The 576,716-nt window shown below is 39.9% G+C and overlaps 3 protein-coding genes, 5 long non-coding RNA genes and 4 pseudogenes across 42 annotated transcripts, besides 26 other annotated features; 7 read left to right on the top strand and 5 right to left on the bottom strand.

Annotated features, from left to right (window-relative positions):
- Positions 7,493-7,662: an enhancer, noted in NCBI's record as "experimental_65660 CRE fragment used in MPRA reporter constructs". NCBI's record gives its function as "activates a minimal promoter by MPRAs in K562 erythroleukemia cells, with activity observed for both the introgressed and non-introgressed 3:157344613 variant alleles {active_cell/tissue: K562}" and the evidence as "EXISTENCE:reporter gene assay evidence [ECO:0000049][PMID:34662402]".
- SLC66A1LP (solute carrier family 66 member 1 like, pseudogene) lies at positions 33,307-91,089 on the bottom strand (annotated as a pseudogene). Of its 4 annotated transcripts, none has more exons than NR_166162.1 (5): positions 90,892-91,089; positions 81,061-81,171; positions 63,095-63,224; positions 62,358-62,446; positions 33,307-34,208 (listed from the first exon to the last, which is right to left on the bottom strand). The product of NR_166162.1 is annotated as a solute carrier family 66 member 1 like, pseudogene, transcript variant 1 (transcript). The 4 variants fall into 4 exon arrangements; NR_166164.1 differs by lacking the exon at positions 33,307-34,208 and adding an exon at positions 55,501-56,122; NR_166163.1 differs by lacking the exon at positions 62,358-62,446.
- Positions 99,211-99,648: a transcriptional cis regulatory region, noted in NCBI's record as "candidate enhancer chr3.4666 targeted for multiplex CRISPR interference". NCBI's record gives its function as "positively regulates VEPH1 gene expression with high confidence in K562 cells {active_cell/tissue: K562}" and the evidence as "EXISTENCE:mutant phenotype evidence [ECO:0000015][PMID:30612741]".
- VEPH1 (ventricular zone expressed PH domain containing 1) lies at positions 130,796-374,659 on the top strand. Of its 24 annotated transcripts, none has more exons than XM_024453747.2 (15): positions 130,796-130,930; positions 134,745-135,006; positions 138,895-139,189; positions 163,872-164,087; positions 174,046-174,220; positions 205,913-206,079; positions 220,311-220,520; positions 253,025-253,245; positions 269,889-270,098; positions 270,640-271,037; positions 317,200-317,339; positions 320,646-320,780; positions 347,727-347,844; positions 368,739-368,875; positions 373,031-374,659. In XM_024453747.2, the coding sequence occupies exons 3-15, from the start codon at positions 139,052-139,054 to the stop codon at positions 373,265-373,267; spliced, it is 2,502 nt and encodes an 833-aa protein (XP_024309515.1). In that variant the 5' UTR covers positions 130,796-130,930; positions 134,745-135,006; positions 138,895-139,051; the 3' UTR covers positions 373,268-374,659. The 24 variants fall into 24 exon arrangements, with proteins under 24 accessions (XP_024309515.1, XP_024309516.1, XP_047304883.1 ...); XM_024453746.2 differs by lacking the exon at positions 130,796-130,930 and adding an exon at positions 130,985-131,124; XM_024453748.2 differs by lacking the exon at positions 134,745-135,006.
- Positions 130,958-131,192: a silencer, noted in NCBI's record as "fragment chr3:157220998-157221232 (GRCh37/hg19 assembly coordinates)". NCBI's record gives its function as "represses an EF-1alpha promoter that drives an FKBP-Casp9 reporter gene in an ReSE screen in K562 erythroleukemia cells {active_cell/tissue: K562}" and the evidence as "EXISTENCE:reporter gene assay evidence [ECO:0000049][PMID:32094911]".
- Positions 134,265-134,828: an enhancer, noted in NCBI's record as "H3K27ac-H3K4me1 hESC enhancer chr3:157217362-157217925 (GRCh37/hg19 assembly coordinates)". NCBI's record gives its function as "activates a minimal SCP1, AML or CMV promoter by ChIP-STARR-seq in naive H9 embryonic stem cells {active_cell/tissue: H9 hESC(naive)}" and the evidence as "EXISTENCE:reporter gene assay evidence [ECO:0000049][PMID:30033119]".
- Positions 134,829-135,393: an enhancer, noted in NCBI's record as "H3K27ac-H3K4me1 hESC enhancer chr3:157216797-157217361 (GRCh37/hg19 assembly coordinates)". NCBI's record gives its function as "activates a minimal SCP1, AML or CMV promoter by ChIP-STARR-seq in naive H9 embryonic stem cells {active_cell/tissue: H9 hESC(naive)}" and the evidence as "EXISTENCE:reporter gene assay evidence [ECO:0000049][PMID:30033119]".
- On the bottom strand, positions 190,768-197,551 carry PTX3 (pentraxin 3). Its single transcript, NM_002852.4, has 3 exons — positions 197,338-197,551; positions 196,487-196,888; positions 190,768-192,035 (listed from the first exon to the last, which is right to left on the bottom strand). Exons 1-3 carry the CDS (start codon positions 197,465-197,467, stop codon positions 191,422-191,424), a joined length of 1,146 nt encoding a protein of 381 aa, NP_002843.2. The 5' UTR covers positions 197,468-197,551; the 3' UTR covers positions 190,768-191,421.
- Positions 240,455-460,701, bottom strand: LOC101928236 (uncharacterized). The gene is made up of 10 exons (XR_007096141.1): positions 459,846-460,701; positions 459,012-459,652; positions 394,602-394,811; positions 351,041-351,177; positions 348,060-349,423; positions 318,415-318,590; positions 301,038-305,205; positions 262,669-262,998; positions 253,052-253,287; positions 240,455-243,855 (listed from the first exon to the last, which is right to left on the bottom strand). It is a non-coding gene; the product is annotated as an uncharacterized LOC101928236 (long non-coding RNA).
- Positions 359,337-359,878: an enhancer, noted in NCBI's record as "OCT4-NANOG-H3K27ac-H3K4me1 hESC enhancer chr3:156992312-156992853 (GRCh37/hg19 assembly coordinates)". NCBI's record gives its function as "activates a minimal SCP1, AML or CMV promoter by ChIP-STARR-seq in naive and primed H9 embryonic stem cells {active_cell/tissue: H9 hESC(naive and primed)}" and the evidence as "EXISTENCE:reporter gene assay evidence [ECO:0000049][PMID:30033119]".
- Positions 378,133-378,664: an enhancer, noted in NCBI's record as "NANOG hESC enhancer chr3:156973526-156974057 (GRCh37/hg19 assembly coordinates)". NCBI's record gives its function as "activates a minimal SCP1, AML or CMV promoter by ChIP-STARR-seq in naive H9 embryonic stem cells {active_cell/tissue: H9 hESC(naive)}" and the evidence as "EXISTENCE:reporter gene assay evidence [ECO:0000049][PMID:30033119]".
- Positions 381,303-387,235: an enhancer, noted in NCBI's record as "VISTA enhancer hs2571". NCBI's record gives its function as "enhancer in: midbrain (mesencephalon)[4/5] | heart[4/5]" and the evidence as "EXISTENCE:transgenic organism evidence [ECO:0001131][PMID:17130149]".
- Positions 383,351-393,590, top strand: LOC105374179 (uncharacterized). The gene is made up of 3 exons (XR_007096142.1): positions 383,351-383,792; positions 385,380-385,470; positions 392,177-393,590. It is a non-coding gene; the product is annotated as an uncharacterized LOC105374179 (long non-coding RNA).
- PCBP2P4 (PCBP2 pseudogene 4) lies at positions 403,206-404,042 on the top strand (annotated as a pseudogene).
- Positions 432,450-432,499: a silencer, noted in NCBI's record as "silent region_14846". NCBI's record gives its function as "represses an Ori minimal core promoter by ATAC-STARR-seq in GM12878 lymphoblastoid cells {active_cell/tissue: GM12878}" and the evidence as "EXISTENCE:reporter gene assay evidence [ECO:0000049][PMID:35858748]".
- Positions 456,017-456,518: an enhancer, noted in NCBI's record as "NANOG hESC enhancer chr3:156895672-156896173 (GRCh37/hg19 assembly coordinates)". NCBI's record gives its function as "activates a minimal SCP1, AML or CMV promoter by ChIP-STARR-seq in naive H9 embryonic stem cells {active_cell/tissue: H9 hESC(naive)}" and the evidence as "EXISTENCE:reporter gene assay evidence [ECO:0000049][PMID:30033119]".
- Positions 458,853-460,052: an enhancer, noted in NCBI's record as "CDK7 strongly-dependent group 2 enhancer chr3:156892138-156893337 (GRCh37/hg19 assembly coordinates)". NCBI's record gives its function as "activates an origin of replication core promoter dependent on BRD2, BRD4, P300/CBP, MED14 and CDK7 cofactors, with strong dependence on CDK7, by STARR-seq in HCT116 cells {active_cell/tissue: HCT116}" and the evidence as "EXISTENCE:reporter gene assay evidence [ECO:0000049][PMID:35650434]".
- Positions 459,187-459,566: an enhancer, noted in NCBI's record as "active region_20742". NCBI's record gives its function as "activates an Ori minimal core promoter by ATAC-STARR-seq in GM12878 lymphoblastoid cells {active_cell/tissue: GM12878}" and the evidence as "EXISTENCE:reporter gene assay evidence [ECO:0000049][PMID:35858748]".
- Positions 460,361-460,483, top strand: RNA5SP146 (RNA, 5S ribosomal pseudogene 146; annotated as a pseudogene).
- Positions 470,422-471,797, top strand: KRT18P34 (keratin 18 pseudogene 34; annotated as a pseudogene).
- Positions 473,393-473,452: an enhancer, noted in NCBI's record as "active region_20741". NCBI's record gives its function as "activates an Ori minimal core promoter by ATAC-STARR-seq in GM12878 lymphoblastoid cells {active_cell/tissue: GM12878}" and the evidence as "EXISTENCE:reporter gene assay evidence [ECO:0000049][PMID:35858748]".
- Positions 473,473-473,522: an enhancer, noted in NCBI's record as "active region_20740". NCBI's record gives its function as "activates an Ori minimal core promoter by ATAC-STARR-seq in GM12878 lymphoblastoid cells {active_cell/tissue: GM12878}" and the evidence as "EXISTENCE:reporter gene assay evidence [ECO:0000049][PMID:35858748]".
- Positions 473,610-474,339: an enhancer, noted in NCBI's record as "NANOG-H3K27ac-H3K4me1 hESC enhancer chr3:156877851-156878580 (GRCh37/hg19 assembly coordinates)". NCBI's record gives its function as "activates a minimal SCP1, AML or CMV promoter by ChIP-STARR-seq in naive H9 embryonic stem cells {active_cell/tissue: H9 hESC(naive)}" and the evidence as "EXISTENCE:reporter gene assay evidence [ECO:0000049][PMID:30033119]".
- On the top strand, positions 474,254-491,280 carry CCNL1 (cyclin L1). 8 transcript variants are annotated; one of them, NM_001308185.2, is made up of 11 exons: positions 474,254-474,609; positions 474,922-474,996; positions 475,426-475,535; positions 481,245-481,365; positions 482,160-482,224; positions 484,020-484,119; positions 484,232-484,336; positions 484,424-484,565; positions 484,805-484,916; positions 485,016-485,114; positions 487,794-491,280. In NM_001308185.2, exons 1-11 carry the CDS (start codon positions 474,307-474,309, stop codon positions 487,846-487,848), a joined length of 1,287 nt encoding a protein of 428 aa, NP_001295114.1. In that variant the 5' UTR covers positions 474,254-474,306; the 3' UTR covers positions 487,849-491,280. The 8 variants fall into 8 exon arrangements, with proteins under 8 accessions (NP_001295114.1, NP_064703.1, XP_006713773.1 ...); NM_020307.4 differs by lacking the exon at positions 487,794-491,280 and adding an exon at positions 485,812-486,848; XM_006713710.5 differs by lacking the exons at positions 485,016-485,114; positions 487,794-491,280 and adding an exon at positions 485,812-486,848.
- Positions 474,623-474,832: a silencer, noted in NCBI's record as "silent region_14845". NCBI's record gives its function as "represses an Ori minimal core promoter by ATAC-STARR-seq in GM12878 lymphoblastoid cells {active_cell/tissue: GM12878}" and the evidence as "EXISTENCE:reporter gene assay evidence [ECO:0000049][PMID:35858748]".
- Positions 474,973-475,042: an enhancer, noted in NCBI's record as "active region_20739". NCBI's record gives its function as "activates an Ori minimal core promoter by ATAC-STARR-seq in GM12878 lymphoblastoid cells {active_cell/tissue: GM12878}" and the evidence as "EXISTENCE:reporter gene assay evidence [ECO:0000049][PMID:35858748]".
- Positions 485,635-485,784: a silencer, noted in NCBI's record as "silent region_14844". NCBI's record gives its function as "represses an Ori minimal core promoter by ATAC-STARR-seq in GM12878 lymphoblastoid cells {active_cell/tissue: GM12878}" and the evidence as "EXISTENCE:reporter gene assay evidence [ECO:0000049][PMID:35858748]".
- Positions 498,407-498,701: a silencer, noted in NCBI's record as "tiled region #13439; K562 Repressive DNase matched - State 12:CtcfO". NCBI's record gives its function as "represses a minimal TATA promoter and a strong SV40 promoter by Sharpr-MPRA in K562 cells {active_cell/tissue: K562}" and the evidence as "EXISTENCE:reporter gene assay evidence [ECO:0000049][PMID:27701403]".
- Positions 505,033-506,232: an enhancer, noted in NCBI's record as "MED14-independent group 3 enhancer chr3:156845958-156847157 (GRCh37/hg19 assembly coordinates)". NCBI's record gives its function as "activates an origin of replication core promoter dependent on BRD2, BRD4, P300/CBP and CDK7 cofactors, and independent of MED14, by STARR-seq in HCT116 cells {active_cell/tissue: HCT116}" and the evidence as "EXISTENCE:reporter gene assay evidence [ECO:0000049][PMID:35650434]".
- Positions 505,774-505,983: an enhancer, noted in NCBI's record as "active region_20738". NCBI's record gives its function as "activates an Ori minimal core promoter by ATAC-STARR-seq in GM12878 lymphoblastoid cells {active_cell/tissue: GM12878}" and the evidence as "EXISTENCE:reporter gene assay evidence [ECO:0000049][PMID:35858748]".
- On the top strand, positions 511,399-552,734 carry LINC00880 (long intergenic non-protein coding RNA 880). Its single transcript, NR_034007.1, has 4 exons — positions 511,399-511,525; positions 530,922-531,043; positions 532,309-532,466; positions 551,126-552,734. It is a non-coding gene; the product is annotated as a long intergenic non-protein coding RNA 880 (long non-coding RNA).
- Positions 528,595-528,644: an enhancer, noted in NCBI's record as "active region_20737". NCBI's record gives its function as "activates an Ori minimal core promoter by ATAC-STARR-seq in GM12878 lymphoblastoid cells {active_cell/tissue: GM12878}" and the evidence as "EXISTENCE:reporter gene assay evidence [ECO:0000049][PMID:35858748]".
- Positions 533,266-544,520, bottom strand: LINC00881 (long intergenic non-protein coding RNA 881). The gene is made up of 3 exons (NR_034008.1): positions 544,279-544,520; positions 534,820-534,918; positions 533,266-533,715 (listed from the first exon to the last, which is right to left on the bottom strand). It is a non-coding gene; the product is annotated as a long intergenic non-protein coding RNA 881 (long non-coding RNA).
- Positions 544,116-544,215: an enhancer, noted in NCBI's record as "active region_20736". NCBI's record gives its function as "activates an Ori minimal core promoter by ATAC-STARR-seq in GM12878 lymphoblastoid cells {active_cell/tissue: GM12878}" and the evidence as "EXISTENCE:reporter gene assay evidence [ECO:0000049][PMID:35858748]".
- Positions 545,176-545,225: a silencer, noted in NCBI's record as "silent region_14843". NCBI's record gives its function as "represses an Ori minimal core promoter by ATAC-STARR-seq in GM12878 lymphoblastoid cells {active_cell/tissue: GM12878}" and the evidence as "EXISTENCE:reporter gene assay evidence [ECO:0000049][PMID:35858748]".
- Positions 545,854-552,560, bottom strand: LINC02029 (long intergenic non-protein coding RNA 2029). The gene is made up of 3 exons (NR_135546.1): positions 551,483-552,560; positions 546,385-546,542; positions 545,854-546,114 (listed from the first exon to the last, which is right to left on the bottom strand). It is a non-coding gene; the product is annotated as a long intergenic non-protein coding RNA 2029 (long non-coding RNA).
- Positions 569,627-569,756: an enhancer, noted in NCBI's record as "active region_20735". NCBI's record gives its function as "activates an Ori minimal core promoter by ATAC-STARR-seq in GM12878 lymphoblastoid cells {active_cell/tissue: GM12878}" and the evidence as "EXISTENCE:reporter gene assay evidence [ECO:0000049][PMID:35858748]".
- Positions 570,027-570,106: a silencer, noted in NCBI's record as "silent region_14842". NCBI's record gives its function as "represses an Ori minimal core promoter by ATAC-STARR-seq in GM12878 lymphoblastoid cells {active_cell/tissue: GM12878}" and the evidence as "EXISTENCE:reporter gene assay evidence [ECO:0000049][PMID:35858748]".

Below are 576,716 nucleotides of genomic sequence, written 5' to 3'. Positions count from 1 at the left end.
AGCTCTTCCCCATCATTTCTTTCTTGCAAGGGTATTTTTCTATTTCCTAAATTCCAGGCTATATATTTCACAAATTCCAGGTGCTCTGCCTGTGTTATTAAGAATGGTAGATACTGGGAAGAACCGAGAACTTTATCAATCATCAACACCAACCTCTTTGTTTTATAGATAAGGAAGATAAAGCCCAGGTTTAATAATAATAATAATAATTCTCAGTACATGTGAATGGAGAGAAAGATGAAAGAGAAAGTGAAAAGTGAAATGTTCCTAAACCATTAGTCACACTCAAAATGTTCTAATTTGTGAACTATTGGATTTGTGCTGCTGTTAGGAGCAAAGGAGATCACTTTTAGGCATATTTGGTCAATATCAAGTGTCAGACACAAAATCACATGTTGCTAATTGTTCTTTAATCCTTAGAGCTGGGTTTCAAGGTCTTCAACACTGCATACTAGCCACCTATTCTGACAGCTTTTTCAACAGTGAGTTTACAAACTTTTAACAAAAGCTTAGCTTAGGTAACGGCTGAAAATGAGACAAACTGATATCATGCGTCTCGATATGACGCATTAAGATGGACATAATTCTACTTATGTAAGTATTCCTGCTCAAAATGTACAACCCAAATCTAATCATGAGAAACATCAGACAAACCCAAACTGAGGGATAATATACAAAATAACTGACCTGTGGTCTTCAAAGATGCCAGTGTCATAAACAACAAAATAGTAAAAGGCTGAGGAACTGTTCCAGATTAAAGGAGACTAAAGAGACATGATAAGTAAATGTAATGCATGATTCATGATTAGATCTTGATAGGGCTGGAGAAAATATTATAAAGGACATTATTGGAACATGTATTAGTCAGCTCTGGCTGCCAGAACAAAATACCACAGTCTGGGTTGCTTAAACAACAGAAATTTTATTTTCTCACAGTTCTGGAGTCTAGAAATCCAAGATCAGGGTACCAGCAGGTCTTGTCTGGTGAACGATCTCTTCCTGACTTGCAGACAGCCACCTTCTAGCTGTGTCTCTGCATGGCAGGAAGAGACAGAGAAAGCACTCTTGTGTCTCCTCTTACAAGGGCACTAAGCCCATCAGACCCGGACCCTACCCTCATGACCTCCCAAAGGCCCCCCTCCCCAAGTACCCTTACACTGGGGGATAGGGCTTCAATTTATGAATTTAAGCAGACACAATTCAGTCCATAACAGTAGGGTTGACAAAATTTGAATATGGGCTAAATTTACATAATAGCATTGTGCCAATGTTAAATGGAATTTATAATACTGTGGTCATGTAAAAGAACATTCTTCCCCTTAGGTCATATACATTAAAGTATTTAGGGACAAGGAGAATCGTTGTACACAACTTACTTTCACATGGTTAAGAAAAGCAATTATAGAAGAGTGTGTGTATGTGTGTGGTGGGGGCAGATAAAGAAAGAGGGAGGGAGATAATGAAATGGAGCAAAATGATAACAGTTGGTGAAGATATATAAAAGGTATATAGGAGTTCTTTTTATTAGTCTTGTAATTTTCTTTAAATTTGGAATTATCTAAAAATAAAAGTTGGGGTTTTTTTGTTTTGTTTTTGTTTTTGTTTTTTTGAGATGGAGTTTCGCTCTTGACACCCAGGCTGGAGTGCAATGGTGTGATCTCAGCTCACTATAACCTCTGCCTCGTAGGTTTAAGGGATTCTCCTGCCTCAGCCTCCCCAGTAGCTGGGATTACAGGCACCCGCCACCACGCCCAGCTAAGTTTGTTTGTTCAAAATAAAAGTTTTTAAAAGTTTACCAGTATCTTTCCAGGGTAGGCTGGGGGACAGGGTGCAGGGACGAAAAGAAACACATATATATTCATGGAGATTGCCAACTTGTGTCCTGATATGTCGCCAAGAGCAGATATTGGGACAGGGTGATGTAAGAGTGAGGTTGGTCCTCAGACTCTTGGACAGATGCCTGGGTAGTGGCTGATTTGCAAACAGAACCTCTCTAATTTTATTTCACTAACATTTCAAATTGCCTGCTAATGTATCTACAAATCAAATGGACAAAATGACCTCTGTTAAATTCTCCATCCTTTTAAGAGAGTCATATGTAACTGACACTCTCAGTACTATGTGTCATGTGCCAGGCACATACCAAATCATAAAAATGTCCTAAGGCATTAATTATCGCAGCTAAGGAGAGTAAAGACAGTGGCTCCTGCTAATTGTCAAAGTCCCCTGTGTGACTGCACACTGCCACACACACAGTCGGAGCTTAAGAAACACGAATTGGTGATGAAAGTTGCCATTCTTCTTCCTTTGCAGGAAACAGCAGTGATTAAGTTGGGGGAACACATCAAAAACCCCCATGCCTGCTCAGGCACAAACACTGCAACAGAACTTGGATCCCAAGCAAGTGGTGGATGCCCTGCAATAGCGATCAGCAATTCTGTTTGATTTAGGAAGTGCTAATCAATAACGAGTCCAACTTGGAAAACTGCACTGGCTTAATCATTTTGCATCTGGTATCCAGGACTGACACACCCCAGCTGGAAGGGAGGAAAAGAGGCATAAGGAGAGAGAGGGAAGTAGAAGAGGGATGTGTGGTGGGGGGACACAAAAAAACAAGTTCATGAAAACCGAGTAAACCTTTCTGGAGTTAAAAATCGTTTCAACTTTCAAAGACGAAATCTCACCCCCAAGTGAAAGACATGACATAAATGCAAAGGCAAGTGAAGATAAACAAAAGGCCCCGCTCAGATGTTCCCGAGGTGATCCGTCATTGTCAAGGAATTCTTTACACATCATAATGATTCCGAGCACCCTGCCAGCTTGTCTCACGTACTATTTCTATATCTTACAGGATTTTTTTTCTTTCCTCCAGTAAACAGCACTTTACAACACAAGGTTTGACTGTAATTTTCATCAAACTGCAACTTGTGCAGGTTTGTGAGAGATGTCTTATTACTTAAATCCAGCTGTACGGCTCTTTTACCTTCAAGGACTGTTCCCTTGATACACCCTGTCAGCTGAGGGTGGCAGGATAACAATTAGCCTGCAAATCCATCCATTTAAATTAAAAACAAAATGCAACGGGATTGCAGGCAGAATGTGTTCAAATTCCCTTCCTATGGATTCAAGGTGGGCCCAGCCCTCCTCCTGGACCAAGGATACCTGGAGACTGGACTCTGGGGGTTGGTGACAGAGGGGAGAAGGCAAGACACAGTCCCGGCCCATTGGCTTCAGCTGTGAACCATCGTTGTGGAGGCAAATCTGCAGCTGAAAACTAGGCTGGCAGGCCAGCTGGTTGCCCATCTGAAGAAGCTAAGCACTAGCAGAGGTGCAGGTCCAGGGTAAGGCAAATGGGTGGAAAATTGAGAGCAGGACACCCAGCAAGACGTTCTGAACAAAAGGCCAGAGGTAGAGCCTCCCAGGACTGCAGGCTCATATCTTCAGATGCCTCTGACATCACTGAGAGGAGAGGAGTAGAAGGGGGGAAGGAAGAGGTTTTAGGGGTCCTCAGGAAGCCAGGATTCTGATGAAGGAAAAATATTGAACTGGGTAAGTTTTCTTGGCTACTTCAACACTAATATTTTGGGGCAAGCTAATTTCTCTTTGTGAAAATAAAAATGAACCCAATATAATGATGACTCTTTTGGCAATTTTCTGGGGTTTTGGTCAGATTGTTTTCTTGATGTTTTTGCCCTAAATCAATGCTTTTCATGAATAACAAGAAGATCTAAACAAGTAGAAATGACACTAAAGATATCACTGTACACCCATCAGATTGTCAATGGAACTCTCATTCCCTGAGGAGGGGAATATAATTTAGCTCCCATTGGAGAGCTCCTGGGCAGTTACTGGTTGATAGAGGTTCCCTCATTTATTGAGCAGTCTAGTCTCATTGGATAATAAACATGATGAGATTTTATTCCCTCTGACGAATGCCCAAACTGCACTACGTTGAGTCTCCCTGCCAGCTGAGGACAAGCTCTCTTAATAACCTTTGGCCAAATTCTCTAGCTTTTATCCCTTTTGCTTATTGGTGTGTTTAAAACTCAGTCCTGTTTGTTTCCAAGCATTGATCTCTTATCTGATGCGAAGCTCTTTTCCTCCTTCTCTTGGCTACAGCTACTGCTAGGGCTCTCTTAGCCGGTGGAGGTGGAGTCCCAGCTGGCAGACTCTCAGATACCAACTTTCTATGTCTCCAGAGAAAAGGGAAAACAGCAAAGTTATTTCCTGTGTGATTAGGTGAGGGTGCAATCTTCTTCCTGTAGTGCTAGCTACATCTCTGGCCCATGCCAATGAGCTCTTGATGTCCTCCTCCACATGGCAACATCCAATTGCTGGGCTCTCATGGGGCGCAGGTATGGATTCTTTGAAGGGCTCCATGGGAACTTATCCCCTGAGTAATTGTCTGACATGGGATCTAACCTGCCTTCACTTCCTCCACCCTGCCTCAGTGTCTTGACAGAGCATGATGTTCCCCTAGAGAATGGCACTCTGGTGGAGTACTACAAAGGTGGCTGAAGTCCAGGCATGCTCCTTGATGTTCTCTCAACTCATGTAAACCAGCAGTGGTATATTTGCCATGCTAAATGGTGGGAGGGCAGGTGTCCCTCTCTCAGTCCTATCTTCTCTCCTGCCTCCTCCTCCACACCCTGGCAGCATCAGGCACTCTGAAGGTCCAGGCTCTCACCCAATTTCCCATGAAAGAGGACCAGACTCTGACTGAGTTATATGTGGAAGGGAAGGAGAATGATTCTGACAGATGCACAGAAAACCTTTATCAGTGATTATCTTTGGTCTTCCTTCCTTGGCTTTTATAGTGAATATTGTGGTTATGTGAAGAGAGGGAATATCCTCTCTTCATGAACTTAGTACTACCTCCAAAGGCCCCCTCCTTTCTTCCTGTTCTCTCCTTAAGTTGACTTGGGTGGAAGTGATTAGAATAACCTATTCTTAGCATTGGTGCTTCTCAGTATGCCCTCCTGGAAAGTAGCTGATCACAACTGCTATGACATGACTTCATAGTGGTTATATGGAATGTTGGGAACATAACATTTTTTGTCCTAATCTTTAGGCCGTAGACACAATTCTGATACAACAGGGAAAATAAAATAGAACATGTGGGTAGCAGACCACCCATCAATTCTAGCCTACGTATGTATCCTAGAGAAATTCTCACACATATGCATGAAGAGAAGTCTACAAGAATATTTCTAGCAGTATTATTTATAATCATGAAAAATTGAGAAAAATCTAAATTTTCACAGTAATGGAATGAGTAAATAAAGTGTGGAAGCTGGGCTGGTATTCAGCCAGGTGTGTGCAGGTACACATAGATACAGAGTTACTGCTGTTTATGTGTGTTGGTTGGTTCCAGAGCCATGCCAGTTGCTAAATATTTTGAATATGACTTCCTAATCATCTGATTGACTACATTATAAACACAAAAATGAATAAACTAAGTCAATATTGATCAACATGAATAGGTCTCAAATGTTGGCTCAAAAAACAGCAGAAAGAAAAATGATAAAATGTACGTATAATTTTAAAAGTATACAAAAGAATGTTGTTTGTGATTTATGTATATGTAAGTATTGATTATATAAAAACATGGGTAGGAAATGTTGCATCAAATTTGTGATAATGGTAGCCTCTGGGGTGGAAGGGGAGCTGAATTGGGGAAGAATACAGAGGGAACATCATCTTTACCAGCTGTGTTTTATTTCTCACCTTAAAAAAAGTTCTGGATACCAAAAGCAAGAACAACAAAAGGAAAAATAGATAAAGTGGACTTCATTAAAATTTAAAACTCTTAAGCACCAAATGACATTATCAAGACAGTGAAAAGATAACCAAGAGAATGGGATAAAATATTTGGAAACTATGATCTGATAAGCGTTTAGCATTCAGAACATGCAAAGAACTCCTATAATGCAACAACAAAAAGACAACCCAAATTTTTTAAAAAGGGAAAAGAATTTGAATAAACATTTCATCATAGAAGATAAACAACCAATAAACACATAAAAAGATGCTTAATATCATTAGTCATTAGGAAATGCAAATCAAGACCACAATGAGATACTTCACTCACACCAACTAAAATGGCTATTTAAAAAACAGTAACAACAACAACAACAACCAAAACTAAAATCAAAAAATGGAAAATAAGTGTTGGCAAAGATGTGAAGAAATTGGAATTCTCATACCTTGCTTGTGGGGAAATGGTACATCTGTTATGAAAGACAGTTCGGTAGTTCCTCAAAAAGCTAACCATAGAGTTATACATGACCCAGCCATTCCACATCTAATTATATACCCAAAGGAACTAAAAGCAGGGACTCAAACAGATAACTATATGCCAATGTTCATTATAAGATTATTCACAATAGCAAAAGATAGAAGCAACCCAAGTGTCCACCAGCTGATGAATGGATTTTTCAAATGTGATCTATACATACAATGGACTATTATTTAGTCATAAAAAGAAATGAAATTCTGATACATGTTACAATATGGATGAACCTTGGAAACATTTTGCTAAGTGAAATAAGCCAGATACAAAAGAACGAATATTGTATGATTCCACTTATGTGAAATGTCTAGAACAAGCAAATTCATAGAAACAGAAAGTATATTAGAGATTACCAAGGTCAAAGGAAAGGGAGAATGAGAACTTGTTCAATGGTTATGAAGTTTCTGTTTAGGGTGATGATCAAATTTTGGTGGTGAAAACCATAGTGGTGGTAGTTGCACAATATTATGAATGTAATTAATGACACTAAATTGTACACCTAAAATGGTTAAAATGGCAAATTTTATGTCATATATATTTTACCATAATTTTAAAAAAGAATATATTATACCAAAAACCATTGAATTGTACACTTTAAATAGGTGAACTGTAGAGCATATAAATTCTGCCTCAACAAAAGCTTTTTAAAAGATCTGAAGGAAATATGACAAAATACAAATATTTATTAATTCTTGGAAATGGGTAAAGATGTTTAATTATTTTCTGTACTTGTCTAATAGTTCAAAAACAATTTTCTAAATCAAAGAAACAAGACAAGAATCAAGGGGGTGGGAGAATGATATAATAAAGAGAATATAAACACTTAAGAAGAGAGAAATAAAACAGACAACATTACCACCTCATCACACTTGGAAATACCTGTGCATCTGGAAGCAAACCATCTGTCTGCCCACTATTTACTGCAAAATGGTGAAAGAAGGAAATATTGACCAAAAAAAGAATTTGTTGTTCTTCTATTTTTCATTTGCACTATACAGGTACTAAGAGGCTAGTGTTTGTTTACCTGGAGATGCTTATCTCTACTAGTGGGAGAGGACAGTCAGAAGCACCTGGGGCATGTTGGAACGTTCCCAAGTTCACTCATCCCATTCCAGGGTTCCACACTGCTCTGAAATCACTCTTCCTGGGAACTCATATTGCCACTCCCACCTTTGCTCCACAGCGTATATCCCTGATCTAGAGCAATGGTTCAGTGACACTCTGCTCACAATGCCAACGACTAGTCCACAGCTGCTGAAGAAGAGGCCAGGATATGCCTTCCTGCCCTCTTGGCTAGAACTGTGGGGTGAGTAGGGGAAACATGATGCTCTAGGCCAAGCTGTCTGAAAGGAGACACTGTGTGGTCAAATGTGTGTTTGGTAGATATTCTACAGTGCACACAAGGATGAGTTGAGATTGGAAAATAAAAGATTCAAAATTCGATACCGCCATTGTTCTGGTAAGGTCCCCGTGAAGCCCTTTGTGTGGAGCATGAGATTCTTCAAGCAAGTGCCACTCTATTCCAAGACTTTCTTTTTCGGTAGCCTGCCTGTCTCCTAAAGTGACTGATGCTTATGACCTGAAAGATACAGCTTATTGATACAACCTGACTATAATACACCAGTTTTAAGCTAGCAGCCAATGTCATATTTGAGAAGTTAACATATGAGTGGCTTTTTCTATAAGTTTTTAAATGATTGGGGATTTATTTGGATGGAGCATCCTGGTTCCTGCTGAGCCTCACTGTTGGGCAAGAAAGGACCTGGTTGTCTTGGAGTTCACAGAGCTTTCAGGAGGGCTCCATCCTTATTGCCCTTCTACACCTTCAGCATGACTTGTCCCCTGCCCAGGTGGAGAGGAACCAGAGCCCTGAGAGCTCTTCTGGACCAGATCCTCCTCTTCCTTCTCCACCAGCACCGAAGTCTACTCGTGTTTTACTTACAACCTGGTCTGACTTCCCTGTACTATAGTCCACTCATTTGGAAGAAAAACAACTACCTCTAGCAATGATTCCTGGAACTAGAAAATTATTCCTTATTTGTCAAAATCAAATATTCTGAATTTATTCAAATGCAGAAAAGTTAATAACACCAAAAGATCCACATTCAATTTATTATTTCATGGATAGATGCTTCCAAATAAACTAATATTATGCATAGGTTACAGAAGCCTTAATTGAATTTTAATTTTTTATATGGGCTTTAGGAAACAAAAATTAAATCTTTTGGGGAAAGCAATATAAACTGAAAAGCAAAACAGCTGATGTCTAAAAGTAAGAGTAATTTTCCCTGGATCTACTATTTGTCCTAGGAACTCAGTAGGAATTAGGGTTAGTGACAGCAGCAAACATCTTTATAGGTCTCATCAAAGATGGAAAATTAATCTAGTTGGTATGTTTCAGATATCTGACCACTTCATGCATAATTTCACATCAGTTTGCTGTCATAAGGGACACTCTGTGATATGCCAGGAGCTGGCTTCAGTCCATAGGGTATTCCTTACTAATAGTACTAAAAACAGGTCGGTGTGCTGCAGGGTGGTCTCTCCATCCTACAGACATGAGGCCATAATGTTTGTTTCCATAGAATTTAGACTAAAGAGAGAAGGGATCAAACTTGCAACATCATGTGCACAGTGATCTGGAAAGTGTTGGCAAAAGCATATAGACCCTGGCACCAGGCTGGAGTTTGAATCCAGGACCCATTGCCAACTAACTAGATTATGTTGGGCAAGTTTCTTGTATGTGAAATAGAGGTAATATCATAGCACCCTTGTGTGTTAGTTTGCTAGGGCTGATGTAACAATAAGTACCACAAACTGGGTGACTTAAACAACAGAAATTTATTCTTTCACAGTTCAGGAGGCCAGAAGTCCAAAATCAAGATGTGGGCAGGGTTGGTTCCTTCTGAAGGCTCTGAGGGAGAATCTGTTCCATGCCTCTCTCCTAGCTCCTGATGGTTGCAGGCAATCTTTGGCATCCCTTGGCTTGTGTGTGTACTACTCCAATCACCTCTGTCATCACATGACCTTCTTCCCCGTGTACCTCTATGTCCAATCTCCTTTGCCTTTCTCTTATAAGGACACCAGTCATTGAATTCAGGGCTCATTCTGATTCACTATGGTGTCATCTTAACTCAATTAAATCTGCAAAAATCTTATTTCCAAATAAGGTCACATTTGGGTTAGGACTTAAACATATCTTTGGGGGCAGGGACACAATTTGACCCACTACACCATGCCATGGCTTTGTAAATAGTATTTTATTTGACAGTTTAGAGAAGCATTTAGCACAGTGCCTGGGCTCATCGTAGGTATTCACAAAATGCTACTTTCCTTCCTCTGAGAACATGATACTTTTAAAAAGTGCTTCTTTGACCTGTTCGGTAGTCAGCATAACTATCAGATTGTGTTTCTCAATTATAGACAAAAAACTATTATTTCATTGAAATCTGTGGATTTCCTAAGTATTTTTTCATCTTATTTAGGAATGTAACAGAAAACTACAATAAAATTTAAAGAAATGTCTGAAACTCAGCTATTCCTTCTAGTGGAAGTGAAGCTGCCTTTAAAAACAAATGTGCTACATAGCCGGGCACGGTGGATCACACCTGTAACCCCAGCACTTTGGGAGGCTGAAGCAGGCAGATCACAAGGTCAGGAGATCGAGATCATCCCGGCTAACACGGTGAAATGCTGTCTGTACTAAAAATACAAAAAATTAGCCGGGTGTAGTGGTGCGCAACTGTAGTCCCAGCTACTTGGGAGGCTGAAGCAGGAGAATCTCTTGAACCCTGGAGGCAGAGGTTGCAGTGAGCCAAGATCATGGCACTGCACTCCAGCCTGGGCAACAGAGCAAGACTCTGTCTCAAAAAAAAAAAAAAGTGCTACAAATGTTCCTCACAATCACTGTCATGTAAGCAAATCTGGCCTTTCATGCCTGTCTGCTTATTGGTAAATACTGAATGGCAGCTGGTCAATGAGACCAATGGTGCTTTAATAATAGCCACAAAAGCCTATTTAGGATAAACAATAGAAAAAGCATGTTTTAAAATGCTTATAACTGGTTAAGAAATACAGCAGAAGTATAAAAATTTAATAATTTCACTTGATATTGAGAAATATAAGCACTATTTCTTAAAATTTCAATTGCATTAATTCAAAACCTTATGCAGAATAAGAAAAGAGCAATATGCCAGATTCTTTGGCTAAATCCTTCATTGTCACAGTCTTAAATTATTGCAAAGACCTGAAGATTTCAGAATAATGATGATACAGAGCAGTAACTTTCTATCACTGCACAAAATGTACAGAGCTATAAATCTTATTATAATATAACATAGAGTTTTAGAGATGCTTAAAATCCTTTTAAATACCAAGTCAGCTAGTTGGTAAAATGTAGCATCCGCAATTTGCTGATAGACAAACTAAGGTGAATGACCTCACTATAATCATGGCAGAGGAAAGGGTGGATTTGCTTAGCTAATTACACTTCAACTGATCTGGTCTACAACCTCCTCTGTAATTTTTATTTTTTAATGAAAAATACAAAAGTTTGCAAACATCTTGTCTGCCTTATAAGTGTTTCCCCCAGGACTATTTAAAGATCAAAAAAGAAAATTTCAAACATGCAATCTGGCAAAAAAAAAAAAAAAAAGCAAGGAAATAAATAGCCAAAAAAGTGCTCTGTCTACAGTAGGCAAACCACTAGCTAAGGCTTTCTTCTTCCATAGTCTTCAACTCTTTCCTTCCTTCATCAATTCAATTATTCCAGGGATACCTTAATATTATGGTCCTAGGAGAGTCCACCTGCCTTCTCCTTTTTGATACCTTGTTTGCAGGCTCATGAGCTACCTCATTTTAACACAACCGTTTATAATGCTTCCAAAATCCCCTGTCCCTTGCTTTCCGATCATCACTCCTGTGCCTTAGCTGTCCAGCACCAGGTATATACATAATTAATATTCATCAATGCTGACAATTCCTGGCTCTCCCTGCTTGTCCCTTACTCTTGCTGGGAATACCACTTTAGGATACAGCTCATCCAGGGGAAATTTATTCTGCCTCTCTCCTTGCCTTGCTCTTGATACAAACCAGCTAAAAGCAATTTAGGACAGTGGTGAGTTTACCAAGAATTCTAACAGAATTGTTTCCTGAAAGCCGGCCTGTTGAAAAATCTTGGAGGCTAAGGAAATGTGCCCAACACAAGAAGTTTTGTTTGTGTCACTGTTTACCCTGACGCCCCCATCGCTATCTTTAATGATTAAATCTAGTGGCAGAAAGGAAGTTCTGCAGAAAAAAGTCTGTGTGGGCTTTTTCAAAGGACAAGTCTAGTGAACCTGCCTGGTACACATTCTTCTGGGATTTCAGTTCATAAGAATAATATCAACAATCACAAAACAAGTGCAGAAACGACAAAACTCACCACCACACACACACAAAAGTGAGGCAAGCAGAGGCATCATCTGCCTTTGTGAGTCCAGGAAAAAAGTTTCTTTTAAAGTAAAAATCACAAGCACCAATGCAGCTTTGGGGACAGGGGCCTACAGAGAGAGGGAGGTCCAATGCCAGATGTTTGATAGCCTGTGGGAGGGAGTGGGCTCAGTCAGCTGCACCAGCCATGAGTGGAGCTGCTCTTCCTTGAATGTATGGCCTGGAATACTTCCAGCGGATACATCCCTTCAGTAATGGTAAACTCAAACTTGAGCTGGGGGAACAAGGTTAGGACAAAGCGAACCCCAAGATGTCAGAAAATCAGTGAGGATTAAGAGCATGTCAGCTGATGTTGAAGTCAAACTTTAGACCAGAGGAGTTGGTGTGAAGGAGTCAGTTTTATGAGGATAACAGGGAGACACTAGGGCTTGATGGCTCTGGGACCCTGGGGATGGAGCGGAACTCCATAACTCCCTGTGTGAGAGTGCCCTCTTGCTCTATCCTCCTCTATCTCAAGCTCTGTTGGCTGATTTGAAAGGGAACGAGGTAATATCTGAAAGCGCAGCAGGGGTGGGAATGAGAATGATGCTCGGAGAACACCGTCCAGGCTTCTGCCCCCTCACTGTAAAGTGACGAGGGTGGGCACAACATTTTCATATTGTTGCCCGATGAGGATGGTAATGGAGACAGACAAGGCTTAGAAACTGAGGATTTCTCTCTCTCTCTCTCGCTCTCTCTCTCTCTATATATATACACACACACACATATATATACATACATGCATATGTGTATACATACATATATGTGTGTGTATATATACACGTGTATATATACATACACACACACACACACACACGTGAGTGTGTTACAGTGTGGTCTCTCCACCCGACAGACATGAGGCCATAATGTTTGTTCCCATAGAACTTAGACTAAAGAGAGAAGGGATCAAATTTGCAACATCATGTGCACAGTGATCTGGAAAGTGTTGGCAAAAGCATATAGACCCTGGCACCAGGCTGGAGTTTGAATCCAGGACCCATTGCCAACTAACTAGATTATGTTGGGCAAGTTTCTTGTACGTGAAATAGAGGTAATATCGTAGCACCCTTGTGTGTTAGTTTGCTAGGGCTGACGTAACAATAAGTACCACAAACTGGTTGACTTAAACAACAGAAATTTATTCTTTCACAGTTCAGGAGGCCAGAAGTCCAAAATCAAGATGTAGGCAGGGTTGGTTCCTTCTGAAGGCTCTGAGGGAGAATCTGTTCCATGGCTCTCTCAACAGAGGAGACAATGGAGTCTGCCTCTGTTGCCCAGGTTGGATCGCAGTGGCATGATCTCGGCTCACTGCAACCTCTGCTTCCCAGGTTCAAACAATTCTCCTGCCTCAGCCTCCTGAGTAGCTGAAACTACAGGCATGTGCCACCATGCCTGGCTGTTTTTTTTGTATTTTTAGTAGAGATGGAGTTTCACTATATTGGCCAGGCTGGTCACTATATTATGTATATATTTTTTTGAGATGGAGTCTCACTTGGTCATCAAGGCTGGAGTACAGCGGCGTGATCTCAATTCACTGCAGCCTCGGCCTCCTGGGTTCAAGTGATTCTCCTGCCTCAGCCACCTGAGTAGCTAGGATTACAGGTGTGAGTCACTGTGCCCGGTCTGTCTTAGTATATTTCTTTACAAAAAACCCTCCCCACCATGAATCCAACAGCCCAGTGGATGAAATTTTGCTTATGTGTATTTCACACCCAAATTCTTTACATGTGAAGAATATGCTGTTCATCCATTGTCATAGACCATCTGTGCTGAGTTTTGCTACAGGTGGAGTGAGGAACCCTGATAAGCCATTTATAGTCTCAATCCCAGTTCTTCTTGATTTCAGGGCCTTCATTTAAAAAAAAAAAAAAGGCCAGTTTGCATAAATGCTTGTGAAATAGATTGAAGCAAATGGGTTAAATATTTACATCAAAACTACTAGTTAACATATTCCAGCTAACTAAACTTACTGACCATGTAGGTTTATAACTGTATATAGGTTTATAACATTTTCTAACACCAAACAGCTAATATCTGTTTTGAATTAATATAGTATACTAATGTTTAGCTCTCCTTTTACCAAGGTTAATTGTTAATTATTCCAAGGCAATTATTTATGTGCTTGAAAGCGGGTTTGCTGAGCCTGGGTCCTCAGTGTTGTGTTTTAGGATTTGTAAGAGGCAAATACGCTTGCATAAAGGCAAATTAATTATTTAGAGACGAAAGCCTTCATGAATGCAGTGGGCCATTACAAGAATTAGACTTCTCAAAAGGAGGCTAGTAGCAGCACTCCTCCTCTCCAAATAATCAGAATTATATGTCTGGCCTGAAAATATGCACAAGAATGCATATACACCCACAAATACTTGTGTGGGCTTGCTGCTTCCCTCTCTGCCCCATCCCTTTTTATTATTTTAGCCAAAAGACTCAGAAACAGATCACTTACAGAATTTTAGAGCAAATAATCCACTTGGTCATTCCACCAGGCTCCAAAAGATAGACCTTTGAACAACGACAGCTGGAAAATCCTGAGGCATCGGACACACTAATAGAGGATTCTCCTCCTGTTTTCAGGAGTCTTTGAAAACCGAAAGGCATAGTCCACAGCACAACATGTGACAAGACATTTATTTTCATCTATTTGCTGTAAGCCGTTGAAAACTAGAAATATCAAATTAGATCAAATGTTTTAAAATAGGTTAAAATCGATCCTTTCCTTGCATTTTGGGTTCTGCCCAAATAGTCCTCAGATTGGAGCCTCTGCAGCATGAATATATATTTCATCATAAGAGCAAAAGCAAAGCCCCTAATGGTGATAATTACTGTCACCAAAATAGAAGGCTAATTGTCAGAGGAGTTCTTTCCTCTCCATGCGATGAAGGGCTAGGCAGGAATGCCTGGCGTCTTTGGGCAGAGACATTTTTTCCTTTCAGTTTTTTCAGGACGTTTAAAAATTATTTCATCTATAGACACAGAGTAATCGGATAAAAATCCAGTGAGAATTTTGTCAGACAAAGGCTTTATTAGGTGTTTTGTTTTGTTTGGTCCCCGCCAACCCTCTTTGAGGAATAGAAAATGTGGAAACCACAAGGCACACAGCCCTTGCGACTTTGGCCTGGACTGCTGGTGTTTATTCTTTTATTTTTAGGACTCTCATCCAAGGGTAAGCAGCACCTTTCTTAAAGAAACTCCAGACCCTTGACTGCCTTTCTCTTATCATTAATCCTCACAACTTCCCGGAGAAGCTGGGAAGAGACAGCGCTCTGCATCCTCCTTTATAGATGGAGAAGCTGAGGTTTGGGAAGGTTAAATGACTTGCCCAAGGTTATTTAGCAAATTAGGAGAGTCCACTTGGGAATGGAGCTTTGGGTTCTTAGGTTCTGGGGCTGCAGCCAGGAAACCCCAGCCACAAAGAATCTCTTTTGTGCTTGATTTTGTTCACGTGCCTATTTATATAGAAAGAAAATAAGTAAATGTTTCAGTTCTTCTGCCCTCTCCCTTTATGCCACACCAATACACACACACGCACACACATGCGCGCATATGCACACACACACACATATGCATGCACACATGCACATACACACCATTAGCCATGGGGGAAAGAGATAGCCCTAAATTAGAACTTCCAAATAAACTCACTGATTTGCTGCAATGATCTCAATGTATTCTATTGTTTTAGACCCTATTGCATGAAGGTGTCACTCCTACATCCTGTCCTCACTCTGAGAACTGGGCTCATATATCTCATTATAGCCATATTTAAAGAGTTGGTAAAAGAACAACCACTCCATTGATATGGAATTTCTTTAAAAAAAAACTTTAAAGAGGATTTACTGCTGTTATCATAGCGGAGAATAAAGATGGTGTGTAATTCATGGAGAAGAAAAAAATTTCCTACAAATCAAGGTGCTCTTGCAGGCTGCACTGGATTCGCATTCAGGAATGAGACTTGATGATGTGAAGCCCTTGTGCTCAGGAGTGAGTAGTGTCAAGGCAGGGGGAAGAAAGAGACCACATCTTAAGGAACACATTTTTCTACTCAGTTACAGGGCTGGGAATACAATAATGACATGCTCAAAGTTTTAAAGGTGAACTCACACAGAAACACCGACTGTGGGGAGAAGTGACCTGTCCTGAGGAAAGAGGGAGAGGAATATCAAAGTCTGGTAGAAAAGAAAAGAATACCATCTTCAGGGCAAGTAGTACCTTCTCGCTTGTGTAGATGCAGGTTTGTAAGTACAATAGATCCTTTGGTAAAATGTTTGCACCGAAGAGGCTGAGTTATTTTATTTTTGAATTGCAAGTTCTCCATCTAGTGGTCAGTTTCTAGAACAACAAGTTCATGGTGTTACTGATGTCATCCTTTGGATGCAAATTACTTAGTTCGCCTTTTTTTTTTTTTTTTTTTAATGACTAATGCCTGCATCAATCATAGCAAGCTATTGAGCATATAACTTCCGGCAGGCACAGTTGGCAGTGGTTTTCAAGAACTAAAAGTATTTGTATATTGGCAATTTAAATCACAGCATTTTCCATTGCTGAGAACAACTTCCCTGACTTATTATTTAAAATTTAATTACCTTGACATTGTTTCTGAGGTGAAAAAATAGTCCATAAGAAAATTTATGAAAATGTATGCTTAAATTCAACATGTATTCTTCAACAGGAGAAAATGAAAGGGAGTCAGGCGTTCATTGGGTATTTGGTCACTAAACAAAATGTCTATGAACTGTTTTTAAGTTTAATATTCTTGATGGAGCTTGCTGGGCAAGGAAAGATAAGGAGTCTGCTGACCTCTAAAGAAACAAGGGGATCTGATGTGGCTACATTGTCCACTGCAGTGGTCTCCAAGTGTGAGAATTATACTACTGATTGTATTGGAGAAAAATTCTTCTCACTGATGACATTAGATAGCATTGGAATCAGGTCCAGAATCAGTTTCAGTTTTGTCCTCTTAGGTCTTTAACATCCCTGAAACCTGCCAATCATCCTTTCTAATAAAAGAGAACGGATTTCCAGCATGTTTTCTTTGCCCAGGCAACAATATACAGTTAAAATTTCATTTACTATTTTGCATTGTCTTTAGTTAATAACTTCCTATTAATGGCAAGTGATACCGCCTTTTCATAAAGTCATGATATAAAATTTCCCTTTAAGATAAATTTATTGAAATAAAAATATGAGTCAATTTGAAGAAAAAACATTGAATTGTATAGAAAGCATATGGACACGGGAACATCTCACGGATGCAGGCCAATAGCAACATGAGCTGAAAAAGATTCTACTCTGGGAACTCAGGGTCTGTTCACTGCTCTGGATCTGCCACTCACCCTCTGTAATTACCTGCGTGTGTTACTTAAATCTCTTTCGACCTCCATTTTCCTCATCCATGGAGTGTGGCTTCTTAAAGCAACTTTTAAAGTGGAATTATTCTTTGCCTGAATTCAGAAGATGGGCATGGAGATAAGGAAGCAAATAGAACATCCTAAAGCAATCTTCGCCAAAGAATGAGTGGGACACATGGAAGACCCAAGGACACACAGAGGTGGTGAATTATGTCCAGCCTCCGACCTGTACTTACCTACAAGCCCCAAATTATAGTCATGGTCTCCAAAATTCTAGCTCATGCATACTAAAGACCCATTAAATCAAAGAAGTATCAAAATATATCATTTCTTATTATGGGATATCAGAAACAGAGTAGAATCCTGCTTCTTAAAGCCGTGCAAAGGACAACCCAGTGGGCATACAATGTGGCTTTGGCCCCCCTGAAGGCAGGCTTCTCCTGAAGCAGAAGAAACACTTGCTGGGGAAAGCTGGGCCTGAGGGGGCCCAGGGGCTGAGGCCTTCATAGCAGAGAAGCACCACATATGCATAGAGCAGTGTCCACGTGGGTTCACATGGACTGCGGGAGCCTGAGATGAAACTCCACCTTCTTCTTCACTGAGCCCCAGCCTGGGCCTCATGCCCATGGTCTGTGTATGCTGTCTCATCCAGCCCTGACACCAACCCTGAAATACAGGTATGTTACCCAGTGTTAACACAGGTGCAAACTGAGGCTCAGAACGAGTGAGTTCCTTGCCAGAGGGCACTTGACTTATAAGTGGCAACACCAAGCTTGAGCCTGGGTCTCTGTGATCTTGGAAATGCAGATTCCACTGCCAGCTGGGACAGGAAGCCTGGGCTCCACATGGGAAGCCATGACCCCCTGTACCCCCCACCATAGACAAAAGCACTGGGGCACAGAGAGATTGGCTTTTCCCCTCTCTGGGGTATGATTGGTGAAGTTAATCAGCCCTGAGTCTCTAGTGTTCATTCTGTGACACAGCACACACACACACACACACACACACGCATGCACGCATGCACATATACACCAAAGTTACCAGTTCCAAACCTTTTGTTTTATTCCTCTTAACCCTCCCCTACCCATTCACTCCCATAAGAACTATGGCCAATCCTGTCCAGGCTTGAAGAACTGGAGCCATTCAGTGATACGCTGCCCTGGGTCACAGATGGCCACATGGAGTGACTGCCCCCATCCCAAAGAAGAAGAAAGGATTCCCCCCGCCTTCCTCCCTGTCTCCATCAGGAACCTACATGATGCTTCCTTCTCCTGTGGCAGACGACTCTCCTCTGTCCACCCTAGAATTGATCTATGAAATATAAAACTAAGTCACCAAATGAGAGAATAGCCAATTGCCAGAAAACACAATAAGCAGCTGAATTCTTGTGCTCTTCTGAAATGACCCCAATATACTCAGTAGGTACCATGTGTCAGGCACTGCAGTAGGCAGGGGGTGGGAAAGAAGAGGCCTAGGGCCCCACTCATGCTCCCTTAGAAGGAAAGATGCAAAGTGGTATGACTTACTACAATCCATGGTGGAGTGAAGCGTCATGTCACCTCTTTGTGCATTGGTTGTTTCTTTTCCATTGTCAAATGGAGATAATAACACCACCTATGTTGTAGGGTTGTTTTGAGGAAAAGACCCATACACTTAACATGTGGCCTGGTACATAATAATACATGCTATGCACCAACATCCTTCTCCTCATCATCACCATTGAGATAATGACCGTGTTAGACTTTGGGTGACATTAGGGGTAAGCTTTGATGGCTGGAATTGGGCAGATAGAGAGGTTTGTAGCAAGAGCAGTGTGGTGCTCTGGGTGAGGGAATTATTCTGAAATAAAGTCAATGGGTGGAAAAGCTGAAAGAGAGAGGTTGAGTTTAGGGAACTCTTAGAAATGTGGCTTGGCAGGAAAGCAGGCCTGTGAAGGGAGCGGTGAGCCAGTGTGATGAAGGACCTGCAACTCTGAGGTGAGGAGTTTGAATGGATAAGCAGTGGAGACCCACCAAAGACATCTATTGATTAGGGTAAGATAAGGAGATAGGTATTTCCTCTGAGTAAAGTAAACATAGACAGGGAAAAATCAAGGCAAGGGAGACCAGTCAGGTAGCAGTAAATCATCCAAACGACTGAAAGGTAAGCACTTTGACCTGGTGTATCCTGACCAGGGTGACTCAGAAATCCAGACACCGTTACTCCCTGTTCTTTCTCCTCTGAAGTGTGGCTTCTATTCAAACAGAGCAATGGGAATCACCATTGTCAGAAGCTGAACTCACATGCCCATTGCCCAATGCCCCATACAGGAGAAATTTAATGAAAACCCAAGTCCATTTCCTCTAAGATTGTGACTTCTAGTCTTTCCTGGAGCTTAAAAGGAAGGCTGAGACAAAGTTCGGATGAAAGTTTGCAGAGCACCACTGACCTCAGCTCCTGGTCTGAGGACAGCCTGTCTCAGAGACTCCCTTGCCTCTTCTTTCTGGGATTGTGATTGGTGGGTGCAGCCTGAGACGTGGTTGGCTGAAGAAGTCTCTTCGTGAGGGAATTAAGCTACTGTGGCTTCATAGGAGGCCAGTTCCAGAGCCGTCTCACCTCCCATTTACCTTCATCCTCTCCTGTGGAACTGGTGTTTTCCTTAGGCCCAAAAGGAGACAAGAGCTGTGAGAGAGGGAGGTGAGGTTTTTTTTGTTTTTTGTTGTTGTTTGTTTGTTTGTTTGTTTGTTTTGAGATGGAGTTTCGCTGTCGTCACCCAGCCTGGAGTGCAATGGCACGATCTCGGCTCAATGCAACCTCCACTTCCTAGGTTCAAGAGATTCTCCTGCCTCAGCCTCTCAAGTAGCTGGGATTACAAGCACCTGCCACCATGGCCAGCTAATTTTTGTATTTTTAGTAGAGACGGGGTTTCGCCATGTTTGCCAGGATGGTCTCGATCTCCTGACCTCAGATGATCCATCTGCCGAGTTTGGCCTCCTAAAGTGGTGGGATTACAGGCAGGAGTCTTTTGAGAGGATCCATCACAATGGTTGGGCAGAAGCTCAATGATTCTAACTTGGCTCATGAATGGCGTGGGGGTAGGAAACACAGCCAAAATATTGGCTATGATTTGAATGTGTCCCCTCCAAAATTCAAGTGTTGCAGTGTGATAATATAAAGATATGAGGCCTTAAGTGATTGGGGCATGAGGGCTTCTCCTGGTGAATGGGATCAAGGCCCTTATAAAAGTGCCTCTGCACGCAGGCTCATTTGCTTGGTCTTCTGCTAGCCCCCTTCCAAAGGATACAGCCTCCACCAGACACCAAACCTGATGGTGCCTTGATCTTGGACCCTCCAACCTCCAGAACTGTGGGAAGTAAATTTCTGTCTGTTATAAATTACCTGGTCTGCGATACTCATAGCACACAAAACAGGCTAAGACATCATCCATATTCACATCTGTGTATTGGTTAATTTTTACTTGGGAAACAGTTTTAGTTCCTTCTGCTAATATAGAATGTAGGGATTCTAGGCCTAAAATGTGACAGTCAGTGTTTACCTCCTCACCCCCACCCTGGTTTTTGTTCAATACAATCAAATAAGAAACCTGCAGCACCTCGTGGTATGGCAGTGGCCACTGGATGGAGCTGGGAATGAAGTGCTGGGCTCCCAGGCTCTGCTGACCCCTGCGGTGCCACTGGGTGAGCCATCTCACCTCCCTCCTTTTCCTTTCCTCGTCTGCGCAATGATGGGGTCCTCTTGCCATCTAAAACTCTTTTCCAGTCTTAGAAAAGGCGAGGGCCAGGCATAGTCATGTCCATTTTAGTTTTATTCCCAAACTGTTTTCCTCACTGATTAACTAGAACAGATTTGGGACTGTGGGAAAGAAAAATATGAATGGTGAGGATGGGGTGCCACCGTGCCAGGAGCTGTCCTCAGCACAAGTGAGTCTGGATGGCGCAGGTTTCCTGGCAACTGGGTGGCACAGGTCAGCTCCCAGAGGGTAGCTATTGGTCCGATGCCTTTTCTCTCTGCTTGATGCTAAACTACAGAGAAAATAAGCCCCATGACTCTTTGGAAATTTATTTTCAAGGACAATGATCATCATGAACATCTTTATCAAATAAAGAAACCGTTTAAAAAAATCTCTGTCTTGTTACACTTACATGACTATGTGGAGTTTTTTCAGGGACTGACAACAGGTTTCTGTCGCCCCTTAACTGGCCCCTTCTAAGATGTTGGGACCAGGGCTCAGTCTTAGAATCTGTAGGGAATGTTGGAGTAGACAGTCCCTGAGGCACACTTTCTCAGAACATGGTATGTGTCTAAACATACATTCAGATATAGCCCACCCTCCACGGAAGCAAGAACACTGCTGGGCAGCCAGCTAGGCCCACTCACTAGCAAAGAACTCATTTCTGCCTTTCTGCAAGGGTGATTCAAATTCACCCTTCCACAAGATAGTCACGGGCCTTCCACAGCCCACATTGTTTGCCAAAGATCTGTGGTCCTGCCTGACCCCACAGGTGAAGCAGTGGGGAGAATGTCCTGCAGTTCTTCCCATCTGACTTTGCAGCAGGCCTTTAGCTTCCTGGCCTGTGCTGTACTGGAAGTGGGATCTACCCTCTGAGCCCTCAACAGGCCTAAGTAATAGCTGGGGAGATAGAGACTCCTGCCCTGTTGGCTGATTCTTCTGTCCCTCGGGGTGCATTGTTGCTCTTTGTAGCACCAGAGGGGAAGGAGCGTATTCTTGGCCTGACACTGGCAGAAGAGAAGCCATGTCAGTCTGCCCAAGAACAGCTGGGCCCCAAACAAAGCTGGAGGCTCCTGTTATGCATGCTCCTTTGGGGCTGCTGATCTGCTTTTTAAAATAAACCTGTTTTCCAAGTATCAGATCTGAGATGATGCCAAGATTAAAAGAGCTTCCTTTCATTTTCCTTTTTCCCTCTGGGATGCCATTATGGAATAAGAAGCTGTCACCAGCCTTACCTGGATTACTCTCTAGAAGGAAAGACATCTGGTGGTATTTTTTTCCTTCAGGATAAATATTTTACCTAACTTATCAAAGCCAAATTTCTGGCCCCTTCATCCCATGACTTTAAGCCAGTGTCTGTCCTTTGTGCAAATCTGATTTTGGATTTAAAGTTCCGCAAGGCTTCTTTTGTGGTGGGTTCATGAGTTTTCAGAAGAGAGTGAGAGAGAGGAATAGGGGCTATTTGCTTCATATCGCCCCAGAAGGAAGCTTTGTCTCTACTCTCTTGAGAATCCTCCCTGTTGTTTTTAATATTTGGGGTCCTAATCAGATGCTCCAGTACTTTCCTTTTATTGTTCGTCCCCCTGCCATCCTTTATTGAGGCTGCCATTGCATTAGATAATTACATTCACCCTCCCTGAGCTCCCCCTTCGCAGACCTTCTTGGAAGGCTGAGCTCATGACTCATGCTTCTCTGATATAAAGTGACTCTCTGAATTCATCAATACCTGACACAGGGCTGCCCCTGTCCCCATTAGGCACTGCATCATTGACTGGTTGGTTAATTTCAGAATTTAGTTTAGGGTCATAAGAATGGTTGCAAAATTTTTTTGACATCAAGGCTCCTTGAGCTCATCAGTTTATCCAGGATTCAGGAACAACTCTCAGTATGAAGTACAGCGAGTCATTGGAAATTTCCAGGTGAATAACACTAGAGTGGGGATGAACCATAAAAATGGCTGCTGCTTCTCCTAACCAACATGCCCACATCTTCACAGAGTCGGGCTGCTGCACATGCAGGGGACTGCCCTAGGGCCACTGGCCCCCTCTTTTCTTTCTAGAAATGTCTGTCTCTCTGCTCTTAGCCAGAGCAACTGCCACTAGGGAGCCCCTCATCTGTCTCAGCCCTCCCTCCTTTTTCCTCTTTTGCCTCTGAAGTTTCCAGGTTTCAAGACCAAAGCCCACAGCGATGACTTCCTCCTCTCTGTGGTTTCCCCAGCTCTTCTCATGACACAGGCGCCATGTCTGGAGACTCCAACTCTCCTGCCTCTGCCACTGCCTCCTAACCCCTCATGCTTGGGGCCTCCACCTCTATATTACTCCGTTCTCATGCTGCTAATAAAGACATATCCAAGACTGGGTAATTTATAAAGGAAAGAGGTTTAATTGACTCACAGTTCAGTATGGCTTGGGAGGCCTCAGGAAACTTACAATCATGGCAGAAGGGGAAGCAAACACAGCCTTCACATTGTGACAGGAAGGAGAAGTGGCGAGCAAAAGGGAGAAAAGTCCCCCTTTATAAAACCATCAAATCTCATGAGAACGCATTCACTATCACAAGAGCAGCATAAGGGTAACCGCCCCCGTTATTAAATTACCTCCCACTGGGTCTCTTCCACAACACATGGGGATTGTGGGAACTACAATTCAAGATGAGATTTGGGTGAGGACACAGCCAAATCATATCAACCTCCAGGAGGAAGCATCTCATCCTCCAGCCCACCGGCTAGAGTCTTTACCTGGAGTGGCCCCACAGCCTCAGCCCTTTCCTGTAAGAATTGGTGGTTGGATTGACTTTGTGGAAGGAGAAAGTTTCATTTTTACAGGGTTCATGCAAGGAGCGAGTTGGTCCTGCATTCTCAGTTCAAATGCAGGGTGTGTTTTCTCACAGAGACAATATTTTCAAAGAAATGTGTGTTGTTTATTAATATGAGGAATACAGTTCAGGTGTATTCTGTATTTGTGGAATGGCCTAGATGGCAATCCATTGGTGAGCTAAAAACTGACCGTAAATCAGATTTGCATATGGACCAAAAATCATACTGATTGAGCCAAGCCTCTGCCTTATACTTGATATAAACAAGCGATGGCAGTGTTGGACATGGGACTTGGGGTCAGACATCCCTCATTAGAAGCAGCTGTGCTACAACAGAAAGGATCCTGGGACTTGGGGCCAGAAATTGGGTTTCAACTGCTCATGTGTTCACTTTGGACAATGCTGTCTTCTGAAAGACTTCATTGTCCTCAAGGATAAACAAGAGCGGTCATGAAGATGAAGTGACACGGTGATCAGGAAGAAGGTTGTACATGGTAGGTATCCAAGAAGTGTCAGTTAAATATGAATTCCAAAAAGAACCATTAGCAACACCACGAACTCCAGAGGCTATTTGTAGATTGTGCAACTCTATTTCCAAAGGTCAACATTTTTCCTTATTTGAAGCCTCATTCCCTTCCCTTTGCACAGCCACAGCCCCTCCTTACCTAACTGAGGAGATGTACTCAGGCTGCCTTCGGCCTTCTACCCTCTGCTTTGTGTCAAAAACTCTGGCATGCCAGAGACCAGAGTGGCCTCTGCCCACACCCACTCCCAACTCAGAGAGGGGGCACAGGTAGCATTGCCAGACTTAACAAATAAAAATATGGAATACTCAATGAAATCTGAATTTCAGATGAACAGCATATAATTGCGTGCACTGTTCTTATAATTAAAAATCACTCATTGTTCATCTGAAATTCAGATTTAATTGGGCAGCCTGTATTTTATCTGTCAACCCTAAGCATAGGGTGAGTTTCTGCCCCCTTCAAATGACCCCTTGGCCCCTTCAGAGTCTGAGGCCTGGGCCAGATCTGACGGTGGCTACTTGTCCTCCTTCTGCTCAGCCAACCCCTGTCTAAGCCTTGCTATCCTTGAGCCCAGATGTCCTCAAGGCAGTGTCATCAGAGCCACTGAATGGCATAAGCATCTCCAACCTGGAGTAGATTCAGGCCCTGGCTGTGTCCCTCCTACTATTCATTTAGTGGTCAGGACCCACTAACAGCCTGAGAGTTGCCTCTTAGTCCTTGGAGCTTATGTCATAGAGGGAGTTAGTTTCCCTTTCCCCAGGAACAGCCCTCAGTCAATGATGGGTGGGAATTGGAGGATCAATACCACAGCTCTCACACCCCTGGGTAAGGATGGGGATAAATCAGAGGTGTATACAATAATCTACACTGTCTTCTCCAGGTCCACAGTGGGACTGAGCCCCAATTGTCCACAGTGGAAACTGCCTAACAATGAACGTACCCTTTATAGGCTTCTCTTTCTTCCCTTCTCTGTCTCACTTTCTAACTTCTCTTACCAATACTCCTTGCATTGCTTCCTAAACTCCCCACGCCCAGATACATGATTCATGGTGGGCCTCTGGGGAGCCCAACCTAAAACAAAGCTCTATGTCTTTTATCTCACTACAGTTTCCTCAGCCACCTCAGCACCCACGAATCACCAAAGGTTAAAATCATAGGGTGCTTACCAGAAAATACAGACCCAGGAACCCAAGGATGAGGTCAGGAGTCTTAAGACATTGTTTGCTGAGATTTGTAAAGACCCCAGCAACAGAAAGAGAAGGCCCTTTCTAGCTTGGAAGATACTCCTGTTACAAGGGTTCAGCACGAGCATCTTCTTACCAGTTTACCAAACCAGGAGCTTCAGACAAGAAGAGCCAGTGTTCTGTGTTCATGGCAGGGGAGTGGAGTTCCATTTCCTGGTCCTGCCCTGCAGAGAAGTAGCACAGCAGCTCCTTCTCAAGTTATTACTGTCAAAGCGGACTTCCCTGCCTGGCTTCCCAGGCTCCCCGGGAGCTGATCTCTGAAGAAACAGAGGCCAACGTCTGTAGGGTTTCAACTGGCCTAAGCCACCGGGAAGGGGAATGGTTTGGGGCCCAGAGAAAGTGTCTCTCTGCCTCCATGTACCTGAGTGATCTGGATAAAATGATCCTCAGTTTCCTCATCTGCAAAATGAGAGTAATGATGCATCCTGGGGCTGTTGAGTGAATTACATAAAACAATGTACGTTAGAGCCTAGCACTATGTAAGACATCCCACAAAAGTTAATTTCCTTCCCTGGTTTTATTGTACCTGTGAAACCCAGGCGGTAAGAACTCACACTCTTGTATGATGCTGTCTGTACTAACAGCTTTCACAAATCTTGTCTCCCCGGTCAGATTGGAAGCCATGCTGGAATCGGGCGAGCTCTTGTTAATTGATTCAATGGCCTTGACCTGCAAAGCTCTCTCTCCCACCTTGCCTTCCTCTTGGTTATCAAGAAGGTTCTGCAAAGATTGCCATCAGCAAGGCTGTCCAGCCTGATTCTTGAGTGGATCATGCCAGTAATTTGCTGTGATGGATAGAGTGCCTTAAACTGCCTGTGTAATTGTGGTGAGCAGCCGCCAGAGTGGTGGAGCGACTGTGTTTAGGAAATTCAACTTGCAGGGAACACGGTGCTGCCTAAGCCACTGTTGTTCCAAAATTAGACCTTTCCTCCACTCCATCATTACATGGGTAAGCAGTCAGAACACTTCCTGAATACGAACCACAGATCAGAAGTGATTTATAGAAACATCCACATGTGTGTAGATGGTTGGCAGAAGGAGGGAGGGTGGGAGCCCAAGGTTGGCCCCAGACCAGCCACAGGCCTCCTCTACCGCAGCTCTATCAAAATGACTGCTCTCACTACTGCAGGGACAGGGAAGGACTACGGTCTCCTGCAAAAAAGAAATGTGAGCTTCTTTTGGTTCATAGACTTGCCAGATCATAATGCCTACTTGTAATGCATGGTAAAAATTCAGTTACCCTGGATCCTCTTTAAAGACACCGATTCCGTGGGTCTAGCTTGGGGCCTGGACATCTGTGCTTCTGACAGCCCCCTCCATTAATGGTTCTCAAATTGTGCTGCACATTACAGCCGCCAGTGGGGCTTTAAAATATCCTGATGTCCAGGTCCCATTGCAGACCTATAAAATCAGAGTCACTGGGGGCGGCACCTAGGCACTGGGGCTTTTTAAGGAGCTGTAGATGATGTTGATGTGCAGTCAAGTTTGAGAACCAATTCCCAGACAATCTGTAAAAGCGAGCAAGTCTGGGAAATACAGATTCCGGGGTAGAAGTCTATTTAGAAGAACCAAGTAACTCTTTTATTTGGCATCATCAAACTGAAATTCAGAGCCCTTGCTGGTTTAGGCAGATAAAATAGGGTTATGGAGCCTCTTTTCAAGCAGTTGTTCTGAAATCAGTTTCTAATACAGTTGCCTGGACATCCACTCATATCAGCTGAGTCACACCTATGTTTTTTAAAGGTTCTTGGGTCATTTGGATGCTCCTCTGGGTCTGGACCCACTGACTTCAGAGAATTTATAAAACGTCAAATCCTTTAATTTATAATTATGTAGGATGCATATTTGAGCTCTGCCACAAGGACATTTCATGGGACTGAGCATTTCTAGACAAATTTTTACTTTTTAAAAAAAAAAGTTTTTAAAATAAAAGATGTCTGGTCTATAAGTGGACATTATAAAATACATTTGCAACCTGGTGTTCCCTTAACTCCCGAGCCCTTAAATAGAAGATATGGTAAGATAACTCAACTGTTCATTTCCCCATATTCGTGCCACGTCTAGCTGAAAAAGGAAAAGGCCCAAATCTCCCTCCTGGTCTCAACCTTTGCAACAGCAAAGGTGGCTGAGTCAGAAGCTCTGAGGTCCTCCGAGCCCCTCCGCAGTGCTCTTGCAGGCCAGCAGCTTCCTGTGGGGGCTCCCCCTGGTGACAGCGTGTGGGATAATTTCTGATTAGAAAAAGATCCCTGAGCTGGAAGGGACTTTGTGCAGCTTCCTGCAGTGGCCAGGGTGTGCTAGGTCTGGGTTTATCTGAGTCAGGGCTTCTCTGAGGCATGCATTTCTCAGCGAGTCTCCCGAATTTTATTTTCAATCCTGCCAAGGGCAGATTAAATGGCTACATGAATGGGAAAATGCAGGAGGCTTTGAAACAGATGGTTGGCTGTGCAGGCTCAGTGACTTGCCAAGCACTGGATTGTGTTGCCATATGAATGAAAATCCCACTGTGGCTGGGTTTTTATTTCTCCAACCTATGGATGACAGCGACTCCCTTGTTCCCCTGGCAGTGGGGCCTGGAGCAGTTACCTGCTATTATTCGCCTCCCATCAGGGTTCAGCTTCTTGCCTCTCTGGATTTTCCTGGTTCCTTTTTCTGAAAGGGAGTGTCATTCTAGACTAATTTCCTGATGGTGTAAATGATTTAGCAGGGCTGATGAATATCAATAGAGCTGCAGATGGGTTTAAGTTGCCTAATGAATGTGACAGTCACTGGTGCCAAATATTTTTCCAACTTGCATTTAGGATGCAAACAAGCTTGAATAGTACCCACAAAGGGTACTTCTTTAATTATGCATTATAAATTCTGAAGTCAGTAGTCAAAAGTGTCAGCGCAGTATGGCACAGATGAGAAGCTGTGTACATGGACGTGTGCTCAATGCACATGAGCCAGAGAGACCTCGGTTCGAATCCCAGCTCTGCTACTAATGAGCTGTGTGAATTTGGACATGTTATATAATATCTCAAAGACTGATTGTAAAATGCAGATAAAAATCCTTGCCCTTGGACATTTTAAAAATAATGAGCATGAGAAAATGTAGCATGGCTGGCATTCATAATTCAACAAATAGTCATTAAGTACCTACTATGTAGAAAGGGCTATACTAGGTGTGGGGAATTCAGAAGATTCTGGAAATTCACAGGTGAAGGAAATAACTGGAATGGTAGAATGCCAAGGGCAGGACAGAGGGAGGATGCACCAGGTGTAGGAAGTAAGAGGTGTTTTGTCTGTAAAGAATTTAAAAGCAATAGGAAAGCTGACTAAAAGTTTATTTGCAGCCAGGCGCAATATCTCACACCTGTAATCCCAATACTTTGGGAGCCCGAGGCATGAGGCTTGTTTGAGCCCAGAAGTTCAAGACCAGCCTGGGCAACACTGCAAGACCCCCATCTCTACAGAAATTTTAAAAAATTATCCAGGTGTGATGGTGCATGACTGTGGTCCTAGCTATATGGGAGGCTGAGGTGGAAGAATGGCTTGAGCACAGGAGATGGAGGCTGCAGTGAATTGTGATCGTGCCACTGCACTCTAGCCTGGGTGACAGAGTGAGACACTGTCTCAAAAAAAAAAGGTTGATTTGCTTTTCATTATCAACATAAGCCAACAATTCTAAACAATGTCAGTGATCAAATTACTTTATCCCCAAAATCTCTTGTTGGTTTAAATTCCAGGGAACTGTTGTGGTTACTATTGAGTTTTAATAGAATATATGTAAGCTATGTATTCTCCTGGTTTTTAATTACTTATCCTTTAATAAACATTGTATTCTTTATTAAGGAAGTCAATTTGAAGAATGCCCAGTTATTCAAGGTGCCTTCCCCACTCCACTCCTCAGCAGAAGTGGACTCAGCCTCAGGAGTTTTGTATAAAGCAAGTGTATAATGGTTCGAAATTGATGGACCTATTGGTTCCCCTGAAGGTTTTGTCTCCAGCCCTGGTGGTATCATCTCTTCCTGTGTTTAAATGGTAGATTCAAAAATGATGGTAGCTCAGTGATTGTAGAAACAAGGACACAAAGATCTTGATTTACACCAATTCTGTCATTTCTGTGTAATCACTCAGAGGTTTTATGTTTCAAATTTAGAAGAAGGAAACTCTGAACTTCAAGGTATAATATTTTAGTTTGGCAAGCGCAAATTTTAGTTCGTACATGAAATGTTTTACTGAATTTGAATATATTTAAAATTGAACTTTGCTTTTCTAATAAAATTGTTAATTATTTGTTTTTAAAACGAAGGAACAATTTGAGAAAATAATGATTATTACTAATTCTTATGTGATAATTACTGAAAATAATTTTATCATAGAGAGGAAGGGATGTTAAAAAATGATCCACTCCAGGCATCAAATATGCTAGGTATGTCACTGCAGTGCATTACACAGTAAGTTTTTAAAACATTGATATTGACATCAATGGTGGCCTTTCTCTTCTAACATGGCACTTCTCTGAGATGAAAGACAGGAGTTCACAGTGAAAGAACTAAGTGTCTGCAGTCTTTTGAAAATTTGATTCTGCAGTTTTAAAAAATAATAGTAACTACTATCATCGAGCCCTTCCTATATGTCAGGTATGGAGCTGACATGTTACAAACATTATTTAGTACTTTATCCAGCACTGTGAGGTGGATATTATTATACCAACTTAAATGACGAAGAAACTGAGGTTGGGAGAAGTGTGCTCCAGATTACAGACCTTGTGAGTGACAGAGCTGGGCTGACACTGTGGATTACCTGATTCTAAGCTTGTTCTCTTAACAACATGCCATCAGGAGAAGGAGAAGCTGATGCTGATTTCAGTTCCTGAGTATATTACAAGGCTGGCTTGAGGCCTGTGAGATTCTAGACTTTGTTTTTCTAACAACCATGCAATTAGATAAGACACTGACGCTCACAGATCAAATCAGGCAGATCTGAAATCCTGCAATCATCGAGGATTTACAGGAGATGAAGCTGAAGCCCGGAAGGAATTATTGCACCAATGCTCACACAGCTACTACTGGATCAATAAATCAGGTTTTTCTTTTTCTCTCTCTCTTTTTTTTTTTTTTTTTGGCAGGGCGTGGGGGCGGATGTGCAGTGTCTTGCTCTGTCACATGGGCTGGAGTGCAGTAGCAGGATCATAGCTCACTGCAATCTTGAACTCCTGAGCTCAAGAGATCCTCCCACCTGAGCCTCCTTCAGGAATGCACCACCATGAATGCCTGGCTAATTTATGTGTGTGTGTGCTCGTGTGTATTTGTAGAGATGGGGGATCTCACTATATCGCACAAGCTGGTCTTGAACTCCTGGCCTCAAGCGATCCCCCCACCTTAGCCTACCAAAATACTGGGATCACAGAAGAGAGCCATCATGCCTGGCCAGTAAATCAAGTTTCTATCTGCCTATACCATGCGGCCTCTGGGCCTAAATTATACACAATCAGCTGTCTTACTTTTCCAACTCTCCCACACTCTTATTTCCATAGGTTTTGGCTCGGAAGGAGGGAGATTTTGGTTGTATGAATTTAGCCTTGAGGCAGCAGGTTGATGGTGTCACTGACAGAAAGGAAAACTGCGTGGGCGGAAGATGCTGTAAGTATTCCGGCTGGGATGATTTTGGAAATTGGCTTTCCTCCTTGGGCTACAAATACTCAACTTCTCAGATGCTGCTGAATATTCACTATATGATAACGTGCTTACACTCTTGATAAAGTCTCATCTTTCAGTGCTCCCCAGGAGGAGATTGTGTAGAACCATGCTCCTTCTTGACCCATTCTGTCAAAAAACACTTTTGGAATTTCATTATAGCCTAGTTCATCTTCCTGGCTTTAAAAGATTTCTATTATTTTCCCACAAGTCTGTCTCCCAATCTAAAGAATATGAACGTCTAGCTTAACCATTTTAAAACTGTAATTCATATGACTATGGCTAAATTCAGGTTCTTGGGCTTTCCCCTAGATGTTCAGATTCAATAGGTCTGGGTGGAGGCCATGAATCTGCATTTTCCATGAAAGTGTGTTGCAGGTCCCTCACTTTATAGGCCCCACTTTGAGATGCTCATAAGCAATGACATGTTCTTATTTCCAGTCCCTTGTGAATGACAAGCCCTTGGTAGTTGTCTGCTGACTGAAAATTAAGGCCACTTCTATCCTCTACTGCAAATGTACACTATTTGGAAAATTTCATTACTACTTCAGGCTAGGCTCATTTTAATGATCAGTGGTGTTGATTGTAATGTCATCTTTCTCAGAGCTGTTAATAGTTTTTATTTTGTGTTGTTTTGTTTAAGGACCCAAAAGTGGTGTATGAAAGGGGAAGCTGCTGAATCAGCAATCTGGCTTAGAAAAAGCATCAGCAACATTTCATAAACATTTCGTGTTAACTGTTAAGAAATAGGTTGAAAGGTAGTCCAAGAAATAATAATCCATTTGTAAGTAGTGCTAACAACAAAAAAAGATTAAACTTAAAATAAAACATTGGCTTTCCATTTCCTGATAATATAGAAGGCTTTTAATATCTGTAGTCAAAAGAATTGACTAGAAAGATTCATATAAACCAAATTCAAAGAAAACCCAACAGTCATTTTTGCAATAATGAGACCTCCCAAGTATAATGTAGGTGGCAGAAATTGGAATATGATAGAGTCTAGGAAATCTAGGATAGTCTCTTAAAATATAAAATAAAATCCCAGAGTTATTCTGCTAGTTTTTGTGACAATCATTATTTTTACAATTATACAAAAAAGGTTTTTAAAAATGTGGAAAACAATAGGAAACATATGATTCTCTTGTCTGTCAATAGTTTGGGAAACAAAAATTAACAGAAGACCTTGGTGATTTGCTCTCAGTCATTACAGGGCATCAGACAAGATATTTACCAATTATTGTAGCATCTCCTGGCATTAGTGGACTGTTGGAGGTTTTTATCCATTATTTTCAAGAAATTCCACCTAGGAATTCATTCATCCCATGCTATTTCATAATCAAATTGCTATACAAATGGAAGCACTTGGAAGTTTGTTGAGCAGAAGTAAATTGATTTCCGTTTTTAAACAAATCTTATCTAAAAATCAAGGTAAATCATTCTAAACTACCATCCATGTGGTTCTAATTTCAAAATAAGGATAATTAAAAAGTCAAAACGCTCAAAAGCCCTCTTTCCCATGTTCTTCCAACCATGCCCTGTCCAAAGCTTTCTGAACTTTACATCTAAATTCCTTAGCGGTGTTACTGACCCCTGAGATGTCAGAGAAACGCTTTGCTGGTCACCTGCTAGACTCTATCTCAATTTAAGGCTGCTGAATTGAGGAGTCAGGTTAGGACCAATTGCATATTTTGAAAAGAGAAGCTCTAAATCCCCTTTCTTTTCTTGAAAAGAAAAGCTCTAAAAGAGCAAAGACAATATTTCATTTTAATTTCCCTTGGTGTTAAAGAATATTCTCAAGAGATGTTGATCTAAAAATAGACTATCAATTATCCAGAACTTAAACTGACTTATATTTTTTCATCATGAACTCCAGATTCAGGACATAATCTCCACAGCCCCTCATTTCTCTGGATCAGATTTCCTATCAAGTGAGGGAAATAACTTTCTTCATAAGAAGCACTGCATACTTTAATTTTTTTCCAAAAGTAATGCTGGACGTAAAAATCTGTTACCCATGTTTTCGGGAAAAAGGAAAATGAAACAGGAACATTATCTCGTGTTTACATTTCATGATGACTTGATATTCAATTTACTCACATTTACAGGCAAAACAACCTTTTGACAATTCATTCATCTAAATTAATGAATTGTTCTTACCCTAGATGTATATAATATTGCTCTTTAAACATTTGCCTGACCAAAGATAGAGTGATTCCAAAGATTGTGCTTTTATTTGGGCTTTAAAATTAGCTGCAAATGGATGTGGAGTTTTCTCTGGGTCTTGCGAGGTGTTTCACTCTTCTTCCAAGCCATGTAACTCAATCTTGCTCTTCCCTGGTGTTTGTAGGTGGCAAGAGCTGTGCTGGAGGTTGAGGCCTTGCTCGAAGACACTTGCAGGTGCCACTTGTCTGAAAAGTTCTAATCTATAGTTGGTAGAAATCACAGCAGGCTGAAGGCCAGGGGATTTCTCCTGGGCTTTCCACTTTACCTTTGTGATTTTGTCTAAGTCATTTAACTTCCTAGGGCCTCAATGTCCTCATTTGTAAAATAAGGAGATAAGTCTATTCCTTTAAGCACTACCTTTCTAGATTGTGTGACATATCATCTGCAAAGTGCTTCTATTAGTCAAGAGAGAGATACAAACTGCCACATAACAGGGCCTCTGTGGTTTATAATGATAATAGCTAATATTTTTTGAGGCCCTACCATGTGTCACGCAAAGTGCTAAGCACTTTACATTTACCACACTATTGGAAAATAGAAAGATAAATTTTTTAAACATTCTAAACATTTCAGTGTAGAATGTCCAAGAAACCTTCATTGCTTTTATGTATGCCACTTGACTCAGCTAATATACAAATCATCGTTAAGTTATGGTCATATACATTTGTGCATTAATTTAACAAAATTCCAAGTCTTAAGTCAAGATAAATCTTCTCTTAGAAGTATTTATAGTAGTATGGCATAAACAACTGTAATACCCAGGCATGCTAATTTCACTTATCTGAAAGAATATGGGATATATACAGGGCAGAGGACTCCCCAAAGTGACAATCTGACTTTCTCTCTGGTGATGGAGTCTTTGAATAACTGAGGTTGGAATATCCTGGGGAAAGAAGGGAACATCGAAAATAAAATATTACTCAATATTTACATTTCAATTTCAACAATGCTGATTTCCATCCCAAAACAAAATACCAACTTGCAAAATCTTCCATGAAATTTTTGTGAAAAATTCCATGTGAAAAATTCCATGAAAATTTTGTGAACTAGATTTGCTTGTTCACAAACAAGACTTTTTGGCATCGCACTTCTACTCACTTAAAAAATGTACTTGATACAGCGAGAGCTGGATGAGACCAGATAACTTTGTACATTTAAGGTATGTTTATGGTAGTCAACATGCTGCTAATGAAAACTTTTTGATCATTGAAAAGTAAATTGAATAACAAGTTATAATGAATTATAAAAACATATGATGATGATTATGAACCAAAGTTCTTTCATCATAAATTTTAAAATGTGCTGTAGATGCAGTACATTAAAAAAAACTTTAACGTTCAAACCAAATTGTAATTAGCTTTTATACTAAAAAACAAAACAGAACAAAAAGTAAAGATTATGAAGCTCAGCTTCTTAGTCTTGAAAGAATGTTAAATTTTACACTTAGGCCATTTTAAATTATCAGTGTTAATTTAGTTTCAATATTTTACTAAACACGAAACAATGCACATGTACAGGTGTGTGCTTGTGTCCCCTGGTTCCTGACCTAAACATTAAGCTTTACTACCTAGTTTCTGAGCTGCAGTACAATGAAAAGGGAGGGTAGAGTTACTTTTATTCTTTGCATACGTCTTAAACATTTAAAAATATAAAGAATAAATTTTAAACTTGTCAGTTCAGAATTAGGCCAGAGAGGCTCAGGAGCAATGATAGGGTAATGGAAGGAAGGACATGAAGACATGAAGGTAGAATCATGTCCTTTCACAGTGACCCAACACAGCTGTGTCTCCACCTTCTTCAAGCCCCGGCAGATGTGTTACCTTGTGGAGATATACTGCCAAGTGAAAGTGGTTTGGATGTTTTCTTTCTCCTTTTCCTCCAGGCCTCATCCACATAATTCACTAACCATTCATATGACAAAACTACGTAAACTACTCGCAGGAAAATACCCATTTGTGAATATGCAAGTGTGTCCCACTAGACAGAGGGATGCAGCTCACCTACTAAAAAATGTGCAGACACAAAGCGAGCTTTCCATAGAATTCCTGTATCAGACCAACGAGGTGTGTGGTTTCAGGAATCTAGGGAAGGGCTCTTGCTCTAAGGACAGCCATGGTTAATGTTGGCATGCCAACCACTTTAACACCTTCACACAAAGACTTGCCATTTTTCTACAGCATGTTAAAAAATATAGAGTGAAAGTCTACCCAGACTCCTGGGAGAAGCTATTCATTCTTTTTTTAAATTTTATTTTAACAAATATTAATTGACTGCCTACCATGCTTCTATAGGATATCCTGGGATCCAACAAATAGACAAAATCTCAGCCTCCATAAATCTTATGTAACAGTGGAGGAGACAAGTAGGTCATGACCAATGCATTTATGTGAATGGATTTTACCAGTTTCTTCTATAGTAGTATCACCCCGAGTACCAAGACAGAACTGGGCACTTTAAACCTGAGAAACTGACTATGTCCATGTCCTAATTCCTCAGCTTTTCTGTGGCTTTTTCATGTTCCCATTAACGGCACAATTCTGAAGTTGTGTTTTTGCCACTAAGACATGTTAGAAAGATATTTAAGCTTTTGTGGCAGAATAACAGTGTGAAGTATTAATCAATGTTTTCCCCCTGTCCTTGGTATTTCCTTTTTTTCACTAGTAGAGAAAAACTTAAATGCATATTGTTCTTTAAAACTATTTCTGTTAAATCTCAGAGTTTTTCCAACACGATTACAAGGAAAAAGCTAAATGATGGGCTGGATACTTTTTAACTAAATGAAGTCAAGACCTTTATGTAAGAGTAAAATAACAGAATGAAGTTAGAGAGGACACAGAGCTGGTGTGTACATTACATGTTTAGGTGAGTGACTTGATTTCCAGCAATAAAATTCTATCAAATTCAATTTCCTTTCACAAACTTACAGTGAGTAAATGCAATTTCCCATTCCAAGCAAGCATGTCTCTAAGATTAAACTTATAGTCCATAGAAGATAACAATAAAAGTTTAAAGTCAGTACTTCTCCAAGGAAATTACTGCAAACCAGTTAGGGAATAATTTTATGACAAGAAACAGAAGAAATATAAACATGAAGAAAAGAGACCTTCATCCTAATCTTGCTGTTTATATTCTTAGTGTGTTTAAAATAATCTTCTTGTATTTCACTATTATATATTAAGAATTTCTGGCTGACTCAGTCCTTCATATTCACCAATTCCTATGCCAATAGTCTCCCATTCTTCAAAATTAGCCATGAAACTGAGTGCTGAAGTTTGTGATCCTCTAGCTTTGGTCACAATTTCAGCCAAGGCTAAATCAAATGCATTTCAGAGAAGGTTTAACCTTCTATTCCCATTACTCCTTAGTGTTATCCACACGCTTTCAGCTGAGTGCCTTACTGCGTCCGGGAACAAGTGATGGTGCCTAAAAGAGAAAATCAAAGCATGTTCTCTGATTTTTCAAAAGTCTAACCTTTGAAGGAAAACTGAAAAGACGCTTGTGCATAAACAGTATGAAAAATCTGTGAGGATGCTTGGTTGTATAAGTGCAAGACTTGCTGCCCCAGAGATTAGGAAATACTCCCCATAGCAGAGGAAGGAGCAGCAAGGAGTGAGTAGATGCTGGGGGCCTTAACAGAGGGAGCCTGCAGTTGCAAACACACAGAGCCTTGGAGACCTGATAAAAGAGGAGACCCATCTCTCTTTCCTGGGAAAAGCCTGGGGAGTAGCAATATCTCAGAGTAGAGGTGACTGCCTCTTGTGTCAACATAAATTTGCCAGAGGTGACCACATAGTTTAGCCCTGCACAGGACAGGGTGGGAGGAGCAGGCTCAGTCTCTTGTGTCTTGGAAATGCGTGGAAATTAGTGGAGACCCAAAGACTTGCACTGGGGTGTGAGGTATGACATAGCAATAAGGATCAAATGGAAATGAGGACATTTCAGTGGATGCCAACAGGAAAAATGATAATCCAGATGAGATGGAACACCCTCCTGTGCACCCCCACCTCCTTGACTTACTATAATTTAAATTCCCAATAACTTACAGCAATCCCTAGGAGATAGGTAGAAGATACTCATTATTGACTAAAACTAAGATTTTATCACCTATTGGAATGGGAGCTTGAAATAGAAATTGACTTACAGGAAAATAAATGTCCATTTCTTCCACACATAAGTGTATGGACAATATTCTCACCTACTACATTTTTATAAGGAGTTTAGAATTTTGGCTTAATTGGGGTTAGTTGGGGTGGTTCTGGGCAAGGACTTGTTTTGGCAAAGAGATTTTATATCTTTTATTCAGGTTGTTTGTTTGTTTGTTGTTTAGAGGTTGAAGGAATCAAAAGGAAGAGAAGGCTTTAATTTACAGCCAAAACCAGAAGTGGTCATTTGGAAGTCACTAGTATGAATCCTGGATTGGCAATGACTTTTACCAAGATAAGCCAAAAAAGCATTTAAAATTAGAATCATAAGGATTAAAGTATAAAATTATTTGGTATCAAATATAATCTTGCTCTCAGAACTGTTATAAAAGTCTAAAACGTTGCATGTCGTCAGTGATTTCTCAGCCCTAAGTATATGTCAAAGTCATCACTAGAATTTTTTTGTAAGTAGATACAGCCAGGTCTTATCCCAGACCTGCTGAATCATAATTTCTCCTGGTAGGGCCTTTTCTGGGCAGTCATTTAAAAAATGTCACAAGGCTGTAGAATAGTTAGTGACAATGGATGTCTGAGAAACCTCGTCTAATGCCACTGGCTGCAAGCATTATCAAAAACTGTGGAAATGGCCATTACTGTTTTCATTCAAAAATATTTATTAAATATCAATAATTTCATGGGCCCTCTAGGAGAGCCTTCTGCTTTCAACTCTAATTTAAAGAGGATCTTCTCTTCTTCTTGATTTCCTTGAGCTCTAAACAACAAAAAAACAAACTGCTTGAATAAAAGACACAAAATCTGTTTGCCAAAACAAGTCCCTGCCCAGAACTACCCCCGAATAACCCCAATTAAGCTGAAATTCTAAATTCCTTATAAAAATGTAGCAGGTGGGAATATTGTCCATAAACTTAGATGTGCAAGAAATGGAACTTTATTTTCTACCTTGCATGCAAGATAATACACTGTTTCAACTTTAACACCTCAATATGAGAAACGTCACATCAACCCACAGGTGAACTGAAGCCTAGGTCTTCACTCATGGTTTGGCTGGGACTTTTGAAAGAAGCCCAGAGCCAAGCATACTTCCTGAATTCTGCCACTCACATTGTCCACTCTCTGCTCGACTAAGAAGCAAATAATGTTAAGAAGTCTGTTAAGCCTGTCTTTGGAGGGGAGGGCAGGATGGAAGTTTGGAAGTTTAGTAAGGCAGTCATGCTTTCTTATGGTTCTGCCGCAGCGAGTCCTGACCCTCTCCCACCCATCACCTTGCAGTATCGTCAGCCATGCCAGGGAGACAGACAAAGTCACGTTACCATAAAGGACAGCTATAAAGGACAGCTATAAAGGACTCCAGCACGTAGCAGACAGCCTTCCCTGACAGCTCTATGTGAGACAATGTCTCCAAAATGCTGCTTTGATTGTATCACTGCTCCAAAGCCTTCAGTGACTCCTCACTGCCCACAGATGGCCCTCAAGGATATGCGGATCTGACCTACCTCTTCTAGCCTATTCTTCCATTCCTTTCCTACATGGGCTCTCTCCTCCAGCCAAACGGTCTGTTTTTTATATTTCAAATACTGGCCCACTTCTCAGTCTTTGTTCTGACTCTTCCATCTGCCTCTAATTTCCTTCCTCTCATCTTGGGCTACTGATAAATTACCCATCTTTTAAATCCCACCTCAAATACTCCCCACTCCTTGAAGGCTTCTGTAGTCTTTTGTTAGGGATGCTGTAACAAAGTACGATAGACTGCGTGGCTTAAACAATAGAAATTAATTTTTCATAGTTCTGGAAGCTGGAAGCCCAAGATCAAGGTGTCGGCAGGCAAATTTTGTTCCTTCTAAGGGCTGTGAGGGAGGCTATGTTTCAGGCTTCTCTCCTTGCCTTGCAGATGGCCATTTTCTCTCTGTGTTTTCACTTGGTCCTCCTTTTGTCGATGTCTGTGTCCAAATTTTATCTTCTTATAAGAAGACCAGTCATATTGAATGAGGCCCCCCCCTCCCCCCACCAAATAACTTCATTTTAATTGAACTACCTCTCTAAAATCCCTGCCTCCAACTGTGGTTACAATGTGAGGTACTAGGGATTAGAACTTCAATACATGAACTTTTGGAGGGACACAATTCAGTCCAAAACAGCTTGCTTCTGGTTGCTCATTTCAGCCATAAGGGATTTCTCCTCCTCTGTGCCGACAGCCTCTACTGCACACAATACTTGGCAGCAACTGTACTTCTATCTTTGTTCCTCAATTAGGGACTAGCACATTGCACAATACCTAGTAAGAATTTATTAGAGTAGAAGCTGCTTAACCGACCCCCACTTACAAATTCTGCAGATGAATTGTCTCCTTCATGCCCTCCGCAGTTCTCCCTTCTGCTTGCCGCTAGTACCCCAAGGGCCAGCAGAGAGCAGGCTTTCTGGAGCTTGTGTGCTTCTACTCTGGCCAATTAGGTTGTAAGTTTACCAAGAATCAGTTGTGCTTGATCTCAACCCTGTGTATGCCCTGTTGGACTTAATATATTTAAATAATTTAACTAAAAATTGTGTGAGGCAATGAAATATGAGTGTAAAGGGAGAGACTGTTTATGAAAAATTAAGATGTTTCCTTTGGAAAGGCTTGACAAAAGGGAGCTCCTAAAAGTATTCTTGAATTATGTGTCAGTGAAACAACTGTAAAGTCAGGAGAAAATAATAATTATAATCTAGAGGCCTCTGTTCTCAGATTACGAGTGTCTTTAAGTTCCTACTCTACTCTAACAAAACTGTAACTTTAAAGAAATCAAAAACCGGAAATTGTAAATGATGTATTGTAAATGTGGTTTATGAAAGACAACTCCAATATCAGACCTAGACTCCAAGGAAAGACTTTGCCTTCCCCATCAAATTATTCTTAAGTGAATATACAATTTATTATTTTAAGTTAAAATAAATGTTTATAGTATATATTATGTATTAGGATTTTAAAAAATGACTCTTCAGTTTATTTAACTTTTCAATTAATCATCCAACTACCCATCCCTCTTGCATAAGCTAATAGGAACACTACTGAAAAAGCTGCCATGCCAATGAAGGATTGTATCAAGGTGTGATTTTCATAAGCAAAGAAGACGCAAGAGCTGCCTTTATGACTTGCTAAGCTCTGGGCAGCATCTGACAGACTTGAGGATTAATACAGTTTCTTTCCAAACAAAGAGTTCAGGGCAACTGCCTGTGAAACACCATCATAACAGAGACATACTTTCTGGATAAGTGGTTACAGTTACATCACAGCTCCCTCACCTCTCTGGCCTGAGGAGGAATGTCTGCACTGGGGTCTCCTCCCAGCCATGCCTACCTGCACAGGTTGAAGTCCACTCTGCAGCGTTTCATCCAACATTTGCAAAGGACCTACTCTGCATCAGCCACTTGCACTTTAAAAATGCTTGCAATCTTTTCCAGAATGTGTTGAATCCACAGTTTATCAATATGTTTTATTTATATCAATAGGAAACAAGACATTTTATAATTACCTACAACACAAAGTATGTGCAACAACATTCAACCAGAGTCTGCTTTAAGAGACCAAGGTGTCATACAAAACACATCTAGGTGATTTTTTGTACATTAAAAAAAAATAAAAGAACCACTATTGAATAAAGTTAGAAACTTTACAATTTGCTAAGCTGTGGGCAGCAAAGTAATTTAATTTACTTTGTAGTAAACTAAATTTACTACAGATTAGTATTTCTACAGATTTTCAGATAGTAATTTCTACAGATTTTCAGATCAACTACAATTTTTCGGTTGCAGAAAACATTAACGATAAACATGTTTTTTATTCTGTCACCGATGCCTGTGGTTGGGGCAGCATGTTATAGAATGAATGTGCTGCACGGAGAAAAGGCAAGAACTCATCCCTTCACCAAGAAAAGCATCAACACAGCAAGTTCCTCAACACACCATGGACAGAGGCTGCAGTGCAGGCTTTAGGATTCATCCTCATTAGCAGGTAATGGCTCTCCTTCCAGCACCACCACCAAACTGGGTCGTCGTGTCCTCTGCCTGTACTATGGAATGAACTGTGCAGTCACCTAGTGTGTTCTTCTTAAGGAGAAAAATTAAAGGGCTTATTAATTCTGACATGATTTACAGAATTACACTGCAAATCATCAGGTCTTTCCCCCCTATATTAAATCTGAGATACAGGAAATTGATCCAATTCTCATAGTTCTCTCACCCCATTACTTATCTATAAGCTTATTTCCTTTTGTTCTTCTCCAAGTTCTTTTTCAGTGTTGTTTCCCTTTCCTTATCTTTGCCTTCCTCGCATGTTCCCTGGCTTGCTTATTTTCCTTTAAATCCTACACCAAAGGAATTAAAACAAAAAAATTTAAAAAAAAAACCTCTTGAGTTGAATATAGAGAATAGACAAAGAATTCTAAAGCCAGAAAGACTATTAAAAAAAAAAGACCTAATTCAGTTATTTTCATTATTGACTAGCAAATTGAGGTGCAAAGAGGCCAAAGCTGGTTCTAGCAGAATTCTTTGGCTCTATTTGTTCATATTTGTTGCTCTCCAGTTGCTACTAGGACAGGGACTTGGTGAAGCACAGACCAGGCTGTGCTCTCTTTGAATTCACCAAGTGCCTTTCCTCCAAAAAGTAGCAAGTCTCAGGTGTCATGTGTAAAACTGCTTTGTCAACTAAAAAACTTTTTTAAAACACTGTTATCACTATAGACTGGGATGACATTTGCATCTCAATTTTCTGAAGTCACATCTAGGCAAAGTTAAGGGCTTGTGAATACGAAAACTTTATTTAATAAGATCTCTGGTGTGCATCCTCACTGAAAGGAGTTCAATCAACACCTCCATAGGTCGCACACCTTAAAAATTCTCACACTTATCAAAAAGCCCCAGAACTTTTAGGAGAAAAATAACAAGGAGGGTATCACATGCTTGGACAAAGTGTTACTCTTGTCAGCTCCCTGGATCACTGGTGAATCCATTGTCTTTGGGGAAACAGACTTTTTTTTTTTCACTTTAAACTAGAAGAAAATTCATCTTCTGAATACTCTGAGCATCTTCCCACTCCCTTTTGTTTATTTATTTTGCTTTTGCTTCATATTGAGCCAAGCCACTCCCTGGCCTTGTCTCCAAATTTGAGATAGATACTCTGCCTTTGGCCCAGGAATTTCTAGAATTAATTTTCTGGCTGTGCAGTGTTCTCCAGGTATAACATTCCATACAAGCAATGAAAAATACTGCATGGAGCCCCTCAGCCTTTTCTATCTGACAATCACCCAAGGGATACTGCCTTCACTGCTTTCATTTATTTAAAATATAAGGTAAATTTTGCTATTAAGAAATGGAGTGGAATTGGGCCGGGCGTGGTGGTTTTTGCCTGTAATCCCAGAACTTTGGGAGGCTGAGGTGGGTGGATCACCTGAGGTCAAAAGTTTGAGACCAGCCTGACCAACATGGTGAAACTCCATCTCTACTAAAAATACAAAAACTAGCTGGGCAGGCGCCTGTAATCCCAAGTACTCGGGAGGCTGAGGCAGAAGAATCACTTAATCACTTGAACCCAGGAGGCAGAGGTTGCAGTGAATGAAGATCGCAGCATTACACTCCAGCCTGGGCAACAGAGCAAGACAAAAAGAGAGAGAGAAAGAAATAAATAGAGAAAGAAAGAAAAAGAAAGAAAGAAAAAGAAAGAAAGAGGAAGGAAGGAAGGGAGAGAGAGGAAGGAAGGAAGGAAGGAAAGGAAAGAAAGGAAAGAGAGTGAAATTGTACTAACCTCTCCTGTCTCTCATCTGATCACATAGACATTGAGGAGGTTGTATGCTACTGTAATCTAATATTAGTTTAGATTTAGATAATTCATTGAGAGGAGGCAGTGAGAGTGAAGACAATCCTGGTTATCTTTTAAGGTGGCTGAGCTCAACTTAGTACTTCCAGGACCTGAAATCCCTCTGCCACTTCTTAGCAGAGCCACAGCATCCTGGCAGAGCATGAACAAAACATAGGCTACAGAGATTCCACCTGATGCTAGGGTAGGATCCCACAGGATGAAGGGAAGAGATCTGACCTAAAGATGAGGGGAAAATTGAGTGAATATTTTTAACCTTAGCCACTGAATCAGGAACCAAAGCAGAAAGCAGGAGAAAATGAATACAAATAATATCATTCATTCTTGATTTAAAATAAAGTTTAGAAAGAGTTTGCTAAGAACAGAAATTGTCACCAAGAGTGTTGGAGTCAGGCTAGCTGTAGTTTGTGACTGGTCTGACAAAGGCTAACTCTTACCCAGATGTCCAATAAAAACACTTAACAAGTATCATTTCCATAAGGCTTTGTCTACTTGAAACACAAGCCAATTGTTTGGGTCCAAGTTATGAAGCAAGGTCTACAAAGGTTATGGGGTGAGGAGGCCTGATGACAACTAAATTGCTTTAAATGGAGCTCAAAATACCACCTTAAACATTCTCCTCTCCCAAGAAATGCTTAATCATAAATCAAGTAGTTCAAAACGTATTAAAAATGACAAATAGAGCAAGCACTTACATCTCATTTCTTTTTCTTTTAATTCACTGATGCATCAAAGATTTCTGAAGGATATTATTACACACAAAAAAGATGAAGTACACCAGGAATGCAAGATTCCAGGGATAAAAGAGGAGATTAAAAATCAAATGGTGGCCCAGACTTAATGCTAAAAATTATTCTGAAAATAGACCTATGCACTTTAAGACAAGGAGATGAGGACTGTCTGCTCTGAATTTGTAAGGAGTGGTGAATCTTACAATAATTGGACACATGTTTCTCATCTTTGAAAAACTTATGAATCCATTTTAATGCATTAAAGTTCATGGGTATTATTTGTCTACAAGTAAGCTTTCTTCTCCCTCTTCCCACCGTGCATTCCTTAATGGGGTTTTGATTTCAATGGGGGAAAAAAAACCTTCCAAAACTCACTAATGTTTTCTGAATTGCCATCAGGCTAACTTTAGAAGGAGTTTTTAAAAATGTGCTAAATGAAACTTTCCGTGCAAGAATCCCTGATATGCCAGTACTTCTAGAAAATAAGTTCTTTTTTATGTGTCCCTTCTGCTGTATGTAGAAATTAATTCTCAGCAATAAGAATTATTAAGTGCCTAACCCAAGATTCAAATTTGTCCTGACCTGGAATAAATCAGAAAGTGGCTCGGGTAGAAAAGTCTAGCCTGGCAAATAACACACCTCCTTAAAAGACACTGTTTCCGAGCACTTGGATGGCTCAGTGTGAAAGGAAGAGCTAACTCTCCGGAGCAACTCTGATTTCTCTCTTCCTTATGATTATAAGTACCTAGAGAATTCAACCAATTCTCAAGGCAGTGAGCCTGCCTTTTCTTTATAGACTTTTTTCAGTTTACTTGGAAACATCTGTTTTTAATTGAATTTGGATTTGAAACTAATTTCAGGAGAGATTGGATTCAGGCTCCAATCAAGTTGGAACAGAGAGATTATTGCTTATACACGTATCCTAAAATTCAGGGAGGCTTGAGGCCAAGGATACCACACTTCCTGAATGCATGCATGAGGCACATACATTTAGAAATGAAAAAGGAATGGTCTAATTCTCTTGGGAAAACTTCTTTAAGGCCAATGATTCTGGGTTTTAGGTTACAGCTTTTAGACAGGATTCGATTTTGGGAAAGGTCAGTTAGAGGACAATGCCCTCCCATGTGCTCCATATCTGGAGCAGAAGATTAAGCATTCACATGATCAAGTTAAAATAAAAACAGAATTTTGGGTTGTTCAGTGAAAAGGTCATAAATCTACCCTACTCTGCCAATTTGTTTTATTATTATTATTATTTGTATAAATTTAAGGGGTAATTGTGTTACATGAATATATTGCATGGTGGTGAAGTCAGGCTTTGAAAGAAATGGAAACAACACTATCATCTAACCACAATTTTTCTCTGCTAGTCTCTCAATGGCAAGAAGCCCCTTTCTTCCATTCATGCTCACCTTCCCCTGATTCCCATCTTACTAGAAGGTTGAAGAAGGAGAGATGACTCAAGATTTCCCCTTTGTTCTCTTCTGGGACTCCCTGCTGAGCACAGGTGCTCAGGAATCATCCAGACCTTGTTGCTCACTCAATGTATTCCTAACTATCTGCCTCAAAGTATTCTATTTTAAATGAGGCTCTTATTTTTCTGCTTCTCAGAAACATCTTTGGTGAACTCATTAGTGATCTGTCACAAAGTACTGAAAATCATAAAGAGCTGCTAAAGTGCAAGGGACCATTTTCATTTTCTTTAATGGCTGAGTCCAAAAAATAAAAATAAAATTCATGCCAAGAATTCTTCAGTGATTATTTGACATTTTTGACAATCCATCAAATAAACCTTGGATTCCTCACTTTGCAATCAGACTGACAGCTTATGCCAATTTTATCAAGCCTATCATAAATATATACCCCTATGTTTCTTGAAACTCAAAGTACCAATGAGCCAAAGAACACAGAGATATTTCTATTTAACTATATAACTATGATAAATTTTAGTAATGTATTAGTCAGGGTTCTCTAGAGGGACAGAACTAATAGAATATATATATAATATATGAAAAATATAGGATATATGAAATATATATTTTTATTTATAGTTCATATATAATATATATGAAAAATAAAAAATAATATTATATATTATATATATAAAATATATATCTATAAAGGGGAGTTTACTAAGTATTAACTCACATGATCACAGGGTACCCCAATGGGCTGTCTGCAAGCTGAGGAGCAAGGAAGCCAGTCTGAGTTCCAGAACTAAAGAACTTGGAGTCCAATGTTCAAGGGTTGGAAGCATCCAGCACAGGAGAAGGATGTAGGCCAGGAGGCTAGGTCAGTCTCTCCTTTTCACATTTTTCTCCCTGCTTTATTAAGGGAGGAGACCACCCCTCATATTGTCTTATGCCCAATTTCTGCCTCCAAAGAAAGAAGTAAAAACTAAAAGGCACAAATGAAATCCACAAGCAGGCAGCCCAGCGCCACACCCTGGGCCTGGTAGTTAAAGATCGACCCCTGACCTAATCAGTTATGTTATCTATAGATTACAGACATTGTATAGTAAAGCACTGTGAAAATCCCTGTCCTGTTCTGTTCCGATCTAACTACCGGTGCATGCAGCCCCCAGTCTCATACCCGCTGCTTGCTCAATTGATCACGACACTCTCAAGTGGACCCTCTTAGAGTTGTGAGCCATTAAAAGGGACAGGAATTGCTCACTTGGAGAGCTCGGCTCTTGAGACAGGAGTCTTGCCGATGCTCCTGGCCGAATAAACCGCTTCCTTCTTTAACTCGGTGTCTGAGGGGTTTTGTCTGAGGCTTGTCCTGCTACATTTCTTGGTTCCCTGACCTAGAAGCGAGGTGATTAACGGATGGTCGAGGCAGCCCCTTAGGTGGCTTAGGCCTGCCCTGTGGAGCATCCCTGTGGGGGACTCCAGCCAGCTTGAGTGACGCGGATCCTGAGAGTGCTCCCGGGTAGGCAATTGCCCCGGTGGAAGGCTTCGCCGGAGCAGTGAATGGCAGGCCCCCGTGGAGGATCAACACAGTGACTGAACACCAGGAAGGAACAGGCACTTGGAGTCCAGACATCTGAAACTTGGTAAGACTAGTCTTTGGAACTTGCCCACTCCATTTGAGTGGAAGCATTGCCTGATCACCTACGGCGTGCCTGTACTGGCACTTTGGTTTTTGTTTTTGACTTGACTTGGATTGCTTGATACTTTGGTTTTGGTTTTGACCTGGCTTGGATTTCTTGATACTCTGATTTTGGTTTTGATTCTGGTTTGGTGTAAACTGTAAAAGTGTGTGTGTCCTTTTTACCCGTTCTTTGTTTTGTGGTGTGCATGTGGTGTGAGCGTGGTGTTTTGCCTCGAGGAAACATGGGTCAGGCACAAAGTAAGCCCATCCCACTAGGAACTATGTTGAAAAATTTCAAAAAGGGATTTAAGGAAGACTGTGGAGTCACCATGACACCAGGAAAACTTAGAACTTTGTGTGACATAGACTGGCCAACATTAGAGGTGGGTTGGCCATCAGAAGGAAGCCTGGACAGGTCCCTTTTCTCAAAGGTATGGCACAAGGTGTCCTGTAAGCCAGGGTACCCAGACCAGTTCCCATACACAGACACTTGATTACAGCTAGTTTTGGACCCCCTACAGTGGTTAAGAGGATAGGCAGCAACAGTACTAGTAGCAAAGGGACAGTTAGTTAAGGAAGATTCTCTCTCCACCAGCCAAGGGAAGTCAGCACCAAAAGTTCTGTCCGACCCAACACCAGAAGAATCATGGCAGGAATTGGTACCAGCAGTACCCCCTCCTTATAGAGAGGAAGGGCTCCCCTCCCCTGAGCCCACAGCACCTACACCTCCACCAGATAACCGCACTCCTAGACCACCCAGAGTAGGCAAAAGAGGAAGTGAAGCAGCAGGAGAAAGTCCTCTGTTGGCAGCTCACTTATGGCCCAAGACTGGAATCCAAATGCCCTTGAAAGAGCAGTGATATACTGGGGTAGATGAAGACGGACACACGATGGAAAGGCGTGCCTTTGTGTAATCAATCTTTCACCTCTGCTGACCTCCTCAACTGGAAAAATAATACTCCATCTTACGCTGAAAAGCCTCAACCTTTAACTGACTTGCTCCAAACTATTATACAGACTCATAATCCTACTTGGGCTGATTGCCACCAGCTATTCATGTACCTCTTTAATACAGATGAAAGGCAAAGGGTGCTCCAGGTGGCAACTAAGTGGCTATAGGAGCACGTCCCAGCTGATTACCAAAACCCCCAAGAATATATAAGAATTCAGCTGCCAGGAACAGACCCCCAGTGGGACCCGAACGAGGGACCAGACATAGAGAGGCTAAGACGGTACCATGAGGCATTAATAGAAGGTCTAAACAAAGGGGCTTAAAAGGCTACAAATGTAAATAAGGTCTCTGAGGTCATCCAAGGAAAAGAAGAGTCCAGTGCAATTCTATGAAAGTCTGTGTGAGGCTTACTGTATGTACACTCCTTTTGATCCAGATAGCCCTGAAAATCAGCGCATGATTAACATGGCCTTAGTTAATCAAAGCGCAGAAGATATCAGGAGAAAACTGCAGAAACAGGCTGGGTTTGTGGGTATGAATACCTCACAGTTACTGGAAATAGCCGATCAAGGGTTTATGAATAGAGATGCAACGAGCCGCAGAGAAAGCCATAAGGAAGGCGAACGCCAGGCTAGGCAAAATGCCAACTTACTGGCCATGGCCATTAGGGGAATTCCCCCAGAAGGAGAGGGAAAGGGGGGTTCCGGGAAGAATACCCAGTCTAATCGCCCACGTTTGCAACATAACCAATGCGCCTATTGTAAGGAAATAGGACATTGGAAAGATAAGTGTCCCCGACTGGAGGAAAAGCAAGGTGATTCGGAACAAAAGAACTCAGATAAAGATAAAGACGAGGGAGCTTTGTTCAATCTGGCTGAAGGGCTATTGGACTGAAGGGGACTGGGCTCAAGCGCCTCCAAGGAGGCCATGGTCAGGATTACAACTGGGGACAAGAACATTAAGTTTTTGGTTGATACTGGTGCTGAACATTCAGTAGTGACCACCTTGGTTGCCCCCTTATCCAAGAAAACCATTGATATAATCGGAGCAACACAAGTTTCCACTAAGCAGGCTTTCTGTCTACCATAGACCTGCTTGGTGGGGGGATGTGAGATAGTTCACTAGTTCTTGTACATGCCTGACTATCCCTTGCCCTTGCTGGGAAGAAACTTGCTTAGCAAGCTGAGAGCCACCATCTCTTTTACAAAACAGGGCCCTTTACAGCTAAAGTTACTGGGAACAGGAGTTATCATGGCCCTTACGGTCCCCCGGGAAGAAGAATGGAGACTTTTTCTAATCTAGCCAGGCCGAGAGACAAAACCAGCTCTAGCTAAGTGATGGCCCCGAGTATGGACAGAGGATAATCCTCCGGGACTGGTGGTCAACCAAGCCCCCGTACTCATAGAAGTTAAGCCTGGGGCCCAACCAATTAGACAAAAGCAGTATCCACTTCCCAGAGAAGCTCTCGAAGGAATCCAGGTTCATCTCAGGCGCTTGAAAGCCTATGGAATTATAGTTCCTTGTCAGGCTCTGTGGAACACCCCCCTCCTGCCTGTCCATAAGCCAGGGACAAAGGACTATCACCCAGTACAGGACTTGTGCCTGGTCAACCAAGCTACAGTGACTCTCCACCCAACAGTTCCTAACCCTTACACATTGTCAGGGCTGCTGCCGGCTGAGGACTGCTGGTTTACCTGTCTGGACTTAAAAGATGCCTTCTTTAGCATCAGACTAGCTCCCGACAGCCAGAAGCTATTTGCCTTTCAGTGGGAAGATCCGGAGTCAGGTGTCACTACTTAGTACACTTGGACCTGGCTTCCCCAAGGGTTCAAGAACTCCCCTACTATCTTCAGGGAGGCCCTGGCTCGAGACCTGCAAAAGTTTCCTGCTAAACACCTAGGCTGCGTCTTGCTCCTGTACGTGGATGACCTTCTGCTGGGACACTCCACAGCAGTCTGGTGTGCAAAAGGGATGGATGCCCTGCTTCGGCACCTGGAGGACTATGGGTATAAGGTGTCCAAGAAGAAAGCTCACGTCTGCAGACAGCAGGTACGCTACCTGGGATTCACTATTCGGAAAGGGGAGCGCAGCCTGGGGTCAGAAAGAAAGCAGGTCATCTGCAGCCTACTGGAGTGATGAATAGAGCAACCTAGAACCAGAAGGCAAGTAAGGGAATTCCTAGGAGCTGTGGGGTTTTGCAGATTATGGATTCCAAACTTTGCAGTACTAGCCAAACCTTTGTACAGGGTGACAAAGGGGGGTGACCGGGAGCCTTTTGAATGGGGGCCTCTACAACAGCAAGCCTTTTGTAAGTTAAAGGAAAAATTTATGTTGGCCCCAGCCCTAGGACTATCAGATGTGACAAAGCCCTTTACACTCTATGTGTCAGAAAGAGAAACAATGGCAGTTGGAGTTTTAACCCAGACTGTGGGGCACTGGCCAAGGCCAGCGGCCTATCTCTCAAAACAACTAGATGGGGTTTCCAAAGGCTGGCCACCACGTCTAAGGGCCCTGGCAGCAACAGCCCTGTTAGCACAAGAAGCAGATAAACTAACCCTTGGGCAAAACCTGAATATAAAGGTCCCCCATGCTGTGGTAACTTTGATGAATACCAAAGGACATCATTGGCTAACAAATGCTAGATTAACCAAGTACCAAAGCTTGCTATGTGAAAATCCCCACATAACTATTGAAGTTTGTAACACCCTAAATCCCGCCACCCTGCTCCCAGTATGAGAGAGCCCAGTCAAGCATAACCATGTAGAGGTGTTGGATTCAGCCTATTCTAGCAGACCTGACCTTCGGGACCAGCCATGGGCATCAGTAGACTGGGAGTTATATGTGGACTGGAGCAGCTTCATCAACCCACAAGGAGAAAGATGTGCAGGATATGCGGTGGTAACTTTGGATGCTGTCATTGAAGCCAAACCTTTGCCACAGGGCACTTCAGCCCAGAAGACTGAGCTCATTGCTTTAACAAGGGCTCAAGAACTCAGTGAAGGTAAGACTGTAAACATCTACACTGACTCTCAATATGCCTTTCTAACCCTCCAAGTGCATGGAGCATTATATAAGGAAAAGGGCCTGTTAAACTCTGGGGGAAAGGACATAAAATATCACAAGAAATTCTACAATTATTAGAGGCAGTGTGAAAACCTCAGAAGGTGGCAGTTATGCACTGCAGGGGACACCAGCAAGCCTCCACCTCAGTGGCCTTAGGAAACTCTCAAGTTGATTCAGAAGCTTGAAAAGCAACATCTACCCCTTACTGGGCATCAGTAGCAGCCCCTTTACTCCCTCAAACACCTGACCTGGTACCTACCTATTCTAAGGAAGAAAAAGACTTCTTCCATGCAGAAGGGGGTCAAGCAATAAAAGGAGGATGGATCAGACTGCCAGATGAGAGGGTAGCTGTGCCACAGTTGCTGGGAGCCACAATCTTATTGGCCAGGCACGAAACCATGCATCTAGACAAGAGTCACTTGAAAAGTTGTTAGGCCGGTACTTCTAAGTCTCACACTTGCCAGCCCTTGCCAAAGCAGTAGCACAACAGTGTGTTACTTGCTGACAGCACAATGCGAGGCAAGGCCCCACTTTCCACCCAGCATACAAGTTTATGGAGCTGCTTCTTTTGAGGATCTTCACAGAAAATGCTTTTGAGGATTTCACAGAAATGCTGAAATGTGGAGGTAACACATATTTGCTGGTTCTTGTGTGTACTTACTCTGGGTGGGTGGAGGCTTATCTAACACGAACTGAAAAGGCCTACGAGGTAACCCGTGTGCTTCTCTGAGATCTTATTCCTAGGTTTGGACTGCCCTTATGAATCAGCTCAGATAACAGGCCGGCGTTTGTGGCTGTCTTGGTACAGAAGACAGCAAAGGCATTAGGAATCACTTGGAAGCTATGTGCCACCTACCGACCTCAGAGTTCTGGAAAGGTGGAGCGAATGAATCGGACTATCAAAAATAGTTTAGGGAAAGTATGTCAGGAAACAGGATTAGAGTGGATACAGGCCCTTCCTATGGTATTGTTTAAAATTAGATGCACTCCTTCTAAGAAAAAAGGATACTCCCCTTATGAAATACTGTATCATAGGCCTCCTCCTATACCACGGGAGCTTCCAGGCACTCCCCAAGAGTTAGGTGAAATTGAATTACAGCGACAGCTACAGGCTTTAGGAAAAATTACACAAACAATCTCAACTTGGGTAAATGAGAGGTGTCCCATCAGCTTATTCTCCCCAGTTCACCCTTTCTCTCCAGGTGATCACGTGTGGATCAAGGACTGGAACAGAGCCCCTTTGCGGCCATGGTGGAAAGGACCTCAGACCGTTATCTGGACCACCCCCACGGCTGTAAAGGTAGAAGGAATCCCAGCCTGGATCCACCACAGCCATGTGAAACCTGCAGCCGCTGAAACCTGGGAGGCAAAACCAAGCCTGGACAATCCCTGCAAAGTGACTCTGAGGAGGACGACAAGCCCTGCTCCAGTCACACCCGGAAACTGGTCTACACATGGCTGAAGCATGAGGAGAATCATCATGGGACTCATTTTTCTTATAATTTGGACTTGTATAGTAAAAACTTCCACTGATATTCCCCGCAGGGAGGACTGCTCTCAGTGTATACATCAGGTTACTCGAGGTAAGGCAACAAGTTAAAACAATCTTTCTGTTCTATAGTTACTATGAATGCTTAGGATCTTTAAAAGGAACATGTTTATATAATGACACTCAGTACAAAGTATGTAGCCCGGGAAACGACAGACCAGATGTGTGTTATGACCCCTCTGACTCTCCCATGTTCACAGTTTTTGAAATAAGATTAAAGACTGAAGACTAGTGGGGACTCCTAAATGATACAAGTAAAGTGTTAGCCGGAACAGAAGGAAAAGGGGTGCCTAAATGCATAATATTGAAATTTGATGCCTGTGCTGTCATTAATAGCAATAAGTTAGAAAGGGGATGTGGGTCTTTTAGTTGGGAAAAAGGCTATATGACCGAAAATAGTACATTTGTCATGAATTAGGACTGTGTGGAAATGAATGTGGATACCGGTCTTGTGTCATTTGGGCCACTTGGATAAAAAATGAAAAGGATCCAGTCCACTTTCAGAAAGGGAAAAATGGCCCTTCCTGTACTAAGGGACAATGTAACCCCTTAGAGCTGGTAATAACCAATCCCTTGATCCTCGCTGGAAAAAAGGGGAGCGTGTGACCTTAGGAATCGACGAGGCTGGACTGGATCCTTGAGTAAATATCTTGGTTCAAGGAGAAGTTTCAAACACTCTCCTGAACCAGTGTTTCAAACTTTCTATGATGAACTAAATGTGCCAGTACCAGAAATTCCAGGAAAAACAAGAATTTGTTTTTGCAATTAGCCGAGCATGTAGCCCAGTCTCTCAACATCACTTCTTGCTGTGTATGTGGAGGAACTGTAATGGGAGATCAATGGCCATGGAAAGCCCGAGAATTAGTACCTACAGACCCAGTTCCTGATGAATTTCCGGCTCAAAAGAATCACCCTCATAATTTCTGGGTCCTAAAATTCCCAATTATTGGACAATATTGCATAGCTAGAGAAGGAAATAATTCACTCACCCTGTAAGACGACTTAGTTGTCTGGGACAGAAACTGTATAATGGTACCAAAAAAACAGTCACTTGTTGGAGTTCAAATCACACAGAGAGGAATCCATTTAGTAAATTCCCAAAGTTGCAAACCGTATGGACCCACCTGGAGTCCCACCGGGACTGGACAGCCCCCACTGGATTATACTGGGTAAGTGGGCATAGAGTTTATGCCAGATTACCTGACCAGTGGGCAAGTAGTTGTGTTATTGGCACTATTAAACCATCTTTCTTCCTAGCCCATAAAAACAGGTGAACTCCTGGGCTTCCCTGTCTATGCGTCCCACAAAAAGGGAAGCATAGCTATAGAAAATTGGAAAGATGATGAATGGCCCCCTGAGAGACTCATACAATATTATGGGGCTGCTACTTGGGCACAAGATGGCTCATGGGGATACTGGACCCCCATTTACAAGATCAACCAAATCATACGGTTACAAGCTGTCTTAGAAATAATCACTAATAAAACTGGCAGAGCCTTGACTGTTCTGGCCTGGCAAGAAACTCAGATGAGAAATGCTATCTACCAAAATAGATTGGCTCTTGAATACTTGCTAGCAGCTGAAGGAGGGGTCTGCAGGAAATTTAACCTTACTAATTGCTGTCTACACATAGATGTTCAAGGGCAAGTAGTTGAAGACATAGAGATATGACAAAACTGGCACATGTGCCTGTGCAAGTGTGGCATGGATTTGATCCTGGGGCCATGTTTGGAAAATGGTTCCCAGCGCTAGGAGGATTTCAAACTCTTATAATAGGAGTTATAATAGTAATAGAAACCTGCTTACTGCTCCCTTGTTTGCTACCTGTACTTCTTCAAATGATAAAAAGCTTCATCACTACCTTAGTTCAACAAAATGCTTCAGCACAGGTGTACTATATGAATCATTATCGACCTGCCTTGCAAGAAGACATGGGTAGTGAGAAAGAAAGTGAGAACTCCCACTATTGAGTGAGATTCTCAAAGCCGGGGAATAAGGGAGACCACCCCTCATATTGTCTTATGCCCAATTTCTGCCTCCAAAGAAAGAAGAAGTAAAAACTAAAAGGCAGAAATGAAATCCACAAGCAGACAGCCCGGCACCACACCCTGGGCCTGGTAGTTAAAGATCGACCCCTGACCTAATTGGTTATCTTATCTATAGATTACAGGCATTGTATAGAAAAGCACTGTGAAAATCCCTGTCCTGTTCTGTTCCAATCTAATTACCTGTGCATGCAGCCCTCAGTCACATACCCCCTGCTTGCTCAATCGATCACAACCCTCTCAAGCAGACCCCCTTAGAGTTGTGAGCCCTTAAAAGGGACAGGAATTGCTCACTCGGAGAACTTGGCTCTTGAGACAGGAGTCTTGCCGATGCTCCCAGCCGAATAAACCGCTTCCTTCTTTAACTTGGTGTCTGAGGGGTTTTGTCTGCAGCTTGTCCTGCTACATTATATTCTAGCTGCTCTGGCAGGTGATTAGATGGTGCCCACCCAGATTAATGGTGGGTCTGCCTTTCACAGCCCACTGAATCAAATGTTAATTTCTTTTGGCAACACCCTCACAGACACACCCAGGATCAATGCAATCAAGTTGACACTCAGTATTAATCATCACAAGTAAGTTTAGATATTGAGAACTAATAGCACCCTCGTATTTGTTTCCTACATACAAATGATAAATGTAGTTTTAAACATTATTGCCAATTTTCATTAAATTCATTAACCAATCATTCTAAATGTTTTATTTACCATAGACTATTAATTCATGAGACTCACTTTTATCAACAAAAGGCAAGGCATCAGTTATCATTTATTAATTCAAAGTGTTCTCTGTAGAGATTTTCAGAGATGGTATGGTTTTTTCTTAATATCTGCTATTATAATTTTAATAAAATTTAATATCTAAGATGTGTTAATTTCAATGCTTCTAAACTTGGCCCCACTTTTTTTTTTTTATCAGAAGAACCAAAGAAACCAAGAAATCTTCATCTGAATTTGATCGTTTGCTAGAATAATAATAATTAGGAGACTTTGGGAGAGAGAAGACTTTCCTTATAAATGAACATTTCAAATATAATAATGAAATGACTATAGCATTAGCTATTTACACTTCTTAGAATATATATATATATATATATATGTACTTTTTGGGTGATATATTAAGTAGCTATACATGTTTATTCTCTAATGGCAATCTGATGGCAAAAGACACAAAAGAGTTAAGGAATAAGATTCCAAAACTTGCAATAAGCCAAGGAAGATGATGCACAAAGTAAGTATTCTTGTGACACGTAGCAGCTGGTGCCTTTAAAACCACACCAAGTCCATACGTGAAGTTCCCAATCATGGCCAATGCAAACAGCAGAAATGAAGTTCCTTCCGTAGATCTTCTTCAGAACTAACAATAGAAGCAAGGATGACAGTAGTTGTTATTTTCTCTTCACTATACAGTACACAGCTTCACAAATCACCCAAGTTTTAAATTGTATTTCATTATCATAAATATCTTCTGATTGTAAAAAAAAAAAGTTTCTTGTACAAATGTTGGAAGAGGTGGAAAACATGAAGGTTAAAATAATATCACCCATAATCTCAACACTCAGAAAATATTCTGATTCATTTCTTTCTTTTTATGCAAGGTACATGACTATACACAGTATACATAATATTTTGTTATATCCTTTTCTCCCGTATTATATATTATAATAATTTTTGCATGTCATTAAAAATTATTTATCAACATTTTTAAATTGCTCCAGAATATTCCACTGTATTCAGCATTTGAGTTGTCCCCAAACTTATAGATGGCATTTTTACAAATTCCTCAGTACATACATATTTCTCCATCTTTCTGGTAATTTCCATAGAATTGATATCTAGATGTGAAATTCATACTTTTAAGGATATTGACGCAAACCGTCAAAATGTCTTCCCGAAAGACTTTTAAACATCTACTCAGCAGTGTATGAATGTGCAAACAAACCCTATTCTTATCAGCTGTGATTCCTGTAATTTCTTTATATTTGCTAATTTATAGACTAAAAAGTTGTTATTTTATTTCACATTTATTTAATTCCTAGAGAAGTTAAATTATTTTTCATGTTTGTTATTTTTCATGGTTTTTTTTTCTTTTTTAGAGAGAAAGTCTTGCTCTGTTGCCCATGTTGGAGTGCAGTGGCACAATCTTGGCTCACTGCCACCCCCACCTCCTGGGTTCAATCAATTCTCCTGCCTCAGCTTGCCAAGTAGCTGGGACTACAGGCGCATGCCACCACGCCCGCCTAATTTTTTATTTTTTATTTTTTGTATTTTAGTAGATATGGGCTTTCACCATGTTGTCCAGGCTGGTCTTGAACTCCTGAGCTCAGGCAATCCACCCCCCTTGGCCTCCCAAAATGCTAGGATTACAGGCGTGAGCCACTGCCATTTCTTCTTTTTTTAATTATCCATTTTTGAGTCCTATGTAAATTTTTATATAGGACTGTTTTTTCCTTTTGGTTTATGGAAATTCTTACTAACATTCGGTTCTTTGCCATATGTGCTTCCTATCTATTTTGTATGTTTTGGTTTTATACCTATATTTGATGTACAGACATTAAATATTTATAGTTAATTCTATAAATTTTTTCCCTTATCCATTTCTCTTAAGATTCAAAAGTACTAAGATATAAACATTTAAAATATTATCTATGTGTGATAATGATAACAATTAGTATCCTTTTAATCATGCAGTCCAGTACTGGATTGGGAGTTAGTAAATGTTAATCTACTGTGAAGCTGCCTCTTGGGCTCATTTTTAAGGCAATTCTGAGGGAGAGACTATAATATTCTCCCCTGAAAAAAGTACTGCTTGCATGAAGCTTCTTTATTCAATGTCTGTAGTGTACTCCCTTGTTGATGACTGGATTATTTATTCTTCTACATATTACCTTTTGCAATACTTCATTTCAAAATATTGACAAACATGTGAGACTATTTTGACCAGATGGAAACTCAAGTGAATGAATTAGAGAAAATTACTCTTTTACTCCCATTAAACATTCAGAAATTCAGTTAGAGTTTTCAGTTTCCAGGACCTTTGGTAAATAAAAGAATATACTATTGGAAATTCGAATAAACCGTGGGTGGTTGAAAATTCAGAGAGATAAAGTACACATGTACACGTTGGGTCCCTTCTAGGTTGCCACAATGAAGTATATTAGTTGCAAAGTGCAAGGGAATCATGTCTTTTTCACAAGTTGAACACAACCACAACATCCATGCCAAATGCTTTGCATAATTTATTGTGACTTCATTACTCTGCCATTAATATGCAAACCCAGGAAAACAGATTTAGACAACAATTCCAGCTGATCTAAATTCTGCTGCCTAAACTTGAAGGAGCTTAACAAACAAACAAAAAATTGATCAAGAATCGATTCTTGTGACTTTGACTTCCATATTTTGGTCCCAAAAGCACTACTCAGAATTCCAAGATCTCTTCCAAAGGTAGACACAAAGTCATAAGAAGCACTTTTGATTCATCAGAACAAACAGAGCAAATAACGTACTTACATTTCTATATAGTTGGGGAAATCGAGATCCCAAGTAGAATACACAAAATACATAGCCACAAATAAAGCCTAACATTTCAACTATGCCAACAGCATCCTGAAAGCAGTAACATAAAAAGATTGATAGTATTAAGGATCAATCTAAACATACATTAGAATCTAAATATTTTAAGGGAAATGGAAGGTCATTGGACAAAACTAGGGTGGAAGTATTTATTCTCTGTAGCCTTGTTATTTTGGAGGCCAATGAATATTAATCATCTTTCTAGGATGGGTGGTATTCCCTAATCAAGTAGTAACATCATTTATTCATGCATGTGGATATGCTAAGCTGCTTTGAATAATGGCACTTAAGATTTGGAAAAAATAACTTCAGTGTAAGTGTATCTATGGGGTTTCCATCTGGATTTCTGGTTCAACCCCACAGAACTCTTTCTCTGAGTACCTGCCTGTAGATGGGCCAAGTGGGCAGGTTCACCAGAAGAATGGGTCTCTTCAGTCTGGGTCAAGCCTTTCTGCCCATCAGCCTGCATCCCAAAAGGAAAGAAGGTGCTTTCTGGATTTTCAGGAACTTACTGAGCCCCAGTCAATTCTAACATATTAAAGCACACTACCAGTGCAATCCCAAAGGATTGAAGTTTCTTAGAAGTTTTTCTAAAAGTTAATAAAAATTCTTTCTTGTATTTTTTATTGGGAGAACATGGAGAGAGGTGGGGATTGAGCCCTGGCATTCTGTCATTTCATTTTTGAAATAAAATACTTCCTGGACTAACCTCAGCACTTCTACAATATTTTTGTGGAGGTTATAAAATTAACAACGAAAAATTCTGCAAAAATATTTCTAAAGTGACCAAAAAATGGATATAAAACAAAGAGTTGATGGGCTTTTCAAATAAAGATTACCTTTTTTGCTTCTGTTGAAATCTCATGTTGATTCTTCATCAAAAATAGACTTGGTATTGCCACCGACAGCATAATGCACACTGGCACCCAAGTCACACATAAATTCTGCAGGCTTCTACTCCCTAGTGCTTAAAAGCAACCAGGGCAATGGTGAACAACTGCCACAAGCTGCTGAAATGATGTCCAATGGCACACATATTTACTGCAGCTAAATACCCCTTATCTGGTATTTAATCTCCAGAATACTTGAGTTTTCAGAATGGTTACACAACAAACATCATCCAGAAAAAAATATGCTGTTTAGTTAGAATTCAAGATCACTAAGTGCATCTGAGAATAGGATAACCACAGAAAGCACCTGATGGACGGTTGTGATTGGCTGGATCAATTGTAGGAAAGGAAAGTGCTACTTTAATTGCCCAGTTACACATTTACAAGCTCGATGCATCCATCTTAGTGCTGACAGGCCTTGGGAGGGAACAGCAGACAAGAAAGAAGAACACTGCAGAAATGAAGCAGGACGATAACACAGAATAGGATCAGAGGAGATTAAAAGTGGTGTCAGTGGCAACAGTAGCCAACAGAAATTAAAGGCAGCAACAGGGAGTGTGATTCAGGCCTCTGAGAGAAGGAGAGAGGAAGCAAAAAGCCCTGAGCTTAAGACAGATAAAAAGCAAGGAGACTATGAAAAACCCAGGCACCACTGGAACATGCCAAGCAGGTTTCCAGAGATATGGAAGAGCAGTCATTTAATTGACAAACTCTTACTAAATGCCTACATTCTTAGCAACCAAGAATGCAAAACTAAATAATTTATGCCCCTACTCCAAGAGACTGTAAATTAAATCATTACATCCTATGGATCTTATTTCCTAAATCTGCATCTAGATGACTCAAGGTTTAAATCAGCAGAGCCAGGTCAAGGTACATTTTGGAAAGCTCTCTGAGGAAAAAATCAAAAAGCACCTGATCCATAACTGTTAAATACACAGAGCAGAGTGACTCATTCTCCATGGGCAGTGGCTGGCTATGTTCTTACTCTATCAGTTAATGATAAAAGCTTGAGAACTTCCAGGAGTGGTGGTCAAATTGAACACTCTCATTCAGGAAGCTAGGAAACACTGGGATGAAGAATCTTAGTAAAAGTGAAAGAAAAAACCAAAAACCACAAGCTAACAAACATACAAAAGTCTATGTTTAAGTAGGAAACATGTCTCCTTATAAACCAGACAATCATCTACCATGGGTTGGTAGGGGCAGGGTAGGTCCATGCAGCTTTAACCTCTATATTCTATTTTTAATTTCTTAGTTATGTTGCATCCGTACCAGGGTTAGCATCAGCAGACATCAGACACACAGATATCTGACTGCAACATTCTGGCTAAATCATTCCCACTTGTTTAACATAAAAACTGATGAAGCATTTATTTTAAAACATTTGTAGAGTTATAACTGCAAAGGTAGGGCTCATGGCTTCTCATATATTACAACCACATGTTAAGACAATAGACTTCAATAAAAAATTACCTTCAGACACATTTTATATTTGAAGGATTTGCTTTATCCCTCAACATTCCAGGTTGGATAGCCCATCGAGCACATGTTCCCTGGTGAAACTTAATTTTTTTTGAACTCTGCATTGACCCTAAGTTTAACAGCATTCCAAATTCAGTCTACTTTGCCCACAGAAGATATTGCAGCTAAGCAAAACTCTGTTCCAGAAATCTCATAAACTGTGTGAGTTGCTCAATTTAGCCCTGAGGGAGTAAATTGAAGAGAGCTGGGCTGTCATACTGTTTTAGACTGTTTGCCACAGAAATTCAGGATTAGTTCCAGATAGATTAAACTAGTTATGGTGGTGACTATTTATATATATATGTCCCTTATCTTAGTGACCTTTTACCAAATGGCTCCTTTATTTTAGTTCTTGGTGCCATTATTTAGTTAATATACTTAAAGTAGGTTTGGTGGGGGTAGCGGGCAACACAGGGGAGGGAACTGATTGTGTGCCCTTTAAGTACCAAATGCTTTACTGGAGATTTCCATATATTTCACAATTCATTCATTCCACCACTATTTGCCGAATGTCGGCTACGTACTCAGTCTGGAAGAAGATTGAGACAGTCCCTGTTCTTATAGAGCTTATGAGTCACATGACACCAATTACACTGTAAATCAGCTTGATATATACCTCATATCACTTTAGGTTGATTTTGAAATCTAATCCCTCTACCAGCTGGCTATGTGACCTCAGTCCAATTTGTGGATGCCTCGATTTCCTCAATTGTATAAATGAGTTTGCCATGGAAAATAAGCGAGTTCAAGGAGCACATATAAAAGGTCTTTCACCATGCCTGGTACACAACTGGGGGTCATCTTCCTGCCTTCCCCACTCTAGTATCCAGTGGGATTTGTATTTGATTTGTAGATTTGAGTAGCTGTTCCCACCCTTGTAATAGTTACAACCACCAGGGGGCAGTAGAGAAATACGCTCCACCCATCCCAAGGGGAAAAATGGAGCCACTCTCATAGGTACATAGCTAAAAGCAAATTTCATTGTTGGGCTGGCTCATAAATACACACGTGAAGAAACAGTCATTTAAAAACACAGCAGACAAAGCAAAAATAAAAATAATATTCAGTTATTCAGCAAATCTATATTGCAGGCCTATTCTGCACCAGCCTCTGAACATTAAAATAGTGCCTGTCCCAATGGGCGATATGAAGATTAAATAAGTTACAATGCGAGTGACAAATGGTAAGCACTTAAAAACTATTTGTGGCTATTATCCTGTGGAGGATATGTTTTTAGATTAGCCACAAGAGAAAAGTGGTACTGCCTATCACCTGCAGGAACCTCTAAAAGCATTTGACTATTCCTGCCAATCTCTCTTTCCTTTTTCTGATTAATCATTTCTGTTTATTTTCCAATAACATAGATGTGTTAATGTGTCCAATGACACATACCAATTAAAAAAAAAGGTAATAACATGGAATCTAAATATGCCACATCTGAAAATTCTCAAAGGACTCACTTAGATGGTTGAGAGAAATGTTATGTCTTATCAAAATACGCCTTACTCATTAAAAATAACTCGAAAATGCTCTATCAGTTTTTAAATGAGAAAATGTTCTATTACAGACAGAAGTATTTGAGTGAACTATTATCAATCTTACATTTTTTTCTTCTGATTCTTTAACCTGTAGTACATGAATTGTGAGAGTATGATTACATCCGTGTTCATGTCGAAGATGGCTGTAAAAATCTGGAGTGGTAGATAAAGATGGACATCCATAAACATAAAATCCAAGGCCACCATTATGCAATATATATAGGATAGTGTATGAAGGTGACAAAGTCATTTACATGATTAAAAACATTAACAAAGTATTCTAAAAGGTTACAAATATTCCACTTTATTTTTTTCATTTGAATACTACTGTAGAAATATTTGTCTATAGCCACTGACTATATTTTTAATCATGACTCTCATTGTAAACTATGTGTCAGCAACAGTGGATTATTGTTCAACCTTAGTATAGAAAAGAATAAGAATCCGCTAATGGCAACATATCATGTTCAGCTACCTTGAGGCAAGAAAATATTAAAACTGTATGAAGAAAAGGAATTAAAACTGGATGTAGACTTTAAAAATATATCTGAAAACAGACAGACTTCTATTCTACTATAAAAAAATTTGCCACATTAAGAGGGTTGTCAGACACAGAACACTTATGCAATATTTAGAGCAGGTCTATACTAAAAAAGTATTTGTTGTTTTTCTGAAATCCAAATTTGACCGGGTATCCTGTATTTTGTTTGCTAAATTTGTCAACTCTACACATGAAGCCCTCCATACACACATAACCCAGAACCTTCACTGTTTTGAAGATAAATCTGGAGAAACTTTTACCTGAATAGGCAGTTGGTTAGTCAGGTAGCAGCCTTTGAAATTTGTCAGGTCTCCACCTATCCAGCAATCCAGAAAACCCAGAGAGACTGCTTCATCCACTCTTCCATTTCTGTAGGCTACAAAGAGCTGACTGGAAAGTGACAATAGACAAATAAACACTTGGAACACAGAACTTAATGAGCCAACTCAACACCAGATAAAAACAAAACCAATGATGTACAGCAATAAGACATCTCATTCACTTCCATTTAAGCCTCTAGGACTCTTTTTAACCCGTCTTCATTCATAGCACAGAGCAAACATATCTAAAACCTAAAAGAAGCTCAGTGACAATACTAAAACATTAATGCCTTTTATCTCGCCTTTTATATTTTCTATTAGAATTTATATATATGTCCTAAGTACATGTTTATTCTTTCTTGGCCTCATAGTGGGGGAAGATATTAAGTCATGTAATTAGAGAGAATAGATATATCACTAAAACATAAGAATAGTGTTTATCAGTGATTACATTTTCAAAGCCAGTATCTATTTTTTCTTTTAAATCGACTTCTAATCAAGTTGCCCACATGCAGGTAGACAGGTGGACAAACAGATAAATTAATGTGAAAATCTATTTGGCTCCCTACGATGCCAGCACTTATGCGGAAACATTTTTAAAAATCTTGGGTCCTGGGATCCAAAAGACCTGAAGACATGGCTTATCACCTGTGGGACATCAGACAATTACTTAATCTCTCAGAATCTCACTTTCCATATCCATAAAGTAAGATTAACTTTTGAAACCAGAAGTGTTTATTGCAGGAAGTTGACCAAGGTTTGGCTAAATGATGACCATAAGCCACCAGTGGTAGAACTGGGAATCAGCCTAAAGCTCCTGACTCCAAATTTATAATCTTTCACTACCACATATACTAGCTAAAAGTTAATATTTCCAGAATTCACATCTGAGACCATAATCCCACTCACATCAATGCTGAGTTATTCTTCCATTAAGCGGTGGTATATATACCAATGTGACTTTCAAAAGACTTTTGTTTATGTTTCAGATTTCCAAAGCATCTGAGGATTGACTGTATTCTCTACCTTTTCCCAGTACTTTATAAACAGATGACCTATCTATGCACACATATTTTACAAATTCCTTTGAGGCAGCTCTCTTTTGCTTGAGATTTTTTTTCCAGGGTAGATGTAGTTGGTATCTGACTTCTAGTTATAAATAAACTTAGCAAGAATGGAAAACTTTCCCCTGTAGGACTAAACTGCTTGGATTTTTTTAAAAAAATTATCCCCATGCCCAGAAGAAAAGAATAGCATAATGCAATATCTCACCAAAGACTATTTAAATTTTTACTCTTATCAAAGAACATATTGAAAAGGAATTCAACATAGGATGGTGAAGAGGTAAGGTACATATGCTTTATTGCCTTTCTGATTACTAAATATAAAAGATTTGTATATCTTAATTGAGAAAAAAGTAGTCAGTATAATGTATTAACCATCTTTCTGTTATATTCCAAAATGTTTTAGTGATGCTTTTTAGCACCTTCAAAATATACAATACAAAGAGAACATTTGTTCAATAGCAAGCCCAAATAGTTTGAAAAAATACTTAATATAGAAATATTTAAACATTTTTTTAAATAAGAAATTATGAACAAGAGTGTTACACTATAGACTTGAAATCCAAGATTCTTAACTTATGAGAGAGCAACAAACAGAAAACAGACAATAGAAACCAATTCTATAATCATGCTACAGTATTCCCAGGAGTTGGACACACATCTTGCAGGAGATGCCAAATCCATAAAGTCCCAGTCACACAAATCTTCCTGTCCTCTACTGAGGAGATACGCAGTTGCACCTGTGATTCCATAATTAAAGTCTGGATGGTTGATGTTGCTGGTTCTTGGAAAATGCAATTTAATGTCAGAAGGAATCTTTCCTTTTAAAACAATGCTTTGATTCATACTGAAGTTGGCTACAAATTGTTTTCAAATCTGTAAAAATTAAATGTAAAAAAAATAAATATTGTGTAATATTTTTTCTTAGAAAACATTGTTGAAAGAAATTAAAGAAGACTTAAATAAATAGGAAGACATTCCATATTCATGAATTGGGAGACTTAATATTGTTAAGATGGCAAAACTACCCAAAGTAATCTACAGATTTAATGCAGTTCTTTAAATTCCAACTGCCTCTTTTACAAAACTGCACAAGTTGATCCTAAAATTCATATGTAATTGCAAAGAATACCAAATAGTCTAAACAACTCTGAATAAAGAGAATAAAGTTCGAGAAATAATACTTTATAATTTCAAAATGTATGACAAAGATAGTAATCAAAACAGTGTGGTAATGGCATTAGAAAAGACATATAGATAAACGGAATAGAATGGAGCATCCAAAAATAAAACCATACATCTATGGTCAATTGATTTTGACAAGGGAGCCAAGACCATTCAATAAGGAAAGAATACTTTTTTCAACAAATAGCAGTGGGACAACTGGATAACTACATGTAAAAGAATGAAGTCGAACTCTTACCTCACATCACATAAAAAAATTAACTCAAAATAGATAAAAAGCTTAAATTTGAGAATCTATATAACTCTATAAAATCTAGAAAACATAGGGATAAATATGTATGAGCTTGGATTTGACAACAGATTCTTAGACATGACCCCAAAAGCACAAGCAACAAAAGAAAATATAAATTAGACTTCATCAAAATTTAGAAGCTTTTGTGCATCAGAGAACATTATAAAGAAAAGTGAAGAGCCAACCCACAGAATGAATAAGACCTAGCATTTGATAGTACAACAGGGTGGCTATAGCCAACAATAATTTAATTGTACATTTTGTAATAACTAAAAGAGTATAAGTGGATTGTTTATAACATAAATGATAAATGCTTGAGGATATGGATACCTCATTTTTCATGATGCGAGTATTACTTATTGCATTCCTGAATCAAAGTATCTCATGTACCCCATAAACATATACATCAATTATGTACATCAATTAAGTAAAAAATAATACAAATTAAAAATTTTAAAAAAGATCACAATGAGACACAGTATAATTGTCAAATTCAAAGACAAAGAATGAGTTTTGAAAGCAGCAAGAGAAAAGAGTCATGTCCAAGGGAGCCCCCATGAGACTATCAGTGGATTTCTCAACAGAAACCTTGCAGGCCAGAAGGAAGTGGGATGATATATTCAAAGTACTAAAAGGTTAAAACTTCCAACTAAAAATATGCTATCTGACAAGGTGTCCTTCAGAAATGAAGGAGAAATAAAGACTTTCCCAGATAAACCAAAGCTGAAAGAATTCATCACCATTAGACCTGCCTCACAAGAAACGCTAAGGAGAGTCCTTCAAGTTGAAATAAAAGGATGCTAGAAAGCAACATGAAAGAATATGGAAGTATAATACTCATGGGAAAAGGTAAATATATAGACAAATGCAGAATACTGAAATACTGTAATGATGGTGAATAAATAACATTTAACTCTGGTATTTAATTAAAAAAATAAAAGTATGAAAAATAAATATAACTAAAATGTTAATAGATACACAATATAAAAAGATGTGATTTGGGAAATCAATAATATAAAGTATGTGGGGTAGTAGAAGTAAGATAATACAGTATTTGTATGCAATTGATGTTAAGGTTGTTATCAACATAAAATAGATTGTCATAAATATAAGATAGTTTATGTAAGTCCCATGGTAACCACAAAGAAAACATCTATAAAAAGTACAGAAGAGAAAATAATCAAAATGTGCCACTTGAAAAATAAAATCAATGAAACACAAAGAAAGATAGGAGGAGACAAGGGACAAAAATCTACAAGATAAACATAAAATAATTAATATAATGTTAATAATAAGTACTTTACTATCAGTAATTACTTTATATATAAATGGATTAACCTCCTCAAATAAGCCATAAAGTCACTGAATGGATTTTGAAAAAAGATTCAACTATATACTGTCTATAGGAGACCAATTTTAGATTTAAGGACATGCATAGACTGAAAGTAAAAGGATGGGAAAAGATAATCTGTTTAAATGGTAATTGAAAAAGACCAGATGTGACCATAGTTGTGTCAGACAAAATAGGATTTAAGTCAAAATCTGTCATAAGAGACAAAGAAGAACAATATATAACCACAAAAAGATTAATTAATCAAGAAAATAGAACAATTATAAGTTTGTATGCACCCAAATCAGAGCATCCAAATATATGAAGCAAACATTGACAGAACTGAAGGGAGAAATACTTGTGCAATAATAGTAGGAGATTTCAATACCCCACTTTCAATAATGGATACAACAAACCTGATAAAAGATTAATAAGGGACAAGACAACTTGAACAAGTCTATAGACCAACTGGACCTAACAGACATATACAGAACATTCCATCCGAGAGAAGCAGAATCCATATTCTTTTCAAGAGCACACAGAAGATTCTCCAGGATGAATCACCTCAGATCACAAGCAAGCCTTAACAAATTTAAGATTGTAATCATACCAAGTATTATTCCCAACTACAATGAAATGTAACTACAATACAATAGCAGAAGAAAGAACTGAAAAATTCACAAATATGTGGTAACTAACATACTGCTGAATAACAATTGAGTCAAAGAATAAACCAAAGGAAAATTAGAAATTACCTTGAGACAAATGAAAATGGAAACACAACATGCCAAAATTTATGGGATGCAGCAAAATCAGTACTAAGAAAGAACTTTTATGCCTACATTAAAAAAAATCTCAAATAAACAGCTTAACTTTACACCTCAAAAAAATTAGAAAAAGAAGAACAAATAAAGCCCCAAGTTAGCAGAAGGATGAAAATAATAACAATTAGGAAAAAATAAATTAAATAGCAGAATAGACAGTAAGAAAAAATCAACAAAACTAAGGATTTCTTAAAAATATTAACAAAATTGACAAACTCTTACTTAGCAAGACTATAAAAAATGAGAAAACTTAAATAAATGAACTCAAAAATAAAAGACATTGCAGCTGATGTCACAGAAATAAAAAAGATTATGAAAGACCACTATGAACAATTATATGTGAATGAATTGTCTAACTTAGAAGAAATAGACAAATTCCTAGAAATATACAACCTACCAAGACTGAATCTTGATCAAATATAATACAAGACTATACCTACAATAAGTAGGGAGTTTGTATCGGTAACCAAAAACTTGCCAACAAAGAAAAGCCCAAGACCAGAAGGATTCACTGGAGAATTCTATTAAACACTTAAAAAGTTAATGCCAATCCTTCTCAAACTCTTGTGGAAAAAAGCATTATCCCAAGTGAAATAAAGCAGTCACAAAAGCACAAATACTGCATGATTCTACTTATATGAGGTATCTAAACTAGTTAAACTCATAGAAGCAAATTGTCAAATGGTGGTTACAAGGGTGTGAGGAGGGGGAAGTGGAAAATTGCTGTGCAATGGATATAGAGTTTCAGCAATGCAAGATGGAAAAGTTCTAGAGATATGCTGTACAACAATGCACATATAGTTAAAAATACTTTACACTTAAAAATGTATTAATAGGGCTAATTTTATGTGAGGTGATTTTTACAACAAAAAAAATAAATAAAACATTGTGAGAGTGAGAAACAGAAATTATAGTTCAGAGTTCTAAAGAGGAGGAAGCTCCAAAAAAGAACTCCAGAAATCTGCACATAGGTTACCTGTGCCTTTGGCTGAATAGGAAGGCAAAGTAGGGCAAAACTCCTTTAAGTCAGGCAAAAAACAACTACCAGGGAGAGAAAAGCTACCGGGGTACTATTAACAGAAAAACTACTACGGCTCACACAGGACTAAGAGACATTTGAGTTCTGAACAGGCAGGGGAAAGAGATTATTTAGAAGACAAGAAACATTCATAAAGCACCCAAAAAGACTGTGCCTTCAGAGTAAGGGTAAACAAGCTGTAGAGGCTATGCTAGACCCACTGTAACACAGTTTAAAAACAAGCCTTAAAATTATCAAACTTATTTTCAAATAAGGTAGCTGCTTGCCCAAGTAAACACCAATACTCTTAAAGTTTTCAAGGAAGACTGTCACATTGTTGAGCATAATGTCCAGCATCCAACTGAATATTGAAGACATGCAAAGAAGCAGGAAAATGTGTCCAATAATGAAGAAAAACAAATTAGTCAATAGAAACAGACACCAAAATGATAGAGATGTTGAAATTAGCATGCATTTAATTGTTATAGATATATTCCATATGTTGAAGAAGCTACAAGAAAACATGAACATTGATATGGTTTGGCTCTGTGTTCCCACCCAAATCTCATCTTGAATTGTACTCCCATAATTCCCACATGTTGTGGGAAGGACCTGGTGGGAGATAAGTTGAATCACGGGGACGGTTTCCCCCATACTGTTCTCACGGTAGTGAATAAGTCTCAAGAGATCTGATGGTTTGATCAGGGGTTTCCACTTTTGCATCTTCCTCATTTTCTCTTGGCGCTGCCATGTAAGAAGTGCCTTTCACCTCCCACCATGATTCTGAGGCCTTTCCAGCCATGTGAAACTGTAAGTACAATTAAACCTCTTTTTCTTCCCAGCCTTGGGTATGTATTCATCAGCAGTGTGAAATTGGACTAATACAGGAAATTGGTACCAGTAGAATGGGACATTGCTGAAAATATACCCAAAAATGTGGAAGCAACTTTGGAACTGGGTAACAGGCAGAGATTGGAACAGTTTGGAAGGGTCAGAAGAAAAACAGCAAGATGTGGGAAAGTTTGGAGCATCCTAGAGACGTGTTGAATGGTTTTAACCAAAATGCTGATAGTGATACGGGCAATAAGGTCCAGGCTGAGGTGGTTTCAGATGGAGATGAGGAACTTTTTGGGAACTGGAGCAAAGGTGACTCTTGTTCTGTTTTAGCAAAGAGACTGGCAGCATTTTGCCCCTGCCCTAGAGATTTGTGGAGCTTTGAACTTGAGAGAGATGATTTAGGGTATCTGGAGGAAGAAATTCTAAGCAGCAAAGCATTCAAGAGATGACTTAGGTGCTGTTAAAGGCATTCGGTTTTATAAGGGAAGCAGAGCATAAAAGTTCAGAAAATGTGCAGCCTAACAATGTGATATAAAAGAAAAATCCAGCTGGGCATGGTGGCTCACACCTGTAATCCCTGCACTTTGGGAGGCCAATGTGGGTGGATCACCTGAGGTCAGGAGTTTGAGACCAGCCTGGCCAACATGATGAAATCCCGTGTCTACTAAAAATAAAAAAATTAGCCAGGTGGCGTGGTGGTGGGCGCCTGTAATACCAGCTACTCAGGAGGCTGAGGCAGGAGAATCCCTTGAACCCGGGAGGCAGAGGTTGCAGTGAGCCGAGATCGTGCCACCACTGAACTCCAGCCTGGGCAATAAGAGCAAAACTCGGTCTTAAAAAAAAAAAAGGAAAGAAGAAAAATCCATTTTCTAAGGAGAAATTCAAGCCAGCTACAGAAATTTGCATAAGTAATGAGGAGCCAAATGTTAATCCCCAAGACAGTGGGAAAAATGTCTCCAGGGCATGTCAGAGATCTTCACAGCAGCACTTCCCATCACAGGCCTGGAGGCCTAGGAGAAAATGGTTTCCTGGGCCAGGGCCAGGGTCCCTGTGCTGTGTGTGGCCTAGGGACTTGGCGCCCTGCATCCCAGGCACTCCAGCCATGGCTGAAAGGGCCAACGTAGAGCTCAGGCTGTGGCTTCAGTGGGTGGAAGCCACAAGCTTTGGAAGCTTCCACATAGTATTGAACCTGAGAGTGCACAGAAGTCAAGAATTGGGGTTTGGGAACCTCCACGTAGATTTCAGAACATGGAAACTCCTGGATGCCCAGGTGGAAGTTTGTTTCAGGGGCAGGACGCTCATGGAGAACCTCTGCTAGGGCAGTGCAGAAGGGAAATGTGGGGTCAGAGCCCCCACACAGAGTCCCTGTTGGGATACTGCCTAGTGGAGCTGTGAGAAAAGGGTCACCATCCTCCAGATGCCAGAATGTTAGATCCACTGACAGCTTGCACCGTTTGCCTGGAAAAGTCACAGACATTCAACACCAGCCTGTGAAAACAGCTGGGAGGAAGGCTTTACCCCGCTAAGCCACAAGGGCGGAGCTGCCCAAGACCATGGGAACCCACCTTTTGCATCAGTGTGACCTGGATGTGAGATGTGGAGTCAAAGGAGATCATTTTGGAGCTTTAATATTTGTCTGCCCTGCTGGATTTCGGACTTGCATGGGCCCTGTAACCACTTGGTTTTGGCCAATTTCTCCCATTTGGAACAGCCGTATTTACCTAATACCTGTATCCCCCATTGTATCTAGGAAGTAACTAGCTTGCTTTTGACTTTACAGGCTCATAGGTGGAGGGGACTTGCTTTAGATGAAACTTTGAACTGTGGACTTTTAGGTTAATGCTGAAATGAGTTGAGACTTCGGGAGATTGTTGGGAAGGCATGATTGGTATTGAAATGTGAGGACGTGAGATTTGGATGGGGCCAGGGTGGAATTATATGGTTTAGCTCTGTGTCCCACCCAAATCTCATCTTGAATTGTACTCCCATAATTCCCACATGTTGTGAGAGGGACCCAGTGAGAGATAATTTGAATCATGGGGGCAGTTTCCCCCACACTGTTCTTGCAGTAGTGAATAAGTCTTGTGAGATCTGATGGTTTTATCAGGGGTTTCTGCTTGTGTATCTTCCTCATTTTCTCTTGCTGCCACCATGTAAGAAGTGCCTTTCACCTCCCACCATGATTCTGAGGCCTCCCCAGCCATGTGGAACTTTAAATACAGTTAAACCTGTTTTTCTTCCCAGTCTTGGGTATGTCTTTATCAGCAACATGAAAAAGGACTAATACAAACATGGTAAAAAAAAAAAAAAAAAAAAAGTTAAAAGTAAGATTTTGTAAAAAGTGTACCATAAAATACAAATCATAAGAAAAATAAGTTGGCTATAATACTCAGAAAAAGTAGACTTCAGAACAATAAATATTACTAAAGAAAAAAGAGACATTTTATAATGATAAAGAAGTCAACTCCTCAAGAAGACATAGCAATACTAATTGTCTATGCACCTAACATAGAAACTTGAAATATATGAAGCAAAACTGAAAGAATTAAAAGGGGAAATAAGACAAATCCAGTACTATATTCAGGATTTCAATTCTTCTCTCTCAGTGATTGATGGAACAGTGCTGTTAGCTAACTTCTTATTGACTCAGCAAGGATGTCTTCTTAACAAACAGTAGTGTAGAGAAGGCACAAAAAAACCCTATCAACCAGCTTGATCTAATTGACATTTATAGAACATTACACACATTATAATGTTCAGAGGATACATTCATTTCAAGTAAATGGAACATTCATCAAGAGAAATCACATGATAGGGCATAAAACTAGTTTCAATAAATTTAAAGTATCACAATAATACAGATTATGTTTTTTGGCCACAACAAAAATAAATGAGAAAGAAATAACAAAAGATATTTGGGACATCTGCTTTCAACAGTGATAAGTTGGGATTACATTCACCGTCATGCCTGAAATCACAAAATGGACAAAATATATGAAACAATGATTTAGGGGCATTGGACATCAGGCAATGAAGAACAGAGAACCCAGAGAAACCTCAAACAAAGGAGGTGAATGAACCCTATGATTACCCTAACTTATTGCCTGGAGAGAGTCTTAAGGTTGTGTTACAAATATTGGAAAGCCAGGATGTCAGGAGATCGCCCTGAGGAGAAAGAACTGGGAGTTCAGGGAGGCCACAGAGCTAGAGTTTGCAGAATAGAGTACCAGCAAGGATAGAACTGCACAAAGAGAGACCTCTGGACAATCCCTCTCAAATCATCAACTAAATACTTATCAGTATATCCATGTAAAGGAACTACCTAAGATCAAGAGGAAAAACATCCTAAAAGATTAGAAGGAAAACTCTCTGGATCTCCAGCAGAGCCAGGACTAGTGCCTGTTTTCACTATTCAGACTGGAAAAACTAATAACTCACAACACATTGGGTAGAGTACTAAGAAAAGTTTTGCCTTAATAGTGAGGCAAAATTAGGCCCATACAAAAAACTGCTCCCTGTAACATCAGGAACAAGGTGAGGAAATCTGGTCTCACCACTTCTATTTAACATGGTAACAGAGGTTGGAGTCAGGGCAATAACACACAAAAAAAAAGAAATTAAAGACAAACAGAATGTAAGGAAGATGTAAACTGTCTTTGTTCACAGACAATGGGTTTGTTTCTCTCTGAAGGAAAACTTACAGAATCTATGAAAACACTACTAGAACTAACAAGTCAGTTTAGTATATTGCAGGGTACAAGATCAATATATAAAAATCAAATTTTATTTTTACACACCAGCAACAAATAATTGAAAATTGAAATTAAAGTATCAATATCTCTTACAATAGCATGATTACAAATGTCAATCCACAAATTCAAGAACCAAAAAACTGCAAGCAGTAAAATAAAAGAAAACCATACTAAGGCATATCAAAATCACAATGCTACAACCCAGTAATAAAAATAATAATGAGAAAAAATCTTAAAAGCTGCCAGGAAAAATAACAACAAAAAATAACCCAGATACTTTATACACAGAGAAACTTCCATCCATACTTCATACTCTATACAAAAATTAATTCCAAATACCTCACAGGCCAAATGTAAAATCTAAAACTATGAAACATCTAGAAAAAAAACACAGAGTAATAAATTTGTGATGCTGAATTAGGCAAAGATTTCTTGGGTAAGACACCAAAGCACAATGTAAAAGAAAAAAAAGATAAATTGGCCTTCACTAAAACTAAGAACATCTGCTCTTTGAAATACTTTCAACAGAGGGAAAAGACAAGCCATAAGTTGGGAGAGAATATTTGAATAATCCCATATTTAATTAAGAACTTGTAGCCAGAATATATAAAGGGCTCTTAAAACTCAATAATAAAAAAAAATTGTAAAATGAGCCAAAAATTTGAACAGATACTTCACCAAAGACATATGGATAGCAAATGAATGTAAAAATAAGCTCAACATCATATAACATTATAGAAATGCAAATTAAAGCCACAATGAGATACAACTACCCACCTCTTATGATGTCTAAAATTAAAGACTGATCATACCAACTCTTGGTGAGGATTTGGAACATATGACACTCATACCCAACTGATGGAGTGTAAAATGTTTCAAGTATTCAGAAAAAAGGCTGGCTTAAAAATATAAATAAATAAAGCAGGCTGGGCATGGTGGCTCACGCCTGTAATCCCAGCACTTTGGGAGGCGAAGGTGGGTGGATCACTTGAAGCCAAAAGTTCAAGACCAGCCTGGCCAACATGGCGAAACACTGTCTCTATTAAAATTACAAAAATTAGCTGGGCTGGTGGCACATGCATGTAATCCCAGCTACTCAGGAGTCTGAGACACAAGAATCTCTTGAACCCAGGAGGCAGAGGTTGCAGTGAGCTGCGATCATGTCACTGCACTCCAGCCTGGCTGGGCAACAGAATGAGACTCTGACTCAAACAAAAAAAAAAAAAAGGCTAAACATATATATACTTACCTTATGATCTGGCAATTCCACTTGTAGGAATTTACCCAAAAGAAATAAAAACATACCAACCACAGATTTGTACACAGATGTTCATCAAAGCTTTATTCATAATTGCCAAAAATTGGAAACAACACAAATAGATAGCTGAGTAAAAAAATTGTGTCTTAGTCATACAATGGAATCTGTTTAGGATTAAAAAGGAATGGATTACTGATGTATCAACAAATTGGACAAATCTCACATACTGTGAAAGAAGCTAGCCTTCAAAAAGTAAGCACATACTTGATTTATAAATGTTTTAGTATAAGAAAAACTAATATATGGTGTGAGAAAAAAAGATCAGTGTTTGTCCGGCTAGGAGTTCAAGGTGGTAGTATGACTGAAAAGGAGCACAAAGAAACTTTTCAGGTGAATAGAAATGTTCTATATTTTGATTGAGGTGGTTGTTACATGAAATTGTATATATGTCAAAATTTATTGACATGCATTTAAATTGGGTGCATTTTAGTACATGAGAATCATTCCTAAGTAGATTTTTAAAAATTGAGGTAAAATTTACATAATGTAAAGTTAGCCATTTTAAAGTGTACAACTTACTGGTTTCCTGTACATTCATGACGATGGGCAACTATATTCTTTATCTAGTTCCAAAATATTTTCACCATCTAAAAGAAATTCCATGCCCATTAAGTAGTAATACCTAATTCCCCATCTTACTGCCCCTGGCAACCACCAATCTGTTTTCTATCTCTATGGATTTACTTATTCTGAATATTTCATATAAATAAAGTCATATACTATGGGACATTTTGTGTCTGGCTTCTTTCACTTAGCATAATGCTGATAAGGTTCATCTACATTGTAGCATGTATCAACACTTCATTCTTTTTTATAGCAGAATAATATCCCGTTGTATGCATACACAACAATTTGTTTATCCATCATCTGTTGCTGAACATTTAGGTTGTTTCCACCTTTTGGCTATGGTGAATAGTGTTGCTGTGGACATGTATGTACATAGATTTGTTTGAACACCTATTTTAAATTCTTTGGCATTTATATCCAGGAGTGGAATTGTTGGGTCATATGGTAAACCTACTTATTTTTATGAGGAACAATCAAAATGTTTTCCAAAGTCGCTAAACCATTTTTCATTTCCACCAGCCAAATAGTAGAGTTTCCAGTTTCCCCACATTTTTGTCCACACTTGCTACTTTCCATTTTTTAAAATTATAGTCTTCCTAGTGGATGTGAAATGCTATCTTATTGTGGTTTTGATTTGCATTTCCCTAATAACTAATGATGAATGATTTTGAATATCTTTTCAAGTGCTTATTGAACATTTGTATATTCTTTTAGAGAAATATCTATTCATGTCCTTTGGCCATTTAAAAATTGGGCTGTCTGTCTTTTTCTTTTTGAGTTGTAAGAGTTCTTTATGTAATATAGATACTAGACCCTTATGAGATATATGACTGGCAAATATTTTCTCCCATCTTATGAATTGTCTTCATTTTCTTGATAATATTCATTGATGCACAAAGGATTTTAATTTTTAGGAAGGTCAATTTATTTCATTTTTCTTTGGTTGCTGAAGTTTTTGGTGTCCTATCTAAAAATCCATTATTGAGCCCAAGGCCATAAAAACTTACCCCAATGTTTTCTTCTAAGAGTATTAAGGTTTCGCACTTACATGCAGGCCACCGATCCATCTTGAGTTAATTTTTGCATATGGTGTAAAGTAGGAGTCCAATTTCACTTTTGTGTGTGCATGTGTACTTATCCCAGAAACATTATTGAAGAGACCATTCTTTTCCTATTGAATAGTCTTGGCATCTTTGTCAAAAATCAATTAGCCATATATGTATTGGTTTATTTCCATTGATTTTTTATGTCTACTTTATACAGTACTACAGTGTTTTTATCACTGTAGCTTTATAGTTAAGTTTTGAAGTCAGAAATTATGAGTCCTCCAATTTTATTCTTCTTTTTCAATATTGTTTGGCATTTTGGAGCTCCTTGCAATTCTATATGGCTTTGAGGGTTAACTTTCTCATTTCTGTAAATTAAAAAAAGGCTGTTAAAATATTCATAAGAATTTCATTGAATTTATAGATCACTTTGGGTAGTATTGCATCTTAACAATATTAAGCATTTTAATTCATGAACATAGTCCTTTCATTTATTTAGTTCTTCTTTGATTTGTTTCAGCAATGTTTTGTAATTTTCAGTGTACAAGTCTTTTATTTCCATGGTTAAATTTATTCCTAGGTATTTTATTCTTTTGGAAGCTGTTGTAAATGGAATTATTTTCTTAATTTCCTTTTCAGATTGTTCATTGTTGTTGTGTAGAAACACACTGATTTTGGTGTTGATTTAGTACCCTAAGATTTTGGTAACTCATTTATTAGCTATAGTAGTTTTTTTTTATTTTCTATATACATAGGATCATGTCATCCGTAAAAAAAGATAGTTTGGATGTCTTCCTTTCTTTCCAATTTGGATGCCTTTTACTTCTTTTTCTTGCCTAATTGACCTAGCTAGATCTTCCAGTACAATTTTGAACAGTAGTGGTGAAATTGGATATCCTTGTCTTATTTCTGGTCTTAGAGGGAAAGTTCAGTCTTTCACCATTGAGCATTTTTCATAAATTCCCTTTATTATATTAAGTAAGTTCCCCAGTGTTTCTAGCTGTCTGGGTATCTTCATGATGAAAATGTTTTGGATTATGTAAAATGCATTTTTTAACATCAATTGAGATGATCATGTGGCATTTTTCCTTTGTTCTATTAACATGGTGTGTTACATTGATTAATTTTCAATGTAACATTACATTGAATTTTATGTTGACCCACCCTTGCATTCCTGCAATAAATCCCTCTTGGCCATGGTGTACAATCTTTTCAATATGCTGTTGAATTCAGATTGCTAGTATTTTGTTAATGACTTTTGTATCTATATTCAGAGGGGGCATTGATCCCTAGTTTTCTTTTCTTGTGGTTATCTTTGTCTGGCTCTGCTATCAGGTTAAAGTGGGTTTCATAGGATCAGTTAGTTCCCTCCTCTTCTATGTTTTGGAAAAAGTTTGAAAGGAACTGATGTCAATGCTCTTTAAATGCTTGGTAGAATTCACCATTGTGGCCATTTAATCCTGGACTTTTCTTTGTTGAAAAGAAAACAACTTTGATTACTAATTCAATCTCTTTAGTTGTTACAGATATGTTCAGAATTTTAATTTTTTCTGAGTCAGTTTTGGTAGATTCTGTGTTTTTAGCAATTTGTCCATTTCATCCAGCCTATTTAATTTGGTGGCCTACAATTGTCCACACTATTTTCTTGTAATCATTTTTATTTCTGTTAGGTAAGTAGAAATGTTCCCACTTTAATTTCTGATTTTATTTATTTGTATCTTCTCTTCTTTTTTTAGTTTGTTTAGCTAAAGATTTGTCACTTTGTTGAATTCTTCAAAGAATTATCTTTTGTTTTTATTTTGACCCTGTTGTTTTTCTATTCTCTGATAAAGTCATTTTCTAAAAAAATGGTATGAAGGGTACAGAGGACAGAAAAATTAATTTCCATTGACTTTTGGACATTTGTTACAAGAATTGGGATATAATTGTGTTATTAAATATCTTTTTCTTAAAAACAAACCAGTCTTATTCCAAAATTCTCATTCAGACACAAATATTCAGACAGTTTCAATCTTTCTAAACTCTTCTAAATTGTTTGCTAGTATAAAAGGAGAAAGCTCACACATCTCACACATCACACACAGCAATATCAATCCACCACAGCCAGTAAGTGCTAGTCTATGAAGCATGTTAGTAGGCTCTTGCGAATATTTCATATGTGCCATCCTGTTATTAGAAATTCAAGATGCAATTTAGGCATCAAAGGATATACTTATATTTAGGTCAGTTCAGCTTTCTGACCAGAATTCATCTACAAATTACACAGCCACCATGGTAGGGTGGCAAAACAGATTTTGTTATGGTTGTTGATAGTTTAGGTAACCCTTAAAAAATCTGCTGGCATTTAAAGTGCTAAATAGGTTTCTGTAAAAAGTTCTACAGCACTCCTTCCACAGTGATGTGCTATGACATTAGTATTTTCCCAGAAATTCTAAATAAAATCCAATCTTTGTAGATCGCAATCATTATACTGATGATCAAAGTCATTCATACACCAAAAAGGTAAATAGTACTCAACAGAAATTCTGTACTGACTCTCTCCCTTGCTTAAAAAACACACTTTCACAATTTCCTCAGACCATATAAGAGCAAACTTAACAGAAGTCACTGAATGAAAGACATTAAGACAAAGTTAGAAGTATCAGATAAAGAATTTTCATAGCACACACAAAAAAATTTTATACTCTGTTCTATACTGTTCAAATATCATATAGCATCCTACTTTCTATTCTTCTCACTGACTTCATGAGAGTCTTGAACTCATAATAGAGTACAGGTATGAGACCTGGTGATGTCTGATCACCATATACAAATTGCCAAGCGCACAGACATCAATGACAGACAATGTAGGTCAAGCATCATAAACATTTCTACTCCTGTGGTCAGTGTTGCTGGTCCTTGGGCTACAGTCTAGCATGAGGATCTCATCCAGAGAGATTTCCACTTTTCTTTATTCTAGGGCACCTCAGTACGTACCTCATCTCCATCAAACAAAGTTCCAGGCTACAGTATCTTGTTCTTGCAAGGAAGAGGCATTTTGTGGGATGGGGAGAAGGCTAATGGTCACTATTGATTGACACAGAAAAAAGAAAATTTTCCCACTTGCTTTTGCATTCTATTTACAAGGGAATTCTCTACCACAGCCTTGAAGATCACATACAGATAACAATAGGTCTGAGAGGGTCATCCATTGGCTTGTTGCTATAGGGTCTTATCTAAAGCCAGACAGTGGAGGGCTGCCTTGGGACCCACCTTGGGTAGGAGAGGAGCTTAGAAACTAGGATCTGAAATAAGGTCCTTCCTGACAACCCAGAAACAGGCACTGGTGGGGCCAGGAATCACAGGCCACCTTGCCAAGGCAGTACACCCAGTTCACACCTTACTCCTCCTGAACCTCTTCTGGTACTAGCTTCAATTTTGTATCCTTCTCTCCTAAGATCTATTTTGCAGGCAAATACCAGAGGGCTGTGGCCTAATATAGCTTGGAACTGGGTAATTTTCTGAGCTTTGGTTGTAAATTTAAAAAATTTATTGTCAATATCTAAAAACAAGGCAATTCCAAATATCAGTAGAAAATGTGGGCTTCTCTTAGAAATGGGAAGATCTGGCAACTGAGGTAGTTTTTCCACAACTGCAATGGGCTGGAGCTGAGAAGGAGCTTCACCTTCCCTGAGTGGAAAAAACACAAACTGACCTTCCTCTTCTGTCACACCAACAAACACAGAATTATGTGACCAAATGTGTGGTGTTTGTTTGTCCCCAGACACCAAACAAGCAAGAAAGCAATTCTGTGCAGACATCAGCTAGGTGTCCTCTAATTCAGTTCAATTCTGACACTGTCTACCTGGAAATAGTGTCAGATTCTACAAGTTGAAGGCTCAGTTCCCAAGACTGTCCCCTCCTTTCAGATGCCAATTGCAAGCTCCAGGTTGCTTTACATGTGCTTCTGACTTCCTCCTCAGAGTCCACTAATTTGCTAAAGTGGCTCACAGAACTCAGGGGAACATTTAACTTATGTTGACCAGTTTATTATAAAGAATATTGCAAAGGATACCCATATACACCACATAGAAGATATGCACAGGACAAGGTATGGAGAAAGGGGCACAGAACCTCTATGCCTTCTTGGGTGCAGCACCCTCCAGGAACTTCCATGTGTTCAATTACCTGGAAGTTCTCCAAACCCTGTTCTCTTGATCCTTTTACAGACACTTCACTGGACAGCGATAATTGACAACTGTATAGAAATGTAACTGGACAAAAAGTGCATAATCTAATACTAATAGACTGAATGGACAAACTCAGCAGGCCTTTTCTGTTCAGATTCTTCATGGCCTCTCTGTATACATTCCTTCCTTCAGGTATGGAGCAGGACCCCTTCTGAAATGAGGGTCTTATGACCCACAATCAGACAAGATAAGTCAAAGAATTTCTTTAAGATCAGCTCCTAGACAGAAAGGTAAGGGATAGAGTATATTTTTAGTTTGAAAAGCCTGCCTGGGGGAGAAAAAGAAGCAGGTGAAAGGCAAGCAGAAGAAGGTCAGAGAGAGAGATTCTATTTTCTGAAGCCAACTTCTGAGGCCTAAAGCACCCCAACATTATAACAAGGGCTATGGGAGTTATGAGGCAGAAACCATGAATAAAATCTAATGTGTATAATCACAATATCATACCTTCTAAGGCAGGTCAAGTGCTCTCCGGACGTATCAGTGCTTGAGTTTGCAGTGTTGACTCTATAGTTTCCCACGACTTTCATAGCTTCTACAGCATGAATGTAGAAGACTCTGTAAGGAAGACAGTATTTTCAAAATGGGAAGCATGGATCTCTGTGTCTTAGTAAACTGGCCCAGTATGAATCTCTGGTCTCCTATTCATCTTATTTACTCAAAATGTTTTTAAATCTTACCTTGCCCACTTGCTGAAGGAGCATATATATATATATATATATATATATATATATATATATATATATATATATATATATATATTTACTTTTTGCTCCTCACTTCATTAAAGCTATTTGTTAAACTGCTACAGATAACTTTTCTGTCTTGTTAATTTCTCTCCTTTCCTGAAAAGCCATCATACTGCCATATCTGAGATATCTGTGGTTGGCTTTCCCCATCTTAGTAGTACAACAGTTTCTTTCTCAGTGTCAGAACAAGGGGAAAAGCAGGCCCCAAGTCTTCCAAGTCAGATAATACTCTTGTTTCCATACTCCACTCTGCCCCTTCCTTATGATCTGGCATAAAACATCAACATGGCTCAGCAGAATTAATGGAGGGCATGGTTCTACTTTTAATAAGGCACCAAATAATACTTAACTGCCATAAGAAAATTATTTCTATAAAGATGTGAATGATAAAGCAACAAGGTTTAGAAGGCAAAGCATTAATTTGGGGATAGGACATAGATCTAGTTAAAATTTTGTCTCTGCCATTTTTTATCAAATGATTTTATTAAGTGAAATCCTGAGCATCAATTCCCGTATTTATGAGTGAAGAGTAAATGTGAGAACATATGTAAAGCAAACAATACTGTGCTTGGAAAACAGTAGGGACTTAATAAGATTAGTTCCTTGGATTACAAACTGGTGGCATAGAAGCAAGCTGACTTCATTCTCCACTACAGAAAACCAAAAAATATATATACAGCACTGAGATTATCACTAATAATATCCCAGAACTCAATTGTGAGTACTAGTCAGGTCCCAGAGCCACAGAGAAATGAAAAGAGCTCCATGCTGATGGTAAGACAATCAGATTTTCATGTCTGCAGCACCTCTTCCTGAAATCTGCCCAGCATCAAACACATAAAAACTCCCCCTGACTCATGGTTTCTACACTAGAAAAAGTGAAACTGAGGTTGACAAGCTTCTCTACCATCTTAAGTTCTCTGGTAGGAGGCCTGTCCCTGCCTCAACCCACAGGAAGCATCATGAGTGCCTGAAGGAAGAAATATCCTTAAGACAGCCAGAAACAATGGGAGAAGGTGGAACACCCACTCCCATCCGTGAAAACTGCTCTGTAACTCAGCCAAAAGAATGGCTGCTGAGCAGCACCGTGTTACAGCAGGTATGTTCCAAAGTTCCTCTGAGCATGAAACTCAGCCAGCCTTCCCACACTGTTTTGGGATATCCCTCTTGAGACCTGCCCCACTCAGGACACACAGTGGTCCAATCGTTTGTTAGAGCTGAGCAAAACTGGGATTTCAATATCATCTAGTATCAAAAAGGAGGCAGTGACCTAGCAGGGAAAAAATTAAGAAATTTAATAGGTAAATTACAAAGAATCTCCAAGCATCTATATCTAATAAAAACTAAAGCTAGAGAGAGAAGACTGGAATAAATAACTAATCTTTCAATGTGAACATATAGATGTACATCCACAAGAAAATCAACAATCAGGAAACCATGACCTCCTCAAATGGACAACGCAAGAAACCAGTGGCTAACCCTAACAAGACGGTGATATGTCAGCTCTCCAGTCAAGATTTCAAAACAGTAGTTTTAATGACATTCAGTGATCTCTAAAAAAAAACCACAGAAGAGAAATTTAGAAATTCCTCAGAGAAATTTAACAAAGAGATTGAAATAATAATTTTGAAAATCAGAATCTTGGAACTGAGAAATACATTTGCAAAACTGAAAAAATTCAGTAGAGGCTCTCAACAGCAAAATGGATACAGCAGAGGAAACAATCAGTGAATCAGTGATTTCAAAGGCAAGCTATTTGAAAATGCACAGTCAAAGGAGAAAAAAAGAAAAAAGAATGAATAGGAATGGAGATTACCTACGAGACATAGAAAGTTACTTCAAAAGGCCAAATCTAAGGATTATTGGTGTTCAAGAGGGTATTGAGCAAGAGCATGGGGCAGAAAGCTTATTTAAAGAAATAATAACAGAAAACTTCCTAAAACTCGAGAAAGATACAAATATTAAGATACAGGAAGGTCAGAGAATACCAGATTTGATCCAAGTAAGACTACCCCAAGGCATATAATAATCAAACTCTCAAAAGTCAAGGCAAAGGGAGAATCCTAAAAGCAGCAAGATAAAAGAAGAAATAACATATAAAAGAATTCCAATTAGTGTGGCAACAGACTTTTCAACAGAAACCATGCAGGATGGGAAAGAGTAGGACAATATTTTCAAAGTGCTGAAAGAAAATAACTGTCATCCAACAATATTATATCCAGCAAAGTTATCCTTCAAATATGAAGCAGAGATAAAGTTTTTCCCAGGTAAGTAAAAGCCAAAAGAATTCACCACCATCAGACTGTCTTACAGAAATGCTAAAGGGAGTTTTTTAATCTGAAATAAAAAATAATAACGTGCAAAAAAGAAAAACTTAAGGTAAAATTAAGTACAAAGACAACTCAAAAAAATCCAATACTGTAATTTCAATGTACAATCTGCTCTTACTTCTAGTATAAAGCCCAAAAGAGAAATCTATCAAAAATGAGAATAGCTAAAGCAACCTATTAAGAGATGGGTAACATTAAAACATGTCAACAAAGACAACAAAGTGTCAAAATGGGGAGGAGGGATGGAGTTAAAGTTTAGAGTTTTTTTTTTTTAGTTTTTTCTTTCTTTGTTTCTATTCTTCCCTTGTGATCTAAGATAAGTTGTCATTTTTTTAAATAATTCGTATTATCTAAAAGATGTTTTTTGTGTGCTTCATAGTAACCACAATGCAAAAACCTATCATAGATACACTAAAATAAAAAAAGCAATGAATTAAAACATACTACCAGAGAAAATATCTTAACCGCAAAAGGAAGACAGTAAGAAAGGAAAAGAGGAGTTACAAAACAACTAGAAAACAAGAAACAAAATGGCAGTAGTAAGTCCTCATCAATAATAACATGGATATAAATGGATTCAAGCCTCCAATTAAAAGACACAGAATAGCTGAATTGATAAAGAAACAAGACCAAACTACACGCTGCCAAAAGAAACCCACCTCACCTATAAAAATACATATATACTGAAAGTGAAGGGATGGAAAAAGATACACTAAAAAAGATCAAGAATAGCGATATTTATAACAGATAAAATAGACTACTAGTCAAAAACCGTAAAAAGAGATAAAGAAGGTCAATATATAATGATAAAGGGGTCAATTCAGCAAGAGGATATAACAACTATAAATATCTATGCACCCAACATCGGAGCACCCAAGTATATAAAGCAAACAGATCTACCAAGGGAGAGGTAGATTGCCACACAGTAGGCAATTAGTACTAGTAGGGGATTTCAACACTGCACTCAGTAGTGGACAGATCAACCAAACATAGAGCCAACAAAGAAACCTCAGAGTTAAACTACACTCAAGACCTAATAGACTTATTTGACATTCACAGAACACTTCACCCGTCAACTGCAGAACACATTCTTTCAATCAGCACAGGGAACATTCCCCAGAATATAATGTATCATAGGTCACAAAATGAGTCTCAAAAAATTCAAATAAGAAGAAATCATTTCAAGTATATTTTCTTGCCACAATGGAATAAAACTAGAAGTCAATAACAAGAGGAATCTCAGAAACTACACAAACACATAGAAATTAAACAGCATGCTTCTGAACAACCAATGGGTCAAGGAAGAAATTCAGAAGGAAATTTAAAAGTTTCTTGAAACAAATAAGAATGTAAATACAAACACCAAAATCTATGGAATATAGAAAAAGCAATACTAAAAAGGAAGTTTACATTAATAAACATCTACATTAAAAAAGTAAAAATACTTCAAATAATCAACTTTATGATGCACCTCAAGGAACTAGAAAAACAAGAACAAATCAAACCCAGAAATAGTAGTAGGAAAGAAATAACATAAATCAGAACAGACATAACTGAAGTTGATATTTTTAAAAGTACAAACAATGAAATGAAAGTTGGTTTTTTAAAAAGATAAGCAGAATTGACAAACTTTTAGCTAAACTAAATAAAAACACATAGGGAAGACCCAAATGAACAAATTCAGAAATTAAAAAAGATACCTAACAACTGAGACCACAAGGATAATTAGCGACTATTATGAACAACTATCCACCCACAAATTGGAAAACCTGGAAGAAATTGATAACTTTTTGAATGTATATAATCTAACAAGATTGAACCATAAAGAAATAGAAATCCCCAACAAACCAATAATGGGTAATGAGATCAAAACAATAACAAAAAGTCTCCAATTAAATAAAAGCCCAGGACATGATAATTTCACTGCTGAATTCTACCAAACATTGAAAGAATGAATACTGAATTCTCCTAAAACTCTTCAAAAAAACTGGAGAGGGGAGAGTACTTCAAACTCATTCTATGAGTCGAGAATTACCCTGATACCAAAACGAGACAAGGATACAACAAAAAAAGAAAACTACAGGCCAATATCACTGATGAACCCAGATGCAAAAATAAATAAATAAATAAAAATAAAAGCTCAACAAAATACCAGCAAACTGAATTCAACAACACATTAAAAAGATCACACATCATGATCAAGTGGGATTCATCTCAGGGGTGAAAGGATGGTTCAACATACAGAAGTCAACAAATGTAATACATCATATTAACAGAAAGAACCAAGAACAAAAACTATATGATCATTTCAATAGATGCCAAAAAAAGCATTCAATAAAATTCAACCTACTATGGTAAAAAGCCTCAACAAACTGGGTATAGAAGAAACATATCCCAAAATAATAAAGACCATATATGACAAACACAGAGCCAACATCATAGTGAATGGGGAAAAAGTGAAAGCCTTTTGTCTGAGATCTGGAACAAGACAAGGATGCCCACTTTCACCACTTTTATTCAATATAGTACTGGAAGTCCTACACAGAGCAATTCAGCAAGAGAAATAAGTGGCACCCAAATTGGAAAGAAAGAAGTCAAATTAGCCTTGTTTGCACACGACATGATCTCACATCTCGAAAAACCTAAAGACTACACCACAAAACTGTTAGAACTGATAAATGAATTAGCTAAAGTTGCAAATCCAAAATAAACATACAAAAATCAGTAGCATTTATATATGCCAATGCCAAGTAATCTGAAAATAATGTTTAAAAAAAATCCCATTTACAGTAGCTACAAAGAATATAAAATACCTAGGAATCAATTTAACCAAAGATGTGAAAGATCTATTTAAAAAACACATAAAACACTGATTAAATAAAGTGAAGAGGACAAACGCACAAAAAGAAAAGAGATTACATGCTCATGGATTGGAAGAATTCATATTGTTAAAATGAAACTATAAAACACTGATAAAGTGACGAAGACACACACACAAAAGAAAAGAGATTGCATGTTCATGGATTAGAAGAATTAATATTGTTAAAATGAAAATACTGCCCCAAGCAATTTACAGGTTCTATGCAATCTTTATCAAAATGCCAATAACATTCTTCACAGAAATAGAAAAAAAAACTTAAATTTATATGGAACCATAAAAGACCCCAAATAGCCAAAGCAATCCTGAGCAAGAGAACAAAGCTGGTGGCAACACACTACCTGACTTCAAAATATACTAAAAAGCTACAGTAACCAAATCAGCAAGATACTGGCATAAAAACAGACATACAAACCAATGAAACAGAATATAGAACTCAGATATAACTCCATACACTTACACCCAACTCATTTTTGACAAAGTTGCCAAGAACACACGATGGGGAAGTTCAGTCTGTTCAATAAATGGTGCTGGGAAAACTGGATAAACACACCCAGAAGAATGTAAATTAGTGCATTTCCACTACAGAAAACAGTATGGAGTTTCCTCAAAAAACTAAAAATAGAACTACTACATGATCCAGCAATTCCACTACTGGGTATATAACTAAAAGAAACGAAATCAATATATTGAAGAGATATATGTAGTCCAATGTTTACTGCAGTAGTAGTCACAGTAGCCAAAATATGAAATGAACCTAAGTGCCCATCAATAGATAAATGAATGAAGAAAATGCAGGCTGGGTGTGGTGGCATGCACCTGTAATCCCAGCACTTTGGAAGGCCCAGGTGGGAGGATTGCTTGAGCCCAGGAGTTTGAGACCAGCCTGGGCAACATAGTGAGACCCCATTTCTACAATTTTTTTTTAATTAGCTGGGTATGGTGGGCATGCACCTGTAGTCCCAGCTACTGAGGAGGCCGAGGTGGGAGGACCACTTGAGCCCAGGAGGTTGAGGCTGCAGTGAGCCATGATTGCACTACTGCACTCCAGCCTGACCCTATCTCAACAACAACAACAACAAAAACAACAACAAAAGTATGGTAACTATAGATAATGGAATAGTATTCCTCCATAAAGAAGAATGAAGTCCTGTCATTTGCAGCAACATGAATGGAACTAGAGGTCATTATGTAAAGAGAAATAAGCCAGGCACAGAAAGACAAATATTGCATGTATTCATTTATATATGGGAGCTAAAACAAGATCTCATGAAGACAGAGAGTAGATTGGTGGTTACCAGAGGCAAGGAAGGGTGGGGGAGAGGGAGAAGAAGGTTGATGAATGGGTATAAATAAATGGTTAGATAGAAGAAATAAGATATGATGTTCAATAGATCAGTAGGATGACTATAGTTAACATTAGTCTATTGTACATTTCAAAATAGCTAGAAAAGAGCAATTCAAATGTTAACACAAAGGCAAGATAAATATTTAAGGTGATAGATATCCCAATTATCCTAATTTGATTATATGAATGTATCAAATCTTAACATGTACCCCCAAAATATGTACATCTATTATGTAATAATAAAAAAATGAAAACATTTAAAAAACAACAAAAAAGACTGGTTCCTTCCCTATTTCTATATCCTACAGACAGCTGGAGCCAAACCTCAGAAATCCTAGCCTTCTCAGTGATATGGAGAGAACATCTGAGGAGTCTGCACAGGAAATGCTAGGAATTACATTAACTTCAATACACAACCCACATCAACAGCAAGGAAAGAAAACCATCAGCCTGGGGAACTCAAGAGTAAAATTCAATTTAAAAGACAGAGCCACTGCCACATGCAACATTGGTCCTTATACCTTGACCTCCTCTCTATGAATCCTGTATCTCCTGCCTAGAGCTTCTCACAAGGTGCTGCTTGGTCAAGCCCATCTCTCAACACCCATCACCTGTGCTGCTGCTATATAGTAAAGTTGTGTTCTTTGCTACTGATATTGGTCTACAGAGCAGCAGCATTAGCGTCACCTGGGAGCTTGTTAGCAATGCCCCAGTCCAGACCTACGGAGAATCAGAATCTGCATTTTAACAAGATTCCAGATGACTCTTATGTACATTAAAGTGTGAGAAGCTCTGCTATAGTTCACGTACTGTGTCATTTGGGGACTTTCTTGTTTATGTCAGTTGGGCTGTTTATTGAGCATGTTTTGTGTGCCAATAATTTTAGATACTTTGTATCTATATTCTCTAATATTCACAAAAGTAGAAATTATTATGAATAACTTATATATGCTTAAACTGCGACTCAGAGAGTTTGAGTCTTTCCCAAGCGGTCAAGAAGGGATCATAGTCTCTCAAGCAGTCATTTATATCTCAATTCTAGAGCCGAAGCTCTCAATAGGGTTTAGGAAGAAGAGTCTTCAAAATTGTGGTAATCTCTCTGAGAAACTCCATGAAATATATGATATGTAACTTTATCACACAAGTGAGGAGTATAAAAATCACAAACTAAGGCCAGGCGCGGTAGCTCACGCCTGTAATCCCAGCACTTTGGGAGGCTGAGGCAGGTGAATCACTTGAGGTCAGGAGTTCAAGACAAGCCTGGCCAACATGGTGAAATCCCATCTCTACTAAAAATACAAAAATTAGCCAGGCTGGTGGCATGCGCCTGTAATTCTAGCTACTCAGGAGGCTGAGGCAGGAGAATCGCTTGAACCTAGGAGGCAGAGGTTGCAGTGAGCTTAGATCACTCCACTGCACTCCAGCCTGGGCAACAGAGCAAGACTTTGTCTCAAAAAAAAAAAAAAATCATAAGCTGGAACATGAAAAAAATGTGAGTTACCACATCTCACAGCTGCTTCTGAATCTTGCCAAGTCATCTGCTCCTTGGTCACTCGTTTTGCCCTCTGTTCATACTCACAGGCCAATAAGTTGTAAGAAGCATCAACGCATTAAGAAATGTGTGTGAGGAAAACTTAAAAATAAGACAGCTTTGTTAACTTAATTTTTACCCCTGTAATTTGGAAGACAACCATGCCTGTCCCACTTTGGCAGTCAGATAACGCTAGGTGTAGCTCTTAGTATTGTGAAGCAGGGGTGTTTGAGAGCTATTGGCCTGGAAACTCTTCTTGAGCACTTTATGATGCAGAGAATCAGCCATGCAGCACTTTTGGTGCTGGAAACCTTCCCATCTAAATAGGCCAACACAAAATCACACACTTTCTGTACATCTCTGTCCCCTGAAAGTACCCACCACTGCCATCATATGCCATTAATGGCAACCAGGTGAGATGCCTCCTCTCTCAGCACATATAGATGTTAAGTACCTGCAGGCCAGGAATGAAATCTAAACCATGACACCTCTCCCTTGTCCATCTCCCACCTTTTTTCCTTATTTCCATGCATTGAATAAACCCCTATTCAATGAGGACTTATTTAATAAGATGACAATGTAATTTAATAATATGATTAGGCCAGGTGCAGTGGCTCACGCCCGTAATGCCAGCATGTTGGGAGGCCAAAGCGGGCAGATGACTTGAGGCCAGGAGTTCGAGACCAGCCTGGCCAACATGGTGGAACTGTCTCTACTAAAATTTAAAAATTAGCCGGTGTGGTGGTGCACACCTGTAATCCCAGCTACTTGGGAGGCTGAGGCAGGAGAATGGCTGGTAGCGGGAGGCAGAGGTTGCAGTGAGCCGAGATTGTGCCACTGAACTCCAGCCTGGGTGACAGAGTGAGACTCTGTCTCAAAATAATAATAATAATAATAATAATAATAATAATAAATAGCATTTATTGAGTGCCTGCAACGTGCTAGGCACTGTATGCGATATTTTCAGATTTGTCTTCAGTTCTCACAGAGATAGGGGAAAAGTCAGGCTTTGGTGGGGTTAAGTGACTTGCCCAAGATCATAAGGCCACGGAGGGGAGGGACTGGCAGTGGTATGCTCTTATGAGGTCACACAACATTGCACAGGCTCACTGGGCAAAGTAGCCTTTCTTCCCATCTCACCAAGCGCTCTACAAAGGAGAAAGAGCTCCAGGAGTCCTGCTGGCCTCAAGATAGTCTCATGTTTCTACGGCACGGTTCTCAAAGTTTGGTCCACTTGGGCCGGCACCCTGGGCCGGAGAAGCTGAATTTTCCACCACCCCATCTCTGCCCCCACCCCGCGCCGGTACTTTCAGACACTCATGAGCGAGATTCACAGTGGACTGGGGGTCATTCTGTACAAAGGTGGTCTTAGGTTTCCCATCAGAAAGAATATCGAGATTACCCATGCAAAATCCAGAGAGGCACAGGGGCAGTTTACTAACCTCAAGGAAATGTACCGCCGTGTTCGGGCCCAACCTCAGGCAATGAGAGGAAACTGAAGGAGAAACCCACAGCACGCACGCAGGAGGCTGCCCTGCGTTGGCCAGCAGCCGGCGCCTCCGAGAGATCAGGGAAGAAAAGCTGTTCAGCCTGAGCACGCGGGGCGGGGACCGGGTCCCTCAGCCTTCCCCTCCGCGACTGCCAGGGAAGGCACGCCCCACCCAGTCAGCTGCCAGGTTTGCGAGCACCACCTCCCAGGAAGCAGCCACTCCCGCTACCGCCCCTTCCCAGGTCGCGTTTAGATTGTCAGCTCCCGGACGTCCTGGCTCCACTGTCAGAACCCTGGGACACGACCTCCCCCACCCCGCCTCGTTTTTTTCCCCAGCCGACTGGGGATGGGGGTGGAGAGACTTTGGCCAACAGCTGCCTCCGCCTGGAGCAGGATTTAAGGTCCTGTCCAGCCTTGTCCCTTCTTTGAAAACCCCCAGATTCACACAGAAAAACCAATAAGCGCTCCACAGCCCCGCATGCTGCACGCATCTGCGGGCCGCGCCCAAGGCCAAAGCCCGCCAGTTTGCCCGTGTGCCACGCAGCAGCCGGCTTCTTCGCGCTTACCGCGCGGCCCACAGATGCGGAGAAGAGGGCAAGCCAGGGCAGAGGATGGCACGACAACGGGACCAAACAGTGACCCCTGCAGGTGACTGGACGATAACTTGGCCTAGGACCGGCCCCCCGCCACTGCAAGCTGCGTTCCCTCTGTGCTCACACCCTGCAGCAGTCAAAGCACTCCCACTCACACACGGGCTGCACACGCATAGTTGCAGTACACCGAACTCACACACACTACACGTAAACACGTAGTCGTATGCACAAGCTCACACAATCACATGTGCCCGCGCGCGCGCGCGCGCGCGCGCGCACACACACACACACACACACACACACACTTTGTACTGCATACAATAAAAAACTAGGCTTTCTGTTGTAGACTGAATAATGCCCTCCCCCTCTATCCCTAATCCCAAGATATCCAGGTACTATGCCTGGAACCTGTGAAGAGTTACCTTATATTCTAGGGAAGGAAAAAAGAAAAAGACTTTGCAGATGTGATTAAAGATTTGGGGATAGGAGATTTTCCGGCGTTAGCAGTAGGACCCAATGCAATCACAAGCATCCTTAGAAAGAAAGGCAGAGGGCCCTTCCATGCTTCCGCATATAAGAGGAGAAGGCAATGTGAGCAGGAAGCAGAGACTGAAGTGATGTGGCCACAAGCCAAGGGATGCCAGCAGCCACCAGAAGCTGGAAGAGGCTAGGAGGTAACAGCGCTGTGGGGAGGAGTATGGCACTTCAATATCTTGATTTCAGCCCAGTAAAACTCGTTTGAGTCTTCTGGCCTGCAGGACTGTGGGAGAATGTTTTAAGCCACCAAGTAGTAATTTCTTTCAGCAGCCATAGGAAACTAATAGTTTCCTATTCACACTTTCCACCCACAGCTCAGCATGCTGCAGTCTTTGAGATCGAAATTAGGATCATGCCATTTAACTTGAGCCAAGTTACTGAACCTTTAGCAGTTTCAGTTTCTTCATCTTTATTAACCTAGAAAGAATGCCTACCAAATGGGCAGATTATTGTGAGGACGCACTCGTGCATGCCTTCATGCTTTTATTTCCAATTAATAAATCACCTCCCACCATGTGCCAGACACAGCTCCAGAGGCTGGGTTAAATGAGACACCCTTTTGTAAGTACAGAACATAGCAAAAGCTCTTAGAACCACACCTGTCTGGCACACAGTAAGTGCTCCACAGATGTTGCAATAATCATCATCAGAGTCTTGACACTGAGCCTCACTTCAGTGGGAGGTCAAACTAGCACTTCATGGAGAGAGAACACAAAAAAGAACAGGAATGAAAAAAAACTGAAAGAGGCTTCTTACCCTCAGAACACAATAGTGTTTTGTTCATCCTTCTTAAGCCCCAGTTGCCTTCTTCCTTTCCCTCCAGCGGTGCTACACGTGCTTCCATTCAAGACTGGAAACATCCAGGGGACAGGGTCTGAACTTCACTCCCTATGCCTCTCTCTGCCTAATGAGGCTCACTCTTATTCCTTACCGTAACCCTGGCCTGTATCCACACAGTACTAAATCTTTTCCAAGTAGGCTTTCTCTTCCTTCTGCTCCCTGATCCGCTTCAGTCATTCTCTCAGTTAAACAGTTTTCATAATCTAACTTCCCCTAATCTAGCTTATAAGTGTCAGGGTCCAACCCCAGAGTCTACACTCCAACTAAACCACTCGATTAGTTTGTTCTCAGCAAACTTTTCTCCACACTGACATTTGAGGACATTTCAGAAGGGACAGCCTTAGTCTAGTGCCACATAGGGACACCACTGGATTTTTGGATGGAACAATTCTTCACAGAATCACACTGTCTTAGGCATTATAGGGCATTTAGCAACCCTGGCTTTGATCACTAAATTAGAGTAGTACCACAGTGTGTGTGACAATCAAAACTAACCACACATTTCCCGGCAAAGATTGGGGAGGAGAGGCTGCATGGATGGGACAGTCCTTATGAACTTTTATTTTTCAGTTTAATTTGATCTCTGTATTATCTTCCTGTTACATCTAGTAGTGCCTGATTTAGCAATAGGCATCTGTAATTATCGACAAAGTAAACACCCAAGAATATGCAGTGATTTGAAAGGCAGAGAATGTTTCCAAGGAATACAATACACTCCACCACTCTGATTTCAGGCAAGTTGCTTGACTTCTCTATGCATCAATGTCTTCAACCTCAAAACGGAAATGAAAAAAATACTCAAGGACAAATGATTTTTGTTCCCCATCCACAGTGTAGAATTATTCTGTGAAGTGGTTGCCTGACAAGGAACTACATTTCCTAGCCTCCTTTGGCATGTATGTGGGGCTATGTGGTTATTTCAATGAAAATGTTAGCAGCAGTGATGTATGTTGCTTTCTGTTAATGTGGTTTGGAAGTCGGCACACCTTCTCCACCTGTTCTTCCCTCATTTGCTAGCTTGATGTCAGTGCCCAGAACATACCAGGAAGCTACACATTAGAAATGAGAGCGCAAGAAGGTATGGAAGGATCCTGGGCCCTCTGGATCTCCATTTGGGGAAAACCTACCTGCCTGCAGGAATACTCATACTGATCATGAAGCAACAAAAAATAAATTGATTAATTAAAAACCTTGCATTGTGTTGAAGCCACTGGACATTGGACATTTTGGAATTTGTTAGAGAAGGAAGCATTGCCTTAAGTCATTCAAATATTTACCTCTTGTGATGTGTTAAAGAATGTAAACCACTAAGAAAAGCACATGGTATATAAAACACATTCATTAAATTCTAGCTATAGTAATTATTATTGTCTCTCTAAATTATTTAGTTTCTATAGCTCTTACGGTCAATATCACATTTTGGTAGTTATTATATATAATATTAACATTTATGTTTTTAGTTGTTTGATGTCTATGGCTCTATTCACTCAAAAATTATAACTGAGCACCCACTACATATCAGGCACTGGGGAAACAGAGATGAGAAAGGCATGGTCCTTGCTCCCAGGTTCTTTACAGCAGTAAAAAGTTTCATACCTTAGATGCCTCCTGTGTCTCCCATGTTGATCTACCTGGAGACAAGCATAAGGTGAATGCTCATAAATGTACCTGCAATAGTATACCTGCAGATATATTTGGAATACAGAGTCACCACCACACAAACCAAATTTGTATGTGTTCACCCATGCCTCAATCCTCACTCTTAAGTGCTGAAATAATCCCAGGTAAAAATCTCATCACTACAATTGCACCAAGAATTTCAAATTGGCAGCTCCCCAGCAGGTAGAGGAACTTCCAGTCATTCTGGACATCAGGTGTAATCATGTGTTTTCTTCCTGAGAAGAATATGCCACCATTTGTCTCTTTTCTGCAAAGATCCAGGGCATTAAATCATAAAGGAAAGAAAAGAAGAAGAATGGATTGAAGAAATCACTTAGTAGTTTCCTTAGGACTTAGCACATAGAAAACACAAGATGAAAGAAAGTGAAGACATAATCACTTTTAATATTCCCTTGGAAAAGCTCCATCCCCAAATGTCCTTCATCCTTGCTGCTATTTGTCGAAGGTCTGCAAAGCTGAGTAGGAGTGTTTTATGCTAATTGGCTTTATCTGACATCCCTTTATCATTTGAAATTAATAGACAGCCTCGTAGATACAAGGTTAATGGAATGTCTTCTCCACCTCAGATTTGCAACTTGGCATTTTCCCCCAAACACCACTTTCATCTTTATATAAGTGATTGTGTCTATAAAGTCTTCTAAGAAAGGCATGCTGTCTAATCCCATCAGCCCATTTGTGAAACATTCCAGAGGGGAAATTGTTTACTGTCATTGTAGAAGCTATTCTGTTCTTGGCATGCTCCTCAACACCCCCCATGTTTGACATCTTCTTAGCATGGTGGGGAGATGGCAGCCCGATGTGCCAAGCACCAAGCACCAGCCACATAACAAAACTGCTTTGCCAGCCCTTTGGAATAATGCCATATGAACAAAGGAAAGCTTAATGTGAAGTAGAACCAAACTCCACCTCTAGGCACAGAGATGATAGAGGCCCTCTGCCTTTTCCTTCTACTCCTTCCTTTCTAGAAACACAGACTGAGGTGACATTTGGAAAAGAAGTATGAATGTGTTATAAAACTGGAAAGACTTTTGGCTGAAGAAAGCCTTCTCTGCAAGTTCTGAATATCTTTGAGGGGCAAGAGTAGGCTAGAGGAGAGGGAGTAAGCAGAGTGACTGTTTTGGCCTTCAAGGAAGAGTCAAGGCTGGGCGTAGTGGCTCACCCTTGTTATCCCAGCACTTTGGGGGGCTGAGACAGGCAGATCACTTGAGGCCAGTTCAAGATCAGCCTGGCCAACATGGCAAAGCTCCCTCTCTACCAAAAATACAAATATTACTGGGTGCCTGTAATCCCAGCTACTCAGGTGGCTGAGGCACGAGAATCACTTAAACCCTGGAGGTGGAGGTTGCAGTGAGCCGAGATTGCACCACTGAACCCAAGCCTGAGCGACAGAGTGAGACTCTGTCTAAAACAGAAAATAAAATTAAAAAGCCAAGAGAATCAGCAGTTTATTCAACTCAGATCATCAGAGGCCAAGGAGTTTTGAGAAGGGCAGATAGAATGCAGAGTTCATAATGATAATTCCATATGCTTTATACTCCAAGAACTCCAGAGGCCTTTTCTGTTTAAACATCTTAAACAATATTGTGCTAGTATTTAAGATACACAAAAAGGCATAAAGAATAAAACAAAACAAAATGCGATAGAAGTTGATATACATCTCCCATCTTCTCCCGCTATATTCTAGCCCACAAGTAACCACTGTCCTAAATTTGTAGTTTGCCGTTGTGTGCTTTCCCATGCCTTTGCCACATGCTAGTTGCTTTACATGTTTTTAGATGTTATTTACCTCTGTATTTTATGCACATCTGTATCAGACATAAATAGAAACAAATAGATACAACAGAAAACAACAAAAGGACAGTAATCTAAACAACATACAAGTTTATTCCTCTATCACATTAGAGAAATCTGGAGGTAGGCCAATCAGAGCTTTCATGGTGGCATTTAGGAATCCAGGTACCTATTTTCTATATCATCCTAGCTCACAGTTTCCATTTTTAAAGTAATCTTCTAGTGTAAAGTAGGCTGCTAGAATTTCAATCATTATGTCCACATTGTGAGCTAGAAGAATGGAAAAATGTAGAAGGGCAAAAGAAAGGGTCATTAGCAGCTCAGTAAAACCCCTTTATGAAGTTCCTGAAAATCATAATCATCACTTCCACTTGCAGCTCATTTTCTAGAACTAAATCACATCACCACACCAAGCTGCAAGATCCCTTTTATTATGGGAAGGAATTTTCCAAATAATATTGGTATTTGATTACAAAGTGGAAAGTCGAGAATGTCTGTGAACAACTATAGTCTGCAAATATTTGCACTCTTTATATGCTTGTTTTTGCTTAATTGCATTTGTGAGATTCATCCATATTGAAAGTTATAGCTCTGGTTCATTAATTTTCCCTGCTGTATACTATTTTATTGAGTGAATATTCTACAATTTATTTACCTAGTCTTCTGTTTATGTTTTTTATTTTTGTTTTCTTTTTGGGATGGTTGACAGGAAGTGTTTAAAGAAATGATGCTATGAACATTCTTATGCATTTTCTGGTTCATATATATATGTGTGTTTCTTCAGGGATCTTAATACAAAGTAGAAATACTGGGCCATGGGTATATATCACCTCAATTTTACAAATTTTTGTAAAGGTGATCAAATTTTTCTATCAAATTTTTCTAAAGGTGATAGCACCATTGCACTCTACCAGCAGTCAGTGGTGTCCTTTGTACTCAAAGTCCTAAACAGTATTTGGACACTTTTTGGGTGTCCAAATGACAGAGCCTACCCAAATGAGAAGGAACCAGAAAACCAACTCTGGTAACAAGACAAAACAAAGTTCTTTAACACCTCCAAAAAAATCATTCTAACTCACCAGCAATGGACCCAAACCAAGAAGAAATCCCTGATTTACCTGAAAAAGAATTCAGGAGGTTAGCTATTAAGCTAATCAGATAGGCACCAGAGAAAGGTGAAGCCCAAAGTAAGGAAATCCAAAAAACAATACAAGAAGTGAAGGGAGAAATAATCAAGGAAATAGATAACATACATAAAAAACAATCAAAACTTCAGGAAACAATGGACACACTTATATAAATGCAAAATGCTCTGGAAAGTCTCAGCAATAGAATTTAACAAGTAGAAGAAAGAAATTCAGAGCTCGAAGACAAAGTGTTGGAATTAACCCAGTCCAACAAAGACAAAGAAAAAAGAATAAGAAAATATGAACAAAACCTCCAAGAAGTCTGGGATTATGTTAAACGATCAAACCTAAGAATAACTGGTGTTCCTGAGTAAGAAGAGAAATCTGAAAGTTTGGAAAACATATTTGGGGGAATAATCAAGGAAAACTTCCCTGCCCTTGCTAGAGACCTAGATATCCAACACAAGAAGCACAAAGAACACCTGGGAAATTCGCTGCAGAAAGATCATTGCCTAGACACATTGTCATCAGGTTATCTAAAGTTAAGATGAAGGAAATAATCTTAAGAGCTGTGAGACAAAAGCACCAGTTAAACTGTAAAGGAAAATCAGATTAACAGCAGATTTCTCAGCAGAAACCATACAAGCTAGAAGGGATTGGGGCCCTATCTTCAGTCTCCTCAAGCAAAATAATTATCAGTCAAGAATTTTGTATCCAGCAAAACTAAGCTTCATATACAAAGGAAAGATACAGTCTTATTCAGACAAACAAATGCTGAGAGAATTCACCACTGCCAAGCCAACACTACAAGAACTGCTAAAAGGAGCTCTAAATCTTGACACAAATCCTGGAAACACATCAAACAGAACCTCTTTAAAGCATAAATCTCACAGGACCTATAAAACAAAAATACAATTTAAAAACTAAAAACAAAAAAGCAAAATCCAAGGTATACAGGCAACAAATAGCGTGATGAATGGAATGGTACCTCACATCTCAATATTAACACTAAATGTAAGTGGCTTAAATGCTCCTCTTAAAAGATACAGAATTTCAGAATGGATAAGAATTCACCAATCAACCGTCTGCTGCCTTCAAGAGACTCACCTAACACATAAGGACTTGCGTAAACTTATAAAACAATTCAATGGAAAAATCCTTGAAAGTATTCTGCTCATAGAGAAGACAGTATAATAAACTGATCTGTAAAAAGGCTATAAACTATCATATTCTTATATTTTGTTGTAAGGAGTTCAAAGAACTCAGCAACATGGCTATCACATCTATGAAGAATCAACCATAAATATGTGTCTATTGTGAAGGCTCGAAATGGAATAATTAAGTGAACTGTAGAGGATCAAGCACTCAGCAGGAAGGTAAAGAATAGAACTTGTCCCTCTTAATTTGTAATCTGGACTTCCTGCCTAACTGCAGTTTTCTGACAATGCTGAATATGTATTCATTCATTTATTATTATTAATTCTTAATTTACAAATACCTATTACACACTAACAATGTACCAGGCACAATACTAGTGTAAGGGAGAGATATTTTGAACCCTTAACTTATCTTATTTATATATATATTCCCATCTCCTTTTTAAGTTCTTTCCCCCAATTCAACTAATTATGTTTTTGGGGTTCATAGATTTGGGGAAGTGATATGAAAACAGTAAGCAGAGAAAAAAGCTTCTCTTTGATTTTGTGTTTCAAAAAATTAGGCCCTCAGAGGAACACACAGACTTAATACAGCATAAAATATTTGAGTAAGAAACCTTAAAGATAAGAGCAAGGCTCCTATCTGTCCCCTCCACTCTTCCTTCTAGGAAATGATTCACTGAACTAAACTGAAAATATAGGAGAGTTGGAGGAGGGGTAATAGGAGTCCAGATGTTGATGGGTCTTGAAAAAGGGGCTTAGTGCCTGTTCCAGGTAGGAAAGACTGCAGAGTCATGTTGAGACAGACCACGCCTCATCCAACAACACAGTCTGTCCAGACCCCAGCATGGTGCAGGAGCTGCAAAATGATGTGGATTGCACCTGATAGAAACAGTGGTGAGATTCACTGGATGGAGGACGCCTGTGATTAGAAGAGAATGTCCCTCTGGTGGCCTTTGTGAACACTTGACAGAGACCTGGAAGGACAATAGTTGTCATTGCAGGTGCTGTGTGGACAGAGAACATGGACATCTTAATGGGGTGCCCATGTAATCCCCTTACAAATTGTGCACAACCCCATGGAAATGGATAGGGGACCACTTCAATTCATATTACATTTTTTACCTTGGCAGAACAGGGATTTGCAAATAAAATTGGACTATTTAATTAGTCTGACTACTATTTAATTTAATTGGACTATTCACATTTTTATCCATCTCTGTTATGAATAGTGATTTTATTGACTGAACCAGCTTTGGAATTACATAGTTTGGGAGGGAGATAATAAATGAGTAAGCAACTAAATTAACAAAATAATTATTGGCTGTGAGAAGTGTCAGAAAGGAAAAAATTAGGATACTAGAAAATAACCAGGACTGACCTAGCTAGGGTGGTGAAGGAAGGCCTGAAGGAACAGCCAGCACAGAGGCCCTGAGGTACGAGGCAGCATGGCCTGCTCTGGGTCCCACAGAAGGCAGCTGAGCCAAGTGAGCAGTGGATTAATGCTGGACAGGTGGTGGGGACCAGAGGGTACAGGACATTGTGGGCCATAATAAGGAATTGAGGTTTTATTTCATGTGTCAGGAGAAGTTAAGGGTTTTAAGCAGGATAAATAATAGTCAAATCTATATTTTAAGAAGACTAATCTGGCTTCTGTGTGGAGACTGGATTGTGGAAGGAGGAACACGAATGGAAACAGTGCTCCAGGGAGAAGCTTCTGCTGTGGTCCAGGCCAGAGACTGCAGAAACTTGAACACAAAATGGAAAAAAAAAAAAAGTGGAAAAATACAAGATCTATTTTAGACATAGAATCAAGAGGACTGGCTGATGCATTTGAGTGTGGGAAGAGGCACAGGTGGATGTCAGTGTGGCTCCCAGGGGTCTGCTTTTAGTAACCGGGTAGACATCAGGGCCGTTTTCTGAAATTGGGAAAGGAGGATGCTGGGAGGATGGTGATGCTTTTTCAGGGACGTGGCAGGAAATCAATTGCTTCAATTTGGACTTACTCAGTTTACTACGGCAAGGAGTCCTCCACATGGAGTTTTCAGACAGGCAGTTAGCTATGACTCAGGGGAAGTGTGTCAGAGGAGAGGTCTGGGGAGATATTCAAAGTCCTGCAAGTGGATGCAATTGTTTAGGAGAAGAGTGAAGGAGAAGAGAAGAGAGCCCGAAACTAAACAGGGAGGAATCCACCATTTAGAAGTCTGGCAGGCAAAGAGGACAAGGTGAGCCTGCCTTTAATGTTAGAATTGTCTTCATATTTCTTTCATTCTTCATTTTCCTCTTGCGGTAGTTCTGCTTGGTGACCAGTGTAGCCTCAGGGAGCTGACAAGAACCGGGCCTATTCCCCATATGTGACTCTTATAAGGCCTGAACGAATCTCCTCATGTCTTGGTTTCCTCAGCTACACAAAAAGGCCACTGTGGTAGCAGCCACTCCTTCCTTAGGGTTGGTGAGAAGTGTCAAGATGGAGTTAGGCTCAAGCACTAAGATTTACATTCAAATGCCAGCCATTTTCTCAGTCTTTATGAATAATCCAGACTTTGTGTTTTGGACCCTTAGACATAGTAACAACGCAAACGGAATCAAAATCATCATTCATATTATTAACAAACATTTCTGAGTAATGTTTTGAGTAAATGCCTAATAAAGTTTAAGAAATAAAAGTAACTCATGTTTATTAAAGAGGAATTACTAGGTTTCCATTCATAAGCTTCAATATCCTGCTTAATGGATTCCATACCTAACATAGAAATCCAGTGAATGAATTATGGTCAAACAGTCTACAAAAATTATATGGTTTCCTTTTTTACTGTTGTTTCCCCTACGTGAAATAACAATGAGGAATGTAGCTTGAATAAAGGCATTTCTTGTAACAGAATGAAAGCATTAGGGTGACGCTGGTTGTATTTTAGCTGACTGGAGAGCCTCAAAGCTTTATGGTCAGAATGTGCCCCCTTGTGGAAGATGTGAGTAAAAAACAGTAGAGAGGAAACAGTATTGTGGCCGAGATCTTGGGAAAGAATTGAAGGTGGGAGAGGACTAAAGAGGCAGGAAGCAATGAATTAAAAGCCTGTTGACTACACTTCGTAAAGAACCATATAAGGAAGAAGGCATTGTATCAAATAAGGAAATGAGTGTAGCCAGGTGGAAAGGAGAACCTGGGTTAGGTAAGCTCGCAGTCTTAGGTTCTAGAAAACTTCAATCATTAATAATGAGTATAAATGAAATAGCCACTGAATTAGGCATTTCAGAGTGCTGTCTCTGAGCTCAGCCTGGCTGGGTGCAAATCATGGCTCTGTTAGTAGCTGTGTGACTTTAGGGCGTCATTTTACTGTTCTCTAAGCTTCAGTCATCCCATGTGAAAAACAGAATAGTAACAGTGCCTTTTTAGATGCTGGCTGTTGTTGTAGGTAAAGGTTGCTGTGAGGAGTAAATGAGGTAAAGTATAGAAAGTGTTTTCAGTGTGGTGTCTGCGGTACTGAAATAGCTATCACTACTACCTGCCAGTGTGTGCATTTTAAAACAGTGAAAGACATTTCCTTTTCTATTTTTAAAAATGGCTTCCAGATACAGACAATCACCGACTACAGAGGAAAGCTCTGTGGCTCTGTGAAAGTTGTGAGGCTGAAGATTTTTAAGCCTTTCTATAAGGCTGCTCCAGAGATGGAAAACAAGTTCCCCCTCGACTCATATTCTATGTGTGGGGGGGCAATCCATCCAGACACATTTGGATCAGTGTGACTAATTTGTTTTTACACAGTTGAGGTGAGGTCAGTGAGGGGCTGGGTACTTGGCGGAGCAAGGCTGTTTGGGTGGGTGGTGTGGGGCAGGGGTCAACTTGCTGCGATAGGCAAAGGTAGAAATGGGAAAGGAAATCAGGGCCACAGAAAGAGCCCAGGTTTACTGAAACCCAGAAGAGCTCTACTCCCAAGAGGGCACAGGAGAACTTTATTGGGCCAGTAAACATTTCCACTCAAGCAGCTACATGGTGTCAATGGGCAAACGAAAAAATAACAGGATAATTATAGAAAGTTTTCTGAAATTTGCTTTTATTTTTTTAAAAAAGTGTTTGCCTTTTAATTTCCTCAAATGTGCTACCAAAAATTCAGGTATTTTAAACGTCAGGAAGCACTGGTATGACTAAGTGGAAGAGCGGCTATCAGGGAAGGAGGTCAGCAGTGTGCCTTGGGTGTGAGGGCCGCACACCCAGCCTGAAGGGCTCTCCTTTAGAAGGAAGCTTCAAGAAGATGTGCTGACAGATGGTTCTGCCCCATTTCTCATTCAATGGAGAGCTCCACAAGCTGGGTTTGAAATGCTACTTTTGTGAAATAGTTATCAGATAGGGAATTCCATTTCAACTAACTAACAGTTGGAAGTTACCTCCCTTCTCTTTAGTCACTGTAATGAGTAAGTTTCTTTTGTTTTCTTATATCACAAAATGACAGCCCAATAAGCTCTGGAAATTAATTCATTCTAGTGAATGTTATGAAATGAAACAAAACCAGTTTAATGACTGTAATAACTGAGGTTGGGCATCCGTGACATTCCCTGTAGCCACCCTGTGCTTCTTGCCTCCCTTGGCAGGCTCCTCGGCCTGGGTCGTTCATTTATGCTCCCCACAGTACTCTATCCAGCACTCTACCACCCTCTCCTCAGAAGCTCTCTGCAACTCCCACCTAGCCAGTTCACACCTCTGGGTCACTCACATTTTCTGTTTTGTCTTTTCTGGATCTGGGCTGAGAAGTGAGACCTTTGCTTGCAGGGAGAAATCACCAGATGGTGCTGTCAGAGTCCACCATGTATTTATGCTCTCAAACTCTGATTTGAGACCTCAAGACTTGATTCAAATCTTGTTTCATTTTTTTTCTTTTTATCTCATCACATTCTCCATGGTGTCTGACTCAGACCTATTCCTCCACCCCTAGGTTCTCAGCCGGATGCTACCACTTCCCACTCCTAGGAAATCATATTCCATCCTGTATTTTAGAAGATCTAGGGTAGTTTTCTTGGCTCTCGTTTGTCCACAACAGACTGATTTTTGTTGTTACTCTAAGACATTTTTTTGCATGCCACAGTGGGTTAGGCCTTCCTTTCTGCCAAGGCTGACCCAGCACTCTTCTCTGGATCCTGTTCCTTGGAGCCTTCTTGAGTGACCATCTCCATCAACTATCCCCCTTCTCTCTCCTTGTGAGTTGCTTCCTTTACGCTTCCTTCTCCTCTATTCAGTTCCAGTTTTACTTATCTATGACTCAACTTCTGCTTCTCTTTCAAATTTTCTTGAAATTAACCTCTGTGTTTATTTCCAGTGACCACTGTCCTTACAGTCTAAGCTGGGCCTTATCACTGTTTTACAAGCATTTTCTATGAGGCCACTGATGACCTCTCTTTAGGCCTTATTTTTCTTAACCCCTCTGAAAAGTTTCAAATGGCTGACCATCCTCCCATTTTCTTGATACTCTCTCCACCTCCTATCCGTATGATTCTGCCCCTCTGAGTGTTTTCTTGTTGCCTTTTTTTTTTTTTTTAAGCACTGGTTTTGTCTTGCCCCTTCCAATCCATTCTCCATGTGTGGTCAGAGCATTCTATCTAAAATAAAAATCTGATCATGTCATTCCTCTGCTTAAACCATGCAAGCTTCCAGTTTAGGATCCACCCCGAATCTATAATATGGCTCATGAGGCTTTGTCCATCTCTTTAGCCTCCCTCCTCATCACTTCCCATTCACTCAACTCTTCTCAGTCTGTTTCCTCTGATTAAACACTCTTCCTGTACCTTCCAGCTATGCCCTCATCCCTCATTGTCCCCTTTGACAGGCAAAGTCCTGCTGCTTTTGCATGTTCAGTTTAGCTATCACTTCCTTCTGGAAGCCTCATCTGATCTCTTCCATTCATGGGTTGGCTGTCTCTACTATGCGCATGTGCTCCTGAGCCATCCTTTCTCTTTCCTTCTATAGATATAACCATATCATTTATGAGAGAGATATATATTCTCTCAATAGCTAGCTAGCTAGCTAGCTAGCTAGATATCTCTTTTTTCATCTCTGACTCCCACCCCATTCTGTGCACTCCATGACAAAAAGGCTTTGATTGGTTAGGTCAACACAGAACCCAGAAATGACACATGGCAGAGACTTAATTATCAGGACAATGAATTAATTTGGTTATACAATCCAAATAATAACTAATAGTAACAAAAATTAACTAACATTTCCATAGTGCTTTCTATGTGTGAGTCATGGTTCTAAGTACTTGAGTACTAAATATTGTAATAATTCATTTAATTCTTCTAACATTCACAAATAGTAGATCTTATCAGGTTTATATTTTTATAGAAGAGTAAACTGAAAAATAATAGGATAATGTTTTAGACCAAGGGTAAACAAATCACTGCTCTTGGGCCAAATTCAGCCAGTTGCCTGATTTTATAAATAAAGTTTTATTGATAGATAGCCATGCTCATTCGTTTATGGCGTCTTCTGTGGCTGCTTTCCCACTATAATGGAAAAGTTGAATAGGTATGACAGAGACTATATGATTCACATAGACTAAAATATTTACTATCTGGTCCCTTATAGGTTCATACAGAGTATCTGCCCCAAAAGTCTGCATTTGAAGCATGCTGAAAAATCATGTTTATTTATGTCATCTTTTTGTTTCTATCCTGAGAAGACAATCCCACTACTCTCAAACCCCCCTTTTAATTTTGATTTTCTATTTTATTATTATTGTGTTGTGGTAGTATATTAAAGCAAAATCCATCTGTCTATAATGTAAAATAATTTTCCTTGGTAGAGTTTTTTTTTTTAACCATGACCTGACTATTTATACCTTATAGAATTTAGAAGTTGAAAGTGCCCATGGCCTCACTCATCTTTTTAAAAAACAAATTTGGCAAATGAGATCTGGAGATCGTGATTTATTTGCTAGGAGTCATGTGATCAGTCATGTAGGTTCTGGATAACAGCCCAATTCCCCTGACCTTCTGAAGAAGGCCCTGGTGGCCCAGCTCTCTGCCTCCTCGTTGGCAGGGGTCCTGAGCACCCTCTCTGGCTGAGACAGCAAGGTCAGATGATTTGTTTTTCAAATACATACAGCCAATTCCTAAGCTCTCAACAAAAACAGGACCCAGAGAGTCTAGCTAAGTTATTGCTATTATCTTTCTGTTTGACCTTGTCTAGACTTCCACCCTGGCTTCTTTGTTTATCTCATTTATGCATGGGGCGTGTGTGTGTGTGTGTGTGTGTGTGTGTGTGTGTGTGTGTGTGTGTGTGTTTGTGTGTGCATGTGTGTGGAGTCTCCAGTTTTCATGACCAAACCTTAAGCAAATGAGAAAAATGCCTTAGGGTCTAACTAGAATGAATGCTACTCTAATAAATATTAGTTTTGATATCATCTGAGCCCCAGGATACGGAATATGAAATTTCCAAATGGTTATTATTCAAATCAATCAGTAAAGAGTACATCAGAGCCTCAGTGGAGCTGCACAGCTCAATTAGCACACATGGCATCTACTCAGCATTTCCTGGATGCAGCTCACATCACCCAGGACCCTGTGTGAGCAACACTGTGGTTAAGGATATGTCACAGCAAATCAACAAAATATGCAGTTTGATCAGCACATTCTGAGAGCAGATCATTAAAATATGCAACCAGATCCCCCAAGTGCATGAAAAATTAACTAACGAGTTTTGTATCTTGATCAGTTTAATGAGTGAGAAGTCGCTGAACAAGAGTGTCAAATTGTACAGTCTGGCAAGGGGGCAGACAATCGTCAGAGAGCAGCTGGGAGGGCCAAAGCTAATACTTTTTGTTTTCAAAATACCAAGCCTTAGAATTCAATGTCAGAAAAAGCTGATTAGTATTAAGATATTGTCCAGCTTGTGTCCAGCAGGATGTGATGTGATGTAGAGCCTTCTGATGTAAATGAAACATTGATTCTGTTTCAGGCTTCACTAAGTCTTAACAGACTCAGCTATGCGCCTGGAAGGCCCTGCCAATGGCATCATATACACATGTGTAGAACTAAGAGGCAGTGGCAGCCTTCTGGAAATATCTAAACCATCCAAGCTTAAAGAGCAACTAAAAGGAAGAGAAAAAACTTATTTAATCAAACTGTGTCAGAGATGCCTCATGCTATTAAGCAGGACTTAATAAACCAAGAATGTCCAAGCTAGAAAGTGGGTGGAGAATTTGAGTCAGTTAAGCCCAAGTGGTTGATGATCACTCGAGATGTGTGAATTGGATTGTCACAGAAGACTGTAGGGCCTGCTGTCACCCTGCTATTGGCAGGATGCTGATGGGGAGGTTGACAACCTACTCTTAACATAGCCACACATGCCCCTAGTGACTTGGCCCATGTGTAAACAGGGACTTGAGCACCAGTCTGTTAATTCTGCTCTGATACTTTATCTTGGTCGACCGGCTGGCATTGCAGCTGCGGGAATGTTGGTTTCCCAGGGCATAAATTTACCCCCTTTTATAGTGAGCTGGGCAACAGAAAGATGGCAAGCCCAAATAAAAGGCAGAAAGCAAATCCAAATGGGAAACATTCTACAGACAAAGGGGAAGATTGGCAGCCTGGCAAATGCTGAAACCAGAGCTGGCTGCTGGTTGCCCTTCCAGTGAACATGTACTGTTGGAGCAGAGGAGATGGGAAGAGAAGCAGACAGTCGTGTGTGTGTGTGTGTGTGTGTGTGTGTGTGTTTGTGTGTGTGTGTTCCTACTTTTAATTAGACTTTCCTAAAGTGTGGCACATGGACATAGAATGACCTTTGGTCAGATGTGATATGTGGAAAACTTTAAAATATGTTGATAGTTCTGATTCTATTTTCATGAATGTCAGGTAAAATAGAAATAGCACATCAAACTCATGATTTCACTAATATTTCTTAAGGTGAGGTAAGTATAGCAAAAGTGAGCCAAATTAAGACAAACTTAATGAAAAATACTGCATTTTGAAATAAAATATGAAATGAAAAATAAAGAAAAATACTATATATGTAACAGCACATGTGATAATGGATATCTCAAAAATTATAAAGGGATTTTCAAATGGCTTAAAGTTTAGGAAAATTTGGACTAGATTACTTTCTTTAAATAAGAGAGTTTCATGCCATTCAGTCAATGAAACAGGACTTATGAAAAGTAATAGCTTGGAGTGGATAATTTTAAGCAAGAAAGGAGGATTGGAAATAAAAAAAGGATCTCAAAGTTTGTCATTTATCCCATTTTCAATTGTCCAGGGGGCTAAAGAAAACTCTTCAGCCATAAGCCACTCTTGAGGCTGACATATTAATGAGCCATCATGAAACCATAAAAAGTACTTTGGATTACCAAAAAAGTTCAGTTATTAAAAGTTTTAATTAAATTTGTATGAAGAGTTTATTATAGATGATATCATATGTCAAAAGTACACATACTATATATGTGTGTCATACATATACACACACACATTTGTATATTTTAAAAGAATAAAACAAACGCATATGTTCCCTCTAGCCTACTTAAGAAATAGAAAATGACTATTTCAGAGCTGACAATGTGCCCCTCCAATAACAACTCTGTTCCCTTGCATTTCCACGTAACTCCTGTATTGAGTTTAATGCTAATTTTATTTGTCTTTTTAATAATCTTACCACATATGCCTGTGCTGCTAACATATTGCCTAATATACTTAAATATAATATTTTCTGTCCTTGCATTTTATATGAAAAGGATCATTCTATATGGATTCTTCTGTGATTTGCTCTTTTCACTCAACATTATGATTTTAATGTTTATACAAGTTAATATGCATAGATTTAGTTAATTTTATTCCTACGTGCTATTTCAGTGAATCTATCACAATAATTTATCCACTATACTGCTTATGGACATGTGGATTGTTTTTTGTTTTTGAATGTGAATAAGGCTGTTTTTACGGATCTCCTGGTGTTCACGGGCAAGAGCTTCCCTTGGTAGACACCTGGGACTGGCATTGCCAGGGACAGGCACGTGCTTCTTCCGTGTCATAAAGTACTGTCATATAGTTTTCCAGAACAGTCTTATCAATTTGCATTCCCACCATTGACAATAGTAACAAAAATAAGGTACCTAGCAAAAAAATGTACAAAGCCAAATATGAAATAAAATAATTTATTGAAAAACATCAAAGAAGACCTAAATAATTTTGGAATTATGGCAACCTTATGAATGTGAAAATTTAATGTAAAAATGTTAATTCTTCCCAAATTATCTGTACATTTCATACTCTTTCTCTCCTTCTTTCTTTCTTCCCTTCCTTTCCCTTCCCTTTCCTTCCCTTTCCTTTTCTGTCTCACTCTGTCACCCAGGCTGGAGGGCAGTGACATGATCACAGCTCACTGCAGCCCTGTCTCAACCCAGGGTCAGTCAATCCTCCCACCTTAGCCTCCTGAGTAGCTGCCACTACAGGTGCATGCTCCCATACCTGGCTAATTTTTCTATTTTTTTTGTAGAGATGAGGTTTCACAATAATTCCCAGGCTGGTCTTGAAGTCCTGGGCTCAAGCCATCTGCCCACCTCAGCCTCCCAAAGTGATGGTATTACAGGTGTGAGCTGCCACACCTGACCCGTACTATTTAATTTAAATTTAGATAGAGTTTTACATGGAAGTTGCAATCTGATTCTGAAGTTTACATGGAAATGCTAAGGGCCAAGAATCACTGGAATAATTTTGAGAAAGGAAAAATAAGGCAATGTGCTCTACCAAATATGGTAATTGAAACAATGTGGTATTGGTGCAGGGATAGACTATATTCTAAAAGAACAAAACATATTATAGATTCTAGAATCAGACTCTTCCCTAGAAGAAAATGGTATATGTGAAGATGGCAGTACAGCTCACTGGAGAAGGGATTCACTCCTAAAACAAATGGAACTCTACTAATTGATTATACAAAAATAAAATTTTTTAAATACAGATCCTTATATTCCACCACAAACAACTGTCAATTCTTTGTGGATTAAGGACTTAAATGTGAAATGCAAAACTTTAAAAACTTTTAGGAGACAACAAAGGAGAATATATTTATAATCATGTAGAGAAGGATTTTTAAAATAAGACACAAAAAAGCACAAAGCATAAAGAAAAATTTTATAATTTTGACTACGTTAAAATAAATACATCAAAGGAGATTTAAAAATATCATAAATAGATCAAACTTTAAGCCACAGACTGGGAGGACATATTTGAGATACATATACAGGAAAAAGAACACATAAAATACATACAAAGAGCACTTATGCATCAAGAAGAGAAAGATCAAGAATCAAATGGAAAAATAGGCAAAAGATATGAATAAACACTTCACAGAAGAAAATGTGAATGGCAAATAAATACTGAAAGATGTCCAAATTCATTGATGAGGACAAATTTGAAAACAAGCACTATTAACTGTTAATAATGATGTAAAGAACTCTCACCCACTGCAGATGAGAATGTAAATCTGTACAGCTATTTGGAAAATAAATAAGCATTTTCAGTAAAGTGAGATATTCACATATCCTATGACCCAACAATGTCATTGCCAAGAGAAACACTTGCATGTTTGCATTAGGAGACATGTATAAGGATGTCCAAAGCTGACTCTTGCAGTTGCAATAGCTGGGAACAAGTCATATGTCCATCAAAAAAGAAAGGATAAAATGAGAGAAAGACATACAGTGGAATACTATGCAACTGTAAAAAGTAAATCATCCACAGCATCATAGGATGAATCACAAGAATGGAATGTTGAATGAAAAACATTGAGTCACAGAAGAATGTGTACTACATTACCACATTAATATTAATATCTCAAAACATGTAAAATAGAGAAACAAATAGGTTATAAAACTATGACGCAAAAAGCAAGAGAATGATGATATACAATTCAAGCAGTGCATTATTTCTAGATGAGAAGAAGGAGGAAAAATTGGGGAGTGCATACATTCTAATTGCAGTTAGTGTCTATTCCTTAGCCTGAGTCATGAGTATATGAGTGTTAATGTCATCATTCTTTAAATTATATATTATACATAATCTATATTATGTATAATATATAATGTTATTCTTTATATATAAATATACATTACATATGCTCATTTGTATATGTTGTAGAACTCACAATTTTAAAAAAAGAAATTATGCAAGTAACAAATATGGCAAAATTTGTGAAAGTGTCACTTGATTAACCAAAGAAAGGGTCATTCTTTTCCAGAACGAAAAAGGAGCTGTGACAGCAGGATATGCACTGCCAGAAGTTCCAGCAATTCTTTGGGGACACCAGTGCATACATAAACATTTGGCAACTGACACGAAATAGATATTTAATAGAGTTGGAAAAGGGCCGGGCATGGTGGCTCACACCTGTAATCCCAGCACTTTGGGAGGCCGAGGCGGGTGGATCACTTGAGGTCAGTTCGAGACCAGCCAGGCCAACATGGTGAAACTACAAATACAAAAGAACTAGCTGGGCATGGTGGCTCATGCCTGTCATCCTAGCTACTTGGGAGGCCGAGGCAGGAGAATTGCTTGAACCTGGGGCACGGAAGTTGCAGTGAGCCAAGATCGCACCTCTGCCCTCCAGCCTGAGTGACAGAGTGATACTCTAAAAAAAGAAAGAAAGAAAGAAAGAAAAATAGTAATAACAATAATAAAGTTGGAAAAGGAAGTAAGTGAGGAACAGAGGGGAGAAAGGCAGAGAAAGGGGAAGAAAGAGGCTAGCTGCCCTCAGTTTGTAAATAATTGATTCTACACAATAAATAGATTCCTTGTTTGGAAAGAGTTCAGTGCTTATTTTCAAGGAGGGAGAGCTCTATTCTCTTGTAGAATTTAGCCCATTGTGTCTTCATGTTACTAATGGCTATACTGACAGCTATAGTACACCATGGAGACTTGCTTGTCAAACATTAACTACTATGCCATGTTATTATAGATTTTTTTTCTGATAGAGTAATCACTACTACTTATATGGAATGACAGAAGCTGCCTGATAGTATTTAATCTAATTTGAAAATACAAGAAATAGCCCAGCTATGTAAGACATAGAAAGACCCAAAGGGATTTTTTTTTTTTAAGTCAGAACAGGAAAGGAACCATTAAACATATAACTGAACTCTGACAGACTGCACCTTTTGCTTTGGTTTCATGGGAATTGGGGTTGCAGGTAAATAATACAGTATGTTGATTGTATGCTTGAATCTGCATTTTCAATTAAGTTTTAAAAGTTGAATAAATACAAAATAATATTCACCACATATTTCTTAAGTACAAACAGGATAAAAAAAGAAAACTTACGTACATATCATGCAGCTTTTAGAAAATAGAACATTAATGCAATCTTAAAGCTCTTCGTGTATTCTAGCTCCTCAACATTCCATTATCCTATGAGAAATAATGACTATCTTGAATTTTATTTATATCATTCCATGTTTTTATTTCTAGTGTTATATATTTATACATATTCTTAAACATTAACATCTTTTCTTACACATTTTTGAACTTCATGTAAATATAATCATAGTGCATTTTTCTACTATAACTTGTTTTTTTAATTCAGCACCCTGTTTTTGAGATTCATCCATGTTAATGTGTCTATAATTATGTATGTGTCTATAATTCATTCATTTTCATTGCTCTATATAATCTCACTGTATGAATATCACAACTTATTTACTCATTTTCTTATTAATGGTTATTTAAGTTGTTTTCAGTTTTTTGTTATGACACTGTGAAGTTTTTTGTATATGTGTCCTGGTTTTCATGTACAGGTTTCTCCAGAACTATTCCTAAGGAGTGAAATTATTAGGTTATATGACACGTGCATCTGCAACTTCATTAGATAATCTAAATTGTTTTCTAAAGCAATTTACTAATTTGTACTCCCACTAGTATTGATTGAAAGTTCCTCTTGTCCATATCGTCACTGGTCACTTTTTTTTATTTTGAGACGGAGAATGCCCTGTCACCCAGGCTGGAGTGCAATGGCGCAATCTCGGCCCACTGCAACCTCTGCCTCCTGCGTTCAAGCAATTCTCTGCCTCGGCCTCCCAAGTAGCTGGGATTACAGACGCCTGCCACCATGCTGGCTGATTTTTTTTTTTTTTTGTATTTTTAGTAGAGATGGGGTTTCATCATCTTGGCCAGGCTTGTCTTGAACTCCTGACCTCATGATCCACCCATCTCGGCCTCCCAAAGTGCTGGGATTACAGGCGTGAGCCACCGCGCCTGGCCTGGTCACTTTTGACACTGCTATGGGTTAGTATTCAAGTCCTCTGATGTATCCACTTAAATCAGCATAGCTGTGATTTAGTCATTATACAGATCACACACTTAGATCTACACCCACTACCTGAAGTCAGTGGCTCATATTGAATTTGGCTATGGTCTCCTCTGGATATTGATCAAAAAGCAGGACTTTAAAAGGTGGATAATTCTTGTTTTTCCAATAAAGTGCTGATTGACAAATATGAGAAAAAAAACATGATGTTAGTAGTACACATAAAATATTGTATTTGGCACTGCTGGAAAAATCACCCAAGTTCTGTGGGTTTCTGACTTTGTAACTACAAGATATTTGGATCAAAGTATACTTATTTTAGGTGACATATGAATTCATAATCCAGGGGAAAAAGTCTCATAAAAATAACAACATTAAATATATCTTACAAAAGAACCATTTAACTTGGCAAAATATTAATGAAATAAAACACATGGGTTAGATTTCCCTTAAAATACACATAGGAATAAAATGTGCTCAACAAAATGTGCTCTGGCTCTTGCCAAACAAGAAACATCTGAAAATAACCTAAGAGACTTTCTTAAACCACAGCATGTTTCTGGCTTTGTCTGCCACTTAATTAAGTGTTGCTTTAATAATGAAGCATATTAGGGATGGGGGTTGCATCTAGTTCACAAACCATTCTTTATGGGGTAGTAAAGATAAAGACAATAGTACCCACATTTAAAAAAAATTAATTTCATGCTCTTGCCTTCTTAGCATATGTTTCTTATCAGCCTTAGTAGTTGTTTTCTGAAATCTCCTTTAGTTAAGAAAGTTAGTCATTGTTTAGTCCTTGAAATTTTGGTGGAAATCTTTTATGATGGCTCAAGGATAAAGGAACTAGGTAAGGTGTTTCCCTGGCAACTCTTATACCATTGCTTATAAAGAACCAGAGTTATGTATGCTGGTGAAGTATATTTGGAGTTTAGACATTTTTCAAGGCAATTTATTGCTTTATTTAGTGTCTTTACAATGTGAACTCTTGAACTATTAAAAGTAAGGTTGTAGAAATGACACAAAAGCATTCATAAATGCCATTTCAAAGCAATCCCAGTGCATGTGCAGACAAATTTTCTACTCTTATGAAAAAAATTCATTTTTAAAATAAAATATTAACTGCTTCAGAATTCTACTTTGAATAAAGACAGGCTATGTAAATCTGACCAATTGTCCTACTAAGGACAATAAAATTTGGAAAAAAGATAATTTTTAAGTGTTTGAAAGAATAGTTTGTTCCAAGGTTCTGAAAATGCAAAAAGATATTAAAGTATCAGTGAGTCAAGATGTGAAGAGGGATCAAAGCCCAGAGAGGTGAACCTGGCTTTGGGGGCCATTTTTCTTTGGTGAGCTTTGCTGACTCAAAGGGACCCTGAAAGTCTAAGAGGCTGAGAAGTTGAGTATTACTTTTCACAGCTTCACAGAGAAAAATCAATGGCCATTAGAGTTTAGGACCTATCAAGAAGGAAAGGTGACTTGTAGAAACCCCTGTAGAAACTCTGAGGGTATCTATCCCAGAGACAGGATAAATGGGAAATAGAAGTGAACTCAACTTAAACTTATATCAATACCTAAACTGAATTGAGTTGATACCATGCTAATGCCTCTAGGTACCTGGCATAAGCAAATATAAATCCTCTTCCTAAGAACATGACATCCTTAGCATTAAATTATTTCTACGATGGACACTGCAAATACAATGTCCATTAACACACACACACACAACTTAGCATACAAGGAAACAATAAAATATGAATAAAAACTAGAAAAAAATAGCCAACAGAAATGCACTCTCTGAATCCCCAGGTACTGAAATTATTAGGCATAGACTTTAAAATAATTATGCTGGCTGGGTGCAGTGGCTCACTCTTGTAATCCCAACACTTTGGGAGGCCAAGGTGGGTGGATCATGAGGTCAGGAGTTCGAGACCAGCCTGACCAACATAGTGAAACCCTGTGTCTATTAAAAATACAAAAATTAGACAGGAGTGGTGTCTCGTGCCTGTAATCCCAGCTACTCAGGAGGCTGAGGCAGGAGAATCCCTTGAACCTGGGAGGCGGAGGTTGCAGTGAGCCAAGATTGCCCCACTGCACTCCAACCTGGGCGACAGAGCAAGACTCTGTCTCAAAATAATAATAATAATAATAATTATTATTATTATTATCATTATTATTATTATTATGCTTACCAGGTTCAAGGAGGGGGAAAAAGATATAACTAAAAATTCAGCAGAGAATTGGAATTTATTAAAAAAGAAGCAAGTGAAAATTCTATAAACAAAAATTACAATGGCTAAAATTAAAATTTTACTGGATGGAAGTCTGTTAGTCATGGCTGAAGAGGGAATTAATGAAGCGGAAGACAAATCAGAAAAAAATATCCAGACTGAAGCACAGAAAGTCAAAGGATAGAAACTACAAGTGGAATTAAGAGATATAAATAGTGCAACAAAGTAGTTTCTTCCACATGTAACTGAAGACTTATAAGGAAAAGAAAGGGAATGGGGCAAGAATAATAATTTGAAGAGGCAACAGCTATAAATACTCCAAAAATGACCTCAAACTACAGATTCAAGAAGCCCTATGAATCTTAAGTGAGATAAATTAAAAGAAATCCACACTTAGGTACATCATAATATCATTGCTGAAAAAATATCTTGTGATTCCTCCATATGTACATATGTATATATACACACACATACATACACACATATTATATGTAGACATATAAAATTATATACATGTTTACTTGTTATATTCTTTAAGGAAGTGCTAAAAGAATAGTAAATGAGTGTATATTAATAATTTCTAAACTTATTGAGGAGAAAAGAGGAATAAAAATGCTCGAAGTAAACAAAAGCAAGACATCAGAGAAAAAAAGAATCATAAAACAAATACAACAAATGGAGAACAAATACCAAGATGGTAAACTTAAACCCAAATATATAAATAATGAAATTAAATGCAAATTGTCTAAATGTTCTAGTTAAAAGGCAAAGATGAACAGATTTAAAGAAAGATAAAAACCATGTGATGTAAAAAAGAGACATCTAAAACATAAGGATAAAGAGAGGTTAAAAGTAAAAGGACAAAAAAAACATAGCAAGCAAATATTAACCAAAAGAATTATGTAGTTATATTATTATCAGAAAAGCCAACTTTGAAAGAAAAAACACTATTAGAGAATGCATCATAATAATAAAATTAATTTTGGTGGATGTAGTGGTTCATGACTGTAATCCCAGCACTTTGGGAGGCCAAGGTGGGAGGATCACTTGAGGCCAAGAGTTCAAGACCAGCCTGGGCAACACAGCAAGACCGCATCTCTAAAATAATTTTTTAAAATTAGGAGAGCATGGTGGCGCACCTGTAGTCCAAGCTACTCAGGAGGCTGAGGTGGGAAGATTGCTTGAGCTCAAGAGTTCAAGGCTGCAGTGAGCTATGATCATGTCACTGCACTCCAGCCTGGGTGACAGAGTAAGACCCTGTCTCTAAAAAATAAAAATAAAATAATAAAAGTTTTTATCCGAAAGGAAGATTATAACAATTCAAATTTTCTATCTAGGTATAACAGAGACTCAAAATAAATAGAATTACAAAATAGACAGAACTTCAAAATAGACATAAGGAAAAATGGACAATTCCAAAACATACCAACAATTATAACACACCTCTAAATATCTAATAGAACAAGCCATAAAAAAACTAAGATTATAATAATAGAAAAAATAATTTTAAAACTCAATCTAATGTACATGAATAGAACACTGGATTCAGCAAGCAAAACATTTTTTAAATGATCATATGCTGAGACATGAAACAAGTTTCAAAATATTTTAAAGGATTGAATAGAGTAGGCTCTCTGCCCACTGTTGGAGAGTAAGAAGATAACTAGAAAAATCTCTAAATGTTTGAAAATCAAACAGTGGATTTGTAAATAACTGCTTGGGTCAAAAAAGTCACAATAAAAATAGAAAATATTCTGAACTCAATGATAATAAATATACAACATATCAGTACTTACAAATGGCAACTACAGCCATGAAACTTACGGTTTTAAAGGCAAATGTGAGGGAAAAAGAAAAGCTAAAAAATCCATGGCCTTAACTTCAAGCTTAGGAAAGTAAAAAACAAACAAACAAACAAAACCCCAGCAAAATAAACCTAGAGAAAGTGGAAGGAAGTAATGAAGATAAGAATATAAAATCCATAAATACAACTTACAGCAAAGACTTTAGCAAACCAAAAAGAAATATGAAGAGCTAAATAGTAATTCCAAGAGGCTAGGGGAAAATGTAAACCCAATAAAAGTTGTAGAAAAGAAACAAGGAGAAAAAAGTAGAAGTTAATGAAATAGAAACTACAAAAATAAAAATAAAAAAGGTGGGAGTGAGGCTGACCAACAAAACTGACTCTGGTTCCTTGAAATGACTAATGGCAAGATGGTTAAAAAAAAAATCAGAAGTGGGTACAAATGAATTTTAAAAAGAAGTAAGAGATAAATAAATTAGGGGAAAAAGTTTATATTTGCAGATGATAAGATTGCCAACAATACAAGAGAATCTACACGTAAATATTTAAAGTTAATAATACGGTTCAGCAAGGGTGCAGATAAAAACCAATATACAAACCTTAAAGTTCCCTTATACTAGGAATAATAAAAAGAAAATGTAATAGGAAAAAAGAATCACATAAAAAAGAAGGAACAGCGACTGAACTATAAAGTATCTAGGAATAAACCCTACAAATATGTGCATGAACTTAATGAAAACAATATGTAATAGTTTATTGAGGAACATAAAAGAGTACTTGAATTAGTGGAAATTTTACCTTGTGCATAAATTAAATAAATCAACATGTGAAAGATATTGATACTCCCCAAATGATCTATATATTCGTTACAATTCTCATCAAGATTTCAAATTGATTTCTATGGACTCTGGTTGCATGTAAAATTTATGTAGTCACAGAATTGCTAAGACATTTCAAGAAGAAAGAACAATGAAGGGGTACTTTTTCTACACTGTATTAAGACATTAAAAAATTAACATAATCAAAAATGGTGTAGTACTGGCATGGAAGAAAACAAATAGACCAATGAACATAATAGAGACTCCTGAAATAGATCTGAACATATATGTAAACTTGGAGTATAATAGAGTTGGTATCATAAATTAATAGATAGAGTATAACCACGTTTAAAAATTTGTATTAGAAAAATGTGCTCTCTATATACAGAAAATAAAAACGGACTTCTACCTCACATTAAAAACAACAAATGAATTTTGCATTAAAACCTAAACAGGAAAAAAACCTCTACATATTTTAGAAGAAAATAAAGGAGAATCTTTATGAACTTGGGGTAAGCAAAGATTTCTTAAGACAGAAAAAAATATAAACTATCAAAGGAAAATGATTTTTTTTAATGAAAAACATTCAATCTAATTTATTGCTCTATTTTTAGGAATACAAAATATTAAAATTACCCAAGTGCCAGTCATTAAATAAATGGTGGCACATCTGCACAGTGGACTAATAGCTTTAAAAAGAGTCAGTAAGCCCTCCACATGCTGAGTTGGAAAGAGCACCAAGATATATTGTTAAGTAATTAAAGCAATTTGCAGAACTGAGTGTATAGAGCAAACAACTTTGTATGTAAAATCGTGACAATAGGTCAGGCATGGTGGCTCATGCCTGTAATCCCAGAAATTTGGCCAGCTGAGGTGGGTGGATTGCTTGAGCCCAGGAGTTCAAGACCAGCCTGGGTAACATGACAAAACCCCATCTACCAAAAAAAAAAAAAACACGAAAATTAGCCTGGTGTAGTTGCGCAAATCTATGGTCTCAGCTACGAGCCAGGCTGAGGTGGGAGGATCTCTTGAGCCTGGGAGGTTGAGACTGTAGCAAGCCGTGATTGTACCACTGCACTCCAGCCTGGGTATCAGAAACCTTGCTGGAAAAAAAAATCATGGAAATAAAATACATACTTTTACTTGTTTGTATTTGAATTAAGAAACTTTGGAGGATACATCTTGTTTCTTGTGGCAGAGGTTCAGGCAAGAACTAAGTAAATGAGAAACAAGGATATGAGAATGGGTATCTTTTCACTCTATATCTTTTAATATGTATATCTTAAATTTTTAACTATGCTAATGTATTACTTTTTTAATTTTAAATTTTGAAAAACAAAACTTGTATATAGCAAAGATTTCCTGTCAACAAAGCTGAAAAACAAATTAAATATAATTACAACAAATGTAGCAAACAGAGCCTTAGTATCTGCAGTATGTAAAATATTCCTTCAAATCAGTAAGAAAAAGACACTCCATATGAATCCATGAAAAGAATATTAATTTGAACAGGTATTTAACAGGAGAGGAATTATGAATATGTTCAGAGTGTAAAATATATTTACTCTCATCACTTATCAGGACAAGGTAAATTAATACAAAAAGATACCATTTTCATCCATCAGGTCAAATTAAGGAGGCTTTGTTGAACAATGTCAGATATGTGACAAAAAGTCACCCTTGTGAGAACATTAATTAGTACTGACATGTTGAAGTGTAACTTGGCAGCATTTAATCAAATTAAAAATCTGCATACCCTACAACCCAGAAATTTCACTTCTGGATAGGAATCCTAGACAAATTCCTGCAACCGTGCACAAGGAAGCACTTACAAGGATGTTCCTTTTGGCATATATTTAACGAACACTCACGTAGCACTTACTACATTCCAGTCTTGATTCCAAGCACTTTACAAATATTACCCCATACAATCCTCATAACAGCTCTAGGAGGTAAGTACCATTAAGATCCCCACCTTATAGATTTTTTTTTAAACTAACATAACAAAAATGTTGAGGACATTGCCTAAGGTCATGTGGCTTGTAAATGGTAGGAATGGATTTGAACTTAGGCAGGCAGCCCAGACCAAGTGTACTCTTTCAACCTTAAATCCACATTACCTCTCAGTAAAATTCTGCAAATCACGTAGAGCTTCATCAATAGAGGAATGGATATAAAGGAATATAGGAATGGATATAAAAAATGCACTATATTCATAACATGAAATGCTATCAGCAACTAAAAGGATAGCGATCTATTTATCTATCTACCTATCATCTATCTATCATCTATGCATCCATCCGTATGTAGCTATATTATTCATGTACATATGAATAGCTTTCAAAGCATAGTTGAAAATTTTTTCAATGTAAAAAATATTTATATATGAATATAAATTATTTATAAATGAATGCCTCTCAAAACAGAAAGATTTCATTTCTTTTTGAAGCTCAAAAATTCTGACGCAATGATTTTGCTTTCTGAAATATCTCTTTAGATAAATCTGTTTCAATTCTAAAAGCATTGATAGAAATCTAATTTTATGACATTTTCATATCTGTTGATCTTTTTTTCATGACAGCATTGCAAAAACAAAAATTCAAATCAGATCAGAATATTTTTTTCTGTAGCTTAGTGAATCTTAGTTATATATGGTTATATAATTTCATTTTAAATTTATTAATGTTAACATATTTTTTCCTATTCTAAAATAACATGATCAGTGCAGAAAAATCAATAAGAGAAGTAAAATAATAAAAAAAGGCACTCCTGTGACCTCATCAGAGTAGATATCCACCTTTAACACCCTGGTGATTAGTTTCCCTCCCTCCCTCCCTCTCTCCCTCCCTCCCTCCCTCCCTTCCTTCCTTCCTTTCCTCCCTCCCTCCCTCCTTCCTTCCCTCCCTCCCTCCCTCCTTCCTTCCTTCCTTCTTTCCCCCGCCCCTTTTTGTTTCTCATTTATTCACCTGTCTATCTGGATATTTATCCATGAAAAAATGGCCCCTGTTTCTCTTGTATGAATAAAGCTAGTTATCTTACAGCAGATCTGCTTTTTTCAGGTAAGAGTCAATTGATTCTTTCTTTTAGTTATGTAATGAAGAATGAAGAGGTTCTCACTGTCCTTGGAAAATGTATTGTGGAAAGTTTTCTGGTCTTAGAAAAGCCACTGTTCACAATATTTCTTGAAATGTAGACTCCATCCTGATAAGAGATGGATCAATTTCTATTAAAAAAAAAAGAAACAAACAAAATATCCAAATGTTGGAGCATGGTTAAGATGAAAAAAAACAGTATATTTATAGAATATAAATGGAATATTATTTTATATTTAAATGATATAGATGAATATTATTTATCTGAAAAGATGTTTGCAACATATGTAAAAAAAGAGATTATATTATTCAGTATAATCTCTATTTTTTTTTAAAAAAAATGTATAAATGTGTAAGCCATAGGACCCACTTCACTGTGTTAGGGAACAAATGTGGTCACATTTAATTTTTTTTAATTAAAAAAATTTTATTTTTCTAGTTAATATTCACTTTCTCACTTCTCCTTACTATCAGAAAATACAATGTTTTTCTTTTATGCCAAGCATGTCTCCATTGTCTCCAATTGGAGATTTCTCAGTTTAGGCTAGTCTTGCTTCCAAATGCCAGCTGGAGAGAGAGATCAAGTCTGACAAGCTTACCATTATCAGTGTTGTAGATGCCATACTGTGGGTCACCGAGGACTGGTCCATTGCCCAGGCTCTTATCCAAGACTGCTGTAGAGCTGCTGCTTTTAAAGTTTGGGTCCCTGCCTCAGTGGTCCCCAAGCTTGGTCCCAAGGTCTCAGCTCCTCAGATCTCTGTCACATGTTCAGCCTCAGAGGAGGAGCTTTCACTATCAGCCACAGCTGGGCCCAAATCCTTAGACCCTTGAGTCTGAGTCATCAGGCGAGACTCCTCCACTGCTCTTGTGACTCCCACCTGGAGCCATTTCTGTGAGCGGAACATGGACTTGTTCTTTTCTGTATGAACTGTCACGTTCCTCTGACTTCAAGTCTTGGCGAGAATTTTCCCTTTCCATTTTTTGCTGTTATAAGACATTCACAGCACTGTGATGAATGTCTTTATAACCAAGTCCTAGAAGTTGAATATCTGGATCCAAAGATACACATTTTTATAGATTTTGACAAGCCAAGTTGACCTTCAGAAAAGTCATAGTGATTTACATTTACACCAACAGTATAAGAATGTGTCTTTTTTTTCATCTTTGCCAGTACTGGGGATGATTTTTTAACAGCTTTGTTGAGGTATAATAGACATAATTGTACATATATAAAGTGTACTCTCTTATAGGTTTTGACATATGTATACTTGTGAAATTATCCCAATCGAGACAATGAACACATCCTCCTCTCCTAGAGTTTCATGACTCTTTATAACTCCTCCCTCACAGCTCTTGCTCCCCTCCCCAGCATATCCAAGCAACCACTGATCTTCCTTCTGTAACTACAGATTACTTTATATTTCTCACAAATTTATTTAAATAGAGTCATACAGTAGCAGCCTTTTTTTTACTGGCTATTTCACACTGTGTAATGATTTTGAGATTCATCCATGTTAGATCTAAATATTTCAGTCCTTTGTATTACTGAGTAGTATTCCATTGTATGGATATACCCTAATTTATTTATTCATTCATCTTCTCATAGACATTTGGTTTTTGTCTAGTTTTGGACATTACAAATAAAGCTGCTATAGACATTCACATGCATTTGCATAGACGTGTGTTTTCATTTCTCTCAGATAAATACATAGATGTAGAAAGGCTGAATCCATGTACAGGTTGAGAATCTCTTATCAGAAATGCTTGGGACCAGAAATGTTTTGGAGTTCAGATTTTTAAAAAATTTTTTGGAATATTTGCATTAACTTACTGGTTAAGCATCCCTAATCCAAAAATCTAAAATCCAAAATGCTCCAATGAGCATTTCCTCTGTGTGTCATGTCGGTACTCAAAAAATTTTGGATTTTGGAGCATTTCCAATGTCAGGTTTTGGATTAGGGATGCTCAACCTGTATGCAACTTTTTAAGAAACTGCCAAATGGTTTTTCCAAAGTGTTTTACCACTTTTAATTCCTACCATCAGTGTATAAGAAGTTCCAGTTGCCCCTTATCTTCATAAAGACTTGATATGGTCAGGTTGTTTTTTTTAATTATTATATTATAAGTTCTGGGATACATGTGCAGAACGAGTAAGTTTGTTACATAGGTATACATGTGCCACAGTGGTTTGCTGCACCCATCAACCCACCATCTAGGTTTTAAGCCCCACATGTATTAGGTATTTGCCCTAATGCTCTCCCTCCCCTTTCCCCACACCCCCCAACAGGCCCAAGTGTGTGATGTTCCCCTCCCTGTGTCCATGTGTTCTCACTGTTCAGCTCCCACTTATGAGTGAGAATATGCGGTGTTTGGTTTTCTGTTTCTGTGCTAGTTTGCTGAGAATGATGGTTTCCGGCTTCATCCATGTTCCTGCAAAGGACATGAACTCATTCTTTTTTATGGCTGCACAGTATTCAATGGTGCATATGGCCACATTCTTTTTACCCATTCTATCATTGATGGGCATTTGGGTTGGTTCCAAGTCTTTGCTATTGTAAATAGTGCTGCAATAAACATAGGTGTGCATGTGTCTTTATAGTAGAATGATTTATAATCCTTTGGGTATATACCCAGTAATGGGATTGCTGGTATTTCTAGTTCTAGATGCTTGAGGAATCCTTGAGGATCCTCAAGGAATCGCCACACTGTCTTCCACAATGGTTGAAATAGTTTACACTCCCATCAACAGTGTAAAAGCATTCCTATTTCCCCACATTCTCTCCAGCATCTGTTGTTTTCTGATTTTTTAGTGATCGCCATTCTAACTGGCATGAGATGGTCTCTCATTATGGTTTTGATTTGCATTTCTCTAATGACCAGTGATGATGAGCTTTTTTCGTATGTTTGTTGAGCACATAAATGTTTTCTTTTGAGAAGTGTCTGTTCATATCCTTTGCCTACTTTTTGATGGGGTTGTTTTTTTCTTGTAAATTTGTTTAAGTTCCTTGTAGATTCTGGATATTAGCCCTTTGTCAGATGGGTAGATTGCAAACATTTTCCCCTATTCTTTAGGTTGCCTGTTCACTCTGATGATAATTCCTTTTGCTGTGTAGAAGCTCCTTAGTTTAATTAGATCCCATTTGTCAATTTTGGCTTTTGTTGCAATTGCTTTTGGTGTTTTAGTCACGAAGTCTTTGCTCATGGCTATGTCCTGAATTGGATTCCCTAAGTTTTCTTCTAAGGTTTATGGTTTTAGGTTTTACATTTAAGTCTTTAATCCATCTTGAGTTAATTTTTGTTGTGTGTGTGTGTTTTTTTTTAATTTTAGACATGCTAATAGGTTTATGTAGTAGTCGCTCACTGTGGTTTTGATTTTTGGTTTTCCTAATGACTAGTTATGTTGAGTATCTTTTCACATGTTTATTTTTCATCCATAGATCTTTGGTGAAGTGCCTGTGCAAATCTCGTGACCATTTTTATTAGGTTTTTTGTTTTCTTATAAATGAGTTTCTGGAGCCCATATATTCTGAATACAAGTCTTCTATCAGCAATATGTTTTGCAAATATATTTTCCAAGTATATGTCTTGTCTTTTCCTTCTCTTAACAGTATTTTTTGAAGAACAAAAATTTTTAATTTTATAAAGTAATTTATCAACATTTTAAAAATAAATCATGGTTTTGGTGTCATATATAAGAAAGATTTACTTAACTCAGGTTCATAAAAATTTTGTTTTATGTTTAGTTTAGAAGTTTTATAGTTTTAACTTTTATGTTTATGATCTATTTGAAGTTAATTTTTATATGTGGAATTAACTATGGATCAGAGTGTTTTCTTAGCATATAGATATACAACTGTTCCAGTACTGTTTTTTGAAAAAAACCTATTGTTTCTCCACTGAAATAGCTTTACACAAACATGAGTTGTTTATACATGTGTGTTTCTATTTCTGAGTTCTGTTTTGATTCATCTGTCTATCTTGATTTGACACCACACTGTCTGGTTTTGATATAAGAGTAAGGGTGGCTTCATGAAATGAGTTGTGAAATAAAGTTTCTGAAATAATTTGTATATAATGGTTATTATTTCTTTCTTAATCATTTTGTAGAATACCAGTGAAGCCATCTATGTCTCAAATTTTCTTTATGTGAATGTTTTTAAGTATACTTTCAATTTTAAAGTAAATAAATATAGGGCTATTCTGGTTATCCAGTTTTTCTAGAGTGAGCTTTGACAGTTTTTGTCCTCAAGGAATTTGTCCACTTCATCTAAGTTGTTGAATTTATTGACATAAATTTCCATAAAATTGTCTTACTTTCCTTTTAATATCTCCAGAATCTGTAGTGATGTTAACTCATTTATTCCTGATACTGGTAATTTGCATCTTTTCTCTATTTTTCCTATCAGGTTGGCTAGCATTTTTTCAGTAAAAGGATATGTCCCCTTTCTTTCTCTTTGCTAATACTGGAAAAATTAGAATTATTTTTTACCAGTTTGGCAAGAAAAATTTGCATATCAGTCAATGGGTTTCTTTGCTGTCCCTCTCCTTCTGCATCAGAATTATTTTCAATTATAGAATTGTTATTTCACTGATGTTTTTATAAAGAAAGCATCATTCATGAATTTTTTATTGAATTCTTTCCTTGTGCTAATAGTAGTAGAGCTGAGGTTCCTCAGATGAGTTAAAACCTCATGCCTGTCCTTGAGGGGTTGTCAGCTAGTGGGAGAGAATGAGAATTATATAGTAGAGGTCTGTAGGAGTTACCCTGTGGAGACAAAGGAAGATGTGATCAGCTCTACTAGGCATGCATATCTTTCCAGAGAGGAAGAGGTAAGAGTTATGGTTGGAAGATGAGTTGGCATTTTATAGACAGATCATGGTGTTTGAGATTGAGGGACTGGCAGGAGCAAGGCACAGAAGTAGAAGGGAGAGTGACGAGTATATATCATCAGTCAGGGTTTTTTAGTTGCAAGTGACAGAAGCATTTCTTGGGTGACTAAACAGTTATGGATTTTATTATGATAATGGAAATTCACAAAATTGCTGGGAGAACTGAATAATCAAAACCACACTGGAGAACAGGCATTATGAGGAAGCCCCTGCTGCTCCTGTACTAGGTCCTATGGGAAACCACCACTGCCCCCACAGGTGCCAATGCTGAGCCAGGAACTTGCTCTTGCTACCACATCTGCCCATGAAGGACAGAGCTTTCTGCTACCAAATTCAATGACACAGTGGTTTCTACAGTCATCCTTCACCAGATCGTTTACTTCTAAATCACAGTTTTGCATGGAGAGTTTGATTGAGCTTAAATTACCTTCACCCATTTATTCAAAGTTTATTCAACAACTCAGGTTCATATTAAGTGCCAGATATCATGTCAAAGTCTAGGGATCAAGCGAACAAATAAAGTATCTGCCCTCATAAAGTTTATATTCTAGAGACAGTGGCGAGAGAAGGGTAATTTTTAAAAAGAAATAAGTAAATTTATAGTATGTCAGTTGATAGTAAGTGCTATGGACAAAAATTTGAAAATAAAGCAGGAAACGAGACATGCCTGGAAGGGAGGGTATGTTGCTCTTTTACAGAGATTGATCAAGGGAAACATGTATGGGTAATGTATAGTAAAGATATGAAGGAAGTGAAGAAGCAAGCCATGTGAACTTCTGGAGTAAAAGCCTGCTAGGCAGAGGGAATAGCGAATGCAAAGGCTCTGTGGTGGGAATTACCTATTGTGACCAAGGATTAACAAGGAAACTCTGTGTAGCTCCAGTGTAACTGGAGCAGAGAGATCAAAACAAAGAATTGTAAGAGATAAAGTTGAAGATGTGGGGGAGATGGGGAAGCCATATCATATAGGGCTTTGTTAATCATTGAAAGGACTCTGGCTTTGACTCAGGGTGAGATGTAGAGCCATTCAATTGCACTGTATTGAATAGAGGAGAGTCAGTTCTGGCTTGTATTTTAGTAGGATCACCTGGATGCTCTGTTTAGACTATATTTTCGCATACCAAAGACAGAATCCAGGGACCCATTGCAATAATCCAAGTTAGAGTTGAGATGATGGTGTTTTGATCACAGACAACAGTGGTAGTAAAGATGGTGAAAAGTGATAGGCTCTTGGATGTATTCTGAGTGTAGTGACCTCACTACACAGGGTTGTGTGTGCATAAGCAAGGGAAGCAAAGATGAAGAGTCAGGTGCAGACTAGATTACAAAGTCCCTTGTGTGCCAAGCAAAGGAACTTGATTTCATCCTCAGGTAATGGGTGCCACTTGTGAATTTTAAGCAGAGATTCATATATCATATTTTATTTTAGAAAGCTGATTTAGTGGCAGAAGTGAGAATGAAGTTGAAGAGGCCATGTTAGAGGCAGGGAGACCTTTGAAGAGACTAATGTCAATAGCCAGACAAGAAAGGATGAAGAATTTACAAAGACAATAGCTATTTATCTATGACAGTAGATAGGGGGAAAATGGTTGTATATTCATTTTCTGTTACTCTGTAACAATTACCATGAACTTAGTTACTTAAACAACACACATTTATTATTTCATACTTTCTGTGGGCTAAGAGTTCAGTCTTGGCTTAGATGGTTCCTCTGCTCAGAATCTCACAGGGCTGTAGCCAGAGCATTGGCTGGGCTGTGTTCTCATGTGGAAGCTTGTCTGGGGATCTTCCAAGTTCACTAAGGTTGTTGGAAGAATTCATTCATTTGTGTCTGAAGGACTGAGGGCCCTGGCTTCTTGCTGGTTGTTGGCTGCAGGCCACCTTTAGCTCCTAGACTCTACTCATAGTTCTTTGTCATGTGGGCTTTCTCAACATGGCCCATTACTCCATCAATCCAGCAAGGAGACTCTCTAGAGGAAGTTTGCCAGCAATATGGAGCCTTAGCAATATAAGGCAATCACAGGAATAGCATTTTATCATCTTACTTCATTCTATTCATTAGAAGCAAGTCACAAGTCTCACCTATACTCAAGTGGGAAAAATTACACAAGGGGGAAATAAACACCGGAAAGTGGATCATCGAGGGCCACCTTGGGATCTATCCAGAATGTTAAGGACACAGAATAGATAAGACCCAGAGAGTCACTGGATGTGGGTAAGAAAAGGAAGGGGAGAAATACAGGATGACACTCAGCTTTCCTGTTTGTATACTTGGTAGATGGTGAGGGCCCTCACCAAAATAAACACGGAAGGAGGAGCTAGTTTGGGAGAATAATGAGTCTTCTTTAATTTGGGAGCATGTTTTATCAAAATGTTCTTTATTATAATGAAAAAAAATGAATAAACCTTAGCCATAGGGCCCTATTCCTGTTCTTAAAGAAACTTGACTCTTGGCCGGGTGCAGTGGCTCATGCCTGTAATTCCAACACTTTGGGAGGCTGAGGCTGGTGGATCACTTGAGGTCAGAAGTTTGAGATCAGCCTGGCCAACATGGCGAAACCCTGTCTCTACTAAAATACAAACAAACTAAAAAAAAAAAAAAAAAAAAATTAGCCGGGTGTGGTGGTGTGCGCCTGTAATTCCAGCTACTAGGGAGGCTGAGGTGGGAGAATTGCTTGAACCCAGGAGGCAGAGGTTGCAGTGAGCCAAGATCGCACCACTGCACTTCAGCCTGGGCAATAGGGCGAGACTTCTTCTCAAAAAAAAAAAGAAAGAAAGAAAGAAAGAAAGAAAGAAAGAAACTTGACTGTCATAGTTCATGCCACATGCTATTTTGCTGAGCCAAAAGGGAGTTCCTGGCTGTGTCTGAGTTTTTGTGCCTGCAATGGACTCTTCAAAGCTGGAAGGCTGACCATAGAAATGGTGTGCTTACAGGAGCTTTCATGATTACAGGTAAGAAAAACTGTTTATAGAAAATGAAATCATTCAGAAGTTCTCAGTGTTTATATGTAACTCACCTATGTAAGTTGCCTTAGAATTTACCTCTTTTCTGTAAAGAAAACGTCTTTGTCTGATTTTGTGGTTACAGACAATGTTTTATTTCAAGTTTCCCAAAGGAGGGGAAGGAGTGAGAGTTAGACAAGAACAGAGGGGAAAAATAAAGACAAAGCAATACTCTGTAAAACTGATTACTCAAATACATTTTTGACAAACAGGTGTAATATCTGGTTGCTGTTGCCATTCTGCCACCAAGAAACCTGATGACTTCATTTGGGCCTCTTCAACCAGCTGCCCCTAAAGCTAGCAAGCTCCACCCTTCAGTGTCCACTGATAAATTCCTTAATAGCGTAAGTGATTTTAGGAAATTTTTGAAAATTGTGTATGAATGGATGGATTCCATGACAAGGGTATTGAGGTCAAATGGTATGTGGCTAGGTACTGCCAGGCAAGTCTAAGAGATTAAATTTAATTATTTTGGGGGACTCAAGTATTGAGGAAATGACTATGTAGCTGGTTAGGAAAAAATAATTTAGAAGGTCCTGTTTTCAGGTACACTGAATGACTACATTCCTTTCCAGGCCTTTCTTGCATCTGCTAGTTGTCAGAGGAAGCCTGTGGTTGTCACTGAAGGAGCCCATTTGTCATAGATAGTTCCTGTTGAGTCTCTTAGTCCACTTAATTTTCAATGAGCTGCACCCAGGAGAGACTTCCCACAAAACTAGGTTAGGCTGATTCTGTCAGGTGGAAATTTTTTAATGGTAAATGGCAGAAAACCCAATCTAAAATCACTTAAGCTATTAAGGAATTTATTAGTGTACACTGAAGGGTAGGTCTTGCTAGCATTAGGGGCAGGTGGTTTAAGGGGCCCAAATGAAGTCAACAGTTTTCTTGGTGGCAAGAGGGCAATAGCAGCCAGACCTTACACCTTCTTATCATCAAGTCCAGCAGCTTAGACTTTTTACTCCCAAAGCTGAGCTTTCATCATTGTCCTCTCATTGGCCTAGAAGGGGTCGCACACCTGCCCTGCATTAGTCACTATGATCACAGGAATGCAATTACTCTAATTTGGGTAAGACCAATTAAGGCCCATCCTGTTTATGGGCATCAGCTGTACCCAAAGGACATGGTTTCCCAAGGGAAATTTGGGTGCAGTTTTGACTAAAAGTAGAGTAAGTGAATGTTGAGTGTCAAACACAAGAGAAAGTAATCTTCACCCCATGAGTAGTCCTTTTAATTGGACTAGTAATTTTTTTACATGCAGCATGATTGCCACTGAATGGAAATATTTTTATTTCCACTTGTACATCTTACACCTGACTTTCCCCACTGCAGCCCCCGCCCCCACCCTCCCTGTTACCCTCACATGGTTTGACTGAAAGTTCCGGTCGGGAGAGACTCAGAAATGTTTTATCACTTTATGTGAAGGCAAAACCTCAGATCAATAAGGGAAGAAAGCCCATGCCATACACTTAAAGGGAGAGAAGAGCCTCTAGATATAATAATCCACTGGGCACCACCAATTAATTTATGCATTAGAGGTTTTAAAGTGCATTCTCCTTAAAAGAGAGAGAGAGATGAGGCGATGTGGGAGTGCTTGTGAGGGATCCCCAATGAATTAGGTTTGAAAAGATGAGTTCTATATTTGGATGGTAAAAGGAAGGAGTTAGAAATTTGAGTGGATGCAAGAAGGAACCATGAGGGTTCAGAAAAATCTCTAGTGCTACCAGGGAAGTTTCATTAAGTTGTTGTGTGTTTCGTAAGCAATACCAATAGTATAATTAGACTTTTGCTCCTTTACCCTAGCTATTTTGCTTCTCTTGTGGTATTTTTCTTCTATCATATTTGGCTTAAATACCATTTCATTCCAGTGCTTCCCTTCCTGCATTCCCTCCCCAAGCCTTTTTCCTGATGCCTGCTAAAAGGCCCCACATCTGATATTAACCTAAAACTTCCTTGATTTCTTAAAGTGAGTTATTCATTAACAGAACCTAAATTACTGGTTGTTAGGCAAATCTAATTCTTTCAAACTACAGATCTGCTCAGAGAAATCTGTAAATCTAGTGTAGAAATAAGTGAAGCTTTGCGTCAATTGTTAGGTCTAAGCAGAAGTTTGGGAGAGAGAAGAAAAGTTACTCATTTGCCTGATTCCGCACGGTGAGTCAATGGGGAGGGAATGAAATGTACCACTGGCTTGACAGGCAGCTCAGGGAGACGCGGCTGCAGCCCACAGGACTGGGCAGCAGCTGCAAGGCTGCCTCTGAGCATGGTCATGGGTCCCAGCTGCAGTGCTCTAAAGATCAAGGATTTTGCCTTCTATTTTCTATGACCAGAGATTCCTGTGCAAAGAGGTATGGCTATCTTCTTTCATGACCTTTTGTTCAGCAAAAACAAAAGCTAATTAAAGTAAATGTCAGAGGCTGCAAAGAAGCAAAGAGTGGGGGATAGGAGAATGGAGCTGAGAAACTTCCAGGGGCTGGCTGATTATGCAGATAAAGCACATTTGGGAGCTGTGTGTCTAGCCATGTATGCAGGCATTTCGGTTATTAGAGTAAAAATGCCACTTCTCTGTGGGTTATTAAAACATGTCTCTAGGCCTCAGGAGCAGAAAGCTGTGCTTCTAGATTCATATCATGTGCATTTTTGTTTTACTCCGTAATAATCTAGTCTCATTTCTATTTTATACTTTTGTTTACTTCAATCAACATTTTGCAACCAGCAAAGAAACTGGCTCTGCCTACGGATTTTCAAAGAAAATTAAATATTATAGCATCATTACAGTCAGTGGGTTGAACAGGGTCACCATTACTGTTTGTTGCTGCTGCCGTTTTTTCCTTTGGTGTTTCAGATATCTTACAAATCATAATTAAATCTAACCACTTTTTTACTCTTTCAGATACACACTTAAATTGTTGTAGTAATCAACCATTGGATTAAATGACATTTATATATTTTTGATTTAAAAAGCAGAAAAAAATATTTAGAGAAATATTTGAGTTGGTCATATAGATATTTGGTACATGAAACTTAAATGTAAATGAAGATACATTTAACATTGAGTTTTCCATGTAGTTTGAGAGTTTTGGTACATTTTCTGGAAGAACAAACCCACGAATTTGAATTAGGATTTTTCAGCAAGATTTGTATTATTCCAGAGCAAAAATGACCAACAAAGTCAACATTTACAGGTGAAAATGAATACACTATAAAATTATGACAAGTCACAAAAGCCTTGATTTTAGAAAGTTTATTAGACTTGAAGATAAGTGTTTCTCATCCTTTTTGAAGGAAATGTTTCCTATTTGTGTTTTAATAAGTTGAAATAGGTAATCAAAATTAAGTAGTTTTTTGGGCTCTTGACTAAATAGGTCACCAAATCTATTTTTTTCATGTACTTATGAAATAAGCCTGCTACAAACTTAGATCGTATGTACTCTAGCAAAAAGACAGGGCTGAAGCCTTTAGCATTGCTTAGAATAAGCCAGACTCAGAGGCTTTCAGTAGAAGTGAAGTGTAGCAGCACGCCACAGCCAAGGAAGCCCAGAGACATCCAGGGAACAATAGACATCTTGTGGGAAGGGCTGAAATGTATGCAGCCAATTCCCATGGGAACGCCTGTAGTCCTTTCACGCTGTGTGAAAAAGATGCTCCTTCAAAAGAATCTGTAATCCTTTCTTTCAAGGGAAAAATCTGAGAACTTTATTGAAAGTTTCTAGAGCCCAAATGGGTCTAAGTTTGTTAATGAGCATTTTTAATACAGGTGAATAAAATGAAAATGTTTTGATGCAGAGTAATGTAGTCTAAAGCGTAATGTAAATAAATATTGTCATTCTAGAATTTTCTGAAGTGAGGAAGCCAGGGTATACCCTAACCTAAGTTGCAAGCTAGAGGCTGAATTCTTCAGAATAAGTTGGTTTCTTGAGTTAATTATGGTGATTGAAATCTCCCCCAAGAGTTTCAATTATTCTATAGGCAGTATCCCAATAGTGTGGCGATTAAGTCCTCCAGTTCATGTATATTTTCATTTAGCAGAATCTACAGATGCATAATAGAGTAAGCCACTAATGTTTTATTAGTGGGCATTGAGTGTACGTCACCTTGAAAAGTAGTAAAGAAAGTAGCTGGAGCCCTGGAGGGCCACTCCTTTCTCACTAATAAACACGGGAAGGAGTGCTACACTTCCATGGAAAACTCAGGTGTTTGGATTACCCAGCCACAAAAAGTTTGAGATACATTGTATTCTAGCCCATTTCTGCTCTGTAAAAACATTCACTGTTATTGTTCAACCTTGGTGTGGGTAGGATCACCGTAAAACTATCTCTCCAGGAAACAAGATAAGGTTGCCAAAAAATCAACAGGGACCCATTCAAGAGAATGAAGTTTACAGATGAAAAGTGAACAACCCAGAGGTAAGGACAGGATGACTAAGATAGAGAAAGGACAACAAAGATATAAATATGGCTCAAATGGAAACAACCTAAACATCTTTAGCTCTGTGAACCCAATTTAGTGAACAGTACAGTCATGTATTAATTTTTAAAAGGTATGGCATGGGGATGTGTTAACTGGTGGACCATCTATAGGAATAATAGTACTCTTAAGGATATGATTGCTGGCACTTTTTCTGTGGTTGCCATATGCCAGGCTCTGTGTTAAATGTTTTATATCATCTCCTTAAACCTCCCAACAACCCATATCACAATCCTCAGGAGCAAAGGAGGAATTCCAGGCTCAGGGAGTCTAATTAACCTGCCCACATTTACACTGCAGGTAATGGCATAGCTGAGCTTGGAATCCAGTTGAGTCTAGATTCCCATACTCTTATCACTCTGCTCTTCTTACTGGAGTTCCATAGAGTGTCCAATTCAGGACTCTACACCCTTTAAAAAAATAAAACTGGATAAAAATCTAGGGATTAAAAATCAGTAATAATGAATAGAGGATTAAAAGGGAAGGCTAAAGCAATATCATCTATTCCATTAAAAGACGAAACTTCATTAGTATATTGTAAATTAGAAAAACTACTAATGAAAAAATACAGCTACTCATGAATGACTGGATTCTTGATTTTTATAAAGGAATTCTTCAAGGGGATAGTTCTCCAAATGTGGATGGCATAAAAATATGATTGATCACCAACTGTCTAGGCAGATTTACGAGGTCGTTCTCCTGGAACATATGACCTGGTTTAACTGTGGCCACCCTGACCACACCCTTTGAGTAGACACACCCTAGTGAGCACAAAGATGAGATTATCTGCAGGATAGCTGCCTGTACACATTGCCAGAAGTGAGATGATTTGATATAGCTATAGATCTACCACAGGAACAGACGACTTAGGGGTCGAGAAGAATGCAGTCTTAAAAACCTTGCTTTTTAAAGTGCACTGTTAACTGTTTAAAGAATAAAGGAAGGTTCCAGTGCCCTTTTCTCCATCGGAGTGTCAGTAGATTAAGCAGGATAAACCTTTTGCCTGAGTGTTGCTGCAATATTTAAAAGTACAAATCCAATATTTCTGGTCCACGTGGATTTCTATGAATAGCTTCCCAGCAAATAACGAAAAAAAGAGAGTACGTATGTTGTGAAGTTTGTTCTGTTTATTAGCAACTTCCCGCATACTTCAACTTTCAACAATTTTACTCTAGAGGCAGAGTAAAGGGATACTTTCTTTAGGAGGTGACTCTTACTGGACGAACACTCAGTGTTTCCAAAACGTTTGTGAGATCTCAGGGAGAGGGAAGTGTTAATGAAGCTGCAGTTCTCTTCTCCTCCCCTGGAGCTCTGAGAGGTGGCTCCCTACAGCCATTCCGTTCACCTGCTTGAGTTCTGTTGAAAATTGTTTCCTGCGTGGCTCGCCCCCGCCCCCCATTCTTCCCTGGGAAAGTATAGATTTTCACGAACACAGGGAGTTCTGTTTTCTCTGTTAAAAACAACTCTCCTTTACTGGAGCAGGCTTTGTGTTTCACCTCAGGAAACAGAGCGTTGCACTGGGAGGTAACTCCGCTGGGTGAGGTGCAGCCTGTCACCTGACCGGTCTCTGGGGCTGCCGGTGGCATCAGGCTGCATTCCTTGAATTCTTCCACCCGGCACCGGCTCCGCAATGAACAACTTCAGGTTCACTGAGCTGAGCGGATTCCACTCGCTGTGCCCTCGGAGCCTGCCTGAATCTCCCGCCCAGTCTCAAACCATGCAGCTGAGTAACTGCAAGGGCGCCTTTGAGGAGTAGCACGCAGGTAAAGTCGAGTTTGCGCGGGACAGCTGTGACTCCCTGAAATGTGCCACGTTTTGCGCCATCATTTCTGTTTTTGTGGTTTCTGTTTCTCCCTACAGAAAGCTGATTCGCCAGCAAATACCTGCCAAAAAAAAAAAAAAAAACTAAATAATGAGAAGGTGGGCCTCAGATTAGAACCCCTTAAAGATTAGGGAAGGAAATTATGAAGGAAGCAAATTAAAGGCTGTAAGAATTTTATAAGCCAGCTTTTAAAAATCATACAAAAAATATGAGATTTTGGAGTCTGGCCTACCTGAATGTGAATATTGGCTCTGTGTGTAACCTTGGGCATGATACTTAACCTCACTGGTCCTGTTTCCTCTTAGGTGGTAATATCTACCTGCAGAGTTGATGGGAGAACTAAAAGAAGAAAGCATCTAGTGTCTAGCAAAAAGGTTGATGTGTAGAAAGTATTTTGAGTATGTGCACATATGTGCATGTGTGTATATGGTATGCTTGTGTGTACATGATACATGTATATGTACACGTGCACACAGGCCACAGGACTATGACATTCATAAGGGTAGGGAGTTTCTCAGAACATGAGGTAGAATTTGATCTGGCTTTGACCTTCCCTGCTATTGCAAAAAGAACAGCAGGAGAAGCCAGACACCTGAGCAAAATATTAATGAGAGCTGCTGAAAAATAAATAATGTGCCTTGCCAGTCCTTATTTAGGAAGGGATGTGCAGCATGTGGAGGTACTCATTGGATGAGAGCTGATGGGAAGGGAGACAGCTCAATAATAATTATCTCACACAGTCATGAATACAACTATCCTGGGAGACCAGCTGCCTTCAATCCTGACTTGGCAACTTACTCTTCAAGTGCCTCTGCTGGTGGTTACTTTCCTCTCTAAACATCAGTTTTTGATTGCATGGAATTGTCATAAGAATTAAGTGGCTAAGTATGTGAGAAGCACTGAGATAAGTACCTGACACATGGCAAACACCCACCAAATGTCAGTTGTGCCATTATTTTATAAAGGGCTCGTTTACACTTTATCACCTGTGACCCTCAAAACACCCTGATGAAATAGACGAGGTGTGTATTAGCCCCATTTTGCAAATAAGAAAACCAAGTCTCAAGAAAGGAAAACAACATGAACTAAAGGTCCTATAATCGCTGAATAGCTGAGCTGGGACATGACCCTTGGTTCCTAGATGAGCAGATGACTTAGTATGAACTCAGCACAAGTGCACTGAATAAAACCTGTAAAAATCTTAGCTATCCTAAAGGTGCTTCTCAAATACCATTTCCTCCATAAAGCTATTCATTATCATCTTCCCCTGGAAGTGACTTCTCTCTCCCTTGTACTTCCCCAAACTTCTTTTTGTAGTATCCAGGAGATTTTTCTCTTGGTCACTCCCATATTGTAGAAGGTGTTTTGAAGATCACAGTTGAAAACGTGCAAAAGAGCCCTTTGAAAAATAATGTGTAAGTCTCACCTCTCCCCACTCCACCCCTATGTTTGTGAAAGCTTTCCTGTATGGCTGTGTGTTAAACAACTTGATGTTTCTGTTTAGGGCCCAAAGCAATGTTTTGCATGTGATGGGCCCTCAAGAGTAAGAGCTGAAGTTGGCAGCATGAATGTGGGACTCCACACCAGGTGTCATGTAAATGTGGAGTGTGCAGAAAGAGCCCAGGAAAAGCCTGGGGGTGCTCCTCTGTACCAGCACGTATTACTGCTCCTTCTTGGAGCTCCTGAGCATCTATGACTGGGGCAGTTGAATGTACTTCATGGAGTGCCACATGTCCAACAAGCTGACAGGTCAGGTGAAGTCATTTCCATCCAATTTTCCTGAATATTATTTTACTGAGACTCTTGTCACTGTAAATATCTGAGCCTGGGAGGAAAATGTGTTAAGAGAAAAATGTAGGAAAACACTGTGCTGATTTTCCTTAGAGATATTGTGATTCACCCTCCCACATTTCCCAGGGTGCGAACTACTTTGCAGTACCTCACTGTGCTCCACCTCCCTCTGAAAGCTTACCACTCTCCTTTGCTCTTCCTCCAAGCGTCTTCTCCTGTGACTGTCTTGCTCTCTGGTTGCTCTAAATCTCAGGGCATAGAATGGGCAAGGATCCAGGAGCAGTGTAGAAGGGGAGAGGAATTCATTTTCTTGCTTGATAACCCTGCTCACACCTTCATCATTAATATTAATAATGCTCTGAGGACCTTTACTCCTAACAGTAGCCTCACATTTTACATGGAGTCAATATTTCATAATGGTTATGAACTTGGAGTCTAGCACTACTGGAGTCTCTGGGTTCAAATTCCAGCTCTCCAGTTTTGTAGCTGCATGGCTTTAGCAGTTATTTAACTACCTCAGGTTGCTCACCTACAAAGTGGGGATGACATATTTTCATATAGTTATGAGGATTAGATGAATTAATATTTACAAAGTGTTTATGCCTGGTACATAGATAAAGGCATGTAAGTGTTAGGCTTCATTTTTCAAAAGCTGGTAGATAGTACAAAAATTGCATATAGAGAGTATTTTCCTTAAAATCCCTATGACTCATGAATTGTACCACTTACAATACTACAGATAGCTTATTTAGTTGAGTGTGTAATGAAAGCTTTGGCTTGTATTTTGAGGCCATGGTGTTTGAAGAGTATGTGTCTTTAAACTTGCACTCAACACAAAGAGGTGCTCTCACAACAATAGCTCAGAGGAGAGGTCTGAGACTACCCAAGGAAACAATAGATTCTCCTCTCCCTTTTCACACTCTTTCTGGCAAACCATTCAGAGTAAAATGCTAGGTAGAAATGCCTATTACTTGTATTAAATAACTCACTCTTGGCTCTCACTAAGCATGTGGCTACATTTGTAAGCTACCCACATGTATGAGGTGATTCCACTCTACTGTAAACTGTGAGGGAAGTGCACTGGACTGAAATCAGTAGACTATCCTTGCCACAGCTATTATGGGGCCTTGGGGCAGTCATTAAACCTCACTGGACATTAAATGATTACTAAGGTCTCTGCCAGTGCAAATGGTCTGTGATTTTATTAGGCCCAGAAGGGAGCTGATGAGAATAATCAGATGTCTAATTTGTGCCATTGCCCTCCTCTCTGTAGACTGTTAATTGGGTGAGAAATATAGTGGGACTTTATTACTTCAACTGGAATAGAGGGAGAGTTGCCTGATCCCAAAGCCCTCCTCTTTAGCCCACATGGCAAGGCTATCATGTTCATTTCAGTGTTAAAGTTCATCTTCATGTTCAGTAGAGATTTATCTAACGCCATTCTCCTAAGCAGCATCTTTATTTTATTGCTACTTGATTATAGAGTACGTAGGAGTAGGGTAAGTACTGAGGTCACCTTTTTGACTGACAGAGCAGGGAACTTCTACTGCTAGCGTAGCAAGGCAGCCCAACCAAGAGGTAAGCACTGGTTTCTGTGTCCAGGTTCTGGAAGAAAGGGTTCAAGGAAGTGGGTCTAGGAGATGTTTCCTATGCTCCCTCTTTTCCTTTTGTTCTCCCTTTCTGTTTGATTCCCATGAGAATCTTTTTGAGGAAAATCTGGCAAGTGTTAGGCATGATTGTTGTTTTTCCTTGTGACATGGAGAGAAGAGAAGGATGTAGAAAGGAGAAAAGCGTAGGGCTCATGTTGACTTTTAAAGTTCAAATTAAATTCTGGAGAAACCTAGTAATTTTTGACAAGACTTTTTGAGACAAAAACAAGGAAAGAGTTCATTTAAAGATCATTAAGCCAGGATCTATTAGTCTAGGCACATGTTTCCAAGTTTCTTTTTTCTCTCTCTCTCCGCTGGACACTGAGTTCACATTCTGAGCTTATGCCATTCTGCCAGTGGCTACATTGTGTCATTTGTTTCCCTTGCAGAGAGTGTCAATGAAGACCTCAAAGTCTGGAGAAAAATGACCTTTCATGGAATAAGAAGTATACCTCCTTCTACATGTTTTTGTCTTACTGACCTCTGATAACTGGAACACATGACTCTGGGTCTGTAGAAAGTCAACTGATCAAACTCATCCTCACCATGCATCAACTGTTCAGACTGGTTTTGGGACAAAAAGATCTTTCACGAGCTGGGGACCTCTTCTCCTTAGATGACTCTGAGATTGAAGACAGCCTTACAGAAGCTTTGGAGCAAATTAAGATAATTAGCTCATCTTCAGTAAGTAAACTGGTTTATAGACTACATCTCTGAAATGGCCTGTCCTAGAGCTAGAGATTTGTTTATATCCTGGCAGAAAGATCTTTGCAGGGGAAAGAGGAAATACCACTAATATTGGTCTCTCTTAATCTGCTCTGTGGTTTTGTTGGCATCTAAGAAATATCAGTAGGGAAGTCATGGCTTAGTAGGGGGCAGTTAGATCATCTTTTGCCCACTCACAAAGACCAGAATTCTGAAAATTGCAGAGCAGCATGGAATTCTCACAAAAATATTATTTAGGGGCTATTTTTATGTCCTTGAAATGACACTGAGAGGAGAGGGAGCCAATCCAGGGAAAAGCAGACCTGCAGAGCAGCATAACAGCATCAGTAAACAAGAGCAGGGTGTGTGTGGGAGGCTGAATAATGAAAGAAGGCAGGATGACACCTCCTGCCACGCAGGTAATATGAGACAAGGACAACGATCGCTTTGCTGCCAGAAGTGACAGTTGCCCAGGACTTAATAAGGCTGATTCTGTTTACTTCTGTATTGTCTCTATTTTTATCTTTCCCTTGCTTCTTTTTCTACCCACCTGCATCCCTACTCCCTGGACCTGCCATTTAATTCCACCCACCCATTATTAGTCCCCAGTGTGATCAGACAGATGTAAAACCTCCCATCAATACTTGCATTCCTTCGCTTCTCTTCAATGTCAAGATTATATATTCTGAAAGCACTTCCCAAAGGGGATGGATGTGGAGTGCCCAGTGTGGTTTCATGTTGACCTTCTTGATTGTACTTGGACCCTCCATGAGACTGGTCCCACTTCAAAGGCCTAGGGCCACCAGGCATCCACCCACATCCTCCCAGCTCAGCAGTGTTAGCCAACACTTGGCACAGACACTCATTGGAAAGATGAAAGTGGTGGGACTCAAGCCATACAATACTGAATTGGCAAATGTGTGCATATTTCAGAAACAACAGCGCTCTTCTGTGTTACAAAGAAGATATATTTAAAAGGTATACTGGCAACCCGTGCAGCCTCCTCTTCAAGCCTATTTTCTCTTGCTGGCTGCCATTAACATGCTGAACTCCCCCCAGTGACCAATGAAGTCACTGCTCAAAAAACTCTTCTTTTCTCAGGTAATGTCTTTGATGGCAATTACTCATCCACATCTTTTCCAGAACATTAATCAACTTAGGTTGACGCAAAGCACAACATGTTCCTGGTACATTTTCATTTTCTGGGTAAGATTTTTGTCCTGTTTTCAGAAACCCCTTCTTTCACACTCCTCTGCAAATCAGTTGGCTGAAAATTACACTGGTTTTCATCTTCTTACTAGGAAAACAAAACAAAACAGTAATCAAAGATCACATAAGTTCCCTAAAGCCTACTTCCACTAGAGGTCACTAGTGGCCAGTTATTTATTTTGTTTGCATCATTAATTGCTTTGTTTCACAGACATCAAATTCAGAATTTTAGGACTGGTGACTCAGTTCTATTATATAACTCCACTGGTTAGCCATTAAGGCTGGCAGGTCCCTTGTCATTAGGATCATCGTCCATTCATTAAGCTGTCCAAATAGCATCTCACTCTACCAGGAGTTCTGGAGAGCCAGGAGTTCGTGTGTCTTCTTCATCTACTAACTTTTACCACATCTTACTTCTTCCATTTCTCTATCTGTAACCCTCTCATGGAACAGAAGAAGAATGGTAGCTTGTAATTTACATATATCAAGTTTGAGGTTACCAATGCCAGCAGCTCCTTATCTTCCTTTTCTGATTAGCACATGGAACCACCATGCCTGCTCTATGGCTTACATCCCTGTTAGCTGCGTCCCATCCTTCCCTCAGATCCAGCCCCAGCTATTCCTCTCTAGGCCTCTCCTAATGACCTTGGATCTCAGTAATCAATTCCACTTCTCAATTTCTCTTCAGAAACGTAGAACAGGAAGGGATCGTCTAAATTGCCCCTTCCAACTTCCAGCACAGAAGATTGCTGAAAAATAGGTGGCTTCTCCTGCACTTGCAATGATGCGAATATGGTGGGTTTCTAATATTTTTACCTGCTTCTCAATTTTCCTTTGGTAAATTGTCCCTTTCCATTGCATAAAACCTTGATGGCATCTCCATCAAGGTTCCCTACTCATGAGTGCCCACTACCCTTCCCTATCAGTGGTGGGGGAGAGAAGAGGTGAACACCTGGCCCAAGCTTGAAAATCAGAAGTTTTTCCCCAGTAGTTTTAAGAAAGATATCAGCAGGGGGTGATTTATCATGAGGACGGTGCCCCAAAGAAACAGTACTTTACTTCCTCCCTCTCTATCATTGTAGCTGCCTTGATCACTGCTCCTTTTAAGGCCTGGTACTTCACTTTCTCCTTCAAATAAGTGGGCCACCTCTAATCTTCTTCTTATAGCTATTATTATTATTGTTTGCTGTACTTATTCAGACTTTTTCTGTTGCTTATGATCAAAGAACCCTGACAAAGAGAGAGCATTTTCATTGTTGGGAGTTCAAATTGTTAACATGTTCCTCTGCTTAGCCAGATGAAATCTTACTTTGTACTTTCTACCTGTTGTCTCTGTTCTGTTCTCTGCCCCCAACAATCAAAAGAGTCTACCCTCTGTTTCTACAAGAAAAACTTTAAACCTTTTGAAGATAAGCACCAGGCTTCACCTCTGGCTTGTCTCATCCCAGCTAAACATCTTAGTGACCTTGGGTTTTTCCATGACAAAGAAGGAGCCTGTGTCTGGGAAAGGTTACAGCACCTCATGTTGTAGCCATCAACTGTCAGATCTGGAAAACTCAATTTTGTTGGTACCTGAGAAATGCTATCCAAATCATGCTATCCAAATACAAGACTTGGAAATATAAATTAGATTAAAACACGATGTACTGATTTACAATGAAAATTATAACTCGTACGGATCAGAATTCTTGTGTGTTTCATGCTGTTCTCAAGTCTGTTTACTCAGTCTTTCTTTGGATAAGAAATACTTTTATTGATTAGGTTTCTTCCTCCTCCATGACAATCACATTCCAGCCCTTCCTCCCTGAGATTACATCTAACTCACCTGCAAAGTCACCCATCAAAAGATAATGTCTTGGTTTAGGCCTGTACTGGCTAATCCCACTCATATGAGTGGACTTTATTGGTTTAATCCTCAAAGGACAATCTTGTTTCTGCATTGTTAGAGAAGGCTTCATTGAAGCTCCCAGGTATGGCCTACACTCTTATCATTCTGCTTACCCTCCTTTGGAATAGTCCTAATTTATTATTGTAATTTATCATTGCCCAATACTCAGACCAATTGCTTAGAACAACTACTAATACTAGTCAAATATTCTATGTTTTTAAAAAATCAGTTGTCCACATTTATCTTGTGATGTGCTAAGGCATTCAGGTTGAATCAAGACTTGTAATTAGATAAGTTTAAATTTTTTAAAGTGTATTCTGCCACATTTTCAACATTGCAAAAAAAATTATTGTCTTTAAGCCCTCATTCCAGAATATGTCTTTTAAACATCATGATTCTGTCAAATATATTACTTAGCACTTTCAGCTTTGTGGAATCCAAAAATGTGGCAAACAAGCCTCCAATCCTTCCCCCAAAGCCACTCACAAAAATAATTAAACTTTACTAGATTTTACTGTCCAGTCCATGTCCTCTTTTTCTACCAGTTACTACAAAATACTACTATGAAATGTTTTGCCCTTATGTTTCACTTTGAAAATGTGACTACTCAACTCAGTATCCTCTCCAAGTTCCCAAACATACCTTTAAGTTTTGTCTTTTCATTTCAAGTCCTTTCTAGACCAGTTTTACCTGATAATCACTTGTACTAACTTGGCTTTCCTCCCAGGCTACTCCAAGAGAGATTGTCTCATCCACTCATCCACTTCTCCCACCTTTCCATTGGTGCTCACCTCATGCCCAACCGATCCACCCGCCTTCCAGTTCTCTTTATTTTTCTTTTAACAATGAAACACACCAGGCACACAGAATCACCCACTTTAACATGTTAGGTACAATTGAAAATCCCTGCATGTCTCTTTTTAATCCAATTCTCCTCCCTCATGCCTCCCAAGGTAACCAATATCCTCCTTGTGGTATTTAGCTATGCATGGTTGCTTTTTGTTTTTGTTTTTGCTACACATCCATGGTTCCAAAGTGAATTACAGCATAGTATTTTGTATTTTTAAACTTTATATAAATGTTGTCATAGGGCTCAAATTACGTTTTTGAGATTTGTCTATATTGGTACAGGTAGTTTCAACTCATTTATTTTTGCTGAGGCAGAGTATTCCCTTATGTGAATGTGCTACAATGTATCCATTCTTTTTTTGGTTTATATTTATTATTTAAACAGTGCTACAGTAAACATTGTTGTAATTGGCAATTTTGGCCAATTATTTCTAAAGTTCTAAATACTTGTAATTGCCAAGTATTTCTAAAGTACACAATTAAAAGTGAAACAACAGGTTTTAGGGTTTTGTGTATTTGCAACTTTGTGATATACCAACAAATTGCTTTCCAACAGGGATGTGCCAGTTTACACACCCAACATCAGTGTATGAAAGTTCCAGTTGCTTTATATCCTCACCAGTGCTTGCTTTTATCAGATTTTAAAAGTTTTTTTTAATCTAAGTGAAGCAGCATGTAATTGTTTAAATATACACTCCTCTCATTATTACCAAGGTTGACCATTTTTTCATATGCTTATTTGCTGTATGCCATTTGTTTTCCTCTGAAGGAAGTGCCTACCACTTTACTTCCAGTGAAGTATCTGTTTATGTTTTTTTTTTCTTTTTTCTTTTGTAGTCTTAAAATCTTATTTTTATTAACTTGGACTATTTTGTATATTCTTGTATTAGTCCTTTGTCACCTATGCAGGTTGCATATCTCACTCTGATACACAGTTTATCTCTTACCTTGTAATAAGTCTTGATATCTGATAGGACAGTATTCCCACCCTTCTTTAACACTGCTTTGTTTTTTTCTGTTCTTTAATAATTTTATATTAAGCTTCTCCTGTTTTCTGAATAATTCTATCAGTATCTTAACTGGGTGTTATTATAACTATAGATTAATTTGAAGAAAATTAACATCATTATGTACTACTGTCTTTATATCTATAGACATTACATTTCTATCCCTTTATTTATATGTTTTTAAATGTTGCTCAAAGAGGTTTTATGATATTTTTCCTAAGAATGTTAATATTATACATCTTTTGTTAAATGTATAAGTGTTTTATATTTTTTTCTGAGAATATAATAATATTCTTTTTTAAAATTATATTTTCCAATTCTATTTTCAGTTGGTTATAACATAAATGATTCTTGTATGGTGATCTTATGTTCAGCAAACTCACTCAACTCTCTTACTAATCCTAATAATTTGTCTATATACATTTTCCAGTTTATTCAACAAATATTTATTAGTTGTCTACTATGTTTCAGACACTGTACTGGATGCTAGGATAGAAGGGTAATCAAAAAAGACAAAAAAAAAAAGCCCTCTGACATCATCCATTTAATTGGGTAAGACAGAAAATAAACAAATAAATAAGGAAGATATGTAGTGTATTAGAAGATTATAAGTAAGTGCTATGTAGAAAATTAACGCAGAGGGCAGTGACAGGATATCGGAGGCTTGAAATTTCAAATAGGGTGCACAAGGTAGTCCATACTGAGACAAAAGCTGACATTTAAGCAAAACTTGAAGGAGATGAGAGAGCAATACTTTTGGGTACCTGGAGGAAATCATTTCAGGCAGAGGAACTATTAAGTACAAAGGTCCTAAGGCTGTAGACTGGAGTTTCTGAGGTCAGTGTGGCTGTACTGGAGAAAATCATTTCAGGCAGAAGGACCATTAAGTACAAAAGTCCTGAGGTTGTAGGCTGGAGTTTCTGAGGTCGGTGTGGCTGTAGTGAAGGGAACAATGTGGAAAGGGAGATGAGGTTAGGAGAGAAGTGGAGGCTGGATTGTTGGAGTCTTGGGCAGCCACTGGAGAGTTCTGAGCAGAAGTAACATGGTCTAATTTTTCTATTCCTGTTTTGGGAACAGTCTGTGGAAAGGCAAGAGTGAAATCAGAAAGGCCAGTTGAGTGGCTACTGAAATAATTCAGATAAGAAGAAGCAGAGGTTCTGACCATCATGGAGCAGTGGTGGTGGTAAGTGTTCAGATGATCCTGGATGTATTTTGAAGATAGGACCAACAGGATTTGCTGAAGTATGTGCATGTGATGAAGAGGGGGAGGTGGGGGGAAGGGGGAGAGAGAAAGAGAGAGAGAGAGAGAGAGAGAGAGAGAGAGAGAACGAACTTAAGATTTTTGGCCTGAAAAACTAGGATGATAAAATTGTCAATAATTAAGATGAAGACGACCAAGGAAGGAAGGAATTTGGAAAGGGAGGGTGAGGGGAAGGGAGTGTAGGAAGAATCACGAGTTCCACTTTACATGTGTAAAGTCTGAGCTGTCAGAATTCTGAGTGGAGATGTGCAAGTATTGTATGTATGAGTCTGGAGCAGGAGAGAAGTCTGGGCTGGCCATTATAATTTTGGAACTTGTCAGACTTGAGACTGAGCGAGATCACCAAGGGAGTGAGTGCAGACAGAAAGTAAAAAGTCCAAAGACTGAGTCCAGTACTCAGAAGTTAAGGAGATGATGAAGGACTAGGAAAATAAACTGAGAAGAAATATCCAGTAAAAAAAAAAAAAAAGAAAGAAAGAAAGAAAGTCAGAAAATCATGGTTTCCTGAATGCCAGGTGAATAAGCTGTTGCAAGGAAAGAGTGATGTCAAATGCCACTGATTGGTCAAATGAGATTTGTCACTGATTGGTCAAGACTGAGAATTGACTGAGGTTCAGACACATGAAGGTCATTATGACTGGACAAGAGCAGTTGTCACTGGATGGGTCAGACTGAAAGCCAGATTGGAGTTAGTTTCAGATGGTGGGAAGAGAATTGAAGAAAATGAGCAGTGACAACCCTGGGCATTTTCCCATAAAGATCAGAGAAATGGGCTGGTATTTAGAAAGAATGAGATGGGGAGAGAGGAGAGAATCAAGAAAAAAATATGTTTTAAATGGAAGAAGCACATTCCTTGATTATTTTTTATGTGTAAGTCATCACTTTAAAATAATTATAGTTTTGTTTCTTCCTTTCCAATCCTTATTCTATTATTTGATTTCTTTGTCTCATATCCTGACTAGCTCTCCAGAACTAGATTGACTAGAATGAGTTATCCTTCTCTCTTTTTATTTAAAGAGAATTTTCTGACTTTTCAGTGTAAGCATAATGTTTGCTCCAGGCTTTTGGTTAATGCTCTTTATCAGATTAAGGAGGTTCCCATTTATTCCTGTTTTTCTAAGAATTGTTTAATTTTATCAACTGATTTTTCTATCCTCTTGAGATAATCCTATTTTCCCCTTTAATCTGTTAATGTGGTGAATTACAGTAATAGATTTTTCAAATATAGAACCATTATTGTATTCCTGGAGCAAAATAAAATTTGTTGTTTATTTTAATGCATTTTAAAATTTGATTTGCTATTTTTAAAGTAGTTTTAGAACTATGCTTATATATGAGATTGGTCTTTAATTGTCCTTTTTCCACTGTCTTTACCTAGCTTCGACATCAAGTTATATACAGTAGTTTCATAAAATGAGTTGAGAAATGTTACCACATTTTGTTATCTGCAAGAGTTTTGTAATATTGTGACCTAATCCTCAAAGATTTCATAGAACAGTATAAAACTCTCTGGCACTATAAATTTGTGTATTTTAATAGATTTTTAAACTACTGATTCAATCTTTTTGAGGAAAATTAGGAATTTTGCTTCAGTCACTTTTGGTAAAGTATATTTTCTAAGCAATTTTATATTTTATCTGAGTTTTCAAGTTTATTAGCATCAAATTGTTTGAATTATTATTTTTTGGCAGCTTCTGTATTCATTGATATCTTACCCATATTTTCAAAGCTTTGCCTTCTACTTTTTAAAGTTTTGATTTATTGATCATCTGTATAGGATCATTTCAAAATCTTATTAATTTCTTTTTAAGTCTTTACTACTTTACTTTTTGTACTTTCTGTAGCTTTATTCTGCTGTTCTTTTTTTTAGTCTCCTCAATTGTATAATTAGGTTATTGATTATTTTAACTTTCTTATTTTCCAATATAAGCATGTAAGACCATAAATTTCTTGCTAAGTAACATTTAGTATCATTCTACAAGTTTTGAGATATGTTTTTATTGTAAATTCTAAATATTTTCTTAGTTTTATTGTGACTTCCTCTGACTCACAAGTAATTTAGAAGTTAGTTTTAATTTCCCCAAGAATTTTTATAATCTTTTTGTTGTTAAGTTAAATCTTAACTGCATGTAGTCAGAGAATGTGAACTGCATGGTATCAGTTATTTCGAAGTAGTTGAGACTTGCTTTGTTACAGAGTTTATGGCTAATCTGTGTAAATTATAATAGCTAATACTTATGTAGCACTTATTGTGTGCCAGAAACTGTTCTAAGAGCTTTTCACATTAATATATTTATTTAAGTAAATTTTTGAGATAAGTATACTAATATTCCGATTTTATAGATGAGGAAACAGACATAGAAAGGCTAATAATGTAACTTTACCAAGGTTGTATAGCTAGTAACTGGTAGAACCAAAAATCAAGCCCAGAATGTGAGTTCAGAAGCTATTCTTAGCCACCAAACTATGCTGCCTCTTTTTTTTTTTTTTTGAGTCAGAGTCTTGCTCTGTCGAGTGCAGTGGTACAATCTTGGCTAACTGCAACCTCCGCCTCCTGGGTTCAAGCAATTCTCCTGCCTCAGCCTCCTGGGTAGCTGGGATTACAGGTGCCCACCACCACACCTGACTAATTTTTGTATTTTCAGTATAGACGGGGTTTCACCATGTTGGTCAGGCTTGTCTTGAACTCCTGACCTCGTGATCCACCCGCCTCGGTCTCTCAAAGTGCTAGGATTACAGGCATAAGCCACCGTGTCTGGCCTATGCTGCCTCTTTAAATGTTTAATATGTGCTTGAAAGGAATGTGTATTCTCTAATTATTGGATGTCTTAATATCTATATTATTGGATATTAAATATGTTGATTAAATAACTCTTGTTAATGATATTGTTCAAATTTTGTATATCCTCAATAAGTTTGCATTTGTTTGGACCATCAGTTACTAACAGATATGTTTTACATTTTCCATTATAATTTTGGGTTTGCCAATTTCTCCTTGTAATTTTGTCAAGCTTGTTAGGGGCTTTTTTATTATGTATGCACAAGTTAAAGATTGTTATTTGTTTCTTGGAGAACTTTTCTTTTCATTAGTATATACTGAGCATTTTTATTCCTAATAAGTTTTGCCTGTTTTCTTTGGAGTAGAAATATCTATTTTTTCTTTGTCTGTCTTTTTACTTTTACCTTTCTATGTCATGATGACTTTAATGTAATTTGTAAATGTTATATAAGTAGATTTTTTAAATAATCAAAATAGAAAATATCTGTCTTTTAATTGGTAAATTTAGTCAACTCATACTTATTATGATAAGCGATCTATTTGGATGTATTTCTTCATTTTATTTGTGTTGTATTTTCTGACTTTTCCATGTTTATTTTTATATTTTTTCTGAAAATTTTTAATTGATTGAGTTTTTATCATTTTATTTCCTGCCACTCTTGGGACTAGTGGGTTGAAGATTATATATTCTATTTCTATTATTTTAATATAGTTGCCTTTAACATTTTAGCAAACATACTGATGATATTTCATCAATTCTAAGATAGACATTTTCCCATATTAAAATCTCTGAAATAAATATGTGTTTTATAATTGATGACAATCTTCCAATTGCTGTTGGCCAGGCAGTAGTCATACATAGTTGTCATGGCCTACATGTGCAGGAACTTGTCATATTGTTCTTCATATTGTTACCATTCTAACTGAATTAGATACCTTGTTGTTCCTACCAATGTTGAGTTAAATATCCATTTAAAATGTTTTCAAAACTACTAGACTATAATGTGGCACTGAAACAGAAACTTATTGTGTATGCAGAAAGGCATGCAGAATAGCATCATGGTATATAAGTTTTATATTAGTTAACCAATCATTGGGGGAATGACAGCAATTCCACATTTTCTTGCAAAATAATAACTGGGCACTATATGGAACCTAAAAAAGAATATAGTTTTTGTTACTGAGATATTGGTAAAAGATCACCTACCTATTACACTATAATAAGTAATACAATTGAGGGCAGGAGAAATGGACAATTCTCTTAGCATAGATGAAAGAAATTTCAAGGAAATGAGAGTCTAGTATGCTCAATTAATATCCTGTATAGGACTCTCTTGGAGGCATGATGCCCCTCACAATTTAACTGGCAGTCTCTTCTCTTTCTTCATGACACACGAAATAATCATAGATCTTCTCATTGCTGCCATATTACATTTGATTAATTACAGTAACTATGTCTAAAGTTATTCAGGAACTCTGTCCTCCTCCTATTCCTAGAAGTACCTTGGAAGACTTTAATGCCCATCTTACATGTTATTAACCAGCACTTTTATTTACCTGTGTAATACCCTTGAAACTATTCTTTTTAAATGAGAGGCTTTAAAAAAATGTATAGTCAATGCTTGCTTAAAGTACCTAATATTTCCCTGTTTCTTTTTTCACCTTTCTTTTTTATTTGTTTTCCTGAATCCAAGTTCTTGTTTTCTGAAGTATACATTTTAAAAGTATCTTCAGCAAGTGCAGTGGCATGTCCCTGTAGTCCCAGTTACTCAGCATGGTGAGGCAAGAGGATCATTTGAGACAGGACTTTGAGGCTGCAGCATGCTATAATTGCACCTCTGAGGAGCCACTGTACTCCAGCCTGGGCAACATAGCAAGACCCCATCTTTGGGGAAAAGGAAGTTCCTTCAGTGAAGGTCTGTTAATGATAAACTCTCTAAATGCTTGTTTTTCTAAAAAAGTCCTTATTTTTGCCCTTAATTTTGAATAATTACCTGAATATGCATTTCTAGATTGGCAGCCATTTCATTTCTCAGTAGTTTCTATTATTGCTGTTATGAAATGTGCTGTCATTTTAATTGCTATTTCTTTATACCGAATCTACTTTTCTCTCTAGTTAATATTTTCCCTGTGCCTTTGGTGTTCTATGGTTTCACTATTACATGTCTAGATATAGTTTTATTTGTATATTCCTACTCAATCCTTATTGTGTTTTGTGAGTTTGAGGGTTTTATGTCTTTTTTCAATTTTGTAAAGTTCTTAAACTTTTTCTCAAATATTAACTTTCACATCTAATCTTTCCTTTTAGAAATGATATTTATTCACTCAGTTGTGCATCCAACAAATATGTATTGAGTACATACTCTCTTCTAGCAATATTCTAGGCATTGAGAACATAATAGTACAAAAAAAGAACAGACAAAATCATCGCCCTCCTATCCGTCGTATTCTGTCCTATTTTATCTTCAATATTTCTTGATCTATTATATTTTCCATCTCTATGTGAGATATTATATTCTCAGCTCTATCTTCCAATCCATTAAGTCTTTTTTTCAGCTCTATCCATCCACGGTTTCATCCATCTACTGAGGTTTTAATTTCTAGAGATTTCTTTTTTAAAAACAAAATTTCTGGTTTTTAAAAAAGTGACTTGGTCTTTTAAAATAAAAATAATTATTCTTTATACATTGATTTTGAATATATAATTTTGTAATTTGAGGTCAATAATTTCTTACCTGAAATTTTTAAATATCTAATCTGCTCTGTGTTTAATCTGCTTACATGTGCTCATATTGCCTTATTTTCTTGGGTGTTTTGTAATATTAAATTTTTAAGTTCAGCATAAGTAAGATTTTATTTGTGTAAGTACTGAGTGGTCTGTGTTGAGTGTTGTACCTTCAAAGTGGTTTGTATTTGCTTCTGCTAGGAATCCCAGCAATACTGTCAGTTCTGAGCTCACTTGTTGTTAGTGGTGGTGATGTCTTGGCTTTGGAGATTCTTGAAGTGATAGAATAAATGGCATAATGTATCATTATATACACATTGTGTGTGTGTGTGTGTGTGTGTGTGTGTGTATGCTTTTAAAAGTGGAAAGAAGGATGAAAATATAAAGGATTATTAGTATGGATGCCAATGTAGAATATGACTATAACAGTAATAACTATGTGGTCCTTGTTCAATACATTATTAAGTAGTTGTGGAATAAATGTATAAAAATATCAACCACACATGAAAATGTTTGTGAAGAAGTCCAAATATCTCTCCTCCCTGAAAACATAATTTATACCTAGAAAACACTGCAGATACCACCAAAAGGGTCCTAGAACTGATAAACGACTTCAGTAAAATTTTAGGATACAAAACTCAATGTACAACAAGCAGTATCATTTCTATACCTAGTAACATTCAAGATGAGAGCCAAAACAAGAACACAATCCCATTTACAATAGCTGCAAAAAACTAAAATACCTAGGAATGCATCTAACAAAGGAGCTGAAAAATCTCTACAAGGACAACTACAGCTACAAAACACTACTGAAAGAAATCACAGATGACACAAACAAATGGAAAAATATTCCATGCTCATGGATTGGAAGAATCAGTATCATGAAAATAGCCATACTGCCCAAAGCAATTTATAGATTCAACACAATTCCTATCAAACTATCAACATCAGCTGGGCGTGGGTGGCTCACACCTGTAATTCCAGCACTTTGGGGGGCCAAGGCAGGTGGATCACTTGAGGCCAGTTTGAGACCAGCCTGGCCAACATGGTGAAACCCTGTCTCTACTAAAAATACAAAAAATTAACTGGGCCTGGTGGTGCATGCCTGTGGTTCCAGCTATTTTGGGAGGCTTAGGCATAAGAATCACTTGAACCTGGGAGGCAGAGGTTACGGTGAGTTGGGATCCCATCACTGCACTCCAGCCTGGGCGACAGAGTGAGACTCTGTCTTAAAATGAACAAACAAAAAACCTACCAACATCATTTTTCACAATATTAGGAAAACCTATTCTAAAATTCATATATAACCAAAAAAGAGTCAAAATACCTGAAGCAATCCTAAGCAAAAATTACAAAGCTGGAGGCATCACATTACCAGACCTTAAACTATACTATAAGGCTACAATAACTAAGACAGCATGGTACTGGTATAAAAACAGACACATAGACCAATGGAACAGAATAGAGAACCTAGAAATAAAGCTGCACACCTACAACTATCTGATCTTTGACAAAGTCAAAACTAAGCAATGTTTTGACAAAGTCAAAAACTTAGCAATGTTTTGACAAAGTCAAAAACTTAGCAATGTTTTGACAAAGTCAAAAACTAAGCAATGAGGAAAGGATACCCTATTCAATAAATGACTAGCCATATGCAGAAGAATGAAACTGAATTCCTACCTACCACCATATACAAAGATTAACTCAAGGTGGATTAAAGATTTAAATGTAAGACCTCAAATTATAAGAATCCTCAAAGATAATCTAGGAAACACCATTTTGGACATTGGTCTTGGGAAAGAATTTATGACTAAGTCCTCAACCACAATTGCAACAAAAACAAAAATTGACAAGTGGGACCTAATTAAGCTAAAGAGCTTCTGTTTCTGTAGAAGTACCATGCTGTTTTAGTTACTATAGACTTGTAACATAGTTTGAAGTCAGGTAATGTGATGTCTCCAACTTTGTTCTTTTTGCTTAGGATTGTTTTTTTTTTTTTTTTTTTTTGTGTGTGTGTGTGTGTGTGTGTGTGTGTGTGTTTGGTTCCATATGAATTTTAGAATAGTTTTCTCTAATTCTGTGAAAAATGATGTTGGTAATTTGATAGGAATTGTGTTGAATGTATAGATTGCTTTGGGCAGTATGGCCATTTTAACAATTCTGATTCTTCCAATCCATGAGCTTCTTTCTGCACAGCAAAAGAAACTATCAACAAAGTAAACAGATAACCTAGAGAATGGGAGAAAATATTCGTGAACTATGCATCTGACAAAGTTCTGATATCCAGAGTCAATAAATAACTTAAACAATTCGACATGCAAAAAACAATTAGTCCCATTAAAAAGTGGGCAAAGGACATGAACAGACCCTTCTCAAAAGAAGACATAAGCAGCTGACAAACATGAAAAAATGCTCAACTTTAGCAGTCATCAGAGAAATGCAAATCAAAATCACAATGAGATACTATCCCATACCAGCTAGAATGGCTTTTGTTAAAAAGTCAAAAAACAGCAGATGTTGGTGAGGCTGTAGATGCAGAGAAAAGGGAAAGCTTATACCCAGTTGGTGGGAATGTAAATTAGTTCAGCCACTGTGGAAACCAGTGTGAAGATTTCTCAAAGAACAAGGAACTACCACTTGACCCAGCAATTCCATTACTGGGTATATACTCAAAGGAAAATAAATTATTCTACCAGAAAGACATATGCAGTTTTATGTTCATTGCAGCACTATTCACAATAGCAAAGACATGGAATCAACCTAGGTGGTCATTAACACTGGAATGGATAAAGAAAATATGGTACATATGCACCATGGCATACTGCACAGCCATAAAAACAAAGTCATGTCCTTTGCAGCAACATGGATGCAACTAGAGGCCATTTATCCTAAGTGAACTAAAGCAGAAACAGAAACTAAATATGATACTTTTTTCACTTATAAGTGGGGGCTAAGCATTTGTACAAATAGACGTAAGGATGGGAACAATAGACACTGGAGACTAGAGAAAGAGGGAGGGAAGAAGGTAAGGAATGAAAAACTTCCTATTGTGTACTATACTCACTAGCTGGGTGACAGCATAATTTATGCCCCCAAACCTCAGTGTCATAAAATATACTCTTGTAACAAACCTGCTGATGTACGCTCTGAATCTAAAATAAAAGTTGAAATTATAAAAAATTTTTAAAAAGAAAGTGAGAGATAAATACTTTCCCAGACAAATAAAAACAAGGAATTCATTGGCAACAGACCTACTCAACAAGAAATGAAAGAAATTCTTCAGAGATAAGGAATATAATATATTCAGACACTTTTATCCATCCAAAAAAATGAAGAACACTGGAAATGCAATAAAGATATCTATTAGAAAGAAAGAGAGAGAGAGAGACAGAAAGAAAGAAAGGAAAGAAAGAAAAAGGAAAGAAAGAAAGAAAAAAAGAATGAAAGAAAGAGAAAAGAAAGAAAAAGAAAGAAAGAGAGAAAGTGAAAAGAAAAAGAAAGAAAGAATTTGTAACTCACTGTAGGTTATAAACCCAAAGCTGGCTTTTAGGGTTATGGTATCCTTAAGGGAAATAAAAATAATAGCTAACATTTATCTGCACTTACTGTGCACCAGACACTGTTGTAAATCCTTTCCATGTATTAACTCATTGAATACTTGCAACAATCCTAGGAGCCAGATAGTAACAATATTCTAACTTTAAAAATTAGGAAACAGAGGCTTAGAGAGATGAGTGATTGCCTGTGAAGAGCTGGTAAAAGCAGAGCCGAGCCCTTAGCATGGGCATTCTGATGCAGTCCATGTTCTTAACCACTATGCTATGCAGCCTCTAAAGGAAGGGAGGGAGAAATGATTACATCCTTTGCCTTAGGACTCTCCATTCTTTTCTTTCAAGTTTCCACTCCCATGCCAAATTCATTCTTCCCACCACCAACTGCTTTATCTGAGGTATTCCCTCCCTTTTGCCAGTGGGCCATTCCCTGAAGACTGCTTTCAGAGTAGGTAAGAGTGACATAAAAGGTTAATGAATGCTGAAGCGGAGGTGTGTTGAGTGAGAGTGAACCATCCTGATAAACAAGCCTGGAGCAGCACAATTTGTGGCTTTTTCGTTGTCCTACTTCTCCCATTTGACACCCCACCACTTTAGGATAAATTACTTTAAAATTGACAATGGCTAGGTCACTGTGAGAATGACTCTCTAAGTCTGGCTTGATGGGTTTGACATTAAATAGATTTGGTCCTTAGAAGTTGCTCATTTTAATATGCACAGGTACTGACCCAATGTCGAGCCCAAACATAAACACATACACATATGTATTTCAAAAGAACATGATATTTTCTGGAATGCAAGTCAGAAAAACCCTAATTGCAAAGCTGATCCCTTGCCAAAATGCTTTAAATGATTCAATTATACCACTAAAACAGGTTAAAATTTTTTTTTGTCTTTTTGAATATTTGTTAAAGGAAGCAGTTAACTGTTTATTCAGGTTTTCCCCCTTTTTGGAGGAAATCTCATTTTGGAGAATTTTTTCTTCATGCCATGTACAGAATTTGAAGATATAAAATTTTTGAAGTTGAAAAATCTCTTTGTAGTAAAGTGCTGTGTAATAAGAAATTCATAGCTTTAAGGGGCTCACAGTAATATCAAAGTTCATAACTGATGTATCTATACCTGATATATTACTATATTCGCTGCAGTTATGAACAATGTGAAGTAATTTATCTTTATGGACAGCTGCTTAACTTTTCTAGTTAGAAATCATAGGATATTTGCCTTATGTTCAACAATGTCACTGACACGATCCTGTACACAATGGCTTCATTCGAAAGGCCCCTTTCAAAATTCTCTGATAATTCATTACTTTCTTAGCATGGAGACTGAGTTCTAGTGTTCATGACCAAGACACAGATGACTGTCATGTATTTTTCATTGAGTTGCACCTTCCACTTTTATTGAGGCTTGTTTCATTCAGACAAACATCTCATTGCCATTTATTAATAAACTATTATTTGGACATTGTTTGCTATGCTTCTCAGTGTCATCTATATAAACTGTTCCCAGGAAAACAGACTCTGAAATGGTGATTACCATGCAGAACATTTATAGGGGAGTGCTCTGAGAAACAATACCTGTTAGGGGGTAGATGAAGCAGGATTGGGCAGAGGAAAAATTTGCACTGTAATGCAGCTGTGAAAAAAAGGCCTCAACTAATCTCTCACAGGGACCTCTGGAACTGGGATGACCCTTCAGAGTCATCCTACGACAAGGGACCAGGCCTTCATATCTCCATGATGACTAGTCATTGGATGCAGGTTGTCCAATGGGAGGAGCAAAATGTTGAATGAGGCCATTCCCTTTGACCACAGAAAATTTCTATAGGCAGACTTGGCTACAAACCAACAGCTGAGAGAATGAGTACCTAGGTCCTGGAGAGGGGATTTGGGCAATGTATCATCATGTCCACTATAGTCTACCCCAGAACTGTTCTAAATGGTATGCTTTGTATAATAAATTTATTCTATATGGAAACAGCTTCTCTGATAAGCTGATTGATCTCTTGTTCTAAGGAAATTTATAATAAGAAAGTTAGAAGGGGATCTAACATGTCTGTGATTAACTGGTTTCCTTGAGGGATGGTGCCATTCTTCGGGCCCAGCATTAGCTTCTGTTGCTGTCAGGTTTCACATCAGGGCAGCGTTGAATGATGCATAACTTCTATCCCTCACCATAGCTATTCCATTTACGTGCCTATTGGATCACACTAGAGTGACTGATGACAGAGGCTTGATGTCATTTAGATAAGTCATTCTCTCTACTTTGTGTTTTATTGCCTCTTTTGTGATGAATGCTCTCATGGGCATTAACATGGGATAAAAAAGATGTTTATACTTTGTGCCCAAGTCAAGTGTCCACCACTCCAGTTCTTATCAAGGCTGCAATTGGTATGCATCATCTCTGTGGTAGGCTGAATAATGGCCCACAAAAAATGTCCTCATCCTAAACCCCAGAACCTGTGAATGTAATCTTACATGGGCAAGGACCTTTTCAGATATAATATAATTAATAATCTTGAGATTGGGAGATCATCTTGGATTATGTGGGTGGGCCCAATATAATCAAGGGTCCTTATAAGTGGGGAAACAAGGTCAAAGGTGGAAGAAAGAGAGGGAATGATAAAAGCAGAGGTTGAAGTGATGTGCTTTAAAGATGGAGGAAGGGACCATGAGCCAAGGAATGCAGGTGGCCTCTAGAAGCTAGAACAGATTAAAAAAAAAAAAAATGCCCTCAGAGCCTCCAGAGGGCACCAGCCCTGCTGACACCTTGACTTTAGTCCAGTGAGACTGATTTTTGACTTCTGACCTGCAGAACTTTAATTTCTCAACACAAATTCTTGAGCCAGTAGGTATGTGATAATTATTTGCAACTATAACAAGAAGACAAATGCAGTATCCCTCCTTTACAACCTCTTCTGGATTTCCTTCATCTTCAGCTAGCACCTCTATTAATCTAAGTTGCTTCCTAGTTGAGTTACTCAGATGCACTTTCTTGAGGGATCTAAGTCCCTGGACTCCATTCCTTTCTCAGGTTGTGACTGCTCCATTGTCCATTTACCATCAAAATTGGGCAAGGGAGTACCAAGAGATATCTCCATTGTGTAACAGCAGCCTACTGTCTTCTAATGGGCATGGCTAATTACTCCTGCCAGGTTGGCAACTCCTTTCTTAATCTGCTGGTCCCCTTGACACAAAGAACCTGAGGTGACTGGGCTGTTGGGCTCATGTATTCTACCTGCAGGGAATACAGTACCATGCAGTGGTCACTGTTTTAGTATGTGTACTGCCCCTTGGAGAATGGTGTTTCATCTTAACAGGATATAAGGTTGAGTGGCTTCTTTGCAAGCCTGCTCCATTGATTCATCAGTCTAGCAGTATTGGGGTGGGGGCAGAAGAAGTTATGGTATGTGATAGAACCAGTGAGTCCCATGATTATGTGCCTACTGCTGTACATCCTTTGCTATAAAATGGTTCTTTGGTTTGATGCAGTGTTATGTAGAATCCTATGTCAGCAGACCAAATGCTCTGTGATCCCTCAAATAGTGAATCAGGCTTAAGCCCTGTGGGCAGAAAAAAAGCAAACCCAATCCTGGATTACGTGTAAATTCCACTCAATATGATTGATGTCCCTTCCAGGGTGGAAAAGGTCTAATGTAAATAACTTGCCACCAAGTGATTGATTTGTTTCCTTGAGGGATGGTGCCATTCTGAGGACTTAGCAGGGGCCTCTGTTGCTGGTAGATTTACATCAAGGCAGTGGTGGGTGATGCCTAGCCTCTATCCCTCACCATGGCTACTCCATTTATGTGCTGACTGGATCACACTGGAGTGACTGATGACAGAGGCTTGGTTGATGTCATTTGGCTGAGTCATTCCCTCTGCTTTGTATTTTAGTGCCTCTTGTGTAGTGAATATTCCCATGAACATAAAAGATGTTTATACTTTATGTCCAATCCCATGTGTGGATCCATGCTTCTTACCCAGAGCTCCTTATTTCCAGTTTCTCAATCGTTCTTTTTTCAGGCCCTTGGCCATTCAGCCAAGCCATTTCTCTTGCCACACAAAATTAACGATCAGGTGCATGGCTGAAGCTCTGACCGTTGGGAGAATGTTCTCTCATTTTTGTCTTTCAGGGTCACCCTGAGTAGGTCTATACATAAGAGAAGTCAAATTTTGAATTTCACCCACATACCCAGCCAACCCATCAGTAAACCAAGTTGAGACATTTTCCTCCTCTGTCAGCTGGCCATGAGGGAACCCCTCATGTGGCCATAAGTGTCACCTGAGTGTAAGATGTTATTTCTATAGTGGTTGATGACACAGGGGTCCGGGTCACCTGTTCACACAGCTTATTTGTGCACTCTGGCTTTTTTCATGTCTGGTCCAAAATGTACCACTTCTTAGTAAAATTCTTGAACTTCAAAACTTAAGAAAAAACTCAAGCGTAATATGAGCTAATATGACATGTTTAAGGCCAAATGTATCTATCATATCACTTTATATAAATGGGTAAAATGCACCTATTTTTTTAAAAAGACTTTTAGATTAGATCACCGGGCAAAATCTAGCAAAGAAGAGACATATATTTAATGACTTAGGAAATGATTTAGAAAATGTAAAAATAGGCTGGACATGGTGGCTCACACTTATAATCCCAGCACTTTGGGAAGCCAAGGTGGGGAGGATCACTTGAGCCTAGGAGTTCAAGACTAGCCAGGGAAAAATAACGAGACTCCATCTCTACAAAAAAAAAAAAAAAAATTAAAAAAATTAGCTGGGAATGGTGGCATGCACCTGTAATCCCAGCTACTCAGGAGGCTGGGATAGGAGGAACCCTTGAGCCCAGGAGGTTGAGGCTGCATTGAGCCATGGCACCACTGCACTGCAACCTGGGTGGCAGAGAGAACCTGTCTGAAAAAAAAACAAAAATTAAAAATTAGAAAATCTAAAATAAAAAGATGCAAAATTAAACAATGATTTACTTGACTATAAAACACATGTGAATAATTCAAATTAAAGCAAATCATTTTGATGTTTACCACAAAACCATATCACATATTCAAACCTAATATATAGGCTATTTCTTTTTTTTTTTAACACCATGCCAAATTAACAGATAAAGCACAGGAAATAATCGTTTGACACAGAAAATCAATGCTGAGTCAAAACTAATCCTCTTTGCTTAAAATTGTGAGAGTTTGCCCACTCATTTGCTAAGGCAGGGCCCTCTGTTCTCAAATGAAGACCTGTGAAGTCTACATGTAGCTCCACCATGCTTAAATTGTTGATTATGATAAAATGGTTTGGACCCAGACGATGATCAAGGACTTCTGTATACTCTATGTACTAGGCATATTTTTTACTATTAAGAATCGTTGAATGATGCTACTAAATTATTTCCTAGAAAGTTACAGAAAGAGAGTTAACAACCACTCACTTGATACAATATAGGTTGTAAAATAAATTTTAAAAATAAGAATAAAATAGGCAAATGATATGAGGTAAATGTAAACCAAAAGGAACAGGGATCATGTTCTTTAGTCAGATAAGAAAAAATTCATGCCAGAAGCATTCAGTAAAATAAAGGCACTTTGTTTTTTTAATGGATTTAGTTCACAAGAGTTATAAAGATTAAGAATATCTTTATGTTAAATTACATAGCAATAAAATTCATAAAGAAAAACTCCAGGAGATACCAGTAAAAGCAGATAGACACATTAGTTGCAGGAAATGTTAATTCACTTCTGTTGAGCCACTGTAAGGTCAAATAATAAGTAAGATTATAGAGAGCTTAAATCTTCCAAAATCCTTTATGGACTTAGCATAAAATTGATACGAAACCTGACAAACATAAGACCAAATATTGACGCAAAAAAATTTAAATGAAATACTAAAAACAGAATTTAGCAGCACCTTAAAAAATTATTTCCCAAGATCCAGTACAACATGTTCCAGGAATGCAAAGTTAACTAATATTGGGAAATTTGTTTCTGTAATTTATCATATTGATAGATCTAAGGACAAAAATATTTGATGTACCTATAAATGCTAAAAAGGCATTTAATGAAATTCACAATTTATTCTTTATTTAAAAATAAACTCAATAAATAGCAATAGACTGATACCTCTTTAATATTGTAAATTATAATATTATAAAATCTCTCACCCAAAAAGCCAGCATAATGCTTACTAGGGAAATTAAATCAAATATGTAAACCTTGAAAATAGAAAGTGATGTATTCTATATGATTTAAAACATTTACTGTATTTTTTTGTTTGTTTTTCTGGACCATAAAATTTTATGCCAAAAATCAAGAATCAAAACTAGGAACTAAGCTAGCATTCTTGTTCTAATCACTTTTATGTGAAATAGCATAGAAGATTCTAGCCAACATAATAAGCCATGGGATATATAAAATATATAGATCTCAGAAAGGCTGCATGAAACACAAAAATCTTTTTAGAAAACCCAAGATGATGAATTGAAAATTTATCATAATTAAGTGTAGTTAAGCTAAAGAGCAAGTTACAAAATAAATACAAAAAGCACGACATGGTGGCTCATGCTTGTAATCCCAGCACTTTGGGAGGCCAAGGCAGGCAGATCACGAGGTCAGGGGATTGAGACCATCCTGACTAACATGGTGAAACCCTGTCTCTACTAAAAATCCAAAAAATTAGCCGGGCGTGGTGGCATGCTCCTATAGTCCCAGCTACTCCAGAGGCTGAGGCAGGAGAATTGCTTGAACCCCAGAGGCGGAAGTGGCAGTGACCTGAGATCGCACCACTGCACTCCAGCCTGGGTGACAGAGTGAGACTCCATCAAAAAAAAAAAAAAAAAAAAAAAAAGGTTCATTTAATCAGCAAAAACTAATTAAAAGTTCTAATGAGAAAAAATATTTTGTTAACAACAACAAAAAGACAAAATACACTAGGAAACATGGTCAAAAATTTGTGAAGCTCAATAGCAAAGACATGGAGTCAACCTAAATGCCCATCAATGGTACACTGGATAAAGAAAATATGGTATATATACAGCATGGAATATTACACAACCGTAAAAAAGAGCAAGATCATGTTATTTGTAGGAACATGGAGTTGGAGGCCATTATCCTTAGCAGATTAATGCAGGAACAGAAAAACAAATACTGTGTGTTGTCACTTTAAGTGGGAGCTAAATGATAAGAACACATGGACACACAGAGGGGAACAACACACACTGGGGCCTATCAGTGGTTAGATGGTGGGAGGAAGGAGAGAATCAGAAAAAATAACGAATGGGTACTAGGCATGATACTTGAGTGACAAAGTAATCTGTATAACAAACTCCCATGACACGAGTTTACCTAAATAACAAACTTGCACATGTACCCCTGAACTTAAAATAAAAGTTAAAAAAAAATTCTGAAGCTTACATAGGGAAAGTTGCAAAATTAGTATTGTAAAAGAATTGAGAAATGGCAGACAGAAAAGACAGCCCTGAAATAGAATCTGATATATTTAAAACAATTACTAGGAAATGAATTATTCACTAAATGGTAGTAGGAAGATTAGGTTAGCTATTTAGAAGAAAATGTACATTTCTACTTATTTCCATAAATACCAGATAGATTTAAGAGCTAAGCAAATGGTTAAAAGATGAATTTCTAAAGTAATAAATGGTGAGTGTTTTGTGAAGTTCTTTTTAATCTGGAAAAAAGTAGAGATGATTTTTATTCAAATTTTGAATAAGGAAAACTTGAAGTTAAACAAAAATCTGTTACAGGAATCACACAGAAAGAAAGGAGAATGTGTGGATAATATCTGCATGTGCTTAGAATGCCTCTGTATAAACATAAGGATTTGCTGAGCCTGGCTCCCGCTGAGGAAGGGGACTGGGACGGATGAGGAACAGCGCTGACAGGGAGATTAACTTTTAACTGTAAACCCTTTCTTTGCATCTTTTGAATTTTTGTACGATGTTTATGTATTACCTTTCAAAAAAATGTAAACAACTTAAGTTTCCAATTTAGAAAAGGAAAAACAATAAGGCCCCAAAATTGACAAATTTAATTACCTAAAATCTTAGGATGTCATTGAATAGCAGCAAAAAAACTAAAAATAATGAAACGTAGAGATATATTTGCAGCCAAATGTCAAATATTCACTTAATACCCTTAATAGAAAAATATATTGTACCAAAGAAGGATTAAAAAAAAAAAAGATGAGGTCACCTAAAGAAAAATATATATAAGGTACCGTGGGTAGTTCCCAAAGGAGAAAATACAAACAGCCAATAAACACAGAACCATTCAACCTCACTTTTGGGCAAGGAAATTCCTAAGCAAAACAGCGATAAGATACTGTTTCTCACTAATCAAATTAGAAATATTATAAATACTCTGTTCTTGTAAGTGTACAATAAGGAGATCATTCTATTACCCAGCTGGAGGGAGTTCACATTCGTAAAACCTTTCTGGAACATAGTTCAACAGTACCTATTTTGAGCCTTAAAAATGTGCCTGTCCTTTGTCTCAGAAATTTTCACTTCTGGAGGCTCTAGTATATAAATAATTTGCAATGTAGAGAGAGCTTCATGCACAAGATGTTTACTGTCCTATTAGTTATAGCAACAGAAAATTGTTACAGCTGGAGTTTGCTGTAGTGCCGAAAAACCCCATCACTTCCCATCTCTAATCTCACATGATGATGTCAGGCTCTAAATACTTTCCTGCTCTATTATATTTTCAGTTTTGTGAGTCCACCATGTGAAGTTCACAGTCAGACCAATTATCCAAATTAATGCAGTGGGTCTGTTTTTCACATTTAGATGTTTTGGAGGTCCCATTATTTCTCAGTAAAGATGATCAGGTATTTGAGGGAGAATTAAGACAGGGGAATGGAGGAAAACCTGGTTGGGGAAAGGTAAAATGGGTTTTGTAGTTATTTGAGTTGAAAAGGGAGAGATGAAATGATGTGTTCCATTATGTCCAGAAAGAGGGAGAAAACTAATGAGGGGAAATTGAAGGGTAATTTGAAACATTTCACAAAAGTTGCTGAAATGTCAGAGTAAAAAGTAACCCCTGCCCTGTAATGGACTTAGAAACTGAAATAGTCTAAAGATTAAACCCACTTGCAAGTGAATAGTTAAGCGCCTGTGTACTCTCAGGGATCCCTGTCTAAGGGTGATAGTAGAACCTGCTCCATTTTAGCATGTTTGTGTATCTGCCTCTTCCACAAGATTAGGATCTCCAAGGAAGGAAGCCTTTATTGTATTAGGCTTTACACCCTCACCCCTTAGCACACAGCCTGGTGCACCCATTTTCTAAATGACTGAGTTAGTATTTTGTCCTTTGAAGGATAACTTTCTAGAGTATTATTTAACATGAAGATTTTCTTTCCAAACAGGATTACCAAACCAATAACAATGACCAGGCAGTAGTTGAAATCTGTATCACAAGAATCACAACAGCCATCAGAGAGACCGAGTCCATTGAAAAGCATGCAAAGGCCCTTGTGGGGCTCTGGGACTCCTGCTTGGAACATAACCTGAGACCCTTTGGGAAAGACGAAGACACTCCTCATGCAAAAATCGCATCTGATATCATGAGTTGCATTTTACAGGTATGTCAGTGTTCAACATCAGGCTATTTGATACTGAGTTGGCAGCCTAGGTGAACCTGTGATGTCTGTGAACCAAGAGCCAATGCTTCTGCAGCATTTAGATACTGTAAAAAGACACTACAAGCCATCAATAGCTGGGAGGGCCGGTAATTAATAAACTGAGAAAGTTCTGTAGAGCTCCTGCTACGTGCAAGACACACTGTAGGGAATTCAAGTAATACCACTGCAAGCCTCTAATCTGTTTGGAGAGTATACATATAAAAAGTTAACAAGAAAGCAATATGTGCCAAGACCCACAGGAGGAGTACTAAAAAATTCAGAAGAGGAGATCTCTTTCATCCAAGGAGAACACAGTAGAAGCAGAAAATGAACTGAGGGGCAGTGCGCTCGGGACCTAGCAGGGAAAGTGACTAAGTCATTTCAGACATATTTCTATATGTATTGAGAATTTTTCATGATGATATTTGCCCGTTCTGACCACAGTTAATTATTTCCTCTGGTATAAATGTGAATTTGGAGTTTTGGCTCAGCCGCTAATGAGTTGTGTAACACTGCGATATTGGGCAAGTCACTTACATTCTTAAGCCACAGGGTCCTCTATGTGAAATGCACATTAAATGACATTGTCTATGACAAATTTACCAACCAGAGATGTTGATAGGTGTTTCTCAGAAAAGAACTTTGTGATGAAATAAGTTGGAAAACAATTCTTTTTTCCCTTTTGAATGATCACAATGTTTCATGGCATACTAAAGGTTCTGTAAAGTACTGCAATAAAGAAAGCTGGTTAACCTTGTTTAGGCCAGCATTTTCCAGTCTGATTTCACTATGAAACCTCCTTTCTCCTCCCCACTCCCAACACAACACTATGAACATCCCTCAGAACCTGTGTTCCACTGAGCACAGGTCAGGAAATTCTGATTATGTTAAAATGCTTAGCAGTGCATGTTGCAGCTGATATGAGCGTCCTTTATTCTTCTTCCTTTTTTTCCCACAGTTGTTTATGATTAACTGGATCATATTTTACCTTGTCTGCTCAGTCTAGGAATTGATCAACTGAACAAAAGACTCTTCATGCACCACCACACTGTATCTCTTTCATCCCCAGGGTTAAGGGTTGGTGGGGAGAAAATGAGGATTGCAGCAAAATTAACAAAAGATGAATAGTGCTTGATGGAACACCAAAGACCCAGTGCATTTGCTCTTCATTGGTTATCTTGGTATATTATTGATATATATCAGAAACATAGATTATTTCACTCCAATGTGCACTTTAACAGACATTCAGACAATTTAACCATCCTATCCATCTCCCCCTGCAGGTTCAAAACCACTCGTCTTTAGGGCAGCACTATCGAATAGAAATCTAATGCAAGCCACAAACAGAAGTCAAATATGTAATTTTAAATGTTCTCGTCCCAGGGTGAGTGGGGGAACAAAGGTGAAGAGGGAGAAAAAGAATACGAATATATTTATTACCACTGAACTGTACACTTAAAAATTGCAAAGATGGTAAATTATATATGTATATTTTATCTCAATTAAAAAATTAAAAAGGAAAAAAATTCTAGTAGCCACTTACGTAAAAAGAAAGATGAAATTGATTTTGATAATATATTTCTTCAACCCATTATATCCAAAATAGTATCACTTCAACATGCAATCAATATAGCAATTTTTAAAATTTATTTATTTACTATTATTATTGTTGTTATTATCATTATTATTATTATTATTTTGAGATGGAGTCTCGCTCTGTCGCCCAGGCTGGAGTGCAGTGGCGTGATCTCGGCTCACTGCAACCTCCGCCTCCCGGGTTCAAGTGATTCTCCTGCCTCAGCCTCCTGAGTAGCTGAGACTACAGGTGCCTGCCACCACACGTGGCTAATTTTTGTATATTTTTAGTAGAGAAGGGGTTTCACCATATTGGCCAGCCTGGCCTTGAACTCCTGACCTTGTGATTCACCATTTTTTTTACACAATTCTTACATATCTGATGTGCATTTTAGTGCATCACTAAATGGACTAGTCACACTTCAGATGTTCAAGAGCATCCCATGGTCAGTGGCTCCTGTGTTAACACAGTTTTAGAGTAATCAGATAAAGTTTTCTGGGTGAAGATCATGTTTGGAAGGTTTATGAGCAGTGAGCAGGAATTTCACTAGATAGGCTAAGTAGAGTGAGAAGACAGTCTACACAGGAAAACAGCTTGTGCAAAAGTACAGATTTGTGAAATAAGACCAAGATCAGAGAATCGTAAGCATGCTACCTTTCTCAAATGCCCATAATTCTAACATTTATGTTAGATGGGATGTTTTATTCTGAGTAAAGCATTGTGTCTCCTACTTAAAAGGGATGGGGTATGGTGTAAGGAATTAAATGTTTTTGAGAAATTGAAATGCTCAACTCATTGATGATCAAGACAGTGTAAATGAGTTTGTAAGATTGTAGAGAGCAGGGTTCTGAGGTCAAGGGTTGATATTTTGGGAAGCGAAAGAGAAAAGGACTGAAGGCTAGTAGGCTCCTTGGTTAAGAGGGACAAGTTAGGCAGAGAAGTGGGTAAGTCTAGCATGTAGGGCCGGTGTAGGGATGGGGTGTCCATTGTAGGCCCTCAGAAGGAGGCAGAAGCCACTAAAATGGAAAGCCTGAAGGCCTAAAGGCAAACTTGCTTTCAGCAAAGTTCAGCATCTTGTCCTGGCCACCCCTGGAGGTCCCAGAAATGCAGCACCAGGAACTAAAGGCAAACCTGGGGTCATAGCATTTATATTTAGCTATCATCAGATTTTAAAGGGAAATTTTTGGCTTGCAGTAAACATTGAAAGGATGATTTTGGTATTACTTGTAATTTAGGATCCTGTGGGGAACGTGTAGAAATCCAAATGACTCATTTTCTTCTATTTTTTTTTTCAGTAAAATGAAACAATAGGCCAACTTTCAAAAGTTAGACACTCAGCATTTTTAGCTTTACACAAAATGGAAGGAAAACAAACAACAAGAAATGAGTGATTGCCTCTCCACCCATCCCATCTCCCCAGATAAGCAACCCAGGGTCTTACTGTCTGATCAGGCAGAGGCCCAGTCATTTCTTCTTCCTGCACCCTTGGCCATTTCATTTGATTTTTTTTTTTCTGGCCACTTCACTGTCATTTTAAGCTAAATGTGTACACACACACACACACACACACACATACACACACACACACTTTTCTTTTTGTCCCCCAGATTTCCTCTTGTCGGCCTACGCTCAAACCTACTTCAGGTGACCATTCCTTTTCCTCTTTTAGTTGGTAATTATACTTCTTTTCTTGGTCCCTAAATTTGTGAACTTGCCACATTTACCTTAAAATAACTTTTAAAAATTCCAGAACTCACCTTCTACTGATTTTGTATTGAGGAAACTCAATACAAAATCGGTACATATATGGGACATGCACTTGTGAATTTGTTTTTTGGCCTTGGGCCATATGTTTCTACACATCCTGTGTCATTAGACAAGTCTCTCAACTTATGTGTAAAATAGAGAATTGAATCAGATCACCTTCCATGTCATCTCCCAGTCTGAAATTTTGACTCCCTGAGGAGACTCTAAGAATAGAATAGCAAAGAGCTTTAGAGCTTGAAGGCTTCCGTGTCATTTGGATCTTGGTCTTATCAAGATGAGAGATTGGCAAAGTATTTTCTCTCTCTAAATCTCTGTTCTGCCATCTCTAAAATTGGGATAACAACACCTCCTGCTCGGGACTATTATGAAAGTTAAAAATGATATTACATATACGGTGTTTACACAGTACAATTGCTAAATAGTAAGTACTCAATAGAAGTAGTGGTTTGTAGCTAGCAAATTAATCCAGTCTTGCAGGGCAACGAAAATGAGCATCCAGCTGGTTCCATTCAAGACATCAAACTACTGGAGTTTAGTACTTCCAATTGGTGGTGGTAGGTGCACATGAAGAGGATCTTTTATTACAAAAGCGATCTCTATCTGTGCTCTAGCCACTATGTGGAAGTACCTAATTCAAAGTACAGCTTACCTAGAGTTAACAGCTTCCTCTAACCCTCTGACCAGATATCTATATGGAGTTGGCCATCCCCACCCCCCCACTTTTTTTTGCTCCTAGAAAAATCCTAAAAAAGAATACACCCATACAATGTGTATTACGTTCTAGGATAAAAACAAACTTGGCAAACTTGATTAAAATTAAAACGTACCTCAAGGACATTATAATTATTGACATAGCTGCTGTTCTAGAATGAAGTTCTAGAGAATTGAAAGTTCAGCCATCATGAAGCCTGGCAGCCAATGCCTGGCTTTATCCTCACTCTACTGCAGTCACAGCCTCTTCCCAAGCCAAATCACTTAGCAGAGCCATTGCCATGTATTTAATCAGCTCCACATTTCATCTTCCCCCAATCTCTGCTACCACTGTTGATGACTGCATGAAGAGGGAAATAACCAAAGCAGGCTGCCTGCAGGGTAACAGGGGTAATAGAATAATCTCCAGATCTGCTGCTGGAAAATCAGAAAGTGTCTACTTTTCCCTCTTTATAGAAGGACCTGCTGTTCCTTCTCCTTGATGCCGCACAGTCTTCTCAGTTCTTCTTCCCCAGTCAATGTAATATGAAGGTTTAAACTCTGCCCTTGCTAGTGTTGCATGTGAAGTGCCTCAGACAGTGGAGAGCATTTCCTTCACAACTCTTAGAGATGGGACTGGTTATGCCAATCTAGCAGTTTATTCAGTAGGCAATCCCAGCTCTGCTCTGTACCTGTAGTGTGGTCTTGGGAAAATTAATCTTTCCAGGCCTTAATTGTCTCATATGTAAAATGCAGATATTAAGAGGAGCTGCCTCATGAGTTTGCTGTGAAAATTAAATTAATAGACTTTAATAGACAAAATATTTAGAACATAGGAAGTTGGTATCATCATCATTATCATTATCTGCAGGAGACTAAAATAACACTGGATGCTTTCTAACAAGCTATTGATTTAATTATGTGTTATAGCCACTTTTTAAATATCCTGTCTCTCCTTTCCCCAAATTATAAGCTCTTCTATTCACTGAAGTAATCCCAGCACGTAGAATAGTGCCTGGCATATAGTAGGTGCTCAAATAATATTTGTTGAATGGTTGAGTGAAGGGGCTCAGGAGACGTGGCTGCCCTCTGACTTTCACAGCAGCTACATTTCTCTCCAGAATAGGCTTCAGTATCTAATGCTCATATAGTGGCAGGAAATGGGAGGGGACTGGGATGTACACTCCCAGGTTCCTGAGACCTGCTCCCTATTACCTGTCAGAAAATTCACTGGGGAAACTTAGCTTGTGTGCCAATTAGATTTTACATATAGCTATGCTGGGAAGAATGAACCATTTTATATGTAAATCCAAAATTGGTTTAGCTTTGATTGATAATAGTGAATGAATAATCAAGGAACCCTATTTTAATAAATGAGGTTTAATATTTCTTGAGCTTAATCATTTTTTATGGTTCTTACTTGAATTCAAGGCCTAAGAGCCAAAGAGCTTTTTAGTTGCTATTACCTCAGATAGATATCTTTCCTACTTAGCTTCATTCTTTTCAATTTTAAAACACTGGGGAACATTCCCAAAGTGCATTTTCAAAAACACAATTTCCACCAAAAGTTCAAATTGGTGCTAATCTAGTTTAGAAATATAATTCTTGGCATCCGTAGAACAAAGCTCTCTTGTTTAACCTCTACAGCTAAATTGTCCCCACGAGAAAGTCTATTTCTATGCTGCACTTCGCTGAATTTGTTCCCTCAGCACCAAACTGTAAGATGATATTCATCCAACATGCTCACATCTGCACTGAGAAGCAAGGTCTTTCATAGGCTCTGGCATTATCAGCTGCTGTTAAAGTCATTTGTTTGTAGAACTGTAATCATAGGGCTTTCTCTGCATGCATGCCATTAGCATTTCTGTGACCCAAATAATTCCAGAGATGAAATAGTTTCATGGGCCTGAGATCTCCTCCTTTACCAACTCCTTTTGCTGCCCTTGAAAGTGAAGCTCAGCCACTGGATGTTGTTTGGTACCTGTTAGGTCCATGGGACCCTCGAACCCAAGAAAATGCAACCCAAGAAATTGCATAGGTGAGACTGAGATGTTTGGGGAATACCCAATGCTCTAATAAGTAACTTTTTTGAATGTAAGTCAAGGGAGCAGGGACAGGATATGATCATAATTGAGAAAAATGACCAAATCAATTAGCTTTTCTAAACACCACATGTTTGATCAGTATGTTAACAAAAAGAGGATGCTCAATGTTGTGTCATTATTTTGGCATGTTTGTCCAGCACCACTAGGAAAAATACTGGATCTGATGAATGGAAACTTCCAATGAGCAGAGAAAGGGATTCAGTTATAGGGCAGGAGTGTTCTTTTAATCAGGTTTCACCGTGGTCTACCTGAAATATCCCTCAGGATCTCTCTCTGCTCTGACCTGATTTTGTGCCCATGAGTGGACACTCTAGTTTCTAATCTGTCTCCTAGGTATCCTGAAAATGTGAAAGGGATACCCTAAGTCTGACCTATGAAAGCCTCTCACTGGGGTTGAGTGCACTGGCATGCCTGGTTATGTACCAGCCTTTTGGAAATCCTTTGGTGTGAGTTAGCCTTAGTGGGTCCAAACAATTTTGTGTGTTCCAACCAAGCACGTGCCCTGACTTCTAAAGCTGAGCACTAACCTCTGGGGAAGGGAGCAGCCAGCCTCTCAGAGAGGTCTCAAAGCTCATCGTATCAGTAATGATCCAGTCAGATCAGGCCCAATTAAATTCACTGGGAGGGGAGACAATCTAGACAAAGGCATTCAGGGAAGTCGTCAGAGGATACTGGCTATGGGCTATGGTTCTGATACTTCCGTGATGTTAAGAACTCTAGGATGGATAGGCCAGAGACCTACTGAGAGGAACTGCTATATAGACGCATGATTTATCGCCAAAGAATAGCATCAGAGCTTTCAACACGACTGACTTAATAGTGGGATATCAGGTTAGGTTATGGAGTACCTATTTTCTCTGCCCAGTGGTCAGATTGACCCCTGAGTCTGGAAAATGGATGGAACTGCAGGAATGGATTAAAGATTTATCAGTTCTGTTTTTGTTTCTAGTGACTGGGGAGGCAGGGATGCTTAAGTGCAAGATATTTAATTGGCTCATTTAGAAATCTTTAGGAATATAACTGGCCTCAGGCACAGCCTAAGGCATTGGGCTCAAATGATATTACCAGGATCTGGTCTCTCAGATAGAACCATGTTTCCTTGAGTCTCATACAGTTTCTCTCCTACTGAGGTCACAAGATGACAGCAACTACTTTTGATCCTCCCTTCTCAATACTTTAAATACAGCAGGAGAGAGAATCTCTTTCACAGAGCCATTTTATGGCTCCTTAATTATAATTTGGTAACGTGTCCTTCCTTGAACCAGGGAAATGTGATTCTCTCATTGATCAGTGTCTGAGTCACTTGATCACCTTTAAGACAAAAGGTAGAGATGCCTTCATTAGAAGCACCTGGACAGTTCCACAGAGGAATTAGGGTAGAGTCTCCAGAAGAAGTATAAATGTATATTGGGCAGGAGTGTAAAAGGCTGATGATATGAAGATCAGAGAAAAATCATAGAATGTTATTTTCTGTGACTTCAGGAAAGATTTATGGACTGGATATCAAGATATGAATGCTATCACTCCCAAAACTCATTAGCTCTTTAAGGAACATACATTTGAGTGCCTTACATATCCCATAATATTTATTTTACCTGATTCCCATACTTAGTGTGAATAGACAAGTCATCTTCCTGACACTGTCACCACCGTTTTTATATTCTTGGCTGCATTGACTCCACCACTGTGTGTCGTTGTCCTTCGTAGAACCCTAAGACAAAGGTTGTTTATAAAATGCATGCATACAATATGCAATTCTGTATTCATACTAACTTTTGCATCTATTTAAAAGAATAGCTAAAATCTGTAATTATATAACTGTGCTTCTTCTTCAGAAAAGAGGTCATATCATATCTTGATGAATTCTCTCCAAATACAACCCTGTAATCAGAACCCAGAGCAAAATTAAAAATTAATGAAATTGAGCATATTTTCATGTTTTGGAGCTTTATTTTGTAACGTGTCTGTTTAAGTCCTCTGTCTACTTTTCTGTTTGATTGCATCTTCTTTTTCTTATGGATTGGAAGAGTGTGTATATATATTATATATATATAAATAATACTTTTATATTTATAATATATATTATATATATAAAATACATTTATCCAAAGGTTTACCAGTACCCAGAACATATTATAGATATCTTCTTTCACTCTTTGGATTATCTTTTCACTTTTTAAATGATATCTCTTGATGACTAGAAGTTCTTGATTTTATCCACTTTATGACTTTTTTATTGTTAATTATTTTTGAGTTAGGTTTAAGGAAGTCCTTGCCTACTCTGAGGCCATCGAGATGTTCTCCTGGGTTGTCTTCTCTGTCTTGTTTTATTTTTCACCTTTAGATCTGCAATCTATCTGAAATTGATTTTAGTTATGGCAGATATAGGGGTGGGGATATGTTTTTTCCCCATGTAAATATCTAATTGACCCAATTGCCCCATTTCTATTGCTCAGGAATTGTATGTATCAATGACAATTTTTATCTCATGTCTTTTCTTTTGTCCTTATTGTAAGATTTGATGTATAAAGGTGGAGTTCTACATTTCATTCTAAGAATATAGTTTTCTCTTTAAGCCACAGGGAAAGTTAAAGAATGTAAGTGGTCCTGGCTTTGCATTGTATTAATCAGGGTACAAGCTCAGCTACAAAACAAAGATCTGAATATAACAGTGGGACAAGCAACACAGAACTTTGTCTGTCATCAAATAATGCAAGAGTAGGAGTCCAGGGCTATTTCTCCCAAACACGCTGTGCACTGCACAGTTTTTTTTTCTACAGTTAGTCTGAGAGGTGGGGTTGATGGCCAGGTGTAGTGAATATGTACCATTCATTTTTAAGAAAACAATTTGTTGACCAAAACATTATGTGGTAGAAAAAAAAAGAAAGCAATTTGTATTTTCTAAATATTATTCCCTAATTTGGTAACTAAATGCTAATAGGACTACTTTATATGTAAGGATATTTATATTCAGTCACAAAGTAAATCAAGAAGAGAATTATTTTAGGATCCAGAATACCTTTAGGTTTTAATCTTACATTCATTTATTTTTTTTCCTCTGAATCTAATTAGCTGAAACTTTAATTTTTAAGATAGATATAGGCAAAAAGCGACTTGTTCAACATTCCTTAGGTTTTTTTCTCAAGTGTAAATCTGACAAGTGATTCCTGTTATCAGTGGCCCCCGATTACCCTAAAGATCAATGCCAAACTTCTTAGCCTTGTATGCCGGACCTTTCATAATCATGCCCCTGTTTACCTGCCCCGTCTCTCCCCTCACCTCCCACTCCAGTTTTCTCACACATACCACACTTCAGCCATCCTGAGCTATTTACAACTCTCCAGTGCCATCAGGTACTCCCTCACCTCAGTCTCTGCATACCTACTCTTCCTTCTTTCTGTCTACTCCCTGCCTTGCCAGCACCCAGCCATCTCTTATTCATCCATGAGGTCCCAACTAAGACATTACCCCCTCCAGGAAGTCTTTCTTGACATTCCCCAAGACTGGATTGAGTGCTCCTTCTCTGCTCTGTTAGCACCCTGCCTTTTGCCCATCTCGGCTGTCATCAGTTTATGCTGTTAACTGCCTGTTTGTCTTTAGGTCTCTTAAACAAAACCAAGAGTTCCCAGAATTCCCAAATACAATATAAACAGGGCAAGGCCTGTGTTTTCACAGCTGTACTCTGGTAGCTTAATCCAATAAATATTTTTTGAATGAGTGAATGAATGAATAAATGAATAATGAGTCACTTATTATTTGTGGCTTTCTTATATTTCCTCAGAATTACAACCGACCCCCAGTGATGGCATTAGCCATCCCCATTGCAGTGAAATTCCTCCACAGAGGCAACAAGGAACTGTGCAGGAATATGTCTAACTACCTGTCTCTGGCTGCAATTACCAAGGCAGATCTCCTGGCTGATCACACGGAAGTTATAGTAAAGAGCATACTCCAAGGTATGGTGCGAAAGTTGAGCTTGGGGACATGTTTTGGGAGATATTTAAAAGTATTTTCATCAAGCATTTATGGTTTGTGGGAAGCAAGACCTAGAGTATTAGAAGCAAATTAATTTCTCTGTTTTGCTGCCAGTTGACCTGTGAACATGCAAAAGGTTACTTAATCTGGCTGTCTGTGTCCCTTCCCAAGGCAGATGAATTACTTAGACTCATTAAAAGAATTGTAAGCATTCTTCCAAATCTGTGTTTCTCAGTTTGAAGAACTGCATTTCCGTGCTTCTGGTCACCTGTTCAACTACCAACTGTGGAGATCTTATCTCTGTGTACTGAGTGGAACACGTCACTCAGTGGGGTATGAAAAACCTGTCTTCATTTGCTTCCAAAAGCAAGAAATGTCTTTTGTTAGATAAAATACATCAGAAAATGTGTAATGACTTCTTAAATGTGAACATGATTTGGATAACAAGCATAAATACTAGCATAAAAAGCCAAATAGTACACCTCTGTTAATTGTTACAACATTTGAATGAATAAGAAGCTCAAATTAGTTCATGCAAAATATTCTCCTTGTCTTCTTTTATTTTCTTTGGTTTCAGATCAATCAAAAAACATGTTTTTGAACTTGAAGTCAGAGAACAATACATGATATTAATTGATGTGCATCCAAATGTCCCCATTTCTCATTAATAAAGATGCATGAGGCCCATGAGTATCTCAGCCCACAGTTTACTGCCATAACCCACCACATGATAAGGTTGATCGTCAACCCTCTGTAAAGTGCTCACAGTCCAATTAATTCTTAGGGTCCCCAAGGGTGTCCTATGTGTGCTCTCTTCCCAAGGTATCCAGACCAATCCCCAAGCCCATACTGCTATTTTGTCCATGCTTCCTGGCATAGCATGGTGGGGTGCTGTCCTCTTCCACCATGCGAGCCCAGCAGACCCTAAGGCCACTGCCATGCAGGTCCCAGGAATGGACTCCACTCCTGGGAACTCCGTGCTGCCCTGCCAGTGATGGCAGTCTTTGTGCTGAACCACTGGAAGCTTTAGGAACAACCAAGTCCTTAGCCCAGTAATTCAGTGTGGCAGCCTGTGGCAGGATGGGAAAGAACACTAGCCTTTCTCCTCAGTGTTATACCTTGGTAGAGAGGCCCCAGAGCAGTGCCAAACTGAGTTGCCATGTTTGCAGTAACATAGATGGTTTTTCAGTAGAACAGAATAGAGAACCCAGAAATAAAGCTGCACACCTAGAGCCACCATCTGATCTTTGACAAATTCAACAAAAATAATCAGTGGGGGAAGGACTCCCTATTCAACAAATGGTGCTAGGATAACTGGGTATCTATATGCAGAGGAATAAAACTGGACAACTATCACCATATACAAAAATTAACTCAAAATGGATTAAAGACCTAAATGCAAGACCTCAAACTATAAAAGTCCTCAAGGAAAATCTAGGAAATACCCTTCTTGACAATAGCCTTGGCAATAAATTTATGGCTAAGTCCTTAAAACCAATTATGACAAAAACAAAAACTGACAAGTGGGACCTAATTGAATTAGAGAGCTTCTAGACAGCAGAAGAAATTATCAACAGAGTCAACAGACAACCTACAGAATGGGAGAAAATTTTTGCAAACTATGCATCTGAAAAAGGTCTAATATCCAGAATCTATAAGGAACTTAAGCAATTCAACAAGCAAGAAACAAATAGCCCCATTAAAAAGTGCAAATCAAAAAGTTAGAAAGATCTCAATTTAACAACCTAACAGCATAACTAAAAGAACTAGAGAACCAAGAGGAAACCAAGTCCAAAGCTAGCAGAAGGCAAGAAATAACCAAAATCAGAGCTGAGCTGAAGGCGATTAAGACACAAATAAATTTAAAAGATCAACAAATCCAGGAGCTAGCTAGACTAATAAAGAAGGTAATAGAGAAGCTCCAAATAAACACAACCAGAAACAACAAGGTGATATTACTATTGACCCCACAGAAATACAAACAACCATCAGAAGATATTATGAACACCTCTATACACATTAACTAGAAAATCTAGAGGAAACTAATAAATTCCTGGGCACATACACCCTTAAGACCTAACCAGTAAGAAATTGAATCCCTGAACAGACCAATAATGAGCTCTGAAATTGAATCAGTAATAAATAGTCTACCAATCACAATAAGCTTGGGACCAGACAGATTCACAGCTGAATTCTACCAGATATACAAAGAAGAGCTGGTACCATTCCTGCTGAAGCTATTCCAAAAAATTGAGGAGGAGAGACTCCTCCCTAACTCATTCTATAAGGCCACCATCATCCTGATACCAAAATCTGGCAGAGACACAACATAAAAAGAAAACTTCAAGGCAATATCCTTGAACACTGATGCAAAAACTCTCAACAAAATACTGGCAAAACAAATCCAGCAGCACATCAAAAAGCTTATCGATCATGATCAAGTAGGCTTTATCCCTGGGATGCAAGGTTGGTTGAACATATGCAAATCAATAAATGTGATTCATCACATAAACACAACTAAAGACAAATCCAATAGATGCAGATAAGGCTTTTGATAAAATTCAACACCGCTTCATGTTAAAAATTCCCAATAATCTAGGTATTGAAGAAGGATACCTCAAAATAGTAAGAGCCATCAATGGCAAACCCACAGCCAACATCATACTGAATGGGCAAAAGCTGGAAACATTACCACTGAAAACTGGCACAAGACAAGGACGCCCTCTCTCACCACTCCTATTCAACATAGTGTTGGAAATCCTGGCCAGAGCAATCATGAAAGAGAAAGAAATATAGCACATCCAAATAGGAAGAGAGGAAGTCAAACTATCCCTATTTGTAGATGACATGATCCTATATCTAGAAAATGCCATAGTCTCAACCCAAAAAGCTCCTTAAGCTGATAAACAACTTCAGCAAAGTCTCAGGATACAAAAATCAATGTACAAAAGTCACTAGCACTCCCACACACCACCAGTAGCCAAGCTGAGAGCCAAATCAGAAATGCAATCCCATTTACAAGTGCCACACACACATACAAATAAAATACCTAGGAATCCAGCTAACCAGGGAGTTGAAAGATCTCTATAAGGAGAACTACAAAACACTCCTCAAAGAAGTCAGAGATGACACAAACAAATGGAAAAATATTCTATACTCATGGATAGGAGGAAACAATATCATTAAAATGGCCATGCTGCCCAAAGTAATTTATAGATTCAATATTATTCCTATTAAATTACTAATGACATTCATCACAGAACTAGAAAAAATATTTTAAAATTCATATGGAACCAAAAAAGAGCCTGAATAGCCAAGGCAATCCTAAGCAAAAAGAACAAACCTGGAGGCATCACACTGTATTACTTCAAACTGACTTCAAATAGGGATATAGTAAGCAAAACAGCATGGTACGGGTACAAAAACACACGCATAGACCAATAGAACAGAATAGAGAACCAGAAATAAGGCTACACACCTACAACTATCTAATCTCTGAAAAAGCTGACAAAAACAAGCAATGGGCAAAAGACTACCTATTCAATAAAAGGTGCTGGAATAACTGCCTAGTCATATGCAGAAGATTAAAACTGGACCCCTTCTTTATACCACATACAAAAATTAACTCAAGATGGATTAAATACTTAAATGTAAAACCCAAAACTATAAAAACGCTGGAAGATAACCTAGGCAACACCATTCTGGACATAGGAATGTGCAAAAATTTCATGAAGAAGATACCAAAAGCAATTGCAACAAAGGCAACTGCAACAAGAGCAAAAATTGACAAATATGATCTAATTAAACTAAAGAGCTTCTGCACAGCAAAAGAAACTATCAACAGAGTGAACAATCTAGAGGATGAAAGGAAATATTTGCAAAGTATGCATCTGACAAAGGTCTAATATCCAACATCTATAAGAAACTTAAAGAAATTTACAAGAAAAAAATTACAAAGTGGGCAAAGGACATGAAAAGACACTTTTCAAAAGAAGACATACATGCAGCCAACAATCATGAAAAAAACTCAACATTACTGATCATTAGAGAAATGCAAATCAAAACCACAATGAGATACCATCTCACAACAGTGTATTATTAAAAAATAACAGCTATTGGCAAGGTTGTGGAGAAAAAGGAATGCTTATACACTGTTAGTGGTGATTGGTCCTCAAAAACCTAAAAACAGAACTACAATCAACTCAGCAATCCCATTACTGGGTATATACCCAAAGAAATATAAATTGTTCCATCATAAAGACACATGCACACATATGTTCATTGCAGCACTATTCACGTTAGCAAAGACATTGGAATCAACCTAAACGCCCATCAATCATAGACTGGCTAAAGAAAATGTGATACCTATACACCATGGAAAACTATGCAGCCGTAAAAAAGAGCAAGATCATGTCCTTTGCAGGAACTTGGATGGAGCCAGAGGCTATTATCCTTAGCAAGCTAACACAGGAACAGGAAACCAAATACCGCATGTTGTCACTTATAAGTGGGAGCTAAATTATGACAATACCTGGACACATAGAGAGGAACAAAAGATACTGGGGCCTATTGGAGGGTGAAGGGTGGGAAAAGGGAGAGGATCAAGAAAAATAACTAACAGGTACTGGGCTTAATACCTGGGTAATAAAATAATCTGTTCAACAAACCCCCATGACACAAGTTTACCTATATAAAAAAACTGCCTATGTACCCCTGAACTTAAAGAAAAAAAAAGGCGGCAAAGGACATGAACAGACACTTCTCAAAAGAAGACATGAAAGCAGTCAACAAGTATATGAAAACATGCTCCACATCACTAATCCTCAGAGAAATGCAAATCAAAATCACAATGAGGTACCATCTCATACCAGTCAAAATGTCTGTTATTAAAAATTCAGAAAACAATAGATGTTGGCAAGGCTGCAGAGAAAAGAGAACGCTTATACACTATTTGTGGGAATGCCCATCAGTTCAGCCACTGTGGAAAGCAGTTTGGTGATTTCTCAAAGAAGTTAAAATAGAACTATTATTTGACCCAGCAATTCTACTGCTGGGTATATATACCCAAAGGAAAATAAATCCTTCTACCAAAAAGACACATGTACTCATATCTTCATTGCAACACTATTTACAATAGCAAAGACATGGAATTAACCTAGGTGCCCATCAACAGTGGATTGGATGAAGAAAATGTGGTACATATACACCAAGGAATACTATGCTACCATAAATAAGAACAAAATCATGTCCTTTGCAGCAACGTGGATGCAGCTAGAGGCCATTATCCTAAGCGAATTAATGCAGATACCACATGTTTTCACTTATAAGTGGGAACTAATCATTGGGTACATGTGGACATAAAGATGGGAATGATAGACACTGGGGGACTGAAAGAGGGGTAGGAAGAGAGGGACAAGGATAGAAAAACTACTTATTGGGTACTGTGCTCACTGCCTCTGTGATGGGTTCAATTGTACCCCAAACCTCAGCATCATGCAATATAGCCTTGTAAGAAACCTGCACATGTACCCTTGACTCTAAAAGTTGAAAAACTAAAATAAAATAGATTATTGTTTTATCTAAAGCTGTCTTTCCTTCCCCTGGGCTCAACTATTCACCCAGGAGTTGGGGTTACCAACAAATTAATACTTTAATTCTCAAAATGCCTATTGCCTTCCAAGAACTAAAGTTTTGTTCCTAACTTAAGCTCATTGTACCAGACATTCCTAAGGTGGGTTCTTAGTACCATTGCAAGACTGCTGACCAGCCACCCCAGTGGTCTGCCAGGTATGTCTGAACTCCAGCTGAGAGTGGAAATTTATCACTCAACCTGTGCTTCCCTCTAAAGATTTGTCATTAATAATACTAGTCAGTATTTTCATTTCCAATTTCCTTTGGCCACGGGATTAAATCACCAATTTCACTTTATATGTAATATTAAATTTGCTTAAAGCCCATAAAAGCAATTATGTTTTTTTCAACACCTTGGCTACATTTTTGAAACAAATTTTATAGGAATTTAAAACACTTATACACACCACACATTTTAAAACCATGATAGTCAGACTTGCAAATAACAGATTTATGAAAAAAAAATGAATTACCCCTTTATTGCTGCCAAGAACTTAGCTCATCTCTTTGGGTTTTTAAAAAATGCTTTTTCGATGACAATGAAATCTTTGAAACACAAAGTACACTTTCTAAATTCACTGCAAGCATTTGAAATAAACAAATAATTTGGTTTATTTGATCTGGCACTATGAAAATTATCATAAAATGAATGGTAATTTGACCTGTAAAAGGTTGGGGCTACATATCTCAGGGTTTGGAGTTTTAAGACTGATGTGACTGTAAAACTCCATTATCACTCACATGAGCCCATCAAACTTTAAGTTGCAAAGCAGAAGGGATCTTGCTCTCTCTGATTAGTAAGTTTTCTGCTCTGCAATTCTTTGTCTTACATCCCCTACCAGACAGCCTGAGGAGTCATCATGGGGTTTCTTTTTTCATTACTTATAGTTTTTCTCCTCTTTAGATCTTCATTGCCTTGCAGTACACTAATCCTTATTTTCCCATGTTTCTACTTCTATAAAATACATTGAATGGTCATCCATGCAATGATGATGATGATAATTACAATAACATTAATAATAGCTACAATGGCTAAAATTTACTGCATGCATTTCTGATGCCAGGTACTGTATTAAGCCATTTATACCGATTATATCATTCAATGCCCACGAGAACCTCATAAAAGAAGTCCTATTATTATCCCATTTTACCAGTTAGTAGTATTTTAGGTAACAGAAACCTACAGATGTAAACGACTTGATGATGAGGAAGAAGAGAAGGAGAAAGAGGAGCAACAACAACTCCTCCTTGGCACACATGCCTGCAAAGTCCATGAGCATACCAGACTTCCCAGATGGTTGATTCAGGGCTCAATGGTGTCCCAAAAGTCAATTCTCAGCTCTGCTTCCTCAGGATGGGTTTTACTTTTGCGATTGGTGTAGGCCTCTACAGCTTCCAGCTCACATCATCATGAATACCAATTAAGAAAAAGAAAGTTCACATCCAGCCTCTTTTTTTCTCTTTGATCTGACACAGGCCACATGAACATTTCTGAACCAATCCATCATTATTTCCAGGGGATACTGTACTTCAGTTGGTCAGGCTTAGGTCATGAGCCACCCTCAAAGCAGGGAATGGGAGTCGGCTGCAGCAAAGCCACATAGATTGGGAGTAGAGGAGGAGTAGATCCCCAAAAGAAACCCAGGACTGTTGCCAACAATAGGTGAATGAATAGTGGGAAATGAAAGAACACAAATGTCCACTATATCATTTTGTAAGTGAGCAAGCTGAAGCTTAGAGGAGTTAAAAGCAAGATTCAAACCCTGACCATTTCACTGTAAAGTCTACTTTCACAGTGTAATCTTAGCACCGCCAAATACACTATTGTATTTTTATTTTCCCAGCCTGTTTCCTCATATGTACATATAGATGTTTAGACAATGACATGAGATAATGCCAAAACATAGTCAGCTTTCAATAAATATCAGCTAAGGTGGTGATGAGGATAATCATACTTGCCTTCCTATATTTGAATCCCTTTATTGCCAGGGAACTCACTCACTGTTTCCTGTGACAACCCACTTTATCTCTGGACAAAATTGAGTACTAGACATTTCTTCCTTTTGTTGAATTAGAGGTTCTCCCCTTGTGGCCTCCCACTTTTGACTAAGGCCCTTTTCTTGGGCCTAATAAACCCTCGTTCCTCTTTCACATGACAAACTTTCAAAAACTAGCTCCGACTTTCATATCTCACCACTCCTTCCCTTTGCACTTCCCTCTTTTCCTCCTCAGGCATAACATTCATAGTTTCCCTCTCAGCTTGCTCACTCAGCAGATGATGACTTGTTTCTGCATCCATTTGCAAGATGTACCCAGACCCCCGCTCTGCTTGGCTGCCCTCCCCTGCATGTGCTCTGATTTGCTTGCTTATGAGGACTAAAATGGATTTATCCTCCCTATTAATACTGTATTTTCCTTAATGTAACCTAAAATCAAATTCAGTTTTTTGTCAATCACACAATCACATCTTTGATTTCTCTTGACTTATATTTGAAATCTCCAAATTTTTAAATATAAATTGTCTTAGTATATTCAGCAATTTCTGCCATACTCTGTGTTTAGCAGGCTTTTTGTCTTATGCAAGTACTTACTTTTAATTCTTTACACTTTTCTTTCATGAGATTCACCCATTGCTTTGGCATGCAAAGATCTTGTTAGATGTTTTTTTATCTCAGTGTATCTGCAGCTCTTCCAAGGTTCTTGTCACCCATAAATTTTATGAGCAGAGCCACTCTGGTCTTCATTTTAAAACACTGATTAAAAAGTTGATGAGATAGGGCCAGGAGACTCTTGTGCTGTGGCAGGGGTGTTTGCCTCTTAGACTTGTTTGCTATTATTTCCTTGATCATATTTTTAACAATTGTATTATATGCATCCATTTGCATCCTGTGCCTGATTTCAAACCAAATGCTCTTTTATGCTTATGAGTGAATCATGAGAGACTTTGTCCAAGGGCTATGTATTTATCCCTGAAGGCAAATATTTCAATAGTTCTAAGCCAATTTTTGCTACCTCTTATTATTAATGGTTATATATAAGTAATGTTTAGTTTTACATTAAGTTTAAGTACACATTTATTTTATTCAAGTTGTTTAGAGTTATTTTGTCTGTTTTGTATTCTCTGAATTCTCCCAGTAAGTGGTAATTGTAAAAGGTCTTACTTCTTACTTCTTGGAGGAAGGATTAAAGGTATAATTGGAATGTTATCTTGATTCATACTTAAAAGTTAAGGGGATAGAAAACTTGAATATCTCTATACCAAATAAGACAATTCTGTCAGTATTTTAAAATCAACTCACACACAAAAAAATTAAAAAACATACCAATTTAGTTTTACAGGAAAATTATAACAAATATACAAAGAACAGATCATTACAATCTCTTTAAAACTTTCCCAGATAACTGAAACAGAAAAACATTCTCCACCTTATTCTACAGGGCTAGTATAGCCAGGATATCAATACCATGATATCAATACCAGACAAGGACAGTATGAGAAATAAAAATACAGGTCCATCTTAATTATGAACATAGATGCATAAATCATAAATAAAAATTTTAGCAAAATGACTCTAGCAGTGCTTAAAGTAAATAATAGTTAACATTTGCTGAGTGCTTACTATATACCAGGTACTGGCCTTTTAACCTATGTAATTCTCTCCCAATATCTTATGAGGGAAAAACTAATGTTAAGCCCACTTTATAAATGCGTAATGACCTAGTTGAGTTTCTCCCACAAATGCAGGACGGCTTAATATTCGATATAATTCCACACTGCAAAAGACTAAAGAGGAAAAACATCATGTGATTAGTAAAAAGTATCTCATAAAATTCAGTACCTCTTTGCTCATGAAAACAAAATTCAAACTAGTAATTTTGGACAAATTTCTTAACATGATTAGAGGAGATATATAGATAGATAATGATAGAGCACTATATATATAAATATATATATATATTTCACTATATACATATAGTGGAACAGTAGAAGCATTCATTTAAAGTCAGGAATGAGATGAGGATACCAATATATCTACTTCTATTTACTGTGGCACAGAAGCCCTAGCCTAGACAAGAAAAATAAATGAAAGTTATAACAGAAAGGAAGGGTCAAAACAATCATTATCTCTAGAAAAATGTGATAATTGTCTACAATAGAACATTTAAATATTCTGGCTGGGTGTGGTGGCTTGCACCTGCAATCCCAGAACTTTGGGAGGCCAAGGTGAGAGGATCGCTTGAGCTCAGGAGTTCAAGACCAGCCTCGGGAACATAGCAAGACCTCGTCCCTACTAAAAATCAAAGAATTTATCTGGGCTTGGTGGTGTGCACCTGTAGTCTCAGCTACTCTGGAGGCTGAAGTGGGAAAATAGCTTGAGCCCAGGAGGTTGAAGCTGCAGCAAGCTGTAATTGTGCCACTGCACTCCAGCATGGGTGACAGAACAAGCCCCTGTCTCAAAAAAAAAAAAAAAAAAAAAAAAAGTAAATATTCTCCAGTCAATTTTAAGACAAAATAAGACAAATTTCAGTAAAGTGCTGGAAGTGAGATCAATTTAGAGAAACTAGTTTTTTTCTTACATACTAGTCATAATAAATTGAAAATATAATATTAAAAATATTATTTAAAGTAGAAAAATATACAATACCCACAGGAAATGTAGCTTTTGAGAATAAAATTATAAAAGTGTATTGAAAGCAATTAAATAAGAAAATGGAGAAATACACCGTGTTCACTGATGGGAGAGTTTGATGTGGCAAAGATGTAAATTTTCAATAAATTTAGTGAAATTTTGATAAAATAGCAACAGAGGTTTCCATGAAAGATGACAAGCTGATTTTTAAATTTACAAGATAAAGTGAAACAGATAGCCAAGACAGTTTCACAGAAGGAGAAGAAAATGGGAGTTGTTGGGGGAGAGGAAGAGGCAGTAATTTCCGTACCAGATATCAATATATTATAAAATCATAATAATCAAGACAGTGTAGCACTAGTGTAAGATAGGTAAATAACCCATGAATAGAACAGAGAAGCAAGAAACAAATCTGTGCATATATGGAAACTGTGTATATGCTAGGGGAATATTGACAATAGAGAAGGACAGACTATTCAATAAATGGTTTTGAGACAATTGTCCACATCACAGCATGCATAAATTAATAGCAGATGGAATAAGACCTAAATACATAAAACAAATCTAAGTCTCTTCTTTAGTAAAATTTTAAAAATCTCTCAGCAAACAAGCAATAAAAGGGAACATCCTTATTCTGATAAAAGGTATCTATTAATACTAAACAACTAAACTAAAATTATACTTATTAGGGAAATATTAATGTTTCCCCTTGAATTAAAAAATAAGATAAGGATGTCACTTGGTGTATTAGTCCATTTTCATGCTGCTGATAAAGATGTACCTGAGACTGGGCAATTTCCAAAAGAAAGATGTTTATTGGACTCACAGTTCCACGTGGCTAGGGAGGCCTCACAATCATGGTGGAAGGTGAAAGGCACTTCTTACATGGTGGTGGCAAGAGAGTATGAGGAGGTAGTGAAAGCTGAAACCCCTTATAAAACCATCACATCTCATGAGACTTATTTACTACCATGAGAATAGTATGGGGGAAACCACCCTCATGATTCAAGTATCTCCCACTGGGTCCCTCCCACAACATGTGGGAATTATGGGAGTACAATTCAAGATGAGATTTGGGTGGGGACACAGAGCCAAACCATATCACTTGGGCAATGAATTTGTTTTCTGCTTAAATTATATCAGGGGTAAAATGTGATGTTTTGTAACATCAGAACCTTTTTAGAAAAGAAAGTTGTTTTCCAGTGCTCCCGAATAAGTCTCCAAACTTGTTCTTTGCCATATGAAAATGGTCTGTAATGCCTTTTCAGTACTGATAAATAAAAGCACAACCAATGCTTAGTGCAGCACAAGTTAGCATATCTTTCACTCAAGAAGCTGAAAATATTATTGAAGACCCTACAACTGCAGTGGATTATCTGAGGGTTTATAGGGAAGCCCTTTTAAAATTTTGATGTGAAACTCCATAATGCAATGAACACCATTGCTATTTAATCTAAAAGTAGTAATGTCCCTTTTTCTGCATTTCTGAATCAGTGATCATAATAAAGAAATATGCCTCACCATCAATATGCCTTTTACATGCTCCTCTGGCACAAGTCACAAAACGACTTCAAATGATTGGAAACTTAAGTAGAAAGTCTTTGGGAAGAAAATGTAACATCTCATCAAGAGTCCAAATTCCTTTTTTACTTGCTGGCAATGACCTGGAAAATACTGTCTAGTTAATTATGATAAATTCAGCTCATTTTTTCTCTGTGTGAGACAAATTTCAAACCATTGCTTGGTGAGCAGTCTCAGAAAAATGGAGATAGAAAATTGTCCCCCCCCCATTTAATATGACAGTTATAATATATGTGATATAGGATGTATGAGACTTAAATAGATAAAATATCTATGTTTTGTACAATTCTGGGCCCATAGTTCATCAATGGTTACCATGATTTCTATCATCATCATCATCATCATCATCATCGTTCTGGTTGTTTTTGTCATCACCAATTGAGTATCTGCTGTGTACCAGGTCCATATTAAAAGACTGGAGGCAGGCTAGGCGCTGTGGCTCATGCCTGTAATTCCAGCACTTTGGGAGGCTGAGATGGGCAGATCACTTGTTGTCAGGAGTTCAAGACCAGGCTGGCCAACATGGTAAAACCCCATCTCTACTAAAAATACAAAAATTAGCCAGGCGTGGTGGCACACACCTGTAGTCCCAGCTACTCAGGAGGCTGAGGCAGAAGAATCACTTGAACCTGGGAGGCAGAGGTTGCAGTGAGCCGAGATCATGCCACTCCACTCCAGCCTGGGAGACAGAGTGAGACTCCATTTCAAAAAAAAAAAAAAAAAAGATTGGAAGCAGAACCATATCCACTCATGGAGTTTCATAATCTCTAGGGAAATGCTTAACCATTAAAAATTCATGATACAATTATTCTTAAAGGAAGTGGTTTTTAAGTTCACCATAAAACAAGTTGTTGGGAAAGAATTTATTAATCAAATATTCTAGGAAACAAGCTACTAAGCAATCTTATTAAGAATATTCAACCTGAATATTTATACCCATAGAAAACTATTAAATGTAAAGTTATGAAAAGACAATGCACATATGGATCAAGGAATAGAGACGTCTTAAAACAGGAAAAGACTTCTAAATTGTTAACCAAATCTTGGATCTGATCTAACTCAGAGTTTGCACCTTCTTGACTTCACCAGTAGATGCTGCTGTGAAGTAGAACAAGGCCTGCATAGATTTGGACATTTGTGTGCTGAACTCTGAAAATGACTTACCCACAATGGAAAAGAATCCTTACATTCATTTATTTGTTCGTATTTTTGTTTGCTTGCTTATTTAGTTTCAATCCACTGAAAACAACTTGGAAAAACATTTTTTAAGATAACTATCTTATTTTCAATATAACTTCATGGTTTATAAAACACTTTTTTGAAAATTATCTGCTTACTAATCTTTCAACAAGGTAGGCAAGTCTTGTTATCCCTAAGTTCCTGACTAATTTGAGACTCATAGAGATTACTTGACAGGCCTGATTTCTTAGAGTTATTAAGTTAGTAGGTGATGGTGCCAGGATTTGAATACTGGATTTCTGACCCCAAACCCAGCAAACTTTTCTGCTACACTCCAGATTTATAAAACTTGATGCAAGGATCAACGATAGGAGTGTTCATGTTCACTGAATCCAAGAATACATCAATGAACATATACAATTACCTTAACCAAGACTTTAACCTTAGGAGTGCATTTCTTAAGTGGCTGAAAGACAATGCTGGAAACATTTGGCCTTAGTAAAACTCAGGGAAGAGATTTCTAATCTAAGATTTGACAGGAAATGAAATAAAAATCAATTATAATTTCTTGTTTGTTTGCAAATCTAATTCTTTGTTAAAGTGAAGTCAATCAAGTAATTGTAAATAGAAAGCTCTACAATTCTACACTATATGCTTGGTAGTAGAATGTTCTGAATATATTTTAAAGGTGTTAATACTTATAAGCCAATTTATATTGTAATAGACAAGGAAAATAATATCAACTGTGTTTAGTTCATATATTATCTCTGCCAAAAAATTAGCTCTGCTGGAGATATATACATACATACTAGAGTGAAAAACTGTTCCAGTTTGCGTGGGACTGAGGGCTTCCCAGGACATGGAACTTTCAGTGCTAAAGATGGGACAGTCTTAGGCAAACCAGGACAGTTGTTCACTCTACACACACAAATAATATTATTTATATGTATATATATATATTACATATTTATTACACATACATCTTTCCTCCTAATAGCTTGAGTCATCTTGCACAATTACTTTACTATGCTGTAATATGGTGATGTCGCAATAAGTATTTGGTAAATGAAAATGTGTGACAATGTGCTAACATAAGCCAGCATGCTGATACTTCTCTTTAGATATTTTATCTCAGTTTTGCACATTTCTTATTTCCTCCTTTTGCTAACACCTATATATTCTCAAAGTCATTAAATGTTATTGCTTAGTTGTTGTTGTTTTTTTAAGTCAGATATCCAACTTCCTGAGAATTTGTAAAATGCATTTTCCAAGTTTAGGTTATGGGTGTTTTAGGGAGAATAAAGTGCGTAGTTGTTTTTGTTGCTGTTGTTGTTGTTTTGTTTTGCTTTTTTGAGATGAAGTCTCGCTCTGTTGCCAGGCTGCAGTGCAGTGGTGCGATCTTGGCTCACTGCAATCTCCGCCTCCCGGGTTCAAGAGATTCTCCTGCCTCACCCTCCTGAGTAGCTGGGATTACAGGCGCACGCCACTACACCCAGCTAATTTATGTATTTACTTATTTTGAGACAGAGTCTCACTCTGTTGCCAGGCTGGAGTGCAGTGCCATGATCTGGGCTCACTGCAACCTCCATCTCCCAGGTTCGAGAGATTCTCCTGCCTCAGCCTCCCGAGTAGCTGGGACTGCAGGTGCGTACCACCATGCCTGGCTCATTTTTTGTATTTTTAGTAGAAACGGGTTTCACCATGTTGGCCAGGATGGTCTCGATCTCCTGAGCTTCTGATCTGCCTGGCTCAGACTCCCAAAGTGCTGGGATTACAGGCTTGAGCCACCCCGCCTGGCTGTAGTTTTTTAAATTAAAATAAAAATTACTGGATCAAAATTAGATTGAGTGATCAACCAACTAAAAGATTAAACACGACAAAAGTATATTTTTCTCTCACGTAAAAGAAGTCCGTGGGCAGGCAGCTCAGGGCTGGCTAGATGGCTTCACAATGACCAGGAACCCATGCTTCTTCTGTATTGTTGCATGGGGTCTCCTGGTCTAAGATGGTTGCTGAAATTCCAGCCCATTACCATATTCCAATCAGACAGAAGGAGGAAAAGAATCACATATAATATTTCAGCGTTGGTCAGAACATAGTTATATGGCTGCATCAAGCTGCAAGTAATGTTGAAAAATATAGAATTTACTCTGAGTGGTCACATGTTCCACTAAAGCTAGGATTCTGTCATTTAGAGAAAGAGAGAAAATGAATATCTGGGAACAATTAGAAGTCCCTAGAACTCCTAGCTAGACTTACTGCTCTAACAGATGAAATTTCTACTTTTTTAACCCAAGTATTATTTTATTTTCTTCTATTTGTTTGTTCTTCACCCTAAACATGTAATTACTTAAAAAAATTAAAAGTTTTCTTATATTAAATTCTGTCAGCATATGAGTTTGCATTTATCTCGGCCTGCAACATCTGGCATCACTTAAACATGTATAATTCGTGTTGCAGCATGTAAAGGAATTTAAATCATGCCTAATTTTCTGCTTAAGTTTTGGGTCTAGTTTTCCTTCTTCCAGCTGGGAGTTCAAGTCATATAGACAATGGCTAGACAGGGACTTTGCATGTGCCCAGTGTGCCTAGAGCCTTGAATTATGTGATCTCCAAGAGTCTGAGACTGGCCTATCAGCCCCTAACTACAAGTGATTTTCTTAGAGGCTTAGCCTCGTTTGTGGGTTTCACAAGTGGAATGAAGCTATACTTATATGATGAACATACTCAAAAATTATTAGATTCATGGAATTTTATTGCTGAAAGGCACTGAGTCCAATCACCTCCTTTTACTGAGAAGAAGCAGAGGAGTTATGTAACTTGTCTGACACCTAGCTAGTTAGTTACAAAATTACTCCTGGTCCTATTCTCCAAACCTCATGAAGAGGAAATGTCCTGTGGTTGTCCATGCCCTATCTTTCAGAGGACATATCATCACTGTGGGCCCACAACATTTCAGAATCAGCTTTGTGAGGCCCTTCTATCAGCCCTCACATAGAATCTACAGGAGAATACTAGTGTGGTGGGGAAAAGTTACCTCCCCATCCACAGTGTGAAGGGGCTTGACCTCTCCCTTCTGAGTAAGGAAGAGAATGGGGTGTGCTTTCAGGGCAGGAGTTCTTTTCCAGATTCTTAGGTCTCCCAAATAACATTCCTAAGCCATGTCTTGCAGCATCATGTGTATCTGAGGAACTGTGATAATTCATGTTTGGTGTTTGTTTTTATGTTACACAGTACAGAAAGTTGTATAAGCTCCTAGAATTGTCAAATGGGAAGAGTCCTAGAGATTCTTATTTCATCAATTCCTTGATTTCTCAGCTGAGAAAACTAAAACCCACAGAGATGAATTGACTTGGCAGAGATAATATTTCTTGCTTATGATTTATAGGAAGCCAAACTTAAAACAAGTCTATAGTTGCTCATTCCTAACAATATTAACCATGCTGTTTACATAATAGTATCTGAAAACTAATTGCCTACTTTAAATGAAAAGAGAAAAGTACGAGTTTGCTCCAAAACATCTCTTAAATTTATAATTAAATGACGTGAGCTAGTTTTATAAAATATTTTATTTACAGTAGAGCTTTACAAAAATAGTCTTAAATTAATACAAATCCCTTTTGCAATATAACTTATATGACTATCTTCTCAAAAACGTGACATTCGATTATAACACATAAACTACATTTATAGTTGTTAAGTCACCTTGTAGTATAAATATGTTTTCATCTTTTTTTTGTAATAAGGTACATACCAATAACAATGAACAATGGACAACAAATCTTATTTTGTTATTCTTCCAATGTAAAATTCATCTCTGGCCAAAACAAAATTAACCAAAGAAAAGTAAAACAATTGTCCCTCTGTTCAACAATACAGTCCTTTTTAATTATTTGAGAGTTTATCTGACAGAGACACAGCATTAAACTGAAAGCACCATGGCATAAAGTCTAGTAACATTATCCTCAAAAGCTTTTTCCAATGTCTTTCCTTCAACTGTTTATTCAGTATTTGGCCAGTACAAATAAAGATTGGTCTCAACTCTCTCTTTCATTAGTCTCAAGTGTTCCTATTATGCACTGAGTTTTCAGACCTTCCCAACTGGCATGTGTTTTAAGTGTGAGTTTCTTTCTTTGGCTTCAAGTGGAGTTTCACAACATTTATGAAACATACTGAGCTCCTCCATGTGGCTGGATCTCTGTGACTCCCCACCCAACAATATTCCCCCGGATGTGACAAGACTCTGCTCCTCCGGTCTCTCTTATCTCTTCATTGCTAAGAACACTATCCCAGATATTGAAGCCTGTGAGTCTCCCAGAGAAGGCTAATGTTTCATCAAAGCCACCACCCACACAGCAGCCATTCTTTTCTTGGCCAATCTGCAGGATTCCTCCCTCAGGAACAATGTGACCTGTGGCCATCTCAACAGTGGTAGCCGCCAGTTCACCATTTACCCACAAGGATGTGAGCCCTTCCTCTGAATTCCAGGTGCCGCACAGGTGGGTCCACCTTCCCAGGGAAACCATGGCTTCAGCAACCAGTTTGTTCTCCTCTCCACCCACCACAAACACTATGGATTGGTAGCTGAGATACAGCTGGATTTCATATGGATTCCTCTTTGTGCCATAGGAAAACAGGATGGTTTTGTTTAATACATCTGTGGCTTTGACCCAAATGCAGGCACTAAAAGACTCAAGCCTCATTGGTCTCACTGGATGCACGCTTCCAAAAATCTTCTTGGAACGCATTGGGAATAAAATAGCTGTTTCACAACCTAGAGTAGCAAGAAAATAAGAAGAATATTAAAGAAAATATAAATTAATTCAGAATTATTCTGGCATTAGTTATTTAACATAAGAATTTTAATTATTACAATTGAAAGCTATGTGAAACCCTACATTACGACTTAAGAAGCTTCCACTGTAATCTCTGCAGAGCAAAGAAAATGAGAAAAAGGAAAGCCAATTGTCTTATCCAATGAAGCATCTAAATGAAGAGAAAGCACGCAAATAGAAGAGCCAACTAGTCCAAACCCACAAAATAATAAAAGCCATAACTACCTCCCCTTCCAATTTGCATATTTTCTTTGTTACTGCTTTTTTTTAAAAAAGTTGAATCACTATCAGTTAACTTCAGACAATAATTCTATAATTTCCAAGAATTCAGAACCCAACCTGGTTCTCTCTTTTTGCCACCACCAAGTTCCTAAAATAATAAACCTGTGAAATTCAGTAGACCTAGTTCGCTCCATTTAGCCTTTACCAACATGCATTTTTCAGCAAAATTCTAGGATAGTGATGTTATTGCAGAATACATTTTTTTTTTTTTTTGAGACAGAGTCTCACTCTGTCACCCAGGCTGGATTGCAGTAGTGCGATCTCGACTCACGGCAACCTTCGCTTCCCAGGTTCAAGCGATTCTCCTGCCTCAGCTTCCGGAGTAGCTGGGACTACAGGTGCACACCACTGCGCCCAGCTAACTATTGTATTTTTTTTTTAGACACGGGGTTTCACCATGTTGGCCAGGTTGGTCTTGAACTCCTGACCTCAAGATCCGCCTGCCTCAGCCTCCCAAAATGCTGGGATTACAGGCATGAGCCACCACACCTGGCCTGCAGAATACATTTTAATACACCAAATGTTCTCAGATATTTGTAAACTTTGCAGAGTTTTTAGAAAACTACCTTTGAAAGGCAACAATGTATAATAATGATGACTAAGCTTATTGGGCATTCACTATGTATCAGATACTGTTCTAATCATTTTGTTTGTCATTTTAATCCTTATGCCAACCATAAGAGATAGTCTTTTACATTCCTATTTTACAGATGAGAAAACTTAGGTAAAAGTAACTTATCTATGTTTACATAGCTGATAAGCAGTAAAACTAGAGTTTGAATTTTTGCAGTCTGGTCACAGAGGCCACGCCCTTAATCAGCACACTACAGTGCCTCTTATTAATAGAACCCCTAGATTTCTCTAGGAGGGCTAGAATCCAGATGGTGTTACTACTAATGAGCCATGCAACTTTGGATGAGCACCATAATTTCCTCTAGGCTTTAGCGTTATCTAAAAAAGGCCCTTCCATTCTGCTCCTAATATTCTGCAAGTCTGTAAGCAGCAAGTATGTAGCACTTAAGAGCTGAATAGACCAAAAATGTGTTTAAAAATTCTACCTTGTCCACATGCTTATAATTACTATTTAAGCAGTAATTGAAAATCTTTAAGAGAAGTACATTCTTTCAAGGGGCCTGGTTGGAGAACATGTTTCTGCTAAAGAGCACTTGGGAGGGGGACTTTCAAATTTGAGGTGGAAAGCTCAGTAAGTTTCCACCATTGTCCATCTCAAGGCGACTTAGCCATTTGGGAAGCTGGAGATGCTGAAACGAAAACCTTTTACGTGTCCCTGGGAAAGAACAGGTGAGCTCTGCATCTATATACATAAATATATATATATGTATGTATACGTATATATACACACATATATACATATGGATATGTATGTATGTATACATACATATATGTATATAAATGTGTGTGTATATATATGTGTGTATGTGTATGTAGGTATTTTTTTAAAAACACCTAAATTAGGGCAGGTATAACAACCTAAAGAAGATATGCCATAAGACAGCTTTGAAAAGCAAACTCCCAGAATGGTTCCAGAATAACTGGTAAAGAGAAAGAACTTGCAGAAACCAAACATCCATGTAAAAGTGTGGTAAACTATGTCAGATTCCTACAAGTGGCTCAGGGGTAGGCTCTATCCTGAAAACATTAAACAAATATGAACCTTATCCTTTAGTGTTAGGGATAGTCAAATAAAATATTGGCATTCAGATAATCATATAAAAGTAACTACAATACTAAAACACAAAACTGGCTCTGTCATGCTTTGATACTTTTTCACTAAATAATTTGAACTTTTGAAGATTTTTTAAAATTAATTTTTAATGAGGCAGTGATTCTATTTTCAAATGAAATTGCTAGGTACATCTTTTCTTCCAGCTGTGTTAATTAAAATCAAATAAAAATCACTGAAAAAAATCACCATATCCATGGGCATTTGATATAGTCTCTATAAAGTTTCAATAAAGTAGTGTTCAATCACACCTGTAATCCCAGCACTTTGGGAGGCTGAGGCGGGTGGATCACAAGGTCAGGAGATCGAGACCATCCTGGCTAACACGGTGAAACCCCGTCTCTACTAAAAATGCAAAAAATTAGCTGGGTAAGGTGGCGAGCACCTGTAGTCCCAGCTACTCAGGAGGCTGAGGCAGGAGAATGGAGTGAACCCGGGAGGCGGAGCTTGCAGTGAGCCGAGATCGCGCCACTGCACTCCAGCCTGGGCGACAGAGCGAGATTCCGTCTCAAAGAAAAAAACAAAAAAGTAGTGTTCAAGAGGGTGCCTACTGCAATCGAATTAAGTGATTTCCTCTTTAAATAAGCCCAGGCAGTCAGGATTGCATTCCAAAGCACTCCTGGATTGCATCTCAGAGACTCAGCTTCCCTCTAGGCTACGCTGGCTATATAAGTTCATGGACTGGAACCGCATGTTGGCTATTTTTGGTGATCCTCTTTTGGGGACCAGGGATACCCAAAAACGAGGCTCTTAATACCTCTTTAAAATGTCAGAAACTCTCTTATGAAATGGCTTTTAACTAATAGGTTTTTCTGATTATCAAAGACCAAACAAAATTAAAACCAGGTTCTTAGGAGGCTAACAACAGAATGGTTAGGAGCCAAGCTGGCTGGAGACCAAGAGAAGATAAATCAAAGCATATGGGTAAAAGTATTATTGGATGTAATAAGGATTAACATCTTAGAATTCAGAAATGCATCCCTCTTCTGCTCTAACTAATATGCAAAGATGAAGATAAAAAATAGAGTAATTCTTCGGTTTTTCAGGTGCATTATATGTACAATGACTTTACGTGGTTTGCGAAACACAAGACATTTCATCCATTAAAATGGCTGCAGAATTCTAATTTCTCTCCTGTCACATTGAGAATCTAGTGTACATTTGATTTTATGCTTTTTCTCCTCTGAAGCCCTATTTAGTATTTACTGACAAGCACCCCTCAAATATTTAGGAAATATGATATGGTTTCTGTAACTTTAAATGAAACATGCTCTCATTACATAAAATTCTTTAACTTTAAATGAAACATGCTTCTTCCCCCTCCCCATCCAGCAAAAGTTGTTTTCTTGGAAATACAGGGAAGGATTCTCAGGAAAAGTGCAAGTTATATTTTCTTACCTAGGACACTGATTTTCTAATACAATCCAAAATGATTGTCACACCACCATTTCTTAGAAGTTTTGGCATACAAAGGAGTATTGATTGGCTCCAAATCTTCTATTTCTTTCTTTTAACCATCTTTAGAATGTATTATTTTGGGAACCCATGTCTGTTTGGAGATTCATGGAGTGTCACATGGGACTTTGAGAAGTTGCCTGTGGTTTGAACAGTCTCTCTCCTGCTTGGCCCCAATTCTCTGAATCCCTGGGGTGGAGCTGGGATCCCCTACACGGATTGGCTCCTACACCTGACTGTTCCACGCTGAATCCCAAACCGCACACCCTCCGACCTCCCCTGTCGCGCTAATTCCACAAACCCCGGGGGCTGGGGGACCCCTGAAGAATTCCGCTGACCCTTCGGGAGATTAGCTTTAGCCTCAAGTTTCTTGCTGAGAATGGGTGGGCGGAGAGGAGGGGCCGGCTGAGGGGCTGGAAAACATCCCTAAACGTTAGCCTGGGCCCTGAAATAGTGCGGGAAACCAGAGCTCCTCTAAAGACAGAGGCAGGATAAAATTAGAAGACGTGGAAATCCCTAACGGAGGGAAGCTGGGCGGCAAGAGGGATCACGGTTATAACGGGCCAGTGGACTCCTGCAGCGCTTAGTCGGATCGGGTGTAAGGGGCCCTAGACGTCTATTTCAAGACTGTGATGGTTACCTCCACAACTCTCTTTAGGGCTCCTTAGGACTGAGGAATACTTTTTTAAAGCCAATTTTCCCGCCTTGTATGGTGTGCCTGAGCTCTGTGACCGCGCATGCAGAAATAGGGGTGTGTGTGTGTGTGTGTGTGTGTGTGTGTGTGTGCGCGCGCGCGCGCGCGCTTCCCATGAAAGCTTCCCCTAGAAGGTTGCCTGGCTTGGCTTGCCGTTACGCGCGCTCCCGGAACAAAGCCGCAGTGGGAGGTCCCGGCCCCGCTTGCCTCCTTACCTGCCGGCAGCCAGCTCCGGGCAGCCCAGCCCTGCACCGCGTGCAGGTCGGCTCGCGTCTGCCGCAGCTCCTCTAGCACCGCGGCCAGGGCGCGCCCCGCCTCCTCTGGGCGCTGCGCCTCCGCGCCCTCCATACGCGCCAGCCTGCGGCCCGCGTCGCGGGTCGCCTGCAGCAGCTCGTCCAGAGCACTGGTCAGCCTGGCCTCTGCGGGAGCCCCCGGCGCGCACGGCCTCGCCAGGCTTTCCGCGAGCCGGCCCAGCTCCTCCCGCAGCCTCTGCAGCTCGCCCCGCAGGACGTCGTCCGTGGCTTGCAGCAGCATGCGCTCTCTCATCTGCGAGTTCTCCAGCATGATGAAGAGCTTGTCCCATTCCGAGTGCTCCTGACCGCAGGCGCACGGCGTGGCTAGAGTACGGGATACACACACGTTAGCAGCCCGCCCAGGCCTGCCTTGGATGTGCTTTGTAAAAGCTGACCTCCCTCGGTGGTGCCAAGTTGCAGCCCGTTCCTGGCATTCCCCTTCCCTTTAAGGACACCTCCGAAAAACAGCATGTAAATGTCTCAGAAACGACAGAAATCATTCATTCAGGTATAGATTAAGTTGTACCCTATGAAATCGCCGGTTATGTAGCTCAAAACAGTCAAATATTGACGATTTGATATGATTCAACCCATTATGTACGTTACAGAAATAACTTTGAAACCTCCATCTTTCTTCAAGTGCTTCTCACTTTTGCATAACAAGCTATAAATTTTTAACTTGTCTCACTGGCCACAAAGTATATGTGTGTTATTTAGACCAAGAGGTGGATATGTAGTCAGGGTTAGCAGAGAAACAGTTAAAGTGAACTTACGGTCCTCAGTGGGATGGAGTCCATTGTCTATTTCGTTGTCCAAATTCACATACATGAGATCATAATCATCCGAGTTCTCGGCCAACACTGCAGACCAGAGAGCACAAAACAGAATCGCAAGGAGATGCATTGCTGGAGAGACGCAAAGTTCTTTCCACAGCTGGCGGGAGGAGACTCTCAAGTGAGCTGAGTTTGAGCGGAGGAGAGTGAGAGTGAGAGGCTGGAGCAGAGAGTCCTTAATAAATGCTGAGGAAAGCCTGAATGGGGATGAATGAGTAATGCTGGTGGCACTGCGGTAACGGGAGTTCCCCTGAATTTGGTGGGGGAGGGGGCTGGGTGGGAGAGCGAGGGAAATGTGGAAGTTGCACAATATTAAACCGCAAAGGTTTACGCTGCAGTCAGATTAATTGGAGGAGGGTCAGAGGGGAAAGAGGAGAGAAACTGGGCTTCTACTGTTCTCCTGAGAATTAGCTGTTGTAATTTGAATTGATAGCAATGGGGATGAAGGAGGGGTGGTAGGGGAGAAATTTCAGAGGGTACTGAAGCAAATCATCATTTCAGCATTTTCTGTGAGCTGTTATTATTTCACAACCCTTTATATATAGAAAACTTTCCATGTTTCCTTTGTACACTGTTTTACAGGTTGAAACTGAAAATGGTCTGATTCCAAGATAAACCAACATATTAAGAATAGTTATGGCTCTGAAAGTCAAGTCCAATCCGAGCTATCTTGTCTTTAATACTTGAGGAGTTGCACCTATACTTTTATAGATAATTTTTTTTTTTGAGACTGAATTTCGCTCTTGTTGCCCAGGCTGGAGTGCAATGGTGTGATCTCGGCTCACTGCAACCTCCGCATCCTGGGTTCAAGCGATTCTCCTACCTCAGCTTCCCAAGTAGCTGGAATTACAGGCACCCGCCACCACACCCAGTTAATTTTTGTATTTTTAGTAGAGACAGGGTTTCACCATGTTAGCCAGGCTGGTCTCGAACTCCTGACCTCAGGCGATCCACCCGCCTTCGCCTCCCAAATTGCTAGGATTACAGACGTGAGCCACCTCACCCGGCCTATGACAAACAACACAGTACAACTGGGTAAACCTAGAATGGGGAAAAAAAGCTGGGGGAAAAAAGGAATATACTTATTTAGTTATTTAGGTATGTTTCTTTTCATAACTTGGTATTATGTGGACATTATATTATTCTACAAGGTTTCGAGGCAAGGATCATGTTTTAAAAGTAAACTTAGAGATTTCTGCTTCTAACAATATATACAGGTCTGTGTTCACATGATATTAATAAAAACTTAAAAGGTACAGATGAGCTCCCATTAAAGTAAGGGGAAAATCCCGGAGCCAAAGATAGAGAGGAAAGCAAAAACAACAATCCCATGAGCTGATGCTAGGGCCCCTCTGGCATAGGAGTGAAGTGAGATAGGGGTTATTAGTTCTATAACCACCAAATGTTGATGACCATGTGGAAGCAAAGCTTAGGCCAAAGGTGGAGAGTTAGAAGGGAGATCCTCATGAAAGCCAGGACCCTCACAGGGTTACCTACTGTATTTCAGTAGGTACAATCCCACTCTGCCCTAGCACAAAGAGGTAGGAAGCAATCATGTCTCTCTTTGAACTCTACAAGGTCCCTTTGAGTTTGTGAAATTGGGCCTGCCCTCAGATATGTTTAGAATTCAAATATATACTATCTGCCACTGTGAAAACAAAAAAGAATTCACAATGATATTTGAACATATGAGGAAGCAAACCACTATAAATGAGAATCAGCAGAAACCAAAAAGGATTAGACACCTCTCCCCAAGAACTGCATTTAGTTGAAATATCAGCCAAAAAACTAGAAAATAAATATGTTTAAAACTACTGAAGCTCTAAAAGAAGGAATTGGAAATATGAGAAAAGAATAAGACATTGTCAAAAAGAAAAAGGCTAGGTGATTTTTTTTAAAGAACCAAATAAAACTTCTAGAATTAAAAAAAAAAGTTAATTGAAAATTTTAAAAGCTCAAGGCATGGATTAAGTGGCAAATTAGGCAAAGCTGAAAAGAATATTAATGAACTGGAAGACAGATATAAGGAAATAATCTAAAATGTGCTGCTTTTATGTTCAGTAATAGGATTCTAAAATCATTTCATTGTTCAGGAGGACGAAAAAGAAATTAATTAATTTTGCTTTGCTCAAAAATATTTGTTATAAGTTTAAGGACAACTACCAAATGGACATAGGCATCCGAATAGAAGGTGCAGGGGGAATTTTTAAAGAAAGACTTGATCTATGAAAAAAAAATTAATGAAGGAGGAAAGAAAAGCACAGAGAAGGATAAGTTAAAAGTACAATATTATTTGCTAAAATTAAATCAAAATATACCAATAATTACCATAAATATTAATGAAACACATTTTCCAGTTAAGAGACAAATATTTCTATTTGTCATATAGAAATATTTTAGTCGGGGCTCACGTTCAGAATCCCAGTACTTTGGGAGGCCAAAGTAGGAGGATCACTTGAAGCCAGGAGTTTGAGACCAGCCTGATCAACATAGCAAGACCCTCATCTGCACAAAAAATTTAAAAATTAATCTGGTGTGGTGATATGCACCTGTAGTCTCAGCTACTCAGGAGGCTGAGGCAGGAGGATCACTTGAGCCTGGGAAGTGGAGGCTGCAGTGAGCTGTGATCACACCACTGCGTTCCAGCCTGGGCGACAGAAAGAGACCCTGAAAAAAAGAAAAGGAGAGAGAGAGAGAAGAAATATTTTAAAAATCCAGCTATACATCACTTACAAAAGCTATGCATAAAACATAAAGTAGAAATGTTAAAAGTTAAAAGCTTTAAATTGGAGGGGAGGAAGAGAACACACCAAGCAAGTATTATTCAAAAAAGCTAGCATAGCAGTAGTAATATCAGTAAAAAATAGACTTAGGCAAAAGAGGATAGTTAAATTATGATACAAAGAAATACTTTAACAGGAAGATATCTCTGAATTATCTAGTAATATAGTTTCAAAAAATATAAACCAAAGGTTGACAGAATTATAAGGAGAAATGGGCAAATCCATAATCATGGAGGGAGATTTTAACAAAGCTGATAAGTTCACATATATCATAACTGATCATTCAAATGCGAAAAAAAAGCCTGCCAAAGGATACAGAAACTTAAACTACATAACTTAAAGCTTGATATAATGAAGTATATAGAGTACTGCCCAGATGGTTTGATGGACAAGTTCTACCAAACATTCAAGGAACACATAATCCCCGTTTTGTACAAACTGCTTCTGAGAATAGAGTGTTCAGGAATGTGCTAAATTCATTTTACATGTCTACTAAGTATGATACCAAAAAGAGAAAAGGACAATACAAGAAAGGAAAACTGCAATCTCTCTCATTAAGAATGTTGATGCAACAGCTCTAAATAAAGTATTAGCCAAACACAGCAATATGCATAAAAATACACATTATGCACAGCAATGTGCATAAAAATATATCATAAGCAAGTTGAGTTTATTCCAAGACTGCAAGATTGATTAAATGTTAGAATAGCTGTTAACTTATTACATTAACAGTTTAAAGGAGAAGAATCATCATATCAATAGATGAGAAGAATGTTTGATAAAATTCAGCACTCAAAATAATCAAACTAGAAAGCAGACAGGAACTTACTTAAACTGAAAAAAACATAAATACCAAAACCTATAGAAACAGATACATATGTAATTGTAAATCCTTGGAAACATACTTTTGAAAAGCAGGATTAACACAAGGATACCCGTGGACAGTGACTCTATTCATCAAAGTGTGTATTGGAAGTCCCTGCCCATAAAGTAGGACATAAGGACATAAGGAGAAGAAACATAAGGATTAGGATGGAAAGAAATGAAGTTGTTATTATTTATCATGAGTGGATCATCTACATAAAGAAAAATCTAAGAGACTCAAAAGACATATTAATAAGAACTGAGCAACTTTTGTTGGATATAAGATCAACATACAAAAATCTATTGCTTTATTAATACCAGCAGATAAATTGAAAATGCCTTTGCAAATAAAGTTTTCATTTACAGTAGCAAAAATAGCTATGGGATACCTAAGCAACAATTTAACATAAGACAAAGCTAATTATAACACCTTATTTAAAAACATAAAAAGATCTACATAGACAGAAAGATAAATTATCTCCTTAAATGAGAAGACTCAGTTTTACGAAGATGTCAGTTATGCCAAATTAGTCAATATGTTCAATATGAAAAAGAAGTCCCAGTCTGGTTTTTCAAGGATGTTGACAGACTGATACTAAAATTTGTATAGAGTAGCCAAGAAGAGCTTGAAGAAGTAGGAGGTCAGGAAGTAGGTCCTATGGGATATAATGATTTATTATAAAATTATTGTAATTAAGAAAATGTAGACTTGATGAAGAGATGGATAAATGCCCAGAAACAGACCCAAACACATATGGAAAACCTAATATATGAAAGAGGTGTGGCAAATCAGAAGAGTAACAATTGACTACTCAATAGAAAAAATTATTTGTATACAAAGAAAAACATATAATTAAACTTCTTCCTCCTATGTACCAAAGTCATTTCCAGACAGATTGAAGACAACTACAAGAAAGCAAAACCATAATGCCTTTAAGAGAAAATATAGGAGAATATTTTTATGACCCTGGAATACAGAAAAATTTCTAACAAAAAAACCTAAACCATGAAGTAAAAAAATGAAAACAGTTGACTATATTAAGAATATAATTTTAAATCAATAAATCAAAAATTCATTCAGTAGCTCAGAATAATTAAGGAACTTCTAAAAATTAATAAGAAAAAATGGCAACATCCTAATAGCATATAGGCAAAGAATGTGAATGGCCAAATCACAAGTGAGGAAATCACCTATAAATATATGAAAAGGGCTGGGTGTGGTGGCTCACGCCTGTAATCCCAGCACTTTGAGAGGCTGAGGCGGGCAGATCACAAGGTCAGGAGTTTGAGACCAGCCTGGCCAACATAGTGAAACTCCATCTCTACTAAAAATACAAAAAAATTAGCTGGGTGTGTTGGCAGGCACCTGTAATCCCAGCTATTTGGGAGGCTGAGGCAGGAGAATCACTTGAACCCATGAAGCGGAGGTTGCAGTGAGCCAAGATCACGCCACTGCACTCCAGCCCAGACAACAGTGTGAGACTCCATCTCAGAAACAATTATATATATATGTATATATATAATTTGTTATATATAATATATAACAAGTAATTGGGAAATGAAAATTAAAGCAAAAATATTAGATACATCCCATCAGATTAGCAAACACTGATGTCTGTCACAACCAAATGTTGGCAAGAATGTGGACCAACAGAAACACTCATGCTGCTGGTGGGAGTAGATTGTCATAATCTTGGTGGTAGGCAGAATACTGGTCCCCCAAAGATGTCCATGTTCTAATCCCCGGAACCTGTGAACATGTTATGTAATATGCATTTCAGATAGAATTAAGGTTGCTAAATAAGATAGGGAGATAATCCTAGATTATTCAGTTAAACCCAATACAATCACAAGGGTCCTTAAAAGTGGAAAAGGGAAGCAGAAGAGAGAATCAAGGGGAGAGATGAGATGAAGGAACAGGGATCAGAGAGATGCCATGTTGCTGGCTGTGAAGATGGAGAAAGGGGCCACAAACCAAGAAATTCAGGCAGCCTCTAAAAGCTGGATGTATCTGTCTGTTTTCACACTGCTATAAAGATACTACCTGAGACTGGGTAATTTATGGAGAAAAGAGGTTTAATTGACTCAGTTCCACGTGGCTGAGGAGGCCTCAGGAAACTTACAATCCTGGCGGAAAGCAAAGGGGAAACAAGGCACGTCTTACATGGCAGCAGGAGTGAGGGAGAGTACAGCGGAAACTGCCACTTTTAAACCATCAGATCTCATGAGAACTCCCTCACTATCATGAAAACAGCATGGATAAAACTACCCTTATGATCCAACCTCCTCCCACCAGGTCCCTCCCTTGACACGTGAGGATTACAATTCAAGATGAGATTTAGGTGGGGACACGGAGCCAAAGCATATCACTGGTTAAGCCAAGGAAACAAATTCTCTCCTAGAGCATCCAGGAAGGAACCCAGCCCTGGGCACACATTGATTTTAACTTAGGGAGACTTATGTCAGACTTCTGAACTACAGAAATATAAGATAATAAATTTGTGTTATTTTAGGCCACTAATTTTGAGATAATTTCTAATAACAGCTATAGAAAATGAATACAACTGCTTCACAAAGAAATTTTGGAACATCTACAAAGTCAACTCCTAGGGACATACTCAGTGCTTTGCCACTTAACTAACTATTTGGTCAATGGACCATCAGTGTCACCTGAGAGCTTGTTAGAAATTCAGACGCTCAAACCCTACCTCCAACCTGTTGAATCAACATCTGTGTTTTAAAGATATGCCCAGGTGACTTCTAAGCACATTAGACTCAGAAGCACTACCCTAAGAAATATCTCTCATTTTTGCACAAAGAGACAGTTATTTCAGCATTATTGATTAAGGCAATGAATAATAATGACAACATAATGTCTTTCAATCACAGAGAGTATATGAATAAGTTGTTGCATATTTATACACTGGAATAACACATGGCTGTGAGAGTAAATGAAGGAGAGCTTCTTGGAGATATAACTCCTACAAAATGTTGAATAGGAAAAAAATATGTTGCGAAGGGATGTGTAGAGTATGATGGTATTCACATAAAATTTTAAAGCATCCAAAACAATACTATATAATGTTTATTGATACATACGCATGTAATTAAAGTGTAAAAATACTTATGGAGATCATAAATACTCCCTTTAGGATGATGGTTGCCTCTGGGGAGAAAAGGAAACAAATGGGATGAAAAGCAATTATCATATAAGGTTAAGTTTTGACAAATCTGGTTGGTAGGCACACCAATGTTCCTTATATTATTGCCTACATTTGTTTGATGACTTGAACTATTTCATAATTTAAAAGAAGGTATTATTGACTAATGGAATTTATAAGATTTCTGCAAAAGTTCTGCATTTGTTTTTTGTATTATTTGATTGAAATTCAAGTCAGCTGAAAAATGACTAATCTGGGGTTTTTCCCTTCAAGGCTCCCAGGGCCTCTGTAGTGAGTTTTGTACCGAAATGCCATGCAACAGTTTCCTGTCTTAGACTGCAACTACAGTCCCTTTTAATGTGACCATTTTTAGCAGTTGATCAGTATGTCCTCATAACTAAGTTCTATAATCTAACTTGGGCTTTACAAATTGGGTATTGCATTAAAAAATTCCTGATCTTTTAAGGAGACGCTCATAGTAAAATAAACAGAAAACAAAACAAATTGTTGAAAATTAAACTATTGAAAATAAATACTGACGAACACAACCTTTTAAAAGAAAACTCTAAATATTTCCAACAACTTGTATTCTGGGGAACATGATAAAACCTGTTTTAGACTTATTCTATGAACTACATGTGGAAAAAACAATTCTCATTTTTTATTATCTCCCAAATTCATTCAATTCATTCAGTTTTATCCAGAATCACGCTTTCGTTAAATTTAGATATTGATATTCTGAAAATTCTGGCCTTCTTTCTTTAATGATCATATCTAAATTGTCTTTTATATATAGGCATGTTCCTACCATTTAATGAAGGTCCATATATGTGTAATTCCTTCTTATTTGATTCTTTCTGTGTATGGCTTCTATATACAAAGCCAAATTTAAAGTAAAAGTAGAGTCAAAAAAATTCTTGTTCAAAAAATCCCTAGAAACCAATTCCCCTGAGACATTTAAGTACTTGTGAGGATTTTGAGAAAAAAAATCTATACCATAGAGTGATAAGCAGATGTTGCCCATATGTTGATTGCAGATAAGTTTCTATACGTTATGTAATAGTTTTCTTGAGGTTTTGCCATTATAAATCTAGTTGTCTATACATATCTTTGAGGAAATTATGTGTGACAAATCAGCTGAGGCTAAACTTCCCTTGAAATAGTGCAGAAATTGGGGATTTAAATTTGCATTACTACTTCTTAAACTATTCATAAAATAAGGCATAGTTTCTGTATGTGAGTTGTCTAAATTATGATTCTGTGTCTTCCAGGAATGTGAATTCATTCCTTTGCACTTTTTTTGTTGTTCAGTTTCATTTAGGTCCATGATTACAGCACTGCTTAGTTTTCATTTAAACATCGTTTAAATTTTGTTTATCATCAGGAATTCTTTATTGGAACTGTTTCCTTCTCAAGGGTGTGGTCTGATTACTGTCAAAGTTCCTCTATCCCCATGGTGCATTACTTAGCAAAATTTTTCATTAGTTAATGGTGCTGATTATATCATAAAATATTTCCTTTTGTGGAATCGGATTAAATCACATTTTAATCTCAGAATAAGGTACCATGTTATTTTTAGCAAAAGAATTGGCCATCAGTCTGTGCTATTTAATGTGTAAGTGCAAATATTATTACATTGGTAATAATGTTATTTCTGTTGCTCATGGCCTGATAAAGTCATCATTCCCTTTATTGTTCCCTCAACAGGTAACACCATGTTGTTGAGAGTGTTACCTGCTGTGTATGAAAAGCAGCCTCAGCCAATTAATAGACACCTGACAGAACTCCTGGCCTTGATGTCTCAGCTGGAACAGCCAGAACAGTACCATCTACTACGGCTTTTGCATGTAGCAGCAAAGAAAAAACAACTCGAGGTAAAAAGTACATTGTATATGTCATGGTGCACACAACCAGGCATGTTTCTTTGTGTGTGAACAGCGTATGTGCTTAGGATTTCCTGTCTCATACATTTACAAATGCCCATTTTTTTAAGTGAAAGCGCTCATCTACTTACTCTGTTTGTATAATGAGAAACTGGCTCATGAAATTATGGAGGCTAAGAAGTCCCATCTGTCATCTGCGAGCTAGATGCCAAGGAAAACCAGTGGCATAGTTTCAATTCAAGTCTGAAAGCCTGAGAATTGGAGAGCTGATGGCATAAGTTACAGTCTGAGGACAGGAGAAGACCAATGTTCCAGCTCACAAAATCAGGCAGAGAGAGTAAATTCTCCCTTCCTCCACCTTTTTGTTCTATTCGGGCCCTCAGTTAATTGGATGAGGCCCACCCATATTGCAGGGGCAATCTGCTTTATTCAGTCTACCCATTCAAATGCTAATCTCATCTGAAATAATCCTCACAGACATACCCAGAAATAATGTTTAATCAAATATCTGGGTGCCCCATGACCCAGTCAAGTTGACACATAAAATTAACCATCACAGGCAGAGCATGGTGGCTCCTGCCTGTAATTTCAACATTTTGGGAGGCTGAGGTGGGTGAATCACTTGAGGCCAGTAGTTTGAGGCCAGCCTGGACAACATGGTGAAACTCTGTCTATACAAAAAATACAAAAATTAGCAGGGCATGGAGGAGGCACCTGTAGTCCCAGCGACTCAGGAGGCTGAGGTGGGAGAATCACCTGAGCCAGGGAAGTTGAGGCTACAGTGAGCCAAAATCATGCCACTGCACTCCAGCCTGGGTGACAGAGTGAGACCTTGCCTTAAAAATAAATAAATAAATATTAACCAGACAGATACAGTAATGAAAAGCAACAAATGGGCCAGGTGCAGTGGCTCACGCCTGTAATGCCAGCACTTTGGGAGGTCGAGGCTGGTGGATCACAAGGTCAGGAGTTCAAGACCAGCCTGGCCAAGATGGTGAAACCCTGTCTCTACTAAAAATACAAAAATTAGGCTGGGTGTGGTGGCTCACGCCTGTAATCCCAGCACTTTGGGAGGCTGAGGCAGGCAGATCACGAGGTCAGGAGTTCAACCAACAGGACCAACACCGTGAAACCCTGTTTCTACTAAAAATACAAAAGCTAGCTGGGCATGGTGGTGCGTGAATGTTATCCCAGCTACTCAGGAGGCTGAGGCAGGAGAATCGCTTGAACTTGGGAGACGAAGGTTGCAGTGAGCCAAGATTGCAGCACTGCGCTCCAGCCTGGGCAACAGAGCAAGACTCTATCTCAAAAAAAAAAAAAGAAAAGAAAAAAGAAAAATTAGCCAGGTGCAGTGGCGGGAGCCTGTAATCCCATCTACTTGGGAGGCTGAGGCAGGAGAATTGCTTGAACCTGGGTGGCAGAGGTTGCAGTGAGCTGAGATTGAGCCACTGCACTCCAGCCTGGGTGACAGAGTGAGACTCTGTCTCAAAAAAAAAAAAAAAAAAAGCAACAGATTTGCGAATCTGTGGCTATTGTAGAATGTTGTTAAAGAAAGTTTAATGTCGTCATGCAGTTCTAGGAATCTGTAGTTTCTCAGGTAAGACCAAGAGAAAGACCTACACTTAACTTTATTTGTGAATTAATCAGCCTATAGTGACAGCAAAGGTTCATTTTTCAGATAGCAAATCAGTTATTGTTCTTTGGATTCAAGTAGAAGATTTTAACAATTAGGATGTTTACGATTATCAGTAATAGAACACCCAAACCACAGTAGTTTCATCAAGGAAAGGAATTTATAGCTAATGTGATGGGAAAAAATCAGATGAGGTTTGGTTCAAAAATAATGTGAACAAACAATTTCTCTATTTTGATTTCTCAGATTTGACTTCTAGGCTCCCATTTTCCACAGGCTTTCTCCCTGTCATCTCCAAATAGGTGCTAGGGGCTCTCTTCGCACTATGCTTCTCCTACATCTATCACTGCCACCAACATCCAACAGAAGTCTTGATATTCTGTCTGTTTTGGATGCATGCTCTACCCCTAGAGCTTCTGTTGAACTGGAGGATACACAGACAGAAACTAGAGGCTGCCAGGAAGAGGGAATTTGAAATGGATTCTGGAGGGTACCAATGTATTAGTCCATTTTCATGCTGCTGATAAAGATATACCCAAGACTGGGAAGAAAAAGAGGTTTAATTTGACTTACAGTTCCACATGGCTGGGGAGGCCTCAGAATCATGGCGGGAGGCAAAAGGCACTCCTTACATGGTGGCAGGAAGAGAAAATGAGGAACCCCATGCAAAAGCAGAAACCCCTGATAAAACCATCAGATCTCATGAGACTTATTCACTACCATGAGAACAGTATGGGAGAAACCACCCTCATAATTCAAATTATCTCCCACTGCGTCCCTCCCATAACATTTGGGCATTGTGGGAGTACAATTCAAGATGAGATTTTGGTGGGGACACTGAGCCAAACCATAACATTACATCCCTGGCCCATCCAAATCTCATGTCCTCACATTTCAAAACCAACCATGCCTTCTCAGCAGTCCCCCAAAGTTTTAACTCATTTCAGCATTAACACAAAAATCCACAGTCCAAAATCTTATCTAAGACAAGGCAAGTGCCTTCTGCTTATGAGCCTGTAAAATCAAAAGCAAGTTGGTTACTTCCTAGATACAGGCATTGGGTAAATACAGCTGTTCCAAATGGGAGAAATTGGCCAAATCCAGGGGCTACAGGTCCCACGCAAGTCTGAAATCCAGGAGGGCAGTCAAATATTAAAGCTCCGAAATGATCTCCATTGACTCCATGTCTCGCATCCGAGTCACACTGATGCAAGGGTTCCCATGGTCTTGGGCAGCTCCACCCCTGTGACTTTTCAAGGTACAGCCTCCCTCCTGGCTGCTTTCACAGGCTGGTGCCCCAGTAGGGACTCTGTGTGGAGGCTCTGACCCCACGTTTCCCTTCTGCACTGCCTTAGGAGAGGTTCTCCATGAAAGCCCTACCCCTGCAGCAAACTTCTGTCTGGACATCCAGGCATTTCCATACAGCCTCTGAAATCTAGGCAGAGGTTCCCAAACCTCAATTCTTGACTTTTGTGCACCCACAGGATCAACACCACATGGAAGTTGTAAAGGCTTGGGGTTTACACCTTCTGAAGTCATGGCCCGAGCTGTACTTTGGCCCCTTTCAGTCATTGTGGGAGTGTCTGGGACACAGGGAACCAAGTCCCTAGACTGCACACAGCGTGGGGGCCCTGGGCCTTGCCCATGAAACCATTTTTTCTTCCTAGATCTCTGGGCCTGTGATGGGAGGGGCTGCCATGAAGACCTCTGAAATTCCCTGGACACATTTTCCCCATTGTCTTGGGGATTAACATTTGACTCCTTGTTACTTATGTAAATTTCTGCATCCGGCTTGAATTTCTCCTCAGAAAATGGGTTTTTCTTTTCTTTCACATTGTTGGCTGCAAATTTTCCAAACTTTTATGCTCTGCTTCCCTTATAAAACTGAATGTCCTTAACAGCACCCAAGTCACCTCTTGAATGCTTTGCTGCTTAGAAATTTATTTGCCAGATACCCTTAATAATCTCTCTCAAGTTCAAAGTTCCAGAAATCCCTAGGGCAGGGGCAAAATGCTACCAGTCTCTTTGCTAAAACATAACAAGCGTCACCTTTGCTGTAGTTTGCAACAAGTTTCTCATCTCCATCTGAGACCACCTCAGCCTGGACCTTATTGTCTATATCCCTATCAGGGTTTTGGTCAAAGCTATTCAACAAGTCTCTAGGAAGTTCCAAATTTTCCCACATTTTCCTGTTTTCTTCTGAGCCCTCCAAACTGTTCCAACCTCTGCCTGTTACCCAGTTCCAAAGTCACGTCCACAGTTTCAGGTATCTTTTCAGCAACGCCCCACTCTACTGGTACCAATTTACTGTATTAGTCCATTTTCATGCTGCTGATAAAGACATACCCAAGACTGGGAAGAAAAAGAGGTTTAATTCGACTTACAGTTCCACATGGCTAGGGAGGCCTCAGAATCATGGCAGGAGGCAAAAGGCACTTCTTACATGGTGGCAGTAAGAGAAAATGAGGAATATGCAAAAGTGGAAACCCCTGATAAAACCATCAGATCTCGTGAGACTTATTCTCTACCATGAGAACAGTTTGGGGGAAACTTCCCCCATTATTCAAATTATCTCCCACCAGGTCCCTCCCACAACATGTGGGAATTATGGGAGTACAATTCAACATGCGATTTGGGAGAGGACACAGAGCCAAACCATATCAACCAACATGTGTGCACAGTGAATATGAATTGTTAGTCCAAGGTTATTCAATTATGGTTGTCCCATTTCTTTATAGTTTCACTATCCACCACTTGAAAAAAAAATCAATGCTTAAGTGAAGACTGGAACATTTGTATTCAACATACAAATTACTCAAAGAAAGGCAAGAAAGAATAGTTATATGCATAATTAGCCACAATAGACTGCAAGCTCCTTTGACAAGAAATGATTTCTTCTTTCCTCTGTATCTTAGACTTTTCCATAGTATCTGATAGTGCTCAATAAACATTCATAGAACCAAACTGACAATAAACATAGAATCAAATTAAACAAGGTGATAAATTCTTTGCAAATGGCATAAACAGAGATGGGGGTAATGAATTCTACTTTAGAGGAAAATAGATGCCATGAAGTCCCACAAAGGGTGTGACATCAGGCCATATCCTGAAGAATGCATACTTTTATGCAGATGATTCAGAGCTGGGAATCTTGAATATTGGAGAGCAGAATTCACAGGAAGCTTCAGGAGATGAGACCAACAAGGATGACCAATGCCTGAGCCTCACTCCCAGGGATTTTGGTTCAGTAGGTTCAGTAGACACAATTGGGTACCCCAACTGTGTCTTTTTACAAATACCCATATGGTGCTGCTGCTATTGCTTCAAGGGACAACATTTTGAGGAGCAAGGCTAGAGCTCAGGCAGAGGACTGGGGAATTCTGTGTTACTGGTATGCACTGTCCCTTTTGCACATAGAGCAATATGTTGTTATTTTTGCACGACTGTTTCTTTCAGTGCACTATAAACTCCTTAAGGTACATAGGACTCTTATCTACATATTCATATGCACTCCCTGGTGTAGTGCTGGGTTACATAGTAGGATTCTAATAAAAAGTTATTGAATTAAGAAATGAACAAATTAACAAGAGACAAAAATAGTGAAGACATGAAGAACGAGGAAAAGTCATGCTGTATTCTCCAAAGGGGAAAAAGTGGCTCAACAGGGTCAAGGTCTAGAGAAGTAAAAAAGACAAGAGACAGGCATTGACCTTGGATTTGGCAATTGGGGCTCACCAGTTGTTATCTTTTTTATAAAAGGCAGCATCATTGAGGCAGGGTGGGAGAAGTCAGTCATTTATTGTGGATTGCATATGGAAGGGAAGGTTAGGAAAGGATCATGTGAGTATGGACTGCCAATTCAGGAAGTTTAGAAAAAACAAGGAGAGTTAAAGACACAATAAGAATAAAGGGATTGAAGATGTGAGAGGAAATAGGAGACAGAACAAGGTGCTGGAGGAAGATGGGGAATGTATTCCAGAGCACAAATGAGAGAACCAATTTTGGAAAGGATTGAGGACAGAAAGGATGAGCAAAACTGCAGTAGAGTTTGGGGTGAGGAGTGGAGTTGAAGGATTACTCGATCACCTAGAGCAGAGGTCCCCAACTGGGGAAATAACTGGGCAGCTTCCACTTCCACTGTAGAGAAGGCTACAAGAGGAGGAGTTTCCTCAGTGCTGGTCCCAGCAGGCAGGGGAGGGTAGACAATGGCACTAATAGTGACTGAGCTCATACCATATACCAGGCACTATATAGGTGTATCACAGACATCTCATTTATTTCCCACAACAAGCTTTTTGTTTTATAAATAGAGAAGCCAATGTTTGGAGAGGTTTTTAAGAACAGTGGTGGTACCAAAGGGTGACTTGGTGGGTGAGGTGGCTTTTCACATGCACTTCATCTTTATCAGCCTTTCAACTTTCATGTCCCCCACTGACCATCAGAGTCATACTACCTTCCCTAAAACCATCCTAAAACCATCTGGGCCTCACACTAGCTGGGTCACTTTCCCAAAGCCAGATAGATCAGGCCAAGCTGCAACACAAACCCAGTCTAATTCCAACCAATGAAATCTTTTGACCTCAACACACTAAAGAATCAAGGCTGTGGCTTGTGAAGCAAATGAGAGTTCCAGAAGATACAGGAGAAGGTGAGGGAGAAAGGGCAGTTGGAGGGTGGCTAGACAAAAGAAGGAGAGTAAACAAAATGAGGAGAGGGTGAACTCACATTCTGCTAGGTATTGTGGGTGCTGAGTGTGGATCCCAGAACAAAGAGGCCAGGGTTTAGGGAGCACCTAGAGTGATGTGGATGGACCCCACCCATGCCAGGATCCTACCTGGGGGGAAGAAGTTGTAATGGGGTATTGTGGAGTCCCGTTTCCTGTCACCCCTACCTTCATGGTAAAGCAGCCTCTCCACTTGCCTCCCTCGGCTCTTCGTGCTCTGTTCCTGCTGCCAGCACCCCTAGAACTAGAGCACACCCTTGATTTCAAAGGGTCTGTCACCACAGGTGGTACAATACAGAAACTGCCTGATTCACCTTCTCCCTCACCCCTTCCTTAATTAGACAGTGAGCAAGGGAGATGGAAGGAAATGTGGAGAAAGGGTTTACTGAGAAGGGAAATAAGTGGCGACAACCAGAAATACAGACTGAAGCTTTCAAGTTAAGCCTAATTCATTTCAGGTGAAATAGGAAGCTAACTAAGGAGGTTTTGACTTTGTGAAACTGGAATTCAAGTAGAGCTTCCCTGCCTGCATTAAAGCATTCCTGATGCTCTGTAACTTGGAGGTAAACTGAGTGAGCTCTCTAGGGAGGGGCAATGTGCGGGGATGCTTCATGTGTCCTGAATGCCCTTCTCACTACCCACCTTCTGTGACCTGGGATAGCATGGCTTTCCAGGGCTGGAGGGTCAACAGTTGGCCCTTGAAAAAAAAATTCTCTACATAAAGCTGACTAGTCCATGAGACTGTGAAGGTAGCATCGCTTCAACATCCACATATCACATATCTGTGAGCTCCACGATGTGGCTAACTGAGCAGATGGGTCCCCTTCCTCCATCACTGCCCTCTAGGCATCCTACTTTTCAGGACACTATCCTTGCCAGATGGAAGGAGGCAGTTCCTGGCTAGTAATTTATAACTGGTACCTCCAGAGAATTCTCAGGATCCATTTACAGAAAAAGGCTGGGTGATCAACTTTCCAAGTGGCCTTTATGAGAATCAAGTCTATAATCTTGGCTGCTGTAAACCATGCTGTAGTCTAGCCAACGAAAGGAACAGAGTTTAGTAACACATATAAGCATATCTGTTGTTATCCCTGGGACATTAACTTCTATCCCCAAGCATACAGCAATGAGTGACAGGAAGTGGCAAGGGAAGCCTTCCGGTGATGAATGTTCAGACACAGAGGAGCTGCTTTTGTGATCTGTTCCCTAGAGGAGAGAATTATTTTCTAGGATTTTTGCTCAACAGTGTAGAGCATTCCTATTCACACACCTAATCGAGGCCAAGAATACTCAGAGGTCACTTTTGGTATTCATTTAAAATAAGAAGTCATTTGCAGAACATTAAGAAGACAGAGTGCTGGAATATGTAGACTGTTCTGAAATTTAGAGCAGAACTATGGTTTTTGGAATATATAATATTTTTCAGTATGGTAGGAATTAGTAAATAAAAATGGCAGTCATTTTGTCCATTTCTAGAGATTAGTAGATTCTTAATGCTAGCCAAAGTAATTAAAAGAGAAAATTGGGCCTGAAGACTAATTGAAGAGGAAGTGTGTGCCCACGCACATGTGTATGTGTATGTGTGTGTGTACATAATTGCTCTTTTTTTTTTCTCCTTCAACTTTTAAGTTCTGGGGTACATGGGCAGGATGTGCGGGTTTGTTACATAGCTAAATGTGTGCCATCGTGGTTTGCTACACAGATCAACCCATCACCTGGGTATTAAGCCAAGCATGCATTAACTATTCTACCTGATACTTTCCCTCCCCCCAGCCCCCCAACAGGTCCCAGTGTGTGTTGTTCCACCCCTCCCATATCGTATGCTTGTATTCTCATCGTTCACCTCCCACTTATAAATGAGAACATGTGGTGTTTGGTTTTCTGTTTCTGCATTAGTTTGCTGAGGATAATGGCTTCCAGCTCCATCCATGTCCTTGCAAAGGACATGATCTTGTTCCTTTTTATGACTGCATAGTAGTCCATGGTATATATGTGCCATATTTTCTTTATCCAGTCTATCATTGATGGGTATTTGGGTTGATTCCATGTCTTTGGTATTGCAAATGGTGCTGCAATGAACATATGCATGCAAGTATCTTTATAATAGAATGATTTATATTCCTTTGGGTATATACCCACTAATGAGATTGTTGGGTCAAATGGTATTTCTGGTTCTGGGTCTTTGAAGAATCACCACACTATCTTCCAAAATGGTTGAACTAATTTACATTCCCACCAATAGTGTAAAAATGTTCCTTTTTCTCCACAACCTCGCCAGCATCTATTTCTTCTTGACTTTTTAGTAATCACTATTCTGACTGGCGTGAGACAGCATCTCACTGTGGTTTTGATTTGAATTTCTCTAATGATCAGGGATGTTGAGTTTTTTTTCATATGTCTGCTGGCCACATGAATGTCTTCTTTTGAGTAGTGGCTATTCACGTTCTTTGCCCACTTCTTAATGGGGATGTTTGTTTGTTTTCTTGTAAATGTTTAAGTTCCTTGTAGATTCTGGATATTAGACCTTTGTCAGATGGATAGATTGCAAAAATCTTCTCCCATTCTGTAGATTATATGTTCACTCTGATGATAGTTTCTTTTGCTGTGCAGAAGCTCTTTAATTAGATCCCATTTGTCTTTTGCTTTTGTTGCAATTGGTTTTGATGTTTTCATCATGAATCTTTGCCTGTGCCTATGTCCTGAATAGTATTGCCTCGATTTTCTTTTAGGGTTTTGATCTTTTGGGGTTTTACATTTAAGTCTTCAATCCATCTTGAGTTAATTTTTTTATGAGGCGTAAGGAAGGGATCCTATTTCAGTCTTCTGCATATGGCTAGCCACTTCTCCCAGCACTATTTATTGAATAGAAAATCCTTTCCCCCTCGCTTGTTTTTGTCAGGTTTGTTGAAGATCAGATAGTTGTGGATGTGTGGTCTTATTTCTGAGATCTCTATTCTGTTCCATTCGTCTATGTGTCTGTTTTTGTACCAGTACTCTGCCGTTTTGGTTACTGTAGCCTCGTAGTTTAGTATGAAGTTGGGTAGTATAACGCCTCCAGTTTTATTCTTTTTGCTTAGGATCGTCTTGGCTATTTGGGCTCTTCTTTGGTTCCAAATGACTTTTAAAATAGTCTTTTCTAATTCTGTGAAGGTCAATGGTAGTTTAATGAGAGTAGCATTGAATCTGTAAATTGTTTTGGGCAGTATGGCCATTTTCACAATACTGATTCTTTCTATCTATGAGCATGGAATGTTTTTTCCATTTGTTTGTGTCCTCTCCGATTTTCTTGAGCAGTGGTTTGTAGTTCTGCTTAAAGAGGTCCTTCACTTCCCTTGTTAGCTGTATTCCAAGATATTTTATTCTCTTTGCAGCAATTGCGAATGGGAATTTATTCATGATTTGGCTCTTTGCTTCCCTGCTGTTGTTATATAGGAATGCTAGTGATTTTTGCATATTGATTTTGTATCCTGAGACTTTAATTGCTTGAAAACTTTTATTCTTTACAGAGGAATTGAAATGTTGTTTGCTGTAAATTAAGTTACGGCACTGTTTTCAGATGGCCCTATCCTCAAGGTGCACATGGTCTGGAAGATATATCCATCAATCTTCAATGACAAAATGCCAAACTCGTGAATAGACTGCTATGGGAGCACAGAAGAGGAAGTGACTAACTCTATTCAGGAAAAACCAGGGAATTCAGGGTTGCTGCCCTACCCTGGGCTACTTGGTTTAGAGCATTCTGTTTGGGCCCTCCTTTACTTGCACCCTTAGTTCCCATCCACTCCTTTGCCCACTAAACTCAGTTCAGGTAACTGAGATCTTGGAATTCCTTTCCCAGGTATCTCAAACCTGCTTCCAGAGCTTGTGAAGACTTCGTCCTTGGGTCTATTCTCCTGAGAACAAGCCATGCCGACAGTTGACCCCATATTCTTGAGAGGTGGCCTAGAAGAGCTTGCATATGTGGACTGGGGTGTTCACATGCAGGGCAAAGCCAGGGGTAGAAATAGAAGAGAAGGGATGGGGCAAGGAATGGGGGCTGAGAGACATCTCTCCCTGTTTTCTCTACAGAGTCCAAACATTCTAAATTCAAATCAAGCATCACAGATTGTTATAAAGGCACATTTGTCAGGGAGGAGGATAGAACATTTTATATAGCAGCTGAATATTTGTGGTGTAAGGGCCTCTGCTTGTACCCTAGTGTCAGGTCCTGCATTTGTTATGGTGGGCTGGAAAGAAGACTTCCAAGAAGTAGAGATTTGAGATCGAATTTGAAAGTATGAGATTTCTCTCTGTGTTCAAGCCACTGTGAGTGATCAGTGCCATGTAGCTGGGTCATGGGGGAAGAGTCTGCAGATAGGCCCATCAAAAAAGACACTGGAATCTGGAATACCACAGCATTGGAATTTTGGCCATGGGCCATGAGAAATTTTTGAAAGTCTCTAAGAGAGACCTGAGGTAATTAGATCGGAGTTTAAGGGCTATGACTCTGGTGGCAGTGAGGAGCCTGAACAGAAGGGACAGAGACTTGAGGCAAGAAGGCCAGTTTGGTAGCTTTTTCAGCTGTCCATGGTTTACAGCCTGAACAAAGTCCATGTCAGCTTGTTCTCTGCAGCCAGAATCTATATTCTTAGTGGCTACTTGGCTCTCAGCAAAGCACAGCATTCCCTGAGTCAGGAAGGCGGCTCCCAATGAGGAAGCACTGAAGACACCAGCCTAAGGAAATGCCCTATGTTTGGAAAATAAAATTCCTTCTAATCCAAGAATAATCTATCTAAAGCCCAAAGCAGACTTGTTTCTCATGTGTGGATAAATTTCAAGAAATACCTGTGTTTTCTATCATTATCATAACAAGCTTTAGGCTATTAGGAATTCAGAGTAAAAAAAAAAACAACTTTTGTTTAATTTGTAAAATTGTTATTATTTAGTTTACATTGTTCAGGGCTTCACTTCCCTTGCTCTTTCTATGGATTCAACTATGCCCAGGTGTATGTATTTGCCTTGAGCTTCTTTCTTTCCTTTTCTCTCTTCTTTCTTTCTCTTTCTCCTTCCGTCCTTCCTTTCTCTTTCTTTCTTTCTGTCTGTCTGTCTTTCTTTCTCTTTCTCTCTTTCTTTTCTTTCTTTATTTCTTTCTTTCCTTTTTCTCTTTCCTTTCTCTCTTTCTTTATTTCTCTTCCTTCCTTCATTTTTTCTTTTTCTTTCCTTTTTAATTGTTCTTTACAGGACAACAGCTAAAACCCATGCTGTGTAGCTTGGGACGTATCACTGGAGTTTAAATTTTAAAGTAAAAGTGACATGACTAGAAGCACATGTCACAAAGACCTTGGTGTTCAGGAAACAGGACCTGAAGAGTAAGGACTGGCAAATGAAACTTTATAGAATGGGGCAGGAAATGTGCAAGCATTTTTCATTGCTAAAAACATGAGGTTAAGTATGTTGCCCTGACCTGGAGCAGCTGGCTGACACTTCTGCCATATATGCCAGGGACCTCGCATGGCTTCTCCTGAAGGACATACAATTGCTCCCTAATGCACAGGCAGCATTTGTAGAACTGTGCATTCATATATGCCATTTACCAGAATCTAGCCCTTTATTTCCTCCAAAAGTACTGGATATGAATCTAAAGTTTAAATCTCTATATAGGATAATTTTAGTTATCTAGAAACTTTCTTCTTTTATGTTCTTGTTAGTTGTTTTGTAGTAATACATGACAGTATATGTTTAAACATTGTGTACAACTCTTTAACTACTATAGGGTGGGGGAGATGTTTTATTCAGATGTCACTCTATATAAATTACACTTACCTTCCTTTGATTTATTGCTCAAAAACTTATTAACTCAACTTGTGGATAAGCTCTGTATAAGGCATTAGGTATCCAATAGTGTACAAGATAGGGATGATTCTTTACCTTGTGGAGCTTTCAATCCAGCCTGAAAGGCATCTAGAGCAGCAGTAAGAAGGAAGCATGTGAAGGACCTGCTCAGGGCCACTTAGGGTACACTGGGAGCTTCCACAAGGGCACTATAGACTGAGAAGGAAGAGGAGAGGAGCTGAGGGAGGTTTCTTAAGGAAATAACAGTTCATCTGAGGCCTCAAGAATGATCAGGAGCTACTCAAGCAAAATAGGGGCAACAAGAATTCCAGGCAGAATAAATCACATGAGTAAAATCCCAGCTGCAAAAGAAAATTTAGCAAGTTAAGAATTTTTAAAAAAAATTCATCATAATTGATGTGTGATGTGTAGTGGGAACTGGACTGCGGGAAGGTGGACCAAGTGGGCAAGAGACTGAATGTGGGAAGATGGATAGGAGTCAGGTATACAAAAAAGGGCAAGTGACTGTAGGGTTTTAAGGCAGGAAAAAACACCATTGTGGCTAAAGCTGAGAAGAGATTGGATGGGCAAGACTGAAGACAGGGAGACCTGTTAGGAGGCTGTTGGAATAACCCATGTGTGGGATGCCTGGGTCAGTGATCTCAGCTCCATGTCCCGCTGAGAGAGGCCTTCCCTGAACCTTTGCCTAAATTAGAGCCCTAGGACAGTCTTTCACAGAGCCCTACATTTTCCCTGTATGGGATTTATTAAAATTTATAATTGTTCATTTCTGATGTGATTATTTCTTTTACTGAATGTCTCCTTTACTAAACAGTGAATCTTTTCAGACTTATTGCTATCCCCATCACCTACAGCTTGCAAATAGGAAGGACTCAATCAGTATTTGTGAATGAGTGAATTAATGGATAAATATAAAGAGAAGGGAGTGAACAGATCTGTGGGATTCTTGGGCATTGGAATCAACAGGACATGATGATTGCTTGGATAACAGCTGCTGGTAAGGGAGAAACAGTTTCTAGTTTGAGTAGCCAGGTGGATAATGGTGTCATTTATGAGAAAAGGAGGCACTTAGGGCCAGAAGGGGTGGTGGGAGAAGCAGGTTTTTGGCAGGGGGTGGATTATGAGTTCAACTTTGGGCAGATGGTGCTGTGTATCAGATTTGGTTTTAATACTGGAAGCTACATTTAAAGTCTACCCTACTCAAAAAATGACAAATCAATAAAGTAAATAAAACACAAACAAAAGAAACAAACAAACAGAAATATGGATGGGCAAATCTGTTTCACTTTTGTTGTTCAGTTTCCCACAGGTTTCCCTTTCTAGTTCTTCTATTTTAGCCAACAAAACAATTCATCAAATTATCAATATGTGATGTATTAACATAGAGTCTTTATTCCACAAAAGAATTCCATTTTCTCAGATAAATTTCACCTTTACATTCATATAAGCATTAAGAATCAAGAAAAAATATTAAGATAATGTGACTATGGTATAAATCATTTTGCTTTAATAATTTTATCTTATTATTACATTTTTGTGATCAAAATGGAAAATTGAAGAAAATGTGGGAGATCTTTTCTGCTTTCTTATTTTTATTTATTAAACATTTCTAAACTGGATTTCTCCATTTTGAAGGCTTTGATTAAAGTCAACAAAGATCTCCTACCTACTTAAATTGTCCTTTAAATTGCAGCTTTCATGGTGGTTGGAGGAAATGTAGCATTCCCAATGAGGAAATAACACATCAAAACTTGATTTATGAATAGTAACACTGAAGCATTATTTTAAACTTCACTCTTCAACAGCAAATCACAGATTAAAAGGAAAAGGAACTAAAGGCTCTGAAGATTTTATTGTAAATTTTAAATTCTAAACTTGGGAGATTTGCCTGAGTACCAAGGAGGGTAATAATCCCAGAATGTGTTGAGTTCAGGTTTAATGCAAAAAAAGTTTGCTTTCAAAATTAATTCCAATTTAATTAACTTTTCTCTTTCTTCCTTCTTTCTTCCCTCCTCCTCTCCTCTCTCTTTATAGGTAGTTCAGAAGTGTATTCCTTTCCTAATTGGGCATTTGAAGGATTCAACCCATAATGACATCATCCTAAACATCCTCATAGAGATAGCAGTCTATGAGCCAGTGGCTTTGAACAGTTTTCTTCCAATGCTGAAAGAGATTGGTGAGAGATTCCCCTACCTCACTGGACAGATGGCAAGGATTTATGGAGCTGTTGGGCATGTGGATGAAGTAAGTTTGGCTTTTTTCTCTCCATTCCCCTGAATTGCACTGGCACTTAATCCAACCTATTTAATAGGTTGGATTATTATGACGTGCAAATTTGTCCTGGAATTTCTGGGAGTTCCAATTTCTCTTTGACATACAAATTTGTCCTGGGATTTCTGGGAGTTCTATGACATACAAATTTGTCCTGGGATTTCTGGGAGTCCCAATTTCTCTTTCAGTCCTTTTACATGGACAATGGCCTCTGAATCAAGTAGCAGGGTTATGTGGAAGGTTTAGGAAGTGAGTCTTTTATTGCTGCTGTGTCACCTGAAGAAGGAGGGTTAAAATGGAGAGAGCACTGAAAGATTCAAGACCACTTTGCAGTAACAACAACCAATAAAAGAGCTGTATCTCATTTCAGGTTGCAATTTCTCTTAACCCAGGAGACCATCAGTAAGCACAGAATTAGATTTCATAGACTACCCTTTAATGAGAGCCCATAGCTATCATGTCAATAAGTGCCTGGGTTCAGAATGTTTTCAGTCCTCTGAATGTTATTTGGGAGAGTGAAATAAACGTTTGTGGATGTTTAAAAGTACTAGGCTAAATATTTGCATAATGGCATCTTTCAGTAGGGACAACAGGATGCCATCAGAGTTTATGGGGATTAAGAAAGTTTTCAGAAATTCAGGTTTCAAAGACATGCATGTCTCTCTGATGATTTCATGTTGGGATTTAGGATTTTTATATATTAAAATAAAAACAAATCTATAATTGACTGAGAGCTTTTCCTTGAACCCATTTATATATAATATAATTAGCTATTCAATAAGTATAAAATTGTCCAACTTTTAAAAGGAATTTCATAGTTCATTGAGTTCAATCCCTTGATTCTGCATAAGACAAAATTAAAAACAGAAACATTATGTGACTTACCCAAACTCAGATTGAGTGAGTAACCCAGTTAGAATTAGATCTTTGGTATCTTCAGAATCCATTTTCGAATTTTGTCTTAAAATGCATCTTTGGTGCTGTTTGATTATATTTCTTCTGAGAATTATAGTGAACCCCTTGAGTCCTGCCTGGCTTCCTCCTGGGTGAGGCTCTTTCTCCTCTAGCTTCCCAGAGGAGGGCGGGAGAACTGAGTTCCCAAGCCTGCACCTGTCAATGTGAGGATGGATCTTCAAAGGGGATTTCTCTGGTGTAGATGTACTCTTAGTATAATCCCTTTCTATGCACTGCTGTTGGGAATGCCTCACCACACTCTGCCTTCTGTTAATGCTTTCCCTTGCTTGTCACCTTTTCTGCCAAGAGAACCCACTGGTATGCCTGAGTGTTATTAGGCCAACTTTGCCTGACAGCTGTTTAACTGAATCTGCTGACCTTGCAGATCTTTGCAAGAACCAAAAAATTCAACCTCTGAGGTGTGAGGCCATCAAATCTTTAAAAAGTGAACTCTTTCTGCAATTTAATGGTAATTCTTTTTGTCACAAATGATTCATTAATGTATAGTAATGCACACTGGTGTTGACTAAACTCCCATGGAAGATGTAATCTGTGAAAAACAAAAAACAGTAGCCACATGCAGTATAACCATATGCAATTAAGTAACTGTCAGTTTGTCTGAACTAAGGCTGTATCCATCTATTCTTGCACTGTTATAAGGAAATACCTGGGACTGGGTAATTTATAAAGAAAAGAGGTTTAATTGGCTTGCACTTCCAAAGGCTGCAACAGGAAGCATGATGCTGGCATCTGCTCAGCTTTTGGGGAGGCCTCAGGAAAACCTACAATCATGGTGGAAGGCAAAGGGGAAGAAGGCACCTCATGGCCAGAGCAGGAGGAAGAGAGAGGGGTGAGGTGCTACCCCACATCTCATGAGCACTCACTCACTATCATGAGAGCAGCAGCAAGGGGGAAATCCACCCTCGTGATCGAGTCACCTCCCACCAGGCCTCACCTCCAACATTGAGGATTACAAATCAACATGAGATTTGGGTGGCAACACAGATCCAAACCATATCAAAGGCTAACCTGAAAGAGAACAGTTCATTTGGTGACACTTGTATGACTCTCAGTGGGTACCAGGAGAAGGAGAGGTGGATCTAAATAGCCTGAGGAATAAATTATTTCACAGTTCAAATTTGTTTGCTTTTTCCCCCAAAACAAACAAATCTTTCTGGTGGTTCTGATTCACCCCCCTTCCTGGGACCCATAGCAGAGAACAATTGTAGATCAGATAATTACCAAGTATATCTGGATATCAGGATTACGTGAGGAGCTTTTAAATAATGTCAGTCTTGGATCCCATAGAATGCCTACTAAGTCATAATCTCCTGAAAAGAGTACCAGAAGTCTGGATTTACGGGAACCTGTGCCAGGGTAATTCTGACGCAGCTATTTGTGGATCAGTATTTGGGAACTCCAGACAGAGAATATTTAAGGTGCTTTCTCTCTTAGATTTAGAATCAGGCCTTGCCCATCACCCATCATCCTGCCCTCCTCCATCAAGCCATTGCTAATTAATTTAATAATTTTCTAGACTATTGATATAGCAGCTTAGAGTAGCATTGGCTAAGAGTAACACAAAAATCCAAAACCACAATAACTTAAACAAAGACAGATATCTGATTCTCTTACACATAACGAAGTCTAGAAGGCAATCTCTCTAGAGTGCCATGTTTCAGAGACCCAGGCTCCTTCTACCTTATTGCTCTACCATTCCTGAGTGCACCAGAAAGCAATAGCTTCTGTCTCATGGTCCAAGATGACACTGTCTCCACCCATTGCATCAGTCTTTCAGCCAGCAGGAAGGGGGAAGGGGAGAAGGAATCTTCCAGGCCATCAAACACAACCTTTTGTTTACAATCCATTAGCTAAATAGACTAAAGCTGAATATGACCACGTGTAGCTGCAAGGCAGACTGGAGCATGTCACCTGGATTTGGGTGGTCCCATGCCCAGTTAAACAGGGGACAAAGGTAGAAAGAATGATGAAGAACAAACAGCTGTTGCTGTTGCAGGTGGTCAATTCATTTCACATTTGTGGATCTGTTTTCTCTCCTCAAAAATTAATGGCTTTACACTGGATTACCTCCCGTATGCTCTGATATTATTTGATTCCATTTTTCCATTTTATTTAGGATCAGTCTAATAAAATTACCTATAAATGTCAGGCAGGCTCCTTTGCTCAGAAATAATGCTCTTTCTTGATTATTTGTAATGCCTGAAATATTACTGTAAGAAAGTTATTTTAGCCATAAAGAATGCTAAATTTCAGATGTCCCAAGAATAAGTGTAGTAATCTAAGCAGCTAGTAACAGAGTAATTTGAGTAAATTTGTCCAACTTTCTAAATAAAACCTTGTGGAGCAATATTTCTAAAGACCAAAGACAATAGGCAAGATGTGCATGTGTGTATATCTCTACCCAGCCTCTTTCCAAAAAGAAACAAGAAGTTCCTGAGGTACATTGAGAGGTGGGCATGAAGGCAGATGCCCAGTATGGGGTCTTGGGTACCAAAGTGAAAGGAAATGTCAACAAAGAAAGAAAGGCAAAAACTGCCCTGGAAAAGCCCCACCACTTTCTATGTGGAAAGCTTGGTCTATGGGGAGACAATGAAACATGGGACCATATAAGGCATGGGGATTTTGGGGGTGCTTGTAAGACAGCCACAGGACCCTTGTGACCTCTAGCCTTAGGATCGTCTCCCTTATCCTATTCTGGTCTCATCTAAAAATTGACTCCATTTGAAATTTTTCTCTTTGACACCAAAGTGGTCCTGTCTGTTGGGTTTAGGGGTTCAAACTGTCAGATAATTTTATTTCCAGGATTTAAAAGATTTTGGAAATACAGAAAAGCCAATCCAACTTTGAGATCCTGCTCCAACTTTTGTAATGTACAATCTCTGACTGATCAGAGCATACTGACTGATCAGAGCATATAATATACAATCTATGACTTATCAGAGCATACCTCCTTTGTTTTCTGGTTTCCAGCAAACTCCATGGTTTGATCTTTAAGAAGAGCAGAGTCTCCTGTGGGTTTGCAATCTTCAGTCCAGAATTTGGCCATGGGGGTAGAGACGGCCTGGAATCACACAAGTTATTGATTGGCTTATGCCTCACCTTCTGTGCTTGCATAAAGCCAGGTGTAAGAACTGCAGGGCTGGCTACTGGGAAATGACAGGGTGTGCCTGTCTTTCAAATGAGTGCCCATCTGGGTGAGCAGACTGTTTTCAACAGCTTGATAGCAGCATCACAATTTTTCCATCTATATTACATTCGGCAGAGAAGAGTTGTATATATAAAACAAAAACCAAAATCCTACAGATTCTTATTTTCTCTATCTCCCAGATTAACTCAGAAATCTTTTTGCCCAAACTTAAATAAAGCCATGTTTAATAATCATATAGTGCTTGTGTCACTGTGGAGGCCATGAATGACTCACAGAACACTTCCAGGGTAGAGAAATTTGCTTCTGGGAGAACCGATCAATTGTTGCCCTTGAGGTGCACCTTTCAGTAAAGATCTATCCAGTTCTTTATAATGCCAGGATTTGCTCCATTTCTCTGGTATGCTCAGTTGAAGTAAATTCATAAATAAGAAATAGTATTTGATTAAATATGTCCAAAACACAGCAAAAATACATGGGTCATTTTGTCTTTCTCAAATGAGAAGGTTGCAGTGGAAACCTTTCAGACAAGAGCAGAAATGACTTCTTAGTAGCACCTAAGGGTTCATTCCCCAAACAACCATCCAGCAGTTTATATAAAACACTTAACACAGTTCCTGGCATATTAAAAAAAAATGCTTGATGGATTTCAACTAACAACAACAAAGTAACAGCAGCAATATAATAAACGAAACCTGTCTAGCTGGAGAGGCCAACGAGAGAGGGAAAAATACAAGTGTGAGTGTACTTCCTCACACAAAGTCTTCTGTGGTCTCATCCACTGCCTATGGGTTATTATGCAAACTCCTTGGCATGGCCCCAGCTTCCTTCTGTAGCTTCACCTCTTACCTGTCCAGTCTACTTCATTCCCCTACATTCTGACTACTCAGGATTTTACACCCTTCCCTGCACACCCTTTACTCTGACATACGTTGAGACCTTCACAGCTTATTCTGCCTGGATAGCTTTTACCCTCTTCTCCTACTTATCTTACCTGACCCAGCTCAAATGTTGCCTCTTCTGTGAGTTCTTCCCAGTCCCCTTAGGCAAAGTTAGTCACTCCCAGTCTATACTTCCATAGTAATTTGGTTGTACCTTAAATGTGTCATGGTTGTATCTCAATTATGTCGTGTTGCAATTTGCAGGTTAATGTCTTTTTCTCCTCCCTATACCTCTCAGCTTCCAGGGGAAATAAATATTATCAAATCCATCTGAATTCATCTGTGGCCATAAGACTGAATGAGTACTTGAGAATACTGGTAATTAAGAATTTGAGGGTTGATTTCTCACTTGAACTTTGATTCCATCAAGTCTGTCTACTTATTCTAGATGACATAATTATAACTTAAGAGAGAGGAGGAGGAAATATTAGTGTGGAGAGGGCTGTATACTTCTGAGCTTATACAATCTATCTCTGATATCTAGCAGGTGAAAGATGAGAATAAAGTTGACAGGGGAATATGGAGTCATTATACAACAAACATGTGATGAGCCAAGGCCATCCATAATGGCTGCTAGGAGGTGACATAAATGAAAGATGATACTGAGTAGATTATAAAGAGATTTTCATATACGAGGCCTCAGCAGGCTGCAAATTGGTTGAAGTACAGCTCCAAGAAGGAGCACTCACCACTGTAGACTGAGCAGTGATCACCACCAAGGAACTCTCTGTGCAAGAATCCATTACATGAATGGATTTGCTTACGATGAGGGCAAAAGTAACACGGTGACTAAGAGGGTGTGCTTAGAGTCAGCCTGCCTTGATTTCAGTCCTGACTCAGCCACTCACCAGCTATGGGCAACTTACATCACCTCTCTTGACTCAGTTTCCTCATCTGTAAAATGGGAATATTATTCACCTCTTAGGTTTGTTGTGAGGATTTAATGAGTTAACCCATGTGGAACAGTATTTAGCAAATAGTAAACATTTGATAAATGCCAGCACTTTATTACTTTACTCAGCATTGTCCAAGTCTTTCTCATTGCACTTATTTGTATACAGGCTAAAACTTGACCCTAACAGACTGAAATTAGGGAGGTGAAAACTAGGGAAATGGCTTACCTTGCCTCTGCTTCTCCAAGGAAAGCAGCTGAATGGGTAGGCATATGTGGGACCAGTCAAAATCAGGAGACAGAATTGGAATGAGGCACCGTAGACAACCACATGTACATTAAAGGTGGAAAGCATAGCTGGCTACACAATTTTTCTTTTTTAGGAAATAACTGGTGTATGTAAATTTTTATTCCTCGGGGTGGAATGTATATCTGTTTTACATTTGTATCGCAGACCACCATTCGTGGGAGAAATAAGGATAACAAAAATAATAAACCTCATTTTGTAAACCTTCATAATTTAAAATAGGCCTTGTTTTCTTGGGCCACTGGAAGTACATTGCTTTCCATAAAGGGTAGGTGGTCCCCACCTCCCCAGCTATATAAACAGCTCAAATAAGTTTGCAGCAATTTTTTAAAAACTCTTAAACTAAATATGAAGTGGTTTAAGTTAAACCCAAACTAGGTTGATGTTTCTCGTCCACAGAGGACCAAAATAGAATGTTTGTTTCCACTTTAGAGGGTTTTACTTTTTCATTATTTCCTTCCCTAATTAGACTCTCTTAGCCACGCAAGTGGTCTCTGCTCACTTGTTAGGTATTATCGTTATTATAGCCCTCTTTCCTAACATGGGTCAACTTGGAAAAGAGAACACTTTAGGAATGGCATTGATTTTTTTTTTTTTTTTGGGAGGCCAACTTGAATTCATGTATCTTTCCATCTATTTAAGCCTCAAATAAGTGAACTGAAACAAATTTTAGTTTAATAGTCATCTTTACTTTACTTTAGGGTCTGGTCTTATTGGAAAGCACATACCAGTATGTAGCATGCACTTCATTACCATGCCCCTCCTCTGTGCCAGACCTACAAGGCAGTAGACCTAGTGGTAGAAACAGAGACAAGATGCTTTAAAATTTTTTTTACAAATGATCTCATAGCACGTGGAAGGATGCTATGGCCACTTGTTTTTCCTTCACTACAGACCAATAGCCCGCATCTGTGAAGAATCAAATAGCATGCCCCTGAGTGCAGCCACTGCCATCGTGTGTGTTAAATCCTGTGCCCTCTGCCTTGTTTTTCTAACTAGCTGGAATATGCTGGCCAAGCACCAGGGCGTGTTCATTACATCCTCTCTGGGCTCAGAGTCATGGACACTTTTCAAGTAAAGAAGTGACACACATCTTGCCCAGGTTGCATTTCTGTGACATCCGGCAGGCCTACAAAAACACTTTCAGGAGGAAAAGGAAAAGAATGACAAAGGCAGCTGAGAGCCACATTACTGTCCTCATCCTGGCTGTTGAATAACATCCTGAGAAATGGGAGCTGGGTGGATGATTTACACCTTTAAATTACAAATCAAGACTAAAAAAAATCTGGGGTCCGTTCTACAAGAGGAAGGACCTGTGACTTAAAAGCACAATTTCCCCAGGGATGATAAACTTAGTTAAAACATTGGTAGGTTCAATGACTTTGGGGATACATTTTCTTAAACCTTGGTTGGTGCCAGTGGCTGCTACTTAATATTATAAAACTGTCATGAATTGGGGAAGGATTTTTTTCCAAAATGAAAATAGCTTTTATTTTTGTTTGTATTGTTAAAAAGGGTACATGTTAACTGTAAATAATATTAGTAATAAACCTCTTACAAAGTATAAGGAAAACAAAGGCAAACTTTGAGTACATACAAAATATACTTTCAAATAAGAGTATTGATGTTGCATATCCTCTCTCCCTCAGTGATATAGGGTGGAGCTGCTGATTCTTTCTAACTGTAAGACCCAGTACTGGTGATGGGGACACAGAGGAGAGAAAGACATGGTCCCTGCCCTAGAGGATCTCACAACTGGGGATGAGGAAGATGTAAAGACAGATAATTGGAATTTAATTTGGTACTTGCTGTTACTGAATTTTGAACTGGACCAGGAAGGAAGAAACTAACCCCATGTGGGGGAGTTTTAGGAGAGCATTATAAGTTTGGCTTGTAAGATGATAGGGTTATGTCAGGGGAATAGGAAGAAGGTATCCATGGGGAAGTCACCGCATTCAGTGGCAGTCAGCCAGGAAAAGGCTGTGAGTCTTCTAGAAACCATGAAGCATTTCAAGTGCTTGGAGCATAGGATGAATAATGGAGGGGAGGGGGAGAGATGCGGCTGGACAGTGGGCTGGGGTCAGATTATGAAAATTCCATATTGATTAGCAGATAGTTCCTGTTTTCTTCCTTCTCTCAGCTGATTCTAGGAACAGTACTTTATTTCCCTTCATAGTGCGGATAAGTAAATGTAATCCTATGTACCTTAGCGTTCCCAAGAAACTAAAGAGCTGGCGAAAGGACAAACAGTTCCCAAAATACTTGCAAATGTAGAGTAGTAAATAATGGTTACAAAAGTTACATGTTGCAAAAATTTTCAACAATGTCTTGTAATTATTAACTGTAATTTGGGCCAACTGACCAAATCCACAGAAGACCTGCAGTTCCCTGTGAGCTGGGACAGTTTGGCAAGTCCCATAACATGGCTGCACATAGAAGGAGTGTCTGCAAGACCAGGATCAAACTCCAGAAATCGGCAGCCTGGTCCCCGCAGACTTGATCTTCCTCCTTCCAGAGGAGGACGATCTGACTTTCCTACACTGGTGTCTGTGAGGGAAGTAGGTGCCTGCCTCAAGAAAGACAGGAAGCCACCACTTAGTAAGTGCCCTTTCTAGCCATGAGCCTAACAAGTGAACAAATCTCAGATTCACCAGAAAGGACAACTGGGCATTGGCAGCAGGTGAGTTGAAGAGGACGAAGCAGTTGCTAATTCCAGCTCAACTCCTGCTGCTCTTTTAAGATGATAGCAGGTCCTTGCCCTGCCTGTAGCCCTCAGACTGAAATCACTTGACTTCCAACTATTTCCAACAGCCAGTATTTGCATTTCTTTGCCTATGGCTTCCCCAACTTCACAAGCCATTCTGCTAAGACACATGGCGTATGCATGTGAGGAATGAATGCTGTCCCATGGCATCCTACAACCAGTGATGGGAGTTGGTGTTTTGTAAACTTCCAAAACTCCTTTACCCCTCAAATGAAATAAACTCTCCCTAGAATTTCCCAGGCTACTTTTTGAGCTGTTTCCCTTCTCTTTCTCACTCTTCTGTTCCCCTATTGGTTTCCTGAAGTTTTCAAATAAATGATTTGCACTTAAATCATCTCAGGGTCTGTCTGTTTCTGGAAACCCCAATCCAAGACAAAGACATTTCTAGGACTTTCCCAAGCCATTGCAATCTGCCCTGCTGTGAATATTTGAGAACATACATCTATAACACAGAGTTTAGCATCTGATGGTTTTCTGGTTGCATTTGCTTTTCATTTATTTAGTGCATGAATACACACACTCCCAACCCACCATAAGCACTCTGAAGGAAGGAACCATACCTTATACCTCCTCGTGGCCCTGGCATAACCCCCCCTCAAGTAATTAGCTCATAGCAGGTGGCTCACAGGTACTTGCCAACTAACTGTTCCATAGAGACTGAAACTTGGCTGACCATCAGTGTCTTGTACTAGTAGATGGCATCTGATGACATGGCAGGTTGTGTTTGAGGAGGTCAGGAAAACTAGAGACATTGGGTTCCAGTCAACAGTTATGGATACTGGTTTTTCAGGATCTGTCGGTCTCCATCCCATGTGGTCCCCAAAGTGTCCGGACCAGCAGCATTGAGTGTTACTCAGAAACTTAAATCAGAATCCATAATTGAACAAGATGCCCAGGTGGTGTGTATGCACATGAAAGTGTAAGTAGTACTGCTCCTGAGGATCCAGGCCCTACAGGATTTATCTGCTATAGAACCTGAGGGAGTCTAGACATGCCCGCATATATACTACCTGCTTGATGCATATATGTTTCCAGACACACACACAGCTATACCCAATTTTCTTTGCAAGACCCACTTGTTTTTATGTAAATAATCAGTAACCTTTAACAGTCATAATCTTTGACAATGTCAGTATATACATGAAGTCAGGAAATATCATGCATTACCTACAATACAGTTTATGAATATTTATCACACACCTGCTGTATGCAAGGCACTGTATGCAAGTGCAAAGTTAAATAAAATCCAATCCCTCTGCTATAAAAAGGGGCTTTTTTATTCACTTAGAAATGATACTTTACTCACTCGAGCCCAGGAGTTCAAGGCAGTGAGCTATGATTGTGCCACTATATTCCAGTATCACAATAAAATAAAAGAAAAAAAAGATCCTTTAATAGGCAAAAATTGTGATGCATTGACACTTTTGTGTAATATTCTTAGAATTCCTCACTCCATCCCCACTCCTGTATAAAGGGAGAGGGTGTTCCTAAATAATGGTTTACACGGAATATCACAGGTGGGTATGTACAAGTCTTTTCTATTGCTTAAGTTCTTGTTTTTATTTTTTAATGTTATTTGATTTTTTTTTGTAGCTCAAGTAGGATCTGAAAGCATTCCCAGAACTCCCTATAGGATTTGACACAGAGGTATTATCACTATGATGTAAAATCGTGTAACAATTGTACTCTCAAAATATATGAGGAGAGTAATTGGAAGTAGATGAATTTTGTTGCAAAGCCATGACTAACTATACTGTCTTGAAATTATATTTACATTTCAGCCTTCTTCATTATTTATCAAAAAAGTAAAGCCTGAATTTATTTTGTAGTGAGTAGGGCTTAGGAACTTGGTACTGGTTTACATGAACAGAGCTGAAGCCCTCTAAGAAAATATGCATCTAACAGTTGGCTTAGCAACAATACACTATCACACTAAAATGTTCACAGGTATAGATCATAATATTAACCAGATGGTTGCTGTCATCTACGTGTATTCATGTAGATAACATGTAAGAAATTACACTGAGAGGGTATCTTGACATCAGTTTATTTCTTGCTAAGTAATAAAGTAAATGAATAATTATTTATTGCTTTTTAAGATTAATAAATATGAGATAAATAGAAAATAAATGTTTCCATAACTGTTGATGAGTAAATGAAAGTGGTCTGGGTAATGTTTCCCAACCTTCAGTGCAGTATAGATCCTATAAAGGTCTAAACATCTAACAATTCACTCAGAAAAGTAGAAAATAAACCTTTCTAACCATCTTGCTTCATTGAAATCTCTATTTACTATGTGTGGTTGATTTTTTAAATCTCTGGATTAGACTAAACTCCTACTCCTGTCTACATTCTCTCCAGCTCTTCCTTCTGCTGCCTTCTGCTTTAAGAGGGCAAACTTCCTTCCGCTTTAGGCAGCATTCTCCCACAATAAGGGCTCCTATCTCATTCAAATCTTCCTTTCTTCATCCAGAAGAGTTTCCAGAGCCCACCTTCTCCATGACAGCTACACATTTCTAAAGCACTGTTTGTCTACCAACTCCTCCTTCTTGGCTAGTAAATACAAAATAAAGCTAGGGGGTAAGAGAGTGATAGAGGGGCAACAGCAAAAGTTACAAATGTTCCCTGAAGGAAACAATTCTACCTTCCCTCATCTTATGAAGTGAGAATAACCTCAAAGGCAAGATGCATGGATTTGAGCATCCCATACAATGTACATAATAGGCACTATAGATACAGTGAAGTGACTCTTCTGTTCTTCTATTGAAAAATGGCAAGATTAAACCATTGTTAAGATCTCAACATAACCCTATCTAAAAGTCCTAAACTGTTTTACTCTATTTCCACCATTTACATAAAGGGGAGCTACAAATGAGTGGAAACAAATTTGGAAACTGATGGTTTTCTCCAGGCAAGCATATTTCGGACTTTTTCTTCTGCAGACATCCTAACTAGGGGTATCTTCACAACCCCATTCTATTAACTGAAATTTGCTTCCATTCATTTATTCACTTGTTCATTCTCTGCTTACTTCTAGAAAGCAGTTAAGGCAGTTCACAAGGAATCACAGTTGCTGCGAAACCAAAAAAAAAAAAAATTAAGGAAAAATCCTTGAACTAAAATAGGGAGTGTTAGAAGGTTTGGTGGGTAAGGTACCAGAGAAATTATTACTACATCAAACTTTCCCTAGCTAAGGAAATCACCAATCCAAGGCAAGGTTTACACTTTTGCAAAATGCATTTTTCCATTTTATTCTTCTCTATAAGTAATGAAATATACCCAAATCTTTCTGTCTAACCTGTATTTTGGGTGTTACATCTCAACTACCATGAATAAAACATCCTGGCTATTTGTTTTGAAAATAAGTAGGTGCAAAGAAAAATAGGCACCTTGCATCTAATTATCTAATGAGTAAATTATGTCATGTAATGAGTAAATTATGGAAAGTTCAATTGTAGCTGATGTATAGTTCAACTGAGTTAAATCTTACCATATTGTTCCTTTTTCTAATGAGCTAAAAGCATATACTTTTTTCCTGGCAAAAAGTTCAAATACAATCAGCCTTTCTCTTTTTATTTCTATTTTCTTTCTTTTTGGACCCATAATAGGCATCATTCTTCAAAATGATTTCCATGATTGGGCCAGAAGGCCTGTGGTTACTTTTCTCTTTCACTCGGAGATTGCACCTCATTTACTAAACAGATATTGTGTAATTAAAGATGGGCTGTTTCTTTGAGTTCTCTAGAAATTTTTCAATTCTAAAGTCCCCAGTGGTCTTTCAAAAAGTTTGTTTAATTGAAGCAAAAGAAATAGTGGGGCCATTGTTCAGGATTATCAGTGAGAGGTCATTTACATGAGGGGACTATGGCATGGTGGGAGAAGAAAATGTGGCTAAGTATAATTCATTCTGGGTCCCTTGAGCCCACACAAAAGATTTAACTTTAAGAGGCTAAGTTCCCAAGCCCCTAGTTTTTAGAGAGTAAATCCAAACTATAGAACCTCTAAATCTTTTATCAATTCATAAAATAATACTATGTTTGAAGCTAAAATTAGATAGACTTCCATAAGCTTTAAGATTCTGTAATTATTTGGGGTCAGTGCAACAAAAAAAATGCTGGAAAATAAACTCTTAGCACAAATGGAGGGGGATTTGGGTTTTTAAACACATACATGGCCACATTGAATGCCATTTAGGGAAAAATAATTTGAAATTGAAAAAAACTTATTTGACAGCAGACCATGTCAAGTTTTCTGCCCTTTAAAAAATTCAAACTAAAGACCATAATTTATTGTCTCAAATAGCATAGCATAAAGTTAAGCTACCTCTCATATCCTCTGATTTCTATTTTAAATCCTAAGTCAATTTCATTCAAACATCTTTTTGGGAAAGATATACTAAGTTCCACACTTAACTTTAGCCATAATTGTTTCATAATTAAAAAATTATACCTTGCTTTTTTTCTCAAGGGTGGGGTTTACTTTAGCATTCTGTGCCAAATGCATAGACCTGAACTAAATCCAACTTATCCTTAATTTTTAACATGTTACAAAATTTAAGATTCATATAAAACAAAGAATACATCTGTTTTCATCAGCTATTTCTCAACTTTTATTACTGGGATTTATTTTAAAAAATTGTTTTGCCCAGACAGCTTTGTTTTACTAAGCGTGATTTATTACTCTCCCATGAGCCCACAAAAAGTGCGTGTTCCTGAATCAAAAATAATGAAGAATGGAAACTTATTCCTTTTACAATTGACAAAATGATCATTTAAAATATGTAAATATGTTTAAATTCTAATAGGGTTTTTATAATCAATGGGTAGAAAAATATATTCAATTACCCCAAGCTGATATACAGAAAAATTGAGACACAATCAAAAAATAAAAGAAAGAATTGAAGAAAGTGACTTTTGTAATGCTATTCTAAAAATCGGCTCAAAGTTGGAGAATTATCTACCTAAGAGAGAGATTAACAAGGTTTTTATTTATTTATTTTCTGCTTTGTTCCACAAAAAAAAATATTTCAGGCAGCTTGCCTCTTGATGTTCTGTTAAAAGATTATTGACTCTTAGCTTTTGAATATGATTAACATTTGATGTCTACTTTCTTGGCAAGAATTTTACATGTATTTTATGCTAATATTTTAAGGCTAAAATAGCATTTTCTTGTCTGCGTGGCATACTTTTTAAAGAATGAAATTTTTTAATTGTAAAAATATCTTGGAATTTAAAGATTACTAGATAGCTTGACCTTTACTGGCTTCCGTACTTCAATAACAGCAAATTTTTGAAGAATTGAAGACTGCAATATTTTTACTTCAGAAACAGGAAAAGACTGAAAAAGACTGAGGAATAATTACAAATAGAAAATGATATAGATATCTAGATATCTAAAATAATGAGCTAAATTTGGGTTCAGGTCACAAAGAAAAGTTTAAGTTGTATAGTGTTTTGATGTAATCACGTAACTGCTTTTAAAGGAGAAATTGGCTTTCTTGGTGAAATGTTGAAGATATTTCAATTCTAGGTAAAGTTTTTTGCAAGTTACCAAAACACTGGCTCACATTTGCTTATATTGAGTTGGTTTTGGGGTCTTGGACATTTCTAGAACTTCCCAACCATTATCAATTCTCAATATAAATTAACTGGGAAAAATTAAAGGGCTATATAGCTTCTAAAATTGCTTGTTTTCATTTTTGTGATAATTCAAATCTTTCTGCATTCATGTTTAAGATTTTTGATACTCAAGTAATAATAACTAATGTTGATTTAACATTTCTGTATGCCAGGCATTTTTTAACTCACTTTTTTTTAACTCACTGAAGTCTCACAATCTATGATGGTCAGTATTAGGTGTCAACTTGACTGGATTGAGGGATGCCTAGATGGCTGGTAAAGTATTGTTTTGGGGTGTGCTGGCCCATTTGTTGAGTGACCTGAAAGGCATCTAGTTTTGAGTGGGGCCCAGACCAGAAGTCTCTGCAACAGGTCTAAACTACTGTGCAAGCTGCTGTACCTCTGGGGCCATATGACTCAGCAGATCTAGTGGTGCGTGAGGTATCAGTGGCAAATAGGGATGCTGTCGGGAGCCTTTGGGAGGTCCTCATAGGTGAATCATAGTTGAGCCCGCCCTTTAGGATTCTAGAGCAAGGCTCTATCATCTTCTGCAGATAACTCCTTTTTTTTTTTTTCTTTGAGACAGAGTCTCACTCTGTTGCCAGGCTGGAATGCAGTGGCGTGATCTTGGCTCACTGCAACCTCCACCTCCCAGGTTCAAACAATTCTTCTGCCTCAGCCCCCTAAGTAGCTGAGACTACAGTTGCGCACCACCATGCCCAGCTAATTTTTGTATTTTTAGTAGAGATGGTGTTTCACCATATTGGCCAGGATAGTCTCGATCTCCTGACCTCGTGATCCACACGCCTCGGCCTCCCAAAGTGCTGGGATTACAGGCTTGAGCCACCGCTCCTGGTCGACAACTCCTTTTGAGAGACAGCTTTGGCCTGCTACTGGGCCTTGGTAGAAACTGAATATTTGACTACAGATCACCAAATTTGTATGTGACCTGAACTGGCTATCATGAACTGGGTGCTTTCTGACCCATCAAGACAAAATTGGGTGTGCACTGCAGTATTCCATCATCAAAGAGAAGTGGTATGTACGTGATCAGGGTTGAGCAGGTTGTGAGAACACAAATAAGTTACATGAAGAAGTAGCTTAAATGCCCATGGTCTCCACTCCTGCTACCCTGCCTTCTGTCTCCCAGCCTGTACCTATGGCCTTATGGGGAGTTTCCTGTGATTGGTTGACAGAGGAAGAGACGAGGGCATGGTTTACAAATGGCTCTGCATGATATGTGGCACCAACCAAAAGTAGACAGCTGCAGCACTATAGGACCTCTCTGGGACATGCCTGAAGGACAGTGGTAAAGGAAAATCTTCCCAGTGGGGAGAACTTCAAGCAATGCATGTGGTTGTGCGCTCTGCTTAGAAGAAGATGTAGCCAGACATGCAGGTATATACATGGGCTGTAGCCAATGGTTTGGCTGGATGATCAGGGACTTGGAAGGAATATGATTAGAAAATTGATGACACAGAACAATAGACAAGCAGAGAGCCAAATCATGAATGAAGTCCCATTCACAATTGCTACAAAGAGAATAAAATACCTAGGAATACAGTTAACAAGGGAAGTGAAGGCCCTCTTCAAAGAGAACTACAAACCACTGTTCAAGGAAATCAGAGAGGACACAAACAAATGAAAAAACATACCATACTCATTGATAGGAAGAATCAATATCGTGAAAATGGCCATACTGCCTATAGATTCAATGCTATTCCCACTAAACTACCATTAACATTCTTCACAGAATTAGAAAAAACTACTTTAAAATTCATATGGAACCAAAAAAGAGCCCGTATAGCCAAGACAATCCTAAACAAAAAGAATAAAGCTGGAGGAATCACGCCATCCAACTTCAAACTGTACTACAAGACTACAGTAACAAAACAGCAGAGTACCAGTACAAAAACAGACACATAGACCAATGGAACAGAATAGAGATCTCAGAAATAAGACCACGCATCTACAACCATCTGACCTCCAACAAACCTGACAAAAAGCAAGCAATGGGGAAAGGATTCCCTATTTAATAAATGGTGCTGGGAGAAGTGGCTAGCCATATGTAGAAAATTGAAACTGGATCCTTTCCTTATACAAAAATTAACTCAAGATGGATTAAAGACTTAAATGTAAAACCCAAAATGATCAAAACCCTAGAAGAAAATCTAGGTAATATCAGTCAGGACATAGTCATGGGCAAAGATTTCATGATGAAAATGTCAAAAGCAGTTGCAACAAAAGCAAAAATTGACAAATGGGATCTAATTAAAGAGCTTCTGCACAGCAAAATAAACTATCATCAGAGTGAACAGATAATCTACAGAATGGGAGATTTTTGCAATCTATCCGTCTGACAAAAGTCTAATACCTAGAATCTACAAGGAACTTAAACAAATTTACAAGAAAAAAAAACAAACAACCCAATTAAAAAGTGGACAAAGAACATGAATAGCCACTTCTCAAAAGAAGACATACATGTGATCAACAAACATACGAAAAAAAGCTCAACATCACTGATCATTAAAGAAATGCGGATCAAAACCACAATGAGATATCATCTCACACCAGTCAGAATGGCAATTATTAAAAAGTCAAGAAACAACAGATGCTGGCAAGGCTGTGGAGAAATAGGAATGCTTTTACACTATTGGTGGGAATGTAAATTAGTTTACCCATTGTAGAAGCCAGTGTGGCGATTCCTTACAGACCTAGGAGGCAGAAATACTATTTGACCCAGCAATCTCATTACTGGGTATATACACAAAGGAATATAAATCATTCTGTTGTAAAGATACATGCACTAGGATGTTCACTGCAGCACTATTCACAATAGCAAAGACATGGAATCAACACAAATGCCCATCAATGATAGACTGGATAAAGAAAATGTGGTACATATACACCATGGAATAGTATTCAGCCATAAAAAGGAATGAGATCATGTCCTTTTCCTTTGCAGGAACATGGATGGAGCTGGAAGTCATTATCCTCAGCAAACTAAAACAGGAACAGAAAATCAAACACCACATGTTCTCACTTAAAAGTGGGAGCTGAACAATGAGAACACATGGACACAGGGTGGGGAACAACACACACTGGGGCCTGCAGCGGGGATGGGGCAAGAGAGAGCATCAGAAAGAATAGATAATGCATGCAAGACTTAATACCTAGTGATGGGTTGATAGGTGCAGCCAGACACTATGGCACACATTTACCTATGTAACAAACCCGCACATCCTGCACATGTATCCCAGAAGTTAAAATACAATTAAATTTAAAAGAAAATTGGTGACACAGAGAAGGAAACAACAAACACTGGAGTCTACTTGAGGCGGGAGGGTGGGAAGAGGGAGAGGAGCAGAAAAGATAACTATTGGGTACTGGGCTTAATACCTGGGTGATGAAATAATATGTACAACAAACCCTCATGATATGTGTTTACCTATGTGACAAACCTTCACTTGCACCCCCAAACCTAAAATAAAAGTTAAAAAAAAAGAAAATTGGTGACAAAGAAATTTTTGGGAAGAGATATGTGGATGGACCTGAGTGGCCAAAAACTGAAGATATTTGTGTCCCCTGTGTACACTCAGCAAAGGATGACCTTGGAGAGGAGGATTTTAATAATCAAGTGGATATGATGACCCACTCTGTTGACACCATTCAGGCTCTTTCCCCAACCACTCCTGTCATCACACAATGGACTTATGAACACAGTTGCCATGGTGTCAGAGAAGGAGGTTATTCATGGGCTCAGCAACATGGACGTCCACTCACAAAGGCTGATCTGGCTACTGCCATCGCTGACTGCCCTGTCTGCCAGCAGCAGAGACCAGCAATGAGCCCTCTATATGGCACTGTTCCTTGGGGTGTTCAGCCAGCTACCTGTGGCAGGTTGATTACATTGGACCACTTCCATTATGGAAGGGACAGGATTTGTTCTTACTGGAATATTCTTACTCAGGATATGGATTTGCCTTTCCTACATGCAATTCTTCTGCCAAGAGTACCATCCATGGACTTGCAGAACTGCCTTGTCGACTGCCATGGTATTACACATAGCATTGCTTTTGACCAAGGAACTCACTCTACAGACAGAAATGCGGCAATGCATTCGTGATCATGGCGTTCACTGGTCTTACCATGCTCCCCTTGATCCTGAAGCAGCTGGCTTGAGAGAACAATAGAATGGCTATTTGAAGTCATAATTACAATGCCAACCAGGTGACAATACTTTGCAGGGCTAGGGAAAAGTTCCCCAGAAGGCTGTATATGCTCTGAATCAGCATCTAGTATATGGTACTGTTTCTCCCATAGGTAGGATTCATAGGTCCAGGAATCAATGGGTGAAAGTAGAAGGGACACCACTCACAATTACCCCTAGTGAGCCACTAGCAACATTTTTGCTTCATATTCCCATGACATTATGTTCTGCTGGCTTAGAGGTCTTAGTTTCAGAGTGAGGTATGCTGCTCTCAAGATAGTAAGTTCTCATGAGATCTGGTTGTTTAAGTGTGTGGCACCTTCCCACCCTTGTTCTGCATTCACCATGTGATCTGCCTACTCCTGCTTTGCCTTCTGCCATGAGTAAAGCTCCCTGAGGCTTCCCACAGAAGCAGATTGCAGAACTATGCTTCATGAACAGCCTGCAGAACCATGAACCAATTAAACCTCTTATAAATTACCCAGTCTCGAGTATTCTTTATAGCAATGCAAGAATGGACTAACACATGACTCCTCTATGAGACAGATACTGTGATTAACCCCTTTTAATAAACTGAGCCATGCAAGGTTAAATAACTTGCCCAAGGTCCATGTCTGGTTAGCTACAGTGCCAGATTCAAACTTAGGAAAAAGCTTCTGAACCCACTTTATAAACAACTATATTATTGCACTTGCCTTCTCAGACAAATAAGGCACAGCTAGGAAGGCTTTACATGGTACTACTACCTTTTCATTCCTCGAAGGTAAAATTTGCCATATTAATGTTTATCCAAAGAAAATCTTTCACATGTATTGACATTTTGAACAGTCGACACTTTCCTTGCTAGTCCCTTACCCATCAATTCTACTTTGCATGCAGTAAGAAAGCCTCTTGAAACCCAAATGCCGGATAATATCTCTGGGATGGAGAAACTTAACCCATCACTCAGACAGATCAGCTGAATCTAACAGAAAGGTGGTGCTAGCAGGGTTTTAGTAGCTTTGTCTCAGTTGTGGTTCTGGATTTTCTAAAGTGGCTCTAAACCCACCAGCCAATGAGAGTATTTGAGATTTTATTTTAAGGCTTAATATCTCAAGCTCTGAACAAACAACAAAACCGGAGGTAACAAAAGTCTTCCAATAGAATAGGAAAAACAATCATATACCTGCAGTATATAGAAATTTACCTCCTCCAGAGTGATGACCGCTGGTTAAAAATGGCTTTTAAAACCTGATATTGGTTTCTCTGCAAGGGAAGTATGAAGAAGAAAGAGAGATGGGGTAGGAAGGGGCTCACAGATGCTGCCAATGTTATTGATAATTTCCTGTTACATTACATATATTTATATATATTATTTCGTATGTAGCATATATTCCATAATGTCAAAGAAAAATACAATCATTGAATATTTGCTATGTGCCAAATAGTATACCTGATATTGAAAACAGTAATCTTTATAATAAAACATTCAGGCTGTACTAAGTAACTTATTTTTAAATTCATTGATATTTCTGGCATCATCAGATCATACTAAAAATAATACTAATAATAACAATTCATTGATAGCATTGTTTTGTCACCTACTCTATGCTAGATACTTTACAATTATTTTTTCATTGTTCCTCACAACATCATGAAGAAGTTGTGTCAGCTAAGATGAATTTGGTAATAGCATTTGCAACTAAAGCTGATTCAGAAGAAAAATATTTATTATCTCCTATAACAAGAAGCCTGGAAAACAGGGTGGGTCCCAGGTTTGTTCAGAAGTTCCACAACATCATCAAGAACTCTTGATAAGCTTCTTTCTATTCTCTCTCTACCATCATCATTATATTTGAATTGGTCCCATAAACATACCCTCACACTTGCAAAGATAACTGCCCAGATCCAGGTAGTGCATATAGGTACAACAATGTCTGGTTAAGGAACAGGAATGTGTTCTTCCATCTCTTTTTATCTGGGAGGAAAACATTTTTCAGTAGTCTTCTACCCCAGAAAACTTCACATCAGGTCCAGTTGCCCAGGATTAAATCACATACCCATGCCCTAGTTTAAAAGGAGCCTGAGAAATAGAATAGCTATTTTCACTTTATAGCAGGCTGGGGGTTATACCAATAAGAAAGAAGGGGATAGGGTGAGATACAATTAGTGATAGGCAATCAAAAGTATCTGCCGCCGAACTGTTAGCTCCAATCTACAGATGAAGCTTAGGCTCAAAGTGGTTAAATAAGATGCTGTGCCTTTTAAATGCACCATTTAGACCAAGCTTGTCCAATCCACAACCTGTAGGCCACATGAGGCCCAGGACAGCTTTGAATGCAGCCCAACACAAATTCATAAACTTTCTTAAAACATTATGAGATATTTTGTGATTTTTTTTTTAGATCATCAGCTATTATTAGTGTTAGCATAGTTTGTGTGTGGCCCAAGACAATTCTTCTTCTTCCGATGTGGCCCAGGGAAGCCAAATGATTGTACACCCCTGATGTAGACCATTGATATAGTTTGGCTATGTCACCGCTGAAATCTTATATTGAATTCCCACATGTGGTGGGAGGGACCCGGTGGGAGGTAATTGAATCATGGGGGCATATCTTTCCCATGCTGTTCTCGTGATAGTGAATAAGTCTTATGAGATCTGATGGTTTTAAAAAGAGGAATTCCCCTACATACGTGCTCTCTCTTTGCCTGCTGCCATCCATGTAAGACATGACTTGCTCCTTCTGCCATGATTGTGAAAATGGACTAATACAACCATTTACATTCAAGGTTGATATTGATATATGAGGTTTTGATACTATCATGAAGTTGTTAGCTGGTTGCTTTGTTGTTTCTATTGTGTGGTTGCAGGCTATGTACTTAAGTGTGTTTTTGTTTTATTATTTAGCAGGTATCATTCTTTCATTTCATGTTTAGAACTCCCTTAAGGATCTCTTCTAAGGCTGATCTAGTGTTAACAAATTCTCTTACAGCTTCCTTGTCTGGACAATATTTTATTTCTCCTTCATTTATGAAGCTTTAGTATGGCGGGGTATGAAATTCTTGGTTGAAATTTCTTTTCTTTAAGAGTGCTAAAATAGGCCCCCAATCTCTCCTTGCTTGTTTCTGTTAAGAAGTCTGTTAGCGTGATGGGATTGCCTTTGTATGTGACCTGCCCTTTTTCTCTAGCTGCCTTTAAGATTTTTCTCTTTAGCATTGACTTTGGACAATCTGGTAGTTACATTCCTTGGTGATGTTCATTTTGTATGGTATCTCACAGGCATTCTCTGGATTTCTTATGTGTAGATGCCTACCTCTCTAGCAAGATTAGGAAAGTTTTTGTGAATTATTCCCTCAAATATATTTTCCAGGTGTTTTACTTTTTCTCCTTCTTTATCAGGAATGTCTGATTGGTATGTCACTTTACATAATCCCATATTTCCCAAAGACTCTGACCTGAGTCTTTGGACTGCACAGTGTCTGTGCAGCCATGCCGCTGGTAATGGCTGACTTTATATGTACCTGGATTAAAAATGGCATCCCGCCATCAGTCCCAGGTCTGGGAAAGTGCAGTTTTTCCCATTGTCTTTCCCTCAGAATATCTCCAAGAGCCTCTCCCCAAGTTAGCTCTAGGGCTTGAAAGAAACAAACTGCTCTCCCTCAGCTTGGGTGGCTTGGATCCCCAGTGGAAAAATGAGTCACAAAGGAGGCTCTCTGCCTCTCATGTACTGATGACACAGGATTCTTTTGGTGCTGCTTTGGCAGCTGGAAACCTCTATGGCCAGTGGCACCTCTGCCCAAGTTTTCCTTGTGACCATTGGGCTGGCTCTGCCCACTCAGCCTGGCAGGCTGTGCTTGACTCACACTACTGGCCCAGACCCCATGCCCACCACAGGTGAGACAGGCGTGGAACGGCAAGGGGTGTGTGAGTGACAAAGTACAAGATCTGGCCGCAGCAAGCCAGGTGCACCAGCTGCTGTGGCAGGCAGCTCCAGGCATCAGCAGAGTTGCAAGCTCCATGCAAGGCTGTGGCTGGACCAGGCATGCCTCAAGCAGCTTCCGCTTTGGGCGCTGGCATCTGGACAAGAGGAATGTGGTGGTGCCCAAAAACTTGGAGATGCCAGCAACCATGGAGCCCCGAGGGGATGTTACAGCGTGTCACAGCTCTGGCTCAGGGAGTCCTGAGGTCTGGGCCTCCAGAAGGGTCGCAGCTCTTTTCCCCTAGTCTGGCAAATGGGAACAGGTCACCACCCACAGCTTGGTGGGCTGGCCAGAAACATGTTTCAGCTTTTATCAGCCAGATGCTGTCATGGGGGCTTTATTCCAGCATTTTCCTCTCCAGGATCTGGGGTATCCTTCATGATTCTGGTGGAGTCCCATTCTCCTTCTTGAATTAAAGCTCACAGAGCTGATCTTTATGTACTATCTTGCTATTTCCAAATGGCTGAGGCACTCTGAAAATCCTCTAATCTGCCATCTTAGAAAACAAAACAAAACAAAACAAAATGAGGTGTTTTTTAAAAAATGGTCACAAATAACCAATTCATAACCAACTCCAAAAATAAAACAAGTTTCAATATCTCCACTTAACACTACTTAATAAATGTCTTACCAAGCACATCAGGATCCATTTGAAAAAGGATTAGTAGAAAAGTTCCTCCTTTGACTTTCTTAAAATTACAATTCTCATTCTATGAGATTGGGATTGGATTCTCATTCTATGGGATTGGAATTATAATCGTAACCCTAACTCATTGTCCCAAACCAAATGGATCTTTTCTTTTTAAAAATTACATTGTTCAAACTTTTTTTGTCTTTTATTGTGAGAACCAAGAAAGTAAAAGTATTTCAGCATATGCCAGTGCTACCCACACTTTTCATATTCTTCTATAAACAACCAGGTTGCAAGTGAAAAGCAAATGACTGTCCCCAGTCTTCAATCTGCACACCTGAGTTGGGTCACATTTATAAAACAATATGTAATGGAGAGAAGAATTAATATGTGGATGGAAAACAATGCTCACATGGATTAGGATGATTAGTAATTTGCTAATGAAAGAAAAGCCCAATTAGTGCAAAGGCAATAAGAAAATCTGCCCATGGTAGCCAAGTAGAAGGGAAGATAAACTGGAAAATATGCTGAAGACCTAAAATCAAATAAAATTTCAGCTGACCTCAGTAAAGCTGATCTTGCATCTCTCTGGGCATGACTGCAAGGAGTTTCATAGAAATTCATCCCCTAATGCTTTGGAAAATCTTTTTCCTTTTACAGAAGATCCACAAAGATCTGAAATCCATCAATGGATTGGTCCATCTATGTACGCATTTCTATCTATCTATCTATCTATCTATCTATCTATCTATCTATCTATCTATCTATCTATCTATCTATCTGCTTACCTATCCATCTATTTACCTATCCATCCATCCAGCTCTGTGATTTTATATTTTCAAATTTACCTACTTGCTAAAAATGTCTTTGAAAGCACTATAGTATTGATTTGGGGTTACAAAGTCATTCACAGATGTGCACAGAGTAGCAAAAAACTTCAGTTGTCCCCAGCTGAGGTTGAACAAAGTGATGCCCTGCTGTCTTGGTTCAGCTCTCATACTGTAAACAAGTATCTATTCTTTTCATGGCCTCTTTATTGCCACATTTTTCTTATCTTCATGCTTTTTTTTGTTTGTTTTTGGTGATTTCACTGTTTAAAGTGTCCCCCAAGTATAGTACTAAAGTGCTCTCTAGTGTTCCTAACCACAAGAAGACTGTGATATGCCTCATGGAGAAAATACATATGTTGGATAAGTTTTGTTCAGGCATAAATTACCTTGCTGTTGGCCATGGGTTCAAATTTAATGAATCAACAGTATATATTAAATAGCTTTAAACAGAAACACACATATAACAATGTTATGTATGAATCAGTTAACAAAAATGTAACCAGAGGCTTGCAGGAAACTAACCCTGAATTTCCTCTAGAAGCAATACTTCAGTATTGTCTAATTCAGGGTTGTAATTTTATGGAACATAGCTACTTGTTATTCCCAAATAACAAGAATCAACATATTATATATGGTCATCCCTCAATATCTGAGGAAAATTGGTTCCAGAACCCCCGTGGATACCAAAATCCAAGGATACTCAAATCACTTATATAAAGTGGCACAGGACTTGCATACAACATATGCACATCTTCCTGTGTGCTTTAAATCATCTCTAGATTACTTATAATACCTAATACAATGTAAATGCTATGTAAATAGTTGTTATTCTGTGTTTCTATTTGTATTATTTTTATCGTTATATTGTTTTCTATTTTTTCCAAATATTTTGACCTGCAATTGGTTGTATTTGTGGATGTAGAACCCTCCAATATGGAGGGCCAACTGTATCTGTATAGGGAAGCATATAGAGTGATATATCATCATATTCACCTGCAATATGAGTCTATTGAACAGAGTCCTCTGAGTTGAATTTTCTACCTGCCTACATTCTCCAGAGGAGGGTGGTCAACTGTCCTGATTTGCCCATGATTAAGGAGTTTCCCAGGACAAGGGACAAGAGGCTTGCAGTTCTAAAACTGGGAAAATCTTGGGGCAAAGAATTGCTCCCCCAGTACCAGAGTTTCTCACAGCCAAAGAAGCATTGGGGTGGGAGGAGAGTCTAGTACAAACCCTTCAACTCTTGGTCTGGAGCTAAGTCTCTTCAATTAAGAAAGAGACTCTCATGGAATAAATACGCCCCCAGGCAGTTAAGCATCACTGGCCACACTCAGGCTTTTGAAGGCTCCTAAGAAAAGCCTGGAGTCACTCTGGCAAAGTTCCATTGAGAGAACATTAACAAAAAACTCATTTGCTTTACATTTCTAATGGCCCTTGCAAGTGTATCTTTGATGTGTGTAGAGACTTCAAAGAGTTGAACTATGAAGAAAGATTGTGTTTAAATCAAATGGTGTAAAATACAAATGCCCGGGAAATGCAATATTTTCATTCAGGCAACTAATATATTATTATTTTTTTACATTTGTAAAGTGATAAAAGACAGGGGAGAGAAAAATGTGGATTATAGGGCCAAATCCACATTTCCTACATCAGCAAATTCTCAAATTCTCAGAGATTTAGGACTCCACATAGACCAGTGATTCTCCTTTGGCTGCACATCTGAATCATCCAAGGGGTTTAAAAATTCCTATGCCTGAGCTCCACCCATTTCAATAAAATTGAACAGGAATTGGGAAGCAGGAGAGATTTACGTGGCATTAGAATAGTTTTAACAGCTTTCCAGGGGATTCTAATGTGCAGCCAGTGCTGAGAACCACTCACAAGGAGGACAGCACTGAGAAAGAACATCAGGAAACTTCTGGGTTCAGCAGGGAAGAAAGAATGCTATCATCAGCTGGTGACGTCTACCACAGGTGGAGTACAGAAAGGAGGGCTGCAGCCTACAGAGCTGCCCTAAATGGTTTTTATCAGCCCTAGTGATGTGGAAACATTCAAACTCTGGAATCAGATGAATCTTGATTTAATATTGGCTCTGCCACTTATAGCTATATTATACCTGTGCAACTTTAGTGAAGTTACTATCCCTCTTTACATCAATATCCTCATCTAGATACTCATTTTGCAAGGTCATTGTGAAGATTAAGTTAAAATGCATATGTCAAGTACCAGACATACAGTGGATGCTTAGTGAATGGAAACTATTGTTATTATCCAGACCCCCACATTTTCATGTTTGGCCATTTTCTGAGTTGTGTTCTGTTTTTCTGACAAAGGATAGCAGAGCACCTTTATGAAACTGGAGTAGTAGTATTAAAAAAACAAAATAATAAAAAGTGAAAAAAATGGCCAATGCAATTTTGCAAACATATAATCTAGTTCAGGGGTCAACAAATTACTGCCTGTGGGCCAAATCCAGCCACATCCACTAATTTACTTATTGCTTTTAGCTCTTTTCCCACAACAAGAGACCATCTGACCCACTAAACTGGAAATATTTACTGTCTGTTCCTTTAGAGAAAATATTTATTTGACTCCTGATCCTGAGTTCATCAATACTCAGCATGGTCCATGGACACCAAGACCTTTTCAGGGAATCTGTAAGGTCAAAGCTATTTTTACAATAATACTAAGACATTATTTACCATTTTCACTGTGTTGACATTTGCATTAATAGAACAAAGCAATGGTGGTTTAAACTGCAAGTGCCTAGGCACAAACCAAGACAAGACAGTGGCACCACACTGTACTCGTAGTCATATTCTTTACCACCACACGTTTGCAGGACAAGAAAAAAAGAGCCAGTTTCTCCTAAGTCAGTGTTTCTCAGCCTTGGCAATATTGACATTTTGGACCAAACAACTCTCGGTTGTGTGGTTGTCTTGTGCATTGTGGGGTGTTTGGCCTCTACCCACCAGATACCACTAGCCCTCCCATTCTCCTAGTCGTGACAAAAATGTCTCCAGACATTCTCCAAATGCCCTCTGGGGAGGAAAAAAATCACTCCTCTCCCTTTCTTTTCCCCACTGCCTCCCCCTGGAAACCACTGAATTAACCTGATGAAGCAGTAGAAATTATTAATTTTATTAAATCTCAATCCTGAGTACACATCTTCTTAAGTTTCTCTCTGGCTAAATGGGAAGGATTCATTGGCTTGGCACTTATGCTGCTGATTGAAATACAGAAATTCAGTGGTTATCTTAAGAAAAAAAAACCTTGTGTTATTTGCCTATGTGCCAAACTAACCACTTTTTTTTTTTTTTTTTTTTTTTTGTGGAACCATTTTTACTTGAAGTAACAACTAATGAACAATCTATGATTATTTGTTTGGGGCTGTTTGGTAGACATTATCCAGAAAATGAATGAAGTGAGCCTTTCATTTCAAGCAAAACTACTGATGCTAGTATTTGCTGCCAGTGATACAATTTGAGCTTGCAAATGAAAATTGGAGTTTTGGAAAATCTATTATCTGCCACTGTGAACTTGAAAGTTTCCCAATACTTAAAAGACTTTTCTGATGAGATCAGTGGTGAAAATAGTGAATGCAATGTTTTTTATATTATATAATGAAATGCATCAAACTTTGGAAGATATGCCTAACACAGTAAACCCATATTTTTCCAAATGACTAATGCTTAATATTTCAAAGTCATGCATAGGTAAAAGATTTAATCAAAGTGCAAGACAGACCAGTGGATTTTAATGTAATAGGATACAAAGTTAATTAAAGTCACATATCACAACTAACCTTTGAGAAACTACTTGTTGAGTTTTGGTGTAGCGTCCAAGAAGAATATTCACAATTATCAAGGCTATTTTGAAAATAGTCTTCCCTTTTCTAACTTCAAATCTTTATGAGGCCAGATTTAACAGATCAAATACAGAAACATATGAGAATATAGATGTCATCTATTAACAAGTTACTAAAGAAATTTGCAAAAATATAGAGGAATGCCAGTCTTCTCACTAAATTTTTTGTTTTTGAAAATGTGATTTTTTAATGAAAATATACATTTTAAAAATTGCCTATTTTAACTTCCAATATGGCCAATACCAATAGATATAAACCAGATAACAAAAACTCTGGGATCTTTGATCATTTTCAAGAGTGTAAAGCGGTCCTAAAACCAAAAGATTTGAGAATTGCTGATCTATTTTGTATATACAGAGTATTTATAATATTTATATAACTAAATTAAAAATAGTTAACAAAAAAGACCACATAACTCTGATGATGAATGAGATGTAGGAAAAAGGAGTGGAAAAATATGTGCATAGGTCATTTAGTTTTTTTTTTTTTTTTTGATGGGAGGAGCTGGCAGTATAGCAAGTGAGGGTCTAGATGTAGAAACAGGGAGGGCATATGTGGCCTTGAGCAAGTTAGTCTCCTATCTGTGCTTCAGTTTCCTCCTTGTTAAAGTGGCAATGATTCTAGTACTTATAGCATTATTTGGAGGATTATATGAGTAAATACCTGAAAAGAGTATAGAATATGCTTGGTGCTTAGAGTAAGTGCCCTCTCTGGGCCAGCTATTTTTGTTTAATAATAAACAATGAATTTGTGTCAGCAGGGATAAGGTCAGACCCACAATTAAGGCTTACAGGTGCTGACCCTACCCCTCAATGGGGTGACTGAAAGCAGGAAAATCCAGTCACTAGCCCTCAGAGGCAAAATATCATGAAGCTGAGAAGGAAATCAGAATCTCCTAACCCCCTTCCTGCCCTAATATTACACTTTCTAATCCAAAATCACATCTGTTACCCCTGTGAGGTACATGGATGTGCTCCAAGGTTTCAGAACAAATGATGTGAGGTTGGCTTGGTTTCATACTTTAGTTCCAGAGCAGTTATAATTTTTCCTGTTCCTGCACTGTGATTAATTTTCCCTTCAACTCAGTTGGCTGCCAGCGATCATTCAGAATTATGTTGATTTCGGCAAATACCCAAACAACGACCTTCACCTTTTAAAAGACACATGCTTTAAAGAAGGGGCTTGCAAATTTTTATAGTGAGAAGGATTCTTAATGAAACCATGGGGACACTTATTGCATAAGCAAATGAAATGTTTGTGAAACGGTTTTTAAAAATTCTAATGAAAAATCTACTTCTGAAAGTAAGGAAGTTACCTCAAATTTTAAATTACATCTTAGTAGGACAAACAGCATATAAAATTCAGTTCCTGTATCTTCCTACCACCCTATATCAAGCAGGATAAATTTATGGTAATTGTTTTCTAAGGTTACTGAGAATGTTGAGTTTAGAGTCTGAAACCTTGCCAAATTCAAATGTCGCCTTCTCTCTGAGATGTGTCCTAAGTACACTATTTACCATTGGCTCCCCCTTCTGCTTCATTTTCCTTTGAGGCACGTTTCTCCATCTAACACACTATACATTTTACAAAGATATTTTGTTTATTGTCTGTCTGCCTCATTATTGTGGCAGGAATTTTTGTGCTTTTTCTTCAGTGATATGTTCCTGACTTCTAGAAGGGGGTCTGGCATATGGTAGGGACCCCCCACATCCAGCTTTTACCTTTAAATCAGGAATAGAAAATGTCCCTTGATGCATTGCATATCATGAATTCACACATGGAGACTTTGAATTAATAAATGAGTCTATGTTGCAAAAAAAAACAAAAACTGTTGGATCCAAGAGCATTTAAGTATTGTTCTGCAACCTGGCAATTGTATGACCCAAAATATGAAACAGGGTCTCCAGGAACATATTCCAGGGGTCTTTTATTTTCATTCATCTAACATTATTCTTTGATGAATAGATGTCTTTAGCTTCAACTAGCTGTCCAGCTCATGAAAGCACAAGCCTCTGTCTCACATACCCATACAGGACACTGTGCCCTAGTGGGGTTTAAAAAATAAATAAGGGATTGATGGCAGAAGTACCCCATTTACCCCAAGAGATATGTTCCAGTGCAACTGTACATGGAATCTTTGAAAATCAAGTACCAAAAATGAGGGAACTTCACTACTTAAATTTGTTCTGTATTAAATATTTATTGTAAAGCACAGAATTCCTTTGTAACAACATACTTTATTTATAAGGTCATATTTTGATATATAAGGTTTTCTTAAATCAGTAAATTGAGACACACACACTGGGTGTAGAATCCACAGGCTCAATTTAGTGCCAGGTTGATGACTGATGACTGAGAAGTAGCTCCTTTAGAAGACTTGACTGGCACATGTAACCATTAGGAAATTATAAATAAAAGGTGAGGGGGATTGTGTGTTCTTTAAAAGCAAGGGCATCCTTTCATTCACCTTTGTTATCTAGAGTCTAGTAAAAGCATATTATAGGCATGCCATACCTATTTGGTGATTAAATAAAAGCATGAGTAAGCAAATGATCAAATGCAATTAAGTACTAAAAAGATTTTTGGCTGGACACGGTGGCTCACGCCTGTAATCCTAGCATTTTGGGAGGCTGAGGCAGGAGGATTACTTGAGCCCAGGCCAGCCTGGGCAACACGGTGAGACCCTGTCTCTACAAAAAAAAATAAAAATAAAAAATAGCTGAGTGTGGTGGCACACACCTGTGGTGCACCTACATAGGAGACTGAGGCAGCAGGATAGCTTGAGCCCAGGAGGTCAAGGCTGCAGTGAGCCATGATCACACCTCTGCACTCCAGCCTGGTCAACAGAGTAAAACTCTGTCTCAAAAAGATACTGAAATAAAATAAAATTAAGATTTTTAAAGAGTCTATAATGCAGTAAAAATTTACACAGGAGTCACTGGAGACAGCTGCATGGAAGAGTTGCACCTTGAAGGAAATTAAGGCTTCAAATGCTAGCACAAAGGGTAAATAAGAATTCCTAACGAGAAGAGTAATCTAGATCTGTGCACCAGTTAGTCAGAAGGATTGTGAGCAGCAACTTCCAGTATATATTTATTTATATTTATACATATGTTCCACTATACTAACAAGAAAAAATTTTAGACATACACAAAAATAAGATTTTAAAAGAAAAGTTAAAGGTGAAATAAGCCATATTTTAAATTGTTATTTATTAATGGTATATCATTATTTCTATTGGGCACAAATCTACATTTCAAATAACCTTTTCAATAATTTTGAATATTGAATTTTTTGGCTAACTTCCAGTCATGTCAGATTAGATCATGTTGCCTCAAAATATGGCTAATGAGGAGTTTTAATAGGTATAAGAGATGTGTCAGCTAAGCCATTTTCTTATTTGCTCATGCCTACATTATTCATATTGTCCTTAATCTTTCATTCTTTGAAGGAACTTAAATGACTGTGAAAGTTAGCTTGGTTAAACCTAGATAATATAATCTACTCAATCGGCCAAGCATATAAAAACTGTAATACACTGAAAGATGCTTAAAGTTAACAAGTCAGTGAGAAAACCTGCAGCAAGGAAATCAACCTAGCACACTAGTGGAATATGCAACCATCACCCCGACAGACAGATGGTTTAAGTGTGCCAGGGTCAAGGCTCACTTTGAGACCATGGACCGTACCTGCCCCGTGCAGGTGGAGTTAGCAGCTCACATAGTTGTGAGAGGTGCATGTGTGGGGTCTCATCATTTATGATGGTTGAGAGGTTTTGACCTGGAAAGATAGGTTAATGAGTATGTTTGCATATTAGTCTGTCCTGGAAATCAGGAATAAATTAAAAATCTCAAAGAAGCAGACTCAGAGGAACTATGAATGAAACTGATTATTCAACTTGAGCTAGCTCTCTGAGTCAGCTCCCTATAGAATTATCATCTGCTGCTCATGGGACTCTGATTTTTTCTTTTCTATTTATTAATTTTTTTTTTCTGAGACCGAGTCTCCCTCTGTCTCCCAGGCTGGAGTGCAGTGGCACAATCTTGGCTCACTGCACCGTCTGCCTCCTGCGTTCAAGTGATTCTCGTGCCTCAGCCTCTCAAGTAGCTGGGATTACAGGCATGTGCCACTGTGCCCGGCTAGTTTTTGTATTTTTAAGTTGAGATGGGGTGTTACCATGTTGCCCAGGCTGGTTGCAAACTCCTGTTCTCGATCAGGAGTTCCAAGCCATCCACCCACCTCAGCCTCCCAAAGTGCTGGGATTACAGGCATGACCACCATGCCTGGATGATTTTCTTCTAAAAGATAAACCTATTTTCTTCATTGTTTTTGGTAGGAGAGAGCCAGGAGCTGCCTGACATACCTGGTGAGCCAACTGGCCAACATGGAGCATTCGTTTCACCATATTCTCCTGCTGGAGATTAAAAGCATCACCGACACCTTCTCCTCAATCTTGGGCCCTCAGAGCAGAGACATCTTCCGCATGAGCAACAGCTTCACCGCCATTGCTAAACTCCTTACCCGACAACTGGAAAATACCAAGGCTGGAAGTGGCAGGTGAGCAAGAGCTTCTGTGTACCTCAGGGAGCTGCTGTGCACCTGTGGGGGTAGAATGCAGACAGTTAAGCCTCTCTAACTTCCAAAGGAAGCTAAAACCTGTATCTCAACAGAGAATAATATCTGTATAAATTATGGCACTTGCCAGAATCTTTCTTCTAAATGTGTGAAAACCAGAATGTAACAAAACAATAAATTTAAAAGGTTCACAAAATATGGTAAAAGAATTAGAACATAGTGCAAGTAATATTTTATAGCACCCGTTTATTTACTCAACAAGCAGTTAACAATTTAAATTGTCATACTGAATAGTCAAACATAGCTTACTATGTATCAGGAAGCTAGACATATATAGAGAGATAATAGCAGGTTTCTTGTATTCAAGAAGCTCACTGACTAGTATGAGATAAATATTTAAGTGCATAATGGGAGAATAGCAGAATGGCCGAAAGGTTATGCTTATCAAGATGAGTTCAAGGGGCATGGAAAATACAGAGATAGAGTATGTACTTCTGCATCAAAGGGAGAGGGGTGGGAAGTTGTTATCAGAAGAGTTTCCTCTGAAGAGGTGATATTTTGAACCAAGTAGTGAAAGATGACCAGATTTCACCAGGCTGTCTTTTGGGCAGCATTTGAAAAAGCACTTTCTGGAAACAGAAGTCATTTTGTATGACTAGGGTTATGTTACAAGGAAAATAACATTAGGAGATGCTGATGAAGTGGTAGGCAGGGACCAGTGGATGATAGGCTCAACAGAGTGGACTAAGGAGTTCAGTTTTACCCTCTAAGCAGTGAGGAGTGATTGTGGAGCTTTGTACATGGCAGGGTATAATCAGTCCAGATTTTAGGAAGCTCACCCTGGCCCCAGTGCAGAGGATGTCTCAGGAAGAGGCAGATGAGCCAGATCAAGTGAGGGAAGAGCAGAAAAGTGTGCATAGGTGTTGGCCATGAGGAAATTATTGACGATTGAGGTGAGGAAGCTGCCATTGGTGTGGCTAGCAGAAAACAGGGTGATGGGGCTTGCAGAGAGAGTGGACACAATGCACAAACTGGCCTTTTCAAGAAGCTTGTCTTTGGAAAAAATATACAAGGCCATGCAAGGTTGAGGGAGGGGTTTTATTTGTTTTTGCTCTGGTTTGAATAGAGAGAAACTTAAAAAGCTTTATGACCTTTAGAAGTTACAAAAGCCCTTTATGTATGTAATCTCATTTGATCCTCATGACCATTCTACAAGGCAAGAAGGGCAGATGTCACTTACTCCTACTTTATAGAAGAAGAAACAGAGGCTCAGATACTGGTTAAATATCTTCCCAATGTTACACAATGACTAAATGACAGAGGATGGACTCGACCCCATCTCCATAATTCAGATCACAGGCAATGGAAGGTGCTCAGTTATGGAGGAGGGTGGGGCCCATTTGAGACTAGTGTCAAATTCTGTGGGTTTTTTGGAATAACAAATGATGCATGCCATTTCCAGTGTGAAACAAGAATTCCATGAGAAGCCATCTTGATAGAGTAGTGAGCATTTAGTCATTTGGGTCTACTTTATGTTCAGCATGGTGTAGAGCCTGGAGGTCCTAAGAGATATAAGGTACTATCCTTACCATCAAGAGTCACAGTCAGAGGATGTGATGTGCTAAAAGTGCATACAATGGGCTATGGTGAAAAAGGGATGTACTGACCAGCAGCCAGAAAGTCGAATATTTCACAGAGAAGGTAAAATTTAAGTTCATTTCCTATTTATTATCTTCCATGTGCCAAGCATTTCTCTAGACACTAGGTCAAGTTGCACAGAATGAACGAAAATTCCCCAGATAAGGGTAAAAAGGATACCACAAATTAAAAAAAATAGCACATACAAAGATACAAGGGCTTAATAATATGTGCTCAGACTGAGGAAAGATAATTTGTTCAGTAGGGCAGGAAAGTAAGTTGAAAAGTTAGGTCAGAGGCAGATTATCAGAGGCCTTTCATGCTGTGTTAGAAGCAAGGGTTTGTTCTGTAAGCAACATGGAGGCTTGGAAAGATTTTAATCCAGAGAATGATCACAGCTCTTAGCACAGGAATTAACAGATAGTAAGCACTCAAATATTTTCACCAAATGAATAAGTAAATCACGAGTAACTAACATCATGAAGCATTGAATTAATTTGGTTGGAGCAGCCAGTTGGCAAGAGACAAAGTGAGAGGTCTAGACAAAATGATGAGAGCCTAAGAAGTCAGGGCAGATCATTATATTAGAGGACACAAAATTATGAGGAAGTGATCACCTATTGGAGGTGGAGTAAGAAGAAGAGGGGGGTGGATGAACACCCAGAGATATGTAGCTTGAATGACCGCATAGAAATGGAGATGATGCTGATAACCAAGAAAGGAGTTCGCAGGAGGGAAGCCAACCTGGGACGATCTCTTAACCCCTACACACAGAGAATGTAATCTGACCAATAGTGTCATCAAAGTCAATAACTATTCACAGAGGTAGAGTCGGTAAATTCCTTTTCTTTCAACACAATGAGTTTGATTGAGCATATAAAAATGTGTTGTCACCTGGTTTGATATACAGATGCCTATTACAAGGGTTTCTTAACCCTGGTATTATTGATATTTGGGCTAGATAACACTCAGTTGTGAGATTGCCATATGCATTATAGAATATTCACCAGCAATGTGCTGGCCTCTACCCACTAGATGATAGAAGAAGCACCCCCTTTCAATTGTGACAACCAAAAATGTCTCCAGGTTTTGCTAAATGTCCCCAAGGAAACAAAAACCTCCCCCACTTGAGAATCACTACTATATATATATATATATATATATATATATATATATATATATATATATATATACCATTCAAAAATAGCATTTTCATAGACCCATAAGTTAACTGGCAATGACCTGAACACATGGCAGCATCCAGGAGAGTCAAGGCCAGCATCATTAAAAAGATTTGCCATTTATATGCACCCACAAAGTCGCTGTTGGCCAATTTTAATGACGTGGTTTCAGAAGTTTGGTTTACAGTCTCTGCAGCTGGTATTTGAGGGAGCCATTCTGTGCTGTATGCACAGCTGAACTGTGTGTCTTCTCCAAGCCATGGCTAACATGTGCCATGAGTGAAAGTTTGGCCCATGTCCTGGCCAGTGCTCACCTATTCTCTATTTTCCCTATGGACACAAGGTTTCAAGAGGCCAGTTGACATTTCTGAGATTATATATGTGAAAAGCTTTATATAAAGAGAAAAAATATTATATAAGTGTGTTACATAGGCATCTTAACAGGAAAATATATTTTTAATAAGTAGGCCTGTATTAGTCCATTTTCATACTGTTGTAAAGAACTGCCTGAGAGTGAGTAATTTATAAAGGATAGAGGTTTAATTAACTCACAGTTCGGCATGGCTGGGAGACGTCAGGAAACTTACAATCATGGAAGACAGCAAAGGGGAAGCAAGACACCATCTTCACAAGGCAGCAAGAAGACGTGCCAAGCAAAGCAGAAACAGCCCCTTATAAAACCATCAGCTCTCATGGGAACTCACTCACTATCACGAAAACAGCATGGGGGAAACTGCCCCTATGATTCAATTACCTCCACCTAGTCTCTCCCTTGACACGTGGAGATTATGGGGATTATAATTCAAGATGAGATTTGGGTGGGGACACAAAGCATAACCATATCAAGGCCCAACCCAATTAGCAATGAACAATTTCCCCATGAAAAGAAGAATTTAGGAGATATGTAGGTAGGAAGAAAAAATAAGGTCCCACTATGAAAATATGAGTCTGCATGTATGAGAATGCATTTTAAATATCTTTTTTTTTTTTTTTAGTATTTTTCTGAGGTGAGAGGGCAGGAGAGTAGGAAACAAAGAAAGGGCAAAATGAAATGTAAAGAGATGAAAAGGTCACCACTCACCTCCTACCACGACTGCCATCATCCCCCACCTCAACCTCTCTCAATTGAAAATACTTCTCTCAGTTCAACCCCTCGCTGTCAATCTTCTTCTAATCGATTGTAATTATTCAGTGGGAATCTCTAAACCCTCGTGTGGACAGCCAGCCTTTTGTCTGAACGGCTCATCCTCTCTGGAATGGTTGCTAAGGCTTCTCTCCCAACATCTTTTCCTTGAATACCCTTCATTGTGACCATTTAACTTCAGTCATTTTAACCTGCCCCCAAAGCAGAAAGGTCTGCACTTTTGTCTAAAGCATGCAGCAAAATCTGATCCTTACAATTAAAGGGGAAATGAATAAGTGAAGGGAGCTTGAAAGAAAATTAAAGATGATAAAATTCAAAACAGATGTCATCTAATTTACAAATCTGACATGTAGCCCAGCAGGCCAGATTTTAGACTTCAGGCCAAAACTACAAGATTATCAAAAGAAAAACAATTAGCATCCTAGAAAGAATGGAAAACTGAAGCAGACAGGAGGCTTTCTTGTGCCAAATGACTGAATAAATTAAGTGAGTTTTGTTAGAAGCACCAGGTGAGCCCACTTGCACTTTTCCTGCTCCTGTTTTAGAAAGAATGTTTATATGTAAATAATAAACCAACAGAGGCTAAATAACAGGACAGCCAAGCAAAGCATTTATATTTTTTAAATTAATTCTGAAGAAGCAAAAGGGTACAAGGGCTATTATGCATTGCAAAGGAGAAGGTGTCAGGTTGGAGAAGAGATCTATACCTTTCAATACCGTGCAAGTCCTATCTACCCTTCAACATCAAGTTATTTGTCTGCCAGGGCCCAGTTGAAGCTGGGGAGGGAGAGGGTGAGCTCTGGGCACCTCTGTAACTGGCTGAGCTGAGCAGTGGAGTGATCATTGCCTAGAAGATGCCTTTGCCAAATGAATGTGGCGCCAGGGAGGCTGCTATAATCAGGCACCATCAGAATGGGGGCAATTTGTCACAGGTGGTCTTAGTAGGAGGTTAGGCACAGGCCCCAGTTGGGGATGGAAACTTTGAGGGATGGAAATTGTGGAGAGAAAGCAGCAGTGGGAGATAAATATGACAAATGAGAAAAGATAGGGAGAGAGGATGATGATGGCAAAAAGCAGAAGGGGAGACCCAAGGAAAAAAGGAGAAAGGGTCCTGACACAGGCCTGGGGCAGAGGAGGGTAGAGGAAGGTTACAGTTCCCTCAGATCCAGCCTGCAAACTTCAGCCAAAGCCGTGAAAGTCATGGGGGAAAAAGAAGTTGTTTGTGTAAGAAAAGTTTAAGACAAAGTGTGTGATTATAGTTTCTCCAATCCTCTGGCTTAGTTACATGAATGTTGCGTTTTTTTTGTTGTTTTGGTAGTGATGGTGGTAGTGATTATGAGATTTTATGCTTGCTCTTCACTTTAAGAATCAGGCCTGAAAACAGAAAGGGATAATGAAAGCGAAATTATAGTCAAAACTGACTGAATAGGTGTAAATCTGACTTTGGTATAAGTGAAAAGAGATGATACAAAGGAGGGAAGGAAATAAAACAATAGCACATGCAGGAGAATGAAGGGAAAATAGGGTAACTCAACTATATTCAAAGAAAAATGACTCCAGGAAATCTGTCTTCCTTGGAGTGGCTCCAGAATTCCATTTATCCTACATTCCATGCAATGAACATCAAAGAAATGGAGTACAGCAAAGAGACATATTTGATGTATTGTGTGGCCCTAATGTATACTCAAGCAACACAGCCTGTAAAGAACCTTTTCAACTACGAGGCCCTTTGCAACCTGTCATTCCAGAGTTCCCATCTTGACATCCTGGGAGTCACATCAGAACCTAACTCTACTGAAATAACAGTAATGCACATGCTTAGACATCATGTCCCCAAGACATTGTCCAAGACCTTGAAAGTAATCGCTCTTCACTGAGTCCACAACACAAACTGCAGAGAACAGGGGGCCAAGTTCTTCTCTGCAACTCTGCAAAAAATTCTGCATATGTAGGCCTGATCAAGCTTTAAACCAGCTCTTACCACATGGTAGCTCCTGTGCTAGGAGCTTTCCCCTCTGATTTGTTTAATCCTCACAACAAAAAGTCTTTTCATATGCATCGGGATAATAGAAACTTCATAGTAGAGCGTAATAGAGTAAACCTTGCAGACAGGCAAGAACAAAGTAAAATTCTTGCTGTGAGTCCATGGTAATTCCTGGAGGGCCAGTAATACAAATGCCCAGACATCAGTTCATTAAGTTTCTCTTAATTTCTTCTTTTAATCTAGTCCAGTGAATCTCAAATTTCAATGTGGATAAGAGTTACAGTTTTCACAGTATTTCATGGATAATTCAAAAGAATATTAAAGGAATGTCAAGGGTAACTTTTGCCTATTCCTCCCCAAAGAGGTACCCCACTAACCTTTACCATCACCTTCTAGAATGCCCTCTTTGTGCCTCTCTTCCCATTGAAAGCTGGCATTCAGAACCAAGACTCCAGTTTGGTACTACTTCTCCATGAGGCCTTTTCCACCCACCATCACACATAGTGATCTGTGCTTTCCTCTGAGCTCCCACAGTTCATACAACCTTTCCACCTCCCAGCACATGCCATCCTGGCCTGGAGTATTAGGTGTCCTTCTGTGTCCCTCTACTCTTCCACAGACTTGAAGAGCTAGTATTCACAGCCCATGCTCTATGGAAGGAAAAATAAGGTCTTAAAGTGTTCACAAGAACTTCCACATTTTTAGGTAAGACATGTTCGTACAAAGAGAAATTAATTCTTTGAAAGCAGCTGTTGGTTCAGGGAAGGTACACGAGTCAGTTCAGAACCATAATTAAAAACATGGGACATTCTGGTCAGCATTGCCCCCTGCTTAGGAAAAGCTGACTATAATTTTGCCCCACCAAGGTAAATTTTAAGAATGAAACAAGAGTTTTGATAGGAAACGAGTATCTCTTTTCAATCTAGAGAGGTCTATGGTGATCACTTGTGTAAAAAGAAAATCATAACAGCCATTTGTGGCAGTAGCTGTGGCTGTTGTTACTCCTCTGTGCATGGAAAAGGAAGGAAAGGCTTCGGTTTTGGGCCCGTCTTCTTACTGAAGAGGTTAAGTCTGACATGTGGTACCATTTATGTTCCAGCTGTTATTCATTTACTCCACCAGTTGTCCTCCCTTAACGCAGCATTTAGGGTGATGTGAAGGTCTTTAAAGGCATTTCAGGAATTCATCTATCAGCACGAGATGTAGGTAGGAGACATTGTTATCAGCTTTGGAGACAATGAAGCAGGCCCAGGGAGTGTGAGACCTCAGACAGGCTGGCTCTGCCATGTAAGGACACAGTAGGGTAGAGACTCGGGCAGCCCCAGTATGGAGTGCGGGCAATGTAATATCAGCTTCATGGGGAACCAGGTCCATTTTCTGTAACATAGCAATGTTCAAAACACAGGGCACACAAAAAAAGAAAGCTTTTCATGAGGCACCCATGCGCTGGCTTCCCATTTCAAGCAAGACAGAGAACACCAAAGTTCTAGCCTAGGGAATGAGGAAAAAGGGTGTTTGTGGGAGAAGAGGTAAGAGGACCTTGACCCTCTACAACCCACGTGAGAGGAGGGCCAGGGTGCCAGCTGGTGCTCAGACACTTCTTCCTGGACCCTGATGACCTAGCTATTCACTATTTTGGTTCCCCAAATGCTCCCTATTCCTTTTTAGTATCTGTCATAATTGAACTTTAAAGTTGCCATTTGCATGACATTTTCTGAGTTTTGAACACCTTTTTAGTTTGTGTTAAAAGAGGGTGCCAAAATTCATTTTTCCAATTAATACAAAGGGTTGCTCCCGTGACTATATATCAACTCTATTCTGGTGTCTGATTCCCACAGGATGTTATTCAGAGATATCAGATTGTAATAACTCTTCTTGGTTACCGTGCTATATCACCAGTGCCCTAATATGTATTACTTATTCCTGGGGTAGATTCAGATGTAACCTGAATCACACCTACTTAGAGGAAGTGTGCAGAGTGGAGTGTTAAGTGAGAGCTCTGGAGGCAAACAGTTGGATTTAATGTTGGTTTAGCTAAGTGACCTTAAGTGTGCCTCAGTTTCCTCATCTGTAAATGGAGTTACTAATAGGGTCAGCCTCCCTTGATTGTGTGAGAAGCAATTCATGTACCAGATTTAGAACAGTGAAGACTATACATAGAAAGCCCTCTGTAAATGTTAATGAGTAGCATTAGCACTTTGTTACAGGTGTGCATTATAATAGGTGTTGGCATATCCACTAGACCAGTGCCCATCTGCAAACTGTTTCTTATCAGACTGTGATGAAGCGATTGCAGATATTAAAAATAAGAAAATAAGAAGTTAGAACTTTTATAGCAATTTAACATTGCTGTAATATCCAAGTACCTGATCAGTGGACGTTGTATGTCTTGTTTTATTCATTGCGTTTCTCTAGTAGTTTATTTTTGCTATTTTTACAAAAATATTGGTCTGTGACATGAAAATTTAAAAAAAAAATAGTTCTTTACTACAGTGAGTTTAAAAGCTACCGTATTAAATGTTGGATACAGCTGGACCCAGACTAAGTCTGAGAGCTCTCTTTAATACCTAATATTTTATTCCCTAAACTTTCTTCTGGGACCTAAAGGAAAGAGATTTAATAAATGAAAGGTGATGAACACACACCAGTGTGGCCATGGTTGAGATACAGCTACTCTAAGATGGGTTACAGTTGAGGAAAAATGGTTCTTAATATTATTCATATTCATCATAAAGCAAAAGATAGGCTTTTCATTAGTTGGCAGCCTGAAGGCTGTTAGATAAACTTTGCTATAGGTAAGGGCTGAATTCTAGGTAGACTAGGAATTGAATCACAGAATTTTATGTAGGAGTTCTATCCCCAGGTCAGTTATTGATGTGTTTTTGATTAAGTATATCCTCCATTTCTGGGTAACTATGTTTCTATCAATTAAAATTGGGTTACAGTATCATATTTGAGATGAAGACTATGAGAAGATGTATCAAATAGGAAAATTTTAACCATTTTTCCTGCTCTTCCAGTGTCAAATGCCAAGAGTGACAATGTCTTAGCTCTTTAATCCTCATGGCCAGACCCTATTGCTTGCTCCTGTGCCCAGACGATAAAGTCAGCCTAGACAAAGAAGAGCACATTGCCTTACAGGTCTCCCTCTTGATTGACAGTGCTTTGATGATATTCCTACTCTACGTTTTTTACAGTCCTTTATAATTTACAGAGTGATTTTGTAACTTGTGTTATATCTGGGTGGCAGTTCATTAGGATGGGGCGGCCGTCTTCTGTTAAGGCTACTGCTCACCTGATATGCCCAGTCGTCTCAGGAATCTAAAGATTCGGGGTCCATCTGAACCAGTATCTGCCAGCAGCAAAACCCGAAAATGTACCTTTACCTCGGAATGTATCCCCAAAAGGATAAAAGGCAAAGCCTACCAACTCCAAATAATCCACAGATTAAGTCTTACCTTACTACAGAATTAGTGAAACCCTCAGCAGCCTTGCTTGAGGAAAAAGGCCTCTGCCCTGGTCCACTTCAGATTCTCTTATTTCATTGTCTGGGCCATCGCTTCTCAAAATTTGAACGTGTCACTGGACACCTGGGGACCGTATTAAAGTGCACATTCTGATTCAGTAGATCTGGGATCAGAACCTGAGATTCTGCACTTCTGACAAGCTCCAAGGTGATGCTGATGCCGCTGGTCCAGGGATCTCACTTTGAGTAGGAAAAGCAGGGGCTTTGCACTTTTTGCTGATCCCTTTTCCGTGTCTTATTCTCTCCCATGTTGGTTAAATAACTGAAAAGTGAGCAAATGATTGGGCATCTGAATTAGAAGTGTCCCTTCCTTGTATCATGGCTTTTATATTTTCATTCTAATTTCAGGAAATTCTGTCTGCAGTTGCTCAGAATTCATATTTCAAGTACAGGGATTTATTTTTAATTGGCCATTTCTATATCCCAGTTCTTGTATGCTCATGGAGTAGGAGAGTCCCTCTCTTTTAGTACGCACTGTTTAAGATACTGCAGTAAGAGGAGGGATTTTATAGTCCTCCCTGGCTTTGAGCAGGAAAAGCATATCTTCTAGGATTGGTAACACTTGCGCAAACCTCCTTCTTTCAGTGTCAAATGTCCACATTAAGCAGCAGCCACTCAGGGTTTTACCATGCCTTGAATTTTTCATGCCCATTCTATGTGAGCAACACTGTCAAATCCAGTATCTTATACAATGCTTTCAGCAATCTGATGATGTAATATCAATCCCATTTTTATATAACAAAAATAAAACTTAGAGTCCTTAAGAGTTTTATAGCATCACTAATAAACATGAAATTGGAGTTATGAACCTAAGCTTTTCCCCATAAGATTCTGTTCAGTCAGTTTCCCCCACAACTGTCTCCTTTTGAAAACTCTTTTAAAATTTTGTGTAAATGAAGTAAACCATGGAGTTATTTCATTTTAGCAGAGTTCTACCATTGGCATGATCACATTCTGATCCCCACATAACTAGGTACCTGCCCATCTCTGCTTTTGCCCACTGAGCAGGTCAGAGGCAGAATAGATACCAAGAACTGAGTCTTATTGTTGTCCTTTCCCTTAACATTCCAGCTTAGGTGTTCCAGCAGCATTATTTATTGCAGTCCCAAAACAGATGCTAGCACTGTGAAGTTGGGGGATCTTCTCTATGATGACTGATGACCCAAGAGATTACTGAAGAGTAAGGAACGTAGCATTCTAAGAATTCAGGACTCCAATGTGGATTTAGTCCATTGCATTCTCCTACTTCTCCTTTAACAAGCTTAACTCTGCAGGAGTACATATCCTGGACATGGAATTGTAGGCCAAGATCATCAAACATTAACTAATATTATTTTTCTTTGATTTAAGGAGCCAGGAAGAGAGGCTGCCAATCTTTCCACCCCCTGCCAGCTTTATAGTCTCATCTCCCCGCTTAGTGAGAGCAGCGAGCAGCCCAAGGGCCAATTTGTTTCTAAGGGAAGTCCCCGTTCACACAAGAGGGAGGTAATTAGGCCTCCCCCTGGGAATCCCTAGATGTACTTTTAAAAACTTTGCTTTGGCAACAGAGACCAGAAACTGTTCAGACTAGAAATTATCTGAACCTCTTGTAATGTGGTGTGTTGAGTTAAGGCCAAGTTAATATTTAGGGGATTATAGAACTCTGGCAAAGATTTCTGTAAAATTACCTCTGGGGTCAAAAGTGACAAATGGAAAAGAAATAACAACCCCCTAAGTGAGCCCAATCCACTGGCCCCTGCCCCCACCACTCTATGAGTAAACACATACAGGACCCATGGATCTGCCAGCACTTTCACATTTGTGATGTGTTTCCTTGCTCTAGGAGGGAAGCAGAAGTTTATCTCAGGAAAAGATCTTGGTTTTTGAACTTTTTGTTCAAAAACTTTGTTTCGAACAAAATACTTCTATCTTTTTATATTAAATTTTAAAAGCAAGAGGAAAAGAAGTAAAGGAAAGGGAATGTTTATGATAAACCCAAACCCTCTATCTACCATTTCCTGACCTTCCAATTTATTGGAATTGAAATTTGTCCTACCTCCCTGCCAGCAAAGTTCTGTGGCATGCCCAGGTGGATTGATGGCCAGAAACAGAAAGTTCCCTTTGACCCATCTGGAGACCTTGGCTGCCTCAATGACTTCATTACCACCCCAGTCCACTGACTTCTGTGCTCTACAAATCTAAATCATAAAACCAAGGGAGATTGTGCAGAAGAGAAAGTCTTTGCGGTGAGAATTCTCATCAGCCTTAGATCTAGAGAGCATTTCTTTATCCCAGACATTTTATTGTTGCTTCTTCATTCTTCATATTTGTTCCCTTGCAAATTACTCTTTTTGCCTCTACTCTTGCTCCCTGCTTCTCTCCACATTTCATGTTTACCAAATAGCACTGTGCCATCCCCAAACCCTGAAGGGCCAGGAGAAGTGGCCAGTCTCTCATGGGCATCTGGTAGACCTCAGGAGGTTTTTTTTTTTTTTTTTTTTTTTTCATTTGGTTTTTGTTGTTGTTGTTGTTATTTGTTTGTTTTGTTTTTTGTGTTTTGTGGTGGTTGTTGTTGTTTAGAGGTGGGTGGCAGGCTGACTTCAGACAACAATGTGGTCTCAGTTCACTTATTCTACAAAAATTCCAGGTCCTGTGTGTGCCAAGCACTGTGCCAGACCAGATGGGTTGTACAGGTCCCTGCCCACAGTGCAGCAGGGATTTATCCCAGAGTTGCTTTGCCAAGTCTAACAAATAAAAATACAGGACACCCAGTTGAATTTCAGTTAAATAACAAATAATTTCTTAGTATTTTTAGTATAATAATTGTAGTCAAGTATAATATATATTTAGTATATTTCACTAGGGATATACCTACACTTAAAAATACTTACTGTTAGCCAGGCTCGGTGGCTCACGCCTGTAATCCCAGCACTTTGGGTGGCCGAGGCGGGAGGATCACGAGGTCAGGAGATTGAGACCATCCTGGCTAACACGGTGAAACCCCATCTCTACGAAAAATACAAAAAATTAGCCGGGCATGGTGGCGGGCACCTGTAGTCCCAGCTACTCGGGGGGCTGAGGTGGGAGAATGGCATGAACCCGCGAAGCAGAGCTTGCAGTGAGCCAAGATCACTCCACTGCACTCCAGCCTGGGCGACAGAGCGTGACTCAGTTTCAAAAAACAAACAAACAAACAAACAAACAAAAAACTTATTGTTTATCTGAAATTCAGATTTGGCTGAGTGTCCTGTTTTTCACTGAGAATCCTTACCCTTGAGGCACCCAACCTGCCCTCTTGGGGTCAGTGAGTGTCATGCCCAGCATCTCATCAGAGTAATGCTATAAAGCAACTTGAACATGAAGGAAGGCTGCTTCCAGCTACTAAAGCTCTGATGCATCCAGGCTGCAGGGCTTGCTAACCAATATCTGGTCACTGGAGACACAGGCACGGAAAGGGGCTTAAGTGGCCATCCCCTCCTACAGCCTGACAGTAATAAAATCTAACATGTGATGACTGCTTGTTATGTGTTAGGAACACTGCTTCATGTTGGTTCTGTCATTTAATCATTCTACCAACCCCGTGAGTTAAGTACAGTTATTATCTGCATTTTATAGATGGTGAAACTGATATAAAGAGTACAACAAACAAAAGAAGGATTTCCATAAATATGAAACTTTTTTAAGAATAAAAAACTGATCCAATAAAATTATCTTAGGACATTTTCTATAATCTATGAAATTTGAAGTTTTTTTGAAGAAAATGTGATTATTGTAACTGATATAAGCCAGAGCTTTAGACAGAAAGAAAAAAATTATAAATTCATGAGAAATTTTCCTCTAACAATTCATATGTTTTGAAGTTTAAAAATCTGTATAGTCAGGCACAGCGGCACACACCTGTAGTCCCAGCTACTCAGAAGGCTGAGATAGGAGAACTGCTAGGGCCCAGATGTTTGAGGCCAGCCTGGAAAACATGGCAAGACCCCCATCTCTAAAAACTTAAAAATTAAAACATTAAAACATTTATATAATGCTCAATATCTAATACTTACATTTTGGGTTACAAGTTATGCTTTACAAATTTTTAAGTTTTAATGACCCCAGCTATAGAAATATTTGAAATAAAGGCATCTTTTAATTTTGAAGGGTGATTAGGTTCCATGGAACCAGAGAAATATTTTAGTTTCATGACTATACATGAACTAATGTGGATAGAAAATAAATACTCCCCAAAATTTCTTGTGTGGTAAGTCCATTAGATTTTTTAAAATTAACCTTGGCAATCATCATGGTTTGTAAAATAGCATCTAGAGATAGCATTATCTTGGTTTCATTTGTAATGGGAGTAAACATTTAGAATCTTCTGGCTATAAGATGTCAAAGCCTCCCATCTATTTGACTGTAGCCAATATCATATATATGTCAGAAAGAAAAACATTTTCAAGCCTAGCCTCTATTCCCACATACTGATTCTTGCAATCTACCAATGTATATTTTATTTATGCATGGTATGAGTAGATAAAAATTATGTAAAGCCATAGAAAACTTATAAAATTATGTAAGAAAAATGGTTTTAAATTGTATCAGCAACCGCTTATTAAACAATAAACAATTGCCTTGTTACCTAAAAGATGCTGGTTCCCACTTTGAATCATCAGCAGCTGTCCCTGGGCTGGACCTACAGGTGAATTCTGACCACTGAGGGCCCATAATCATGAACCCTCCCTCAACGCCAGGACTGCTGTCCTCTCTGGGCCAGCCAGAAAAACTTCACTATCCAACCCTGCTAACGCAGTGCTTCACCAGTGTCCACCGCAGATATAGGTGCCAGAATGGGTAGATTATAACTGAAAAAATTAGTTACCAGCCCTTCTGCATTGCTTTTTCCTAAAAAGTAGTGTTTTTTGTTGTTGTTGTTGTTTGTTTTTGTTGTTGTTGTTGTTGTTGTTTTTGAGACAGTTTCACTCTTGTCACCCAGGCTGGAGTGCAATGGCGCGATCTCTGCTCACTGCAACCTCTGCCTCCCAGGTTCAATTGATTCTCCCGCCTCAGCCTCCCGAGTAGCTGGGATTACAGGTGCCTGACACCACACCCAGCTAATTTTTGTATTTTTAGTAGAGACAGGGTTTCACCATGTTGAGCAGGCTGGTCTCAAACTCCTGACCTCAAATGATCCACCCACCTCGGCCTCCCAAAGTGTTGGGATTACAAGCATAAGCCACCGTGCCTGGCAGTGCTTTCTTTCTTTCTTTTTCTTTCTTGTTTTTTTAAGGATGTTTTTCCTCTCACTCTCATTCAGGTATTATGCCAGGTTCACTTTGGCCCTTAGGGAAAAATAATGTTTGAAAAAGCCAAGATTTTTCTCTAAGTCTGGGCCCTTTCCTCAATGTCTTGGAAAAATACTAAAGACAGCCAAGTAAATGCACACAGACAAACCAACAAAATCATTAGACCATCTTGGTGAATATATTTCTAGGGATTATTATATACTGTAATAAAAAATAAATACTTTGTCTCTGTCCCGAGTTCATGGCATACAGCTCCTAAACCCTCAGAATCTCAGATTGATGGGTGTCTTTTATATGCTAATGAGATGACTGTTGGCAGGGACCCCTAGATTTCTTGAGGATTGGGTCTGGTCACAGGAAGGACCAAGGCATGATTACACTGTTGGAACTTTCAGCCCCATTCTCTATCTTACCCTATAACTCACCCAACCCCAGTCTCTGGGGAGGGGAGAGGGGCTGAAGATCGAGTTAACCGCCAATGGTAATCATTTAATCAATCATGCCTGAATAATGAAACCGTCATAATAACCCCTAAAATTCCAAGAACTTCCAGATTGGTGAACACATTGAGTTGCTGGGAGTACAGCGTACCCAGAAAGGGCACAGAAGCTCTGTGCCCCTTCTCCCATACCTTGCCCTATGCATCTCTTCTACTGGGGTGTTTCTGAGTTGTATCCTTTATAATAAACCCAATAATAATAAGTTAAAGTGTTTTCCTGAGTCCTATGAGTCATTCCAGTGAATTATTGAACCATGGGGGTGGGGTGGTGCAGGAACCTTTGTAGCCAAGTTGAACAGAAGTGTAAGCTGGGGACCCCATACTTCTCACTGGCATCTGAACTGGGGGCCATCTGTGGAGTCTGGGGCTAATTCCAGGTCGTTAGTGTTAGGATTGAATTGAACTGTAGGACACCCAGTTGGTGTCTAGAGGGTTGGAGAATTAGTTGGTATGAGAAAAAAACCCACATATTGGGTGTCAAAAGTGTGGTAAGTAAAAATAATTCCTTTTATCCTTGTTTTTTAAGAAAAGAATTAATACTAACACCATACGTTATAAAAATGGATAGTGGTTGTTGAATAAAAATTAAAGTAGCTGTAGGCCAGCTCAGTATTAGAAGATAAATAAGGGAAGATAAATGCATGCTACTTTCCTATAATTACTCAGCACCTCAGTGAACATCAGAAAGCTATTTCTGCAGCTTATTTGTAGGTGCTTATTCTAGCTAAGGCACTGTTAGCCCTCAGAGGAAATCCAAAATTATACCACACATGGCCCCTGCTTTAAAGGAAGTAATTTTAATGACCCACAAAGTGGTTTATAAACTCTACTATAAAAGATATTTGGGTCTATATTAATATCGTTCACAGAAAACCTCTTTCTTCCAACATCTTAAAATTCAGAAAGATATTTCTCCTTGGAAGGTATAAGAGTTATACTGATTTTTTAAAAATTAACAAAACCATGAGTTTATACAGTGCATGTGAAATGTTCTTATTCTGTAATTTCAGTACAAACATATCAGCACATGTAAATTTTTTAGAAAATATCTGGCACACATTTCATGTGAAAGACATACATTTGAAGAATTTCTAAAAAAGAATATGGTACATGAGCATAAAAACTGCTTTTTATTCTTTGAACTCTTAAAAAGCATTTTTAATACAAAGTTCACATAAACACCACTGTTTCTAAATTTCTGGCAGAACAAGCTGTAGAAGCAATTTCAAAGACCTATGCCTGCAGTAAATACTTGTTAAATGACCAATGAAAAAAATTATCAGGCAAAGCTTTTGCTTCTGAGTGAGAGGCAGTTAAATAGAGAATAACACTGTTCTGAAGAGTATATATGACCTGCATCTAATGCAATGATTTATATTCCTTTAGGAGAAAAATCAGCACTGAAATTGAATTCCCTGAGAAACTGGAAGAAACCAAGCTCATAGTAACTGAAAATGAAGACCATGAAAAACTCCAAGTTAAAATCCAGGCTTTTGAAGACAAGATAAATGCAGGGAGCAATACCCCTGGCTCTATCAGAAGATATAGTCTGGGCCAAGTTTCTAAAGAAGAAAGAAAAAACATTAGATTTAACAGGTATAACTCGTTTGGTTTGTTTTTTAAATCATACACTTCATGTTCGCTATTAGCTTTGTTATCACTCTGTTATGGGGTGTTTTTTATATATCTTTTACCCATTGCCACCCAAAGTGCCATCCTTACATGAATGAAATATCATCCACAATGCTCTCATTATCCAAAGAAACTCACTATTTTAAATGGGTACTATGAATGGAAAACAAATCTATTGCTTATATGCCATATGGAAAATACTGTCTCTTGATTTCTGATGAAAAATCAAAAGCAAAAGTAGACAAAGATGAAAAATATGTAAGTCTACTATTTTGCAGCCAGTTTTGCCATGAAATTGATTTTTAAACTTTGTTTTTGGAGGTGACTTAGATTTTCAAAGGTTTGGTTTATTACATCATTTATTGGTGGTATACATTTATCAGGCCTGTTAATAGTTTCACACTCCAGAGGAAGTAACTTTTTGTCCCAATATTATTATTATTTCTTTTCCTTGTCAGTGAATGGTAACACAACTTCTTTAACTTTCCCTTTGTTTGAACTCTAGGTCAAAAAGTTTGGCTTTCCACACTATGCTCACAAAGGGTGTGGGTTCAGATGACGGCGAAGATGAAAACAGGGGAGACATACCAGCCAGCATCTCTCTTTCAGAAATAGACCCACTTGGCCAAGGAAATGACAAGCTGCCGTTTAAGACAGACACTGAGAGATCACAGCTGGGGGAGTCTTCAGTTTCATACCCAAATATTATACATATAGACTCAGAGAATTTGTCAGAAACTGTTAAAGAAAACTCCCAGGAAGAAACTCCAGAGACAACTGCAAGTCCTATAGAATACCAAGATAAGCTCTACTTGCACTTAAAAAAAAACCTCAGCAAAGTGAAAGCATATGCCATGGAAATTGGAAAGAAGATTCCAGTCCCTGATCAGTGTACCATTGAAGGTAAGTGTTGTGTACTTCCCAAACCTGAGAAACTTCAGGAGTCACTGCAAATAAACAAAAAGCTCAAATCAGGTAAATTAGCATACTCTTTTCTGGATCTTTTGCAAAATAGATCATTTTTTTTAAATACCTTACATTATGTTAGTTTTTTTTTTTTTTTTCCCAAGAAAAGGTTGATCATCTTGATTCCCATTTGAATCTACTTGGGTGCACATAAGTCCACTGACTCTTTGATTTTTGCAAACCTCAAGATATATTATTTCTGGTTCCCTGTCCCCAGAATTCACAAAAATCCTGGAAAGAGGTCTGTGACCCTGAAGCCGGCTCTGGGGTAGGGGTTCTGCCAGAGACATTTCCCAACCACATAATCATGCAAGAAAGTCATGCATAACATTGAATATCAGCTTCCATTCAGCTACTGTGTTCCAGGCACTGTGTTAAAAGTACTCAAGATTCAGCTATAAACCAAACAGATACAATTCCTGACCTCTTAGAGTTTAGAGTATAGATGATGATGCTCAACTTAGGATGAGACTATGTCCCCAAAAACCCATTATAAGTTGAAAATGCACCTAGTTTACCAAACATTACAGCTTAGCCTAGCTTACGTTAAACATGCCCAGAACACTTAGGACACTAGCCTACATTAGGCAAAATTACCTAACGCAAAGCATATTTTATAATAAACTGTTGAATATCTCATGTAATTTATTGAATGCTGTACTGAAAGTGAAAAATAGAATGGTTGTATAGGAACTCAAAGTATGGTTTCTACTGAATGAGTATCACTTTCACACCATTGTAAAGTCAAAAAATGGTAAATTCAACCATCTTATGTCAGGACCATCCATACACAAAGAAAAGGGCACAACCATAGTCAGGAGGTGGCTTAAAAGAAAGAAGCCAGTGAGAGGTTGAGCTAGTCAGAAAACGAAGGGCAAAGTAAAAAAATAAAAAATTTTAAACAGGATGTCAGGGGCCAGGACCTTCCTCAGGCACACAAATTAGGGTGGCACCAATAAAACTCAGTAAAGGCTGGGCGCAGTGGCTCATGCCTGTAATCCAAGCACTTTGGGAGGCTGAGGCAGGTGGATCGCCTGAGGTCAGGAGTTCAAGAGCAGCCTGGCCAACATGGTGAAACCCCGTCTCTACTGCAAATACAGAAATTAGCAGGCCATGGTGGCTGACGCTTATAATCCTAGCTACTCGGGAGGCTGAGGCAGGAGAATGGCTTGAGCCCGAGAGGTGGAGGTTGCAGTGAGCCGATATCGCACCACTGCACTCCAGCCTGGGCAATTGAGTGGGACTCTGTCCCCCCACCCAAAAAAAAAATAAAAAAATTAAAAAACTCAGTAAAATTTTAAGTGACAGCAAGATCAGTAACAGTGTCTTACTGAGTCATAGTGGAACGTAAGGCAAAAGGAATAATTAGTAATATCAATCCTGTCCCTAATTACAATTTTGATATTTTGTTCATCATACATTATTTGCATTAATTTTAATTCTAAAAAAATTATATATCTTGATTACTATATATTTCTGACACTCCTTTACATTTTGTGCCGTAGTCCTTCCTGGACCTAGGAAAGGAAATGTGTTTGAGACACGGGTCCTAAAATGCCATAGTGCTAGGGCAGACTCACTTTTCTAGTAGTGGGTTGAACAAGTCTGGATAGCTTTAAGGCACTCTCAGGCTCATAATCTTTACAATAACAATTCTTAGGCAGCAACCATGTTCTTCCCTTGAGATCTATGTGATGGTTCTAGCACTCTGGCATGATCTGCCATCTTGTAGGCTACAGCCCTCATAGAAAAAGCCAGACAGCTCAGCCTCCAGAAAGAAAAATAGTTGAAGAATAGCAAATCCAATTCATATTCATCTGCCCACTGGCTATCAGGTTTAGGTACTAGAAGAGCCCTTTTTTCCATATTCTACTTTCTAGCCCTTTTCCCACTTCAAATCAGAGGAAAGAGTGTGTTCTCATGCTAACAAAGGGAAAGGGGGATTCAAATGTTTAGTGATAACATTATAATATTATTTAGCATGTCTGTTATAATCTGACACTTTCAAAAGTGTTTGCACTAACTTTATTAGCCTTCCTAAGACTTTTAAAGCCATTTTAATGGTGACAATAAAAGATTGCTTATATTCAAATATAAGTATTAGATAAGTATACCAGGGCTTGGAAATAGCTAAAATCAATAAAATTCCATCAAAATCAACACTTTACAATTGCCTACTTTGCTAATAATCTGTGTATCTATTGCACAAGTTGGAGAATTTAATATAAGAGAGATTAAGTGAATTCCCCAGTTTGACACAGGGAGTCAATAGCAAAGATAAAGGTAAAATAGTGGGATTTTTCAAAGTTGATCTAAAGCATTAAAGGTTTACTATGCAATGAGTTTTAGTCTTGTGGAAATGTGTGAGAAAATCCTGCAGATTTACCTCAAACTTCTACTTGTCAAAAACAAATGATATTTCTTATTGCCTTGAGCTATTTTAGGAGTTAAAATTACAGATGGTCCCTGATTTATGGTGGTTTGGCTTATGATTTTTTGACTGTACAATCGTGCAAAAGCCATATACATTCAGTAGAAACCATACTTTGAATTTTGATTCAAAATTCTTCATAACAACTAGCTTTATTATATAGGCTTTGTGTTAGATTGTTTTGCCCAACTGTAGACAAATGTATGTATTCTGAGCACATTTAAGGTAGGCTAGGCTAGGCTATGATGTTCGGTAGGTTAAGTGTATTAAATGCATTTTTGATGTAAGATTTTCAACTTACAATGGGGTTATGGGGACATAACCCCATCATAAGTCAAAAAGCATCCGTAGTTTGACAATTAACTAGTTAACTTTGCTTTTTTTTCCCAAAAATGTTGAATAAATTCATCATCTGTACTTAAAAAAAAAGAATACTTTCTTTTGATACTGATGTTTCCTGCCAGGGATGACCTAGATAACCTAGGACTGAGTATGTATTTTTTTAGTTGACATTTTGGAATTCATTCATACTCTCGGAATTTCCTGGGCAATTCCTTGCACAGAGATATGTGTGAAGGATCAAAAATTTGTATGATTCACTGGTAATACATCCGCTGAGAAAGAGCTCAGGCTGATTGCAGGGGACACATTGTTATTACTTCAGAAGTACTGTAAATTATTCAGTGACACACCAGCAGTCATCTGGCTGACACAATTTTGCTTGTTATCCTAAGATTGCTCAACAATATTACCTTTCTTTCCTTAAAATCTTATTTAAAAAAGATTTAGGCTTAATTGTGTTATGTTTGATGTGTTTTTTATATAAATGCAACATATTTGATCTTTCTTGATGAATTATGCATAGTAGTCAAGAAGCAAAGAGAAGAAGCATAAAAACCACTTCTGAAACATTTAAAGTTAAAGGGACATATAGCCAGCAGGAAATAACAACAAAGTGTTAAGAAAAATTTTGGACTGCTGTTACAAAGTCCATACGCTAGGAACACGACAAAACAACCTTTGAAAGAAATTCTTTTGATGTTAGGTTGGTCCATATGAAAAAACTGACATTAGACTGTTTTGACATATAAAAATATCAATTTCATATGGTTCCACATAATACTTCAGTATAAACTATGTTAAATGAATAGGAACCTCACTGGTCACTGTATAGCAGAATTCGGTATGAGTTGAATCAGGGTCACAAATAGCATTCATAACTCCAGTCAGCCATCTATTGTTGCATAATATTGATCACACTGGGAACAGGCAATAGAGTATAAATAGATCAGTAAGAATCTATCACTGTGTCTGGAAAAAAATGTCAAACCCCAGGTCTTATTAAGTTTGGGTCGGCAGTGTCATTTTGGATATGAAACAGCCTGTTATTCCTAGGTCAGTAATTCACTTCTGAGCCTTGTAGGTCTCTAGTATTTGTGCAGGTTTACCAACCACTTAAAGTTATGTATTCATAAGCAGAGCAATGGTCTAATATCACTGGCTGATTGTATTTATTTACAAGACTGGAGGAACTGAATTCATGTGCCAAAGGGCATTTTAAAAATCCGAATCATTGGCATTCATTTATGTGAACAAAGCTGATTAGAGGTCAAAAAAACACACACATGATATTGTAATAAATCCTTGGAAATCTGGCCCATAACTGAAGTTCTATAAAGAATAATATAAAAGCTTACAAGAACCTATCAATGTTACTTTGAAGTATTTCCTGATTGGGTGAAAATACATCCCATCTGTAGAGTGTATCAGCAAGGCTGACTTATAGAAAGCTAATTTTTAAGCTGGTAATGTAGTCCTTTCTTTATAGACCCACACAAGTTGATTTTTCTTTTTTGTTTTTTTCTTTTCTTTTTTGAGATGGAGTCTCACTCTGTCACCAGGCTGGAGTGCTGTGGCACAATCTCGGCTCACTGCAACTTCTGACTCACTGGTTGAAGTGATTCTCCTGCCTCAGCCTCCCGAGTAGCTGGGATTACAGGCACACGCCACTAGAGCCAGCTAATTTTTGTATTTTTAGTAGGGACGGGGTTTCACCATGTTGACCAGGATGGTCTCAATCTCCTGACCTCGTGATCCGCCCATCTCGGCCTCCCAAAGTGATAAGTTGATTTTTTTCTTAAAATGAGATTAATTATTAATATCAATTAGTGGGCATTGTTTTCATGGTTAATGACAAATAAAGCCTCCTTACTGAAAATGTGCATGTAGTCAAGTCCACCTCAGTGTTGGTGTGACTGTGGGGTGCTCACATCCTCCTGGTCCAGTTGGTCCCATCTGGGGGATGTTGATTACGCCCATCCACTTAATGCTTCTGGGGAAGGTTTCTTTTTTATTTTTTAATGGATTAGTTTAATCATGGGATTAGGATAATTTATCCATGAATTGAAGTTGTAAAATTTGGAGCCAGAGAAGAATTTTAAATCTTTTTCACACAATTTGAGAAAGAAAAACAGCAAATAGGAAAATGTTACCAAATTTCCTGGAGCCTCATTCATTAAGGTGGTCTCTTGGGCCCCTGTTAGAAGGGCACTTACTAGGGAATACTTTTCTAGCAAACTTTTCTTGGTGCTTTGGGACTTTTCTTGGATTACCTTACTTACCTGCTCCCACCTCTCCAAAAAGTGAATTTTAGTTGACAAAGGCAGACATAACAGCGACTGGTTTCTATCTTTACTTTCTCCTACCACACATATCCCAATCCCAGTCATCTGCAACAGCCCGTGAAACACATCCAAATAACAAGAAGAAATGAAGATTTACAAATCCTTTTGAAAAGACTCTCTGCAAACTGCTCTAATGAGTTGACATCAGAACACTGCCCTTGTACATCCTCAGCCAAGAGTAGGTGCAAGACTCGGGCGTGTAACAACAAATCACTGGGAAGGATGTCACCTACTTGCATCCATGACTTAACATGTTGCAAACTTCCAAAAGAAGACATAACATAACTTTATTTCTCATTAATTATATTTTTAAAAGCTCTTCTTTAAAATAAAGAAAAAGCTTGGTTTCCTTTGCACATTTAAATAAATAATTAAAGAAAAGTGTTCTGGCCGGATGCAGTGGCTCATGCCTATTACATAATCCCAACACTTTGGGAGGCCAAGGCAGGCGGATCACCTGAGGTCAGGAGTTCGAGACTAGCCTGGCCAAAATGGCAAAACCCCATCTCTACTAAAAATACAAAAATTAGCCAGGCGTGGTAGCACGCGCCTGCAGTCCCAGCTACTCAGGAGGCTGAGGCAGGAGAATCGCTTGAACCTGGGAGGCAGAGGTTGCAGTGAGCCGAGATCACACTGCTGCACTCCAGCCTGGGCAACAGAGCAAGACTCTATCTCAAAAAAAAAAAAAAAGTTTCTTACAATGCAGATGGACAAAGGAGTATGTTGTTTGTCTGCATGTCTAGTTAACCTGTTATTTATCTACAGATGAGATGAATATTCATCTGACTAGAAAACAGTGCAAAATAAAATTGGTTGAGCACATGCACACTCTTAGGACATTTTGTATGGAGATCCAGGAGCAGTTATCTGACTGAAAATGAAATCTGTCATCTCAAACCTTGAAATGCCTAATTCCCCTAATATAGTATCCACCTTAGGTGTGTCTCTAATAGATTTAAAGGGACCTTGCTAACAAATAGAGGCAAAAGTAAATACATAAATGGAGCGAAAATGCACAGGAGTATATTTCAATATATCTCACCCTAAAAGTCACCACATTAAAAGAAAAATGAGGAGATGTGGGTGGTGTAAAAGCAGTTGTTTTCTGTGGCATATTTCATATTTTTAAATATATTTTTGAAATGTATTATTATTAAGATAGAAGGGTATATAGCAATATACTCTTATATCCACAGTCAGTACTTTTATCTTTTTTGAGGGAAGCTTATACTCAGAGATTATTATCAGTCATCCATTATTGTTGTTTGGGGACTGTCTTTACTCCAAGGGATGCAGTGCAGTATAAAATGGTCCTGAGCCCCTGACAGTCCCCAGCAGAAGAGTACATTCCAATCCAGTTTGCCACAAACCAAATTTCAGTAAAGTGAATGTTATTCTTCCATTTACTTTCATTATGAAACTGGCAGTATATGCCCTGTAGGGAAACAGAGTGGTCCCTGGATGTCATCAAATCTCATTTAAAAACAGAGTAAACAGAGTAAATCCATATTTTTTAGCTCTGTTGGTGATGAAGAGTTGGTAGCCAGGAAACTGAAAAGAGATTATATCGCTGGGTGAAGGGTTTTGATAAGACAGAGGAAAAGGTGGGGGTGGAGGAGGGTAGATTATTTCCTCCTATTTGCTCCACAACAACCATCAAATTTCAGGTGACGGAGGATTTTTAAATATTTTTCCAAAATCATAGGCAATTACATAGTTAGCAATTGAGAGTCCAGGTATTTGATAATTTAGTAGGAAATGATCTGTGTTACAGTTCATTTTCAGAGAGGTGCATATTTACAGCAGATGAGTCCAAAGCTGACAGAGTCTACTTGGATTGAGGCAAAAAGAGCTGAGTAAAAGACAGCTAATTCCTATGTCTACATTTTTACCCTGTTCACATTAGGGACTGGTGAAAAATTATAAAACACAGGGTTTTGTTTTTTTGTTGTTGTTGTTTGTTTGTTTTTCTTATAAAAAGATTCAGTTGGCCCGGTGTGGTGGCTCATGCCCATAATCCCAACACTGGAAAGCCGAGGTGGGTGAGTTGCTTGAGCCCAGGAGTTCACGGCCAGCCTGGGCAGTATGGTGAAACTGCTTCTCTACAAAAAATATGCAAAAATAAGCCAGCCATGATGTGCACTTGTAGTCCCAGCTGCTTGGGAGGCTGAGGTGAGAGAATCGCTTGACTCCAAGAGGTCGAGGCTGCAGTGAGCGGTGACTGCACCACTGCCCTTCAGCCTGGGTGACAAAGAGAGACCCAGTCTCAAAAAAAAAAAAAAAAGAGTGAGAGAGTCAGCAAACTTTTAAAGGTAATTTGCTTTACAGAAAATCATCATTTTTCAGATGAAAATATCCACATCAATTATCCCGCAGCCATTAAAATATTACACTGGCATTAAAATAAGCCACAAATGCAGGAAATGTAAAACTGTCAAAGAAACTCTGAGAGTGTGATTCTGTTTCTCATATAAAACCCTGTAGTTTATACATGTAAGTAAAAACTACTTTTTACAGATGATCACTTCAGTTTAGATGTTTGAAGAAATATTAATCTGGGAAGTAATGCCTTACATGGCTAGGGACAATGACAGGTGACTGTGTCTCCCCAGTGAGATTTCTAAGCCTCAACGCACAAGAATGTTGTCATCTACTTAGCTGGTATTTGTGCTCAAATCACCTGGTGTTGGGCCAGGCAGGGAGAAACTTAGCCAGCCACCCCTAGAGTTCCCTGGTCTCTCAAACTTGAGGGATTTGTTAGTGATGCCTGAAAGGTTCATTCTCTGGATATGCTTTGGAGACTTGCCTGGCAACAGCAGAGATTGCCATGCTCATTTATGCCTTCATTCATTCATCAGCCAACTCTTCTTGAGAACCTGGCAGTACCAGGCACGCTGCTGTAGGCAGGGGATACAACTGTGTGCAGAATAGACATGGACTCTGCTTTCTTGGAACTTACATAATACGTAGTTACAAAGTGAGATGATTTATCTGCAGAAAAGGAACACGGTTCTGTCAGAACCTATCACATGGAATCTGCCCTAATCTGGGGGTCAAAGTAGCTTCCCTGGAGAAGGAACTCTTGAGAAATGTGAAGAGTAAGTAGAGGTGTGGGAGCTGAAGAGAACCGTCTGTCCTGTGGAAAGAAGGAGCACAGCCTACTCCAGGGACTGGAAGTTGGCCCCCTGGGGAGCAGTGAAGTGAAGTGAGGAGGAGGATAGTTCAATGTAGGCAGGGATCTGGGCTCTATCCTGAGAGAAAAGTCAGATTGAAAACATATCTCCCTACCTGCAATGTGGAGATTAGTCTGTAGAGGGGGCTAGAGACTCCTTAGGAAGCAAATGCTATTCTACAGGTGAATAGCAGATTCATTCATTCATTCAACAAAAATTTGAGTCCCTAAGTTTTGCTAGGCACTGAAGATATAGCAGCAAACAAAAGCAAATCTCTCCCTTCTTGGAACTTATTCTGTGGGATGATATGGACCAAGAACAAAAAATATATAGAAAGAATAATGCCAAATAGTGACAGATGCTGTGAAACAAAACAAGTTGGAGGGGGGATAAAGAATGGGATTACTATTTAGGTAGAGTAACAGGGGAAGGTCTCTCTACTGAAGTGATTTTGCAATGGAGACATGAATAAGGAGAAGCAGCAAGGACGGAACAGTAAATACAAAGCCATGAGGCAGAAGGACACTTTATGTGTGGCACCCTAGATTAGGGTGGTTGGACTACAGGTGGTGAGAAGTGTTCACTCCAGATATATTTCAAAGGAAAGCTGTCAGCAGTGCTGGTGGGTTGGGCCTAATCACCCAATGGATGGATGAGACAGATAAGACTAGAGGAAGAATGTGTGGGGAGATACAAATCAAGAGCTTGGTTTTAGACACATGAATTTTGAGATGACCACTCATTCTTTTTTTTTTAATTAATAAACTTTACTTTTTAGAGAAGTTTTAGGTTCACAGCAAAATTGAGTGGAAAGTATAGAGAATTCCCATTTACCTCCTGTGCCCCACTACACACACAACTTCCCCCACTGTCAGCATCCCTCACCACAGCGACACATTGGTGCAATCGATGAACTCATAGTGATACATTATCATCTAGAGTCCATAGTTTACACTGAGGTTTACTTTGGTATTGTACCTTTTATGGGTTTTGACAAATGTATAATGACCTGCGTCCGTTATTGTAGTTTCAAACAGAGTAATTTCACTGCCCTAAAAATCTTTCCTGTTCTGCTTCTTCATCTTGTTCATTCTTCATCCATTCATTCTACAAAATTTTTGAGTGCCTACTACATGCCAGCACACTCCAGGGACTTGCGAAACACCAGTGATCAAAATAGGCAAATATCCTTGCCTCCATGGAGGCTGTTCTAGTGGGAAAAGATGTATGATAAATAATAGAAATGATAAATAAGTAAAATATGTAGGATGTTACAAAGCGTTAAGTGCTATGATAAAGAGAAAAATAGAGCCAGCCAAGAAAACCCAGGAAAAAAAAGGATTTACATATATGTGTATGTATGTACAAATTTGGAGGGAGGGGGGAAACTTCTAGAAGGATACACATCAAGCAGCTATCACTGTTTTTCTCTGAAGAATCACACTGGGGCTGAGTGCAGTGGCTCACATCTGTAATCCCAACACTTTGGAGGACAAGGTGGGCAGATCGCCTGAGCTCAGGACTTCAAGAAGAGCCTGCGCAAAATGGCAAAACCCCACCTCTATTAAAATATCCAAAAATTAGCTAGGAATGGTGGCATGCCTCTGGTCGCAGCTTCTCAGGAGGCTGAGATAGGAGAATCACTTGAGCCCAGGAGGTGGAGGTTGAGCCAAGATTGCGCCACTGCACTCCAGCCTGGGCAACAGAACCAGATCCTGTCTCAAAAAAATAAAAAGAAAAATAATCAGATTGGGGGTGCAGGCAGAGAAGAAAGCGAGAGGGAGGGGGAAATTTGAACATTTTAATGTAAATATTTCTGCAAGGTTTGGAAATTTTTAATAAGAATAATTGGCTTCAGTAACAGAGATGCAGGTAACTTGGAACTAGGTAATAACTCCAGATGCCCAGCGTCCTATCTAAATTGGGTTCCAGTCCCACCTCTGCTGCAGGGCAATTCTGATTCCTTGAACAGGTTACTTCATCTCATTGGTCACCACTTCCTCACACTTATCCCAAGAGTATATTACAGAGCCATGGGTTTGCAAGCTCTGCTCCCTATAGAGGCTCCAGAGACCCTTTTTTCCTCCCTTTACCTGCCCTGCAAACAGAACAACCCTGATGTAGCTGGCTTCACACACTAGCCTTCCTGAAGAATGTTTAAACCAAGAATTCCACAGCTTAAAGAAACTTGAAAAACACTGGGCTGGATAACTTTTAAGGTCCTTTATGCTCTAAATGCAATTAATCCCTAGTGTCTTATGGCAGAGCTGGCAAAGTATAAAACATTAGTTATTCAGCCAAGGTTTTTTTGTTGTTGTTGCTATCAGCCTCAAACAACTTTATTACTAATTTTGTATCTCCAATGTAAAGTAAAAAACAAAACTTTTCTTTCATATTAATTTCCTGTCCTTTCTCTAGACATCTGCATTCATCAGTTTACTACAGTTGGGAGAAAATAAGCCAGATTGTTCATAGTTGTGAGGTTTGTCTCACTATTTGCTTGGATTTATTCATTAATATGTATCAAACAGCACATAACCAACCATGATCAGCAAATTAATGCATTGTGTCTGTCCTGACTGTTTCTATTCTAACAGTTTTGTTCACCTTACTCAATAGAAAGTTATCTATTTCAAACAATACGTGAAGCAGCCTATAAAAATATATAATAAAGCAAAAAGAATTTTTACTCAATGTAGAGGGGAAAATAAACATAGAGAAAGAAAATGAATCCAGTAGTTGAGTTATTTTTCAGAAACTTATCCCTGGAAATATTCACAATTGCTATATGTGGTTTGAAATTTACTTCTGAGCACCCTAGTGGTCATAGTAAGGAGGGCAACAATATTGGTTTAAAAATCTACAGTGTCCATAAATAAAAGTGTACTAAGTGCTGGTGGGAGTAGGGGAAGAAAGCTGTTTATTTGGCTGATGAATGCTGTTCTCACTAAAGCCAGTTCATCAAAATAGGTGTTTATATTATGCAACAAACATACAACCATTAAACATAACAATAGAGCAATTATTCTAAACCAGAGGTAATTTTGTCTCCCCCATTTGATAATGTCTAGGGACATTTTTCATTGTCACAGCTTGGGAGTGGGTGCTACTGACTTCTAGTGGATACAGCCCAGGAATGCTGCTAAATATACTACAATGCGCAGGTCAGCCCGCCACCCCAAAACAAAGAATTAATCCAAAAATATCAGCAATGGTTGAAAAACGCTGCAACAGATCCTCGCTTCTTGAAATATGGTCCATGGACCAACAACATCAACATCACCTGGGTACTTGTTAGAAATTCAGATTCTCTGGCTTACCCTAGACCTATTGAATCAGCATCTACAGTTCCACAAGACTGCCACCTCCAACCAGGTGTTTCATAACACATTGAAGGTAAGAAGCACTACTACAGAAATAAGAATTTCCAGTAGACACTAGTAGTAGAGAAAAGACAATGAATTTGTGATTGAATTAATGGACTCTTCATTTAATGATCACCTATTAATTGAGGAGATGGGCCAAGTGCGGTGGCTCACGCCTGTAATCCCAGCACTTTGGGAGGCCAAGGCGGGTGGATTGCTTGAGGCCAGGAGTTTGAGACCAGCCTGTCCAACATGGATGTTCAAGTGATGTTCGTGAATGTTCAAGCGATTCTCCTGCCTCAACTTCCCAAGTAGCTGGGACTACAGGTGTGCGCTACCACTCCAGGCTAATTTTTGTATTTTTATTAAAAATGGGGTTTTACCATGTTGGCCAGGCTGGTCTTGAACTCCTGACCTCAGGTGATCTGCCCACCTTGGCCTCCCAAAGTGATGGGATTACAGGCATGAGCCACCTCACCTGGCCATATATACCACCTTTTCTTTATCCATTCATTTGTTTTGGGGGACCCGGGTTGATTCCGTATCTTAACTATTGTGAATAGTGCTGCAATAAGCATGGGGGCGCAAATGTCTCTTCAATATAATAATTTCCTTTCCTTAGGATAAATGCCCAGTAGTGGGATTGCTGTGTCATATGGTAGTTCTATTTGTAGATATTGAGGGACCTCCATACTGTTCTCTATACTGGTTGTACTAGTTTGTATTCCGAACAGCATGTAAGAGTACTCTTTTCTCTGCATCCTCACCAGCATTTGTTATTTTTTTTCTTTTTGATAATAGCCACTGTAACTGGGGTGAGGCAATACCTCATTGTGGTTTTGGTTTGCATTTCTTTGATGATTAGTGATGTTGAACATTTTTTCATATATTTGTCGGTCATATGTATGTCTTCTTTTGAGAAATATCTGTTCAGATCATTTCCCCATTTTTAAATCAGATTGTTAGATTTTTTTGCTGTTAAGATATTTGAATTCCTTGTATATTCTTGATGTTAATATCCTGTTGTATGAATAGTTTGCAAATATTTATTCCTATTTTGTAGGTTGTCTTTTCATTCTGTTGATTGATTTCCTTTGCTGTGCAGAAGCTTTTTAGTTTGAAATAATCCCATTTGTTTATTTTTGCTTTTGTTGCCTGTGCTTTAGAAGTCTTATTCATAACATCTTTCCCCAGACAAGTGTTTTGAAGCATTTTCCTTATGTTTTCTTCTAGTAGTTGTATAGTTTCCAGTTTTACACTTAGGTCTTTGATTCATTGTGAGTTGATTTTTGTATAGGATAAGAGGTAGGAGTCCAGTTTCATTCTTCTGCATATGGATATCCAGTTTTTGCAGCATCATTTATTGAAGAGACTATCCTTTTTCCAATGAGTTTTCTTGGCATTTTGTCAAAAATTAATTGGCCGCAGATATGTGGATTAATTTCTAGGTTCTCTATTCTGTTCCATTGGTCTACGTGTCTGTTTCTATGACAGTACCATGTTGTTTTGGTTACTACAGCTTTGTAGTATTTTTTGAAGTCTGGTAATGTGATGCTCCAGCTTTGTTCTTTTTGCCCAGAATTGCTATGGCTATTTGGGGTCTTTTATGGTTCCATGCAAAGTCTAGGATTTTTTTTCTATTTATGTGAAGAATGTCATAGGCATTTTGATGGTGACTCCGTTGAATCTGTAGACTGCCTTGGCTAGTATGGTCATTTTAATGATATTAATTCTTCTGATGAGCATGGGATGTCTTTCCATTTGTTTGTATCCCCCTAAATTTCTTTCATCAGTGTTTTGTAGTTTTCCTTGTAGAAGTCTTCCACCTCTTTGGTTAAATTGATTCGTAGGTGGTGGTGGTTTGTATTAATAGCTATTGTACATTGCATTGCCTTCTTGATTTCTTTTTCAGCTAATTCATTGTTTGTGTATAGAAACACTAATGATTTTTTTGTATTCTGCAACTTTACTGAGTTCATTTATTAATTCTTAGAGTTTTTTGGTAGCATCTTTAGGTTTTTCTATATATATGATCATGTCATCTGCACAGAGGACTATTTGACTTCCTCCTTTCCAATGTGGATACCCTTTCTTTCTTTCTTTCTCTTACCCATTTGCTCTAAGACTTCCAGTACTAGGTTGAATAAGATTGGGGAGAGTAGGCATCCTAATCCTGTTCCAGTTCTTAAAGAAAATGCTTTCAGTTTTTCTCCATTCAGTAAGACATTAACTGTGGGTTCGTCATATATGGCTTTTATTATTTTGAAGTATGTTCCATTGATGCCTAGTTTGTTGAGAGTTTTTATCATGAACGGACATTGAATTTTCTCAAATGTTTTTCCTGCATCTATTGAAATAATCATCTGGTTTTTGTTCTTAATTCTATTGATATAATTTATGACATTTATTGATTTGCATATATTGAACCATTTTGCATTCCTGCAATAAATATCACTTAATCATGGTGTATTATCATTTTGAGGTGTTGTTAGATTTGATTTGTTAGATTTTATTGAAGATTTTTCCATCTATCTTCATCAGGGATATTGGCCTGTAGTGCTATGTTCATCTGGGATAATGGCTTGTAGTTTTATTTTCTTGCTGAGTCCTTGTCTGGTTTTGGTATCAGGGATATGCTGGCCTCACAGAATGAGTTAGGAATAATTTCCTCTGCTTTAATTTTTTTGAAGTATTTTGAGAAAAATTGGTATTAATTCTTCTTTAAAGGTTCAGTAGAATTCAGTGGTGAAGGCTGCAAGGGGGTGCTGCAGGGCCATTTTTCAGACCTTGAGTGTGGGTGCCTATGTGGCCAACCTGCTGGCCCAAGGGGTCAGAGGACCACAGCAATGGATAAATAGCTAAAATTTGACTGGAGTGTGGAAGGGAGAGCACGGAAGTGCAGCAGGGGAGTAGAGATGCACATGTGGTGATTGGAAGCCCAGGAGGGCAGCGTGGAGGCACCAGGCCTCTGCAGCCCCCTCTTCCTTTTATGGATTGGATCTGCCTAGAATCAGGAGGGACTTCCCATTTCCAGGACTGTTGATCTAACAATCTGATTTAAAAATGGGGAAATGATCTGAACAGATATTTCTCAAAAGAAGACACACATATGACCAACAAGTATATAAAAAATGTTCAACATCACTAATCATCAAAGAAATGCAAACCAAAACCACAATGAGGTATTGCCTCACCCCAGTTACAGTGGCTATTATCAAAAAGAAAAAAAAAATAACAAATGCTGGTGAGGATGCAGAGAAAAGAGTACTCTTACACGTTGTTGGGAATATAAACTAGTATAACCACTAAAGAGAACAGTGTGGAGGTCCCTCAATATCTACAAATAGAACTACCATACGATCCAGCAATCCCACTACTGGGCATTTATCCTAAGGAAAGGAAATTATTATATTGAAGAGCCATCTGCACCCCCATGCCCCTCCTGCTTGGGGGCAGGCACACAGTGGTTTAGTCAGCTCAAGGCAGGGTTCTCCATGAACGGGATTGCCACACTGTTCCTTTGGCTGGAAGTGCAGAGCATGAGGTGGTTTCCCTGCTACGCAAGACCAGAATCACAGCGAATCCCCAGCCCAGGCTCCACACAGCTGTGGCTAGGTGGAATGAAGATGGACCCCCAGTGTGGGACAGGTGCAGTGGCCACTGACCCCCAGAGGAGGGCGCACTCCAGAGATGTCTGGTCTCAACGTGGCGCCCAGCGGCAGCAGCTTGGCTCACAGAGGGTGGGTAGCGGATGGAGAGTATACACTTTGTGTTCCTAATCAGAGCAATGCAGCTATGTGAATTCCTGGCAGTTCTACAAACTGGGCTTAGGGTTTGAGAGGACTGTAGGATTCTCCAGTAGTGAGGACTGTAGGTGTTTTGGTGGCAATAGGGGATGATGCGGATCTTCTGCTTACCTTTTCCTGGAAATGGGAAGTCCCACCTGATTCTAGGCAGATCCAATCCATAAAAGGAAGAGGGGGCTGCAGAGGCCTGGTGCCTCCACGCTGCCCTCCTGGGCTTCCAATCACCACATGTGCATCTCTACTCCCCCGCTGCACTTGCCTGCTCTCCCTTCCACACTCCAGTCAAATCTTAGCTGTTTATCCATTGCTGTGGTCCTCTCCTGTTGGGAGAAAGAGTGCCAGGCATCCCTCACTAGCCCTCTTGCTCCACCTCAGCTGTGTGATGGCCCATGTTTCATGTAGCAGGCGCTGGTAGCATTGGACTTTGGGCCATCTTCTCTCTACATCTCTCTGAATCTACATGATTTTCTTCTATTTATTTGAAAAATAACCTTGAATACGCTTAAATAAACATGAGTTTTTTCCCCAGGAAATGTAGACAGTTAAGACTATTCCTATGTCTCAATCATGTCTTTCTACTGAATTTTTATTTTACAGTCACATTAGTTCATATTTACAGGTACACCATGGGTTTTTTTTTTGTTGGTTTTTAACAGTTTTTAAACTGTTATAAACAGGTGAGCAAACTGTAAAAGAAACAAGACAAATATAGATATCCTTTGTATTCCTACAGTATTTCTATTGTACAGTTTCTTAGTAATTCAAGTATCAAATGTACATTGAATGCTTAAGATGTTATTGTTTCTAGAAATTTTATGTTTAACTTTGCATTCCCTGGACTATTGTGTATTTTGAATTTATTTGCAACAGCAAATAATAAAGCAATTCAATAACTATATAAATAAAAGGATTTAATTCAAAATTTAGGCTAGGCACGGTGGCTCACACCTGTAATCTCAGCATGTTGGGAGGCTGAGGCAATAGGATAGCTTGAGCCCAGGAGCTCTAGATCAGCTTGGGCAACACAGAAGAGACCCTGTCTCTACCAAAAATAAATTTTTAAAAAATCCAGCTAGTCATGGTGGCACGTGCTGATGGTCCCAGCTACTTGGGAGGCTGAGGTGGGAAGATTGCTTGAGCCAGGAGGTTGAGGCTGCAGTGAAGTGTGATTGCACCACCACACTCCAGCCTGGGCAATGAAGTGAGATCTTGTCTCAAAAGAAAAAAAAAAGTATTTAAGGCACTAAAATATGAGGACATTTCCAAAACAAGAAGTAAAACACTGACATATTACCATCCCTGGTCAGTGAAAGTATTATCTAGGAATATGTTTAATATAAATTAAAATTCCTTAGTGGGTAAGAGAAGCCATCTAATTTCAACTTAGAAACTGGTCTTTCAAACATTTGGGGCTTAAGAAATTCCCAAATGCTTTTAGTTAAGCATTACTATTGCTAACTTTTGAACTCAAGCACATTTTTAAGGAAATGTAATCCACATATTTCAAATTCATTTTTGCTTTATCTACCAGGGTATACTTTGTAAGATCTTCTGATTCCTATAAGATATTTTGCTGATAATAGAAATCTTATCAAGAAATGCCCTTTGGAGATATTAAGAAGAGGCCTATACCCAGACTGCCATAATGATGACCTTACTGACTTTTTTTTAATTAAGTTCTAGGGTACATGTGTACAACGTGCAGGTTTGTTACTTATGTATACATGTGCCATGTTGGTGTGCTGCACCCATTAACTCATCATTTACATTAGGTATATCTCCTAATGCTATCCCTCCCCCCTCCCCCACCCCACGACAGGCCCGGGTGTGTGATGTTCCCCTTCCTGTGTCCAAGTGTTCTCATTGTTCAATTCCCACCTATGAGTGAGAACACGCAGTGTTTGGTTTTTTGTCCTTGGGATAGTTGCTGAGAATGATGGTTTCCAGCTTCATCCATGTCCCTACAAAGGACATGAACTCATCCTTTTTTATGGCTGCATAGTATTCCATGGTGTATATATGCCACATTTTCTTAATCCAGTATATCATTTATGGACATTTGGGTTGGTTCCAAGTCTTTGCTATTGTGAATAGTGCCGCAATGAACATACGTGTGCATGTGTCTTTATAGCAGCATGATTTATAATCCTTTGGGTATATACCCAGCAATGGGATGGCTGGGTCAAATGGTATTTCTAGTTCTAGATCCTTGAGGAATCACCACACTGACTTCCACAATGGTTGAACTAGTTTATAGTCCCATCAACAGTGTAAAAGTGTTCCTATTTCTCCACATCCTCTCCAGCATGTGTTGTTTCCTGACTTTTTAATTATTGCCATTCTAACTGGTGTGAGATGATATCTCATTGTGGTTTTGATTTGCCTTTCTCTGATGGCCAGTGATGATGAACATTTTTCCATGTGTCTGTTGGCTACATAAATGTCTTCTTTTGAGAAGTGTCTGTTCATATCCTTCGCCCACTTTTTGATTTTGATGGGGTTGTTTTTTTCTTGTAAATTTGTTTGAGTTCTTTGTAGATTCTGGATATTAGCCCTTTGTCAGATGAGTAGATTGCAAAAATTTTCTCCCATTTTGTAGGTTGCCTGTTCACTCTGATGGTAGTTTCTTTTGCTGTGCAGAAACTCTTTAGTTTATTTAGGTCCCATTTGTCAATTTTGGCTTTTGTTGCCATTGCTTTTGGTGTTTTAGACATGAAGGCGTTGCCCCTGCCTATGTCCTGAATGGTATTGCCTAGGTTTTCTTCTAGGGTTTTTATGGTTTTAGGTCTAACATTTAAATCTTTAATCCATCTTGAATTAATTTTTGTATAAGATGTAAGGAAGGGATCCAGTTTCAGCTTTCTACACATGGCTAGCCAGTTTTCCCAGCACCATTTATTAAATAGGGGAATCCTTTCCCCATTTCTGGTTTTTGTCAGGTTTGTGAAAGATCAGATGGTTGTAGATGTGTGGCATTATTTCTGAGGGTTCTGTTCTTTTCCGTTGGTCGATATCTCTGTTTTGGTACCAGTACCATGATGTTTTGGTTATTGTAGCCGTGTAGTATTGTTTGAAGTCAGGTAGCGTGATGCCTCCAGCTTTGTTATTTTGGCTTAGGACTGTCTTGGCAATGCGGGCTCTTTTTTGGTTCCATATGAAATTTAAAGTAGTTTTTTCCAATTCTGTGAAGAAAGTCATTGGTAGCTTGATGGGGATGGCACTGGATCTATAAATTACCTTGGGCAGTATGGCCATTTTCATGATATTGATTCTTCCTATCCATGAGCATGGAATGTTCCATTTGTTTGTATCCTCTTTTATTTCGTTGAGCAGTGGTTTGTAGTTCTCCTTGAAGAGGTCCTTCACATCCCTTGTAAGTTGGATTCCTAGGTATTTTATTCTCTTTGAAGCAATTGTGAATGGGAGTTTACTCATGATTTGGCTCTCTGTTTGTCTGTTATTGGTGTATAAGAATGCTTGTGATTTTTGCACATTGATTTTGTATGCTGAGACTTTGCTGAAGTTGCTTATCAGCTTAAGGAGATTTTGGGCTGAGATGATGGGGTTTTCTAAATATACAATCATGTCATCTGCAAACAGGGACAATTTCACTTCCTCTTTTCCTAATTGAATACCCTTTATTTCTTTCTCCTGCCTGATTGCCCTGGCCAGAACTTCCAACACTATGTTAAATAGGAGTGGTGAGAGAGAGCATCCCTGTCTTGTGCCAGTTTTCAAAGGGAATGTTTCCAGTTTTTGCCCATTCAGTATGCTATTGGCTGTGGGTTTGTCATAAATAGCTCTTATTATTTTGAGATACGTCCCATCAATACCTAATTTATTGAGAGTTTTTCACATGAAGGGCTGTTGAATTTTGTTGAAGGCCTTTTCTGCATCTATTGAGATAATCATGTGGTTTTTGTCATTGGTTCTGTTTATATTCTGGATTACATTTATTGATTTGCGTATGTTGAATCAGCCTTGCATCCCAGGGATGAAACCCACTTGATCATGGTGGATAAGCTTTTTGATGTGCTGCTGGATTCGGTTTGCCAGTATTTTATTGAGGATTTTTGCGTCGATGTTCATCAGGGATATTGGTCTAAAATTCTCTTTTTTTGTTGTGTCTCTGCCAGGCTTTGGTAACAGGATGATGCTGGCCTCATAAAATGAGTTAGGGCAGATTCCCTCTTTTTCTATTGATTGGAATAGTTTCAGAAGGAATGGTACCAGCTCCTCCTTGTACCTCTGGTAGAATTCGGCTGTGAATCCGTCTGGTCCTGGACTTTTTTTGGTTGGTAGGCTATTAATTATTGCCTCAATTTCAGAGCCTGTTATTGGTCTATTGAGGGATTCAACTCCTTCCTGGTTTAGTCTTGGGAGGGTGTATGTGTCCAGGAATTTATCCATTTCTTCTATATTTTCTAGTTTATTTGCGTAGAGGTGTTTATAGTATTCTCTGATGGTAGTTTGTATTTCTGTGGGATTGGTGATGATATCCCCTTTATCATTTTTTATTGCTTCTATTTGATTCTTCTCTGTTTTTTCTTTATTAGTCTTGCTAGTGGTCTATCAATTTTGTTGATCTTTTCAAAAAACCAGCTCCTGGATTCATTGATTTTTTGAAGGGTTTTTTGTGTCTCTATCTCCTTCAGTTCTGCTCTGATCTTAGTTATTTCTTGCCTTCTGCTAGGTTTTGAATGTATTTGCTCTTGCTTCTCTAGTTCTTTTAATTGTGATGTTAGGGTGTCAATTTTAGATCTTTCCTGCTTTCTCTTGTGGGCATTTCGTGCTGTAAATTTCCCTCTGCACACTGCTTTAAATGTGTCCCAGAGATTCTGGTATGTCATGTCTTTGTTCTCATTGGTTTCAAAAAACATCTTTATTTCTGCCTTCATTTCGTTGTGTACCCAGTAGTCATTCAGGAGCAGGTTGTTCAGTTTCCATGAAGTTGAGTGGTTTTTAGTGAGTTTCATAATCCTGAGTTCCAGTTTGATTGCACTGTGGTCTGAGAGACAGTTTGTTATAATTTCTGTTCTTTTACATTTGCTGAGGAGTGCTTTACTTCCAACTATGTGGTCAATTTTGGAATAAGTGTGATGTGGTTCTGAGAAGAATGTATATTCTGTTGGATTTGGGGTGGAGAATTCTGTAGATGTCTATTAGTCCACTTGGTGCAGAGCTGAGTTCAATTCTTGGATATCCTTGTTAACTTTCTGTCTCGTTTATCTGTCTAATGTTGACAGTGGAGTGTTAAAGTGTCCCATTATTATTGTGTGGGAGTCTAAGTCTATTTGTAGGTCACTCAGGACTTGCTTTATGAACCTGAGTGCTCATGTATTGGATGCATGTATATTTAGGATAGTTAGCTCTTCTTGTTGAATTGATCCCTTTAGCATTATGTAATGGCCTCCTTTGTCTCTTTTGATCTTTGTTGGTTTAAAGTCTGTTTTATCAGAGACTAGGATTGCAACCCCTGCCTTTTTTTTGTTTTCCATTTGCTTGGTAGATCTTCCTCCATCCCTTTATTTTGAGCCTATGTGTGTCTCTGCACATGAGATGTGCTTCCTGAATACAGCACACTGATGGGTCTTGACTCTTTATCCAATTTGCCAGTCTGTGTCTTTTAATTGGAACATTTAGCCCATTTACATTTAAGGTTAGTATTGTTATGTGTGAATTTGATCCTGTCATTATGATGTTAGCTGGTTATTTTGCTCGTTAGTTGATGCAGTTTCTTCCTAGCCTCGATGGTCTTTACAATTTGGCATGTTTTTGCAGTGGCTGGTAGCAGTTGTTTGTTTCCAGGTTTAGTGCTTCCTTCAGGAGCTCTTGTAGGGCAGGCCTGGTGGTGACAAAATCTCTCAGCATTTGCTTGTCTGTAAAGGATTTTATTTCTCCTTCACTTATGAAGTTTAGTTTGGCTGGATATGAAATTCTGGGTTGAAAATTCTTTTCTTTAAGAATGTTGAATATTGGCCCCCACTCTCTTCTGGCTTGTAGAGTTTCTGCCGAGAGATCAGCTGTTAGTCTGATGGGCTTCCCTTTGTGGGTAACCCGACCTTTCTCTCTGGCTGCCCTTAACATTTTTTCCTTCATTTCAACTTTGGTGAATCTGACAATTATGTGTCTTGGAGTTGCTCTTCTCGAGGAGTATCTTTGTCACGTTCTCTGTATTTCCTGAATTTGAATGTTGGCCTGCCTTGTTAGGTTGGGGAAGTTCTCCTGGATAATATCCTGAAGAGTGTTTTCCAACTTGGTTCCATTCTCCCCGTCACTTTCAGGTACACCAATCAGACATAGATTTGGTCGTTTCACATAGTCCCATATTTCTTGGAGGCTTTGTTTGTTTCTTTTTACCCTTTTTTCTCTAAACTTCTCTTGTCACTTCGTTCCATTGATTTGATCTTCAATCACTGATACCCTTTCTTCCAGTTGATTGAATCGGCTACTGAAGCTTGTGCATTCGTCATATAGTTCTCATGCCATGGTTTTCAGCTCCATCAAGTCATTTAAGGACTTCTCTACACTGGTTATTCTAGTTGGCCCTTCGTCTAATCTTTTTTCAAGGTTTTTAGCTTCTTTGCTATGGGTTTGAGCTTCCTCCTTTAGCTCGGAGAAGTTTGATCATCTGAAGCCTTCTTCTCTCAACTCGTCAAAGTCATTCTCCATCCAGCTTTGTTCCATTGCTGGTGAGGAGCTGTGTTCCTTTGGAGGGGGAGAGGCTCTCTGATTTTTAGAATTTTCAGCTTTTCTGCTCTGTTTTTTTCCCCATCTTTGTGGTTTTATCTACCTTTGGTCTTTGATGATGGTGATGTACAGACGGGGTTTTGGTGTGGATGTCCTTCCTGTTTGTTAGTTTTCCTTCTAACAGTCAGGACTCTCAGCTGCAGGTCTGTTGGAGTTTGCTGGAGGTCCACCCCAGACCCTGTTTGTCTAGGTATCAGCAGCAGAGGCTGCAGAACAACGAATATTGCTGAACAGCAAATGTTGCTGCCTGAATGTTCCTCTGGAAGCTTCGTCTCAGAGGGGTACCCGGCCGTGTGAGCTGTCAGTCTGCCCCTACTGGGGGGTGCCTTCCAGTTAGGCTACTCAGGGGTCAGGGATCCACTTGAGGAGGCAGTCTGACCATTCTCAGATCTCAAACTCCGTGCTGGGAGAACCACTACTCTCTTCAAAGCTGTCAGACAGGGACATTTAAGTTTGCAGAAGTTTCTGCTCCCTTTTGTTCAGCTATGCCCTGCCTCCAGAGGTGGAGTCTACAGAGGCAGGTAGGCCTTCTTGAGCTGCAGTGGGCTCCACCCAGTTTGAGCTTCCTGGCCGCTTTGTTTACCTACTCAAGCCTCATCAATGGCAGGCCATTGATTCCCCCAGCCTCACTGCTGCCTTGCAGTTTGATCTCAGACTGCTGTGCTAGCAATGAGCGAGGCTCCATGGGCATGGGACCCTCTGAGCCAGGTGCGGGATATAATCTCCTGGTGTGCCGTTTGCTAAGACTGTTGGAAAAGTGCAGTATTAGGGTGGGCATGACCCGATTTTCCAGGTGCCGTCTGTCACAGCTTCCCTTGCCTAGGAAAGGGAATTCCCTGACCCCTTGCACTTCCCGGGTGAGGTGATGACTCACCCTGCTTTGGCTCACACTCAGTGGGCTGCACCCACTGTCCTGCATCCACTGTCTGACAAGCCCCAGTGAGATGAACCTGGTACCTCAGTTGGAAATGCAGAAATCACCCGTCTTCTGCGTCGCTCACGCTGGGAGCTGTAGACTGGAGCTGTTCCTATTTGGCCATCTTGGATATGATTTCGACCTTACTGACTTTCGAAGGAAAAAGAATCTTTTTCTGGTTTTAGTCATACTGCTTTCCTTCCATCTCAGATGTAATAACAAATTAAATATAAATAAAAATATCTTGACACGGAATCAGCTGGTTGTGGGCAAGTTTCATGCAGAAAGATGTGAGCAGGACACTTGACTCTTTCACTTTAGGTAAGGCTGGCTTGGAATACCACAACCATAAAACAGTGAAGGGGTTTAGGCACAATCAGTGAGTCAAGGGGTCTAAGAAGAATTCCCCTTCTCTTTTTCAATATAAATTCTACAACCTCGCCACCCGACCTTCTTGAGCAGAAGCCTGAAATAATTTATATTAGCAGTGCATTCCTTTGTGTTCCCACCCTCTATCACTTTCCTCCAGACACAAGGGTCTGATGTTCTCCAGACAGATGAGGATTTAGAGACACGGGAGAGTACAAAGGGAAGTGTGAGGTTGAGGTGTCCCCAGTGAATGGGTCAATATCATAAGAGCAGTGGAGCCCTCAGCTACCTTTGCCCTACTTGTCCAGTGCAGGGCCCAGTGCTTGGCAACAACAGCACAGGGTGAGGAACAGGATTGCCACCTTTGGTGGATGGCTGACCAGGGCACAGAAATCCATGCAGCAACAAATCTGGCCAGGGCCAACCCCTGCAGCCAGCAGAGGCCTTCCCATGTCATAAGTCACTGCTTTCACAGATAAATGACCTTTGCAGAATATTTCCTTGTCCCCTAAAATGCTAGACAAGCAGAAGCCCAGGGCACTAGAACAATATTCTCAGGCCGTGGGGGTCTCAGGTCCAGGTGGGACAGAAACAGCCCTTGGAGCCTGAATTTGAGATGCCTTGTTTGGTTTTCCAATAACCTCCACTTTTAGGAGTCTGGCTTAAATAACCCAGTTATCTCACATACCTCATGGGATACCTACTCAGAGTGTGCAGAGGGTGGGTTGGAGTCCCAGGGCCAGAACTAGAGTGGAGAACCCTAACCACAATAACTGAGAATAGAAGCAGTCAGCACCAAGGTTCTGAGTCAATATCCTTGCAATATCACTGTAGGCTCTGAACCTTCTTGATGCCTAGTGTCTGGCACAGCACTAGGCACAAAGCAAGTGCTCAACACAGTGCAGTGCAGTTCAGTGAATTCACAAATGAATCAACAAATGAGGAGCAAGGGACAAGTCTGCCCAGCACCTGACTTAATAGAGATGTCCATACCATCAATGTGCAGTCTTGAGCTTGTGACTGAATCACAATCTTTCTGTGGACTTTAATATTGCATGTGACTTTTTACTTATAGTTAGGGTGACAGCCCTTATTAGGAAAAGTTAATTGTCTTATGATGCAATATAAAAGTTTGAAAACCCACAGAGACTGCCACAAATAAATGATATCTGAATCTCAGCATTGAAAAAGAAACAGAATAGTTAAGATGTTAACCATTTGCTGGGAGTACATGCATGGTATTTTCAAACATTTGATACATTGAAGAAAACATAGAATTAGTGAAAATTGATTTCCAAGATGCTTCACCTTTTAATCATGATGGGGAAAATTTAGGTTTGAAAAATGTGGAATAGTTTAGAAGTACAATTTAAAGATCTAAGCTAGCAATATTCAATGTTTTAAATAAATTAGCTTATTACAGTTATTCATAAAGGTAGAGAAGTGCAGGAGTCAGTCCATCAGGAGGGGTGGTTTGGAACATGGACTCCAGTAGACAAGGCCTTGGTTTACAGATTTAACCTTTGAATCTATAATAATGGCTAATTTGTTGCATATTTGAGGATTAAATGAGGGAAGCATCCAAAAAAATATGACTTTCTTCTAAAAGCTCTTAGTACATTTACTCCTAAATTGAATCAGCATTCACATTATAGGAACTATTTATCATAGACATTAATTGCACATTCATTTTTATCTGTAGAAAAATATCAGGAGGAAGGATGATACGTAACTTGTCCCCACTGCTTCCACCTCCAGCCCACCCATATCTAGGAAAGCCCTGGTTGAGGAATGGACCTGGTAAAGACCTCCCCAGAACATAATAACTATTCTGGGGAGGTGCTATTTCATATTATTCTTCAAACCAGAGTGGTAACTGAAGAAAAAAAAATTAACTGCCAATTTTTCTATATCCAATGATCTTCAGACACAATTCTTATTTTCTGAGTATTTTACATCTCTGAGGCTATCACCTAAAATCTTTTTATGTATAAAATAAACTTAGTTGATCATTTTATCCCTCAGAAGGCTAGCCCACTGCAATAATAACTTGGTGACAGTTGAAAGGCTAATTGAATCTATTATAACAGCACAGCTCAATTCTAATCCATTTCCTGGTGGAAAAAAATTCTAGTGAAGGTATTTTTCCCCGATTATAAAAGTATAATGTTCCCTGTAAAATATTGGAAAATAGGAAAAAAACTAAAGAAAGTCATCCTTAATCTTATCATTTTACCACTTTTAGAAATGATATGTATTTCCTTCCAGAATTTTTTTCTGTGTTGGAAAATATTTTGACCTTATGGAGCAAGATTATTTTTTCAAAGATGCTTCACTTTTTAATCATGATGGTGAAAATTTAGGTTTGAAAAATGTGCAATAGTTTAGAAGTACAGTTTAAAGATCTAAGCTAGCTATGTTCAATTATAGCTGCCTTTGCTACAAAATTTTATCAGGATAACCTTTTAAATTAAATATTTTTGTTGAAACACTGGAAACAACAGTCATGTTAACTAACATTTTCTTAATTTAATATGTAAAGAAATGCCAGATTTCTCTTTATAAGTAACATTTATCGCACTGCTATATTTGATATCTAGATTAATACCTTTATTTAAAAGGATATTCTTTTGCCATTTCTTGGTAAAATATATTTCTTTATATATAAATACATAAATTTATATACATATATAAATATATAAAATGCCTATGGCATTTCCTTTGACACTAAAACTAAGCGTAATAATTCCAAAAATTTTAGCATTTTTCAAACAAGTTTAAAATACAGAAAAATGTTTATATTATGTCTTACAATATTATTCACTGTTAATCAAATTACGTTCTAGAGCAGAGGCTGGCAAACTTCCCATATAAAAGTCCAAGTAGTAAATATTTTTGGACAGTTTGTGTGGTCTCTGTTGAAGCTGCTCAATTCTGCCATTGTAGTAGGAAAACAACTATAGATAATTCATAAATGGATGGCTATGACTGTGTTCCAATAAAACTTTGTTTAAACAAGCAAGCAGTGAGTCAGACTTTGCCCATGGACAGTAGTTTATCAACCCTTGCTCTAGATTATATTTTTCCACATTCACCTGGAGTTTTGTGTTAGATGGAGTGTAGGGGTTTCTGATCCTCCATGCGAGACTTCTGGTAAACATAGCTGATTGAACATGTTTATCTCTACTAGCAATAAAACCCCACTTAAATGATAATAAAGGAAATAAAAGGTATACGCTTAGGGGAATGGAGAAGAAGACAGCAGACAGAGATGAATCAACACAATGTTGGGCAGAGTGAAGCAGATGCAAGAGTGTTCACTGAACTAGCGGTAAGCAGTGCCCAGGTAATACCATTGTGGTCCAAGAGAGGTGCCATATAGGAAGCATTTTATCCAGTTCTGCTGAGGTCTTCTAAGCATCATTGGAGGGGCAGCAAATGGTTCCTCAGTAATGCTAGGTTATAATCTGATGCAGTCACTGTCTGAGTTGGCACCCTTAGCTCATCTGTAAAACTCAAAGTAATTGGTTTTGGGGGAAAGGGGCCCTAACTCTAACTGTAAATATATTGGTATTCAGACGACTTAGACAAGAATAGTGCCAACAATAACTAGCAGTTTAACATTCACTGCTTTTACTGCTATTAAGCTATTCTGAAACCCTTTCCCTCTAGCCTGCTTTCTAAGACCCAAAGGAAATATTCGCAGTATTTTCAGTCACTCTTAGTACTCATTGATGAGGAGCTATCATGTAAGGAAGGAGTAGAAAATGAGAAGACAAGAAATGCCAGAAGGAGGATTCTACGATGCTGATTTGCATGTCAGGGTCTCGGTCCAGGAAGGAAACAGCAGGCAGAGGGAGGCTGGTAGCCATGGTGCCTAGTGGGCTATGTAGTGACTCACTCCACCGCCCTGCATGAGTCCAGCAAACAAAGGCAGTGTGTTAGGAAATGGTGTGCTTGATTGTAACAGATGCAAACTTCAAGGGTCACTGGAGTCACATATAAGAGGCTTCACTAACTCGGAGCCAATAACTCCCATCTTTTTCCCAGCAGAATATTTGGAGAATTGATGAGAAAAAAAAAGTACGCATAGTTGACTGATTTCTTTTTTGTAGAGATGGACACTTTTTGTACTCTATTCCTTCTTCTGTCCCACACTAGACACTATTTATATTCAGATCCTATATGCTGTATTCAAAGGGGAAAACATTTGGTCTTCTTGGGTTTTTACTACCACTATTCCATGATTGTCTTTCCTTTGATTTGACTACCTTTCTTCATAATAAATCTTCCTGTCTTCTCCCTCTCTTTGTTGTTCTCCTTTCCTGTCTCAGTTTTCTGTATTTGCATTTCCTTATCCCATGCACATTCCTTTCCTTCTTGTGGGGAGTTGTTTTTTGTTCTTTGTTTTTGAGATAGGGCCTCCTTGTTGCCCAGGCTGGAGTGCAGTGATGCAAACACGGCTCACTGAAGCCCCAACCCTCAGGCTCAAGCCATCCTCCCACCGCAGCCCCCAAAGTAGCTGGAACTACAAGCACAGGCCACTACACCCAGCATTTTTTTTTTTTTCATAGAGATGTGGTCCTACTATGTTGCCCAGTGGTCTACTGTATTTGAGAATGTCAAAGAAAAAAACACCTCCCAATTTCCCAGTGCCAACACACTTTGGGCTTTTTGACAGCAGCTTTTTGGAGATAATTTCATTGACTCTGAGCATTATAATATTGATGAAGGTGATAGATAATTTTAAAAAGGTGAACAAATTATTTTATTTAATCCTGGTGACAAGTCTGTAGTGTAGTTAGCACTGTCCTCATTTTATGAATGAGAAAATAGAAAGGCGAATAACCTGTCCAAGGTAATATGGCCAGTAGAAGGCAGAATCAGGACTTGGCCCTGGCTCTATGATCTTGCCACTGCTTCTTTATCCCACACTGCCTTCTCGGACATGCCATTCTCATCCCCACCTCCATGCCTTTACCCAAACTCTTGCTCCTCTAGGTGCCCGCTATTTTATTTATCTAGGCCTAGCATTCATCAGGGCTAGCCTATTTCTTACTTTCTACACCCCCGTGATTCCCAGTACTTCTCATTTGGCACTTGATCATGGATTGCTCTTTTTAAATATTCATATACTTCTGACATCTCTTTTTTAAGCTGTAAAACTCTGAATCTTTTTATAGTTTTAACACTCAGCCCAATGTCTCATCCTTGGTAAGTCCTCAGAGTATTTGTTAATGATGGTGATGCTGGTAGACATTTCCCCAGTGCAGGATAACAAATGAAATCAACCTTCCTCAAGCTTAATGGCTGTTCATGTTGTTACAGCAGCTGCATTAATGACAAGTAATCTGTAACATTTTTCAGAACTTGTACTCTAAGAGTACAATTAGCCACATGAAAATGCCTTCCTCAGAGGCTTCCAGTCTTACCTGTAGCCTGAAGAACTGAATTTCCTTAAGACTAGAATTATTTTCTAAAATTGGCTTTCAAATTCATGGTATATCCCGAGAATTGGCTGCACAAAATTAGTTGCTTTCTATTCAGTAACACCTCATTTAGCAGCAGTGACTGAAATAAAATGCCCCCTAACTTTCTCATGTCAGCCACATGATCATGAAGTCAACAGGGAATAGACGGTTGGCATCTTAGGAAAGTCAGGCTTAGTTAGTAGTTGCTAAAGGCCACTTCTAACAGGAGCGTCAATGAGTTTGATACACACTACGTGGAGTTGATATACACTATGTGGAGGTCCTATATACCCTGCACCAACATATCGGACATAATAAACCTCCTGGTAAATACATATAACTCTCCCATGAGTGTTCTTCTGATGCCTGATGGTGGCCAGCCCAGAAGGTCTTAGTTCAGAACTGCCAACCAGAGAGAGCAATGCAATGGGTGACTCACATATACATGATCTTAGGCTTATCCTTCCTTCCTCTGGGGAAAAAAAAATGTAAACGGACCCATTTTAGTGGAGTTTATTAATAGAATTTCCTAAAATTTTCTGTGCCCTATATCTGGTTACTGTTATGCATTTTGCAGAGTTGCAAAGTAATTGGTAGCACATGGAATGGTACCTGCAGGGGATCACGGCTTGCCTGCCTTATTTGCCTCTGTACAACTTTTGATAAATCTGTGCTTGGAAGAGCCAAGTGTTTATTTCTACCATATGGGCTTCCACTGACTCAGTGTGACCACAAAGTGGCTCTGTATTGTTGCCAGAAATCAACTACATTAGTGTCATGCAAATATATAGAGAGGTATGTGTGTGTATTTGATTTAAAATTCATGTAAATTCCAAAATTACTTTCATGTCTAGAAACTGTGCTAACTCCTCTGAAAATATCCCAGATTCCTTTCTGATCATGTTGACATTGACTACTTTGTATTCTTAATGTTTGGACATCTAACTTGTATTTGGCAACCATCAAGAGTACCTGGTAGGAAAAAGTTGAGGTCTTCCGAGTGAACTTCCCCTGGCGGATTTTGTGATCGGATAAGCACTGCAAAACATTCCTCATCCCAGAACTGAGTGACACTCATCACTTATTGGAAGGTGCATTCTTCCTAGGGAATACCAAAAATTCACTGGAGAACTAAAAGTATCAATATAGTCATTTAAAGATAAGTTCAATTTTCAGTTAGTTTCATAATTTATATTTTTCATTATTCCTACTTTGGGAAGTATTACTGGCCAAATTCCTGGAAATATCAGAAACAACATTGAAATCAATCCAAAAATATGAACAGCATTGCCACAATAACACTTTTCTGTAATTGTAAGCAGTCAGCCACCCAATCAGAAATGATCCTGATTTGAGTATTGTTTGTAAGCACTGCTCCTCATCTGTGTGTACAATCAGGTGACTGGAAAAGTGATGGCAAATGTCACTCTTCAGATTCACCTCCTTCATAATTAATATGACAGTTTTATTTTTAAGTTTGGACATTGTAAGAATAAGGAAATAATTATTTTAAAATATATGACCATTCCTTACAAGTTGAACACAGAATTGCCATGCCACCCAACAATTCCACTCTTAGGAATATACTCCAAAGAATTGAAAACAAGTGTTCAAACCAAAACATGTACTTGAATGTTCATAGCTGCACTATTCACAATGACCAAAAGGTAGAAACAACTCAATTGTCCATGAATGAATGAGGAGGCAAATGAAATGTAGTATATTCATATGATGGAATGTTATTTAGCCATGCAAAAAAAATGAAATACTGATGCATGCTACAACATGGATGAACCTTGAAAACATCATAATAAGTGAAAGAAGCCAGACACAGAAGGCCACTCATTATATGATTCCATTTATATAAAATATCCAGAATAGGCAAATCTATAGAGACAAAATGCAGATTTTTGGTTGCCAAGAGCTAGGAGGAGGGGAAATGAAGAATAATTGCTTAACAGATGTGGGGGTTCCATTTAGGGTGATGGAAAAGTTCTAGAACTAGATAGTGGTGATAGGTGTACAACATCATAAATGTACTTACTGCCACTGAACTGTACACTTTAAAATGGTCAAAATGGTAAATTTTATGTTACATGTATTTTACTGCAATAAGAATTTGTTTTAAATATATGACTACATATTCTGTGATAAACTCCATACTTAATATGCAGCATATCCTCCACAAATAAACACATACAATTAGTGTAATTATGGAATGGTCTGGGTTAACCCTTCTATGCCAGCAGTAGCCGCAAGCACCATGTACTGGGCAGTATTTTAAATGTTTTATTTGACCCTGTAAGGTACATATTACTATTCCCAAATTGTGAAAGTGGAAACTGAAATATAGAAAACAAAATTTGCTTAAGATCACATAACTGGCAGACCTGAGATAGACCTGAAATTTGAGCCCAGGTTGTGTAGCAGCATGGTGTTTCCTATTAGCCCCTGTACTGTGGGCTGAGCTGACCTTGTCCTGTGATAATAAAGCTTATGTACAATGGAAGTGTGCTCTCAGCTCTCAGAACAATGTTGATAAAGTTTCAGACCTTAAAGAACAGACCATTGTTATTCAAATCTGCAAGTACAACCATATTTCTATTTATCTTATTATTTATTTGCCTGATTATCATTGAACATACACAAACCATGAAAGAGCTGCAAGAAGTGTAATTCTCTCTCAGTGCAAATTTACTGTGCTATGCTAGGCTATTGCCCTGGCCAGAGGTGTCCTGCGGTCCTCTGCAGTCATCTTCTGTTGGAAGAAGAGTTAAATCCAATTTCTCAAATATATCCCGCTCTCCCTGTCTTTCATTCCTGGTGCTAGATTTAGTAAGTGAAGTGAGGTTTGGTTGAATCGTAAAGCAGAGTCTTGGCCACAAGGCATGCATGGGGCTGAAAGAAGTAAAGAATATCATAGGCATACGCAATGGGGGTAAGAAGTGTTGTATGAGAAGAGACTAACTAGAATAGAATGTCAGTCTCCCCCAAGGATCACCATACCACCTCAAATCACACTGTCCTAGGAGTGTGGCTCACTTGCATTGGATAAACAGAGCTTCTGTATTGCCGAACTCCAGACGGTATCACTTACACTGTGGCCTGTGGGAATAATGTCCCTCCTGGACTCATGTGGTGGAAAGCCTGTGTGGCTGTTAGCAATGGCCCTGCAGATGAGCCCCAGCATCCTATCTGAAGGGATGAAATTTTCAGGGCAGCAAGAGCTCCAGGACAGATGCAGTTCTTGGCTGCAAGTCATGTTTCATCCATCCAGCAAGATCCATTCAGGTGAACACAGGATATCCATGCACAGGGCCAATCTCCGGATAGGAGAGCACTAGCAGCAGCTAGGTAGGATTCAGAGGTGGCTTCTATTCCAACAAAAGGATGGGGTGGGTCCCACCAGGATAGAAGAATGAGGACCCATAGCTTACTGTTTATGTATCTCCATCTTTGTTTATTCCCAACCCAGACTATTTCCAGCCTGTTAACATAGTGGCCTCGGAACCTCAGTTAACCACCAGGCCTGCCTCCCTTGGTTCTGGATGTGGCTGGGGCAAAACCTGCCATGGGAAGGAGATTGCTGCTCTTGATAGGTGGCGAGGGCTGGCATAAGCAAGACAAGGCTCCATGATCCCTACAGCTGGAGCACGTGGTCTTTTTAGGCTCCTTACTGAAACTTAGTGCTTGAGCTACCCCTTGCCTTTTTGCCATCGAAATCCTGAGAAAGACCCTTCATTGTTTATCCCATTTGCTGCTACTTCTATCAACCCAGAAGTCCAGTCCAGGACTCAATAATAATGAAGTGTTTTATGATACAGTTTTTTCATACAGAACAATCCCAGTTACTATGTGGCTGCTCAGATGGTTGCGTGTTCATGAATGTGGAAGGCCCTCTCCTGGGGGCAACAGCTCAACAGCTTTCTGCTAAGAGATTTCCTTTGAGCAATAAGCTATCATACAGTGCAGATGGGTTTTAAGTATTTCAACTATTTTCAAGCAGGCCCTGGGTCATAAATGCCTTCATCTTGACTTTCTAATTTCCAGATTCCCTTTCACAAGAGAGGGTTCTCAGTGAAGCAGAAAAATTGACTATAGAGGTCTTGCTAATCTCAAAACACTTTATTTAATTTCAAAGTGAAGTTGTTATGATGTAAAGAATAGGGAAAATTGAACTGTGAGCTTCTTCATGCTTTTAAGAGTTTGGGATCTAAAGACTTGAAAGAAAAGAAGAGCTTTCTGAGTTGATTCCATTGCAATCCTGTCTATTAAAAGAGAGACCACCACTCAAAGTCCATTCCAGCTCTGGGACATAAGATTTTGAACTGACACCTAACATCAGAATTCCTCCACAAGGCAAATTTCTGAGCTTCTAGAGGTTCTGGGGACAATAAGACACTCCTACAGCCTCTGTTGAATTAATGTTGCCTTCTCATCCCGAAGTTCATGCTACCCTGTGGACCACTGGGAAATAGTCAGTTGAGGCAGAGGTAATTCAACTCTATTAAATTTTTACTTTAGTTTTTCGATGGATCTTTCTGTTTCCTTCAATAGGACAAAATATATAACCAGCTGTTTCCAATTTACTGCTAGAAGGTTGAGTTTCTGGAAGCTGAATAACATTACTAGTCATTATTTTATGACTTTTCATCTGAGCAGCAGTAAGAAAGTGAAAGTAAAACTAATTAATCAGAAATAGTAAAAAAAAAAAGGCAACTCTGTTTAATATTAATTATGATGATTGATGTCATCATCATTGGATTTTAGGTCACATAAAAATGAAATAAGTTATACATGAAGACAACTTGAAAGAAGCAATAAATGAAACTAAGATTTCAAAGATATATTGACCTCTATCATGTAAAGCATGAATTTATAGAAAAATAATTTTATGATTATGACATTTGCTTTTACTGTAGATGTTCTGGTTTCCATGGCTAACCTGACAGAGGCAATTTATTTCCTTGAGTTGTTCTTCGATTCCTGTTGCCTTCAGTTCAGGTGGTTCCCACTGGAAAACAGTAATATCTTGAGCTGGGATTTGATGGGTCAATCACTTGGGCTTCTCTCAAGAGAGGTTTGGGCATGGATGGGAATGTGCCACATAACTCATTCAGTTATACGATAAAGATAAAAACTGCAATAAATACCAAAAGCAAATTATCAACAAGTCTCTACATACAGAATAAATGAAAGTGATATATAATTTATAAGATTTAAATCATTAAAAATAAATGGGTATAAATTAAATCCCTCTTCGACTTAAAAGGGGGGACTAATAATTGCTGCTTCATCTAAGCATAACCTATGTAAGCTGCAGAGTATAACGGGCACTAGAGTCAAACAGTCTAGATTTGTCTGGACTGCCAGTTGCTAGCCATGTGACCTTAGATAAATTACTTGACATCTTTGAGCCTCAGATTCTTCCACAAAACTGGAAGTGTCTACTTCATTGGCATGAGTATTAAATGGCAATACACACATAAAACTCTTAGAACATTGCCCAGTACTTAAAAACTAATCAATTAATGTTAGCTTTTTTTATCTTCCTGCCACGAAGCTTTGAATAGAGCAAAATATCAAGCCTTTCCTGAGCTTCCTGGTGGCATTCCTGCAACATTTCTGTGCTTCTGAGCCTCAAAACGACATGTACATCAAAAGTCTCACTTGCACATATCTTAACAGTCCTAGGACTTTGGAGACGCTCAGAGAGCAAGTGATGGTTTCATGCATTGTTATGAGGTTTTCTTTCTTGCTGGACCTTCTACTTGTGCCCTGTCCCCAGAGAAATTTATTCTCATTGTATAGAATGGGATTTTGGCTTACACATCATTATTAGCTGTGTAGTAAGTTCATTTTAAAATAAGCAATTAGGTGAACATTTCAGGACACTGAGCAACCTAGATGCCAAGGGTCATTATGCAGTCTCTTTCCTCTAATTAAAATAGCATTACAGCAACATTCAAACATTTCCACCTGGCCTAGGGATCCTTTTTTTTTCTTTTTCCATATACAATAGTAGCAGTAACAGTGATCATGATAATGAACATTATTAAACACATGCTCTGTGCCAAGCACATGTCTGTCTGAGAGCCTTACATGAATTAACTCTTTATGCTCACATAACTAACTCATTCCACTTTGTCCAGCACTTTCCTAGTGACAGCACTGGAAGACTTGCATTTCAGGAGCCACTCTAATCTCAGGCAAATCGGGATGGCCGGTCACCCTAAACAACACTTAGAAATAGGAGCTCTTATTAGTGTTCCCAATTGAGCCACAGAGAGGTTATGTAACTTGCCCAAAGACACACAGCTGGTAAATAGGAAAGTCTCGCTCCAGAATCTGTGTTCCTAACCACCACCTTGGAGAAGAATTGAACTTTGGATAAGGGATCAGAGAAGTTGGCTTTAGAGTGGCTTCTGAGAGGAAGGGCTCTTTGTTCCCTCTCTCAGGGCAGAAACATTGCTTGTGAGAGCATCCAAGGCTCTTCAACACCTGATTTGAATAGGTTAATGGGCAAGTCGTACTCTGTTCTTTAATAGTAACATAAAGCAGCAAGCAGGCACAAGTTTTTAACAGTTTTCATATAAGAAATTTGCAAGTCTATATGCACCAAGGGACACTACATACCACTGTGTGTTATTTGATTTCGCCCTCACATGCAAACCCTCAACGTCCTCCTACAGCTCACTCCCCATCCTCTACCCTTTGCTGTGTGACTCTTATAAGTGTTTCTAAAGTTCCCTGATTCTTTAGGACAAGATTTCTTTCTCCACCTGAGTCGTCTTCTTCACTGTACCATAGTTTTATTCTCCATGATTACTTTTTCACTTATTGTAATATTATAAAATTTATTTTATATTACAACTTAGATTTGCAGAGAAAATGTGCCATCATTATGTCTAGAGCTGATCAAGAGCAACCAACCACTGGGTAGTGAGGAAGAAAATTAAGAGTCCCTGCCTAAAGTTAATCCCAACTGCTCATTTGAATGGTACTTTAGGAGACAATCTTTCCTTTGGATAAAAATGTTCTTTCTCTCATCTCTCCTATGCTTATCTCCCTAAGGTGGCATCTGGGAGCATTAGGAAGTGGCTCCTGCTCCCTTGTGGTGGTGGAAAGCATTAATGTCCCTGGATAGGGGTGTGGTGTGTCTTCTTGCCTGAAGGATAATGGTTTTTTTTCACTCTACACATGGGCCGGTCCAGGGGTCTCCCTTGCCAATCTGACCTCATCTCAGTGCCCACTGGTGTGAGATGCCCCTCTTGAGTCCTGGCTTGGACAATTCTCTCTGCAGTCTACTGTGCAGAGCCACACCATACTCCTTGCCTCACTATGGTGAATTCTCTGAAATGCTGACCAGCAAGATCCTCAGCTACTACTGGCTCCACTCTACTCCATAACAGAGGAAAGAGTGACCATGAAAGCTGAACCTCAGAGATTCCTTTCTGTCTGGCTTCAGGAGCTGTGCTTTTAATTAAGTTGGCTACCCTGTGTTGGTGCTGAGGGCCACCTGGGAGTGAATCTTCAGCGGTGACCATTGCCCATGGTGTTACCATAATGTATCTAATATACTTCTCCTTCTCCAGGCCAAAGCCCAAATGTGAGGGAAGTCAGGACCCACTTCTGATGGCTTTACACTTCTCTGTCTCTCTCCTTCTCTCCATAATTTTCCTTGCCAGAACTAAAACCTGTTCTCTTTTACTTGTTCCATTCTATATTCTCCTACCTAACAACCATAGAACTGACCAAGCTGTCACCCTCTTCATACTACAGGTCCTACAATGTATATCCTCCATGTTCAGGAATGATAGGCTAAAGGGAGGTAAGGAAATTTAGAAAATTCCTTCTTGAGACAAAAGCCTCACTTGCAAGGCTATTATCTTGCTGCATAACCCAATTTTGGCAGTTAAAAAAATTAATTCCATTTTACTTTTTTGGTACTCCTATAACTGTTGAATATCTACTCTATCACCATTCCCACCATCACTCGACAGCCAGATAGGTGGAGACTTAACTGGATTCAGGCAAAGGCTATGTACTCAGAAGGCAAAAAAGAAAAACATATTTAAAATCATAAATGTTAGCCCTGTTACATGGTAATTAGTGAGACATCATTTAAATTGTTTGCTTAAATCCCAGGATACAAAAGTAGTGCTCAAAAATCACTTGCATTCCTATACACCAACAACAGGCAAGCCAAGAGCCAAATCATGAATGAACTCCCATTCACAATTACCACAAAAAGAATAAAATACCTAGGAATACAGCTAGCAAGGGAAGTGAAGGACCTCTTCAAGGAGAACTACAAACTGCTGCTCAAAGAAATCGGAGATGACACAAAGAAATGGAAAAACATTCCATGGTCATGGATAGGAAAAATCAATATCATGAAAATGGCCATATTGTCCAAAATAATTTATAGATTCAATGCTATTCCCATTAAACTACCATTGACATTCTTCACAGAATTAGAAAAAACTATTTTAAAATTCACCTGGAACCAAAGAAGAGCCTGAATAGCCAAGACAATTCTAAGTAAAACGAATAAAGCTGGAGGCACCCAATTTCAAACTATACTACAAGGCTACAGTAACCCAAACAGCATGGTACTTGTACAAGAACAGACATACAGACCAACAGAACAGAATAAAGAACCCAGAAATAAGACTGCACACCTATAACCATCTGGTCTTTGACAAACCTGACAAAAATAAGCAATGGGGAAAGGATTCCCTATTCAATAAATGGTGCTGGGAGAACTGGCTGGCCATATGACGAAAATTGAAACTGGACCCCTTCCTTACACCTTATACAAAAATCAACTCAAGATGGATTAAAGACTTAAATGAAAAACCCAAAACTATCAAAACCCGAGAAGAAAATCTAGGCAGGACCATTCAGGACATAGGCACAGGCAAAGATTTCATGGCAAAGATGCAAAAAGCAATTGCAACAAAAGCAAAAATTCACAAATGAGATCTAATTAAACTAAAGAGCTTCTGCACAGTAAAAGAAACTATCATCACAGTGAACAGATGATCTACAGAATGGGAGAAAATTTTTGCAATCTATCCATCTGACAAAGACCTAATATTCAGCCTCTACAAAGAACTTAAACAAATTTACAAGAAAAAAAAACAAACAACTCCATTAAAAAGTGGGCAAAGGACATGAACAGCCACTTCTCAAAAGAAGACATACATGCAGCCAACAAACATGAAAAAAAGCTCAATGTCACTGATCATTAGAGAAGTGCACATCAAAACCGCAGTTAGATACCATCTCACACAAGTCAGAATGGCTATTATTAGAAAGTCAATAAAACAACAGATCCTGATGAGGTTGTGGAGAAAAGGGAATGCTTTTACACTGTTGGTGGGAGTGTAAATTAATTCACCCATTGTGGAAGACAGTGTGGCAATTCCTCAAAGACCTAGAGGCAGAAATACCATATGACCCAACAAACCCATTACTGGGTATATGCCCAAAGGAATATAAATAATTCTATTAAAAATATACATGCACGTGTATGTTCATTGCAGCGCTATTCACAATAGCAAAGACAGAATCAACCTAAATGCCCATCAGTGACAGACTAGACAAAGAAAATTTGGTACATATACACCATGGAACACTATGTGGCCATAAAAAAAAAAAAACAAGATCATGTCTTTTGCAGGGACATGGATGGAGCTGGAGGCCATTACCCTCAGCAAACTAATGCAGGAACAGGAAACCAAACACCACATGTTCTCACGTATAAAAAGGAGCTGAATTATGAGAACACATAGAGGGAAGCAACACATACTGAGGCCTGTTGGAGGGTGGGGAGGAGGAGAGAGAGCATCAGGAAGAATAGTTAGTGGATGCTGGGCTTAATACTTAGGTGATGGGATGACCTCTGCAGCAAACCACCATGCCACATGTAACAAATCTGCACATCCTGCACATGTACCCCTGAACTTAAAAATATGGGCACAGTGGTTCATGCCTGTAATCCCAGAACTTTGGGAGGCTGAGGTGGGCGGATCACCTGAGGTCAGGAGTTCAAGACCAGCCTGGCCAACATGGTGAAACCCCATCTCTACTAAAACTACAAAAAAATTAGCCAGGCATGGTGGCGCATGCCTGTAATCCCAGCTACTCAGGGAGTGCTGAGACAGGAGAATCCTTGAACCTGGGAGGTGGAGGTTGCAGTGAGCTCAGATTGCACCACTGTACTCCAGCCTGGGCAACAGAGTGAGATTCTGTCTCAAAAAATACAGATAAATAAATTGCCTGCTTTAACAAATAGCACTTTTTCATTGTATATTTTTAAATTATGTAAGTAATACATAAATATAAACTGATAAGGAGAGAATTAAAATAATACAGAAGTATATGAAGTAAAATGTGCATGCTCCTCACCCCACTCCCACTTCTCAATATGAAAGTAATCACTGTCGATGGTTGATCTATAACTTTACAGACCTTTTCTTATGCTTTTATATATGTTTTCACATAACAATACAAAATTTTTATTTTTTTCCTCAAAATCAGGGTCAAAGCATAGGTCTTTGTACACCTATGGCTTGTATATTTCTGAATATATAATTACCAAATTTGTGTTATTAAAGTAATCACTTGCAAAAGAATTGTTTTATTCTCTGGATAAGTCAAAACAAAAGCATCCAACATGCCCATTTGACAACTGGCTGGATTTTTGCCACAATGGGGAAATGAGCATAGTACTTTTGCTCTGGGTAGGGACGTCCCACACATATGCATGTGATATAGCCAGGGGCCCACCAGCTGCTGTAAAGGGAACACATATTTCTCAACTAATACTGTTGTAAATAGAACTTAGTAAACACTAGGCAAGTCCTCTTTTCCATTACCTACGTGTCCTAGATTCTCAACAAATGAGAGATTTGGCAGTTTTTCCTTCAGTGCAGGTCAGTTCAACAACTCACACTTCTGAACACCTTCTACAGAACCGAGCTCTGAAAACATCAAATGATTAAAGCAGTGTCCACTCATGAATAATTATTTGATGTAATTTCAAACAGTTATTTCAAATTCATTATTATTTTTGAGAATCTAATTTTGTTTTTACCTTAAAATATCTTTTCTTCTATTTACTCCATCAAAGTTATGAAATAATTGCTGTTCTATTCAAAACTTCTAAACTTTAACTTGGAGGTGAGGAGGAATAGAGTTTTAGTCTAAAATACTAATATATTTTACAAATCACATGGAATCAAAGTTTTACAAGTGGTCCACACTGGCTTGTGATGCCTTCTTCCATTTTTTTCAGTCAAAAGCAATGGTATTTTAAAGTAATGAGTTTGTTCTGCACTTTTTCCCCAAATTGGAACTTATGGTTGACTTCAAAAACATACTTTATTTTACCTACTTTTGGAAAGCTCTCATCAGACAAATTACCAGTTCCATTTTCTTCTACTTTTTTTTCCTGTCCAATTTAGGACATTCATACAATTAAATGACAGTATTATTTATTCATTGCGTCAATGTTTTGAATTTTTTGTCTTTGAAATACAATAAAGAAGAATTAAATGGAAAATGAAGGAAATTGCTTCAAGGGTTCCTGTCACGCTAGTGTCAAGTAGGCAGAAGAAAACTCCTCCTGTTGTCATCTAGCTTGTCGTGAGTGCCAAGTGCAAGCCCTCATAGCCCTGAGCAAATGTCCAGCCCTGCTCTGGACAGCCCTCACAGACACATTTCTTCACAGGCCTCTGTAGGCCATTAGTAAATTGTAGAATTTCAGAGATAAAAATTTCATTTCTAATACGAAATTTCCTCAAAAAATCTAAACATAGAATTACCATATGATCCAACAATGCCACTTCTTTGTATATACCAAAAAGAATTTAAATCAGAGCCTCAAAGAGATATTTCCATACTCATGTTCATAGTAGCATTATTCACAGTAGCCAAAAGGTATGAACAGCCCAAATGTCCATCAACAGAAAAATGAGTAAACAAACCATGGCATATACATACAATGGAAAATAATTCAGCTTTAATAAAGAAATGAAATTCTGACCCATGCTACCATGTGTATGAACATTGAAGATATTATGCTAAGTGAAATAAGCCAGAACAAAAGAACAACTATTATATGATTCTACTTGTATGAGGTACCTAGAGTAGTCAAATTCATAAAGACAGAAAATAGAGTGGCTGGTTGCCAGGGGCTCAGGGGAGAGGAAGATGGGGAGTTACGGTTTAATGGGTATAGGGTTTCAACTAGGAAGGATGGAAGAGTTCTGGAGATGGATGGTGGTGATGTTTGCACAACAATGTGAATGTATTTAATGCCAGCGAATTGTGCACCTAAAAATGGTTTAAATTTTAAACCATATTATCCATAAAGTGGTAAATTATATAAAACGTAAAACATAAATTATATGTTTTATATAATTTACCACAATAAAAAATCATTACCCTCATGGAGCTCACAATCTAGGAGAGAAAGTTAATAAGCAAATTAAAATGTAAAAATCATTTAAGTAGATGAGCTTTTTTTGTTTGTTTGTTTGTTTGTTTCATTCTGGATCAGCTTTTGGTCTGCTCCCACTTTAAAGATAAGAAACTCAAGGACAGAGAGGAAAAGAAACACAATCTACCCATAAAACTCTGTCCGAATCCTCAGCCAATGCTCTTTCTATTGAATTATACTTCTTTTTGAGGTACTTCTATTACCTCTGTTTTATCTGAGCCATTCACTCATGTACTAGAAAGAGAATAGGCTCTGGCATCTGGGTTCAAATTTCAGCTCAGCTGCTTCCTGGAAGTTTGATCTTGAGATTTCCTCTTCAGTAAGATGGAGATAACAAAGCCTGCTTCATAAAGATGAAATGTAATTGGTTACACTTACATCTGGGTACAAAGTAAGGAGTCAGTGAAAATTAGTTCCTTTCCTAAATCTCTCAAAATGGCTTCTCTGAGTTTGTTGTTTATTTATAAGCTATGTTCAGTGTGTAAATACTTATAGTCTGGCAGTTTCAGCAAACATATTCATGTGTTTGAGCTTTTATAAATCATTGTAGAAATACAGTTTCTACAATGCTCAGTTGAACACCCTGGGAAATAAGCCAGATACATTTATCTGACCTTTATTTCACTGGGAGGGAAATTTCAAAGGATAAGTTTTGTAAAGAATTCAAAATGAGACCTAATTTATTCTTTTTTTCCAAAACATAAAGCCAATTCTTTGATATTTCTACTAGCTATTAAAAAATCAAAGCCATATTCCATTTTTAATCTTAAGACACTTATCTCTAAACCAAAAAATATATATATATAATGGCATAGGTTATGAGTGGCCACCTGAGAAATAGGTTATAAGTGTCTAGTCTCCCAAGAAGAACGATGTGTTTCTCAGATACTGTCTAGTGAATGCCTTGCAGGAATAACGGCATATAAATGGCATCGTGGAGGAGGAGTGGCAGAAGAAACAAAGAATTCCAAAATGATTCTTAAAGATTTTGACTCAAAGAAGACCAAATATTCTTGTATTTTTGTATCATGTCTTTAAATTTATTTATCTGTGTAATATATTTGGTATTTTAACACATAACACATTATATTGTATAATTACTTATGTTCATGTTAACTTTAGTCTTTATAAAGACCAAACCAAATCCTTTGATTATTAGAAAAAGAAGCCACATTCCAATAAAAATAAAGAAACTACTCTCAGATTTGGTTGAATATGGAAAGCATTCTATATTTAAGACAGCATGACTTCTCTCTTCAACATTTAGTCTAGAAAAATGAATAATCCTTTTGGCATCAATTATACAATTATATAAGTAATATTTCAATGACTGAGATAAACTAAACATACTATCTGGAATTACCTTAAACATTTATGTTTATGTGATTGCTTTCAGGGTTCTCTACACCTAAAGTGCTTGTTTCTCTCACACTTTAAGTTCAAAATCTTGATCATTTTTCAAAGTATACCTCAAATATCTCCTTCTCCATGAAGCCTCCCCTTGTTCCCCAGTCAGAATGAGTTGCTTATTTCTGTGAGCAGTCATTATTATGTGTCCCTCCATTATCTCATAAACTTAAAACAACTTATAACCATTGTTGTAAGTTCAGATGTTTCTCCCATTTGGCTGCAAGCTTCTTAAGAGCAGGACCATCATCATGGCCCCTATTGCTCTCAACACATATCTGACACTCATCCATTCATTCATTCATCCAACAACAATTTATTGCATTCCTGCTGTTTGATACTATGGAATAAACAGGAGGGAAATACAGGAAAAATTAACAACTAAGTCTTAATGTCATGGGGAGAATTTTGCAAGCCAAGAAAGCTCTGAAAAAAATAAGGATAAAAATATTGGTACAGACCAGATGTACTGAAAGCATTCACAGAAGCCTTATATCACAGAACTGATGTATTTTTATAGCCAGTGTATATGCTTCTAAGTTAAGAATCTCTCTCTTATACTACTTTGACCATTTTATGTGATCTGAGACTCCTGTGGGTTGTGTATAAAAAGCTGGTAGGCTCAGAGTGAGTGAAATAAATCTAATCAATGTTTATTTTCAAAAGAAAACATGAATTGGCAGTAAAAATTTAGAGGGAGGAAAAAGACAGAAACTATTTTTTCATGATAAAGGCCTAAAGTCCAACTTACAACTCTCAAGCTAACTACATGAATTCTTGGAAAAGAAAACTTGTTTCCTTTTGAAACTTTCCATTAAAACAAAACATATTGCTATCTCAATATATATGTTACACTTAGATTTATTTCAAATACCATTTTTTGTATGTGCTCTTGAGATAATAGGTTTCCTATTTCTTTACCATAAATTAAATTCAATTTTTCCGAGCATATGTGCCAACTTAAAAAAAGTATATCATTGTCAAACAATTTCTGATAGGGCAATTTTAAGTTGATATTATGCTCCATTCTATTCTCCCAGGTCTTTCTCAGTGCCAGACCTCCTGGTCTTGTCCACTGAGGCTTCAAGCACTCTTTACATCTCATGATTCATTCGCCCACAGAATACAGACATGATTTCTGATTTTATACAAGAACACTGTATGTTCAACTTAAATCTTTTTAATTTCCTGAAACAATTACCTTCACAAAAACTAGTCCTCTTCTGTACCAATGTTTCAGAATCACAGAAAGCTATTAATTATTAACATTTCTGTATATATCTCTAACTTGCCCTGTCACATTATTGTTTGGTTTCCAAGACCTTCTCCTCTAATCTCTCATTGGCCGCTCTAAGATTTTTCAAACTTTTCCTGAAAGCCTGTCACTTCCTTCATACCTGACCTCTGATAGAGCACAGACAAGTCTTCCTCCCCCATTCTCTAGAGAATTCAACAACACTCTGTCTTAGGTGGGGACTGACTCTGTCGCCCGTACTAGGATCCTTATCAGCTTTTATTATTTTGTTTGTTTGCTTTTAGAGACGTGGTCTCACTATATTGCCCAAGATGGCCTTGAACTCCTGGGCTCAGGGATTCTCCCACTCCTGCCTCCCAAGTAGCTAGTATTAACAGGTGTGTGCCACTGTGCCTGGCTTTTCTCATCGACTTTCAACTAACTCTAGTCCATTTCCATTGTAAGAGTAGGGCATACTGGATCACTGAATCTATTAATTTTCTTTCTTTCTTTCTTTCCTTTTCTTTCATTCTTTCTTTCTTTCTTTCTTTTTTTTTTTGTTTTGTTTTGTTTTTTTGGGACGGAGTATTTCTCTGTTGCCCAGGCTAGAGTGCAGTGGCATGATCTCACCTCACTGCAGACTCCACCTCCTGGGCTCAAGCCCACCTCCTGCTCTGCCCCCCAAGTAGCTGGGTCTATAGGCAGATGCCACCATGCCCAGCTAATTTTTGTATTTTTTGTAGAGAAGGGGTTTCACCATGTTGTCCGGGCTGGTTTCAAACCCCTGAGATGAGGCAATCCGCCCACCTTGGCTTCTCAAAGAGCTGGGATTACAGGCATGAGCCACCATGCCTGGCCTCTATTAATTTTCAAAACATTTCACTTAAAATGTCAGATTAATTCTGAAACAAAAAATACCCCATTAACTATCAGTATGACTCTACAGATTAAAAAAATCCCCAGTATAGTAGCGCCTAAAACATTCCAACATGGTATCAGCCCTGCTGAGTTCCAATCCTGGCTCTGCCACAGATTGAGCAGGCTTGAGCCATTTTTTCTGGATCTCTGAGCATCATTCATCATTCATCTCTCCAGACATTAGTCATCTATTAATATTTATCTCATGTGCCAAGGTTATAAGAGGGAACAACACAGTCACAGTGGTTCACTAGACTGGCTTTCTAATGTGCTGTTACCTCATCTTTATAACAGAAATAATACCCATCTTGTAGGGTAAAATTAAATGAAGTCAAACACATAACACATGTGGAAGTCAATTAATTATAATGTTTATTATCCAGTACTTAACACAGTGCCTAGCCCATAGAATCTCAACCCATATTTGCTTCATTCATTCATTTATTCATTATTTCTTTCTCTACACATGGTGCCTCACCACCTCTACACCACTCACCCACTACTTCCTTGTCCCTAAAGGATAATCTCATTAAGACTCCCAGCTGAAATCCTTCAAGGCGAGATGACCTTTTCAAACCCGACCAGTACAGTTCACAGGAAGCTACACCTCAGCCAGAGTTATTTTGGAAGCTATCTCTGAGGCCCCTGCACAACCAAGAGAACAGCATCCATGGTTCATGGCAAGTCATTTACTACCCAGAAAATGCCTGGGTTTTCTTAATCCATTTGTTTATTTTTCCCAGGTTATCACTTCAAGGTATCCCATCAGATGAAAATGATATAGTATCTCCCATTTTATTGGTGAGAGGGTTTTCCCCCCATGGGAGTTGCTGAGTCTTCAAACATTGTTAATTAAAACAATAATAATAATAATTTAAAATCTTTATTTAAATCTACTTTCCATGAAATGGATCCCCTCTCAAATATATAGTTGTTTGTAGTTATTAGCTCACAGTTTGAAAACTGAAGGATATTTTATAAAGGCATTTGTGTGTTGAAGTATCAATATAAAGTGTAACTCTGGAAAGACCATAACGTTTAACGCTATATGTATTTGTTTCTAGACACTGTGAGAAGTTGTGTAGCAAAGTTGTTCTTCACCTGCTCCCTGAAGGGTCATTACTGCCTATACAGTAAGTCCAGTTTTATTCTCATCAGCCAAGAACCTCAGCCATGGATCCAGATCATGTTTCTATTTCAGCAGGTTTGTATAATTTGTGTTCATCAGGCTCTTTAATGAGCTTCTGGGATATGGGCTTATAATCATTTTTATTGAATTATTCTTTGGCCAGAGTTGATATGTAGATAACAGCAATACATACATATTTCATTAATAACTTTAACCTCGGTTTTTTATATTTTAGGATAGTTTCCTTATAAAAGAAGGAATTATTAATCAGTTAGCCAAACATATTAATGTCTTAAATATCCTTAGCTTTAAAAAAGAAGAATGAAAGGGAAGATATCTTTGGTTAAACAACAGCAAAAACAGCGTATTTGGGAGAATAGCTTCCCTTATGTAGTTCTAGCCTTGATTTGTCTAGTCTTCCAATCTCCAGTTAATGTTAGTGTCAGTATATCCTTTTTGACATTGTTAAGATACTGGAATGTCTCTTTTTTCTATAGAATATATGTACATAGGTGAAATTATGTAAAGAGCAACTTACAACTTGAGAATGAAGAATTTGATGCATAGATGTTAGCATCAAAAGAGATTCTTATTTGAAAATAGTTATCTCGGATGCACTAAACTTTCACATAAAATTTGAATGTAGATTATAAAATGTTAGTAATAGAAGGAATCTTAGGAATCATTTTTACAGATAAGAAAATGAAAGGGCAGAACTCAGATCGTCTGACCCCTGACCCAGTGATCTTTTTATTGTCACACATATGTTGAAAAATAATGTATTTTTATTTTTAAAATGCATTATTTTATGCAGCTAGAAGCAGGGAGGGTAAAGGCAGAAAAAACAAAATGCAAATGTTATAACACGGCTGAAAAGCCAAATGATATGACACTTTATTTACTTCTGTTAATAAAATATTTCCATAATATCTCCTATAAAAATCACCAAGAAGACAGTTGTATTTCATTATAAGATAAAGTCAAGCTTATTGGGAAATAATGAATTTTAATGCTGAATACATTATAATAATAAAGTAGAACTATAGCAATTAAGAAAAGAGACAGATTGGACATGCCTTAGGAATACTGTTTTTTTCTAAAGCGAGTCTTCTTAGGAACATTTAATAACATCTCATAGAGAACAACTCACATTTTGGTGTGAACCAAATTGTATGTGAATACAAAGAACAGCATTGACTGTCTTTCGTTTTCTTGAAATAACGACCTTATTTTTCTTCTATTTTGCTTATATTTTTCACTTAGTTTTCATCAGTGGTTTTATATTTGGTTTCATCTTTGGCTTTGTTCTAAACAGTTGTCAGTTTTCTGAAAAAAAAACAAGAAATCTTGATGGGTTTTTTTGCCCCTCAGTATTATTTTATTGATTTTGTCTGATTCTTTGTCTTTCTCTTTAAGCAAAATCACCAAAAAGTATCTGTGTATGCTATGTTTCTTCTGTGTTCATTTTACGGTAATGGTTTCTTTCTTTTTCCACACTTATGATATTGTGTCATTTTCTGCCTGAATTCTGGCTTTCGGGTAAATAAAAATCAAACTTTGACTTGATATTAATAATTACAACCTGACTACTCTTGTGCATTGGGCCAAATTCTTTCCGTTTTCTGTCAACTACATATATTTATAAAGTTCCCAAATTCACAGATTCCAGTCTAAATGCTCCTGTTTAGATTGATGATTCATTAAATCAGGTTCTGTTGTTTAAATGAAAAATTGGGTGCTTCATCAGTTTTTTATAATAATAATTTATCAGATGTATTCACATTATGGGTTATGTAATTTATCTATTGCTGGCTCTTAAACTTTTTAAATCTGTGGATCACTAACTTGAGCATTAAGATCCTCCATCTTTTCCCATTCAGTACTAGAAATAGTTTATTTTGATAATAATAAAATTTTTCTGGAATAGTATTTATTAATCTTCATTCACTAAATAGAAGCTTTGTACATACAAACCACTTAGTCTCATACACCAGTGCTTAGACAGTCATTGACATAAAAAGAACATATGATTTCATAAGCCAATCTCATTATTTTATTATACATTATACATAAAGGATCCTTTATATCACATTGTATGTAGGTAAATGGTATTTTATACCTTTATAGATGTTCTATACATTTTTTTAAAATTGTTCCTTTGAATTGAAAAGCTTCTTACATTTATAGGTATAACACTATCACATGTAAATGATTATTAGACACATCATTGATTAGTAAATATACAAACACAACTTAAAATCTTCCTTTGAAAAGTTTATTTTCATTGGCTTGAATGAAATATATGTAAATGTGATTTTCTTTATGTTCACATTCTTACTGATCAACATTTAGAGAAATTATCTTAAAGTTTTAAGAATATTCATCTATTATACATTTTAGAATTAAAACTGTTTTTGTGTCCCCCACACACCCACTCATACTGTTCATATTTGATTAATTTCATAATGAACTTATTTAATTTCTATTCTTAATGATCTACTCTGTATAAATAGACTTGATTTTTGTACTCTATTTGAATTTTATTCTTTAATTCCCAGATCTTTGAGAAAATAAATATGAATATTTATATTAACCATGTTCCAGTTAAAGAACATCCTTGGGAAATCACTGAGATAAACACTATATTACAAAGGTTAGGCATATTTATGGAGATCATTATCAACTGCCTTGAAAATACTATGAAATAATTTTAAATTTCTGTTAAAAAATGAAAATCCTGAAATATATCATATGTTTGATCTTTTTCGTTTAATTTTTTTTTTTTTTTTTTTTTTTTTTTTTTTTTGACGGATCCTCCCTCTGTCACCCAGGCTGGAGTGCAGTGGCATGATCTCGGCTCACTGCAACTTCTGCCTCCCGGCTTCAAGCAATTCTCCTGCCTCAGCCTCCCGAGTAGCTGGGACTACAGGCTCCCGCCACCACGCCCGGCTAATTTTTTTTTATTTTTAGTAGAGACGGGGTTTCACTATGTTAGCCAGGATGGCCTCGATCTCCTGACCTCGTGATCCACCCACCTCAGCCTCCCAAAGTGCTGGGATTACAGACATGAGCCACCATGCTCGGCCTCGTTTAATTTTTTTAAGAGAGGTGGAGGTCTTGTTATATTGGCCAGGCTGGTCTCAAATTCCTGGTCTCAAGCGATCCTCCCGCCTCAGTATCCCAAAGTGCTGGGAATACAGGCTCATTCATCATGCCCAACCCCATATGTTCGATCTTTAAGACAGATCTTTTTCTTGTTTCATTTAAAATTAAATCATGTTAAAGTTCAAACCAAGCCTAAACAGTGCCTTGAAATCAATCAAACAATACTATTGGGACAAGACATAGTATATTCTGTTTCTGTCTTTAATGCCCTTTCAGAGCCTGTTTCCTGAACCCCTGTCCATTCAGAGTCATTCTGTGCAATTCCTCAGAGCTCTGTGGGAGAAGACCCAGGCAGGGGGTGCTCACAGCTTTGAAACTGCCATGATGGAGTCCACGTTTCCACAGCAGAAGGTAAATATTCCTTTCCTTGGCCATGTTACAGGCCAAGATTTAAGATTGTCTTGAAACAGTTTCCCTTTTTTTTAGCAATTAAATTTCATCCTTCTTTCGTTTACCTTTCTTTTATTATTATCATAAAACACTTGTAAGAAATTATTTTCACGTGGTATAGTAGATTCAGAATAGAGTGGTACCAGTAAACAAGGACATTGCCCTTTGAGGTCTGTATACTGACACAATACAGTTTCCTAGAACCACACAATAACTGCATGCATAGTATGAAATAGAAAAGATTTTACAGCTGGGTGTGGTGACTTTTATCTGTAATCCCAGCTACTCAGGAGGTTGAGGCAGGAGGATAATATGAGGCCAGTAGTTCCAGATTAGCCTGAACATCATGGCAAGACTCCATCTTAAAAAAAAAATGTTGGCCGGGCACGGTGGCTCATGCCTGTAATCCCAGCACTTTGGGAGGCCGAGGCGGGCGGATCACGAGGTCAGGAGATCGAGAGCATCCTGGCTAACACGGTGAAACCCCGTCTCTACTAAAAATACAAAAAATTAGCCGGGCGTGGTAGCGGGCGCCTGTAGTCCCAGCTACTCGGGAGGCTGAGGCAGGAGAATGGCGTGAACCCGGGAGGCGGAGCTTGCAGTGAGCCGAGATCGCGCCACTGCACTCCAGCCTGGGCGACAGAGCGAGACTCCATCTCAAAAAAAAAAAAAAAAAAAAAATGTTTTTTTTTAATTAGCCAGGCATAGTAGCACATGCCTGTAGTTCCACTACTCCTTGATCTTGGTCTTCCTAGCTCCAGAACTATAAAAAATAAGTTTCCATTATTTATAAATTACCCAGTCTCAGGTATTTGTTATAGAAGCACAGTGACTAAGAAAGAAGGCTTGAACTAAAGTTAGAAGTTATAGGAAGATTGGAGAGCTATTAAGAAAGTCAAATCAACAGGACTGACAGCCTGATAAGAAAAATAGAAGAATCCAGGATGACTCCAGGTGCATTGTTTGGCTAACTGGATGATAATATCACTCTGAAAATGAGAAATCACAAAATAATCTGATGGAGCAGAAGAAGATAAAGCATTCTGGTTTACATATTTCAAATCCAAGCTGTTTATATGGCTAACTAGGTGGTGGTGGTGGTGGTTAAATACCAATGTGGGCTTCAGGAAGAAAGCCATGACTGGAGATATGGATTTGGGAGTCACAAGCTAGCACTTACTGTCATGGCAGAAGACTGGATTGCTCAAGGGAAATATGTACATTGAGAGAAAAGAATGGTTATTAATCTCTTCTAGTAAATATTATCAGCTTCTCTCTTTTAGCCCTTCCCAAACTCGAATATTCTGATTATTCTTATTTTGCCTTTTAGATAGCCCAGTAATAAGTATTGGATGCTTACTGAGCAAACCAGATGTTCTGAGAATAAATGATCATGGTGTCTGTCCTTGTTTTACTGTTGAAAAGGGAGACAAGCATGCCAATATTAAACAAATTCATAATACAAATGAGTAGCAAATTAAGTACTCCAGAACTGGTCTCTTGTGAAACTAACATAATATTTTTAAATGATGAAGAATTCTAATAATATGAAAAATGAGCATGATTTATCAGAAGTTTATTTGTAATGCTCTGTAAGACACTAAAGACATATGAAACGATTGCATCACTACTTTTTGGCTTGTGTTTAGGAATTCAACATGCAGTATTAAAAATAAAGGAAATGCCACAATTGCCTCAGTGTAGAGTAAAATGGAATTCTTTGTACATTTCATTCAAATTTTCAACTGTTGCATCATATTTGAAGACAATGCCTCAAGTTCTCATAAATTTTTTATTGCTAACTGTATTTTAACTAGAGGCAACCAGTAAATTAAAACCTGGCAGGCTGCTTCAAATCCTAAGAGATTAAAAAAAAATACTTGGCAAACTAGTTTTGTGCATACTCACAAGTATACTTATTCACATTTCTTGTGTTTCATGCTAATAAACATTTCTCTAAGGGAAAATTAACTGTAAACAAAATATAAAATTTTTTAAAGTTTTATAATTTGGTTTGTTCATGAGTAATAGAAAAAACTTTGATATCTGCAATGTACATTATGTGGCAAATTTATCTGCCCAAGTATTTCTCAAGTAGATTTTTTCCGATTTTTTTGAAATGTTCTCTGTACTAAATTCAAAATAGCTGTAAGAATGGTGCAAAGTCTGCTTTATTTTCATAATAGGTGCCATATAGACATACATTAGTGATTTGAAAGAGATGGCCATGTGTGTATCGGCTGCAGTGACGGAGTTTCACTGCAGCGAAATGCACACAAGAAAGAAGGAAGAAACTCCTAATGCCTGAGTATCTAGAATATAACATTCTGGACAATATGAAGAGAAGTTTGTTATTGTGGTTGCTTTTTAATAGAATCTTGGAATTTTAGAACTAAAAATTATCAGTGAGATATCTATTAAATTGCAAACTGCTTGAGGGCAGGGATTTTGCTGTATTGACCATTGTGTTGCCAGAGCTACAAGGTGCTTGGCACACACTAGGCTCTCTAAATAATACATATCAATTGAAGAAGTTTAAAAATTCTATCATTTTCTGGATGTTAAAATCGGAAGCAAAGGAACTTGTTGAAGGTCAGTGGCGGAACTAGAACTGATACACATACCCTTGCGATATCAGGGTTGTCACAAATGAATCCGGTACTTCCCTCCTCTGGGCCCAGGAGAGGATCACATTTCCCTGTCTACTGAAGCAAGGCTGGCCATGTGACTTGCTTCAGCCAATGAAATATGGGAGGGGATATGTGTCACTCCAAGAGGAATCTTTTAAAAGCCAGTGTACTATTCTCTGCAATTTCTCTTTTCCTCTACCATGATGATGATGATTGTAGGAGCAAAAGTTGAAATTGAGTTGCCAGAAGATGAAAACAGCCTGGAATTCTGAGCCACCACATGGAGGGCTTCTGCTCTAGAGAGCCACCCAGTCCCACCACACGTTTTGTATGAGAAAGAAACATCTGTTGTTTTGTTAGAAACTGAAATTTTGGTGTTAGTTATAGCAGCGTAACCTGCCTTTCTTGATTCATACACCTATCAGAGTAGTTAAGCATGTTGGCTCTGAATCACCTGGCTTTAAGATCTGCTGTGCTCCTTACCAGCTGTGTGTCCTTTGTCTCTGTGCCCCAGTTTCTTTACTTGTACAGTGGAGATAATATTAGTACCTACCTCATAGCACTGTTTTGAGACTTGAATGAGTTAATACAGAGCTCTCAGAACAGTGGCCACACATTGTGATCTCTAAATAAATGTTAGCTAATATTCTAATCCCTAGCCAGCACCCCACCTCAAATAACACAAATTCAAACCCGTCTTACATACATTAAGGGAGGTTGAGAGTGGAGGTAGGAAGATGAACCTGATTGATAATCTCTCAAGTTATTGTACTTTTCTACTTTGATCAGACCAACATTACCAGAAACGTTTTCCAAATTTCAATCATGAATTTTCATTATAAAATTCAATCAAATTCAGCCAGGTGCAGTAAATTCAGCCAGGTACAGTCATGCCTGTAATCCTAGCACTTTGGGAGGCTGAGGCAGGCGGATCACCTGAGGTCAGGAGTTCAAGACCAGTCTAGTCAACATGGGGAAACCCCGTCTCTACTAAAAATACAAATATTAGCCAGGCATGGTGGTGCCTTCCTGTAATCCCAACTACTCGGGAGGCTGAGGCAGAAGAATTGCTGGAACCCAGGAGGTGGAGATTGCAGTGAGCCAAGATCCCGCCACTGCACTCCAGCCTGGGAAACAGAGTGAGACTCTGTCTCAAAAATAAATAAATAAAATAAAATAATAAATAAATAAATTCAATCAATTATCTTTTGCAAACTATATATCAATCTCACACAGGCATCAAAATGTGGAAATGCTTATGTAATATAATGCTAAAATATTTTTAATATATAAAAATAAAAGTTTAATATTAGTGAACTTAGTAAAATGCATGAATTCAATAGTTCAAATTTTTAAAAATTATCACTTAAATGACATTTGATAAAATCCAACAATCACTTTACTAACACACATTTTGTATAAAAATTTTATTAATGTCTGTGTCACTAATTAGACTGGGTTTCCATGAGAACATATGCTTGTCATTGTACACCCAGCACCTAGAGCATCGCCTGGCTTACTGTTGACACTCAGTGATATGTGTTCACTGAACAAAGTGAGTGAGCACTATTACTAACTAGAAATGGAAAGATGTGTTCTTAGCATGATAAATATTTGTCTGATAACAAAAGAAAAACTATGCCTAGTGGTGAACAACTGAAGATTTTTTATTAAAATACTGAAATAAAACCAGAATATCCACTATAATCTTTATAATTTAGTATTGCTTGAAAGCATGAGCCAACATGAGAATATAAGCTCCATGAGAGCAGGGATCTTGTCTCCTTGTTTGTTACAGAATCCAGGATATCTAAAGAGCATGCCTGGCTCATACTAGGCATTAATAATAATAATAATAATAACAACAACAACAAATAGAACACAAGACAGAAATAAGGAGTATACTATTTGAAATAAGAAGATAAATTCAACATTACTTTTAGTTAATATGAAAATACAAGGAACACTATTAGAATTAATAATAATAATTAACTTTACTGGTCATTTAGAATGTGCCACTAATTGTCCTGTTCATTTAACATCAATTAGTTCACTTAATCCCAATGACAACACTATGAGATAGACAGCATTATTATTATCATCTTACAAATGAGTAAACTAAGTAGAAGAAAGATTAATTTTCTCAAAGTCACAGAGCAATGGAGAGAAATACACTTGAATGAACAGTGATATTACCACGTTCCTGATTGGAAATAGCAAATATGACAAAAATGTTAATACTTCCTAAGTTAATTAGCACTTTAACTGAGTTCCAATTTAAATTCTAAGAGAATTATTTTTTATCTCTTATGAAGTGATGGTAAAATACAGCCAGAAGGATAAATAGGTGAGACTAGTTTGAAAATTTTTGAGAGGGGCAAAAAAAAGGACATTCCAAAACATTTAAGCACACTATAAAACCTACAATTATTAAATTACTCCACTTTTATGGAAAGAATTAATGCAGATAAATGGAACAGACTAGTCCAGAAACCAACTCAAATATATACATATAATCAGTTAATGTATATATACAATTGTTTAGCTACGTATGAAACGAATCCTTTTTAAAAAGCCTACATAAAAGAGAATGATATCAAAACCCTAGAGCTAATTTTGTACATACAGAAAAAATGTAAAGGTGTTTGCTATAATTAGAAATTAAACAAGGATACCTGTCATCACCTTCAAAATTTAGCATTTTACAGTGATCCTACCCAATGCAGGGAGACAAAAGCAGTTAAGTATAAGGATTAAAAGAATAAACCAGAAAGAGAAAGAGATAGAGATGAGAGGGAGGATGAGGGAAAGAGAAATTATTTATAGACAATAAGATTATTTGTGTGGAAAGTTCAAAAGAATCTAACCTTTAGAACTTATATAAAAGATCCATAAAGTTATTTGATATAAGATCAACATATAAAATCAATAACAAATCTATACGTGAGTAATAACTAAATAGAAAATGTAGAAAAGCATGCCATCTATAATAGCAGTAAAGACTATAAAGGACCTAGGAATAAATATAAGAAAAGCTGTGAAACTCTTTAATGATAAAAAATTTTTTAATATTAATGAAAAAAATTTTAAAGACCTGAATTAATGAAAAGATATGATCTTTTCATGGTCAAGAACAACCATTATCATATAAATGAAAATTTTCTCCCAAATTAAAATGTAATTACAATTTCATAACCAATCCTAATGACAACAGACTTTTCTCATGGAGTTTGACAAACTGGTCCTAAATTTAGAATAAACAAAATCCTAAGAAAGACTGTGGGGGAGGAAATTTTTATGGTACAGAAAGAGAAAACTCATGTGATTATTTCCACAGGGATAAATTAATGGTAAATAATAAAGAGCCCAGAAACAGTCCCAATCATATATGAAAGCTTGGTAGGTGATAGAAGGGGGATTACAAATCAGCGAAGAGAAAGTAAAATATGTTTTAAATAATGTAAGGACATGTAACTTTTCCAAGCTGAAAAGATAAAAGTAGATCCTTCACAGACACCATATAGATCAATTAACTCCACATAAATTAAAGGCTTAAATGTAATCAATGAAATCTTATAACAATTAGAAGAAAATATCGAAAGTTATCTTTATAGCTCCAGGATAAGAAAAATGTGACAATACAAGTCTTGGCAAAGATGTGAAAAAGTGGGAATGTTCACACACTCTTGATGGAAGGAAAATAGGTATACCTGTTTAGAAAAAAGAACACTTAAGAACATATATATATATATAGTCATTAATTAGACTCAAAAATGACAGCTAGATTACTGTTAAGATGGGTGAGTAACTTTATTTCTGAAGTCTTAATTCCATTTAAAGCTGATCATAAAAATGCTTAAATACAAGAAGGTTTTTGTATTACAGTATATAAAATGTGCTAATACTACTCAGCTATTAAAAAGAACAAAATAATGTCTTTTGCAGCAACTTGGCTGGAGCAGGAGGCCATTATTCTAAGTGAAGTAAGTCAGAAATAAAAAACCAAATACTGTATTTTCTCACTTGTAAGTGGGAGCTAAGCTATGAGTATGTAAAGGCGTACAGAGTGGTATAATGGATATTGGAGACTTGGAAGCTAAAAAACTACATATTGGGTACAGTGTACATTATTTAGATGAAGGGTGCACTAAAATCTCAGACTTCATTCATCCATGTAACCAAAACCCACAAATTTTCATTTTCAGACTTCTTAAAGAGCAATCTGCTCTTTATAATATAATCAGTGGTTATATTATAATTTCATGTGCCCTATTTTTCTGCAGTTCTATTTCTAGATGAACTCTTACATATGTGCATCAGAAAACATGTACAGAAATACTAACTGAAGCATTTTTTGCAGCAAAAAATCAGGAGCAACCCAAATGTCCCTTGATAGAGGAATGTGGAAAAAAAACGTTGTGGTATAGTCATGTTATACAGGCAGGTAAAGTGAATTAATTAGACCTATATGTAATAGCATGGGATAAATCTTGAAAATATGATATTGAGTTTTAATAAGCAAGTTGCAAAACTATGATATGAATACTATGATAGCATAAATGTTATTGTATAAATTTTTAAAACACACCAAGCAGTGTTATGCATTATTTATACATACATATACTTATGATAAAAATACACTATATTTAGAATTATACAAAATTCATGATGAGGTTGCCTTTGGGTAAGGAGAAAGTGAGGAAAGGAAGGAGGAAAATGTTACCGGGGAAGGGAATTAAGGAGATCTCAATTTCATCTGTAATTTTATTGTTAAATAACCAGAAGCAAAATATTAGCATTTGTTAAGTCTGGCTGGCAGGTACATGGGTATTTGTTAAAGTGTCTTTTGTAGATGCTTTTCTGTCTTTGTTTTTTAAATTTAATTTAACCTGTAACTAATGTCAAAGAGTAAAGAATTGGTAGGTTTGACTACATAAAATATAAAGTCTGTAAAGAGCAAAACCTTTTATGCACAATAATTTTAAATGAAAATATTTGTAACAAGCATGAAAAACAAAGTTTAATATCCTTAAGCTACTACTATAAGTTCATGAAAATCAATAATCAATGAACGAAGAACATGAGCAAATACTTAGGAGACTGAGTCCGTAAAAGATATTCAGCCTTATTAGTAGGCAAAGTAGTCAAAGTTAAAATAAGTTACCCTTTTTAACACATTTTTTAAAATACAATAATCAGTGCTGGCTTGAGCAAGAGTTAAGGCACTCACACGTTTCTAAGTTGAAGTGTAAATTATTTCAACATTTCTAAAAAGCAATTTAGCAATGCAGTTCAAGAGTCTTAAAAATATTCATATCCTTTCACACAGTGATTCCACTTCTAAGAATCTGTTCTAAAGAAGTAATCTGAAACATGTACAAAACTTAAGATAAACAAACACAAAAAGTATTGCAGAGGGATTTATAAATAGCCTAAATGTCTAAAGATAGGAGAATGAAATTATTATACAACCATATAAAAGAATATTTTTTGTAGGTCTAGTCCTGAATCCAGGTAAAAGAATATTTTTAAGACAGATAGAGGCCGGGCGCGGTGGCTCACGCCTGTAATCCCAGCACTTTGGGAGGCCGAGGCGGGCGGATCACGAGGTCAGGAGATCGAGACCATCCCGGCTAAAAACGGTGAAACCCCGTCTCTACTAAAAATACAAAAAATTAGCCGGGCGTAGTGGCGGGCGCCTGTAGTCCCAGCTACTTGGGAGGCTGAGGCAGGAGAATGGCGTGAACCCGGGAGGCGGAGCTTGCAGTGAGCCGAGATCCCGCCACTGCACTCCAGCCTGGGCGACAGAGCGAGACTCCGTCTCAAAAAAAAAAAAAAAAAAAAAAAAAAGACAGATAGATAGATGAAATAGAGAGATAGGAAGATAGATAGATAGATAGATAGATAGATAGATATAACAATACACAGTGAGAGACAACTATTTCCTGGCTCTCTCTGCTGAGAGAACAAAAAATATTAACCAATCCTGAAAAGTCATGTTTATGAGACATGTTTAATGATATGAAACACACTTACAGTAAATACCATATTTCAGGGTACAAAATTACTTTTATAAAGAATATTATTTGGAGGATTGCCCATTAAATCAACCAAAAGGAAATATAATAAAATGTTAATGATATAGCTCTAGTTGATGGGATTAGCATTTTCTTTTCTCTATATATTTCTTTTATAATCAAGGAAAAAATATTACTTTAAGTTATATTGCCTTATGTAAATGAGCAGTTTACTTGAAGAAAAATAGATTCTAAGATAATTAATTTCCATTATAAAATAAGGATTTTAGAAAGATGGTGGAGAAGCAGTTGATTTATTGAAGAAATGAGAAAGACCACCATGGAGCAAGTAGAGATTACTATTAATAATTTCGTTTCAGTGCATGTGCTACCCAACACTTCAGAGGGAATGGCACTCTGATTATCAGAGGACCAGAGAGTTGACAAAGTTGATTGAAGGATTACTAAAGGGCCAGAATTTCAGAAAGAAAAGGCCTTTATTAACACGTGTTCCAGTTACCAAAGCATAGGGAAATGTTGTATGCTGCAGAAATGGGATCTCAAAACTATGTCCCTTACAGAAAAAATAAAATAAAATAAACTACATTTTCTGCTGAAGTAAAATGTGCCCCATCTGGCTAACATTTGGTGATTTGTTTTCAGTCCACATTGCTACAAACACACTTGATAGTTCCCAGGATAACTGACAGGAGTGTCAAGGCATAAATAAAACTGAAACACTAATTCTGGGTGGAACCCAAGGAGACTTTCTGATGCTCCCACAGGCTTAGATCTAGTGTTTTGGGTTAAAGTGTTAATGTGCTTGAGTATATAAATGCATAAGTAAGTAAATAAAAGGTAGGCCTATTATATATAAGATGTAACAGTATGTGTGTATATATATATATATAAAAAATATAAGATGAGAAATTTAAGTCTACATGTGTGATAGAAATGACAAGTGCTGTGGAAGGTCAGTCTCCAGAAGAGCCGTATGAATATATGTTCAAGAGAACCTTCCTTTCAGGGCAAGCTAGAGGGGAAAGGGGTTTGGAATTTCAGAACCCCAGTGGGGGCGGAGGATTCTAGGCTTTCAGGCTATGAGCTCAGAACCAGGAAAATCTGACAGGCAGTTTCTAAGTGGCAATGGTGAGGTAAAAAGATAAACAGAAAATGTGAATGAGAGTCTACCCTAAGAAGCCAGACCAAGGGGCTAATCCAGTGCTTAAGGGGAAAACTAAATGAAGACTGCAAATCATGGAAGGACCTGGAGGGCAGATTGAAGGTGGAATGTGGATGCAGAGGCAAATGTCTGGGACACTCTTTGCTCAGGCAGGGAGCTGGCTGGAAAGTGGTAGAAATTGAAATACAGAGTTCGGAGGCTTTTTTATCTTTAAAGAGAAAAATGGTTCCATATAGAAAGAATGGCATGAGAAATAACACGGAGGAGACAAAATAATCACAGCAAAATCATGGTAAATATGACTCTAAGTTCATGTATTCAGTCAAAAATATTTTTTGCAAATGCCTGCTCTATACCAACCACTGTGCAGAGACTAAACAAACAATCATGATCCCTACCCTGATGGAAACAAGCAATACACTAAGAAACAAATACACAATTCCACACTGATAGATACTGTAAAAGATAATGCTTAAAGAAAATGAGCATTTGTTGGATGGTCAAGGAAGCCTTCTCTGAGCAGATGTCAGACAAGTTTTCCTGGCAATGAGAACAATTTGCACAAAGGCCTTGAAACAAAAAAACAAAAACAAAAAAGGAAGAATAAGAGAAAGGAAAAGCTTTGGTGTATTAGAGCATTCTCTTCAAATGTAAGTCACACATCTCATCAAAAAATTTTTTTGAGCAAGTACCTTCAATATGTGCACATTTATTTACCTTTAAACTATATACATACATTATTTTACATACTTGTTATTTCACTATAAAACATTGAAAAATAGAAATTTTAAAGGACGAGATGAAAAATAAATAGAAATGAAAGTTATATTTTCTTCCTCCTGTATCACAGTGGATGGTCACACCTACCCAAAAGTGAGCACACTCCCCTTTCACAGCATTGGTGGAGCCAGTGAACAAAGGGGAGAGTGGAGACTGGAGAGTTAATCTGGGGAATTCTGTCCTGGCCTTTTAGACCATGGCAAGAAGCTTAGATTTTTTTGTGGTCTATGGAAAGCCACGGAGGAGTTTTGAGCAGCAGTCCTTAGTTCAGTTTCTTTGTCCATTTGGGCTGCTATAACAAAATACTATTAACTGGGTGCTTATAAACAACAAAAATGTTTCTTACAGTTCTGGAGGCTGGGAAGCCCGAGATCAAGGCAGATTCAGTGTCTAGTGCGGGCCCACTTTCTGGCTTACAGATGTCACCCAAATGCTGTGTCCTCACGTGGTTGAAGGGACAAGTGATCTCTCCTGGGCTTCTTTAATAAGGCACTAATCCCGTTTATGAGGACTCCATCCCCAAGACTTAATACCTCCCAAAGGCCTCCCCTCCCAATGGTATCACCTTGGGGGATAGGATTTCGGTGTATGAATTTGGTGATGGTAGGGGGACATAAGCCTTCAGTCCATTGCAACCAGGTTGTTTTTAAAAGATTGCTCAGTCTGCTGTGTGGGGACTAGATTGGAAAGGGACAAAAGTAAAATTAAGGAGATCACAAAAGAGACTATTGCTAATCCAGGTAAGAGAAGAGAGTAGCTTAAACTTGGATGATCCTGGTAGGGATGGAAATAAATGACATATTCAATATAACGGTTGGAGGTAAAAGTGACATAACAAACTAATGAATGGCATGTAAGTGTGAGGGGAAATGAGGAATCAAAGCTGATGTCAAGTTTCTGGCATGGTGGTATCATTTATTAAGGTGGATAAAACTGGGAGAAAATGAGCTCTGGGGAGGGGCAAGTGAATGAAGCTGGCACACAAGACTTTCAGACATCCGAATCTGAAGTTTCAAACACCTGCCAGATGTCCCAGTGGAATTGTCTTTTAGACAGTTGGATATCCAAATATGAAGTGACTTAGGCCAGGAATATAGATTAGGACATCATCAGCATACAGATGATGAAAACCATGGGAAGACTGAAGCAATCTAGGAAGAGAGTTTAGAGAGGAAATGGTCCCAGTTCAGGATTGCATCCACACGGCAGCCAAGAAATAAAAGAACCTCAGAAAGTGTAGAGGGCATCACAGATATCAAGAAAGTGTCCAAGAAGGAGAAAGAAAGGAATTGTATGGGACTGGATAGCCAAATCAAGATAAGTGTCCATTCAACTGGGCAACATGGAAAGAGCAGTTTTAATAGAGTTTTAAGGGCAAGGTACGAACAGAAGTAGGTGGAGGAACAAGAAGGAACGAGTAAAGAAGGAAACATAGCATATGTAGAGAGCTGTTTTAAGCAGTTTGGTGCTGAATGGGTTGGTAAGTGGGGGGATTGTAGAGATGAGTGAAAATGGAAGCCTTCAGAGCCTGTTTGTAAATTGCCGGGATGATGCAATAGAGAGGTTGAGATTGATGAAACAGGCCCAGGAAAAAACAAAACAAAACAAAAAAAGGTTATTTCCTGAGTGAAGAAAATGATGGATTTGTGCTGAGTTTCTCTTTATAAGAACCCTCTGCTTCTCCTCATAGCCCCAATACACACTCTACTCTTCGCCTTCAAAAAACAGAACAAGTACACCCACCAAGCAACTGGCCAAGGTTAGGACAATAGCCACTAGGGCAAGATGAAGTTAACTGACCACGGCTATGTTTACAGCATGCTCCGTGGATAAGGCTTGCAATGCTAGATAACACCGGGAGAATTTTCAGCTTAAGCAAAAGATGGATTTTTATCACAGTTTATGTAGTATCAGTAGACTCACACTCCTCCACCAGAGCCACGATAGTTCATCCGGGATTAATATGGCTAACATAAGAGGAGAGGTTCACATGTGAAGAGTTCTTGAGAGAAGTGGCATGGCTTTTCACAAGCATGACTTTTATTGATGCCTTAGGACCACTGAGTTTGGAAGTTCAGCCAAATTCTAAACTTTGCCTCCCTAAATACTATTTCTACCTTCATTTGGATTCATTTCTTTTCCTTAACAGATATACATGAGGGCCCCTCATTTAAACAATTCTGTACACACAATCCATTATATTAAGTGATTGCATATGATTTTGTAAATACATTGAACTTAACTGACAGTTCTATTTACTATTAAGAAACATTTATTTTCATTGTAATACACTTGTCTGTTGTTTTTTACTCTTTCTTTTTAATCCTCTTATCTCCTTTAGAAAATTATTACCTTTACTCTTGGCTAATTAATATACACTATTCGTAACTCTCTAACCACTGTCCACATACACTGTACTTATACTATACATATGCTTTTTTAACAAATTTAAATTGGCATAGAAATGTTTTCTCAGTTTAGTTGAAATCCTGGTTTATCACATGTATTATATTTCTTTCATATTTCACAAGCCAGACTGTCCTATAATGAAGCATGTCAATTTTACTACTGTCGTGAACATTCCTTCACAGTTAGCCAGATGTTCTGCATCAGTCAAGGAAATTTTTTAAAAAAAGGAAAAACCTTTAGAAAATAGTTAACGAAATAACTCTATTCCTGGGGGAACAGAGGTATGCAATCCCTCTGCAATGTCTGTTCTAATCTAATAGTGGTTGGGTTCTTTTCTTAAATAATCAGTGCATGAGTAAAATCCTTTTTTTTTCTTTTGCTGCTATCATGGATATTATGTGAATGCCAACAAACACCAGGCACTATACTATTAGAATAAATAGCACCTCTTTTTGTGCAAGAAGAAAGTGTGGTAACTAGAAACTCAGGATCTGGGTTTGAATCCTGCCTCTACCACCTACTTACCAGCGCTTTTATCTAACTCCTGTGTGCCTTACCTTCTTTACCTGCAAAGTGCAGAAAATAGCAGTAAACACTTCGCAGGGATGTCGTGAGATTCAAAAGACATAATACATGTAAAGTCCATGGAGCAGTGATTGCCATATAGTAAGAGCTCAATAAACAGTAGCTGGTACTATTTTATTGCACCTCCTCTGCAAGACCCCTCCAAACAAAATGAATGACTCCCTCAGCCATATTCCCATAATCTTTCACAAATGTAAATAAAGACATCAACAACAACAAAATTGTTTGATTTTGATGTCTTTGTGCCTCTCATAGGCTGTGGGATCAGGCTCTTTCCATTAATGTCTGCATGTCCCAGCATCTATCATGGCATCATGGCCTGAGGCAGAGCAGCTACTCAGTAAATGTTTTGAGACTTTATATTCTCAGTCATGATAAAGGTTTCTTTCTTTCTTTCTTTTTTTTTTTTTTTTTTTTTGAGACAGGGCCTCACTCTATTGCCCAGGTTGGACTGCAGTAGCACAATGATGTCTCACTGCAGCCTCGACCTCCCAGGCTCAATCAATCCTCTTACCTCAGCCTCCCTAGTAGTTGGCACTACAGGCGCCCAACACCACACCTGGCTAATTTTTGTATTTTTTTGTAGAGGCAGGGTTTCATCATGTTGCCCAGGCTGGTCTCAAACTCCTGGACTCAAGTGATCCACCCACCTCAGCTGCCCAAAGGTCTGGGATTGTATGTGCGAGCCACTGCGTTTGGCCATGTTTCATTTTTTGAGAATGATTTTTATTTTCACAAATAGCCCAACATTTATCTGAGCCCATGTGTACTATAAAAAGAGACTGCTCAAACTGAATAATAAATTTCCATGTTAGAAGCTAAGTTTCACTAAAGTAATGAGCATTATTTTCTTGTATGGCTCACAAATATACACCACAAACAACTCCAAAAGACACATCTAAAAAGGTTTTGAGCAGAGGCTGTATCACTAAAATGCGAGTAGTCATGCACACTTAACACTATTTCAAAATATAAATTCTGGTTTCGACCTTAAAAATCATAGCAATTTAGATATCTCAATACTAGACATACCAAGAAAGAGAACAGTCAGTGCCACTATCAGCTTTTAATTTTAGAATCCTGAAAGTTGCATGTGGATTGGAAAAATGTTGGTTGTAGGGACATATTACCCTTTCCCCCTTAGGGATTCCATGAATATGGAGTAATTTCTATGTTTTTTTTAATTCAGTAAAAAAAACTATTTCCTAGAATCTAATTATGTTCCATGTATTATTATATTTTTATCCTTCATTCAATATAATTTTTGGTTTGATGCCTCATTTCTGGGTCTGGTAATTTCTTCTGCCAACAGACAGTCTACTTTGTAGCCAACCCAAAGTCCTCATGCTGCATGCAATCTCCTTTCTTTATGGTCTTTCACTAGGACTGAGAGTAGCCTTAGACCACCACACACTCTAGTGCTAGTTTCATGGAGTAGTTCTCAGACCTAGTTTATGCAAGTGTCCTTGGGGCGCTTGTTAAAAATGCAAATTCTTAGGGCCTCTGCAGATTTTGCAAATAATATTCACTGGGTAATCCTGTGACTCTAGATCTTTGACAAGTTATCCTGGTAGTTCTGGGGCAGGAGGTCCCACAGCCTCTTCTGATAAAACATCAAAACAGAGGCAAAGGCAACTGAGATCCAGCTGACTTAGTTTGAGTGACATCACTACCACAGACATGCTCTGGGAACTGGGCAAGTCATTAACCTCACTACAGCTTGATTTCTTCATCTATAACTAGGAAAGAATCCACCTCCCTCATAGGGTTGTTAAGAAGGTAAAATGAGATGATGCATTTAATTCAACACCTAGCAGAGCACCTGGAACAGAGTAAGTGCAGCTATAAAACTATTATTTCATAAACTGCAAGGCTGGCACCAAATCACCTGTTTAGTCTTCCCTTTTCTGTGTGTAGATATCTTTGTGGTTCTGCCCTGAATTTTTTTCAATTTTTGGCCTCCTCAGTAAGAACTGAGTGCCATGGTCTATGTCTGATCAGGGCCTGGGTACCTCATTATCATCCTGTGTGTGTGTCTAATTATTCCCTGAATGGACACACTTCATTGCACCTTTTTATTTCAGCCTCATTAGAGTGCTCCATTGGCCCACCTTGTTATTTCCCGTCTCTTCACTAATGTCCCTTTTTTCTGCACCTCCTTTCAGTCTTCACATCTTCTTATGCCTATTTCTTTCTTCGTCGTATTAAATCCCTCCTTTTATGCTTGTCATTATTCCCTCCTTTCTACACAACTCATTACACCCCTCCATCTGTGAACTGCCTTATGCCATCCCATTTCTATCTCATCACATCCTCATCATGCACATATTAGCTCCTCCATTCATGCTTAGTACTGCATTCTTTCTCTCTGCTTCTTATCTACCACAACCTGCCCTTTCCACCCTCCCATTTAATGCTCCCATTTGTAAATCACATTACACCCCCCATGTCTTTATCATTACACTCATCTATTTATGCATCTCATTGCACCATTACCCATGCACATTTTTCTATGCTTTTCTATTTGTACATCACATTATGGCCTCATCAAGCATGCACATGTCATTATTCCCCTCTGAAATGTTCATGTCCACGTCGCATTACATCTCTTTATGTTTGCATCTCATTAAATCCAGCGCTCCTAGGTTTGACAACAAACTAACAAAAACAGACAGGTAAGTATGTTACCTGATTTTAGAAAACTAAATATGTTTCTCAGGCACCTAGCATTAGTGTTTCTTAAAGAAGTCATTCATTTCAGAAAGATTTACATACATTTATCTAGCTGAGAGACAAAAAACACTATATTTTACACACATAAAAAGGAGCTTCTTATTTTGCTTGATTTGAATTATCATCATCACTGCTTTTTTTTGAGATGGGGTCTCACTATGTTGCCCAGGCTGGTCTCAAAATTCCTGAGCTCAAGCAATCTGCCCACCTCAGCCTCCCAATATGCTGGGATTACAGGTGCAAGCCACTGTGCTTGGCCATTATCACTACTTTTTATTATTTCTCCACAGTTTACAAAGTAGTGCAATTATCCATTAATTGATTGTGGCAAAAAGTCACTGAAAGAGACAGGTTAGGAATCAAAGTCATTTTATAGTTTGAGGAGTGCATTAAAAGCAAAGAGAAATTAAAATATTTTCCCAAGAACTGCCAGTGAATGGCAGTGGCAGGGCTCAAACTCTGATCTTCTGACTCCAAAATCTATATTCTTCATTCTGTACCACTCAGCAGAAAAACTTTTATTTCTAAGTATCCTCTCTGTCACTTAGCCTATGCTGTAATAATTCTCTAAGACAGAACTTGGTGTCAGCATGCTTTGTTTTGTTTGGTTTTCTGAAACAAAATAGAACATATTTCAAACACTTAGTACTTTAGACCTGTTTATCTCCAAGTTTGAAGAGCTAAAAGTTAAAAGAAACTGTAACATGGAGCCTTCTAACAAGAGAAAGGAGAAAGACTTTCACCACCAAGGTCAGTCTCAACACAGGCAAAAGAAGGAGACTCCTCTACAGGGAGTTTGAGGGGTACCAAGGAAGCCCACACACGCATACACACGCAGAACCTTTCTTCCTCACAGAGTCTGACCCTTGCTAGTCTCTTTGCTTCACTAAACTGTGTTCTCTGCCTCATTTTTATTTTTCATCAAATTATGAAATAGCTCATAAATTCAGAAAAGTACAGAAATGTGATATCCATTCCTGCCACAGATAGATGTTTACATTTCTTCCATATTTGCATCAGATATCTCCCTTTACAAAAAGAAACTGTTGTAAATATTCTCCTGAGGTTGTTGTGTATTATTTCCATGAATGCTTTTGTACTGTTGTTTTAAACTTTTACCTAAATGTTATCAGATGGCACATATCTTTTGCAATGTGATTTCTGCACTTAATGTTATGTTTTTTAAATATATCTGTTCATACATGTAGAGCTAGCTCGTTCATTTCAGCATCTATAAAATTTTCCACTGTGTAAATAGACCATAATTTATTTATTTATTTATTTTTTTTTGAGATGGAGTCTCACTCTGTTGCCCAGGCTAGAGTGCAGTGACCTAATCTTGGCTCACTGCAACGTCTGCCTCCCAGGTTCAAGCGATTCTCCAGCCTCAGCCTCCTGGGTAGCTGGGACGACAGGCCTGTGCCATCACATCCAGCTAATTTTTAAATATTTAGTAGAGATGGGGTTTCACCATGTTGGCCAGGCTGGTCTCCAACTCCTGAGCTCAAGTGATCCGCCTGCCTCAGCCTCCCAACATGCTGGGATTACAGGCATGAGCCACTGTGCCTGACCAACCGTAGTTTACTTTATCCAGTTCTCTACTGAGGGGTGGTTCAACTTTCTTAAAACTGCCTCCAACACCAGCTCTCTGCTGTGTGAAGTGACTAAATGGAGACATTTAAAATTCCAGCATCATGGGAAGTAATACCTTCTCTCTAAGTCCATAGTAGAGTCAGTTTTATTTCCTCTGTAACTATACAAAGTAGTAAACATGTCAACAAAATGATAATTCTTTTTTTTTTTTAATTTTTTCAAGACAGGGTCTTGCTCTGTTGCCCAGAATGGAGTGCAGTGGTGCCATCATAGCTCACTGCCTCCACGAACTCCTGGGTTTAAGTGATCCTTCTACCTCAGCCTCCTGGGTAGCTTGAATAGCAAGTTGGCAGAACCTAGTGAAATTGAGGATATGAATAATGTTAAATTTTTAATGTATCATGCAAACAAGGTTTCTGGGGGCATCACAGATTACTATTATTTACTTAGCAACAAATAACCTCCTAAGTTTCCTTTTGCCTCAGTTGTTAGCCCTGGGGCAACATGATGAGAACCAGATGTCATCTTACACATCCTAGGGTCTGTACTGTAGGCAAGGAACCTTGACAATGTGAATTTGAGTATTTACATAGGGGGTGGAACAGCTGTCCCTGAAAGGAGAGAACAAAAATCTTTGCTCATTGGGAAGGGGTCTGGGTTCTTACTTTTACCCTTTAGAATGTAAATAAACCCCTCCAGGTTGAAGGGAAGACTAATGTCTCCAGCTTGACAACCCAAGCTCCTATATCCTGGGTCTCATCCCCATCTTAAAATGTAAACATACCTCTGGGAAAATAAATCTCTCTAGATGGTATTTCACTTTCTAATTAGTCATAAATTTACTTCTAAAGCTTGTTTTTTTAGCCCAGGTCCCAAGTTTCAGTAAAATTTGTTCAAAAAGCCCTAACTGTGCAGAAACACAAAAATATTTTCACAGCCCTAAACTAATACACTATGACACAGCAATTCCACTCCTGAGTGATTATCACAGAAAAATTTTTGCTCACATCCACAAGGGAACACGTGTAAGAATATTCATCATTACATCATTGTGTAAGTTCAGAGATGGGGGCACCCTTGGTGCCCACACTAAGGAAATGGTTAGGTGAAATGTTGGGGGTGGTGGATGCACACCATTAAATCACTGTGCAGCTGTAGAGGCAACAGTTAGCTAAATATGCATAGAATACCACATAGAGATCTTGAGTGAAACAAACAAGAAACCAAATAGGGTTCACAGCATACCATTATTTGCAAAAATGAAAAATAAACATTGCTACGTATTTTTCAAGAATACGTATCTGTTCCAAGACATGTGTCAAACCCAAAAGGTGAATACTTATAAAAAGGGGAAGTTGGAGAAACAGTCTGAGAATTAAAGTGGTATTAGGGATAAAGGAAAAAAAATAAAATTATGAGAATGAGAGAAGCACCTTGGCTCCAACTAAATAACCTACATGGTTAGGAGCATGGTTTTCCTGCTATCTGATTTCAAAAGGAAGGAAAAAAAGCCTCTCCAAATTAGCTCTTTAACATCAGCATTCTCTGTAGTATAGTACCACAAATAGATTTAACAAGTAGTACTAAATATTTGTTGAATGTAGGTGGCAGTAATCAATTAGAAAAAAAAATCACTGCAATTCTTTGCTTTGCACTATGAAAGGAGAATATGTAAGTGCTGGCTATAATTGCCAAAAGTTCTGTGATTACATTTTACTGCTGAACCACTGTAAAAATCTTAAAGTTTTCTTGACCTTTTGAACATTGGTAGTGTTTTGGCCTTGCTCCCACTCTAATAATTTGCTGGTTTTAATGAACTGAAGTTTCAAAGAAATTGTATTTGTAAAAAAGATAATTGTGGTTTTATCAAACATTTATAAAACTTGTTATATAGCTTCATGCAATTTGCCACCTTTATTTTCTACTCAACTCATACACTTCCATTAAATTTTTCACAAACTGTTTTACTTAAACTCTTGTCATGTTAACTGCCAATATCCTGTAGTCAGATTATTTTTTCATGATTTTTAGATGAGTGTGATTTTGGTGAATTTGGCTTTTTTTTATTTTGTCATATTTGTTCTTAAATTAAAGTATTCTTCAGAGCTTCTCTCTGAAATGAATCAAACATAGTGTTTTCTTCCAGCCACTTGGAGCCAGACACATAGAATTGCCATGATTTTCCAAGAAGAAATTCAGTTCTTCCCAACACATAGGGACTCAAAGGATAGAAGTATAAGTTTATTTAGTGATATGTAGTGATAGTGAGGAGTTTGCCACATTGGCCTCATATAGTCATGTGTACCTCGAGTTCCCTTACTAATTAGGCATAGAAATATGAGAGCCAATGGGACATAGCACATGCATGGCATTCATGCAGAATACTGAAATGCACTATGAGTCCTTCCACATCAGTGCCCTGCTGCCTCTGCTTAGAGTCTGCTCCCCCATGGCCTACCTCCCTCTCCACCCACTCCAGCCTTCTGCCAAGTTTCAAATTGGGCCCAATGAGTTCAATTTTCACACCTGATCTCTTCTTGCCGTATTGCACAATTTGGAATAATAACATCTCTGATGTTTAAAAATGAAAGCTTTGCTCTTGTGACCAGTCTACCTGTTTTGTCATATGAAATGAAACTTTTTTCTTTTTTCTTTTTTTTTTTTTTTTGAGGTGGAGTTTTGCTCTTGTTGCCCAGACTGGAGTGCAATGGTGCGATCTCAGCTCACCGCAACCTCCGCCTCCTGGGCTCAAGCGATTCTCCTGCCTCAGCCTCCCAAGTAGCTGGCATTACAGGCACTTGCCACCGTGCCTGGCTAATTTTTTTTTTTTTTTTTTTTTTTTAGTAGAGAGGGGGTTTCATCATCTGGTCTTGAACTCCTGACCTTGTGATCCACCCACCTCCGCCTCCCAAAGTGCTGGGATTACAGGCATGAGCCACTGCACCCGGCCTCTTTTTTCTTTTTTTAGGTCTCACTCTGTTGCCCAGACTGCAGTGCAGTGGTGAGATCTCAGCTCACTGCAACCTCTGCCTCCCACATTCAAACAATTCTTGTGCCTCAGCCTCCCAAGTAGCTACGATGATAGGTGCCTGCCACCACGCCCAGCTAATTTTTGTATTTTTAGTAGAAACGAGGTTTCACCGGGCTGGCCAGGCTGGTCTCCAACTCCTGACCTCAAGTGATCTACCCACCTTGGCCTCTCAAAGTGCTGGGATTACAGGTTTGAGCCACCATACCTGACCCCTTGAAACCAAACTATTGTGGAAAAGAATGAGCATATGCACATGGAGATTGACAAATTCCTCAAATACCAATCAGTGGACACAAATCAGCCATCCCCACAACTGCTTTGAAAGACATAGGATTAATTTTACAGTCAGGGCACACCAGAGCAACTCGGGGAGCTTGTGTAAAAATGTAGATGGCGTGCAGTGGCTCAGGACTTCTAATCACAGCACTCTGGGAGGCTGAGGTGGAAAGATTGTTTGAGCCCAAGCATCTAAGACTAGCCTGGGCAACATAGCGAGAACTCTGAACAGACGATCTGAAAAAGCTGAGGGTCTTGAGAACAAGTAGTCAACATACTATATTGATGAATTAAGACAAACATCATTGTTCAATTATTAACACTTTATTCTAAAAACTTGTTAAATAAAATGAATTTTTGTAATACCCATAGATATGCAGATATATAGAGATAGATATATAGAGAGAGAGATAGATTTTTTTAACAAATGTAGTCTGGAAAGTCTTAATGGTCATAGTTGAATAGACATGAACACTGAAAACCTAAATGCTACTGTTGATATAAATTAGAGATAAGATCTATGTGCTTCAATTAGTAAAAATGCATAATAATTCATTGAACATTTACTATGGGCAAAGTGCCATACTAAGTATTTTTAAAAGCTGCAAAACAATATGGAAGTCAGTCTTCATGGTAAGAGCTTTAATCCAGTTGAGAGCCAAAACATCACACCAGAAGAAGCTTAGTAACAATCACACCTCACACAAATGAAGCTGTATTCAGTTTCCTCTGTGAAGAATACTGCAGACACAATGAATTACCTTCTCACCTCCTTGGACTGATGACTATGTCTCTTTCATCTCTTTATCCATGGTTCCTGATACCAGGTGCTATGAATACTGTGTTACATAAATTGAATCCAATAGTAATATTTTTCACAAGTTGAAAAACATAAAAAAATTGTGGCATGGATATTCTTTAAAGTCTCTTTTGCTGTTTATTTATTCAACAAACAGCATTTCCTACTAGACACTATGCCTATAACAATTTAAGACAATATGAAGATCAATCATTAATTATATTCCCTAAGCAAGCTTATTTCACACCTTGTACTCCATATCATTAGAGTATGTGCACTGAAAATAACTATACAAACATAAACTTATTATTATGTGAAAATATTTGGGAATTTTTAAAAATACTTGCTTACATGTCTTAAAACATACTTGAAATATGTGCCTAGAGTGATCCTATTAACCACAGGCACACAGTGCACATAAGGCAATCCTATGTTTTGTATCTGTGCACAAATAGCTTTAGGACAGAATTTAAATGTGCCAAAACCCAAAGTTCTTCCAGATGTATGCTTTCACTGATTTCTGGAAAATTGCTTCACAGTACCCTCTCAAAGTACATAGACCACATTATAAAATCCAGAGGCCACTATGCACTTTTACAAAATCCATTGCGTTGACTCATGCTGTCATTTGTCAGTGAAATGATGTTGTAAATCTCTCATCTTTCTATGCTGCCTGGCTTAGACTTATTATAGAGTTTTCCAAATTCCTACCCTCATTAATGACTCTTTTTCTAAAACCGGAGAAATGCTCACTTAGCCAAATGTTTAAAAATACTATTTTTTCCTCCAGTGAGTTTTAATCTTCTTGAATTAAATGATGTTTATCAGGAAAACCCTTATTAGTGCATGCCTACTATGAATATGTATCCTTTTTTTTACATCAATGAAAATAGTTTGAACTTCAACATTCTTTTGTGTTTTATTTTGTGTGTATATGTTTTATTGAGGCCTGATTTGGAGTGTACTTGGGAGAATGTGACTCCTCTAAGTAGAATCATCACTTTCATGGAGAATTGGGCAAAAGGATGTCATTTTTTCTTCCTCTTCACGGCACAATCTCAGTATTAGTTTTCAATAATGCGTAACAAATTAGCACAAACCTAGCAACTTAAAACAACACATACTTATTATCTCACAGTACCAGAGTGTCAGGATTTCAGTTGTAACTTAGCTGGGTCCTCCATTCAGGGTCTCACAGGGCTACAGTCAAGGTATTGGCTAGGCTGTGTTTTCATTTGGAGGTTCAAATGGGTAGGATCTGCTTTCAAACTCATTCTGTTTGTTGGCAAGAATCATTTTTTTGCAGTTGTAGGACTGATGACTTTGAACTCTTACTGGCTACCAGCTGAAGGCCTCCTTTAAGATCCTAAAAGCCACGCATAGTCCCTGCAGTTCATAATGTGGCAATTTGGTTCCTTCAAGCACAGCAGGAGGGTCTCCCTATGCATCTGCTAGCAAGACAGGTTGTGTGTGTGTGTGTGTGTGTGTGTGTGTGTGTGTGTGTGTGTGTTTGTGTATAATAACAACGGAATTGATATCCTATCCCCTTTGACATATTCTTGGCCAGAAGCAATTCATAAGTCCTTCCCATACACAGGGAATGGGAGTATACAAACAGATGAACACCACAAGGTGAAAATTACTGGGAGGTCACCTTAGGGTCTGTCTGCCACAATCCCATTAGAACTGAAAAATACTCAGACAGTGACTTACAGTTAGATATAAGTTATTTTTATCACTTTTCTGGAGTCTAGTTATCTTAAAGAAAGTTTGTAATTCTCTAAACAAATCTATTTTTGTTCTCCTGTTAGAAAAATAGAAGCCATATAGCAATTCTTGGGCAAGCCCTAGGGAAGCTGCAGGACCCAGAAGGGTAAAGAAGGTTGAGTAGGAGAGAGAACTACTGACCTCAAGCACATTTAAGAGGTCAAAATTCCAAAAATCTAGGTGTCACTGGTTGTTGGTTTGTGTTTGCTTGTTTTGTGATTTATTTTGCTTTGATTTTTCACAAATATTGGAAACTATATGTGTTTCATCTGTCTTTCCATTCGAAGTGTGCTATTATCACCAACTTCAAAGTTCATACAACTACCGTGGATATCCTTTAGCACAACACCTAAATCCTCTGAGGAGGTAAGCCTGCTTTTGGCTTCAGAAATTGAACGCAGGAAGGTAGTTTACCATCTGTCTGAAACGTTTAAACTTTTTTCCAAGACAAATGTGGATTATGCGCAACAAACTGGGAATTTTCTGGTCTCAGAACAGGAAAAATAAAGGAACCCTTAAGTATTATTTTAAGTACTTTGTTTGCTAGTAGTGTTTGTGGTGAATGAAAAATTGATCCTTAATTGTGTGGGAAACAGAGAAGTAATGTGCATGGCAATGGCCAAGTACAGACTTCAGAGACTTCACAGTTTTGAAACTGATACTTATGAACATCTGCTTTTTCCCCATAAATTTTAATATGGATTGTATCCTTTGAAACTCACAAAATTCCCAGGTGCTTCTTCAGTCTTTATCTTGGAAAACATACTTTTTAAAAAAAAAGTCTTTTTTTCCATTGAACATATTCAAAATCATTTTTGTCAAAACAATATTCCTAGATATACAGCACCTATTGGAATGCCTGAGATACGGTATTAAAGGTTAGCAACCCAAAATGTTGCAGTCACCATGTCAAACCTCCAAAATGTCCAACCCCAGAACACAAGCCATAAGAGTCTTAATAGAGGATGCGGAAAAGTATCCATTTCTAGGCCCAGGGCATGCCTTTTGTTATTACACAAATATTTGTTTAGTGCTTGCTATGTGATAGGCACTTTCAGGTGCCAAGTTTATAGCAGCCAACACAACAGACAAAATATCTGTCCTCATTGTGTTTATGTTCCAGGGAGTGTAAATGTTCTCTTTAAAAATTCCCTTTAACTTTTTGTACTATCTTTTATATAGTTCGTTAGTAAAAAACTTTGTGCTGGGTCTACAAACCAATGCTAATCCATTAATGATGCTGGACTGGACTCTGGGGGTATTATGAAAAAAAAAAATATGTTTCTGTTCTCAGTGAACTGATAGTTGGACATACTTCTTACCTCTGTCAAGAAATTTAGAACTGAGAATTAGGAGCTTTGGGATGCAATCAGGATAGCCACTTGATCATTCTCTATTTAGATCCCTTATAAGCAGTGCAAACAGTGCCTACACGCCTCAGCCTTGAAAATTCTAAGAACTATTCCTATACAGAGAGAAGATAAGAGTGTGTAGGCTAAAGGAAAGGAAATAAAATCACAGCTCAACAGAGCACAAACATGTTAGTTGGCTGGGTACATGCAAGGCCAATAAGAACATTAAGTCCCTCTTAGGAGGAGGAGCCTTTTAAGAATGCAGTTTCTGGTCATCCATCCTATACCAAAGGATACAAGTCATTTACATAAGAGGAAAGCCTCAGGAGGACAGTAGAGCTATTTAATTTGGTTAGGCTAATAGTTTTCCATCCATTTACAGTCTAACAGAACCTCTCTGCCCTGCCCCTTAAAGAGGAACTCATTGGCATGGTGCCACAGGGCACATAAAACATGTGCAGTCTTCTTGGAGTGTCAATTCTACTCAACCACTTGGAGGAAAAAAGTTAACTAATTTATTGGTAAATAATTCAATGCATTATTTTCCATTAAAACCAATGCAGGCCATGCACGGTGGCTCATGCCTGCAATCCCAGCCTTTTGGGAGGCCAAGGAAGGTGGATCACTTGAGATCAGGAGTTGGAGACCAGCCTGGCCAACACGGCATAACCCTGTCTCTACTAGATATACAAAAATTAGCCAGGTGTGGTGGCAGGCACCCGTAAACCCAGCTGCTCAGGAGGCTGACACACGAGAATCACTTGAACCCAGGAGGTGAAGGTTGCAGTAAGCCAAGATCACACCACTGCACTCCAACCTGGACAACAGAGTGAGACTCTATCTCAGTAAAAAAATAAAAGTAAAAATTAAAAAAAAATCAATGTAGCTTATATTATGTAATAGAATGCAAAATTTGCATACACTTTTAGAATAAAGCAAAAGAACTAAACAGTCCTGGAGCCAAGGGCTGAGGGATTAAGCCCCACCCCCATATTTTCCATCAGCCCCCTGTAAAGCCAACATAATAAATATTATATATATATATATTTTTTGAGACAGGGTCTCACTCTGTCACCCGGGCTGGAGTACAGTGGTGCAATCTTGCCTCACTGCAACCTCCGCCTCACAGGCTCAAGCGATCCTCTCACCTCAGCCTCCTGAGTAGCTGGGACCACAGGCATATACCACCATGCCTGGCTAATGTTTTTGTATTTTTGGTAGAGACGAGGTTTTGCCATGTTGCCCAGGCTGGTCTTGAACTCCTGAGTTCAGGCAATCTGCCTGCCTCAGCCTCCCAGAGTGTTGGGATTACAGGCATGACCCACCACGCCCGGCCAATAATATTTTTTGATATGGATAATTGGTTCTCAATTTTATATAAATGTAAATCCCCCAGCAGCATGTCTTCCAACCACATTGCCACTTGGATATCCCTTCTTTTTAGAAAATCTGGAGCCACTGCTAGATGCAAGAAAATTCTGGGCCATTTCAAGCTCTGACACCTCAACCCTGACACTCAGCCCTGGGGCCTGTGCTCGCTCCCGCTGCATTTATGAATACTCTTCTGGAAAAGTTTAGCTGAATGCTTTTTTTAAGGTTGGCCAAGAGAAATTTTTTCAATGCTGCCTCTTAGTCTTTAGTACTGAGATTGAGCATTGACCATCCTGATCCACATCCCCTTCTCCCAGTCTCAGAATGTTAGGTAGCAGGCAGAGCAGCTTATGTTCTTTGTGCTTTGTGTTCCTGACACAGGATCTGGACCAGGTACAGCTCCATCTGGAAGAAGTGAGGTTCTTTGACGTGTTTGGCTTCAGTGAAACAGCAGGAGCATGGCAATGCTTCATGTGCAACAATCCTGAGAAAGCAACTGGTGAGAGACCCTTACCTGCTGCTAAGAACCATTTGTGCCCCAAATTACAGGGATCTGTCAGCTCCATTTTTCTAGGTGGCCTTCCTCTTGCATAAACATCCCCAGTTGTAATAATGCACAGAGTCATGTCCCTGCTTTGTGCTGAGAAAGGCGTCTCACCAAAGTGGTCGTAGGAAAAAGGGAAAACTTTGGGAGGCAGAGAAACAATCCCTTACCTATATGTGGTTATCAAGGAAGCAGTATCAGCCATTTTGCCCTAAAAGTATTCATTTCATCCAGATGACCCTGAGGGTTAGAGAGAAAAAAAGTGTTCTCTCAAGATGTGTTCTTTAAGGAAATGAGACCACACTAAATGAGTGAATCAGCACACAGACCATATTATCTCACGTAATCCCTAACACTGTTGCTTGATGATTAAACTGTAAAAAGTGAAGCATTGAAATAGGAAGAAATTATCTGAGAAATAACCTCATAGCTGGTTATTCGCCTTCCACTTCCTTTCTGCTGCTCAAGTTATTTGGTCTACTGACCTTGCCTAAAAATAATTGTTAGCAAATACAAGTCATGCCCTGTGCTAAACATATCAGACACCTTATCTCATTTAATCAGTCCTTGCAATACTCTTATGAGGAAAATACTGACATTATCTCTGCTTTACTGATGAGGAAACTGAGGCACAGAGAGGTATGGTAACTGCCCAAGGTCACAAAGATAAATTAACAGCAGCAGAATTTGAACGCAGCCTGACTCTAGAACCCATGCTCTTAACCATTTCACCATTCTGCCTTCTGGTTACACTTGCTCAATCCAACCAGTGGAAACACGTTGCTAATAAGCCTATATCCAAAAAGTTATGCTGTCATTGGAAGTGAAATATTTCATCACTAATGTGCCCTTTGAGAGGAGAGAGCTCTCAATGCTGACTCGGCTCAGGAACTGCATTTAGGATCACAAGAGCAGTGTTAAAAAGACTGTGGAACACAAAGCCACTTTGTAGATGAGCCATCTTCTAGGCAGCCATTGATTATACCACCTGTACCTGGTCCTTTAATTTTAGGATTTTATGCATCTTAAAGATTACCCATTGTGGCAAGTCTGTCCTCTTGTTAACTGCCAAGATGTTGAGGCTGAATAGTAAAAGTATGTTTATTTGGCCAGATGGAGATGTGTAGGGCTCTCAGAGAAGTACCAATTAAAATGTATTACCCCACGGAAAAGGTGCGGATGGCAGAAGCTGGCAGTTAGGACGCCAGCCTTTGTGAAGCACAGATTGTTGGCTGATTACAGAGTCTGGATTGAGCCAACGCCAGAGTGAACACCCCAATTTTTTAAAAGTTAATTCAAACAAATAAGGAATTGGGGAATTGACTGCCTCCATTATAAAACTTTCTAATTAGACCTTATTTTATATATGAAAAAGACAGAGCATAAAAGAAGCTTTATTTGAGAGCTACTAAAATAAGGTACTTATCTTAGGTATCTCTGAGAGGCCCTGAAGAGTTTTCACTCCAAGTAAGCTGAGTCCTTAGTTTGATAAATATTTAATCATATCTGGCCAAGGGAGGCCTCAGAAAAGGGGCTGAAAGTTAAAAACACAAAGTGTTCCTTTAATACATGTTTTCTCAAATTCACTGCCATGCTCTTGAAATGAACGTTCTGCACATTTACTCTTTCTTATTTGTGTTCCTCACAGTTAAATATAGACTGAGAACATATAGCAATAAAAATTCAAACAAGGCCAAATATTTTATAGCAGAGCATATTGAATCAAAATGTTTGGCCCTGAAAACTTCAGTGGGTTTGGATTTCTTTGCTCATTTCCTTTTGCTACATGAAAGAGGATTTGAGTTTAAGAAAAGTCCTATTTTAAACTGTTTTTTTTTTTTTTCACCAAAACCCTTGACTCCCTGGATAGTTTATATAGGTTGTTGATTTCATCTTCTTTTTTATATAAGCACTTAAATTATATATTTAATCTAAGTGAAAGGTCTAACATAATATTGTTGCCAAATATATTTTTCATGGAGACAGTATTTGCATTCAAGTTCTGCTTAAATTCAAAGTTTAAAGATGAGACATAGCAACAAATGCTTTATTGGTCATGCACAGCTAGCATATTCCTTGCATCCAATTTTTCATTTATGCAATGCATGTTTGTTGCATTAGGTGAGTGTCTTCTACAGGCTGACCCTTGGGATAGAAATATGAATAAGGTACAGTGTCTCTGCTCTAAAAGAAATTCATAATCCAGTTAGAGCCAAAAGGTGTATTCGAAAAAATCTAGCATACTTCTTTTATGTTTTTAGCATGCTATATTTGTTGAGTGAGTGAATGAATGAATGAATGAATAATATTTTTAAATGGCAATGTCAAATATTCCTTGAATGTTAAAATGTGATGTTTCAAGATTGTGATTATATGGTAACGATATCAAATTCATCACTATACCATACCCAAAGCATTCTGAACCTGGTAAATGAAGATTAGGGCTGTTTCCTCCCTGAGAGAAGTCACCGCTTGTAAAGGCTTGATCCACTTACCTGCCTGTCTTAGCGCCTAGAATGTACTATGCCCAACTGAGTACTATGTACTGGTCTGGGTTTCATCAACACCCACACAGGGGCCAGCTGCCCTATCAGCCTCAGGGAGAAGGGGTCCAAAGAAGTAGAATTGAAGTCTAGAACAAAAGGCCAAATAAACTGGGTTTTTGATATTTTTTAAAAGAATTGACAAATGATACAGTAATTGTTTTCAAGTATTCACGTTTCAATATTTTTTAATGCTGTCCAGCATCTCCATAAATGAGGAATAAAACATGAGACAATTAGAGAATTTCAGTTAGACATTAGGAAAGACATCAAGAAATATATAATACTTCTTAACTGTGTAGACTCAGCCAGAGGAATCCTTCAGAAATTGACAGTATCTCAGCTTACTGACATGGTCAACTCACATACATTCCTGTCTTCAAGTAAGTCTCATCACCATCCTCCCACCAACTTCACCATCAACACACAGAAATTCACAGGAGTTTAATATCTGGTGATCAATAAAATATTTTTATCCAGTAATGTACAGATAGTCAGAGGAAAGTAAATGCTAAAATAATGTAGAGGCCCTGACATGATTTATAATTGTTAGCATTTATCACTCTAATAATATGCTAAGCTTGCATGCATTTTTCTCATTTTCTCACCATTATTGACTTCATTTTACAGATCAGAAAACTGAAACACAAAGAGATTAAGTAATTTTCGCAAGGTCACACAGCTTCTCAGTGATGGAACCAGTATTTTAATCCAGACAGCCAATTCCAGAACCTGACTTTTCAACCTGTAGGGAAAATTCAAGTTAAGGACATGAAATATTGGAAATTTCAAGAGCAATCATTCAGTAATGTTATAATATATTATAAAGACCCAGAGACAAGTTTAATTTTTTAGAAGTGATCTACTTCCTCGATGACTTACTCTACTTAAAGAAGAACAGAGACTTTATTATGATAATGTGTGAGAAATTATTACTTGCAGGAAATGATTACAGTAGAATCTATTTCCTATTCTTCCAACTGCTGATTCATTTTCTGATAATCATTTTATAAAAGTTCAGAGTAGAAGATTAGAAAATTTCTGAAATAACTCAGTAATCCTCAGAGACTTGCCTGGTGGTGTTTATTGCAGATCTTGTTATTCCACATGAATGAGAGAATGGAGATTGAGCAAGGAGATTGAACAGAGCAGAACTTATTTCTGGAAAACCAAGCTAATCTTCTTTATCAGTTGCCCTTGTGTCTTGGAATTGCACAGTGTATGTTGACAGTAAGAGTTAGTCAGCTGGTCTGTCCTAGAACACATCTGGCTTCCTCTTCAGTCACATTTTGTTAAAGTAGGAGGAAGAACTGGGTCATGACTTTCACTCATTTCTCGAGACACATGAGATGCCTTTGTTCTTACACCCTACAAAAAACAACTTAGAGTTTTGGCACTCCTGTCCTCCTCGATAAATCTAAGCAGCCCCATGTGATTAGTCTCTTAGTCACTAGACATTTAAAATTTGAATGTGATCATCAGTAGAAGGTCTTCTTGGGTTCTAAAAGAAAATGGAACAATTTTTTCAAACAACTTTCTATCATGATTCATCTTTAGAACTTGATTTCAAATAGTTGTGTTATAAGAACATACTGTCAAGCTGAGTGCAATGGCACGTGCCTGTAGTCCCAGCTACTCAGGAAAGAGTGGCGGGAAGATTGCTTAAGGCCAGGAGTTTGAAGCTGTGGTGTACCATGATCATGCCTATGAATAGCCACTGCACTCCAGCCTGGCCAACATAGCATAGACCCTGTCTCTAAATCTAAACTAATTAACTAAATAAATAAATATGAATAAAAAAAGAATGTGCTATTTATTATATTATATTAGATTATGAATACATGGGCAAATGGAGATGGTTTCAAAATGCCTCCTGTGTCAGGAGAGTTTTTTCAGACAGTCAAAAGAATTGGTAACAGCAGTTGTGGGTCTCCTTTGGGGGCACCCTTCATGCGAGCTAGATTATTTTTCCACTCTAGATGCCAATGTGAAAATGAACTAAATGACCTCTGAGAGGACCTAGCCCATAAGGCCACCAATAGCCTTGTGAGTCTATGAATATGAAGCTTTTCCATTAAATTTCAATGTCAACTTTCATAGAACTTTAAAAGTGATAAAAGAAAACTCAATTTTGGCCGGGCGTAGTGGCTCACGCCTGTAATCCCAGCACTTTGGGAGGCCGAGGCAGGCGGATCACAAGGTCAGGAAATCGAGACCATCCTGGCCAACATGGTGAAACCCCATCTCTACTAAAAATACAAAAATTAGCTGGCTGTGGTGGTGTGTGCCTGTAATCCCAGCTACTCAGGAGGCTGAGGCAGGAGAATCGCTTGAACCAGGGAGTTGGAGGTTGCAGTGAGCCAAGATCATGCCACTGCACTCCAGCCGGGTGGCAAGCGAGACTCCATCTCAAAAGAAAAAAAAAAAAGAAAACTCGATTTTGATGTATGTGGTGGCTAGCATTGTAGTATGATGTCTTTTCTTCTACCACATGTGTTAGAGCACTGTCCTACGTGCTAAGTGTTGGTAGAGCACCAAAAACAACGGAATGCTTTTTATACAATAACTTCACATTTTCACACTGATATACTGGGACTACTGAGTATATATTGATTATGTAAAATTGAACCTCAGCTTTTTGTTCAGATACTTTGCAATACTTAAAGACAAAATAAAAACACACTTACAAACTCAGATAATTTATTATCTTGAAATCTTCCTTTTCTCCCTTTCCCCATCTTCCATCTTCCTATTTTATGTCTCTGTGGTATGAACATTCTTCTCTCCCTCTTAAACCTCTCCACACACTCTCATTTCTCTCTCCCTCTTTCTCTCTCTGTCTTTCTCTGTCTCTCTCTCTCTCTCTCACACACACACACACGCACACATATGCACACACACCTACATACCACCCCTAAGCAGAATTAATTTCTCTCTCTCTGTCCTTTCCATCCTCTGCCTACACTTCTGTATTGCACTTGGCATGTGGCCATCAGTCTTTCCCTCTGGACAGTAAACTACAAGAAGAACCATGGATTATGCCTCATCTTTGTACATCTTAACCAGTGCCTGGCACATTATAGTGTTTAATAAGCATTTGGCAAATAGATGAGTGATTGAGAAATTCATTAATCACTTAAGTGATAGAATACCCATGGGAAAAAATCGAATTTGTTTTGAAATGCAACTTGAAAATCTAACTTTTAAAAATCTAACTCTTTCTCAAAATTAAAAACAACTAACTGAACTGAAACCTGGAAATAGCATCTTTTGGAAAATTAGCTTTCATGAGAAGAAAACATTGCTGTATACAAGGTTTCAACATGTTGTGGAAACTGAATTTTAGTATTATGCTAAAATGTTACAATATACACATAGGCAAAGAGCTCATAGTAAACATGCTAATAACTTGTAAATCTTGAAGAGAAACAAGCTAAGATCAGTAACCTAACACCCCTCAGGGATTAACTTCTATTTTTCATCCAGCATCACTTTCCTACTCCTCTGCCTTTCCATATTGGGTCAACAATCTTGTCTTGATACAGAGGAAAAGTGTCAGATAGGCCATATACTTGCAACAAAGCATCAGTCATTCTGTGATTATCCACTAACAAATCACTATACGTAGTAATGTGTCCTTTTCCACATAGAGAACAAGCTGAGTCAAGCCAATATATAGATGAGGAGAAGCTTTGGAAAGGCAGACTAATGTGAGTACATTAGTTTCATCATCATACAAGCATAAGATGACATTGATTTCAAGAATTTTGTGCAGTTTTTAAAATAAAATACTTAGTATATTTTAAAAGAGCTCTAGCCATCATATTGCAGAGTAATCCTTTTTGTATTGACCTATGTAAGTACACTAAGAATGAAATTTGTTTATCAGCCACAAATACACCTATTTAAAAGAAATACTGGTACTATACTGGTCCTTTTTTTTTTTTTTTTTTTGAAACAGAGTCTTGCTCTGTCGCCAGGCTGGAGTGCAGTGGCACAGTCTCTGCTCACTGCTACCTCCACCTCCCGGGTTCAAGCGATTCTCCTGCCTCAGCCTCCCGAGTAGCTGGGACTACAGACATGCGCCACCACACTCAGCTAATTTTTGTATTTTTAGTAGATACAGGGTTTCACCATGTTGGCCAGGATGATCTCAATCTCTTGACCTCGTGATCCGCCCGCCTCGGCCTCCCAAAGTGCTGGGATTACCAGCGTGAGCCACCAGGCCCAACTGACATACTGGTACTTTTTAGCAGCCACAGAGAATAAAGTCATCAAAGGATGGTCATATTTTGCCTCGGATTTCATCCTTCCCACCTTCTCAGAAACTTCCCAGTATAGATTAGATTAACCTTTTTCTCTTCTCTATTCAATATTCCCCTTCCAACTGAGTCCTCCCATTGGCTTCTAAACATAATTAAGTGGCTTATCCTCCCCTTTCCCTCCATCTACTGCCTTATCTCTCACTTCCCCTTTAAAGCCAAGAGAGTTGTCTCTCTCTATCCACTGCCTTGCCTCCTTCTCATGACTCAACCCTCTCTAACCTTGTTTCTAACTCTATCATCTCTCTCTGTAGTCATTAACAACCTGCAAGTCACCCATGCACTGCACATGGTTCAGTCTTCATGTTATTTGTCTCTTGGCAATATTCCATTCCGTAAACCAATTCCTCCTTAAAGCATTCTTCTTCTTCAGTTTCTGTGACACAACACTCCTCTAGCTTCCTTCCTACTCTCTGGACACTCCTTCTTATCCCACCTTTCTTTACCTAGCTAGTCATTGTTGGAGTAACGCTCTTACTACAGTAATCACCTCTATGCAACAACTTCCAGATCTATATATGCGGTCCTGGCCTGGCCTCTCCTCTGAATTCAAGATTTACATCACCTACCACTTACTTGACTGCTTCTAAGGCACCCCAAAATCAGTTATTTTATTTTGTTTTATTTTTTAAGATAGGATCTTGCTATGTTGCCCAGACTGCTCTCAAACTCCTGGGCTCAAGCAATCATCCCACCTCAGACTCCAGAGTAGCTGAGATTACAAGCATGCACCACTCCCCAGCATCAGTTCATTTAAATTAAAACTCATGATTGTCTCTTTGCTTCCCCCAAACACTTACTCTTCTTCCAGCATTCCTTAGCTCAGTGAATGCAACATCACTCAATCTATTGTACCAACCAGAGGCCCACTCACTGCCTTCTCCACCACCCCCATCCAATCTATCACCACAAGATTGAGGATTTTACTTTCTCAATTGCTCTCAAATCTGTCCATTTCTCTCCACAGCACTAGTGCAAGTTGCCATCACCTTTTACCTACAATAATGGCCATAGCCTCCTCACTGAACTACTCTGAACCCTTCCAATCTCCCTCCCACGATGCAGCCAGAGTGAACTCTTCAAAACACAAATCTGTTGTGCCACCCCTTGCATGAAATCTTAGGTAGCTTCCCATAGCTCTTAAAGACCAAACTTCATAACATATCCTTCACGGTTTCACATGGAATGGTCTCTCCCAGCTTCTCCAGCTTTATCCTGTCCCACATTCCCTCTGCTCTCTTTGCTTTGCCTAGAAGAACACTCTTAAAGTTTCTCAGACTCACTGTACTTCTTCCTGCCACAATGCTTTTATATGTACTTTTTCTTCTACCAAGAATTCCCTCTCTCCCTTCTTCACTTAGTTAAAGTAGATCTTAGCCTTCTTATTACAAATCAAATTCACAGCTTCAGTATTGGAAGCCTTTTGTAACCCCCCGATGCATACTGAGGTCCTCAAAGCACCCCAAACTTCTTCTCCATAACATTGGTTACAGCTGCTGTCTTGTTCTTTTATGTGTGACTTTTAGATCAATGTCTACTTCCTCCAGTAAATAGTAAGTTCTATGAAGTGGACTCTCCTCATCCATCTATCCTCAGCCCCTAGCACACAACAGATGCTCAATAAATATGTACCAATAAACGAATGGCCAAAGTTAGTGTCTTCTCAGAAAATTTTCAGTAATAATTTTTTTCTCAGTCAAGTGATGACAAAAAACAGATAAATGAATTAACAATGACTCATTTTACAAGAAAAAGGTAGATATTCATATGATGACATTTACAGCATCTCTTTTGTGCCAAATATATTCTTTATATAAGCAGTCTCTTCTTAAATAAGTTCTTTTCATAAGTACTATAATAAACAGATCATGTTAATAGAATGTGTGATATATTCATATATATGTGTATTAAAAATATACATACACATGGATATGTACACATATATGTGTATATACATGTGTGTGTTTCATATATAACATACAGCATGTGATGGTGTTTATGTAACTGCTAAGGCTTCCAGTGCAGACATTATAAACATCTATTCATTGTCAAAAGGTTTGAGGCCAAGTGCTGAACCACAACAGATGGAACTCCTGTTTAAAAATTCCATAAAAGTGGTGTAGGTAACACCTTAATATGTTCCAGAATACAAGAATTTACAGGCAGGTAGGACAATGGTTACAATGTGTTCAAATGGTACAACCCAAACAAGTTGGTCCTCCTTATCACAGACGGGGCACAAGCTTGTCAGATCTATTTTTTCCAACCCCAGGCAAACTCTACAATCTGCAGGCAGTATGGGAAAGTGCTCAACATTTAAAACTAAAGTCCTATGGCCAGATCCCATCAGTAATATCTATCCACGCGATCTTATTAATGAGACTCAGTAGGACCAACATCGGATATGTGTGAAACCCTTTCTTATTAAAAGTTAATCTTACAATTAGACAATTATCAGCCAGGCACAGGGGCTCACATCTGTAATCCCAGCATTTTGGGAGGCCCAGGTGGGTGGATCACTTGATCCCAGGAGTTGGAGATCAGCTTAAGCAATATGGCATAACCCCATATCTACGAAAAATACAAAAATTAGCCTGTGGTGGCGCATGCCTGTAGTCCCAGCTACTTGCAGGGCTGAGATGAGAGAATCATTTGAACCTGGGAGCCAGACGTTGCAGTGAGCTGAGAACATGCCACTGCATTCCAACCTGGGTGACAGAGTGAGATCCTATCTCAAAAAAAAAAAAAAAAATTATCTTCTTCATTGCCACTCTCCTGATCTTTTCCTATTGGTCTCTATCAGTCATTGCACAGCAGTCCCAGGCAAATCTTCTTTGATGAGTTTCTCATAAAGACATGTACTACTCAGAACTATTAAACAGGTTACCATCTTGGAAAGTGCCCTTAAAATTTTTGTCTCACTATTAACACAATAAAAAAATAAGCAAAATTCCACAAACACTAATTCTGAACATTTTTTCTGTAACCCTATTGATTGAAACCAAGAACATGAATGTAAGCTTATACTGCCATCCTTGTCTTTAATTTTATCAAAAGGTCATAGTTTTCTCCCTACAATTGGTTTTGCAGTTTTACTCTTTCGTATATCATATAACCTATTACTGTCATCTACCACGAAGATACTAATTATTTCCTAGAAGTTTTTGAGCAACATAAGAATCACCTGTGGACCTTGTTTAACATGCAAGGCTTCTCACCCTATCCCAAAATTTTGATTCAGTGAGTTTAGGGTGGTTCCTGGAAATGTGCATTCTAACAAGCTGGCAGATAATTCTGATTCTCTGGTTCTCACAACACAGTTCAGGAAACATAGCCCTAAATGCTTACAACACCGTATTTCTGAAGCTTTTTTGCATCAGTACATCAGTAATTGGTCAGAGAAGCATATGTTTTGATGGGTATGAAATTACTGAGAAAGGAAGCCATTCAGTCACATGTGGCAGTGCCCTCAAAGGGCTGCTGTCAAACTTAGCTTGGCTGTCCAATTTTGGTCCCCACAATATTGTGTAGGATGTTACAAAGTCAGTGAGGATCATGCCTCCTGGTTTATTCACTGCCAGTAGAGAAATATTGCACTCTCAAACGCTGCCTGGAGATTCTTAAGAAACATGCCATTTGTTATGATCCTTAGCAATTTCAAAAACCACAGACACTCAGTCTAGTAAATGTGGCTCCTACGACCCCTTCATTTAATGCTTCTAGCCCTCTTTTTGCATATCCTCTGGAATTATAGTTTGCTTTATTAGAACTGGCACACACACCAAAGAAAAAAAAATCAGTAAAACCATGGAAGGAGATTGAAGTAAATTTGAAACTTTAAATACATACAAAGAAATTCCCCATAGACTGTATAGGATTCATAATTCCCAGAAGCAGTGTTTTCAAGGGGGAAAAAATGACATACTATACTTTTTCTCAGTTCTTACTTAAAAACTAAGAATTTGGAGTTAATTTATATTTCAATATCTAATCAATATCTACATATCTATATATTGATATATATCTATACATGTCAATCATTATATATATATATTTTTTGTTGGTTTTTTTTGAAATGGAGTGTCCCTGTGCCACCAGACTGGTATGCAATGGCACAATCTTGGCTCACTGCAACCTCCGCCTCCCAGGTTCAAGCAATTTTCCTGCCTCAGTCTCCCGAGTAGCTGGGACTACAGGCGCATGCCACCACACCCGGCTAATTTTTTGTATTTTAGCAGAAACAGAATTTCACCATGTTGCCCAGGCTGGTCTTGAACTCCTGAGCTCAGGCAATCCACCCGCCTCAGCCTCCCAAAGTGCTGCGATTACAGGGGTGAGCCACCTTGCCTGGCCTGGGGTTTATATTTTTTCTTCCAGAATATGTTTTCTTTTGAAGGCATTTATCTTTAACAATCAGAAAAGAGTATCTAGAAATTCAAATATCACAAATTAAACTCATGACAGTCTCAAATATGAGTTATTCATGCACAGTGCAATACTTTCAAGACAAAACTGGCATAAGCCAAAAAGCACACAGTATGAGTAATTTCTGAGTCTGGATGAAAGTCAGTGTGCCATGTGAACAGTAGTTATGTGGAGGTTATTGTCTATTGTCATTCCTTCCAGACTGTCACGAGAACAAGCAGAAACAAGCAGAAAGTCTAGGAAGAGAAGGAAGCAACCACAGATAACAGGAAATTCTCCCAAAGCAGCTCAATCTATTACTGGGTTGTAGATTGATTTACTGTCTTGTAAATGGAAGTTTACAGTCTTGTAAATGGCAGTTTACTGTCTTGTAAATGGAAGTTTCAATGAATACGTGGATGAGTTACTCAAAAACAGAAGAGGGCCAGGTGCAGTGGCTCATGCTTATAATCCCAAAACTTTGGGAGGCAGAAATGGGAGGATCACTTGAGGTCAAAAGTTCAAGTCCAGCCTGGGCAGCATGGTAAGACCCCATCTCTACAAAAAAAAATTAAAAATTATCCAGGTGTGATGGCATGCACTTGTAGTCCTAGTTACTTGGGGGGCTGAGGCAGGAGAATCGCTTGAGCCCAGGAGTTCAAGGTTCCAGTAAGCTATGATCAAGCCACTGTATTCCAGCCTGAGCAACAAAAGAGACCCTGTCTTTAAAACACACACACATGCAGACAGAGAGACAGAGAGTTCACCTTCCATTTGAGACACTTGGAATTGCCTTTCATACCTCCATTTTTATTAAAGGTCCAAGTTCAAAGACTGCAGGAGTCCCTCTCTTACTCTGAATTCTCTTACTATTCCTCACACTTTGATATAGGCCATTAGGACATGGTATTTCTAAAACCACCTGTTCATCACAGTGAAAAGATGATTATGATTTGCATTGATCCATGATGTCAATCATGATGACAGTAGCTACTATTTATTGATCCTTTATTGTGACCAGGTCTCAGCTAAGCAAGGCCACTGTCAACTGTTGTGGCACTTTTATGTGCTTTCATTTATGGTGCATGTAATCCTCACGGGGATGTATGGCTTCACTAGCAAAACCCCCACAGCCATTTGTGTTGTGTTAAGTATAACTCTAGGGAGTAGGAAAGGGAAGCTCAGTGACTTTAAATAGCTTGTCCAGGACCAGTCAGCTGGTAAGTGGCAGATTCTGGACTTCAACTGAGGTCGGCCTCCAAAGACAGTGCTCTTACCACATAAACCATAGGCCTATACTAGAGAAAGTCTTTGGTACAGTCTCATGTGATCTATTATAATAAAGAGTAAACATGGCATTCAGCACACTGGTTAAATAAATTATAATTGGTTAAAGACATTCAGAATTGCAACAAATCTTAAAACCAGGTAGAGAGTGAATTATTGAACTCTTGTGCTCTTGAAATAAAAGAGGTCTATGACTATACAAGCTTTTTTTCATTATGTTACACTACAAAGCATTACATTCCACTCTGCATGGTGCCCAAGGCTCTTTAGGATTGGTCTCTCTGATTCTCACACCTCATCTCTTGCCTCTTCTCTCCCACCCTGCTCCCTCCCAGAATGAGTTACAGTTCCTAGAATGCATTTTATGCCTCCCTTCCTCAGCTTTGGTCCTTTGCTATGAACTTTTATTCTTTTTTACTTCTTTTTTTGGCTCAATGACCTTCCTTCCTTTGCCTTCATAGCTGCAACTTGTCCCTGAGAATTCAGCCCAGACAGCATCTACTCTAGCAAGCTTTTCTGCTTTGTATGCCCCAGTTTAGAATAAGTGCCTCTCAGTGTGTTCCAGTTAGACCCTGTGCACAGATCTAGCCTGGTACTTATCCCACTCTGTACTCACTTGCTTACTGCATTTCTCTGCATCTCAATAATTGAGACTGTCATATTTGTGTTTATATCCCCTTTACCTGGCATGTGCCTAGTGCATGGTAACCATAAAGGCATTTTGAATAGAAGAATGGGAGAATCAATGAATGGCAATGGGTATTAATAAAAACTGGAACTCAGTCTTCCATGACAAGAATAACATGAATGCTAAATTCTCTTATTAACTGAGAAGAAACCACTGGGGGCATCTTATTCATTTCTAGTCAATTCCACCGCCAGGAGATAAAAGGATTTTTCTCTATTCTTTAGACCCATGGTTTTCCCCCTCTAACTCCTTTCTACCCTTCTTCCATAATAAGGGAATCACCACCATGTCTGTAGTACAAACTACCTGCAAATTGGCAAGTTGTAGGCGTACTTTGGTCTAGTCAAAAGCAGATCTGTCAAGAAGAAAGGTGATGGCAAGTGTTTCAGGATGCTTGAGGGATTTTGCTTGTTGTCTTTCTAAAGGGCCAAAGAATGACAACATCTGCTTATTATGAGAGTGTTTTGAGAAAGCTAGCAAAAGTTTTAGCAGAAAAACACCCAGGGGCTAGGCACAGGGGCTCATGCCTGTAATCCCAGAACTTTGGGAAGCTAAGGTGGGCAGATTGCTTGAGCCCAGGAGTTTGAGGACCATGGGCGACATGGCCTAACCCCATTTCTACAAAAATAAAAAATTTTTAAAACCAGCCAGATGTGGTGACACGTGCCTGTGGTCCCAGCTACTAGGGAGGCTGATGTGGGAGAATCACTTGAGCCCAGGATCTGGAGGCTGCAGTGAGTCATGATTGTGTCACTGCACTCCAGCCTGGGTGACAGAGTGAGACCCTGAAAAAAAAAAAGAAAGGGAGAAGAAAGAGAGAGAGAGAAGGAAAGAAAGAAAGAAAGAAAGAAAGAAAGAAAGAAAGAAAGAAAGAAAGAAAGAAAGAAAGAAAAGAAAGAGAAAGAAAGAAAGAGAGAGAAAAAGAGAAAGAAAGAAAGAGAGAGAGAGAGGGAGAGAGAGAGAGAGGAAGGGAAGGAAGGAAGGAAGGAAGGAAGGAAGGAAGGAAGGAAGGAAGGAAGGAAGGAAGAAGAAAAGAGACAAACACCCAGGAAAACTTTACTAGAGAGTCCTTGTCCACTAAGACAATGCTCCTGCTGGTTCTTCTCTTCAAACAAGGGCGATTTTGCAAGAGTTTCCATGGAAAATTATTAGGCATCCACCTTACAGTCCTGATTTGGCTCCTTCTGACTTTTTGTTTCCTAATCTTAAAAAATCTGCAAAGGGCACTTATTTTGTTTCAGTTAATAATGTTAAAACGACTGCATCAACATGGTTAAATTCCCAGGACCCTTAGCTCTTTAATAATGGACTAAATGGCTGATATTACCACTTACCAAAGTGTCTTGAACTTGATGGAGTTTATGTTGAGAAATACAGTTTCCACTTTTTATTTTTATCTTCTAATTCCATTTTTTTCATGAACTTTTGAAGTTCCCTCGTATATCTGAACTTTGTTGAATTTGACATATAATCAGTGCCTGATCGCTTCTGTTTTCCATCTCTCCTGCCCAGCTCCATGTCCCACAGGCTGCCATGTAGTGATTGTTTCAATAGGCTCTTTTAGCTCTGGCTTTCAGGTACCTTCCACCACTGGGGACACCAGTAAGCAGAGGGAGGGAGGAGAGAGAGGTTGAGTTATTGATTTGCTGGCTGCCTCCCTGCTTGGACACCGAGGGTCGACAGTGTCCTCTATTCCAGGCCACAGCTGTTATCAAACGGTGCTCTCCATACAGGTCTCCCACTAAGTCCTAACTGTTCTCTGCCCTTTCCTCTTCAGGCGGAGGAGTGTTAGGCCTGCATGGTTACTGGCCCCAGAGTACTATGGCGCTTTTCCTACGCCCTGCCCACATCTGAGTAAATAATCTAGTAACTCTATTAACTCTCCTCCACTGCTCAGTTTGAGATGCCATCTGTTTCCTGCCAAGACCCTGCCTGACACATCATTGATCCCATCTGGGGCCCATGAGGCTTCATGCTGGGCTAGCTGGACCCTCGCAGGCTCTAGGCCCTTTCTTAGTCCTTTCTAAAGGGGCTTCAGAAAAACTTTCCCATAAAGTCCAATATGACCTCTCTGTGACTGTTACTCAATCTCTTTCCTGGATCTTACACCTAGAAAGCCTTGAATTGACTTCTCCCTTCACCCCTCAGCCCATGAGGGGTGTTCGAGAGCACCTGCTTTACTTGTTTCTGAGTTTGCTGATTCTTCCGGCTTCTTCAGGTTCTTTTGTGTGTTTTCCCCCACACACCTACCTTGCTACCACTCTATCTGGAAAATCCTATCTGATCCTTTTCTGCACTCTATCTGGAAAATTCTCTCTTCTTCATGAGGGTCCCAGCTCTCATGTCACCTTGTCTCAACTAGAAGTGGAATTTCTGCTCTTCAAATGCTGTAACATGTGGCTTGTACTTCTCGGTGGCACTTGCCAAACCCTACACTGAGCAGTAGAATTTGTAAAATGCCATATCTTCCCTAGATGATAAATTAAAGCTCCCTGTGAGGGTGATTTTATGACCCCTCAGATCCAAATATAGTGCCTTACAGCTTATCTGTGCTCGAAAATACATACGGGGTGGGTGGATGATTGATAAATGAGCAGATGAATATTCTTTATTTTTTATTCTTCCTGCTGTGGGTCTTCTCAGCTCTGGGAGACCTGTTATTATTATACTTACTCATCAACTTCATGTTGAATAAGACCAACCCCTTCAAAATTCATTTTTTTAGCAACAAATATTTTTAACTTGGTGCAGAAAAGGGATAAAATTAACATATAAACATTTGTATTAGCATTCTGAAAAACTTTTAAGTTGACAAACACAGTAACAGTTTGGGTTCCAATTGCACTAGAAAATTCAGTTTAATAACCCATAGCTTTTATAGCCAGTTGATATTTTAAAAAATAAACAGATCCATGTTAGTAGAGAATGTCCTAGCCAAATTGTGGTGCTTTGTTTTTTGGTGTTTTGTTTTGTTTTGTTTTGCTTTTTTTTTTTAAGAGATGGCATTTCACTCTGTCACCCAGGCTGGAGTGCAGTGGCATGATCATAGCTCACTGCACACTTTGACCTCTGAGGCTCAAGCGATCCTCCCACCTCTGCACCCCTTCACCCCCGTGAGTACCTGGGACTACAGGTGCATGCCACCGTGCCCAGCTAATTATTTTATTTTATTTTTCTGTAGAGACAGGGTCTCGCTATGTTGCTCAGCCTGGTCACAAACTCCTGGTCTCAACTCCTGGCCTCAAATGATCCCTCTGTCTCGGCCTCCCAAAGCACTGGGATTACAGGCATGAGCCACCACACCTGGCCAAATTGTGGTGCTTTAAATGAAATAATGTGTTAATTGGAAAGTGAGAAAATGATTGAATATCCTCTATGTTCTACATGCAAACAATTTATTTTAGATGATACATGATCATACCCTCGTAGATCATTCCACATGTTATTTTTCAAATGGAATATGATGATCTTAGAAAAATAGTTTCTTGTTTTAGCTGTGAAGAGGCTGTGATAACATATCTGAATCACCTGCTTAAAAGGACGTACTATGGGCAATAGACCTTTAAAATGACACGTCCCCAGCCATGCATATGTTAGATGTAATAGCAAAAAAAAAAAAAAAAAACAACAAAAACAAAAACAAAAAACAAACAAACAAACAGTTTTTTAAGATACGGGATATAAAAATTTTGTTTTGTTTTTTGAAATTATTTTTAAATTAATCTCACAGCTCCAAATAGCCTGGCTTTTACTGACTTCTCTGAAACTGACTCTAACACCTAAATTTGGGGCCTCACATTCAGCTACTTTAAAGTTCTGCTAATGTTTCCTTTCTAAAACCATTTTCATTGATTTTTTTCCCCTAGGGCTGATTTTCACTGGGCTACGGTGAAAAGTCTTTGCTTCCCAGCTTGTCTCTGAAGTCCTTCATCCTTTGTTGTTAGTAAGCCTATCATTTGGTCTTGACTGTCTCATCATAGTTATTATATCCCATTCACCCATGTCTTTAAGGACTCCAACAATTTTGCCCAGTGTTCATTGTAAACTTTTGTCACACATTACTCTTCAAGTGAAACATTTGGATCTGCCTTGAGAAAAAATAAAGTAGTTAATCCTCTATGTCAGATCCAAAAGGATCCATGTACTTAAATATTACCTAAGTCAATCATTATTTCAAATCATCTCAGATATCATAACTATTTCAAATGTTTCTTTGAGTAAATATGAAAGACTGAGACAGGAAAAATGTATCACTATTAAATAGCATTACATTAAATCATCTTGTCATTAAAACCATGGTATCATCCTGAGCAACATGATGAAACCTTGTCTATACAAAAAAATATTAAAAAATTAGCCAAGTGTGGTGGTGTGCACCTGTGGTCCCAGCTACTCGGGAGGCTGAGGTGGGAGGATCACCTGAGCCTGGGAGGCAGAGGTTGCAGTGAGCCAAAATCTCACCACTGCACTCCAGCCTGGGTGACAGAGTGACACCCTGTCTTAGGAAAACAAAACAAAAAAACTGTAAAGTCAAGTCTTTCCTAGAAGTGGGGCTAGGGTGAGGGAGAAGCAGTGCCTTGTGCTTTGCTATTTACCTAGTGTCCTCACATAAATTTCTTTCTTTTGATTTTTGACCTCCCAGAATCCCAGGGGGCATTATTATTTTCTCTTGCTGATTAGAAAATTGTAATTTAGAGGATTCAAATCTAAATCTTCTAAGTTAATATTAAAAACCTTCAGATATTACAATTAGATTACCATTTTCTCTCACCTGAAAATATGAAAAATGGGTGCTTTTAAATTTTTTAAATTAATTTTGGCTTTGGTATTTTGTTTTTGTTGTTTGTTTTAACTTATTTTTCCCCTTTTTTCTCCTCTTGGATCACCTCTTGAAACCTTCTTTCCTCATCCCAGATAGTCTGCTGCACCCTTTGTGACTCAATGGTGTACTGTTAATAAACATTTACTGAGGCTCTAGCCCGGCAGGCACTGTGTTAAGGCTGTTCCTGATCTCAAGGAACGCATAACCCAGTGGGGAGACACAGTGCCCTAAGCACTTTAACTGAAGTCTCTGTAGATGTGGTTGCACAAAGGAAATCACCATGTTTATGGAAAATTTAAATTTGCAAAGATCATTACTAGCTTTAAGAATGCTCCACATCAGACAATTCCTATCAAAGCAAAGCAGAACTCTGAAATTATTTTCTTGATATTAATTGTAAGTTTATATTTCATGAGTTCCTGCTTTCTTTTGCCTCTGCTATGCTCAGTAGTAGCCTCCACCAGAGCTTCTCAGAAGATTGGGGGTCTTATCACTGAGGTGTCAGATCAAATGTCATCACCTCAAACATCCAAGCTCTTTCCTGACCACTGAAATGCATGCATGTACACCAAGCCCCCAAGTCACTTACTCCCTATTCTATATTCATCATAGTCCTTATCACTATCTTACAATATATTTGATATGTATTTTCAGTGTTTGTTTGTTTGTTTGGTTTTTGAGACGGAGTCTCACTCTGTTGCCCAGCCTGGAGTGCAGTGGCGTAATCTCAGCTCACTGCAACCTCCACCTGCCAGGCCCAAGCAATTCTCCTGCCTAGCTTCCCAAATAGCTGGGATTACACCCAGCTAATTTTTGTATTTTTGGTAGAGATGGGCTTTCGCCAAGTTGGCCAGGCTGGTCTCAAACTCCTGACCTCAGGAGATCCACCCACCTCGGCCTCCCAAAGTGCTGGGATTACAGGCATGAGCTGCTGCGCCTGGCCAGTTTTTAGCCTTAATTTGGAGTTGACAATGGAACAGCCAATTGAATAGTCATCCGGAAAAAAAAATAGCCTTAATAGTACTTTGTTTATGAAAACTCTACATTTCGGCTGGGCATGGTGGCTCACACCTGTAATCCCAGCACTTTGGGACGCCAGGGTGGATGGATCACCTGAGGCCAGGAGTTTGAGACCAGCCTGGCCAACATGGCAAAACCCTGTCTCTACTAAAAATACAAAAATTTAGCCGAGCGTGGTGGCGAATACCTGTAGTCTCAGCTACTCGGGAGACTGAGGCAGGGGAATCACTTGAGCCCGAGAGGTGGAGGTTGCAATGAGCTGAGATCGTGCCACTGCACTCCAGCCTCGGTGACAGAGTAAACTGTCAAAAAAAAAAAAAAAAGAAAAAAAAGAAAAAGAAAAGAAAAGAAAAGAAAACTATACATTTTATTATTTTTATCCTGAAAATGCTCTGTGAAAGTGGACAATCCTGTGAGGCAATTATTAGACCTATATTAGAAAAAAGAAATGGTAGTGTACAAAAGGCAGGTTGTGTTCATAGGGTCAAACAGGCACAGTCCAGAATTTTTCCAAACTGATGGAACAAATTTTATTACTTTCAAGGTGCTATGAAAATTGAAGATAAATATATATAAATAAACATTGTCCTACTACAGATGGAGCTTTCCATTGTCCCCTTCTGCTGAAATCAGATGCTTTCATCTGAATTTGAAGAGTGAATCTTATGTTGTTGGTAAAAGGAATAAAATTATTCAGTTCAGCGTCTAAACTCTGACATTGCAATGGATCTTCTAATTCTATGATCATTTGTAATCATGCACACTCTGCTTCAATGTAAAATTAGTCCATTCAGTCAACAAATATTTATAGACTTCCTACTATTTGCCAGGCACCATGTTAGATGCTTGGTGATTCAACAGAGAACAAAGCAAAGACCCTGCCCTTGTGGAGCTTTCAACTGAATGAGACAGAAAGATATTAATCAGATAAGCACTAATATCTATCTACAAATGATAATCCCTGATATATAAGAAACATGCCATGTGCCATGAGAACATATGGGGGAAAGCCACCCTCATCTGGATTTGGAGAGGGCTTTCCAAAGGAAGCAACATTTAAGTTGAAATGTGAAGTGATCAGTTGTTGACTAGGTGAAGATGGGAATACAGAGAGGGGAAAGAGAGTACATGTGTTCCAGAGAGTGAGACTAGCATGTACAAGAGTTGGGTAAGTTTGCCTTTGCTGCTTGGTGTTACCGCTTTAGGAACCATGTCTTTTGGAGTGCTGCATTGACTTTTGCTGCCAAATAGCTAAATATACTTGGGTTTATGATTATTTATAAAGCTATATTTCCAGCAGTTCATGTGTCATAAAGCATGGAAATTTGTTTTTTATTACCTAGTTACTGGCAAAATCAAAATGAAGCTTATGGCATACTAGATACTTTGTGCCAACATTTCAAACTGTTCCAAATTAATTTGGTTATTCCAACATTAGAAACAGAACACTATGAAACAAAGAAACCAAGCACAGAAAGCTAAATATCCAGATAAACTTTAAATACTGCTAACAGATGCTCTTTGTGTGAACCAATTTCTTTTGAAAATGGCAATGAGGGCTTTCAACAGTTTTCCATTGTCATATCTGAATTGTGCATTCTTTTAGGGACAAAGGAGGAAAGGTTAACCAAATTCATCATTTATTAGCCTACTTTCCAGGTGTGCTAACTGGGTTCTGGTACACTGTACAGTTCTGACTTTTGATCACCTACCTAGTAAATATTGGAAAATACATGGCATGATTATTCTGCTACCTTCAACAGTTGTAAATCAAGATGGCCAGCCTCTCATAGAAGGAAAACTTAAAGAGAAGCAAGTCAGATGGAAGTTCATCAAAAGGTGGAAAACACGCTATTTTACACTGGCTGGAAATCAACTTCTGTTTCAAAAAGGAAAGTCTGTAAGTTCCTCCATCATCTTTTACACTTGCATTTTTAAGGTTTTGATCTCCACCAATAGCTAAACGTTTTGTCTTGGGTTTAAACTCTAATAATTTTTCCATCTCCATTTCACCATCTTACAGCATTGTTTTATCACACATTTCTGTGTCTAGTCTGTTTATTCCTATGTTAGTTGATTCACTGTCCCCTTCCAGTTTATTATGGAAGCTTGTTTTAGTTGACTTTTTAGTTGAACTGCAGAGGGACTGCAAGTCTTGACTCAGACACCGTGCCCTTTGTTTCCTTGTGGACCACGTACACAAATTTATGACTTATGATATTGGCTCTGATTTTTTTATAGCTATAGTTTATATTTGGAAATGGGGGTCCAAAAAAGGAGGACATAGACAAGGAGGAAAGAATGAAGGCTGATTTACTTTAGGTACTTTTTATAGTCAACAAAGTTTAATTCTGATTAAAATATTACTGTCTTTCATCTATTTAATATTCAGTTAATGAATATAATAGAATTATGATCAAATTAATAAATATTTAATATAATTTTCCATTTGAATAGGATGTTCAGTAATTATTTGTATTGTGAATTTTCAGTGGGAAACCTCTGAAGTAGCATTCCATTGCAATCAATAATGCAAAGTTACCTTCTCTTCTTTTCAAATTGGTTTTATGTATCATTAAACTCTCCTGATTCAGGATCAAGAGGAATCAAATCTTGACCTACTTCTTGGCTATTTTAGAAAATAATCATAATGACTAGCATTTTTTCAGTGCCTACTATGCAACACCTTGGATTGCCTCAAACAATCCTCAAAACAATCCTATTAGGCCACCACTGCTATTATTGCCATTTCACAGATGAGGAAACTGAGTCAAAGAAACTGATTGGATTGTCCAAGGATAAAGCTAATAAGGTGAGAAAGGGTATAACTGGGGTCAAGATCAGGCAGTGTTACACCAAAGCATGTTCTTAAATGAGTTTACTGCTTCCCATGTATACTTAAAATACAGAGTCAGTGGTAAACTGTACTCACCAGGGATCTCCATAGAAATGGAACCAATAGGATATATAAAGACATATACGAGATTTACTATGGGAATTGGCTCATGAAATTATGGAGGGTGTGAAGTTCCATGATATGCTGTGTGCAAGCTGGAGAACCAGGAAAACTGGTGGTGTAATTCAGTCTGTGTCCTAAGGCCAGAAAATTAAGGGAGTCAATGATATAACTCCCAGTCCAAGGCCAAAGGCCTGAGAACCTGGGTATGGCAGTGAGCTGGGGGGAGGGATGTAAGTCCCAGAGTCTGAAGGCCCCAAAACCAGGAGCTCTGATATCCACAGGCAGGAGAGAATGCATGTCTCAGTGCAAGAAGAAAAAGCAAATTTATCTTTCCTCCAACTTGTTATTCTATCCAGGTCCCCAATAGATTGCATGATGCCCACCCACAATGGGGAGCATGGATCTTCTTCACTCAGTCCACTAATTCAAATGCCAGCCTCTTCCAGAAACACCTCACAGACACATGCGGAAATAATGCTTTCCCAGCTGTCTGGGTACCCATTAGCCCAGTCAAGTTGACACATAAATTAACCATCACATAAACCAAACTGTCTGAATTAATTAATGAAAAGTGGTAAATTAGTTAAAAATTATAATTCATTCTCGGCCATATGCACTATATCTTTAGAGTACTCATTATAAAATGTATTTGAACATTTTAATCAGTATGAATCAAGTATCGTGTATTCTGACCAGTGCTCTTTTAATTAATAAGACTTCTGTTAACTTTTTGAATGAAAAAGAATATTTTTTGTGATACCTACTGTGTAGTCATGCTACTTTCTTCATCTGTGTGTGTTATAACATATACAGATGGACTTTTCTGTAGCTGAACATCTTTTTGAAAGGGCAGTTCAATTTAGACAGCTATTGGAAACTTAAAGAAATTTTTTTAGCATAGGTTCACACTAAAGCATGTTTAAAGTGTTTAAAATGACTACCTGAATTTTCTGTTTTTATTCAAGAAATCAAGAATAGAAATGAAGACGTAGTAATTTTCCAGATCCCTTAAGACAAAGCAGAGTTAATCTATGAGAATGTTTTTCTGAACTCAAATAATGACCTTTATACTTTCTGATTCATGGCTTTTTTAATAAGGTTTAAAGAAAAAGCAATTTTATAATTAGGTAACTTGTTTGACATGTTTATCAGGAAATAATGGTCTGACATTCCATAACTCTGACAAAACTTGCGGCTCAAATAGTGGGAAATAATTTAATATAGCATGAAGGCCACAGCAAAATACCTCTAATCTCCAGGGAAACAATAACCTACCAGTGGTCAACAATCCTGCTGAAGCTTCAGGTCCTTGTAAAAGGGCCCCTTTTAAATGAAAGAAATGTGCATTTTAAAATTAGAGCTGAGGTTGAAAGACTCTAGTGGAAGACTCTAATCTTTCACTTTTGCATTTTTAAGACCTTGATCTCCACAAACTAGCTAGGCAATAGTGTCCTTTGACTTTCTATCTATTCCTGTCTCAGTTGATTCACTGTCCATCTTTAAATTACTATGGTAACTTTTTATTTTCGTATCAATCTCTGTACTATAGACTACTTCAAAGAAATGCAATTTTATTACTGTCAGATACTTACTGTAAACCAAATTAGGCTAACAAAGTATTGTCTAGTGTGTATGTCTTCAAACTTTATCCTGTGTACCCTAAAAGAATTTTGAAAAATCTATGTAATACCTTGCAGCATTTTAAGTTGCAGCAACACTTTTATCATAAGTTTAAACATTTGCCCGGACTGTAATTTCTGTTGAATTGTAAATATTGACATTTTAAAACAAAAGGATTACATCTCTCCATTAAATGTAACCATTGGATTAAAATACCATAGCAGTTTAACACCTAACACTATTTTTAATACATAAATTAACTCTTTTTTAAATAGAAGTGTTCACATTGTTTCTCTTTTTTTTTTTAAATCATGTTTCTGTTCTACCTCTATCACAGCATTTTATCCTGAATGGCATTTCATTTTTCACTGAGTAAAACTATATGTATAAATTGAAATTTAATTGTTTAAATTCCTTGTGACCATCCGTCTCCAAGTGTTATTTTTTCTGATTTAGTTATCTTTTTAAAAAGTTATATCCTTCATGAAAATCCATAAGTATAATGCCAAGCTTAATAATTATTAAACATTAAAAATTGAAATATTATTGAAAATGTATCTCATAATGAAATAGATGAGGAGTGATTACATTGCCTTGGCTGATGGATACTTCCCTGATGTCAATAGTTGGAATTGCTTTTTTGTTTGGTGCTTCTGAGATTTGTTTACATTGGACAAAACATCATAGAAAGTATGGGATGAGTGAAGAGGATGCTTTTTCATTGCAAAGTGAAAGGAGGGTGATTGCAACAGGAGAGGTGGGCAAGGAGAATTGGCAAGATTCTCAACCACAGGTACTTTCTCTAGTAGACAAAATGTATTCATGTGAAAGACCTGAAATTACTTCAAAGAAATATCTGGCCCCTTAAAATTATTCATCTTAGCCCAGTGTGATGACTTTGGTATTGTAGAGGTCCTTAAATTTTTGCTTTAATAAAAGGCAAATGTAACATCATTAAATATTTCTTCTCTTACTGTTTGTAGACAAAGCATGCTTCCAAAGCTGCAGAGAGTTTCAAAAACAGTTTGGTCTATGCAAACACTGGAAGCCTCTCTATTCAATTAAGGTTTGGCAAAATCTTTCTCAGAGGTAGCACAAAGGAAAATTCAATTTCATGCCTCCCAAACTACCTGAAGTTATAAGTTAATAGCACTCCAAATTGTACCGTTGCACCTTGCTCTATTAATATAACGTTAATAGAAAATGAAAGAACTCTGAATTTTTCCCAAATCCCACTTTATAATAATATCCTTTAAATTAATTATCTTGTGTCAACTTATGATACTCTAACAAAGGCCCAATTGCTCACTCCTTCAGTTATTCTAATGATTCTGAGGCCTTAGCACCCAAAATAACAAAGGTCTTGAGACATAAAAAGTGAAAGGATTCTGGCCCTCTTAGAAAGTTCTCCAGTAGCCAGAGATCCTTGCCTACAGTAACAGCCAGCCCATGTTCTTTTCTTCCCATGCCTTTCAGAAAGATGACCCTGACGACTGCCCAATAGAACTCAGCAAAGTACAGAGTGTGAAGGCTGTGGCCAAGAAACGCAGGGACCGCTCTCTCCCCCGGGCTTTCGAAATCTTCACAGACAATAAAACCTATGTCTTTAAGGCCAAGGATGAGAAGAATGCAGAAGAATGGCTCCAGTGCATCAACGTGGCAGTTGCCCAAGCCAAAGAAAGGGAAAGTAGAGAAGTAACCACATATCTGTAGGGATTTATAAGTCAGCCATGACAATTATACACCACAGGCATTGTATTATCATTGCCAATGTCAAGAAAAAGAGCTAAATTTACCAAGCCATGTTGTTTTTTACTAAATACCAATGGAATTGTTGTCCTTTAAGAAGAAGGGCCTAAAATGGCAGGATTCTTAGTAAATGTCATACTCTAACAGCTTTAGTATTGACTTCAGAATATATCTGATGCCCACAAAAATAAAATAAAATAAAAGGAGCTACAGAGTATGCCCTCAGATAGTGTGGGGCCAGGAAGGGAAAAGTCACTGATAAAAGAACTTCTGTAGATATGTCATTTAAAACTGTGAGAAAACAACATGAAAAGATGCCTGAACTCTCCATCCTGAGGAAAGATTAGCACTTCTGATGAAAATCACAGTCTGTCAAAGGTATTAAAAGAAAACTTTAAAAAAAAAAACCTTTAGAAACGTTGAACTAATGTACACTGAGAAAAACCATATAACTTACTTATAGACATATAATTACATGATCCTCTCTTACTACAACTGAGGCTAACACATGGTAAAATGGTTCCCAAATCAAGCCAGTTATGTCATTAAATACTTGTCTTTCAGAATTACTTATTTAATTATTCCATTTAAGTTCATATAATATAATCTACAGTTTAGATACTTGGACATATATCCTGCCCAAGGCACTAAGTGTAATATAGGAAAAGGATAGAAAGCCATTTTCTCTATCTTCAAAATAATGTGCCATCTCCGTTAAAATTAAGACTTTAAAGTTCTATAATTTTTTCTTTGTATTCAACTTTTTAATACCTCCAAATTACAAACATCTATTTTTTTCACTACATAGATATATAATTACACTATGATAGACAGAATTCTAGAGTGATTCTCAATAATCCATGCCTTGGTATAATCCTCTCCCCCATTGAGTGTGGGTGGGACATGTAACCTGCTTCTAACCAACAGAATATGGCAAAAGTGATGGGATCATCTCTCCCATATTATGTTATGTTATATAACAAAAGTGAAGAGAAGTTGCAGATATACATAAGGTTTCTAATCAGCTGACTTTGAGTTAATCAAAGAGATCCCCTGGGTGGGCCTGACCTAATCAGACTAGTCCTTTAAAAGAGAGTGAACCAGTCAGAGACTCTCTCTCCTATTAGCCTTAAATAAGCAAGCTGCCATGAGCTCTACGGCTGCAAGGAAATAAGTTTTGTGAACAACCATGTGATCTTGGAAGAAGCATCTGAACCTCAGATAAAAGCCCAGCCCCAGCCAACGCCTTGCTTGCAGCTTTGTGAAACTCTGAGCAGAGGACCCAGCTAAATCACGTTTGGACTCCTGACCCACAGAAACTTTCAGATAATAAATGTATGCTGTTTTAAATCTAAATTGTGGTGATTTGTTATGCAGTGTTAACTAATACAAAAGCTAAGTTGGGCTACATACAAGGGATAACTTTTTCCTTGAAATTTATTGATTATGTAGTCTAGTATAGAAACCTGGAGAAAGATTATGAATGGTCAACACCTTGACCCTCCTGCTAACTTACTAGGATAGGAAATATAAAAGGGGCCATGTTTGCGAAAGGAAACAATTCCATTTTAACAAGTAAAGTTTGAGGGTATTGTGAGTCACAGAATTTATTACACATTGGAAATAGAGTTCTGGAGGTCAAAATTCAGGATCACTGGATATATAGGTAGTCACCAAAGATGCAAAATTAGATGAAATTACCCAGAGAGAATAAGAAGACAAAAGAATTAATAAGGGTTCCTTGAGACACCAGCATTTAAGTAAAGGCAGCTGGTGTATCTGATTAGTGTTGAGAGATTATGTAGACCAGGAGAAACAATGTCACAAAAGCCAAATTAATAAGGATTTTTCAGGAAAAACAGGGCAACAATTTGAAATCCTGAAGAGTAATCACTTAAGATAAAGCCTGACTTCCACAATCAGGAAGCAATTGGTGTCATTGGGAAGAACAATTCCATTTGAGTGAGGGAGTAAACATCAAATTTTAGTAGGCTGAAGTGTCAATGGGAGGTTTGGACTTTAAAGCAATAATTGGACTATTCTTTCAACAAAATGGGGCTACGATGAAGGGGCTAAGATGGAGCAAGTGTTTTCTTGCTCTTTTTAAGATGAGTAAGAATTAAGGGAAAGATGAAGGAGTTAAAAATACAGAAAGAAAGAGGAAAAAAATGACTTTGCTTGAGTAAAGTTTCCAGAAGTGATAGGAAGGGATTAAAACTCCTTTATTCTGCAGCAATTAACTGAGCAGGTGCTAAGCAACAGTTGCCATGCTTGGCCTGGAGATACAAAGATAAAAGACACAGTTTTTCTCTTCAAGAAGTTTAAAGTTTAGTGGAAGAGACATATACGTACAACAGAAATATAAGTGCTACGCAGCAAGTGCCTTGATGAAGGTATGCACAGGGTCCTGTGGAAACACAAGAGAAGACACCATTGTAAGTGACTTTAAACTCAGAGTGGACTCCCTCACTGCTTCCCAGAGGTGATAGAAAATGAGCTAGTCTTAAAGAACTAGTAGGATTGCTGTGGACAAACAAGGAGCAAATGGTCAGTAGGGTGAACCACGCTACAAATGCAAAAGAGGGAGAAGGAACATGGTCCATTTGCAAAACGTAAGCTTTTCCCTAGGGTTGAAACATAAGGGGTGTATGGAAAATGGTTCAGAGTCATGCTGAAAAGGCCTGCAGGACCACAGGATTTAGGACTTGGTTCCATGCCAAGGGTCTAAACTTTTTCCTTAACATGATGAGGCATTAATTTGTGTGGCAGCAATAAAGATAAAAAAGAAAAAAAAATCACAAATAAGATGATGAAGCACCATTAAAAGGTTTTAAGCAGATTTGCATTTAGAAAGGTAATCTTAATAGTGGTATAGAGAATGGATTATAAGAATATCAAAAATTGTAGCAGGGAGACCATTTGGGAGGTTCTTCTAAGGTAGTGAGGACCTGGACTGATGTAGTACCAAAGGAAATAGAGATAAATGAACAGGCAGGAAAAATACTGATTTAGTTAAATGGACAGAACACTGGCGGATTGGATGGAGTTGGAGTATGGGAATGGAAAGGAAAGAGTTTCTGCTGATCCCTAGGTGCTTGCTTGGGAAACTTGGTAGATGATGATAATGATGATATTCACTGAAATAGAAAATTCAGAAGCAGCATTTTGAGAGATAAGCAGATGGTAAATTTAATTTTGATGTATACATTCAGGGAACAGATAGGGGACTAACCTTGCAGACAGACAACTCCTGTGAAGTTGGGCACGAAAAGGATGAGAATGAGTATAGTTGTAAATGATTCTCTAAATATTCTTTTAAAACTTACCGCCCCATACTTAAGAGTCAGTGAATAACTCTAGCTGTTTTAGTCAATTAGGAACAATTGGTAACAGACAAACACTGACAAAGTATTAGGTGACCTTGCATTAGCTATTAAAAATTTGAATGCCAACAGTGTGCTTAAACCTTTCACAGCAGAGAGCTCGTGGTAAAACAGTGGTTATGCTGAATGTTTGGCCTCAGAAAGAAGAGAATGGCCCCCTCAGCTCAATTTGTGGGGAAAGAATTATTTTTACTACTTGCTACAAAGTCCTTGTGATTTAATTAACTGGATGCCTCTAATCTACAACATAATTCTCAGTGCCTTTGAGCCAGATCTTAAAAAAAGTAAATGTGTGAAGTGTAAATAATGAACTTTTTGGTTTCATTCCATGATGCAATAATTCCAATGCAAGTAAATTCTCCTGGGTTCAGAATCACACTAGGAATCTCAGAATCATCAGCTTCCCGCGAATATTTCTGGCACTTCCACCCTGGTTGCTGGTGAGTTTACCACAGACCGGCCTTTCCCAAAAGGGCTGCCATTTCTTCCCGATCTAAGAAGAAACCACTTTCCTAAACATGCTTAAACCTTTAAAAATGTTGGTATGAATAAAATTATAATCATGGACCGAAATTGAAGTGGCTTTCATTTTAATTTAATTTTTATTCTTTTTCCCTCCCAGATAGCATTGGAAATATAAATGTTTATGTATGAGAAGCTTATCTAGCTACTTCTTGAGAACCTGGAGTTTGGTAAAAACAAATGTTCAATACTTTTCTAATACTGAGCTTTCTAGAAAATCCTTAGCTGGTGATGTCAAGGGGCATTTACTGGGTCATCTCCAACTCACCTACTTTCCATAGGTACCCACAGACCTGTTTGTGGTGATGACTTATTCTCAGACATAAATAAGGATTACATGTTTAAGGAAGCATTACCCACTTTAGGAAACAATTGTGAGATAAGGTGAGAGAATGTGAGCTGAATTCAAAGTGCATTGCAGACAAATAAATACCATGGTTTAAATGCCCTAATAAGGATTTCCAGTTCCCAAAATCTAAATTTTTAGAAGAGAAACCAAGAAAAAAACAAACTGTCATCTTGTTTCAGAATAGCACCAGAGTATAGATCCTTTGGAACAAATCCTTCCCAAAGATGCTCCTGAAAGACAAAGGGGTTGGAAAATCCAGAAGACGTCTACCAAGGTAGGGAAAGGGGCACAGGCTCTGGGCACGTGAAGAGTCAATCCCTCACTCTATCAAAACTAGATTACCAACCTGAGACAGTTATTCATCCTTCATCCCTGGTTTGGGGATAATATTATCCACAGAGTGGAATTGATGTGAGACACACATGTCGTGCAAAAGCACAAAACCTATAACCTTAACCAGCAGAGAACCTTTAACATAATAGGTGCTTGAAAAAGACACTCCAGTTTTTATGTACCATTAAGTAACTATGATACCATGTCTTAATGATAATTACATGTTGATGTCTTCCTTTTTAGGCAAAACATTCAGTGGTTGCTTTGCAAGACCATATGGAACTGTGGTCACTTCAATGTTGGCTCTTTCGTTCACTAATATCACACTTCATTCCACTCCTCTGCTTCTGTGCTTTTCTGTGTACATGATAACTTTTTGTTTCAAAGTCAAACCAAATTGTAACCTGTTTAAGACATAGTAAACAGCAATTAGCCCGTGTGCTGTCAACTATCCACATATCTGAATGGATGTGACAACACAAAGAGCTAAGATAGTATTTGCACATCAATAGGCAACAACAGAAACCCCATCACAGCCATTCCCACTGCATAGTGATTGTAAAACATGTACTAATTTCAGAGATATTTAAATGTGGGGGAAGAAAATGTAAAGCAGTTAGCAGAAGGAAGTATTAAGAGTTCCACACAGGTTTGTTTCACAGTAATCAAAACTGTATGTTAACATTTTTGTGAACAGTAGAGCATATTGCAAATGTAACAAATTTTAAAACATAATGATTAAAATGCCCCCAGTGCGCCCATCCTCAAAGGTGTGAGGTCAGCTTTGCCTATAGTTGCTTACCCTCTCTTTTGACAGGACTAAGGATGGCTGATGTCCACATACAAGCCATGTTTATGGTCTCTATATCCCCCTGCCTGTGCTCTCCTTTGTCCAAGTTTCCTTTCCTGAAAGGGAAGCTGGGTAAAGAATGGGCCAAGATAGCAGAGATGGAGGCAGGGGTGCACACGGTGTGTCTTTTTATTTTTTCACTTTCATTTTAAGTTCAGGGGTACAAGTACAGGTTCATTACATAGGTAAACTTGTGTCATCGGGGATTTGTAGTATAGATTATTTCATCATCCAGGTATTAAGCCTAGTACCCACTGGTTATTTTTCCTGATCCTCTCCTTCCTTCCACCCTCAACTCCCCGAAAGGCCCCAGTGTGTGTTGTTCCCCTCTATGTGTCCATGTCTTCTTATCATTTAGCTCCCACTTATAAAAGAGAACATGCAGTATTTGGTTTTCTGTTCCTGCAAAGCACATGATCTTGTTCCTTTTTGTGGCTGCATGATATTCCATGAACCACATTTTCTTTATCCAGTCTATCATTGCCCAAATGATGGGCATTTAGATTGATTCCATGACTTTGCTATTGTGAATAGTGCTGCAATGAACATACATGTGCATGCATCTTTGTAATAGAATGATTTATATTCCTCTGGGTATATACCCAGTAATGGGATTGCTGGGTCAAATGGTATTTCTGCCTCTAAGTCTTTGAGGAGTCATTGCACTGTCTTCCACAATGGTTGAACTAATTTACATTCCCATCAACAGTGTAAAAGTGTGCCTTTTTCTCCACAACCTCACCAGCATCTGTTGTTTTTTGACTTTTTAATAATAGCCACTCTGACTGGCGTGAGATGGTATCTCATTGTGGTTTTGAATTGCATTTCTCTAATGATCAATGATACTGAGCTTTATTTCATGAGTGTTGGCCACATGTATGTCTTCTTTTGAGAAGTGTCTGTTTATGTCCTTTACCCACTTTTTTATGAGGTTGTTTGTTTTTTGCTTGTAAATTTGTTTAAGTTCCTTATAGATGCTGGATATTAGACCTTTGTTGGGTGCGTAGTTTGCAAAAATTTTCTCCCATTCAGTAGGTTGTCTGTTTACTCTGTTGTTAGTTTCTTTTCCCATGCAGAAGCTCTTTAGTATAATTAGATCCCATTTGTCAATTTTTGATTTTGTTGCAATTGCTTTTAGCATCTTCATCATGAAATCTTTGCCTGTGCCTATGTCCTAAATGATAGTGCCTAGAAAACCCCATAGTCTCATCCCAATAGATTCTTAAGCTGACAAACACCTTCAGCAAAGTATCAGGATACAAAATCAATGTGCAAAAATTACTAGCATTCAACAGTCAAGCCAAGAGCCAAATCAGGAACAAACTCCCATTCACAATTGCCACAAAAAGAATAAAATACCTAGGAATACAGCTAGCTAGGGAGATAAAAGATCTCTACAAGGAGAGCTACAAACCACTGTTCAAAGAAACCAGAAATGACACAAACAAATGGAAAAACATTCCATGCTCATGGATAGGAAAAATCAATATCATGAAAATGGCCATACTGCCCAAAGCAATTTGTAGATTCAATGCTATTCCTATTAAACTGCTGCTGACATTCTCGCAACTAAAGAAAACTATTTTAAAATTCATATGTAACCAAAAAAGATTTTAAATAGCCAAGGCAATCCTAAGCAAAAAGAACAAAGCTGGCAGCATCATGCTACCTGACTTCAAACTATACTACAGGGATACAGTAACCAAAACAGTATGATAGTTGTACAAAAACAGACACATAGACCAACAGAGCCAAATAGAGAACCCAGAAATAAGACCGCACGCCTACAACTATCTGATCTTCAACTAACCTGACAAAAACAAGCAATGGACAAAGGATTCCCTATTCAATAAATTGTGCTGGGATAACTGGCTAGCCACATGCAGAAAATTGAAACTGGACCCCTTCCTTACCCCATATACAACAATTAACCAAAGATGGATTAAAGATTTAAATATAAAACCCAAAACCATAAAAATATGATATGTCTTTTACCCACTATCACAGATTGGGGACCCTAGAGGTGAACTTAGAATGGTGTCTGAGGAGGAATTCCAGATCAAGTAGGAGGAGCATTTTCAGATGACACCTTCAAAGTCAACCATACCAAAGACAGGAGTAGAAAGGCAAGGCCTAGAGTCAAGTCGGAAGTTGGAGAAGCAGGGAAGAGCAGAGAAAGGCACAGAGCAGAGTGAGTGGAATGGGCAGAGGGTTGCACGAACTTCAGAAGAGCAAGACCACCCTTATGGCTTGATTTTTACAGGTACTTGCCTAGGCGAAGTGGCGGCGGGGGGGCGGGGGGTTCTGTTAAATGTTCTTTGATGAAACAGGTACACCTCCTCATAAATGTCCTTCTAGTCCCTGGTTATGCAAGGCCCTATAGCCACGTGCTAAGCACAACAGGCAACCAGCTCTGATGATAACCTTAGCTCCCGGGTCCCGCCATGAGAACCCCAGCCTTGGCAGAGGACATTCCACAAGAACATTCTTCTCATGCCCCTTGCCCCTGCACCCCAGTACTATTGAATTTGTCTGCTTCAAAGAAAAACTTTCTGAGAGCAGGGGGGATGGAAATCTTTGAACTTTCTATAAAATGATAATCAGATGCATTGTGTTTACATAGCTTATTTATGACTTTATGGACAAATCTTTGAAAATCTTACATCAAATTTAAAAATGCATTTTTTCTGTCTTTCAAGCAATAAAAGGATTAGAATTCATTTTGGTACTGAGAATCTAGAAGAGTTATAAAATTTTCAAATAATGTAAAAATGTAAAGTATTCAAACACATGGTAGGCTAATGCATGCCTAGGAATAACAGTGCTCCATGAGACCACACTGGAAATTAAGGGGGAGTGGGTGCTAATAAAAGTAAATTCTAATTTTTCCATTTTTGAATTATTCTAGAATTATTCTTTGCCTTGTTTTATTTTTAACTACCATTTCACTAACATTAAGTAGAATATCTATAAGACACACACACACATATATATAAACACACATTTACTATCACACAGGTATTATGACAACAGAACTATTGTTTTCACATGTGCTTTGTAGAAATCAATCCTATTACTTCATTATCTTATATTCTATTTATATCTGTCCTCTCTCTCTCTCTCTCTCTCTCTCTCTCTCTCTCTCTCTCTCTCTCTCTCTCCCTCTCCCCCTCTCCTCTCTCTCTCTCTCTGCTGGCACTTCATGTAATCAGAAGAAACTCTTATGTGTGTTCCACTATTCTTAACGGAGATCCACTTCTATACACCAGATTTCCTTTGGGAGTGTTCTGTTCCCTCTTAATTCAGAGCTATTGCTATATGAGGAAATAGTCTAAATGTCATTTCTCTTAAGAGAGAGAAACAATGATTCTGTTTGCCAAACTAGCTCATAAACACAAAAATCAGAAGGTCCATTTTTAAAATTTAGCCAAAACCACAGTTTGGCAATGCCTGTTTTGGAAAATTAACCATAATACTAAGGGTATGTGTTGATTTGAGAACATTTTCATCACGACTCCCCCAAACTCTTCATGGAGGGATATCATGTAATTTTCCACATAAACAACTCTTACCTATATATTCATGTTTTTGTTATCACTATAATACTGTCATCTCCAGAAATCCTGCAGTTGTACCATCCTCAGGTAAATACAAATCAAATTCCACTGTAGCCAATAGTGTCACAGTAAGGTTCCAATGTAACGAAGCCACTAGCAGAATGTGAGGCAGCCAAATAAACTAGGCCAAGTTCTTCTAAGCAAGGAGATTTGGCATTTATCATTCAGTTAACAGTATCACAGGCTATTGGAGTTGGAAGAATCTTAACACTTGCCAGGCCAAACCTCTCCACCCCATGGAGAAGTCCCTTTCTTGTCATCATTGGCAGGTGGCATTCCCAACCGCGCAAACCCTTCTAGGGATAGAGAACTCATTAATTTATCATCAGTTCACATCTTTTTAAAATAAATTTTTTCTGTTTATGAAAACGTTTATTGCAGAAAATACCAAAAACTACTAAAATTATAAAAATTATTCATAATCGTCTGATCATTCAGAACCCAACAATATAGAAATGTTCAAATATAATTCCCATTAGGTTATTCATACCATATAATTATTTTCTGAAAAATTCTGCCGTTCCATCATTTCTAACCTTTAGTCCAGGTTCTCCCTCCTGCAGCCAGACATAATGTCTGCTCCCTCTTCCCCAAGACAACCTTTTACATAGTTTGATTCAAACATTCATTCAACAAATACTTATTAGCCAGGCATGGTGGCACATGCCTGTAGTCCTAGCTACTCAGGAGGCTGAGGTAGGAAGATCACTTCAGCCCAGTAGTTCAAGGATATAGTGCAGTATGATTGTGCCTGTGAATAACCACTGCACTCCAGCCTGGGCAACATAGCAAGAGAAAGAAGGAAGGAAAGAAGGAAGGAAGGAAGGGAGGGAGGGAGGGAGGGAGGGACGGAGGGAAGGGAAGAAAGGAGAAAAAGAGAGAGAAAGAAAGAGAGAAGGAAAGAAAGAAAGGAAAGGAAAGAAAGAGAAAGAAAAGAAAGAAGGAAAGAAGAAAGGAAAGAAAGAAAGAAAGAAGAGAAAGAAAGAGAAAGAAAGAAAGAAGAAAGAAAGAGAGAGAAGGAAGGAAGGAAGGAAAGGAGAGACCATTTACTGAGCATCCAACATATACTAGGGCATGGGGACTCAAAAATGATAAATAAATTGTCCATGCCTTTAACAAACTCAGTAAATAAATGTTATGATCTGAATGTTTGTGACCCCCCTTCCCAAATTTATATGTTAAAACCATTAGGTAGTAGTATATGTCAATACCAATGTGGTGGTATTAAGAAGTGGGGCCTCTAGGAGGTGATTAGATAATGAGGGTTCTGCCCTCATGAATGGGATTAGTGCCCTTATAAAAGAGGCCAAAAGGAGCTTGTTTGTCCTTCCCAACGTGAAGACACAGCTAGAAGGCGCCAGCTCTGAGGAACAAGCCCTCACCAGACAGCAAATCTACCAGCACCCTGATGTTGGACTTCTCGGCCTCCAGAACTGTGAGAAATAAATTTCTGTTGTTTATAAGTTACCCAATCTAAGACAGTTTGTTATTGCAGCCCAAATGGACCAACACAATAAGTATATTTTATTTAATAAGTAAATCCATACATAAAACATCTCCTATGTGCAGGACCTGTGCTGGGCATTAGAAATGCTGAGGTGACCAAGATGTCTCAAACTTTGTGGGATACGTATCCTAGTAGAAGAGAAAAATGTTAAAGTATTATCTTAATTATGAAATTGCCATGCGACCTATCCTACAAAGAAGCACAACTGATATGAGATTGTGAAAGGAGAGGTCTGATCTAATTAGGAAGTTAGGGACAGCTTCCTGGACAAAGAGACATATGCCTGAGATCTGAAAGATGAACAGGAAATTACTAGTCAAAGGGAGAGGTAGAAGAAAAGCAGACCAGGAAGAACTGAATGTGAGAAGACCTTGGAGAGAAAAGGCATGTAGCACATTAGAGGAACCAAAACAGGCTAGTGTGGTGGATGAGAGTGGTGAGGCTGGGAGGTGGGCAAGTCATGAAGGCTGTGGGAGAGCTACTGTTGGGTTTAAAACAGGGATGGTATGATTAGATCTGCAATTCCGTAAGATGGTTCTACCTGCTGTGTAGAGAATGGTTTGCTGAGAAAGCAATAATAGAAACTGAGAGAAAAATAGAAGGCTATTACAATAGTCCAGGTGAGAGGTATAACGAAAGCTTGAAAGAAAGTAGCAGCACTGGAAATGGAGAGAAATAGAGGGTTAGAGAGAGACTTTAGAAATGCAAATTGCAGGACTTGGTGATTGACGGGAATTGTCTCCAGAATCCCGGCACCCGTGGGTTGGCGGTAGCTCCATTCATGATAAAAGGAGCATTCAAAAGGGATCAGGTTTGAGGGACATCTTGCCCATGAAAGAAACAGATGTGTGGAGATCACAACACTGTGATGTGGGGGCATGATGGAGACAGAGGAGGGGGCTGCTGGCTCTGCCTGGGGAGTCAACTAAACCTCCACTGAAGAGTTGATGATATGCTGGATGTTGAAGGAAGAATATAATTTTCTTATATTTTAGACCTCGCCTTTCACACTCTCACAGTCAAAAAAGAGAAATGACATATGCCAAGACTCAGGATCACACTTAAGATGAGACAACATAAATGGGCAAGGATGAGAACAAGAGTCACTTAACTTTAATTACTTATTTTATTGGTGTTTTTGTTCCAAATTCTTGTAGAAATATATACTAGATTTTTTAAAGTAAGTATGGTGGGCACTGATGCATCACCAACATCCCTCACTGAAGGACCTGGTGCCCCAGCTGCTGGGACTGCTGTTGGCAGACAGCCTTCAGCTGCCATTCCCCTCAAGGACTGCCTCCTGGCCAAGGTCATGCCTGGGGCACCTGACATCTAGTGAACAGTTAATGGGAGAGTGTAAAGACCTGGACATTCAGGCCCAAGTTGAGACAACTCTGAGGGACCATTCTACCTGCAGAGCTCTCCACATGGTCAGTTGAGACTATCACTGGGGCGACACTGAAGCTCAGTTTCTCCACCTGCCCCTTACTGATTCCTCTCCACTCCCTTCTGCAGGTGTTGGTCCCCAAGGTGCTCCTTAATAGGCATCCTGCGCCTTAAACACTGCCTCAGAGTCTGCTTCCCAGGAAGTCCAAACAGATTGAGAGTAAGTAAAGACATAAAGGCAAAAGGAAAACAAAGTGGGAAGAAGAATAGTCACTGGGATAAGGTAAGTAGATGAAACTCGATCCCAGCAAAAGACAGCGTTCAGAGTTGACACCATGCTTTCATGCAGCCAGTTAAGGGAGGCATTCAATCAGATTCATGAGTCAGAGTTTCCCCAGGCTAAAAATAAACCAGTTGCCCAGAGGAAGAAAAGCTCTCTCAACAATGAGACCCAAGAATTTTTTTCCTATCGGCCTTACAAAGAGAACACTGTAATATAGTAACAACAGCTTCAATATCTCTCCATAAGTGCAACAGCATGTTTCAGAAGGATATGTAAGGGTGCAAACCCTAGTTACAAATTCAAACATACAAATAATATAATTTTCTTTATTTCCTTATGTTTTAATTAATTTATTGCTTGAGTGCTGGATCCCATTTCACTTGAGAGCAAAAAAAGCAGTGTTCATTGATTCAGGATAAACTCAGTCAAACTCAGAATATTCTCCATTTATTCAGGTTTTTTCTAGTTTCTCTTCTCAACAAGTATTCTTCCAAATGTATTATTTATGCCACAAGATTCATAATCTAGTTCTTCAGAGTTATGAATTTTTTTATTTTTTTATTTTATTTCGTTTTATTTTTAGAGAGACGGGGTCTTACTCTGTTGCCCAGGCTGGAGTGAAGTGGCACAATTCTAACTAACTGCAGCCTCAAACTTCTGGCCTCAAGCAACCCTCCCACCTTGGCCTCCCAAAGTGCTGGGATTACAAATGTAAGCCACCATGCCCAGCCAGAGTTATGAATTTTTTAACCTCGAAATTTTGACTTCCATTAGCCAGACACAATGGCACTTGCCTATAGTTCCAGCTACTCAGGAGGCTGAGGCGGGAAGATCACTTTAGCCCAGGAATTTGAGGTTGCAGTAAGCAATGACTGTACCACTGCACCATAGCCTGGGTGACAGAACAGAACCCTGTCTCTAAAAATAAAAGTCAAAAAATTTTAATCCTGACCTTTGAGACTTAATCTTACTTTTCTCAAAGTATTAACAGGTAAGTTTCAGAATAGATTTTTGAAACTTACAGTTTACTGTTACTTCTGATTTCTTTTCAACATCCTTTTTCTGAGGCAATGGATGCCTTCTGCCTAATTTGAAGGGGTAGAAAGGCCAGGGGATGGGCCAAAGGGCACTGCAGAAGACTAAACTAATAACAAGGAACTAAAAAAAAAAACATGGGTTAACAGACTGATTGTTATAAACAAACTGATTGTTACAATGTTTCAAAATAACATTCCTCAGGAAAACCACTAGTACAATGCTAGTACATAGAAAAAAATAAAAGTGACTGGGGTGGGTGCTCAGAACCATGTGGCCCAAACAGACAGCGTGCAGTAAGTCACAATGGAGTCAGGAATATATTTTAATGTGGAGGAATGGACAGACTGTTCAACTTTCAAACAAGGCTTATCCAAGTGGAATCAGGATTCTCTATTATTTATTTATATATTTCCAAATGCAGGATATCAGTTTCAGAAAAACAGGAAGTTAGGGAGGTAGTGAAGGTTTTGCCTCTGTTGTTTAACCAAAAGCTGCTGTGAAAAATGTGATGTCCCCCAAAATGAAAAAGTCATTATGAAAATTATGTCTATTTTGTTCTCTGCCACCATTAACTAAGCTGAAGTCCAGCCAGTTTGTTTTAAATTTCAAACCACTAGAAAGGACAGGCTCGGGGGAAATACGTGGAAGTTCAGAGGTTTCTGGGTTCTAGTGACAGGAGCAGAGCAAAGTAAGGCCACTTCAGATACAAAGTTTAAGAGGGCAAAGAGCCTCCTGAAGATGAAACTAAATAGCATGGCCAGTCGCCATGGCTCATGCCTATAATCCCAGAACTTTGGGAGGCCAAGGCGGGTGGATCACCTGAGGTCAGGAGTTTGAGACCACCCTGGCCAACATGGCAAAACCCCTTCTCTACTAAAATACAAAAATTAGCCGGGTGTGGTCGTGGGCACCTGTAATCCCAGCTACTCGGGAGGCTGAGGCAGAAGAATTGCTTGAACCCAGGAGGTAGAGGTTGCAGTGAGCCGAGATCATGCCACTTGATCACTCCAGCCTGGGCAACAGAGTGAGACTTTGTCTCAAAAATAATAAATAAATAAAATAGCAGATGCACACAGAGCTCTGTCGGCAGAGAAAGCTGAAAATATCCAGAGGCTAAATTGATGATCTGGAACACTGTGGAGGCACAACACAATAATCTCAGACCTACAACCTTGAGAGGGGTATTGAGAGATGCTTTCTGTAATTGAGAATGGATGCCTTGGGAGCATCATTTCATTTAAACAGTGAGTTTTAGTAGGCATTGCACGTAACGAAAATGAAGAGACCTTTATAGCAGAATTTGTGTGTGTGTGTGTGTGTGTGTGTGTGTGTGTGTGTGTGTTATTAAGGAGAATTACATCATTACTGTGAAGTTATTCACTGACTTTATATCTACATGCCAAAGTTTCAATACTAATAGTTTATCTATATGACTGCTTAAATTCACAAGCAAGTATTTGAAAGAATATGATTATAGACAGGCTGCTGTTTATTACAAAATTCTTCAGAATAGAAAGAGCTATAGAAAATAACATAATAAACCCCTTACAACCACCCCTCAGCCTATGAAATAAAGCAGTACATGTGCATCTGAAGCCCTCTATGTATCTCCTCCACAAATGTAATTCCTTCCCTATCTCACACAGGTAACTACCATCCTGAATTTGTTAATTATTATTCTAATATATTTCTATACACACTTACCACCCATTTTTATGCTTTAAAAATACATAGTATGTTTTGCATATATTTAAACTTCACGTAGTGTCATACAGCATGAATCGTTCTGTTTTCACATCTCATGTTTGCATCTAGGTCTAACTGATTTTCAGTGCTGTATATAATTCCTTTGTATCATTCCATTGTTTTTAGGTATTCGGATTCAGGTTCAAATATCATTCAATTTTTTATCCACTTTCTAGGGGATGATTATTTCTAATCTTTGCAATGGCAAAAAAAAAAAAATGTTGCTATGGAAATACTGGTTCTTTGTGTGCAAAGTCAAATGGTTATTTGGTCAGCAATTCTCAAAGTATGGTCCACAGACCCCTCATGGGCCCAAGACTCTTTCAAGCAAATCATGAGGTCAAAACCATTTTCATGAGAAGAAGAAAATAATACCATTTATCTTTTTCACCGTGTTAACATTTGCACTGATGCTGCTGGCACCTTAGCAGGAATCAAGGCAGCAGCATCCAGCAATACTAGTAATCATTGTATTCTTCACCACCATGCACTTGTGGTTTTAAAAAAAATCACTGAAGAATATTAATTTTACTAAATTTCAACTGTTACATAGTCATCTATTTAATATTTTTTATATTAAAATAAGAAGTCAGCACAAAGTACTCTGTTACATGCCAAAGTGCAATGGTCATCTCAAGAAAAAGCATTTGTGTGATTGAGTTGTGAGATTAACTACTACTTTTTTCACTAAACATTATTTTTAGGAGGATGATTGAGACTATGATTATTAAACTCTTGGGGTTTGGCAGACATTTTCTCAAAAGTGAATGATGTGAGCCTGCTACTCCAAAGAAAGCTGACTGTATTGTTGTTGATGATAAAATTTGAGCTTTCAAAAAAATTAGAAATTTTGAAAACTTGAATCCAACCCTGGATTTTTATATCTTACAGCTTCTCAATATTTCATGATTTCTCTAATGATAAGGGTGGTGATTTTTGACATTGTATAATGTATCAACATTTTGAAAATCTATGTAATTCAGTAAACCAATAATTTCCAAATGACCAATGCAAAATGTTACAAAATTATGCATGGGTAAAAAATCCACTCACGGTATAATATAAACTATGCATTTTAATTTAACAGAGTATGAAAAATTCATTGATATGGTTTCAAATTAACATTTAAGAAACTACCACTTGTTAGTTTTGGGTAGAGTATCAAAGAAGAATTGCCACAACTATCTGAAAAGGCCATTAAAATTCTCCTCTCTTTTCCAAATCAATATTTGTGTGTATCTTTATTTTCTTTATGGACTTCAATCAAAACAGTATACCACAATAGACTGAATGTAGAAACAGAATCCAGCTGTCTTGTATTAAGCCAAGCACAGTTACAGAAATGTAACATAATGCCACTCTTCTCACTAAAATTTTTGTTTTGGAAAATATAATGAGTTTATAAAAATACATCACTCATGTTAATATGTAATCAGTTTCTTACTGCCTTTTAAATGACTTAATGAATGTATTTTTAATTTCTCAATTTTATTTTCTAATATGGTAAATATCAATAGAAACAACTCACATAACCAAAAGCTCTTTGGTATCCTCAAAAATGTTTTAAAGTTTAAAAGGCTCCTGGGACCAAAGAGTCTCAGAACTGCTGACTTAGGGTATACACGAGAGTAGAATTGCTAGATCATAATTTACCTTTACCAAGTATTTACCAAGTTATTCTCTAAAATGATTCTATCAATTTAAACTCTCACTTGCAGTGTATCGAAATGCCCATTGTTTACATTGTTGTCAGCATTTTGAACTTGGTTCAGACTTAATTTTTTTTATATCTGATAGGTGCCAAAGTGGCATTGTTTTAATCTGTATTCCTCTGATTACTGCTACTTTCCCCTTTCCATGTATTTATTGACTCTACAAATTTTCTCTCCTTTGAAATTCCTCTTTATATTTTTTTTGCACATTCTTCTTTTAAGTTGTTTCTTTTTTCACATCAATTTTTAAGGGGCTCTTTACATTTTCCAGGCATGTCTCCCTTAGTTGGTTTCTCTTCTTTTTTTTTTTTTTTTTTTTTTGGAGACAGGATCACACTCTGTCCCCCAGGCTGGAGTGCAGTGGCGCAATCACGACTAACTGCAGCCTGCAGCCTCGACCTCCCAAGGCTCAGGTGATCCTCCTCCCTCAGCCCCTGAGTGGCTGGAACCATAGGCACACGTGCACACATGACTAATTTTTGTATTTTTAGTAGAGATGGGGTTTCTCCATGTTGCCCAGGCTGGTCTCAAACTCCTAGGCTCAAACGATCCACCCACCTTAGTCTCCCAAAGTGCTGGGATTACAGGTGTGAGCCACTGCACCAGACAAGTTTCTATTCTTTGTTTTACTTTTTACTTTGTAATTTTTTTGAAGGGTATAGTTTACATACAATATAATTTCATATTACATATGTTCAGTTCATGAGTTTTGACAATTGTAAAAGCCAAAGATATCAATACCCAAAACAAAATATAGAATATTACACTCATCTCAGAAAGTTCCTCATGCCCCTCCACAGAGGCAATCAACATAGATTAGACTGGCATATTCTGTAAGGTTACATAAATGAGGCTGGGCACGGTGGCTCATGCCTGTAATCCCAGCACTTTGGGAGGCCGAGGCAGGTGGATCACCTGAGGTCAGGAGTTTGAGACCAGCCTGGCCAAAGTAAAACTCCATCTCAAAATTAAAAAAATAAAAAAAATACATAAATGGAATTATATAGTATGTAATTTTTTGTGTTTGGCTTCTTTCTCTTAACTTAATGTTTTTGAGATTCATCCATGTGGTTATGTATATTAGTAATTTATTCTTTTTTACTGCTGAGTACAATTCCATTGTATGAATATACCAAAATCTCTTTATCCATTCTCCAGCAGATAGACATTTTAATTATTTCTGGTATTTGGCTATTGCTAGTAAGGTGACTATAAACATTATTGTACAAATTCCTTTGTGACATATTTTCAGTTCTTTTGGGTAAAATACCTAGGAATTGAATGAAATACCTTCTACACGTCTTACCTTCCATATGTTTTATCCTATCTTTCATATTTTCACCTTTTCATCTCTTTGTACTACATTCTACAGAATCTCCTTAGATTTGTTACCCAATTCACTCATTCCTTCTCCAACTGTGTCCTGCTGTTTGTCCCATACACTGAGTTTTCATTTCAATGGTTATATTTTCATTTCTAGAATTTTTACTTGGTTCCTTTTTTTAATATTTCAGGTACTTTTAATAGTATCTTATTCCTTTCTCTTATTGTTTAATCCATATTTTACCGTTTTAATTACTTAAAATATCTTACATTTAATATGTTCATTTTCTGAACTTTTGGGGAGCACTAATCACATTGCGCTTTTTTTTTTTTTTTTTTTTTTGAGATGGAATATCACTCTGTCGCCCAGGCTGGGTGCAATGGCATGTTCTTGGCTCACTGCAACTTACATCTCCTAAGTTCAAGTGATTCTCTTGCCTCGGCCTCCCAAGTAGCTGGGGCTACAGGCATGTATCACCACGTCTGACTAATTTTTGCATTTTTAGTAGAGATGGGGTTTCACCATGTTGGCCAGGCTTGTCTTGAACTCCTGACCTCAAGTGACCCACCCACCTCAGCCTCCCAAAGTGCTAGGATTACAGACATCAGCTACTGCGCCCAGCCACATTTGCTCCTTATTAGTTTTAATTTCTTACTCTTAGTAGCTTATTTTTTCATGTGTTCATAATTTTGGTTTGTAAGTTCATGTTGGTGAGGTTTATCTATAAGATTTATGCTGTGAGAGCTATTTTGATAATATATATTACATACAATTATTTTATATAATTTTTTTTGTAAATTAACTGCCCTCCATCCCATTCTAGATCTGAGGATGAAGAATGAAGCTCGGAGCCTTGCAGCGGGAAGAACTTTATCTGAACAAGAGGCAGAATTTCCCAGTGGTCCCCTCTTTCTGGAAGCCTTGTCCCTGGTGGGCAGGGGAAGAAGGACAGTGGGGAGATCAAACTGTCACTTTTACAGTGCTAGGGCCCAGGTTAATTACTGACCCCCCTCTCTGAGCCCTAGGGCTCTGCCCTAACCTGGATCCCCTGAGGATCCCAAGAGAGTTCTTTGTGGAGAGGATGAGGCCAGGTATCTGGCCCTTTCAGAAGAAGAGGGGGCACTCGCTATGCTTGAACTATGGCTTAAGAAGCCCTCAAGCACCCCATCACTCCCTTTTTCCCCATCAACAACATGGGATCACCACACCCTAGACTTCACTGGGCTGCCTCAGGGCAAGAAGCAACCAACTAATTTTATGGAGAATCTTGGGAGAGGGCATGGCCAGGAGCCCTTGGTGAGTCCGCATGGCTGCCAGGAAAGGATTTTTTTTTTTTTTAATTGTTCTGCCAGATGGCGGACGTGCTATCAAACTGGAACAATTTCATGTTAATATCTTGACTTGGAGTTTCTGACCACTCAGATTGTATAAATTAAACCTCAAAGCTGTGTATGGGCAGAATCTGAATTCTTTTCTACCCAGAGGCCAGGGGAAACAGACAACTTTGCTTGACATTTCCCTTTGCCTGAGCATCTTTTTTCTGGCAGCATAGCCTTTTGAGGGCCCTAGCCATTATGCAGAGCCTTGATTCTGCCTCCCCACCTTGCATAGGCCAAGGCCTTGCCTATTGTACTAGCATGTCAGAAACCCAAACCTCTTGATCGCCAAGATCACCAAATACCCTCAAACAGGATTGGGGACTAGTATAAGCATCATCTCACCACTTCTGGTGTATGAGAGTTTCTTCTGTTTCCTTTGAGCTCAATATTTTAAAGACTATGTATTATATTTAATTCATCATTTCTAGGTGTTTTGTATTGAGAGGTTTTTCAGGGTATCTAGTTTGTTATGATGACAAAACTAACAGTCCACAAGCTATTACTTTCCTCCCACCAAAATCATCAATGAGTAATAGCCACTTTTCAGTCATTCTCCAAGTCGGAGCCAATTTCTTCATAGTTAGGACAGGTATACTATCCAATTAATAGACAAACATACCCTGCAGAGAAATCTTCCTCATATCTGAAACGTTCCTGCCAAATCCTTTCACTTTATCAGGTTCTAAGAGTTCCTGGATTACTCAAAAAGTTTATCAATGTGAGCTTCCTGTGAGACATTCTAGGAAGTTTAATTGGGAACAGAAAAATATGGAGCCATTTGAAATGATCCAAGTGGGACTCAGGTGGGTTCCATAGTGTTTGCGTGTTAGAACACACTTGATTAAAGCTTCTACTCCATGTTTGTTTTGTCTTGTTTTCAATTAAAGAAGCAGATGAGTCAAAAAAAATTAAAACCTAGACTTGCTCAAAAACACAAAACTTTCTTGGTGAATCTCACTTTTAGGTAGGATTCTGAAAAGAAAATATTGTTGGTTTGGAGAAATTGCAACTAGTTGTTCTTGCTGGTTTAGCAACATATTGTTGTACTAAGGAAGAAGATGGTGCAATTTCCCTGTAATCTTCAGCCCCCATATGAAGTGCTTTCTTTCCTAATTATTGTTTGAAAATCAAAACGTCTGTGTTAAAGGCCATTTACTTACTGAATGGCAAATAGGAGAACAAGCATAAACTGGTCAGAGAAAATGGCTTTTTAAATCCTCAGCCATTTACACAGGGCCAGAGAAAAAGATCAAGCTTCTCATGGCACAAAAAAACCATGACCATAGTTACCTCCTGATATTAAGTAAAATCCCTATAATGACTAAATATTCAGAGTTAGGCATGAAGAATATTTCGGAGTAGGAGAATAAATGGGAAGGAAAAGGATAATGCCCTAAAAGTGAGTCACTGACTACCAAAATATTGTGCTATGGTCTGAACGTTTCTCCTAAAATTCATATGTTGAAATTTAATTGCCAATGTAATAGTGTCATGAGGTGGGGCATTTTGAAGGTGATTAAATCATAAGGGGAAAGCTCTCATGGATAGGATTAAGGCCCTTATATGAGGGCTTGAGAGAGTGGGTTCTCTCTCTTCTGTTCTTCTGCCATGTGAGAACACAGTGTTTGTTCCCTCTGGAGGAAGCAGGATTCAATATGCCATCTTGGAAGCAGAAATATCTTCACCAGACACAAAACCTGTCAGCATCTTGATCTTGGACTTTCCAACCTCCATAACTGTGAGAAATATACTTCTGTTCTTTATAAATTACCCAGCCTAAGGTATTTTGTTATAGCAGCATAAACAGACTAAGACATACATCAAAACAATAATCCATAAAGAATCAAAGACTAGACCTTTTAAGCTAACCTGGGGTCCACTGGACAACATTATGATGCTTTGTTCTTGGTAATCCACTTTTTGACCATGCAGACTTTCTCACAGTAGCTCTCGTTGGTGCCCTCCTCACAAACTGCCCGCACCTTACACCCCTTCCTCCTACACTGGAACACTGTCTGCCCTCCCATTGGGCAGAGTGGCTGGGTGATGTGGTGTGGTGATCTGGAAAGATCCAACAACCTGCAACAGGAGACATATAGAGAACTATATCAGGAGGCTCCCAGAAGAGAGAGTAGGCAAAAGTTTGGAAAGTAGACAGCTTTGCAATCAAAATGATGACCCAGCCAAAGAGGGTAGATTCTAGGACTGTGATCTCTGAGAGGATTTGTGGTGAGGGAACTTAGGCAGAACCCCATTTCAAAAGGCAGTAAGGGACTTTGTTCAAGTACTTCCTTCAGCAGTAAGCCTGTCCAAAGATTCAGGGCTCGTTGACAGGCAAGGTTCCCACACTGGTTACTGCTATAGCCATTGCAGCACTAGGGGGAGCCCTAAGGCAGGCTGATGCAGTGCTGGGTTGCACCCGAAGCCCATGCCCCAGAGACTAGCGCAGCACTGGGGTGCTGCTAAAAAATGCTCTGCATTACTAATCACCAGGGAAATATAAATCTAATCACCAGGGAAGTGTAAATCAAAACCACAACGAGATATCACCTCACCCAGTTAGAATGGCCATTAACAAAAAGACAAAAAAATAGCAAGTGCTGGTGAGGATGTGGAGAAAAGGGAACCCTTATACACTGTTGGTGAGAATGTAAATTAGTACAGCCATTGTGGAAAACAATATTTAGGTTTCCTCAAAAATATTAAAAATATAACAATCATATGATCCAGCAATTCCACTACTGAGTATATATCTAAAGGAATTGTAATCAGTAGGTCATCTGTTTACATAACCAAATGAAAAAACATCAGTTAAGTCAAAGAGATATCTGCATTCTCTCATTTTTCACAGCACTATTTACAATAGGCAAAATATGGAAACAATCTAAGTACCCATGACAAATGAAGGGATAAAGAAAATGTGGTGTATATATACTCAATGGAATGCTATTCATCCATACAAGAGAATGAAATCCTGCCATTTGCACAACATGGATGAACTTGGAGGACATTATAGTAAGTGAAATAAGCCAGGCACAGAAAGACAAATACTGCATGATCTCACTCATATATGGAATCTAAAAAAGTTGCTCTCATAGAAGTAGAGAGTAGTAAAGTAGTTACCAGCTTGGGTGGTTGGGGAAAGCGGAATGTGGGAAGACATTAGTCAAAGTATACAAAATTACAGTTAGATAGGAGGAAGAAACTTCAAGAGGTCTATTGTATAGCGTGGTGACTATAGTTAATGACAATATTCTTGAAAAATGTAAAGAGAGTAGATGTTATGTGCTCTTGCCACAAAAAATGATTACTATGTGAGGTAATGCATTTGTTAATTAGCTAGATTTAACTATTCCACAATGCAATGTTATCTGTCAATTTTAAAACAAATAATAAACCACATACAATATAATTTGTGAAAAAACAAAAAAAAAGCAGGGACTAAACAAGGGCAGAGGAAAGGAACTAAGAGCACCAGCAGCTAGTTGAAATGAATCCCAAGACCAAGGGAGTGATCACAAGGATGGAGACAGCGGTCTAGGAGCCAGATCAAGGACTCACTCAGTGTTGCAGATAATCATTTGAGATAACACGGGCTCCTCCAAGGCATCCTTCCCCCAGGGCTTCTGTGTGCCCATTACTCTTCTTGATGCAGCAAGAAGAAAGAATCAAATTATTGGCCATGACTACCAAAATAGGCTCTCAAAATTCATACCAGAAATTATCATATTAAAAGCTAAAATGTTTAGAGACAAACGATTGTTTTGGTTCCAAAAGCTCTGCTCAATTTCTAAAGGTCTGAACAAGAAGTTTATACTATAAACACTGGAGTTGGAAAGATCACAGGGTAATGTAAAAGCCATTTCTTTCCTCTCAGCACAGCCGCTGCTGCCTCCCTAGAACAGAGGCAAATCTCACAGTTGTGAGGAAAGAAGATAATTGGGAAAAGAGAGCAAGAAAACAAGTAATTGATATGAATTCCTGAGAAAGGGGCCTCCATGGAGCTGGGGTGAAGCCTCTAGAAGAAATTTAAAGTAGTTTTGGGAAGGAACTGAGAGCATAGTAAACTTCTGCTTCCCTTCCCAGAAATACCTAAAGCCTCTTGGAGAAGCCTATATTCAACATTAGGCTACAGCTGAAAACCGGCAAAGTCTGAGAGATGTTCTGTTAGATTGGCCTGAGCACAGCTTCAGTGAGACTCAGCACCTCCAGTGGTATAGGAAAGCAGACAAGAGTTCCCAGGGCCCCCCTTGAAAAGGGTTCAGGAAAGCAAAGAGAGGTCCTGAGATGGGGATGTTGGGCACAGGTGCCTGGAACTAGCAAATGAAGGCCCGTGGCCAGGACATAACCATATGCCAGTGCACAATTAGAAGGACCAGACAGATTGAGTTATATCTTATAGATGCCAGAAGACAGAGATGGCTATCAACCAGAATCATCCTCTTTATGAAATCCTGGATGAGAAAAAAGTTATCTCATCCCCAACCCCCAGGTCTTATATCACCCATGGGACACAGAGATACCTTGAATTGGCTGTATTAAGAGTTCTACCACAAAATGGACATAGGGGCTCAAGAGCTAAACTAAGTTGGGTTGTAGGGAAATAAAGTTACATCTTTGCTCACCTGAATTTTGTGACCGTGAAGTTTATATCTGCTAACAGATCTGGATCCAGAGTAACTCTGATTTAATGCTGAAATCTCCTAAACTACTGGTTTGGGACATCAAAAGTTTTCACTAATTGAATTGTACAGAGTTCAGAAATACATATAACTATGCAATAGAATTTTATATAAAAGCTAAGTTTCAGACTAGTGAAGAAAAGCATATTCAATAAGTTGATTTGGTATAACTAGTAACAACTTGGGGAAAAAAGACAAATCTCATCTCACTCCTTATATCAAAGTAAATTTCATAAAGATCAAAGGTTTAAACCCTGAAAAAGAAACTATAATAATGCCTAAAGAAAACTGGGTGTATTTATTCATAATCTTAGAATGAAGAAGACTTTTTAAAGAATGACACAAAACATAGAAGCATGAAGAATATTAATAAATTTAGCTGTAAAGATTTTTAAATTTCTATGCAACAAAAAATAATAATGAACAAAATCAAAGACAATTGGTAAACTGGCAATATTGTTTACAACGCATATTGTAGACAAAGGGCTAGCTTCCTAAATTTAAAAGGAATGTGTATATACCAGGTGCAGTGGCTCACGCCTGTAATCCCAACACTCTGGGAGGCCAAGGCAGGCAGATATCTTGAGGCCGGGAGATTGAGACCAGTCTGGTCAACATGGCAAAACCCTGTATCTACTAAAAATACAAAAAATTAGCTGGGTGTGGTGATGCATGCCTATAATCCCAGCCACTCTGGAGGCTGAGGCAGGAGAATCGCTTGAAGCCAGGAGGCAGAGATTGCAGTGAGCCAAGATCACTCCACTGCATTCCAGCCTGGATGACAGAATGAGACTCTGTCTCAAAAACAAACAAAAAAGAATGCACACTACAGATATACTTGCAAAAGTATTCCATAAAATATGTTCATTACAGTATCATTTTTCATTAAAAATATATATATATATATTTTTAAACTAAAATTATCTTTAATAAGGGAACTAAGGAAGCATTGCCTGAGGCAGACCATGCAAATGGCAGGTAGGGATCTTGGACAGTATAGACTTGACACAGTTATATTTCTCAGCTAACAAAATAATCCCTCATCCTTTACTGGTACCATAAGGCTTTTGTATTTTCTTTATAACTAACTTACCAAAAAATATTTATTAGAGTCCTACTATATTCTAAAGATAGTCTATTATATCTTTTCAATAGAGCTGGACCTTGAGAGATTGGTGTAATTTCACCAAGTAGAAAAGACAGGTAGGGCATTACAGAAGGCCAAACAAACATGGGGCCATGAAAGTTTATGGTGTGCTGGATGTACAGGATAGAGCACACATGTATTACACGGGGGGCGGAAAGGGGTGCAGAAACAGTGTAGCCAGAAAATGAGGCTGCAGCCAGACTCTGCTGCAGAAGCCAATGGTTTTTCAGCAAAAGATTATTATTATTAAATTTGTATTTTAGAAAACAACTCTGGCAGCTGTGTGCAGGATGGAATGAACAGAGAAGGAGGCAAGAAGGCCAGGTAGCTGGCTGATGCAATAGGTGATGAGGTCAGAACAAGGGCAGAAGATAGAATGGACAAGAGAGAGACACTGCGAACATTTTAGAGATAATATAAACAGAATGTGGCTACTTATAAGATGTGGGAAATGAAGGAGATTAAATCATTTGAGATAGTATTAACAACACATAGTTGATCAGATGTGAGAGGCAAGGAAAATGAACATATTTCTAGTTTTGTTGACTATGAGAAGGTGAAGCTTTTAATCAACACAAAGAGTCCAGAAAGGGAAGCATTTTGATAGAGGACTGGAAGACATGTTAAACTTTGGGGGCACTGGGTTTAAAGTACCTGTGGGGCACATAGGCACAGATGTCTGACTGGTATGTGGAAACGTGGCAGGAACATTGGGCGTGAAAAAGACTGCACTAGCATATAGATAATGCTAGAAGAGAAGGGTGTGGAGATAGACCTTCAGAGAATCTTTGCATTTCAGGGCTGGGTCAAGGAAGAGGAGTCAGCAAAGAAGCTGGAGAACGAAGAGAGAGTGTGGAGAAAAAGCAGTGTCCAAAGCCACAAGCGGAGTGAGCTGGGGAAGCCAGCCCTGAATGGCAGAACTACAAAGTGAGCCCAACAGAGTCCCATGGAAGGTAGGCAGCATAATCTGTCTCCTCAGCCCCACTCGATTTTCCCCTGCTGCTCTATAATTTGAAGTATTGTTCAGTTTTTCATATAAAAACTCACAAATACTTTCAAAAAAGTAAGTGGTATATTCTTTTTTTATCCTAGGGATTCATAAATATAAAAGATGAAGCAACTTTCCCTATACCACTTGGCACGTGAAGAAAAATGAAGCTTAGAGTTTCCCAGGTCTTAGTCCAAGGGCCCAGCAGCAAACCTTTCAAGCACACAAATAAACAAAACCAACAAAATAAACCAGAGTTGACCAAAAAAAAACATGCAAATTAAATTATATATTTTTTCCATTTTCATGAGAAAACTTGCTTCTGACAAAAATACTAGATTCCTTTCTTATGTTTTATATTGTTGTGTTCTTGTTCCTTTTTAAGTCTCATAAAAAAATTTCCCCATAATATTCATGTTCCTCGAATCCTGCCAAAGCCATGGACATTCCTAAAGATTAGATTTATTTAGAATACTGAGTCAACAATTTCTATGCATTTTATTTCACTAAGTTTTTGGGAGTCACTAAATGTTTAATCATGTAATTAATCCTAAAGCCCTTCTAATTGTGTTTGCTCAGGAAAAAAAAAGCTGATTCAGATTGCAATGACAGACTATTAGACATGCCTTGGAATTTATATAAGAAACCAATAAGTTAGTATAAAAATAATTGAGATGTATATATTATGACTGAAAGCTGCCAGGCCAGGTATGGTGACTCACGCCTGTAATCCCAGCACTCTGGAAGGCCGAGGCAGGCGGATCACCTGAGATCGGGAGCTCAAGGCCAACCTAGCCCACATGGTGAAACTCCATCTCTACTAAAAAAACCACAAAAATTAGCTGGGCATGGTGGCATGCATCTGTAGTGCCAGCTACTCAGGAGGCTGAGGCAGGAGAATTGCATGAACCCGGGAGGTGGATGGTGCCATGAGCCAGGATCACACTACTGCACTCCAGTCTGGGCAACAGAGCGAGACTCCATCTCAAAAAAAAAAAAAAAAAAAAAAAAAAAAAAAAAAAAAAAAAAAGACTTAAAGCTTTCAAAGCAAATAAACTTAAGATGCAAAGATGTTTTTCATAAAGAGTGTTTTTTAAAATATGCATAAGATGTATCCAAAATAAGAGCATTTTATTAAATAGCATTTTTAGGGTCAGAACTCAAACCAGACACTGGAAATGAGCTCAGCAGGTGAACAGGTAGTTGTTTTCTAAAACAAAGTACTAAGGACTCAGTGATGTAACTTGAAAGAATTATAATAATTTTTTCTTATAAAACCAATTTTTATCTATAAGTTTAAAAAACAATCTCACATTTTCACATACATATTTTAGTAACTGGAAATTTTAATTCTGAGCTAATCTAAGTTAAAATTGGCTTTCACTGGTATCAATGTGGTGAAAGGAACTTCCACAAATCCAGTAAATTCAAGAGATGCCAGAGTATCTCTAGTTTAAAATATAGCTGGTCTTCCCCTCTGGTCTTGAAGCAAGCAGTTGCTCTTCTCCCTCCAGAGCTGATCCCTTCCCCTGGACTTTAGATCCCCGTCTTTCTATCCTCCTCAAAAAATTACCAACTCCACTGGTGCCATCTTTGTGGTATTTCCATTCTCTGGCTCCATTGGATCCATTTATCTTATATGTAAATTGTGCCTCTGTCTTGGAAATAAATACATCTGTGAAAGTAACCCTGAGATCCCCCCTAGGATGTATCCCTTCCTCTTGTTCCTTTCCCCTGTCATTTCTTGATTGGTTGTCTCCACCGATTCCTTCCTTCAGCATCACCCACTCATGCCTTTACCTTGTCCCCTGTAGTGATGCTCCTGCTCACTACCCCCACTTCTACTCAAAACCATCACTTCCTGTTCATCAAATCAATGGCCTGTTCTCAAACATCATTTCTTTTGAATTTATAGCGTATGACCCTGTTGGCCAGCCCCTCCTCAATAACAAGCTGGTTCATCTAAAACTTGGATCATTTGAGTTTAACCGCAACGGTTAAGAACAAAATGACAACATTTTGTTGTCAAGCAGACCTGGCATCATTGTTTAGTAGCTATTTGACCTCAGTGAAAATTCTTAAACTCCTATCAGTCTCAGTTTGTTCATCCATAAAATGGAATAACTCTTCCTCCTAGGGGAGGCTGTGAGAATTAGATAATAAAATGCATGTAAAATTCTTAGTATAGTAAATGTTCAGTAAAAATTACCTCTCCTACTGATTACTTCCCTGTGTCCTTTGCTAACTCCTCTCCATTCTCATGTCCCTAAATGAGGATCTCTCTTAAAGCCCACGCTTTTCTCTCTACAAGCTCCCGTTTAGAAACTTCATCTACTCTTACTGTTTCCAGTATGATCACTACACTATAATCTAGTTTTGGCATCAACTTCTCTGCCAAGCTCCATCCAATCCTACTTCACAAACTAACCTTAAGGATATTTCTGTATGAATGAGCTGTCATTCCTCAAATTCAACACACAACAAAAAGAACTCATCATCTTCTATATCCTCCCAACCTCCACCAGTGGCATCACAGACATGGAATCTAAGAGTCATTCGTTAATCATTCTTCCTTCTCACCTCCCTACCCCTCACATATCCAATACCCTGTTTTTACTTTCTAATTTCTCTCATTTCCGATTATGCCTTTTCATTTCAATCACCAACACTCCAGCCTGGACCCTTATCTTTTCACACCTAGATTATTGAAATAGCCTCTCAACTTGTATGCTTATACCTCCTTCACCATCAGCAGATTAATTTTCCTAAAATGTCAATTTAATAGTACTTCTCCCTTGCTCAAAACCCATAGACACCTACTTTTCCCTCCCATTGTCTACAAGATGAATTAAAATGGCCCAGTCTTTAATTTAAGATCCTCCACATCCAGACAGTAATCAACCTTTCCAATTTTATCTTCCAACCAAAATCTTCCAGGTTAAAAACAAATTTATCTTTGTATTCTCAATATCTACCACAGTATCGGTCAATAAATAAAACTGAACTGAGCTATTCTAGCTAATATACTTCCATAATTTATAGTCATTTGTTCAGTGAATGTTAAATTTATTCTTAATTCAATCCATTTAACTAACGAATATGTATTGCCAATGTGCCTGAAACTGTATAAGCACTATAAGTATACAATATTTACAAATGAATAGTCAAGATAGGCCAATTTATGCTGTGGTAACAAACAATCCCAAAATCTTAGTGATGCTACACACAGTTTATTTGTCACTCATACAAAGCTGAGGCAGGTGAGGTTCAATGAAGCTGTCCTTCATGTGGAGTCTTGGTATCCCTGCATGATTCAATCGTGTGGACATCTGTATCAAAATATCATTCCACAATCACCATGCCCAGAGAAAAGAGCATGGAAAATCATATTCCATTCTTAAACCCTTTCACCTGAATATAAAACATCTTCACTTACACGCTATTTATCAAAGCAGGCTTGCTTTGTGGTCCCAGGATGACTGAGAGGAAAAGTGTTTGGTCACTCCTACCAGTGACCAAACAACCACTTAACAAGTATCCAAATCTCCAGATACTGCTTGCCACAGACTCCAGGATGACCGAAAGCATATTACGTAGAAAGGAATTTGGCAGAACCATGCAGAGTGTGGGAAGTAACAGCAGTTAAGGAGCTGCTTGGGGAGGATAATGCACATATCAGCATCTCAGAAGGCAACTCTTCTGAGAGAATCATTGTTCTGGCCAGATCTATTAATGCCATCTGTAAAGCATTTGCTGTGATCATTAAAAATCTGGGAGAGGACATCAGCCACTCTGCAACCAGTGGGACAATTGATCCCCAGGCAGCCTGTGGCCCAAATGGGTACTGGCACATTGGTGTTCCTATGAACTCGCTTTTTACAAAATATTTATCCTTTATAACCAGTGTGGCTGTTTCTTTGGGAAAGGCAGGTACAAGATCAAGGAAATAGGAGAGAGCACAAAGCTCAGGACCAGGTGGCAGGGCAGGCTGGAAGAAACTCAGGCAGGCCATCACTATTACATCACCTATCATTGATTATGTGGACCAGACTTCATGGCCGTGTTGGAAACTCTCTTTGGTCCCTGTGGCAGGCATGATTATCCAGGATCAACCCCAGTTTTCCGGCTCTCTGGTCAACTTTGCCGGTGTCAGGATGGACGCAGCTCAAGCAACAAGGCATGCTTTTCCCACATCATCCAGGAGACACCAACCATGTGTCTCAACTCTGACCTGGAGAGGCCGCCTCTGGGGTTTACTAAGCTGCACCAGATGGAAATGCAAAAGTCTTATTTCTCTATATTATGTAATGATACCAGATTCCATGACACTTAATTCAGCTCTCCAGACATGAAAATCTCTTGGGCCTAGTTGAGCACCTTTGCATTCAAGTTCCCTTGAACTCACTTTTTCTAAAATATCTAGTTGGGTGCGTGACCAGAAGTCATCAAAATTCAATGGGATCTGTCAAATATCTGAGACACAACTTAAAATCAGATCTGCTGGCAACGTTAGCTTTTCCTGTAGAGGGTACCCAGAACCCTTCTGCTACTTACCACTCACGATCCATCTGTGGAATTTCTGAACAACTGGCAATCCCATGTTTTTAGTAGTCTGTAATTTTGTTTCTACATTACTTTATCATTAACTTGCAATTTTTGTTCATTGTTGTAGTGGCTTTCTGTGTTAAGCTGTTAACATTGAGTTTCCTACTTCATTTTGTTTGTTGTTTGTTTTCTTTCTTGCTCATGAGTATACTTTTTTTCTGTTTGTCAAGAAAAAGTAATAAGGGACTATTAATAAATTTTGGTTTGGTTATGTAATGTCAAGACATTTTTGAAAAAAACATAAAAGATGGGTTGGAAAATAAATTGAGGGGAAAGGCATATATAAATGATATTTTTTCTGATCTTAAAAAAAATACTTGTTCTCAACACCAACACATAATGTTGTACAGTTGTGTTTTCAAAATGGTGACCAGTGAGAAATAAAATCCACTTTCCTAGTGCCAGCAGGTCTGTGTCTCCACTGTGGTTAGGGGAAGAGTTTTTCTAATGTTTCTAAAAACTTCGTAGAGGCTTCCGGTGGTCTTATTTCTCCTACAAATTCAAATTGTGCAGATAAGCACAAAGCAGAAAACTGAATCCACTGAATCCTACCATCCACTTCCAGGAAAGTGACCCCTGTTAATATTTTGGGGGTATATGCTTCTTTTATACTACTCAAATATTATATCTGAATAGGTAGATTGTTTAAAAATATAACCATGCCATGATATTCTTCAACTCACTTTTTCATTTCCCCTCAATGTAATGACACCAGATTCCATAACACTTCAGAACCATCTTTCATAGAAACATATTTACATGAAACTCTATATCAGGTGTTCTTCCAGGGGCCAGGGATAAAGATGTGGAAATAAAAATAAAAGCCCCCAGAAAGCTTACCTTTTGAGGAAGAGGAGAGGGAGGACAAAAAATAAAAAGCAAAGACAAAACAACAGATCATACATTTTAGTTAATAGTATATACTAAGAAAAAAAATAGTTAAAGGGATAAGGAGTGAAGAGGAATGATATTTTAGATAGAGTAGTGTGTCAGTCAGGGTTCCAGCAGAAAAAGAGCTTCACCCTCAGATGAATCAGATGAAGAGATTTCATTTGAAGTTCACGGAGGCATAAATGGGATGCAAAGCAAAAGAGAAAAGGCAGTACTATTCCAAGGGCTGAAGGAGCAAAGACAGAATAGAACAGGAGAGCCCAGTGCCAGCTGGGGCCAAGGACAAGGGTTATCTGGAGTCACGCGAATGCAGCGACTTCTAGAGATGCAGCCCTGAATCAAAGAGGGAGTGGGGGAGAAATACCTGGCCTTTCTCTGTCCATCTGTGCTGGTGCCAATCATGACAGAATCCAAAAGGAAGCCAAAAGGGCACAGGAGGTGGTGGGGTGAAAAGAGTGAGATGTCATCAGATTTCAGATAGTTTGAAGATAGAGCCAGTGGGTTTTGCTGATTGATATGGGGAAAGAAGGAAAGAACAATATCAGGATGACACCTAGGTTTTGGCCTGAGCTACTGGTCAATAGAGTTATAATTATTGAGATTGGAAAAAGTGAGGAAGAAGTGGGTATGGAAGGTAAGAGTTTGGTTTTGGACATGTCTGGTTTGAGATGCTTATTAGACATACAAATGGAAAGGTGAGTTTGGAGCTTAGAGGAGATATACATTTGGAATTTGTCTGAAAATAGATACCCTTGGGGCTGGTTAAGATCACATAGAAAGGGGTATGATAGACAGCCAAAGAGAGTCAAGGACACTGTCCTATAGCATTCCAACATTTAGAAGTTCAGGAGATCAGATACAGCCAGCAGAGGAAATGCAGAAGATACGTCCAGTAAAAGGAAGAAACTGGGAGAGGACGATGAATGGGAAACTAAGTGAAGAGAATATTTCAAGAAAAAGGAGTATTGCCCAAGGGATTTGGCAGCATAGAGGTCCCTAGTGACCCTGATGAGAATCATTACCTTGAAGCCATGAGGATGACATCCTGATTGGAATGAGTTAAAGAGAAAATGGAAGGTGAGGACATGGAAACAGCAAATATAGGCTGTCTGTTTTACTGGTTTGGTGATGAAGAACAGCAATAACTTGGGGAGAACTTGGGAGAGACACCACACATTGTATCCCGATGGGAATGATCCCTCAAAGGTGAAAATTGATGCTGCAGAAAGGAGAGGGCATGATTGCAGAAGCAAAGTTCTCAAGGATGCAGCCCAGGATGGGCTTCAAAGATTCAGTGCTGAGAGAGGCTGTCCCATATAGGCCCAGGGACTGGGACCATTTGAATGATAACAAGAGAGAAGACCATCTAGACACATAGCCAGATGGAGTTGGACATAGAAGATAAGGTAAACCTCTCCTGATTGCCTCTATTTTCTCAGTAAATTAAGAAGCAAGGTCATCAGCTAAGAGTGAGGCCAGAGGAGAAGGTACTGGAGGTCTGAGGGGAGAGGAGAATATGTGAAATGGTCCTTCCTGGTGAAAGGAAAAGATGACTGATATAGTTTGAATGTGTGTTCCCATCCAAATCTCATATTGAAAGGTAATCCCCAATGTTGGAGATGGGGCCTGGTGGTGGGTGATTGGAGCATGGGGGCAGATTTCTCATGAATGGTTTAGCACCATCCCTCTTGTTACTATTGTCCTCGCCATAGTGAGTGAGTTCTCATGAGATCTGGTCATTTAAAAGTGTGCAGCACTTCCCTCCTCACTCTCTTGCTCCTGCTTTCACCCTGTGAGGTGCCTGCTCCCATTTTGCCTCCCACCATAATAAGTAAAAGCTCTCTGAGGCCTCGCCAGAGGCAGATGTCACTAAGCTTCTTGTACAGCCTGCAGAACCATAAGCCAATTAAACCTCTGTTCTTATAAATTACTTAGTCTCCAGTATTTCTTTGTAACAGTGCAAGAACAGCCCAACACAGTAACCTACCATAAAAGTGGGGTAGGAGTGTCTGACTGTGCTGCAATAAATCTTAAGTAGACCAGCCAGCAGAGTGGATTTTTTCTACCTGTTTTCTCCCTCCACATTCAGCTGCTCAGGTGCAGGGATAGAGAAGCCAAAGAATCGGGTTGTCCCAAGATTCTGGATTTGTCTTTATAATGGCTGTATGGTAGGCTATTTTTTCATGTAAAATGATTTGCTGTTTTTAATTTGACAGTCCAGTAACAGCTCATACATCCATCACAGTGAAGAAAATAGTTGAGATCTTTTAAGTGATATTAAGCATAACTTAATCTAGGACTTACATTTTTTATTTGGAAGCTCTGAGGCAGTTTATTCTGAAAGAGCGTTTGGAGTATGTCAGGATGATCATGCCATTTGTAGTGTCATTTGTTCTTTAGGACTTATACTAAGAAGTAAATTTTGAAATCAAGCTTGTGAAGCAGCATATTAGTGACTTACACAACAAATATTTATATATCCCCACATAGGTCTGCAAGCCATCTGGACTCAGTAGGGCTAGACTGAACTTGAGACTTTCAGCTGGATTCAGGTGTGCTCTTCGGGTCTCCTTTCTAGACCCAGGCTGAAGTGGCTGCACCTTCCTATAGCATGTTTTTCTCATGGTGATGAAGGAGATGTGGGTGCACGACATGCAATGCCCCTGAAGACCTTGGCTCAGAACAAACACACTGTCACCTCCACCCACATCCCATTGGCCAAAGGAGGTAACATGGCCAGGCCCACATTAGTAGGATGCAAAATACAATCTTCCCATAGTAGGAAGCACTTCAAATTCCCCTGGCCAAGGACAAGAACATATCATTTTATTATAGAATAAAGTGAAGAACTAGGGACAATAATCTTGGTTACTGCAGGGAGAATAAGACTTCTTAACATTATTGAGAACCATAGACTTTATAGTCAGATGGTTTGGGTTTCCTATGTATGAGAATTTGACATTATACATGATGCAATCTAAAACCTCAGAAACTCTCTAGACTTCCGGGTTCAGAATGATTAGTCAGTGGTCTGAATCTCTACCCATTCCTTTTTTAATCTCCTAAACTGTTGTTGAATTGTTGTCAAATGGGCCCAAAAGTTTTATATTTCTGAACTGAATTTAACACAAGCTAGCCCTCTGGAAGGCAGCCCTTTCTTCCCTCCTAACCAAGTGTAGTGCTTGGAAAAATTACCTATTTAAGATCCTTAAGCTCCATAAATTTAAAAGAACCCTGTTTCCTCAGGCAAGCTTTTTTAGTTCAAATAATTTCAGAATGGTGTCTGTTAGGAAATGGTCCAGAGGTTGGTTGGGGGATGAAAGGAGGACAGGGACTACAAGGGATATTGCAAATGACTGCCTTAAAATACCAACATAAAGCAGTGGATTCCCAGAGTCCTCCAATCTGTTATCAGACACAAAGATTTGAACAAAAATAAATGAAAGATAGAAATCAAAAGGTTTTCTTTGAAGTCTCAGGGTTATTTGCTTCTGAAAGCAAATGTGTTGTTCTTGCCTCATAGCAAAGTACTTTTCCTATTGATGCATCACTTTATTGCTTTTCTGTCTTCTCAAAACTTGAATCTTCAGAATCTTCCTACTACGGGAAGATTGTATTTTGCATCCTACTAATGTGGGCCTGGCCATGTTACCTCCTTTGGCCAATGGGATGTGGGTGGAGGTGACAGTGTGTTTGTTCTGAGCCAAGGTCTTCAGGGGCAGTGCACGTCCTGCACCCACCTCTCCTTCATCACCATGAGAAAAACATGCTATAGGAAGGTGCAGCCACTTCGGCCTGGGTCTAGAAAGGAGACCCGAGGAGCACACCTGAATCCAGCTGAAAGTCTCAAGTTCAGTCCAGTGGTCAGTAATCTTTCTTCTTGACTGTTTCCAGAGACTTTGCCTTTTCATCTTTGCTCACAGTTTCCTTCAGTTTATTTCTTTTGACTCTGTTATTTGATGCTCTTTACTATTATTGAATCCTTGAAGCTATATGCAGACTTTGTTTAATGTTCTTAACAAATACACACATTCATTTAGAGAAAAAGTGAAATGCATTTTTAAGGTCATGCTGAATCAGTAAATGTATTGTTGGGTATTGTGGTCATCTCTTCTTTCAATGGGAAATTTTAACTTCCTGGATTCTGAATTTTGCAGATGTACTTGATTGTGATAACTTCTTCAAATGCTTTCTTTACATTACTAAGCGCAAAACATCCCACTTTTTTTTTTTATCTGTAAATTTATGAGGCAATTCCAGAATCACAGCTTGCATTAAGGCCCTGCAATTCTTCCACATTATGGTTAGTAAGAATTCTAAGCTGAAATCATGGAACAAGTCAAGGTCAAGCCAGTCAGAGACAGACAAGCTATCTATTATTCTATATTATTATTTAAGAAAATTACTAGGCACCTTACATTTTAAAAGAAAAAGAAAGGGATGGGATTGTGGACATTTGTAATCTTTTAACTTTAGGTTATTTACCTTGATTTAACCTGATGTTATTACTACATTTTACAAAAGAAAATAAATAATTGACTAGACTGATTATTTTAAATCCAGCTTACTATTTAGATATTAAAAATCTCAGACAAGTCACTGGATTGCCTAACATTGTTGATTAACTTGACATGCTTGCCATATTAAGAATTTGTATGAATGAAATTGTCATTTAGCTCCCATGAGCCACCCCAGCTTCCAAATGTTAGGAAAACATTTAATTTAATGAGCATTTATTAAGTGTCTTTCACCTTCCTGAAAAAGACTGTTACTTCTTTATTATCTCCTTCAGGGCATAACTTCTAGAAGGTAGATATATTGTATTCAATTAATTTCCAGTATAATATCTTAGGACAGTTTTATTAACTCAGTGGTTATTCAATTAATAATAATTAAATGCATTTTTTCAAATTCAATCACTGATCACTTGGTAGTAATTACCTCAATAGAACCACAACATGGAGTCAGAAATAACTCTGTGACTTCATCTGGATTAAGTTAATAGGGTTTACAGTGCAACTCAATGGATAACGACAAGGATAAATGCCTTTGGGGCAAAATTGCATGAAATGATTAAAAGGAGCAATGCTGACTTTATTTTAAAATATAATAGCTTTACAATCTAGTCTCTTCACTAATAATTGTTAATTCCCAATATTTTCCAATCCTTCTGGGCATATTAAAAAAGGGGAGATTATATATTAAAGTATATTTCCCTTCTGGCCCCAAATAAGAATATAAATAAGGAATCTGAGCCTAATTATCTAGCATTACATTAGTCCCCTAAGAAAAAAATAAATGTAAAGTTTAAAAACATGAATAAAATTTTAGTCTTTTAAGATAACTAGAGGCCTCATTTATCATTAGTATAGAAAACAAATACAAAATATACATTGTTATTTCTTCCAATTTTCATAATTTAAAATAGATTTTATCTTCTTTTCCTCTTCTTCCTTCCCCTTTTCTCTTTCCTTCCCTTCCAAATAATGCAGTCCTAAAACCATGAACTGGGGCAGAGTAAGAGAAATATTTGTCCTCAAAGGGGAGAGCCACCATGGCCCAGAGCAGGGTGTCAGAGCTCAGATAGAGCAGACACTCTCTAAGATGGCTGCCTCACAGGGGTTTTAAAGCCTGAGCTCAGTAAGAAGAGTGTCCACCAAAAAGGGGCAATCTGCTGTGGGCTGCCAGAGCTCAAAGAGGGTGAGGAAAACATCAAGGCGTGGGAGCTTCCCAGCACAGAGTGTTGAAGCTGATGGTGTAATTCTCAGTCTGAGTTTGAAGGCCTGGGAACCCAGTCGGCCGCTACTGCAAATCAGAGTTCAAAGGCTGGGAAGCTTGGAGTTCTGCCGTTCAAGGGCAGGAGAAGAAGGGTGTCCCAGCTCCAGGAGAGAAGCTGAATTCACCTTTCCTCTGCGTTTTGTTCTATCTGAGCCCCCAGATGATTGTCTGGTGCCCACCCACATTGATGGCAAATCTTTCCCACTCAGTCTACCACTCACACAAACACACCCAGAAATAATGCTTTACCAGCTATCTAGGTATCCCTTAATCTAGTCAAGTTCACACCCAACATTAACCATCACACCTACCAAAGATGCATCACCTGAGTGTAATCATGAAGAAATATCAGACAACCCCAATTTAAATGACATTTTACAAAATAACTAGCCTTTGAAAAGTGTCAAGGTTGTGAAAGTCAAAGAAAAAATGAGGACTTCTTCTAGACTGAAGGAAACTAAAATGACAACTAAATGTGATATGTGATTTTGAACTGGAAGCTTTTGTTATAAAGCATATGATCAGCAAAACTTAAATGGGGTCTGAGGATTAAAGTTAGCAATGGGCCAGGTGCGGTGGCTCACAGCTGTAGTCCCAGTGCTTTGGAAGGTTATGGTGAGAGGATTGCTTAAAGCCAAGAGTTCAAGACAAGCCTAGGCAACATAGCCAGACCCCATCGCTACAAAAAAAAAAAAATTAATTAGGTGGGCGTGGTGGTGTGAAACTATAGTCCCAGCTACTCAGGGGGCTGAGGCAGGAGGACTGCTTGAGCCCAGGAGTTTGAGGCTGCAGCGAACTATGATCATGGCATTGTACTTCAGTATCAGTATTAATTTTCTGATTTTGATGGTTATATTGTGATTATGTAGGAGAATATGCTTGTAGGGAAATACACACTAAAATACTTACAGGTAATAAGACATCAGGTCAACAACTTACTCTAAAATTGTCAGAAAAACAAAAAAACTTTTTGTTCTGTTCTGTACTTGCAATGTTTCTAAAAGTTTGGTACTGTTACAAATTTTAAAATGTATTAAAAATAAAATGTCTCATTATTCAATTGGATTGTTCCCATTTTTTATTTTTGTACTCTTAGTATCATGCAAAATGCACCTGGAACTCCTCGAGAATAAAGGCTGCATTTCAAGCACCTTTGCATCTCCCAAGTTCCTGGAACACACAGGCACTCAATAGTGTTCCTTGCACTGAGAATGAACATATCCCTATCAGCCCCCTTATTTATTTATATTTCCAATTGTGATTACTTTTTCCTGTGAACTTAAATGATGCTTGTGGGAAATAAATTAAAATGGCAATGCCTCTGAGCAATATTTCTCACTCTTCTCTATTGTCTCAACTCATATCTCTGGACCCATCCCACTACTCTGGAGTATTCTTTCTAATTTCCCTCTTTTTTCCCCCATTCCTTCTATATTAAAGGGTCAAGAGCACATGGTCAGAGCCCTGGTCACCGGGCTCTTGTTCAGTTTCGAAGTCACTAGTGTTAGTTAACAAGGACAATACCATTCACATTTATATAGTGCATCCCACTTTCTGTAGCACCATCACTTGGGGAACATTATTTCATTGTGGAAACTGATACCTAATATTGTTTAATAAAAACCAAAAAACAAAATAAAAAACGTGGTGGTGGGAGTGTATTTGTGAATGTCAGACTTTCTCTCAAGTCTCTGGTCTTAAACTCAAAGTTTTGGGTTTTGTGTTTTGCTCCCAATTCCACAGTATCTTAGGATAGTTCTGTGTGTTCAAGCAGATAGGAAATCAATAGTTTTACTTAATCATAAGTAGAGAAACTATAAAGCTAGTTTCTATGGCTGTGGAACCATGTAGTAACCCTCATAAAATTAAGAAATTAAGCCACTGCATACACTATACACATAAAGACATATACTATATAACATGCCAAAGTTATTTATAAATGATGAGATTTTAGGTCATTTGTGTGTTCTTGTGTTTTCCAAATCTCCTAAAATGAGCATGTATCACTTTTACAAATAAATGATTTTTGTTAAAGAGTCTAAGGCAAACATGTAAAATTCTTACAGGAAACATGTAAGAATTTTTTTAAAAACACTCTCAAATTCTGCCCTTTTCTTCAGACACACAGCAGAAATTATAGAAGTCATATTCAAATAAACAACATCAAATGACAGTCAGCAAAATTAATAATAATAACTCAGTGAAATTAAGAAAAGTTTTGTTTACTTCTAGGATAAAAAATACTTGTATATACACAATTATTCTGATTATACATTAGCTATTGATTAGCTGCCAAAGTATTGTTACCTAATTTAATCTAGTAAAACAATAATATTTTGCTATCATCCCTCCTCAAAGATTCCTGAGCCTTGGTAAACAATAAGCAGCTCCACAAATGAAAAATAGCTATTTCTGGAAGAGTCAATATCTGCCAGCCTCAGGGTGCACAGGATCATAGAGCAAACCAATAAAACTAATTCCTGTATTTACTCAGGGGATATTGCTGAGGGCCTAGTTATTTTGCAACACCCTGTTTATGAAAAATTCATCACTGGTCTTCTTAGCATTAGGAATAATTTTGCTCCTTCTTAGTTTGGGGCCATATCGCTTTCTGTATCAGCTACTGGAAAGTTTAGGGCAGACTTTGTAGCCAACACGAGCAAATAGACCCATTCTTACAGCATACATTTAATGTATAATGTAACTCCTAGCTTCATCTGCATCTTCCTACCCTCATTTAGGGTTCTGGTACTCTCATCCACTTGTTTTCAATTTTACTTATCTCTTTGTACCATGTGTATTTTGGTAAATAATCTTCATTCCTTTCTGAGATAAGAAGGGCTATATATAAATAAATGCATATTTATACACACACACATACATATTCTAATTGAGAATATGTGGATTATTGATCTTTGGCTGTGTCAGTTACTATGTCTTTCACACTGTGTTTACCTACCACAAGTAACACTCAACATATAATTATAATACACTACCCTAAATGCATGTCCTTTGTCATCTTTCTAGCTCTTAGCCTTTAATATGCCATAAACAATTAGTGGCAAAGTCATTTATATCCAGAGTAACTGCTTCAGGATCTGAATTCAACCATATGATCCCTTTGGCCTCACTGTACTGATTCACACCTCTTAGTATGTTAGCAGAATTTACGAGATTGCCCTCAAGAGGAAACAGAAATATTTCCTCCCTCAAGGTACTCTCTAACTATAAAAGCACTAATGGTTTGTTTCCAAAGTTGAAGGTGGGGAAAGAGAAAGAAGGAAGAGGAGGAAAACAGGGAGAGAGAATAACTGTGATATAATTCTAACTCTCTGACCCTACAAAGACATGTAACTACTTCCAGTTTTTGAAAAAGAAAATCAGATGCAAGTAAGGTAATGATAAAAGTTATACAGCATGTTTGCCATATGAGTGAGTCAATGAATGCTGACATGGAACTGACAGCAGGCAGACCACATTTTCTCAAAATATTCCAAATAGAAACAAAGTATGCATGTGCCTTTGATCCCAGCACTTTGGGAGGCCACGGCAAAAGGATCACTTGAACCCAGGGGTTTGAAGCTAGCCAGGGGAGCATAGCAAGACCCTGTTACTACAAAATATAAAAATTAGCTGAGTACGGTGCATGCCTGTAGTTTCAGCTAATCAAGAGGCTGAGGTGGGAAGATTGCTTGAGCCTGGAAGGTAGAGGCTGTGGTGAGCCATGATCACACCACTGCACTCTAGCCTGGGATACAGAGTGAGACCCTCCCTGTCTCAAAACAAAGCAAAACAAAACAAAAGTATGCATGTGTGTATGTGTGTGTATGAAATAAAGTAGGGTTAGGGGAAGCAAGGACCACAAAGAGAGTCCAAATTTGGTGTAATGCAAAGCCTTCCTTTTAATTATCAACAAAATAAGGAAGATTTCTACCTTGATATTCATTAAAACATGTTTTCTAAGGAAAATACGGTTTTGATTTTTTAAGCTGTGGTGGATTACTCCTACATGGAGCTGACACTCAGTAGATTTACTTCTGACCAGTCATCACTTGCAACAAGTGTGTTTTCAAAATGATTCGGCTCACAGGGAATATAAAGTTTTGCTCCAAATCAGCTCCTTGAGATGTCACTTCGGAAAGATTCTAAGGAAAACTGCTGATATTGCAGGTAATGGCATCTGCTTTTACTTTCAAAGCCTCAAAAGCTGTTTTTTGGTGGAGTCTGTTCCTGAAATCAGAACTCTAGGACAGGTAGTACAGAATAAAATCTCAGAACATGGCAGAAAGATTCCTGAGCTTTCACAAACTTTGAATTAAGCTGTATTTCCTAGAATCACAAACAAGGGACAGAGAGAAATTGGAATCCTAGAATTCCCATTCAGACATTCAAAGAAATTGTTAAAATATTCCAAGAAACTGTCTATGTACAAAAATTTCACAACGTGTTCCACTAAGCACAGAATGAAATAAGTGTACAATTCCTCTAACAATTAGAACCCACTGGCTATGTTCATAAAGAAGGTGATGGGGTCATTAAGTCACATGGCCTAGGCAGACAGTTCAAATGACCTCCACCCTCTCCATGCAAAGGTTTAGCCAACACTGGCTGCCCAGTTATTGTGTGTCTGGCTCCATTCTAGGCTCAAGGGATGCAAGATCAATAAAACTCTGTCCAGAAGGCCCTTATAGTCCAGACGAAAAGAGAGAAGTTAACCAACAATTAAAATACAGCAAGAGGCAATATAGTGGCTAAGAGTATCGACTTAGAAGTCAGTTACCTGATTTCAAAAACTATCTCTGGTTTATGGCTTATATTGGCTATGTGACTTTGAGAAAGTTATTCAGCTTCTGTACCTCAGTGTTTCATAAACATACACACACAAGCATACATATATATGCACACATATATACATACACACATACATATATACATATAAGAATACATACACAGAGATATATTTACACACACCAACATGCATATATATGCATACATACACACAAATGAGTACCTCCCTCATATGGTTGTTGTGAAAATTAAAATACGTTAGTCACTTAGAAGATTGCCTTGCTTTTAATAAGCATTTTATGTTTGCTAAATAACAAAATAATAAATAAAATGTAAACAAAATCCATAAGAGAAAGCCATGCATGGCTGTGAGCATTACAAAGAGGCATCTCTACCAGCCAGAAGACATCAGGAGTGACCTATCAGAGGATGCATTGCTAGAATAGAATCCGTTTTAGACTTGATAAGAACAAGTTCAAGTTAACAAGATGTAAGTGAGAGAAGTCTGCTCCTTAAACTCTACCCACAGTATTTTCAAAATGGCAAATGAAACCAAACTAAAAATGGGTCAAGAGTTCCACCCAATTTATAGAAAAAAAAATTCTTGTAGTTCTTGATTCAAAATTCAAGAGGATTTTACATTCTATTCCCTAATATATTTATTTTTGTTTCAAAATAAAAATAATGGCTTTTATTTGTCCCTAGTGAGTAGAATTGATACTGAGGCGGATGTGCCCTGCCTCTTCCTGGGGTAGGCATGTTCTGATTTAGGCAGCAAAAGAGCAGAGGGATTATAAAACGCAAAGGTGGCCAGGTGCAGTGGCTCATGCCTATAATTCCAGCACTTTGGGAGGCCAAGGTGGGCGGATCACAAGCTCAGGAGTTTGAGACCAGCCTGACCAACATGGTAAAACCCTGTCTCTACTAAAAATACAAAAATCAGCTGGGCGTGGTGGCAGGCACCTGTAATCCCAGCTACTCAGGAGGCTGAGGCAGGAGAATCACTTGAACCTGGCAGGCGGAGGTTGCAGTGAGCCGAGATTGCGCCACTGCACTCCAGCCTGGGTGACAGAGCGAGACTCTGTCTCAAAAAAAAAGAAAAAGAAAAAAAGAAAATGGTATCGGATTATCAGAAAGGGTGACACATTCAGTCTCAAGATTGGGTGTTAAGCCACCTGGAGTGCAGGTGGCAAGGGAATCAGTGTCAGGACCACCAGGCAAACCCCACTCCAGGCTACAGCAGGAGGCGACTCCATGGCAGGCATCCCACAGAAAGCTCAGGAAATGAGCTTTAGAATAGAACAAACAGCCTACTAGAGATAACTCAGAATGACCCCAAAAATGTATATTGATAAATAGATACTCCAAACCCAGGTCTTAACATTGAGAGCTCAGCTAAAATCAGAAGAAAAACATCATTTTGACCATGTAATTTCACCTGGGAGCTGACTGAAATGTCCCCAAGATGTGACTCCACAGGATGGTTTCTAAGTCACTGTTCTTGCAGACCCAGAAATACGGTTTTATGAATACTCTGAGTATGGAACAACCTCTCTGACTTTGGCTTGCACTAACCAAACTCACGGAAATATATCAACATATAGTAGAATGCTAATTCATCAACCCTTTTTTAAGAGAAAAACAACTTTTATTGAACTGGAATACTAAGCAATTTAATAATTATTGATCTAATTATCTACCACACACTGAACTAAATATTTTTAAAATGCTGTCATATTTAATTCTCAAAATAATTCTACAAGACTGACATCAAAGAAACTGTCAATGCTTATCAATATTTATCTGCACCTCTACATTTTCCTGCCTCCTTCTTGGCCACCAGAACATGGATGAGGTGATGTGGGTCACTTCTGAGCAAAGGTGGTCAAGTGTATGGTAGGCCTTCCCTATGTTCTCTCTTTCCCAAACATGCAGCTAAAAAATAAAGAAGTCAGAAATGAAAGGTGGCCAGGCATGGTGGCTCACACCTGTAATCCCAGCACTTTGGGAAGCCAAGGTGGGAGGATCGCTTGAGCACAGAAATTTGAGACCAGCTTGGGCAACATAGAGATCCTGTCTCTATAAAAAAAAAAAATAATAATAATAATAATAATAATAAATAAATAAATAAATAAATAAAACTTAATTAGCTGGACATGGTGGCATGCACCTCTAGTCTCAGCTACTCAGGAGCTTGAGGTGGGAGGATCACTTGAGCCTAGGAGGTTGAGGGTGCAGTGAGCTATGATTGTGCCACTGCACTCTAGCCTGGGCAACAGAGCTAGACTCTCTCTCAAAAAAGAAAAAAGAAATTAAAAGCCAACAGACTGGAAGAGCAGGGAAGTAACAGAGGGAAGGACAGCACAATGAGATTAAAGCTGTTCACCTTTCTAAATACATATTCTTGAGGACCAGGTCTAGCCCAGACACAGTTCCAGCTAAAGCCCCTAAGTGAGCAGTGGGAGACAACAGGCTGGAGTGGGCCGCCACAGGGCGCATGGAGAAATGTCAAGGCAGAATGAAAAGAACCATTTTGAAGGGCTTGATAAAAGCAGGAGGTGGAAGGTTGTGACCAAAGGAAAAAAATCAACAGTGAATATTTCCAAGGCTAGCAGAAATAGAGAAGTAAAGTCTTTGAAATAGTCAAGGAATGACTTCTTTTGAAAGGATCTGGATAGGTCATTAAAATATCAGATTCTTAAAACCAAGTCAAAGCCTTACACTTATGAAACACAAATTCATGTTTTAATATATAACATACACAAATAGGGACATCTGATATACTTGGAATCCTGTTTTATTCTCATTAGTGATTTTCTGCATCATACTCATGTGTCAACCAGACTGGTTCATTTTAAATCCTATAGGATATAGATTTGATATAAAATGGTAATTCAATATATTTGTCCTTGTTAATAAGAGTAAATCACATAAAAACTGCCAAATCCTTGTAACAAACTTAATGAGTTTACTTTTTTATTGTGAGATATGCAATCATAAAAACATGAACCTGCTATTGCCTTCAACCAAGCATTTCTTTTTTTATTTTATCAAACAAAATATAGGTGATGTTTCACAGACATAATAGTCATTCTTTAAAAACCAGAATGTTTAGTACATTCTATTTTTCAAATTTGCTACTTTTTTCTTTAATTAAAAGTCTCTCCCAATACTCTTAAGGTGGAGGTGGTAGAAAGGAACTGTGTTACTAACTCAGTTAACACACATGCTATTGAGCTAGGCACAGTGGCACAAGCGTGTAGTCCCAGCTACTTGGGAGGCTGAGATGGGAAGATCACTTTGAGCCCAGGAGTTCAAGTTCAGCCAGAGCAACATGGTGAGACCCTGTCTTAAAAAAAAAAAAAAAAAAAATGGCTGGGTGGCTTGGCTTATGTCTGTAATCCCAGCACCTTGGGAGGCCTAGGTGGGAGGAACACTTGAGGTCAGGAGTTCGAGACCAGCCTGGCCAACACAGTGAAACCCCATCTCTACTAAAAATAGAAAAATTAGCTGTGCATGGTGGTACACACCTGTAGTCCCAGTTACTCAGGAGGCTGAGACAGGAGAATCACCGGAACTAGGGAGGCGGAGGCTGCAATGAGCCAAGATCGCACCACTGCACTCCAGCCTGGGCAACAGAGTGAGACTCCATCTCAAAAATTAAAAAAAAAAAAAAAAAAAAAAAAAAAAGTGGTCCAGTGAAAACGTCTTGGCTTATGTCAGGATATACCCAGAAGACTGTTTTAATAGCATGACCACCTGAAAGTTAATTGATGAATTTCCACCAAATCAAGTGGGACTTTCTCTGAACTTTTGTACCTAACTTATTTAAAAATATAAATAAAGACAAAAGACTTTCAAACTTACAGATGAAGCAAAGAAGACTGTACTAGAAAGAACCCTCTGCTTCCAAATAAAAAGGCTCTTGCTCAGCCTCTTTTGACTTTGAAATTCCATTTACTGATAAAGCTTATCTTTCTTTTGTTTTTTTTTTTTTTTAAAAAAAGGCTTAAACTGTAAATATCTCTGGAAAAGGCAGTAGCCTGTCTGAAATTCACAAATTTGGTTCTACAACATTCATAAGATCAGGTTTAAAGAGATATAAGAATTTGGGGTTGTTAGGAAGGGAAATGTGACCCACAGACGAACCACAGATGAAATAAAGTGAAGACTGGCTAAAATCACATTTCCAGACTTATTTTGGCTAAAGTCATCTCTCCTTCTCTCCTTTTTTTTTTTTTTTTTTTTTTTTTTTTTTTGAGACGGAGTCTTGCTGTTGCCTAGGCTGGAGTGCAGTGGCGCCATCTGGGCTCACTGCAAGCTCCGCCTCCCGGGTTCACACCATCCTCCTGCCTCAGCCTCCCGAGTAGCTAGGACTACAGGCGCACGCCACCACGCCCGGCTGATTTTTTGTATTTTTTAGTAGAGACGGGGTTTCCCCGTGTTAGCCAGGATAGTCTCGATCTCCTGACCTCGTGATCTGCCCGCCTCGGCCTCCCAAAGTGCTGGGATTACAGGCGTGAGCCACTGCGCCCGGTCTCTCCTTGATTTTTATACTTCTTACCAACTACCAGCCTCATCTAGCACTAAACAATGCTAGAGGCATTGCCCCGTTGCTTTCATCCCATGGAAATCCACTATTTCCACTTACATGAAAACAAAGTTATAATAGCAGTGCTATTTCTTTAAAAATACCCAAGATGGTCGGACACGATTGCTCATGCCTGTAATCCCAGCACTTTGGGAGGCCAAGGTGGGTGGATCACGAGGTCAGGAGTTCGAAACCAGCCTGACCAACATGGTGAAACCCCGTCTCTACTAAAAATACAAAAATCAGCCGGGCATGGTGGTGGGCACCTGTAATCCCAGCTACTTGGGAGGCTGAGCAGAAGAATCACCAGAACCCGGGAGTTGGAAGTTGCAGTGAGGCAAGATCATGCCATTGCACTCCAGTCTGTGTGATGGAGAAGACTCTGTCTCAAAAAAAATTTAAAAAAATGCACAAGATACTTACACCAAAATTGTTTTGAAAATGTGAAATATTGTCATGGTAGGTGTGCTATGATGTGATTTATTGGAAGGTCGAGGTCCCCAAGATAGGTGCACTGTTTGATACTCCTTTCTTCTGCACTTGCAAGATTGCTCTCCTTTGACGTCAGACCCAGTTCTTGAGAACCAATATGTCTCACCTCCAAGGTGATTAATTATATTGATTGCACCTCAAATGTGATGTCACTTCGGTCTGCCTACAGTGATGGAAAGACACAACTAGATATCAGAAGAAGGAAGAGGACTAAACTGTACCTGTGTCATATTGTTCAGAATGATAATTTATCCTTTTTGATTTGATTTTTAATGATTTTGTGGTGTTGGGTGTTGACAAATGTATGCCACTAGATGTGCGTGATCTGAGCACAGGCATGTTTACTTTCTGAGTCTGATATAACCACAGTGGCAGTGGAGACTGAATCCACCCCATCTTCCTTCTGTGCCCTCCTCTTTTTGTTTTCTTTCACAATGCATATCTCTAGTCCTCGCTTACCAAGGATTATATTATGATTAATGAGATCACTGACAGTCAGAAAATAAGTGGACAAACTTGAGAACTAAGCTTATTCTAGAGCATTCTGTTTCCATTTTAAACAAGAAAACTGATGAAAACAAAAGAAGTAATGAAAGAAAATAAGGCAAAAGTCCAAAATATTAAACTAAACAAAGCGGGAATGAACACATTTTCTAATGGCTAGGTACCTAAGCATCAAATAAATAATTTGCTACTAAAATGACGCACACTGCTGAGCATGGTGGCTCACGCCTGTAATCCCAGCATGTTGGGAGGCCGAGGCAGGCAGATCACCTGAGGTCGGGAGTTCAAGACCAGCCTGACCAACATGGAGAAACCCCGTCTCTACTAAAAATACAAAATTAGCTGGGTGTGGTGGCATATGTCTGTATCCCAGCTACTCGGGAGGCTGAGGCAGGAGAATCGCTTGAACCTGGGAGGTGGAGGTTGCGGTGAGCAGAGATTGTGCCATTGCACTCTAGCTGGGCAACAAGAAAGAAACTCTGTCTCAAAAAAAAATAAGAATAAAAATAAAAATAAGAATAAAAACAAAAATAAATAAAATGATACACCCAACCCAAAAAAAAAAAAAAAAAAAAAAAAAACCAAGCACATTATTTCCAATCTTATCACTTCCTAGGTTTTTTTTTTTTTGAGACGGAGTCTTGCTCTGTCGCCCAGGCTGGAGTGCAGTGGCACGATCTCGGCTCACTGCAACCTCCACTCCCAGGTTCAAGCGATTCTTCTGCCTCAGCCTCCCGAGTAGCTGAGACTACAGGCACACACTACGGCACTCGGCTAATTTTTGTATTTTTAGTAGAGACGGGGTTTCACCATATTGGCTAGGCTGGTCTCGAACTCCTGACCTTGTGATCCACCCACCTTGGCCTCCCAAAGTGCTGGGATTACAGGCGTGAGCCACCGCCCCCGGCTACTTATCACTTCCTAGTTTTGAGGCTAATTCTCCATTAAGAGAACAAAGTCAATTCAATAAAGGATTCAACAGAAATTCACTTTACCTCTAATGAATAATTCAAACTTTAATATTTGAATTATCTAAATAATTAGCTCAAATTTTTATAATATTTTGTACTTCTAACACATTCTTAGGCATGGCTTTACTTTCTATCCTTTTGGTCAAAATAAATTAATGTACTTGATGTGTCAAAATAGCTTTTATTTGTCCAAAAAAAATCAATATAGCATCAAGAAATCCCTTTAAATACATCTACAGGTTGTGCCTGAGATCATGAGTATTGAAGTGTTTTATACTATTGTCAAATATCATAGAGTTTATCTCCAGGTAGCCTTTGATTATGAAAGATGCCCTTGGTATAAATAATCAAATCAGTTTTTGTAAATACTATTTTCAAGCCTTAAAGTGGACCATAAAATTCAAGGCATAAAAGCAATATATTTTAGAAATTCTGAAACTGTTTCCCCTACCTTTCTACCCAGAATTTAAAAAAAAAAAAAAGTCCTTTTTACTTTTTTTCCAGAAAATTATAAGCTTATATACTTCTTCTCATCTCCTCTTAGTTATATGGAATTTTCCCATTGTCTTCTACCAAAATTTAATCCTTCAGAATTCCCAGTTTTCCCACATGGTTAAATGGAATGTTCAACATTTTTGTGTGTTATGCCTCACTAGACCCATAATCAACCAAAATAGACATTTATGATAGACTTAAAGTTCTCTCGTTTTAAGTAAACACACACTAATTTTTTTAACAATCTAAACTTCTAAATATTCACTAAGTGTTTTACCTTGAAAATAGACTATCAAAAAAAAAAATCATAAGGGCCAGATGCCATGGCTCAAGTTTATCATCCCAGTACTTTGGGAGGATCTCTGGAACCCAGGAGTTCGAGACTGCAGCGAGCTATGATTGCACCACTGCACTCCATCCTGGGCAACAGAGTGAGATCCTGTCTCAAGAAAAAAAAAATATATATATATATACACACACATATATACACATATATACATATATACACATATATACATATATACACATATATACATATATACACATATATACATATATACACATATATATACATACATACACATATATATACACATATATATACATATATATATGATACCAATGTCCTCTATGTCATACGAAAGCCAATGTTGTTACAAAAGGCAGTGAGATCCAAGTCTGAAGAAGCCCAAATAACTTAGCAGACAGGTGAAATCATTGAGCCCATTATAACTAAAATTTGACATTTTATTTAATTAAACAAATAGTTTGAAGAAATAAATGTAAAGTAGTTAAAAGAGATACAGCATGACTCATAAACACATGAGCCAAGCACTGTTTGGGATGTTTGCTAATCCTACTCTAGGCTAATTAGCTGAAAACATACCTGGCAAATCCCAGGAAGCTTAAAGATGATTAAAGAACTCAAAGAAGGAAAGCCTACAGCAACTTGTGCAAAAGAATAAAGAAACTGCAGCTATTCCACCTAAGAAAGCCTGGAAGCCGATTTCATAGTAAACTTCCATTTAATATGGCTGTTATGCAGATCAGGGACAGACAGCTCTCCAATGGGACAAAACAGGATAGGACGCCATATATTTCAACATAAAGGCATAGACAAAAGACAGTCTCCACAATAAGGGGAATCTGTTCAGCTCTCGCCTGGGTGACCGCTGTATGAAAAGTGCGTGACCCCAAGGTGCCCGGGCCCCAAAGCCAATCCTAGCACACTGAAGCCTCAGAATGGAAACAGGAGAGCAGACTCCAGGGAGTGGAATTGAACACATTTCTTCACAGAAGGTGTCTCGATGAGATCAGCAGGGGATCACAGGACACATCACAGAGCAAGGCTTCCTTAGAATCCTCTCCAATTCCTCTCCTTTCCCCAAAAGCTCAGTCCTCCCGGCAAACTCCTTTACTCTAGTAGGCTCTGAGTCCCTCCTTGTGTTTCCTCCTCTCATTCCCCTCTCCAAGTCAATCCCTCTCTCCCTCTTCATCTCCCTCAAATTCTCTTTCTCTCTCTTGTAGCCTCCTCCCCACAACCCAAGTCTCACCCTCTACCCACACAGGCACTGTGGGGAGAAGGACGCCTGAAAATACTCATAGCAGGATTTGTTTAATGACATGCTGCAGTTTATATGCACCAAAAAGATGGCAGCATTGTGCCTTTTTTTTTTTTTTTTTTTTTTTTTTTTTTTTTTTGATACAGAGTCTTGCTCTGTTGCCCAAGCTGGAGTGCAATGGAGTGATCTCGGCTCACTGCAACCTCTGCCTCCCAAGTTCAAGCGATTCTCCTACCTCAGCCTCCCAAGTAGCTGGGATTACAGGTGCATGCCACCACACCCAGCTAATTTTTGCATTTTTGGTAGAGACAGAGTTTCACCATGTTGGTGAGGCTGGTCTCAAACTCGTGACCTCATGATCTGCCTGCCTTGGCCTCCCAAAGTGCTGGGATTACAGGTATGAGCCACCACGCCCAGCCAGCATTGTGCCTTTCTATAAATGATATAAACTTCCTCAAAAGCTCCATTCCCACTTTTAGAGGTGGCAGGATGGAGTGGGATAGGAAAGGTATGAATTTGCTGGTTAAGTGTCAGTGGCCAGCCAGGGGCAATGGCTCATGCCTGTAATCCCAGCACTTTGGGAGGTCAAGGAGGGTGGATCACCTGAGGTCAAGAGTTCAAGACCACTCCTGTAATCCCAGCTACTTGGAAGCCTGAGGCGGGAGAATCGCTTCAACCCAGGAGGCAGAAGTTGCAGTTAGCCAAAATCATGCCACCACACTCCAGCCTGGGTGACAAAGTGAGACTCCGTCTCAAAAAAAAGAGTCAACGGCCAGGTGTGGTGGTTCAAGCCTGTAATCCTAGCACTTTGGGAGACTGAGGTCGGAGGATCACTTGAAGCCAGGAGTTCGAGACCATCCGGGACAAGGCAAAACACGTCTCTACAAAAAATTAGCCAGGCGTGGTAGTGCACGCCTGTAATCCCAGCTACTCGGCCTGTAATCCCAGCTACTTGGGAGGCTGAGGCAGGAGAATCACTCAAACTTGGGAGGTGGAGGCTGCAGTGAACCGAGATCATGCCACTGTACTCCAGCCTGGGTGAACAGAGAAAGATTCCGTCTAAAAAAAAAAAAAAAAAAGAGTCAATCAGTTACCTCGCTTTAAACAGTCTTTTTCAGATCAATATGCAGTCAGTTCAAAGTTCAAATGCCCTCGGAGATTTGTTTCTCCCATTCCTCCCTGCTCCTTCACAAAATAGGGACCTGAGTGTAGAACAGAGATTACATGTCTCCGGGGGCAGCTGAGGGAGACAGTTGACCCCAGGGCTGGCCTCTTCAGACATATTCCCTGGTAACACCCTGCCAGTGACATCTGTGGTCAGCTTTTTGGGTAAAGCAAGGGTCTCACAGGTCCTTGCCCCTGTTAACTGGCCCCGCCTTCATTCAGGCTGGCTCTGCAAATCCTCTGGCTCTACTTCCACCTCTTCCTCCAACAGCCCCTGGCAGGCTTGCACCAGGGAGCTTGCGGGAGCTTGCGGGGCAGAGGGTGTCTTACCCACATGTTGCTCCCAGATCCCTGGTTGGAGGCCTCTGGTTTCAATCCCACAGCAGAATGTAAGAATTTCTGGATCCTTCCGCATCACAAAAGCAAAAGCCAAGGCATTCTTGGGGCTCTCTATTTGGGCTGTTTGTTTTTTACTTTTGTCAGGGTTATTGAGATATAATATACATTCAGTAAAATCCCTTTTCACGCATGTTTTAATGAGTCTTGACAAATGTATGTAGTTGTGTAACCATTACCACAATGAAAATATAGAACATTTCTGCATCTCCCACCCCTCAAATTCCCTGTGCCCTTTTGCAGTCAGCACCTGCCACCACTCCCCAGGCAACCACTGATCTGATTTCTGTAGTGTTGTGTAACATTGGCTTTTCCAGAATAATATATAAGTAGAACCATATCATTTGTAGCCTTTTGTGTCTTGCTCTTTTTTCATTTAGCATTTTGAGATGCAGTCATCTTATTGTATGTATCAGAAGTTTATTCCTTTCAGGGGATAAAACCCCTAGATTTATGAATTATAACTGACATACCATAAACTGCATATATTTCAAATGTGCTATTTGAAAAGTTTTGACATATGTATATACCCATGAAATCACCACCACAGTAAAGACAGAGAATATAACCAAGACTTCCAAAAGTTTCTCTTTTCAAAAAAAAATTATTTTAGATGCAGGGGGTACATGTGCAGGTTTGTTACATGGGAATACTGCATGATGCTAAGGTGTGGACTTCTAATGATCCTGTCACTGACGTGGTGAACATAGTACCTGATAGGTAGCTTTTCAACTCTTGTCCCACTTCTTTCCTCTCCCATTCTGGGATCCCCAGTGTTTACTGTTCCCATCTTTGTGTCCTTGTGTACCCAGTGTTTAGCTTCCACTTATAAGTGAGAATATTTGGTTTTCTGTTCCTGTGTTAATTCTCTTAGAATAATGGCCTCCAGCTACATCCATGTTGCTGCAAAGGACATGATTTCATTCTTTTAATGGCTGCATAGTATTCCATGGTGTATATGTACCAAATTTTTAATTTTTATTTTTGTCTTTATTTTTTTTTTTTACAGCCTGGACACACAGCACCCATTTTTTAATTTAATCCGCCATTGATGAGCACATGGATTGATTCCATGTCTTTGCTATTGTAAATAGTGCTATGATAAACATATGAATGCAGGTGTCATTTTGGTAGGACCATTTATTTTTCTTTAGGTATATATATACCCAGCAATGGCATAGCTGGGTCAAATGGCAATTCTGTTTTCAGTTCTTTGAGAAATCTCCCAACTGCTTTCCATAGGGTCTGAACTAATTTATACTTCCACCAACAGTGTATAAGTGTTCCCTTTTCTCTGCAACCTTGCCAACATCTGTAATTTTTGGACTTTCAAGTTATAGCTATTCTGACTCATGTGAGAAGATATCTCACCATGGTTTTGTCTTGCATTTATCTGATGATTCGTGATATTGGGGCTCTATATTTGACCCTCTCTCTGCTTAGATGCCATCTGCAGCCATGTCTAATTCACTGCCTGTGGGGTTCCGTGTTAGATATTTTGATTCTCCTGGAAGGCCTGAAATTTTCCTAGCCTGTATCTAGGGAAACTAGACACAAACCTCCTCGCTCTGGGAATATAGCCCCCACCAAAAGACCTTTTTTTAAAACTCTGTTTCTCCTTTGGCCAAGTAGGTATGAGGAGAAAATCAGGATCCAATTATTTGACCACATATTCCCTGTCTCTTCCCCTACACTCTCCTTCCTCTCCCTGTCCTGGGTACAGAGTTACAAAGTGTGAGAGTATGTGTGTGTGTGTGTGTGTGTGTGTGTGTGTGTGTGTGTGTGTAATGTCTGTCCTTCCCACCCACCCACACCACACACACATACACACATACACACACAGCTTCCTAAAAACTAAAACGGTTATCTATTTTCTCTTTCTGTTGGTTAAGGAACACTGATCATCTTGATTTCCCTCAGAACTTCTTTGATACTGTCCTTTCTTTCCCTGTTAAATAAGCCTTAATGATGAAGGGTGGAGGAGGAACAGGAATTAGGAAAAATAAAAATTATATTAGTGTTTAAATAGCATTACCATTACATACTTATATAGCCAATTTAGCTCTACTTACTGGATCATAAATATGAAATCTTTCAACTTTTTCCTAACCCTTTATCCAAATTCCATACTTCCCTTTCCCATCTCTCCATGGCATCCTAGACAGATTGCATCTTTTTTTTTTTTTTTTGAGACAGGGTCTCCTGCTCTGTAACCCAGGCTGAAGTGCAGTGGCATGAACACAGCTCACTGCACTGTCAACCTCAGGGATTCAAGTGATTCTCCCACCTCAGCCTCCCAAGTAGCTGGGAACACAGGTGTGCACCACCACTTCTGGCTAATTTTTGTATTTTTTGTAGAGACGGGATTTCGCCATGTTGTCCAGCCTGGTCTTGGACTCCTGAACTCAAGCAACACTCTTGCCTTGGCCTCCCAAAATGCTGGGATTACAGACATGAGCCACTGCCCCTGGCCAAAATTGCATCACTTTCTATTCATTTTTGGTTATTAAAAAACCAACTAAAACTTCAATTTCAAACTCCATTTAAATTCCATCTCCTCCCACTCCAAAGAACGCTTGAGTCAGGACCCCGGCTGTTTGAAGTAAGATGGGTGAGGGGGAGTGCGGGCTCTGAGATACCCCTCCTCCTCCCTCTCCTATGCCCTGCTCGAGTATTTTAGTCAGGAAGAGTGGGAAGGAAAGGGACAGGGTCTTTCCACCCAACAGGATCAGCTGTGGCCCTCACTCTGCCCGCCGCTCTGCTTCTCCAGAAAACCCTGAGTGTGAGTGCCGGCCTCTCAAGTCCACCTTTTGGAGCACATGTGAGAGCCAGTCAGAGGGCCCTGGGGGTGTCTTCCCACTGCACACCCCCATATGGAAGACTGAGCTATGGCTGGGTCTTTCCCATCCACTCCCTCAAGTATCCCCAGTAATACACTCCAAGTCATGGTGCATAGCCCTGGGAAGGGAGGATGTTGTTACAGCAAGTTGGCTCGAAGGCACCTGCCTTCCATATGTCCTCTTGCCCTAAGGAATTTCTTGCACCCTGGCCATGCCACATAATGGACAGGCAAGCTGACTGTTCCACTGTAGCCTCTTCTCTCTGATCACCCATCTCTCCTAGCTTGCATCTCCTCTGCTCTAGTAGAATGAATAGCCTAGCAAATCTTATGCCTAAGTAGAGGTCACGATGGGGACAGTCTCTTTCTTCACTTGGAAATGGGAGTGGGAAGCAGCCCCTTAGTGATGGCAGGGGGGAAATCACTCCACCCTACTTACTCCCCAAGGACAGGGTGTTAAGGGACAGAGGAGGTGGGTGGGGACTGGTGTATAGTTCTTTAGCCCCTTAGGAATACTCTGGAGAAAGCACCAGACCCCAGTTACTGTTTTTAGCTCTGGGCTCTGTGTCAAATACAGGGCAACAGAAAAAGGCCCCTCTGCCATCCTGTTATTCTCATAACTTAATTTCCCTTATCATGGTGGAATTCCCTTCTTCCTAATCCTCTGAAAGCAGATAGACTCTCATTTTCCGTGATAGATGAAATGAGTTCTGACCAGCAATCACTGAAATATGCCACAGGAAATTTCAAGTTTCTTTCTAAAGATCCTATGATTCAATAAAAACATCAAAAGAAACAGCAAGTCCCATTTATGAATTTAGCTAGATGATTAAAACTAATTCATTATCCTTGTTTCTGAGTGAATCAAATTTTTTTCAACAAGTTGATCTCTTATTAACCAAATACTTATTTTCTACAAGTTAGCAACAACTGAATCATTCATTTTCCCTTCTACTCCATCTTCTGTTCAACTCTAAATTATTTTGATCAATATCTTTATTGCAAAAATGGTTTCTGCCAATGAATTTTGCTACTATCTATGCTATTTGTAATTTTAGATGCATTTAATCTGAGTGGAATTTGGATTTCACAGTTGTGGCAATATGCAAAGCTCTAGTGATAGTCAGGAATCTTTGCCCTGAAAGGATTTAGGGTGTGTGTATTTAGATAGTTTACATCTTTAAAAAACAAAACAAAACAATTTAGAACCTTTGCGGAAGCATCAATTTAATAGTAAAATGCTGCCTCCTTCTGGATAAATTGTATGAAGCATGATAAGCTTGTTAAACTGCTGTAAAGGTATATCATCTTATGAAAAGAAATCCTTAATAAATTTCTTAAATTAAAAACTAATAAAACTAGAAATCTAGAGTAAGCCTTGAAAGATTACCTAGATTCTGTCTTTTAGTCAGTAAAACATTTAAATTATTTATGTTATATAGATGATTTGATTATCTGTCCTATTGAAGATCTTTTAATAGTAACTGAGAAAGTACAGAATAGATGACAAAACTGAAATTAAAGGTCCATCTCTACAAAAAATTTAAAAAATTAGTAGGGCACGGTAGCATGCACGTGTAGTCCTGGCTACTGAGGAGACTACGTGGAGGCTGAGGTGGGAGGATCATTTGAGCCCAGGAGTTGAAGGTTACAACTCTATGATCACACCACTGCATTCCACCCTGGGCAACTGAGTGAAACTCAGTCTCTATTTTTAAAAAAATAGAATTAGCATAATTTTCATGTTCACATCTTGAAATGTTTAAATACTCAATTGTCATTGTCATTTATACATATGCACATATTAATACTATATACCTAGAAAAATGAGTGTGTATATGTGTGTTTAGCATATTCAATGAAATGCCTAGGTTCTAGTCTTACTTCTATAGCCATATATCATGTGAATTTGGGCAAACCACGTAATCTCTTTCATCCTAGTTTTCTTATCTGTAAATTGAGGATAATAAACCCATGGTTATTGACTTTGAAAACTGTATGTGAGGCTCACTAAAATTAATAAAGCAGGCAGGGTGCAGTGGCTGATGCCTATAATCCCAGCACTTTGGGAGGGCAAGGTGGGAGGATCACTTGAGACCAGGACTTCGAGACCAGCCTAGGCAACATGGCAAGACCCCTCTACAAAAATTTTTTTTAAAAAAACTAGACAGGTGTGGTGGCACATGCCTGCAGTCCCAGCTACTTGGGAGGCTGAGGTGGGAGGATCGCTTGAGTCTGGGACGTCAAGGCTGCAGTGAGCCATGATTGCCCCACTGCACTCCAGCGTGGGCAACAGAGTGAAACTCTGTCTCAAAATAAATAAATAAATACAATACAATAATGCAATACAATACAATCAACAAATCCCTATGTGAGGTAGTAACCTAATTTCTTATCCTTAAGGCTTTATATGATCACATGTCCAAAGTGAAAGAATAGAACCATATCTGTGACCAGTAAGAAGAAAAATGCTTAATGGTGTCTTATTTATTGAATGACCACAGCTAGTTTGGTTGCACTCAAATCAATCAACTCTATGATCTAAACAGAGAGAGAAAGACGTTACAAATAACCCCAGACCACAATTATACAAAAGCAAAATCCACTCTCAATTCTCCAGAGATGATTTACCCCCACAGAGCCAAAAGAGCAGGTAGGTCTAACCAAAGCTGTTCTTGCCAGGGACCCAGAGAGAGCCTTGTTTGCACAGCCTCATCCTTGAGCCAACATTCCCAGACTCTTCCTAGAGCATTGCCTAGATCTAGACTCTGCCTAGATCATAGGATGATCAAGTGCTGACTGTGTCCTTGTTATATTAAAGGGTCTTTCATGATTCTCTGAGGATCCTTCCACCAAAGCACTACCCAAAATCCAAACCAGCTAAAAGACCAAAGGATACTCCAAATGCTCCAATTCCTATTCGGCCTCTCTCTAGTGGGCATGAAATTTAACCACTCTGTGCCCCAATTTGCCTATAAAATGGGTGCAACCACAATACCTACCTCATTAGGTTATTGTGAAGATCAAATGAATTAATACAAGCAGAGCATGCAGAACAGTACCTGGCATATAAGCATTTAATCTATGTTGGCTGCTGCTCTCAAGGCCACTATTATTATAATCATACTAATGTGCTTGTGCATGGCACTTACTTATGGACAAATGATATGTCTCTCTCACAGCTACTTCATTTGCTAAGACTGAAGCCTGATCCTTTAAATCCTCTGTCTATCAATGATTAAAATACGGTCCTATATTAGCTTCCTAACATTACATATATGCTTTAATTTTTCAATGGCAAAATAGTAAATTATAACTATGGGTGCTATTTGGGTTTTTTGTTTGGTTGGTTGGTTGGTTGGTTTTGAGACAAGGTCTCGCTCTGTCACCCAGGTTGGAGTGCCGTGGTGCAATGTCGGCTCACTGCAAACTCTGCCTCCTGGCTTTAAGTGATTCTCCCACCTCAACCTCCCCGAGGAGCTGGGACTACAGGCATGCACCACCATGCCTGGTAATTTTTTGTATTTTTAGTAGATATGGGATTTCACCATGTTGGTTAGGATGGTCTTGAGCTCCTGGCTTCAAGTGATCCACCTGCCTCGGCCTCCCAAAGTACTGGGATTACAGGTGTGAGCCACTGTGCCCAGCTTACGGGTACTATTTGATGGCATACTAGTCAAACCAAGCAACAACTCTGTTTTATAGCCATATAAGCAGATGACCCTGGAATAAAAGCTGGGACTTACGCACATTTCAAGCTGTTAAACATTTTTTATCATATTCCAATTTCGTTTCACTCTGAAAGCAGAAGTGGCTATCATATGATTGACTCAAAACTATTTGGTATATCACCCTAAGATAAATACCAGAAGGCACCAAAACTGTTTTGAATGAGGACTAAAGATGACATTTGGCCACTAGATGGCATTTAAATTATGTAGCAGGCTTTAGCTCACACTTCAGCTATTTAAAAGCTTAATTGGTTTGCATTTAGCCCAAGCACTGGCGATTCATGTATTTTCATGCTGTGGGAATTCTCGGAAGTTGGCTGAATTGAGACTTAGGAATATCCACAGCAGGTTTTACAGTGACAGACATAAAATCCTTTTGGAGTTATGAAATGAGATTAGCAATTTTAAATTCTTGCCTGAAATCTTCAGATCAGTTTTTTTCTTTTTGGAAGTAAATTATTGAGGGTAATATTGAGAGACTGGATAACTTACATCTTTTCAATCCATTTCTGTGCAACATGAAGTCTTAATAAGCACAGAGCAGCATAATTCATGGGCAGCTTGTCTCAGTTGGCCACGGGTACCTCTCAGCGTCTACCTTTTTACTGGGTCCAGCAATCTAATCATATCTACCATTTCCTTTTCAATTAATTCCTAGGAAAGACCAGCCGTGGACTAGTACAACATCCCAGAGGCGAACAGAATCAAATCTAATCCCCACTGAATAATAATTTGTTAAAAAACTGCTATAAAGAAGGGAGAACAGTCCAGTCAGTTATTGTTTTTCATTTCCCACAAGGAAATTAACGGTAAAACATGTTAAATTTCAACTGTAAGATTTTAAGGTAGCCATGAAGATGAAATGAAATAGATACTAAAGTAAACCACAAAATAAATGTGCATGTGTGTTCTTTCCATATAGTAGAAGAGATACTCTTCTATTTGGCGAGATTTTGCAGAGACACCAAGAATATAGTAAGTGATGCTTTCTAACTCTTTTTGTAGGTTTCAGGGGGCTTTCTTTTGGTCAAAGCCTATGGTGCTGAATTCAGCTTGTCCACTAGGCAACCCTAATATATGCTAAGTATCCTTTAACTAGTCAAGCATTTATTCCCATGATAAAATAAACTATGATGTATTTAATTATACATGTCATTGAAGAAGTCCTCTTTTAAAGAAAAACCATGAAGTGATTACCTGAAAAGCATAATAACAAATTGATTACCTAATAAGATGGAAAACTGAACATGAGCTTTTGTCTCCACTCCATTCCAACGCTCTCTCAAAAGATAGAAGAGGAAAGTAAAAGTTATAAATCCACACAGAAATAAAGAGTGGAAGAAGAGCCGGGCGCGGTGGCTCATGCCTGTAATCCCAGCACTTTGGAGGCCGAGGCGGGTGGATCACGAGGTCAGGAGATCGAGACCATCCTGGCTAACACAGTGAAACCCTGCCTCTACTAAAAATGCAAAAAATTAGCTGGGCGTGGTGGCACACGCCTGTACTCCCAGCTACTTGGGAGACTGAGGCAGGAGAATCACTTGAACCCGGGAGGTGGAGGTTGCAATGAGCCGAGATCATGCCACTGCACTCCAGCCTGGCAACAGAGCAAGACTCTGTCTCAAAAAAAAAAAAAAAGAGTGGAAGAAGAAAACAACAGCAGACCAGATCACAGTTTCAGGAGGTTGGCAGCCACTGGCTGAGTGGGACTGACTAGGAAAACACTGAAACCCACACAACAACAGAGGGGAGACCAGCAAGAAGCCAGCCTACCTCACCTCAGAACCCTGGGAGTCAGACATCAAAAGTTCTTCCAGGTGCCTGGAAAAGTAGGAGCCAGGGTGAACTGAAAAGAGAATAAAAATTGGGGTAATCTGCATACTGGCCTGCAAGACCTCCCAGCCTTTTTCCCCTTCATTTCCCAGAAATCTGCTCCCTACAAAACTGGCGATGAAAAGATCCTACTATGACACTAACATTTGGCAAGGCTGCCAGAAATTGGCTCGCTCCTTGCTTGCTAATCCTCCAGGGAAGCTTACTATTCACCAGGCTTTCCCACTTCCCACCACAATCAGCTTTCCATCCTCAGTCTTAAATATAAACAGACAACCAAAGATCAACGACATTATAGGAAAGCCTCCAACTTTCCTATATAGGAAAGCCTCCAACTTTCCTATATAGGAAAGCCTCCAACTTTCCTATATAGGAAAGCCTCCAACTTTCCTATATAGGAAAGCCTCCAACTTTCCTATATAGGAAAGCCTCTTGGTATAAGAGGCATATACCAAGGCAAAAAAATGTGGATGGGGGAACTTAGAGGAACCAGAGACAAAAGAAGAAAATTTCAAAGAAACTGCAATTAGTATCCTCTGAAAAAGAAGAAAAGCTGTTGGACCCATGAAACATTAAAAAGGTGCTATCAGGAAGGGTTTGTTGTTGTTTTTGTTGTTTTAGAGACAAGGTCTTGCTATGTTTCCCAGCCTGGCCTTGAATTCCTAGGCTCAAGAGATCTTCTGAGCCTCCTGAGTAGCTTGGACTACAGGCATGTGCCACTGTGCCCAGGTTTTTGTTGTTGTTTGTTTGTTTTGTTTTGTTTTGTTTCATTTTGTTTTGTTTCATTTTGTTTTGCTTTTTTGAGACGGAGTCTCACTCTGTCGCCCAGGCTGGAGTTCAGTGGTGCAATCTCGGCTCACTACAACCTCCGCCTCACGGGTTCAAGTGATTCTTCTGGCTCAGCCTTCCAAGTAGCTGGGACTACAGGCACGCACCACCACGCCTGGCTAATTTTTGTATTTTTAGTAGAGATGGGGTTTCACCATATTGGCCAGGCTAGTCTGGAACTCCTGACCTTATGATCCACCCGCCTTGGCCTCCCAAAGTGCTGGGATTACAGGTGTGAGCCACCACGCCCAGGCTTTTTTTAAAAAAAAAAAAAAAAAAAAAAACAAAAGAAACAGAGAATGAGAAGGAACTCTTGGAAATTAAAAATATAACAAGAATGAAAACTTCAGTAGAAAGATTAGAAGACAGCTGGGTATGGTGGTTTATACCTATAATCCCAACAGTTTGGGAGGCCAAGGCAGGTAGATTGCTCAAGCCCAGGAGTTTGAGACCAGACTGGGCAACATGGCAAAATACAGTTTCTACAAAAAAGACAAAAATTAGCCAGATGTGGTGGCACACGTCTGTAGTCCCAACTACTTGGGAGGCTGAGGTGGGAGGATCACCTGAGCCCAGAAGGCAGAGGTTGCAGTGAGCTGAGATTGCACCACTGCACTCCAGCCTGGGCCAGGCCACAGAGTTAGACAGTGTCTAAAAAAAAAAAAAAAAAAAAAAAAAAAAAAAAAAAAAAAAAAAAAAAAAAATATGGTTAGAAGAAAAGTTTCAGAAAGTCTCAAAAAAAGCAGAAGGAGAAAATAGAAAAATGATGGAAATATTTAGGAGGTAAATCCAGGATCCTCAACATTAGACTAAAGAGGATCTGGAAAAATAAATGAGAATAAATCAAATGTTCTTGTATTATTAAAGAAATAATACAAGAACATTATTTCTTTAATAATACAAAAATATTTCCCCCAAACTGAAAGAAATAAGTTTCCAAATTGAAAGCATCAACCTAGTACCCAGCTTCCTGAATTAAAATTAAAAAAAATGACCGAAGGCATACCACTGCACAATTTTAGAACATGAGGGATACATAATCCTAAAAACCTTCAGAGGGAAGAGGGAAAGGTTATAGACATGAAACAAGTAATAAGAATGTACTGGGGCCGGGCATGGTGGCTCATGTCTGTAATCCCAGCACTTTGGGAGGCAGAGGCAGGCAGATCACCTGTGGTCAGGAGTTCGAGACCAGCCTGGCCAACATGGTGAAACCTTGTCTCTACTAAAAATACAAAAATTAACTGGGTGCAGTGGCACATGCCTGTAATCCCAGCCACTCGGGAGGCTGAGGCAGGAGAATCGCTTGAACCCAGGAGGCAGAGGTTGCAGTGAACCAAGATCGTGCTACTGCCCTCCAGCCTGGGCAACAGAGTGAGACTTTGTCTCAAAAAAAAAAAAAAAAAAAGAATGTATTGGATGTCTAATCCACACTGAACTAGAAGTCAACAGAACAGTACCTGCAAAATGTTAAGAGTAAGTTACATTTACACCTAGAATTCTATACCCAAATAAACTCCCAGCTGAATGTGAGGGTAGCATATTTTGAGGCATGCACGTTCTCAAAAAATTTACCTCCAATGCACCCTCCTGCAAGAAGCTACTGAAGGATGTTTTTTTACCAAAACAAAAGAACAACAAATCAAGACAGAGAAAGACCTGGGATCCAGTTCACATGGACTCTAATCTAGGAGGGAGATGATGTGTGACGCCAAGTGTCCAGAGGAAACTGTGCAGTGGGCATATAATACAAAGAAGACTTTTGGGAGCGGCATCTCCAAGAAAAACAAACAGAACTGATAGATTTCTCATTTATTTGACCTTGCTGAGAAAGGAGTTTACTCTTCCCTTGGAAATGATGGGCATGAATTAGTGATAGATACATGGAAAACAAAGCAAATTTCAAAAATAAGATAATGTATAATCCTTGATTAAATCTTGGATTAAAAATTTTTAGGGCAGGCGCGGTGGCTCACATCCATAATCCCAGCACTTTGGGAGGCTGAGACAGGCAGATCACTTGAGTTCAGGAGTTCAAGATCAGGCTGGCCATCTGATGGTGAAACCCCATCTCTACTAAAAATACAAAAAAATTAACTGGGCGTACTGGTGGGCACCTGTAATCCCAGCTACTTGGGAGGCTGGAGCAGGAAAATCACTTGATCTAGGGAAGTGGAGGTTGCAGCGAGCTGAGATCCCACCACTGCACTCTGGCCTGGGAGACAGAGTGAAATTCCACCTCAAAAAAAAAAAAAATTAACTACAAAGGCATTACTGTGACAGTTGAGGAAATTTGAATAGGGAATATTCACTAGAAAATATTTTATGTTAATTTTTTTAACTTTTATTTTAGGTTGAGTGGTACATATGCAGGTTTGTTATATAGGTAAATTACATGTACTCAGTAGGTAGTTTTTTGATCCTCACTCTCCTCCCACCCTCCCCCATCAAGTAGACCCCAGTGTCTCTTGTTCCCTTCTTTGTATCCATGTGTATTCAATGTTTAGTTCCCACTTACAAGTGTGAACATACAGTATTTGATTTTCTGTTCCTTAGGCTAATGGCCTCTTGCTCCATCCACGTTGCTGCAAAGAACATGATCTCATTCTTTTTTATGGCCGTGTATTATCCCATGGTGTACATGAACATTTTCTTTATTCAGTCTACTGTTGATGAGCATATAGGTTGATTCCATGTCTTTGCTATTGTGAATAGTGCTGTGGTGAACATTCATGTGCATGTGTCTTTATAGTACAGTAATTTATATTACTTTGGGTATATATACCCAATAATGGGATTGCTGGGTCGAATAGTAATTGTTTTGAGTTCTTTGAGAAATCACCACACTGCTTTCCACAATGGCTGAACTAATTTGCATTCCCACCAGCAAGCAGTGTATATGTGTCCCCTTTTCTCTGAAACCATGCCAGTATCTGTTATTTTTTGACTTTTTTTTTTTTACTTTTTTTTTGGAATTTTCTTTTTTTAATTTTATAGTAATTTCTGGGGTACATGTCCAGGATATGCAAGTTTATTACAGAGGTAAACATGTGCCATGGTGGTTTCCTGTACCTATCAATCCATCACCTAAGTATTAAGCCCCACATGCATTAGCTATTTTTCCTCATGCTCTCCTTGACCCCATCCCCACTCTGACAGGTCCTAGTTTGTGTTGTTCCCCTCCCTGTGTCCATGTGTTCTTATTGTTCAGCTGTCACTTATGAGTCAGAACATGTGGTGTTTGGTTTTCTGTTACTGTATTGGTTTGCTGAGGATAATGGCTTCCAGCTCCATCCATTTCCCTGCAAAGGACTTGATCTCATTGCTTTTTATGGCTGCATAGTATCCCATGGTGTATTCTAACTGGTGTGAGATGGTATCTTATTGTGGTTTTGATTTGCATTTTTCTAATCACTAGTAATATTGAGCATTTTTTCATATGCTTGTTGGCCATGTGTATGTCTTCTTTCGAAAAGTGTCTGTTCAGGTTCTTTGCCCACTTTTTGATCAGGTTGTTTGGTTTTTGCTTGCTAATTTGTTTAAGTCCTTATAGATTCTGGATATTAGACCTTTGTCAAATACATAGTTTGCAAATATTTTCTCTCATTCTGAAGGTTAACTGCTTAGTCTATTGATAATTTCTTTTGCTCTGCAGAAGCTCTTTAGCTTAACTAGTTTCATTTGTCAATTTTTGTTTTTGTTACAATTGCCTTTGGTGTCTTCATTGTGAAATCTTTGCCAGGTCCTATGTCCAGGATGGTATTTCCCAGGTTATCTTCCAGGGTTTTTATATTTTTAGGTTTCATATTTAAGTCTTTAATCTATGTTCAGTTTATTTTTGTATATGATGTAAGAAAGGGGTTCAGTTTGAATTTTCCGCATATGGCTAGCCAGTTATCCAAGCACCATTTATTGAATAGGGAGTCTTTTCTCCATTGCTTGTTTTTGTCAGTTTTATCAAAGATCAGATGGTTGTAGATGTGCGGCCTTATTTCTGAGCTCTCTATTATGTTCCACTGGTCTATGTGTCTGTTTTTGTACCAGCATCATGCTATTTTGTTTACTGTAGCCTTGTAGTAAAGTTTGGAGACAGGTAATGTGATGCTTCCAGCTTTGTTCTTTTTGCTTAGGCTTGCTTGGGCTATGCAGGCTCTTTTTTGATTCCAAATGAATTTTAAAATCTTTTTTTCTAATTCTGTGAAGACTATCATTGGTAATTTGATAGGAATAGCATTGAACCTGTAAATTTCTTTGGGCAGTATGGCAATTTAACAATATCAATTCTTCCTACTATGAGCATGGAATGTTTTTCTACTTGTTTATCTCTGATTTTGTTGAGCAGTGTTCTGTAATTCTCACTGTAGAGATCTTTCATCTCTCTGATTAGCTGTATTCCTAGGTATTTCATGCTTTTTGCGGCAATTGTGAATGGAGTTGTGTTCTTGATTTGGCTCTCAGCTTGGATGTTGTTGGTGTATTGGAATGTTACTGATTTTTGTATGTTAATTTTGTATCCAGAAACTTTGCTGAAGTTGTTTATCAGATCTAGGAGCTTTTGGGCAGAGACTATGGGGTTTTCTAGGTATAGAATCATGTCATCTTCAAACAGGGATAGTTTGACTTCCTCTCTGGATGCCTTTTATTTCTTTCTCTTGCCTGATTGCTCTGCTAGAACTTTAAATACTATATCGAATAGGAGTGGTGAGAGAGGACACCCTTGTCTTGTTCTGTTTCTCAAGGGGAATGCTTCCAGCTTTTGCCCATTCAGTACAATCTTGACTTGGGGTTTGTTAAAGATGGCTCTTATTATTTTGAGATATGCTTCTTCCATGCCTAATTTTTTGAGGGTTTTTAACATGAAGGCATGTTGAACTTTACTGAAAGACTTCTTCATCTATTGAGATGATTATGTGGTTTTTGTTTTCAATTCTGCTTCTGCTGTAAATCAAAAGGTATCTGAGACAAGTCTCAATCAAGTTAGAAAGTTTATTTTGCCAAAACAAACTGTCTCTCAGACCACAGTGCAATCAAACTAGAACTCAGGATTAAGAAACTCACTCAAAACTGCTCATCTACATGGAAACTGAACAACCTGCTCCTGAATGACTACTGGGTACATAACGAAATGAAGGCAGAAATAAAGATGTTATTTGAAACCAATGAGAACAAAGACACAACATACCAGAATCTCTGGGACACATTTAAAGCAGTGTGTAGAGGAAAATTTATAGCACTTAATGCCCACAAGAGAAAGCAGGAAAGATCTAAAATTGATGCCGTAACATCACAATTAAAAGAACTAGAGAAGCAAGAGCAAACACATTCAAAAGCTAGCAGAAGGCAAGAAATAACTAAGATCAGAGCAGAACTGAAGGAGACAGAGACACAAAAAACCCTTCAAAAAATCAATGAATCCAGGAGCTGGTTTTTTGAAAAGATCAACAAAATTGATCTAATAAAGAAGAAAAGAGAGAAGAATCAAAGAGATGCAATAAAAAATGATAAAGGGGTTATCACCACCGATCCCACAGAAATACAAACTACCATCAGAGAATACTATAAACACCTCTACACAAATAAACTAGAAAATCTAGAAGAAATGGATAAATTCCTGGACACATACACCCTCCCAAGACTAAACCAGGAAGAAGTTGAATCTCTGAATAGACCAATAACAGGCTGTGAAATTGAGGCAATAATTAATAGCCTACCAACCAAAAAAAGTCCAGGACCAGACAGACTCACAGCCAAATTCTACCAGATGTACAAGGAAGAGCTTTTACCATTCCTTCTGAAACTATCCCAATTGACAGAAAAAGAGGGAATCCTCCCTAACTCATTTGATGAGGCCAGCATCATCCTGATACCAAAGCCTGGCAGAGACACAACAAAAAAAGAGAATTTTAGACCAATATCCCTGATGAACATTGATGCAGAAATCCTTGATAAAATACTGGCAAACCGAATGCAGCAGCACATCAAGAAGCTTATCCACAGTGATCAAGTGGGCTTCATCCCTGGGATGCAAAGCTGGTTCAACATACGCAAATCAATAAATGTAATCCATCATATAAACAGAACCAAAGACAAAAAACACATTATTATCTCAATAGATGCAGAAAAGGCCTTCGACGAAATTCAACAACGCTTCATGCTAAAAACTCTCAATAAATTAGGTATTGATGGGACGTATCTCAAAATAATAAGAGCTATTTATGACAAACCCACAGCCAATATCATACTGAATGGGCAAAAACTGGAAACATTCCCTTTGAAAACTTCCACAAGATAGGGATGCCCTCTCTCACCACTCCTATTCAACATAGTGTTGGAAGTTCTGGCCAGGGCAATCAGGCAGGAGAAAGAAATAAAGGGTATTCAATTAGGAAAAGGGGAAGTCAAATTGTCCCTGTTTGCAGATGACATGATTGTATATTTAGAAAACCCCATCGTCTCAGCCCAAAATCTCCTTAAGCTGATAAGCAACTTCAGCAAAGTCTCAGGATACAATATCAATGTGCAAAAATCACAGGCATTCCTATACACCAATAACAGACAAACAGAGAGCCAAATCATGAGTGAACTCCCATTCACAATTGTTTCAAAGAGAATAAAATACCTAGGAATCCAACTTACACGGGATGTGAAGGACCTCTTCAGGGAAAACTACAAACCACTGCTCAACGAAATAAAAGAGGACACAAACAAATGGAAGAACATTCCATGCTCATGGATAGGAAGAATCAATATCGTGAAAATGGCCATACTGCCCAAGGTAATTTATAGATTCAATGCCATCCCCATCAAGCTACCAATGACTTTCTTCACAGAATTGGAAAAAACTACTTTAAATTTCATATGGAACCAAAAAAGAGCCTGCATTGCCAAGACAATCCTAAGCCAAAAGAACAAAGCTGGAGGCATCACGCTACCTGACTTCAAACTATACTACAAGGCTACAGCAACCAAAACAGCATGGTACTGGTACCAAAAAAGAGATATAGACCAATGGAACAGAACAGAGCCCTCAGATATGATACCACACATCTATAACCATCTGATCTTTGCAAACTTGACAAAAACAAGAAATGGGGAAAGGATTCCTTATTTAATAAATGGTGCTTGGAAAACTGGCTAACTATATGTAGAAAGCTGAAACTGGATCCCTTCCTTACACCTTATACAAAAATTAATTCAAGATGGATTAAAGACTTAAATGTTAGACCTAAAACCATAAAAACCCTAGAAGAAAACCTAGGCAGTACCATTCAGGACATAGGCAAGGGCATGGACTTCATGTCTACAACACCAAAAGCAATGGCAACAAAAGCCAAAACTGACCAATAGGATCTAATTAAACTAAAGAGCTTCTGCACAGCAAAAGAAACTACCATCAGAGTGAACAGGCAACCTATAGAATGGGAGAAAATTTTTGAAATCTACCCATCTGACAAAGGGCTAATATCCAGAATCTACAAAGAACTCAAACAAATTTACAAGAAGAAAACCCCATCAAAATCAAAAAGTGGGCGAAGGATATGAACAGACACTTCTCAAAAGAAGACATTTATGCAGCCAACAGACACATGGAAAAATGCTCATCATCACTGGCCATCAGAGAAACACAAATCAAAACCACAATGAGATACCATCTCATACCAGTTAGAATGGTGATCCTTAAAACGTCAGGAAACAACAGGTGCTGGAGAGGATATTGGAGAAACAGGAACACTTTTACACTTTTGGTGGGAGTGTAAACTAGTTCAACCATTGTGGAAGACAGTGTGGCGATTCCTCAAGGATCTAGAACTAGAAATACCATTTGACCCAGCCATCCCATTACTGGGTATATACCCAAAGGATTATAAATCATGCTGCTATAAAGACACGTGCACACGTATGTTTATGGCGGCACTATTCACAATAGCAAAGACTTGGAACCAACCCAAATGTCCATCAATGATAGACTGGATTAAGAAAATGTGGCACATTACACCATGGAATACTATGCAGCCATAAAAAAGGATGAGTTCATGTCCTTTGTAGAGTCATGGATGAAGCTGGAAATCATCATTCTTAGCAAACTATCACAAGGACAGAAAACCAAACACTACATGTTCTCACTCATTGGTGGGAATTGAACAATGAGAACACTTGGACACAGGAAGGGGAACATCACACACTGGTGCCTGTCGTGGGGTGGGCGGAGGGGGGAGGGACAGCATTAGGAGATATACCTAATGTAAATGAAGAGTTAATGGGTGCAGAACACCAGTATGGCACATGTATACATATGTAACAGACCTGCACTTTGTGCACACGTACCCTAGAACTTAAATAATAAAAAAAAAAGAAAGAAAGTAAGTTTATCTTGCCAAGGTAAAGGACTTGCCCCTGACACAGCCTCCAGAGGTCCTGACCACATGTCCCCAAGGTTGTCAGGGCACAGCCTCGGTTTATACATTTTAGGGAGATATGAGACATCAATCAATTTATGTAAAATGTACATTTGTTCAGGCTAGAAAGGCAAGACAACTCAAAGCACGGAGGGGATTTCCAGGTCATAGGTAGATAAGAGACAACTGTTTGCATTCTTTTGAGTTTCTGATTAGCCTTTCACTGAATGCACAATTTACAGTAATAGTCACTTATGCCTTAGTCTGGCTTAGTGAAATAATAGGGCAAATGAAGCAATCAGATATGCATTTATCTCACAAGAGCAGAAGGATGACTTTGAGTTCTGCCTGCCCTTTGTCTACAAGGAATTTCCCTGTGGGCAAATTTTGAGGGAGATTTGCAGCTTTTTTATCTTTGTAGCTATCTTATTTAGGAATAGAATAGGAGGCAGGTTTTCCCTACGCCCTTCCCAGCTTGACTCTTCCCTTTGGCTTAGTGATTTTGGGGCCCTGAGATTTATTTTCCTTTCACAATGTGATGAATCATGCTTATTGATTTGCATATGCTGAGCCAACTTTGCAACTTCACAGCTTTTTGATGTGCTTCTAGATTCAGTCTGCTGTATTTTGTTGAGGATTTTGGCATCTATGCTCATCAAGGATGTTGGCCTGAAGTTTTCTTTTCTTCTTGTGTCTTTGCTTTGTTTTAGTATCAGGATAATGCTAGCCTTATAGAGTGAGTTAGAGAGAAGACCCTCCTCAATTTTTTGGAATGGTTTCAATAGGAATGATATCCGCTCTTCTTTATACATCTGGTAGAATTCAGCTGTGAATCTATATCTAGTCCTGGGCTTTTCTTTTTGGTAGGCTTTTTATTACTGATTCAATTTCAGAACTCATTATTGGTCTGTTCAGGGATTCAATTTCTTTAATTTTGGGAGGTTGTGTTTTTCCATCAATTTATCCATTTCTTCTAAGCTTTCTGCTTTGTGTGCACAGAGATGTTTGAAGTAGTCCCCGAGGGTTTTTTCTATTTCTGTGGGGTTGGTGGTAACATCTCCTTTGTCATTTCTGATTGTGTTTATTTGGATCTCCCTTTTTTTATTAGTCTAGATAGCAGTCTATCTTATTTATTATTTCAAAAAACCAACTCCTGGACTCATTGTTTGTTTTTACTTTATTTTTTGCATTTTGATTTCCTTCATTTCAGCTCTGATTTTGGTTATTTCTTGTCTTCTGCTAGCTTTAGGGTTGGTTTGCTCTTCTTTCTCTAGTTCCTCAAGGTGTGATGGTAGGTTGTTAATTTGAGATCTCTCTAACTTTGATGTGGGCATTTAGCATTATAAACTTCCCACTTAACACTGCTTTAGCTGCATCCCTGACATTCTGGTATGTTGTATCTTCTCTCTCATTCATTTCAAAGAATTTCTTGATTTCTGCCTTAATTTCATTGTTCACCCAAGTCATTCAGGAGCACATTGTTTAATTTCCATGTAATCATATAGTTTTTTTTTGAGTGATTTATTTTCTTTCTTTCCTTTCTTTCTTTCCTTCCTTCCGTCCTTTCTTTCTTTTCTTTCTTTCTTTCCTTCCTTCCTTCTTTTGTTCTTTCTTTCTTTTTTTAGAGATGAGGTCTCAATATGCTGTCCAGGTTAGTTGTGAATTCCTGGGTTTAAGCGATCCTCCCGCCTCAGCCTCCCAAAGTGCTGGGATTATAGGCATGAGCTAGTGCACCTGCCTGTGATTTTCTTAGTATTGATTTCTGTTTTTATTGCACTGTGATCCAAGAGTGCTGTGATCCAAATTTTGGATTTTGTGAATTTGCTGAAGATGGTTTCTTGGCCAATTGTATGGTCAATGTTAGAGTATGTGCCATATGCAGATGAGAAGAATGCATACTCTGTTGTTTTGAGGTGGTGAGTTGTGTAGATATCTACTAGGTCCATTTGGTCAAGTGTAAAGTTCGGGTCCTCAATATCTTTGTTAGTTTTCTTCCCCACTGAACTAATACTGTCAGTGGGGTGTTGGAGTTTCCAACTATTATTGTGTGGTTATCTAAGTCTCTTCATAGATCTCTAAGAACTTGCTTTATGAATCTGGGTGTTCCTGTGTTGGGTGCATATATATTTAGGATAGTTAGGTCTTCTTGTTGAATTGACCCTTTTATTATTATGTAATGCCCTTTTTAAAAAAATCTTCATTGGTTTAAAGTCTGTTTTGTCTGAAATTAGAATAGCAACCCTTGCTTTTTTCTGTTTTCCATTTGCTTGCTAAATTTTTCTCCATCCCTTTACTTTGAGCCTATAGGTGTCATTGCATGTGACATGAGTCTCTTGAAGACAGCATACCATTGGGTCTTGCTTCTTTATCCAACTTGCCACTCTGTGCCTTTTGATTGAGGCATTTAGCCCATGTACATTCAAGATTAATATTCATATATGCAGATTTGATCCTGTCATCATGTTGTTAGGTGGTTATTTTGCAGACTTGTTTGTGTGGTTGCTTTATAGTGTCAATGATCTGTGTACTTAAGTGTCTTTTTCTAATGGCCAGTAATGGTCTCTTCTTTCCATATGTAGCACTCCCTTAAGGACCTCTTATAAGGCAAGTCTGGTGGTAACAAACATCCTTAATGTTTGCTTGTCTGAAAAGGATATTATTTCTCCCTGGCTTATCTTAGTTATCTTAATCTTAGTTTGGCTGATATGAAGTTTTTAGCTGGAATTTTTTTTAGAATGCTGAATACAGACCCCCAATCTCTTCTGGCTTATAGGGTTTCTGCTGAAAGGTCTGCTGTTAGCCTGATGGGGTTCCCTTTGTAGGTGACCTGCCCCTCCTCTCTAGGTCCTTTAACACTTTTTCATTCATTTCAACCTTGGAGAACCTGAGGACTATGTGTCTTGGGGATGGTTGTCTTGTGCAGTATCTCACAGGGGTTCTCTGCACTTCCTGAGTTTGAATGTTGGCTCCTCTAGCAAAGTTGGGAAAAGTTCCATGGATATATCCTGGAAGATGTTTTACAACTTGCTTCCTTTCTCTCTCTCTTTCAGAGATGCCAATGAGTCACAGATTTCTTCTCTTTATATGATCCCATATTTCTCAGAAGTTTTGTTCATTATTGTTTAATTTTTTTCTTCATTTTTATCTGAGATATTTCGAAGAACAAGTCTTAAGCTCTGAGATCTTTCCTCAAGTTTGTCAATTCTCTGTTAATACTGTAATTATATTCTGGAATTATTTAGGTGACTTTTTCAGCTCCATCAGATCAGTATGGTTCTTCCTTAAAATAGCCGTTTTGTATTTTATCACCTGCATAATTTTATCATATGCCATTGAATCCTTGGATTGAGTTTCAACTTTCTCCTGAATCTTAATTATCTTTATGTCTATCCATATTCTGAATTCTAATTCTGTCACTTCAGCTGTTTCAGCCTGCTTAAGAACCACTGCTGGGGAACTAGTGTGGTCATCTGGAGGTAAGAAGACACTATGGCTTTTTGAGTTGCCACAGTTCCTGTGCTGGTTCTTTCTCATTTGCATAGGCTGACGTTCCTTCAATCTTTGAAGTTGCTGTCCTTTGGATGAGTTTTAATTTTTTTTTGCTTTTATCTTCTTTGATGCCCTTGGGCGTTTGATTGTTATATAAGGTGGGTTAAGTTGACTGTCTTCATTTCTGGAAGATTTTAGGAGACCAAGGATCAGCTCAGCACTTCTGGGCTGCATGCTATAACTCTAGGGGGCTGGTATCGGGCCCCTGGCTTTGTCCTCTGGCTGCTGGAGGTTAGGACCACTAGCAACAATACTCCAATGGGTGATGCCAGCAAAAGTGCTTCTTTGGGGCAGTTGTAGCAGGATCTATGCTTGTTCGCATATGCCAACAACAGTGGCAGCAAGGCGGGTCCATGCTCAGCAGCTTAGGTGGGGTACTGGTAGGCTTGGGGGCAGTCGCCTTTTTGTACACATTCACACTGGTGGTGGTGTGTGCACAGGGACAAGGCACTGATGGGGACAGCGCTATCGGCTCCATGTGTGTGTTTTTACTGGCAGCAGCAGCAATGCGTGGGGGACAAGGCCACTGGCCTCCATGCACTTATGTCGGCAACAGTGGCATGGTGGGGTACATGTGCACACCCATGTCAGAGAAGGAGGGCAGGCACCATGCTGGCTAAGCAGTGTGGAGTGGACGTGGGCAAATGAGCGCAGGCAAAGTGACGCGAAGGAGGCTGCAGTCAGGGGAGGGTGTGGGTGGGTTGGTGCACGTCGGCACAGGCTGCTCTTTTGGAGCTCTCTGATGGTATGACAACAAAGGATCTATGATATGGATTCACAAAACGCACCCTAGTTGGGCATCTGAGGCTGCACTGCAAGCAGACTTGGACAGGCCAAGAAGAGGCTAGCAGACAGTGGGGCACTCAGATAAGACTGCTCACATCTCACAGGCAAGACTGTCCTGCTCTGTTCAGGTCCGATAGTTTCTGTAAGGCTAAACTCTCCTAGGGGAGCATGGTGAGCCTTGAGAGATGGGCATCCCTGGTCATGCTCCACTTCAGACACTCCTGCACCAAACCCCCTGGGCTCCTTGCAGGCTGGAGTCCTGCCCCTACTACCTCTCTAAACGGTTATCCTTGCCAGCTTAAGTGTCCATGGGGGTCATGGGGTCTTTGGCTGCCAGGATTCCAGAGGTCCATGGTAAGGGTGGGTCACTCCTTGCCCATTCAACTCATCCCTTCCCCAAGAGTCACTGGGGGCCAGGAATAAGTCCTAGTGTGCAGTAGCCCCATGCAGTGTTCCCAGCTTCCTCTCCCTTCAGCCCAGTATCTGTGTCCTCCCTCTGTCCACTCTTAATGCCTTTCCTCCAAAGATCTGTTAAATGTGCACCAGTCTTCCTGATGTCCCGGTCCCTCAGTGACAGATGTTCTTCCTGGCTGCATCTAGTTGGCCATCTTGAATCTTAAATTTCTTAGGGATAATAAAGGTAATTGTGGTTAAGTGTATTTAAATCACCAGCATGGGTAATAGAAAAGGAAGAAGAAAAAGAAAAAGACTTTTCACCAAAAAGTAAGTCTGAAGGAATGAATACTTTCCAGATGGGAGAAAGGGCATTCCAGGCCAAGGTTACACAAGTAGGAAGGTACAGGATGAGGACAAAACATGAGTTCTTTCGGTCATTGGACAAACATTGTATGAGGACTACTATGGGCATAATTCTTAGCACTGAGATTATGTGAGAGCAGTGAAGAAGCACTGAGAGCAGTGAACAAGGGCCAACCTCCCTGCCTTACAGGTTTTGCATTCTAGTGGTGGGGGTGGAAGGAGGGAGGGCTGGAGAGGATAGATAATAATGATGAGTGGAGAGCCTTCTAGGCAGAAGAAATTCCCTACTGACGTGACCTAAGGAAAAGTGTGTCCAGGTGTGTTGGAACAACAGCTGGGAAGCCAATGTGCTTGGAAGGGAGAAATCTATGAGAGAACAGCAGGAGAGAAGGTTCCAGAATTACTGAGAGGGTTTTAGGACATGATTTAAATTTTGGCTTTTATTAATAGTATGAACTTATTGAGGAGATGAATGGGATGAGTTGACCCAGTGATAAAGCTGTTAAAAGGATCACTTTGGCTTCTGTGTTGAGAACAGACTTCAGGCAACATGGGTAAAGGCAGAAAAGCCAATTAAGAGGCCACTGTGTCACAGCTGCTGATAGGCTGGGAAAGGTAAAGTGTGAGAATTAACCAATGGTAGAGCAGTCACAGTGACCTTGATAGGAGCAGGTCTAGTGATGCAGCAAGGGTGAAACCTGGTTTGAGTGGGTCCAACAAAGAATGGAAAGAGAGGAATTAGGAAAATGTTGAGATGTGTCTATTCCATTTAGTGCTGCAATAAAGAAATCTGAGGTCGGATAACTTATAAAGAAAAAAAATTTGGCTGGGTGCAGTGGCTCAGGCCTACAATCCAAGCACTTTGGGAAGCCAAGGCAGGGGAATTACTTGAGTCCAGGAGTTTTGAAACCAGCCTGGATAACAGCAAAACCCTTTTTCTACAAAAAATTAAGAAATTAGCCAAGTATGGTGGCACGCACCTGTAATCCCAGCTACTAGAGAGGCTGAGGTGGGAGAATCACTTGAGCCTGGGAGGTCAAGGCTGCAGTGAGCTGAGATGGTGCCACTGCACTCCAGCCTGGGTGACAGAGCGAAACCCTGTCTCAAAAAAAAAAGAAAAGAAGAAAGAAAAATATTTTATTTGGCTCACAATTCTGGTGATTGGAAAATTGAAGACTGGACATCTGCATCTCAAGCTGCTTCCACTCAGAGCAGAAGGCAGAAGGGGAGCCAGTGTGTGCAGAGATCACGCAGCCAGAGAGGAAGCAAGGTAGTGGATGGGGGGCAGGGGGTGGAAAATGCCAGGCTCTTGTGAACAACCAGCTCTCCCAGAAACTAATAGAGTGAGAACTCACCATTAAGGAAGGGCACTAAACTATTCATGAGGAATCTACCTTCAAGATCCAAGCACCTCCCATTAGGCCTACGTCTCCAACACTGGGGGTCAAATATCAACATGAAGTTTGGAGGGCACAAACAAACCACATCCAAATCATAGCAAGGTGTTTGGCTGTGAACAAACAAAACAAAACAAAAAAAAACAGAAAAATGGGGCAGTAACTAGAGGAGATGAGAGATCAAAAGAGAGGCCTGATTTTTTATTAGACAAAGTAGAGATTGTGTATTGATGAACAATCCATTGACTGATGATATTAACTGATTGATATGGATTAATATATAATTAATATCAATTGAGTGAGTTGGGAGTCTGTGGCAGGTGGATCACATGAGGCCAGGAGTTTGAGACCAGCCTGGGTGACAGGGCGAGACCCTATCTCAAAATCAATTGATATTAATTGATAATACAGAAGGAGGGTACAACTGCTGCTGTAATTACCTTGAATAAATGAAAGAAGAAGAGCCATTGGGCACAAATGAAAGGGTTGCCCTTAGCTAGGATCATGGACAGTCTACCCACAGAAACATCAGGGAAGGCAGAGTATGTAGACCCAGGTGCAGAAGGTGAGTGGACAGCTGGTGAGGGCCATGGAGGTCTATTCAGATCACTTCTGTTTTCTTAAGGAAACTGACAGAGTGATGATGGGAGAAGTATGAGAGGTCAGAAGAAAGAAGGGAAGGAATGAAAACTAGGTATCCAGGAGAGTGTGTTTATTATCAGAAGGGTTATCTAGGAGAAGGTGAATGTTCCAGGGAAATATGTGGTTGCCACACAGAATTAAGAGTCCACTCAAGGTTGGGGTCATTTAGAGTGAGCCCAGGAAGCATGGTTGTGTGTCTTTCTGCAATTATATTATGCTGGGTGGGTTTAGTTGGGTGCTGAGATTATGCAAGGGAGTGATTATAATGACTGATCATGGAATTTAAACCAGGTAAAGAGAATAGTGAGAATATAATGTGGGGTGAAAAGAACTAGGAAGAGTGAGCTGCAAAGATTAGAAGTGGTAAAGAAAGACTGAGATGATGGCTTGGATGTGAGATAACACAGTTTAAAGTAGGTCCATGGAGTAGAGTGGCTGCTACAGAGAGAGAACAAAATTGTTGGAAAAGGAGAAGTCAAGAAACCATGAAACGTGGCTCCTGGAAGATCATCTACTTGGATGCTGAAATCAGGTGTCATTTCAGAGAATGGCAGTGAACCTGAAGGTAAAAATCTTCAAAAAACCAGGGAGAAGAACTCAGGAGGTTCATGAACAGAGCATGCCAATCTGCTAACGTGAGACTAAAAACTGGGGCAGGTAGGGTGGAGGGGGGAAAAATGGTCCAGAAGTGACCAGAAGGAGAAGGGAGGACTTCCACTTTGCTTCAGAGCGAGGGGTAGGAGGCCTGTGAACAGCTACACTAGAGAGGGCCACAAGGGAGCAGCATCCTCAGGACGAGCAGAGTTTCTATTACAGCAAAAAGAAGACTAGAAGGAATTTGCTTTGGATGACCAGGTTTAGCAATACTAAAGCATCAAAACATAACATCCAGTATGAGGGTGGTAGTGCATGCCCATAATGCCTTTCTGAGGCTGAGGGCAGAATCATGAAAGCCCAGGCTCATGCTTGCTCTCTCTCACTCTCTTTATATATATATGTGTGTGTGTGTGTGTGTGTGTATAAATATATAGGGTTTATGAATATATAAAATATATAGTTTATATATATAATATAGAGTATATGTCTATTTTATATATATAACCATATACAATGTCAAAGTCATGCTAACAAAATTGTGTATAATTCACTGTATTTTCTGAGGCAAAACATATTTAGTATCTAAACCTGTTACACAGTCACAACTCTTATTTTCCAAGCAGATTACGATAAACATTATATTCTATAGGAACATCTCCATACCCAAGATGATACCTGCTGATAAAAGGTTGAGAATCATGGCAGAGGAAGGTGATCCAGAATTGTCTCTGAGGTGGAACCAGATAAGATGCTGGAAAAGAGGGAGAGACCAGAGTAGAGAGACTCTCAAGGTTTGTTTTAGGGGATGGGGAGGATGAATATGCCAATGAAGGAGATGGGGAAGAGGACAAGAAGACATAAATGCTTCATTGAAATACAAGTTACATTTGAGATGCCTTTAGGCTAACAAGTTGGGCTGTCCAGGAGCCGTTGGAAAAAGGAATCTAGAATTCATACAGTAGTGAGGCAGGAGAGACAGATTTAGAAGTCATCATATAGGCATGTGGAAGCTGAAATAGATGAGTGGGTGAAACTTCTCAGTCTTTGGTTCCAGAGGTGATGGAACAGCAGCTCACCTGGCAGTAGCCAGCCCATGCTAACTACTAAAAAAAATCTCATAATGTATTGTCTATTTTGAGTCAAAATACATTTATTTTATTATTTTTTTTTTTTGAGACAGAGTTTTGCTCTTGTTGTCCAGGCTGGAGCGCAATGGCGTGATCTCAGCTCAAGGCAACCTCAGCCTCCTGGGTTCAAGAGATTCTCCTGCCTCAGCCTCCCAAGTAGCTGGGATTACAGGCATGCACCACCACGTCTGGCTAATTTTGTTGTAATTTTAGTAGAGACAGGGTTTCTTCATGTTGGTCAGGCTGGTCTCGAACTCTCAACCTCAGGTGATCCACCTGCTTCGGCCTCCCAAAGTGCTGGAATTACAGGCATGAGCCACTGTGCCTGGCCCAAAACACATTTAATATCTACTCCTGTAATAGGTGTGAGCAAGTTTTTGGACATTGAGGCAGATTGGAGGTTACCATGCTCAGCCATATTGGATCTTATGGCAAAAAAAAAAAAAAATCAGTGACACTGATCCTGTCTGTATTGTTCAATAGTGCCTCCAAAACATTCATGTCCACCCAGAGCCTCAGAATGTGATCTTATTTGGAAACAGGGTCTTTGCAAATATAATTATTTAAAATGAGGTCATATTGGATTAGAATGGGCCCTAAGTCCAGTGACTGGTGTCCTCAAAAGAAAAGGAGAGGACACAGAGACACATAGGGAAGAACTCATGACGATGAAGGCGAAGATGAGTGGAGACAAGCCAACAAACACCAGGGATTGCAGGCAATGACCCGAAGCTAGCAGAGAGGCATGAGGTTTCCTCCTGAGAGCCCCTGGCCTCCAGAACTGACAGAAAAGAAATGTATGTTCTTTTAAGCCACCCAGTTTTTGGTACTTTGTTACAGCAGCCCTTGGAAAATAATGTACTGTCTTTATCTAAAACTTTGATATTTGATTATAGATTGCTTGGCATTAGATTTAACTTTCTTTAATATCACATGAAAATATTTATTTGGATTACTGAGTTTTTTGGCGTAGCCTTAAATTTTACAGCTGAAGCAAGTGCCTCACTCACCTCATCCTAGTCCTGGCCCTGGGAATGTTTTAATTACTTTTATTAAGATATCAACAGGCAAGTTTCCTCTCAGTCTATTTCCAGACATAGATATATATCCAAATAATAAAGAGTAAAAGCAAGCATGATTTCTAAATAAAAGGGCTTTCAACAGGGATTAATTACATGTTCTCCCTCACTGAAGAAACACAACGCATCTCAGAAGGGATACAGATACTGGCATACCTTGTTTAAAAACAGCAGCCACAGTCTGTTAATTCTATCTGCTTCCCATGAGAAAGAAAAATCATCCCATGGCAGTTTAATTGGCCTTCACCCACATGTAGGGGGTTTATGAACATGTAGTCCCTTTGGGAAAATATCTAAAGAAAAATTCTTCAGAGTTGAATATGACTATGAGAGGGCTGGATAAAGTAAGTAGCAGTTTTTAAACAGGGTCCTAACTTTTTTTATACTCTTCATGGAGAGGTGGAGGAGGAAGTGTCTATGGCCACACCTCTTGACTATGGGCAGGCTTGTGACTGTTTCAACCAACAGACCACTGTGGACATGATAATGAAGCTTGGCAATCCAGCCTTGTGCACTAGAACACTCATGCTTGGAACCCTGAACCACCTGGTAAAAAGTCTGACTACCCTGAGATCACTAGCTGTAAGGAAACCAAATCACATAAGGCAGCCAGGTGTGAGTGTTCCCATCAGCAATTCTAGTCTTTAAGCCAGCCCGGCTTAAGAGATGAGACCTGACACCACAAGAAGCAGGGATTATTCCTTCCGTGTCTGATGTGAATTTCCCCAAAATTCATGAACATAAGAAATGGTTGTTTCAAGATGCTTAATTTGGGCCAATTTGCTATGTAGCAATAGTAACTGCAACAGAGTATGAGAGTCAAAGATATTTGTATCAATATGAATTGAGATTAATTATCCAAAATATTTCAATCATCTACAGAATAGATGTTTGAAAGTTCACAATACTCTGGAATAAAATATTTTCTACATAATGTAAAGCAAAGCATTATTTGCAAACATGTAAATACATGTTGTCCCATGAGAGGTTTTCCATTATAACTTCAGAGTAATTAAACATACAAAGACCAATCCCTTGCTAATCTTTCTGTTCAAATTGCTTAATTATGAGAGCTTCTGTGTTCATTGTAAGACAGAAAGATAAGGTTAATAAATCTTGTCCTTTGAACTCTCATTTCAAATTTTATCCCTGAGTGCAGATGTTGTTAAAATGTTTTCTCAAGCTTCTCAGTAACAGAGTTGGTTAGTACTTTTCTGGTGAGGATATTATTTCATGTCTGTATGTTCTAAAGTTCTAGCAGTGTAACATTATTGCTGATTTTAAAGACTGATACACCCCGTCTGGGAAGTGAGGAGCGCTTCTACCCGGCTGCCCCGTCTGGGAAATGAGGAGCGCTTCTGCCCGGCTGCCCCGTCTCGTAAGTGAGGAGCGCCTCTGCCCGGCCGCCCATCATCTGGGATGTGAGGAATGCCTCTGCCCGGCCTCCCCATCTGGGAGGTGAGGAGCACCTCTGCCTGGCCGCCCATCATCTGGGATGTGAGGAGCACCTCTGCCTGGCTGCCCTTCGTCTGGGAGGTGAGGAGCGCCTCTGCCCGGCCGCCCCGTCTAGGAAGCGAGCGCCTCTGCCCGGCCGCCCTTTGGGAGGTGAGGAGCGTCTCTGCCCAGCCACCCCATCTAGGAAGCGAGCGCCTCTGCCCGGCCACCCTTCGTCTGGGAGGTGAGGAGCGTCTCTGCCCAGCCACCCCATCTGGGAGCTGAGGAGCACCTCTGCCCGGCCGCCCATCATCTGGGAAGTGAGGAGCGCCTCTGCCCAGCCGCCCATCGTCTGGGAGGTAAGGAGAGCCTCTGCCCAGCCGCCCCGTCTAGGAAGCGAGCGCCTCTGCCCGGCCGCCCTTTGTCTGGGAGGTGAGGAGCGTCTCTGCCCAGCCACCCCATCTAGGAAGCGAGTGCCTCTGCCCGGCCACCCTTCGTCTGGGAGGTGAGGAGCGTCTCTGCCCAGCCACCCCATCTGGGAGCTGAGGAGCACCTCTGCCCGGCTGCCCATCATCTGGGAAGTGAGGAGCGCCTCTGCCCGGCCGCCCATCGTCTGGGATGTGAGGAGCACCTCTGCCTGGCCGCCCATCATCTGGGAAGTGAGGAGCGCCTCTGCCCGGCCGCCGATCATCTGGGATGTGAGGAGCGCCTCTGCCTGGCCGCCCCGTCTGGGAGGTGAGGAGCGCCTCTGCCCGGCCACCCATCATCTGGGATGTGAGGAGCGCCTCTGCCCAGCCGCCCTTCTTCTGGGAGGTGAGGAGCGCCTCTGCCCAGCCGCCCCATCTAGGAAGCGAGCACCTCTGCCCAGCCGCCCCATCTGTGAGGTGAGGAGCGCCTCTGCCCTGCTGCCCCGTCTGGGAGGTGAGGAGCGCCTCTGCCCGGCCGCCCATCATCTGGGAAGTGAGGAGCACCTCTGCCCGGCCACCCCGTCTGGGAAGTGAGGAGCGCCTCTGCCCGGCCGCCCCGTCTGGGAAGTGAGGAGTGTCTCTGCCCAGCCGCCCCGTATGGGATGTGAGGAGCGCCTCTGTCCGGCCGCCCCGTCTGGGAAGTGAGGAGCACCTTTGCCCAGCCACCCCGTCTGTGAGGTGTACCCAACAGCTCTGAAGAGACAGCGACCATCAAGAAAGGGCCATGATGACGATGGCGGTTTTGTCGAAAAGAAAAGGAGGAAATGTAGGGAAAAGAAGGAGAGATGAGATTTTTACTGTGTCTGTGTAGAAAGAAGTAGACATAGGTGACTCCATTTTGTTCAGTACTAAGAAAAATTCTTCTGCCTTGGGACACTGTTAATCTATAACCTTACCCCCAACCCTGTGCTCTCTGAAACATGTGCTGTGTCAACTCAGGGTTAAATGGATTAAGGGCGGTGCAAGATGTGCTTTGTTAAACAGATGCTTGAAGGCAGCATGCTCGTTAAGAGTCATCACCACTCCCTAATCTCAAGTACCCAGGGACACAAACACTGCGGAAGGCCACAAGGACCTCTGCCTAGGAAAACCAGAGACCTTTGTTCACGTGTTTATCTGCTGACCTTCTCTCCACTATTATCCTATGACCCTGCCACAACCCCCTCTCTGAGAAACACCCAAGAATGATCAATAAATACAAAAAAAAAAAGACTGATACAATCATTCGTTTGTATTTTAAAACTACAAAAATTAAATTAACCCCCAACAATGCTCCTGGTTCCCCCTCCCCATTAAAATGCTGTATATAGTAAGGATAATAAAGTCCTATACATATATAAAACTGTCCTTGGAATAAACAAGCTTCATGTTTCTACCATCCTGGGATCCAGGTTTCCAACTACTTTATGGTTCACTTATAAACTTAAAGAACCACCACCTTGGAAGGTAGAATTTTTTGAAAAAGAGAACAAGATCGAATAACGGTGCTTCTGTGATTTGTAGAGGTCAGGGAAGAAATATAGCATTATACAGATATGGGAATAATTTGTCCTAACATAAATGTTTAGATTGAAGATCACAGAGAGTATCATCTTTTGTCTCCACTATCCAACTACAAAATGTCACTAAAGTGAACAATTATTTTTAAATTATGGAATACACAGCAGTTTATTTTCTTTCAGTATAGGCAGCTGAAACATAAATCAAACTTCAGGAATACCTTCAAATACTTTATCAAAATATATGTTCCAATCAATTTCTGCAAGTTACGGTTGACCAAGCAGAATTACAAACACCAAAGAAGCAAATTGGGGTGGGCACAGTGGCTCACACCTGTAATCCCAACACTTTGGGAGGCCGAGGCGGGCAAATCACTTGAGGCAAGGAATTTGGGACCAGCCTGACCAACATGGTGAGCCCCCATCTCTACTAAAAATACAAAAATTAGCCAGGTGTAGTGGCGCCTGCCTGTAGTCACAGCTACTGGGGAGTCTGACGCAGTTAGAATCGCTTGAACCTGGGAGGCGGACGTTGCAGTCAGCCGAGACCTCACCACTGCACCCCAGCTTGGGCAACAGAGCGAGACTCTGTCACAAAAGAAAGAGAGAGAGAGAGAGAGAGAGAAATTGGTAATAAAACAGCACACTTTGGTCGGTTGTTATATTATAGTAAATTATATTATTCATTGTAAATTCTATTATTCATTGTAAATTGGAAATCAGTTCTTTATTACATGTTCAGAGACTAGAAAGTTGGAAATAGCAGCCACAGTTCTGCCTTCTTGGAGGTGTATAGTCTTAGACAAGTAACTTTCTGGGTTTTAGCTTCCCAGTTGTAGATCAAAGATAACAATATCCACTGGCAGAACTGGGAACACGTGCCACCACACTGAAAAGGCTACTGAAAAGGCCATGTACTCTGAAAACACTGATATTTTATTATTTCATAGAATAGTTCACAATACTTTGTCATTGAATAGACAATGAACGCCTGTGATTACTTCTGGGACAGCTAAAGATACAGATTTACTCCTAAAGGACTCAAATCACCTAAGGAAATGCATTACAGATGAATGTACAAAGATTTATTGGAAATGTGTATTTCCTAGATTTTGTAGAATCCACAGACGTTATTTGGAATTTAGTTTTGCAACATTTTAAGTACCTCTCTGCTTATATGGATGGTTTTTCTCCTGTTTCTGTTTTTTTGTTCTGAGACTGGGTCTCACTCTGTTGCTCAGGCTGGAGTGCAGTGGTGCAAAGGGTCCTCCGCCTCAGCCTCCCAAAGTGCTGGAATTACAGGCATGAGCCACAGACCCAGGCCCTCTGGTTCTAATTAACTCCTTACACACGCTGTGCTCCCTCTTCTCCTGACCCCATGTCTCCCTCTCTTTGCTTCACCATTCACACACACTCCTACTTTCACAGGACAGCTATGGAAGAAAATAGAGGGCAGCTTTTACCAAAAGAAGTTTATGTCTATCTGCATATGAACTTTTTCACCCCCCACCAAAAAACAGGCTTAAGACAAGAAAACAAGCCTTATGAAAAGACATTTTTAAAATTATTCTATTTCCTTTTATGGCCTTTTAAGGGAAACTAAAGTTGGCTCCACCATCAAGAAAACAGAAGTTAAAGAGATAGAGGAAGCAAAGGGGCAGGGGAGTGGAGACAAGGGAAACTCAGGAAAGGAACCAAAAACATGGAAAGGGGAGAAAAGACAAGTGAGAGTGGAAGACAAGAAAAGAGGCCCTGGACGGCCAGGTACGGCGGGTCCTAACGGCGGCAGTATTCAAGCGGGCCGCGGCGGTGTCCTGGGTAAAGCAGTGGCCCCAACTCCACCTCTCTTGGGCAAATCACAGAAATCTTTGAGACTAATTAGCTGTAAATTGCAGACAAAACCTTCGGCCCTTATAAGTTTCTTTCTTTTCTAGTGCAGCTGGATTTTCATTTGGTCTTTAGTTTACAAAACGAGTAACCGTTTCTCGAAGCTCTTTAACTGCTTTTTATGCCCCGCCTTTCAAGATGCTATTCCTGGGTAATTCAAATGAAAATTAAACTTAATTAAAATTTCATTAATTTCATCAAGCCAGAATGCGCATTATACTTCCCAGCCTCCATATACAGTTGTCATTTCATATGGCTGGCACTCCACTTTCTCCCAGTTCACACGCCGAGAGAACGCATGAACACAACCCAAAACTTCCAAAGAAACCTAACAGCGAAGACATTTTGCAGTTACTTCCTTTTAACAGAACTCACAGGTTAAAAGGCGATGAACTAGCTCGAGGGGTGCCCGCGTTTTCACCCTTTTAGGAAATGAACAGCTTAAAGGTTTAACTTGAAGTTTCAGGAAATGACAAAATTACTTTTACTTTTCCTCAGACCCAGGAAGAGTCAAGCTCGCGGCAATAGAGCCGAACTAAGACAGAGGATTCTGCGGCTTACGTCACAAGAGGCGGCGCCGCGGAGGACCAAGGGAAAAGACCGCCCTACGCCACGGCCGCGCAAGGGTAAAACGCTAGCGGGTAAGTTAGATCCGGCCGCCGGATGCAGTGGCTGGCGGAGGGATCCTCTCTACTGCAACCACGCGAAGCCGATTGCGCCGCGCATGCGCCGGGAGACTCGGATTTGCCAGTTTTCCGGCTTTTGAGCCGCTCTTCCGGCGAGTCCCTGGGCTTCCGAGAAATGACGAAGTGGGCGGGGTCCTCCTTCTCGACCGTTGTGAAATCAATTCGCCTCCCCCGGAACCTGCTGCCGGGTCTTGCACATGTTCCGTGGCAGAGCTGACCGCGATCGTTCCTGGCTTGGATGCCTTGAGGCTTGGCGCCGGCGGCCGGACCTGCAGGGGTTGCGGGGGACTCAGGCCACTTGTCTGACGGGGCGTAGGCAGCAGACTACCACTGAGCTCCGGGAAAAGGGAAAGGGGAAACTGATCAGCCCCCTCCAGTCACTTACCCCACAGTTAAGCCCTCCAGAAAACCCACCTCCCTGCTTGACCTCTGATGGCCGTTTCAGGGCTTGTGACGATTATGATATCGCCAGAGTCCTTCCGTGAAAATTGGAAATGCCATAATAATACTTAAATTCACTTACCCCAAAACAAGCAGTGTGTTACGAGGTTTATCCAGAAGATGAAGAGCAGAGCAAAAAGCAAATGATAGCCGTGGCTTTCACGTTTAAAAACAGTTCTTAGGCAGCGCCGGGTCGCGGTCCTGTAGTCCTAGCTACATCGGAGGGTGAGGCGGGAGGACTGCTGAAGCCCGGGAGTTCGAGGCCAGCCTGGGCAACATAGTGAGACCTTGTCTCTAAAAAGAAATAAGAAATGTTCCTGAAAGTTTTCATGACAGGGTAGAGTCCAAGCTTTTCCAGCATATGACTTATCTACTGCTACCTTTCTCCCTGAACTCCGTCAGCCCAGGGAAGAATCCAGGTTGGGATTTATGTTTACAGATCCAAAACTAAGCACAAGAGATCTTTAAATCCCATGACAAAACAGTGCCTGAAAGAGCTGACCACCAGATCCAGCTTTTGAGTTTGAAGCTGAGATCGTCCTGCATACAGCAGGATTGAGTGAATGAATATAAATAAATTATAGGTATAAAAACATGGTCCACAGCCACACCACCCTGAACTTGCCCTGTCTTCTCTGATCTTGGAAGCTAAGCAGGGTCTGACCTGCTTAGCTAGTCCTTGAATGCGAGACCACCTTGAAACACTGGGTGCCGCAGGCTTTTGAAAAATAAAATATATATATACGTTTGATCATTCCCTAATTTTGTAATTCTGAAAATTAAGTATACACTAGATATTTTTATATCTAAAGGCAAGACAGTAATCCAGCCAACATTTTACACTGATCCCTCTTTCCCACCTTAAGAAATAATTCAGGTGGGGTTTTTTTTTGTGTTTTTTGTATTTTTTTGAGGCAGCGTTTTGCTCTTGTCACCCAGGCTGGAGTGCAATGGGCGCGATCTTGGCTCACTGCAACCTGCGCCTTCTGGGTTCAAGTGAGTCTCCTGCCTCAGCCTCCTGAAGTAGCTGGGATTAGAGGCATGCGGCACCACACCTGGCTAACACCGCAAACGGGGTTTCACCATGTTGGTCACGCTGGTCTCCAACTCCTGACCTCAGGTGATCCAGCCACCTCGGCCTCCCAAAGCGCTGGGATTACAGGCGTGAGCCACCGCGTCTGGCCAGTTCAGGTGTTTTTTAAGAGATGAGGTCTCCTTATGTTGCCCAGGCTGGACTTGAACTCCTGGGATCAAGTTATCCTCTCGCCTTAGTCTCCTGAGTACCTGGTACTACAGCTGTGCCCAATCACACCTGCCTTAACTGTGTTGTTTTTGAGAGTCCAGTGATAGTATATGAAAATGCTGTGAAAACTATAAAAATCAGGTATCAAATATAAGTCGACTCTCAAGACTAGGATGTAGATACCTCTGAACGTTTCCTGATTGCTGAAAATAAAAGTCTTGTTCTGTGCTATTTTTAAGATGGGGCTGATAAGCAATATCCAGTTATGTGCTGTATGCATGTGCCTGCGTGTGTATGTGCATGTGTGTGTGACAGTGACACTATAAAGAAACAGTTCCCTGAGGCAAAACTAGACTAGGTCTCCAGTGACTTCAATGTTACAATGCACATAGTTTAAATCGAAATTCCCTCTAAAGCACCTTGTGGTAGATCTGGAGAAAGCTTGTTCTTTTAGTACTAAGGTATCATTGTTTTCACTGTGGTAACAAATGCTATACTTGTTCCAGAGAACCAACATTACAGTAGAGCCCTTGTGTGTGGTCATGGAAAGAACACTGGACTGGGCATCAGAAAAACCACCGTTCTAATTTCACTCTGCTACTGGATCTAAAATCTTGGTCGAGTCCTTTCACATCTCTGAACTTCCATTTCTTCACATGTAATGGTCTTTGTTCCTCTCCTGTATGCTCCTGTAGCATTCTACCCTTTCATGTAGCATTCCATGTACTCTATTTGTTCATCACTTTGGTCTTAGTGCCTAGCATAACATAGTTTAGTGAATACTCAGTAGAGATTTGTTAGAGTCATTCTAACTGTACAAAATTTCATTATGGGCCATTTTTCTTTGATACTGATATTTGTTAGAATGCTATTTACTGTGGAAGAATAATCCCATGGATTACTTATTAATTGCAAGGGTGTTAAGGTACTTTTACAATGGAGAAATCTGATGGATACCACCTTAACAAATGATAAAAAGTAGCCAATAATTGAACAAAAAATTGGGCATCGTGTGCCCCTAGATGTGAAGCATGGAGATACAACATTACCTATGGAGTATTCCTTGAAAAATCTTTAACCTGAATCTAATCATGAGGAAATAATCAGACACATCCAAATTTAGGAACATGCTTCAAAGTAGTTGGCCTGGAATTGTGAAAAATATCACAAGACACACACACACACACACACACACACACACACACACACACAAACTGCTATAGAATTTAAACAGACATGACAGCTATACGCAGGGAACTTGATGTGGTGCTGGTTTACTTTTGTTTTATAGTGTTCAAAATAGTTAATGAATGTGTTCCTGGGAGAAAACTAATTAAAATGTGTAGGGAGCTTCGGAATAGCTGATTCTCATTATTTATAAAAGTTTCCTCTTGAAATTCTATTTCTGTTGAATGTTTATTATGAAATAGAAAACATTACTAAAAGGGGTCAGCCACTTCATTGCTCAAAATAAAATTACAACTTAATCCTTAAGAGGAAAATGGAATCATTTTAAAAATGTCATTTCCAGGGACTTGCTAGGTCCTTTCTATTTTTAATTGTACAGGGCTATCTCCAGTCCCTGAAGTCACTGCTCCAGCCCCAGCTACTTCTGTAGCCCTCCTTCTCCTGTTTTCAAGTTTTGTAATTATTAGAGACAAACAATAAAAAGAAATGAACTACTAGAAAAGCTTGAAAAACTAAATGTTCTTAATATTACAGTTTCTGATTTATAGCTCTTGATTTTCTTGTTGAGGTAAACACTGCTTTAAACCCTCCAGAGTTTCTGAGAGTCCCCTAAAATGAGGGTCTGTTCCTCAGCCCTTCACATGCCTGACATGCCTGCCCTCGCCCACCTCTTCAGCCACATTAGTCCCTAGTATACACACGTATGCACCACATTCTAGCACACCACAGTATTTCTTGTGTCAGTCTTTCCATTAAGATGGGTTTAAGATTAAATAAGTAAAAAGGAGTTAAGTGTTCGTGTAACTGAAAATCCCAGCAGTAGAATACAGGGCATGGCTGCAGGGAAATAAACTAAGTGATTGGATTCTGTTTCTAGCTCTGGTCTCTGCTCTTTTCTCTGCTGGTTCCATTCTCCAGCTGGTTCTCTTTTGTGTCAAGATGGCACTCAGTAGCTCTGTGCTTAAATCCTCCTCTCAGTAATCCCAGCAAGAACAAGCACTTCTCTCTCCTCCCCTTGCAAGTGTTCCAGCAAGAGTTCTGGACATGACAGACATTCAGAACCAATCGCTGTGTGGGAGGGAAGGGCGATGGGAGACTCAGATTAGTTCACAAAGTAGGAAAGAGGTTAGTCCTACCCAAACCACTTTTGCTGAGAATGGAGAAGTTGCAGGTCCTCAAGGGAGAACTGAGGAAGGGAGACTGGGCACTGGGCAGGCTGAAACACAGATGTTCACTGTATTTCTCAATGCACCCAGCGATCTCATACCTCCCCATCTTGGCACCTGTTTTCCCTCTGCCTAAAATGGTCTTCCACACTTATCCTTCTGACCAATGTTTATGAATGTAGTCTTTAAAACCTAGACCACATATTACCTCCTTTTTGTTACCTTGTCAAAAAAAATTCCTCCATCCTCTGAACCCCTTCTGTGCATTGTATCTGTTTCTATTATTACCAGACTGAGTCAAAATTCTTTTTCAAGGCATGGCAATTCTATAAGTCATATATGTTCAGTGTAATATGTGTGTGTGTGTATCTATAGACTCCACATTCTAGCGTACCACAATATTCCTTTTATCAGTCTTTCCATTAAGTTGGATTTAAGATTAAATAAATAAAAAGGAGTTATGTATTCATGTAACTGAAAATCCTAGGGGTAGAATATAGGGCATGTCTGCAGGGACATAAATTAATATATTTTTATACATATATATTAATTTACATATATATTAATTTACATATATATTAATTTATATATATTTAATGCCATTCAAAAAGTGGCCTGTGGCCCAAGGACTGGCACCTGACTCTGAACTTATTACCCATCTTCAACGAGGTAAGTGAAGAATTGAGAGTAAACGTTTAGAAACTTTTATGGCATGTTGACAGAATAATTTGATGTCTGTTGAATCTAATGATAAACAATGCAGGCTTGTATTTTCAATGTCTTTAAAAATTTCAGCTGGATGAGGTGACTCAGGCCTGTAATCTCATCAATTTGGGAGGCTCAGGAGTTTGAGACTAGTCTGGGCAACACAGTGAGACCCCATCTCTACAAAATAAATTAAAAATTACCCAGGCATAGTGGTGCAAACCCTGTAGTCCCAGCTACTTGGGAAGCTAAGGTGGGAGGATCACTTGAGCCCGGGAGGTCAAGGCTGCTGTGAGCCATGATCATGCCATGGCACTCCAGCCTGGGTGACAAAGCAAGACCCTGTCTCAAAAAAAGAAAAAACTAAAAATCATTTTACTAATATCTTTATTGGATTTTTACAGAAGTATCATTCCACACTAGTTTCCCAAATGTGTTTCTTCACTATAGATTGAGAAGCATTGCAACAGAGAACTTCAGAAAGTAAAATATGAAAGCCTCCATCCCACCTACCTGTGTTCCCCAATTTTCACCAAAATGATTTTGTTACCTTCCCCAAAGGCAGCAGCATCATATCTAGCCTTCCAAATATATACATATTGCTTCCTTTTTTCTTTTTTTTGTTAAATTTTGAAATGAGGTCTCACAATATTGTCCAGGCTGGCCTAAACCTGTGACCTCAAAAGATCCTTCAGCCTCAGCCTCCCAGGTAGTTAAGATTATAGGCACATACCACCATGCCTGGCCAGATATATACATATCTCTATATGATATATACATAATGTTATACAAAAGGTATCATACTATACATGTTGTGTTGGAACTTCCTTTGGTTCACTTAATAATATATCTCAGAGATCCAACCTTTTATTTTATTTTTTTTTTTAGAAACTTTTAAAGAAACATTCCCAATGCCTAGAATAGAACCTGGTACTTAGTTGTCAATTAATAAGTAAGAATTTAAAGATGAATGAATGAAGACAAACTGTTCACAGCTGGCAGATCAAAAATCCCTGGCCAGAACAACAGGCATTAACCATTGACCAACACCACATAGGGAATCTGCATTTCCAAGGACTGGAAAATACATGAATTAATCTATAATCATTTTATGTGCTAACAATTTTTTGTGGTAGGTGTTATCATTTTATTGGTGAGTAAACTGAGCTTAAATAATTGCCTAAATAAGCAAATTAATTTACCTCAAGTCATGTAGCTTTGGATGGTATTTTTTTTCCCAGTGGAGGAATAAATACGCATTTCTTCTCTTCACCTGCAATTTTCACTGGTTGTCCCACGCAGAATCAGAGTCAGGAAAACTGTACGTAGAGAAGCTTTTATCATTTTATATGTTCCTGTCTTACAAAGCTCCCTCTGGCTTAAGGCTGGTGGCCCACATCTGATAACATTAAAAAACATAATTAATATGGCTTATCTGATTTTCCAGTGCTATTGAGATAAAGATATTACTGAAGTTTACCTTTACTTGAAGAATCTCTAAGGTCACTGTATATTTTCTAGGGCTGCTGTAACAAGTTACAGGAAGCTTGATGGCTTAAAACAACACACATTTATTTTCTTATAGTTCTGGAGGTCAGATGTCCTAAGTCAGGTTCACTGGTCTGAAATCAAGGTGTCAGCAAAGCCAGATTCCCTTGATGGGTCCTGTTTAGTTATCATGCTGACAAGTATGATTTAGTCTTGAATTGCTGACTAAAACCAAGACTAGTTCGTTCTGACATTAAATACCATAAAGAATGAATCTGTCTAAAGACTGACTTGATTAGATTATTTGCAATCAGCTAATATTTATTATCTACTATTTGCAAGTACCTCTTTGGACCTTAGTTTTCTTGTGTGTAAAAAAGAGAGACTGAACTGCATAATATTAACTTTAGCTCTAAAAGCAAATTTGTGGGTTTGTTGACTTTATAGTTGTTTATGAAATTGCCTTTGGCCATACATCTCCGTCACATATACCCAATTTCCAGACCTATCTCCAAAACTGTCCCAGAGCCTGCGTGTATACCAGACACCAAAACCCTTCACCATACTGCTTTCTGTGAGTTTCTACCCACTCCCCAGCCCCCACAATATACACAATCTCTTTGGTTATGGCAATTCCAACAGGCCTCTTGTTCTGCAGCCCGTGCCTGTATGGAGCAGAAGTTATGGACTATTTAAGTAGCCCACTGTAAGAAAACAAAGAACAAATGTGGAAACACAGCTGATCTGCTACAAAGTGCTGCAAAGAGAACAGGATAAATGGGGGCCCTGGACCCTCTATTAGGGAGAGAGGGCTGTATTGGTAGGACAGACACGTGAGGATAGAATTAGCTCCTGAATGGAAAAGAAAAGGCAAAACCAGGTTGTCTTTGAAAGGCACTAGGAAACAAGTGGGCAAATTCAGTCCACGGGTGCTGATTATGTGCTTAACATACACACAGTGTCTACCAGGTGCTGTAGAGGATGCAAAATAAATGTAAAATGGTCTTATTTTTGTCCAGACATACACCCATGATAAGATCAGTAATAACGTTTAATAGTAAGGAAACATGTCAAAATACATACCAGAGGTCATAAATGCTAGGAGAGGCTCTGAGAAAGGAGAAAATTAGCATAAGTTAGATTAGGTGGGGGAAGGCTTTCGGCAAAACGTAGAACATCCCAAGTCTCAAAAAAGTTGCTAGGATTTGATTAACAAGGAGGAGTAGTAAGAATTTGCAGGGTTGAGAAATAGAAGGAGGGAAAGTAAATAACATGTTTGTTAGTGAGCAGACAGGTCCAGTTGGTCTTGGTTCAGGCAGAAACACAGTGGGGAATAAGGTGAGGTGGTAATGTCACAAGGAAACAGAAGACAAGGTAAATTTAGATTGTGGAAAGCCTCAACTGCCAAAAGATATTTAATCTCTATCCTTTACACTTGATCTTAGTCAAAAGGCCAAGAAGTCACAATCTCTATTTTTTATCTCCAAAGTTTTTATTCAAAAAAGTGAGGTAGGGAAATTGGTATTTCAAAAAGATTGAGAGATTTCCCAGGACAAATAAGGATGGGAGAAAATAGAGACAAGGAGACCATTTGGGAGGCTACTATAATGGTCCAACCATGATGTAACAGCAGATGTGTAGCTGTGAGAATAGACAGAACAGGGAGATTCAAAAACAATTTCCTTCCTAGAAGGAAGGACCAACAGAACTTGGTGATTAACACAAAAAGAAGAAATAAGAACCAAAAATGAGTCTGAAGTTCGAGATATGTTTATGACCAGAGACAAATAATTTTAGACCTGCAAGGGTCAGACTCCCTCACTTTAAAGATGAGAAAACTATGTTTGCCCAAAGTCTCAGGACTAATTCTCAACAGAGTCAGCAGCAGAATTTCCAGGCCAGGGCTATCAGGAGATGTACCAGGCAGCGTATGCCTAAGTGTTCATTACAAATCATTTACAGAGTGACTGTATTTCTAATGAAGAGAACAACCAGTTCAGAGTGTGTGTACTCATATAACAGAGAGGTCATGTTTTATAACAGTCATTTAACTACATGAACAGCTCATGCATAAAGTCAGGTGCTCCTCCCTGCCATCAATAGAAATGTGATTAGCAACTTCTTAAGGTTATACCCTCTCCATAATGGCAACAAGCATGACGACTTATCCCTTCTCTGCCTGCTTTTTACACTTGCTGGTCACCTTAACATTTGTCTTTCTGTGTATTGAGTGTAGCTCCTTCTAGCTGGGGACTTAATTTGCCTAAGTTTTGGTGGCAAGGTATTAAATTCCTGTGGTCTACTGGTGATTGCTGAAGAAATTAATGGAATGATGCCAATTGTGATTTTAAGATTAAAGAACCTGAAATTTAAATAATGAAAACCATGCTCCCCAGAGAGGATACAGAGTCTAGTAAAATGAGAACTAATTTAAACATCAGGTGTATCATTCTTCAGTAGCCTCAGGTAGGCCACTGATAATTCCACTTGTCTCTTCAGTTGTCACTGGAAGCCTGCCTGTGTTGAAACAGTAATATGTAATGATATGTTTACTTATCATTGGATTTCCTTTTAGACATGGGTGAACTCAGGGTCTACTATTCAGACCTCTGCTGTGTGTGTACAATTACAGACTTACTATTACATTTTTTCTTAGAGTGACAAGGAATTCAATCATTTACTTTCCAGTAGTCTCATCTTACTTACCTGGATTCATTTCTAATAATGCATTTATAGTAGGTTGGTGCAATAGTAATTGCGTTGCTATTAAAATGGCAAAACCGTAATTACTATTGCACCAACATATACAATTGAAACATGGGCTTGGTTGCCGGGTGCAGTGGCTGATGCACTTTGGGAGGCCAAGGCAGGTGGATCATAAGGTCAGGAGTTCAAGACCAGTCTGGCCAGCATGGGGAAACCCCATCTCTACTAAATATACAAAAATTAGCCAGACACGGTGGCGTGTGCCTGTAGTCCCAGCTACTGGGGAGGCTGAGGCAGGAGAATTGCTTGGACCCGGGAGGCGGAGGTTGCAGTGAGCTGAGATTGTGCCACTGCATTCCAGCCTGGGCGACAGAGCAAGACTCCATCTCAAAAAAAAAAAAAAAAAAAAAAAAAAAAAAGGCGGGGGTGGCTTGGCCAGGTGCAGTGTCTCACAACTTGTAATCCCAGCACTTTGGGACGTGGAAGCAGCAGGATCATTTGAGCCCAGGAGTTCAAGACCAGCCTGGGCAATGTAGTGAAATTCTGTCTGTACAAAAAATAAATGTTTAAAAATTAGCTGGGCTTGGTGGCATGTGCCTGTAGTCCCAGCTATTGGGGAGGCTGAGGTGGGAGAGTCACTTGAGCCTAGGAGGTCAAAGCTGTAGTGAGCTTTGATCATGTCACTGCACTCTAGCCTGGGCAACAGAGTGAGGTCCTGTCTCAGTAAATAAATAAATAAAATAAAAACAAAAAAACATGAGCTTCACTCTTCCAAACTTTGAATCCTTTATAATTGTGACTAGGTCTTACCCTTTCCACTTTTGTTTTCTTTTTCTTTCCTTTTCTTTTTTTTTTTTTTTAAAGGGGGGATGGTCTTACTTTGTTGCCCAGACTGGGCTCAAACTTCTGGGCTCAAGCGATCCTCCCACCCTGTCCTCCTAAAGTGCTGGGATTACAGGTGTGAGCCACTGCGCCCAGCGGTCTTTCCCAATCTGCATTTTAATGTTGATGTTTTGTAAGTAGGTACATTTGGAAAAGCAACCTTCCTCAAAGTAACAGAAACAAGGTTAACACAGACAAGCCCTGTGGATTACTCCTATAATCCCAACACTTTGGGAGGCCTAGGTGGACGGGTCTCTTGAGCCCAGAAGTTCCAGAGCAACTAGGGCTGCATAGTGAGACCCCTGTCTCTACAAAACAATACAAAAATTAGTGGTGGTGCACATCTGTAGTGCCAGCTACTTGGGAGGCTGAGGTGGGAGGATCACCTGAGCCCAGAGAGGTCGAGGCAACAGTGAGCTGTGATCATGCCACTGCATTCCAGCCTGAGTAACAGAGTGAAACCCTGTCTCAAAAAAAGGTGTGTGTGTGTTGGGGGTGGGGGTGGGGCGGCGGGGGGAGGAAAAGAGAAAGAAAAGAATTTCCAAAGTATGATTTTTCTGGAATTTGACCCTGAAAGAATAGGACAGAGTTATCATTTTTTAAAATTATTTTTTCCTTCCATCCACAGATATAGACTCATTTTTTTTAAAACCTCCATCCTTACAAAACCTTGGGGAGTAGAGCCACTAGCCCCAATGCCTTCCATCCTCTGGATTATCCATGATTTTTTTTTTTTTGTCACCTCCAATTAGGGTATGTCATAGATTTTTAAAAAATGAAACTAAAGTTTAAAATAACATGACAGTTTGAAGAGTTAATGCTAAGTAAATACCTATATAAAATATTGACCCACCCCCTCCACCTTTGTTGAAGCTGGAGGGAGGAACAGTAAAAACAATCATGTGTTGTCAATAAAATGAAAGGTTCTGTCAGAAATGAGTGGGAAATGGGCACAAAATTATGGAACTGCCCTGGATGGCTCTGCTCTCCTGGAAATGACTGCCAGATACAGGAAGCAGAGAGTAGAGGTCCACTGGGAACAGATCTCAGAAGTAGAGAGGAGCACTGCTAGAGAGAAAGGGACCTTCCTCCCACCCTCATCCCCCAGACTTCTCCCTCCTATGCTTGTGAACCTTTACTGGATTAACCATGAATGTAGTGGGTAAAAATATAAAGTATATCAAGACATCACCAAGCCAGCTTATTGCAGAGGCATGGTGGAAGACTCTAAAGAGGAGAAAATCTTCTATTAACATATGTCTTAAAAATAAGTTAAATTGGTCGGCAAAGCCTGAGTTCTGTCCTCTCACCCTCCTCCCTGGACAGCATGAGCTTCACCACTCACTCCGCCTTCTACACCAACTACCGGTCCCTGGGCTCTGTCCAGGCACCCAGCTACGACTCCTGGCTGGTGAGCAGCATGGCCAGCGTCTGTGCAGGCGCCGGGAGCTCTGGCTGCCGAATCTCCATGTCCCGCTCCACCAGCTTCTGGGGCAGCATGAGGTCCGGGGGCCTGACTGCGGGGATGGCCGGGGTTCTGGCAGGAATGGGAGGCATCCAGACCGAGGAGACCATGCAAAACCTGACAACCACCTGGTCTCCTACCTGGACAGAGTGAGGAGCCTGGAGACCGAGAACCGGAGGCTAGAGAGCAAAATCCGGGAGCACCTGGAGAAGCAGGGACCCCAGGTCAGAGACTGGAGCCATTATTTCAAGACCATTGAGGACCTGAGGGCTCAGATCTTCACAAATATTGTGGACAATGCGTTCTGCAGACTGACAATGCCCATCTTGCTGCTGATGACTTTAGAGTCAAGTATGAGACAGAGCTGGCCACGTGCCAGCCTCTGAAGAACAACATCCATGGGAACAAAATCCATGACACTAATGTCACTCGGCTGCAGCTGGAGATAGATTGAGGCTCTCAAGGAGGAGCTGCTCTTCATGAAGAAGAACCACGAAGAGGAAGTAAAAGGCCTACAAGCCCAGACTGCCAGCTCTGGGTTGACTGTGGAGGTAGATGTCCCCAAATCTCAGGACCTCACCAAGATAATGGCAGACATCCGGGCCCAATATGATGAGCTGGCATGAAGAACCAATAGGTGCTGGACAAGTACTGGTCTTAACAGATTGAGGAGAGCAACACAGGGGTCACCACGCAGTCCGTCGAGGTTGGAGCTGCTATAACGCTCACGGAGCTGAGACATACAGTCCAGTCCTTGGAGATCAACCTGGACTCCATGAGAAATCTGAAGGCCAGCTTGGAGAACAGCCTGAGGGAGGTGGAGGCCTGCCACGCCCTGCAGATGGAGCAGCTCAACGGGATCCTGCTGCACCTGGAGTCAGAGCTGGCACAGGCCTGGGCAGAGGGACAGTGCCAGGCCCAGGAGTACGAGGCCCTGCTGAACATCAGGGTCAAGCTAGAGGCTGAGATCGCCACCTACCGCCGCCTGCTGGAAGATGGCAAGGACTTCAATCTTGGTGATGCCCTGGACAGCAGCAACTCCATGCAAACCATCCAAAAGACCACTATCTGCTGGATAGTGGATGGCAAAGTGGTATCTGAGACCAACGACACCCAAGTTCTGAGACATTAAGCCATCAGAAGCAGGGTACCCTTTGGGGAGCAGGAGGCCAATAAAAAGTTCAGAAGTCAAAAAAAAAGTTAAATTATATTACTCTCAAGTCATTACAAATATAGGTGATGATTTCATTGAAGTCCAGTGTTTTAATGAAGTACATAATCAATGAGGGTTTTTACTTTTTATTTGGAAATAAGACATGGAAGTTGCAAAGATAGACTACTCCTATGTATTCCTCCAACTTTCCCCAATGATAATATCTCACACAACCATAGATTATCAAAACCAGAAAACTGACCAGGCACAGTGGTGTGCCACTTATAGTCCCAGCTACTCAGGTGGCTGAGGTGGGAAGATCCCTTGAGTTCAGGAGTTCAAGGCCAGCCTGGGCAACACAGTGAGACCCTGGCTCTATAAACAAAAATGGAAGAAAACCAGAAAACTGGTGTCATCAATTGTGTTTAAGGAAACCGAGGCTCCTTTAAAAGTTTGTTATAAAATTATAGATATCTCATAAATATTGAGGTGGAAAGATTCCCTGGAAGCAGCCTAGTCAGAAAGTGAAGACAGTGACATCCAGATAGGTTAATACTTCTGCCAGCACCATAATTACACTCTCTTGGCTGTACATTCCAATCACTCGAAGACAGGCAAAACTGAACCACTGGCTGGGCCCACCTTAAATCAGTGACATCAACCTCTGCAGGCAAGGCTCAAGTATCAGTACATTTTAAAACAACTTTGCCCACTGAAGGTTCACTTAATCAACTGATAAGGCCGGGTGCGGTGGCTCATGCCTGTAATTCCAGCGCTTTGGATGCCTGTAATCCCAGCATTTTGGGAGGCCGAGGCGGGCGGATCACCTGAGGTCAGGAGTTCAAGACCAGCCTAGCCAACATGGCAAAACCCCGTCTCTACAAAAATACAAAAATTAGCTGGACGTGGTGGTGTGTGCCTGTAATCCCAGCTACTGGGGAGGCTGAGGTGGGAGAATCGCTTGAACCCCGGAGGCGGAGGCTGCAGTGAGCCGAGATCGCGCCACTGCACTTCAGCTTGGGCGACAGAGTGAGACTCTATCTAAAAAAAAAGAAAAAAAAAATCAACTGATAACAGGCGATTAACAGGAGAAAAGGGATACATAACACCGGGGTAAAAGCAGGAGGATGATTACCCAGTAGCTTAATGGAGTACAGAAGATTTTATATCTTTTTTTCATAGGGGAAAGGGTAGATGAGAAATGTAGACATTTATTTTGAGGAGCAGCAAATGATTATTAGGAACAATGAATGGACAGAAATTAGTAAATAATTTTCTTTTGAGTAATCTTGTGAAAAAGTCCCTCCAGGAATGGCTGCATTTCTGAGTCTTTTTGAAATAGGATACGAGATTTCAGCGAGGGGAGGAATGCGATTGATTCTTCTACAAAGAGGCTTCTCTAGTCAGGAAAGGAAATTTCAGAGAGTACCTCCCTGCACTTGGGAAAAGTGGGAGCAACAAGTCAAGGTTGGGGGACCTGCATTATGAGGCAGCTTCTAAAGCCTCTGTCTTTGGGGTATCGCTTTCTGAGCGTCAAGAGTAAAACGTGATGCATTCCTTTCCTTCCAACCTAGATTCTAGTAGTTTAGATCAGTATCATTGTTTTTACTTCAAGGTTCAGGAAACGCTGGAAATTGCTAGCTAATATCACAGGAAAAAAAACAAAAAACACGAGGTTGACCTCACCCTACCCGCGGTAGGTAACCATGTATGAATAGAGACTCCCAGGCATAATCAAATTACCTCTGTCAAGTCCTCGCCCTAAGACTATTTTTGGAAACTAGGGATTTTCCAGATTACTGAAAGCCGTGGCGGTGTCAAAGGCCGGGCAGGAGTTTCGCAAGCGGAGCTATGAAAGCAGCCACTCTCGCGGTCATTCCTATGCCTCCGCCCTACTTCCCCATACTGGCAAAAACACGCTCCCCGGGGAGCTTTCATTTGGGAACCGATAGGGTCCACAGCCCTGTGTTCTTCAAATACTGTAAAGCAGCCCTCTCCAGATTCCTTGAGGGTCACTTTATATTACACATTCGTCCACACAGGACAACAAAGTCACCACTTCCACCCGCCAAAGCGCGCTCAGGTCGGCCGCCACTTCCCTTGGTACACGCGGAACGCAAGCCGCGCCGAGGCTAAAGGAAGAGGCCGGAATGCAGGGCGAAGGGGCGCAGAGATGCTAGCCAATGCTGCCACCTCTATTTTGGGTATAAGGGATCTTGTAAAGCTCCGTTATTCGTGTGGCTATCACAAACAAGGTGGTTTCGACCGGCCTTGGCTAGAGAAGGCCTCCTCAGCCTCTGAGGATCCCAAGGTCTGTCGCAGCACCCAACACTCCCCTCGCAGGCCCAGATGCCGAGGGCGGAGGCGCGGCCTGGAGGGACTAGTTGGCGCGCGGCTGCCCGGCGTGGTGACGTCAGGGCGGAAGCGCACGCGGCGTGAAGCGGCCCAGAACCCGGCGGTCACGGGAATATCCGTCGCGCCGAGAACGCTGGTTAGTCTTGTTTCGGGTTCCGGCTGCGTTGGGCTTGCGTGCGGCTCGCTAAGACTATGGCGTCCGGGCCTCATTCGACAGCTACTGCTGCCGCAGCCGCCTCATCGGCCGCCCCAAGCGCGGGCGGCTCCAGCTCCGGGACGACGACCACGACGACGACCACGACGGGAGGGATCCTGATCGGCGATCGCCTGTACTCGGAAGTTTCACTTACCATCGACCACTCTCTGATTCCGGAGGAGAGGCTCTCGCCCACCCCATCCATGCAGGATGGGCTCGACCTGCCCAGTGAGACGGACTTACGCATCCTGGGCTGCGAGCTCATCCAGGCCGCCGGCATTCTCCTCCGGCTGCCGCAGGTCAGTGCTCCGGCCCCGGGCCGGCCGGGCGCTCCTCTCCTCTCCTCCGTCCCCTACGCCGCATCTCAGTATCACCGTGCCCCGGGAGGGTGGGGACGGTTCCTTCAGGCTTTCCCGTTCGGGGCCCAGCCGCGGCCGGGGCGTGCCGGGGCGGGGGGCTGCGGAGGCGGAGGGAGGACTTGGCAGCGGGCTGTTCGCAGCGGCGGCGGCGGCGGGAGGGGAAAGGGAAGCGATCGGCGGCACAAAATGGCGGCGGCGCCTGGAGCGGGCCCGCCTGACCCCTGCGCTTCCGTTCTCCTCTCTTGTCTGCAGGTGGCGATGGCAACGGGGCAGGTGTTGTTTCATCGTTTTTTCTACTCCAAATCTTTCGTCAAACACAGTTTCGAGGTAAGCACAGCGGAGGCGGGTAAAAGGGATTTCTTCATCCGGAAATGGGCAGAGTAGGGGTAGTGTCAGCAGCCAGCTTTTCCAGAAAGGGAGTGGTTTAGTTTAGGCCTTTGTACCTACTTCTCACTCGCCAGGAAGTGGAAACCTTTAGAATGTGGTTCAAAATCGATCACGAGCCTAAGTGCCCTCTTAACGAAAAGTACAGTTTTCAACCAAATGCAGAACTCCTGTAAGATTGAGTTTGACTCTGGAACCAAAATTAAGATGAGTTAAACAACAAAAAGTATAGTACTAGCATAGCTGGTAGACTTACGGCATAGAGATGTCTTCTCTAATTTTACTAAAGGTTGTCCCAATTGTGTTCTAAATTTTATTCTTCAAAGTGAGTTTAATCTAACAATGGCTTTTGTGGCTCATGGGTTCTTTCAGATTGTTGCTATGGCTTGTATTAATCTTGCATCAAAAATCGAAGAAGCACCTAGAAGAATAAGAGATGTGATTAATGTATTCCACCACCTCCGCCAGTTAAGAGGAAAAAGGTAAGATTGGCATTATTGAACATAGTATCTCTTGCTACTGCTGTACCGTGCACCAGTCATCAAATCAAAACATCTTTCCTTTCAAGTGAATACGGATGCAAAAGAAAACGGACTTTAATTTAGGTGTTAAAGTTCATATAGGAACACTGATACTTAAAATAATTTGAAAAAAGAAACATAATTAACCGGTTATCTAAAGTTTGTAGAGGCAGTTGCATTTATGGACAATCCTAACAGTGCTGTGAAGCCAGGCCTGTGGCTTAAGATTAAACAAGAAAGGGAGTACATTTGGCTCAAGTGTGAGTGTATTCTGTAAGTTATTTTTCCTCTCCCCTCTCTGGAAGACTGAAGGCTGGAAGTTTAAACACTGTAGTTTAAGTTAATATTGTGGCAAAGTTCTGTGTAGATTATGTTTTTCTACTCGAAGTCCCAGTTAATTCTTTATCAATTGAGGTTGGCTTTTGTTAGAGTACTTCTCAACATTGAACTACGATAAATCGAATAATACCGGATCTGAAAGGACTGCAGGATGATAAAGTTTGAAGTTTGAAGTCAAAGGGATTAAACAGGTATTTTGTTTTGGTTAGATACAGTCTCAGTGAGTGGGTTAGAAAATTAACAAGTAAGATTGATTGGGTTGCATTTAGATAGGGCCATTTATTTGATGTTGTAAGAAAATACAGAGACTGAAATAGTATCTCCTAGGTGTTGTGGTAACATAATTTTATGTGGACCTATGTGTTCCTGTGAGGCAGTACCAAAAAGTTTGTTGCAGGACTTCCTGCATCTACAGGTGACTTCCAGTACATGCTGCAGAATGATATATTTGGTGTAGAATAGTTTTTGCATTCACTCTTTAAGGAATTGTAGTGATGTTAGACAAATTGTACTGAGTTTGAAAGGAAGTTATTAAAAGGATTATAAGTTGTTCTGGGGGTTGGGTATGTTGGTTAGTGCTGTTAGTATTCTATATGAGTAGTCCTTATTGGCTGAATCTGTAAGTTGGCAGTAATGGAACTATTCAGACAAGCAAATATTAAAGCAACTTTAAGATGACTAGTCTATTCTGTGAGTCTACAGACAGTTCTTTTTTAAAAAAAGAGTATCCTAGTCAAAAAGTCTGCAACAGTTTTCCTACATACTTTTTCTCCCCCATCTTTTCTCATTCACCTTAACTGTGTCCAGGGATAGAGTACTTTTTAAATTCTAAAATATCTTTTAGTTTGTTGATGAGTCCCTGGGAATTGGGAAGATTTCAAATTGGTCTTTGGTATGGTCTGAGGTTAAATCTGTATTTAGATACCTGGCTGATTCTTCAGGATGTTTAAAGTAATGACACTAATACAAGGCTCTATCTTTAGTCAAAGGTTTCTCTTTGCTTAAAGGAAATGGTTTTCTAGTATTCTTTGAACCATTGAGCCAACTATTATGTAATCACATGATTATCTTCTGTGGAATTTTCCTGTGAGACTAGTTTACTTCGTTGATGTTAGAATAGGTCTTAACTGTAAAAACCATGGAATTTAAAATAATATAATCTCACCTGATTGTTGTGTCTGATGTAACTTTGTTTTTTGGGTCATTATTACAGAGAAACTGATTTTGTTTCAATCTTAGAAGTCTGATTATAGCAAAATTTAAAAGGAGTTGTTAATTGCATGGAAGCCTTTTTTTAAAGCAGGATGTAAAAGTGTTTCTATGCATATTACAAGTTTACTCAAGCACGTAACTTGTATATGTTATTAACTTCAACTCTTTTTTCCCTTGCAACCGACTATACAGCGACCAGCTACATTTACCAAAGCCTGGGTGATGTGGAGTGGTACATAGAGATGAAGCTGTCGTCATGGCAACAGTGAGTGAAGTATCGAAAATCCCCAAGGAGAAGCCAGTGCTCTGAGAATAGGTCACTGGAATCGGGGACTAACAGGTTGGCCACTGGTGAACCATTTAGAAAAACTCCTGTTTCTTGTTATAAGCTTTTGTCTTTGCTGTCCAAGTTATTAGAACTATAGCTTTGTATTTATTTTTGCATAGGTTAATGTCATTAGAAAGTACTATCAGTATTATACATTGGTTAGGTAAAGCATATCACTTGTCTTAATGATGCTATTTGTTTTAATCTAGTTTATTCATAACTTTAAATTGTAGTGTGACTTTGACAATTACAGTGGAGATACATTATTCATGTTGCTTGTAGGTCATTGGTCTCTTCAGCCTGGCTACACATTGAGAATTAGCAGAGGAGCTTTTTAAAAAGTACCAGTGCTTAGTCCCCAACCTGGATTGTTTGGCCTATTCCTCCTTCAGTTTTTTGTGGTTCGATAATTATCTTTTAAGTTGACAATAAACAGCTAAATTTAGAGGGGGGATTGCTTTTTCATTGTTCTAGTTTCCAAATATTTACTTTTGAGATGCAGCGTATTAAAATTTTCAAAGACTGGTTTAACCATTCTCATTAGTAAATACAATGTATTTTCAGTGTATCCATAGATAATAAAAGTTGGATAGGTAAGAATTGGAAGGGTGTTAAGTGATGTCATTTAGTCTACCACCTTTCTACAGTATAATTCTGTGGCTCTACAAGGTGGCCTTCAGTTTGTTTAAATACCTATAAAGGATGTTTCTACTTTTAAGTAGGCATTACAAATTTTTGTATATTGCTTGGCAGTATGCCTCTTTGTAAACTACCAATCTGTTATAGTCTCTTGAAGACTTGGTTCCAATATTTCTCAGTCTTTGTAACACATAAATGAAACTAACCATGTTTGGACTTTGTAATTTTTGTTGTTGTTGAGTTATATGTCAATTACATAATCATGCTAAAGGAAAATAGCTCCTCTAACAAACCATAATAATAAACTTCTAATGACCAAAGACCAGGATTTTCTAAAGCTGAAAATAATTCTCGTATAAATCAGAAAAATTGGACAATAGAAACTTAAAGCAGAGATTGAGTTAGTTTGTGTGTTGATAATGAAAATTATTTTTGAGTTTTCTCTGAATAGATGAAGACTTCTTTTTTAAAGAGATTTTCAAATGCCACCTCCTCAAACTTTATTGGCAAAGAAAGTTTACCTGATTGGGGAGGAAGAAATTCTAGCAGGCCTTAATTTAATGTGCTTGTTGCAACAGAAGGTACTAATGTATACTTTGAGACTTTGTTTACTGCTGATTGATGGAGATATATTTTTTAAATTTATGATACAAAGTAATCTCTACCAGGTAGTTGTAAATTACGTGTGCACCGTTGATTTGTGAGGTAGAACCAATTCTGAACAAAATAAAGGTATCTGGTTTTAGGTTATATACCCACAAAGTTAACTTTGAAAATTGCAGGTAATAAATAGCAGGATTAAGCAAGAAGTTAAGTATATATTGAATTATAGTAAATAATGGGTTTGGTTTTCTTAAATCTATTTTGATGTCATTGGCATTTTGACACAAAAACAAAGAAAATGGCATCATTAAGTCTGATTTGGGACTAAATAGTAGCTATAATTCAAACATATTTAGCTTCTTTAGTGTAATTGCAAGAACAAATGAATTATATCACCATTTGAAGGCAGTTCTTAAAGCAGGTTATCTTAAGAGGTATAGATAATTTTTATTAACAAATGGAGAAAAATGAGACAACTATGTTTTCATAAAATTACATTTTACTAGGGATTTTGATGATACCGTCTTCTGTCTGGATTGCAAGGGGTTAAGAGTTAAAATGGTGTGTGCAGCTGTAACACTGGAGCTATTTTATCTCTTAATGACAGTTAAGGAGAGCCATTAGATAACACAGCCATAAGTTAAAAAGAGTCTGAAGTTGGTTTTACTTTTTTCCAAATTTCCTGTGATGATAAAACCTGATCATAGACCTTAAGATCTTTGGAATATGTTTATATGTATGTATGTATGTATGTATGTATGTATGTATGTATATATATGGAGAGAGAGATAGGTTGTTTTCATGAGAATTAAGTTTGACTTATTTTCCAAAGAGCAATTTGTAGCCTACTGTCCTGATAAAATGGATTCATCATTACACGTTAATATTAGAAAGCAGCTCAATGAGGCCAGCTGGTGGCCTCATTCCTCATAGGTGTGAGGAATGAAACCGAGGGAAGGCCATTTTAAGTAACAGCTGTCTTTTATCTTGTCAGCGCTGCCAGTTTTTGTTTAGTAAGCATTCCAGTTTCTGTAATAATTTTAAATGGAAGAAAGTAAGGAAAATGTATGATAACTGACTTTTTACTCTGATGTTACCATAGGGGTAATGAAGTTCATCGCAGATTGTTTTCTAACCTTCGGTGCATGTATTGAAATAGATTTTTGTTTTAAAAATATGAGATTACATTTTTCTGGATCTGGTGTGCATTGGGGTAGAGAGGATGACTGTCTTAAAAATAGATCGTGTATTCTGCCTAGAGCAAAGACTCTTAAGTCTTTTGGCTGAAAATGAACTGAGTATGGACAAAAATATTGAAGTATTCTACTTGTAAACTTACCGTATAATCAGTGTCTTGATAAAATAGTAGTTTTTGTTGGTTGAATCTAAGAATGTGTTGGACTTGGGTAAATTTCAGACATGACCAACAACAAAAAACAAAAGCCCAATTCCTTAACCTTTCCTGACTGAAACTTCTCAGGAAGAAACCAGTTTTGAATTGTATGACATAAATAAGATTGTCTTTTATTATAAGTTTTTAAACTATGTAATAAAACATTTGGGGATAACATCAGTTGAATGTGCTACTTTTAAAGCATTAAACCACTGACATAAGCCTTCTGTATTATAGAAACTTCTGAGTTACCAAAATTTAGTCTGGTACAGAGCCCTTGAATATGTTGTGGTTCCCTCATTATGGCCCTTCATTCCCTTCTGTGTTAATAGTAAAGCATGTTGCCTAATAACTACAACCCTGACCAAATTTGGGCCTGGATCTCATGGGTCACGTGGAGTTTTAAATACGATTTTTAATTTACTTGGGTAATTGAGCTGAATCTTTAGTTTTCAGATTACTTTTTTAAACAGATAGGCTCTTAGAACAAATTATTAAAAACATAATACCCCATTGGAGGGGAATCTGGATTAACTACCCACTGTTCCCACCCCCCCCAACTTTTGAAAAATTTTGGCCATATAGAATGCATGAAAAATCAGTATGATCTTATGAGGACTTTATAGTACTGTAAATCTTAGGAGCACTTTAGTTGTTTTGTTTGTTTGTTTGTTTTACCAGTCAAATAGCAGTGGGAGATTGTATACCAACTTTAGTGACACTGATATTAGTAAGTTCTGATAACCCACTACCATCGGACCAGCCTGGAGCACATTACTTTGGCCAGTGGAAAGTCTCTTGGAGAGACTTTGAGGTTTGTGATGACAAATCATGCTATCGTTAAAGTTAAATACATATATATACACACCTAGAATATAAGCAGAATGGAAAAGTTGGCAGGGATGAATTCAAGAACATTAGAGTGAATTTTTTTCATTACAGAATTGTTAGTTCCTTTAGGAACTTAGTCTCGTAGATGTATATATTTAATTAGCATAACTTGGACAGCACAAGATTAATGCTTTAACTTGTTTGCAGGAGTTTAAAAAGCTGGTTTCTGTTGCCAATAGTTGGTTGGAAGGGAAAATGGAGATGCCACAAATAAAATTTTTTGGATGTGCAAAACAGTTTTGATTTTATTTCTTACAAACTATAGGACTCCAAGCCCCCTGATCCTTGATCAGAACTACATTAACACCAAAAATCAAGTTATCAAAGCAGAGAGGAGGGTGCTAAAGGAGTTGGGATTTTGTGTTCATGTCAAGCATCCTCATAAGGTGAGTTGTAGAGTACAGAAATTGGGTTCGTAAGTATTAGGACTTTTCTAAAAATTTTATTTTATATGAATTTATGTTTCTATCTGAGTGTTAACCTTGGTTTTAAAAAGCATTCTTTTAAAGGTTCAGGCTTCATCGAAAAACATTCTTTTGGATGTTGAGATTTATCAGTAAAATGACAGTCAAAAATGTAGGTTCAAATCTTAAATCTTAATTGTGTGCTCATAGAGAAGTTATTTTTGTTTCTGTGGTTAAAGTCCCAGTTTTTCCACCTAGAAAACAGAGATGTAAAGTTCCTCATTCCAAGGAATAAATGTGTAGCTACAAAAGTATCTGGCACACTTATCATCATAGTAGAATGTTCTAAGTGTGTTGGCTGCTCACTGTTACCATTATTGGAAATTTGTTTCTCCCAACATCTCTTAGCTTTCATTATCAATATAAGCCATAGAGTGAGTTACCCGGGTCAGGACTACCTGGGTTAGAAATGTACCTTGGGAAATTAGGTGAAATAATCTAGCACGGTGCCCATCACATAGTAAAGTGCCAATGAAAAATATTCTTTTAATTGCCTTTTTTCCTGTACAATTTTGAAATATGCTTCTAAACATAATTTATATAAAATCTAGTCATGTAGCAGTTCACATTAGAATCTTATGTACATTTAAATTGGTCTGTATTATCGATGCACAATTAGAACTTGAGTCTAACATTTTCAATTACTTTTTTCATTGAACTCTACTCCGAAAGAACTACCAGTATACTGAATTGAGTTTTTTTCCCTTGTCCTTCAGATCATTGTTATGTATTTACAAGTCTTAGAATGTGAACGTAATCAAACCCTGGTTCAAACTGCCTGGTAAGTCACTTTTTTAGATTTCTTTCCTAGCCAGGAAAACAGAAGCAGAAATAAAGTAAGTTTCGTTTTCCCTTTCCAAAATAATGAGATAAGTTTGTTTGGGGCTTTTCGTTGTTTTTTTGTTTTGTTTTTTTAACCAAAAGGTAAATAATGCTTATTTCTGCTTCCTGTTTTCTTGGCTTGACTAATTACTTTTAATGGAGAACTCAATTTAACTTTGTTCTTTTTTCTACTCTTTAATTAAAGGGTAGTCCATGATGGTAAGTCATAGAACTCTGCCCTCTGCACTTCAGCCCATGACCTCAGGATGGCCTGATTGGCTACCCTGCTCTCCAGCCAATCCAGTGCAAGCTCTCATCCGAGATTCACTGAAGTGGTCCATATCCATCTGGCAGCATCTTCTAGTTCTGTCGGGGTGTCAAAAGGATTTGTATATTTGCTTCTAGAAGTAACTATTTGACATGCCTATGTATTTAATGTATACTTGTAACTATCAAAATGAATAGTTCATTTTTGATAGATTTGTTGTGCAGCCATTATGAATTAAATGGTTTATTAGGAGTTTGACTAAATTTTTATTTTTAGTGTGTATAGCATGAATACTACCAAAGGAGACGACAAACTTGCAGCTTAAAATGGGCACCAGTTCCCACACTGGCTTAATTTATATAACTGCTTGGCTGTATTGCGGGTAATAATATTAGAAGCAAGAAGCACTTCATTTTTAAAAGAGATGTTACTATAATATTGCTTAAATGCTTTAGCACTTGGACTTCTTGAGATGCAGATGTGTGATTTGGAGTGCTGGCTTATTTAAAGGTCAAGCCAAGGAGTTTGTGGTTCAGCCACAACTACTGTTTCCTAAGACTATTGATGTGAAGGACTTAGTGAAGTAATTTTTATATTCTGGGCTTCCCAGCAAGATGTCCTTTTTATGACTGCCATGCTTCTTTTGGACTCAGTAAATATTTGTAATGTTAGAAAAGTCTCATTATTTTTATAAAATGCATGACATTTTAAGTATGTGTTGCATAAAATGGATTATAGCAGTTCTCATGGTTTAGGATTTTTAAGAAATAGTCCATTTAATTTCAGCTTAACCTTTTAAATGATCTGTAAAATTTCTTTGATAGTTTAGGAATGTTGTGGGGAGGGTTCATTAATAAAAGTTCAGCAATTTTTTAACTGAAATAGTTTATCTCTTTTACCTAGTCACAAAAAAGGTATGTAAACAAGGCCATTATATGTGTTTATTGCTCTTTATTTCCCTATCTAGATTTTCTAAGTATCTTAGCTTTCTTAATATAAGTTTAACTTGGTACTTACTGAAAATGCCTTTTTACCCCTGTTAACGGTATTTTGAGCTTTTGAAAAGAACTTGGTTGACACTGCTTTTATTGTGGATAAAGGAGAGATGGTCAGTAATTAATGGCTTGAAGTATTATTGGAGTGGTTTATCATTTCTGAAACTAATCGTGTCAGAATTGACTTTGAAAAGCATTGCTTTTTACAGAAATATATTAACTTTTTAGGAGTAATTTCTAGTTTGGATTGTAATATGAAATAATTTAAAAGGGCTTCGCTCATATATAGGAAAATCGCATATGGTCCTAGTATTAAATTCTTATTGCTTACTGATTTTTTTGAGTTAAGAGTTGTTATATGCTAGAATATGAGGATGTGAATATAAATAAGAGAAGAAAAAAGAATAAAGTAGATTGAGTCTCCAATTTTATGTAAGCTTCAGAAGAACTGGTTTGTTTACATGCAAGCTTATAGTTGAAATATTTTTCAGGAATTACATGAATGACAGTCTTCGAACCAATGTGTTTGTTCGATTTCAACCAGAGACTATAGCATGTGCTTGCATCTACCTTGCAGCTAGAGCACTTCAGGTAGGTGTATATTTCCCATTTTGTTCTGTAGGATAAATCACACAAATTTTCGGTGGTTCCAATACAGATTTAGCAAAAATTTAATTTAAAACATTCTGTTCTTATGGTTTAGATTCCGTTGCCAACTCGTCCCCATTGGTTTCTTCTTTTTGGTACTACAGAAGAGGAAATCCAGGAAATCTGCATAGAAACACTTAGGCTTTATACCAGAAAAAAGGTATTCTCTATTTACTCGTTTGTGCCAACATGCTAAGAGTCCAAGCTACTCTAAGGAAGAAATACTAACTTTTTTTTCCTCCAACAGCCAAACTATGAATTACTGGAAAAAGAAGTAGAAAAAAGAAAAGTAGCCTTACAAGAAGCCAAATTAAAAGCAAAGGGATTGAATCCGGATGGAACTCCAGCCCTTTCAACCCTGGGTGGATTTTCTCCAGCCTCCAAGCCATGTAAGATGTATTTAGAATTAAAATGACTTGGGGGCACTGAAAGTGTGTCTTTATTAGAGAGCTTTTACATTTGAAAGTTGCATAGAGAAAAATGATGTTAGGAAACTGCTGCTATGTTCTCTCATGGCAGTCAACCAACATGGAAGCGGAAGCATGGTACTTTGAGTTACATTTAGAAACAACTTTTGGCCCTCTGTTAAATCCAGTAGTTAACATGTTGTTATTATATCTTTTAAAAGCATCACCAAGAGAAGTAAAAGCTGAAGAGAAATCACCAATCTCCATTAATGTGAAGACAGTCAAAAAAGAACCTGAGGATAGACAACAGGCTTCCAAAAGCCCTTACAATGGGTGAGTATACTTGGGCTGGAAAACTGGCTTGAGGAATCTTTTATGTGTTTACTTTTTAACACACTAAGTTTGTAACTAATATGTCATGATTTTTTGAAGTGTAAGAAAAGACAGCAAGAGAAGTAGAAATAGCAGAAGTGCAAGTCGATCGAGGTCAAGAACACGATCACGTTCTAGATCACATACTCCAAGAAGACAGTAAGTAAATGTTTTCTTAGGGAAGCAGTCTTATTTGGAGTTTTTAAAGGTTATTGCTTTTTCTTTAAAAATTGAACATAGATTATTTTCAAAGTTAGGTTAGAATTAGGCTTTTAGTATGAGGCAAATTATGAGAAATGAGTTTGGAGATGTTCTGGACATACAGTATCTTAATGGCATTCTGTTATATTTTCTCCCATGTTTTTTGGAGAAGTGTAGGAGCTACCCACAAAGTGCTTGAGGGCCATAGTATTGTTCATAATGTGAAAACTTCTTTTTTTTTTTTTAATTTCAGTTAGAAAATGTGTTTCATTAACCCCTTATTAATAACCAATAATCAAATTAACCAGTCAATGAATCTTCTTTAGTTAGGCCTGTAATTAGATTGTTAGCTCTTCGTGGCTCTTCAATGTCTTTTGAACATGTGGGAGATACTTAATAAAAAGCATAGCTCTAGGACACTATAAAAATTGCTAATTACTCCCCTTGGAATAAAGACATAAGAACATTTGCTTAAGATTTAATATGTTATATATAGGCTTGGGCATACAGCAGTGAGGGGTGGGGAGATTTTGAAAAGTTCTGGTTTGTCATTTATGTAGCTGGTAGTTTTGTTTTGAACCTGTTATGAGCAACCACCGGAATAATCTGTTCCCCATAGAAACTGAACCTAAACTTCAAATTTTTATTATCTAAGCTATAATAATAGGCGGAGTCGATCTGGAACATACAGCTCGAGATCAAGAAGCAGGTCCCGCAGTCACAGTGAAAGCCCTCGAAGACATCATAATCATGGTTCTCCTCACCTTAAGGCCAAGCATACCAGAGATGATTTAAAAAGTTCAAACAGACATGGTCATAAAAGGAAAAAATCTCGTTCTCGATCTCAGAGCAAGTCTCGGGATCACTCAGATGCAGCCAAGAAACACAGGCATGAAAGGGGACATCATAGGGACAGGCGTGAACGATCTCGCTCCTTTGAGAGGTCCCATAAAAGCAAGCACCATGGTGGCAGTCGCTCAGGACATGGCAGGCACAGGCGCTGACTTTCTCTTCCTTTGAGCCTGCATCAGTTCTTGGTTTTGCCTATCTACAGTGTGATGTATGGACTCAATCAAAAACATTAAACGCAAACTGATTAGGATTTGATTTCTTGAAACCCTCTAGGTCTCTAGAACACTGAGGACAGTTTCTTTTGAAAAGAACTATGTTAATTTTTTTGCACATTAAAATGCCCTAGCAGTATCTAATTAAAAACCATGGTCAGGTTCAATTGTACTTTATTATAGTTGTGTATTGTTTATTGCTATAAGAACTGGAGCGTGAATTCTGTAAAAATGTATCTTATTTTTATACAGATAAAATTGCAGACACTGTTCTATTTAAGTGGTTATTTGTTTAAATGATGGTGAATACTTTCTTAACACTGGTTTGTCTGCATGTGTAAAGATTTTTACAAGGAAATAAAATACAAATCTTGTTTTTTCTAAACTGCTTCAAATACCTTATTTAAATAAATTATTAAAAAGGAAAATTTTAATAGCAAAATGGCTGTACTGGTTTTCTGACAAACTTATTCTTTCCTCCATTAGATGGTAGTTTGAGATTATTAAAATGCAATTCTTAACTGCATTGTGAGCTATTGTAAGTCTTCACTGTATATATGGAAAAAGTAAATGGGAGTCGCCCAACAATGTGACATTAAATGTTATATTTTAGCACTAAACCAAAAAACCTGATTTGCTTTTGAATGGTGTCATAAGGTAATTTTGAGTCAGATTTAAGTACTATTTCTGAAATGAGGTACCCTATTGAATGAACCAAAACTTAGTAACTATTGAGCTTTAACAGTTCTGTATAATTTAGGCATTTAATGTTACGATTTTTACGTAGGCTAGGAGAAAATGTGAGGCCCCTGAACTTGAGTGGTTGATAGAATACAAGCTGATCACAAAGAAGTGAAGTTTTGATGAAAAAGCCGGAATTTCTATCCAGATGAATGTTTTCAAGTTACTCACATTTACTATTTTTTTCAACATTTTGGAAATCAGTTTACAGAGTCAAAATGTTGCATCGCTTTATAATTACACTAAGGTCTCCATTACATTTATTTTACCTACTTTAATTGTCCACTAGACTTGGCTCCAAGTGATTTGTTGCTGTTTCAAGAAATAAAATACACCCACAAAGAGGAAGATGTATTACTGCTAAGGATATTTTTAAAAATAAAGTTACAGCTTCTGAAGAGGAGATTCCAAAGACTTAAAATGTGTTCACCAATGGCAGGTGGTGGAGGCTGGAAAAAATAGCTTCACAAGGCAACTACTTTGAAGGAGATTAAGATTCATTAGGATATAAAAGTGTTGGGTGTGCTACTTAAATCAGTTATAGTTCTAACTATAAAGACTAACCAGAAACTAACAAGACCCAGCAAAAGTTAGCCACTTCATGCTTGAAAGAGGGTAGATAGTTCATTAAGACTTCTTTCTGCCTGATTTGTAATACACATTGCTGAATTATAAATAGATATTTCTGAAAAGCTAACTGCTTCTAAATGCTGAACAGTTTGCTTCCCCTACAAGATAGACATTGAAGAAAGGCAAAGGCAAATGTCAGCAAAGGCCCTGTTAGCAAATTAATGTTGATTTTTTTTTTTAACTTTTTTTTTTTTTTTTTTAGAGACGAGGTCTTGCTACGTTGCCCAGGTCGGTCACGAACTCCTGGCCTCAAGTGATCCTCCCACCTCAGCCTCCCAAGTATTAAATTCTTAATAGTGTTGAAATTACTTATGTCCCTAATCTTTGCTTGGAAATAGGAGTGCTGTGGGTGAGGGTTGTTTGTGAAGATGGGGAGTTGTGGAGGATACACCTGCATGTGGAATGAGGTTTGTATGTTAAAGGTGTTTTTAGAGGTGGCTTTGTGGGCTAGGCAAAGATCTTTTTCAGGGTCTTGATTTTTATCTTATTGTCTGTTACTGAATCCGTTTTCTAAGTTGTCAGGATGTTAACCTCATGCCACTCTATGGCTATTTAAACACTTTCTCTAGAAGTAATACTCATTTTCAAACTTATTTTGAGAAACAAAGTTGTGCAATACCAATAATACCTGTTTATTAACTCCAAAATAGCAAAACTTAATCTGTACCCCACCAGTTCACCACTCCACCTCCCACCCTTGCTATTGGGAAGAAAATCCCATACAAGTAAAGTTTGTTCCCAAGTGTCTCAGTCCACAAGGTTGAGGATTTTTAAAACATAACCATATAGCTTTATTGTAAGAGTTAAAAGTAATGCCATACTACCCCTGTCAGTATCCAGAGAGCCCTCATCTCTAATTTGTTTTAACTGATTTGTTCAAAGTCCAAATATGTTGCATCGGCTTTAACCACAGGCCTCTCCATATTTCTTACTTGAAGAAATTGGGTCATGTCCTGAAGAATTTTTTGTCTCCTGGGTTTGTTCATTGTAACTCTGTGCTGTCACTGAACACATTTTTCTGTCCACTGTGTGGTAAAGTGGTAGATCTTGAGGCTTGATCAGATTTAGGTTTAATTTTTTTACTTGTCTGGAATTAGAAGCCTGGACACCCAGACTGTTATTTTAGAACTGAAAACTAGGTTGCTGCCTCATCCACCAGGTATTTTACTGAGTTCTCAGTTCTTATCCATTGGTGCTTGTACCTCACTGGCTTTTGTATCTGTTTTTCCCTCTGTTCTCTGTCTCATGTTTTGGTTGGCCCATTACAGCAATGAAAATGTTATTTGTCCTAATGATCCTGATACTTTTTTTCTTTAAATGACCCACAAATTAAATCCCGTTTTGGTTTTTTTTTTTTTTTTTTTTTTTTTTTGAGATGAAGTCTCGCTCTGTCTCCCAGGCTGGAGTGCAGTGGCACGATCTCGGGTTACTGCAAGCTCCCACTCCCAGGTTCATGCCATTCTCCTGCCTCAGCCTCCTGAGTAGCTGGGAATACAGGCGCCTGCCACCACGCCCTGGCTAATTTTTTTGTGTTTTTAGTAGAGACGGGGTTTCACCTATGTTAGCCAGGATGGCCTCGATCTCCTTACCTTGTGATCCACCTGCCTTGCCTCCCAAAGGGCTGGGATTACAGGCATGAGCCACCGCGCCCGGCAAAATCCTGATTTTTAGTACAAGTCCTTTCATGTTATAGAACATTACATTTGTCCTTTGCAGCTGGTATCTTTAGTTTAAAGACCAGTGAAATTCTTAACCATGTTCCCATTTTAAAACAAAGCGAACATAAAAATGACTAATTCTTAGAACTGAAGTTCTAGGTTTTGCTTTAATAGCTTTTAAGTATTGCCACTTATAACCCCATTATTAACACCACAGTCTGCATCAAAAGCTTACTTAAAACATTTAGTTTTCATGAGAGTTTCCAAAAATAATATCATAACAATCATTTGTTCTAAGAGCCATTTCTTAACTCATCATGAACTGTAATAGATTATGAAGATAAGTTTCAAAATTTACATACCAGATTTTTTAAAATGAAGTTAAAAGCATGGACATATTGAGGGTCTTATGCATGGGCATACTGAAGGGTTTGGAGAGACAGAATGTGCATGAGGTTTGAGAAGGGGAGCATCACTTCCCTATGTGGAAATAGGAACGGAGCAGCGTTCATTGTGTGGGCCTTGAGCCCCTCATCCCTTTCACTCTAAGGCTGGAAGCCACAGCCTGATGTTCTAACCATTTGAACACTTAACATTTGTTCAAAGCCTGGCTTTGTAATCATTTGAACATTCCATTACATGGAAGGAACATGGACTTCATGTCAGCTCTGCATTTTAAATCATTCCTCCACAGTGACTTGACAAGTTATTTTACCTCTTGTCTACTGGCCCTTACAACATTTTGTGTAGTATATGTGTTGGGCAAATAGGATTTATTTTTACCATTGCAATCCAGACTTCATATTGGAACGCACTCAAATATTCAGAAGTTTGAATTCTACCACTCTCAAACACAGTTCAAAAGATAGCTGTTTGAGAATGCTTCTTAACTAATACTAGTACAATATCTTCAATAATGTATGTACCTTATAGAAAATCTTGAACAGTACAAGATTTTCATAATTAAGGCATGCAAAACTGCTTGGGCTCTTTGATTCCAGGTGTCCTCTTCTCCCTTCTGCTTTTGCCATCTATGTTCAATATAATTCTAACCCAGTCTAAGTATGGAGAAAATTCCTACCCTGCCTGCTTTTATAGCTCATCAAATTTCCCTGTATCAGCTATCACTTTTCTGGTAGGTGTAGTCTGATTTCTGTCTGTCATGCCTTTGCCACAATCCTTTCTTTGAAGAGTAGGTAAAATGATCTATTTAAAGTGTTAATCACATTGCTCTAATATATAAAGCCTCCAGTGGTTTCCCATATCACTCTGTAAAATGCCCCTTGCCAGCCTCTCCCATCAACCTCGCTTTTTCTGTTCTTGTATATGCACATCTCTTCCTGAGCCTTTATTGCCATCCTCATGTGGGGATGTTTCTGTCTCAGAGATAGTCTTTATTCAGGTCCCACTCTGCAGTCCTCTCCAGAGGGGCTGCTTTCACCACCCCTTCTAAGTAAGCCTCTCTAAACACCTCTATCATATTCTATCCCTTAGCCAGCACTAATTTTTTCATAATGCTTACCACTAACTGAAATTTACTTTATCATTTAATCTCTTCCTCATTAGAATGTAAGCTCGTAAGGGAGGGGCAGCTCTGTAGTTTATTCATTATTGTATGTCCCTCACCTAATCCTATGAGTGTCTGGCCCATATTAGGGTATGTAATAAATATTACTTGAGGAATGAATGAATTTAACATACTACCAATTCTCTGAGTGACTCTTTTTAAAGCCTTCATCATCATTCACACTTTCTTGTCTTTCATATGGGCATGTCCAATCACCCTTCCATGAATATCTGTACCTGTTACAAAGAGAGGACTAGGTTCCTGGAGTTCATAGATGTAAACAACATCCTAGGGGTAGCAAACTGGTGGGCCCTGAGCCAAATCCTGGCCTGCACATGTATTTTGTTTGAGTTGTACAATGTTTGTTATAAATGAACTGGCTGATAATATTTTTTAATTGGAAATGTTTACATTAAAAACCTAGACTTCTAGCTGCTCTTAAAAAATAAAAATACGGCTGGGCACTGTGGCTTATGCCTGTAATCCTAACACTTTGGGAGGCTGAGGTGGGCGGATCACTTGAGGTCAGGAGTTCCAAACTAGCCTGGTCAACATGGCGAAACCTCATCTCTACTAAAAATACCAAAAAATTAGCCAGGCATGGTGGCGGGTGCCTATAATCCCAGCTACTCAGGAGGCTGAGGCAGGAGAATTGCTTGAACCCAGGAGGTGGAGGTTGCAGTAAGCCGAGATCGTGCCACTGCACTCCAGTCTGGGTGACAGAGCAAGACTGTTGAAAAAAAAAAAAAAAGCCGGGCGTGGTGGCACATGCCTGTAATCCCAGCTACTCGGGAGGCTGAGTCAGGAGAATCACTTGAACCCAGGAGGCGGAGGTTGCATAGAGCCAAGATCGTGCCATTGCACTTCAACTTGGGCTACAGAGCGAGACTTAAAACAACAACAACAACAACAACAAAAAAAACATGAGATCCACAATACTCCAGGCCACAGTTAACTAGCATCCAGTAGCCATCCGGGTGAGGCTGCATGCTGCAGTGCGTGACGATTCCCTCCACCCCCTGTTAATTGTGTAACACTGAAGCCAGGTGCAGGTGTCAGTTGGCAGGTATCAGTGTGCTGATGCTATTTTCTTGAATTCTGCCCTTTTGCTCATTGATGTTACTTACTTGGCTCTTGACACCTGATATCTCACGGAATATTCCAAGACAATGTGAATCACCAAATCTGTGAATGTGGCATTGTTTGACTAGGCTCCTGGGTCAGTTAAATCAGATTGTTTTCTGTGCCCCAAATCAGTAGTGAACCACCATATAGCTAAACCTTTTCAAACGAATTTCTCACTTCAGTGACTTTTACACTGCTAGAGCACTTAACAGAGCACATGACACATCATATCTTTGTACAGAGGGCCCGGCACATAAATCTCACTGTGAGGCTCAGTTTTCCACCCTAAATTACAAAATTTAATTTCTTGCCCAAAATGATTTTCTGCCCCAGATGTGTTATTTTCATGGACCTTTCAAACCAAATTTTAGTCATTTAACAAAAATTAATACAACATAGACCAACAATGAACAAATAAAGCCACATTTAAATTGATTAGCCGGGCTCTCAGCCCCTAGCTGACTTCTTTTACACACGCAATTGAAATCAAGAGTCTCAGATAAACTTCCAACTTATTTGAAAACAGTCAAATTGCAAATGTCAAGCATCTACTTGCATATAATCTGATGAGGACTATAATGATAGGTTTCTACCTAGAGAAATAAGGGTAGGTGAAGTCTCAATGCTTAGATACGTGGCACATACCTGCATGTAATTAATATTCAGTTGGAGGCAAAGACAATGTTTTAAAAAGCCAAATGACATCCAGAATAATCCTCAGTATATTTTAGAGCCAAGCAACAGTACAATGAGTGCCAAGTTTAAAGAAGAAAGATGGACCACTGTGGCCTAGAAGGCCCTGGAAAATTTTTAGAGGACAGGGAATGTGGGCTGCACTTTGGATGGGAGAAGGTTTTAAAGGACAAAGAGGAAGCCTGGCATAGTGGTGCACCTGTAGACCCAACTACTTGGGAGGCTGATACAGGAGGATCGCTTGAGCCCGGGAGTTCAAGACTGTAGTATGCTATGATTGTTCCACTGCATTCCAACCTGGGCAACAGCAGCAAGACCCTGTTTCAGGGTAAAAGAAAAAAAGAAAGACAAAGAGGAAGAGGCCCAAGAGATGGTGTTCAATGCTGACATCCTCTATTAGCTGTGCAATCTTACACATCTTACTTAACCACTCTAAGCTTCCATGTTCCCTTCTGTAATGAGTTAGTAATTAAGCCTAGTGTATTCAGATATGAAGGTTAAAGGAAATAATGTATATAATACACTTAACACAGTGTTAGGTGTGTAAATGTCCAATAAACGTTATCATTATTAGCATCTTCAGACACTTGAGGATGCCAGACTATGGCGTCTTGTAGACCAGAGCGCCATTGTTTTAAAAGTGGGTGACTGTAATTCCTAGGGTTTCCTAGGGCTGCTGTCACAAATTACCACAAACTTGGTAGCTTAAAACAACAAATAATTACTCCTTCACATTTCTGGAATCTAGAAGTCTGAAATCCAGATGACAGCAGGGCCATGCTTTCTCTAAGTCCACCCTTGTTTCTTTGTAGTTTCTGGTGGTTCCCGGCAATCCTTGGTTTTCTTTGGCCTGTAGCTGCATCACTTGTCTCTGCCTCCATCTTCACATGGCCTTTTTCTCTGTATGTGTATGTCTTCTAAGGATACCAGGGCCTGCCCTAACCCAGTATGTCCTCATCTTAACAAAGTACATCTGCAAAGACCCTATTTCCAAATAAGATTACATTCTGAGGTTCTAGGTGGACATCAATTTTGGGGAGACACTAGTCAACCCTTTTCAGTGACATAAGAAAAATAATAAAGAACCTGAAGTGGACTTTTAAAGAAATTTTCATTTTGAAATAATTTCAGATTTACAAAAAAGTTGCAAAAATTGTGTGAAGAAATTTTATATATCCTTCACCCAGATTCACCAAATGTTAACATTTCACCACACTTGCTTTTTCACTTTTTGTGGTGTCTTTTCTGCTCTGCTCGAGAGTAAGTTGCAGTCATTGTTTCTTTACCTGTAAGTACTTCAGTATATATTACTTAAAAACAAGGACGTTATCTTACATATCCACAATATAATTACCAAAGTCAGAGAATTTAACATATTGACCAATACTGTAATCTATCGACCAGACATTGCCAATATTGCAAATATTGATCTATTGATCAAATATTGCCAATTTTCCTACTAGTGCCCTATTTTCTGGTCCAGAATCCAACCTAGAATCATACATTGTCTTTAGTCGTAATCTTTTTAGTCTCTTTTCATTGTAATTGTTCCTCAGTCTGTCTTTGCTTTCATAACCTTGACATTTTTAAAGAGTGAAAACCAAACTTGCCCAATCCACGGCCCATGGGTCGCATGCAGCCCAGGATGGCTTTGAATGTGGCCCAACACAAATTCGCAAACTTTCTTAAAACATGATACTTTTTTGCGATTTTTCTTTTCTTTTCTTTTTTTTGCTCATCAGCTATTGTTAGTATTAGTGTATTTTATGTGTGGCCCAAGACAATCCTTCCAATGTGGCCCAGGGAAGCCAGAAGATTGGACACCCCTGTTGTAAACTGATGGTTCTGTCGAATATTTTTTAATTTGAGTTTGCCCTATTTTTTTTTTTTTGTGATTAGATTTGGGTTCTGTGTTTTTGGCAGGAGAAATACAACAGAAGCCAGGTTGTGTCCTCAGTGCCTCATTAGGAGGCACAGTGTTAATTTGCCCCAGTAACCAATGGTGTTAACTATGATCATTGGTTAAGGTGCTGTCTGCCAGTGTTCTCTATTAAAAAGTTACTATTTTACACTTTGTAATTAACAAGTAGCTTTTGGGGGAGATACTTTAGATCATATAAATATTGTTTCTTTTGTTTTTTATTTATTTTTTTGAGACAGAGTCTTGCTCCATCTCCCAGGCTGGAGTGCAGTGGCATGATCTGGGCTCACTGCAACCTCTACCTCCTGGGTTCAAGTGATTCTCCTGCCTCAGCCTCCCAAGTAGCTGGGATTACACACGCCTGCCACCACACCCAGCTTTTTTTTTTTTTTTTTTTTTGTATTTTTAGTGGAGATGGGATTTCGCCATGTTGGCCAGGCTGGCCTCAAACTCCTGAACTCAGGTGATCCACCCACCTTGGCCTCCCAGAGTGCTGGGATTATAGGCGGGAGCCACTGCACTCAGCCTAGATAATATCAATAGTGCTTCTTAATTAACTTCTGCCTACTAATTCTAGCATCCATTGATGATTTTTACCTGAAATAACTATTGAAAATGATTTTTAAATTTCAGCATTCGCTCGACATTTATTAGTTGGAATGCCACTGTAAGAAAGAGCTTTCTTTTCTCCTTCATTTATTCATTTGTTTATATGTTTCAGTATGGACTCATTCTATGAAGTTATAATCCATTACTATCATTATTTCGTTACTCAAATTCCGATGTGGCCAATGGAAACCCCTTTAAGATAGTTCCTGTGTCCTTTATTATTTATTTATTTATTTAGATGGAGTCTTGCTCTGTCACCAGGCTGGAGTGCAGTGGCGCGATCTTGGCTCACTGCAACCTCCACCTCCTGGGTTCAAGTGATTCTCCTGCCTCGGCCTCCCGAGTAGCTGGGACTACAGGTGCGCACCACCACGCCCAGCTAATTTTTGTATTTTTAGTAGAGACGGGGTTTCACCATGTTGGCCAGGATGGTCTCAATATCTTGATCTCGTGATTTGCCCGCCCTGGACTCCCAAAGTGCTGGGATTACAGGCATGAGCCACCACACTCGGCCTCCTGTGACCTTTAAGATGAATATTTTAAAGACTTTTTCCCACATGTGTACCTTTCCAGAAGGTTCACACCATTTGTGCTTTCTCTAGACCTGTATAACCAGAAGCTCTTGGGAACATGAGTTCTTGAGAATATCAGCACTGGCGTCAGAGGGGATGAAATAACTTTCAAAGATCAGGATAACTACCTTGCCAATGTATAGGGCTTCTCATGGCTGCAGTTTCCAGAACAACTTTTCTTTTGGTCCAGGACGATCTTCCCCATTGCTGTGGTTTGGATATGGTTTGTTTGGCCCTGCCAAGTCTCATGTTAACATTTGATACCCAACATGTTGGTGGCAGGGCCTGGTGGAAGGTGTTTGGGCCATGGGGTGGATCCCTCATGGCTTGGTGCCATGCTCAAGGTAGTAAGTGAGTTCTCGCTCTATTAGTTCCTGTGAGAGCTACTTGTTAAAAAGAGACTGGCACCTCCTCCTGTCTTCTTGCTTTTGCTCTTGCCATGTGATCTCTGTACACACTGATTCCCCTTTGCCTTCTGCCATGAGTGGAAGATTCCTGAGGCCCTCATCAGAAGCAGATGATGGGTACCATGCTTCTTGTATAGCCTGAAGAACCGTGAACCAAATAAACCTCTTTTTCTTTATAAATTACCTAGCTTTGGGGCCGGGTGTGGTGGCTCACGCCTGTAATCACAGCACTCTGGGAGGCCAAGGCGGGCCATTCACGAAGTTAGGAGATGGAGACCATCCTGGCTAACACAGGGAAACCCCGTCTCTACTAAAAATACAAAAAAATTAGCTGGGCGTGGTGGCAGGCGCCTGTAGTCCCAGCTAGTCGAGAGGCTGAGGCAGGAGAATGGTGTGAACCCAGGAGGCGGAGCTTGCAGTGAGCTGAGATCGCGCCACTGCACTCCAGCTTGGGTGACAGAGCAAGACTCCGTCTCAAAAATAAAATAAAATAAAAATTACCCAGCTTCATGTATTCCTTTATAGTTACACAAACGGACAAAGACACCCATGCACGATCGGTTTCCATAGTCCTACAATCTGTGGTTCCTTGAACGCCTTTCAGTTTGCATAGTCAGTAATAAGAACCTACGCCACTAGAGGTCACTCTTTGGCTGTCTGTGATACAAGATCTTGCTCTAAGTTTTACTTCAGCTGACTGGCAAGCCTTATTCTGAACACAATAAAGGCTTGTCTGTTTACAAAGGAACACTAATGTCTTTAGCTACATCCATTTAAGCCTCATTTAGGCCTTTAATCCAGACTTGAACCTTTGGCAATAACTCTAAAGGTACATACCTTTGCTAGATTCTGCTGGCAGAAGAATAGATAGCAACCCTTATTTATATAAGCACTATGTGCCAGATGCCATTCTGCTTCACATATATTAACTCATTTGACCTCTTTCTAAAACCGTGTGGTGGGAGAGGAACCCATGAGTTGGTGATTTCACCCAGCTAGTAAGTGATTGAGCCAGGATTTAGTTTGTTGCAGAGTCTGTATACTTAACCACTCTACCAAGCCCGGGCTGACTGGTCTCATTACAAAGCATCCACATAATGAGGTTTGAACTCATCAAAAGTCTTTTAGAGCTCAGCAGTAGACGCTGCTTGCCACGTGTGTGCTACTGGGAAATTGTCCAGCAGAGTCATGCACATACCCACACCTGCACCCAGCCCGTTGCTTGTGGTTGCAAGCTGTCCAGGTCCAGAGATCAACTCCAGTAACCCTGTGGCTCCACCTGCCACCCCATTCAGTGTGGTGCTCAGAGAACCTGAGGGTGTCAGCTTTTCCTTGCTTTGCTATTGCTTCCTAGAAGCAGTGTCAGCTTGCTTTGGAAGCTGCTTCAAATTAAGCCCCAAGGTAGCTGATAAAGTTTGAGGTCTTTCCTCCTTGGCCGAGGTGGTGAAAGAGGCATGGGTTCTGGAGTTCAACTGGCCTGCATTAGAAGTCTAGTCCTCCTACTCAGTGGCCATGTGGCCTTGGACAGAATTGCTTAACCTCTCTGAGCCTGAGTTTCTTCATCTGTGGGTTGACAATGATAAACATTTCCCTTGTGTGATTGTTGTGAGATTCAGTAATGTATGTAAAGAGACATTAGCACAGAGTAGGAGGTACTTGATACATCTTGCTATTATCTCTTCCTTAAAGGCATAGCCCAATTCCTAGCAAGCAGAAAGGCTGACCCTGGTATCTTGTCCTAGGTGGATCTCTTGTTTTTCCTAAACATTAGTGCCCCTTATGGCCTGTGTTATTCCTTGAGCAATTAAAACACATCACTCTATGCTGGCAAGTGTCATTTATCGTGTTTGGCCTGATTCGCCAACTAGACTCCAATCAGAGCCAGGACTGTTTGTTATACTTCATTGTATCCTTAGTCTTAATCAGGGACCCAAAACGGTAGGTGCTCTCAATGACTGTCGATGACAATTATTAACTGAAGTCAGTTAACAAGTATTTATGGAGTATTTACTATGTGTCAGGCAGTGGGCCAGATTCCAAGAATACTGAGGTAAAAGAAACCCAGCCCCTCACTCAGGGAGCTCCTGCTGTGGCTAAAAGCTTTGCCAAGACATGAAAAGTTAATGTACTTTTCTGAGCATCTAATTCCCAGGGAATGACTTTGTTGAAGTAATCTGGCTCACTGTGTCTCAAACAGAAGGCAAAAGCCAAGTATGCAACCAGGAAGCTTTTTACACTGGGGAGTACATAGCATTGCATTTAGTACCCAAGGACGCTGGGGCCATTCAGGACCCCACAGGCTGTTCTTACCTCCTGCTCCTGAAGAGCAGCCCAACAGCTCTCATTCCCATCAAGATAACAGCCTGCAAGTGTGGGGGACAGCTTGCTGCTCTCCTCACCATGAGAGGTCAGTGCAAGACCTTGGACAAACCCGGTCAGTGATGGATTCCCCTTGTGAGTCATTCTAGCAATACATTATCGGAATGATTTGTTCTGGGATGGAGTGGATGAAAAGGAGAGAATGATTTGGAAAAAATGAAACCATCTTTTGAATTCATGAGTGCCACAAGTCATGAGTTCAACCAATGTTTGACTAACAAGTATTTTTAGCACAAAGATATTATATCTTTGAGGCAATTTGAGGGTTTCAGAAAACAAGTGCTGTCTGGAAACCCAAATAATAATTGAAGAAATACTACGCAATAGCCAAAAGCTTTACTCTCTCATTTGCAAAAGCAAAATGACATTTTTTTCCCCAGAAAAAAGGAAGGCTTTCAGAAGTTAAAAGAAATGCAGTTTACTGACTAAACGCCCCTCTGCAACAGAATAAAGAACCTTCCCTCTTATCTGGGTTCGGAACTGGCAAGCAACCTCCATGTGGGCACTTCATAAATATTCATTGATGATGAAAATGTCGACAGTGCAAAGGAACCATTTTGTCATTTCAAGAACCCTTTTGAAATGCTAGTGATTGAAGAAGGATCTTGACTATCCTTTGCAAATCTCGAACAAGAAAGGCCCAGTTCAGCTGTTCACATGGAATGAAACAGAACAAGGACACCGGATTAATCTCTCCTGGAGTCTTGGGTTGTGACTGTACTTATAAAGAGCAGAGCAAACTGAAGCAGTGGGTAGGATTTTTAAATAACCACTCCCCAGACATACAAGCAACTGACATTCAGCAACTCCACTCTGTGGGCAAAAACCACCTTGTTTCACTTTGCATTGGATATGAAGGCTGTGCATATAAACAGAAATAGTTAAAGCATAAGCAGGGTGTGGCAGTCCGTGTTTGTCACCCTAGACCATCCCTATCATGCTGCATCAGTTGAGCTGAGGGACATTCAGAGAGAACATGGTGAAACCAATGCACTGCTTTGTTGCCTGGTCAAGGTCTGCTTGTTTTGGCCTGGGTACACCTGGCCTTGGCCCATGGAATCTTGATAAACAGAAAGGAATGCACCTCAGTAATCATTGCCTGTACAGCCTGTGTTGGTGAAGCCAGATTATGGCTGAATTGGGCCAGTATGGCTTGGAGACCTTCCATCAGAGGCCTGGGCTATATCTGGCCCTACAGAGACCTCTTTCTGGATTCTAAGAGACACTTTCCATTTGCCAGTGGTTGACACAGGCCAGGGTAGGGGTGGGACAGCCACTACTTGGTTGTGGCTCTGGGCTATCTTAGGCCTGGAACAGAACAGCCCTATTTCTCCACACTAGGCCCCTACATCCCACCCTCCACCCCCACACCACTGCCACCACCAAGGAGTAGCCTCAAACCTTTCTCTGCACTAGAGGGGGCTGTCAGAGTAATGCTTCTGTCACCTCTGTGCTGTTTCTCATGACACACAAATACACACACACACACACACACACACGCCATGAACCACTCTGCTGAGTTTGGCGCTGGTCTTCACCTGGGACTCCAGGACTTTGGGTGAGCTCTGAGGTTTACACCATGTTATAAGGGGCAGGAAGGCACCAAAGCCCATATCATGGACTGAAAGGCCCCAGGCAGCATAATGGCACCAGGAAAACCACCGCACTTAGCCACAGCCCTCCGACAGCCTCCTATCAACACCTCTTATTCTCATGCTCCCCTCACCTCCTGCCACTCACCTTATCAAAGTTTGCCCTTTCGTCCATTCTTCAGACATTGACTGAGCACTTATATATGCAAGGCAGACCTTTGCTGAGAGAGGTGGGCTGGAGCTGTCTCCTCACAAATGAAAAAAGCCAGGGAAAGAAAGGAGCATTAATTGAGTCCTTGCTTTGTGCCAGAAGCTTTAGATTCATGTCTCACTTAATCCTGCCTTCATACCTAAGAGGAAGGCCTCATTATTCTCCTAAGTACCAGAATGGTGTGGAGGTGACACTCAGGGACACTGCTGCCTGACTGCGTCACTTCAAAGTCCAGCTGTTGTGACCCTGGGCAGAGGATTGGACCTATGTGCCCACTGCACCAGCAAAATGGGAATTGGGCTATTGTGAGCATTAAAGAAGTTAACTTATGTATAAAAAGCATTTAGAATAGCTAGAGGGAAATGTTAACCATTCTTATTGTAGTATTAGCTATTATATGTCAGAGATGAGAAGACAGAGGCTTATTGCTCATGTATAAAGATTGGATTCCACTGTGCTCCACAGCAAGTGCTCCCCCAAACTCCATGCTGCTTCTCTCACATTGTAAACTTTCCAGGGATGTTTACATTTAGCTTATGGCCAGGGCCTTAAAAGAGTTTTAAATCAGTGTATAAGAGAGAATTTGGGAGACCACTGGAGTCTTCTTTGGACCCCTGAAATTGTGTCCTCTGAGCAGAGGGTTGCCAGTGACCAGCAGTGGGCCCCAATTGTTCTGGAGAGGGCTGGTGGCATAGGGCAGTGGCCCTGGCACCTGCCCCCTCCTCTTCTCAGAACTAGGATGAGGTCCCATGATTCTGACTCTAACTTCCTCTCCACCTTTCCTTGTCCCCATCCCCATCTTAGAATCTGGGTAGTTTTTCCTGAAAATATGGCAGTTAGAATTTAAATCCAAGCCTGCCTGGCTCCAAAGCCCACGTTCTCTCTGTTCTTGGTCAGTTGCCCCACAGCTGCTCAGACATCTGTGGCAGACAGACGAATGAGGCCACAGGGACTGACACAATCATGACTTGGCCTTTGTGTGTGGTGGAAGAAGGGGGCAGGAAACTGGCACAATGGCCAATTCTGGGTGCAGGCATATCCATGTGTAACCAAGTTACCTGATCACTCAATGTATAAATGCAATCAATGGAAAGATCATATGCACTCATCTAATGTGATGCAAGGGACTCCCACCCCAAAGCAGAAAAGTGGCCAGAGGTGTCCTTGGTCAGGCAAACCATAGTTTCAAGGGTGTAACATTTTCTGGAGCTCACATCATGCCCTGACTCTCCTAAATAGCTTTGTTATCTTGGGCAAGTCTATTAACCTCTCTGAACCTCAATTTAATAATATGCAAAACAGGGCAAATAATCCTTACCTCAGAGGGTTTTCCTGATGTTTATGAGATGATGTATTAAAAAATGCCAGAGACTGGTACACAAGAGATGTTTATGAACTATGAGCTTTCCTAGACAGTGTAAGAACACAAATATGATCTCACTTAGTGTACCCCAGACATGGAAGATCTGCAAGAAGGCTTTCTGCACTCTGGCTCAGGTCCTCATTGGTAAGAAAGTGAGCCTGTGTGTCACTTCACTGCACTGTGAGTGTTGGAAACCCTTCTGTGGATGCCTGGTACTGCAACCAGCAGCATTTTAGAGGGGGTGTCCAACTGTCTTCTGGGGTGCTCTAGGGGTGTCTTCTGGGGTGCTCTTCTGTGCCTGTCCACCTGCGCCTTCCTCCACTGTCAGACCCTCACAAGCTCTTCAGTGTTGTGCTCATTGGTTTCATCAAAGCAGGACAATACTTGGCACTAAGTCGACAAAATTCTCACTTCTGCAGTGGGTCTCTAGATGTCCATGACCCTGCCTTCTCAGGAAAAGAGGGAGGACATGCGGCTGGAGGGACACAGAGGGCAAGACTGCATCCCAGTTACAACACCAGGAAGCCACGTCTGAAAGGAAACTCCTCAGAAACCTGGGCATAGGCTATCGGGAAAGTAAAGAAGACATCTGGAGAGGCGAATATTCTGAAGGAATCTCTGCCAGAGGAGAAGGGAAAAGGAAAGCACTTATCCAGGTCAAAGGCATGAGTTTCCAGGAGATTATTCATCGTGACTAGAGGATGACTGTTGACTAGATTTATTCCACAGGTATGGAAGGAAAAGTCTTGGTACATTTTTTGCAGCATTTCCTCCTCTCCATATAGACTGTTCTCATTCTGCAGGGCTGGGGTTCACCCAGTATTCAACTCCAAGCCCTTCACATAGTAAAAGAAGTAAGGGGAGCCAGGCATGGTGGCTTACACCTGTAAACCCAGCACTTTGGGAGGGCAAAGCAGGCAGATTCATTGAGCTCAGGAGTTCGACCCCAACCTGGGCAACATGGTGAAACCCTGTCTCTACTAAAAATACAAAAATTAGCTGGGTGTGGTGGTGCATGCCTGTGGTCCCAGCTACTCTGGAGGCTGAGGTGGTAGGATTGCTTGAGCCCACATGTGTGAGGCTGCAGTGAGCTGTGATCACACCACTGCTCTCCAGCCTGGGTGACAGAGTGAGAGACCCTGTCCCCCCAACCACCCCCCCCAACAGAAAAAGAAAAGAAAAAAGTGAGGGGTTTGATATCAGAATCCCTGGGTTCAGGCTGTTGCTCCATCTGACCAGCATATGATCTCTCAGACCCCAAGTTCCTCGTCTGAAAACGAGGATAGTTCTGCTTCAGGGCTGTGGTGAGTGGAAGGTGAGATTGTGTCTGAGGAAGGAGATTGTAACGAGGAAACACGCAGTTATTGGTCACTTATTTTTCAACATGCAGGAGCTCTAATTTGCCTCCAGACAACCGGTTCTATCTCAGTAAAGAAAAAGATAGCTATTAAAGTGTTTTGTAATCTTGAGGGACCTGAAAAGATTTTAAAGAGCTGAGGAAGAGCGGCCAAGTGCTTTCTCACCTGTTCCTCATCCTGGCCCCATCATCTTGGGGACATATAGGACCTTTTAGGGGAGCCTCGGCAAGTGGCCACCGTCTGGCCTCGGGCAGGCCTCCCTGGCGCCGCCAGCAGCTGGGTAGTAGCCGGGAAGGGCGCCCTCAGTCCCACGCTCACCTTGGGTCTGGGCCCACATTAAGCACTTTTTTCTTCATGCGCCATTTCCTCCATCAAAAAGTATTAAAAATTATATTTTATGGATTTATTGATGAAAAGTAAAGGTATTCCAGTCTGGGTTAATTACTATATATTCATTATTATTAATTACTTTCATTATTTATTTTTCCTTACGATTTTAATAGCAAGGTAATTTCACAGCAATGAATGATGAGTCGCATTTTGGCCACAAGGGGGTAGCATGGGGTCACTAGATGCTCACGGGAAATTGGGTGGGGGGCGCCTGGTAAACAGTGGGAAAGACAGCAACAGCCACCACCTCTGACTCACAAAGGGCTCTTGCTTCTCACCGCGTTTCCTCAGAGAGTGTCGTGTTTGCTCCTCACCACATGAGACCCAGAAAGCCAGCGGGTGGGGCAGGAGTTATTGCCCCACTCAAGGGCCAGGAAAGGGAGGCTCCCCCTGGGAGGGTCAGTGTCATGCGGGGTCACACGGTGGCAGAGGCAGGCGAATTCCTGGCTCCTGCTGTAGTGCTCCTCCCTCGGAGCCCCAGACAACCCGGATACTCTAAGCAGATGGGACAGGGACCAAGAAGCAAAACCTCTCCTCATATTGTTGCCCAGCTCAGCCCTGCCATGAGCACCCCAAATCATCGCTGGAGAGCCCCGCAGACCCCAAAGCACTGCTCGACTTTCCACCTCTGGGCAGAAGAGACCCTACATTCCACGCGTGGGCCCTACCCCAGCCTCCCTCGGGGCCAAGCACGCCTTTGTTCGCTCTCTTCCTGACCACAGGCAGCACGAGCCTCTAGGTGGGAGAGACGAGACACTCGTTCCCCTCCCTTGGAAGCTGAGCAATCACATCAAAGGCATACAAAAGGCAATTCACTGTGCAAAGGGAACGGAAAGAAATAAGTGCTCTATGGGCTCTGAGCGCTCGGGAAGGAGGTACAGCAAAGAAGGAAAGGCCAGAAACAAAACCAAACAAAACACAAGGTATAAAATGATCCGATCTTGGGGAGGCGGTTTTCTACCTCCTGGGAGGAACACCCAGCGTGTTGCCTGGCTGAGTGTACTGGGCACATGAAGAACAATAGGCCTTTCTCTCCAGCAGCCGAGCACATGCCAGGAGAAAAGGAGCCCCTTCTTAGGAAGGCTAAGTCCGCGCAGGGGCAGGGCCAGTGTAGGAAGCTAGTTTATAACACAGATACTTGCATTGAGCCTCCTTCTGAAAAGGTGGGGGGCAGGGGGTGCATAAACCCATGTGAAAATAAAAAAAAGACTTTTCTTACTGGATGAGAGAAAAAAGATTGTTCAGTTTTTTAGGCGAAACATAAGATGCCAACTGACCCTGAAATAGATGTGTCAAAAGGCAACCTGGGGCGGTTTGTTCTTTTACAGGAAGCACCTTTGTGGCCCAGAAGGTGCCAAAAACATCCTGGGGATAAGCAGTCCTTAGCAAAGAGGGGCCAGGCCTGAGGTGGGGGAGGTGGCCTTACACGGAAGCCCTGGAGAAGTGAAACAGGTAGGTGGGGGCCCCTGGGTGCTTCGGGTGCTCCAGGGACAGAGGTGGCATCCACCCACTAAGCAGGGTCACTGGATAGGCAGGAATCCCTCCCCACTCACACGCAGAGTGACCCCAGTGCTGGTCTAGTTAGGCAGGCCCGACTGGAGGAGGAATGACAGGCCTGCCACACAGATGAGGAGTAGAGTCGCAGTTCATCGTTTCTGGCTCTCCTCCGTCCCACCCCTGACCCCTCCACGGGATTGGTGAGTGGAGGTGACAGTCTAGTCTAGATTGGGAAGAGAGAGACTGAGAAACCAGACCGAGAAAAGGAAGGGCGCCCTTGGCAGAATGCCTGGCATTCCTGAGGCTGTGGATTCTGTACCTTCCTGGGAGGAGGAGAGGCATGGCAGTCACAAGCCACGGCTATCCCCGGCAGAACCAGCCTGGCTGTGTTCAGGAACTCTGATAGAGGATGACTGACTTCAGAATTGAAGAGGGCTTTTAGGATGATCTGATCCTCTCCTGTTGGTACTAGAAGGGACTCTGGGGAAAACACAGTCAAACCCTGATGAGTCCCAAAGAGATGATGTGACTTGGTGAATGCTCCATTTCTGTCTGGTCAGAGGACAGAAGCAGGAAGCCCTGGTTTCCTGATTTATGGCTCAGAGCTCTTGCTGGTAGATGACACTACCTCAAAAATGGAAGGTAAAGGTAGCCTGGAGGAGTCCTGAGAGCTGGACCCATGGCGTTGAGGGGCAAAGTGAACCTTAATTTTAAAGTCAGACCAGAGACAGAGCTCAGCCATCCAAACAATGTGATTTATCAGAGTAGCTGGGGAAAAAAAAAACACAACCAGCCCGAGAAGTCACATGATAGGGAGGTTGGTGGGCAGGGCTTATGACATGGTGTCTCAGGTTCCTTTCATCTCCAGTGTTCTGAGACCTGCTCTTCTGAGAGTCTGAGGCTCCAGGGAGATCACAGGGAGTCGATGCTGACTCGAGAAGAGGGCTGTGAGAGCCTGGCCATGACTCAGTCCACTGGGGCTTCCCTGGACCACTCTGTTATCTCTGAGTTCGCAGCCACTTCTGTGATTCTGGCTGGCACAATTGCCCAAGGCCTTCAGTGGTGAGTCAGTAGAAAGGGACAGGATAACTCATTGCCCTGGTGGAGAGGCCTCTCACCCCAAGCCTCCCACCAGTGCCTTCCTCGTGCCTCTTTGTTCCTTGGAGAAAGCAAAGGGCTGCTTGCCTCACCCAGAGGTTTCCACAATTCAGCTGTCAGAGACTCCCTCTTGGCCCGGGGGTGGTGGAGGCCTGGCAGTGTGCATTAGAAGATCAGCTGGGGTTCTTGAGATAGCCAGATTTCTTCAAATGCTTATTTTGCCAAAAGATAAAAGGAGCAAAGGGCTTAGATTTGGAAGGGACTTTAGGGACAGCTAAGGCTATAATTTCACAGATGAAGAAACTGAAGTACTGGCAGATTGTGTACTTTCCCCAAGATTACACAGAGCCTCTTTCCTCTCCGTCACCATTATTCCTGGCTGACCCACAGGCAAGGGGGAGGGTGTTCTCTGAGAGGTGAATCACAGGCCCAGCTCATGCACCTGGGCCTCTTCTGTAATAGGCAGAGGACTGGTCCCCCAAAGACGTCCATTCCCCAATCTCTGAAACTTGTGAATATACAGTGTTACTCTATATAGCAAAAAGGACTTTGCAAATGTGATTAAGTATCTTGAGATGAAAAGATTATTCTGGATTATCTGGATTACTGGGGGAGTCCAATGTCATCACAAGGGTCCTTCTACGTGAAAGGAGGAGGCAGGGGAGCCAGGGTCAGAGAGGAATTTGAAGATGCTACCCTGCTGCTGGCGGGGAAGGGGCCATGAGCTGAGAAATGCAGGTGGCCTTTGGAAGCTGGAAAGTAAGGAAACAGATTCTGCCCTAGAGCCTCCAGAAGGAATGCAGCCCGGCCTACACCTTGATGTTAGCCCGGTGAAACCCATCCTGACCTGCCAAGCTTTGTTATGTGATTTGTTATAGCACCAATGGGAACCCATACATGTCCCTGCACCTCCCCACCCCACTGCTCTCTAGTTTGTGGTTTTAAAGAACATGCTTGAAAACTAAGTCATCCCCCTCCCCCTGATTTTTACTTAATGAGATATAAGAATAAATAATTTGAAAAACTACAGGAAAGACACTAAGTCCCTTTCATTCAATAATGAAACCTGTAGAAGATCGATCAAGTTGGACCCGGTTGGATACAAAAAGTAACCAACTTAATTCTCTTTCATTGCCATCTTTTTAAGCTCACTCTGTTGAATTATTCTTCAACTTTCCTGGATGAAATGCCAGGCATATTCCAAAGCTTTCCTGGTCGCTTTCAGGTTTTACTAAACATCTAATTTTTGGTCTGGGAAGTTCAGTCCAGTCTCCCATCAAAGCTTCAATGTCTCATCCAATATAAAGCTTTTTTTCTGCCCTAATTTGGGCCTGATGAGGCCCCAAGGCCTACAGAAATGAAGAGCAGGTGCTGGGGAGCAAGATGGTCAGTTTCCTAACTAGTTTCCCTCCTTATTCTTCCACTGCTCTGCCACTCACTCTGCTGCCTCTGGCTCCTTCGAGGGTGGGAGAGGGTAAATGGGAGGGAGGAGAGGTAAGGGGTAGCTAAGACTTCATTGACTCAGTGTGTGGCTCTTCACTCAGCGAGCCTTTCAGAGACATCCAACCACAAAGTTCTCTGGCAAGGCAAACTAATCACTGGCGGTTCCCCTAACAACTCTCCCCTCAGTTCCTACATCAATACTACCCCTGCAAGAACCCAGTTTTCTGTTGGTGCCATCTCACTCCTGCAGCTATCTCCTTGGGTGGGGTCTCCTTTGAGATGACACCCCAAAGCTAAGCTCCTTTCTCTGCTGTGCTCAGCTCACTTAATCAGCCCCCCCTTCACTCTTCAATCCCAGGCAGCTCCTGCTGTCACTCAACTTAGATTTTTTTCAGGTTAGCTTCAGTGTGATGAACTGTCCTAAGCCATTTTGGCCAGCTGTGACCATTGGATTTTTTTGTGGTAGATAATAGTAGCCGCTACTATGTAGAGGGAAGATGAGGGTTGGTTATTCCTCCATAATTCTGCTATTGGGTTATCATGAAAGATCCTTTCCTTTGCATGAAAGGTTAATTGAGGGCGAATATGATGATATTGTAGAGGCAAGATTCAAATAAACTAGAGGGTGAGCATCAGACAGCCAGATTCCTTTGAACCAGTTGCTGGTTATAGGATCACTTAAGCATCAAGCTTTAGGTGACTTTAAGGGCTTATGCCGCAGTCTCCCCTAAATCTATACCCAATTCATGCAAGTGTGAGGAGAGTCTTTCAAATATTTTGAATACTGCTAATTTCACAACATGAAATCCATTTTAAGTATTCATTATGCTGATTAGCAAAGCCTCTGGTGTTGCTCAAAGGTAAAGATAATCTTATATATCCTCATGGTAGCTGCCTCTGGAGTGTGGGTAAGAGTACAGCTTAGCAAACACACACAGTATCACCCTGCCTATGTCGAAGCATATCAGATTACATCACAGGCATCATAAAACTCAGCCTCCAGTCTTTGTTTTCCTAAACTCTTGGGACACAGGTCGTTTAAGACAGAGAGTTCTTAGTCCTCCTAAAAACCTTCTGCCCACATTCTTTTTTTTTTCCAACTTTTATTTTAGAATCAGGGGTGCATGTGCAGATTTTTTTTTCTTTTTTTGAGACAGAGTCTCACTCTGTCACCCAGACTGGAGTACAGTGGCGCAATCTCCGCTCACTGCAACCTCCGCCTCCCGGGTTCAAGTGATTACTCCTGCCTCAGCCTCCTGAGTAGCTGGGATTATAGTCACGTGCCACCACGCCCGGCTAATTTTTGTATTTTTAGTAGAGACGGGGTTTCACCATGTTGGTCAGGCTGGTCTCTAATTCCTGAGCTCATGATCCCCCTGCCTCAGCCTCCCAAAGTGCTGGGATTGCACCGCGCCCGGCCTTGTTACAAAGGTATATTGTATGATACACTCCTGAGGTTTGAAGTAGGAATGAATCTGTCACCCAGGCAATGAACATAGTACACAATAGGTTGTTTTTCAGCCCTTGCTCTCCTCACATTCTGTCTCAGTCCTGTGATGGCTTAAGGCTGAACCATTTCTAGGGCTCTGAAAAATCCAGCCAGGAAGCAAGCTGTCAGTCTCTCCTCCTGGGAGACATCCTACCTTCTCTGAGTGGCTCTCTTCACTTGAAGTGGATGATTCATGTTCTCAGCATACTGACAACTCTCTTGAAATAAATTCCCCCTCTCTAGTCCTCCTCATTCACCTCCTCCCCTCTGCTGCACACCCCTGAGGTAGGTGATGGGCTCAGGGTCACTGCTTAGCAAGGTCAGTGTTGATGATCTAGCAACCCTGCATAAAATGTGTAGTGGGCACATAACACCCCTTGTTTTTGGTTTTGAGGAATCAACTGAAACTCTGCAGCAATAGGAAAAGCCCCCCTTAACAGCCTGCTATAGGGCAGTGGAATTTGTTGTGTTTCCCTTTTTGCCTTGATCACCAAGACTGAGTGTAACACTTGCCTGCATAGCTTCTCCTTAGCCTAGATTTCAGAACCTACCTTCCCTCCTTGCTAACTCACTTACATCATCTCTCTTCTGCTTCATCTCCCACATTCATGCTCTGCTGTTGTTCTTTTGCCCTTGTTTTGATGATTCTGTTGCTTGTTCAGTGCTGAAAGCTGATGCGGAGTTATTTATAAGTACATTATAAAAAGAATTTGTAAAATTTTAGTTTAGATTTCCTAGAGGGTAGTTACATGCAACCCAATGAGGAAAACATCAGTGTTTTTTCTGTGAGAAGTTAAAATGCATAGACATAGAGATGGCATTTGTTCCACTAGGAGCTACAATAGTGTTTCTCTTTAATCAGATGAAAGATAGATTGTGTAAGCTTAGGGAAGCATCTTCTGATCAAAAGTTCCACATAATTTGGATAAACATGGAAGGCAAATGTTTAATGCAAAATTTCTTTATTTTCAAAAGAAAATAATGATGGATAAGGAAGCAGAAGCAAGGAGCAAGACTCAGGTGCTGAAGCATGTGACACTATGGAGAGTTCCTCTATAAGAAAGAGGGGAAAAGAAATACCCCTCCCTCTGAGAGTGCCACAGCCTCACATTAGGGATCAGAACAGAGTTACACAAAGTCACCTAGAAGGTGCAGAGTGTCTCTATAGCCTGGAAAAATCAATTAAAACCTCCTTAAGTATATTAATACCAGAGAAAGATTATGTTGATTATGGGAAAATAGGCAGAATAGTGGGAACAGAGAAAAAGGAGCATAACCAAGGCAAAGGACAGCTGATATCTTTTAACATTTAATAAAGAAACTTCTGATGAGGACCCGGCTTTCCTTGGGCCTAGGAGAGGATGCACTGATAAAGTCACAGCATATTATGGCCCTAGGGGAGACTAGTATACTAGAGCTACATTGCCTCATGTAAATGAACAGATAAGCCCTGTAGGTTGGCATCAGTCTTTGGGCCTTGTGTTTAGGATGAAGCAGTCTTGCAGGGCACTGCCTTCCCTTAGAGCAATGGTTTTCAGACTTTCATGGACATCAAATGATGCAGAGGGCTTATTTTGTTGGGCTGTATTCCCAAAGTAACTGATTCACTAGGTCTGGGGTGGGGCCTGGGAATTTGTGTTTCCAGCAAACAAGCTCCTAGGTGATACTAAGCCTGCTGGTCCAGGGATAGACTTTGGGAACCACTAAGAGCATTTCATAGCATTTAAAAATTTCCTTCTCCTACATGCCTAGGAGACCAACTGAATCAGAATCTCTAGGAGTAGGACACAAGCATCAGTATTTTAAAAAACTGTCTAGGTGATTCCAAAGATGACCCCACTACCAGGTCTACCATTCCAAGTGAATGATTTCCAAATGATAGGCAACATAAAAACACCACCATTTGGGCAAGAAAGCATCATTTTTTTTACCCTGCAATAAAATAACAGTGGGATATGAATGGATAACGATAGCTAACAGTTGTTGAATACTTATATTGTGCCAGGATTAAATAATTTGCTCCAAACAACTATCCCCATCTTAAAGGTGATGAAACAGGCATCCCATGAAATTAAGTAACTTGTCCAAGGTCATGCACAAGTAACAGAGCTGGAATTTGAACCCAGGCCCTGCAGCCTCAGAGTCCCTGCACGTGGCCTGAACTATAGGGTACTCTGTGTAACCAGTCTGAGGGAGCATATTAACAGCCTCACTCTCTCTGGGCAGTTTCTATAGTGAACACTGAATGGGCCCCATCATCCAGCCAACTGGGCTATTATCCAGGATTCACCACTTAATAAGTTGCTATGGTTTAAACATTTTTGTCCCCTCCAAAACTCATGTTGGAACTTAATTCCCAAGGCAACAGTGTTGGGAGGTGGGGCCTAACGGGAGGTGTTCATGTCATTAGAGCTCTTCCCTCATGCTTCTGCTATGTGAAGAACAGTGTTTCTCTCCTACAGAGGATGCAGTGTCCAGGGCATCATCTATGAATGGAGACAACCTTTACCGGACACCAAACCTACCAGCACCATGACCTTGAACTTTCCAGCCTTCTGAACTGTGAGAAATACATTTCTGTTGTTTATAAATTACCTAGTTTTTGGAATTCAGTTATAGCAGGACAAAATGGACTAAGACAACAGTGATGCAATTTGATCAAGCTCTTTAGCCCTTCTGAGCCTGTTTTCTCATGGGGAAAATGCATATAAATGTGTCTAAATCAGAGGCCTGCTGGTAAGGCTAAAAGAAATTTGCCAAGGAGTGCCTAGCACAGAGCCGGGGTTCAGGAGACATTCACTCCCTTCCTCTTTTCCATCAGCTTTTCCTCTAAGGGTCCTCAGAACCCCAAAGAGTTTTTCCCAGTTGCTTCTTGGGCATCTTTGTAAGTACAGCTCTCTTGAGAACTGGCAGACACCTTTGACTGAAGAAATAAGTTCTGGGGAAATAAAGTTTTCCTGCTGGATGGAAGGAAGCACAGATGTTAGGCTTCGTTGAAAAATGAGTTCAGCTCATGACAGTTGAAAGTAAGGAAATCTGTGCTGCTACTTGAAGGAAAATAAGAACTGATTCCTGAGCTGTGGTTTCCCGGCATATCTCAGAGCAGCTGCATTGCATCAGGGGTCTGGGTATCAGATGGGGCTTCCACAGCTACAAGGTGTGCTGTGAGTCAGTTGTTACTAATAAAACAAAGTACTGAAGCTTGTTAGTGACTCACAAAATAGTAATGCATTAGATGAGATATGCATTGCTGTTTGAGAGTACTCTTGAGAGGGGCAGAGCCTTGTTTGCTGGGATTGTACACAATTCTGGGTAGGCCTTTGGTAAGGTAACTTGCAGGTGTCACCTGAACCAAATGCCAAAGCCGAGAATGATTGTATATGCCATTTAAAAGCAGATTGAAAGAACATTTTGAGGAAGTCTAGAATAACTAATTTTTATATCTTCCTACTTCTGCGATTTTTTAAAGGGAATCATAAAAGAATATATAGGTACCTTAAAACAAAGATGGGATGAATAACTTAGAGAAAGAAATATCTGATGGTGGTTGGGGGAAAGGGAGATGTAGGGTAAGAACTATGTCAGAAAATGTAGGCTAAGGAGGATCCTCAAAATTAAGTTCTGAGATTCCTAGGCAAAAAGAATAGTCCCATGCATTCCACAGCTTTCATTAACTGAAAAAAGAAAACATAGGCAAACTTCATTCTAGTACTAAAGTCCAAGTGGAAATTAGTTGCAAGGAATTTTTTATGTGAAGCAACATAATGAATATCTATGGCAATTTTACAGATAATTTAAAGCTGTTTTTCACCCGATCATTTCTTAAAATGACACTGGGTAAAGCTAAGGGGCATAATGCTAAATGATGTAAACAAACACTGTATTGAGTACCAAAGTGACTTAAGCCAGGAAGGGACTTCAGTGACTCCAGGGAGGAAAAAGTTTAGAGAACTGCAAAGTACCCTACATGCTATCCTTGCTGTTTTGGCAACATCTATACCCCTTTTAAAATGCAAAGATAAACTTTAAGAGCACCATTTAATAGCTCTTTAATGAAACTATGTTTAACCTGAGCAAGTTGTTGTGTATGCAAGATACTGGAAACGCCTTCTGTGGAAGGAAAGGCAAGTACAACTTTGTGCTTCTATTTGGATAAAAGGTTTTGAAGTGAAAGGCATTTGTGCAAATTACAAGCAGATTTTCAAGTCTAGAAAAACAAAAATCTCAACTGTGGATTAAGTTCTATTTTTTAACAAAAGTGAAATACTCTGCTTTAATTTCAGAAGTTAAAAAATCCTTTTTAACAACAGCAAAAAGGGGACCTGTTTTGAATTTAAAAGAAGTAGAGTGAGACAAGTTAGGAAAAAAAGAATTACCATTGCCTTTCTAAATTTATTATTATCATAATTGTCATTAAGTGTATTCGTCTTTCTTTAGGGTAAAGAGAGCTTTCCGATGGCCAAAATTTACTAGTCACTGAATTGTGTCCCAGGACACCCTTCAATAAAACTTGGCCTAAAGAAGCTTCAAGTTCCCTTCAAGTTCGAGGGCAGAGTCTGGGGTTCAGCCCAAGCCACTGGCATCCCTGAAGGGGCTGCAGGGCTCCTGACTCCAGGACCTCCTGGCATCCCGAATGCATGACCTCTCATGCCCGCCGCAGCACCTGCAATCTTGCCGGTGCTGCTTGGATTGCTGAGCAAACACTTGTTATTTGCGAAAGTACAAGGTTCAGTCTGTCAAACAGGGAAAACCAAACACCGAAGCACAGGAGCAGATAAGAGGGCCATGGTTGTGAGACCCACGCGGGCTCAGAGCGCGGCGGCGGGGCCCGGGCCTACCCGGCGCATGGGGGCTAAGGTGCAGCTAGGCAGGCCACGCGGCGCGGGCGGACGGCCTGGCCCGCGGAAACAGGCGCATAGGGCGGGAAAGTTCACCCGCCTTGCGGCGGCGACCGTTCTGGGTCGAACCGGCCATTGTAAGCCGCGCCGCTGGCGACCCGCCTGGGACCCCTTCGTGCCTTGGCCTTGGGGGGCCAAACACATCCCGAACGCCGTTCCCACCTTGCAGATTCTTGCAAGCTGCGGGTCCTACCTTGCTTCCCACGGGCTGATAACCCTGAACGTTCCCAGCGGGTAGAGGGCTTGCCACCTGCTGCTGAGCTGCGCTGCAGGCTTCCCCCGCCTCCTGCCGTAGGTCTAAGCCCAGAGACCAGAGGGGCCTTGGGCCTTGGCGCGCTGCCGCCGCCAGGGCACCGAGCGAGCCACTCTGCCTGACACTCATTTTTCTCTTCTGCAAAATGGGACTGACACCAACAATCACCTTCCTACCACCTCAGGGGGTTTTGAGGATCCCGTGAAATAACGGTGTGAAGATACTTTCAAAGTGGAAATCTCGGTTGTTACTAACTCATTTGTGAACCCCATTTTCTTCTTGATTTCTTCCTGACGTAGAATTGATCATCGTCACTGGGCTGTCTTAGCTACCCCTCCCTTGACTGTAATTTTAAATTTATCTGTGCATACCATTCCAAAAACAAACAAAAAAATCACGTGACCTGTGGTTTTATGTGTGAACAAAAGTTCTCTGAAAAGGAATTTAGAGGAAACAGACTTTATTACAATGAACAGTTTACAGACGAGGAAACATAGCCCTAAGTGTAAAATGAAGAGAACAAAGAGACAGTTTGGCGTTTACAGAGAAAATTCCTACCTGGGTTCCCAATCAGGTCCATTTATGCAAATGAACAATTCAAACTGGCTTGGTTCTGATTGATCAATGCAGCTGAGTCCTGATTGGTTGATGGGGAGCACAGCCTATTCCGTTGCTTCAGGCCACATGAGCGGTAACAGTCAGCTGTCAAAGCCCCAGTGTTAAGCCGACTGTGGGTTTTCCAGGAACTCAGAGTAGTGTGTAATCTCTAGTCAGTAAATGGCCGTTTGGCTCTATATTAAATTTATGTAGCCACTCAGGATTCATCTTGAGGGACTGGCTCTTTCAGATTCACTCATGTTTCAACTCTGCTGTTTATAAGTCCTCTATCTGTGTATACAGGCCTAGAGGTCCCAGGGCCGGATATAAAATTTCTCTGGACAGGGCCTGCTCCATAACCACCTTCACATGCTGTTCTTCAAACATATAGAATTGGGTTGATAGTGGAAACAATTTCAGGTACTTTAACCCAATTCTAAATATTCTAAATTTTAGGTATTTTAACCTTGGAATAATATAATTTTTTCTTCTTTTTTCTGTGTATAAAAAGACGTACATAGTTGATATGACACTATGTAATGTAACTCATAGATCACTATGTAATTTTGTACCTGCATTCATTCAGCATTTTAACATGAATTAATATTAATATTTTTCCATGTTAACTCTCTATGTAAAAACCATTTGCAATAAGCATTTTTCCATTTAGTAAGCTACCTCATATTTTATTAAATTGTTTTTCTACTGTTACACATAAGAGTTTTCTCCAGTTTTCCACTATAATAAATAATACTGCAGTGAACATCTTTCTTCCCAAAGCTTTTTTTGTTCTTTTTTTTCCTTGCTTTTGGTTTACCTCCTTAAAAGAATTCTGGGTCAAAGGTTATGAACATTTTTCAAAAGACCTTTGTTGTCATGATGGCAGAGAGGCAGCACTAAAATAGTTTGGAGCAATAGGGATTTCACCAAAATAGCTATGATTGATATCTGGAAAGAAAGACAGAGAAAATAATGGCATGGGAATCTTTCTAGAGTTTTAGGGCCTTGTTCTGATTTAAAAAAAAAAAAATATATATATATATATATATATATATATATGAAAGGAAAATAAATCTTCGGGCCCCCAAATCACTAAGGGAATAATCAAGCTGGGAACTGCTTAGGGCAAACCTGCTTCCCATTCTATTCAAAGTCACCCCTCTGCTCACTGAGATAAATGCATATCTGATTGCCTCCTTTGGAAAGGCTAATCAGAAACTCACAAGAATGAACCGTTTGTCTCTCAAGTATCTGTGACCTGGAAGCTCCCTCCCAGCTTCAAGTTGTGCCGCCTTTCCAGACAGAACCAATGTACAGCTTATATATATTGATTGACGTCTCATGTCTTCCTAAAATGTATAAAACCAAGCTGTGTTCTGACCAACTTGGACACATGTCATCAGGACCTCCTGAGGCTGTGTCATGGGCATGCATCCTCAACCTTGGCAAAATAAACTTTCTAAATTAACTGAGATCTGTCTCAGATATTTGGGGTTCACATATATATGAATATATGAAATAATTGTATATCTTAGAGTCCCATTCCTGGAAGTTTAAACAGCTGTACTCATAGCCCACACTTAAGTAGAAAGTTGGGAGAATATCTGACAGTATGGGTGACAACTGCTTACTCTAGGTGCAGATTGGGGCTTCTCAGGCAGCTATTGGCCCCAGGGTAATTAGCCTTCTGGTGACTACAGAAGTAGAAAGTAGAGATCTCCATCTACTTTACAGTTGAAGGCACTGAGTCTCAGCACACCCAGTTCAGTGGTTGTTAACTCTGGTTGCATAGTATAATCACTTAGGGTGATGAAAAGACATCCAGAAAAAAACATCCAGGATAGATCCTCAGATATTCTGATGTAATTGGTCTGAGGTGAGACCCAGGCATCATTACAATATGAAAGCTCCTTGGGTGATACTAATATGAATTAGGATTGAGAAGCTCTGGTATAGTGGGAAAAATATGGGCTTTGGAGTCACTAATATCTGATACAGCTCCCAGCTTTGCCATTTATTGGCCATGTCATTTTGAGTAAATTAATGACTACTCTCTGCTAAGGGTCCTCATTTTAAATCATAAAGTTGTCACAAGGGTTAAATGTAATAACATGCAAAGTGTTTTTCAAGGTTTCTGGAACATGGTTGGTGTTAAAAAAACGTTGGGTCCTTTAGTATGTACCTAAGGTCCTATAGCTAGCTGATGGTTCTGGAAAGCCATCCAGAACCGTGCTGTGCACTCAGTGAATGCCTGTGGATGTTCCTTGGTGACATCATCTTTGAACATGAATATGGGTGTTACTGAGACATTTCGAACACCACATTGAGTTGGTGTTCATCAGAACAATAAAGCCATACCTCATAGAGATTCATCTCATTTGCTGAATATTAATTTGCCTCCTATTTTTAGTTCTTCAGCTAAAAAGAAACCAATTTTTATTCTGCTAAACCAATTGATTATGATGGAACTCTTGCAAGAAAAAAGTTAAACACTGTTACAATTACATAAATGTATGGAAGTCTTTGTGTAACTTATGTAGTAAGCTGAGGATATAACAGTTAAATTGTCCTTTAAAAATTTTAAGACCTGCCCCACCCTCCACCCCCAGCAATGAACGATTTCACTTTTCACCAGCTTTAACCTAAATGCCTTTAGCCTATTTTCTTTATCCATCCTATGATAGACAGAAGAGTTAGTGAGAACTGGATTTGATTTCAGAAGACCTGGGATTGAGGCTTGGCTCTGTCATTCACTGGGTATAAACCTCGGGCGATCATTCTTCTTTGCCCTTGTGCCTTCTCATGAATGCAATGAGCACCTGAATAGCATGACCTGACTTTAGCATGAAGTGAGTTTAAAACTGTGATGCTGACCAAGCAGGACATGGTTATTTAACACTTATTAAGCACCTCCTGTATGTCCAGCCCTCAGTAGGAAACCTTGCGGGAATTATAAAGCCCTGAGACTTTTATAGAGTAACTTGGAGTCTAGCTAGAAGAGATAAATCTCATGCATGAAGAACAACTAGGACCAGTTTCCACCTGAGAGCTGCAATAAGTCCAGCCCAGTTGACTCATGGAGGAAATAAGTGGAACATTTAAGAAATGACAATCATGGAGAAACGAAGGGGTGTCAAAATTGAATGTCCTGTCCCTTAGTGCTTTATTTCTCTTCAGTCTCTGACACAAAGTCTTGGATAGTAATAACATGACACAAAACTCCTTCAAGTTAGATAGGGCCAGGCATTTTTCTAACAGCACATTCCAGAACTTTGTCTGTCCATGTCCTAAATCCTTATTATTTTGCCCAGTTTTCAGCAGTCTTTTGCAAGCTCCAGGCTTTCCCCCACTCCTATTTAGACCTCATGTGCCTCTGATAGCTCTGGACAGAGCCCATACTGTGTGGCGGACGCACAAAGGGGACACAGTATGCAAATGGCGGTGTAGGAAGCATCGAGGCAGGAATGTTTGAGCTGTGCCATGTCACAGATCATTTCTGAAACAGCAGTCCCTGAGCTGTGAGTCACAACCCTTGTTAGGGGTGAACAGCTGATGAGGCTGGTGTCAATTTTTGTCTGACCCCATCCTAAGAGCAACACCCCAAGTACTTCAATTACCCATTTGTAACATTCTCCCAGCAGTGGAGAAAGGAACAACAGTGGCAGCCCACACAGTGAACCTCAAAAGTAAAGCTCTCTGAAGTATGAAGATAGAAGAGGAAGTTTGGGAGACTCACAATGAAAGGGTTTAACAAAAACTGCCTGTGAATGTGTTGACTTAGAAACTATTGGAGCATTGGCAATGATTTCCTTAACAACGGAAGGAAAATTGACCAGGGGCATGAGTGTTTCATTCATTTTTCAGATGAGTATAGCAGAATTGCCAAGAGAAAGAGAATGTCTGCTCTAGCGCAGGGTTTCAGCCCTCAGCCCAGCCACTGACTCCCTTGGTGTTCTTTTGCAAATCATCCATCTCCCTGGGTCTCAGTTTATTCATCTGTAAAATGAGGAGCTGGTCCAGGTAAACTGTAAGTTCCTTCCTGGCTGGAACATCTTGATTTGATGCAAGCCATAGTGAGGGTTGTTAAATTATGCCTTGCTCCACGCAGAGAGGTCTAACTTAACTTTGTACACAAAGCGTACTCATTGACTTTCTGACTAAGTGTGGCTCAGGCACTTCCCTGAACTATAGTGTGCTGGGAGTCTCTGCCCAAAGGAAGAGAGCTATTTTGAGGCAGGGTTGATTAGAGATAAGGTGTCTCATTCCTTTACCGGTCATTGGCCCTGACTCACCCGAAGTTCTTGGGTTTAAAGCTTAACACTTGATGGATGAATGTAAGCTAACCCCTCTGCTTGCCCATGAAAATGGCGCCCAGGACACTGCTTCTCAATCCCCAGCTTTATCAGTGTCAATTAAGAAAGTTCTTTGACCTCTTTTTGCTTAGCCAGCTTCTCTGAAATGCAGCCCTTGCTTGTAACCTCTCTCCTTGACATCTCTTGTTTGCTCTTTCTTGTTATTTACGGAGTCTTCTGAGTTATATAAAGGGGAACGTCTCAGTAATCCTCTTAACAGCAAAGAAATCCGACCACCCTGTTAGGTAGGGGGATGGAAATGTCACAAGATGCTTGAAAAAGGCACTGGACAAAGCTGCAACATACTTTTGCATGGAAAAGCCCAGAAAATGAATGGCACAAAAGACCACTATAGTTATGCTGCTTTGAGAGACAACAAAATTAAATTATAAGGCATGGTTATCTTAACATTTTAATTTAACAACTTTTTTTAAACGAATATGTTTTTTTAAAAAGATACCACGTTATGAAATGGTTGACTTTTTTTGTTTGTTTGTTGTTGGGGTTTTTCATTTATTTCCAGTCTTGGTGTGTTATCTTTGATTGGTTTATTTTTTGGCTTGGGAATGTTGAAAGTACCCTTGTGACACTTGACAGGACAGGACATGGCTTGGGCTGTGCCTGATTTTATACAGTTGCTTTGTTCCTAACAAGCTAGATGTAGATGGAAGTTTAAAAAATCTGCCCATATTTCAAAGACATTTGAAAGAAGAATTCACCTCTTGCATAAAAATGTGCATCAAAGTCCTTTCTAATGAGAATAATCACCTCTCTGTTCTTAAAATTAAAGTTTCTGAATTTTAAATTTTCTCAAAGTAAAGGCCATAACCCAAGGTGGCAAACACTGTTTTTGATAGAGCTATGGAGTCACGATGACCGAAGACCTTGGGAAAATTATATTCACCTCTTTGAAATTCTCTTTACCTGTGAAAATAGGATTTTGGGTGTGTCAAATTAACAGCCATGGAGCTGGATGATATAATAACAACAGGCCCGATGGGGCTCAACAAGGCTGAGCTCTAGCTCTGGCTCTGTCCCTAACAGCTGTGTGACCTTGAAAAGTTCACTTAGTTCTCTGGACCTTGGTTTCCTCATCTAGAACATAAGCAGGTTATACAAAGTGACCTTTAAGTCCCTCTCAATTCTGATATTTTAGGATTTAAGCAACTTATTGTTTGGAAGCAACTACAAAAGAGAAAAGAAGTTGGTGGTGTTGATTTCAATTTAAGTGATATAGCAGTTTTGGGCACCTACACCACCTTGGTGCTCTGTTAGACCTTGTCATAGGATATGATATAACATTCAAGCATTCATTTGCTCAGCAAGCACTTCTGAGCACCTCCTGTGTGCCAAGAATGGTACTACATAAGCAGCAGGGATACAGATAGGAATAAAACCCAGCACCTGCAGGAAGCTCTCAGTGACACAGAGAAGATAGGCACATAAAAACCCACTTAAAAAGATAGATTATTTACATATTTAATCCAGTAGACTCAAAGATTCTTAATTACCAAGTAATATCCTAAAGGGACATTTTAATTTCACCTCTAAGCTTTTACCTCATGCCTCAGAGCCACCTCTGCTTCAGTTAAAGCCAAGGCTTCTAATGATTGTTTTAAAAATCTTATCGGAGAAATTTTAAATATGTGAGACAGAGAGCAAGACAGAGAATACATAGAAGGCCTATGGAAACCTTACCAGCTTCCATAGTTATCAATTGGTGAGCAACGTTGTTTAGTCTGTGCCTTCCCTCAACTCCAGGTTATTTTGAAGCAAACCCAAGACATCAATATTTCCTCTGTAGATCCTTAAGGACATATTACTACAAAGATTCTTTTTTAACCAACATGAATATCTTGCTTGCGATGATCTCTTTTTTTGACTTGCGGGCTGGCAACACAGGTGTTTTCTCTTTTAAAAATCTCTTCAGCTGTACACATATAATTTGTTCACTTTTCAGTATATACATTATACCTTAATAAAAGGATGAAGCAAAATTTAACAATACCAGTATCACACCTAAAAACTTAACAGTAATTCTTTAATACTAAGTCTTTGAATAGTGATGAACAATTTTAAACAATGTGGAGATTCAGCAATAAAGACAGGAATAAGGCATGATATAGGTGTCACCTACCCTAGCCTAGAGTTGGGGTGGGGGACACCCCTAAATTCCTAGAAAGTACCACAGTCACTTCCCCTACAGAGGTGTCCACCTTGTAGCCGCCACAGGAGGAGCATCTGCAGGTGCACGCACTGGCATTCACAGGAACACACCTAAAAGCTGAGCTTTCCACAGAGGCTGAACATGGCTTCAGAAGCCACAGCCTCTGGGAAAACTCTTAGCAGACATTTGGAACAGGGAGAGAGTTCTAAGGGTTAGCTAGGGAGGCCAGGGACTCAGAAGATACGGTGAAGGATTTCCTCCTCTGCCATAGAATAGCATTCTCAGAACTGCTCCATGACCAGCCTTTCAGCGCCAGGCCCAGGCTATGTGGGTGACTGGAGGCCCAGGATCACACATGTGGCCATTTTGAGTGATAAGAGGCAAGAAAATCTACCTATTGAGAAAATTTCCTACTGAGTCATTTTCCTTCAAATGTGCTCACATGCCCCATAGTGTTTGTCTGGAATCCTTGGAAAGGCTCCCGTCTTGTTTCCAACCCTCATAAGCTCTGTGTGTGTTTCTGAGACAATCAAGTATTTTTCACCTTCCATGCCACCACCAAATACCATCCCAATCCTTGGATTTTCAGCTACAAGTCCTGCCCACACTGGCAGGCAGCTTCCTACGTTCCTTTCTTCCCTGCTCTCCTCTCTGTTTTAGGCTGCCCTGTGGCCTCACTCTGCAGCTGCCACTCAAGAAAGCTGTTGTTAAGGCCACAAGAGTCCCGACCACCTTGTAGGGGATGACGCAGGCAATGCACTTACCATGTAAGTCTAGTAAGTGTGAGTTTTTGCTATTAGTTCTTTCTTTTTTATTATTTAAAAAAATTCCTGCTGCAAGAAATTTGAGCATCCACAAAGTAGATTATTACAAGCCTTCCTGTGTTCATCACCCAGCTTCCGCAGTTCCCAACTCACTGCCAATCTCATTTTGCCTATGTCTCAACTCTCCCCTCTCCCTGCCTCATCTCCTTCAACAGCTGAATTATTTTGAAGCTAATCTCAGGGAATCTATTTTAAATTTTAAGCTTTTAGTTATTTTTGATTAGGTAATATTGACATGACTCAAATTCAAAAAGTTCAAAAGGCTAAAAAGAGAAAAGTCTCTCCCTCCGTCATCATCCCTGCCCTACCTTGAGGTAGATTTAAACAAGTGACCATAATATTTGGTGGCTCCTCCCATTAAGAAATGGAGTCTATTTCTCTGCCTTGAATTTGGGCTTGGTCATGTGAATTGCTTTCGCCAAAAGGATGTCAGCAAACATCATGCAAATAAGAGTCTGAAAGTGTTTGTGCACTGGGCTTGCTCTGCTCAGGAGTCTCTGGCTCCTGGGAACTCTGACGCTGCCTTGTGAAGGCAGGACCAGCCTCCTGGTCCTCATGTGCAGAGAGGCCCCAGCCACCACAGCCAAACCACAGAGATTGAGCTGGATGAATGGGGGTTGCTTTAAGCTACTAAGTTTGGGCTGGGCTGGGATACAGTCCCCTCCCATCCCTCACACCCAATCCCGGCACCCTCCTTCCTGGAGGAATAAAATATTACCATATTACCAGTCTGGGAATCCTTCCAAAGATAGTTTATGCATAAATAAGTGCATAAATATATATTCTCTTCCCTTCCCCACTCTACTTGCCCCCTTTTAAGAAATAACAAGTGATAATACACAGTTCTGAACCTAGTTGTATTTGTTTGATGTAGCAATGTATTTCGGAGGTCATCCCCCATCACAGTGTGAGGCGCTTCGTTTGAAGTATGCCACTGTCTGCACAGACTGTGAATTATTTAATCAGACTTTTATTGATGAGATTTAGATTGATCCAAGTCTTCTGCTATTTCAAGCAATGGTACAATGAACAAAGTGGCACCCTGTCATTCTGCACAGATGTGAGTATTTCTGAAGGCTAGATTCGTGGCTGTGGCTCACAGGTCCGAGTACAGTGGGGCTGCACGTGGAATGTAGCCTGCAGGGAAGGAAATGCTTTCTGTTCCTCTGGCTTTCCATTTCTGTGGACCCCAGCTGTCCACCTGCCTATTCCCACAGTTCCCTACTAGTTTCTTGCTGACAGGGTGCCAGTCCCAGGCTTGCCCCCTTGGGGGTCTGCAGCTCCCTTGGTTCTCTGTCACCCCAGGATGAGGCCTGGCTCCTTGGGTGCCTGCCAGCTCTCTGGCTTGCAGTCTCCATGGTTTGGAGGAGTGGCCTGACCCCTGCCTCCCTTCTAAGCCCTAGAATGTGAAACACCAATGTGAGAAGCTTCTGCGCCCTGCACCACTGTGATTCTGGAGACAGTTCAAATGAGTTATCATTTACTGACAGACACTAACAAGTCCAATAAAGGCAGCAGTCCCGGTGCAGAGAAACAAGTGGTCGGAGCTGACCCTAACAGGACAAAGAGGCCCCTATGGAATGAATTCTAATTAAATACTCACCCACTCCCACCCCCCCTGAGCCATTAACCCCAAGGAGTACTTAAGCCAGCCGACAAATTTAAACAAACCAGAGGTGCCATAGAAATGAAATGTACTGGCTGCGCTCAGTGGCTCATGCCTGTAATCCCAGCACTTTGGGAGGCTGAGGCCGGTGGATCCCCTGAGGTCAGGAGTTCAAGACCAGCCTGGCCAACATGGTGAAACCGTGTATGTACTAAAAATACAAAAAAGTTAGCTGGGCGTGGTGGCAGGAGCCTGCAATCCCAGCTACTTTGGGAGGCTGAGGCAGAAGAATCGCTTGAATCCAGGAAGTGGAGGTTGAAGTGAGCCGAGATCGCACCATTGCACTCCAGCCTGGGCAACAAGAGCAAAGCTCTGTCTCAAAAAAAAAAAAAAAAAAAAAAAAAAAAAAAAGAAAGAAAAGAAAAGAAGAAAGAAAGAAAAGAAATGAAGTGTGCTTTCTGATTATGGAATATGAGTTTACACAGAGCAGCTGGTACCTCTGCCCAGGTACCCAATATGTCTACCTCTCTGGTTCCCAGTGAGCTCACTCGCTTCCTATTCAGTCACCCTAAGACTTATTTCTTAAGACTGAGCTCAGCTGGATCTTCATGTTCCCTGGGAGGAAAAAATTCCCAGAGGACACTAAATCCCCATCATGACCTGTTGTCCCTTTGCTAGTGTCCCTATGAAGACCTGGGCTGCAGAGGGTTGCTGTTTCTCCCCAGCATCCTCCTCCCTCTTTCCTGCTTGGCGGAGCATGGCATCTGCTCTGTTCTTTGTCAACACTTATGTAAACCCCACCCTTCCTCCCTGATTCTGGGCCTCATGGCTTCGCTTGCAGACCCCTGTGGTCATTTTGATTTGGCAGGTGACCACTGTGTTTAGTCCCAGAGGTGCCTGGCCCTCCTCCATCATACCGGATGAGGCCTGGGTGTGGGGAGTATCCTGGGCTTGCAGCTCCAGGAGCTGGGGAGACGATTCTGTCCACACCTGATAAGACTGACGCCAGAGGTGAGGTCAGAACCCAGCAAGGAGCCGGCTAGGCCTGAGGACAGATAACCTGAGGATGCTCTGAGTCCCCAGTGACTCTCAGAAAGGAAAATACCTGAATGAGCCAAAAAGCAAACTCTGGAGAAGGGGGGAAAAGAACAGTGCATGGATACTAGGCCTGTGAAGGGTACCTGTGATGTAGTGCAGGGGGGCCTAGACAGAGGGTTCCCTGGGGCCTCCATCTGCCCACACTCACTGCCCTTATCTCCAAAGTTGCAGACACCTAGGAAAATTTTATCTCTCGCCTCTTGTGTCTCAGATGCTTGAGTTGTTGGTGACTTGTTCATTGCCATGGGTTTTATTTACTCCCTGTCTGGGTCCCTAACTGCTGGAGGGGGTGGGCAAGGTTTTTCTCACAACCATTATCAATCCTACTTAAAAATAGATCTTTAATAAATGCATATTAGTTTATGGCTTAATAATTGTGACTTCACTTCTAGTGAAATCTAGTTTGGACAATAATAATAGCTACTATTGATGAGCAATTAGTGCGTGCCAGACATCGTGCATATGTTACCCAATTGAACCTCTCTGCAGGGTAGTTATTGCCTCTATTAAACGTCTCTGCAGGGTGGGTATTGCCTTCATTTAGTGGGGAGAAAATGAAGTCTCAGAGAAGCTAAGAGCTGTGCCCAAGTTCACACAACTTCCAAGAGGTTGAGCTGAGATTTAAACCCTGGCCTGCAAGACTCCAGCATTCAGGGTCCTTTCCTTTAGCACCCAAATGCTGCTTCCAGGTCAAGAAGGAAAAACATATGGGTCAAAAGCAAAGCACTGCTGGGAGACCAAAACTTGCATTCCTTCTGCTCATCTGTGCTGGCTGTGGGCCTGTGATTGACCCCTGTGCCAGGGCTGTTTGGAGGGCAGCTATCAACAGACCACTGTGCATAAGAACAGAGCAAAGGCCATGGGCTCTTGGTTTTGCACACACCAGCTGCTCCTGGGAGGTTCACCGGAGGAAGAGTAAATGGGCACAAACCACTTTCCTACTCCCCAACATGAATTGTGGCTTGTTGTGTGTTAGTGAAAAGGAGGCTCATGCAAATGCATGAGGTTGAGTTTTTCTAAGGCTACATGAATGGCACTACAATGATAATAAAAATAATAACAAACTGTCAGATTATTTCCCTTTATTCTCATCCCAAGTCTCTTACAAACTGTGTGACTATAGGCAAGCTCGGTAAGTTGCTTAACCTCCCTGAACCTCATCTTTTCGCTTTTAAAAGGGAAAATAACCGTGCTATAAAGTCCAGTGACTAGCACAATGTTTGGCACATAGAACGGCCTCAATAAATGTTTGATGCTCAAATGAATGAAATATAGAGATTGTGCTACTTATTTTGCACCTCCTGTAGCACCTAACATGTTTTGAGCTGGTGTGTGATTAATGAATATTTGTGATTTGGGATTGTCTTTGTAATTAAGAATAAGGACCTGCCCCATAAAACAAAACAAAACAAAACAAACACTAGCCCTCTTAAACACAGAGAAACTCCTGTCAAGAGAGCCTGTGATTTTACTGCACGGACCCATGAGGAGTTGTGGTATTGGAATTAATAACAAAGATCTGTTAATTCTCTGCCTTTGCCCAGGCTGCCTTCCAAGGCGTGATGTGGATTCCTGCTGTTTCTGCTCCAGATAAATCAATGATAATCTTCAACCCAGCGAGGGGCAAGTCATGGGGGTTGCTGTTGCAACTCCTGTGTCAACAGCACTGCTAAAAATCAGATTTCTTGGAACCCATTCATCAGAAGCTTTGAATATGCCACATTGCTTGCTGGGCCTAAAATATTGCATGCATGTGGTGACCTTGACTTGGTTGTTTCCATGAATCCTCTTTTCCCTGAAGCCACGGGCAACATTTCTAAGTCACATGGCAGGGATAGGGCTTCCGTCCCTAACAGTATTTTCACTAATGTTTATGGCCCAGGCCCGGCCTGTTCACTATGCACCACTCACTTTCTGGCACTGATTCTGCCCCAATAGGAGCAGAGAAGGCTGGGAAGGAATGGGGAGGGTGGGGTGTCTGTGCCCTCTGAGGACTGGTACCTTTCTTTTGCCTTCCTGATACCTTCTCTGGGGCAACTTTTGGGTAGGAGAGCTTTTTCTCCGACTTTCTATTTACTCATCCGTTTGTTTATTCCTTTATTCACTGCTTATTTAACATGCTCAAAGGGAGCCCACGCTGAATGGGAAGCACTGTGGTGATTCTGGGGGAGCACAGAGAGGTGAGATGTTGAAGGGCTGAATGTAGGCAGAGAAAAAAAGACATCAATCTAACAGCTGCTAACACCCCCAAATGCTAAGTGATTATCTCCAGATGGCAGTTATGAGTGGTTTTTATTTTATTCTCTTTATTTATTTATGTTTCCAATTTTTTTCTTCAGTGACACACATTAGTATTTGTATAGGAAAAGTTATTCAAATAGTGACCACGTGGTCAACAGGTGTTCAGTGCACGGGGAGGTACAGGTGAAGACACTGGAAGGGTGGAGAAGAGGAGAAGGCTATTTCCAGTCCAGGTGGAGCTGAAGAGGATTCTGGAGAAACTTTGTTGAATTGGGCCTTAAAGTTGGAGGGAGGCCTTGCTGTGGATGTCTGTGGGGCTGTCTGCCTACCACTCTTCTCTCATATGAAAGTATCCTCTCCCCACAGCCCTCTCCCCACAGCCCATAGGAACTGCATGCTATGAGCTTGCCCTCGCCCTGCTTTGCCTGACAGTCCAGTGGTGGGCGCCTGACCAAGGCCAGCCACTCATTAGTCTTACCTGGGATTTTCAGATTTAAAGCTGGCAATATCTTTAGTGAAAGCCTAAAGAGGTTAAATTCAGGAGGTTCCTGTATGTGGGTGTGGCAGGGAGGGATTTGGGCAGCCGTGTTTCCTGCAATGTGGACGAAATCAGTATGCCATGAGAGAGAATGAAATAGGCACCTGGAGAGAAGTGGAGAGAAGAGGTGAGAGTGGGAGTGGGAGAGTTGTCGTGAACTCTGAGCCCCTGACTCCAGATATTCCCAAATATCAGCTGTGCCCTCCTTTTCCCTAGCTCATATGAGTTGGGTTCTGAACTTGCAACCAATGTATCCTGTCTAAGATAGATGTTGCTAAGTGGAGAGAGGTGGCAATGGACAGTGGTAGAAAAGCAAAGGACATGTAGGGAGCAGCTGGCTGTTGCATTTGCCTGGAAAGTGGGTGGTAAGTTTGTGTGTCTGTTGAGAGGGGCTGAGTTAGTGTGTGTGGTCCCCTGTAAGGGTGGCAGATTTCATATTTCAAGGTTTGGGTTTCTAGCCCCCTGCAGCATCTCATGCTTCTCTCAGATCTCAAAAGGCCACCGTTCTATGACCAGCTACCAGGACCGATCTGCCTCTTCCAACGTGCACCCCAAAGAAACTGGGGATGTAGTCACAGTGAGATCCTAAGCCAGGGAGTCCCTAAGTGAGGTCCAGCCTTAATGTGGACATGCTTTGCTTCTCCCAGGGGCCACTTAAAGTTGGAAATGAAGGAATTGTACTCGCTTCTCCTCCTTTTCTGCAGCTTAGACTGAATTTCAGTCCCTCTCCATGATCTGACCATCTTGTGAGCTGTCACTGCAGCCAAACTGGCTCATTTATGTTCTCTCCTCTCTCCTTTGGGACCAACCCTGGTGGGCCTACTAAGGGAAGGGTTAAGAAAAAGAGGTAAGGAAGACCCTGGTTAACACACTAATTAGCTAACCCTTCCCAGGAACAAGAGAAAATCAGCCACACAGTATCACATAGCTCTTTAAGAAAGTCCCTTGTCTGAAAGTTGGAGGGTTCCATCTTGGGGTACAACAGGAAAGCTAGACACAGAATTCAGAGTTGAGGCCGTACTTTCAGCCCTCTTATTCTACAGATGCCCTGAATAAACCAAGGATATGTCAAGAACCCAGGCCCTGGACAGTTTTAGCCATGTCACACTGACAACTGGTATACTAAAGCAATTTCAATTCCTCATCATCTGTCTCCATCTTTAACATCTTGTCTAAAACCATGCCCAGGAAGAATGTTCAGAGAATACAGGCTGCCACACAGATCAGGCGTTTCTCTCCAGGCTCCAACACACATGCTCAGCCTGGATCAATAAGCCTGACTGTGTCTCTCTGGCCGGGATGGGAAACTGTCTGGACACACAGGTGGAGGCAGCAAGACCCTATGGGCTGTTTCTGTTTTATGCTTACCCGGTTACCTTAGCAACAGCATCTGCACCGAGACACAAGAGGAAGCAAAGCACCACCTACCAATGCCCCCACTGAGAGGCATGGGGAGTAAAGTAAAAACCGGCCTGGAATCAGGAGGCTTCGGTTCCTGGCCTCTCTGCTGGCCCCTGGCTGGCTGCCCCTAACAAATCTCCTCACCTCCTGGGCCTGTTCTGGGCAGAACTGGGGCTGAGAGCTCTCTAGCTGGTTCAAGGTTTCTGTTGGGGAGCATAGTCTCTGGGTGAGAAGACCCTACTGTTTCTGCTCTGAGTAGCTTCAAGCACAGGAACTGTGTCAGCAAACAACTGTTTTTTAGCTAGTCTTCCACAACTTAACTTTTCAGTCTCCACCTGTGATGCAGAAAATGTTTGCTGAGCAAGCAGATGGTCGAGCTGCAAGAAGTCCTCACCAGGATGGACATTTCTTCAGCTGAGGTAGGAGGTAAACCTGGCTTTGGTCCTTGAAGGCTCATGGAGAAGAAAAGAGATTGAGGTAGTAAAAAATAATTATGAGCACTTCAACTCTACAATTACATGTAGTAATAATAATGACAATAAAAGTAGGACCTCCAGTATGATCTCTTCATGTCTGTTCTTGCCACATTCTCATAACCAGCTGTGAGGGAGGCAGAACAGAAATTATGACCTTCTTGTTGCAGTGGAGGACACCGAGGCACAGGGAGGCTGAAGACCCTGGGGCTGCCTGGGTGATGGCTGAGCTGGATCTGGACTGTGTGTCCTTTTCCTCCTGATCCCAGGACGTTTTTATTGGACATGACTCATGACAGCTATTATGAAGCAGAAACATCTTCCAACTTTGTTTGTGCAACCACGTTTAAACTTAATGCATGTCAGAGCACCTCTCTGAAGAAGGAAGAAAACTAAGATGGATTCATTCAACAAATAATGTGCTGAGCACGTACTTTGTGCCAAGCACCTGGGATTCAAAAATGAGCAATATGTGATCTCTACTCCCCAGCAGTTCAATTGATTAGGCAGGTTTTTTTTGCTTATTTAAATTTCTCATTTGTTATTGCATAGAAACACCAACCAAAAAGTGATACTCCCCATCCTGCAACTATTTTTGTATCCCCACGGAATTCCACTGGGCTGCATCCACTGATAGGAGAAGACACACTTCTAAAATTAGGAGAGGGTATCCAGGAACAAGGAGCAAAGATGAAAAACCGTAAGCAAATGCTAAAACCACCCCTGGCTCTGGGAGGGGCTTGGGCTGCGGGGAGATGAGAGAGGCCCCTTGACTTGGTGCAAAAGTGCTTCCAGGAAAGAAGCTGGGAGCCGCTTCCTGGACAAAGGCTGAGGGACTGACAGGGAGTCAGAGAGGCAGCCCCAAGAACCACTACTACATGCCACAATCAGATGCTGGAAGGAAACCCAAAGTCCATTCTTTGAACACACAAAGTCATTGAGGTCCTGTTTCCACAGATGAGAGTTTGGGGCCACACCCCACCCATAGCAAATCCTTTTCTGAATTGATGTGGTAGAGTGTTAAGGGCAGAGGCTTAAAGCTCCAAGCTAGCTTGACAATGGGCATTCCTGTCACTAAATCTCAAAAAAACACTTTTTATCATTTTACCTCTTTCCCTAGACTGGGCCCAACCATGCCTTGTCCTATGAACAGAAAAAGTATTCAAGCTGCTCTCTTAAAGCAGCTTTTATCTCCTCAGTGAAGTGGCAATTTTGGGACAAATTTCCACATGAAGAATCAAAATGTTCCAAGCCTAAATAGGGTTCTAGCAACACACTCTTAACTCACAGAAAAGAGCCTCTAACTTAGATTTCTGCTTTCCTTTGCAGAATCTGTAGCCTGAACACACTGGTTTTAACTCCACAGGCCTGAAGACACAAGCAGAAGAGACTCAGAAAAGCCAAGGACTGAGTGAATTCACAATGCAAGCAGAAACATCAGCAGGCAAATTAGGGCCCACATGGTTTCGGTTTTAATGTTCTTTGTTTTGTTTTGCATTTTTCTTTACAGATGGCGTACTGCTCTGTTGCCCAGGTTAGAGTGCAGTGGCTTGATCATAGCTCACTGCAGCCTTGAGCTCCTAGGCTCAAGCAGTCCTCTTGCCTCAGCCTCCTGAATAGCTGGGACTACAGGTATGTGCCACTGAACCTGGCTTGTTGTTTTGCTTTCTAAGACCACATTTACATTAGCCCATCTATTGTTCAGAGTCTTGCTATGTTGCCCAAGCTGGTCTCAAACTTCTGGGATGAAGGGATCCTTCCACTTCACCCTCCCAAGTAGCTGGGAGTACAGGTGTGTGCCACTGTGTCCAGCTTAGCCCATCTTTTTTTTGTTGTTGTTGTTTTTAAATTTTACTTTAAGTTCTGGGATACATGTGCAGAACGTGCAGATTCGTTACATAGGTATACATGTGCCATGGTGGTTTGCTGCACCCATTAACCCGTCATCTAGATTGTAAGTCCCACACGTATTAGGTACTGGTCCTAATGCCCTCCCTCCCCTTGTCCCCCACCCCCTGACAGGCCCCAGTGTGTGATGTTCCCTGCCCTGTGTCCATGTGTTCTCATGGTTCAGCTCCCACTTATGAGTGAAAACATGCGATGTTTGGTTTTCTGTTCCTGTGTTAGTTTGTTGAGAATGATGGTTTCCAGCTTCATCCATGTCCCTGCAAAGAACATGAACTCATTCTTTTTTATGGCTGTATAGTATTCCATGGTGTATATGGGCCACATTTTCTTTATACACTCTATCATTGATGGACATTTGGGTTGGCTCCCATTTTTAAAACAGCAAAGAAATGCTATAAGAGCCAGGCCATTGGGGGTACAAGTGAAGTTGAATTATCTTCATGTTATAAACATAAAAAATTAGACCCAGAACTTGAAAGAGGTCTTAGAAATAATTTACTGACTTTATGTTTCAATGAACAGTCTGAGGCCTCAGTCATACTGATAGTAAGTATGACTAGCTACCACTTATTGATCTCCCACTCAGAATCCAGCACTGGGTAAGGATCATGTAATGGTTTGCCAGGGCTGCTGTAACAAAGCACTGCAAACTGTGTGGCTTAAACAACAGAAATGTATTGTCTCACATATTCAAGATCAAGGTGTCGGCAGGGTTGGCTCCTTCTGAGGGCTGGCAGGGAAGGATCTGTTCCATGCCCCTCCCTCCCAGCTTCTAGCAGTTTGCTAACAACCTTTGGTATTGTTGAGCTTGTAGAAGTGTCACCCTGAGCTCCGCCTTCATCTTCACATGGTGCTCTCCCTGTGTGCATGCCTGCCTCTGCGCCCAAATTTCTCCTTGTTATAAGGACACCAGTCACTTGGGATTAGGGTCCACCCTAATGACTTCATCTTAACTAATTATATTTCAAATGACTCTATTTCCATATAAGGTTCTATTCTGAGGTACTAAGGTTAAGACCTCAACATATGAATTCTGGAGGACAAAATTCAACCCAGAAGTCTACCTTGTATTGGGTCCTCACGGCAAGGCTGCAAAACCCGGGGGGTTGGTGGCCCAGTCCCACCTCCCATGAGCTAATGAATGTGGGTAAGTTGTTTAACCTCCTTGTGCCTCAGTTTCTTCATCTGTAAGATGGGGATAACACAGGCCCACAATTTTGAAACGTTAAAAGCTCCAAAATATGAAAAAATGGATTTATAATTCATTTGGCAGCAAAACCTGACCTGAAACAAGCACATTGACTAAAAGTATCCTTGTATCTTGAGTTGACGCAAGGATACTTACAGTCTTTACTTATGCAACATATATATGTGTCACTACAGAAACTAGAACCATTAGTATGTTTCATAACAGGATGCTGTTGCAGATGCCATGAGGTGTTATAAAGCCTATGGTACATATACTGTATATCTTTCTCAAATCCCCAAGTTCTGACATGCCAAGCACTGCTGGTTCCAAACAAGGGTTTGAATAAGGGACTGTGGCTCTTCAGTGTATCTATCACAGGGTTATAATGAGGATTAGATTACTTAGTATTTGTACAGTGCATAGACTATTATCTGGCACATAGTAAGCACTGTATACATATATTTGTTAAATAAAATAACAGCTGCCTTGTCTAAAGTAACTCAGGTGGAAGGCTAGGGAGGAAGGTTCTTTGAGACTTTGAGTGCAGGAATGCCTGACACCAGAAGCTGTGCTGTCTGTGCTGTCATGCTGCCTCTGCGACTCCAGGTTTGGGGCTCATGTCCTTTGGTTCACAAACCAGCCTTGTTTATGCAATAGTTTGAAGCAATCTCTGCCTTCTGAGATGATTATTAAGTGAAATCAGCCTTCTGTTTGTGTTCGTTAGCTTCGCCGCCATAACAAAATACCACAGACTGGGTGACTTAAACAACAGAAATTTATTTTCTCACAATTCTGGAGGCCAGAAACCTGAGATCAAATTGTCTGCAGGGTTGGTTTCTTTGAAGGGCTCTCTCTGTGGCTTGCAGGTGGCTGTCTTCTCCCTCTGTGTTCATATGGTCTTCCCTCTGTGTGCATCTGTGTCCTAATCTCTTCTTATAAGGACACCAGTTATACTGTATTACTGCCCACCCTAATGACCTCATTTTAACTTAATTACTTCTTCAAAGGCCCTGTTTCCAAATACAGTCACATTCTGAGGTACTAGGCGTCCATATATGCATGGCGGCGGGGCACAGGAAGGGGACACAGTCCAGCCTATAACACTATTTTTAGAAACTAGATAAATTATCACTCACAGCAGATGAATCCCATATGCTTGCTGGCTTGTTTCTGCCCCAGCATTTTTCAAAGTGTTGTCCAGGACCACCTGCAATCGAATCACTTGGGCTTTTAGTAAAAATAAGTCTGCTCCAAGCCCTTGAGTCAGAATCTGGGGCAGAGGAGCACAGGGCCCAGGGATAAAGCCTACTTGTATTTTACATTCATACAAAGATTTGGCTTAATTAAAGGGACTTGGGAAAAGCCAGGTAGTGAGGTATGCCGCCCCCCCCAACCCCCGCTGCACCCCCACAGCCACTGTAGTCCCCCAGGTAAGGGCAGCCGAAGGAAGAGCACGAAGGAGGGAGTCAGGCAAGTGTGAGTCTGAGCAGGGAGCACCATGCATCTGAGGCCTCCTCTAGTGTGGCTCACTGGAGGGCCACGAGAGAAGCTCCTTTCCACTCAAAGCTTGCCTCCCAGTACCAATGAATGCCCCCACCCTCACCCCTTTCAGTAGATACAGGGGACTTTGCAGTGTAGATGCCAGGAGAGGCCACAGGGGAGGCCACCTATCCAGAAATGCCTGTGTTCCACAGCCTGACAAAGATTCTAGTCATTTCCCTTGGGCGGGATTCCCCTACCCCTAACCCCCAGCTCCTGGCAGAACTCAAAGATCCCCCTGCCTCTCAGAATGGTGGAAGACCTGTGCCTTGAAATAATGTTTAAGAGACAGGAAATAGTGTCATTTTTCCCAAGCCAAATGCTGAACCAGGGAGCAGAGGTTGAGGCAGGTTCACATAGTCACTGACTCTGCTCCAAAGCTTCCTGCGATGTGGGTAAGCCGGTGGGTCATTTGGCTTCCTGGAAGCTGATGTACGGGAAACAGGATTGTCATACACATGGGTACAGCCTTTGAATCACGTCCCAGACAACCAACGTGAGCCCTCTAGAGTGGGTGTCTGCTGCAGGTGTACGTGTGTGTGCACACCCATGTCCCACGCCTGTGTTAGGGTGGCCACCAGCCTCTCATGTCAAAAATTCTAGCAAAACAGCTGGTGAGTGGGACTGTAAATGATAGTGATTTTCCTAGCACCATGACAACAAGACACCATCAAAGCTAATGGCGCTAATCCATCCCTCGTATTTCTCTGCTGGTTCTGGCTTAGATTTTGTTTCTTAAAATACTTGCCTGGCTGGCAAGGCAGTGACTCACCTGCACCAGGACTGAACAGAACAGGCAGGAGGTATTTTCTTCTGAAGAGCTGTCAAGAGCCAATACAGCACCTGAGGTCTTTCATTTCACACGTTGTTCCTGTCAAGGAGGAGACATTCTTACTCTCTTGTCAAAGTTGGAGTTGCCAAAGAAAGCAAAGTGGTTAGAATGTGTCAAACTTTGGCATTTGTATTAAACAGAGTTTGAGGAAACCAGGCAGGTTTGACTGAGAATCTCTTCCTTGTCTTCCATCCAGTGCAAGATAGGCCACATTTTTACAGAGAACTGTCAAAAAAGAAAGTTCACATTAGAGTCACTCAGCTCCACGTGGGTCCTCTGGTGGCATCTCTCTCAGTGTCAAATCCTAATTGTTAGGACTCCATGAATCCTGAGTACTTCAATGATTTAAGAACTCTTCCGAAGCTGGTAATTTGGAAATTGCATTGTTAGTAAATATGAATTAATAAAAAAGCAAAGTCAAGAATTTTACTGGCAATGAAACTATGTTTACTGGTCATCTCTTAATTCCATTTGAATTCCACAGGCCATAAACTGTGGTATATTGCAAAATACCCTGAAGTCAGACGTGGATTCACATCCTAGATTTGCTGCTTATTAATTGTGTGACTTTAGCCGTTACTTAGCCTCTCTGAGTGTCCATTTCCTCAGCTGTCAAAGTGGGAATGATACCATTTCCCAAATTGTATTGCAGTGAATATAACAAGAGATCATGAGTGTGAGAGATGCTAGTACAGAGGCTGGCCCATAAATGCTCATGTCTTTTCCTGTCTGTTGTTTTTTTCTGTAACTTAAATGAGCATCATTTCTAGCTAACTAATGTTTTAATGTTGACACATTTCAGTAGATGGTTTTCTATACTTTTAGAATGTCATAAATGATTCTCCAAGAAGTAGAAATGACTAGGATACAAACCCTGAGACCAGCAGTTGCCAAAGTCACAAGAGGTGATTTGTATGGTCCAGACAGTGATGCAGGAGCAAAGCCTCCGTTTTGACTTTCAGAGATTTGGGAGCAGTGAGGTGCAGTGCCCTTTGGAAAGGTCAGTAGAAATGCTCTGTGAAATGTGAAAAGGTGGGTGCCAGCTCAAGGGGTGCCAGGTGAGGTCCCACTGGAAACCTGCCTCCTCCATCCCTGCCTCCCTGTCCTCAGCAGCACCCTTTCATTTTCTAGTTAGATCGGCTCAGGTCCCAGCTGACTCCTTCTGGATGTCCAGCCACAGACATTTGTCTTTGTCTCCAGCACTTTGAGTCAGAACCACAGGTTTTCGTATTTGCTGTGGTTTTTTTTTTTTTCTGTCATTATTGTATTTGTTTTGGTCTTAGTTTTCTACCAGACTTTAATGGAAAGAGACCAGGTTTGAGTCCAGCTGCACCCCTTATTAGCTGGGTTATTAAGGACAAGTCACTTCACCTCTTTGAAATGCAATCTTCTGATTTATATGTGGGGATCCTACATTATTAAGTTGTTGCAAGAGCTAACGTGACTAAAATTCACATTGAAGTATTTTGTAAACTGTAAAGTGCTGAGAAGAAAAGATAATTTCAAACCCCTCTTAGCATGTATACTTTACTGGAACATATACATGCTCAAAGATATGTGTTAAGTTACTTTTTGATTAAAGATATTTGCTACAAGAATGTTGTCCAATCCCCAAACACACCAGGAGATGTTCTGAGCATTCTGCAATGGTTCCAGTGGGTTCCCTGGATGGTTTGTGAGGGAATTTGCCATTTACTGTGTATTTGCCATGTCCAGGCTCATGCTTGGGAACATCCTGTTTGATTCCCATGAGGTAGGTATTAGCCAAGTTTCCCCCACCAGGTGTGATGGTTAATTTTGTGTCGACCACACTGGGTTAAGGGGCATCCAGATAGATGATAAAACAATATTTCTGGGTTGTCTGTGAGGGTGTTTCTGGAAGACATTAGCATTTGAATCAGTGGACTAAGTATAGATCACCCCCACCAATGCAGGTGGGCAGCATCCAACTGGCCCTCAGCCTCCACAAAAATGTGGAGGAAAGGTGAATTTGCTCTCCCTTCTGGAGCCAGGACGTTATCTTCTTTCGCTTCCAACACCAGAATTCAAGGTTCTTGGGCCTTCCAACTCTGGGACTTACATAAGCTGCATTCTCTACATAAGCTGTCACCTGCGTTCTCAGACCTTGGGCCTCTGACTGGGAGTTACAGCATCGGCTCCCCTGGTTCTGGGGCTTTCAGTATCAGACTGAATTATACCCCCACCTGTCCTGGTTCTCCAGCTTGCAGACTGCATAACATGGAATTTCTCGAGCCAATTGCATGAGCCAATTCCCGTAATAGATCCCCTTCTACATATCTGTATATGTCCTATTGGTTCTGTTTCTCTAGAGAACCCTGTGTGATACACTACGCATGCACAAATAAAGTCACATCAAGACTAATAATCTAAATGTTAGTTTGTTACCACCATTTCTCACTTTGAACCTAGCTCCCTGCAAAGCACCTTCTACCCTGCACTTTTGGGGAGTTCCTGGGGTAGGAGGTCTTACATGTGCTCATCAGCAAATCAATGCCCAGGCACTGTCCCTTACTCTGCTCTGCCATCTCACTCTGGTAAAGTTGCTCTGTGGATTGTCAGGTGGAAAAGTTGCCTTTTTCTCTCTTATGTTCATTTATAGGAGTTTCATCTCAGTGACCCTGTACTCCAGTGTCTTATGAAGCACTAACAAATAGTCCCTTTAGCTTTTAGTGACAACTCTGCCCAGGAATGAGACATGGGTCTGATATGGGGTAGGGTGAAGGATGGGGTTCCGCCCCTGTTACCACAGTGTACTCAAAACTACTCCTTTCTCCAGTATGATGCTTCACCTTTTGGTGAGCCCACTGTGCGCAGCTCCCTGCATTTCCTCAAGAAGGGAGTTTTCCCAGATCCCTGTAGGGTTTCCCTGCTAGTCCACTAGATGTGACGGAATCCTAGCACAGACTCCAGATTGCACATTCCCACTATACAGATGAGGAAACGAAGGCTCAGAGGGTAAAGAAACTTACCCAAGGTCACACACTGAACAGGTGACAGTCAAGAGCCAAACTCAAAGTCCAAATCCCACATTCTTTCTGACCAAAATCCTGTGATCAAAGTGGCAACATGACACGTTGTTGTGACCCTGGTATTCATACAGGAGGGCAAACTGCGCTGGTCACTCTTTACTAGACATGCTTTTCTCCTCCCCAGGGGTTTGTTTAAGTCTGTTTCTGCTTGGTTTCCACTGAGAATTATACTCTGGGCACGAAAAACGGGGATTCCTTGCCATTTCACCTTCCTTCCCATTCCTAGCTGCCCTCCCAGGGAACTGACAGTTTATTTCATTGTTATTTGGCTTATGGTTAAAAGAACTGTGGTGGGGCCAGGCACGGGTGGCTCATACCTATAATCCCAGAACTTTGGGAGGCCAGGGAGGGCAGATCACAAGGTCAGGAGTTCGAGACTAGCCTGGCCAATATGGTGAAACCCCATCTTTACTAAAAATACAAAAATTAGCCAGGTGTGATGGCGCACGCCTGTAGTCCCAACTACTCGGGAGGCTGAGCCAGAAGAATCGCTTGAACCAGGGAGCTGGAAGTTGCAGTGAGTGGAGATCATGCCACTGCATTCCAGCCTGGGTGACAGAGTGAGACTCCATCCCACCCACCCCCCCTCCAAAGAAAAAGGAAAAGAAAAGAACTGTGGTGCTTACACAGATGACAGAACAAGCAAGTCCTGGCTACTGCAAAGATACACCTGAGCCAGTGTTAGTAGATCTGAGAAAAACACATATTCCTTGACTTGATTCCAAAGCCCCTGTAACCTGGTCATCCTATACCAACCCTCTGTTCCAGCCTAAAGGTCTACACATGACCCTAAGTTCTCTTTTCTCCCCTCCCAGCTGTAGCCTGATGCCCATGAAAGATGGGGCCTGTACCCCATGTGCTCACTCCTCCTAGCCCATTCCAGCGATGTGGCATCTATGCTCCATTCTGATTCTCTTGGTCAGGGCCTTGACCTTCTCTCTTGGCCTTGCCAAATCTTTCCTTTAGGGAGCTGGATGCTCTTCTTCCCCAGAAGACATTGCCTGGGGACCTGACTACATCTAAACAAACCTTCTCATCATTTCCAGAACAAAGGACTGTTACCTTCCCAGGCATGCCCTCTCGACTGCTTCAGACTCTGGCTGTACCAGCTCCACTCACCACATAATAAAACTCTTGGGGTATGAAGGAGGATGCACACCACCCTGTCTTGGCTCCAACTGGCCACTTCCTGGAAACTCTGGGATTAGGTGGCTGGCCACTTTCTTTGCAGGGCTCCTAATGTGTCACCAGCCACAGTTGTTGGTGCTTAGGTAACTGAGGGAGCTGTCTTCAGTTCAGACTTCTTAAAGACCCCATTTCATGTTACATAACCCTCAACCTATAATCCCTGCTTTCCCATTTCCTGTTTCCTTTCTCTCCATAGCATTAATCAGCATTTTGATACACAATATATAGCAAAACGTATAGCTTACTTTAGGAGTAAGCTCCTTGAGGTTTTAGTCTGCTTTGCTTGAGCAGTGTCTGGTAGGTGCTCAGTGACTGCCTGCTGAATGCATGACTGGAATGACCACGACCTTGAACATCAGCACCAGAGTACACATACCGAGGTGTTGGGAGGACCAGGAATTCTTGTTCTCTTCTGTCACAGGGCTCAGCTGTCAAAGATTTCCAAACCTCCTCCATCTTAGCCACAGCAATAAAGGGTCTACAAGTTCATTCTCGGCACTGCACTGGGCACCATGGGAAATGCAAACCCTTCAGGCAGCTTAGTATCCCAGCTTGTCTCTGAGCCATCACCCCCGGAAAACGAACTGTTCCTCTTGCAAGCCCTCATTATGCCCTTATACCCGCAGCATAGAGCTCTGTGTTCTCCATCTGTCTCCATTCTTCCCAGACATGAGCCTGTCTCACTCATCTTCACATCCCCAGTGCCCAGCACAGTGCGGAGAAGCTATGAAGGGTGTGATAAATATTTGATGCATAAATGAATACCTGGGATCCCACATGCAGAGAAAGCCAGCCCCTTCTGAATTAATTATGTGACTCAGACACTAGAGGATGATGAGTTTATTTCCTTTATTATGATTAATACTTTTTTTCCCAAAGAGTTTTTCAATTCTGAGATTTAAGTTTTATATATTGTAAATATCAAGATATCCTTTATGAAACAATATTCTTTCCAAAAGACAGCATAAATTTTGGAGTAAAACTGATGACTATGTTTCCTTTTTCTAGACTTTAAATATCTCCTTTTACTTAGGGCTGATTTTAAAATCATGTGGATTTAAAAATTTATGTGGAAGTGTTTTGTGACATTGAAAATAAGAGTCTGTGAAGAAAAGCTGATGCTGCCATTACGATCTCTTTGTATCTGGAATAATTAACTTTTGTTTATTACAAAAACCTTTTTTAAAAATAGGCAATAAATTAATTGTGCAGTTCATCTTGGATTTAGGAGAAGTTGATTCTATGGTTTTTTTTTTCTTTCTTTTTGTAGAGACAGAGTCTTTCTCTGTCACTGGACTGCAGTGGTGCAATCATAGCTCACTGCAGCCCCTAACTCCTGGGCTCAAGCAATCCTCCTGCCTCAGCCTCTCAAGTAGCTGGGATTACAGGTGTGAGCTACCATGCCCAACAAGAAGGTGATTCTTAAAAAAGAGAAAATAATACACAGAGAAAAAGTAAAACAGTTATTGTCTTCACATCAATAAAAAGGGAGACTGAGCATTTCCTAAGTGGAACTATTTATAGCTTATACCAAGCTTTAAACTATACTAGATATTTAGTTGATTATATTTCCCAACTCTAATTATTAAAATTAATTTAATCAGTGTGGGAAGAAAATTTAAGAGGGAAAAATAAATCTGCTTTATGATTTTCAAAGTTAGTTTTCTACACTGATCGATGTATGAATAAGTGCTCAGGTGCCAATTCATTTCCTGCCATGGAGATACTGTGCTTTCTGAGTTTTAGAGAGTTAAACTCCAGAAGGCAATAGTGGTTCTATCTGTTGTGCCTGCCTACCCAACATTCATTACCCCATTTTTCTGCTCACAGCCTTTTGATTTTCTTTAGGGGAGCCACCTCTCACTCCACTTTCAGTTCATGACGCTAGGAATAGTTATGTGACCTGGGCTTGGCCAATCAGGGCTTGGTTCAGAGATGGGTACATTACCAAAGCTAAGCCAATGTGAGCCTGACTGGGATTTTGCAGGCACTATTAAGAAAGAGATTCTTTGCCCTTTGGTATGCTGATGCTTGGAGCTTCTACCTGAGAGTGAAACTAACACAAAGAAAGCTGACAGATGGTAAATTCAACTCATACTGCAACTTGGATGTGCCAATAAAATGTAATTTCTCTAGTTTGTCCATAACCAGTCTGGTCCTTCACTAGTTAGGGTTTAAATCTTGATTCAATCCAATAATTCAATATCCCCATTGAGAACATGCTCGCTTTCTCAGATGGCTTCCTCTTTCTCCTTCCCCTCCTATAAAGATGCCATCTGGATGCATGGCCAATATTCAACAGGTACATGGCATTATGGCTGCCCTCATTGATAAAATACTAAAGTATGCATGGAGCAGTTGGTAAACAGGTTCTGCCCTGAGGTCCCTGCTCCTCATAATCCATCAACTAAAGGGTTAACTCTGGACATAGTAAGACATCTCCATTTATACTCCTCAGCGCCTGAGCCTGTAAGGATTTTTAAATGTTTTGATCGTCATCCAGGTAGGGTGTGCTGGGGTGGAGGTAGTATGGTGGTGTGTGTCTTTTCTGTGTCCTCATGGTGTTGAGAGGAAGGGAACTTTTGTCCTTGTACTGGTCCTTGAGCATAGCTGCCTTGTATGTGATTATTTTGAGACAACATCCACTTTTTGTCTGTCCTGGGTGCACTGCAAGCCTCTGATGTGGGGGTCTGTGGATGGGGAGCTTGTGTCCATCTGAGGTGATCTGAAGCAGTGCTCCCAAAGGTGTTTCCTGACTGGCTTAGCTCCTTCTCTGCTTTTCCTGCTGCTACAGACTCCGACTTCTGTCCATGACTTCCTATCAACCCTGGTCCCAGGGGTCTCCTCGGCAGCCCAAACCACTGAGTCACCTCACTACAATGATCACCTCTGGCAAGCTGGCTACAGGCTTTCTGCTATGTCTGGGTAGAATCTAGCCTTCCCAGGGACCTGACAGAGCTTGAAAAGTCCATAGCAGGGCCTGCTGCTACCCGACCAACACTGGGCTCTTCCTCTCATAATTCTGGAGGGGGCGTGGGGGAACGATCTCCCTCTGCCTTTGTGGTTAAGCTTTACTTTTCCAATACAATCTCTCCACTCAGGCCTCTTGTTTATTCTGCTACTTCTGTCCTCTGATAATCCCCACTTTCTCCTGGTCTAGACCTTTCGAATATAAAACCCTAAGGTTTAGTCTACCAAGCTCAGTTCTTGACCCTCTGAAGAGGAAGGTAATGGAATGTACAGGATATTTTCTCAAGGTAAGGGCTTGAATTACATGGCTATTGCCTTGCTACAAAATTTATTTTTGAATGCCAGAAGCTGAGTGTTATGTTTTCTTTCTCTTTGCATACTTTCTGGAAAGAACTTTCATTTCTTCCTAGGCAGATAAATGCCTAGAGTAGACTAAGTTCATATGCTTTGAAAGGCAAAAGAGAAAACTACATTGATAATTTCAAAACATTATGCCTATCATACATGACAACACCTTTAAAGCACCTGAAATCTAACTGGGCCTAAAGCCAGTCTACCCAGTTTTTAGCAAACCCATGGATCCCGTGGTTAGAGCTGGGTTTCAGTCACTTGCTACCCATAGTCCTGACTGACATGGTAATAACAGTATCCATTTCACATTATTTGAATAGCACTGGGCACAGCTCCACATGCAAATGGGTCTGATTAAATGCATTTGATGGTAAGATTACTGCCAGGGTTAGATCCTGACACAGATAAACCTTGCTTAAAGAGCTCCCCAAGTCCATTTCTAAACCTCCCATGTACGTTTCTTCCTTTCCAGTGGTAGAAAAAAAATAACCAAGGAAGAGGATCCCTTCCTTTGGGTTATCTGGGGCCAGAATCCCCTCTTCTGTCACTCACCCTGTGGTGGTGCTGGGGGTTGTACTGAGACTCCAAGTTATTTCTCCTTGCTGACCCCTCCTGCTTCCCCTTTCCTATAAGCTCGTTCCAGTTTCCCATAGTTGCAAAAACAAAACACAACAAATAAAACAAAACGACAATGAATAAAGGAAACTCTCCCTGCCTCCCCTTTTAGCTGTAACTTCCCCCTCCCTGCCTAACCAACTCTCTTGAAGCAGTGGTTTATACCCACTACCCCTGCCTCTTCTCTTCTTTGACTCCATTTTGCTTCTAACCTAGTGTGATTTTGTTTCTGCCCTCACATCCCCACTAAAACCAATGTCTCACAAGTAATCAATGACTTCCTCATTGTCAAATACAACAGACATATTCCGGTGCTCATTTGCTTCACATCTCGGTGGCATTTCCCACTCCTGACTACGTCTTCAACCTGGAGAGTCTTGATGTGAACTGCTTGATGCCACTTTTTTCTGGTTTTCTTTCCATTTCTCCATCTGTTCCTCAGGATCTCTTATTTGATCCTTAGGATCTGGTATCTGTCAGGTTTGGGTTTCATGCTTTCATAGTCTTTTCATTCTGCCTGCTCTTCTGGGCCATCCCAGCCCTGCCTTGGCTTCAGTGACCATCTTTAAGTTGACTGTTCCCCAGTGGGCACCTCCAGGCCTCTCTCCTGTGCTTGGAACTCATGTTCCTAACTCTTCCTGGAGGTCTCCACCTGGATGTCCTACAGCCACCTCAAACCCATGTTCAAAACATGCCATCTTCCTCTCAGGTCCATTTCTGTTCCTCTACTTGCAATCACAGTAAATGGTATCAACATCCATGAAGCTGCACAAAGAACCCGAGAATCCTCCCGGATTTCTATTTCCTTTCCCCTTTCCCTGCCTACTGAGGCAGAACCTTGTACCTGGCAGTATATCAGATATCCACCCAGAGTAGTGTGTATGAGTGGATGAATGAACTATGGTGCTACAGAACACCATGGCTCCAACTTGAGTCTGAAACTTGATGTCATTTTGCCTTTCACAGTTTTTCACTGCTTCTTCTTTAATATGAGGGAGTCCACCTAGATGATCTTCAGCTCTGAGATCTATGATCCACACTACTCCAATGTGACACCTTAGTCACTTATCCACTTAACTCCATTCCTTTTTCTTGTGCCTATCACACCTAGGTAAAGGGGAGGGGAACCCCTATGATAAAATGGGACTTAAAACTTAAATTATGCCAGATTACAGAACATATTTTCCCTGGTAAGAGGTCCCAATGTCTCTCTGCAGCCACCTACCTTGAGTCACCGTGAGAACTGGAAAGGGAAACAGGAAGAGTGCATGGGAAGGGCGGGAGAAGCTGAAGGAGAGATTAACAGAAGCCATTTCCTCCTTTCCCTGTCATGCCAGATCCTCTGTCTGTGTGAGTCTCCCCAAGCGCTGCACACGGGAAAGCACCTTCCCTCTTGTTCCTCATGACTTCTGTCTGGAAACGAGTACCGTGACTGTCTCCTGAACGCCTACGTGCCTAGCACTTTCTACTTCTCAAAACATTGCACGAATATTTATTTGAGAGCCTTCCATGCGCAGGCACTGTGCTAAACAATGTGCACCTTATCTCATTTAAATCCCACGACCCTAGCCTATTTTTATCTCCGTTTTGCAGACCAGAAAGCTAGGGCATGGAGCGGTTAACTGCTTCACTAAGGCCATCCAACTAGTAGTGTGGTTCTGGAAATCATCATATCAAACCCAGGTCTGTCTGATTCTATGCCCAAATCCAGGGCAGCCGTGGCTACACTGCTTCTGACGTATTCGTGGTTATCTTTCGCTGCCACTCAAGACACTGAGTACACAGTATCTAGGCTTTTGATAAGTGCTCATTGAAGAAGTGCTTAAACCATGTCAATACGAGCTGGATCTGGTCCCAGCTGCCAGAAGCCAGAAATGCAGCTTTGGGCCTTTCCCATCACCTCTTTGGGCCTCAATTTCCTCATCTGTAAACGGGAGGCATTATGCAAATGCCCTCGAAGGAGGCTGTGCCTTTAACATTCTGTGGCTCTGTTCTCATGGCGCAGTGTCCCCAACGTGCTGCCAAGAAACTGCACTGACGGCAGGACCCAGCAGCTCAGCTCTCCTACGCGGCCCCAGCGGCACGGCTGACGCATGCGCCCTCGCCCTCCATCCTCCGCCCTCGCGCCCCTTGCCTGGCGCGGAGGCAGCTCTTTTCTGCGCACGCGCAGGCCCTCGCCGCCGCCTGACCGCTGGATTGCCTCGCTCCAGGAGGGCGCGGCTGCCTCCCCCGACGCTGGGGAAATCAGTGCTCTCGACAGGGATAGGGGTCTGCCTGCCAGGAGCCATTCGGGGCCCACGGGGGAGCCGCCTGGCCCTCGTTAGGCAAGGTCCCTGGGAAAGCTGCCCCCCACAGGAGAGCGTGTTCCCGCCCGCGCGCTGGACGTGCCGGGGAGCACAGAGAGGCTCTTCCCGCTCGCAGCACAGATGGAAACGCTCTCGCTCTGCGGCCTGGGCTGGGAGGCAGGGGAGGGCCCCAGAGCCCTGCCAGCCCGCAAAGCTGGGAGGATTTTCCTCTCAAAAACGATACCGCTGATTAAACTGAAAACTTCTAAGGTCACGGAGGACGTTTATCCGGGCTGGGGCGGGGAATGGGAGGGCTGGAGGCGTCACCTGATGTTATAAGCTACTAAAAGGCAGCGGACTCTGGCCGGGAGGCAGGCGCTTCATTGCAGCTTAGGGATGAATACATAAACCTGGGCGGCTATTTTTACACTGGCTGAAACAGAGAGCGTGTGTGTGGCAGGGGAGAGGACGCAAGCAGCCCTCCCCCATTCATCCCCTGATCTTCCCCTTCCATCTGGAGAGTTACTCCTCAGAACCGAAGCATTTTTATTTTTATTTTTTGAAATCAGGGAAGGGAAAAGGAATGCAGATCAAAACGTTTCCTAAATGGTAAAAATAAATGAGATAGCAGCATTCTGAATTCTCACGCCTTGGTACTCTCAGTCCTTCCTCCCCTTGTGTGCAGTCTTTTGAAGTCCAAGGTTGTCGGTCTGAGTTTGTCTTTTCCTGCTCAGGAAACATGGAATGGCTTCTGCAAGGTTTGGGCCTGCAGAGAGCTGGAGGAGACAGAGAAAAGAGGAGACTTTTTGCCAAAAATGCATTCTCGATCCCGGCGTGTGCCTGTGCACTGTTGAGTGTGACTTTGTTCTGTTAGGACTTAAAAGAAAGCTCTGCTTCTTTAAATAGGAATTTTCAGACCATGATAAGCACTGAGAAAGCAGAAGATTGTCCAGGAAGGGTGATTGCTTTGAATTTTCACCTGATTTAGACCCACTGAAGCCATTGCCTGTGCTTTCTTGTCAGAATAAATTTGGAGCTGAACTCACCATACCCAAGAGGGAGGCGTGCTCGGGGTAGGGCTGTGAGCTGTATGGGGAATTCTTGCTGACATCAAATCGTTTCAGATCACTCAATTTACTTTGATTTCGTTCAACGTCATTTCATTTTCTTTCCAAGTCCTCTAAGAAGTCTGGAAAAGGAGACACTGAAAATAATTGCAAAACTTAAGGCATGAAATGAAATATCTCCTAAAATTAAAGTAAGGTTGTAGAGGTTCACCATCTTAAGGATTTGTATAGATGACCTTTTAGCAATTTTTCATTTGAGAATTATGGAACTACAAACACACACACACACACACACCAAAACCCCGCAAAAAGGAAACTTCATTAGGAAGGGAAGGTTACCTGCAAAGCTCTTCATTCAATGTGTCATTTCTAAGATTCACTAGATTGGAATGAGGATATAGAGTGGGAATGTGTGGGGTGGGCAAGAAGCAGGGCATAGGGGGAGTTTTAAATTTGTTTCATCCATGACTAATGTCTCCAACAATGGGGAATAAAACAAATTTTGCCTTTTGTAAAGGGAAATTGAAATTCAAAGTTGTGGAGGAACATTCCTACCCTGGGAGTCTTGACAGCCTCCTAGGGTCCAGCACAGCTGGGCTCTTAGAAATTCACCTACTTCTTCCAAAGGCAGGTCAAAAGAAGGTTGCTTTATTGAGATAGTACAAATCAAGGACTCCTTCATAGCAGAAAACCCCCAAACACCTCTACTATTTGTGTGCCAGTAACTTCCAGCCAAGTTTGAGGAAAGCCCCAGATTATCATTATTATTGTTTGTTTTCATATATGTTTGTTTATTCTGTTTTGCTTTTTAAAACGTAGCAGAACTTGTACGTCCAAATGTATGCACACCCTGAGAAAACTTTCAAACCACTGTTTAAAAAGTGGGAGCAGGACCATTACCTTATGTCCCAGAGGACAATTCTAGGCTAGCCCCCTTTTCTATCCCTAACAAGCTTAAAGACAGTATATCTCACCTGTGGGCAGGCCACTCCCTGTCCCCAGTTTCCTTCACTGGCCTGTCACTCTGTATCCATAGCAACTTAACTCAGGTCTGAAAATCAGGAAACCTGGATCGTGAAGAGGTTAGGTCTCCTGAGAGATTAAAATCAATAATCTGTCTTTTTAGATATTCTGTCAAGAGATTACATTTATTTTTAAGAAGCAACATCTAAGCTATCCGAGTTCAAAAATCACTTTCTTTTTTGTAATATAGCACAGGAGAAAGAGTTCCGGAAGTGGCAACTTAATTTGTATCTAATTTCAGCAAAATAATTGCACACAGCTTCCAGCTTGAATGAGCAGTGAGGTATAGCTCCAAGTAGTTACTTATTTTAGTAGCACTCTCTCAGGATGAATGCTAGCTATTTTCAGTTGCATGTGGGAAAACCAAAGGCGCTGCCAAGCTGTGGCAAGTTGGCATCATGTGTGAGCTGTCAACCAGGATACTTACTTTCACTCAGATTCATTTCTAACTTGCAGTTGGCGTGTGACCTTTTTCTTTATTCAATTTGGGGTCCTGAGCACTTCCTTTCTCTGCCGCCCTACCTTCCCACCGATCTCTACCCCCACAGGCAGCTTTTGGCTGAATCCATTTAATAATAACAGTGTGAGTGCCAAGTGGGTTGTATAAAATCCTTAGGGAGAGCTGTGAAATGAAGCACATTGTTCTTCAGGGCTCCTAGGGACCAGAATGTACCCATCAACAAAAACTAATATGCAATAAAATTATATGTCTTTCTCTATAATTTATGCAGAGTGGGATAATGCTGCAATGAGGCCATAAATAGCTCTTGGTATATGCCGTAGGCAGCCTCTAAAACAGCCCCCAGTAATCATCACTTCCTGGTATTCTCTGTCTCATGTAACCTCTTCTTCAGCGTGGGCTGGATGGACCTGGTGCTTGGCTTTAAACAAATTGAATACAGCAAAAGTGATGGGATGTCACTTCCAAGATTGGGTTACAAAAAGTCTCTCTCTAAGCCAACTGCCATGTTGGGACCTGCCCCGTGGAGAGGCCTATGTGGCAAGGAACTGATGTCTCCAGCCAGCAGCCACAGGAGTGAACCTGGAAGTTCACCCTCCTTTGGTAGAACTTTGAGTTGCCTTTGGTCCTGGCTGACACCTTGATTACAGCCTGTGAGACCCTGAGCCAGAGGACTGCTAAGTTACAACTGTGTTCCTGACCCATGAAAACTATACGATAACACATGTTGACTGTTTTAAGCGTCTCAGTTTTGGGGTCATTTGCTATGCAGCAATAGAAAACTAACACAGTATATTCCCTAAAGCAGACAGACCCTCCTGCTCCAGTAACCCCACCAGAATTCTGTCTCCAGACTTACCTCCTGCTACAGCCTCTCTATCACCCCTGGGGACACTTTTGGGGCACATCTTACTCTCAGGTGTCTTTTTAGGAGCTATTTCTTTTGCTGAAACAACCAGCCACCTCTTCTTCACAAGATAAATTCCTGCTCATCCCTTGACACCTGGATCAGATGTGACCTCTGGAGAACCTTCCTAACTCAGCCAGGCAGAGCTCCTATATCTGGCCTTGGGGTCTCCACAGCGCTTTGCTTCCGCCTGTGCTGCAGCATATCCCATGGCGCTGTCCTTATTGGTAGGCCTGCTAGGCTGCAGCTCCAGGAGCACAGGAAATGTTTCTTCATCTTCCAATCCCTGGTGCCTAGCACAGCACCATGGTAAAACATCATTCTTGGAACGGATTACTGACTGTCTTGCAGGAGCAGGGATCCCAGGCAGAAGAGAACATCTGGTAACTAGTTCCACTTTCACCTGATGCAGGGATCTTATTACAGCATCCTCAAAATGTTTGGAAGAAGACCACTTTGGGTAATTGGACTATACACACACACACACACACACACACACACACACATATATATGCACATATATATATATTCCAATATTATATTATATATTATATTATATATTATATTAAGCATCCAGTCAGCAGATTGAATGCTCTAGCAGCCAGCAGTGGTTTGAAGCTCTCTTGATCTGATTCCAGCCCCTTGATCCATCACTTAAGGTCAGGGGGGCTTGAAAGTTGACAGTCCTATAATTTGAGTTATCATCATTTCAATCCATGACCTTGAAGTTGATATGTCCCAGGTATCATGGACATGCTTTACTTCATTTTTTGAGCAAGCTAGAAAGAAACCATGAAGGCATCCCAAGGGACAAGTTAAAGAGACATCCTTAGGGACAAAGCTGAAGGAAAGGAAGGTTGTGCTTTTCTCTCAGATGGTGATCTAGCCCATGAAGGGAAGGGCTCATTGCAGGGCAAGGCTGTTGGAAGATCTTTCAGGAGTGGAATATGTTGTAAGCCTATCTACCCCATCATCATTTTCCCCTCCATTGTTCCTCTCTTGGACCCCAATTCACCTGCAGCAAATAGCTTCCTAACTGGTCTAATGACATTTAGTTATGACGTTTTCCAAGTTGTTCTCCACAGGGAGATCAAACTCTTTCTGAAATGCACATTGGATCACATCACCTGGCCACTTCAACACTTCAGTGGCTCCCCGTGCATGGCCTTCCCCAGCCTGATTGAGAATCTCACCTCCTTGCTGTCTGCACTCAGGTCACACTTGCCATCTTTCATGGCCTTGAATACACATGTGCAGCCCCACTCTAGGGGTTGCCCAGGACCCACTGGGCTTAGTTAATCTTATTGTTCCTTCAGATTTTATTTCACTCATCATTTCCTCAGAGATTTCCCTGACGTCCCTTATTAACCAAATCCCCTCATTATATACCCAGGACCCCACACATTGCAATGATGTTAACTTGTGTGTGTGTTTGATCAAGGTCCTCTCCTTTTGAAGGCAGGGACCATGCCTGCCTTTGCTGACCCTATATTCTTGGTACCTAGCATAGCCTGGTAAAGAGCAGGGATTCAATCAGTATTTGTTGAATAAGTGAATGAATGAATGAATGAATGAATTATGGGTGCTCTTTGAGGGTACCTGGAGGAAAAACAGAAATGCGGGAAGAATGAGAATTTAATGGAACCCAAAACTGGGGCATAGAAAAGTAATTTGAAGTACACCACCATCCTAAAATGACTTTTGGACTTTCTTTAGACTGAGTGTGAACAACATTTACAGTTAGATGTAACTCCATTCCCCCAAGCTATAGCAGCCTCAGGGAAAACCTAAGATTTCAAGCTGATTTCCAGAGCCTTTGGCTGTGCCTCCTACCCCTGCCACCCCATCCAGCCACACTAGCCCTCCCTCCCTTAGATGCTGATGCTGGCTTTTCTCTGGGGAGGGGAGGAATGGTCGAGTTGGGGGTGGATGACACCTCAGGCCCCCTTACTGAGAGTCTCCATGTGTTACTGCCATCCCTAGCACAGCCCCCACAGCCTTTATCCCAGCATGATCTACTTGCTGCCCATGGCTCCACTCTGCTGCATAGGGCACCTGACGGCCACCATTGCTGTGACTGCCCTTGCTGGGGCCTCTACTCTTGGCGGTGGGGGATTTTTTTCTACAAGTGTGGAAAGCTTTTCAGCAAGCCACTGGTGGAGCAATTGATTCCCCTCTTCTTTCCCTTAGATGATTCCCACCCTTCCTTCATTGTCATCTCTCTTAGCAGTTTTGTAGCAGGCAAATAATTTTCCCTTATTTGTTCAAAAATCTTAAATCTAGGAGTATAGGACCTGCTAATTGTTATTATTTCCTAATTTCTGTTTCAGGGCTCAGGGAGGACTGACAGGACTAGAGTTGACAACCATTCATCCAACAAACATTTACTGCACGAGGAAGAGAGGTGATCAAGGCACTGCCCTTGTCCCCAGGAAGCTCGCCAGTGCATGGGACTGTGCAGGTGTCTTCACCTCTGCATTAGGCATTCGATGTCAGGCCATGGCTGAGCATCCATCCTCTCTATGCTAATTTTTTCCAAAAGTCAAGAGTTTGGAAGAACACTAATGTGTTTTTCTTCCAGCCTTTCCTATACAAATGACAACATCATTACCCTCAGCTTTTAAAGTGCAAGTCTGTACAGAGATCCCAGAGTCAAGGAGGGCGCCTGAGTCATTTGAAATAATTACCTTTTTTTTTTCCTGCCTGAGTCTTGCATATCTGTGAATCAGCAATGTGGAAACTGGGCTTCAAAAAAATTAAGGGAGGCTTAAAGTGAGCAAAGCAGAGAAGAGCATTGGCAAGAGCTGAGCGCTGCCACAGCAGGAACATCATGCCGATCGTCATCTAAGGGAGCTCATGGTGCTGTCTGCCTCCTCTTAGCAACATCCACACAGGCTGGTACAGTCAGATCATTGTGACTTGGACAGGGATGAAAATACTCAGCTGACACCAATAGCTCCCAGCACAGCCAGGGTATTCTAGAGGTGTGTGGTGTCAGGACAGCCTGTGCGGCCTCATTTATTTACCTGAGTCATCTGAACAAAGCGGTGACTGGCTTTGCCTGGCTCTGGCAAGGACTCGCAACAAAGCCAAAGCCTCTTCCTCCACGGCCTTTGCTCCTGCAGCACAGCACTGGCATCTTTTTAGCATCATAGACACTGTCACGTGGCAATCAATGACAGATGAACTGTCCCTTCCCTGGGCCACAAGCTCTTCAAGGCGGGAGCCTCAGCCCAGTTTCTTCCATGTCTCCAGCGCCCAGCACAGGGCCTGGCTTCTAGCTGGTTTCTGATGAATAAACGAATGGCTATAGAGATGTACTCTTCAAAACACAAGGGGCTTCTATAGTGGCAACATGTTCAGTAGCACAGTGCTGTATTGGTTCTTTACAGCTTGCAGGACCCAAAGAAGGAATGATTTTTGTTTCCCGGGAAAGGTGTACCTCGTGGGGGCACTGCTCAAGGGAAGGTGCCCACAAGTTGGGGATCAAGGGAGGCACAGGTTGATCAAAGCCCCTGGAATTGAAATGGAGGTGTTCATCCTGCGGAGGCTCCGAACATCTGAGGCAGAGCCTCGATTCTCCAGGAAATTGACTTTGCCGGAGAACAAGGCTGGGGAAGGCAGGCTGTCCTAGGGGAGGAGTCGTATTTCAGCCCCACTGAGACCCCAAAGGCGCACTCCCATGCTTTACCCCAGCTGTCCACCAGGGGGCAGGCAGAGGCAAGAGAAGAGGAAAGCGGGCGGCTGGTCAGGCCCAGCACATCCAGCCTGGCATCCCACACGCTGGGCTGCCTGACTCAGACAAAGCCAGGCCGCTCCTCCTGCCTGTTGTGGCCTCTGTGATTTTATATGGTTTGGCCTGTGACATCAGACACCACGCGACCATGGTAACCAAAGTATACAGCCTGGAGTGAATGTTAATAAACAGGAAAGAAATGATACCTGGTGTCTTGCTTTACTCACCATTTGCGGTCTTGTTATCCACGCCTAATGTCTCCTTTATTACCACGAGCAATCGAGATGTACCTGAATTCAGCAAGTTTTAAAAATGAAAAGCTAAACTGGGGAAATGTGAGTTGGTTTCCTTGTTTAACTAACTTTGAAAATAGTGCCATGAGTGACCACTGCCTCTTGATATCCTGCTCAGCATTCCTCTTACGTACAAACATGTAATTTAAAGGGAAAATTATTTCCTTGACAATCCCCACATGCCTTCAAAAGTCATTTTCCCCAAAGAAACGTCAGGTGATGGGATCCCTTAATTGGTTAAAGTTTTTCCTAATATCCTCAAGGATTGAAGAAAAACAGCACACCTGTCTTCCTATACAAATTATCATCCTATACAAATTAATGGGCCCAGAGGCCCAGATCTAAAACAAACTAGGACTGAGTATAAAGGAATAAATGTTTTACCAGGCCAGATCACAGAAGTGAAAATCTTTGTGTAGAGATGAGAGCTGCTTCATACAACATCAGAGAGTTTGAAGGTTATAGTTCTCCTGCCTACCAAGAATATCTGATTAGAAGCTTTTTAAACTTTGCCTTAGTGAAGTTAAAGACTCTTTAATAAATTGCATCTTTAATTAGAATAAGAACAAACCAATCATATTACATGAACCAATAGAGAATGATAAAACAGTCCTAAAAGAAATGGTTTTCTAATGGAATCAGAATTCATATGCAAACCTTTTCATGCTGCAGACTTTTTTGAAAAGTCCCGATTTCATTCCAATAGTATTCACAGCTGAGAAATATCTTTTAAAGATATAGCATGATATCAAGTTACTTTAATAGTTTGCAAAATGCTCTCAAGAATTACCTAAAAATATGCAGTTTCTATGATACCATAGATGAGTTCATCTAAAATTGTTTGATCTTCAATTAAAAACATAAACACACTTGGATATATTTGGACACAGATGTTGCCAGAGTTTCCAGATTTCATTGTTCAAAGGTATTTCATAAATATGAAAAAATGTGTTCAGAAGGCGTCCATCTGATTGGGTATTCAGGCTTACAAAGAAAGTAATTACAGGGGCAGAGACTGGGAGTCAGCCCTCATTCATCTCAATTCTCTCTCACATATCAGCATAGCTTGACTTTGATTTTTTAGATGCAAGTAAAGGACATTGATGTAATTCAAATAAATTAGTTTTTTTCAAATATCCTGAGGAGTCTGGAATCAGACATGACAGACTTGATGGACAAAAGCCTGAAGGAGAACCAACTCTGAAGTCGTCATAATGGTTCTAAAAACAGTGTCTTTCCTTCTTATTGACCTAAATTTTCATCTTCTTTCTAGGGAACATTTGCTTGCCAGGTCCTTGGAAAAGGTCCACCTTTGGCTTCTCCTCTCCCTTCCTTCTCTTCTGCGTTTGCGTCTTCCATTGAGATTCCCACCGGGGAATGTCGCTGCCGCCATGGCATCCTCTGGTCAGCTGAAGTGACCTTCAACCTTCCTTGCCTTTCTCTGAGGGCAGGGGCCTTGCTTCTCCCATTAACAAAGCACTTTCGGGCAACTTTTAGGTTTCTTCACGGTTGATTAAACTGTGTTTATTTAGGACCCTTCTCCTCTTTCTGTTTCCGGCTGCTGACCTTTCTGCTGGTTCATTGTTGGAGGAGAACACTCACAGGGCAGTCTATCTGACTGCTTGTTAGCAGCTTTGGTAAAGATTTTGTTCTGGAAAACGTTCAGCCTGTTGAAATACTAGTGCATCTTCAAAGCATATGACGTTTTGCTTGGATAGTGTTCAGAGTTGCTGTTACTGGGTAAGGCCAGAAGCACATGAAAGAGAGAAACCTGAGGTAGCCTGTGAGCTGTAACTGCTAGCATCTCCCTTGAACCTGGTGCATGTTGATCTTCTTGCATGAAGCTCCATATGGCTTCACTTGGTATGTTGTGGTTCTTTTTTTTTTTTTTTTTTTTTTTTTTTGAGCTGGAGTCTTGCTCTGTCGCCCAGGCTGGAGTGCAGTGGCACAATCATGGTTCACTGCAGCCTTGAACTCCTGGGCTCCTGAGCAACTGGGACTATGGGCGCGTGCTGCCATACCTACAAAAAAAATAATTTTTATTTTTATTTGTTCGGAAAAAGGGTTTCCTTATGTTGTCCAGGCTGGTCTTGAACTCTTAGCCTCAAGCAATCTTCCAGCCTCGGCCTCCCAAAGTGCTACGATTACAGGCATGAGACACCACTCTTGGAGATTTTTAATAAGAGTAGATGGACATGGTTTTGTTGCTTGGAAATGGGAAGAAGAGAGAAAATGAGGCACAGAAAGTTTTGTTGAGTGGCCAAAAGATAAGCCAGGACAAACACCTTAAGCCAGAACTCCATTTTTGGAGATTCTTGTCTGTAGGACAGCGAACACCCCTGCTGCCACCCTGCCCTAGATTCTCAGGCAGGCTCTGCTCCCCAGTAGCCCCCACACTCCAAGGCCCAGCCAAATGCCAGTTCCACCACATGCAGGCATCAGTTCTTTCTCTAAGCACTGTGACATGTACTTGCTATACCTCTCAGAATGGAATTTTTGTGTTTTGCTTATTTGTGTATGAATCTTATCACACTGGCTTGATTGCAAGTGCTTGGAGTGTGAAATGTACTTCTGCATGCCCAGAAGCATGTGGTACATATTTTAGTGAAAGCAAATGGATAAATGGAGGTGCAGAGTGATGCCGTCCCTAGTTCTTCTCTTTAATGCCACCTACTCACTTGGATAACTTGCCCTCCGCATTCCTCACACTATGCTCAGCTCCCAGCTTCTGCAATTGGTTTGGCCTTACTCTGTAGTTTGGTTATTTGTCCATCTCACCTTTATATCTCTGCCTAGTCATTGTTACCCATCTTAGATGATAAACTCTTAGGGGACTGAGGTTCCACTTAACTCCCTTTGCCTACCACTTGACAAAAACACAGGGCATGACTAAACACTTAATGGACTTCAGAAGATGATACTTACAATCAGAGAAGTGAATCACTAAATCTGATCGTCCATCCTCTCAGAATGAAGGTTGAATGGTTCAGGACTTTGTGAAGTTCTTAGTCACCATTGCCCCCTTCCTCATGATGAATCTTTTCCTATGCATTTTGTTTAGCTGCAGGATAAACTAAGAATAATATTTTCTTATTCTTAGAAAATAAGATTAGAAGACTGCTTCTAAAGGCCAGGTTTCTCAACAGCAGCATGTTGACATCTTGGGTTGGATAATTCTGTCGTGGGGGCTGTCGTGAGCGTTGCTGGACATTTTGCAGCATTTCTGGTCTCTACCCATAGATGCCAGTAGCATGCCCCACCATTTTTAGACATTGCCAGAAGTCGCTAGGGTGTGCTGGGGGAGCAAAGCCCCTGGTTGAGAGCTACTGCTTTAAGGGATAAAGGTGGAAGAGGGAAGCCATGGAGGAAAGGAAATGATAGTCATAACTAGGTGTTCTTCTTCTCTTTGGAGGTTTTTGTTTTGTTTTTTTAAAAATGAAAGCAGCATGGTGTTCTGCTCTGACAGTTGGGAGAGGAGAGTCTTGCAAATGCATTTAAATTATACAGCATTTCACCACTTTGCCCTTTTTCTCCCCTTAGGGGCTATTTTTTTTCACCATTACCACTAGGTTGGACCTGCTTTCTGTGGCTTGATCCCATCTTGTTTTAGGAATAGCTTTCTGGAAGCTCTGACGGGCACATGATGACTTGCTGGGAGAGGCACCAGCAGGCTGCTTTGCTGTCCTAGGGCCCGGACACTGCCCTCATGAGGATACTGTGTTTAGGACTCTGCTTTTCCACTTTGCTGATCTGGGAACTAGATTTTTTTTTCTTTTCCCTGTGAATTAGTAAGCCACTGGGAGCAATAATTCACCAAAACTGGACTCACCAGACACTGGGTTGCACACCAGACTATTACAGTATTGCTTTAAAATGCGTATCCCCAGAGCCCTCACCTGGAGTTGGAACGTGGGCAAGCAGCATGAAATGTAGCCCAGAGTGCATGTAGGGCCCCAGGCCAGTGGGCCCCAGCCCTGGCCCAGATGTCTGGCCCTTTCTGTCTCAGCTGCCAAGGGGATGACCTTTGTGGCCAGGAGAGGGTGGGACAGAGAAAAAGCTGGGATTTAAGAGAAGAGTGAGAGCTTAAAGATGTGCACGATCTTTAGAAATAATTTGCGGTGTCTGCTTCAGTGAATGTTGGTGTCCCAAGGCAGAGTGCCAGTCGTTCCCAGTGGACACCTTTCCAGAGTGGCCTTCGGTTATCAGGATAACCAAAGAACTGCAGTAGCTGTGGCAGAGGTGGAGTCAGGACAGAGGGCGTTGGTTGATTTCAGGAGCTATTCTCGCCAGGCTGTGGGAAAACCTGATGAAAATGCTCTGCTTCTGTACGGAGCTCATCTCCCTAGAGATGGGCACACTCACTTCTGCCCTGAGGGGGAGCTGCTCTCTGGCTGAAAGGGGCTGTGCCTCCCCGGCACAGGCACTGGTTCTGCAGATCCCCCAGCCCTTCCTCCCTTGTAGACCACCTTTCTTTGTCATCACACTCTGTCATCACATGCCCTATTTATTTATTTATTATTTTGGACGGAGTCTCGCTCTGTCACCCAGGCTGGAGTACAGTGGTGCGATCTCGGCTCACTGCAACCTCTGCCTCCTGGATTCAAGAGATTCTCCTGCCTCAGCCTCCCGAGTAGCTGGGATTACAGGCACACACCACCATGCCTGGCTATTTTTTTCTTTTTTTCTTTTTTTTTTTTTTTGTATTTTCAGTAGAGATGGGGGTTCACTGTGTTGGCCAAGCTGGTCTCGAACTCCTAACCTCAAGTGATCTGCCCATCTCAGCCTCCCAAAGTGCTGGAATTACAGGCGTGAGCCACTACGCCTGACCCATGTGCTTTTTCTTTTCTTTTTTTTTAATTTCAAGGGTCTGGTCACCTGCATTTGCTAACTCGGTGAATGACCTCCTGCATTCTGGGTTTGTTTAGTAAAGCTCCCAGAACGTAGAGACCAGCAGGGCTTACTTCTGAACAGAGCTGCAGCCTCTTTGCTGCCCCTGAGCTAGAGCAATGGGTCACGAGTGTTCTCTAGGTTTGTCCCTTGCTTTACCCTGTGGGATATTCCTTCTCTGGAGATGTTTTCTCTTTGATTGTAGCTAAAGCTGACAGATGTTTCTGCTAAGTGGATGGTGAATGCCTTTGGAAAGTTTGTATTTCTCCCAATAGAGTGGCAGGAAAAAGAAAGGAACATTGTGGTCTCCGTGTTTTCAACCAAGGAAAGTGGAAAGCAGAAAGCCATCTCTTTTTCTACGCTGTCAGGGTGCCTGGTTCTGTCTTTTGAGCCCTGCCCATCTTCTGGGTCCTGGCCAGAGCACATCTCTGCTGGGCTGGCAGCAGATCCTCAGGATGTGGAAATGCATTGGCTGGACCTGTTTTTGTGTCAACGAACCAAGTGGGGCATTAAGCTAACCACACGGAGAGGCCCTTTTCTCCCCTTGAGTCATTCTCACATCCATTGCTGGGCCTTTGTCAGAGAGTCCTTTGTCACTTTTGAAAATGTTATTTCTTAGGAAATAAAAGAACAGTGTATGGCCATGGTTAGTTTTGCTGGTAAGTTCTATTACTTGACACACAGTTACTGTAATAGAAAAATATGAATCTGATCAGTGTGTTAGGTCTGTTACTACCACAACCATCATCTTTGTCCCCAAACACCACGATCCTGCACTTCAAAAGCATGTTCTTCAAAAGCCATTGTTGTTGGGGAAGCAGGACAAACTGTGCTTGTCTAATGCTGATTTCCTCTAAAAACGAAAGAGAGGAGAATGAAATGAAGCCGTGCAGTTCCAACAGAGCTCTCTGCAAGTGTTGTTTCCATACTGGTGTGTTTTGTCACTGATTTTGGTCAGGGATGTTCAGATTTTCTGTTTGCATTTAATTTGCATTGCTTTTTGTTCAGCCCTGTATAGGTCCACGTTCTTCGCACTCATTTAAGTTAAATGTGCCTCCTTAAAGGTGTCTCCGCATCTTCAGAGGACATGAAAAGATGCAGGTCAGGGATTTGACAATGCGGTTTTGAACCCCAAGGATCAGCATGGAGCAGCTTTCTGGATCAGTAATTCTACTCGTAAACTTTTGGGAAATGTTGTTTTTATATTAAGTGGTGGTGTAATAATGGAGTTGAGTGCTTAATTTGCATGAATTTTAAAGATAATGTTCAATGCATCGAAAATATTCAATGCTTATAACAGGTGCCATAAGTGATCCCCTCAGATTCCTGAAGTGGGTAGAATTATGAGTCGAATTGTGTCCTCCCAGAATATGTTGAAGTGCTAATCCTATCCCTCAGTACTTCAGAATGTGAACTTATTTGGGTATAGGGTGATTGCAGTTGAAATTAGTTAAGTTTAGAAGAGGTTACACTGGAGTAGTGTTGGCTCTAGTCCAATATGACTGGTGCCCTTATGAAAAGGGGAAATTTGGACACAGCCATGTGCACAGGGAGAACACTATGGGAAGATGGAGGCAGAGATCAGGGTGATGCTTCTGCCCAACAAGGAATGCAAAAGATTGCCAGAAAACCGCCAGGTAGGTAAGAGGCCTGGAACAGATCCTTCACTCACAGCCCCAAATTTTAGACTTTTGGCCCCCAGAACTGTGAGACAACAAATTTCTCTTGTTTTAAGGTACTCAGTTTGTGGTACTTTGTGACGACAGTTCTGGCAAACTAATACATGTGGCCATTCTCTTCTCTTGCTGAGGGTGCTTTATTGACAGAGCTTGAGGAACACTGAACTGGGTCATGGAAAGAGCTTAATTTTGGAGTCCAGAGAGCCAGCTTTGGATTCTGGCCATGCCACCTACAAGTTGTGTGTCCTTGGGCATGAATCCAAATGTCCTATTGTGAGCATAAGCAGGAGGGTGCATGTAGTAACACCAAGAATGGAACCTGGCAACCCGGTGGGTTCTCAATGGATGCTATTCTTACCTTGCCTTTCCCTTCTGAGCATTTGTCTAAGAGATGAAAAGCTCAGAGCCTGGAAAAGTAAAATGCCTTGTCCTCAGTTACACCGTGAGCCGCTGCAAGGCTGGATATCAAGTCCAGGCCACCTGATGCCACACCTGCTCTGTGGTTACCCTTGATGTAGTCTTTGGTGATCCTCATGTCCCCATTATAAAAATTCCCCACATATTGTGTCCTATAAAGAATTATAAAGGACAATCTCTAGGTCCCAGATGCAGTTTCTACCATTAAGTGAAAACCACCTGCTCCTGAAAGGTTCTTGCACTACCCCAAAAGCCTTTGTAACAAAATAAATGCCCCAATGTCATTCTCATTTTTTACATATTCTTGACACATAATTGTTAGCATGAGTTGATTATTGGCTCATGAAAACTTATATTTTATTAAAAGGCGTTTTGCAATGTTTCTTATAGGAAAAAGGTTTTGCATCTTTTAAGAAGGAACGAATCAGAGTCAGAGGGTTGATGGAGGTTGTGAAAACTGCAGAGGACTGTCCTGCAGGAACACAATCTGGTTGCATGGTAATGAGGCATAATAAACAAGGGATTCAAGCAAAGCCACTGGTGGTGACTAATTCCAGATGCTAGGTGGCATGCATGCATTACATCTTTTTAACAGAAAAAAGCCACGGAGGAGAAATCAATTTGCAGATTCAGGAATGTTGCTGAAGTTATGTTCCAGTGTCGATAAAGATCAAGGGCTGGAGTCCAGCCTGCATGGATCCTGCCTACCCTGAGGAAGTCAGACACACTCTGGAAAGAGCTACAGATCTCCTTCTCCAAAACATACCCCAATACACGTCTCTACAAAACGTTTCAAATAATTACCAGGGGTTCAGCCCCTCTCCCAGGCTCCCTTCGACTCACTCTTAGGTCCCTGAACTCCAGGTTAAAAACCATCCACATTTCCCTTATTGGCCTCCCTCAAAAAACAAAAACAAAACAAAACAAAACAAAAAGAAAAAAAATTAAGTCCTAGCTTAAAGGACATTTTATGACTTCTCTTTTATTTTTTGTTTTTGTTTTGTTTTGAGACAGAGTATCGCTCTGTCGCCTAGGCTGGAGTGCAGTGGTGCGATCTTGGTTCATTGCAAGCTCGGCCTGCCGGGTTCACGCCATTCTCCTGCCTCAGCCTCCCGAGTAGCTGGGACTACAGGCACCCACCACCATGCCCGGCTAATTTTTTTTTTTTTTGTATTTTTAGTAGAGACAGGGTTTCACCATGTTAGCAAGGATGGTCTCGATCTCCTGACCTCGTGATCCGCCTGCCTCGGCCTCCCAAAGTGCTGGGATTACAGACATGAGCCACCGTGCCCGGCCCATGACTTCTCTTTTATTTAATCACCAGAGGCATCTCAGAAAAAAAATCATGTGGCCTGGAGCAAAGAATAATCATCGATACAGTAGTATTAGTGGGAGAAACTAGAAACCACGGTTTACTGAATGAAAAGGTCTATCAGAGTCTGGACGCCTGGCTGGGTTTTAGGCTCTTTCAAACATGTGGTCATGTGAGCATGAGTGAACTTCTCTTAGCCTCAGTTTCTCTATGAATGCCTGCAGAAGTCACAGCACCCACCTCACAGCTGCCTTGTGAGCAATAAATAACATGTAGATCTCAAATCACCATGTGAACTGTCAATGAACAGAAAGCGGTATCATTCATACGAAAAATAAACTTAGTGACAAAAACACTTAAGCATTTATATTTTTTAGAACTTTGTTCTAAAATTTGAGAATTTTAATACATTGTAATAAAAAATATATTTCATGAAAAAACAAGAGAATGAAAGATTTGATCCTATTCTATCCGTGTTTGAATTTTTATGTCTAGAGGGAAAGCCTAACCTAGAAATTGCAAACCAGTCCACAAGTATGTTGTTTCATCTGCAGAGTGTTAAGCAAGCTTTGTTTTGTTTGTTTTTTAAATAAATTGCCAACATTTAAAACTGTAAGATTTTCCCATTAAACAAACCCTGAGCCAGGTGTGGTGCACACCTGTAGTCCCAGCCACTTGGGAGGCTGAGGTGGGAGGATCGTTTGAGCCCAGGAGTTCAAGGCTGCAGTGAGCCATGATTGCACCACTGCACTCCAGCCTGGGTAAGAGAGTGAGACCCTGTCTCAAAAACAAAAACAAAAAACCCCAAACCAAAACAAAAACCCAGGATTTTCAGTTTCTTTCAGAAAAATAAAAGCAGAATTCATAGCACAACTGGTGGGGTTTTCTACAGCCCACTGTGCCCACTCCTGGGCTGTTTGCTACCCTGGGCCAGCCACAGCCAAGGTACCTCCTGGTGTCACTTTCCCACCAGGAGGTCTAGAGTTTCAAGTAGCTCCTTCCTTCCTTCTTTCCTTCCTTCCTTCCTTCTTTCCTTCCTTCCTTCTTTCCTTCTTTTTCTTTCTCTCTCTCTCTTTCTTCCTTTCTTTCTCTCCTTCCTTCCTTCCTCCTCCTCCTTTTCTTTCTTTCTTTCTTTCTTTTTCTTCCTTCTTCCTTTCTTTCCCTTCCTCCCTCCCTTCTTCTCTCTTTTTTTCCTTTCTTTCTTTTCTTTTCTTTCTTTCTTTCTCTCTCTCCTCTCTCTCTCACTCCTCTCTCTCTCTGTCTCCTCTCTCTTCTCTCTCTCTCCTCTCTCTCTCACTCCTGTCTCTCTCACTCCTCTCTCTCTCCTCTCTCTCTCTCCTCTCTCTTCTCTCTCTCCTGTCCTGTCTCTTCTCTCTTCTTTCTCTTTCCTCTGTCATCTCTCTCTCTCTCTCTACTCTCTCTTCTCTCTTCTCTCTCTCTCTCCTCTCTCTTCTCTCTTCTCTTCTCTCTCTCTCTCTCTCTCTCTCACCCAGGCTGAAGTGCAGTGGTGTGATCTCAGCTCGCCGCAACCTCCACCTCCCAGGTTCAACTGATTCTTATGCTTCAGCTGCCCAGGTAGCTGGGATTACAGGTGTGCACCACCACGCCCGGCTAATTTTTGTATTTTTAGTAGAGATGAGGTTTTGCCATGTTGGCCAGGCTGGTCTCTAACTCTTGGCCTCAACTGATTTGCCTGCCTTGGCCTCCCAAAGTGCTGGAATTACAGGCATGAGCTACTGTTCCTGGCCTCAAGTAGCATCTTCCTAAAAAACATTAAACTTGTAAGGAAACAGCCAGTGCTTGAGACCAAACATGGGGTGTGTGGTTGCTTGCCCCTCAGCTTTGTTTTACCCTCGGGTAAGGCTCCTTGGCCCAGATGTGGGGGAACACTGCCTGGGTAGAGGGAGACTTTTTCTTGTGAAATGAGCACAGGATCCTTGCGAGGACTAAGTCAGATGACATATGTAAACACCTTGCAAGAGTCAACATTCAGGAAATGGTAGTTCTGAGCAGGGGCATCCCAGACCACTCAGGACATCACAAGATTCTGACAAGTAATCTGTACCTCCAACTCCAAGGAGCAATGGTCAGAGTTGGCACCACATCTGTTTGCCAGGATCAGCTTGAGGAAGAGGGTACCCCGTGAGACCACAGTTTCTGAGGAAAAGGACACAGGCCATGGGACTGGAACCCAAAGTGGAAACAGACCTTAAGTGCTAACATGGATGCCTTTTGCCTTTGGTTACTCACTCCTGTGTAACGACGAGTGTTAGAATGTCCAGGGAAATGTGCTGAGCAGAACTGTCTGTTTTAACAAGGCCACATGTAGCAGAGTCGTTTACCTGAATTTGCTCCAAAGAAGACATTACCAGTGATAGCCTGGTGCATTGGCCCCAAGGGCTCACTTCCAGAACAAATACACAACCAACTTCCTACAGAGAGCCCATGGCCAGGGGCCTGTAAACCTAAGGAGGCCTGGGCTTCTTTGGTGTGGGAGGGAAGCAGCTGCCAGGCACTGCTATGGGCCTGACTGGCATTATCGTCAAGGAAATCAGCAGTCCCCAGAAGCCATGCCTAGAAGTGATCTCACTGCTTTCTTCTCCCTGCCAAGGATTCTACGCAAGTCTGTTTTATAGGAAGTTGCCTTTCTTTTGAGCAGAAGAGGACCTCCCCTGTGTTGAGCAAAACGTGAGTAAATGATTACTGGCAGCTGTAAAAGGATCTCATAAAGCATTTCTGTGATCCCCCCAAAAGGACCTGATTTTTATACATTTGCCTTTTTAGTTCACTTTGCAAGTACAAGGCTGTTAAAGTCACTTAATGATGCCAGGGGTAAAGTTCACTTTAGGAAATGGGGTAGCCAAGGGTTTGGGATTTCCCCACACTGTTTCCTTCTCCATCTCATGAGCTGACAAAAGCAACTCTCTGAGTCCCATACCCAGGAACTTGTACTGAGAAAAATAATCCATATTTATTTGCTATTATAAACTAGGGTGGTCTTCAGAAAGAAAACCAGGGCTTTTTCCCGGGTGGGCCCTGCCCTGGAGTGGGGCAAATGATGTGGCAGTGAGCCCCATACTGGGGATGTTGAGAGGAAAAGGGTGCATTTTTGATGGGAAACAAGAGGTCATCTCAGTTCGAACTGTAACCAAGGCGGAGATTCTGAGCCAGGGTAGGAGAGTCCACAGGCTGCCCAGAGTCAGGGAAGTCTGGGTTGGAGCACATCTTGGTGGTCACTTACGGTCAAGATCCCCAGGGATATCCCCTGCCTGCCCACACCCAAGGGAAGCTTTTTCTCTGTTGAAATCCCGAATTTCCTACAGTGGCTCCAGTCTCCAGAGATTCCCTGGACAGATGCTCTCTCCAGATGAACTTTGTCCTCTGACTTACAACAATCACAACTGTTCCCCACATCTGCTTCCAGGAGATCTCACTGGCTGGGGTCACTCAATCAGTATAGAGATGAGAATCTGCCCTCCAATAAATCTTGAGCTTGGGTGGCTTCCTACTGCCCTTTAAGCCTGTATCCCTCTACCCCCAAGTCTACCTCCTTGATCTCTGGGCAATTGAGTCTGGACAATAGTTACTCTCTCACCTCCAAATCTCGAGTACTGCACCACTTAGCAAATGCATCAGGTTTAAAAATCCTGCCACTTAACGTAGGCTTATTTTCTGTCTAAAATGTGCAGATGTTTAATTGTCTCATCTGTGAAATGATGACGAAAATAGCTTATCTGGTTGGACCAGACAAAACTGAACCTGAGCATTTCTCAAGATCTCTTCCGTCTCTGGAATCCATGATTCTGAGATATTTTCAAATATATGCACTAAAAATGAGTTTTTCTAAAACCAAATTGTGATTCATGTGAATTACTAACGACTGAACCAAATACAGCAGCTTATTTAGTTCTGGCCTCAGGAGAAATCTTTTTTTTTGAAACAGGGTCTTGCTCTGTCACCCAGACTGGAGTGCAGTGGCACAATCATGGCTCACTGCACCCTCGACCTCCTGGGCTCAGGCAATGCTCCCACCTCAGGCGATTCTCCCACCTTAGCCTCCGGAGTAGCTGAGACAACAGGCGTGCGCCACCACACCAGGCTAATTGTTTTATTTTTTGTGGAGATGGGGTCTCACTATATTGCCAGTGGTCCCAAATCCCTGGTCTCAAACAGTCCTCTCACCTCAGCCTCCCAAAGTGTTGGGATTACAGGCATGAGCTACCACTCTCTGCAGGAGAAACTTGTAATTTACTTTTAGGTGAAAAGTCTCTTCTCCACTAAATACTGCATAAAAATGGCAAGATTCTCTACTGAATATTAATGTGACCGTAGCAAACAAAGGAAGAGACTATAAAAGTCTGAAATGTAAATATGTGGCCCACTATTCCAAAATAGTAAATGTAACAAAAGGAAGAAAGTCAGCCTCCTCCACCCTAGTGCACCAGGCGGCCTAGGGCAAGCCACAGAAGTCAGCCCCTTACTTCCTTTCCCACCATCCCACCAGGCAGCATCTCTGCCTTTGCTCACATTCTTCCCTGAGTCTTCAGAGCTCCCCGTCCTGCTTCACCTGTGTGAGGTTTCCTCATCCCTGCAGCCCCCACAGCTCACATCTATTTTTTTCTGAAAACTTTGCATAGCCTGCCTGCCCTCTGGGCCGGCTGGAGGTCATCTCTGCTTCTCAGGTTCCCAGCCCCTTGTATGCTGTGACAGCACTCGCCACCCGCTCCTGATATGGCATTGCATGGTTGGTACGCACTTGTCTGTCTCTGTCACTGGACTTAAGTTTCTGGAAGGCCGAGACGCTCTCTGTCATCATTCCCATGGCCCTTACACAGGTTAGACATCCAATACATTTTTATGAAATTTAAATGAATTGAAGAAGGATGACAATTTTCCTATCCAGATGTGTATCTCTACCACAGATTATTGGAACAGACTGTAGTGCGAAAGTGGCAGTGACTTAGTCAATGTAGCCAGTGATTCTGAACGTTGGCACCATTGACATTTGGGCTGGATAATTCTTGGTTGTGGGGGGCTGTCCTGTGCCCTGCTGGATGTTGAGCAGCATCCTTGGCCTCTCCCCAATGGATGCCAGTAGCACTCCTCCTCCTCCTCTTCCTCCCAAGTTATGATATCAAAAACACTGGCAGTATCCCCAGTCATTGACAATGTCTCCTGAACTACCCCTGGTTGAGAACCACTGATGCAGGTGATTCCCAAAGGAGGCTGAGAGAAAGTACCAGACATGATGCTCAGTGATGTCCTACACAGTGTCCTGACTCCTAGAGTCACCGTCATTTTAACACAACAGTGCACAGCAGCCACTTACACCTCTGGCCAAATATTTCTCCCTGACAGGCTATCACAGTGCACGCTAGTCAAACACTGGAATTTTCTTTTCTTTTTTTCTTTTTTGAGATGGAGTCTCACTCTGTCTCCCAGGCTGGAGTGCATGGCAAGATCTTGGCTCACTACAACCTCTGCCTCCTGGGTTCAAGCAATTCTCCTGCCTCAGCCTCTTGAGTAGCTAGGACTACAGGCATGTACCATCATGCCCAGTTAATTTTTGTGTTTTTAGTAGAGATGGGGTTTCATCATGTTGGCCAGGCTGGTCTCGAACTCCTGTCCTCAAGAGATCCACCCATCTCGGCCTCCCAAAGTGCTGGGACTACCGGAGTGAGCTACCACGCCCAGCCCAAATGCTGGAATTTTCTTAAAGGAGGTGGGGAAGGAAGGAACTGAATAAGGCCTCATCCCCTTTGAAATATAAATACCTTTGTTTAGGAGGTTGTGGTCTTGGAGCACAACAGCTACTAACAGGTGCCTGGGGTCATGCCGGGAAACCACAAGGGCAAAAAGTAACAACAACAGCTGATTTGAGAGACATATTTTTCCTTAGAAGGTATACAGGGCCATCACTGCTTGAAATATTCACACATACAAATTCAAGGAAGGGGCACACCTATTTGGCACGAGCCCTGTGGCTGTGGTTAGAGAAGATTTGAATATTTTGAGTGTGCAGGAAGGTGAACTTCATGTATCTTTACCTTAGCTTCCTTAGGCTGGGGCTATCTGTCAGCTACAGAGCAGCCCACAGGCAGGCGGAGCTGTGATGAAGCACATTTGTTCAAACACAGCAAATGGTGTTTGAAAAAACCACCACTCTTGCTTTTTTATGAAGCTATTACACTCTGTCATGTCAGGGAGCTGAGCCCAAGTGATGCCCAAGTGGCCATGATAGACTCACACTACAGGGCCTGGGAGAGCAGTGGGATTGTTTTTTTTCCTCGTTGAGGCAGTAAAAGATTGATTTTTGAGGCAGTGACTGAGGCATTATGCATTAATGACTACGCAGGGATTTTCATTCACATATCACGCACTGACAGTGGAAACTGAAGCTGCTGTGTAAGGTGCTGGCTCAATGCCCTTCCATGACTCCTTCCTCATCACGTCATTTGCCTGCCGAGATGCCGGGGCCTTCCGAATCATGGGGTCGATTGAGTAAAGGGCCCATGGTTTGGTGCAGGGCATCTCAAGCCAACACACGAGAATAACTGATGCAGCTGCTGAGATGAGAAGGTCTGCCGCAATGCTAATAACTCCACCTGGCTGCTCTCACATTTGACTTCTTGTATTCAGATTTGGAGAGACAGCTGGGAGCCTCTGATGAGAAAATAAAAAATTTACAACAATAAGCAAGCTGTCCTCTGACACCAGGAGAGGAACTCGCTTCAGCCCTGGCAAGAATTGCAGCTGGACTTTGTGAGGCACTGTTTCATCAGATGCCAAACATCATAGCAAGGGCAAGAATGACAAGAATTACAGTTTCTGCCCTGATGCACAGGTACTGATGGAAGAGATATTTCTGTGTTGATTTTGCACTTCTCAGGGCAAATCTGCAAAATAGATATCAAAGGAGATGTGGGCACTGGGCAAGGAGCCACACCAATCAACCATATAGAGCAGTCTGGAGGAGTCTCTCCCCATCTCCAACCCTCAGTTTTTCCCACCTGTTAAACACAGGCCACAATGTCTGTGCAGCCACCTCGCAGTGCAGTTAAAAGAACCGGTTTAAACAGTGTTTCTTAGCTTAGAGTCAATGGCTGAACAGGTTGCAGAGGGGCTGTAAAATCCTGAAATTTGCATGAAGCAATTTTTCCATATATGTCCATGTGCATCTTTTTGAGGAGGGGTTTGTCGCTTTCACTATATTCTTAAGAATATAGTCACTCTTAAGAGGTTAAGGGCCACTGTTCTAGGTAATGTGTGAAGGTGATGTATGTGTCCTGTAATTGAGCTATTATCAGCAAGCTTTTTGAGGAAAAAGGGACACAGAGGAGCACTTATTATGTGTTAGGGACTGTGCAGGACACACAGAGAATAGAAAAAAAAATGACCCTGGCCTTCTGGAGCATATGATAGACTTTAGATATGAGCCCAAAACAGATTAAAAGTTAAAAGGAAAAGCTAAGTGTAGGCAACACAGGTGAAAGGTCAGAAGAATGTAAGTGCCCCATAGAAGGAGAGAAATGGACTTCCAGCTACAGTGGGTTTAGGGATGGACACAGAGCGAGGGTGGGATTGAGTACAGGGAAAGGCAGGCAAGAGCATCTGTGGAAGAGGGATGGCCGGTGCAGCAGAGCTTGCATGCTGAGTTGACACGCTCCATGCCAGAGACCCTTAGATTGGGACTAAGTGTCACCGAAGAGAAGGCTGCGTTCAACAGATAGTTCTCAGGGTGACAGTTCATCCCAGGTGCCCTCAGACCCACATGACCTGCTCTTGGTCCTTCAGCCTCCGCTCTGCAGATGGGGCTGAGGGGCCCACCCAGAGAAGCCCTGTGGGGGAGAACAGAGCCTGCCCAGGACAGATATTCTCCTCCTTAGGAGCAAGTCCTCTTGACCCCCATGTTCCAAGCAGGAAGCTTTTCACATGTAGACTTTCTTCCTGCTGTGATGCACAAAAGCAGCCTCTTGCCAGTTAACAAAGTCTGCTGGAGCCTCCTGGGGCCATGCCTAGCACATCGTTACCCGAAGCAGACTAGGCAAACAAAGCCCTAGAAAATGAGAAAAAATGGAAATGATTTGATATTTTAGAAAAAAATATTGAAGTGTTTATCGTGGGGAAAACTGGAACCCTGTTAATATTTTTACTAGTATTGTATGGCATGGCAGTTTCTAAATTCTGCATGTGGTGGGGCCACTGTAACTCTTTCTGGGCAGAGTACTCTGTGATGATTCTACTCAGACCCTGGCTCCACAGACTGGCAAGGCCGCCCCTTCCCAAATCAGCAAGTGTCCTGGACCAAATGGTCATTTCTCCACTCCTCTGGGACTCTGAAAGAGCATTCTCCAGAGCTCTTGGGATCTTGCCTTGGCTCTGTGGATGTAAAGATCCCAAAGTCTTTCTAGAATGTACTCTTGAAGACTGAGTTGACTCTGGAGATCAGTGTAGGATCACTGTCCCCACTTTGCAGCCCCAAACCCACTTCCCAAGGGAGTAATTCATTACCTGCAGTCCTGATTACTCAAAGGAAATGTCTAATGACGTCTGCTCTGCAGTACCCAAGGACCTGAGACCAGGACTCCTGGCCTCTTTTCAGAAAGAGTGGAGTCTGCCATTTCCTGACCACCGCCCTGTCCTCAAGGGCAGCTCATCTCCCGTGTTACATTCCTGCATGAACCCCCGCCCTGATCCTGTGACTTGTCATGTGCCACAGTGCCATGAGATTTGTGTTACTTTGCTTCTGTTCCTGAAAGTTATCAGTTCCCCTTTTCTTCCTATCACTGCCTGGCTGAATGATGAGGGTGCCTGAGGGGAACTGGGTTTCTTCTTTCTGTTCGCGGGTACCAGAAGCAGCACACGCAGGGCCAATGGCTTCAGTTATAGCCACTGGGATGAGGCGTGATTCCTACAAGCCAGGAGAGAAAGACAAGCCTGAGAGATTTTGTCTCAAGGGAGAGACCTCTTGGGGAGAGCCAGCTTCCCATTGCCCCCTGTACTGATCTGGTTTTAGCATTCCTCTCAAACAAAGCCAGGCAATATCTTTTGGGCTCTCTTTTCTGCACTAGGCTCATCAGATGGAGGAGGGGACTCTGGCCCAGCAGAAGGCAGCAGGAGTCTGGCTTTGGCTCTCAGTCAAGACTCCTTCCAGTTCACTTGCTCCCTTGTTGTTTTTAATCAGTCAAAGCCCAGAGCTCCAGATGAAAAAGAAGTGGGGAGGGAGAAAGGCTAAACCTCAGTTCAAGTTAAAGCAGGATTATTTATTTTAATTATTTATTCATACCAACTTCCAGCACAGCACCACATACACGATGGCTGGTATTTAGAATTTCTCAGTCGTGTCTGATCAAAGCTTAACAGTTCCTGGGTCTCTTCACTTCCACAGAATTCTACTTTGGTGGGGTGTGGTGGGGTGGGGAGGCAGGAGTTCGATGTGGGAAATTAATTTGGGCTCAGAGATTAACAATGGTTAAATCTTAGTGTACCTCACCTGCCAGGTAACATGGTATGGTAAACAGTTTTGGTTTTGGCTGGCTGTGCCCTGACCTACCTCTAAGAATTACTTATTCTACATATGGAAAGTTGTTAGTCAGGGTGTCTGCCTTTCTCTGGCCTGGGGTAATGCATGTGAGCCACATGAGGTCGGTCAGATCCTCCTTCCTTGGAATCTGACATTTGAACAAAGTCATCAAAAGATGGAAACCAACTGGAGCTCATTTGTGATTCACAGTTGTGTAGCCAAGCGACCCCAATGAGGAGGTCCTAGGTCTTGATTCTGTGCTGCTTCTTGCCTATGGCGTCACCCCGGTTCCTGTTTGTTCTTTCCTAGTTTCTGGACCTGATTTCCAGTTGAGCTATTGAAAGATCAGCTGTTTTTCCAGTAAATTCCCTTTTGATTTAGATGAGCCAAGGTCAGTTTCTGTTGCTTGCTACTCAAGGAGCTCTAACTACACCCACAGTGAACCTTTGTTTCTCAGAATCCCTTTAGTCACACACAGGTTTCAGAATGGTGCCCTAAAATTGTGCTAGAAGCAAATAAAATCTTTGTGTTGACTTGGACTGTGTTGTAATCATTTCCTACAATTTATTTCCTTAATTGCCAAGTTCCTACTGGCTATTCATTGATTGTAGTTTGTAGCCTGTCTTTTGGTTTCTTTCAGCATTTTTTAGTTCATGTCACGCTTGGCCAAAACTCCCCACCCCATTCCTGGGACCAGGCTTGCTTTCCTCATGGTCTGCCGCTTGACAATCTCCAGGCAGAAGACACTCAGATACCTGCTAGGGAAACACAAACCCGGACAACATTTCTATAAGCCACATTAGAAAAACTATCAGCAAGAGCTTCTAAAATGTTCTTTCTTTTTGAACTAGTTATTTAGCTAGTTTGGAAACTTACCCTAAGAAAATTGTGAGAGAAGCATAAAGATTAAGTATATTTGTTACAGTGTTATTTTGTAGTAGCAAAAACTAGAAAACATTTCCCAGCAACAGAGAATCGCTCAAGTAAACAATGATATATTCATATGACAATGTGTGATGTATCAATTCAAAATCATGATTTTGTAGATTATTTAATGCTGTGAGGAAAATTCTCACAATATCTGTGTACCAGGAGAGAAAAAACAAACCAAGGCACAAAACTGTACGCACAGGGTAATCTCAACTTTTTTTTCTTTCAAATTGGGAAGGACCGCACCAACATATCAGCAGTGGTTAACTCTTGGTGGTGTGATCACGAGTGTGTTAGCAGGCTATACACTCTTTGAAGTCAGGAACTCTGTCTTGCTTAAGGTTATAGCTCTAATTCTTAGCTCAGGTCCAGGCACATAGCTTGCCTTGAGATAATGAATGAGCTTCTTTATGTTTTTCCATAGTTGTATTGCTAGAGATCAATAGGTACCAAAACAGTCCTACTTGAACTTCTCCCTGTTTGTGAAACCTTCACTGATCCTCCCTGCCCTTCCCAGAATCCCAAGCCCAAAATTCAAATCAATCACTCTTAGCTCCAAAAGTTTCTCTTTACACCTTTATCAGAGTATTGGCTCATCTTGTCTTTCTCCAGGAGATGATGAGTCCCTTAAGGGAAACAACTCTAAATCATTTTGTATTCTCAGAGCACTTAGCAGTGTCCAGCACACTGATTCCTTCTAAAAAAGTTTTATTTTATTTTAGATTCAGGAGATACATATACATGCTTGTTACATGGATATATTGCATAAGGGTAGGGGTTGGGCTAGTGTGTTACCCAAATAGTGAACATTGTACTCGATAGATAATTTTTCAAACCCCCACTCCCCTCCCAACCTCTTTGGAGTCCTCAGTGTCTATTATTTTCATCTTTGTGTCCATGTGTACCCATTGTTTAGCTCCCACTTTTGAGAACATGTGATATTTGATTTTCTGTTTCTGAGTTAGTTCACTTAGAATAATGGACTACAGTTCCATCCATGTTGATGCAAAGGATATGATTTCATTATTTTTTTATGGCTGTGTAGTACTCCATGGTGTGTGTGTGTGTGTGTGTGTGTGTGTGTGTGTGTGTGTGTGTATATATAGACACCTGCACATGGGATATATATATATATATATATATATATATATATATATATATATATATCCCATGTGCAGGTGTCTTTTTTATATAATGATTTCTTTTCCTTTGGGTTAATACCCAGTAGTGGGATTGCTCTGAATGGTAGTTCTATTTTTAATTCTTTGAGAAATCTCCACACTGCTTTTCATAGAGGTTTAAGTAATTTACATTCCCACCAGCAGTGTATAGACATTCCCCTTTCTCTGCATCCATAACGACATCTGTTGTTTTTTGTTTTTAATAATAGCCCTTCTGACTGGTGTAAGATGATATCTCAGTGTGTTTTCAATTTGCATTTCTATGCAAATTAAAACTTTTTTTTCATGTGTTTGTTGGCCACTTGTATTTCTTCTTTTGAGAAATGTCTCCCATGCACTGCCTAGTTTTTCATGGGGTTTCAGCACATTGAATCTAATTGATGGTCCCTCTGTTCCTGTTACTATAGTATAGTGCACATGGGAGAAAAAAAGTTGATAGAGAAGCCAAATCTAGTATGTATGTCAGGCTCTCACGGGATTTTGGCTATCTTCAGGATTCTAGGCTGCAACTTGATATCACAATGGGATGGCATTACACCTGTAAACCATCCCAAGGGTCTTAGTTTTCTAGGGCTGGCATACCAAATACCAAAGACTGGGTGGATTAAACAACAGACATTTATTTTTTCACAGTTCTGGAGGCTGGAAGTCCAGGCTCAGGGGATCAGCAGGTTTCATTTCTCCTGAGACCTCTCTGCTTGGCTTGTACTCGGCCACCTTCTCATTGTGTCCTTACATGGCCTTCTCTCCGTGTGCAAGCATCTGGCGTCCCTTCTTCTTATAAGGACATCAGTTGTATTGCATTAGGGTCCTACCCTTATGACCTCATTTAAATTTAATTACCTCTTTAAAAACCTTATCTCTAAATATAGTTATATCGGGGGTAGACCTTCAACATACGAATTTTGGGGGGACACAATTCAGTCCATAACATGAAGGGACACAGTAAATTCTTAGTTATTGTTTGCATTCCTGTACTTGTAGATGTCAGGGAAAAGAAACAATGAACACAGTGATCAAAATTTTATCCATAAACACTGTCCTAGTCATAAGTTCCAGGCTTATATTGCTGTTGCTCTCATATCCCTTTAAAATAATGACCTACCTAGGTAATAGAAGTCTGTGACAACTTGCCTTTCTCCACAGCCAATAACAAGATCTGATTGCATGTAGGTTTTGTTTGTTTGATTGTTTGAAGCCCAAGGAAACCTCAAACAATTCTTTAGTATCATCATCAACCCACAAAACAGTATTGATTGCAAAGTAATGCACAATATGTCACTTGTGTACAAGACAGTGGTCTTTAATCGCAACACCATCCTTTACTGAGGCTAAAGAACAATGAAGAGGTTTGGGAAAGAAGTTGCTACAAGCAATCAGAGGATGGTTTAAGGACATGCAGTAATGCCAGATTGATGGAAACTATTCTTCAACATTTTCCTTCTCAAATTAATTCCTAGTAATTTCCTTTTTAATCAGTTTCTTCTTATTGTTTTATGTTATATTATAAAAATAGGGGGAGGGAGAGAGAGAAGATAATCTTCTATTGGTTTAGGGCTATTTTATGCCTATATCTATGGTTGCTGGAAGAGGCATAGAGCAAATATTCAAGGTCACATATTTGCCCCTTGAAATTCAAATTAAAATGCACCTATCTTGCAATTTTTGCTTCTTGTTTTCAGCTGGTCTTTGTAACACTATCTCACTATCAAACCAGCCCTCTCCCCACTTCTCCTTCCACCTTAGTTTCAACACTTAAGGAATGAGAGAACATTTCTTGTTCTGATTCATGGTATCACTAGTGCATGCTCTACATGAATCTATCAGCTCTCATTTTCACATAATGTGGCATGTTTACACAATCACCACCCTGCCTGTATGGAGTCTTCTAATTTAAAAGTTTTTTTCATGTGAAAATCATTTCTGAAATACATTTTCTTTGCCATTTCAAACACATTAAAAATTTGGTTCCAATCTGTAAGAAGGATTTATCTGTGTGCAATACTATAAAAACCTCAAGATTTTTATCTTTCTTGAATTGTCTAAAGATAAGAGGAGATTCAATTTGCTAAGGGGCCATGGTTTTGACACAAAGACAAATATCTATGCCTGTGCTATCCTGGTTCATTTAAAAAAAAAAATCTCTAGAGATCACGGATTCTCCAGATACAGAGAATGAACTACCCAAGTCTTGCTTTCTCCATTAATTTTAGTATGTTCTTTCTCTGATGCTTCACTTCAGAAAAGAGGTATAATTACTATCTTTATGAGTCAGACTCATGGCCCAGCACCTGCTAGAAAATTAAAAAATATCTTCCCCATGTCACATCACAAAGTGAGGCTCATTGTTTTCACACAGTTGATGGTGTTCACTTATTTGCCAAAATGACAATATTGGAGGCTTTAAAAGCCATAGTGATAATGAAAAACAATGACTAGAGACATTTCCAAATGTCAATACATAAAGATAGTAACATGAACTTGATAAACTCGGGTTTTCATTCTTTTAAAATTCTTCATAGATTAATATAAGAGAGTCTGTTTCTCCCAGGCATGACAAAGCAGCAGATGCAGGCAGTTCAGAGTTGTTTTCTTAAAACATACCCCAGGTAGTTACTTAGGCATTAGGTATGGAACTTAGTAAATGCTAACTACTTTAGGAGATTCAATACGTTTGAATATATTATTGACATAAAGATTAAAGAACAATTGTAAAACTGATGTCATAACATAACTGTCCTGCTCAGCAGAGTATAATAAAAAAATCTTTACACAGTCCATTTTTTTTTTGCCTAAATGCTGTGTAGAGAGATAAAGGTCAAAATACTATTGTTCTGCAGATGACAAATACAGTGTTTGATCCCAATGTCAAACAGAAGACAATAAAGATGTCAACTTTCTTGGCTCTGCCATATTTTCCCAGCAACTTCAAAAGGTGTTTCTGTAAAAAACTAACTTGAAATTTACTTTGAATGAGGAATATATGCTAAACAGTCACAGACTGAGATACAGCAGGGAGAGTTTCACTACCACTCACACCCAGCCCAACTTGTAACATTTCTAGGCCTTTGCCATGTGCACTGAAGGGGAAGAACAGAGTGGAGAGGCACTGCATGTCTTTGGCCAGTGGCGATGGTAAACACAATCTCACTTGAAATTTATACAGTTGTCCCTTGGTATCCTTGAGAGATTGGTTCCAAGACTCTCACAGATACCATGTTCAAGTCCCTTATATAAAATGGCATAGAATCTGCATATAATGTACATACTTACTGCCGTATACTTTAAATCATCTCCAGATTTACTTAAGATACCTAATACAATGTAAATGCTATGTGAATACTTGTTATACTGCATTTAAAAACTTTGTCTTTTAAAAATTAATGCATTGTTATTTTTTATTGTTTATTTCTTTTAATCACTGGTTGGTTGAATCCATGATATGGAACCCACAGATACAGAGGGCTGACTGTAGTAGAAAATCTCACTTCAGAATCTGTAACTACAACCTGACCCTCACCTGGCTTTTTGTATGAATTTATATCCCCCACATATGAAAAATCAAAAAAGAATTTTAATTGAAGTGGTCTCAGAATGTTTGTATAATTAACTGGGAGGGACAAATGCAAATCTTCTCTGGAAAAATGCAATCTCAATTAGGTCTCAAAGAATTCTTATAGATAAGGTTCCAAGGGACACAACTTCACATTGAAACACATATACACATAGTCACCTTTCCTTGAGAAAGATCTAGCCCGCCTTGAGGATGAGCACGGGAAAACAAAGCACCATGAATGAGAACCATCAAAAACAATAAACAGTAAAATCAGATCCATAAAGATTATTAGACTCGGAATATAAAATAGCAAGTTTGATGTGTTTAAAGAAATGAAAAGTTTACAAGCAAGGAATAATAGTTTTTACAAAATCTAGCACATTGAAGAAAATCAAATAAAGCTTTTG

Source organism: Homo sapiens, chromosome 3, assembly GCF_000001405.40.
Source record: "Homo sapiens chromosome 3, GRCh38.p14 Primary Assembly".
NCBI lineage: Eukaryota > Metazoa > Chordata > Mammalia > Primates > Hominidae > Homo > Homo sapiens.
This window is presented reverse-complemented; position numbering and strand designations above follow the sequence as displayed.

Excerpts from the sequence above, each read along its gene's own strand:
- CCNL1 (NM_020307.4), top strand. The coding sequence starts at position 474,307 with ATGGCGTCCGGGCCTCATTCGACAGCTACTGCTGCCGCAGCCGCCTCA. Across the intron at positions 481,366-482,159 it reads ATGTCAAGCATCCTCATAAG|ATCATTGTTATGTATTTACA; the intron begins GTGAGTTGTAGA and ends CTTGTCCTTCAG. Across the intron at positions 482,225-484,019 it reads ACCCTGGTTCAAACTGCCTG|GAATTACATGAATGACAGTC; the intron begins GTAAGTCACTTT and ends AATATTTTTCAG.
- PTX3 (NM_002852.4), bottom strand. The coding sequence starts at position 197,467 with ATGCATCTCCTTGCGATTCTGTTTTGTGCTCTCTGGTCTGCAGTGTTG. Across the intron at positions 196,889-197,337 it reads ACTCCATCCCACTGAGGACC|CCACGCCGTGCGCCTGCGGT; the intron begins GTAAGTTCACTT and ends CCCGTACTCTAG. Across the intron at positions 192,036-196,486 it reads CCGGAGCTGGCTGCCGGCAG|GTTGTGAAACAGCTATTTTA; the intron begins GTAAGGAGGCAA and ends TTGCTACTCTAG.
- VEPH1 (XM_011513134.3), top strand. The coding sequence starts at position 146,124 with ATGGTGGGAAGAGAATTGAAGAAAATGAGCAGTGACAACCCTGGGCAT. Across the intron at positions 174,221-205,912 it reads AGTAAAGAGCATACTCCAAG|GTAACACCATGTTGTTGAGA; the intron begins GTATGGTGCGAA and ends TTCCCTCAACAG. Across the intron at positions 271,038-317,199 it reads TGATCAGTGTACCATTGAAG|ACACTGTGAGAAGTTGTGTA; the intron begins GTAAGTGTTGTG and ends ATTTGTTTCTAG.